Genomic DNA, 523,009 nt, shown 5'->3' with positions numbered 1-523,009 from the left:
GGATAGACTAGAAGAAATGAACAAATTTCTAGAAACATACAATCTTTCAAGACTGAATCAGGAAGAAATAGATAATCTGAACAAATCAATTACTAGTGGTGAAATTGAATTCGTAATAGAAATTTCCCAGGAAACAGAAGTTCAGGACAAGACTGCTACAGAGGGGAATTTCACCAAACATCACGAAGAGCTAATACCTATCCTTCTCAAAGTACTCCAAAAAATTGAAGAGGATGGAACACCCCCAAAATTCATGTACAAGGTCATGATTACCCTCATACTGAAACCAGGAGACACTACAAAAACATAAAGTTATAGATCAGTATTGCTGATGAATATAGCTGCAAAGATACTCAACAAAATATTAGCAAGACAAATTCATAATTATATGAACAATTTATAAACTATGATCAAATGAGTTTCGTTCCAGTGATGCAAGGATGTTTTCATATTCACACTCAACGTGATACAACACATTAACACAAGGAAGGATAAAAATCACAAGATTACTCCAGATGCAGAAAAAGCATTTGACAGAATTCAATATCCATTCATGATAAAAACTATCAAATGGGGATAAAGGGAACATATCTTAACATAATAAAAGCCATTTATCACAAACCCACAGCTAACAGCATACTCAGTGGTGAAAAGCTGAAAGCTTTTCCTCTAAAATCAGGAACAAGACTAAGACTCCACTCTCACCACTTCTATCTAACATAATATTGGAAGTCCAAGACACAGCAATCAGACAAGAAAAAAAAAAAAAAGGCATCCAAATTGGAAGGGAAGCAGTAAAACTGTCACATAGGTTAATAAAACAGAATAGAAAGCCGAAAAGTAAACCAACACACTTATGGCCAATTAATCTACAACAAAGGAGGCAAGAATACATAATGCAGAAAAGAATCTCTTCAATAGGTGGTGCTGGGGAAACTAGAAAGCTACGTGTAGATGAACGAGAGCATCTGTTCCCACCATATATAAACTCAAAGTGGATTATAGACAAGTGTAAGAACTGAAAGCATGCAACTAGAAGAGAATATAGGCAAAACACTCTTTGACATAAATTGTAGCAATAATTTTTGGATCTGTCTATAAAGGCAAATGAAATAAAAGCAAAAATAAATGGGACCTAATTAAACTTAAAAGCTTTCACTCAGTAAAGGAAATGATCGAGAAAAATAAAAGACCACCTATGGAATGAGAGAAAATATTTGCAAATGACATGACCAATAAGGGTTTAATATCCAAAATACATGAACAGCTTATACAATTTAGTATCAAAAAAACAAAACAACCTGATTAAAAAATGGGCAGAAGACCTGAATTGACATTTTTCTAAAGAAGACATACAGATGACCAACAGGCACATGAAAAGATGTTCAACATCGTTAATCAGGGAAATGCAAATCAAAAACACAGTGAAGTATCACCTCACACCTTTCAAATTAGCTATCATCAAAAAGTTCTTAAATAACAAATATCGGCAAGGATGTGGAGAAAAGAGAACCCTAGTACACTGCTGGTAGGAATATAAATTTGTTTCGCTACAATGGAAAACAGAGAGGTGATTCCTCAAAAATCTAAAAACAGAATTACTATATGATCCACCAACTCCATTCCTGGATATGTATGCAAGGAAATTAAAAACAGTAATTCAAAATGATACATGGACATCAGTTTTCATAGCAGCATTATTTATAGTAGCCAAGATATGGAAGCAACCTACATGGCCTTCAACAGATGAACAGATAAAGAAGATATGGTATATAGATATACAATGGAATAGTCCTTAGCCATAAAGACTTCCTATCATTTGCAATAATGTGAACGGCCCTACAGAATATTATGCTTAGGGAAATAAGTCAGACAGAGAAAGGCAAATGCTCTGTTATCACTTATATCTGGAATCTAAAAAAGAAAACAAATTAATGTACATAACAAAACTAGCAGTCACAGATATAGAAAACAAACTGTTAGGTTACCAGTACAGACAAGAAAGGGAAGGGGGGCAAAATAATGGTATGGAAATAAGAGATTAAAAACTACTATGTATAAAATAAGTTAGCAACAAGGATATATTTTACAGCATAGAGAAATATGGCCATTATTTTATAATAATAATAATAATAATAATAATAATAATAATAATAATAATAATAATAATAATGTTCTTATCAACCCTGACCACAATAAATAACAATTAACAAATCTTGATAGCTCAAAAACAAACACAGAAAATCAAGGATTTCCATTTAAAATAAACTCAACTTATGATAGAAAAGAGAAACATAAATTAATGAGAAATCAATAACAAAATCATATATAATATGTTAAATAAACACATACACTAATTTTTATTATTTTCTTATAAATATTAATGAATTTAATATTTAATATAAAGCAGAATTAATGCTCAAACCTTAAAAATTTAGCAGCTAGAAATTTAAATATTTTTAAAATTTTGCTCATACATTAGTATTATGGGACCAAATTTTATAAATATTTATAAATTTAATTATGTATTCTCATGTTGATAAACATTCAGTTTGATTCAAGTTTTGGGCTATTATGAATAACACGACATCAACATGCATCTTTGTCTTTTGGTGCCAATAAGGCACGTCTTTGCTTTGCGTGTAAAATGAAATGTGAAATTTCTGCGACCTAGCACTATCATATATTTAGTTCCCATAAATCCCACCTAAGAGTTTTCCAAAGTGCTTCTACTTATTCACAATCCCACAAAAAAATGTATGAATGTTCTGATTGCTTCATAATCTCTTTCATCTTGTTACTGCCTTAAATTTTAGACATTTTGCTGCTGGTCCTAAGACTGCAGTTTAAGAAAGATTCACTTCTTTAAGCCATGGTCAGAGTATCCTCAGACTGACATCTTCAACATCATCTAGGAGCTTGTTATATATAATAATTTCAGGCCATAGCCCAGACCTCTGATATCAAAAGCTGCATTTAAGTTAAGAACTATTATAAATCCTGTATGAGAAAAATGATACCTTAAACGGGATATACATCACTGGAGAATGTTTTTCTAAACTGGGTACCCATTCAGACAAGGCTCAAATCAATTGTTTCTTCTCTCTCTCTCTCTCTCTCTCTACCTCGTTCCATCAGAGTCATCTGAGATGACTAATTCACCACATGGTCTTTGACTGGAAATGTAAAATGAGCCAGGAGAGATTATTAGCCATGTTAAGGAGTCGGGACTTTGTATTTGCAAGAAAGCCAGTGTATAAAAAACTAAATTATTGAACAAATCCTTTAGGGTTTAAAAGGTGAAACATGTTAGATTTGGAGATAAGATCATCTTTGGCACTCTTACAAGGTTATATTTATAACAGCGAGAGACTAAAGAAACCCCAATTCTACCCAAGCATCTCAGTGAGATTCTCTCAGCTGAAATTAAACCGGATGAAAAACTAAGATCTTGATTTATTTAAATCTTTGTTTAACATGTGTGGATTTGTATGTCTTTAACTTACAAAGAGAAGAAGTTTTATTTCTTAAACTCTAATCTCTCCAAGGAATCATAGTATTTTTAGAAGACTCAAGATTTCATTATTCTCTAACACCGATAATCTTTAAATATTTGTAGAATTTTTATGCTGGCATTTAGACTCATTGTATAACTCCTGTTTGGGAGTCACTCAAGATAGTAGATCAAATAGAGGGAACATTTTCTGCTTAGGGAATGATCCATGTCACAGCCTACAAAGGTCAAAATAAAAAACTATCTTCCAGTGGTTCCAAAAAAGATACACCAAGGAGCAATGGTTGATACTGGCAGAGTAGAATCATGAATATAGATGTATGACTGCTAGTCTCTTCGGGAATGCAGCCACAAAAGTGGTTAATTGTAACTTAACTGATAAGCCCAAAACAGCAGGCAGTACTTTCTCTACTTTAAAACTACTTTGTAAGCATTTACAGCCTAAAGGTCTCTGAGAACGACTCACAGGGATTGTGACTTAATCCATCAGTGGTGGACCCAGGTACTGGTATCTTTTAAAATACACTTGCTAGGATTCTTAATATGCTGCTATGTTTGATAATCACTGAGTGAATACAAAAAGCACAACAAAACAAAACCTGAATATTATAAGATGGAATTTCCCTTCTGCCTAATCCTGCTTCTTTCAACTTCTTAAAGGCACCACTTACTAAAGTATCCCCCAGTATTCCTAAAACTCAGTTTTCTACAGAATCAGGCTAACAGCAGATGGTGCCAGGAGGAAGCAGTTTATAAGATGGGCTTTTGGAGATAGATTATTCATTGGCCTATTTATTGGCAATGAGGATCCCATTGTTGTGACATACTGATAACCTCCGACGTGAAATAGCAGTGTAATAGTTAATAGTCTCACCAGTGGTGACCTGGAATGGCTTACAGTGAAAGGAAGTAGTGATTATGAGAAACACAGTTGCCAGAGCAGTGACTAGGGGGTGATCAATGAACTAGAGAAAGATAGCAAATGCCTGAGGTAATTCATCACCAATTTAAGACCATGTGTTTAAAAGCCATAGAGCCTCCTCGGCAACAGAAATGGAAACTTTCATCTCCTGTAGCTGGAAGGCAAAAGCTGAGGCTCAAGGTCAGCCCTTAGGTATAAAGGTAATGCAGCGGCAGGGAAGACTGAATCCTCCTGTCTAGCAATTCCATTGCACCTCGATGGAGCCCGAATTGGGAGGGAGTGGGACCTTTAGACCTGGGATGGAGACACCTGTCACGATGCACATGAACACACGAAATCTCCACGTGCTCCTGAACATTCTCAGACTGCAGCATCTCCTAAAACTCCATCTCCTAAATCTCAGTACTCGCGCAGACTCCTCCAGGACACCTCCACATTTAAAGCTTGCATGTACCTTGTTCGAAGAAAATCTACCAGTTGCTGCCTTAAGGACAACATGTGACCAACCCCAGAATCTGCTCCTCTGCGCCAGTTTTGTCCATGAGAACAATAAGCAGTGTTGAGTGACAACATGACTCAGCAGGATGGCACCTGATCTACAAAGGGAGTGAAAGGACTATAACTAAAAGAGTTACATAGCCTTGCCAAGTGTACAAACGGGAGTCAGACTTATGTAAGGGGCTGGATGCAGAAAGTCTGATGTCAAGGGTATCATGACACAAAGATAAGGGACACTTTATAAAACTGGGAAACTCTCCTATGAAACTATATTTAATACTCTATCAAGGATCCAGGAGTCAGTTTGGACCTGGTAGAATGGCAGGAGAAAGCCCCGAGAAGGCAATGTCCCCCACTAAGCGAAAAATAATAACCATAACTACCATAACAGGCAGTGTAAAAAGAACTGAGAAGCTTAGCAAAGTGGAATGTTGAAATGGCTATCAGTTACATAAGGCTGGAAACCACTAGTCAACTACATTTTAAAGGAGGCCTAAAGGACACTCTCTTTACGCAGACAATAAGGCAGGCACTGATGAGAAACTGAGCAGCCTCTGTAAGGCTGTAGTTCAGGTCTGACAGTTGCAAAGCTATTAGAGAGCTGGGTTCCCTGATAGCAATGGGAATAGTAATGAAAGTTTCCTGAAAGAAAGTAGGTCATGTGATGGTTACCAGCTGTCAAAAAGAAGGTGGGTGCAATGATTGTAACAAACAACAATATCAGAGTACAAATAGGGTGGAGGCTGATACCCAGCCATAGACACGTTTAATAGGATATGACATCCTTGCCGGGAAGATATATAGGGAAAGACAGATGCCTCCATTTGTATCATTGATCTGAAAAATCAAGTCAAAGTGAATTAAGGATGCATGATCAGGAGGCTTGGGGCAGACACGCAAAAACTCATGATGCTGTGCCCCCATTCTGGCTCTGGGCCAGTTTTTAGGCCTGGAACTATTTGAAGGAAGGTCCAAGTTCCCAGAAGGAAGGACACTGAAAAGCTACATTATACATAAGCACCAATAATTCATCTAGCCTTGTTCCCAAAAGGCCCAGGACCATTTACTCTGGAAACAATACACTAGGGACTGGGAATATATAAATATTTGGGGGAATCAATGGACAGAGTCATAGCTGACCCTGATACATTGCACCTGAAGCATGGTAACTCTCGCTAGAGTGGCAGAAGGCGGGGACAAAGCAGGAAGTAAAGAACCGGCCCAGGTCTGGCTTTTATTGGGTGCTATCAATTTCACAGACTCATTATCATCTAGTCTCCGTTTCCCCAGTCCCTGAGTGTGTAGTGAACGTCCCTCTCAGTACACCACTCCCCAAATTGGTTTCTTGGCCTGTGTCGGAAAAACTTTTTTCACAGAAGGCCTGCAGAACTACCTATTCCAGAGCCAAGTCATTAAATAAAATGACACCACATATCAAAGGAAATAGGAGAGGTCAGTGCTCCCTGTAAGTGCTTAAAGAATTCCAGGACTGTCGTCTCTATGACATCATTTATTCATCATGCCAGCTCTTACAGAAACAAGACTGATCCTAGAGAATGACAGTCAGTTACCTCAAATCATACAAAAGGAGCTTTTCTCTTCAAGAACATAGTAAGATGATCCTGTGTGCATGGTTTGGAGTAATTGATCTGGTCAATGTATTCTTCTCGTGCCTTACTATGAAAGTGGACCAGAGTCAGTTCACATGGGATGCCACAGGATTATGTTAACTCTCCTCCTCTCATAAAGTATTCTCAAGGATTCTAGACCATTGGGATATCCTGCAGACTATTAGATTGGTTCACTATATTAATGGCATGATAGTCAAACCAACTGAGCAAAAAGAGCAAGCATATTTGAGGCCTTGGTAAGATCCATGTGTCCCAGAGGATGGGAGATAAACACTAAAAAGCTATGGAACATATCACACCAGTGATGTTTTTATGCCCAATGCACTGGGACAAGGTTTTTGCAAAAGTAAAGGACAATAGATCTTGCACTATTCACCACTACACAGGAAACACGGAACCTGGGAGGCATTTTGTACTGGATACAGCATATTTCAGACTGGCCATTTCTGTTTCGACTCATTTGCCAGGTGATTTGGAAGGCTGAGAGCTTTTGGTGAGACCCAGAGCCAGAAAAGGTTATCAGCAGCAGATACAGGTTACGATTCTTCTACTTGGGTCCTTCTACGTGAGCCATACGACTCTGCGGGAATAGCACCCCTTAGAATGTATGGCAAGCCCCAGCGGGGGGCATCATCATGTGAAGTCTCTTTACTTTCTATAGTCCACTCAGGCCATCATCTGAAAACAGCATTTGATAGTCTACTGTGCCCTTGTAAAGATGGAAAGTTTGATTAAGGGATATCAAGTGACTTTTAAATAGGAAAGCCTATCATGGGTGATTGAAATGGGTGAAGGGGATCAGAGGTACAAACTCCCAGTTTCAAGTCATGGAGGTGTAATATAAAGCATAGTGACTATAGTCGATAACATTGTATTATGAATTTCAAAATGTCTAAGAAAATAAGTCTTAAAATGTTCATCATAAGAAAAATATATTGTAAATTTGTACAGTGACAGATGGTAGCTAAACATACTGGGGGAACCATTTTGCAATGTATATAAATGCCAAATTATTACATTGTACACCACGAATAAATGCTATATGTCAATTATAATTCAGTTAAAAAAAAATCATGCTCATCATGAATAGGTTCTGTCAGACCTGCCAAGTTACCAAGTCAAAAGGTTGGGGAAAACTGGAAGCAACGCATCACAAGACAGTGTTATGTGAAGGACAGGGCACAGGTTGGTCCAGAGGGCAGAAAATGAGCTGCACAATCAAGTGATCCAGACTCCCATGTCCTCCAGTGTTGTCCCGACACCTCTCCCTAAGGTCACATCTACGGATGCCTGGGTGGTGGGGGTGGGGTGGTACTTTCAAGAGACGATGGAGAGAAAATAAGATTGAACTTGGGATATCTCATATATGGATGCAAACTAAAGATACATTCCTTCTATGCTACTGTCACCCTCCAGTATGACCCTGAATCAACAATGAGGTGAAATCTCCCTAACAGTAGAGCTTTGACTCGACCAATTCAGGTCAGTCAACCATCATCAACAACCATGCTGTTAAAATGGGCCCATGATGACCAGCAATAGAGCTACACTCGCCTATCAAGGCTAATCTAGATTCTGATGCCTCTGAATGTCCACCAAAGTCCAATGCATAAGATCTGCTATGAATCATTCCCAGAAGGTACCAGTGAGCTACTTAGTGGCAAGGTGATTACACTGAACTCTGCCAGCAGTGGAATCCTTTCATTAGGACTAGAACTGACTCATTCTGGACACAGATTTGCCTTTCTCATAGGACCTTAGCCAGCATCACTGTCTGGGTTTACATGGTGATCCATGCACATAAGATCCCTCATTACATCACATGAGACCAAGAAAAAGATATGCATCTGGCATCCATTTATCCCATCACTCACCACACACTCAGCAACTACCAGCTCAATGAGGAAATGGAACACACTTCTGAAAATTCACCTAAGACTCCAGATTGAAGATGGTAAGAAGACACTATTTAATTGAATCATGATATGATTTACTGAAATGAATCCTAGAGACAAAAAGTTTAGAAAAACGAACAAAGAATAGTTTTATGTAATGACTATTTCTGACATAAAATGTATATTTTTATAATGAAAAATTGTATTAGAGATTTAGTTCACTCGATTATGTAACTATCAAAATATTGTTCAAAAGCTTTCATTTAAAAATTACTGATGGTTTCATCATATACATTAAAATGAATTAGTTTTTATCAACACCATAATCAACAGCAGCAAAAGTCACAAAATCGGTCAGTGTTTTGCTAACAGAATCAAGTTACAAACTAGAAACAATAAGCAATAAACACTATTTGTTGCAAAATTAATTTTAAAAATTGTACTGGAGAAAGGCAGTTTTTCTGAGTAGTCTGAAAAATACTTAAACATAAAACATCAAAATATTATTTTATGATCTTCATTTTATCAGAATCTTATTTGGGTAGATGAGTTTCTTTGATTTGCCTCACAAGTGACCTGATATAATGCACGTAGAGCAATTATGCAAGTGTCTAAATGTAGCAAGGACTTGGTATCCTAGGTAACAGTGCAAGGATAGGAAAACTCATCTCCTAACTAGAGAATGAGTTGGGTCAATGTCCAACTTATGCATAAGATTAAAAAGTAAAGAAGCAATCTCTATTTTACAAAAACAAAATCCCTTTCAGATCCCTTGGTGTCTCTAAATGTCATTGATGGATTAACTTTGGAAAAGTAATTGCTAAAGCTGGCCATTATTTTATATTTAGACTGTGAGGATTAAAGTGAGATCAAGTAGATACAGGAGGAAAATGATCACAATTAGGCAGTGATGCTCACATTTATTTTAATTAACTCCTCTTTAGACTTTCTATCCTTGAGAGCTTTCCCGATACATTTCATGGCTGAACCTCTTATTCAACAACTAAGTACATCCATCTCTATTTCCTCTACTTTGATCCACTCTTTCCTCCTTCAGACATTTAACTGTCATCCTTTACTGCAGAAAATGTAGAACATATGTTCCTTTTAACGATTTATTTCTGAGAATGAGAACAATGTACTCATGAGTGAAACTAGAGAAGGCCATTAGATTTCCAAATAACACCCTGCAATGGTGCCGGGTATCTTTTAGGATAAACCTATGATAGAGTTATGCATAATAATATAAATTAAAATTGCAGATTTTACAGAAACCTAACAAAAAAGCATGTTATCATTACTACCAATTAAAATCACATTATTTTCCTGTAATCCTATAAAAGGAAAGAAAAAGAGAGAGGGTAAGGTTACATAAGTGGCACTGTGGTCCAGCTGCATTTTATGCTGATTTTTTAACTGTAATCAATGTCTTTATGTTTGAAGCTATGTAAAAGAAATCAAGTTAGCCCTACTGCATTGTTTTCCAAATAAGCTGGAAACAAATCAAATTTGAATTTCACCAATATTTACAAGAAATGAAAAAACAGCTTTCCAAAATGAGTATTTGTATAAGATGTAAAAATTTTCCACTTCTACACTATCATTTTCTTTTCATAGAATTGATTTTTCCATCATATACTGAAACTCCATATTCTCTACTAATGTGACATGTGATTTATTCATTAGGTGCCTATTCTAGGGAAGTTATACTGCAGGAAAACATGAGCACTATATTGTTCGACCAAAAAGAAAAGGGACAGGAGGGGGGAAGGAGGAGGGAAGTGGGAATGTCCATGTTTATAAGTGGTAGATTATGAGAATACAAAACTAACTCAAGGATTTTAGATGGCAGGAGTTCCCTGTTGAAGTTCCCGGTTGGTAACATAATGATTCATGTTCTATAGGAATCAGTGTTTAATAAAAAATAAAAAATAAAAAAAACTTGATCAACAAAATTCTGTTCAAATATTTTGGAGGTCAGAGTTTTATATTACCTTGATGATTTGGAAAAAGTAATATTATGGAAGAACATGAGGCAATATTAGCAGAAAAGAAAAACTATAATGATGAAAGTTTCAACTGTCAAAAGTAAGCCAAAAGTGAAATATTTGTCATCGATGCATGGTTGATTAAACTGTAAACTTTCAGATGACATGGAAAAATAGAAGGGGTTATGGGAGGTACGGCAGATATACTTGGTGTGCAAAGCAAGGATTTGAATGAATCATGGTTCTTCCATTTTTCACTTATGTGATGTTGTATAAGTTATTTTTCCACCCCCAGAAATGCTGTGAGAATCACTTAGAAAAAAAGAGAAAGTACTCTGGAATCTATAAATGTTTAAGCAATTAACATTCACTAATTATTTTTCTCCTTGTCTAGATAGATTAATCTGGTTTTATTTCCTTTTCAAATGTAAATGTTTTACGATGCACAGAAAGAGTTTAGGATCTAGACATTCAAAAAGCATGACTAAAAGGGTTTTCTTTTTTGTTGGTTTTTTTTAAGCTTTTTTATTGATTTATAATCATTTTACAATGTTGTGTCAAATTCCAGTGTTCAGCACAATTTTTCAGTCATTCATGGACATATACAGACTCATTGTCACATTTTTTTCTCTGTGAGTTATCACAACATTTTGTGTATATTTCCCTGTGCTATACAGTGTAATCTTGTTTATCTATTCTACAATTTTGAAATCCCAGTCTATCCCTTCCCACCCTCCACCCACCTGGCAACCACAAGTCTGTATTCTCTGTCTGAGTCTATTTCTGTACTGTATTTACACTTTGTTTTTGTTTGTTTGTTTGTTTTTGCTTTTGTTTTTTAGATTTCACATATGAGCGATCTCACATGGTATTTTTCTTTCTCTTTCTGGCTTACTTCACTTAGAATGACATTCTCCAGGAGCATCCATGTTGCTGCAAATGGCATTATGTTGTCGGTTTTTATGGCTGAGTAGTATTCCATTGTATAAATATACCACATCTTCTTTATCCAGTCACCTGTTGATGGACATTTAGGCTGTTTCCATGTTTTGGCTATTGTAAATAGTGCTGCTATGAACATTGGGGTGCAGGGGTCATCCTGAAGTAGATTTCCTTCTGGATACAAGCCCAGGAGCGGGATTCCTGGGTCATATGGTAAGTCTATTCCTAGTCTTTTGAGGAATCTCCACACTGTTTTCCACAGTGGCTGCACCAAACTGCATTCCCACCAGCAGTGTAGGAGGGTTCCCCTTTCTCCACAGCCTCTCCAGCATTTGTCATTTGTGGATTTTTGAATGACGGCCATTCTGACTGGTGTGAGGTGATACCTCATTGTAGTTTTGATTTGCATTTCTCTGATAATTAGTGATACTGAGCATTTTTTCATGTGCTTTTTGATCATTTGTATGTCTTCCTTGGAGAATTGCTTGTTTAGGTCTTCTGCCCATTTTTGGATTGGGTTGTTTATTTTTTTCTTATTGAGTCGTATGAGCTGCTTATATATTCTGGAGATCAAGCCTTTGTCGGTTTCACCTGCAAAAATTTTCTCCCATTCTGTAGGTTTTCTTCTTGTTTTACTTCTGGTTTCCTTTGCTGTGCAGAAGCTTGTAAGTTTCATTAGGTCCCATTTGTTTATTCTTGCTTTTATTTCTTCTAGGAGAAAATTTTTGAAATGTATGTCAGATAATGTTTTCCTCTAAGAGGTTTATTGTATCTTGTCTTATGTTTAAATCTTTAATCCATTTTGAGTTGATTTTTGTATATGGTGTAAGGGAGTGTTCTAGCTTCATTGTTTTACATACTGCTGTCCAGTTTTCCCAGCACCATTTGCTGAAGAGACTGTCTTTATTCCATTGTATATTCTTGCCTCCTTTGTCAAAGATTAGTTGATCAAAAATTTGTGGGTTCATTTCTGGGCTCTCTATTCTGTTCCATTGGTCCATATGTCTGTTTTGGTACCAATACCATGCTGTCTTGATGACTACCTCACACCAGTCAGAAAGGCCATCATTCAAAAATCTACAAATGACAAATGCTGGAGAGGCTGTGGAGAAAGGGGAACCCTCCTACACTGCTGGTGGGAATGCAGTTTGGTGCAGCCACTGTGGAAAACAGTGTGGAGATTCCTCAAAAGACTAGGAATAGACTTACCATATGACCCAGGAATCCCGCTCCTGGGCTTGTATCCAGAAGGAACCCTACTTCAGGATGACACCTGCACTCCAATGTTCATAGCAGCACTATTTACAATAGCCAAAACATGGAAACAGCCTAAATGTCCATCAACAGGTGACTGGATAAAGAAGAGGTGGTATATTTATACAATGGAATACTACTCAGCCATAAAAACCGACAACATAATGCCATTTGCAGCAACATGGATGCTCCTGGAGAATGTCATTCTAAGTGAAGTAAGCCAGAAAGAGAAAGAAAAATACCATGTGAGATTGCTCATATGTGGAATCTAAAAAACAAAAGCAAAAACAAACAAACAATCAAAAACAAAGCGTAAATACAGTACAGAAATAGACTCACAGACAGAGAATACAGACTTGTAGTTGCCAGATGGGTGGAGGGTGGGAAGGGATAGACTGGGATTTCAAAATTGTAGAATAGATAAACAAGATTACACTGTATAGCACAGGGAAATATACACAAAATGTTGTGATAACTCAGTGAGAAAAAAATGTGACAATGAGTCTGTATATGTCCATGAATGACTGAAAAATTGTGCTGAACACTGGAATTTGACACAACATTGTAAAATGATTGTAAATCAATAAAAAATGTTAAAAAAAAAAGATTCAGGAAGGAAGATGGAGTCGCCATGGACCACGAGACTTGAGTAATAACCCAGCATTGATTTCTTAGTTGTTTTGCCTCATATGGATTTCTTTTTGTGTGCTGGAGAAGTCTACTACCCAGAAACATCAATGGACACAAACAAAATGAATAAGCCAACAAACAAGACTAATCTCTCTAGACAGAGGACAAGTTAAAGAGTGATCTAGCAGAGCAGAAACATTATGACCTAATGTCAGGTGAATACTGTAATAAAAAGATTGCGCTCTTCTCCCTTCTTACCAAGTGTGGAGACTGTGAACAGAGCCCTGTCTTCCATCCCTGCCCTGCAACAACAAGGTGATGTGGTTACGGCAACTATGGATGGAGACATACCCTTCATCTCTGCCCAGCAATTAGATGGGCGCATCACTCCTCACACCGCAGAGATTGGGAGAAAAGACCAGTCATCTAGTCACATCCTGCAATAAGAAGGCAGCCCTTTTCTTCCTCCCCACCAGACATTGCAGCTATGGAGATGGTGGGCAGAGCTCTGTTCACCGTTCTTTCCCTAGGAAAATGAGGCAGTGTACTCTTTTTCCCAACAAAAGAGTGAGGAGAGGGAGAATTTCAGAGGAAATGAAATGAGAGACAAGGATATTTTAAGTCTGCGTATCAAGTTCTTGGCAGATCTTACAGTAGTCCACACATGAAACCAGTGAGATACAAAACAGCAGCGGTTTGATGACTGAACGATGTGGGATATCACCTAAGTTCTAGGTTGGCCTCTAGGTAGCACACAAGCGGGACAGGTCAGTACAGTGTTGCAGAGGCTCTGAAAACTAATTTGACATTTCAACCACACCCCACTAAGTGGGTCAGGCTATATGTTTTGAAACTCTATGTATTGAATGCCTGAATGTAAAATAGGAATTAGACTTTTTAACATAATACTCAAAATGTCCAGGATACAATTCAAAATAACTCATTACTCCAAGAATCAAGAAAATCTAAAATCTCATTAAAAAAAGGAATCAATAGATGTCAATACTGAGATGACACAGATGTTGGAATTATCCAACCTAATTTCAAAGCATCAATCATAAAAATGTTCTGAGAAACAATTGCAAACACTCTTGAAACAGATGAAAAAAAGTTTAAAGTAACAGAAATAGAAGAGAAGAAAAAAAGAAATAACTAAAGAAAAAATTTAAACGGAAAAATACAATAACCGAAAGTTTAAAACTTACTGGATAAACACAAGAGCAGAAGGGAGTTGGCAGAGGAAATAATTAGGGAACTTAAAAACAGATCAGTGGATATTATCAAGTCTGAGAAACAGAAAAAATAAATAAACCCTCAGTGACTCTCCTAGGACAATAAGAAAAGGAACTTTATTTTATTGTTCTTACTTGAATTCCTTTTTTTTTGTTTTCTACCTCCTATGACTCCTCTTGGTCTCTGCTTTTAACATAATCACTAAAGATAATAGATCTTTTGTTTATCTATTTTCTAAAATAGTCTTCCCTTTATTCCATACTTACTCATAGTTTTAAAATCTCTTTTAATACTCAGTAACTCCTCTTGACTTTTTAAAATTATGTTTTATGTTTGAGAGCAAAAATTAGCTGATGTCATCCTCCAAATATGTAGGCATACTAATTACTACAACTATATCATGGAATGGAGAAGATAAATGGACTAAAATGTAGTAAGATACGTACTTTCCTTTAAAGTTGGTAAATATTGATATTAGTGGAGGGTAATAAGTTATATAGAGAGAGTGTGATCCCTGAAATGGCAGCGGTTGGAAAACTACTGCCCTTGGACCAAAACCTATCTTCCATCTGTTGTTGTACATAAAGTTTGATTGATGCAAAACTACGTCAATTTATTTATGTATTTTTTATAGCTGGGTTTTTGTTGTTTTTTTTTGCTACCCTTGCAGAACAGACTAGGTGCAACAATGACCATATATCTCCTATGGTTATAATATTTACTACCTGATCCTTTACAGAAAAATATTTACCAATACTAGAGCAGCCACTAAAAACTTATAAAGAGACATAATAATAAAAATATGGATAAATCAAGCAACAAGAAGAAAAATAAACATGTTGCACTACATCAAACTGAAAAGCTTTCATCAGCAAAGGATACAGTCAACAGAGTGAAATGGCAAACTACAGAATGGGAAAAAAATGTTTAGAAGCCAAAAACCCAATAAAGGGTTAATCTTCGAAAAATATAAGGAACTCAAACAACTTAATAGCAAGAAAACTAATAACCAAAATAAAAAGTGAGCTAAGGACTTGAATAAGTATTTCTCCAAAGACATACAAATGGCCAACAAGTATATGAAAAGATGTTCAACATCACTAATTGTCAGGGAAATGCAAATCAAAACCACAATGAGATATAATTTCATACTAGTCAGGGTAGCTATTAACAACGACAACAAAAGACAAGTGTTGGCAAGGATATAGAGAAGTCAGACCTCTCACACAATGTTGGTGGGAATGTAGAATGGTACAGCCATTGTGGAAAACAGTATGGAGGTTCCTCAAAAATTAAAAATAGAACTCCAGTATAATCCAGCAATCCCATTTCTGGGCATATATCCTAAAGAATTAAAATGAGGTTCTTAAAGAGATATTAGCATTCCCAAGTTAACTGCAGCACTATTCACAATAGCCAAGATGTAAAAACAACTTACATGTCTATCTACAGATGAATGGACAGAGGTTTCAGCTAAAGATGAGTAAGCTCCAGAGACCTGCTGTACAACATTACACTTATAGTCAACAATAATACATTGTCTACTTAAACGTTTGTGAAGAGGCTAGATCTCATGTTAAGTGCTTGTACCACAATAAAATAAAATTTGAAAAATATAGATTAATCAATAGTGTTACAAATGATGTTCCAATAACCCACAGGAAAGAGGAAATAGTGGAAAAGCACATACACATACACAGACATAACAGAAAATAAGAAATATTATGACAGATGGCAATGCTTTCTTTTGTTTAAGTAAATTGTTCTAAGTCTCCATTTTATTTTTATATTTTCTTAGGGATCTGGCCATTTAGAATGTGGTCATCTATTTTACCTAGTCCTTAAAATTACTTTTCCTGTAACTACTCTTTGATGAACAATGACATTTAAATTTTATATGACAAAATTAATTCAACAAATATTTATTGAACACTACTATTTGGTGAATAATTTACTAGTCTTTGGAAGTTATAATAAAGCATTTCAAGATGACTACAGTTCATATTTTAAGTGAATAACTTAACTCCAACCACTTCCGTATCCTAGGGTCTGTAGTAAAAAGATGGTGAAGGAAAGGCTTTAATTTCGATGATTATTTACATATACATTTATCTCTTACTCAGAAACCAGCATTTTTTTTAATAATTAACTATTAAACAGCATTTGAGACACCTCCTTATTATGCAAGACACATATAAAATTGTCATTTTGTCACACTAAAGGTCAAGGAATTCTGTTCAGTGGGAACAGGAAAGCTTCTTATAAGAGACACCATTTAATTTTATGTCAGAGAAGGGGGTATTTTTATTATAAGCAGAGGAGAAAACACACAAAAATTAGGAAAGCAAATGAAGCATATGAATATTTTTCAAATTGCTCTACTGGGAATTATATTTAAACACAACATAAGAAGTCAGAAGGAGATACATATGGTTAATCACAGTAAATACAACAGTGGAAGAAAGATTTGAAGCAATATTTAAAGTGAAAGAATAAAAGAGAGTGGGCAGAATAGGGGAGAAGACGTTTCAAAGATCAACTGTCATGGCTGGAAAGAGAACCATATGACTGGAAATCACAAGGGGGATTACGAATGAGTGAGCAAGAACGTGTGTTCTGGGAAAGCTAGGGCAGAAAGGCAACAAAAGAATTTAGCCCAACAAATCTGTCATTCTTCCAACCTAAATAAATTAAACACGAGGTAACATAAAGCCCAGATTTTATTGGAATCTTTGTGCCATGATTTGAATAGAATAATACAAATTCATCAAGAAAAATGTCTCAGAGAAAAAGTTTTCCTTTTTCTTTTCACAACTTTTAGTTCAATAAGGCAAACCAAGTCAAAGAAAATGAAACTGAAGTAAGGAATGTATTTTTATTACTAAAATTAAGAATATGTCAAGGTCAAAACATTGATTTCTAAAAGAGATTTTAAAAGTACAAGAATCAATAAGTATGGAACAGGGGGAAGACTATTTTAGATGATAGATAAAAAAGATCTACTGTCTTCTGTGATTATGTTAAAAGCAGAGCACATGAGAATCCGTAGGAGGGAGGGGAAAATAAAAGGAATTCAAATAAGAGCAATAAAATAATGTGCTTATCCATACATAATATTTATGAGTAAGTTTGAGAATAAGAAGGCATTTATCTCTAAAAGGAATCAGATATTGTTAGATCTCATAGAATAACAATAATTTGGCCCTGTTTCTAAATTCAGGAAAGAAAATACAAAAATGATTTTAGTCATCAAAAATTTAAAGCCTGGAAAGCACAGAAACTCTTAGGAATCAAAAATTGAAACAAACATAAAGGAAAGGAGATAAGAAATATTTGCATAGATAAATGTAAAAGGTGGATTTTATTACCCTAAAACCTGACTCAAAATTCATAGGTGAAAAAAGTGGAGAAGTCCTCCAGATAAATAACCTTTTTTCGGTAACTTTACATTTATTTGTCATGGATCAGTTAGTCAACCTAAATATTAGTTTCATTCATTCATTCATTCATTCATTCATTCATTCATTCATATATCCTTCCATTGTTTATGTGACAACTTAGGTATTGCAAATACTGATAATCTCTCATATATCATACTTCAAGGTACATTGTCATTCATCCTGTCTAAAACCCTTGACAGACCACTCTATCATGCAATAAACTTTTTCTCTTTTTGTTCTATTAAGTCTCCCACTGTATTTATGAGACAAGTTTAAGAACTATAAACTAGAAAGTTTTGCATTTTGATAGATACCTAATATGTTGAATAACCTAACTCAGAAAGTACTAATTGGCCACTATAAACCTGAGGCAAATTTATGGAAAATTCTGAATCTTACTTCTAAGACGTTTTTGACAAAAATTTTAGAGTAGATATTGATGGAAAGTGATTTAATTTTCAAATGACATATACCTTTGAAGAATGGAAGACAGAATTTAAGTATAAACAGATTTTAACAGGCTGGAAACTGGTGCTGAATCTAAAAAGATGAAAATTAATAGGAATACACCACACATTCTGCCCTTAGTTTCAAATGCCTCATCCAATAAATTGTCTATAGAGGAACTGTGTCTTTGTAGCAATAAACTTTAAATTGTCTTTTTAATTGATGTGACATAATGTAGCAGCCAAAACAACAAATGGGATCTGAAGTTGTATGGATTACTAGCAATAGAATATCAAGAGTAACTTGCGAGACAGGAGCATTCGTTTATTAGTAGCTCTTTCTCCCTGGTTAGACAACAAGCACTAGAAGAGCAGAAATCCAGTCACTTAATAGTAAACTCCTAATGCTTAGATGCTCTTTTTTTTGAAAGACAATCATAAAACTATGCCATGAAGAAAAAAAATCACAACCATTAAGAAATAATGACATACAATTTCCAAGTTTGGCATATCTCCCTCTAATCATAATTACCATAAAGAAAATCACACTGGAGATTTTATCCTGTGCATAATATCTTTTAGCATAAAAAACATTGTATTGAACTTTTTAATTTCATTTATCTCCTAAAATATTGAAACCATTTTGACATTAAAACTACTTACTACTTAATAAACATCGTTGCATGATAAATAATGACTGCACAGTAATTATATGAAAGTTTCCTAATATTAACCCTTAGGGTTACTATACTAACATGTTCCTAATTTTTCTCAAGAAAATAATTGTCATCTTTATTTGCATTTCATATCATTTATTTTGGTTTTATTACCAGCAATTGTCAAAGAAAACAAATTGTTTTAATCCTTATACATAGTCTCATAATTCATAATGACTTGAGGAAAAAACTTTACATTAATTTGCTATCCCAATCATAAGCTAGGAAAAGGCCTTTCTTACTCTGCTCTAGTGTCACAAGTTATACTCTGTAGAGGCAGACACTGAGATGGAATTTAGGGTGCAAGATCTTTATTGGAAATCAACAACTGTGAATGGGAGAAGCTGGATTGGGCAAAAGAGGAAATGAAGCTGTAATTCAGGATTGAAGAAGCCTCAGCGAATATGGTGGAGAGCTCTGGCATAGGATTGCCTGTTAGGGTGTCTCATACCCTGCTGAAATGACAGGACTTTTAGATCTCCACCTGACTCTGTAGCTGCCTGTGGGTTGTCACAAGAAGGACATGACACGGGGGAGCTGGCTGTCTGCATCTGAGGCTGGCACGAAGGAGCTGACAGCTGGAGGCCATGTGCTGGCTGCACTCCCTGCTGGTGGGCCTCAGGTCCTTCTGTGAAGCGGGGACCAGGCAGTGCATACCCATGTCCAGCACGTCTTGCCATCTAACTGTGTCATGTTCTCTTAACTGAACTCTTTGCGTCTGAGTTAAATCTTAGACTCTCCCTCTTTGCAGATGTCTTATTCTATTCTTGACATGGCTTTTGTCGCAAACTTCAGACTCTTCCAACAGGGCTACCTATGGCTCCTCTCACTTCTAGCAAGAAAATCCCATACGTGTCCACTCTCTAAGAGTTTGGCCCAAAGTAAAAGACAGCCACGATATTCAACATGCCGTTAATTCATCAATAAATTGTGTTAACACTATACAGTTATCTGATACCTTCCCCCTACATTAAAACAACAGAAGAGAAAGTATTTGTTTCCTGATCCACATAATGACCTTGCCCTATTATTTTTGCCTGATATAATACACAGAGATCAAATACTCCAAACTGATTTACTCAGGTTTTTTGGCCTGGATATGAATAAAATGGTAATTAATACTAAACAGATATTAATGATACACAAATTGATTTTACAAACTTTATACTATCCAGCATTTACTAAAAAAATTCTGTAGAGGTAACAATAATAAAAATAACATTTATTGACATGTAATATGAGCCAGACACAGTGTGAAGTGCTTCACATAGAATATTTCATTTAATACTCCTGGCAATTTTTGAATTAGGCATTAGTAATATTGTCTTCATTTTACAAGTGAAAAGATTAGAACTCATAGAGGAGCACCTTGCACTTAACCAAGCAGTAGACGTGTGACTTAGAGCCAGAGCCTTAACCGCTGCACTCGTTTGTCTGGGGAGGGCTATATACACATATATAGTTATAATCTTCACTTCCCAGGGGACGAACTTAACATTTTTCAGAGAAGTATCTCACACCATTTGGCTAAATGTAGTGACCTGAGGTGTTAATAGCTGATAGTGGAGCAAGTAGAGTTTATTAAAATAATTACTGTGATGATTATTAGTAAGATATTAATAATATTGTCACCCATACTGTGCAGCCCAGGCCCCAGGTGCAGAAACTGTTTTTAACTATACAGGCTGGTTGTGTTCTCTCAATAGGATGCTACAAAGGCCCAAGGCAAAATCAAACTGAACTGGCTAATAGCAGGCAAAGCAGGCTAAAGGTCACCACTTTTCTCGCCTTGATTTTTCTGTTTCCATGCCAACCCCTGAGATCTGAAGGACACTTCCCCTGATTTAATTCTGTGTTTGTTTTAAAAGCACCTTGTATTTGGCAGAGATGCTTTTCAGCTGTACTTTGAGAGATACATGCTTTGAGAGATATGCAGTGGTCAACCGCCCTGAACAGGCTCTGAATTGACCACAGGAACGCACCTGCGCAGATGAGACCTGGAGGTATCCGAGAGTTACCATTCTTCACTGTCAGACTAAGCTCTCCACCCGAAGTGGGGATTTGTACTCTGCCAGGCACCATTTGTGCCCCGGGCAAAGGAGCATGAAGACTGCGCATGCCCTGCTGTCGCTGGACCTCTCCGCAGCTTTCCTGGAGCCCTGACGACCTGCCTGCCTTCTAACCCTAAAATTCGCTTTCTCCCCTCCCTTCAGGGAGAAGGTGACTGACTTTAGAGCATGAGCTCCCGTCTCTGTTCTTTGGCCACTGAATAAAAGCCTGCCTGGCCTGCACCAAACTCAGTTTCGTTTTCGGCAGGGTGAACCTGAGCAGGAAAGAACTCCCTGACGGAGCCAGAGGGGCTTCAGTTCAGTGAGGGCCCAAAACGGGGGCCTCATGTCCACTCAGTAAAAATATTTTTAAGTAAACGTTAATTTTAGCTTTCTCGATGGGACGTATGATTGAGAATTAAATATACTGGAAAATACATTATATATTATAGTTGAGCCTTGAACAATGCTGAGGATAGGGTGCCACCTCCCGCCCCCCAGGCACTTGCATATCGCTTATAGTCGGCCCACCATGTCCTTGGTTCCTCTGTATCCCGGCTTCTGCATCCCCCGAGTCAACCTAACAGGGATCGCATAGTGCTGCGGTATTTACTATTGAAAAAAAAAAAAAATCCACCTATAAAGTGGACCCACGCAGTTCAAGCCCGTGTTGTTCGAGGGTCATCTGTATTTCAAAAATACTATCTCCTTCGCATTTTTTTTTTTTACTGAAAGCAGCTTAATGTAATAATGTGTATTTGCTTCAAAGCTCGCCAGTGACAAATTTGATCTCCAGAAAGTAATATGAAAAACAACGGGAACGTGTTTAATTCCATTTTTCATTTTAAAGTAGGAGACATCCCTCTGCTGTTAGTGTCTACCCTTCCCTGTGCAAATGCTGAAAGAAAGAATGAACTTACGGTTTTTGGAAGCAGTCTCCCCTTTTCTCTTCTCCGTGAAAGGTGGAGTGCTGACCGCTTGCTAGTTCAAACGTCAGTTCCTCAGGAGTTCCCAGGGTGAAGTTTAAAACTTAGCATCCTTTATCCGGAGGGCAAGGAGACACGGAAGGAAGGCCATTCCAGGTGGGTAGGTGGCTGTGTTAACAAGCAAGCCAGCTTAAATCCGAGGCTTGTCCTGGGCAGCAGCAAGATGAGTACCTCTGTTTCTGTCCCCCAGCATCTTAAGAGTTTACATAGAGGTCTTAAGTTCAGCCACAGATAGAGTCCAAATGATCTCAGTAACACACTACGCTCTCGAGACCGTACCCTCAAAGCAGCAATGAGTAAGGGAATGGACGGCAGAACGTATGTTCCAGAGACACGGGAGGCGGGTAAGTTCTAGCTTGCACGTCAACCAGTGGTCACGTCCTCTCTATGACCTCTTGCTCCAACATTGGATATAGTTTTTTCAAAAAAAAAAGGACCGTCCTTTTGTTGACTTATAAAATATGCCAGGCTGCCACCCTTTCATATCGCTGATCAATGAGTTAACGAGCCGTAATTTATTCATAGCTCCTTGAATACTTCTCTTTTTCAATGCATAAATATAAATATATGCAATTCTTATTATAAAGCCTAAGCTAAGAATTTGAATAACTATTGTGTTTGAATATGTGATCAAATAGGCACTATATATTATTTTAGAGAAAAAGGAAACTAGAAACGTAGCATTAAAGTTAATTATTTCTTAGTTATCATCTTATAAATTTTATAAAGTACATAAAATTATGAATTAACTTGGCCATTAAAGAAAATTTGAAATAGGTAAAATGGAAATATGAGGAAATGATGAGATTGTTTCACTTTATTTTTATTTTAAGTGATACCCATATCCTTTTTGTGATCAATGTAAGTTAGTGGCAAGGTTTCTAAGATATTAATTCACTTTCTGGAAATGAAATATGCTTATAGCATTTTCCATTAAAATTATGCTTCACTGAATATCTGGGAGTACAGCTAAAGTGACTTCTTTCCAAATGTCTAATGGAAATTATAGCAAAATATTAATATAGATTTAGCCATAATAAAAACATGCTATGGTGGTGAGATTTGATTGTAATGATATAAATATTCCTATCCAGTCTAACAAATGTCCTAAATGTCAGATAAAGTAGATTAACTAAAATTCCCATAGAAGGAAATAATTAGCATAAATATCTATATAAAATTCACATAAAGCTGTACTATAGGAGAGAATTATATACCATGCGCTACTATCTTCACCTAAGCTCTTTGATGGACTTCATATTCAAAAGCTTCTAGATTGTCATTATTGAGGCTACCATTGAGAGTAATGCCTAATTTCCTCTAAAATGTATATTTATCATGCCTTAATTATTATTCTTCATTTATATCTGAAAATAATTTGGTAGAGCACCACTAACCTATTTTAGAAACCAGAAATATACTAGTTGCCACAGATTCTGAGTCATTAACATCCATTAAAAGTCATTGGCCGACTTACTGTTATGATAGCTGTAAATACCCATAAAGTCTCCTACAGTCAAAGTTTACTCAAATCTCAAGGGTTTTTGGCATCTTACAATATTCCCTTTATGTTTTTTCCCAAAAGGAAGAAAGAGCCTATTAAGTGCTTTTGGAGTCTTTGTGCTGCTTCTTTTCATGTTGTCTCCTGAGAAAGTCCAGGAAAAGAGACAATTGAGAAAGTTGGGAAAGAGAATTGTTCAGGCTCCTGAACTGCATCTTTCTTATGAAGTCCTTATCAAGTTCTTTAGATTTTTTTATGCCAAAAAATAGTAAAAAACAATGTATCTAGAATTCTGATATCAACAAACTGTTACTCAAGTGTTCTGACGCTAATAGCCTGACATCCAGAGAAAGGAAGTCAAGCGTAAACTTGGATAACTTTTTCACACATGTGATATTGCTAATTACACTTCGAACTAGACAGTTCCATATTGAAAGACCTATAAATTCCTTCAGTCTGACGGCAAGAGATTTTGTAAATTAGTTAAACATCTATACTGACCCTGAAATGTACTAGGCGTCAAGAAAAACATGGTTCCTGGAGTTCCTGTGAACAGCTATGATTATTGTGTAGATACAGCTTTCCCATCAGCATGCCACCCATCACTGTAAAAGCCATCAGCCAGTGTTAGTGAGCAAGCTGAACGGTGCTAGCTTTATTTGGTTGTGGCTGAAGGAGTGGCAGCTCCATCGGGTGAGCCAACAAAGTTCAGTTGCCAGGGCTCTGGTGACTTAGGAATGGTAAGGATGCCCTCTCCTTTGAGCATGCAACTGCCTAGGCAGGCATGGCTGCCCTCCAGGCTTTGTTCTCTTCTTGTCTGAGCGGATTCAGAGAAGCCCAATGGCAGGGCGGCAGTCAAGATACTGGAGAGGTTTTTGTTATTGCTGCTGCTGTTGTTGCTGTTTAAGTAATTTGCTGCAAGACAGGCATTTCCCCTTCACCATGTGTCTGGGAGAGCTCAGAGGCCGTGTTCTGTGGGGGTGAGAATGAACAGCCCTGATACCTAAAGGGTGATAGTTCTCCAACATGAGTGTTCCTCACATAATGTCTTCTTAATAATATTTAGCCCTCCTCCATTATCTCACAGATGTTTCTTCCCCTAGAAATGTTTTAGCTTCCTGTCATTATCCCAGTTGCCTGTTCCTGACGATTTTCTCGCTGTCCCTTCTTTCATAGCCACCCTATGGGTTTTGTCTCAGCCACAGAGCTTTAGTTGCTGGCAAACTTCCCAGGAGTTTGGCCCAGAGTCAGCAGATCTCTTATGCATCACTGCAATTCAGGGGGGAACTTTTCTGATACAATAAGTTGTCCCCAAAGGGAGTCAGAGTCTAAGGAAGTTTCTTTGCTCCCTGAGTTCAGAGGCTCTCTTTTCCCTTTCCGATGGGCCAGCTAGTGCTTGAGTTAGAAATGAGGCTCCTATGTAAACCACATCCTACTGAATGCTAGCGTTCACAAGTTGAAATCAACATTTAAATTTCTAGCAGTTCCTCCAGGCCTGGATGCTCTTGCTTTTGAGGGGGATTAGTTATCTTACCAGGTACTGTCACATAATTTTTGTCCTGAAATGTTTACAAAAGATCCTGGTGTTCTCTACAGTATTAGGATGCTTCCGCACCCTGACCGCCACCTCACTACAGGATTGTGGGCTCTTTTATCTTTTGCTCTCTCTCCTTTACCTTAAAGCTCATAAAGGATGAGAGACTCAGGAGAGGGAGTCAGTGGACTGAGTTAAAGGCAGGTTTGTATTCCTATAAACAACAGAAAAGTGCACCTAATTACTGGTCACTAACAGTTTTTGCTCCAGTCTCTTATTTCAAGTCGAATATGCCTCACAAGGATTCCTGAGTGATCTGCCTTTCCTGGATACTGGATCCATTCATGGCAGGTTGTGGCCTGCAGGCAAACAATGCAGCAACTAGACACCTAGCCCTTTCTATGGCTTAGGGTCTTGATTCTCAGTGGATCTGGTGACCCTCAGGCAGAACTATGACCATTAACACCACCTATGACCTGTCTTTTTGCCCAAAGGTTTTCTCTCTCCCCCTCCAGGTGACCTAACTTCAACCGAAGAGATGTATGTCCCAACTTCAGGGTGATCCAAATGAACCCATCTGCTGTATTCCAAGGGCCTTTTCTGGTGTAAGAAGAACATGTTCTTTGTAAGAATACAACTAATTTAATTTTTACCATTGATTATTCAGATTGCTTTGTAATGTTCCAGTTTGAACAACAGTCATGTTTTTGTTCCCACACCACCATGCACAGCGAGAACTGCATGCACGATAATTTCTATTTCTACATACTAGCAACAAGTAGTAGAGAATTTTAAGACATAAAACTTATCACTGTAACAAAGGTACCACTCTGGGAGGCAATGTTGACAGTAGGGGAAGCTAAGCATATGAGGGGTCAGGAGGTGTATGGGAAATCTCTGTACTTTCTTCTTAATTTTGCTGTGAAACCAAAACTGCTCTTAAAACAAGTCTTTTTAAAAAATTATTACAGGCATGCAAAGCAAAGTTGGTCAACATTCAAAATCAAAATCAATCAGTGTTATCTACCAAATCAGGCTAAAGAAGAAAAACTTTCTATGGAAAACTATATATGATCAGAGAATTGGCACAGAAAAAAATGGACAATACCTCATATCCATTCATGATTTAAAAACAAAAACTCTCAGAAAAGCTGCAGTACAGGAGAACTCCTTCAATTTGATATGGAACATTTACCCAAAAACCTTCAAGTAGCAATATACTTAATAGTGAGAAAGTGGATGCTTTGCCTCAAAACTGGGGGAAAAATTTCTCTAGGAAGGCTAGTGAAGGAACAGGGCAAAGATGTCCTTCCTCTCTCAAGGCTCCAGTTCAACTTTGTGGTAGATGTCCTTGACAGGGAAATGAAAGAAAGTAAATAAAATATATATAGATTAGAAATGGAGAAATAAAACTGTCTTTATTTGCAAATGACAGGATTTTCTAAGTAGAAGATCCCAAAGAATTGACAAAAAAACTTCTATAATGAGTATAGCAAGTTTACTGGACGAACAAATAATATACAAAAAAGATGAATAGGTGATGCCCAGGAGATTATTTTTAGGCTGCTGAAATAATTACATCCTGTATGGTATTGTAATGGTGAATGCAAGACAGTAAGCACTTGTCAAAATCTCTAGAACATTACAAAACAAAGAATAAAACCCATGGTCACAAATTTTGAAAAAATCATTTAGGAAGTCAGGTGATCTCAGGATGGAACTCAGAATGAAGCAAACTAATATAAATGTACTACAACTGTATGAAGCAAACTTACTTAAAGGACTTGAGGAGTGAGATGCTGACCTAAGCACCTTTGGAAATAAGTGGAGTTTGTAAGACTAAAGGCAAAAGAAACTTTACATAAGACTTGTACTTTAGTTGATAAATTTTTTTTCTCCCCATGAATATACAGGTTAACAATTCTGAAACAACTATATATATCTACTAGAGTTGAAGACGTAAGAAAATGGATGGTAGAGGGTGGGAACCAGGTTTCTTACGGTTGAGTGGAGAGTTACAGATATACAGAGGAGGAAGACAGAATAATAAATGTGGTAATGGATTAGAGTTGTAAACACTAGCATGAGCTCATATTTCCCATTATATAAATACAGGTTGTTACACATAGAAATATTTATACATACCTGTGTATGTATACACAGGGTAGTATACGCATATATATGTCTACGCTTTTTCAGCTGAGAGGGCAAGAAATAATGGCAGCCTGCTGGTAATTAGTACCCCTAGTGTTCAGATCTTGGTTTCCAATGCCATTTACCAATAAAAGGAACCAGTGCTTCTTGGAGAAATGGTTGATTCTAAGACTGGGGAGGAAATGAACAAGATGAGACTTGTAGTGCCAGAAAATAAGAAAAATCTCAAAAAGCAAAAACAAAACCTCTACCCACAGTAACAGAGATATTTCAAAAGGATAGAGGGGCCAATTGAAAGAGGCACCCATGGCCAAAGCTGGAAAAATTTTAGCAACATAATTAACAAAGTAGTATTAGATTATAACCCAAATTATAAAATATCCATGTGTCCATATTGATATAAAAATGGTTAATTAAGTAAATAAATATAAGAGAGTTAATACATTTCCTGCTCAGGGTAATTTCAAATAATTTGTATACTTACTTTGCCCTTAGGAAGGCAGAGTATTACTTCCCTCCTTAATCATGGTTGTAAATAGTGGCTACCTTCCAATAGTATGAAAAGAGTGGGGAAAAAAGGTAACTTTACAGTGGAGAGGACGGACAAACACAACCTCAAACCAGGTGATCAAGATCAACATCAAGAGTGATGTGCCATATTGAGACATACTGATAGTGTATACCCTTGATATCATGTGAAGACCATGGCACTTTATGTCATGGCTTCTTCTCCAAAACACATGCCTTCAATCTAACCATAAGAAAACCATTAGGCAAATCCCAGCTGAGGGACACTCTACTATCTACTGAGATACCTTACCAGTGTTCTTCAAAACTTTCAAGTTCATCAAAAACAGGGAAAGACAAAGAAACTTTTAACAATCAAAGCAACCCTAAGAAGACATTACAGTGATTCTTGAACAATGTCGGGGTCAGGGATGCTGACCCTCCACTCACTTGAAAATCCTCAAATTACAGTCAGCCCTCCATATATAACATTCCTCCATTTCCATGGTTCCACATCCTCAGATTCAACCAAGGTGGATCATGCAGTACTGTAGTATGTATTTAGTAAAAGAAATCTATGTATAAATGGACTGACACAGTTCAAATTCATGTTTTTCAAGTGTCAACTATACTACTACGTAATGAGGTACCATGGGTGAGATCCTGAACAGAAAAATGACAATGGGTAAAAACCAGGACAATTTGAATAAGGGATATACTTTTTAAGGTAGTTATTAATAATATAAAGTAATAATGTAGTGATACTTTGGTTCATTAATTGTGAAAAATATATTATAGTAATGGAACATATTAATAATAGGAAAACTGAATGAATGGTATATGGAAATCCTCTGTATAATCTTTGCAATAATTTTGTAAACCTAGAACTGCTCTAATTCTTTAAAATTTAAGGTTCATTAAAAATTTTAAAAAGAAGAAAAACAATGTACTATAGCATCAAAAGCAAGCAAAACTTAGAAATAATTTAACATATTTTTGAGAGATCTATATCCTGAAAACTAGAGTATTACTGAGGAAAATTAAAGGACTAAATAAATGGAGAGAGGTACACTATTCATGGAGTAGAAGACTCAGTATTTTTATGATTTCATTTCTCCCCAAATTCACGTATGGATTTAATGCAATCTTATTGAGTTGTATTTTTTTAGAAACATAACATATTGATTCTTGAATGTATATGGAAGCACAAAAAGCATAGAAAGAGCTAGATTTTGAAAGAAAGGAATAAAGATGAAGGATATCCACTAACTTATTTCAAGGCTTACTCTAAAGCTACAGTAAACAAGACAGTTTGGCAATAAAGAAAATATAGGCATATAGATCAATAGAAAAAAATGAGGGTGCAGAAACAAATCCACCATATATGGTCAATCAATTCTTAATGAAGCAGCCAAGAGAGTTCAGTTGTAAAAGAATGTTTTTTCAACAAGTTGTGGTGGAACAAATATCCCTGTACAAAATGAATCATATCCCTTCCTCACAACATATACAAAATCAACACATGCTAGATCATACACTTACATTTAAGAGCTGAATCTATAAAACCTTAGAAGCAAATAAGATAAAATGTATTTTGATTAAGTCCAGTACTTTTGCTATAATTCCAAGTTCATTAACATTTTCTTCCATATACTTAATCCTTTATTAATGCCATCCAGTGCGTTTTTCTACTGAGGCATTTTATTTTTAGAGGTTTGATTTGAGTCTTTAAATTGTCTGTCTCTCCTTATCAAGTTCATGCTTTCCTCTGCCGTAATTTCAATATTAAAACAGCTGTTTTAATATCTTTGTCTGCTATTTCCACCATCTCTGTCATTTCTGGGTCTATCACTATTAATTGGTTTTCTCCTTATTATGGGTTATATTTTTCTGCTTATCAGCATGCTTGGAAATTTTTGACCAGATGCTAGTCATTATGTTTGTGACATTTTTATGTTGGAGTCTGATTGTGTTTTGTTTTTATATTTCTTCAAATACGTTTGGGCTTGGTTTGGGGATTCATTTAAGTAACTTAGAAACAATCTGATATTCCACAGGATTGAGTTTAAGCTTTGTTAGGTGGGACCAGAGCAGCCTTTAATGCATAGTGAATTTGGCCCCAAGTTTGAGGCCATTCCTTTTAGAGTAATCTACGTGCTACCCCATATGTTGAGGAAGTATTTCTACTCTGGCTCGAGAATGTAAACTATAGTTGGCTCTCTGGTATTTCCAGTGACTTGACTGCCTGCTTTCTTTTTTTGTGCTTCTTTGCATGGCCTGAGATGGTTTTCTGTGTCCAATATTGATCACTATTCAGGTGAAGACTCAAGGGAAGTACTATGTAGATATCCAGATCTCTCTTTATGGAGAACACTCTCTCCAGTACTCTGCTGTGTGAATTATAGATGCCTTGACTACCTCAAATTTTAAATTCTATATTATCTACTTAGGGAGGCCACCAAGCTGCATGTGGGTTCCTGTGCTTATTTATTTTGCTTCTCAAAAATGTAAAAAAAAATAAAAATAAAAATAAAAATGAAAAAAATGTAAAAAAAATAAAATAAAATACTTTGCTTCTCAGTGATCATTAATGAATGTTACATTTCATTTAAGTCTGAAAACTATGCTTCTTATATTTTGTCTGAACTATTGATTTTTTAAGGTAAATGGACAAACACGTTGTTCCATCATATCTGGAGGGGAAAATACAAACTTGATGAGCTTTAAAAAATATTCATCTTCATGTAACCATCACCTCAATCAAGATACAGACTAACAATAAATAACAAGTAGAAATTTTAAAGTGAGTATCTCTTCCTGTCATAATTATGGCTGATTATTTTTTCTTTTTTTCTGTACGCTGCAATTTTTTCTTAATGACTTCATCAATTCCTCAATTCTGTAATTTGAGAAAAAATTTTAAATGTAATTATAAAAATAGATCATGTTTTACAGTTTAATGCTTTTTCTGCCTTGTTAGAACATGCATTTTATAAGATATTTTCTATATAATTTATCCATAAAGCCTATTTAAACATTAAAAAAAAACCCCAAAAATCATTTGAATTCTCCAATTTGGTATTTTACAAATAGTGGATATTTTATCACTTAAATTTCTGTATTAGTGTTTAATATATAAGAATTGAATGTGATTTTTTATTTGTGTCTAATTTCATTGTTTAAATAATGGAAGCCTTCATTAATTTTTCTGCAGTCATATTTCTGTCTTATTTCTGGAATTCTGAAGAAATAATTTTCCAAAATGAAAAGATTTCCTCCCTTAACAGTATTATTTTTTAAGTTCAAGAAACAGAAGAATGTTGGGCAAAATCTTTATTGAAGAGAATCCAGCAATAACAAGAACAAAGAGAGCTATTTATCACTGTAGAACTATAGTAATTGCATACTATCTTAGTGATTAAATTAATGATTTAATGCTTGAAATTTAAAGGCTTGGTAGAACTCCTCAAACAAAAAACCAAACAAATAAAAAAACCTTAGTTATGGGTTGTACTTCTCAGCAGTAGCATTAGCTTGAAATTTACATTGGAAAGTACTGTAAGTCTTTATTATATTAAAATTGAGATCCCTCAAGTGTTTTAAACTCAATACGTAATGGAACCAATTGAATTGTAATTCAGTCAATTATTTGTCTTACATTTAACATTTAAATTTTAAAATCCTGCTGCCAGGAAGGAAGAGGTTACTGAGATACAAATTTATACACACACACACACACACACACACACACAACATATTAGTAATCAATTAAACTAATTAATCAATTTAATCAAACTAAAAAAAATTTATTTGTAACTGGGCATGGGAAACGTTTCACATTTTTTTTCTGCCTGACTACTTACTGAATAATAAATCTACAAATCTGGAAAAGTTGTGACATTATTTCAAGACAATCTGACTTTTAGTTTCTACTTCAGGTACAATGGGGAAATAAAATGATACTGATTACATTTTTCAAGTGAATACCCATTACATGATTGTGAAACATTTTCAACGATTATTTAAATAGAGACAGGTTATAGAAATGTCTGCAAGTTTTTAAAACACTAGCTATCAGGCTGCACAGTCTATTGTCTATTGTTTACTTTATTTGGAAATGGCTCAGTGACCCACATAATAGTTTCAAATCTCCAGGTAACTGGGAACTTGGTGACCTAAGGTCAAAAGTGAAGGGAAATATGTCATATATATTATGATATTACTTATATAAGGTAAAATTTTCAAAAGTACAGTTTGGAAACATTTTTTACTCAATAAGCAACAAAGGAAAATAGAAAAATTCCTATTGTTTTCCACTTATTAACTTGTATAGGTTCCTAAATGTCTCCCAGCCTGGTCCAGAGAATCATAAAATAAAAACATGTTCAGAATTACCTCTTATTTTTGTAATATGTTGTCATGAGCCATTTATTTTCCTGCTTTTGAAAGAGAGTGTGAAAACATATTCCTATTTTTTTTCCTATTGGAAAGTGAATACCAATACCAAGTTAATTCATATCCCCTGCCTCTTTAATGACAATCAGCTATTTCTGAATCTCTCATCAACCATTAACACACTTTTTATGTTGCTGGAATATTACTGAATACAAGAATTTTTGGTAGTGCACTTGAAAGTTTATATCATCTATTATTATATTGTTTTCTTGTTCACTGTGTAAGCATGTGTAATTAATTAAATAAGCCAATTTGTCAACCCGATGTGCTCTCTTTTAAAACCGGGAAGTAAAGTCCTTTCACTGTATCACAGTGCATGTAATTAACCTTTGCCAGAGGCTTATTTTTACCCTGTGCCTCCTACATTTACTAGCAGTTTTACCTTGTCATATACCATATAGCATGCCAAACTCAGCTTAACATTACAGCTAACAGTAGTATTTAGCACCCTTGGTTATGACAAAATAAAGTTTACATATGTATCATTTGATAAAACAATGTTTATTCTGTATTAGTGCGTTAGTTCATCAGTTGAGGAACACATCCCTAGAATCAAGAGAGCTTACATTCAAATACCAATAAAGCCATGCAAAAGCATAAAATCTTAGTTTCCTATCAAATATACATTTTTAAGGAAATTTAATTCTATATTTTTAAGAAAAATAAAATGTGAATAATAATTAAAATATTGAAAAAACAAAAAATATAATTATATTTTATTAAAAATACATTTTAGAAATTAAAAGATTAATAGTTTTATAAAATTAGAGTATAAAATAAAAATCTTTACAATTTTTGAAAACGTAATCCATGGTATTGATGGTATATTTTCCCAACAACTGACAGTTTCTAAAATATAGCTCTGCATACTTTGTCATCTTTGAAAAATAATGGGCCTTGCCATAAGTCAAACTTATAAAAAAGGAATAAAAAAACAAAACAAAACAAAAACAACTTTAAAATCAGGTTTTTCCATTCTAGTCCCAGAGGAGATTAAGCATACTCTATCCTGTCTTTTTCCCACTGAATACAATTACAAATTGGACAGAATTATGGAACACATCTTTGAGTACTCTGAAATCTACATTTTAACCAGTTAATCCAACAGAAAAATTGATTAAGAAAATAAACAATTCACGAAAGTAGAAATGCAATTGCTAAGAAGTATATGAAATTATGTATAGTAAAACAGTATTAGGAAATTAAAAATTACAAATTTTTACTATTTCATTATTAAATATTATGTGATTAGCTCTGAAGGTTAGAAATATCAAGTAGTGCCATAGATGTGGAGAATTAAGAACTGACCTTTACTACTGGTGTAAGATACATATATCCAAGAGGATATGGAGATTATATATATATATATATATATATATATATATGTGTGTGTGTGTGTGTGTGTTTCCTCTGGGATAGGTAATTCACAGAAACTGCCATAACACACCTGGGAAAAAAATATTCACATATGGGCATTATATTTATGTATAAAGCTAACAGTTAAATAGAAGTTGTACTGTATAACTATTGATCACCAACTAAATGGCAGGAACAATGCTAAGTTACTTAAATTTATTAATCTATTTACTCCTTGAAAATGAACCTATGAAGTAAGTATAGTTATGACCTACATTTTACAGATGAAGAGAAAAATACTTGGTTTAGATCATACAGGCAATATGTGTTGAGATTACAATTTCAAAGTAGATCCCTATTATGGGAGAACAAAAGAAAGTCATGGCCAGATTACAGGTCTTGATATTAACAGCTCTAAGTGAAAAAAGTCGGACTGGGAAAGACAAATACTGTGCAATCTCACTTACATGTGGAATCTAAAAATACAAACCAACTAAACTCATAGATACAGAGAACAGATTGGGGTTTGCTAGGGGTGGGGGCGGGGTAAAGTTGGTGAAGGTGGTCAAAATGTACATACTTCCAGTTATAAAATAAAATAAATATGCCCTGGTGACTTAATGTACAGCATGGTGACTATAGTTATAATACTGTATTGTACATTTGAAAGCTGCTAAGAGATTGTACCTTAAAGGCTCTCATCACAGGAAAAACCTTTTTAACTCTGTGTGGTGATGTATGTTAACTTATTGTGGTGATCGTTTCTTAATATATGCAGATATTGAACCATTATGTTGTACACCTGAAACTAATAGAGCAATTATATCTCAATTTAGAAAACAAATACTAAAGAGTTTGTTTAGACAAACTTATTTGTAATTAAAACCAATGAGCATTGAGTGTGTCAAAAACTGTAAGAAAAAAATACAGAGGAAATTGTTATTAATTAAAATACACTAACCAGCCAAAATGGCTTTCCAGTTATCCTAGTATTATTCCTGGGCAAGATCTTGGTTTAGCATCATTTTGTAGAAGAAACTGTGCGTCTGTTCTGCTTACCCTGCCAAAGGGACCCAAGCACCGGTACACAAGACAGCTGACACCACTGAATTCATGCACCTCAATTCTGTAAGCTCCCTGGTATTCTTCCATTAAACACGTTCACTGTTTAAAACAACTGGAGGTTCTTCTCTTTACTCTTGTTCTTCCTCCTCTTTCCACTTCTTGCAAACAAGGATTCTAGCAGCAATAGCTACTCGTCAGTAGTAAAGTTTTTATAACAAAGGAATGATTTTAGAGATGGAAAAGGATAGTAAATGAGACATGTTCTCCCCCTGTGAATATGATGAGAGAGGATGTATCTCGCCATGTCCTTTACTGTAAATCCCCAAGGTACAATTGTCCTCAAAAGCAAGGATATAACCATTAGTTCAGCTGACACATTAAACGTGATTCTGCTTCTTAGTCTAACTGCATAACAACACCCCTTGGTCAGAACCCATGTAGGTCAACAGTAAATATCAAATTCTTTTCCCCACTGGTCTCCAAAAAAAAAAAAAGTTTCAGAAAAGATTCAGATGCCCTTGGAAAGGAAGAGAGGGACGCAGTGAGTAATTTCTCTGTTAGTTACTGAAACTCATCTAAATATCTTTATGTTCTTTCCTCAGTTACTTATGTAGTAAGTCATAATTCTGGCAAAAAGTTTTGAAAAAAATAAAACAAAATCCCACACAGAGTGATAGTAAAGTAAGAGCCATTATTTAAATCCTGAGGGTAAAGTTACAGTCAGGGGGAGATTCATCTCTAAGGGAATAAAAAGTAAAAAGAGTTACTAGTGAAAGAAAGAAAATAATGTCAGGGAAAAAATTTCTTTTAATTCTTGAGGGAAATATATTAAGGAAAAATCAAAGAACAGTATAAATTTAAGAATAAAAAGATTTTCTAAATAAAATGTGGCCACATAACAAAGACAAGGGGAAGATTAAAGACTATCTAAGATATTATCAAAGGGACAATTACAATATATAAAAATAGCAGGATTCTATGTGAGCATGGAGATTATATAAAAATAATGACACTCAAGAGAACACAGGAGGAAAACATTTGAGTTCAGATAATAGATACATTAAAGGCATATATTTAGGAAAATGTTTGAAATATGAGTAAAAGAAGGCTTACTTTGATTTGTTGAGAAAAATAACAACCAAATACACATTTTAAGAGTGAACACAGTTCTTTTGCATACTAATAGTTTTATATACTGTTTGATTTATATCTGTGGCCTTGATTTCTTACTTAGGCCAAGTGTAAGTAATGAAAACAAAGAAAGTTCTCAATATTCACATCTGGGATGGCATTTCCTCAGTATATAACAAATTACGGCTAGAATGATAAGAAATTTACATCTGTGCATGTTAAATTCACAACGGATTTAAGCCATGTTAGTGGGGATACTGACTATGTCTGCACTAGGGTACATAGAACTGGAATTCAAAGGAGTCATATAGTCATTACCATATAGGTGTTATTTAAAGTGAAAAAGACCACATTAAAAATGACTATAGAAAGAGAAATAGAAAGATTCTGAAGCCTAATTCCTAGAGAGTTCAACCTTTAGAAGTCTAACAGAGATTTAAAAATGGGGGAAAAATGAAGACTTACAACTTGTCAAGCAATGTGCTAAGGAATCTTTAAATACTTATAATTGGACAGTTTGGATTATTTATAGCTGAATGTGATTGCTATTCTTTCACTCATATATACAAATATGTTATCTCTGCCCATACACATAGTTTTCTTATTTCTAAAGATCTTTACATAATTTGCTTTTTGGTTTTGCCTGTGGCTGGTCTCAATTTCATGTTGAATATATGGACTTAAGTTGTGATGACAACTTTCAATTATGTTTATGCCCTATAGATAACCTTTTCTCTTTTTGGTTCTAATGATCTTTGAAAAGCTAAGGACTAAAGGGAAGTAATTAAATAAATCAGTGTTTTTCCTGATTGTTTTGTTGGATGTTTTTAAACAGAACTTGATAGTTTCTATTTATTTTCACATTTGGGGATATTTTAAAAATTTAATAGATAGAATACTATTGGTTACTAATGAAACATTTGAGCAAGAAGTTTTTCCACTTTCCCCATTTTTAAAACCACTTGATTCATGCCATCATGATTTATGGTTATGATATAATTACTATAGGGGATGGGTGAGTAACTTTTAATATTTTAATGTTATTGCTTGCTCTTTATTTTTTTTAACTGAACTCAGTGTGGGAAGGAAGAGATTTAAACATGAAGCCAATTACTTCTCTATTCCTTTCACCAGAGAAAGTTTAAATTGGGATTAATGAGTGCTTAGAGGCACTTTTTAAAAAACACTTCTGTGAGGTAAAACGGATATGCCCCAAAATGCACACATTTTGAGTACCTTATGAATTTTGACAAATTTATAGATTTGAGAAACCTTCACCACACCAAGAAAATGAACATTTCCTCCACACCCAAAGGTTCCTGATACCGCCTTGTAACCCATTTTTCCCCTCAACACCATCCATAGAGACATGAATCTTCTATGCTCCATTCCAACTCTACCAGGGCAGTGTTATTAGGTGTTAATATTGACACATATGTGGCATGTATATTCATCAACATTAATTTCGTATACAATCTGAAATTAAGAATAAGTAATCCAGGTGAAGGTTCCCATGGCAAAAGTGAGAAAACCAGAGCCCATTCATTGTCTTCATTCATTTATTTAGTTACGTTTACTGAAATAAACACTGTTGTCAGGCACTGTGCTTGGTGCTGCAACTACAAAGAGGGAGCATGACCAGACAGAAAACAATAGTTCTGTGTGGAAATTTCATGTTTAAGACATTTTTGAAGTATCCAAGTGACAATGTTAGCATAAGGAGTAAGACACATAGGCAGTGTGCTAGAGCTGGTTATGTAGAACATAAAATTTTCTCAGCTCAGAGCCTGATAGACATGATACGAACATGGGGTTTAGAATCATATGTAACATAATTAAGACTAGTTCATCCCTGGTGCAAGATTGGTACTTTTTTCCCACTATATCCATGTTATACATCATTAAATGACTACACCTATTTTTTTTTTTGCAGTCAAAAATCTTTGTAACATAGTGTTCCAAGAAGAGAGAGGCAATTGATAATACATCTGCAAAAAGTGAAAAGGCCAACAAAAAATAATAGGAATTTAGGATTATGTTAGAAATCTGGGGTGAGAAAGACGCAACATGCAGGATCCAATCACCAAAATCAGAATCATGAGAAAGGTGGTCCTGAAGGAAGAGAGGACGTAGGAATATAATATTCAAAGCCCATAATCAGAGCCTCATAAGGCATTAGGGCAAGATGTCCAACATCAAGAAATGTACAATTATCTTAATAAACAGTTGTTTTCAATCATCTTTGTAGGCTAATAGTTGTGAGCATAGTTTGATACAAGGTTCTTAGATTTTGATATGTAGATGTTATAGATTAATTTTATTCAATAATTGTGCCTTTAAATTGTCTATTCTTCTTTTATGGAAAAACTAAAATCTAAGTACTCTACTTACAATGGAGTTTGCATAATCACAGAAAAAATTTAAGAAAATATTTTTCAGTTTATTATATTAATTTTATTCAATAATTGTGCCTTTAAATTGTCTATTCTTCTTTTATGGAAAAACTAAAATCTAAGTACTCTACTTACAATGGAGTTTGCATAATCACAGAAAAAATTTAAGAAAATATTTTTCAGTTTATTATATTAATTTTATTCAATAATTGTGCCTTTAAATTGTCTATTCTTCTTTTATGGAAAAACTAAAATCTAAGTACTCTACTTACAATGGAGTTTGCATAATCACAGAAAAAAATTTAAGAAAATATTTTTCAGTTTATTATATGTGCCACATATGAGGAACTTGGGCTATGATCTGCCAAAAAAGAAAGAAAAGAAAAGAAAGAATGCAACAAACTACTACTTCTTTAATTCTTCCTTTTTTTTTGAACTGAGCATTTCTCAGTGGAATAAGCTAGGCAACGATGTTGCCTCTATACCACCCAGTTCTCTCTGAAGCTATTTCCAAAAGAAAGTTATATCTGCATAGTCTTTCTGAAGCAATGTAGTTGTTTCTCAAATATCCAGTATATTTTATTTGTCTATTTTTTTTAATCCAGTGTTCCTGGTTTTACTCTTGGGATAAAAATTATTTCCCTAATCCATGTTTGCAAGTACTTGATATTTATAGATAGATTTTATGTCCCCAGATAGACTTTGTTCATTCCAGCTCATAAAATTGGAGGTATTTTAATCCTTCTCATTAGTCTGTCTGTGCACTCTCCTAATCTCTCATATTGCTTTTGCTGTGGTCTCTTGGTTTTCATTTATCTCTGTGTTCTTAGGATTGGAATGTCTATAACTACATGTATTCAAGCAGGTGAGTTCACATCAAATATGAAGACAAATCATTATTATCATGCCTGTCAAGTTGATAAAAGTCACACAGATTGAAAAAAAGAAAGCTCTTATATTTTAATTATTCTCCAACATTTTACTATTATGAAGCATTTATATAGCATGTTATTTGCACAACACCAAATCGATTTTTTTATGTATATACTCTATACTTTCATCTATTGGCTTAACTACTTCTTGGTAGTGTTTTAAATCCTCCAGGGCTCACTTCTGAAATTAAGTCAGATGGCAAAATTCTAAAATAGTTATTATTTCTGAAATTCATTAAATACTTGAACTCCTTCTCTGTTATTACTGTTAATATTGCCTCATTGTTCACTGAAAGATGTAGCAGCTACTCTACACGTCAGTTGTGACAGTTGTGATGAGGTCACAGAATGGATACAAACACTGCTGGGTAAATTCCTTTTTTTTAAGACAGGGATCCCTTTTTCTTTAGGTAAAAATCTATTTTCTAAAAAAAATCAGCATATGAAAATCGATTGATTTTAAATTATGAAATCACTCGTATGTGGAATATAAAAAAAGAAATAAAGAGGACAATAATTAACTCATCCACAAAACAGAAACAGACTTGCAGACGCAGTAAACGGTCTATGGTGACTGGGGGTGGGAAGGGATACATTTGAGAGTTTGAGATTTGCAAATGTTAGCCACTCTATGTAAAAACAGAGTGAAAAAACAAATTTCTTCTATAGCACAGGGAACCATATTCAACATCTTGTAATAACCTCTAATAGAAAAGAATATGAAACTGACAACCAAAAAAGTTTACGTGTGTAATCATGGTATTGAGATTTTAACTTGCAATATTTTTGTTGTTGTTAAGTATCGTCAAGTAAATCTTTTTAAAACATTAATACATAGGTCATGACAAACAATAAATGGTATTTAGGCTTAAAATGAGAACCTGCCAGCCTGCCCCTTTATGTTATAATGATATTAAATAATTCTGCCAGTTGATATCAGTTTTATCTCAGACATTCCACTTTGTATTAAGCTCTGGTCAGTTTATTTCCCATCTGTTGTTAAATTGAGAATTAATGGACACATAGCACTGACTATGCATAAAACCAAGTCAAGCTTTTTTTGAAAAGAAAATATAACTTTTGTTGACAAATCATGCTCTCTATGATTATTAACCAATACAGAAAAAAAAATTGTAACAGAAAGCAAAACTGTATTTTTTAGAAGTCTATAAAAATTAGGTCTCAAGATCAAACAGCAATCAAATTGAGGTGCCCAGGAAAAAATCAGAAGTATTTACAAGAAGAAAGAATTTTCCACTCATAACTTTGGGAAAGGCAGGAGATAGAGAGGTGGGTTTGAGGAGTTAAAAAATGGAGAGAGACCACCACCAGGTCCCTTCATCTAACCAGCTCCAACATTAGAAAGGATATTCAAGGACATTTCAAAGTTTATATAGGGGTGTTGTAACTAATGTAATTTTCAATTTTTATTGCAACATCTCACGTTATACTGTTATACATATGAAGGCTCAGAAAACCAGGAATATCAGAATAAATAACCTAATACTTGACTATAAGAATAAAAGGCAGATAGAACTGAAATGAGAAGAACATCACCTGGCTCTTCCTTTTGGAATCCTAATGCTCTGCCTTGTGAAACTGCCTGGAGGGAAGAAGATGTGCCACGTCTCCTCCTGTGGACGCGCTCTTACTCAGTCCTGCAGGAAATAAACACATTTCCAAAACTTCCAGGACAACTGATTTTTTCTTTTTGTTTTTTGTTTTTGCTTGTTTGTTTTGGGGGAGGTTTCATTTTGTTTGTCTTTAAACCAAGGATACTAGACAAAGAAAGTCAGGTTTCTGGTGTTTCTGGGGCCTCCTATTTGAGTATGTCTCTGATTCTCCCAGAAGTAAATCAACTTTCCCTAAGTCCTAAGAAAAAGTTTTCAGTGTCTTGGAATTCCCTAATTGTTTTACCTAGTGCTGGGATTCAGGGCTGGTCACCCCGAAATAGGCCTCAATGGCATATTGATCGTTTTGAATTCAAGTTACTTAAGAAAGGGCCAGTCAAGAGGGACACTTTGACCCTCCTCTCTGTATCCTTGAAAGCAGGAAATAAATTTCCATGTAAAAGGTGGTGGACACCCTTAACTCCAGAGATCTGGGCTGAGAAGCCTGTAGAGATAAACCTTGTTACTTCTTTAATTTACTACCCCAAGACCAAACTCTGTTTAGATTCTTTGCTTATTAATTACCCGAAACCTAAGTTTCTTTATCCTGTCAATCCCTCACCAATGTATTGTTTTTTTCTGTCTAAAAGGTATAAAAGCTGTCTGCTTTAGCTACTTCTTAGGTCCTTTTTCTATTGAGATCTTCATGCCCATGAATTAAAATCTGTCTCTTTTTCTCTTGTTAAACTATCTTATGACAGTTTTATTATTCGTCCAACCACAAGAACTTAGGAGGGGTCAAGGGGGAAATTTCCCCTTCCCAGACAATAGGAACAAATAATGCACCCTACTACAATAACGTCATGTTGTTAAAATGGTGGCTAATGTGTAAAACTACATGGAAATCAGTGATTAACAATAAACTTCCCTTAAGAATAGCAATGACTTACAGAAAATGACGAAGAACTTGCTTAACCATTCCAACACTCCAAAAAGGCTTTCGCATTGTTCAGAGTAAGACTGCTATTTAACTGCTTTTTATAATATGCAGTATCACTGTCCACAACAAAGGTCCCTTCGATGATACCATAATTATTAACAGTTAGGTAATGAATAGTCACGGTGTATAGAAAATTTCTCAAAATACTTGAGATTTTATCTACTTTTGTGAAGTTGTATATTGCAAATGTCAATAATGATGATAGCAATTTCAGATACACGTATTTTTCTTCCCTTTTTTGTCTCAGTTGAAAGTCTGTTGAAACCTCACTGAATCTACTCTGCCATTCTCTATTGGCCGTATGGTAATCAGACCTGGGTAGGACTCAAATAATATTCATTCTCTTCTCTGTATGGCTCAGAGTTAACTATAACATTTCTCTCCAAAGATGCACATTTTCCTTGCTTTAAGATAAAAGCTGTATTCATACACAAAAAAAAGTACAATGAGATTCTCGAAGATTTTTTTAATACATACCTATTTTTATTTCAAATGCTAACTTTATAAAATCCTAAATATAGGAATAAATTGGGAGTCCGAGATTTGCAGATACTAACTAGTATATATAAAATAAACAATGAGTTTCTTCTGTATAGCACAGGGAACTATATCAATATCTTGTAGTAACCTATAATGAAAATTAATATGAAAAGGAATATATGTATGTACATGTATGATTGAATCATTATGCTATCCATCAGAGATTGACACAACATTGTAAACTGACTATACTTCAATTTAAAAAAGGAAAAAAAATCCTCAATATTTTTCTGATATCATTTATTTCATTCCTGTGAATTATTTTTCTTTTTTTCTTGTTTTTTCTCTCTTCTAACGTTTTCTAAGCTCCTTCCTCTCTTTTTCCTTCTCTTTTTTTTCTTCTCTTTTTTCCTTCTCTCCTCCCCTTTCTCTTGTTCCCTTCCTGCTTTCCATTTGTCTTTCTTTTCTTCCATTTCCTTTATTTTCTTCCTCTTTATTTACAGAGAGATATTTATATCTTTGGTAGTCTTTTCAGAAGTATTGAGCTCAAAAATTATATTTTCTCCTTTATCTAACTGATATTGTGTGCATACAATTTTTTCCTGATTAGAAGAAATGCAGTCAGTCACAGTAAATAACTACCTTAATTCTTTAAGGTTAATTATTGATAATTTTTTAAAAAGTAACTGGATGACTATATATTGCTTATGATAAATTATCTTACTAATAGTCAAAATCTAGCTCAACTGGGTCCATTTACAAATTATAAATTTACAAAACATTTAAAACTTAATTTAAGTGCATTTTTGTTCTCAAAAGGATTTTGATTAGTTTTAGAATTTCAGTAAAGACAACAGATGTACTTTAAGCAAGAGATAAATCTACATAAATTCAAAAAAGCAAAGTCCTTTGGAGTTTCATTTGTTTATCTTCCTTGTTTCCCACTTTTGTCAGTATTTTACCAGCACTGTACAAAAATATATGTGCATATGCAGATGCTGAAATGGCATAAGTTCTAATATTTAAAGAATAGATGGACAGACTAAATGTGATCATTTACAATGTATGACTAGTTCATCCATAAACTCCCATTACTCAGCAGCATATATACTCCATGTAACATATACAGATATATATATGTGTATTCTAAAATATGTAATTCTTCATCATCATCAAAATTATGAGAATGTTCATAGATTACCTCAAGATCTCCCATCACTGTGGGATGCTAAAGATACAATGATGTTAAAGAAAAACAAAAACAAATATATTGGTCATTTTTTCCCTCAGTTCCTCCCAACGAACTTTCTTCTCTGCTCCTATTCCAGCTCCCAGTGGGCAAGATGCAAATAGGTATTTGGGACTAACTGGAGAAGTTGAACTAGAAGCTGAGGGGTGTTTCTTTCTGTCTTTATATTTAGTCACATTTCAAATGCTTAAGTTTGATTTTCAAAGCTGGAACAAACCATAATTATCAGCGGAATATTACTTGCCACTAATTCCCTGAGAACAGCTAGGTTTTCTCTGAAGTCACCTATGTCTTTGTTTTGCCCTTAGAAACAAATGCTTTGCAGTATCTTCTCCCTGTCACCCATATTCCTCCAGAATCTTAAATGCTTTTGTTGTGTTCTCGCTCTCACAGGAGACTTGTAAACACTTGACATTTCAGAGGGGTGATAGAACTTTGCAGATTTTCCCCAAAACATTGTTTTAAAACAAGCATTCAATATTTTATTATTTCAGCTCACTCATCTTTCCTAAAAACAAGTACATAAGTATGTGCTCCTAAGACAAAAATTAGAAGTTTGTAGTTAAAATAGATTAAATTATGTAATAGTTATGAATAAATTAGGAAATAAATACAAAAGAACTGACTGATAGACATAGTTGGGAGCATTTGAGTAAATTAAATCCTAATGGTTTTTCACTGTATTTTATTCAGTTTCAATCCTAATGTTAACTCAATGTTTAGAACAGAACATATTTCATATAACATTTTTAACTAACAAATACTAATAAAATCTACCACTGTGAAGTAAATTATCAAAGAAATTTTGAGTGAATAATATGTTTTGGCTGTTTCTACACTTGAATAGCCATTTGGTGATTTATAAAAATACACACCCGTATCATCCATTTATATTTTTATTTAATACTTGATTAATTTTAGAGTGTTAGATTACATGTGTGTATAGAGAGAAAAGAGAAAGTTTTGTATGTATGTGTATACATATACATTTATAATATCCATTTAGCCATTACATTTATGTTATATAAGTATATAACATACTTGTTATATAAGTGCATATATGCCTATTATATATACAGCATGTATCCATATAACATATATATAAATATACAGTCAACCCTTGAACAACACGGGAGCTAGGGGTGTCGAATTTCCACACGGTTGAAAATATGAGTATAACTTATAATTGGCCCTCAGTATGTGCAATTCATCCATATCCATGGTTGACATCCACAGGTTCGCATCACAGACCTGAAGTAAATTACAGATTCAACCAATAATGCATCTTGCAGTACTGTAGTATTTGCTGTTTAAAAAATCCACATAAAAGTGAACCCATAAAGTTCAAATTCATGTCACTCATGGGTCAACATCCATAAATATATAGAGATGTATATTTACATGTTAATATTATATATGTGTGTGTACATATACATACACATTAATATTTATTTGTTATACATAAAAATATAAGCTTTGTGTGAGAAAATCAACATATATGCATTTTTCAGATTCATTAAAGAAAGATGATTGACACCGAAAACTATTTTTCCCTTGGTGGATTTTTTTTTTTTTCTCTACATAGAGAATTCTGTTTTTCTATTAGCTTATTAGAACCTGCATCACCATCCTGGATCACCTAGACTAGTGCCTTTTCAAAGTTTAATTAAGATGTCTTCTTCAATTGTAGTTTTCAATTGTTGCTTTACTACATTATATTGTTTTTGCCCTTAAGAGTTTCAAGTTTCAACGTTTTGAAATATTGTTGTCTGCTGCCTGTATCTATCACATTTTTACTTGTTCTTCCCATTTCTTTCTGTATTCCTGGAATTTTTGTCTTTTTTTTTTAATTCTCCAACAGAATTTTATTTCTGGATACTGAAATTTGGTTTTGACATAATTTTTGATTTGATATAAATTTTATTATTTTTTAAATATATTTTTATTGAAGTACAGCCAGTTTACAATGTTGTATTAATTTCTGGTGTACAGCAAAATACTTCACTCACATAGGAACACACATTCATTCCTTCTAATATTCTTCTTCAGAAGATGAGACTGACAAGGGCTTAATCTCTAGAATATATAAACAGTTCATACAACTTAATAACAAAAAAAAAACCCAATCCAAAAATGGGCGGAAGACCTAAACAAGCAATCCTCCAATGAAGACATATGAATAGCCAATATAGGCACCTGAAAAAATGCTCAATACTGCTAATTATCAGAGAAATACAAATCAAACAGCAATGAGGTATCACCTCACACCATTTAGAATGATCATCATTCAAAAGTCCACAAATGACAAATGCTGGACAGGGTGTGGAGAAAAGAGAACCCTTCTCTACTGTTGGCACAGCCATTATGGAAAACTGTCATATATATTTTAGATGTCCTCGAGCTAGCCTTTACTTCTGAGATTGCTTTGTCACTTCTTCAATTTTTGTCTGATCTCAGGAAGCTCAAATCTAACATTTCCATGATTTTTTCCCCTTTATTTATTTTGTGGTTTTGAATCTCTTGCTTTCTTTCAAGTAAGTAATTTCTTAATTATATTTTTATATTGATATTATGAATGTCACATTCAATTGTCTCCATTTTTAATTTTTGAGGGTAAGTGTTTTAACCTGCTGAAAGTTTTAATTGTCTTTTTTTGTTGCTACTGTTATTTGTTTTTTATATGAACTTTATACGCACTTAGTTTTTCTTGTAATTAGATTTATGTACATTATGCCAGAGATAAACCTAAAGCAAATTGAATCAGAGAAGATAAAATAAAATAATCAAAAAATATTTGCCAAATACAAACAAAAAGAAAACAGAGGTTTATCAAGCAAGATAGAATTTAGCCTCCAAAAATTAAATGAGATAGATTTATAGTCTGAAAGTTTGCAATTTATAGTGGTTGTATAATAGCTCCAAATATCTAGCCTATTAACAATACAGCAGCAAAATTTCTAAAGTAGAAACTACAGGGAATAAAAGAGGAAATAGAGAGGCATTAAAAAAACACCCGTAATAAGAGTTTTAACTCATTACTCTAAACCCAAAATATTTCATGTGGAAAAAACTTGAGTACAGAGAAGATCTAACCTAAACAAGATAACTAATAAGGTATTGATATATCTGTTTACTCATTCATAATGTACATTTCCTCATTGGTAATGTAGAAAAAAGCACTTGTTTTCAATTGCAAGAGAAAGAGTTTAAACAGAAAAAGTAAAATGAACAAGTAGAAATAATACAGAAGTTGACATTTGATTACAGTACATCATCTTTCTGGATGTAACCTGCCAATGCATTAAGTATCTTTAACTTATGTATATGAAAGAGATTGATTTATAATCTTCCATTATTGTAATGTGCTTGTCAGCTTTTGGCTTCAAGGATATGTTGGTCTAACAATTGTTAAGAAATACTGTCTTTCTCTGCATTCCTTGGAAAACTTTGTTCAAGATAAATGTTCCTTCTTCTTACATTGGGAACATTCACTGCTGGATCCAATTAAGATAGAAGTTTCTTTTGTAGGAAGGTTTTTAATAATACATTCAATTTCCTTAAAAAATATTGGACTATTCAAAATTTTTATTTCTTTGTGCCAGATAATATTATTGTTTCCCCAAGGAATTTATGTATTTGCTTTAAGTTAGGAAATTCCTTGGCATACAGTTGTTCACAGTTATCATCTTATTAATTTTTTTGCTAGTAGAATGCCTAATAATATCCCTTTCATCATTTCTAGGTTTGGCTAATCACATTTTTCTCATTCTTTATAAAAAATTATAGTAGTCTTTTCAAAGAATCAACTTTGAAAGTAGAAGAATAAAAAGTGGGCAACAAACAGCAAGTGTCCACTAATCCAAATGATGTCTTTTAATCACCATCTTACTTTGTCTCTACATTATGTGAGTCTGTCTCCTCTTCTTTGAAATAATCTCCTTCCTTGATTGAGTTATGCCCGTTCCTTGCTACCCCCATGACCGCTGTGCTCATTTTTCTTTAGAAGAGCATCTCCTTCAGTCTGTCTCATAAATATTGACATCCCCAGGCTCTTTTCTTAGCTTTGTTCTCATCGTACCCTGCCCTCCCCGAGTAGGTAGACTTATCCCAAGATCCAACCATCACTGGTATAAAGATTTTTCAACTCAGTTCTGGAAACTCTTAAAGGCTTCAAGGAAGACTTCAGGACATTAATGAGCCTTCCAGAAACTGTATGCACATATTGTGTAGACGTATACACAGGAAAAAATATGCCGGTCATGCCACCATAAAATCATTTAGTGGATTCCCATTTCCTACAGGAATATTCACATCCATCAGCACACTGGATTACTTACAATCTGGCCTCTCATTTCATTTCCAGCTTCATTCTTTCTCTTCGTTCCTTCCCCACTTAACACATATTCCTGATCTTTTGAGATGTTCTCTTCAAGGGCAGCCATGGCCTCCAAAACTCACCTCCATTGTCTCGTCCTCTACCTACAGTAGCACTTCCTCCTTGTTCACATTACCAGGATGAGAAATCAAGCACTCACCACACAGCCCCTGCCAGTGGTCATCCAGCAGCAATGCACTCATAGTAGAGAGAATATTATTATTAATTCCTTTATTCAAAGAGGTCCTTCCTGGGCACTCGTCTTCTAACTATACAGATGCTTCCTTACTGTTCCTGATCTGCATAATAAGCAGAGGACAAAGTATTTTTTTTTCCTTCTTTATTTAGAAACATTATCATTTAACTGACATCAGACATTTCTTTCCTTCTCATTAATCTTAAATTCTGAAGGATTTACTGAAGTCTCATATCCCTTGATCTGGCACTTTAAGAGTTAGGAACAGCCACAAAGACTACAGCTGGGAGATAAGATGTAGATTAAAAGAACCATTAACTCACAATGGCATTGGAAAACCGTAAGTGTTGAATTTAATTTGGATGCAGTTCAAAGCACCAAGTAAAGTGGGAGGTAGAGGCTGTAAGTAGTTTTTAGTGCCCGGGAACTCAACTTTTTCTCTTGGAGCAGCCACCGAGGAATCACACTGCTAAAGATTAGGTAATTCGTTAGCTACTTTCTCCTTCGTGAACCACTAAATTTCTGCTGCTTTATTCAGAGAGGCCGTATGTCTAGCAGTTAGGAGTGTGTCCTTGGAACCATACTCCTAAGTCTGAATCCCTGCGTCCTGACCCCAGTGCGGGATCCCAGGGGGGCGTTACCACCCTTGTGCCTCCCATCGCTCATCTTTAAATGGGGGTCATAGCACCTGCTTCAGGTGATGTTGAGAAGTTTAACAGACAACGTGTGTAGAGTCCTGAGATCAATGCCACTTATACAAGTGCTTTACATCTTGAGTTATTACTTTTCTAGTGAGAATTATGCATTTTTTTATGGTGCCTTGCCAATCATATTTATCTCCCCAGGTTTGTGAAGGGACTAATCAGAGTAAATGCCTATGAAGACTGCCCCTGTGCGAGGCATTGTCCTAAGCACTCACACACACAGCCCCAACCTGGAGGTGAGGAAACTGAGGCCCACAGAGGCTAAGCAAACTTGCCCGAGGGGATACAACTTCAAAGAGGACTGCAGAGGCCACGCTCTTAGCCACTGCGGCGAGGGAAATGCTGGAAGGGCAGTTTAAGTAAGAAGCTCTGAAGTTCTGAGCCGGTCTTATTGTTCTCACTATGAGTCCTCCTCTTAAACCTACTGAGTTCCAGGCGGCTGGGCTTGAGCTGGGTAGGGTATCCTGGCCATGGGCTCAGGCTGGGATTTCGGACAAGCTGCCTGCAACTGCGGTGCTCTGTAGAGCTGTGGGCACCCTCCAACCCAAATGAACGCTAGAACCAAAGCCAGGCAGATGCTCGGCTGTGCCGCTGGTGTGAAAGGCTAAGGGCTGGGAGGATGCAGGGCCCAGGGGCAGAGGTGGGCAGAGGAGCCTGGAGTAAGGTCCTGGGCTCACAGAAGGCAATACTGTCATCTATTATGTGGTGACATGGGCAGTGAGCAGACAGAAACCCAGGAGGGACAGAGACTCGGCACGAAAAAAAAAAATGTTCCCGAGCCTACGCAGAACGAAACACAGCCTTAAAACTTTCTTATACTCTTGAGTCATCGTACTACACTGGGGCTAAAGAAAAATCATTGTTTCCTAATCCACAAGGACAAACTGCAGGAAAAAAAGTGAAAAAAGACACGGGCACAAAGATTCTCATTATAGCGTTATTCAACAAAATCGTGACAAAGTTGGAAACTGCCTAATTGTTCAACGATAGTGGAAAGGACCAGTAAAATAAGGAGGAACCACCTGATTTAATAGTACACAGTCAGAAAAGTGATCATTATAAAGACTATGGAAAAGCAGAGAAGCATGCTTAAAATATTTTAAGGGAAAGAAGCAGAGCATAGAAGTATGTAACTATGTAAAACTAGGTAGGTAGACAGACCGGGAGGGAAGTCACAAACAGGTAAAATGTGAATGATTTTTCCTTATGTTGGCCCAAGCTTTGATTGGTGCACACATACCTGGTTTTATCGTGCTCTGCTTTATGGTGCTTCACAGATAGTCATGTTTTTTACAAGTTGGTTTGTGGCAACACCGTGTTGAGCAAGTCCAGCAGCACCGTTTTTCCAACAGCACTTGCTCACTTCACGTCTGTGTGTCACATTTTGGTGATTCTTGCAGTATTTCAGACTTCTTCATTATTATGACATTTGTTATGGTGATCTGGATCGGTGATCTTGGGTGTCATTATTGTCATTGTTTTGGGGCACCATGAACTGCACCCATACAAGGTGATAAACCTAATCTAATGTTGTGTGTGTTCTGACACTTCACCAACATGTTCCTCCATCTCTGTCCCTCTCCTCAGGCCTCCCTATTCCCCGAGACATGGCAATACCGACTTTAGGCCAGGTAATAACTCCACAATGGCCTCTCAGTGTTCAAGTGACAGGAGGGGTCGCACATCTCCCACTTTAAATCAAAAGTTAGGAATGATTAAGCTTAGTGAGGAAGGTATGTCAAAAGCTGGAGATAAATGATAGATTCTTTTAACCAAGAAACTCATTTCCTTCAGATGTGAGAAATGTTCTTTTATAATTTCTCTGATAATCTCTTCCCTTCTATTTTCTCTATTTTTTTTCTTGAACTTCTACTCTTTGAATGTCAGATCCCCTGGACTACCATACTAATCGTGTCCTCATTTTCCTGTTTCCCTGCTCTTTGATATTTATTTTATTTTATTTCCTACATTTCCTCAATGTGATTTCTAAATATCTACTGACTTTAAAATATTTTTAAATTATATTTTTAGTTTCCAAGAGCTGCTTATAACAATTAATGCTTCATTAAAACATCCATCAGCTTTTAATTTATGGATGGGATATCTCTCTGAGAATATTAAGGACAGATTTACATCTGCTTATTTTAGTTTCACCTCACATTCCCTGTATTATCTCTGTTTCTTCCAGGTCCTTTTTTTCCCCCCTGCTTGTCTGTTTTGGTTTCTCTGTTCCATGCTAGAGGTTTATGCCTTGAATGTGTATTCTTATCTTAGAGTGGGGCACTATAAAAAGCTGACCAGAGGCTCTGTGATTGTGTGTCGGTTGGTGTGTGTGTTTTGGGGGAGAGTTGTGTTTGTTAAATGGGGAAGCTCTGCTGCAGGATGACTGGACCTGTATCAATCAGTGTCCATAGGTTTCCTTCCCCCTCTTTGTCTATTTATTCTTTCCAGAGAGGAATATTCCATTCTTATATTCTGGAGCTAAAAGGAGATATTCTGGCAGTGTAATCCTGGCTGCCAGCAAATTGGGAGGTGATAAAGGAAGGGGGTTAGAGAATCTCATCCTTCCTAATATGGAATTCCCCTGAATTCCCTTGGAGTCAGTATCTTACCCCAGCCTCACTCTTGGCTTGCTGATTCCTCAGTGGTGACTGACACCTCCTTTCCTGAGCTTTCCTGGGGTTTGAACTATTCATTGCTATACTCCTCCATAAGCACTTTTATTTCCACTTTTCTTTGATCAGCAGTGTCAGCTAGCTCATATCTATTCTCTCTCCATTTTCCAAAATTTTGCTGATAAGCCTTATCAACTATTGTCTTCACTTCCTTTCCCTTTGTCCTTGGATTTATTTTTTGTTGTTTGTTTTTGTTTTTAACTCAAATAAATTTCTTTACTGTCATTCTAGATGGGTTTGGGTAGGGGTAGTGACAGATATGTGCATTCAATCTGCAATATTCCATCAACCCTTTATTGACCTCTGTTATAGGTGGAAACATGTGCTGATGAGAGGAGGAAGCTATTAGAGACTAAGGGAAGAAAATTAGTAGATACTTGCTGTTTACTCCAATCACTTTACTACAGGAAATTGATCAACTAAAGTTTTTAAAGTTTTAACTTATTGGGTAGATTCTTATACTCCACTGTATTCCTCACCTTATCTCCCACAAAGAACCTTCCTGATGGAGTCAAATTACAAAGGTTTGACCACAAGTCAGTGACATATCAATATACCCCATAAAAATTAATAAATGGTCCCTGCCAAAGCAATCAATAATTTGAATAATTTTATGATTGTTATTCCTATTACACGTGCTCAGATCTACACAGAATTAATTTTATTTATTTTAGGACAATAACATGGGAAAATCCAATTTTTCCTCCCACTTTACTCTTAAAAGAAAGGAATACATTGTATAAAGCTACTGGTTCTGATTCCTTGAAAACACTGAATGCCAAAGAGAATGCATTGACTCCATAGAGTGAAATGAGTAGGATGAAGTGACTGATCATCTTTAAGGATCATTCCATCCATCCAAAATCTCAGCCAAATGGCTGGCACAATTCAACTCTCAGGCAGAGTGTAGCCCATTCCATAAGGCACAGACACAGAGTCCAGAGGCGTGGACAGTTGTTTCTGGAACAATGTTATTAAGTTCCTGCAAACATTTAGGAAGTGTATTTATTTTAATCGCCATAATCAAAACAGGAATGTGTGCAGATGCTTAAAATAATACAAATGCCACCTATATGACACAAATCACTGAGCAGTGAAAATGGTTTCCCAAATTGCAAATAGCCAGGATAACAAATATATTTCATGTTGAAAATCTGGGTCATTTTATACCAAGGAACAACTTAATGGTGACGGTTAAAAAATTAAATTTTAAATATAGGGTCTAAGGTTTAATCGGATTTCTGAAAATAGTTAATAGCACAACCTTTAAAATACGTGTGTGTGTGTGTGCGAGCACGTGCGCGCACGTGTGTGTGTATAAATACATTTTGGATCAGGGTATGAACTGCTCTGAAAAAGCAGGAAACAGGAACAAATATTAGTAATCTGAGGACAATTCATAAATTGAATACTTAAATTTAAAGGCTCCTGAAATTTAGAACAGTGCAGGTCAAAACTATAGGGAAGTAAGTAAGCCCTTGTGCTGGGAGTAGAGCAAGTGAGAACACAGGGGCCATGGTCCCAAGGCCATGAAGGTCATTCAGGTGCTGGACTAGGCATGTGTGCTCTTACCTGTGAAACTCTTCCTTCTTTCTCATGGCTGTGTTCTCTCCTATACCTAACCATGGCTTGTGAACTGGTACACACCGCCTGCATCCTCCCCTAACTTCTTGTATCTGCTCACCTCTGTTGTGTTTTCAATGTCTGCTTGGTTACCTAAACCAAATCATGACTGCTTGCTTTATTTGGGGGGGGTTTACCATGGATTACACTTGAAGTCCATGAAATCTTTCATGACTCAAGAGAACAGGTCTAATTTCTTCCCTGGGTGGTCTAAAGATTGCAGATTTTTTGTGTGTGTGTGTCATTGAGGATAAAAGGAGTAATTGGAATAAATATGTTATAAGGACAGAGTTGTATTCTCTGGGGAAAATTTAGCCAGATAAAACGTAATACTTTTTTTTTTGAGCTATATAAATTCTTGGTTATATAGAATAAAAAATACTTTCGATTTCTTCTGGGACTCTGATTGTTGAGCTGTGAAAATTGATGGAAATCAGGTTGTTTTATAACTTGCGGTTTGCTAACAGTGACAATCAACAGGGTCTTCTGCCTCTATCTTCCTGACATTTCCCAGGATTGGGCTCCTGTCTTGTTTTCAGTGATACTTCATGTTCTTAAGCCCATCTCCCTCTCCTCCCTGCCTCTTTCAGGATCTTTCTCTCCAGATCTGGTCACGCCCATGGTTCCCATCCCTGTTCTTTCTCTCTAGTTTGTCACCCTTTGCTCTCTTTATCTCCTCTTTCAGCTTCTACCATCGCCCCACTAATGATGGCTCAAATTTGTTTCTAGCTGTTTCAAAAGTTCAAGGCACTTATTTCCACTGCCTGCTGAATATCCTTAAGTCTAGATCCACCTCTATTTAAAATTCAGCATTTTCTTACTAATTCAACACTGTTGCTAAATCAGTCACTATCGTTCTCAGTCATCTCTGACCACACACTCTCCTTCAGCCCTTCTATCGCCATAGTTTCTGCTAATTTTCATCTCCACAGTAATTCCTGTATGTTTTCTAATTATTAAAATCATCATTGCCCTCCTTTACTATTTGGTTACCACAGGCCAGATCCTATGGGAAAGACGGGACAAGGGCTTCCTTCTTTACCATTATTTATCCCCTTCGCTGCCTCTTTCCTGGTTTATTCTAGGAGAATTCTAATGGACCTTCCTGCTACCATTCTTTGCTCCTCTAATTGACACTATATATAGCTGCTAGCCTATTCGTCTCTTTTCACTGAAGTACTGTCGATTTACAATGTTGTGTTAGTTTCTGGTTTATAGCAAAGTGATTCAGTTATACATATACATATATGTATGTATTCTTTTTCATACCCTTTTCTATTGTAGTTTATTACAGGATACTGAAAGTAGTTGCCTGTGCTATACAGTAGGGCCTTGTTTATTTTATATGCAGTAGTTTGTATCTGCTGATCCCAAACTCCTAATTTATCCCTCCCCCATCCCTTTTCCCCTTTGGTAACCATACGTTTCTTTTCTGTGTCTGTGAGTCTGTTTCTCTTTTGTACATAATTACATTTGTATCATATTTTACATTCCACATGTAAGTGATAACATATGATATTTGTCTTTCTCTCTCTGACTTACTTCACTTAGTGTTATAATCTCTACATCCACATTGCTGCAAATGGCATTATTTCATTTTTTGTGGCTGTAGATTACTCCTCTTAATGCACAAGCCTGACCAATTGCTATTATCCAATTATATCCAAAGCAGGCAAGGCTTTAACCAAATGTGACCTTACCTTTCATCTAAAATTCCAAAGTACTTTTAAAACACATTTCTAAAGGCAATTTAAAAAATTTTCCTGCAATGTTTTTTTGATATAGATGATGACATACAGAATGGGTCGATCGTATCTTACAATCAGAACCAAACTTCTAGTGCCTGCAGACTGCAAAACCAGTTAACTCCCCTTCTAGATTTAAACCTTAACAAGGCTTATTTCTTTCTGAGCATACCATGAATATCATTTATACTTGGTAAGAATGCAATCTGTTAATTACTGAATGGACTTAAGCATTTTAACAGTCTAGGTTATTAATTTTTATTCAGATGGTGTTACTTTCCTAGTTATTGCAACAAAAACAGCAGGAATGTGTGATTAAATGAAACAAAATTCATAATTGAGTTTTTGGTAGTAAAACTTGTTCTCCTAACAGATTTTTTTCCCTTACAGAAGTATTGCAAGTGATGCCTATTGTAAAAAGTCTAACACCATAGAAGTGTGGAAAGTAGTATGTGAAAGTTTCCTTTCTCCAATCTTACTGCCTACAGTTAATAACTGGCCTTATATCTGTTAAGTGTTTTTCTCTGCATATACAAGCATTTGAACTAAATGAGCATTTATATTCTCTCTGTTACAGAACTGGGAACACGCTGGTAGAAATACTGTCTGCGCTCCACCCTGATCTCCTTGGAGCCTGGTTACCAGCTCTGGCCATCTGCTTGCCTTAGGCTGCCCTTGGGCTCCTGGAGGAGCTTTGTGGCACACAGAGGACTGGAAGTGCTCGGGAGGTGACCCACTAGATGAGGCTGCAGCCAGTGATGGAGTGGTAAGGGAGTAATTGGCGTCCAGAGCTCCTGCTGGGCCCAGACTAAGGCTGAGACCTCGCCTAAAATCATGCCCTGCTTGGCTGCCTCTGCAGGGCCTGCTTGCTCTGCTCCCTGTCTCTGCTGGAGCCCTTCCCTAACATGTCACTTGCATGTAAATCCTCATCTCGGGGACTGTTGCTGAGAAGCCCACCTAGGACATGTACGTCATACCAACCTTTCTCCTCTGTCAGTCATAAGAATTACACACTTATTCTTTCTGTAATCTTTCCTAGGCTAAGTATCTTCTGTTATTTTATGTACTCACTTTCAAATATGAGAAAATGCTACTGACCTAGCATGGCTTTCTTTTGTTTTTAAGAAAGCAGTGATAAAATTGCAAATGCACAAGAGCAGCAACAGCATTCTCTCTCACACGATAACGAAACACCCATTGAGCCAACAAAGGGGTAACATCTATTGAGCCAACAACGGGGTGAGGAACTGAACGAAAAAAGAACAGAACAAAACTGACATTTGTAGGGGAGAATCTGTGACTCTGTCTCAACATGCTTCTCTAAGTAAATGACCTAAGGCCGTATGTGCGGCCAATGAAATATCACAATCAAAAATGAGATTAAGACTTCTTAAGCTCCTTAACACTTAAAGAGATTTTAAATTATAATTAGGACAACATCAACTATAATGTATAGCTTTGCAACTGTTTTGTTCTCTGACTTTTACTAAAGAAACAAGTAAGCAAATGAAACCACTTCTAGTTGTCAAGGTCCTTCAACTGCCTGCAATCCAGGAGGAGGCAAGTTTATAAAATAAGGCAGCTAAAAAAACAACACATGATATTCTGTAACCAGATTCACAAATGCTGTAGACATTTAGAGAAGTACATACTATTCTGTAGAGACTTTATCAGGGAAGGTTTCACTGAAAAGCTGTCATTGGAATTGGGTCTTGAAGGTTGTATGTAGCACTTAGGTAATGGAAGGTCAAGGATTCTGGGCAGGAGTTCATGGGTAAGTGTTAAGCCTAGAATAAGCACACTTGGTAAGCTTTGAAGAGAGAAGGAAGCAGTCAGGAGAACTCTTTGATCAAAACAAAAGGTACAGATTCAGAAATCATGTTCTAATGGGGTTTTATACAGTTGGACAGGCAAGGTGAGGTCAGATAACAGAAGATCCCAAATCCTGGGCTGAGGAGTTTGAACTTGATTAGAAGAGCCACAATGAAAGAATATAGATTTTTAAGCAAGTAAATGGCATGATATTAGAGGTTTTATAAAGATTAACTTAGCTCTGATATATCAGAGAGTTTATTTTAGGGTTTAGTACATCAGAAAGTTCACTACTGAAAATTTGTTGGAAACTGCAGTTCTGTATTATGATAAAGACCTGGATTTGAAGAAATGACAAGGTGGGGATAAACACTGCAGACCAGAAGAGACACCAGAACTTGGTAATTGATTACTAGGGTTGGGGTAGAGTAAAGACTAGAAGATGAGTCTAAGGTTTAATCTTTTGAGTAATCTGGGGAAGTGTGGTGGGGCAGACGGGAGCTGCACATAAAGAGAGCTTATTCAGGTGGGAGTGTGCCTCGATCTGATTTTTAGACACTTGGGATTAAAGCAGAATGTTCCGGCAGAAATAACCTGTTGCATTCTATTTTCTAGAAATAAATACGGAATTAAAGCTTGGCTGAAAACTTAAGTGTTGGAGATAGAATATTTGTGCTCATTATGATAGAGATGAGAATTTAAGCAGTGGATAAGAAGTGGATACACTCCTAAGAATGGGGATACACAGAGAAAATAGCTGAAGATGGAAAAGTGAGCCCTTATAAACAGCCCACTTGAGTTTTATGCTTAGAGATAGCATTATATCTAGATGGTCATTGGAGGTTACATGCTAATTTAGCAAAAGACATAGCCTACTTTGTTAGTTTAATACTACACTCAGCCAGGAGATACAACCTCCTTCCCCACAGTTCCCTCATTCTGCTTTGGCTCTTTAGAATTCCCTCATTGCTCTTCTGGGGAACATGGAATGAACAGGAAAGGCAGAGGGGAAGGGCAGGGGACATCTGTATTTCCTCCTTCTCCCTACCTCATCTTTATACTCTGTTCTCTACACGGTTGGGTCTGGAATGAATTCTCATTGTGGTCATATGTCAAGAACTAAGGTTCCTCTGTTTTGGGGTATCATGTGACTTCAGTGGACAAACTTGCCATCTTTCATTTTTTGCTTTTTGGTTTTTTAATCTGATGACTGAAGATACTACCTCTGCTCCTGCTTCACAGGGATCTAGAGACGACTAGTGAGAAAAAGTTGGGGAGGGCCCAGGGGATGCATATCAATGGATATTTCACAGTACACTTAGGCAGCTTATTGTCTTTAGTTCCAGTAAAAAGAGCCTACTGGGGATAAGTTCAAAGTCTATAGAATCTGGTGTTAATCCAACATGACTCTTGATGTTGCAAAGGAATATGCTTTGGAAAGCCTCTCTAGAACTCAGATGTTTCATGAATATGGTGATGATAATAAAACTAATAATCAGAAATAATAATTCTATCTCAATGATGACACAATTGTTTCCATGCAATTCTTCTAAATTTTAGTTAGAATATGCTGCTTCTTTGAATTGGGTAGAGGCAATAGTCTGATAAGACAATACATATCCAGTCTCCATTTCGTACTTTCATGGTTACAACCACTGTGTCATTGGCTTTCTTCTCGTCTTATTCCAAACCAGACTGATTTTCAAGAGGGACATTTCCCAGATAGCTCTTGGACCCAGAGAGAAACTGGCAACTGAAAACTTCTGTTGCAGCTTCCATTGTAATTTCAGCACAACCCTCTGAGAAAGGTTTTGCCATATGGGAGAATACAGTGACCCACACAGAAATTTCAAAAAATTAGACCACTCCGATACAACAAAGCCTTTTCAATCCTGTAATCAGTGGCTATTTAAAAAGAACAAGTGCACAATTTAGATTGTCACTCAAGGGCTAAAATACCGAGGAGGTGATTTTAGATCTGTAATGTCTCCCCATAAATTATACAATAACAACTTTAAGCAATCAGATGCAGAATGTATTTTTTACTTCTCTGGGACAAGAACATAGTGAATCAGGAATTATGGTTGTGAATAAGGTATGGAAAAAAACTCAGCATAGACAGTAATGTCTAAGGTTTGTCCCTTTCATTAACAAGATTTGTGCAGTTTAACTAAATGTACTTGGCACATAGTAGGTGCCTAGTAAAAAGATAGTATTATTTTGTTTGGATGTGTGAGAGTTCATATCATATTGCTGTGTGATTTATTTTCTTATTAACTCCCTATTTTAGAAGCTCAGCTAGGGAAACCAACCAAGGATAAAAGAGCTAGATAAAAAGTCAATGTTTGTTTTATATGAATAGCTGTAACATCACACAGCAAATTTATTTTTAGTGTTTTCTGGTGAGTTGATCTTTAAAAAAGATAACGGAAAAATATGAACTGCTAAAAAGTCTCACCATATGTGGCTATTTAGTTTTCAAGCTGGGTTCTGAGTTATCTAAGTTATCAAAGGAAACATTCTGACATCCAGGATTTTTCAAAAGCCACACAAATCCCTGGTCAATTTATAGGCAGATACCTGCCTGCACTGAGCACATTCAACAGAAAGTTTTCTTCCTCTTAGCTCCTTTTCCCTTCCTCTCATCCTCTCAAATTGATTACAGTTTATGTTCAGGGAAGAATATTTCTCTCTGCAACCCTTCCTTTTTGTTAGTATTTAGGTCATACATAGCAAGGCATCCAGATGCTTTGTTACTAATTAAGTCACTGATCTTTAACCTCTTTGGGCCTGAATTGCCTCATTGGTATTAGATCAGTGGCTCTCAAATGCTGGTCCCTGGATTTAGACTTCGTTAGAATCACTTGGGATATATGTCCAAAATACACAGTACTGAACCTAGCCTCAGTTTTCTAACTCTGGGGGTGGGGTCAGGAGTCAACAGTTAACAAGCTCCACAGGTGATTCTATGTGCAGCTGGCGCAAGGACCAGTGGAGTCTTTCTCTGTCTTTCCTGCTTACAGATTCTAAGTTCATCCAATTTTTGATTTTCTACCTATGCTTTTAAGCAGCATGGGTGTGTTTATTCTCCCAGCCTCTGAAGGAGGATGAGAGGCCTGGGAGACCTCTCTTAGGGGTTGTTCAGGACAATCTGGGCCACAGAAGACAATTTTGTGAATCAAGCTGGCATTGACTTTTCTCTTTGGGTGGCCTCCAACTTTTTCATATATCAGTTTTTCCTCAGTTGTTAAGAGAGATGAATTAACTTCAAAGGATTATGGCTTGAGGTTTTCCTGAATACGTAAGAACTGACAGTACATGGAAGTCCTCACACTGACTGCACCAGTTCTGTTAGTGATGTAGGAACTTAACTTGATTTAGCCCTTGTTCCATTTATACATGTATGTGAAAAAGTTGCTTTTCAATCGCCTTTGGTTGGAAATAATAGTGTTTATTTGGGCAACAGATTCTGCCTTCTTATGAACTTTTGATAGGCTATGATACTAATTTTTTTAACTTCTCAATTAGAAAGAAACACAGATGCATTGCAGAATATCCAGGAAGTATAGAAAATCATAAAGGGAAAGATTGAAATTACCCATAATCCTACTACTCAGAAACACACTCAAGACTTTGAAGCAATTTTTTCCAGTTATATATGCACACAGACGTGTGCAAAAATAAATATTTAGAACTTTAACCCTTTTATTTCTGCTTAATATTTTATATTGAACATTTTCTCTTATGACTTAATGTTCTTTAAAAACAAGCAGAATTTAATGGCTATATACACTATTTCTACAATGTGAATAGACCATCAATTAAGCAATCACATCATTTTTTATGTGTAGATTGTTTCTAACTTATTGTTCTTATGACCATTCTGGAATGAGCATTTTTAGCAATACTTATTTGAATTTCTTACTATTTCCTTAACATTTTCTCCTAGACAAGAATTACTAAAATAGTTTGAATCTTTAAAGGTTCTTGATATGTAATACAAACTATTTTTCAGAAAAACTTAAAAATCAACACCAGGACTGTATATCCTTATAAATGGAGTTCTTGTCATTAAAATTGTTCACTAATTGAAATCCGTGTTGTTTTGCTTTGCTTTGCTTTAAATATTAGAGAATGTGAATGTTTTCCACAGGGTTTGAGCCAGTTATTTTTCTTGTGCTGTAAATGTCCTGTGTTCTTTCCCATTCTTTTTTTTTCATTAGAGGGTTAATGCTTTTCTTCGATAATTTCTCTACTTAATTATATTGACTTTCCATGACTTACTGCTAGTAAATGTTTTCTGATTGGCTGGTAGATTTTTGGTCTATTTGTGATGATGATGCAATTTCTAATGGTGTTAGTAATGGTAAGTTACCATACTGTAAATGAAGACTTCTCCCTAGTAAACATCTAGGTGGAAAGTCGAGATAGTGCAGATCTTTGGTACATTTAAGAAATGTCTGTGTGATGCACGAGGCCTGGACTTTTACACACATGGGTGTCACACAGCTAGAAGAGTCTTCAAGGACTGTTTTACCTCTTCCTCCCCATGTGGTGAGGAGATCAAGCTGAAGTAAGACCATGATATATTTTTACCTGTGAAGCATTATTTTATGTTTTACTTTCCAGAGAAAGAAAACAGAGACATTATGTCCTTCCTCTGATTGTGAATTACATAAAACTTCTGATTCTTGGGTCCCCTCACAGGCCTATTGAATCAGAATCTCTGGAAGCAGAGCTTGAAATATGCATTTTAACAAGTTCTGCTGGTGATGTGTAAGCATTCCAGAGTTTTAAAACCACTGGTGTTAGGGAGTTCAGATGATCAGTGGAGAACTTCCTGTCACGCTAGCAGCGCCTTCGTTTTCCTCCCTCTCAGTGCTCAGGTACTCCGTCTGCATTATGTTAGATTGTGTTTGTTATACGTTGGTTTATAAAAGGTTTTAAGTGTGTACCAGGAATCCGAAGCTAGATTTAAACTCACACAAGGATATGTAACACTTTTTTTTTCTTTTTAGACCACTTTGCATTATGCTGCAAAAGTTATTGACTCACAGGGATTCAAAGTGCCAAGATAATGGAGATGTCCTAATATTTTAAAAATATAAGCCTATTCTTTATATTAGGAAATGGAGGCAGAGAGTTTTCAATGTCTTTCAAAGTTTGTCAGGTTTCATGATTTTTAACTTACTGTTTTTTGATTTTAGCTTGTAAATGATGACTCTTGACGGATACTACCCCAGTGATAATTTTAAAAGTGTTTTTAACAAGATGTTTTAGAGGCATCCTTTTTGTCTCAGAAACATGAGATAATACATGAGAATCCTGATTCTGTTTAGTCCAGCAAGAATATATTGAGAACAGTGCTTGATCACAGAAAGTCACAAAAAACATTTTGCTTTATTCTCTAGCATGCCCAGCTTTGCTCCAGGAACTGCGGCTCCACTGCTGTGGGATAGAGCACAGCCCTGTCCTCGAAGGACCTGTACTTAATTTTTGGTATTCTTTTATTGTATTAACTTCATATGATTTTATTCTCTATAATTATATGTAACATAACTATATTTTGAAAGGACCTGCAATGCTCTTGTTTGCTCTAATAATACTATTACTGATATACATTTGTATATAACTTTATGGTCTTTTCAAAGCATATTTACACACAGTCTTAGAAGAGCTGTAAGAACTTAGCACAATATCGATAGGTGATTTTTGTTGAGTGTATACTTTTATTGAGTACTCCATACTCCATGCCTGACTCCAAGTTTCCTCTATGGATTCCATCACTGGATTGTCTCAATAATGTTATATGAGGTACACTGCATTATCTACAATTTATCAGACATGAAAATAGAGCTGGACAAAGTTAAATAATTTATGTGACAGGACAAGTTTTTAGAAACCAGGCATTTCATCTCAAGAGCTCACAGTCTTAACCATTAAGCACACTGATGATCCAGTGTGTAGATAACTGTAAAATAAGTAGACAGGTAAGGACATTCTTGTCAAACTATTTATTGCTCATATAGAAGGGAGCACATGATTAAACTTGCTTGCAATGCTTAGTAGAATATTTTCTGTGAGTATTTGAATATAAGTCCTGGATAGTGGTCAATGACCGGGACCTCTTTTGAAATCTCCAGAACCAGAAAATATATTTTTATTTACTTGCATTTTTTTTTTTACTCCAAAGCATCAAAGAGCATAGCTACCAAATAAAGCAAAAACTATAAAGCAAAAAAGTGGGAGATTTCAACACACTTATTCAAAATTAAATCAAGTAAAGAAGACAAAAGTAATGATGTAGAAGAAATGAGTAATATAATTAACAAGATCTATTAATAGCCCAATATAGAATCTTACATCCTTTAAATAAATTGTATAATTTTTCAAGTGTCCCAGGAATGCTTACAAGAATTAATCATAAGCCTGGCCAAAACGTAAGCTTAAAATCCAAAGTGTTGATTTTACAATTCATGTTCCCTGATAGCTATAGAATAAATTGGGACATTAAGAAACATTCCTCAATAACTCTTGGATCAAAGTTAAAAATAAAAACAGAAATTACAAACTATCCCCAAGGCAGCAAAAATAAGAACACGTCAACTCAAAATTTATGGAACACAGAAGAAGTTATACACAGAGAAATTTATAGATTTCAGTGGTACTGTTACTAAAGGATGATTAAAAATTAAAGTACCTTTGTAGTTATTCTAGGAGATTAAAATATATACAAAATAAACCAGAACATATTAATAAACATAAAATAAAAAACTTATAGAATAGAAAATAAACAAAAAAGCTTAAAGGTTAAACAAACATGGAACTCAGCTATTTAAAAATATTAATAAAATAGCTAGATAGCACATAAACCTGATTAAAAAAGAGAAGGCACAAAATGTAAAAAATCTGAAAGGAGGAAGGAGTCATAACCACAGATGTGGAAGAAATTAAAAGGCCTAAGAAAATGTGTGTGGTAACCCATTTGATAACTCAGAAGAAACTTATGTTATAACAAATGTAAATCACTAAAATTGATCTAAAAAGAGGACAACTTTAGCATTCTAAATGCTTCAGAAAATACTGGAAAGATGAATAAAAAGAAGCCACTAAAGAAGTTAATAGGATTAGATGCCTTTGTGGCTAAGTTTAACCAAGTTCTTAGAAATTATTCATCCAAGTATTTAAACTATTCTAGATCATAGGAAAAGATGTAAATGTTCCCACAGTTCATAAAAGAAACTTGATTTTAACACTTACTAATGACAATACAGATAAAACACTGCAAGCCATCCTGTATAAACACAGCAGCAAAAAACAAAAAACCTCAAATGAAAATATGATCCAACTGAACCCAATATTTCATCTAGAAACACAAACTACAATATGCTGAGCAGAATTGATTTCAAGAATGCAAGAATGGTTCCAAATCATGGAAATTATTATTGTGATTTTATATGTGCAGGAGAAAAACCACGTGATTTTACCAATAAAGGTAAAATGCTTAGAAGGCATTTGTTATTATTTGTTAGTCATTTCCAATAAAAACTCTAAATAAAGTAAGAAGTCACTTGCTTATAATTAAAACCTCTAAAAAGTCAACAGTAAGATTAAAATCATTCCTATGCTAACCATTCCATAACACAGAACAACATAGCAATATTTACCCTCAACAAGAAAATGAAATAATTGGTTATAAATTTGGCAAAAAGATAAAATTATATCTTTTTGGAGATATGATTATGTACTTAGATAATCTAAGAAATTCCAGTAATACCAAATAGAAGTATGAGGAAAATGTAAATTTATTGTTACATCATATTTCAAAAAATCTAAGATGCCATAGATTTTAAGACAGCCCTCTACTTTATGTACTCCCAAGAAGGAAAACAGTTGCCAAGTATAATTAAGACGTCATCATTATAGGATACATCTTATTTTCAGAGATGTGAAAATGTATGTTTCAGAATTGATGAAATAAGACAGATATGAAAAAAGCAATCGATTTTCCACGCACCAGAATTTCATTAATCTCAAAATAAAAATTAGAACACATATTACCATCACTATCATGACAAAAATATATGAAAAACTTTGGAATAAATTTGCCAACAAAAAAGACACAGGACCTATATAGTAAAAACAACAACAACAAACACCCATGAATTTTTCTGTAAAGACAAAACCCTCTGCACAAGTGGATCAATATACCGTATCTTAAGATCAGAAGCGTTAAAGGGCTAAAGACATCCATGCTCTCAAAAGTAGTATATAAATTCAGTACAAGGCCAATTAAAAACTAGAGGGTATTCTGGGGGGGAGGATTTCATAAGATGATTTAAAAATTCATATTAAAGAATAAATAGAGTAGTCAATAAAATTAAGAAAACAAGAATAGTGAGGGGGGAATAAGCACAACAGAGGACAAAACATTCTCTAAGCTGCCATAACCTAAATAAGGAGGCACTAGCACAGAAATTACAAACTGATCAGGCAGGGGCAGGAAAAAAGATACCGCATTTTAATTCAGTGGGAAAAGAATAGTTTAGTTCATAAATGGTGCTGGTAAAACTGGCTCTCCACCTGAGAGAAAGGAAACTTTGACCCTCATTTTTCACCATATAAATCCAGGTAAATTAAATCACAACATGTGAAAACATAGAACAAGACAATGAATGAGGTGATACATGAAAATCAGTGTTTACAAAATATTTGCAACACAGATAAAGTACTATTATTCAAAATATGAAATGAGAGCTTGTACGCTGATAACCGTAAGATAAAAACACACCAAAGAAAAATGGACAAAGGATATGAATGGGTAATTTATAGAGGGACAAGTCCACATGGGCAATAAACAAAAATTTTTGTTTGTTTTACTAGTCAGAGAAATGCAAGTTAAAATGAAAAAATAACATTATACACATCAGTTTGAAAATTTTCAAAGGAAGATTACATCTACTATAGGTGGGAATTTGGGGAAAGGATATTCTTATGCACGACCGGTAGAGGCACCTTTCAGAAAGCAATCTGGAAATACTTTTAAAATAAAAATTATACATAGGGTTTGGAAGAGAGGGTTCATGCCTGTGCTCCTGTGCCATGGGAATGAAAGGGCTAGTCGTGCAGATGCTGATGGCAGCTCTGCTGTGGGGGCCCAATACTGAAAAACAGAGTGATTCACCGTTAGTGGAGGAATGAGAAGATAAACTGTGGTATATTCAAAACATGGAGTATTATACATCTACCAAAAGAGTAAGTTGGACTTACATCACCTACCTCAAAAGGACATTATGCACTGGTAATTGAGGAAAGCATATAAAGTAATGCCATTTGGTTAAACAGTGATTCCCCTCTCCCCTGTATGGGTACAAGGTATGAGAATGGAGAAATATGAGACTAGATGTTTAACATTTGCTATCCGGGCTTGGAGACGGAGAGAGGGAGAAGGAGAGTTAGGGGAAAGAGGAGAAAAAAAGATGCAATAGAGTATAAAGAATCAGCTGTGAGTAAGAACATGAGAAAAAAGAGAGAGAGTATCGTTATCTTGGCACAAATAGGGCTGGAATAAGTTTACAGGGAGACACATAGAAGACAATTTTGAAAGCTATTAGAATCTTCATTTAGCAATGCTAGTTAAGAGTTAAATCTCTTTGAAGATGGAATTAGGGACTGATTTCAGAGCCCACAACTTATGATCTTTACTTTTAGTTATATGTGTACCTTTGAGTGGATGTTAAATGCTTGTGAGGTCGCAAAGATTTAATTTTAATCTTTAATTTTAAAATGTGATGATTCCTTAGTTTACCTATAAACTCAAAATCTGTCTTCCTCTGGCAAAATTAAATACACAAAAGAACATTTTTCTCTTATCATTTTCATATTTAGAGCATGGTGTGTATCATTTTATTTTGTAAACTTCCTGGTGCTCTCCAGAAATGGGAGTGAAAATCATTTGTTACTGGCTTTCCCTACGTGCCTTGCACATAGAAGGAATTCAGTAAATAATTTGTTGAACAGGATAGAATTCCACTTTTTTTTTAGTGCTTTCCAGCTGAGATAAATAACCACTGGCTAATAAATAAGAATTCATAATCCCAGTGTACTTAGCATTCCTTCCTTCTTCTCTGTCACGTAGGAGGTAAGACTTTTTGCTCTATTTAAGTGCTGACGATTTGAAAATGCAGAACATCAGTCGCAGTGAATAATACCAATTTCACCTTTACGCAAGTGTGTATCTGGCCAGTAACAAGTGATTAAACCTATCCCTGTCTTACCTTGCTAACTGGAGGTGCTTACCACGTTCTCCTGGTTTCTAAGGCAACGGATTAAAGAATTTAAGAACTGAGCCCTCATTTAGGCTGATGCCCTTGGAAAGGTAGAATTTCTTTTCCAGGAGGCCGTACTGGGAGACAAGGCTTATTTGTTTTAATGTTTTCCATTTCTCTGAATTTCACAACACAAGGTGCTCAGACACCTTTTGGTAGAACTTACTGGAAAATGTTACCAATATAAATATGTAGAGCTCAGTTTTGCCAATCCAGAAAAACACTTGGTGGGACTACTGGTAAATAGGAGGCAGCTCAGTGAAGACTCTGTTTTCTTTTTAGCTTCACTTTTTATTTACTTCTTTTGCAGCACAAGCTGTAAACGGTGATACTGATGATCTTGGGCCAACATCTCAGCGAAGGGCTCTCCCTTACAAAACCCATGGCTTTAGATTTGTCCAACACAGACAGGCATTTCATGCAGCCTGGACACCCTCTGTGATAAACTGCCATTGAGATGAGTTCAGTGGTTCTCTGGAATGAGTTCTTCTGGGTTACAAATGATCTCCAGGGAGAGTCAGGGCTTGCTTCCAATGGGAGGTTAAGAGGACTCCACCCCCCTTTTAATTAGAAGGCATAGCTAGTCTGAGATCTAACCAGCAAATTGTTCACGTACTTCTACAGTACTCCCAGCCTCAGCCACAGCCTTGTGGATTAATTACCCAAATCTCTGAAACGAAGTGACCTTTTTTTTTTTCATTAACTCATTGAGGTATCTCACGAGCACTTCATTGCCACATAAAAGTTACTAGCTTTGTTCTTTTCTCTTGCAAAAGGAATATTAAATCTTAGCTATCAGATGTGAAAGGTTCTTTGATGGAAGAATAATGTTGATCACATTTCCATACATTTTTGGGGTAATGTTATTATGACTCAAAGTCTTGACTTAACTTCAAAACTGCAATTAATCCATACACCTTATGAAATGGCTCCAGCATGTAGGCATCACACTAGAATGTAAACTCTGGTATCTCACCTGCTTGGCTCACCACTATATCCCTGTGCCTTTTCCAGGTGCCTGACGTATAGTAGGTCCTTGATGAATGAATAAATGGGTGAATGAACAAACAGAGGTGTATTGCACTGGGAAATGGGCCACGGCGAGGTTAATACGGTATGCCAACTGGGAGTGGTGGGGGGTTGGAACTAGACTCACCCACCAAAGTAGAAATTGGAGGCACAAACCCAGCTGACAGCTCTGGGAGGAATCCCATTTCAGCAGGAAGAACGCACTATTTAGTTGCATGGACTTACACACAAAGTAGTAATGATAACATGCCACTATATACTTTACATACATTATAATTAGTCCTTATAAAGCAAATGTTATGATCTCCATTTTACAGTGTGAATAATGAGCCCCTGGAGGTATAAACACTGTCTTGACCTCACATAAGTAGTAAGTGGTGAAGCTGAGATTCAAAATCCTGGCTGCTTTCAAAGTTCATGCCCTTTTTCTAAATTCATGTGAATGATAGGCAATGGTTGTGGGCGTACATTTAACGTGAAGAGGCGGGGAAGCCCGATGATCAGGCATCCCCCATTATATATAAGTCAGTGGCAGAGCTTTCAGGAACCTGGGCAGGGCCATAATCCCCCAGGTAGTGGGGACCCAGTCACTGGGCTGGGAATCCCGGTTAAGAGACAGGAGGATCTGGTAAGAGGAAGGTAGGGTCCTTACCTCAGAGGAACCAAGTTACTGGACAAGAAACAAAGAGGGTGACTCAGGCACAGATTATTGGTTTTCTATTGCTGAGTAACAAATTATCACAAACTTAGCAGCTTCAGTAACACATGTTTCTTAGCCTACAGCTCTGTAGTTTTTGGCTGCAGGTGGAAAATGGATTTGAGGAGGCAAGAGTGAGAACAGGGAGAGTGGCTGGGGAGCTGTTATTGCAATCCAGCCAGAGCTGACAGTGGCTTCATCAAAGCTGGAAGGAGATGGAGAGGATGAGAGGCGCTTGAGAGCTACTTGGGAAGTTCAAGCTCACAGTCCCTGAGATTTGTGGAGACCAATTATTTTCTTTGGATTTAAGAAGTTTTTGGATGTTTCTTGAAAGGTAATATGATGCACATATGATGTCTGGGCATGAGTTAAGATGCCAATAATACCCGAGTAAACATACAAATATTCATAACAAATGAGAAAAATCAAGGCTACTAGTAACCCTCCATCACTTCAGAGCAGGTTTTGCTACCAAGTGAGTTATGGAAAATCTCTGAGTTTTTAGAGTCTTTTGTTTTGAAATGTGGGTAACTAATTGGTAATTAATTGCATAAGGTGGAGGATGAATAAGCAAAAGGGTGAATTAAGGTACACACTTGGGATTTTGTTTGGCAACGAGGTGGATGGTGGTGCTATTCAGACAGAGAGAGGACAAAGCAGGAAGTGCACATTTGTGGTCATGAGGTTGGGCTCACTTTGGGCTATGAACTAGCAGTATTTGTGGGGTATTTAGATGAATATCAATTAGCAGCATTTCAAGAACAAGGAATGGTCATCAATGTCAAAAGTTGGAAAGAGAACACAAAAAAATGAGCACTTATGTGTCTCTTGGACTTAGCAATTAAAGGGCTGTTGATGACCTTTAAAAGAACAATGTCAGTGGTGTGGCAGAAGAAGAAACCCAAACGAAATGGATTGCAAAGTACAAGAAAGGTAAGAAAACAGAACGAGCAAATGCAAATATATCTGCATGTCTATTTGTATTGCTGATTAAAATGGGGTTCATCTTGTCTGTTAATTGGCATTAGAGTTGGTAACTAGTTATAAAATGTATAGATAAGTCAGAAAAAAAAGAAACGATAAATAAGCCATATTCCTTCCTTTAAGAATCTGGCATGCAAAAAACAAGCCAAGGAAAAAATAATGTTATACCGTAACAACCAAGTCTCTCAAGAGAAGCGTTTTGGGTTTCTGTTGTGTTTTGCTTTTTTCCTTTCAAACAGGAGTTCCATCTAAATTCCCATGGACTTTTGAAAATATACCCAGGCTCTATCCTTGAGCATTTTGATTAATTCAGTCTCAGGTGGAACTAGAGATCTACATCTTTAACAAATTCCAAGGTGATTCTGATAAGAGGACCTGGATCAGATCTAGGAATATAAGTTTAGAAAGCAGCCATGAAGAAGGGAATGTTTAAGTCGCAGGAGAGAGCGAGAACATGGAGAAGAGACTGAGAAAAGCTGAAAGCAGAACCTGTGCTCATCCTGTTTTAGTTAAAAAGGGAACTGGGGAGGGGATATGAGGTAAAGACCATATAAAGCATTAGGAACTACCGAGTGCCACCAAGTATGAGGTGACATGATTGTTAAGACGAGAGGGCCTGAAAAATACTGAACTACAGGAGGATTATTAAAAAAAAAATCTTTTGCTGTTTTTGCTTCTGATTAAAAAAGTGTTACAGAAAAGTGCAACTAAGAAAACAAAAACCCCTTACAGTCGTGCATCCTGTAATAATCACTGTTCATTTTTTAGTAAATATCCTTCATGTCTTTTGGCAAACACTTTTAAGACCTTTGATGAAAAGAGCAGCTATTTATTTAGGCTGATATTAGTTTGAGGCCAAAAAGATACTTTACAAATAAAATTTTCGGGTAGATTGGCTGTTTTTGACTATTATACATGGTGAGATGGCTTTGGAACTTCTCCTTTCCGGGTGGAGCTAGAGCTATTCTGAAAGGTTTTAGTGGAAAGTATAGACCGCAGGTTGGCAAACTAGGGCCCTTGGGCCAAATCCAGTCCACCCCTTATTTTGAAAGTTGTATTGGAAAACACAGCCACACCCATTTGTTTACGCAATGTCTGTAGCTGCTTTCCTGCACAGTTGAGTACTTCTGGCAAGAGTATCTGGCCCATAAAACCTAAAATATTTATGATATGGCCCTTTACATAAAAGGGTTGCCAATGCCTGGTGCAAACCAGTATTTCTCAAATTATATTCTAAGGCACATTAGTTTCCCATGAAATGGTAATAAACATTCTTGAAGAAGGGCTCTGTGTTCAAATAAATTTGGAAAATGCTGGATTAAACAAAGTTAGCCAGGTTTCTCTACAGTGAGGCTTCTGATAACATTTAATATGCTCACTGATAATCAGCAAAAGCAGAGTATGTTATACATAGCAGTCCCCAAAAGTATCTGGTGATAGAACCCTTTATTTTCCACGAACCTCTATGATCATCATATAGTTTGGAAAAATCTTAAATTAGTCTGTTTGAGAGGCTTTGCCGAGGCCATAAAATGGCATGAACTTAAGGCCATGGTGTTTTAATTCTAGGATGTATGTACAGAAAGCCTTCTTGGTTCCAGAGGTCAGAAAACCACTCTCCACCAGTTAATCGCAGAACTATCTCTGGGTCTGGACCTCTACAAAGGAAATTTTAGCCTAAAGTAAAGTTCCCAAGGGTGCTCTGCAGAAGTGAAGACAAGAGGTAAATATATAAGGCTTCTGAGATGGTAACTGGGGTGAATGAAGATTCAGCTTTCTTTGTTTGGGTAGCATTTACAGAGACATAATATGACTTTCATGGGTGTTGGGCACTTTTGCCTTTGTGGGATTTTCTCCAATAGAAAATGATAAAAATGATATTTTTATGACTGTGTATAAAGACAAATGTAATCCAGACAGGATGTATTCAGCTTTTCTTTTGATTTGAAAAAAGACATTGAAATAAAAAAAAAATGTCGTGGGCTCTAGACAGTACCCATTGTGTCTCATAGGTAAGAGCCCTGAGAATTGCCAAGGTATGTTATCTTCCCTGCCAGACTACAACCTTCTTGAGGGTGAGACCACATCTCATGTACTGTACTCCCCTCCTTAGCCACTAGAATCTCTAGGTTGAGCAGTGTATGTTGAATGAATAAATGGGTGATTAATTTCAGGGCTGTCAAACACCTCATTAGAGGATAAAAGGAATAGCTTCACTAGAAGACCTTTCAGTTGCCTCCAAAGATCTAATCAATTAATAGAAATTACTAAACTATATCAAAGTATCACATGCAATGGAAAGAACTCCCCAAATTAAGTCTCTTGCCGCTAAGTAGCAGTGTAGCTGGTCCTTTTGTAACTGTGAGCCTTAATTTCTTAATGAGTAAGACAAACTATAATTAAAATGAGAGATTCTATGCAGTTTTACTTACAAGCCAGAACAAAAAGCTAAACTTTTTATATTAGTCAGGTCCAGAAAGACCTAACGGGCTTTAAAAACAGATTCAGTGGTAAGCTCCCTACTCCACTTAAAAATTAAACTCTCTCAAAAATGCTAACCATGGAGGACATGGTTAGAGACGACATAATATGCTTCCAGAGGACAGTGGATGGGCCCTTTCGAAGAGCAAAACAAATCAGAAAGTTCTTAAAATTCAATAAAAATCCTAAAAAGCCACCTAACTCAATTTTCTTCCAACATAGGCCTCTCCTTAGAGACTATTCTTGCCTGCTTTTTTGTCATGGGCTACTTGAAAACTGTAATACTCTGGACCATAATGTTTTGCTTTTATGGGAATTTTGCTCAATCCAACTTACAATTAGTAGAAAAGAGGTGGTACAGTTAATATATCACCCAATCAGCAACTCCCACAGAAGGCTTAGATTTAAAAAACAAACTCACAAAGATTTAAAAAACAACTCATCAGATACGAAGTGTATTTGTAAGTGTACTATGTGTATTTATAAGTGCAAATAATATTGCATGTTAATTTTATAACAAGGTATATATGTAAAATTAATTATTAATTCTAATAATTTTTCTATAGATTCTTATCTTGTTCCTAGTCTTAAAGAGAACATTTAAAACGTTTCACCACTGAAGATGATTTTGCTATAGTTCTTTGACACATGCTCTTTTTCATATTATGGAAGTGATTTTTCTACTCACAATTTGCTTAGAGTTTTTTTTAATCACAGTGTTAATTGATGTTTTCCCTACATCTAGTGAAATGACTTTTCTTCTTTACTTTATTAATGAGGTGAATCACTTTAATTTTTTGTAATTAACAAATCCTGCATTTCCAGGATAAACAAAATTTGGTAAGATGTGTTATCTTTTTATACATTGCTACATTCAGTTTACCAACATTTTATTTGTATGAAGTTCATGCACAAGAATGGCCTGTACTTTCTCATAAAGCCCTTGTCTGATATTGTTATAAAAGTTAAACATTAAATGGCTAAAGGAAACCGTGATCAAAGAAGTAAAGGGCACCAGGGGAATAATGTCTAAACAGACAGAATGTCTATAAAAAGATAGATATTATAAACAGAAACAAAATAGCAATTCTGGAGCCAAGAATTACAATCATTTAAATTAAAATTCATTGGAGGGGTTCAACGGCAGATTTGAGCAGGCAGAAGAAGAATCAGCATGCTCAAACATGAGAACTGAGCTTATTCAATCTGAGGGGCAGAAAGAAAAGCAAGGAGAAGAACAGAGCAGAGATAAAACAGAGAATAGAAAAATAATAGTCAATGAAACAGAAAGTCGGTTCTTTAAAAAGAACAAAATTGACAAACCTTTGGCTAGACTGACAAAGGAGAAAATAATAATTTACTAAAATCAGAAATTAAAGTGGGACCTTCCTACAGATCTTATAGACAAAAAGGATTATACAGAATACTATGAACTGTTCACTGACAAATTCAATCATCTAAATGAAATGAACAGACTCCTAGATACACACAAGTTGCCAAAACTGCATCAAGAAGAAAATCTAAACAGACCTGTAAAAAGTAAAGAGATTGAGTAATCAAAAAGCTCCTAACAAAAAGTCCAAGATCAGATGGCTTCACTAGTAATTCTACCAAATATTAATAATAATGAACACCAATTCTTCTCAAACTCCTCTAAAAACTGGGAGGGAGAACTTACCTTTAAAGCCAGCATTACCCTAATGTCAAACCACATAAGGATATTACGAGAAAATGACAGACAATATCTCTTATCAGTATAGTTACAAAAATTCTCAACAAATAGTAGCAACTGAATCCAGCTGCATTTTAAGAGGATCATGACATTAGCGAAATTTATGACAGGAATACAAAGATGGTTCAGTTTGCAAATATCAATGTAACACAGAAGGTTAAAAAGAAGGAAAAAACAACATGATCATCTCAGTGCAGAAAAAGCATTTGACAAAATACAATATCCTTTCTTGATAAAAACACTCAACAAACTAGGAATGGAAGGGAATTTTCTCAAAAGAAAAAACGGCATTTATGAAAATCTTATAGACAACATCAGTCACAGTGAAAGACTGAAAGGTTTCACCCAAAAATCACAAACAAGGCACTACTTCTATTCAGCACTGTACTAGAAGTTCTAGCCAGTGTAATTAGACAAGAAACATAAAAGCCATTCAACTTGAAAAGGAAGACATAAAAATATCTCTATTACAAATGGCCAATAGGCACATGAACAGATGCTCAGTATCACTAATTATCAGAGAAATGCAAATCAAAGCTATAATGAGGTATCACCTCACACCAGTCAGAATGGCCATCATTCAAAAGTCTACAAACAATAAATGCTCTAGAGGGTGTGCAGAAAAGGTAAGCCTCCTACACTGTTGGTGGGAATGTAGTTTGGTGCAGCCATTATGGAAAACAGTATGGAAATTCCTCAGAAAACTAGGAATAGACTTACTATATGATCCAGCAATCCCACTCCTGGGCATATATCCAAAAGACACATGCACCCCAATGTTCACAGCAGCACTATTTATAATAGCCAAGACATGAAGACAACCTAAATGTCCATCAACAGATGACTAAATAAAGAAGTCATATTATATTTATACAATGGAATACTATTCACCCATGTAAAAGAATAAAATCATGCCATTTGCAGCAACATGGATGGACCTGGAGATGGTCATTCTAAGTGAAGTAAGCCAGAAACAGAAAGAAGATGACCATGTGATATCATTTATATGTGGAATTTATAAAAAAGACTAACTTATTTACAAAATAGAAACATACTCACAGACATAGAAAACAAAATTACATTACTAGTGGGGAAAGGGTTAGGAAGAAATAAATTGGGAGATCAAGATGTGCAGATACTAACTAATATATATAAAATAGACAAACAAGTTCATACTGTGTAGCACAGGGAACTGTATTCAATGTCTCATAGTAACTCATGGTGAAAAAGAATCTGAAAATGAATATGTGTATGTTCATGTATGACTGAAGCATTGTGCTGTACACTAGAAGTTGGCACAACATTGTTAACTGACTATGCTTCAATAAAAAAAATATATATATATATACAATAGAAAAATAAAGAGGCATAAAAAATAAATTAATTAAATGTTATCAACAAACCCAAGGTCACAAAGATTTTATCCTGTGTCATCTTCTAGGAATTTTATAGTTTTGCATTTTACATTTAGGTTAATGATCCTTTTTGAGTTAATTTTTCTGAAAGGTATAAAATCTATGTCTAGATTTCTAACCACCCCCCAATGTGGATATCCAATGTTCCAGCATCATTTGTTTAAATGACTATCCCTTGCTCCATTGAATTGCCTTTGCTCCTTTGTCAAGATCACTTAACCGTATTTGTATGAGTCTGTGTCTGGGCTCTGTATTCTGAAGTCACATATTGCCAGTTTTCTAATTTTGTTCTCCTTCAATGTTGTAATGGCAATTCTGGGTGGATCTTGGACTTTAACAGAGAAGTCCTACATAGTCACACTGGAAAGTGATTGAACAAATGCACAGAACCAGGCTGTGAAGGCCTTATACAGCTTTCTTTAAAACTTTACTTAATCCAAAAAACAAAAAACCAAAAAAACAAATGCTGCTCATAAAATGCTCCTGAAATGCTATAACCCTGACATGCAGTGAATGAATCCTCAGGCCTGACATAGAATAAACACTTTAAAGTCATATTATGTTAGTTCAAAAAGTTTGGGGCAATTTCTTACTTACAAGACAGAAGGAGAACTAAGAATGAAGATCACACATAGGCAAGACTTGGAAGAAAGCAATTCACTTCTTGCATTTGATCTTCTTTGATAAAACCAATCAATGTCTTGTTTTAAAATCTATTACATTTTAAAGATCAAGTATTTAATCAGATTTTGGTTACTATTCTAATATTCTATAACACGAGCTAAGGAATCAATAGACAAATAATCTAAAAGTTTAAGATAGAATTTAGAGACCACACATAATAAGAATCAACTTAAGGCCAAATTGACGACTGCTCACTGTAGTGTACATAGCAACTAACTAAGCAGGAGTTTACCCAGTTAAAACTTAAATGCTATTTAAAGAATCGCCTGAACTAATTTTCCACTATTGCTAAGTAGGCTATGCTTCTTGTAAATTACTCTATTCTGACTCATCTGATCTGTGAATACCGTGGTAGACTGAGCTCCGAATTCAGGGCACAAAATGAGAACCAGTGGGGGATTCTCGCATAAACGTTCATGAGCACTGAAAAACTAAATATACTCCTATGAACCTCTTTCCTAGAAATGAGAGAGAGAGTTAATTTTTCAAAATCTGGGTTCTCTAAGCCTCTTGCATTTTACATTTAAATATTTATTGCCTAATTACTCTCATGCCTGTTTTCTTTTTCTACAGGCAACTTTAGGAATTTTGTCATTAACCAGAGAAGGAAGGGAAAGAAGATAAAAGCAACAGAAACTTCAATCAATCAAACTATGCAAAAAGATTTTCAAACTAACCGCTCGCCGCAGCCCGTAGGGGTGGAGCCCCAGCCTGAGGGTGGGCGCTTCCGGCGGAAGGAGCAGGGACGCGGACGCCGGAACCGCCCAGAGCGTTTGGGAGCCGGGCGAAAGTCGGGCGCTCCTGAGCAGCTTCCGAGGAAGAAGGCGGTGTGGGGACTGGGCTGCCGCTTGCTGTCGCCTCTGCTGCCGTCGCCGGGCAGGTAAGGGGGTGCTGGTGGGGGCGCGCAGATCGGGGAGCCGGCGGGAGAGGCCTGGGCTGCGCAGCTGGGGAGGCTCACGGGTTGGGGGTGCGTGGGAGGCCTGGGCCGCTCGACACGTTAGGGCCTTGAGGCGGTGCGGGCCGCCGCTGTGGGTCGTGGTGCCCCCCTCCCCCCCGTTAGGAGTCCCTGAATCCCATTTCTTAGCTGCTGCTTGTACCCGAGTTTGGGGAAGCGGATGAAGCCCCGGGAGGTGGGAGGGCGCCGACGGGCCCGGGAGCACTTCGGACCGGCCTCAGGTCATGGCCTGCTCCCGGGAGGCGGGTGCGGTCGCGGGGCCGCGGCGGCGGCCGCAGTGGGATGCGGGCTTGACCGTGCAAGCTCCTGGACTTGTTGCGCATTTCCCCGGGGCCTGGAGCAGTGTCTGCTTCCCCATGTTCGCGGGGTGAGTGTCTGGCGGTCAGCCTGCTCCTGGGAGGCGACGCGGTGCTGTCAGGGTGCAAGGTCGGCGGTGGCGGCGGCGGCGGCGGCGGGAGGGGTGTGCTCCTGGGAGCCAGTGGGCTTGCTCCCATCTGCCCCGCATGCCGTCCTGGGAGGCGGGCGCGGTGCGGTCGCGGGGTCCCGGCGGGGGCCGCAGTTGGATGCGGGCTTCGCCGTGCAAGTTCCTGGATTTCTTGCCCTTTTCCCCGGGGCCTGGAGCAGTGTCTGCTTCCCCATGTTCGCGGGGTGCGTGTCTGGCGGTCAGCCTGCTCCTGGGAGGCGACGCGGTGCTGTCTGGGTGCGAGGGCGGCGGCGGCGGCGGGAGGGGTGTGCTCCTGGGAGCCAGTGGGCTTGCTCCCATCTGCCCCGCATGCCGTCCTGGGAGGCGGCGGCGGCGGCGGCGGCGGCGGCGGGAGGGGTGTGCTCCTGGGAGCCAGTGGGCTTGCTCCCATCTGCCCCGCATGCCGTCCTGGGAGGCGGCGGCGGCGGCGGCGGCGGCGGCGGCGGGAGGGGTGTGCTCCTGGGAGCCAGTGGGCTTGCTCCCATCTGCCCCGCATGCCGTCCTGGGAGGCGGCGGCGGCGGCGGCGGCGGCGGCGGCGGCGGCGGGAGGGGTGTGCTCCTGGGAGCCAGTGGGCTTGCTCCCATCTGCCCCGCATGCCGTCCTGGGAGGCGGGCGCGGTGCGGTCGCGGGGTCCCGGCGGGGGCCGCAGTTGGATGCGGGCTTCGCCGTGCAAGTTCCTGGATTTCTTGCCCTTTTCCCTGGGGCCTGGAGCAGTGTCTGCTTCCCCATGTTCGCGGGGTGCGTGTCTGGCGGTCAGCCTGCTCCTGGGAGGCGACGCGGTGCTGTCTGGGTGCGAGGGCGGCGGCGGCGGCGGCGGCGGCGGCGGCGGGAGGGGTGTGCTCCTGGGAGCCAGTGGGCTTGCTCCCATCTGCCCCGCATGCCGTCCTGGGAGGCGGCGGCGGCGGCGGCGGCGGCGGCGGCGGCGGCGGCGGCGGCGGCGGCGGCGGCGGCGGCGGAGGGGTGTGCTCCTGGGAGCCAGTGGGCTTGCTCCCATCTGCCCCGCATGCCGTCCTGGGAGGCGGCGGCGGCGGCGGCGGGAGGGGTGTGCTCCTGGGAGCCAGTGGGCTTGCTCCCATCTGCCCCGCATGCCGTCCTGGGAGGCGGCGGCGGCGGCGGCGGCGGCGGCGGCGGCGGGAGGGGTGTGCTCCTGGGAGCCAGTGGGCTTGCTCCCATCTGCCCCGCATGCCGTCCTGGGAGGCGGCGGCGGCGGCGGCGGCGGCGGCGGCGGCGGCGGCGGCGGCGGGAGGGGTGTGCTCCTGGGAGCCAGTGGGCTTGCTCCCATCTGCCCCGCATGCCGTCTTGGGAGGCGGCGGCGGCGGCGGCGGCGGCGGCGGCGGGAGGGGTGTGCTCCTGGGAGCCAGTGGGCTTGCTCCCATCTGCCCCGCATGCCGTCCTGGGAGGCGGCGGCGGCGGCGGCGGCGGCGGCGGCGGCGGCGGCGGCGGGAGGGGTGTGCTCCTGGGAGCCAGTGGGCTTGCTCCCATCTGCCCCGCATGCCGTCCTGGGAGGCGGCGGCGGCGGCGGCGGCGGCGGCGGCGGCGGCGGCGGCGGCGGCGGCGGCGGCAGGGGTGTGCTCCTGGGAGCCAGTGGGCTTGCTCCCATCTGCCCCGCATGCCGTCCTGGGAGGCGGCGGCGGCGGCGGCGGCGGCGGCGGCGGCGGCGGGAGGGGTGTGCTCCTGGGAGCCAGTGGGCTTGCTCCCATCTGCCCCGCATGCCGTCCTGGGAGGCGGCGGCGGCGGCGGCGGCGGCGGCGGCGGCGGCGGCGGCGGCGGCGGCGGGAGGGGTGTGCTCCTGGGAGCCAGTGGGCTTGCTCCCATCTGCCCCGCATGCCGTCCTGGGAGGCGGCGGCGGCGGCGGCGGCGGCGGCGGCGGGAGGGGTGTGCTCCTGGGAGCCAGTGGGCTTGCTCCCATCTGCCCCGCATGCCGTCCTGGGAGGCGGCGGCGGCGGCGGCGGCGGCGGCGGCGGCGGCGGCGGCGGCGGCGGCGGCGGGAGGGGTGTGCTCCTGGGAGCCAGTGGGCTTGCTCCCATCTGCCCCGCATGCCGTCCTGGGAGGCGGCGGCGGCGGCGGCGGCGGCGGCGGCGGCGGCGGGAGGGGTGTGCTCCTGGGAGCCAGTGGGCTTGCTCCCATCTGCCCCGCATGCCGTCCTGGGAGGCGGCGGCGGCGGCGGCGGCGGCGGCGGCGGCGGCGGGAGGGGTGTGCTCCTGGGAGCCAGTGGGCTTGCTCCCATCTGCCCCGCATGCCGTCCTGGGAGGCGGCGGCGGCGGCGGCGGCGGCGGCGGCGGCGGCGGCGGGAGGGGTGTGCTCCTGGGAGCCAGTGGGCTTGCTCCCATCTGCCCCGCATGCCGTCCTGGGCGGCGGCGGCGGCGGCGGCGGCGGCGGCGGCGGGAGGGGTGTGCTCCTGGGAGCCAGTGGGCTTGCTCCCATCTGCCCCGCATGCCGTCCTGGGAGGCGGCGGCGGCGGCGGCGGCGGCGGCGGCGGCGGCGGCGGCGGCGGCGGCGGCGGCGGCGGGAGGGGTGTGCTCCTGGGAGCCAGTGGGCTTGCTCCCATCTGCCCCGCATGCCGTCCTGGGAGGCGGCGGCGGCGGCGGCGGCGGCGGCGGCGGCGGCGGCGGCGGGAGGGGTGTGCTCCTGGGAGCCAGTGGGCTTGCTCCCATCTGCCCCGCATGCCGTCCTGGGAGGCGGCGGCGGCGGCGGCGGCGGCGGCGGCGGCGGCGGCGGCGGGAGGGGTGTGCTCCTGGGAGCCAGTGGGCTTGCTCCCATCTGCCCCGCATGCCGTCCTGGGAGGCGGCGGCGGCGGCGGCGGCGGCGGCGGCGGCGGCGGCGGCGGCGGCGGCGGGAGGGGTGTGCTCCTGGGAGCCAGTGGGCTTGCTCCCATCTGCCCCGCATGCCGTCCTGGGAGGCGGCGGCGGCGGCGGCGGCGGCGGCGGCGGCGGGAGGGGTGTGCTCCTGGGAGCCAGTGGGCTTGCTCCCATCTGCCCCGCATGCCGTCCTGGGAGGCGGCGGCGGCGGCGGCGGCGGCGGCGGCGGCGGCGGCGGCGGCGGCGGGAGGGGTGTGCTCCTGGGAGCCAGTGGGCTTGCTCCCATCTGCCCCGCATGCCGTCCTGGGAGGCGGCGGCGGCGGCGGCGGCGGCGGCGGCGGCGGCGGCGGCGGCGGCGGGAGGGGTGTGCTCCTGGGAGCCAGTGGGCTTGCTCCCATCTGCCCCGCATGCCGTCCTGGGAGGCGGCGGCGGCGGCGGCGGCGGCGGCGGCGGCGGCGGCGGCGGCGGGAGGGTTGTGCTCCTGGGAGCCAGTGGGCTTGCTCCCATCTGCCCCGCATGCCGTCCTGGGAGGCGGCGGCGGCGGCGGCGGCGGCGGCGGCGGCGGCGGCGGCGGCGGCGGGAGGGGTGTGCTCCTGGGAGCCAGTGGGCTTGCTCCCATCTGCCCCGCATGCCGTCCTGGGAGGCGGCGGCGGCGGCGGCGGCGGCGGCGGCGGCGGCGGGAGGGGTGTGCTCCTGGGAGCCAGTGGGCTTGCTCCTATCTGCCCCGCATGCCGTCCTGGGAGGCGGGCGCGGTGCGGTCGCGGGGTCCCGGCGGGGGCCGCAGTTGGATGCGGGCTTCGCCGTGCAAGTTCCTGGATTTCTTGCCCTTTTCCCCGGGGCCTGGAGCAGTGTCTGCTTCCCCTTCGCGGGGTGCGTGTCTGGCGGTCAGCCTGCTCCTGGGAGGCGACGCGGTGCTGTCAGGGTGCGAGGTCGGCGGCGGAGGCGGCGGCGGCGGCGGCGGCGAGAGGGGTGTGCTCCTGGGAGCCAGTGGACTTGCTCCCATCTACCCCGCATGCTGTCCTGGGGGCGGCCTCTGCTGCCCCAGGTTCGCAGAACGCAGGTTACAGGTTAACCTGCTCCTGGGAGGCGGGCGCGGTGCGGTCAGTGTGCCTGGGCGGCGGCAGCGTCAGTGGGTAACGGGAGCAAATCCCCGCGCTTGCACAGGGCAGCCCCAGTCCCGCCGCCGCTGCCCGCTGACAGCACAGCGCCCCCTTTCCAGAAGCTGATTGACCTGTTGCTTGAGTCCTGAGAACTTGGGGTGTTAGAGGCAGAGGCCAGGAAAGGCTGCGGGGGAGTTTGAAGCAAATCCACAGGCTCTCATAGGCAGACCCTTAAACCCGCCACAGCCGCCCCTGCCTCCGACCACACCGCGCCCGCCTCCCGGGAGCTGGCTGACCTGGGTACGTGCCTGGAGCGGCAGAGGCCGCCCCCAGGCCATGCCGCGGTGGATGTGGGGGCACATACCAGTTAGCCAGGGGCAACGCCCTTCTCCCTGCCACTGCCCCAGGTTCGCAGGACACTTGTTTCCAGGTCAGTGGGCTGCAGTTAGAGGGCGGCGACGTGGAGGTGTGCTGCTCCCCACCCCCCACCCCCAGCAGGTGGACTTGCTCTCATCTCCCCTGGGCCCTGTCCTGGGGGCGGCCTCTGCTACCACAGCTTCACGGGAGGCATGTCTTCATGTCAGCCTGCTCCTGGGAGGAGAGTGCAGTGAGGTCAGGGGGCAGTGTCAGCGGTGGGCAAAGACTTTCCGAGGACCAGGCTCTAGCCCAGGATAATTAACTCTTCTCTTGCTTCCTCAGTTGGTAGGTGTAGCGGCTTTTCCATTATAGGTTATTTCCAGATATTGAATAGAGGTTTCTGTGCTATACAGAATAAACTTGTTTTAAACCTATTTTTATGTATAGTGGCTAACGTTTGTAAATCTCAAACTCCCAAATTTCTCTCTTCCCCACCCCCTTTCCCTGGTAATCATAAGATTCTTCACTAAGTCTGCAGATGATTTCCTAGTGTGTTTTTTTTAGATTGCGCGTATGAGTGATATGGTATTTTTCTTTCTCTTTCTGGCTCATTTCACTTGGAATGATGGTCTCTAGGTCCATTCATGGTGCTGCAAATGTCATTATTTTACCCTTTTTAATGGCAGAGTAGTACTCCATTGTATAAATATACTGCAACTTCTTTATCCAGTCATCTGCTGCTTCATTTAGGTTGCTTTACAATGTCTTGGCTATTGTATATAGTGGTGTTATGAATACTGGGGTGCAGGTATCTTTTCAGATTGGAGTTCCCTCTGGATATATACCCAGAAGTGGGATTGCTGGATCCTAGGGTAAGCGTATTTTTAGGTTTATGGGGAATTTCCAAACTGTTTTCCCTAATGGCTACACCAAACTACATTCCCACCAGCAGTGTAAGAGGGTTCCCTTTTCTCCAGCGTTTATCTTTATGAACTTTGGAGTGATGGCCATTCTGATTGGTTTGAGCTGATACCTCATTGTAGTTTTGATTTGCATTTCTCTGATAATTAGTGCTATTGAGCATTTTTTCATGTGCCTATTGGCCATTTGTAGTCTTCATTGGAGAAATGCTTGTTTAGGTCTTCTGCCCATTTTTGGATTGGGTTGTCTGTCTTTGTTACTACGTTTTACGAGCTGTTTATATATTCTGGAAGTTAAGTCTTAGTCAGTTGAATCATTTACAAATATTTTCTGCCATTCCGTAGGTTGTCATTGTGTTTTGCTTATGGTTTTCTTTGCTGTGCAAAAGCTGATAAATTCAGTTTGGTCCCATTTGTGTGTTTATTTTTGCTTTTATTTCTGTTACTTGGGTAGACTGCCCTAGGAACACATTTCTGAGATGTATGTCAGGTAATGTTTTGCCTAAGTTTTCTTCTAAGAGGTGTATAGTGTCTTGTCTTATGTTTACGTCTTTAAGCCATTTTGAATTTACTTTTGTGTATGGTGGGAGGGAGTAGTCTAATGTCATTGATTTACACGCAGCTGTCCAGTTTTCCAACTACACCATTTGCTGAAGAGACTGTCTCTACTCCATTGTATGTTCTGGCCTCGTTTGTCAAAGATTAATTGACCAAGTTTGTGTGTTTATTTCTGGGCTCTCTATTCTGTTCCATTGATCCATATGTCTGTTTTTGTTTTAATACCATGATGTTTTGATTGTAGCTCTGTAGTATTGTCTGCAGTCTGGGAGGGTTATTCCTCCAGCTCCATTGTTTTCTTCAGTAATGCTTTGGTAATTCTGGTCTTTTGTGATTCCATATAAATTTGAGGATAATTTGTTGTAATTCTGTGACAAATGTCCTGGGTAATTTGATAGGGATCGCATTAAATCTGTAGATTGCTTTGCGTAGTATGGCCATTTTAACAATACTAATTCTTCCAATACAAGAACATGGGGTATCTTTCCATTGCTTTAAGTCCTCTTTAATTTCCTTAGTCAGTGTTTTGTAAGTCTCCACATATGTCTTTCACTTCCTTGATCAGATTCATTCCTCAGTATTTTATTTTTTGGGGTGCAGTTTTAAAAGGGATTATTAATTTCATGTAAAGAAATGCTGCTGATGTCTGTATGTGGATGCTGTGTCCTGCTACCTGGCTGAATTCTTTTATTAGTTCTAGTAGTTTTTGTGTGGAGCCTTTAGGGTTTTCTATATATAGTATCATGTCACGTAATGGTATATAATGACAGTTTTACCTCTTCTCTTCCAAATTGGATCCCTTTTTTCTCTTTTTGTTGTCCAACTGTTATGGCTGGGAACTTCAATACTGTATTGAATAGAGGTAGTGAGAGTGGGCATCCCTGTCTTGTTCCAGATTTTAGTGGAAAGGCTTTCAGCTTTTCACCGTAGAGTATTATGTTGGCTGTAGGTTTGTTACAAATAGCTTTTATTATATTGATGTATGTTCCCTCTGTATCCATTTTGGTAAGACCATGGGCTCAGTGCAGTCAAGGAGGCTGGGTAGACAGTAGCAGCAGTGGCTGCGGTGGTGGGAGGAGGGCGGCTGCCCCTTGTGAGCCAGTCATTTGCTCCCATCTTCCCTGTGGCCTGGCCTGGGAGTGGCCTCTGCTGCCCCAGGTTCGCTGTAGGCATGTCCCCAAGTCAGCCAGCTCCCAGGAGGTGGGCCTGGTGCAGTCAGGGAGCAGGGGGCAGCTGGGGGAGGGGGCCTGCCTTGGAGGAGCTGGCCTCTTTGCTCCAGTTTTCCTTGCAGCCGGCCTGCCTTGGGGATGGCCTCTGCCACCCCAGGTCATGGGACATATGTGTCCCAGTCCGCTTGCTCCTGGGAAGCGGCCGTGTCATGGTAGAGGTGGGGGGCAGGGACCACCGGACCGCTAACGGCTGACCCCATCTCCCCAGCCTCTGGTAAGCAAACTGGGAAATGTGTGTCCTGCCATCTGGGACAGCAAAGGCTGCCGGCAAGCCAGGTGTAGGGGAGACAGGAGCCTGAAGCAAATCCACTGGCTCCCTCAGGGCACCCCTCTGCCCCTGCCTCCGTGGCCACCGCTCCCTGGGCCCAGTTCAAGTGGCTGACTTCACAGTGTGTGCTTTGCTTGGTCAGTGGTGTGAGGGATCTGCAAGTCTGGGCACATGGTGATGCTTTCTTCGAGTCATGTTCTAAAGAATGGAGACGTGTGTAAGTAGGGAAGTGGAAATTGACCAAACCCCCTGAAAAAATCTGCCTTCTCTCTGCTGTTGCATTGGTTTCACAGGTCAGGATCTTTGCTGTTAGGATGGTGCACTCATCTGCTTTGGGGTGTGTCTCATGAATGCGCGTTTGGTATTGTGGCTGCTCTCAATGAGCAATCCTGGCTGCTCTGTGCAGCATACAGGGTCAGCATGGAGACTGAAGGGACCGAAGCTGCTGGGTTCCTTCTTGCCTGAGGACAGCCTTCTGTCTGAGCCAGTCAGTTGCCTGTCCAGTTTGTGGAACATTGTTGTTTATTATGTTATAAATTCCTACAGGCTGTAGGCGTGGCTTTGCTACCTCTAGTTAAGACATTTAAAGTTACCTGTAGTTAAGACATTTAAAGTGTTTTGTAGGCAGACCGACGTACTCACTTAGGGTTTTGTATTTAGTTGGCACAGGAGTGTGTTGTGGCTTTTTTAACCTGGATGTATATGGAAAGCTGAAACTTTAGCTTTGTGGTCTTGTGAAACAACTTGATTTGAATAAAAGATATGTGGAAAATAATTTTCTTTACTCTTACGGGTTGTGAGTGATTATTTGAATTCTCAGTCTAAAAGGTCCCAAGTAGTCATTATATGCCACCCCCCACCCCAAGGACTGGACACGTGGGAATGAGCAGAGAGTTGACACAGTCAGGATGTAGGCCAAGTTGAGGTGGCCTTAAGTTGTCAGAACAAGACACTGAGGGAGGCTGTGAAGTCCAGAGGTCTAGAAGCGCAGTCCAGACCGGCCTGTTTTTGTGCAGTTTTTGGAGTTTGGGGAAGGACTAGACCAGATGTTTTCATTCCTGCACAGTATTCATTTTCTTTGTCAAATATTTTAAAATCAGAGTTTAAATTTTGGAATCATTTTAATGTAGGCTTTTCAAAACAGTTTATTCTCCCCGAGAAATAGCCTACTACACAAGATTATAATTCAGAATGACTTTCATGGAGTAAGAGTGAATATTTTCTCCATCCTGAGTTTTGGGGTGCGGTTGAGGTGTGGGTATGTGGGTCAAAGGCATACGTATATTTTATTTTAAAGCTGACAAAAGAAAGCCTTGTGTGTCTTACAGAATTCTCCCTTTATCCATGTGTAAGTGTGATATTTTGTAAGTCAATACTATTATTAAAATAGAAATTCCCAAAAGTAGATAAAGTTTAGGTCTAAAATACATAATTTTGACAACCATTAAAGTGAGAAATAATGTTATTTAGAGGGTCTCTGATGTAATTTGCAATTTCACCTGGCCAAACTGTGGTCTTAGTTTTAAGGTAACATATTTTTTACCTGTAGCCTTAATTATAGATGTGATTACATAATGCTGCTCTCTTGCCTTTTTTGTTTTCAGAGAAGATCTCCATGTAAATCAAGAATTGCTGCAAATGTCTCCGTGTGTCGCAGAGCTGTTCACTGAGCTGTTGTGTCCATTCAGCCCCAACCAGGTTATAGAGATGCTGCCAGGCCTGGAAGAAACCATTCAGGTAAGACCAATGATGTAGAGGAGGCAAGAGTCAGGTTTCCTTAATCATTCACCATTGTATAAATGTGCAAAGGGAGACTCATACTTTAAAGTACCTGCCTAAGTTTGTACCTGGTAAGTGCTAGCGCCTGAGATCAAACTCAGCTACTCTGACTCCATGGTGCACGGTCTCCATTGCTGTGATAAATTTCATCTCCATTTTTTCCAGTAAAATCAGAAACAGCATATGTCCATCATTGTTATTAATCAAGGTTCACAGACATTCTAGCCAACATGATAAATATAGAAAAAGGAATACCGTGAAAATACAAAAAGGAAAAAAATCACGCTCTTACTTGCAGGCACTGACGTTAAGAGAGTCCTGCTGTGCCGGCACCTGCAGGCTTAATGGCGGCCTAGGAGCCTGAGCACAGGCGTTGTCTGGGTCCTCTTTTCCTTGTTTTCTCCTATTTCCAAATGAAAATGATTGTGCTCACACACACACATGCGCGCGCACATACCTACATATATACGCATATACACGTGAACTCTAGTCTACAAGAAGAGGCAGCACATTCCCTGTTTAAAATTTGTTTTTAAGCCTCCATCAAGCCTCCTTTCCTTTGCTGTCCATACTCCTGAAGCGGTAACCTGCATTTTCCACATCCACCTCCTGAACTGCCCACATGCTAACAAAACTTTAATTATGAAATATTTCAAATGTATAGAAGTGTGCAGAGCATCAGATACATGTATACCCCCCAACCCAATTTTATAGATGTGAACACTCTGCTGTACTGGCTTCTATCTTTGTTGTTCCATTGTTTGTTTTAGAAATAAAGCACCCGTTACCTGTCGTGTCCCCCTGAGCTTACCGCCAACCTGAAGGTGGGCAGTTTCTCCTTCCTATCCATGTTTTTTATTTTTCCTATGTGTGTATTTACCTATAGAACACAAAGATACAGTTTTATATATTTTTAAAATTTGCATTAATGGTATTATGCCATATATATCCAAATGCAAATTGTTTTTTATTAATTTTTATCTATTACTTTGTATACAGAATAGTCTGTTGACTGACCACAACGTTTTAAAGTGACTGTACTTCAATTATGAAAGTAAATAAATAAGTAGGTAAGTAAAAGTAGCCCACTGATTGAGCCCTCTGTTTATGTATTTCCTGACTCATAGACCTTCAGGTTGTCTTCAGCCTTTTGCCACCGTAAACTGTGCTACATGGGACAGCTTTGTGCATATGTCCTGTGTACTCATGGGAGGTTTCTCTAAGCAACATACCTTAATATCCCTGGAAGTGGAATTCTTCAGACAATACAGTAGCTTAATTCCACTGGTTTTTGCCAAGTTGATTTCTTATTTGTTTCCATTCTCATCATCGGTGTTTTTAGTTTGCTGTTTTTCCACATCCTTGCAGATTCCTAATACTTAGACTTCTTAAGTCTTCTTTTTAATTTGATAGAGCATGACATGTAGCCCTTGTTGTTTTAGACGTCTTAACTTCCGCCTATGTGATGGTTCTCATTGATGACTTGTGACACTGCATCTCTTTCCATGTGTTTAATGACACTTTGGATTTTCTTTTCCCTGAACTATCTGTTCATATCATTGGCCCATTTTCCTGTTGAGGATTTGCCCTTTGTACTGATTTCTAGAAGTTCTTGGTCATTTCTGGATTTATAATGCTATGTGCTTTTTATGTTGGAGGTGCGTCCTTCCAGGCTGTTATGGCATGTTTTTTAAATTTGTTTTTAGTGACTTCTGTTTCAATTCATCAGTCTTTTCGTTTAAAGTTTAAATTTTATGTGTGTGACTTTATTTCCATTTCTACTTTAATTGCATAAAGGATATCCTCTTATATGAGTTTTATAGTTTAGCTTTTTACATTTTGGCTTTTAACCTATCTGGAATTTATTTTTGTAAACAGGTCAAGAGAGGGATTTATATATATTTTTCCATGTGGATGACTGATGGTCCATATATAATTTTACTGTCCTGTCTTCACTTATTTTTAATGCCACACACCAAACTCCCAAATATACATGGATGTTACTGTAGATTCTGCTCTGTTCTTTTGGTCATTTGTTTTTCCTTAGACTGATACCACAGATCTTAATGAATATAGCTTTAAAAGAAGATTTATTAGTTGAAAAGAAATTCTTCCCTCATCATTCTTTTTCTTTAAAACTCCTTGGCTGTTGTTGGCCTCTTAGTATTTCATATCAATTTAGGAATCACATTGTCACATGTCTTTAAAAATAATTCATTTTCTGGGATTTTGATGAAAAATAGATTAAATTTATAGATGAATTCCAGGAGGGTTGACATTTTATGATACTGTTTTCACATTCAGGAACATGATTGCCTTTTAAAAATGCCTTCTGTGCTCTTTGGTGAGGTTTTATAACTTTGTATTTTACCTGTCTCTTGCATATTTTCTTAAATTTGTTCCCAGATAGTTACACTTGTTGTTAACATTCTGAAAGGAAATTTTTTTAGATGACATGTTTTACTGATCACTGTCGGTGCATGTTACTAAGTGTAGGATGTTGTTTTAGATCTAGCAACCAGGCTGAATTCTTTTTTCATTCAAATAGTGTCTAGATTTTTTTATTACCATAATATTTTCTTAGAGCCATGGTAGTTTGTTTCCTTTCCAATCTTTATGCTTTTTTCATTCTTCTATTAGAGGTCTAGGCGCTCTGGGGTTTTATTGAAAAAAGGCAATGACAGTGTGCACTCTCGTTCCTGATTTAAAAATGAATGTGTCTAACATTTTATATGAAATATGGTTTTTATTGAAGGATTTTGATAGATAATTTTTGTATTAAGCTGCAAAGTTCCATTGCCAGTTTAAGTTAGAGTGTTTTATATTGTTTTTACTTTTGTAAAGACCGGGTTCTGTTATTTTATCAAATACTTTCTCTTTCTCTGTGTATTGAGATGATCACATAATTTTCCTCCTTTGATCTGTTAACCTGTTAATGTGTTATTTGTGCTTCTCTTTTTTCTTATTAAGAAGGGATTATTCTACTTTATTAGTCTATCCAAAGACTAATTGGGTTTTTTCTTAAACCTCTATTGTTTCTTTCTATGACATTCCTTTTTGTACTTCTATTCTTGGTTTTATCTTAGCTTAATTGGCATTTCTTCTTTACTCACTAGATACTCTTAGCTTATGAATTTTTATTGAGACCCATGAGTTAATGTATAGTGGTTTCATCGTCATTTTAATTATTTTGTGTAGAGTTACACTTGTCAATTTCTAGTGTAAATTATTACTGTTTATATGTTTATGTTATCTTTTGTGTAGTGGATACACCTAATTCAGGTGCATAACAACTTTTAAAATAAATAAGTGAAAAAAAAATGAATGACCCTGGTTCAGTTAGAGTCCTAAATGGGCCACTCCAAGACTAGAAAGTCAGATATTTGCACATTATACTATAAAGTAGCATATTCCTGGGGTTTGAATTCAATTTTTATTCTCAAGATTTTTTTTTTCTCTCATTCTTAATAGGACCTCTGACTCGACGAACAGGATTTGTGAAGGTTTATCTTTTCTTTTTTCATACATTACTCAGAAATATCAACTACATGAAGTCACTGCCTGACAATTACAAAAGAAAGAAGATGTTCAGAGTGCCTTAACACAGATGCCACCCACTCCCAGCTCTTACTCTGCCAACAAGGCCTGTCAGGAAGGACCCCAGGAGGGGACGGCAGAGGAGTGACCGACCTTGTGCAGCTGGCCAGCTGGGCCCAGGCAGAACTTCCCAGGATACACGCGGGGGTAAGTCCAGAATGGGCGGTGCTGGCTTCTTGAGGCCAGGAGAGCTCTGCTGCATCCCCGCTCACCTGGGCCAGGAGCTGCCCCCCTCCCATGGGTGTGAGCAGGCGGCACACAGCCAGCACCCTCTCCTGGAGCAGGGCAGGAGACCCCAGGGTCACGAGATTGGGGCCAGTCTTGGGGGTTGACGTGTGAGTACTCCTGCCTCCTCAACGTGGGCTCATCTGAGCCTCGGTTTCCTCACCGTGAAGTGGGGGGAGGGTAACAGTGCTGGCCAGGCCAAGGCAGGATGCAGGGGTCAGTCCAGGCAAAAGCCTGGACCCAGTGGCTCCAGGAGACTGGGTGGGGCGTAAAGGAGGGAGGGAGCTTCCTGGCAGGAGTGCAAGTGGGAGGCTGAAGGGGGCACCCGAGGTGCCCTGTGACAGGGGGCAGGGTGGGAGGGCGCTGCGAGGGCGCAGTTGACTGTCAGTCACAGCCAGAGACCGGGGTCTGTCTCCACCCTCATCCCCCAAAGAACAGGTCATTCTTGATGTGAGGAGGCCAAGATGGGAGGGGTCTCTGCACCCACATGGGCTGAGGTTCAGAGACTGGGGCTGGAGGGAGGCTGTGGGATGGGTAGGATGACTTTTTGTTCTCTGCTCCCCTGTCTTCCATCCCCCTGTCACTGGGTTTGGAGATCCTTCCCTGAAAGATGGGGTTGGGGAGGGGTGAGGTCAGAGAGGCCACAGAGGCCCAGAATGGGAATGACCCCCACGGCCACCACAGGGCTTCCAGTCAGGCCTAGAGCAGGGGGGCTGTGCCAGTTTGTGTCCCCAGATGGGCACAGCCGAGGCCCATGTGGCCTGTGGCCCTGGCCGGGGCTGCCCACTACTCCCACCCAGGCCTAGGTGGGAGAGGTGCCCGGGCCCCTGGCTTCCTGCCCCTCCTGCCCCTGCAGGTGAACACACAGGTGCATAGAGCAGGTGCTTGAGAGCAAAGCCAGGGCCTGTTTCAAGGCCCCAAGCTCGGGGTGGGCACTGCCCCCAGCATGCTCGAGTCCCAGCCTCCCCGTGGGGCTGACAGCCCTCTCTTCTGCTTGCTCTTCCAGCCGCTGCTGGCAGCCCCAGGCCGGCGTCCGGGCCCCGGATGTTAGGAGCCACAGCTGCCCCCTTGGTCGCCTGAAGCCCTCTCTTCCTCCTGCCTCCGCTCAGAGACCTCCGACCTGGCCCACACCTGCCTGTCCAGCCTGCAGAACCCCGGCGGGCCCCCCCCCGCCCAGCAAGGATGAGCCGCCAGGCCGCTGCCCCGGGTGCCCTGTGGATTCTCAGTCTGCTGCTGCTGCTGGGGAGCCAGCCAAGTGCGGCCTCGGGGGCGGACGTGGGTCCCGGGGCCGGGCCGCGACCCGTGCTGGTGCCGGGCACGTTCTTCAGGTACTTCTTGGCGGCTGCCGGGTTCCCCACCAGTGCCTCGCGGTGCTCCTGGACCCTGTGCAACCTGGACCCGCACCACCACGCGCGCTATGTGAAGGTGGGAGAGGCAGCCCCGCCTGCAGCAGCCCGGCCCACGTCCGCATCTGCTAGCTGGACTTCTTCCTGTAACCCGCACGCACCTCCCTGGGCCTGGAGAGCTTTGACGAGGTGCCGAGGCTCTGCGACCCCTCGGGGCCCTTGGGCCTCCTGCAGGCCAGCAAGCAGTTCCTGCAGATGGAGGGGCAGCAGCCGCCCCAGGACGATGACCCAGGGCCCCAGGGCGGGGCCCTCCCACCCCAGCGACTACTTCTCCGTGGAGCACCTGGTCATGGGCAACTGCAACCCCAGCGACATGCCCGGTGGCCCTGAGAGCTGCCTCACCAGCCTGACCCGGGACCAGGGCCGGGATGCGCTCCAGGTGAGTGACCGGCGGGGAGAGGCCCAGGGGGCAGCTCTCTGGGCTGAGGTCAGGGGGGAGAGGGTCTCTGCTTCAGGCCTGCCCTGGCCACCTGTCCCTGCGGGCTGCCTCAGGAAGCCAGTTACACCAAGAAAAGTTCTCTGCAGGCTCACTGAGAGAATAGGGACCTGGGGTGCTTGCCTGTGGCCCCCAGGGCCGGGCGTGGTGCCAGCACACTGGGAGGTGCTTGCTGACCGTTCAGGGAAGGCAGAAGGGAAGGAAGGAAGGAAGGAGGGAGGGAAGGATGGGCCTGGTTTCTCCCTGGATAAGGGAGTTTCTCACTTCTGGCTGGGGGAAAGTCCCTCCTCTTTTGCAGGTAGGACGATTCTGATGGGCCAGCAGGCTGCTGAGGCCCGTGGCCAGGGTCTGCAGGGGTCTCCTGGGACATGGGAGGAAAAATGAGGAGAGTGGGCCGTCTAGAAGTGTGGTCAGGAGATCCAGTTTAGGGTTGCACGTGGTGTGGCTGTGCAAATCCTTATCCAGCAACTAGTTCCCCAGCTCCTGGGAGGTGTTCTGCTCGAGGGACGAGGAGCAGTGAAGAGGCACGAGGAAAGTCCTTTGTGTCGTGGAGCTGCCTTCTGGGGCGGGGGAGGGAGGAGGCAGTAACAGCCAGATATAAGATGCGCGGGATTGAGGAGGTGGGGTCCCTGGTGTTGGAGCTGCATGTGACCCGGAGTCAGCAGCTCACTTGGTCAGAGGGTCGTGTGCAAGATTGCGGGAGAGGTGCGGACAAGCCCTGTGGATGTCAGAGACAAAGGCGGGGGTGCACGTGTGCTGGGCAGGTCCCAGCAGGGAGGGGCTGGGGCTCGGTTCACCTTTTTAATAGTTTGGTTTCCTTGGTGAGAGGGGCACCTGCACAGGAGGGCACGATCAGTGGGCTAGGACACTGGGCAGGGCTCCATGGCGGCAGGGCAGGCGGAGGGCCTTGCAGGCACTTGGAGGGGAGACCCTCTTGTAGGACACCGAGTGAGTCAAGGGAGGCTGGGGCCATAGCCAGGGCAGGGAGGGTGGCAGGGGCCAGGCTGGGCTTCTATGCTGGCTGGTCATTGTGGGCCAGGTGATGTGGGCCAGGGCTCTTAGCCTCTCCTGAGCTAGTGGGGCTGATGGAGTCCACAGAATAGCAACCGTTGAGGCCCAGAGTAAGCTAAGTGGGGTTACAGAGGAAGCCGGTTATCCTGGACCTGATTCTGTTCGTAGCCCCAAGCCGAGGAGCAGGAGAGGAGGGAAGAGGTGGCCAGATCCCTGGGAAGGGGGGCAGGTGTGGTGTCCAGGAAACCAACCAAAAAACCCACCTTCCATCAGTGTCTCAGGGCCCCCAGTGCTGGGGCGGGAGAACGGGAGGGCAGATTGTGGGGCTGGGCAACGTGGAGGCCAGCTCCCCCCACCTCCCCGGGCAGCTCCCCCTCCTTCCCCCAGGCTGGGGTGCTGGTTGGAGTGGTCCTTGGCACATGCGGAGGACGTGAATGGAGCAGGGTATGGAGGGCTTCTCTGAGGAGCAGAGATGCAGGGCAGTGGCAGGTTGGGGAGGTGAGAGGGTGCAGGAGCTGTCCGTGCTGGCAGCCTGGGCCCCTGCCCAGCTCTGCCCCGGGATCCAGCCAGAAGAGGCAGCGTGGACCAGTTCCGTGGTGCTCAGACTAACAGTGGGACCACCTTCTGGCCAGCAGAGCCTGCCCCAATGCCCAGGGGGTGGAGCAGTTCAAGTTCTAGAGGACGATCCCCGCTGTGGAGTCCCAGGGCTCCAAGGAACCTTGTTTGAGAACCTCATGGGTGGGCTCTTCTGCGCATCTTCTGGTCCCAAGAGCAGCTGAAATCTCTGTCCAGAGCCTCAGTCCTAGGGGTGTGGCTGCCTGATGGGGCTTTGCCCTCACCTTCCCCTAAACTTGAGCTATAATTACTCCCTGGGAATATTTTAAATAGAAGAAGTGTTTTATAATGAGCACATAAAGACTTCATTTTGATTTTGATACTGAAATGCATTTACTTTGTGCAGTTAACAAAGGTGTCATCCAGGGTCTTTTTAGTTTGTTCTTTTTAATCTTCTTTATTATATAGTTTTCCTGTTTTTAAATGTTAGTGATCTTTTTGGAAACATATCTTGTCCTGATAACTCCAAGGGTACCCTTGAGATGGCACAATGAATGTTAACATTGAATATTAGTAAATTAGAAGCTTTATAGATCATATTATGGATTTAGAGACTTAAATATAACATCTCTTAGTGATAATCTTAAAAAATATCTTACTGATAAACTCTGTACTTCCAAAAATTATTTCATCTAATTGAGATATTTGAGATTGCATGTTAGGTCCCCAAAATCCTTTCTAAAACTATTTTATCATTATTATGTTAATTTTGATAACTATTGGAAAGTTTTAAAAAATTAGTTGGGATACAAAGAAAAAATTGGAGTCTACACGCATTTTCATTGCTCTGCAGTAGCCTTATATGTGTGTAACTGGACACTCTGTAAAACTACAATCTTTAAAGGCTGCATTAGGTTCTAGTCTAACTAGGTCCCACTAGATGTTTGACCATTCTTCCACTGTAATCTGGTAAACTCCAGTTTGAATGACTGAGCAGATGATGGAGAAATTTTGCAAAGTTGGGAAAAGTGGGATGAGGATGAAGGATTTAGTTGTGGTTCAAAGAGCTTGTGACACCTGTGTGTCCTGTGGCTGGAAGCACTGGGTTTGATATGGGATTCTGGCCTCTTTGGAGATGGCCAATGTTGAGGTCCAGGTGGGGTCGCTGAGGAGGGTTCCAGAAGGCAGGCAGCTTCCCCTTCAGGTGTCCCACAATTTTATATGTCATCTCAATGCATTTCATCAGGTTATACTTGATGTGTTCATTTCTCCCATGCTGTTTTAGGGAAGAAAGGTAAAACTTTGTGTATCTCCGCAGTGTCATGTCTGAAACGGTCTCCAGTCACACTTGGTGGCCACAGTTTGGACGGGGAAGCTGGTGTGGACAACTGTTCGACTCAGCAGCTTTGCTGGGGTCACACCCGCCCGCTGTACTAAAGTGCCGCACGGCCCTGTGGGAAACTCCCACTGGCGCTGCCTAGCTCCCCTTTGTCTCCCAGATGTTGGAGGTTAAAACTCCCCGGTGGCTCTCTGAAAATGAGTATCTTTTTTTCTGCTGACTTTGTGTTGTCAGGGTTTGTTACTGTGAATAAAGGACACCATTAGTGAACGTTCAAGTGTTACCAACATTGAACATTCCTAGTGGAAAAAAAGGGACAAATGAGCTATGTTTACTTATTTTGATTCGTGCCTTCACTGTTTTTCTCTTGTGGTTTAAGAATATGTAAACAGACAAGAAAAGAAACAAACCAGAATTGGAGGCGCCCACATGTCTTTTGTCCTCCTGCTGTATTTCCCGTCATATTTCTCAGAATCTGGTTTAGACCTAATTGTTTCAGTTGAAGCAAGTGCCACATGAAAGACTTAGCAGCTGGTCCCAGGAATGATCTGGACGTGGTGCTGATGTGCCTGGTCCTGGGGGTCTTGTGGTGGAACTTTGGTGGAAGTGCTGTGCCTGTTATGACCAAAGAACTACTCCCTTGTGGTCCTTGGAAGGTAGCAGAAGGAAGTAACTGGAGCATAACATGTGCCACTTTGTCTCCCAGTAGAAAGCAGAAGACGAGGATCCTTCTCTCTCACCCAATAACACCAGAAGTTTCTCACCTTCAAAGTTCGGATCAGTGACTCAGGATCTGCTGGTCTGGGCATCAGTGTCAAAGGAAAGCAGCCTAAAGAGAATCACACAGACCTGGGGATCTTCATCAAGTCCATTATTAACAGAGGAACAGCATCTAAAGTAAGCAGGTATCAACTTTATCGAGTACTCATGAACCAAGATGTTTAGTTACAACCCAGTGTTGAAAACACATAAGCTGTAGGGAAGAAACCTGGCCTCTACCCTCTTAGATGTGGTATCTGTGGCCTGTGAATTAAACTGACAAAAGACAGATTCATGGGAGGGAAAATTCACTGATTTTATCTATGTTAATATTTCCAATTTTATGGGTATGGGGGCGCCATAAAGAAGCAGTGAAACCCTAAAGAAGCGCTTAGCCTCAGAAGCTTCTGGACCAATTTCGCAAATGATGATGCAGGGTGGAGTGGTGATCAGACAAAGAAAGGAGGTTTGGGCTTCCAGGGCACGCACTGTGGGATGGCAGGTACATGAGGGAAACGGGTGGCAGAGAAGGTTTCCATGTAAGGCTTGTTTGCCTGGATGCGTCTCAGTGCCATCTCCATCTTTGCTGGTGAGGGTTACTCTTCCCCCAGCTCTGGGAGAGTGGAGGGGACACCTCCACGAGGCGGGCTCCAAGGGGGAGCAGAGGCTTCCTCTTGTGATTGCCAGGTCTCAGTTACCTTCCACTCAAAATAACCCCAATGCCAACATGGTGTGTTTTGTGGCAGCGTGTTCTGACAGCCCCAACACTTACGTGTTTTCCACAATCGAACAACCAGGGACATCACAGCACTCTCTCACGTGGGCGTGGCACTCAGGCCTTCAGCTTACCATTTTTTAAACTATTTTTTAAAAATTGAAGTCTAGCTGATTTACCATGTTGTGTTACTTTCTGGTGTGCAGCGTGGTGATTCAGTCATACACATACATACATACTCTCTTCCATATTCTTTTCCATTCTGTTATTACAAGGTATTGAATATAGTTGCCCCTGCTGTACAGTAGGACCTTGTTCATCTGTCTTATCTATAGTGTGTGTTTGTGCCTCACAAAACTCACAGCCCTTGGTCATTCTGGGGCAATGGAGATTGTCTGTGCAGACTTAGCACAGGTCCAGGCACAGAGCTGCCCACAGGAAAGGTTCATCTCTTCCCTCCCCCTCCTTCCTGGGGGTCATGCAGCCTGTTTCCCAGCCTGGGGAAAATTTCCTGGCTGGCTGTGAAGGGGGCTCTCCTCCCCAGCTGGCTAATAGCCTGGAGCTTTCACACATCTTGGGTTGTAAATACCCTCTCTGGGTGTCTCTGGAAGGAGGAAAGTAATCACTTTGTGTCCTGTGAATCAGTCTGCTGTTCTGGTAAACAGAGTATGATAATGACTTATTTACAAACGTGTGAATGACTGAAGTAGACACAGGGGCCACTTACACAGCAGCATGCTGCTGTTCAATTGGGCATAATCCATTCATATTAAAGCCATCCCCCCTTTTTTTCCTTTTTAAAAATTTTTTTAATTAAAGAAAGCAACTTCTTTTATTACAGACTCTTTCACAGCACTGATTGTCTCCTGTCTTCTTCCCAGGATGGAGGCTGCAGGTGAATGATCAGCTGATGATGGTGAACGGGGAGTCCCTGCCGGGCAAGAACAACCAGGTTGCCATGGAGACCCTCCTCAGGCCCATGTCCACTGAAGGGAACACGCGGGGCGTGATCCAGCTCATCGTGGCCTGGAGGATCAGCAAGGACAGTGAGGTAAGAGGGACAGGGGCAGACGGCATCCCCAAGTGGGAGCAGGACCAAGCTCTGTCCTGATGTGGGCACAGAGTGCCCAGTCCAGGGGGCTCTGCGTTCTGCACAGGCTGCTGTGCTGTCAGTGTGCTGTGTCTGGCGCTCGGTTCTGGGATGCACACGGCCCCAAGTGTGCACTCGCAGGTGTGTTGCCTCCTCTGCAGACAACACTGGGGTCGGTCTGAAAGCACTGCGGCCGGGTCCCCATCTTGAAGAAGGGCCGCCCCTTCCTGCTCGAGCTGACAGTTCTCTTCTGGTGGGCAGTGTTCCAGGAGGGAGGGACATGGACACAGTGGCCTCTCAGTCCCTGGCTTTTCTAGAGTGGGTGCCTCCTGCAGAGCCCCTCTCACGGAGGGGGAGAGTTGGGAAGTTGTCAGAAGTGTAATCCTCCCCACTCTGGCCCTCCCTGTCACCCTTTCTCCTCCACTACAGGACTGAGTCCACCTGTAGTGGTGTCTCCTGCCCGATGCTCCAGTGGGGAATCCATGCGCGCTGCCATCTGGGATGTGGGAGGAGGGGAGGGACATAGCCTCTCTGAAGGGGATGGGCTTCTGTGTCCCAGAAAGTAGAACCATACAAAGTAGAGGCATACTTTTTTGTATAGCGGGTGTTTCAAAATTGTGTATTTGTTAATTTATATTAGAACCTGAACAAGTCTTTTCAGAAATCTGCCATAAAGTCTGTGCCATTTAGAGGAACCAGGTGGGGCCTGCTTGTTGAAAGTGTAAAGTTTGTAGTTTGTGTTTTTACTGATACTCAACTCCCCACATTTCGAAATCAGCTTGGCGGAAAGGACCAGCAAACCCTAGAAACTGAAAATTATATCTAAACTGCTTAGGTGTTTTTCTTAATTTTAAAATCTGTGTTTAGTAGCAAAAGCAAGCTTTTCCGGTTGTGGTGATGGCTCACCCGATCCCAAGATACAATCAGATTTGCAACAGAAACATGCGCTTGAACTCAAAGGGTAATCAGTGGAGAGGCCACCAGTTTTTGAAAGCTTATTGACCATTGACTTATTTTTTTATTGTTTTTACTTTTGAAATGGAGAATGAATTAATGGTAATTAACAAATTAATTTCCACAACAACAAGGGAGCAGTGTAACCTTAACTAAAAACTGCACAGTAGAAGACAAGGGGAAATAAAACATTCACTTTCAAATGATAAATATAAATGCTGATCTCTGAGTATACTACTGGATTGATTTCCTTGAGTCATGATTTTCATTGGTTTCCAGATCATTCACTAATTTTAATGTAAGTCCCACAAAGAGCTCTGTGACCAGTTCTCCCTAAGACATTACAAGACACAGTGTTCCTTACTAGGTCTTTTCCCAAAACTGAGTAATTTTGTTACTGCATGACAGGTCAATAAATCAGGAGATGAGATGTTGGGGCAAGGAATAGTGACTTTATTTGGAAAGCCGAAACACCGAGAAGATGGCAGACTAGTATCTTGGAGTAACCATCCTGCTCCAGACAGAATACAGGCTCCTTTTATACAGAAAAAAAAAAAAAAAAAAAAGGAGGTAGTGGGGTTCATTGTTGCAAACTTCTTGCTGTAGGAATGCTTTATTCTTGCAGCCCTCCATGTGGCTCAGGCCATGGTGTCCCTGTAAACCCCCAACAAAACAAAGGTTTTTCTCTATTTTGCAACTTGCCATCTCCACCTTAGTGCAGAAGTGTTGACATCCTTAAAGGTCAGAGCCCGGAAAACAGGCTCTCCTGTCTATCTCAGGCTAAAGGCAACGTTGTTTCCCAAAAGGTGCAGAGCTGGCAAGGCTAAGCCTAGAAAGCAAGGCACAGTGGTTAAAATTAAAGGAACAGACCCAATATAAAGTCAGATTTGTTCTTTATTACAATTTCAGCAGATGTTCACTGAGCATCTACTACATTCAGGAAATATATTAGATCCTGGAGATCTGGTGGTGAATACAGCAGACAGGGCTTCCTCTTTAAGTATTCTGCTGGACAGCAGATCACATCCTTATCTCTAAAAGCCAACTAAAATTTCTAACACCTTCTCAAGGTTTTCTTTCAGAGAAAACCATTGAATGTGAGGGGAGTGGATCTTAAAATGTGAGGCATGGACTGGAGGTCAGCATCCTGACTTCAGATGAGCATCCTTGTCCGCAAACCTGCACCAGCCTGGAGTTGTAATAGAAAAGAGCAAATCTGACTTCGTATTGTATATGTTCCTTTTCCTTTAACCCTGTGCCCTGTTTTCTAGGCTTAGTCTCACTAGCTCTGCAGCTTTTGTAAAACAATGTTGCCTTTAGCCTGAAGTATACAGGGCAGCCTATTCTCAGGGCTCTGACCTTTAAGGATATGAACACTTCTGCACTCCTGTAAAGATAACAAGTTGCAGAATAGGGAATAACCTTTGTTTTGTTGGAGGTTTTACAGGGGCACCATAACCTGACCCACAGGGACAGCTGCAAAGGATTCCAAAAACAAAGAATTCCTGCAGCAAGAAGTTTGTGGCAACCAAGCACACTCCCTCTCCTTTTTAGTAGAAAAGGAGCCTGAAGCCTGAGTTGAGGAGGGTAGTTCTCCAAGACGTTAGTCTGCCACCTTCTCAGTCTGCAGACTCTCCTAATAAAGTCACTGTTCCTTGCCCCAATACTTCATCTCCTGATTTATTGGCCTGTCCTGCAGTGAGCAGAACAAGTTTGGACTTGATAACAGTGATCTGGTTCCCTGTCACCCTGGGAAACAGCTGGCGTTGGGGTCCCCCTGCAGTGGCTCTGGAACTCATTCGGGTCTGCATGTGGGTTTATGTAGATGAAAATGGTTTAAGTAAGGGAACACTTAAAAAGAGAAGAGCATAATGATTTTGAAGTTCATGCTAATTAAGTACCAAGATCTGAAAAAAGTATTCGGTGTCTAACTATTTATTAAGCTAGGAGCCCAAAGCCTCCAAGTCAAGTCTCGCCATTTCCAGGACGGCAACTGTAAAAGCCTGCAGTAAACCCTACCGCAGTGCTTGCTGGGAAGACAAAATAAGGTTATGTATGAGGAAGTGATTAAAAATTATAGAGCACCATAGGAATACGAAGTTTAGCTGCTACTGCTGTGATTGTCTGGGTCATCCACAAGGCTCTGGATTTTCAGTATGCTCTGTTGTGGGATATTGCATTTGAATAAAGATGAATTTGAGACAGAAAGTAACACATGTGCTACCACTTAAACACACTGAGATTCACATTCACTTGCCCTAATCGCCAGCACAAAGGCAGCCTCAAAGTCCACTTAGTTTCTTAAGTGAAGATGGAAATTAAATGGGACTTGTCACAGCTCATAAAGCTCAATTCTACATTAAAATATTGCCTGAAGAAGGAAAGCCTCAAGGCATAGTTCTTTTTTGACAGGGAAAAGATGGTAATAAGGCCTTGAGATCCAAAGGAAAACAAAATGAAGGAACAATCTCCCTTTGGTTTATAATGCATATAATTGTACCCAGAACATTTTTGGTTTAAAAATAATTCATTGCATAAATGCATATATATTTCCAAAGCGTTACCAGCATTCAAGGGCTGTTTCCACATGACAGAATTTCTAAAATATGTGTCCTTTGACCAAGATGAGCCTTAATGTTCCCCTCAGCTGGACTAACCTTTAGAAAGATTTCTCCTGACTACAGGCCCTTGACCTCTTATTTCTTAGAGCATATGCTTCAGAAAATTTGGAATTGCACATTCTTTCTCTGCTCTTTTGAGATGCAAATCTTCTATAATCCTGGAGTGTCTTTCTCAGGGCCCTGGGACTGGCCCTCTGAAATGTAACCATTAAGGAAGGGAGCCCCTGGTCTCTGGGAGAGCTGGGACCTAACTGCAGCAAGAGGGACTTAGTAACCGCAGCAGCCTGGTCACCCAGGCCAGCTCCCCACCAGCAGCCCTCAGCGCTTTCCCGCTAGTTCACCATAGCACTTAAAAACCCTCTCACCTTTTGTTCTGGAAGAGCGGAATTCAGTTTCTCTCTTCTACTGCAATAGCTTGAATCTCTATTGCAAAAGTCCTGAGTCAGGTCTTCCTTAGCTGTTCATCTGGTGCAGTTTTCCTTTGACCCTTCTTTCTAAGGTGGGCATTTTGCTTCTTGGTTGAAAGCCCACTGGGGACAGAGCTAAGCATTACCGCTACTTGGCTAAGTGGTTATTTGACACAACTCTCAAATATAAGAACTGTTACCCAATGGTGGCAATATGCAACTAATCCTATTTCTCTAAGAAAACCACAATTTACAAAGTTAAAATAAAAATTCCACTAATACCCCGCGTATCTAAACATCTTAGCCTATCATGTGTAGCAGAGCTCAGTCCTACCTGTTCAAAGATGTTCTTTCCAGCATCTTCATCCTGCCCAATGTCTTCACTAGTCCACTAGTGATATCTTCCTTTGCATCCCTACCTCTCAGTTTGCCATTCTGTCCTGAGATTCACTTTCTCCTCCTCCAGCTTGGGTCTTCTCACACGCATTAGACAACCTTTCTTATTTATTCCAGCTCTTGTTGTCTTTCCTCACCTACTCTCATGTGCTTGTGTTCTGCACCACGAAATTCAGCAGTTCTTTGAATCTGGGACCTGTTTGTACCACATCTGTTTCAGGAGCAATGCATACGAGAAATGAACTTGTAGTAAGTAGGTTGGTAACACTGGGTTGTCAGCTAATAACAGTAATAATTATGAGAGTATGAAATCTAACATGAACTTATTTCATATCTCACTTAATCTCTTTAATAAACCTATGACATGGGTATTTTTATTACACCCATTTCTCAGATTAAATAACTTTCAGATTAAATAACTTGCCTGATTCCCTTTCACTCCATCCAGCCCAGCACTAAACAATGGCTAATCTACTTTTTGTCTCTATCAATTTGCCTATTTTGGACATTTCATGTACAGTAGAATCACATTATATGTGATGTACTGTGACTATCTTTCACTTAGCAGAGTGATTTCGAGGTTCATCTGTGTTGTAACATGTCAAACTTCACATTTCACTCCTGTTTATTGCTGTATAGTATTCCATTATATGACTATACCACATTTTAAAATCCATTTATCGGTTGATGGACATTTGGGGTGTTTCCAAATTCTGGCTATTATGCTACTATAAACATTCATGTACAAATTTTTGTGTGGGCATATGTTTTCATCTCTTTTGCATATGCGTCTAGTGGAATTGCTCGGTCATATGGTAACTCTATGTTCAACAACTTTAAAAACTGCCAAAGAGTTTTCCAAAGTGGCTGCACCATTTTACATTCTCAGCAGCAGTATAAGAGGGTTCCAATTTCTCCATATGCTTGTCAACACTTGTGACCTGACTTTCGGATTATAATTATCATCATAGGTGTGAAATAGTATCTTATTATGGTTTTAATTTGTGTTTCCTGTTATATAAGTATGCCAAGTACCTTTTCTTGTACTTATTGGTCATTTGTATATCTTCTTTGAATAAATGGAATATCATTTTTATTGGGTTATTTGTCTTTTTTGAGTTACAAGATTTCATTACACATTCTAGATAAAAGTCCGTTATGACATACTCGATTTGCTAATATTTTATCCCATTCTGGGATTTGTCTTTTTGCTTTGTTAACTACATTCTGTGGCGCATAAAAAGTCTGAATTTTGATGGAGTTCAATTTACTTATTATTTGCTCTTGTTGCTTGTGTGTTTGGTGTCATATCTAAGAATCAACTGTCAAATCCGACGTCGTGAAGGTACATCCCTATGTTTTCTTCTAACAGTTCTATAATTTTAACACTTACATTTAGATTTTGGATCTATTTCATATTAACTTTGCATATGATGTTAGCTAAGGATCTAACCTCATTGGTTTGCATGTGGCCACCCACTTGTCCCAGTGCCATTTTTGAATAGACCCTCCTTTGACTGAATTGTCTTGTAATCGTCTCAAAATCAGTTAACCTTAGATGCATGGGTTTATTTCTATTTTGGTGATCTACGTATCTATCTTTATGCCAGCCCCACACTGTCTTGATTACTGTTGCTTTGTAGGAAGTTCAGAAAATGAGGAATATGAATCTTCTTACTTTGTTCTTCTTCCAAATCTGCTTTGGTTCTTCTGTGTCCTTTTAAATTCCAGACAGATTTGGGGGTCAGTTATTCATTTCTTCAAAAAAGGCCTTTCAGATTTTGACAGAGTTTAAAGTAAATATTGCCATCTTAACAATGTTGAATTTTCTCAACATGCTTTCCACTTACTTAGATCTTTAATGTCTTTCAGAAATTTATCAGAATCTAAGTTTAGGGTATACGTTTTGCCCTCACTTTGTTAAATTTATTCCTAAGTACTATTCCTTTTGATACTATTGTATGGAATTGTTTTCCTAATTTCATTTCACAAGAGATGTCTCTTGCCTGAGTATTCATAAGAGTATCACACATAAGTCTTTGAAAGATTTTGCTTAGGAAGCATTATTTTAGCTGTCTTTTTATGTTTTGAAAGCAGACAAGAGCAGGATTTCAAGAAACCCAGATAGGAATACTATAACAAGGCATGCCTGCCAAATTTCACAAGTCAGTTTTTGGCTGAGACCACTGTAATAAAGACAGGTTTCCAAGAGAAAAACAAGCAGAAGTTTATTAACATGTACACCTCATGTATATATGGGAGATACCCAAGGAAAATGAGTAATTCAAAGAGACAATTTAGAATTCCAGCTTTTACAGCATCTTCAACAAAGGATAAATTTGTGGAGAAATGACAGGACAGCAGAAAGAAGGTTCAGGCCTCCAGGGGTTGAAATAAAGGTTGTTTAGTTAAGTTTCTTATGCAGATTCTTCTGGTTCCAAAACTCAGAAGGGTAGAAAGAAAATTATTTGTCCTCCCGTGTAGAGCCCAGGAAGATAGAGGAAAAAACTTTTTCCCCTTATGGGAAAATGGGGTGTCTAATGGTGTGATTAACTTTTGTCCTTTTTGGTAGAAATGGGAGAAGGAATGGCTGTTAAAATGTATGTCCTGCTTTTAAGCAAATAGGGGAAGGTGGGAGCTCTTCTTTTATCCTCAGCTCAAAAGAATTCTTATGCCCAAATCATACATCTGGGAGTGGCACATCCTGCTACACTTCAGTTCAAAAGCTGACTATGAAATAAGCAACAAAGCAAATTAACAGGAGAATAGATTCACAACTTTATCATTTTTAATATTGCATACACAAGGAGTTTCATAGGAAAAAAAGAAAAGTACCTCCTCAGAAGGGGTGAGATTTGAGAGCTTATATACCACCTTAATAGGGGAAGGGAATGGGGGGATGTGGGAACTCTAGGGGAGAATAAAACTTTTTTTGAAAGAAAAACGGGCCTTTTCTAAAGCCTTTTTGTTTATTTTGCTTTCTTTAACTTTGCTGCAGAAGCTTTATTGTTTCCATTTGGGCCGCGGCTCGGGCGGGGCTCCAGGGTGGTTACAAGCTGCCTGGTGGCTGCAGGCAGAAAGGCTCAAGCAGCCCGGGAAACGCAGAGGCGCCCCTCAAAGGCCCCGGAGCTCCCGAGGCTCCAGTCCTGCTGAGGATGAGCCTTTGGAAGAGATACTCGCTCTGCCCACCCTGGGGTCAGCAGGCTGAGAGTTCACTCAGATAGTTGCCCACCTGGAGGATGCCTTCCACCGGCTCGCCTAGGCGGCCGCTGCGGGAAGCCGCGGGAGGGCGCGGGGCCGGGCGGCCGCTCCAGGAAGCCGCGGGGAGGGCGCGGGGCCGGGCGGCCGCTCCAGGAAGCCGCGGGGAGGGCGCGGGGCCGGGCGGCTCCCGCAGAGCCGCGGGGAGAGCGCGGGGCCGGGCGGCCGCTGCGGGAAGCCGCGGGGAGGGCGCGGTGCCGGGCGGCCGCTCCGGGATGCCGCGGGGAAGGCGCGGGGCCGGGCGACTCCCGCAGAGCCGCGGGGAGGGCGCGGGGCCGGGCGGCCGCTCCGGGAAGCCGCGGGGAGGGCGCGGGGCCGGGCGGCCGCTCCGGGAAGCCGCGGGGAGGGCGCGGGGCCGGGCGGCTCCCGCAGAGCCGCGGGGAGGGCGCGGGGCCGGGCGGCCGCTCCGGGATGCCGCGGGGAGGGCGCGGGGCCGGGCGGCCGCTCCAGGAAGCCGCGGGGAGGGCGCGGGGCCGGGCGGCCGCTCCGGGAAGCCGCGGGGAGGGCGCGGGGCCGGGCGGCCGCTCCGGGAAGCCGCGGGGAGGGCGCGGGGCCGGGCGACTCCCGCAGAGCCGCGGGGAGGGCGCGGAGCCGGGCGGCCGCTCCGGGATGCCGCGGGGAGGGCGCGGGGCCGGGCGGCCGCTTCGGGAAGCCGCGGGGAGGGCGCGGGGCCGGGCGGCTCCCGCAGAGCCGCGGGGAGGGCGCGGGGCCGGGCGGCCGCTCCGGGATGCCGCCGGAGGGGGCGGGGCCTGGATAGACGGTAGGGGCGGCGGCTCTGGAGACGCCCGAGCTCACCGTGGCTCTCAAGGCTCGGCCGCGGGAAGGGGCGATGGGAACCACCGAGTTTTAGCCCGAAGTCCCGGTCACCCCTCGGTTCGCCCCCGCACACGCCCCCCCTCCCCGCCCTTGCTCCCGGAGTTCGCTCTCCCGTCGCCGTCGCGTCGTCTTGTACCCAATGCCCGTCTCCTCCTTTCTCCTTTCCTCTCGTGTTCCCGTTGAAGAAGATATATCGCAGCTTCATTACACATACTACCTTTCAATACGTGTATGCACTGTAATTTTTTTCACAAAATTCTTTTTCCTTTTACCTCATCTTCTAAATCAGAGAATGTTTTAAAAGTGAGAAAAATAGAATCCATGTATTTAAATTCTACCCTTAACCATTTCATGTGGTAATTACGATTTTAAAAATTGACATGTTTTGATGAGTCATACGCACTTTGGTTTTGTTTCCAAATAATCACATTAAAAATTTTTTCACAGATATATTCAAGTGAATAATGTATACTTTCTAGGAAATAAAGTTTGAATCCACTTATCTCACTATGCTGAAGAATTTATTATTTAGTGTCAATTTAATTAAAAGTCACAATGTTGATGTAAGTCAGAAAGTAGGGATTTAAATTAGATGCTGTCATAAATTGCAAGATAATTTCCCTTCAGTCAACTTTGCTGTTTTTAAATCACTTTTTCATTTCATAAATGGTACAGATACTTATCATAAATACCTTTTAATGATAATTCTCTGCAAATAGAATACACATATGTATATCTGTATTTGTATCTGTATCTATATACATCTGTAGTTAAATATTGCTCCTGCAAAGTGACATCCCACTACCAAGAAAAAAGACCTCAAAAATACTTTTTATAGTCAAAAAGAATATACTCTCTCATGGTATCTGTTCAACTCAATCTGTGTCTTGCCATTTTAATAGGAAAATAAAATCATTACAATAATCTCATTTTATGAGTTCATTTTCGATCCCCTTGGCAATGAGACCAAAATAGTTAAAATGTATTTTTTGGAAGAAAGACTATAAATATTATTTTAAATGAAATCTCAATATTTTAAGTACATCCAGGACTGTTCTAGTTGAAGGAATTAGTTCATCATAGTTGTACATGTTCATTTTCCTACACAATTTTTTAAAGAAATATGATTAGAATTTACCCAGCATAAATTATTTGTTCTCATTACTTGCTACTTTTGGTGGCTGATGTATCTCAATAAATCAACAGTTATGTAGCTTTAAAAATTCTAATGTTCTGATTGCATGTAAATGATTAATATATTGTGATTTATCTACAATATTTAGATTAAATATAAAATATCTTGATTAGGTATTTCTTATTAAAATAATACCAGGACTATTAATAAGAATGCTTAAGTAAATGCATTTGGAGAGTATGCTCACTGACATTTGAAAAGGATGTTTCCTAATATAAATGCAAACAGCAGACAGTTTTAAATGCCTTTTTGAAAAGCAATATTAATAATCTGAGATTTAATTTTTTACTTGTTATCTCTTATGATCATACTTTTATTGAGAATACAGAATTAATCTGAGAAAGTGAGAGTTAGTACAAGTGTAAAGAGTGTGGAGTTGTACTGTTTTTATTTTTATCTAAAAAATATATTGCTTTAGTCTTTACACTTTATTATGTAAAAACCAAACATCTTGGAAAATCAGGAGAGGATAAAAATCCTTATATAATATTTTTCTGGTAGTATAAAATATTACCTGACCAAATTTGAATTATGTATTAGAATTTATTTTTAATAATTCTAGCTTAAACCTTTATTTAGCTCACAAACAATTCATTTCAACCACCCAGTCAAGACGTTTCCCCAGAAGTAATGCTAGAAATAATCAAGACGTGCAAGCTCAGGTTTGTTTTCAGAGATGTTCTTCAGAGTGTTATTTAAACTAATAGTCAATAATATAGAAATGTTTGACTTAAGTGTTGCGTATATGAAACACATACTAAGAATCAAATTTTGGTTAGTAGTTAGTGGTCAGTGAAATGTTAATGACACAAGTCAGATGAAATTCAGACGTACAGGCCTATATATAAGCCTGCTTATTCTTAGATCCATGAGTATAAATCTCTGTCTATAAGCATAAGCACACGTACACATACACATATATGTATACATACACACACACACACACACACACGTTGATGAAAATAAATCTTGGAAAGAATTATGCAGAATGTTAATAGGAGAACTAAGGTTGTTTTTCAAATTAAATATACAAACATAGTAACTACTCATAGCCATTGAGTTCTACAGTGCTCATAAACTTATCCCATCCTCCCTACACTTGTAGCTCAGTTTACAGATATTGGTAAAGGATACATCAAAAATGTTCAGTTTTAAATTCAGATAATACACAGTAATAGTATTAACCTATAAATTGAGGTTAAAGAAACGTTGTTAAATATTAAAATATAGTAAGACTTAAGTGGTAGAATGTTTTAATTTGAATGTATTTATTGCTTGGATTCAGTGGGAAAAAATTATAGGGCTAACCCATCAGAAGTTAATTGATGAATAAATTCATAGAAGAGTACTTATCCTAAAGAATAGATGCACTGAGGTACAAATGAAAGCTTTGGCCTTGGTGGGGAGAAATGATTCTAAGAATAGACTTCGTAATTTTTGTGCTTGAAGGTATACATTGGCCTAGAGGATACAATGCAAAGCTTCTCATCGACATGTAATAAAGTGCTGTGGAAAAGTGATGACTTGCTGAATTATGCAGATGGTGTCACATAAAGTAAACTAAAAAAACATGCTTATACTTAATTATTTGTAATAGATAAAGATTTCATATATCTACACATTATACACTTTATACTTTTCCAGCTTGTCTCTTATTTTCAGTTCGTATCTTTTTTTCTTATTTGCTTGATCCGAACTAAGGTATCTGAAACTGTGGATATATATAAATTAGTATCGTATTTGAACATGGCATTATTAGCAAAAGAGTAAAGGATGTCATAGGAACAGTTTTGTGAAGAAGATTGAAGATTACAGGAGATTATTTTCTATTTCCACTAATTCTTTCTCTTAATGGCACACACACACACAAGAGTGAATACACAAAATGTGCTGAGAAAATTCCTAAACTGGTATCAAAAAGAAAGTTTTCCACAAACACACTACTTCTGTATCTCAGTCCTTCACATTGATAACTTTATGCTCATTTAGTCATCTTTTTTTAATAATCACTTTTAGTAAACATTTGTTTTTGAGAAGCTGTCTTGAGGGAGCTCAGCTATTGGATTTAGAAGAAAATCAAAGCTTCTGTTATAAATATGTTCTCAGAATACAAGTACTATAGTACTAGTATATTACAAAGTATTATAAATATATTCAAAGAAAACTATGTTTAAGATTTAAAGGAAAGTATGATGACACTGATTCAAGAAATCAATGATAACAGCAAGAGATAAAACTTACATTAAGGGAAAAGAAATGAAGATTTTAAAATTGAAACATTCAATAACTAAAACTCACTGTTGGGTCTCAACAACACACTAGAGGTGGCAGAAGGAACAATTAGTAAAGTTGAAAACAGGGCAAAAGCGATTCTCCAATCTGACAGACAGTGAAAAATTAAGATAGTTTCTCATAGAACTGTGGTACACCAGTACACGTGGCAACACGCACAAAACTGGCAGACCAGAAGAGAGAAACATACAAAAAAATTTAGACGGCAAAATGCCTGAAAACTTTTTAAAATTCAAAGAAAACATTCATCTGCACACCTAAGTTCAACAAACATTACAGAGAACAAACATAAGAGATTCACAACTAGACAGCACAGACAGTTAAAAAGACAAGGAGAAAATCTTAAAAGCAACGAGCAAAACAATTCATTCTGTGCAGCAAACCAAGAGATTAGCAACTGACTCCTTATCAGACATATTACAGAACTCCTTTAAGGGCCTCGTATTCGTAAATAGTAAAGCAAGTGTACATATTTTGTGGCCTTCATTTACAATAGATAAATATCACTTTTCTGGTGTTCAGTCAATATCAAAAAATGCCTTACTTGATTGGTCTTTGGAACCAAGTCTATGCAAGAAGACTGGCTTGCCTGGATCTGGGTGTGAGCCAAAGCTTGAAGACATATAAATCAAGGGTTAAGTGAGAATCCCAAGCTTGGTAACGTAAAGAAAATTGTATACACAATCTGGCTTTAAAACGTTGCTGGTGAGCCAGAGTACCAGAGCATGGAACAAATAGGCAGGCAGGAACCTAGTTCAGTGATTAGATGAATGCAGATCACCTGGAAAGACTTGGGAGCCGCATAAATGGCCCATGAATAGATATCTTTTCCCTAAAGCATGATGCACAGCACAGCATGTACATAAGCTGACTCATTTCAATTGTCAGAGCTGTAGTGACAACACAAGGACCTACGCCTTTACCAGTAAATAAAGGGGAATCTACCTACAACACTAGAATATCAGCACAATGTACAGAAGAATAGGAGGGCAAAATAAATATAATTTTCAAAAGACTGGGATGTGCTGCAGTGTTATTAAATAGGATGGAAAATCTAAGAAGTGTGAAAAACCTTTTAAAATGTTAGATTTTACAGGGTCACTATCAAGAAAGGAGTCAAAGTACTAGGAAAATAATCCATAATTTAAAGAGAAACTTTTCAGGGTTTTGAGAGTAGTGAGCAATGTATACCAAGAGTAGGGCAGGAACAGTAGAGGGCAGGCCCAGGAGTGTGCAGGCCCAGGAGTATGCAGGCCCAGGAGAGGGCAGGCCCAGGAGTGTGCAGGCCCAGGAGAGGGCAGGCCCAGGGGTGTGCAGGCCCAGGAGAGAGCAGGCCCAGGAGTCTGCAGGCCCAGGAGAGGGCAGGCCCAGGAGTGTGCAGGCCAAGAAGTGTGCAGAGATAGGAGGGAGCAGGCAGAGGAGTGTGGAGGACCTGGAGTGTGCAGGCCAGGAGTGTGCAGGCCCAGGAGTGTGCAGGCCAAGAAGTGTGCAGAGATAGGAGGGAGCAGGCACAGGAGTGTGGAGGACCTGGAGTGAGCAGGCCCAGGAGTGTGCAGACACAGTAGTGTGCCAGCTCAGGAGTGTTTAGGCCAAGGAGAGGGCAGGCCCAGGATTGTGAAGGCCCAGGAGAGGGCAGGCCGAGGAGTGTGCAGGCCCAGGAGTGTGCAGGCCCAGGAGTGTGCAGACCCAGGAGTGTGCATGCCCAGTACTGTGCAGGCCCAAGAGTGTAGACACATGAGTGTGTAGGCCCAGGATTGTTCCGACACAGGAGTGTGCAGGCCCAGGAGAGTGCAGGCACAGGAGGGAGCAGGCCCAGGAGAAGGTAGGCCCAGTAGTGTGCAGGCCCTGGAGTGTGTAGACACAGGAGTGTGGTGGCACAGGTGTGTGCAGACAAAGGAGTGTGCAGGCCCAAGAGTGTGCAGACACAGGAGTGTGCAGGCCCAGGAGTGTGCAGAGACAGGAGTGTGCAGGCCCAGGACAGTGCAGGCACAGGAGGGAGGAGGCACAGGACTGTGCAGGCCCAGGGGTGTGCAGACACAAGAGAGGGCAGGCCCTGAATTGTTCAGGCCCAAGAGTGTGCAGACACAGGAGTGTGCAGCCCTGGAGTGTGCAGACTCAAGTTGGAGCAGGCACAGGAGTGTGCAGGCCCATGTGTGTGTAGGTCCAGGAGTGTGCAGGCACAAGTCTGTGCAGGCCCAGGAGCATCTAGACACAGAAGTGTGCAGGCCAAGGTGTGTGCAGTCCCAAGAGTTTGCAGGCCCAGTAGTGTGCAGACACAGGAGTGTGAAGGCCCTGGACTGTGCAGACACAGGAGTGTGCAGGTACAGGAGGAGGCAGGCACAGGAGTGTGCAGGCCCTGGAGTGTGAGGCACAGGAGGGAGCAGGCCCAGCAGTGTGCAGGCCCAGGAGTGTGCAGGCCTAGGAGCGTGTAGGCACAGGATTGTGCAAGCCCAGGAACGTGTAGACACAGGAGTGGGCAGGCCAAGTAGAGGGCAGGCCCAGGAGTGTGTAGGCCCAGGCGTGTGCCGGCACAGTTGGGAGCAGGCCCAGTAGAGGGCAGTCCCAGAAAAGGGTAGGCCCAGGAGTGTGCAGACACAGGAAAGAGCAGGCCCAGGAGTGTGCAGACACAGGAGTGTGCAGGCCCAGGAGTGTGCAGACCTAGGAGGGAGAAGGTACAGGAGTGTGCAGGCCCAGGAGCATGTAGACACAGAAGTCGTCAGGCCCAGGAGTGTGCAGACCCAGGAGTGTGCAGTCCCTGGGGTGTCCAGGCCCAGGAGAGAGCAGACCCAGGAGTGTGCAGACACAGTAGTGTGAAGGTGCAGGAGTGTGCAGACACAAGAGTGTGCAGGCCCAGGAGTGTGCAGACACAGGTGTGTGCAGTCCCAGGAGTGTGTAGACACAGGAGTGTGCAAGCCCAGGAGTGTGCAGGCCCAGGAGTTTGCAGGCGCAGGAGGGAGCAGGCTCAGGAGAGGGCAGGACAGCTGCTGGCAGGCCCAGGAGAGGTCCTATTAGACTTCCATAGATGACGTTGTGAGGCAATGGGCATTTGAGTCTGGAATACAGGAGGGAAGTCTGGGTTGGAAATGGCAGTTTGGAAGTTACCAACGTGTAGAGAACACATAGAGCCCTAAGGCTGATGCGGGCGGCAGCAGACAGTAGCAGAGGCCAGCAGGCTGAGCCTCAGGGGTGCTGTGTGCCAGCACTCAGGGGCTGGAATTGAGAAGAGCGGCCAGGGCCGTGGGAGGAAACCAGAGCAGCCTGAGAGCCGGGAAGCCCCATGAGGAAAGGGCTTGAGGAAGTCAGGGGGAGCAGCAGGGGAAAGCGTGGCTGCCGGGCCGTGCGAGGGGAGGGCTGAGAGCTGCCCGGGGAGTCAGCGCCTGGTGGGTGGCGGGGGACCCTGTCGTGAGCAGTTGCAGTCAGTGGACACGCTTGCTTGGAAGGAAAATGAGAGGAATCAGAGGAAGCGGATGGGAACAGCTCCTTTGCAGGGGCAGGAGGCGTGTGTGCTGGGGAGCAGAGAGATGGGGCCACAGCTGGAGGGTGAACGCATCTTTTTTTATAAGATGAGGGCAATAACAGTGTATGCTGATAGAAAAGATAGTTTAAATGGGGAAGTTGGTAACACCACATTCCCTTAGGTCAGGGGAGTTGCAGGTGGGGGCCCAGAAATTCCCCTGAGAGAGTCAGCTTCAAAACACTTGCCAGGTCCAGTCCACTGAAGACCAGCTCCCAGGAGTGTCAGCCACTTAGGAACTCTGCCGCCCCCTGCAGTTTTGATCCTGGCAGGGCCAGAAGCCGTAATTAGCCAGCTGAGGGAGGAAGGATGGAGGTGGGCAGGAAGAAGAGGCCTGCCCTGCCTCCCCCTCTCCTGCAGGTGGTCAGCCAGCAGCCTGGCCTCGATGAGTAACTGACGTGGTGTCTTCATAGTCACGTGGTTAAAAAGTTCTCAAATGTTATACCATGCTCCCACATAAATCTCAGATTGACTCAAGGTTTAATTGGTGGAAATAAAAGCAAAAAAAAAAAATACAGTGAAGAAAGCGTGTAAACATAAGGCTGAGCCACAGAGCAGGGCCAGCAGACATGCGGAAACACATTTTTATTTCATCTGGAGAGCGTGTGTTGGTTTCTCAAGTTTGTACTTACTGATATATATTGCCACAATCTCTGAAACCATGAAAACAGCTTTCTGCTGTTTGCCTCTACTAAATTCCCTGGAGACTGGCTGGAGCCCAGAGGGATGGGGAAAGGAATACACTGAGGGATAAGGAGATACAGAGAGTTTTGGTGGGGAGCTCTCTGGGAAAAAGGCCTTCAGCATCCTGTGGTTCCACCTCACTCTAACCACAGTTGCATACAAACATGGCTTTCTCAGGGGCAAGCCTCACTTCTGGAAATGTCCCAGAACACTCAGCCACCTAGCGCCAACCTTTGAAGGGAATCCAAAATGGCCCACAAGCAATTGCAGAGATTTGAATTGCCTTAGGCTCCCACGTGTGCACCGGGCACCCTGGGCCTCTGGGCCTCTGTGCACACTCACAGGGACACTGGCTCTGGAGGGACAGTTGAGGGTCAGTGCTGTTGCTAGGCTACGAGTGTTCCGGACCAAACATTCCGAGCCGCTGAGCTTCACAGCCAAGGTGTGGCAGCGAGACCTCTGTGGCTCTTCTGCAGCGCCAGCGCTGAGATTGGGAGGTGGCAAGAGACCAGGAGGGAAGTGAGTGGTGTTGGAAGGCGATAAGCCAGATGAAGAAGAGACTCACTCAGTTCGTGAGCTGGGTGGACTTCAGCATCCATCAGAGAGAGCGCAGGAATCGTGAGACGCCTGTGCCTGGATATCATGTCCATAGGTGTGAGCTAAAGGACTTCCACAAAGCCGCATATTTAGGTGACACGCGGACAGTGCAGGAGTTGCTGTCACGGAAGAAAAATGTAGACAGCAGAGACAGGAAGAACAGGTAACAGCTTTGGGGCGGGGCGGGGCGGGGTGGGCCTGGGAGGAGATGCCAACTGTGGTTGTAAGACACGGATTTTAAATTGCCTTCCCATGTCAGAGATGTTGAAGTGTGAGACAATGAGCATGTTAGAATCATTGAAGTACAGTGTTCTCTCTCATCCTTGCAGCAGCAAAGTAGATAAACTGTTATTTTACTTAATTGAAATGTTGTCTTGGTAAAATAGTAATGGTAACAATTATAATATTATCTAACAATTACTGAGCTATTCAACTGCCAGACACTTTGCATAGCTTTTCATTTAAGCATCGCAGTGGCATCCTGTAAGATAGCTACTACTTCTTGCCCATTTTGTTGATGAGGAAATTGAAACACAGACAGGCTAAGTGAGAGCTAATAAGGAAGAGTGTTAAAGTAGAAGTCAGACCCAAGTTGAGCTGAATCTCAACGGCATGCCCTTTCTATTCAAACAGGTAGTTCTTCCATTAATGTGGTGAGTAATAAGAGCTAATAAATATTGTTCTTTCCCCATAGAAAGAACTAAGATAAGAAGACTGTTAGTTTTAAAGGGATAGGAATAGCATGCTGTTGAATGTTTACAATTACACGAGTAACTGTATCTTTGATCTAGTACACTCTAATTTCCTAAAAAGTCCTCTCATGTTCACAGGACTGCCCTACACTTAGCCTGTGCCAGCGGCCAGTCATCAGTGGTGGCTCTCCTTGTCCAGTGGAAGTGTGACCTGAATGCTCGTGATGAGGAAAGCAAGACAGCTCTCATCAAGGTGTGTAGCAGCCAACCGTGTCCACGTGAGATGGATTCGATTTACTTAGAATAAAAATGAATTTATCTGTTTTAAATGTAACAAAGTGCTGGAACTTGAGGAATGTTAACTTGGAATGCCTAGCACTTACAGTCTGCTTCTTGGCATGATACCAACAGGCTGTACAATGCCAGAAAGAAATGTGTGTCACTATCCTGCTGAAACAGGGTGCTGACCCGAATCTTGAAGACAACTGTCAAAACACTGCTCTGCATTATGCTGTCTTGGCTGAAGAAACATCAATTGCAGCAGAGCTGCTCCGCTGTAATGCAAACATCGAGGCGATAAACAAGGTATAGCTCAACTGACTATTTACAAGATATTTGAAATACAGGGGTTTTTCTAGCTACAGGTGCTTTATTTATATATAGTAGTATGTATACTGAATACATCAGGCCCTGTTATCATGGAAACAACTCCAAAGCCAAGGCCAGGGGCTAGAGGTAGTGCCCACAGAAAGGGCAGAGCTCTGTCTCCCAGCCGCACTTCTACCCCAGAAGGAGCAACTTGCCATTAGGAAGTGCCTGGGGGTGGGTGGTAGGCTCAGAGCCTACAGAAGATGAAGGCTTGCGGGGAGTGAAGTGATGGCAAGGGCGGGCTGCCTGCCTGGGGATGGGTGGGAGGAGGAAGGAACCCAGCGACCCAGCAGGGAGAGCTGGGTGACTGCACCTGGGCAGGGAAGGCAGCAAGCCACAGGCCCTGAGCACCCCAGGATCCCAGGTTCTATAATCTGGGCAAGTGAGGTCAGGTCATGTTTGACAGCCAGCAGGGGCATTCACTTGTGCTGGTGGCCACATGGCCCTCCATGTACACCTTCACTTTGGGGTCTCCCATGCTCAGCCTGCTGTATCTCCCCTGCGGGGCTGTGGCTGTAGGTGGGGAGCAAGTGACAGCGCAGCTGGTCCTCCTGCTTTTCCTCCTGGCTCTCCCCTGAAGATTTTGATTGAATAAGTCTACTCACATCTGGATACAGGTATTTAGAAATACTTCCCTGAGATTCTGATACAACCCTTGGTTAAGGACTATTGAATGGATACATGTAATACATGTAAATTCACAGATCTCAAAAATAAGACGTCTCTGGAAGAGCAGGGGTTTGATAGATGCTGCTTCTTTCAGTGCTCTCCTTTCCAGCCGTGTTAGCCTGACTTTTATCCGTCTCTTCCTGGCAATATTACTGGCAGCATCTATTGCCTTGAAGAATAGCTCCTTTTCCTTTCTAACCACTGATCATTCAGTGGCACTCAGACAGTCTTAGAAACTTGGTTGTGGTGAGTGATTCAATAAGTAGAGCCGGACCCTTTAAAGATTTTGCACCATTTGTTCCCATCCAGGTCATTAGGTCAACAGGGTTTTTCTGATTGCAGTAATAGGAAATCATGAGCCTTCTTTTGGTTAAAGCTGTGTGACAGACTCTTGCAATATATCTGTTAGATTCACTGAGCCCTAGCATAATCAAGATGACAGCTTTTTAAAATTAAAGTCTTGTTGATTTACAGTGTTGTGATAGTTTCTGGTGTACAGCAAAGTGATTCTATTATATATATATATATATATATTCTTATTCAGTTATATGTATCTATATTCTTATTCAGCTATATATATATTCTAATTCAGTTATATATATATTCTTATTCAGTTATATATATATATATTCTTATTCAGTTATATATAAAATTCTTATTCAGTTATATATATTCTTATTCAGTTATATATATATTCTTATTCAGTTATATATATTCTTTTTCAGTTACACATAAAATTCTTACTCAGTTATATATATTCTTATTCAGTTATATATATTCTTATTCAGTTATATATATATTCTTATTCAGTTATATATATTCTTTTTCAGTTATATGTATATACATATATATATTCATATTCTTTTCTGTTATGGTTTATTGCAGGATATTGAGTATAGTTCCTTGTAGTATATACAGTAGGACCTTGTTGTTCATCTATTTTATATATAGCAGTTTCTATCTGCTAGTCCAAAACTGCTAATTTGTTCTTCTCCCATTCCCTTTCCCCTTTGGTAACCACCAGTTTGTTCTCTATATCTGTGAGTCTGTTTCTGCTTTGTAAATAAGTTCATTTGTATCATATTTTAGAGTCCATATATTGAGTGATAGCCTATGGGATTTGTCTTTCACTTTCTGACTTACCTCACTCAGTATGATAATCTCTAGGTCCTTCCATGTTGCTGCAAGTGGCATTATTTCATTCTTTTTTATGGCTGAGTCCTATTCCATTGTATATAAGTATACCATGCAAGATGGCAGTTTTAAACATCAAGACCCATGACATTAGTAACAAATTGGAATTGTTTTAATAATTTAGTTTCGGCCATCTTATGAACTGATTATCCATTTGATTAACAATCAGGGAGAATTACATACAGGTAAATTGTAGTTTTAGCAGGCATTGGAAAAATTCTTGAAGTGGATATTATGAGTCTTAATCACAATTTTTATTACATGTTGGGGCCCAGTGTTTTTGTGTGTAAGACATATGATTCTACAGAAAGGCAAGGTTTTACACACAAATACTTGATTTATGCCCAACTGTTTGGAAACACAGCAAACATAAAAACACAAGTGGGCTATAGACTAAATATGGCCCTGGGTATGCTCAGTTTGTCTCCACACATTGAGTCAACATTTAAAATTTAGGAGACTTGTGCAGAAATCTGCACTCCAGAACTTCTCCTAAAGAATCATATCTGGTCCCCCTTGAGCCCAGGCTCCTGTGCCGTCTGCCCTGCAGAGGTGGCCCCTTCTCAGTGGGGCGTGTGTTCTCTGGTGTGCTGTCCTCACCTGGGACCTTTACTTAATCGGGCCACCTATGTTGCCTCTGTAAACATTTGAATTTACAATTCCTGTTGTATATTTTGGTAAATATTTCAACATTTTAAAGACAGTCTATATTAATTTATAGTCTACTTCATATTTTATAATAATCCCTTAAGAGTGGGATGGAATTTTTCAAATTAGAATTTATAAGTTGGTTTAAGAAAAACTTTTTCTTTACATGCAAATAGTCATATTCCCTTTGGAATGTCTGCAAGCTTTATGAGATTAGTCATAGTTGTAATTGGATAGGTTATGCATGTTGCAGACAGTATGGTATCTTTCTCCTCAGCGTGGCTCCTTAGAAATGTAGTTGATTCAGTAGCTAAATGGTTCTCTCTGGAGCAGTGTTTAGAGTGTCAGGAGTAGTAGTTGAGCAGTAAGGTAACTAAAGAATGCCTGATACACACTGCGAAAGAAGCGAAGGTTCTTGGAACCAGCAAATGTCTGAAGTGAGTTTCAGAGAATGACTTCACAGGGAAACTTTCGAGGAGGTCAAGGAGGAGCCTTTTAAAGAGAAGGGGCACAGAGGGGCGAGGAGGAAGGGGCTGCTTGTTATTTACTTTTTTATAGTATATGTTTTAAGTTCAGAGACAAGTTTTTAAATTCAGTTTTGAAATGTATATGTAATTTTGTACATTATCAACTGTATTTACTATTTTACAGGATAAATTCACACCATTTTTAGTCGCCATCAGGGAGAACAAAGAAGAGATGGTCAAATTTTTGATAGACAGCGGGGCAAATGTACATGCAATCGACAAGCTGGAAAGGTACAATTGTGGGTTCTCTCTCTCTCCCTCTCTTTTTTTGTTTAATCTTAATGTTGTTCTACAGCAGTAACAGCCAATCAGAAAGATTAACTTAATAAGAAGAGGATTAACTTGGAATCAACACATGATCAGTTAGGTAGAAAAGCAATTATTCTGCCTGGGTGTCACAAAGAATGGTATGCAGCAGGATTCATCTTCCTTTATAATAATGACTGCTGTCATTTGCAACCTGAGTTTTTTGGTCATATGATCTGATGATAGTTCAGGGATTTCATTTTAGTTTTATTAGTATGGACTCTAATTTTAATTTACCTTATGAGACAGTGTTGAATTTCTTCATTCTTTTATAATTTTTTTAACCTCTACTTGGTGTATATTTTTTTTAAAGATGCATATCAAACAGAGAGGAGTTTGTTTTGCCTTTTGGATGATTCTGCTTTAAATTACTTTCTTTGAAGGATATTGATGTTATTAGGTTGTCACTAAGTGAGTGTCACTAAGAGAGTAACTATGACCAGATACTGTGGGCTCATCAGGTTTTATCCTTTTTCATTTCTAGTACAGTTTGATGTTTTTATTTTCAATTGATAATGGTAGAAGGAAGAAAAATAGCTTGAATTATTGAATAAACATTCCCTTTAAAGAAGACAGGTCATTGGTGGATGATAAACAGGAAAGAGCTGGGCTGTAGAGTCAGACGAGGTTGAATTCCCAGCTCTCCTGCTGGCCAGGTGTGTTACCTGGGGGACATGACTTATTACCAACTAATATGTTTCCTGACACGTAAAGGAGGGTCATAGTACATCTTTCAAGGGTGGTTGTGCCTAAGAAAGACCATACATAGACTATTCAGGTTAGTGCCGGGCACATGCTTCTCAGCGTGATTCACTGCAGCCGTACTATTTTTGTTGCCATTTTTATTCATATTACTGTTTTCAGCCTGCAAACAGCTTCTCCTTACCTGACCTCTAGCTGACTTTAAAGTATTAAATGTTTCAGACTAGAGAAGACATGGGGAATCCTTTATTTAAACCTTTACCTACTTCAGATAAGTGACCTCAGCATCCTTTCTTGTCCATCAGAGGACTTTAAATTAGCACCTTCTACTGTGTGCTACCCAAGTAGGATGGGAGGCTTCCTTTTTGTCCCTCCATTGTGGCCTTGGAGGTCATTTGCAAAGATGAGCACTCGAGCATGTAAGTGGTCAGTTCTCCAGGGGTGGGCAGGAGATTAACTTGGTAAACTAGACCAAATTAACTGTTTGAGTTACGCTAAGTTCCTAAGGGTGGAGATGTCTCTTTTATTTTAGATCAGCACTGATGCTTGCTGTGTTTCATGACTCGCCGGACACAGTCAAGCTGCTGCTTCAGAAGCAAGTTAATGCCAGTTCTCGAGATTTACACGGAATGTCTGCTGAAAGATATGCTTTTCGTAATGGTTTTAAACAGTAAGTGTTTACATTAAAATGCCAGTTATCTCTAAACTGAGGTTGGAAATGACCTAACTGTCACTTGTTATGTGGCAGGTGAGAGTTCCTAGTTGGGAGCAGGCACTTTGGGGATGGCAGTGAGACACTCCCCATCACCAGCTGGAAACCAGCAAAAGGCCAGACTAGTGAGATGGAGCAGTGGGCACAGGGTTCTTTATCTCAGGGTTTGTAAGACCTTTATCCTTAGGGTCCTACTGGTCTCCACTTCATCCCAGTGTAACCCCTATGCATGGGGTCCAAATAATGTCACATATCTGATTTTTCTAACTAGTTATTTGGGTCTTGAAATGTTTAGTAGAGCAGAAAATCCTGTATTTTCCTTTGGGGACTTTCTTCTATAATCTTCCTCTTGAATTGTCCAGGAACCTAAGGGATTCCCTGAGGCCACAGTGACAGTCCTCTCCCACAAGGCACTGGGGCGGGGCGAGGGCGTGCTAATCGTTCTCTTGTTTCCCTTGATTCTGTTGCTGCAGCGTTGGTACTAAAACTAGTTTTAACAGGATCTCCTCAGCAGCTGAGTCTGGGGTCTGGATGTTGCTGTCTAAAGACCTTTAATAAAATTTTAAAAGAAGAAAAGGAAAAAGAAACTGGTCCTGCAGTCAGGTCGTGCCTGACCTCTGCTCCCGGGATGCCCGTGCTGATCCAGTTTCCGCGGTCTTCGTGGCCATCGACACGTAAACTTCAGCGTGACGGCTTGTTTAGTTCTCATACATACGCTTGTATGAGGTCATATATGTATAAATGAGTTTAGCTGCAAGTGATATACTAGCTGAGGTGTCCTGAATTATAAACCACGAAGAACAGCTAATCACCATAATTTGTAACATTTTCTGAAAAATGCCACATTTAAATGTTACACCTATAAAAAAACACACATTGGGTTTTATTTGGGATTCTCAAATAGTTCCAGCATTAAAGTTCAAGAACAGATTATTCCATTCTTCCACTATTTCTCTGAGCATCTGAGGGATACATTATCTCATTAAATCTTCATAATACTCTTATGAGTATTAATAACTAACTGCCTAACAAGACAGTAAGATCCCAGTTTTATAAAGGAAGAGTTTGAGCTGAAGAGAAGCACCTTTTCCAGGAACAAATAGCTGTTGGTTATAGAGCTGGGACTTCTGAGTTCGAGACACTTTCCATGTGTCAGGCTCGCTCTAGTTAACTTACTGAGCTGTACTGCCCTCAGTTCATGAGTACTTCACCTTACTTTTTTCTTTTTTAATTATGCATCCTAAATTTAAAAGTGTAGATCGTACAAATTTGAAGTTTATTGGACAGTTGAAGTTTTGATATTACCTCTGATATTGTCTGAAATAATCTAAGAATTTAATATACTTGGTAATTGTTTTTCACATTAGTATTCAAGTAGTAATATTTATCCCATTTTTTTACACATAGCCTCTACCAGCTGATTATCGACTACAGAGACGGAAATATACCAGCTACTCCCCCTCAAAGTAGCGACCTAGGACAGAGTTCTGGTAATAAGTTACTCTTGTTGGGCCTACCATAGATAAGGAAGTAAGACTGAGGAAAGTTTGATAATGAAAGAGCAGTGAAAAAAGCCTGTGTAAATTTCATGTATGTTTTTATTTTTTTCATTAATTTTTTCTTAATGCTCTAGTATTCAGAATTATTTAAGAAGTTAATTGTAGGTAATTTAAAATCTGAGACAATATTGTCTGAAAAGAAATTCACTTATTTAATCATGGCTCCTGAAATCCCATATTATATCTTTGTGTAAATAAGAAAAACAGGGTTTTAACTTTGTTGTACATTTCCTCTAACATTGTAACAAGCTGGCCTTGTTACAGAACTGGATCTTTTGATTTTTATAGCAAATGGATTACATCGGGTAAATGAATGCTAGTTATTGCATAGTGACTAGTCTCACTAAAAAGTGACTGTCTTTAAAACTGGGAGCTCAGCAATACCTTCCTGGTGCTGTAAACAAATGGCCAACAATTAGAACTGCATAGCTGGGCCAGTGTGCAGCATACTAATAAGAGATTGTTTTTTAAAGATACCTAGTGATAGTGCAGAAGTCAGGAAAGCAGTGCCTTGTTGAGAAGCACGGGTTACTTTTCGCATCATTACACCAACAAGGTCTCTTTCTTACCTATTGCATTCCCCAGAAGTACAAACAGAATGAGATATGTTGCCTTCATGAGAGTCAGATGTTTTCTTCTTTTTGGGGGATACTTGTCATGAAACTAAGTTTTGTTGGAACAAGATTTTCTATTGCCATTAGTTAAAGGATTGTCATAATAAATACTCAAATAGCACAATTCAGGACTCAACAAATTGTAAGAAAAGCAAAGAAGTGCTTCACATAAAAAAAAAAAAAAAAAAGAAGAAGAAGGCTGTGTTGCCTAGATGTGACCCCTAGGGTGCTGTTCGGTCTGAACTGTATGAGGGCACATTTAACTTGGTAGACCTGCATCAAGCAAAGAACTTCTGTTGCAGGAAATACAAAGCTGGAACAGACAGAGTTTTGGTCTTCAAGGTGCTCATAACACAGCAGAGTTGTCCCTGGTTAATGTCTGTATTTTTTTAAACAGGATTTTCAAAGAAAACATTCTTATCTGTTAATTCATCCACTTAACAGACGACTCTCAAGTGTCGTTTAGGTACTGAGCGCCACTGTGACGTTGCAGAATGCAAACAGGTCACAAGCACAGCTCCTGGCCTCCGGGAGCTTGCTACTGTTGTCACCATTTCTATGATTTGCTTTACTCTATTCTGTGCTTCCTGTGTCCCAGAGCCCACTAGGACTTTGTAGCTGTCTTTATATGTATTTTTATTGGTATTTAATATGTGCCAAATACTTTTAAGTCCATGGTGAGGAAAGAAGTTTTTTAAAAGTGGGTAGGATGTCAGGTAAGCCATGCAGAGCGAGTAGAAGTTTGCCAGGGAAGGAGGCAGAAGGGCAGTGTTTGGTGGGCAGAACATCTTTGAAGCTTACATTTGGCAGAAAGGACAGCGGTGCAGAGGCTAAGATGTGCCAGTGAACTTTGCAGGATCTATGAGTTTCATTTTGTTGGTGCAGGAAGGATGCTGTAGGAATGGTTGGGAACGAGGTGACTACCTAGCTCAGGCACTCTTCTGAAAGCCTTTCTGGTACTATAGAAAGGAGGAGGTCTGCTGTAGACCTTGGGAGATGTGTCAGAATGCTTTTAGCTGCAAATAATAATAGGAGGCCTAAGTAACAGTGGCTACAGCAACAGGAGTCAGGATTGGTTAGAAGGTTCGGTGATGTCGTCAGGATCCCAGACGCTGTCCCTCCTTCAGCTGTGAGGCTGCTGGTGTTTGATGTCGCCTTTCCTGGTCTGCTGATTAGCAGCAGCTCCAAGCGTCATCTTCTCACCTGACAGTATCCGCAGGCGAGGAGGGCTGCTTCTCTCTGCATGTTTCCTGTTAACGAGGAAGAAAACAGAGACGCTTCCGGTAGACTTCCCCTCGCATCTTACTGGCTGGGCTACATCGCATGCTCATGCCTAAACCAGCCACAGGGGAAGGAGATGTAGTTACTGTGATGACCGCAGAATAATCATTTCTCTTTTTGCAGCTAAGAAGAGTTTACCTTCTTCGCATACTGGGGCAGAAAACATCCAAGAAAAGTTGCAATTGTCTGACAAGGATGAAAAAGAAGAAATGGTTGTCAAGTTGGGAACCAGCAATGGCAGCCGCATGGATCCACTGAAGAATGTTGAGCAGAAGAGTAAGAAGATTCGATTTGAGTCTTAGGGTTTCCTGGTTATGACATAAAGCAGTGATGCACAAGCTTTTTCTATAAAGGGCACAAGCTTTTTCTATAAAGGGCCAGAGAGTCAATATTTTAGACCATGTGGTGTCTGTCACATCTACTCATGTCTGCCAGTGCAGTGTGAAGGCAGCCCTAGACCGTATGTGAGCGAATAGGGATGACCGTGCCCAGATAACACGAGGCCGACAAAGCCGAATGGCAGGGTGGGTTAGTCCCATGGGTGTCGTCCAGAAACACCACTCTGTGTGAGCTTGACGTTGTCAGTTTATGATACTGATTCTACTAATGATTATCATTCTTTTGTGAGTCTCGTAAAGTTTGGTTGGGATTTTGTTCCTTGTAAACAGCAGTTCACTTCAAGATACCAAATTTGGTTAAACACCCCCTTTTTTTTTTTTGGTAAATATAAAGGAGGGGAAGTGGTTTTTATGCATTAATTACCTACCAGGAGTATACTCAGTATTCACTCAAGTGTGTAGTCTCCAGGTGTGGTCCCAAAGGAATGCTTGTTAACGGAACATTGGTCTTATACTTTCAATATTCTGTATTTTTCTATTGCTGATACGAAGTCTATTTTACTTTTTTCTTTAATAGCGGATTTAGTGGTTGACGTTTCACCGAGTCATGAAGATACCTCTGTCATCAGGTAGGATTTTATGGATTTTTAAAAATTACATGTTGACTGAGGGATCACAGAGAAAAGAAACAAGGCTTGTTGAGTGTCCTGCTCTGAGTTAGATACCATGTTATGTACTTGGCATTTGTTACCTTGAACAGTCACCACAACAGCTTTGCAGAGTAGCTGTGCTGTTACAGCTTACTGTTAGTTGACTAGGCAGCTGTAGCTTAAGGAGGTTGACTAGTTGACCCATGATTCCATGGTTAGCATAGTAGTTGACCTGTGACTTGACCATCAGGCAGCCTGGCTCCCAAATCTGCTTTCTTATCCCTCAGCATAGACTTTTATGACTTGTTTGTTAAAAGAAATGAACTCACTCATTTTTGATGTGTATTTTTGCTCCAAAGAGTTTCACGCAAACATGATACTGATGATTCAAGGCCTACATCAGATGATGACTTAGATCTTGCTCCCAAGGTAAAGTGTTCTCTTGTGAAATTAATTTTTCTGCTCTGAATTTAGTTTTGTGTAGTATTTACTCTTAAAATTTAGCAGTGGTCTGCCTCTCATTGTTTTATGTTTGTGTTAGAAAGTTGGTCAGAATAAACCATTTTATAAAAATATGGCAGGTTGATTTTTTTCTTTTTCTTTTTTTTTTTCCTTTGGTAAATACTGAAGATAAGGCTGAAGCAAAATGGACTAGAAGATATATAGTGACAGGAAAACTGTACTGTGAAAAGGTTTCCCACAATAGAGGAAGTGTGAAGCTTGGCCAAGGATGAGGGTTCTTTGACTTCTAAACCACACTGACGGCACTTGTATAACACTCATGCCTCAGTGACATCTTTAGTGCACACAGCTACTTACTGTGATAATCATGGACTCTTCCTGGGGCCTTTCAGTTCCAAAACTGTGTAGCGTGTGTCTTTTTTTTCCCCCTTGGACACTTTTTATTTTGGTATCAGAGAGTTGTGAGGAAAGAGATTTTTGTCTTGTTTGTTTGTTTGTTTTACTTTATTTCTATCTCTGGTTCTGCATTAAGACTAAAATAATAGTTGAAATTATAGAAATTTAGAAATTAAAATTCTGTTTCTCAAAATCCATAATATAGATTCCTCTGTGTTTTCTAAATTATCCCATTAAGAGTATATTCAAAACTCTTCATCTAATTGAAGAATACATGTTTTCCCTGAAATAACAACCAGCTCTCAAAGTAGACTCTTAATAACAACCATATGATGAAACCTACTTCAGAATTCTTTTGTATTATAGTTTAAAAAAGTATGTCCAGTCCTCGTGTCCCATTCTAAAATTTCAAGTTTCAGATACTTTGTAGTATAGTTATTTACATATTCATTTTATTACCCCTGCATCAGCATACACCGCTAGAGATTAGGGAACGTAATTGTGCATTTCCTGGAGCACCTAGAATAAGGTCTTAAGTGTAAGAAGCATTTTAGTATTTTCTGAATGTGAGTGCATGAGGAGACATGGACTTCTGCACCATGCTGCAGGTGATAGAACACGCACACTCTATCGTAATGAAATCCATTTGATGGTACAGGTAATATAATATGCGTACTATGTCATAATGAAATCTATTTGAATTCTAAAAATACGACTTAAATTTCTATTCCCTTTGTTTAGGTTGTAAAAGTTCAGTTGTTATGACAGGAAATATGTCATAAATGCCAAAGAAATAGATAAGAAGTATATGATGAATAGGAATAAGTTACAGTCTGTTTTCCAGTATCTACCAATTGTGAACTTAGAATTTGAGATGAAAACTTTTTAACCTTTTTAGCCCCCTCTCATGTTCCATTCAATCTATCTTTTCAAGCTATATATTATCCTTAGAATCCTGTACCTGTTCTTTGTCTAGGTGGAAAGTTGATGTGTTAGGAACTTTCTAAAATCTATTTTTCTCTCTCTCTAGTAATAATTCACAGTGCTCAGGTAGTGAGAGATGACCATGTTCAACTGAGTGACTTCTAGTGACAAAATTGAACTCTTACTTATAGTAGTATTCACAAACAAACGGTTGTAGAGTAATACAAGTCAGTATTATTGGGGATATACTCTGAACAAAGGCCTTTGTTTTATATATCATATATTTTGATATTTTTATAAAATTTGCTGAAGAATAATATATATACTTGCATATGTAATTTATATATTTTATATATATAATAAAAAGGTAAAACAGAGGCTTTCATTCATAGTATATCCCTAACAATACTGATACATCACCAATCTATTATATATAAGTGCTGAAATATATGTACTCCTCCACATACCTTGTTATACTTACATTTTCCTTTTTTTCTTGCCTTAAGTTTGTACTTGACTAGTCATGTTAAAACATATATGGAGAGATGTTTTGACTTCACTTTCTCACTTTTACATTTGCCCAGGAAAATTTTTTCCTTTTTAACCCAAACTTAGTAAAGTCATTCCGTGCCACATGTCATACCACTGCAGACTGCGCTTCTGTTAGTTTTCCAGACTCACCTAATGAAACTGGTGTATGTAGTGCAAAAACCAAGGCTTAGAAGTCATAGGGAATTGGCTTGGGTTCTGAAGTTACATTTTCTAAAAACTAAAGAAAATAGTTCTTGGTCAGCCTGGGACCAGCTGTTTCTTTGTTACAAATGAATGTGTCAAACTGTTAGTGAGATTCAGAGAGAAACAGGTTGTACTAAAAAAACAAAAAAATGGTGTTTTTGTTTGTTTGTTTAACCACTTTGACCTTGAAAAGACAGTGCTTGTGACTTCAAGGTATTATTATATTTGGATTGTCAATTAGAGCTGCAAAGAACACTTCAGGAGAAGCAAAAGCATGGGGAATAGTAATAAGTATGTGGGGTTAAAATAGCAGCAGTTTGGTTGAGTGATGTTTCACTGAGGACAGCCCATTTCGGGTAGGGAAAATAGCGTGCACTGAGTACCTTTATGGCGACCGGACTTGAAGGAAGCTAAGTGCAGGGTAGAGGTGACCTATTCCAAGGTGATAGCCGTGGAAGAGGTTAAAAGAGCCTGAACTCTTGGATCTCAGCAGCTCCTGCCTAGTGGCACGGCACTGTACTTGAAGTCAGCAGACGTAGCATCCTGGCTCTGACCCACTGTGGGATCTTGGAAACACTTGTCTGACTTGTTTGAATGTCAGTGACCTTGTTCAAAAACACGGTACTGATACCTACCTCTCAGGTTATGTGTCATGAATAAAAATGTGGTAACAAATGTGAAAACACATTGTCAACTGTAAAGGGTGCTATAGAAATGTAAGACAGAATGATCACAGTGACCACTAGTGACTTACTGAAATGTTGAGGACACTTTTTTTAAAATCTGAAGGACAATAAAATGGGAAAGCTAGAGTGGGCATGGGGAGTTCTCATTTGGGGTACATTATTAATCGATTTGTTTCAAAAACCATTCAGCCTGCAGTTGGAGTGAAAGATTCTGTTCCTAAAAAGACAGGAGCAATGAAGAATTTACAAAGATTCAAACCAGGTAAGTTTTGCAATACAAATTTAACCATGAAATGAAGTACAGTCTTCTTATTCCTAATTCCTTTTATTTTTTCAAATTTAATTGAAAGGTGACACAAGTAAGGCAGATGTTATGATCGGTATCCATGTTTGAAAATATATATATTAGCATAAGAAATAGATTTTTTAAATGTCAGCTTTGACTCGGATGTTTCTATTGATGTTGGGAGACACCAAAGTGCTCAGTTTGGAGTCCCTGTACTTCTCAGGGATTCTGAGAGACTGATTATTAGGTTCTAAGATTTTTCCAGAGTTTTAAAATGCTTAATTGAATTCTGACCGTTACGTGGGGTAAAGCTTCACTTGCTAATATGTCAGTCATATCTCACTTTAATTATTTCATCGAGCGCTATCAGATTGATGATACTTATTTCTGTATTTATTTATTAATGGAGGTCCTAGGGAATGAACCCAGAACCTTGTGCATGCTAAGCATGTGCTCTACCACTGAGCTATTTCCCTAGCCCAAAGATCTTAAGCCAACTGGATGTTTTGATTAGGAGAGTGTGTGTGTGTGGTGTCGTGTTGTTGCTTATTAAAAATGATGGAAGTTACTGGTCCTGCCTTAGTATTTGGTAGACATGATCTTTTAAAACAATAATCCTAAAAGTTTTGGGGTTTAGGATATTTTTATACTATGAAAAATTATTGAGAATTCTGAAGAACTTTTAAGTGGGTTGTATCTATTGATGTTTAGTATATTAGAAAATAAAACTGAAAGATTTAAAAAACAAGCACACAGAAACATTCCATTAGCCATTAGAGCTATGATGTTATCACATGTCATGTATCTGGAAACCTCCACAGCACACTTAACGGAGAATGAGAATGAAAATAGCGTTCAGTATTATTGTGAAATTAGTTTTGACCTCCTGGACTCCCTAGATGGAGGGAACTTGGGGCTTCAGGGCTTCTCAGATGGCACCTGAGAACTGCTGTTTTAAACAGGGCTCATGGATGTGAAATGATAAAGGGGCCCTTGTGATGAAACGGGCTTTAAAGTTCATTTCTACATTTCTTGCCTTTTTTTCTTTAACTTGTCTCTAAAAGTTTAAGTCTGACAACTTAATTCTTTTATGAAAAGGAAAACATTTTTATTACATATTTCCTGTCTCGTGGCACCCCGTACTCTTTGGATCTAGTTTGTACCTAGACTTACCCTGTTTTTATATGGAAAAAATTAGTCACTCAAGGCTATCCTTTCTTATGTAAGTTTATGATGTTTATCCAAGGCTTAAGGTAAGAATTCTGAAGATATTGGTATATTGAGGAAAGACTGTCTCATTGTAATGTAAGTAGTACCATTCAGTAAAAGTTTTCTTAAAGCCCGTGTCTCTAGGACACAATACTGCCATGCATATTTAAACGTCTGGTAAATGGCTGGTTAGACATACATTTTGTTAATGAAAAAATTCATATGTTGAAGAATCATAATTATTCATAAAGCTCTTACGGAATATAGACTGTTTTATAGAGAGTGATGAGTGAATCCAAATAAGTAATACTAGGAAATTAAAAGTAGAAAAAAGAGAGACAGTGGTTCCCTATGTGAACAGCAATGACATGTAAAGTACAACCAGCTGGGAAAGAGCAGTGCGTTTGGGGGGAGAGGAGGACGTGGGGCTGCTGCTCTGGGAAGAGAATTCGTACAAGTTAGTCAAGTTTGTTTTGTTATTCACATTCTAATAAGTGGAAACTTCAGACGGGGATTCTACTAGTTTGAGCCTCAATAATGCGGCTGGTAAAAGAGCCAAGCATTTGAAAGTTGATAAATGTCCATTGGTATCACAATCAGTGACCACAAACCAGTCAACACCCACAGAACTGATGCAGACAGCCCTAGTAGACAAAGACCGGATGAATATTAGAGCCGTATCTCTGTCAGAAAATGCAGCGCTCCATGGCCTGTGTGAGTCACGGCTGCCAGAGAACAGAAGCAGCAAAGAAGGTAATAAAGCAGCACAGAGAGCTAGCCATGGCCTACCTGTGCGTGGCTTCACCATACTCTGACTTTGCAGAAATCATTTTGTGGCAGGATCTCCTTTGTGTTTACTCCTTTTATGAAACCTACAACTGGACAATACCTTTTGGCATGACATTTACATTCATCCTCTGACAAAGCAACTTATTAAATAGCAAAGGGAATTAGGAGAAAGTAAGTTCGTTCAGACTAGTGTTTAGCACAGTCCTGAGAGCGGGTAGGAGAGTGATGTCTAGAGCTTTGTGACTAGTTGGGAAACCTAGGTGGACATCCAAAGATTCCCTTCTGAAAATACGATTTCTTAGCTTTATTTTTATCTAGCTCTGAATTTATAAATGTTTGTTATAGCCATATTCAGTGTAACTGAAAAAGCACCTCTGCAACTAAATATCAAAATATTTCTAGTATATTCTCTGCCTTTCTGTATTTTAGAAGTGGCTTTCCCAGCGGTAGTGGCAGACATTGGGGATTTGCTACACAGGACCTCCTTCTTAACTGTGTCCACATCGTATATCAGCTTGTTTTATTATTTGTAATGGATTGATAGGTTGAAAAGGATATTGGTTTTTAAGGAGTGCTTTATCACTTAAAAATAATATATGGAATATCGATTCTAATTCTTCTAGGATACCCAGTCTGTTGATTAACCACATCTAATATGTGTTCTACTGTATATACCAATTAATTTAGTGCCTTAATCAGTGATATAATCAGAGCTGTAATAATAAGTCATACAATGTTTTTTCTGCTCCTATAGTTTTATCTTTTCTTTCCTTACCTGTAGAATTACTGTCGTATTTACAAAAGATTCTCAGTTATCTCCTATAGTAGTGACTACAAGCTATAAACTCAAAGTTTTTCTAATAAATACTGTTTATACAAAGATACTTTTAAGAGTTTGTCCTCGGCAGCAGAGGAGCAAAGAGGATAGACATGTAAAGAAATAGTTTGCAGTTCAGCTGGTGAAGACACACTAGAAAAATCTGTGAAGTACCAAGGTAACTCCAAGGAAAGAGATCCCTGTGTCTCTGCAGAAAGACAGCTGTAATCAAGGAGGACTTCACAGAGCAGGCTGAGTCTTCAAAGAGGAAAAGGAACTTGTCAGAACAATAGAGGGAAACATTTCAGATAAAGGAAAGATAAAAGCATAAAAAGTAGCAGTAATTTTGGAAACCATGAATAACATTGCTCTTGAAGCTTGGTATGTTGTTAAAGAGGTACTGTTAGGAGGTAGAGAATAGAGTCTATCGTGACTTTGTATATTTCTACTGTATTTTTAAATTTTGTTTTATTTCTCTTTGTTTTGTTCATGTCTGGTGAATCAATTTGTGAGTGAAACTTTGAGATGTTTGTATGCCTTTAATCTGGTAACATCTAGTATTTCCCAGTTTGTTGAAGTTTTAAATAATTAGAAGTATTTCTTAAAGAAGTAAATATCCAGCTAAAGATTAAGCTTAATTTGAACTATCAATTGATGAAATGTGTTTTATGTTTTTATAAAGATGATGCCTTTTATCTAGCTGTTCTAAGTAGTGAATTTTAACTAAGCATATTCATTTTTCAGCAGACCTAGACTTAGAAAGGACATCTGAGGAAGAGGAAGAAAGACTTGATGGAAGTGAAAATAACTACTCACTGGTATGTAAAAATGTAAATTTAAATTTCTGGTTTAATACTGTTTTCTGTGCTTTAATAACACAGTTCAAAAAAAGTTGCCTTTCAAACTAGACTTTTAGAGTCAATAAATAATTATTTAATAGTTAGTTTTTAATAGCATTTTATCTAGTTAGAAAACTTAAAGTATCGTTAGGATCTATAATCATTTATAGTTAAACTTTATCCTTGGAATTGAGGCGAAAAAACCTTCCTGAATATTGTTTTCCTGTAGTAAAAAAAATTATAAAAGATAGAGTGGAAAAACAGAAAATCCTCTTTGTTGTAGAAACATTTACTTAAAAATCACTTAGAAACACTATTGATAAAGTTAGCCTTTTGACAGAAATCAGTTCTTTCGAGAAGTGTCTGTGTTTTTGCTCTCATAAAAAGATGGATATCTATCACCTCTGTACACTGAGCATATTTTATAACTATGTTGGAGACACTGTGAAATAGCATTATTTACTTGTAGGTCAAAGAGCAGATGAATTCTGCGGATTTCCTCGATGACTTAACTCTGTCACCGGGGAGAGCTTCCGAGGATTCCGAGTCGCTTTTCCATAATTTTAAGGACACCCTGAGGCCAATCAAACGACTTGGCCCGGAGAGTGAAGGTAGGCCCCCCGTGTGACTGCACAGCCTGTTCAAGCGTCTCGCGGTGACGCGTGCACACCCAGCGCTGCCCGGGGAGCGCGGCTGCGTCACAGGCCGCGGCGTCTCAGAGGCCTGCTCTGTGTTGAAGCAGAAGCAGACGTGTGCGCTGCCAGCCAGGGGCTGTGGCCGCCCCTCTCCCTGTGCTTTCTGTTGACTCTGCTGCCCCTACGCCTTCACCCGAGGTCAGGTCATCACTGCTTCCCTCCTAGAACGCTGAAATCACCTCAGGACTTTCTTCGCCGCCGCTCCGCCTCCTGGGACCTTGGTCTACCCCGCAACCGGGATTACTAGACAGTTTTTAAAATTCAGGTCTTTGTTACCTCCTTGCCTAAAATCCAGCTCCTGCTTCTCGTAGCTCCATGGTTAAAGGCCACAGTGCTCTGGCTTCATCTTGTTTCCTTTTATTACCCCTTTTTCCACATGAATTTTAGAATCAGCTTTTCAATGTAAAAAAAAAAGTCTGCTAGTGTCCTGGAAATGAGATGTAGATTATGTTGAATCTGTAGATTAATTTGGGGAGAATTGACTTCTTAACTATATGGAATTTTTAACCCCGAACAAAGTTTACTTCTCCGTTTACATAGGTCTTCCTTGATTTTCTCAGTAATATTTTAGAGTTTTTAGTGTCTGGGTCTTTCCGTCTTCTATGAGTTTACCTGTATTTCTTATTTTTCAGTGAAGTTATAAGTTGTATATTTTTATTTATTTGTTTTAAAATAATGTATTTTAAATTTTAGTTTCTGATGATAGAAATGCAGTTGATTTCTGTATGCTGACCCTGTGCCCTCCAACCTGGCTGAACCCATTTGTTAGTTCTAGTAGCCTTTTTATGGATTCTCTCAGATTTTCTACATAACCAGAGGTGGTCAAGCTTTTTCTTCTTTAAACTACTGTGTTACTAAGGGTAGTTCACATTTAAGACTTGCAGCCAATGAATACATCCTCTGTCACAGCTAATCAGCTCTGTCACTGTTGCAACAAGAGTAGCCATGGACAATACACAAGTTAATGGACGTGGCTGTAATGGACATGGTAAAAGTTTATTGACCAAAGCAAGCAACCCGGCCCACAGGTTGGAGTTAGCTGACTCGCACCATGCAATATTTCCCGCTGATTAGCAGACACTTTTACCTCTTCATTTCCCATCCAGATGCCTTTTGGTTCTTTATTTTGCCTGATTGCACTGGCTCCAGTACAGTGCTGATTAGAAGAAGTAAGAGAAGCCACTCCTGTCCGGTTCCTCATCTTCTGGGAAAAGCATTCCGTTTTTTACCGTTGCATATGGTGTCAGCTGTAGGCTTAGCACAGATCTTTGTCATAGTGAAGATGTTCCCTTGGTTCCTAGTTTGCTGGAAGTTTTTATCAGGAATACATGTTGAGGTTTGGCAAGTGACTCTTTATCCACTGACATGATCATATGGTTTCTTGTTTAGTTTGTTAATATGATGAATAGCATTGATTTTTAAGTGTTAAAACAGCCCTGCATTCTTGGGATACACCCGACTTGGTCACGATGAATTATCCTGTATTGTTGGATTTAATTCGCTAATGTTTTTTTAGAAGTTTTACCTCCATTTTCATGACATTAGTTTTCTTTCTTGTAATATCTTTGTCTGGTTTTGGATTCAGGGTGATGTCAGCTTTATAGAATGAGGACATATTTCTTCCTCTTCATTTTTTGAGGAGAATTTGTGTAGAATTGGTATTAAATTTTCCTAAAATATTTGGTAGAATTCTCCAGTGTAACCATTGGGACTGGAATTTTCTTTGTCATAAGGTCTTTAAATAGGACTTTTGGTTTTTAAGATATAGGGCTTTTTAGCTTATTTGTTCTTTCTTAATTGAGCTTTTGTAATTTCTCTCCTTCAAGGAATTTTACCCACTTCATCTGAGTTGTCAAATTTATTTGCATAATGTTCATAATACTACTTTGTCATTCTTTTAATATCTGCAGAGCTTAGAAGATTGTCTTCCACGTTATAGATGCTCAATATCCATTTGCTCAATGTATGGATGAATGAATGTGAAAATGCACAGTCCTTTATACACAAAAATTATTCATATATTTTGTTTCTATTTTTGTTTTCTTCCTAATGCAGATTCTGATCGGTTATTGAAAATTCAGGATCCAGTTGATTCATTCAGATCAATAGAACTTAAAGAATCTGACTGTGCAGTACTTAAAGGAAAACTTAAAGAAATGGAAGATAAGGTGAACTGGCTACACACAGAGCTGCTGAAAACAAGAGAAGAAAAATCACAGTTAAAACTTCAAAATATGGAGTGGGAACGAGAGCTCTGCCGCATGAGGTACTGAATTTCTTGGTTTTAAAGAAATATTTGAACTCTTTATATTTACTTTAATACTGTAGGTATGTAGGAGAAGTCTTATAATTGCTAACTTACCTTTTGGGATTTTACAGGGGAGAAAATTTCATTAATATTGTGGAATATGAGACTCTTGGAAATAACACAGCAATATATATATATATATCTCCTCATTCTATATTTCTTTAAAAAAAATCTTTGATCCTTATCTCTCAATTGTCCTCCAGAAAGTTTATATTACTTTACATTCCCACTTGCAGAATTATGAAATGACCATTTTTCTCAAGGCAGAAACTTTAAAAAAAATTCATGCAGTTTGATTCTGAACATATGAATGGATGGACAAAAAAGTAAAGTGGAAAGTGATTACTGGTTAGTTTATTCAGCATCTCTCTCATGCAGAGATAAGATTAGTTCCAAGGTCTATGCTGAAAGCATGGATTACTCTTTATTTTTTAATTACTTACTATGGATCCTGCCTTGTACCAAAAGGGATTTAAAAATGATTTACTAAATAAGTAATATTCAACAAGGTAAGTTCAAAGTGTTGCAAAAGAAGAAACATAGTGTAGGGCATCAGGGAGTAGACTCCCCAGCCTCACCTTGGATTATGCTAATTAGCGGGTCTGTGTTCTGGAAAAGATGCCTGTGGATGTTACCTTCCACTGGAGATCATGTAGGAGTCCCTGTGATACTTCAGGAAGTTGAAATTTTATCCCTCATGAACTTATAAACTTGTTTCTAAATAGCAACTTCTCTTTTAACTAGTAACTAAATTCTCTGTCCCAATGAAGGAGTCATTTATGACTATGTGGGGAAAAAAGGGTAATTTTCAATTCAAACCTTACTGAATAATTGCAAAATTTCTTTCCTACACTATTGACCAAAGTTACTCTTGTCTGAAACCCAGTAGCATTTTGTCTTTTCATTGCTACTTTTCAAACATGTGTGTTTGTGTGTGTGTATCTATCTTTATGAAGTGGTTGAAGTGAGGAATTTAAAATGTGAGACTTAGAAATGAAAAACAAATTGAGAACATAGAAATTCCATTAGGGTAATAAATCAGCATGTGAAGAACCAGATCATAAAATGAACTTTTTATTTTCTAACAAAATAAATTTTAAGGTAAGCATATTTCACTGCAGATTCACATTAGAACAAGAAACAAAGAAGAAGAAAAATTCTTATACATTATACGGAAAATCTAAGGACGATTTAAAAAGAAAAGAGAAACAATACAATGAGCAAGATTACCTAAAACAACAACTTGAAAGTACTGCCCGAGCACAAGAATGCAAACTGAAGAGCGTAAGGAATAAACCAAATCAGGTAAATTAGTCATAATGTGAAAGTTTTGTACCTCTAACACTGTTTCATCAATATTATTTACAATATTCTTTTGAATTAATCTATATTTCATTTAAAACAAATAAAAGTTATCTCAACCTAAATATGAACTATGACATTTAGAGCTTAATTTACTAATTTCTTGGTGTTCTTGGCATCTAATAGATGCTCTGTGCCTTTTCTGAATGAAGGAATGGAAGTTAAATTGAGCTTAATCATTAACATAAGGATTGACGGTTTTGGCCCATTCAACAAAGTAACAAGTCTAATTCAAATCCATGTGTTAATTTTGGCTCTTTGAAGTTAAAATCCAGGCTAAATCACCTTGAGACTATGTTGGAACTGGTTAAATGCTTTATAAAGAAATTTTCTGTCACTGGGATTTCAAAATTTGTAGATACTGACAGGCATATGCAGAATAGATAAACAAGATTATACTGTACAGCACAGGGAAATATCTGCAAGATCTTGTGGTAGCTCACAACAAGAAAATGTCACAATGAATATATATATGTTCATGTACAACTGAAAAATTGTGCTCTACACTGGAATTTGACACAACATTGTAAAATGACTATAACTCAATTTAAAAAGTGCTAAAAAAGTTTTTCTTTCATGATACTACATCCCTTGTGTTTTTGCTCTGTGATACATTTAGCTGTCACGTATATTAGAATTTGAGTTATTTATGTGCATTAAAGGTCCCTGTGCTTAAAAAGGCTACTTCTTATTAACAGGTTTAAAATTTTTTTTTTAAAGATTCCCCTCCTAAGCTTTTTTTGACTTTTTTTCATGGTATAAAACCCAAACCCAAATGTAATATGTCTTCAGGTTTTAGAAGAGCGAAATGATGCTCAGAGACAACTTTCTCGAGAGCAGAATGCCCAACTAATACAAGATGAAATCCTGGTCCATAGTCTTTCCCAACAAAAGGAGGCAGAAAAGGCTAATAAGAAAATGAATGCTGAGGTATTTTCTTTAGTCATCTTCAAACATGTGTGTGTATGAATTTGTATACTTACATAGTTTAAAAACCAATACTGTAGGTACAGGAAGTATACAGGGTTTTAAAAGCCTGTATATGTAAATATATTTTCTGGAGGTTGCATTTCCGGCCTGTTGGATAAAGCAATATTTTGAATTCAAATCCACTTGCCGGCAACAGTGATGTCGTGACATTCACAACGGCCTCATCCAAGGAGAAGCTGTTAATATTGTCCATAGGAATTGATGAGCTTTCCATTATCTCAAAACTGTTGCTACTAACAGCAGGCATTCTAGTTTCTGGCAGTGATCTCACTCCTTTGATAGACTAATGGAGAGGTTACTTTATCATTTCCACTGATGGTAAGGAGGAAAAAGTATAGCCAGTTCAGAAACCGTAGTTTGGGTGTCATTCTCCTACGTGTGATCAAAAGTAACGCTCTGCTCCATGTGGTATCCGATTTCAGTACAAGGAGCTTTCGAGTATAGTGAAAGATATGCCATAATCTATACTTAGTGATAATTTATTGATCAGTATTTTATTTTTAATTAAACAGTTCACTGTATTTCCCTGCTAATTCACATCCATTACTGTTATAAACATCATGAAGAAGAAATAAAAATTATTGCAGAAGCAAATAGTCTCCTGATTTTCTAAGAAGAGCTCTATAAATTTGACCTTCTTTACCTTTAGTGTATTCACCATTAGGGAAATAGAAGGCTTCTCTTGTGTTTATGTATTTATCCTAGAGAAGTAGCTTTGGTTTGGTGTAAGAGTCAGAGAGTCAGAAGCCCTGGGGGAAACCCTGCAGCTTGCTTGTGTTTTTAACCCTTTATTCCAGAATTGTCACAGCTAAATGAGTTAACTGATGTTTGTAGACGTGCTTAGTACAGTGCTTAGATTTATCATTTATCCATACATGTAATTCTTATAACTCGCTCTAAAAATGTTAGAAAGGGAGAATATTTATGGAATATTCTCAGGAAAGAATTTTTTAGGAAATCTAACCTGTCCCAATTTATACAGAGCTAAGGCTCTTACTTTGGCGGTAGCTGTAAAGGTTAGATGTCAGATATAATTTTTAAGTGTAGTCAGAATTATTCATTTTTTATTTTAAGCCTTTTGGGTTTGTTGTATTTCAGAGAAAGAAAGACCTTTCCGATTCTGAGCTTCTTAAACATCCTTTTGTGGTTTCTTTTTTACTTTCATGGATTCACTGTCTTTAATTAAATTTTTGAACTTTGGGGGATTTCTGGTAAAAGTTTGAGATTTGTATCCACCTTAAGTTTTTCCAGTTGGATACCCAGTTACTGCAAACTTTTTGTTGTATAAACTTAGAGATTAGTCTTCCACTTCAAAGGAAATTATGATATGTCAGTTTATTGCGTACAGTTCAAAGAGTAAGAGATGAGGGGTTTCACTTACAGGACACAATGGATTTTGAGCTGTCTGACCGAGGCCAAGCCCAGCATTCAAACGAGGAAACTGAATCCTTGTCTCAGAGCACACAAGGGGATGTCATCAAATACATTGCAAAGCAGGCATTCTTGAAGGAGACAATATGTAAACTGCAAAGTGAAAACACGTTGCTTCGACAGCAACTAGAAGTGGCTCAAAATAAAGCCAGAAGTGAAAAGACAATATTTAATACCCCAGAGCCATTTCTGGATCACACGGGAAAACTTGAAGCCATGAGCAGACGAGTTCTGAAGCTGGAGGAAGGAAACATGGAGTTAATTAAAGAATGCAGACGTTTAAAGGACAGACTGTGTCAGTATGAAACGGACAGAGCAGAAATGGAAGTAAGTACCCAGAAAGGGAACTAATTTTCAGACTTCCTCAAAGAAAATTCAAAGTAGTATCTGATGGAAGCTGAACGTTGAAACTAGTTGAACATAAAAAGTGTGCGGGCTATAAATATATACACTGTAAAGCAGCGTAAAGGCATTTCTTGTATGCAGCAAACAAAAATTAGACCTGAGAGGTGCTTTACTTTGAGTCAAGATGCCGTGCCACCTGAAATTCTAAGAGATTAAGCTATAAGCTGTTGACAGATACAGGCAGGTCTTAGTAATTTATACTGCCTAAATCATTTTAATCTTTCTGTCACCACATTTTAGTATCGTGAAGCAGATAAATGAAATGCTCAGACCTAAAATGAGTATTTTGAAATTAAGATTCAGTTGTGTGAACAAAAAATGTAAAGAAAAAAAAAAGAGAGAGAGAAAGAGAGAAAAGATTCAATTGTGTGGATTACCTTGACAGTTAATGTGTAAATGCTGTATCTTGCAGTACTTTTCCTTCAGTAGCTTTTCATACATTTTTAGTTGATATAACTTTATTTTTATTCATGTCAATTGCAATTAAATTTAGAAATACTTCCATCTCAAATCATGTATTGTTATGACCTCTCCACTCCTTAAAGGCATCTACTTTTCATTCAGTCATAATTTGGGACAAATGTAAATTTTAGCAAAACTGTGTTTGACTTAGTCTCCCCTGTTCTATTTGTAATTTACTTTGAACATTTTTTCAAATAATGTGCTCACAGTTCTCATTGCAAGGCTCAGTTACTGTCATTCGGATCTAAGTTTGTCCAGTACAGAGGAACTGGGGCGCTCTGTGATGTACGAGTTTGGCACTGGGGTCCCACTTTCAGACTGAGGAGGAGCAGCCAGAGTCCTGAGTGGCAGGAAGGGAGTCAGTGGGAGGGGTGGGGGGAGCTGTGGGAGCTGCAGTCCAGGAGGCAGGGGACGCCAGGTTGTCTCAGGTCCCCAAAGTCCATTGGAATATCCTCGTTTTTATTGTGAGATGGAAGTCTGTTGGAAGGGTTTAAACACCAGATTGAAGATGTGAAGAACTCTGAACTTAAGCCTCTAATGAGAAAGAGGGAGAATGTTCCACAGTGTGGAACTTACCACCACTCAGCCCACCCGCACACCCCTTTCTGTCAGAGACTTCAGTGGGGGTGAAGCTCGGCCGCTTCCTGGGAGGGGCAGGGAGGGGCTGGTGGGGCTGCCTCCATTGTCTAAGTTAACTTACTGTCGGTAAGGCAGGAGGGCCACACCTTCTGTGTGTTTAATGAAATTCAGTAAGCAGGAATGTGTGCCTATGAGGAAAAGAAGGTGAACTGATGTCTGTGGGGATAGTTCTCAAAGCCCATTTGTTGGAGTTATATATTATTAATGTAACTTAATGATAAGGTGACAGAAAATTCAGTAACAGAGTTATCTTTTTAGGCCTGTATGAGACAGCTTCAGCAAGAACTGGCTGACACCCGAAAGAAAGTGTCCATGTTGGAAGCATCCCTGGAGGTGACAGCACATCATCAAACTAACTCAGAAAATAAGAGACAGGATGGAGAGAGGAAGCCACATCAAGCTGCAAACCCAGTATGTATGAAATTCAGCACTTCGGCCATGAATGTGCAGCACAGAGTGTTGCAGGACACTAGCTTTTAGGGGATAGCTTTCTTTTGCATCTTCATCATAATTTACTTTTATTATCTTTATAATGCACTTGTTTCTTAAATGTTGACTTTCATTCTGCCATTCTTTATTTTTTTCTTATATTTACCCTTAGAGAAGTGGAGAATTGTACCTCTTTCCTCACAGAAGTTAACTTTTTTATCCTATTAAACAGTATGTTTTAGTGATCTCTCACCACAATGAGGCAAGCTAGATAAAATCAGAGGATAATGTTTCATGGAATGTTCCAGAAAATTGTCACGTCTCATCTTCACTTTTGTGAATGGATATAGAATCTGTGTGTATTTATTTCATGGATTTCAGAATACCTTGTGCAGAAAGGTCATTATACAAACCAGTTGAAGTTAGACATTGCCTTCATTTTCTATTCATTTTAGACATGTTGTCAAAGCATGGAGAAGTTCAGATCACATCTGTACACCCAAAATAGAGAATTAAGAAAATTGTCTAGATCCTGCCTTTGGATTTTTTTTTTAACTTTGTTGAGATATAATTCACATATTATAGGGAGATTGCATAACTCAAGTAGTAGAGTACATGCTTAGCATATGCAAGGTCCTGGGTTCGATCCCCTGTACCTCCTCTAAAAATAAATAAGTAAAACTTAATTACTTCCCTCCACCAAAAAAGAAAAATATTCACGTATCATATAATTTGCCCATTTAGGATACATAGTTACTATCTCCTAGTATATTCAGAGATGTGCAGCTGTCGCCACAATCAATTTTAGAACATTCCCATCACCCCAAAAAGAAAGCCTGCATCCCTTGGCCATCACCCCCCCCAGCACCAAAGCCCCCCCCACCCCCCGGCAACCACCAGTCTGACTTCTGTCCCTATAGATGTGCCTGTTCTGGGTGTTTCCCAGGAATGGAATCACATGCTGTGCGGTCCTTCATGATTAGCTTTTTTCATTTGACAAAACGTCTTCAAGGTTCATCCATGTTACAGCACTTGTCAATATTTCCATTTCTGTTTATTGTCGAACAGTACTCGGTTGTGGGGCTAAACCATTTATCCATCCATCAGTTGATGGACCTTTGGGTTGCCTCTGCTTTTTGGCTATTGCTAATAATGCTGCTGTGAACATTTCTGTCCAAGTTTTGGTGTAAACATGTTTCCATTTCTTTGGGGAATAGACTTAAGAATGGAAATGCTGTCATATGGGTCATATGGTAATTCTGTTTAACCTTTTGAGGACCTGCCATACTGTTTTCCAGAGTGGCTACACCATCTAACATTTTTATCCAAAGTGTATAATTCTCCCAATTTCTATGCATTCCTGTCACCACTGGTCATCAGCTCTCCTGGTAGGTGTGAACTGGCATCTCATTGTGGCTTTGATTTGCATTTTTCTGATGACTAAGGATGTAGGGGATCTTTTCATGTGCTTATCTATTTGTGTATCTTCTTTGAAGACCTGTCTGTTTAGGTTTTTGCCCATTTTCAAATTGGGTTGTCTTTTTATGATTGAATTGTCAGAGTCCTTTTTGTATCCTGGGTGCAAGCCTTTGATCAGATGTAGGATTTTCAAGTATTTCCTCCTGTTCAGGAGCTTGCCTTCTTACCTTCTTGATGGTGTCTTTTGAAGAGTAGAAGTTTTTAATATTGATGAAGTTCAGTTAATCTATTTCTGTCTTTTACTGTCCTAAGAAACAAGTGCCAGATCCAGTCATGAAGACACACGCCTGTGTTTTCTTCTGAGAATTTTGTAGTTTTAGCTCTTTCATTTTGAGTTAATTTTATATATATTGTCCGAGGTAGAGGTCGAATTTTGTTCTTTTGCATGTGGATATCCAGTTGTCCCTGTACCATTTGTTAAAAAGACTATTATTGTCTCATTCAGTTATTTGACACTCGTATTGAAAATCAATTGACCGTAAATGTGAGGGTTTCTTTCAGATTCTCAGTGGTGATGCATTGATCTATGTCTGTCTCATGCCAGTACCAATTCAGATGTTATGAGAACTCTTTCCGAGTCCTCTTGCATATTACCAGTTGTTTTACATAATAATAAAAAGTCAGTGTCGCGGAATGTCTGTAACTCCACTTCTGTGGAGATCTGCTGCGTCCTGAAGGGGCCTGTGGCCAGCTTATGCCTTGCTGACTCTGTGACATGACAGAAAGTAGGCTTGCAAAGGTAAAGTCCATTCTTTCCCCCCATTCAGACCTTTAGTATCTCACCCAGTGCCTCCCACTTCACTCCAATTTCCATCAAATCATGGTCAGGGGATCTGCTGACTCAGTCTGCAATACACTTCATTATGTTGCATTCATTATAATTCATAGACTCATCCATAGATTTCAGTACCTAGAGGCAAAAGATTAAGCCTGGAGAAGATTAATTCAACCTTCCTCTTTGGAAGCCTCTCTAATCCGTCATCTTGTGGTTCACAATGAAGTCCTCTTTTGGCTTGGTTCTTGTGTGTGACACTGGTGCCGATCTTGTTCTTGGTGTAGATCCTGCATTCTCAGCTCCCTGTGTCTGCCTCCTTTTACTTAAAAGGAGAGATGCCTAGCTGTATTCTATAGCTTAATGCATAATTAATGAAATAAATATTTCATCCCATCCAAGGGAAATTTTCCAAGAGTACAGCTGTTAAAAATTAGATAATATTCAATCAGTGTATCAGAAACAGATAACAGATTAGTAATTTGAATTTCAAAAGTTCAAAGCCACTACACTAGGAGATGGATTTCTCCTTAACTCTGTGAATCATTCATTGCTCCTTGGAATGCAATTCAAACTAGCATAAGATATTTGTAGTTCAGAGAAAGGCTTATGGCATTAGAATCCATATTTGTAAGATGTATTAATTGCAGTCTTTTTTCAAAGTCTTGTTTTGGGAGGCATTTATTAATTCAGCCCTAAGTAACTCAATATGACCTCCCTAAAACTTTAAAAATCATGAAGAGTTAAGACTTGGGGAAGGAAGAGGTAAGAGACTTTCTACTAAGAGGTGCCTTGTAGTCATTTTATGTAGGAAAGACATGAAACAATTACAGAAAAATAAGAGTGTAAAACCAAGTACAAATGTATAACAAAGATGATGACAGTAAACAGTGTATTTTTGTGACTCTTGGTGGTTTGAACTTTTTTTCTTGATTTTCTGAGTAATTTGAGTTTCTCCATTCCACAAGGTAGATATACCATTTTATTGTAACTGAATTTATTTCAACCTTTGATGCTGGGTTAGAGTTAGGCTGTTCTCAGTCTGCTAACCTCTTACCAAACAATTTTACCTTTTTCATGCAGAATGCTGATCTTCCAGCAAAAGAGGAATCTGCATCTTCAGTACTTCTCCATCTAAGTGCAGAAACTCAGCTTCTTCTACAGGAGATATTATCTGTGAAACAGATGCAAAAGAAATGTGAAGCACTAGAGGAGGAGAAGAAGAAGTTGGAGGAAGAAGCAGTAAACCTCAGACGTCACCTCGAAATGAATACAGTGGATCACAGTCAAGTGGAGCAGGACAAACGGGAGACTGAAGAACAAACAGGAAGGGATGTAGTAAAAACACTGAAAAAACTCAGGCGAGCTGTGCAGTACAGACAGGAAACCGAGGTGCAAAGAAGTCAGGATGTGGCAGAAAAACTGAAAGGAATCAGCCAGTGTATACAGGTGAAGCATTGATCTGTAACGTGCTCTAACTCACTTCGCTGAGAATTACAGTTCGGATGTGTACATTTTATGTGTTTCCTCTACTTCCCATATAGCAGTTTGTTTTGTAGATTTCTGGAAGGAAGGCCGCATTTGATAGTCCCTTTAAATAATTCAGTTTCCATCATCACTATCACTAAATTGATCTTTCAGAACAATTCTCACTAGAGAATCATTTTTAAGACCAATTGGTGTAAATCCAGACTACTAGGAGGAAAAGAATATATTGTGATGTAAATGCTGTGCCACACTCTGGGATTACTCTTAAGTTGTATTGTTCAATTTATAAAATTTTAAGTTGATCCTATTATTCTTCGAACTATCACATTACATGAGTACTAATATAAGAGTGATTCAACTTTAATTTTGTAATTCAGGTTTAATTCACTTGACATTGATGATAAGTAGTTTAACATTCAGCTTTTTTCTCACACTTAAAATTACTCTCTGAGTCATTGACTGAAAACTAAAGGGTACAAACAGACTGCAATTACTCAGGTTATAATTATTTTTATAATTGTATCCTTTTAATGTGCTTTAGGCACAAGCAGCACTTCAAGAAAACGTGTTAAGAGAGTGCAGACGTGCTTCAGTCAGTCAAACGGAACAGAGAGTTAAAGATCTGGAACCTGAACTAAAAAATGATTCTAATGAAAACAGATTGGAACAGTACAAGCAACTGTACCTGGAAGAGCTGGAAAATAGAAAGTCTTTGGCAAGTCAGCTAACCTCGTAAGTCAAAACGTAGAATTATAGAAAATAATTTAGGTCGTTTATTTGCCTCTAAGGCATCATTTTTATTGAGCCAGGTTCATGAGGTGAGTAGCAAGTGAGAGCTAACTAGATAGTGTAATTTTGGGAAATGATGTTAGCAAATGAACTCTCCTTTAAAATGTCAGTCCAGGGCAGTTTGCATCTCCCTGCCTTTTGTTGCTTTTATATGACTTTATTTTTTATATTTGCATATATTTAACCTGATTTAGTCTTTAAGCTAAGGGTTTTGCAAACTTTGTAATTTAGACAGCCATATTATCACAAAATTTCTAGCTGGAATTCCCATAAATAGAAATGTTAATGAGTTAAAAATTGACTGTGTTTTGGAAGAGCGCAACGTAAACCCAAGGGGCCCCATGCTGGTGTTTGGTGAATTTACTTTCTTGATTGTGATATTTGGTGTCACCGCTCGTGGGCACCGTGAGACGAAGTACTGTACCCTTCTAAGTTTGTCTCCGCTACATAAAGGCATGCTTGGGGAATAGGGGGAAATTCACATAGGGGTGAAGGGCAGCATAGTGGTTCACAAAGTGGCTAAGAAGAATATGGTGGCCTGCCCGAGGGGGTGTGTGGAAGACAGAAAGGGCGGGTCCCACCTCCAGTGCCTGAGTAGCAGTGTTACAAGCTACAGGTCTCCCCGCTCTCCAAAAGTAGAGCGTTCCTATGAAAGTTGTCGGTGTAAAGCAAAGAGGCAGTTACCTTAGGACACATCTTGCTGGTGGATGCATGAAATAAATATGCATAAAGCACAGGCGCTCACAGACACAGCCCAAAGCCGTGGCGGCGTGATGCCGGGACACTGAGGGTGGTTCTGGGGAAGGAGCTCGGTGGGGCCCCTCTCGCTGCTCGGGGTGCTCGTTGCCCCTCTGATGGCTCGGGCTAAAACAAACACCCAGCGCTATTCTGGCTTTTTGCTTTGTTTCCATAAAAGTGAAAATCCGCTTGAGATTTTGTTTGGTTATGGAAAGCAGGTGCTGATGTAGGCCTCTGGTAAAAGCGAAGTAACAAAGTGAGCTTTGGGAAATCGGGGGACACTTGAAATTGCCCCTGGCGCTGTTGTGGTTCTTTCCCACCATCTCCTCTGCCGCCTGGTGCCCCCCAGAGGTGGTGGCTCTAAACTGTTGCTCAGTGCCGCATGCTTGATTTCTCCCGGGTAATGAGTGAAATGTGTATGTAAGGGGGGTGAAAGCAAATGCTTGACAGTGGCTTTGAGGGATGGTTTATTTTTTATTTCTAAACTGGTTTACTGAGGGTGAGTATGTCTAGATGCAGCCGGTGCAGAAGGCAGTGGGGGTCCTCTGTGGGGGCGTCTCCATCTCTGACTCTCCCCACTTTGAAGTACTTGTTATTAAGGGCCCCCCCAGACACGTACGTCCTTCTTTAGGACAGTTTTAAACTGTAATTGTTTACAGTAGATCTTCGCTGACGTATTTTTGGTGTCAAAACGCAGTTTAATGGGACAATCTGTTTACTATTATAGCAATTTTAAAAATACACATCACTTAGGAAGAAAATGAAATGAATGAAATCTGTTCTGCGATCCTCGCAGGGTTAATGAGAGGCTGGCCGAGATGAGCTCTAAGCTTCAGCTGGAGAAGCAGCACAAGAGCTCTTTCCCCCGCTTTGTTCCTACAAGGCCTGTTGGCGAACCGCCTTCTGCTGCTGGTACTAGCGCGGAGGCCAAAGGCAGTCCTACTCGAAGAAGGCGCTTCAAGACTGTTTCAGACCCTTCGACTAACTTGAGCGATCCCTTGTTCCGGGTTAGTTACATTGCCTTTTTTTCCTTGGGTTTCAGATTTCTGATATAATTCTTGTTTTTAATTTGATGAAATTCTGAGTTGTTTATTTGACTTACGCACGCCAAGTAAAAGCCATAATTAATTGTGCTAATAAAGAAAGGAGACAGAAATTTGATAATTTTTTAAAGTCCCTGGACTTGTAATTTTCAAGAGATACCTGTCATTAACTTTATTCAATAAAGGCAACTAAACTGACAAATTTTAAATTCCTTAAAAAGCTCCATTTTAAATTCTATTTTAGAAGTTAAGTATTAGTGCCAAATAACTAGAGATCCACTTTCCAATGTTTGGCTTAGTTTCTGATTGGTTTCGGTTTGGCACTGGTTGATACTAATTTTCAGTTTTGCAGCACCCCAGTTTTTCTACCCCTAAGCATAAGTAAATGATTGGCATTGAGCTACTTAACCACATGAGGATGTTTTTTATTTAAAGGAATCCAAGATAAATTCTTTTTATGAATTCAATAAACTTGTGACACTAAAAACATTAAGTTCCGTTTTTAAGTTTAAAATTTTTATCATTTTCTTCTGTAAGAGTACATCCTTAATTGCTGTTTTACTTATAGCATTGTTATTTTAATTGTTATAAAATGTCTTACTGAGCAGCTGTAGAACATTTCTAAATAGGTAGTCAAGCAAAGCAAATACTTAAATTTTTAAGATGAAGTTCGCTTATGTCTCTGTCTTGCCCTCACCTGCAGGAATACCGAGGTGGCAATGATAGGGAGTCTTTAAATTACAACCAGTTTTCATTGTGTATCGTTTTTAAAATAGCCATTTAAAGCGGTGCGCGTGGGTTTATGGTTTGATGGTGTTTTCATGATCTTCATGCAGAGAAGGGTAGCACGGGCCCTTGTTAAGTGAGGTCTCAACCTGTTTCTTCTCACTTGGCTTCATGTCATAATAAATCAAAGAAGAAAAAAGCTCAGGTTTCATAGACAGTGTTGTGGGTAAATTGAGTCTAAGTGCTTCAGAGTCATGAAACCGGACTGTGTGGTGTTAAAAAAAAAAAAATGCATGGCTAACACTTCCGCCAGTGGCTAAGCATGATGCAAACTCGAAATGTTTTCATTAGTTGTCACCAAGAAATCGACAGTGTGTCACTTTGCAGGATGATGGTGGAAGAGTGTGAGTGCAAAAGCAATGCAAGAGAAAGCACCTGAGGACAGTTTTGTCCTTTAATGTTAGTGCAGGAATGGAAAGCTCATTTTAAGGAAAAAGCCATTAATGTTTAAAAAAAAAACTAAACTTTCATAAAAGGCAGTTTTTCTGAGAACTGCAGAGTAATGCATTCAGTGTAGAACATGACCTGAATTGTTTAAACTCTTTGTGCTAAGATCAGGCATCACCCTCTGAGATTATGTGCATCCGACAGGGCAGGGTTTGCTGTGCTTTCCATCAGGGGACTCTAAATCGCCTTACATACATATGTTCTCTATTATCTAAAATCAAAGTAAGTAGGAATTTATTTTATTTTATTCCTGTGATTATTTTTTCTATTTAAGCAATCCCCAAGTTAGGTCAAGTCTCTAAAAGTATTTATTTAAAGGCCACATTTCATAAGCTAGCTGTCATTCCTATGATAGTGTTTCTTGTTTAACTTACACATTAAAAATAATATTTGACTTATTTCAGATGCAGAAGGAGTTGGAGAGTAATACAGATAGAGAATTAAAAGAAGGTATGTTGCCAACATTTCTGAATTAAATTTAGGCATTGATTTCCGAAATACAATGTAAAGAGTAAGCGGCACCTCATTCTATTGTTTGAATAACAGATACTATGTTAAATTTTTTTCTTACACATATCTAATGAAAAATGTGAAAGCATAATTTCATTCATAATGATAAGTGTACTTATTCCTCATTTATTCATCACGATCCATAGCTTTAAAAAAAAATCTCAGGAAGTCTGTGTTCTCTCTCTATTTCTGGCTGTGCCCTTCCTCTCCTGCTGTCCCCGTGGGCCTGTCATCTGCACACGGACCTGTTCTCAGAAAGCATGGAGGTCATCAGCTTCTCGAGTTTGGTAGTGACTGAGGCCAAAAACCCAGACTCAAGCAAGGGCAGTTCATGTACCTGTCCCCTGGTGGATGACAATTAATTTCCTGTCATTCACTGTGTCAGGGGTTAACCTTTTGCCCTCAGGAAAAATTCCAAATTCCTTAGCTTGGAAGAAAAACACCCACATCGATTTGGCTCTTGCCAGTGTCTTCAGCCGTCTCTCTTTACTCCCCTGCTCGGCCCCTTGGCTCCAGCGACTGGTCAGACTGCGTTCAGCTCCGGGGGCGCCCTTCCTGCCTCTGCTCTTTGCTTCTTGCCTCTCCCTCCCACACTTTCTCCTCCTCCTTCAGGTATCTGCTTACACATCACGGCCACCAAAGAGGGGACAGTATTGACACAAAGCTGGACGTCCCTTCTGAGTGTTCCAACTGTGCCCTCTTTTATACCTGTCATGGCGTTTATGTCTCTGTACCGAAATTGCCTGTTCATCTATTTTTCCAGTTTACGGTACATGATGTTTCAGGGTGGACTCTGTCATCTTCATCTTGTGATTCCAGTGCTTGTCACAGTGCCTTAGTACATGGCTGCTGAGTAAATGAATGAAGAATGAGAAAACCAGGGGCTCTGATCCTTAGCCACAAGAGCAGTTAATTCAGTGTGCAGCCCTGGGCAAAGTCTAGAGTAGTAATCTTGTATTTTGTGTTGTAATCGTATGTAGGTGTTTTTCATTCTTGTTAAAACTTAGAAGAGTCTCAGCTTTTCTTAAAAAATAAACTGACATTTAGTTACCTATGAACTATTTTCAGTAAAGAATCTAATTCTTTCATTTTCTTTCCAGCTACTACTGAACTTGAATCTTAAGTCCTACAGACTCTCTCGTAGCCTTGATGGATGAGTCAAGTCTAAGTCCAGATCTGGTTTTGAAAGCACGTGAAGAATATGTGGAATTTTTGAAGAATAAGTATATGGTCTGCAAGATAAAATAGCAAACATTTACCTGCTGGGCTGTTTGCCTAACATTTTATTCACTTCTCGTTATGTAAGATACTGACACTGTTTCTTAAGGGAAAATACTCTTGCATTCTATGTGCGTGATTAAATTTGATGTAGTATTTTAAACCACATTTCTCTGCATCTCATTGACTTTAAGCAGATTTAGGGAATAAAACCCAGCCCTTTGGAGTATTACATACTCAAACTGAGCCCGGATGCCAGCTGTTTAAGCAGCACCCAGCCACCCACCAAACTTGTCGTTGATATTGATTGATAGCTTTTGTGAATTTTCCAGCGTTAATCACTGTCTGTAGACCTAAAGATTTAGACGGGCAGCGTTTGGATCTGCTGTGGCTGTTCCAGTGTTCTGATGGATCACAATCGTTACAGTGCCATCAGGCTTTCTATATGTTACCTTAAACGCTGATTCACAGCTGTTTCCTCATGGAGAAACGAAATCTGCCTCAGGCTTTTCATTTTCTCTATTTATTTACTTTTTGGAAACAGTCTTAAAATTAGAGGCAAGTTCCGAGCACCAGACTCAAACGGACATTGTCACAAACCTACATCTCTCCCATACATTCTCCTAAGGCGTTCTCTATCTTCCCTAAATGTCACTTGTTCTACCATAAGTGCCCTTTCTCTCCCCTCTCACCAAGAAGTCATTTGTTTTTCAGAAAATGCCTTTCTCCTTTTCCTGTCACTTATTAAATTGCATATAAGCCCCCACTTCTAGCCACCCCTTCAAATCTCGTTGCTTTGTGAACTCCTGTATGTATTCATACGTAAATTTTTTCTCACAGTAATCTGCTTTAGTTAATTTAATTTGCAGGTTCCCAATCACTGAATGTAAGATGGTAAAGGAAATGCTCTCCTTCTCAACAATTTCCAGGAGCTAAATTTTTAATAACTCCTACTTAGATCCTTTATTCCCTTTTCTTTTTTTTCAGTGTGCTTACTTGGCAAAACTCCCAACTACACAACAGACTGATTATCACTCTTGCCCCTTACATCCCCCCAGGCATCTAAGTGCTGCTGAAGAAAGTCACGCACTGCCCAGCCATCCTGCTACTTTTATTTAGTTAACTTGCACCTTCTTCCTTCTCAGTGATGATTTCAAATTTCCCTCTCTGTAAACATCTCCCTCTGTTTCTTCCCTCTCACGTGAACCAGAGAGTCTTACTTCTGATGACAAACTTCCTGAAGGATTTGCCTGCTTCCCCACCAGCAGTCTGTCCCCACCCACTCTGGTGTGTCTTCCCTTCCTCCATCCCCACGCAGCGAGTCACTGATGACTCCCACGTCTAAACCAAAGTGACACCTTTCCAGCCCTTGTCTAACTGAACTTCTCATTCCTCTGGGCATTCCATGTAACTGACCGCTGTACTGACCGCTGCCTGCAGCTTCCTCTTTAGTCTTTAGCTGAAGAGGATGTTGAAGGTGAGGGCTGCAGCCTTCTTGGTGAGTTCACTCAGTTTACCCTGGCTGTCTCCCATGGGTATACACAGGAAGTACACGTGTTATTCAATTTTTCCAGCCATGCCTGGTTCCTCTTTGGCATCAGCTGGGAGGCAGGGGGACACCTGAGGGGACTCATCCCTCTTAACCCAGCCTGCAGCAGCTCCAAACCCCATCCCCGTTTCTAGGCCCAGCCAGAGATCCCCTGCCTTGTCCACAAAGCCCCTGTCCTGCCTGACTTCACAGCTCAGGTCGCAGTCCAGGACTGTGTCTGCAAGGGGAGGGCAGAGGGTAAGTCACCACAGGGTTCCCAGGAGCCCAGCACAGGCCCATGGCCTCCACCTTCTAACCTGTCTCAGGACTCATCTGAGGCCAGGCAGACAAGTTATTTCCAAGAAGACCCTGCCCAGAGGTGAGAGCAACTGAAGCCCCCACCCTGGACTAGGGGCAGGGGCCTTGGGGAGGAAGAAGGGTCAGAGCGAAGGTCAACTGCTGCCCCCTCCAGGAAGCCTTCCCTGAACTCAGTGTCTTCTGCACCCATACAGTCCTCACTGTCTGGGATGTGCCCTGTATGGAGCCCAGGTCACCCTGGACGCCCCTGGGCTGTGTGAAGCTGCTTCATCTCCTTGGGATGGGGCAGTGAGCCTGGACTCTGGTGTCAGACAGTCATGGATGTGAATCTGGGCTGGCACCTGCTGGCTGTGTGGCTTCTCTGAGCCTCAGTTTCTTCCCAATTCCCAGCCCACTTCCCACCTTCTTAATCTTTCCCCCTAGAAATGTGGGGAGATTTTACAACACCAATGAGACACTGAAGGGAGAGAGAAGACCCCCAGCCCCCAGTGTAGAGAGAATTTGAAATGATTTTTAATCGTGTGAGATGACACCCGATCACCATGCAACAGGGCATGAATCTCACAAACACAACACAGGGTAAAGGACGTGTGTGATATGGTTCCATCCATAGAGAATTGAAATATAGGCCAAAATAGACTGTATTATTTGGGTGTGACCACAAGATAGTGGTTACCTCTGCGGGAGGGAGGGGCTTATGATCAGAGAGGAGCTTGGGGGCTGGGTGTGCTTTGGGGTGCTTGTCACATTCCGTGTTGTTTCTTGACTGAGTGATGGTTGCCCAAGTGTTTGCTTGGTATCTATTCATAAATGTGTGTGTATGCCCTTGCACACACACACACACACGTGTAAAATAAAGCTTTGTGCACGTTTCTGTATGTGTATTTTCTTTTCTTAGTTAAAAAATTTTAATTGAAGTATAGTCAGTTATAATGTGTCAATTTCTGGTGCACAGCCTAATGTTTCAGTCATACATGTAAATACATATATTCCTTTTCATATTCTTTTTCATTACAGGTTACTACCAGATATCGAATATAGTTCCCTGTGCTATGCAGTAGAAATTTGCTTTTTCTGTATGTGTATTTTCCAGTGAACAAGGATGACTGTGTGTTCTGGGAGGGGGAGGCAGAGAGACACCCAGCCTCAATCCTAACAAAAGGAAAGCAAATTAAAGCAACAGAGAGAATCTGTCCTCCGCGACTGTCAAAAAAGAAAAGTGGTTGATAATGTACAGAGCTGGCAAGGCACTCCCAAATGCTGGTGGGTGTGTGAAGTTGTACGGTCTTTTTTGAAAAGCCATTTGGCAATATCTCCCAGAATTTTAAGTGTACATTGCCTATAGCTCACTGGAATCTGCTTCTAAAGATGCTTCCTGCACACAGAAAGCAAACTGTGGTTCCCAAAGGTCACAGGGTGGGGGAGGGATAAATTAAGAGTTTGGGGTTAACAGATACACATGACTCTATATAAAATAAACAACAAGGTCCTACTGTAGAGCACAAAGAATGATATTCGATTTCTTATAATGACATATAATGGAGACAAATCTGAAGAGAAGAAATATATACGTATTTATATGTATAACTGAATCGCTTTGCTGTATGTGCGAAACTGTTACCGAGTCCAAGCTCTGCTCACTGCACGACAGGCCAATAAATCAAAAGATGAGGTGTTGGGGCAAAGAAAGGCAACTTTATTTGGAAAGCCAGCCGACTGAGAGGATGGCAGACTAATGCCTTGGAGAACCATCCTCCCCCAGTCAGAATACAGGCTCATTCTATACAAAAAAAAAAAAAAAAAAAGGTGGGGTGCGTGTTAGTTGTTGTAAACTTCTTGCTGTAGGAGCTCTTTGCTCCCGCAGCTGTCCGCGTGCGCCAGGTCATGATGCTCCTGCAAAACCTCCAACAAAACAAGTGTTACTTTCTAGCCTGCAGCTTCTTGTTCCCGGAGTGCAGAAGCCTCGGAGGCCAGCGCCCGAGAACAGGCTCTCCTGTCTATCAGGCTAAAGGCAACATTGTTTCCCAAAAGCTGCAGAGCCGGCAAGGCTAAGCCTGGAAAACAGGGCCCAGGGTTAAAGGAAAAGGAACATATACTATACGGAGTCAGATTTGTTCTTTTCTATTACATCACCAGTATTTGTTATTGTCATTATTTTTTAAACTGCGCATGAAAAGATGCTCAACTTCGCTAATAACTAGAGAAATGCAAATCCAGCCAACAATGTATTGAAAAATGCAAAGGAATCAAAAGCAGAGCACAGGACAGTGAACCCTGTGTGCCCATCTGCTGCAAGAATCACGAACTCCTGCCACTCTTGTTGGACAGATACTCAACATCCCTGCTCCTATGCGATTCTGGGGCTTTGGAGGGGGGGATGAGGCTTATTTATTTTAATGGAGATACTGGGGACTGAAGCCAGGACCTTGTGTAGGCGAGGCACGCGCTCTACCACTGAGCTGTGCCGTCTCCCCCTCCCCAAGCTTTTCTGACACACATCCAGGACATCATTTCAGCCCTAAATACTTCAGTGATTCAATACTCAGTTAACTATATTAAATTACCCATTATCCCAATGAACAGGCACTAAACTCTAAACAAAACACCTTGAGCCCTCTGGCCACACAGATGTGCCTCCCCACCCTGGTCAGAGGACACTGGTTCACCTTTCATGTGGACTCTTAGCAAGATGTTCTGGAAAGGGGCTGCGTGCATCAGGTCACATACATCTAAAGACCAGAACAAAGAGAAAAGGTCACATGAGGTAGTTTATCTCACAGCAAAGATGGACAAAGAAATCAGTGCTGAAAACAAGGCACATCTTTGTCACTTAGTGAAAAATAAATGGAGTCTCGGGGCTGGTGGAAATGTTCTCTGCTGTCCACCGAGGTAGCTGCCAGCCACCTGTGGTGATCAAGTCCTTGGAATGTGACTGAGGAACTGAATTTTCAGTTTACTTTCTTTTGACTAATTTCAATGTGGACACGCACAAGCCCAGCCTTGAACGTGGCCTTTGCTTTCCAGCACTGATGGCCTGACAGCCCTCCCTGCACAGGTAGAAAGAAGCCACTTCCTGTGCAAACAGGGCAGGAGGCAGGAGGAAGGGATGGCACCAGTGTCCGCAGAGCCCCAGACAAAGTTCTGAGCAGTGGCCCTGAATGTGCTGCTGGGTCACCAGCTGCTTTAGAGAGGTGATGACACTCGACACCACGCAAGGCCCATCCAATCTCCAGGAGAACCCAATGTGGAGAAAGATTTACTTCCAGCATCACAGGGGTGGCAGAACACCCAAAGCCCCACTGTGCATCCACAGATGGTCAAGCACAGGGCGCCCTTCCCAAGTCTGGGGCCCACAAACAGGAGAAGGCTCCCCCGACTGGTGCCGTCACCTCAGGGCAGAAGATGAGCATGAGTTTCTGCACCGCCTACTCTGCACCTAACCTGAAACCATAAAGCAGGTTATTGAACAGAAATCAGAGAGTCAAAGCATATGACTGCCAAGAGTTTCCCTTGAGGAGCTCCCCCATGGTGACAGCAAAGCTAAGACCAAGAGGACGGAGAGAAGGCTTTCTGTCCCCAAAAGGTGAGGGGCCTGTTGTCACCTAACTGACACCTCATGCAGCGGTCAGCAGCCATCCCCGGCTCCACCAGAACCCCCCAGAAGGAGGCTGACCCCCAAGCTCCTGGTCACCTGTGCCTGAATCCTGTGCACAGAATACATGTGACAGGTGCACTCAGAGCACCCACACGAGCTGTTCCCGGGCCTCCTCTAGAAGTGTGTATGTGTGGTGGCGTTGGGGGGGGACATGCTCAAGGAAGGAGAGCAGCGGATGCTGAGGCACAGCTTGCAAACAGGAATGAGGGTGGTGTCTGTGGGAGCCTGTGCATCTACAGAAAGGTAGAGGAATGTCACCACTCATGTGCTGTGGTCTCCAGGACATATTTACTGGCAAGCGAAAAATGCAAAGTGGAGATGGGTGATCGGCCAGCCTGCACCAGCAGGGCAGGAGGGCATTTGGAAGGTGAGTGCAAGAAAGTGGCCCGGCCAATGGGTGGCATCACAGGGACAGAGCCACACAGACAGGGGTCTCTTCTGGTGCTAAAGCACCTGCCTACCAGCAGTGCCCCTCCAGACGGGCCATCCAGCCATTTTTGCTGCTTCCTGCTGCCACAGCCAATGAGCTCAAATTTTTGCCCCCAAACCAAACCACAGAAAGACGGTGAGTGGCTATAAATGTCAGCATTAGAAACAAGCATGCAGCAATGTGGGTGGATTTGGAGAGCGTCATTTTAAGTGAAATAAGTCAGAAAGAGAAAAACACCATATATCATTCATATGTGGAATTAAAAAAGACACTAATGAACTCATCTACAAAACAGAAACAGACTCACAGAGATAGTAAACAATCTTTTATTACTGGTGGTGGGGAAATAGGGGCTGAGAAGGGATAAATTCAGAAGTTTGAAATTTGCAAATATTAACTACATATAAAAATACTTAAAACAAATTTCTGTACAGCACAAGTAATTATACTCAATATCTTTTAATAACCTTTAATAAAAAAGAATATAAAAATGAATATATGTATGTAATGCATGACTGGGACACTGTGCTGTACATGAGACATTGACACACTGTAACTAACTATACATCAATTTAAAAAAAAAACAAAGCAGTGTAAAACTATTGTAAAACAAAAAGTTTAACAAGTATACACACATACAAGTTTAAAAGAATAAACCACATTACCAAAAATTTCAGGTTGGGTTTAGACGGCAGAATTTGAAAAACAAAATGAAACAACCCTTCTCCAGAAAGCAGAGTCTCAGAGCCAGATCAACATCTTCAGTTACTGAACAGCTTCCCGGTGCCAGCCAGGGCCACCAGCACCCTGGGGCCTCACCACAGGCACGGTGTCCCCGGCAGCTGGGGGAAGGCGAACCCATTTGTCTAATTTGTGGCAATTTGAAGGCCACATCCACCCTTAACATCTCCATCTATATTAGTGGGAGCCCACATGGATGCCAAATGTACTTTACCACCACCTTCCTTGGAGACACGATAATCACCACCAAGGAGATGTTGGTGTCTGGAGTCTGGATGTGATGGGATGGAGTGCGAGGAGCCAGGCATCTTCCACTTTCCAAAGTCCACCCGGTGGACCGACTGGAAGACATTACCTCTATTTCTAGAAGGACCAAAGCAACAGTGCAGAATTCCAGGCTGGAGCTGAGGAGGCTGCACTGAGCTGAGCTGCAGGCCGTCTTTTTATCTATGTTTCGGAAGCAGCCATCCACTCAAAAGTCAAAGCTCTAAGGTCAACTGACAGCTATTCATAACATCTTTTCTAGATGCCCAGTGCTACGTTCCTCACTCAGGGGAGTCATTACACAGTGCAGACTTGAGACCCAGGCCCAGGTGTCACAAGGAAGGAGACACCAAGGATGTGTGTCCGTGGGGCATCGGGGCCCAGCTCTCATCCACCTCCTGAGAGCTGGAAGGTCCGTCCACTGTGGGGGCTGGTCTCCCAGGGCTGGGGGGCCTGTGAGAGTCCCAGACACCTCAGAGAGGCTGTGCTTGTGTCCAGGGATAGACAACGAGTATTTAAGGGTCTGGGCAGGTAAGGGTCTCATCGGTCCCAGATTTCTCTTTTCCAAAGTTTTAATTTTTTTAAGTATTTTTCATTACTTTATTTATTTATTTATTTATTTATTTATTTATTTATTTATTTATTTATTTCGGGAGGTAATTAGGTTATTTATTTATTTTACTGGAGGTGCTGGGGACTGAATCCAGGACCTCGTGCATGCTAAGCACCCGCTCTACCACTGAGCTATACCCTCCCCCCTCTTTTCTGAAGTGTCTAACACAGGATCACACTCCTTCCAGAAGCCAACAAATGTCCAAGTGTTGCCCTGACAACTCCTTTCAGCAGATGAGAGATGAGTTCTGCCCCTCCAGCTTCAAACTCCTGTGGTTCCATGATTATATTTTCCTCCTGTGGAACAGAATATAGTTATTTTATTGTATTATTGTGCTATATTACATTATATTATACTGTAATGAGATATACTAAGATTATTTTATCATCAAGGTTACCCATTTATAGGTTAGTCACCAGTGAACCCAACCCATCTTCAGTTATTTCAGACAGAACAATGAAAAGTCAGCAAGGAAACATTTGCTGAAGAAAATCAATCATCTGAAAACTAGAATTTTTTAAAAATTAAAGGGTAGTGGTTTACAAGTTGCATTAGTTTCATGTGTCTAGCAGAGTGACTCAGTTATACATGTATATCTCTGTTCTTTTTCAGATTCTTTTCCATTATTGGTTATTACAAGAGACTGAATTCAGTCCCCTGTGCTGTACGGTAGGTCCTTGTTGGTTATGTATTTTAGATGCAGCCATGTGCATCTGTTAGTCCCAAACTCCTAAATTAGTTTGGTTCCATAATTATTTTTTGTTCATACAAGGCATCCTTGACATTTTCTATTTTGTAAAGGAAAAGCTTTTGACAGTTAATCTTATCTCCTAAAAGGGCAGCAGGACCAGAAGAGACAGCGGCCTCTAAGGGGTCCCTGCCACCAGCCGGATCAATCCCACAGGGCGGCCCCGGCCCTTCCCTGGGGCCAGTGACCGAGGGGCTCCTTCAGGCCTGGACACACATGGACGAGGCTGTGCTTCATGTGTGCATTCACAAAAGCCACACGTGAGGGGAATTTTCCTGTATTAAACATTTCAATTTCATGATAAGTGATTACTAAAGGAAGATTCCCTATCTTATTCGGTTGTAAAACATTCACATGTATTTAGGGCGAAGATTCAGCTCTCCCTCAGCTGTCCCTGGGGCAAGGCTGCCCTGGAAACCAGCTCCTCAGGGAGCCACACGCCACCTTCCCGCCACCGGTGCTGCAGGTCAGGGTGGCCATGTGAGTCACAGGGGGCAGGACAATGAGGGCCGGGGGTCCCCTCTCTCTGGATAGGGTCTCCTTGGAGCAGAGCAGCAGAAGGAAAGCTGGAAGATGTGGATCCTGACCAGAGGTTGTACCCAGCTCACTTTGATTTTTGCAGACACAGGTGCGAGGCGGCCAGTCCCGTGGCACAGCCAGCCCCTACAGGCCTGGCAGTGGGACTGTCATGCCCAGCACAGCATACAGGGCACCCTGGTCTCGGTCACTGCAAAACGCAACCCTGCCCCTGCCAAGCTGCCAGGGCCCTGGAGACGAGACTGCTTTAAGAAGCAACAGAGCAGGAGGAGAGGGCACAGCTCAAGTTGCAGAGTGTGTGCTCAGCATGAACAGGATTCTGGGTTCAATCCAAAGCACTGTCTCTAAAAATATATAAATAAACCTAATCACCCGCCGCCAAATAAGCATCAAAGCAGCAACAGAGCAAAGACCTCCATATGTGGGTCTAGAAGGCAACACAATTCCCACTGAAATCCCAGTATGCTTTTTTAATCTATTTGACAAGCTGATTCTAATCCTTCCAAAGCAGAACCAGGATCCGCGAAGAGGCAGAAGGTGCTTGAAGACATCAGGTCAGGAACACGTCCTGTCAGGCGTCAGGACTGAAGTTAGAGTTACAATGCATAAGGCTATGAGCTGGAAGCCAGGGACAGATGCACAGACCGGTGGGACATGGAGGACAGCCAGGAGACAGAGCAGCATGTCCACTGGGAGCTGCAGGGGGACAGAGTGACCCTGGGGACCAGCAAGGAGAGGCATCGTCCTTCCGCCGCTCAAGGAGGGACTACTGGCCACCCCCCGCAGGAAGGGACAAAGAAACTTCCTCCACGTCTCATATCAGACACCAAAACCAACCCCAGAGGGATTAGAACTGAAACGTACAAAGCAAAACCTGCAACGTGTAGGCGGAAATACACAAGAATATCGCCACGGCTCCTAGGTAGCAAAGAACTTCTTTTAAGAGACACAAAATGTGTTAACCATGAAAAACAAGTGAGTACATTCAAAGAATATCACTTTATCAAATGCCACCACTACCGGAGTGAAAACTCAAGCCACACACATGGAGAGGTGTGTGCATGAAATGCAGCACAGAAGATTCACAGATTATAGTAAAATGGACACATGACATGAAGGGAGCGTTTAACAGCAGGGAAGACGCCCTGCTCCTCAGTCCTGAGGGAGATGCAGAGCAAGGCCTGTGAGAGCCCATGTCACAGTGACTAGGCCCTCAGTTCAGAGCTGTCAGTGGACATGACCTACAGGGGACAGAGGGACAGGCTAAATGACACCAGAGGCAATCAGTGGAGAAAGCGGGTGTCCCACACGTGATTTCTTAGTGATGAGGGGCTCCTAGTGTCTGCTTTATCAGGCTCTCCACACAGCAGGGATGGGGCACAGGCAGCTTTTTAAATATAAAATAATTAAAATTCAATAAAACTTAAAAATCAGTTCTTCCGTCACATGGAGCCACACTTCGAGGGCTCAACAGCCTCAGCTCCGAACTCTCCATCACAGACAGCCCTCCCGGGCGACGGTGCTCCTCACCTTACATGTGCGTCACATACGTTCATTTAGATGCAGCAAATACTGTATAATAAAACATTCTGACAATGCTCACAGAGTAAACCATTCTTTAACGATGAACTCCATTGCAGATCTGTTTTTCTTTTTTTAATGATTTTTCAAAATTTCCAATTTTATTTAATGAGTTTTGAACAGAATAGAAAAAATTCAATAGTAGTTTTTAGAAATTTATAGAGAGAGAAATATAACATCGTATGCAGAGAAAAAATAGCATAGGAATAAATAAAATGATGCCATGATTTGTTAAAGCTTAGAAATCATATTTCCTAATAGGAGAAAAAAAGTCTACTTTTAACTTGAAATTTTTTTGGTTTTCAATTGTAGGAAACAAATTCAAATTAAAGTCTATAAATAGTCATGAAGAAAACCCTTGCTCCCCTTCCCTTATTAATGATCACAATAAATCAAGCCTCTAAATCTTCCCCCTCCCACCACCCTGGGGCGGGGCCCGCAGGGCCCGGGCAGGGCTGGGCGCCCACCAGGAGCTGCTGGCCGGGCAGGCAGGAGAGGACAGCGTCGCCCACCTCCCGCAGGTCCTGGAAGCACGCTGTCGTCTGCTCAACGTACTCAACGACGTCCTTCATCTGGAGCTGGAAGATCTCCAGGATGCCTGTGGTAGTGGGGGGTGAGTCTGGGGTTGGGGGAGGCTGGAGGGGCAGGAGATGCCCCAGGGTGCCGCCTGGGGTCCCTGGAGGGAGCATTCTCTGACACGGCCACTGTGCCCACGTGGGCATGGCCACCCATCTCCTGAGCCCCGCACCACCTGGGTCCTGGGCCTCAGCTCCAGAGCCTCTGTCTCTGTCAGCCCTGTGCAGACAGAGCGCGTGTTACGAGCTTTGCAGACACTGTGTATTTTGCACATTGAAGTTTGTGGTGACCCCGCATTGAGCAAGTCTACAGGCGTCATTTTCCCAACAGCATCTGCTCACTTCCCGCCTCTGTGTCACATCGTGGTCATCCTTACAATAGTTTAAACTTAAAAACTTTTTTTAGAATTTTTCCCCTCATATTATTTTTGTTTTTGCTTTGGGGGCTTGGATTTTCTTATTTATCTACTTATTTGTTTATCTATTTATTTTTAATAGCAGTACTGGGGATTGAACACAGGACCTCGTGCATCCTAAGCACGCCCTTTACCACTTGAGCTATACCCTCCTCCCTTAATTTTTAAACCCTTTTCTATTTTTTAATTAAAAATTTATTTATTTATTTAGCCAAGGGGAGAGGTAATTATTTACTTAGTTTGTTTTTAGATGGAGGTACTGGGGATTGAACCCAGGACCTCGTGCGTGCTAAGCATGCTCTACCACTAGGCTGTACCCTGCCCCCATTTTAAAGTGCATTATTATATTTGTTAGGGTGACCTGTGAGCAGTGGTCTTGGATGTCACTATGCCAAAAAATCACAACTTGCTGAAGGCTCAGATGTTGGTTGGCATGTTTCAGCAATGAAGTGTTTTTTAATTACGGTGTGTATGTACTTTAAGGCATAATGCTATTATGCACTTAACAGACTACAGTCTAGTGTAAACATAACTTTGCATGCCCTGGGAAACCAAACAAGTCAGGGGGCTCGCTTCTTTGCGGTGGTCTGGAGCCAAACCCGCCATGTCTCCCAGGTTTGCCTGCATCTTCCGAGGAGGCATCATGGCCAGCAGAGGTAGGAAAGGAAATTGATAAAACTCACTTCACAGGCACAGAGGGGAGTGTACTTAATCCGATAAGGGACTAAACCAGAGCCCTGCAGCTAAACTCCTACTGGGCGGTGACACCCGCACAGCTTCCCGCAGGGCTCCTGCGCAAGACAGCGCGTCTCCACTGCTGTCCTGGAGGCCCTGGACGTTGTGATATGGCAGGAAAAGACACAAGGCATGAAGCCTGCTCAGAAAGTCAGTGTTGCCTGATTCAGTCCGACAGTCGGTGCTGACCCAGTCAAGACTCCCCGAGCTGACGCTGGAATGGGTGGTCACACAGAAGACGTGGAAAAGCCAAAACAACCCCGAGAGGCACAAAGTCAGAGACTTAAGAGATTTCAAACCATCATCCCAACAGGCCGGCCCTGAGTGCTGACCCACAAGGACCCATGGCCCTGCCCGCCCAAGAGGCCATCGCTTCCTCTCGTGGTCCACCGCCCACCCCATCCACCCCCCAGGCCTCAGTATCACCCAGCGTGAGCTCAGACCCTCCCAGGGGGGTGTTCCTCCACACGTGTAGCCCCCCAGCAGGCACTAAAGGGCAGGGTTCCCCTAGCAACACAATGTCATCTGCACGAGGTGCACAAGGTGCCACGGGCCTGGCCACACAGTGGGGTGAGGACATGTAGGGAGCAGCCCTGATGTCCACAGCTCTGCCCCAGACCAGCTCTGGATTTGGCCTAAATGGCTTCATCTCCAACATTAAAAACGTCCCCCTCTGGCCAGGATCTGAGCACCAGTTTTATGACCCCAGTGTTACCATCTGTTTCTGACAACAGACTCAGGCTCCCGAGCCAGGCTCACCGACGGCCCTTTCCCTCCCCAGCAGCTGAATGGTTCACCTCACCGTCTCCCGAGACACCAGCAACAGCCCTGGGGGCTCAGCCTCACCAGCCAATTGCCAGTCAGAGCAGTCTCCCATGGGTGGTCCACACGTGGGCCCAAGTCACTTAGCAAGGCAGTCATCCAGCTCTCAGGGAAGTATTAATGGATCCAAGACAAAAGGCCGTTTTGTACAAGACAAGGGTTCCTGCAGTCCAGTTTGATTGTGGATGATGCTTTCTGAGATCATGAAGGCTGTTTGTGTGGGGATCCCAAAACCAGTGCTGTTCAGGTCGTGCAGGTCTGGCACCCTGCAGGGCACCCCTGCCCCAGGTCCCTATAGCTGGCCAGCCAATGTGACAGATGGGCTGCACCCTGCGTGGAGCTGTCCCCGGGCCTGGGCCGGTCAAGCCCGGCGGGCAGCTGGACCTGGCAGTCGAGCTCCCCGCCCCTCCCTGGTCAGTGATGTTCAAGATCCGGGTGTTGCAGGAGAGCTGAGGTGCACAGGGTTCAGAGCCCTGTCACCCCCGCCCCACAACTCCCACACACCCTCCCGCAGCCTGCTCCTGGCTGAAAGGCTGCAGACCATCAGGCTCTGGTTGGCCCCCACCTCCTCCCAGCGGGGAAAGCAGATGGGAACCTTGCCAGTGACTGCCCACTTGGTCTCCCTCCCTGCGGCCGGGCTGACACTGCCCCTACCCCCCGTGCACCCAAGGAGGTGCCTTGCTCACTGGGGGAGCCATACGTGTGCAAGGCAGCCGGCAGACCTCGGGCATCACCTCCATCAGCGTCTCCTCATACTGCAGAATCGTGCCTCACAGCTGGGGGAGAGGGGCCATGTCAGCCACCAGCCCCCACTGCCCCACGGGCCGAGGTGTGACAAGGGTTTGGGAAAAGGAGTCTGTTCATAAAATGCCCTGAGATGACCCAGGACTGAGAATCACTGGCTGGAAAGGAAAGCCCCCCCACCCCCACCCCAGGAATTGGGTGCAGAATCCCCCCCCCAAGGAAGGCCGCACCCCCGAGGGGCACACGCCAGGCTCCTGGCCACCTGCAGCAGCTCCACCCTGGCCGCCGCGATGCCCTGGTAGCCCGCAGCCGGCAGACGACCTGGAAGAGCGGGGGCCCACGAAGCTGCGGCAGCCGCCATAAATGCCCGAGCAGGCCAGGTTCCAAGGCTGGGGACAGAGAGCGTCAGTGCTTGACGGAGTCTCAGGGATTTCAACGCAGCCCCTACACACTCGTGAAGAGGAGGAACTGCTTGGCAAAGTGCATGAGTATGCAGGGCCCTTGGGTAGAGGGATCCGGAGAACCTGTTAGACTCCCTTACTGGTATCTATGATTTCAACCTGAAGACGTGAAAACAAACTTGCTAAAACAGAAGGAAAACAAAGCCATTTGGTTTTCAACATTTATTAAACTGCTGGTCCTACAAAAGTATTTTGAGGTCCTGCAAGGAGAAATAAAATTATCTTACAGCCTCTTTGCTGCCCCCATGGAACTGCTCTCAGTCTCCTAGGGGAGACATCCAGGACAGACTCTGATGGGGTAGGGGAGCTGCATGCTCAGGGATGCAGGGTGGGCTGGGAGGAAAGGTAATCAGGGTGGCTTCCTGTAAGAGGGGACCTCCAAGCTTGTCTAAGGACATAGGCACACACTCAGCATGGAGACTCCTAATGCAAGTATTCAGTGCTATGCATTTCCCTCACACACTTCTTCAGCTGCACCCTGCACACTTTGATATATTTGCATTTCATTTACTTCAATGTTTTTTTTTAAAATTTCCCTTGAGTCTTCCTCTTACCCAATTTCATTTAGAAATGTGTTCATCTGCGAGTGTTTGGAGATTTTCTTGTCATCTTTTTGTTACCGATTTCTAGTTTGAGTTCACTGTGGTCAGATAACACACTCTAATATTTCAATTCTTTTAACTGTTTTGAGGTCTGTTTTAGGATATGGTTTATCTTGGAGAATGCTCATGGGCAAGAATCTGTGTGCTGCTGTTGTGGGGTGAAGTGTTCTGTACATGCCAATAGTGTCCTGTTGGTTGAAGGTGTTCGGCTGACTTTCTGTGCACTCACTCTTTCAATTACTAAGTGAGAGGAAGGCTGACTTCTCCAGTTACAATTGTGCAGTTGTTCATTTCTCCTTCCACTTACATCAGTTTTTGCTTCAAGTGTTTTGAAACTCTGCTGTTTGGTGCAACAACATTTAGGATTGCTGTATTTTCTTGCTTGACCTTTTTATCATTATGTACTGTCCCCCCATCCCTGGTAATAGTCTTTGCTCTAAAATCTACTGTATCTTACATTTACACAGTTACTCCTGCTTCCTGCCTTCCTTCCATCCTTTCTTTCGTTACTAGTGGGGAGGTAATTAGATTTATCTATTTGTTTGCTTCTTTATTTAGTGGAGGTACTAGGGATTGAACCCAGGGCCTCATGCATGCTAAGCACACACTCTACCACTAAGCTATACCCTCTCCCCTACTCCTGCTTTCTTTTCAAATCAGAAGGGTTTGTTTAAACATATAAAACTTTTTCAAGGAAGCATGATTTAAAAACATATGAAAGGAACCCTCCTACACTGTTGGTGTAGTTTGGTGCAGCCACTATGGAAAATGGTATGGAGATTCCTTAAAAAACTAAAAATAAAGTTACTACATGATCCAGCAATCCCACTCCTGGACATATATCTGGGGGAAACTCTAACTTCAAAAGATACATGCACCCCAGTGTTCATAGTAGCACTATTTACAATAGACAAGACATGGAAGCAACTTAAATGTCCATTGATGGATGACTAGATAAAGAAGATGAGATAAATTTATAAAATGGAATACTAGTCAGCCATAAAAAAGAATAAAATAATGACATTTGCAGCAACATGGATGGACCTAGAGCTCATCATTCTAAGTGAAGTCAGACAAAGACAAATATCAAATGATATCACTTATATGTGGAATCTTAAAAAAAAGATACAAATGAACTTATACACAAAACAGAAATAGACTCACAGACAGAAAACAAAGCATGGTTACCCAAGGGGAAGTGGAGAGAAGGCTAAACTGGGAGTTTGGGATTAGCAGATACTAACTACTGTATGTAAAATAGATAACAAAAAGGCCCTACTTATAATACAGGGAACTATATTCCATCCCTTAGAATAACCTTTAGTAGAAAAGAATCTGAAAAAGAACAGATAAATATGCATATATGACTGAGTCATTATGCTGTACACCTAAAACCATGACATTGCAAAATAATTATACATCGATTACCAAAATATAGATTTGCTCATTACTAAATTCTAAGACCTTGATTAGCACATATTGCACCTTAAGAAATTAACCAAGGATGTAACTGTCAAAGCAACACCAGCGCATGAAGTGAACATGAGCATCTGAGAGGTGGGCAGCGGCCCGAAGCACTGAGCGCGTTTGCACAGCAGCGGCACGTTGCTGAGTGGCTGGATTTTGTCCTCATCCTTTCAAGAGCGTTGAGTGTTCCTGGGCAGGTGGCCAAGGTGCTTGCAAATCAGCTGGATCCTTTTGTGACCTGCCAGGGTGTGCGGCAGTCACTCCCCGACGGCTGGTACTGAGACAGGCCCTTCTGGCATCTCTCTCAAGTGCCCGGGTGCTCAGTGAGGTTTCTCCGTTCTTGTAGGCAAGGCCCTGTGAGCTCTGGGAACTAGTCCACCTACAGCAGCTCCTCCTCTCCTAGTCACGGAGTTTAATATTCAAGCAAAGACTAAAAAGGGCATGTAGGTTGGTCTCAGGAGCTGTTTCTCTGCGTACCTCTCTCCTCTCCCATACTCTGCCTTGCAAATTCCAGCTGTTTTGGCTTCCTCGATTTCCAATCTGTCTCCTCCTCTGAGCAAGATGTCTGAAGTGCTTCCAGTCAGAAAGCCAGGGAAGTCAGAGTCCACACCCCTCGTTTCCTTTCCCTCAGGGGAACATCCAGTGAAAACAGTTGCTTCATAAATTGTGTCCACAGTCCCACTTGTTTAAGGCTAAAGAGTAAATCCAAATTGTTACTCCAATATCCTAAACGATGTTTATTTTTAAAAATCTGGGGGCGGGGTGGTAATTAGGTTTATTTATTTATTTATGTAATGGAGGTCCTGGGACTGAACGCAGGAGTTCGGGCATGCTAAGCACACACTCTACCACAGAGATATACCCTCCCCCCAAACAACTGTTATACACCATATTTTGACCGTATGTATTTCTCAATGTAAAGACCAAAATAATGGAAGCAAATACTGAATTCCAGCCAGTAGTTTGTTTTTTGCAGGGGGTAAGTTCAGTAATTCTGAAGCTACTTTCTGCAGAGTCTAGAACTGAGCAAATGAGAGAATACACTAAGAGTGATGAAACAAGAACCCTCAGTGTAGAAGGAAGTTACAGAAATGGAACTGAAGCCTGCAGTGCTGAATGGAAACTGATGACCACAGTGTGAATGCATGGCTTTAATACACAGACAGCAGGACGGACGGAGGCCCACGTAAACATTAGGGGTTTAGCTGTGTCCCCCCAAAACAGAAATTGTAGCCCTAATCACCAGTCTCTCAGAATGCGCTCATTCAGACACAGGGTTGTTGCAGATGTAATTAGACAAGATGAAGTCATTCTGGAGTAGAGTGCGCCCTTAATCCAATATAACAGGGCTGACGACCTCACAGGAAGAGGACAGAGACACAGAAGGAAATCACCATGTACCGACAGAGACAGAGACGGGCTGGAGTGATGTGGTTGCAGGCTGGGGGCCACTGGCCACACCACAAGTGGGAAGTCCAGAGAAGTCCTTCCCCAGAGTCCCAGAGGGGCCAGAGGCAAGGACACACCTAACACCCAGGCTTGGCTTAATTTTAAAATATTCTCCATTAAAAGGAGTCCTGGTGAATCACAGATTTCAAGGACAAGGTAGGAGAATTCCAAGATGAACCTGGAAGCCCCTGTGGTGCAGAAGGCAGGGCAGGGCTGCAGAGCCCTGGGGACAGCCCAGAAGACACAGAGGCGAGGCAGGAGGGGAGCCCACTGGCCAAAACACGGCTGACTCGAGCCATAGAATCAAGTCCTGCCAGTTACAGATCATAACCCCGCGTTAGGATCCCTGAGTCCTCACTCACAATAAATAAAGAAATAAATAAGCACGAACAAGCACACACAGCAGAATGCCAACTACTGCCCGTAAGTGGAAGGAAAAGGCTCCCACATCACCACTGTTCAGCCACCACAGTGAGAACGGCTGTGGATGAGAATCACCAACAGGTGCTGAAATCAGTGGGTCAAGTTTTAACAAGAAACAGCTTATTTAAAGTCTCAAATTATCTCCTTATAAATTACTTACCAACTTCAAACAGAAAAATGGTACCACGCCAGCAGAGAAACTTGGCAGCCACCACCCTGAGCACGGCCAGTGGTGGGACAGCCTCGTGGAGCACCACACCCCACTCAGGGCACACCCGCCTTCGGTGCTGTTCCAGCCAGAGGCCCGACTCTGAGCCCAGCTGCTGGCTTACTGCCAAGGCTACAGCACTGTCGCAGTGAGCAGCTGTACAGGTTACACTGAAGTCACAGGCCACCTAAGCGCCCTCCCAGAGTCACCAGGCACAACTCATGCATCAGAAATAAGCAGCAAAACAAGCGGACACGCCAGACAACAAAGACAGTCCTGGGCTCCTGCAAGCGGCTCCTGGGAAACCCTGAGGTGGGATTTAAAACACTGGGCGCACACTGCGGTTCTCACCCTGGACACACAAAACGCTTTTTCCAGCTAATGAAGCATTAAGGGTTCCACCAGAAGACCTAAAAATACAAGATGGCTCTTGCCAGCACTGACGGAAGGGAGAGGCCCCCAGAGCTGCTCTGGTGTGTGCCTGCCTGAACTGCACCCCAGGTCTCTGGGCCCAAGGAGGCCAAGGTCACATCACACTGGTCCCAGCCAGCACACATACCAAGGTTGCAGCTCTGACACACATGACACTGGGTTTCCAAGCGATCGCCCGGCCTCCAGGCGCCTGGGCTTTGGGCGGACTCTGCAGACCCGCCCGCAGGCTCCCAGCGCAGCCCCAGGCGAAGGCAGCCTTCTGCTCACTGACAAGATGGAGACATCATGGAGGGCAGGCTCAGGGAACTGAGGGCAGAGGTCCTGACCTGAGTTCTGGCCACCTTGGCTCTGACATCGGGACTCCTGTCACCAGCAGGACAGGTGGCCCTGGACAGCGGGGCTGTTCCCTAGCATCAGCCACAGTTGGGGTGAGGGCACCCACGTGGGCCCAGCTCAGAGGGCGGAGCCTCAGAATCTCTTTCCCTAACTTCACACTCCTCACCCAGCTTCCATCCAGATGCCCGAAGCATCTTTCAGGAAACACAGTGATTCAGCAGAAGGGTTTACAGCGTGTGCTGAACGTTCCTCCTCATGTCACTTTCACCTGCCCCTCTCCCCAACGCCCTGCAGTCCTTCCACGGCTCCTGGTGTTTCTGAGGCCTCGGCCCATCATAATTATGTCACCAAGATGACCAGGACAGCTGGGCGATGTGTGCACGCAGTGCAGTGGCCACAAAGGGGGCCCAGGGGGCATTTCAACTGTTCCTCTTACAAGATCTCTGGGAATCCCCCCAAAATCACAGCTCCCATGTCACCCGATTCTGCTCCCCACCCCCCGCCCCCACTGTAACGTATTCTCTGGACTTGCCGACACTGGGGTTCTGCTGTGTTTCCCCTTTGGAGGTGCCAGTTCTAAGCACTGGGCAAAAATGATTTAAGGGACATAACAGAAATTCATTCCAAATGTTCCAAATGGACTAACCTAAGCAACGCACATCCTGCAAACATTGGCCATGACTTAAACTGGTTTTCAGAAGCACAACAAGCACGTGTGTACCCTTGCTGGCACGGCCTGCTCTCCTTTGAGATCACGTGGGGGAAAATGTTTATTTAACAGCATGCCTATTAACAACTATTTCTGCAAAATAAAAAAGTACATTGTCTTTGACCATATGGCAAAAACTCTAGAAGACATTTTTACAATGGAAATCATTAGGAATTTAATTACTTTCATGTATATATGTATTCTAGCTTTTCTACAACTATGGGGAATTACTTGTATAGTAAAAATATTTTTTCAGTTAATTCTAACTCTATAACAACTTTAAAAACACCTGTTTCAATAAAGTGGGCACTCAGAAGGGAGCTGACAGGAACGAGTGGTCTCTCAAGTTTGCTTTTGGTGACTTATGCCCAGCCAGGCGTGGGGACCCCTGACCCAAGGAGGCTCCTCCACCTGTGGCCCCTGTGGCCATGGCCACATGTCCCCTCTGCTGCCCGGGGCTGGGCCAATGGCTCTGAGGCACAGCTCCACACACCAAGAACAGGCCTGCCTCCCCACAAGGAAAGCAACACTGGGTCCCAGACAGACAAGGGCAACAACAGGTATGATCAGGCTGCAGGAGGGCCTCCCTTTGGCCCTCAGGGTCAAAGCTCAGCCCCTCTGGATCAAAAAAATCTAGGCCTAGACATCAGCCCTGATTAAGCCAGCACGTGGTGGGATGTTCAGATGCAGTAATGAAGCAAAGTAAAAGCCAAAGACACTTATTTTTAAGCAGCGGTGATGACACTCACACAAGACGCTCACATATACGCACACACTGTCTCTTACACACCCACCATCACCCATGTTCCCCCACTGCTCTCACTATTACTCACACACTGTTACATACACGCACACTCCTGCCTGTGCTGACACAGAACAGGGCGCAGAGAGGACGAGCCTCAGGCAGGTGGACACCCAGGGTGCAGGGGCCGCCCCAGGGCCACCCCAGGACGTGGGCCGCTTCACGAGGCGGGACCGCACGACCCTGCGGCCAGCAGCCATGCCACCCACCCAGTGGGTCGCTTTGTGCTGCTCAATAGAGGAGTCAAATGGTAGGTGGGTGGGAGGGTGGCTGACCAGCTGATCCTCATGTTCCCCAACATCTCAGAGTAGAAGCAAAAGAGAGGCACCGCCCAGCACGTTCCAACGTCTGCAGACTTCAAAGTGTGCGGGCAGTGCCCACCCGGCAGCCGCCGTCCTCGGGCAGCACGGGTCCCACCCCGGGCCGCGGGGGCCGCTCCGGGCGGGAGCCCCGGCCCCGCCGCGCCGTCCGCCCGAGCCGCCACCGCGCCGCACCCCCTCGGGCTGGCCCACGGCTGCCCCTGCTCACACGGGAGGCCAGGAGGGCCTGAGCACCCTGGGCGCGGGAAACGATGGGGGTCGGGGGGCAGGGTGGAGGCCCTGAGACCACCCCGCTGGATGCCCGCTGGCGGGGCGCCCGGCATCCCCCCCGCGGCGGCGGCGGCGGCGGCGGCGGCGGCGGCGGCGGCGGCGGCGGCGGCGGCGGCGGCGGCGGCGGCGCTGCTGCTGCTGCTCACGGGCGGGCGGGGCCGCTGCGGCGGCCGGCGAGCGGGAAGCCGGGGCCGGGCTCCCGGGGGGACGCGGGGGGGTGAGTGTCCGGTCAGGCCCCTGCTCAGCAGCGAGTGGGTCACGCGGCTGATTTCCAGGAGGCCATCCAGCTCCCACGGGACCAGCGGCGGGGGGTGAGGGCAGAGCCGGGCCAGGCACCGCGGCCGTCATCCCGCACACGGGCGGCGGGGGTGGGGGGGCGCGGTGGGCAGGGCGGCGGGGGCTGCGCCGCGGGGCCCCAGGGCCAGGCCCGGAGCACACGGGGGCCTGGCGGGGTCACGCGCTTGCTGCCCACACCCCGAGTCAGCCCGTCCTCTCCACTGCTCCTGCAGTGCCCTCCTTTCCACGGTTGTACCCCCAGGGCCACTGTCCTTTCTCCACTGCGGTCACCTCCGCACTGTCCACTGCCGGCCTCCAACCCCCTCATGGGGCAGAGAGCACTGGGCTGTGTGTCCTCAGGTGTTGGCCTGAGTCGGCGTCCCTAAGGCACCTGAAGGTGTTCCCAAGCACAGCCTCACCACAGAGAGGCCAGCACGTTCAGAGCCAGCCCCCCAGGCTGTCACACTGTCCACAAACCCGCCCAGGTCTGCACTAGCCACCACGAAGCCACTGGTCACATACAGCAATGGGAACATGGCTGGTCTGAACTGAGGTGCACTGTGCCTGAGACACACAAGATCTCAGAAACTGAATGTGAAAACAAAGAATTTAAGATACCCATGTCTATATGCTTTTATAATGATTGTATGTTGAACTGTTAATTTGGGGGCATAGTGGGTTAAATAAAACTGATAATTAAAATTAACGTCCCTTATTTCTTTTTCTTTTTCTAATGTGTTGTTTAAAACAATCTCCACGGCCATTTTCTACTTGTACTGGGCGGCATGGGCCTCGATCAAAGCCTCAACCAGTGGTTTTCATCTGAATTATGTAAGACCAAGGCCAGGGAAGATACTGTGGCCCAGACCAAGCCAGGCTGCAGGAGGGGCCCCTGGGGGCCTCCGATCCCAGACAGCCGCTGGATCCTGAGGAAGCACTGGAGGGCTCCCTCACCCCCACCCCACAGAGATGCCCTCTGCTCAGAGGGAGCCCCAAGGGGCACCCCCACCCCAGAAGCTGCTTCTCAGGAACAGTCTTCCTGGAGTCCTTGCCTGCAGACTTTACTCTTGGAAGATTGAAATGGCACAGAATCCTTAATTTGCACTTCCTTCCTTGCTGGCGATCAGATTTTCTGTCCTTGATCACACTGCTCAGACACTCAGGGGGCTTTCCTTCTCCTTTAAAGTCCAACACTTTCACTACAATAGTCCTTGGTGTTGGCCACCTTGGGTCAGTTCTCCCAGGCATGTGATGTAGGCTTTATATATATATATTCCATTTTTCATTTCATCAAAGTTAATTCTTGAGATACCATTTTTAATATTTGTTCCGTCTTGTTCCTTTGATTTTCATCCTCAGGGATGTCTATGTGTGTTGCATCTTCACTGACCACCTTCTACATGATTTTCTTTCAATCCTTTTTGCCTGTCTCTCTTTTCTTTTTCTTTCTTTCTTTCTTTATTGAGGTATAGTCAATTTACAGTGTTCTGTCAATTTCTGGTCCACAGCACAATTCCTCAGTCATACATGAACATACGCATATGTTCATTTTCATATTCTCTTTCACCATAAGCTACTAACAGATATTGAATATATTTCCCTGTGCCATACAGTATGAACTTGTTTATCTGTTTTATATACACCATCTGCAAATCTCAAACTCCCAGTTTCTCTCTTCGCACCTCCCTCTCCACTGGCAACAAGTCTGTATTCCATGTCTGTGAGTCTGTTTCTATTTTATATATAAGTTCATTTGTGTTTTTTTTTAAGATCTACATATGAGTGATATCATATGGTATTTTTCTTTCTGGCTAACTTCACTAGAATGACATTCTCCAGGTCCATCCATGTTGTTGCAAATTAGTTTATCATTTTTAATGGGTGAGTAGTATTCCATTGTAGAAATATTTCACAACTTCTATATCCAGTCATCTGTTGATGGACATTTAGGCTGTTTTCATGTCTTGGTGAATGTAAATAATGCTGCTATGAACACTGGGGTGCAGGTGTCTTTTTGAATTAGGGTTCCCTCTGGATATTTGCCCAGGAGTGGGATTACTGGGTCATATGGTAAGTCTATTTTTAGTCTTCTGAGGAATCTCCATCCTGTTTTCCAGAGAGGCTACACCAAACTGCATTCCCACTAGCAGTGTGGGAGGGCTCCCTTTTCTCCACAGCCTCTCCAGCATTTATTGTTGGTGGACATTTGAATGACGGCCATTCTGGCTGGTGTGAGGTGATACCTCATTGTAGTTTTGATTTGCATTTCTCTCATAATTAGTGAGATTGAGCATTTTTTTCATGTGCCTATCGGCCACTTGTATGTGTTCATTGAAGAATTGCTTGTTTTGGCCTTCTGCCCATTTTTGGCTGTATATAATCATGATCCCATGACTCCAGAAAAGTAGGTAAACACAAAATAATCAGCCCCTCAAGCTGTGACTTGAGGGGAAAAAATACATTGGACTTAAAGACAAGGAAAAAAGAAGCTACCCACATTATATCACAGAAAAAAATAACAACAGGATAGAGAAGAGCCACATAACCATGAACATGACATTGTCCAAACATATGAGAACAACAACAACAACAACAAAAAACTAACGAAAAGACAAGACAACCCAATTGAGAAGGAAACAATCCTGGACAAACTGTTAATTTTCTTCAATACAGAAACCTTGTGGTTATACGGTAGGGAAAGGATCTGAGTGTTTGGATATGTATTTTGAAGAATTTAGCAGTAAAGTGCCATGCATAATTTTCATGGAAGTGATTCATGACAGAGCAAAAATGAAAAAGGACACAAATTACTATCAATTTCCACTTCTGGCTATAATGGAGGAAAAGGGACTCACTTTAACCTACCACTATAAATAATTAGAAAACTAGAAAAAATATATGGGAGGAAAAACAAATGAGGTTAAGAGCTACAACTGGCCCGACGTACTACCTGAGAGCAGTTTCTAGGTCCATGTGCAGGTGAAGGAACCCAAGCAGAGGCTGCTGCTCTCACTGAATTGAGGAGCCAGATACCTGAGTGCAGAGAGGGTGGGCATTTAGGATTTGTGGGTCAGGGTATGAAAGAAGAGGAAGCCACAAAGAAAGGAAGCTCGGAGACCTGAGGAGGGATCCCCTTACGTGTCTGGCTGAGCACAAATCTGATCATGTGAGCAATCAACTATCCCAGGTCAGAAAAATAAACCACAAAGTAAGCAGAGGATTCTTCAAAGCTTATACAGAGCTCAGAAGTGTTCATACTCCCACCAGCCAGAGAAGACAGACCTGTAATACATGGAGCACTGGGTAAAGTCTTCAGAAAACCATCACCTCATTCATGGGGTAAAATTAGCCACAAACTAAAGGTCGTTCTGGACCTACCCTAACACAGTCTAAAGGCCATCTTCCAAAGGATCTGACTCATTCCAAGTAGTTTAATTTCACACCCCTCCAAAAAATCTGACAGTGTTTAAAGGAGAGACAAAGTCAAACACAGAAAAACAGTAAAATCAATAATGCTTTGCATCCAATCAGAAATTACTACGCATGTGAAGAATCAGGAAAATATTTTTCCTCCAATTACTGGAGGAAAAAAAACAGACATTAGAAACAAATTATAGAGATGATGGAATCAGTATACAAACAAGTTAAAAGTTATTATAAACATTATAAGAGCATTATAAAAACATACAGGAAAACAAACATGATGGGGGAAAAGTGAAAGATAAAATTCCGTCTATAGATCCAAGAAACTCAACAAATCCTAAGCAGGGTAAATATAAAAGAAAACCACTCAGAGGCAAGTCATGGGCAAACGGCTGAAATCTAGGGACAAAAAACCTTAAAATCAGTTGTGGGTGGGTTAGGACCAAAGGAGCTAGAGAAAAAGACATTACACACAGAGGAACAAAGGTGTCAATGACAGCATGACTCTACATAAGTCACAAGGTAATTCAGCAACATGTTTAAAGTACGAGAAAAAAAATCTCACCCTAAGATTCTATACCCAGTGAAAATATCTTTCAAAAATGAGGATGAAAGAAAAAAAAAAGTAAAATGAACCCTTTTCCAGACATCAGAGCTGATAGTTCATCACCAGTAGCCCTGCAGTGAGGAAATGTTAAAAATTTTTCAGGTAGAAGGAATAATCCAGCTGGAAATCTGTGTTGACACGAAGAATAGTGCCAGAAATAATGAATATATAAGAAAATTTAAAAGCTTCTTTTCTCATTTTTAAAATCTCTTTCAGAGTTAAGTGACTGTACTTAAAAAAACACTACATAATGTGGCATTTATGATGCACATACAATTAAAATGTATGAGAACACAGCGTGATGGAGGGGAGGAGAAATAGAAGCATACCACGCATCAAGGGGCCTTTTACTTGAAGGTGTACACTGGTAACTTACAAATGTACGCTGTTCACCCAGGCACAGCTTGTAAAAATATGTAATAAACAGGTATATTACATAAACCAAGAGCAGAGATAAAATGCAATCATTTTTAAAGCAAATTAATCTTAAAGAATGTAGGAAATGAGGATTGAAAAAAGACTATGAACAACGGAACTAACAGAAAAATAGTAGGATGGTGGTTTTAAACTCAATCATATAAATAATTACACTAAAAGTAAATGATCTAAACATATTAATTAAATGACAGAAAGCAATTTTCTTGTTTTTCAAAAAAGAAAATGTAAATACACGCTGTCTAAAAGGCACTTTAAACACACACAAAAAGATGAGTTAAAGTAAAAGGGTTCGGGAAGTCACACCATCCAAACACTAACCCATAACTAGCTCGGAGGGGCCGCCGTGTTATCAAAGTGAATTTCAAAGCAACCAACCCCCCCAAAAAATCTGAGGGATAAAGACAGACATTTGATAACACATCCAAAGGCTGTAACAGTCCTCAGTGTGTATCACATAACAGAGCTTCAAAGTGCATGAAGAAAAAGCTGACAGAAATGCAGGTAGAGAAATCTGTAATTATAGTTGGAAATCATAACAGTCCTCACTGAACAAGTAGACAAAAAACAAGGACTGAACACTATCAAACAACTTGACCCAATGAACATTTACAAAATATTCCACCCAACAAAGAATACACATTCTTCTCACAGGCACACGGAGTGTGCACTGAGACAGACCTCAATTCCAGGTCTTAAAGCATGTCTCCATAAAATGTGAAAGGCTGAAATAACAGAGCATGTTTTCTTCCTACAGTGCAACTAAATCAGCAGCAGAAACTTGGAAAAATCCCCAAATAATAACTTAACACACTTCTAATGAGCCCATGGGTCAAAAAAAAAATCAAAATGGAAATCAGAAAGTATTCTGAACTGGCTGCAAAGAGCACAAGGAACTTTACAGGCTGATGTGAACGTTCCACACTGTTTTTACTACGGTAGTGGTTACACAACTACATCCACCTCTCAAAATTGTTGAATTTTCTTGTATAGAAATTATACCTCAATAAAACGATTGTTTAAAAATTTTAAAGAAAAATGTTGAAACAAAGTGGTAGGCATACAGGTATTTGGCCTTTCTCTTCCTTTTCCCTAAATTATAAACTTTTTCCAAAAATAAAGTCCAGAATCAAAACCAAAAACAATTCAAAACATTTCAACTTGCCCTCCTTCAGGAAAATAAATAAAATCAACATTGTATTCACCTCTGAGAAACTATTAAGCATCCTATAGTGACTCATTATTCATAAATGATATTTTGCTAATAGGACAGATGTAAGTAGCAAGAGATTGGGGAAATAAAAGATTAAATGGCAGCCAGTGGTCACAAGCACCAGAGGAGCTGGGGGACCAAACATCAAGGCACAATGTCAGCTGAGGGAGGAGCTACTGGACCATGTTGAAGAACTTGAGTGTGATACTGTAGGTCCGACTCAACATTTAGGCTGAAAAGCTAAAAGTAAACCTGGGAGCCTGCTATTCATCGCGTGTTCCAATAACAAGTTCCTTCACTAACCACTGCCCCTGAGCCTGGAAATATGTGTTTGTGGATGTTTCAGTCCTTAACCAACCAAATTTTTTTGTGTGTACAACATTTTGCATTTTCCTCACACGTGGTATCTTGCTGTTCAAACTGTATTTCAGGAACTAGCTGCACGGGTATCTCCAGGAGAACTGTTCCAATACAGCATCTCGGGCTCACCTCACATCTACTGATCCCAGAATGACTCAGGCTCTACCCCGATGCACCTGATCCCCACCGTGATCTGCATACATATTCAAGTTTGAGAAAATCTGCAACTGCTCTGCATTCAGAAGTTCCCTGACTTCCACCAGCAGCGAGAGCCTTCTTTTTCTACATGCTTGTTTTAATCTAGGCATTTAACGTTAAGTATGTTCATCAGGCTGGTGACCACCGGTGCTACCATTTAAGCAAGATATGCCTTACCTGATGTCACAAGTAATGCACTGGTTAGAAAGAGTTCCCAAATAAAATAAAGCACGGGTAGGCAAGCTACAGCCCAAAGGCCAACTCGAGGTTGGCCATCTGTTTTTTCAACAGAGCTGTACATTCATTCATGTATGTACTTTCTATCACTGTTTTCATACGACAATGGCAGGGCTGAAAAGGCAGAGTTTCCAAAACAGATGCCAAACCTACAGAAAGTTTACTCAAGCAGTCAACTTCATCAGTGCTGAGTGGTGATAACCACCTTTTCCCCCCACTATAGCGGGAGTTCAAACCTGAGATCCGTGTGCCTCTAGAGGGGATTCATGAACCCCTTGATTTTGACAATAAAAATTTCTAAGAATGTGTATATATATATATTTGATTCTGGTTTCCATACTTAAATCTTTTATTCATTTATTTATAATTGTATCTTTTTAAATAAATTTACTACACTAACTAGGACCATCAAGCCATGCAGAGTAACAGTGAATGAGAGCATTTGCAATTTGCTCTTGACTTTAATACAAATATCTTTATTTTTCATCATGTAATATATTCATAATATTACACTAAGGTTTACTCCCATTCCTACTTTAGAAATCTAGTATTTTAAAATTCACATGAAAATCTGGCTAAGATGATGTGTTTAAAACAAATTTTTTTTAATGCTTCACATTTCACATCTATAAATGGAAAAATTAAAAAGCCAAAAGTACATATGTCTCCTTTATTTCAAAAATGTATTCAATTCCTTAAATATACAGATAGCTCGCTAGGTGCAAAAACTAGCCTGACTACATAAACTTCTTGTTTAGAAACAATTACTGGACGTAATGATAGCTGACACTTACTGAGCACTTGCTGCAGCTTTTCATGTAATCCGCTCAACTGGCCTATAAAGTAAGAACTACTAGCCTGCTTTAGAGAAAACTGAGTTGGGGTATAGCTCAGTGGTAGAGTGTGTGCTCAGCATGCATGAGGTCCTGGGTTCAATCCCTGGTACGTCCATTTAATAAATAAATAAATAAAATAAAAAATAAAATAAAGACAAATAAATTGAGATCTATAAGAAGCCCAAGGTCACACAGCAATTAAGAGACAGTGCCAAGGAGACAACTTTGGTTTCAATCTTCATAACTTTATAGAATAATTTTATTACCCTCACCATGAACAAGGTAAGTTACTGGTTCACATTTTTGCTATGACCAAAAAAAAAAAAAAAAAAAAGAAAAAAATTATCTAAATATAGCATATAATAGGGACCTTTTAAACCAGTTTAAAATCTAAATTGACATCTACCTCAAAGACATGGAAAAACATGTTACAAAATAATACAGAAGAATGTACTTCTTATACACCAAATGTATATATTTGATTTCCACAGCTGGTGATTGAAATTGGCACAGCTTCCCCTACAGGGGCCCATGCCAGTCTCCAGCTCCTGCGCTACTTGGCTCCATCAGATGCCCCAGAATTGCCTGCTCCCACATGCAGAGCCTGCACCTACTTAACTGAGATTGGTTCCTATACCTTAGCAACCAGTCAAAAGCTCAAAAAGTAGGGACAGATGCAGCTCTAACACCAAATCTCACTGATGCACTTAAATATTCACTCCTTTCCTCAACCATGTCTGAACAGACACCGGCCTCTGATCTACTCGTATTTGTATCTTATCTTCCCTTTGATACAGATCTGATGCCCTAGTTCCAAGCTGCCTACTTGTCTACTCCAGTTCCTAATCAGCTACCCTATTCCTGACCCCTGTTACTTGCTAGACTCTCCCAGGTTCCATCAACCTATGAAAACATATGCCCTAATAAACGCTGGCAATATCATTGCTTCTATAAGAACAAGCACGAACCAAGAGAAACCACGAGCCAAGCAAAGGAACACCAGACACAGATGTGGATACAAGGTTTTGTGTTTCTTGCAAATCAACATGCAAATCCTACAAAGGAAACCTGGCCCAGAATCTATAGACTTTTCCATAAACAATAAAGCATTCTCCATTATGATCTCATTCAATTCCCATATTTCCCAAACAATATTCTTTTACTTGAAGTATTACTGTATTACTTGACAATAATACTGGCACCCTCCCCACCTTTACCTTCCTCAAGAATATCCAGGTATTCCCAGAAGCAGGAGTATATCCCATAATTACCCCCAAAATATCTTGTGAAAAACATCAACCCTAGTGGAGAGCCCTGCCTGTAAAATGCCCCTTGTGTACCACAAACACAAGCTTTAAATGGCTAGGGGGAAACCTGTCACCACTGTCTGAAAGATGCACAGTATTGGCGAGACTTCAGCAAGCATCCACACCTGCTCAGTCAGAAGCCAGGTCTCCAGCGATGCTCCTGATTAGAGGAGCTACTTAAGAAGACTAGTGTGCATGTCTGTGTCCTAGTTGCAAATGAAAGGCTGAGGAGTCTAAACTAGGGAGATGAAATTCTTAAGGCTGAAAATGTACCAAACAAAGCAAGATTTAAAAGGTTCTAGACAGTCAAAACTCATGACAAATAGCTGGCCTGCGCTCTCGCCCCACTGCAGTCTCCTTTTCACACAGCAGCTGGAGGAATAATGTTGAAGTGAAGTCATATCATGTCAGTCTTCACTCAAAACCTTCCAAAGGTTTCCCAGCTGCTCGAAGTCCTAGCCATGGTGTACAAGGCTGCTGTGATCCTTCCAGGAGGCTGCATTTCCCCCACTCCACTCCCGTATCTGTCTCACCTTACATTCTGCCACTTGCCCCTTACTCTGCAGCCACATGAGCCTCAACACCTGTCCCTCTGCCTGGACCATCCTCCCCCAGAGCAGCGCTGGCTGCCACACTTCACTCAGACATCTACTCAATTTCTTCACAAGCTGTCTCTCATCATCCTGTCTGAAAGCCTATGTCCCAATCACACTCCTTCTAGCCCTGCTTTACCTTCCTTCACACTATCATTTATTGACACATCCCTCCACCACTTGAATGTAAGTTCCATAAGAACATGGACTTAGATTTGTTCTGTGATGTACCCTCATTACCTAGGACAGAGTAAGAAAGAAAACAGGGGCTCAGTAAATGTCTGCCATAAGAATTAAGGGATCCACTTACCGGTCCATGGAAGTATCTGTTTTCATTTATATTTATTTAAAAAAAAAAAGCAGCCTATACCTTGCTGATAAGAGAGCCATGCATCAATTATCAGGAAATGTGATCTTATGATACTCATCCAAGAAGTATCTGAGTTTCTAATAGGTCTAGCATTTGCAAAGTGCAGTTTGTTAAAAATAAAATTATTATAGATCTATTCACTAGATAAGGTTTTTAAAAATCTTCCACTGATGCTATGAGCACATTTCGGATACCAGTCTCTGCAATTACCCATGCAACTTTCAGCACTGTTTTGCATGACTTTCTGGACAGCAATGTAACTGTCATACTGCTGTTGCAACTAAGTTTTTCAATAACCACTGAAGTACATGGTCAACGTCTTACTTCATATTTCAACAGTTCAGCAAGCAGCAGATTTTATTTATAAGTAGAACTAAACTGCATGGGATAGAACCCCAGCTCTGCCACTTACTAGCTGAGTGATCTTGGACAAGTTACCTCCCTCTTTGTGCCTCACTTTCCCTGTCTGTAAAATAAGTGAAATGCCAGTATCTGTACCTAATAGTGTTGTTACCTGGATTAAATGAATTAATGTGTTTACAATAGCATACAGTATCTAGCAGGTAAGAATTCAGTAAATTACTGCTTAATTAATCAATGAATATACTATCTCATTTAAATCTCAAACCAACCATATAAGACAAGTACAATTAATCTTAAGATGAGGCACAGAGAGGTTAAGTAACCCAACCAAGAGTACAAAACTTCCTTCTAGCACTAACATTCTGTGAGTCTAAACTTACCCCAAAATGAAAAGGGTTTTTTTTTATAACGTTTCATGTTAATAACATAGTAAATTTTACAACTTTTATTGGATAGAATCAGATAACCATGAAGACATTCTACATTTCCCTTGAGTCTAATTTTTCCAGGGAATGACAATTGCTGAGTGTTTAAAAAAAAATTTTTATAGGAAGACGTAGCAGTTGAGAAAAAGCAATTAAGTTTTTATAGAGAAAATTCTAACCCATTCAGTCTAAGTATTTTTTTTAATTAATAGGGAATAAAAAAATACTCAACAGGGAAACAAACCTACAAATCTAGGAGTAAAAATAATACAACAATGAACAATGAAAAAATGAATATTCTATTGTAGTCCCTGAATACAGACCTGGAGCTGCTTTTATCACTCGGATGCATTTCCCAAGCCAGGCCACAGGATCCACAGGGAGCAGACCAGGAAGGACTCAAAGGATGCCGACCTCTAACTCCTTTTCTCCCTTCTGCTAAAGCGTGTCACACTCACTGACGATGTTCTAATCATGTAAAGTCCTTAACAACGGAGAAAACAGATCTGTCTCCCGACAATGATGCAGACAAAATCCATTTAAGTGAGAGTACAGTAAGACGGTAGTGATCTGACATCAAAGGAAAACCACAGGTTCCACTGAGGAAACTTTCTGGATAACTGAAGTTTATCTATGTGCCAGATGCCTTTCCACGTGGACTAGTACTGCGTTTTGTTTGTGTGTTTGTCCTCTACTTTAGCATCTTCTTGAGCCAGGCTCATCCTTACTAATATCTTTATCCTAAGAGGTCATAATGCTGTGATAACCTCTAGGCTATTGCCTTATTGTGCCATCATTCTTATATAAAACGCTCCATCCTGCAGGGTAGTTATTGGTCAATGTGTCTTTTCTCTACTATGACATTATCTATACATAAAAAGCAGACCAACAGCTTTTACTTTCCAGCCCTTAGTTGTAATCACCAGAAATCTGCATAAAATAAATTCACGTGGTGCCTAGTACCTGCAAGCCCCATGGGAAATTTGAACATCCCCACACTTAAAAAGAGAACATAATCTTCTTGGTTATGTAAGGACAATGCCCTTAAGCTTGTAAGATGCAAACAGGTATTTAAGGGCATGAAATTAGTTCAGAACAAAAAAACAATATATATTAAGAGAGAGAAAACAAATGTGGCAAAAGATAACCATTAGTTAACTTAGGTAAAAAGTATACAGATGTTCATTGGACTATATATACTACCAACCTTTTAGAAAATATAAACGTTTTTAAGATAAAAAGTTAGGAAAAAACAAACATAGTATATCAAGCAAATGCCTATGTGTAAAACTGGTAGAAGAATAATTAGATTGTACCTGTAATACGGAGAAAACAGATTTAACTAATTTTTGTAGTTAAAAGAAAAACTGGGGGGGGGGGGGAAGTAAAGCTACACCAAAAACTCACTTACCTACACACACACAGGAATAAGAGGAAAATGGCCAGCAGACTCAAAGCAGAAAAAACAGAACTTGGTCTCCTTGCCACTGGAGAGCTTAGCAGGTCTATTCTTTTTTATAATTTGAGAAAAGCATTTTATTTCCTGTAACTTTTTTGAAAGACACCAGGATACTGGTATTTACTAAAGGTACTCTGCCATTAAAAAATGTTTTTTCCCCCCTGATGTCTTCCGTGAGTACTTGATCACAAAATTACATAAGGGATTTCTTTTCTAATAGATACTTTTGTAAAAGATAGAACCTATATCTCACCATCTAGAGATTTATTACCTGTCCTCAGCTTTTAAAAAATGAATACATATATAAATTTATCTCTGATGAAACTGAAATGGTATTGTGCATAAAATGTTTCTGTAAGCTGCTTACCTTCTCTTAATTGCAAATACTTCCTAACATCAAAAACAAAAACAACCAAAAACCTCACAAAGAACTTGACTGACCGAAAGCCAAATGGCTCAAATACTCTAAGCACAAAGAGCCTCAATTATGCTCTGATTGTAAAATGATCCAAGCTTCATACAGTGGCAGAATCTAACAAACTCATTATACTTTTTAAAGCACATGTTTCTTAGAGGCAGTTAAGTTTTTAACAGCATGAATTCTGGAGCCAGACTGAACACATTCAAATCCTGGCTTCCCCACTTAATAGCTAAAGGCCTTTTCTGACTTGGATAGCTTACCCTCCCTGATCCTGTTCCCTCATTTATAAAATGAGAGTAACAGAGCCTTACAGAGATGTTGTGGAATGTGAGTTGATACACCCTAACCTGGGCATTTGGTGTATCAGCTCCATCCAGAAACCTGGCACACAGTAAGTCTGCCCTAAGCACCAGCCCTTGGGGTTATTTCTCATGTTCCATCAGGAGACAGTATCTTGCTTCCCAGGAGTGCCTGCGAACAAAAGCTTCCTTCCTAACTCCTAAATCTAAAGCCTACGATCTTCTGTTCTGATCTAAATTAAATGTAACAGACCAAAAAACATAGAATGAACATGCCATTGACTTCAGAGGAGAAGAGACCATCAGCACAGCTCACTGACGGTGGCTCAGTGCCATCTTTGTGTGGGAGAGCAATATTACGTAAGAAACAAAGTGAATCATTTTCCTTTTCTATGAAAGAAAGTTGATCAGACAATCTTATGAATAGAGGAAGAAAATCTGCAAAAATCTTTTGACATCACAGATCTTCGTGTTTACAGAAAAACTCAATTACAATATATGAGATGATGTGTATGAATAAGCTAAGGCTGGCACATTCCCATTCCTCAGGAAAATCACTTGTAATCGAGGTGTTCTGTACAGCCTTTTCACTTGTGCAATTTAAAAGCCAGATAACAAGAGCATTTTCCCCAACATAAAATTGTATTTTCTTCCTAAGGAACTTGAGTCATCAACCATGTCTTAGGCATCACACTGTGCTGACCAGGGCTTCTAACATTTATGTATTCACCCTGATCTTAAAGAACTAAATTCCATTAACAAAGCTGTTCTCTTGTAGGACAAAGGCAGATTTCGAGGAGCAGTCTTGTCTTATGTTTCAGCAACATACTTAAGTGCCTTTACTGCTGCAGTCTTGGAGAAGCGACTTGTACAGTGTGACTTCAAACCTAGCTACATTATCTATTTCTTCATTAGAAACTAGTCAAATTATTTTCTACAAATATCTACACCTAAGAGCTACAAGTGAAAGTTCAAGAAAGGAGAGTGTGTCTACAGTTATACGCATATTCCAACCCACCCACTTTTTCAGACAAGCTAGTCTCTAAGAATTAAAACTAATGCAGCTAGCTGGCTCAAAGTGAAATAATAAACTATAAATTATAAACTAAATCAATCACAAAGGACATAAAACATTGATTTAATACTGAATGTATTAAATTCCATCCACTTATGAAATATAACTTAAAAATCCAAAAGTGGAAACATGTACATAATTTAATTTCCACACCAATTTGAAACTCCTGTACACCATTTCAAGTAAGTGCAGACACAAGGAGAGACATCAGCGACCCACATAAAGGACTGTAACTTTCAACATCTAACATACACACTCTCACACACACACACACACACACACAATGGCTCTAGTCACTCCCCCAATGTTGATAGCTGTCTATCCCACATCCTGCAGTATATCCTAAACCCACCCTCATGACCTCACCTTTCTCCCATATTGCACCTCAAACCATCTGCCTCTGTCTCTTTCCAGGAAATCTGGATGTGTAAATAAAACAATTCTGCCAAAAATGTTACAAATGAAAATAAGGGGAGAGAGGGATGGAGTTAAGAGAAAGATATGAAGATTTTTTAGGACTTCTGAGTTAAAATTTTGAAGAAAATAAATTGTGAAAAGTTGAAGCTGAGTAGAACTAATTGTGAAGATAGATTTGCAGAGTAAGTTGCTGCTTAAGGGCTTTAAAAATCTTCCCCCACAGAAACTAAAACCCTTCTAATCCAGGCTCTTCTGGGTTAACAGGCAACTGGCTTGGTCTGGTTTTGAGATAATCCCCATGGGCCATCATTCCATCACTGCTATAAATTAACAGAATCAGATATTCTTCCCAAACACAAGCTCAAAGATGAAGAGAAGCATGGGCAACCCTGGAAAGCAGACTCCACTTGTTCTGACTGCAGTGCCTGAGCGCTGGAAGAGGGAGGCTTCACAGGCTAAGAATAAGGGAAGCTTACGCAACTGGGGTAATCAATGAAGACAGCAAGCCGTGGGAAATAACAACAATGCAAAAAAGCCAAAGAAGACAGTGACAACAGTGACACATCTCTGCTAGGGCGGGGTTTCTCAGCCTCAGCACCGCAAACACTTGGGGCAGATAATTCCTTGTTACCAGAGGCTGTCCTAAGCATGTAAGCTGTTTACCAGCATCGCTGGCCTCTAGGCACTGGGTGCCGGGAGCACCCCTCCAGCTGTGACAACGGAACCGCCTCTCCGCCTCCTACAAGTGCTGCGGGCTCTGCTCTGCGTATACATTTTTTAATACAGGTTAGTTTCTTGAAGGATACAAAACTGCATGAATACTATGATGTAAACTCATAACAACAGGCATTTTAAAAGACTGAATGATGAATATTAAAAAGTGATAAAATTGTATTTGAGAAGGAATTCACAGAATTTTTCAGTTCTATTAGATGATGTTTGGTAATGATGTTCCAGTATTTCAGCTTCTAAAAATACATTTATTTATCCATATTTTCTAACCGACGGATACCAAAAGAAACTAGGTCTGGAAACAACATAATTTTAACAATATTTGCAAAGCACTTTACAGTTTCTTCACCATTTTTACAAACTTAACGTACTTAACTCTTAGGAAAAGAAGCAGTGTATAAATATCCCACTCAATTCCTAAGTATAAGATTCTACCTGTGTTCTTTTGAAAACTAAATCCAAACTTCAAAGTTCAAAGATGTGTGTGTGTGTATCCTTTGCCATCATCAATGCAAGAAGAAATGAATGAAAAGGTAATTCTGCTCCACAAATCATACATATACACTTGCCTCCAATGCAGAGATCACAGTTTCCTCCACCTTGTCTCTGAAACAGGAATTACAATTCACATATAATCGATGGTATCAAGCATATTCTTGACCTGAAGAGTCTAATTCCAGCTTAAGGAGAGTAAATATATACCTGTAAAGGAGAAATATAATTGACAATGTATCTTAACATCTAATTTCTCCCCTCCTCTCCAAATTCACCAAACTTCTACCTCCCAACTATCTGGACCAACGCTTCCCAAAGGACTAGGCACAGGTTACTGAAGGACCATGCAAACTTTTAACCAACCCCCAACAAAAGTATTAGCTTGCAAGTAGGATACAATCGGACTTTGACACAAACCCCAACCTATAACTTCCTATCTGGATTCAGAATTTTAGCCATTTTCAACTTCAAAGACTGAGTTCCTCAAAGTTTTATAAAATCAGACTCTTCCCAACTACAGCATCTATGGTCCAAATTCAACCCAGAGAGTGAGCCCTCAAGAAATTTTGATACTTTCACATTAAACATTTGCCAAGTTTGACCAGTTTTTCTTCCATGTAATTTCTTGTTCTACTCTTATTTATTCCTGCAATCACTACCCTAATCCAGGACTCAATCACCCAGTTCGTCAAGCAGCTAATTTATTTCCTATTGTATTATATCCCAACTGCTCAACCAACCAAAATTCCAAACACTCTGCCTCACAGTTATCCTGGCCTGTTATGTGAATAATCAGAGTCGCAGTTCCCATGGTCCTGTGAGCATCTCCCCTTATTTCCTGCCTTGGATTCCGCCCTCCAGGCAGGTAAACCTGCACGCGCCTCACTAGACTGCACGCCGTTCCCTGCCGCCTCAGAAAGCCCTCCCCAGCTGGCTGACGTCCTTCCAGCTGAATAAATTCTCATTTCAGCTGCAAATGGATACATATCTGGAACTCTAGTTTTAGGTCTTGGCATTTCTGTCTACGCCTACGACCTGTGTTTTTCACTTCTCTTCCCCCTCCAGGCTGTAGCATCATGACTCCTAGAGGCACAGACACACCAGAAAGTCTGGGGACTGAACAGCGGAGCTTTCCCTGTGCAAGTTCACAAGCTGTTGAGTTGGAACTGCAGTAGCTTCGGGATGAATTCACCCAACAGCCAAAGGCGCCCGTGTTCCCTGAGACCTGGTCTCAGCGCTGCTGTTGCCGCAGCCCGGCCGGGACAGGACGGGCCCCGCGAGCACCGAGCCGAGGCCTGCGCGCTGCCGGGCGGCAGGGTCACTGCCTCCCGGGGGTCTGACTCGGGGGGGGGCGGGGGGGCCGCCCCGAGCTTCCCATCCGCCCTGAGCGCGGCTTCCTCCCGCTGCTGTGCAGCCGGGCAGCTCAGCTAAGGGAGGGCTGGCCCTGCTGGGTTTCACTCAGAACAAGCTGACTTCAGAGTTGCTAGAAGAATTAGTAACAATCATTCAATAAATCAAATCCTCTTTTTAAAAACAACCCTGGGGCTGTTTGCCCAAGCTTGTCACACAGACTTGCTCATGTGAAAACACAAAACACAAATCAAGTCCTGCAGCCCGGAGTGAGCGCCCTGCGACTTGGGGCTCGGACTTGAAGGCACCATGTGTTTCTCTGTTCACAGCCTTTCGCACCTACAATTTGTTTCCTGCAACTTGTGGCCACACAGGCCTCTCATTAAACTTTGTGTTAGCAGTTGTAGCCAGTGACTGCCCCTGCCCTGCCCCCAAATCTCTCCACATAAACAAACTCCATTTTTTGATACCCCATATAGACTGCATCTGAAGCTAGGCCACCCTAAAAATGTATCTCTAACTTTGGCAAAATTTTCTGGACCATTAGAATGTAGTAAAATTCAAAGATGAACAAGAAACTTCACTTCATGTGAATCATAGTCACCAAACCTGTAATGTGATGCACAGCAGCGACTTACTACAAACTAACAGCAAAACAGAGCATCCGGAGCCCCTGCCTTCTACCTCCTGCTTAATCTTTCCTTTAAATACAGAAAGTACTTTTTCTTCACTGATAATTTACATTTCTGGAGAGCATATTACAATCAGATATTTTAGCCTATGTTTAATATCAATAACCTAGTGTATTAGTTTAGAGCCAGAGTACTCATGATTCAAATCTCAGAAATGACCTACCTGAAGCCTAAGGAATGTGCATTTTATTTGCTGTGTCTCTCTGGTTATTCATCAGTTTCTTCTCTCCATCCTATTTTGCCTCATTAACTAATACATCATCCCAGTTGTTTACAAAGTAACAGGGCAATCTCAACACTGAACTCTACACAGCAAAACACGTGTTAAAAAAAATGACTAAAGCTCATATGTCTTACTGCACAGAAGATTCAGAACTTATTTATTCCACTTTACAGGCAAATGTCAAGTATGATTATTTCCCCACAGGAAATATATTAGAAACAGTTAATCAGAAGGTGACATCCTCAAGGTTTGCAAGAAAACCAGGAAATTTAAATAAAAAGTTGGAAATAGTATTAAAACTAGATACACGTATAAGAAACACCATCATCTAGAGTAAATTTAGAATGCCCATTCAGTTGTTTCTGGAAAAATAAAAAACAGAAACTACAAGAGAGCCCAAAACAATAAGTTGTTCTTACACTAAACTTCAAACATTTAAGAAAAGATTAAACTCAGTCCACTTTAGGGTCACAATAAATATGTAACACATTTCAGAAAATCTTCCATCAAAAACAGCCAAAATTTTTAAGTCTGGTCCCAGAGACTTGTTACACAGCAATCTTCTCTTTGCCAAACCCTTCATCTACCAACAATGTTAGAAAAATGTTTATTGTTCAATTTCTTATTCCATTTCATTGTCTTCATTTTGAAAGCAGAGTTTATATTTATAACCCATTCTTTTTAAATTGACATTTAGTCAGTATACAATGTTGTGTCAATTTCTAGTGTACCATGTTATACCTCAGTCATACATATATATACATACATTCTTTTTTTTTAGTATTTATTTATTTTAAATAAATCCTGATCACACATACCGTTTTATATTCTTTTCCATTATAAGCCACACAAGATATTGAATCTAGTTCCTCGTGCTATACAGTAGAGGACTGTTGTTTATCTATTCTATATAAAGGACTTAGTATCTGCAAATCTCAAACTCCAGTTTGTCCCTTCCCACCTGGTAACCATAAGTTTGTTTTCTATGTCTGTGAGTCTGTCTCTGTTTTGTAAATAAGTTCACTTCTGTCTTTTTTTTTTTTTTTTAGATTCAACAAATACATGATATCATATGGTGTTTTTCTCTCTTTCTGGCTTACTTCCCTTGGAATGGATAATCTCCAGGTCCATTCATGGTGCTGCAAATGGTATTATTTTATTCTTTTTTATGGCTGACTAGTATTCCTGTGTGTGTGTGTGTGTGTGTGTGTGTGTGTGTGTGTGTGTACCATAACTTCTTCATCCAGTCATCTGTCACGGACATTTAGGTTGTTTCTATGTCTTGACTATTGTAAATTGTGCTGCTATGAACACTGGGGTGCATGTATCTTTTGAGTTAAGAGTTCTCTCTGGATACATGCCCAGGAGTGGGACTGCTGGATCACATGATAAGCCTATTTTTAGTTTTTTAAGGAATCTCCATACTGTTTTTCCATAGTGGCTGCACCAAACTACATTCCCACCAGCAGTGCAGGAGGCTTCCTGTTCTCCGCACCCTCCCCAGTGTTTATCATTCATGGACTTTTAATGGTGCTCATTCTGACTAGTGGGAGGCGATATCTCTATAACCCATTCTTAAAAGAAAATAGTTATTTATATGATCTTCAATCAATTTCTTTTTTGTGAGTCTCATCCCAGTAAAAAAGTAGTGGTTTTTTTATTTGCTCACTGACATGAAGAGATGTGGAAAAATTATAATCATCATTCTTTAGAACTTTCAAATTGTTACTATTATAAAAACAAAGATTTAAAAAATACCTAATAAGCTAACACTGGATAAAAAGTATTATGTATACCACAGGTTTTATTAACAAATTTTTAGGACTTCTGAAAAAATTAAGAATGACAAGCAATATATTAGAAGTTGGATAAGTGGTCACAGTCCAAAAAACGTTTTGTTTTTAAAGGTTGGAGTCATCCATGCAAGGGGAAGCTGGGGCAGAGACGTGAATGACACACCTACGAGGACTGAGGCGGGTAATAGAACATCAGTGCTGCAGGCCACACACATCACCAGCCAGGGTGAGGGGACCACGCAGACTACACACCCCGATCTACAAAGGGCAGCTACTGCCCCACCTCTCTGCCCCAGAAGGTCGGAACACAGCCTACCAGTGACTGGATTTTCAACTCATCCCTAAAAATCCAGAAATCCATAAGCCTCATCAAGAAATTTCCCAGTTTTCCAATGCTGATCACTAGCTGAAATTCAAAGACACTGCAAATCAACAAAACACATCTCTAAGGTGGTCAGTCCAGAGGCCACCTTTAGGCTAAAACATGAAAACTGCTTTCAAAGAGATATGAGGGTCAATGAATAAAAAGCTCAGCCTTTGAGATCAAACCGGTTTGGGTCTCAATGTGTAGTTCACCACTTAGCAGGTGCGTGATGATAGAAAAATTATTTATTCAAGCCTGCTTCTTCAAATGGAATGCTCTCATAATTGTTGAAAAGTGACACTTTGAACAGAGTACCAGATACACAGCAGACATCACAGAAGTGTCCCTTGCCCTGACTGCCCCAGCCTGCAAGTCTGCAGGATAATTTAAAAGATACCAGATCATAAACAGTCTGTAAGACTTTAAACAAGTTATAAAAAGGAGATCAGAAAACTGAGAGGTGCTTTCACACCCACTTCCCTCAAACCCTGCCACTCAGAGAGGCCCTGCACATACACAGGGAAGGTACTGTTAATGTAGGGGATGACATGGGCCTTCTTAAAATGAGACCGCTAACTGGAGTATCAATCTCAGTTAAAAAGCTGAAGAGTCCAAGCCCCTTAAAGCTAAAAACAAAAAAATTCTTTCTCATTAATTTCACAGACCCTTACTTGCTGGTAGGAGTGAAACAGCTTAAGCTTTGATACTTTTGTAACTTTTGGCCAAACTTCCAGGAAACTTATTTCTATATAATGCCTGGAGCAAAGCATTTATACCAGATTTTTCAATGTAAAAACCTGTCATAATCTAAAGTTCATTTAAAGTATGACTTCATTAAACCAAAACATAATGGGACTAAATTTACTGCTACAGTTAAAATACGTTTTGACCCTTCATACACACCAATTAATTTTTTTAGGAGAAAAAGACAATAACTCATTAACATATTATTTTTAAAAGTAAAACACATACATAAAAATTCATTAGGCTACACCTAATCATGATAGCTCTGATACATTTCTAATGTGGTTACAAATAAGAAAGAAAAGCACTTCTATATATGTGAGCACGTGTCTATATAGACACTTACTGAACTCTAGAAAATTCATGATGTCTTCCTACAAATGCAGCACAGGCTGGGGCACGTGCTAGAAATGGAGGCACTAGGGAAGTTTAAGTTTTATGACTCTAAACACATGAATTCACCATTTCAGCTTCCCCCTCCTCACATTAAGTGCAAGAAAAACTAATACAATATAGAGATGGACAAATTGGATGGGGGAACGACTGAAAAAGGATTCAGTACCTAAAAACCCACTATGGTGCCTCCTTATTGACACAAAGATATCCATCCTCTCATATGAGAACCTGAATGTGTTCTATTCTACACATCACCCTCATATAAACTCCTTACCAACTGGACCATAAATAACTCTGACTTGTAGATTAAAATATTATCTATGAAATAAAATTACAAGTATCTCCATGCACCCAAAAGCTACAATCTTAACCACTAATTTTAAAATGGAAGAGTTCTTGATCTTTTTGAAAAACTTCTGCTTAAAACAAACATCAAAAACTAAGTAGCCTTTTAACCAATGTTTAACGCAAAATGATACTTTTAAGATGACTCTAGAGTTCTGAATTTAGAAAGTGTTTGTTTAACAAGGGTCTTAGCCCACGAAGATAAAAAGTAAGCTCAACTTTTTTCTTCAATCATCAAGCTACACCAGTTTCTATTCTTACTGTTTCACGTTTGAAAAGCAAAGGCTGTCATACATACCACTACTTATCAGTAGTTTAAACTGCCTCACGTGGCTTGTCTTATTTTACCACCTCATAGAAATCAGTGTGTAACAAAAAGTGAAAATGGACACAGAAGTGATTTGTTAGAAGTCATATGTAGAACGTGAATACAAATGTTAAAGAAAAGGCCCTACAGAGGGTCTGCTGCTACACTAGTTTAAGCTAAACGCCTACTAGAAGCTCCTAACTTGAAACGTTTCTCTGGCAAATGAACACCGCGAGTGTAAAGCAGAAGCCTACCTACAAAGCATCATCCAGACCAAACAGAAGACAGGACAAAGCTAAGCCTGGCTCCGCAGTCCGACGTCAAAGGGACAAAGGAAAGAAAGGCAACAATCATGACATGGAATATGCGGATATTTTCTAAATTAGCAGATTAGTCTATAAGCATCCAAAGCATTCAGGAGAAAATTTCAATCCAAAGCTTTCAAACACACTTTGAGGTCTTTAAGTACACTACGGGGAATTCAAAAAGCTAATCTAAAATAAAGCACTTTACACAGCAACCACATGAAGCAGCTGGTCCTGGGATACACTGGAAATAAAAGTCATCTTCCAAACCCGAGTCATCAAGAAATTACATGCTTTATCAAACTTCAACACCAACCTGGGGGGTGGAGGGTTGCCAGTGTCCTCACAATCCACTAGCTGCACTAAACGTCTCCTCCACCTGAGAGTTTAAGAAAACTCTGCAAGTTGGGTCACCCAGGGGCCATCCCTCAAAAAGACCCAAAATAACGCAGCCTAAAGAGCAAACAACATTTAGAACCGGCATATCTTCCTCCCCACCAAACCCTCTCCCCTGGGCAGCAGAATGTTTTTACTGACCATAAACACAGCCTCTTGCTCTGTCTCCGCAAACCCCGGGCGGGGGCGGGGCGCTGAGCGGAGCGGCGGCTGCCCGGCCGGACACGCGGGACCCCGCTGTCGCCCCTCCGCCCGCGGCCCCGCCGCGGAGCCGGCTCGGTCCGGACCGTCGCGCCCGCGAAGATCAGCACAGCGGCCCGGCCGGCGGCGCGCGGCCCCCCTGCGCGCGCCCTGGGCGGCGGCTCCGCGCGGCGCGGCGGCTCCGGGACCGGCCGCTGGGGGCGGGCGCTGGGGGCGGGAGCTGGGCGTAGGGGTTGACAATGTCTTACTTTGCACTAACTTTTTTTTTTTTTAACATTTTTTATTGATTTATAATCATTTTACAATGTGTCAAAGTCCAGTGTTCAGCACAATTTTTCGGTCATACGTGGACATATACACACTCATTGTCACATTTTTTTCTCTGTGAGCTACCATAACATTTTGTGTATATTTCCCTGTGCTATACACTATAATCTTGTTTATCTATGCTACAATTTTCAAAATTGTACTTGGCACTAACTTTAATCCTAAGAATTATGCCCCTCTCGGGGTCTCGCAGATCTCCTAAGAACCTTTATTAGATTGCTGGTTACTCACTGGTGGGCATTTGAAAACAATGATACAATATAAAACTTGAAAGCAATAATGAAAATCAACCATATTATTTGATATATAAAATATTGAACTAGGAAAACTGTATATGTTAAGAATTAGGGCAATAACATGATGGTGTGTATAGCACTTTATGAACAACTACGGCTGAACACTTTTTTTTAATTTATTCTATATTTCATTGAATAACAATCTTGTGGCTTGAGATTGCTCTTTGTGTATGACGGATGTCTGATTTTTAACAATACTGCTGTAAACAAAGATTGATGAAATTGGGTCTAGGCTATGCAAAAGTCCACAATCTACTGCTCAAGAGACAAATTATAAAAATTAATTATGTCAGAAGGAGGTAAATCTCAAAATAGTTCTGTGATTCATAGAGGAGGCACATTTTTATTTATATTTTGTAGATGAGCAGTTTGCAGTTTGATGGGAGATGCGCTAGAGAATGAAAATTCTAAGTTGAAACAAGTGTTGCAAATGCGTGGAGACAGGAAAGTCTGCAAGGAGGACCAGCTGCATATTGTTTACCACGCCTTTTGTGGGGTGACTAGTAGAGTATATGGGGGATACATAGCAGCCAGAGAGTTAAGGGTGATGTGCTCTCTGCTGGTTAGTCAGAAGTTTATTTTATTAGTAATGTGTAATCATTGAGAAGATTAAAACACAAAAAGCGTAGTCATTTGTGAGTTTTAGTAAGAATATTCTGCTAACAATGTAAAAGTCTTGGGGGAATGGAGGGGTATGACCTACAGCAGTGTTTCACTATCCAGATAGATTGTAATAAAAGAGTTACACAGAGAGTTAAAAAAAAACCTCCACATATTCTGGTTAACATCCCAAACTTAAAGAATCACATAGGACTGGAACTTGAGAAGCTATGTTTTTTAAAAGCCCACTTAGTAGCTATATATTGCTAGACAAAAAGTTATCACAAAACTTGCAGCTAAAACAACAAACATTCATTATCTCAGAGTTTCTATGGGTCAAGAATTGGAACATTGGAACAGGCCTTTAGCTTCAAAGTCTCTCACAAGGATGTAATCAGGATGTTGGCCAGGACTGGAGTTTCATGTGATAACTGTGATCAAACACTGTAGAAAATGTTTTTTCAACTTCAAGAATTAAAGTCAAGCCAAGTGTACGGATTTATCATAATACAATGTTTAAAAATGATGATAAAAATACAACTAGAAATTTATGTATGTATATATATATATATAACCTATAGGTCAAAGAAAATAAAATTTTAAATGAAAAATGCTGATAATACTATACATCAAACTTTCAGGATGCAACCAAATCACTAATTTCAGTGAAATTCATGTCCCCAGAGCCACATGCTAGTAAAGAATTTAAGTTGAAGACAAGCTAAATATCAATCTCTACACATGATACAAATACAAAGTACAATAAATCAAAATAAAAATGAAAGCATACTTAATGAAACAGAAAACCAATATACAGTAATGGGATCAAATCATCCAAAATTCTGGTACTTTGTGAAACTGGTAAAGCTAGACTGACGCGTCTAAAGAAATGAGATCTGTGTTCCAAATTGCTAAGAATCCAAAATGCCTCAAAAAATATTGTCACACACAGTCTGAAAAACAAGAAAGGATCAAATAATCTACAAAATCATGCTTTTAAAAATCCACCACAGGTTATGTCACAAGGTAGGAATATAAACTGAATTCCAAAGGGTCCAAATCTCCTTTGAGAAGCCACATAAACTTTTTGACCACTAGTAAATTTTAGAGATTAGTATAAATTAAATAAAATGTTAATGAATTTCTTGAAGACTGAGTAATGGCTAGAATCTTGAGAAAACTTGAAATAAGAGGAATCCACACATACTCATAAAAAATGTCCCATTGGCATCCATCAGGTCCTCATATGAAACAGCAGGTGTCCAGAAGAAGATGTGTGACATCCTTGGCTGGACAGGCTGACTGCACTTCCCAAGGTTTGAGGGGCAGCAGGAAGACCTGGAGAACGCAGGAGCCTGTAAGCACTCAACAAAGCCTTGCACTGAGTAACAAAAGCAGCAGCCTACCATTGGAATAGGTCAAGGGCACAGAGAGAGACTGTCCGTGAGACAGGTCAGCAGGTCTGCTAACAGTTGAGGATGGAACAGGAATACTCAGGAAACCCTCAGACCTGCCACTCAGAGCAATGCCATGGTGGAATTCCAATGGAGGAATGGGAAGCTTTTTGTCTGCTTGATGTAGCTACAGCAACAGCAGAGCCCAGCCAGGTGGGGTACAGCTGCATTGGCTCAGTGCCCCCCACAATCATCCTAACTGAAAATTTTCAAACATAAATTATTACCTCAATATCTACTTTTTTTTTTTTTTACAATGCCAAGCATACAATAAAAATGGAGTCAAGCAGAAAAACAGAAACAGAACATGTTAAAACTATCAATCATAATGAGATAAGATGAGGAGCAGAACCAAAATCAGAGATAGACCGAATGTTGGAACAATCAGACAGGGAAGGGATTTAAAATCGCTATTATTATTATGTTGAAGGATCTAGTGGAAAGGTGAAGAACACACATGAACATATGAGAAATGAAATGGCAACTACTTTCAGAGTTAAACGAAAATCCTATAAAAGAAAAGTACAGTATCAGTGGTTAAGAATTATTTTAATGGAATGAACTAAAACAGATGTGGGCAAATTGGTGGAAAAAATCAGAGAACCTGAGATAGAGCAATACCAGTTAACCACATGGAAATCAAAGACAAACAGAAAAAAATGACAACTGAGCATTCAATAGCTGAGAACTTCCCACAGGACAGTGTCTAAAGGATCACTGTAGGTAACTGGAAAAATCAAAATAGAAGAAGTAAAGAAGAAAGGGAAAAATATATTTGAAGGGAAAATGGCCAGGAATTTTCTAAAAGTAATGAAAGGCAAACAAATGTCAGATCAAAAGCTCACTGAACCCCAAGCAAAAGAAATAGAAGATAGATATGGCCATGTACCTCACAGACTAGCAATAAAAACCAAGTATAAAGAGAAAAACTTGTAGGCAATCAGTGAAAAAATGAAACACTACATATAGAGCAAGAAAAATTAGGATTGGAAGCAAACATTGCTAGAAATTATAAAAACGAGGAGAAAGTACAACATCTCTGCAGAGCTGAAGGAAAAATGTCAACCAGAATTATCTACATAGTAACAATGTTTTTAAAGTGAATGCAAAATAAAGACTTGAAGTATAGCTTTTGAACCCTTGTACCCTGTTGGTGGGAATGTAAATTACATAGCCACTATGAAAAACAGTATAGGGGTTGCTCACAAAACTAAAACTACAGCTATCATACGATCCAGCAATTTGATTCCTGTGTTTGTATCTGAAAAATCAAAAACACAAATTTGAAAAGACACCTGCACCCCAATGTTTGTAGCAACACTATTTACAATAGCCAAGACATGGAAGCAACACAAGTCCGTATCAACACCTGAATTGATAGAGAAGACGTGGTGTATGTACATGTAAATATATACATAAAGTAATATTAATTAGTCCTATAAAAGGCTGAAACTCTGCCGTTTGCAGCAATGTGGGTGGGCCTAGAAAATAGTATGCTTAGTGAAATAAGTCAGACCGAGAAAGAAAGTACTGTGTGAGATCATTTATCTGCGGGATGTGAAAAATAATACAAATTGAGTGTATATGCATATGCAAAATGGAAACAGGCTCACAGATGTAGAAAACAAACTAGTGGTTACCAGTGGGGAGAGGGAAGGGTGGGAGGCAAACTAGGGGTACACCATTAAAAGACACGCACTACAATATATAAAACAGACATCTAACAAGGAGGCATTGCACAGCACAGGGAAGTATAGCCATTTATTTATAATAGCTTTGACTAGAGTATAGTCTGTAAAAATGGTGAATTACTATGCTGTACACTTGTAATGAATATAATTTTGTAAATCAACTATACTTAAAATCTTAAAAAATGAAAAACATGGAGGCCGGGGCTGGGAGGGGGTCAGGTACTGTGAAACTGTAAGGACTAACCACTTACAAGAATATTAAATACATTTTAAAAAGTCAAAAAAAAAAATAAAGCTGACAGAATTTATTGCCATCAGACTTTCACTTTAAGAACTGCTGCAGGCGGCCGGCTCCACAGCCGCTCCCCCGCCCGGCCGCTTGCTCTCCCGCCCGGATCCGCGCTGCGCCTCCGCCTGCGGCCGCCGGGCTCCCCCCCCAACCCCGCCCCGACCCCGCGGAGCGCAGCGGGGAGCGGGGAGCGGGGAGGGTCCCGGCGGCCGGCGGGGCGGCGGCCGTGCCCGCCCGTCGGCCGCGCGCGCTCGGGGGCCGGGCTGGGCGGGGCAGGCGGGCGGCGCGGGCCCCGCGGGCGCGAGGAGAGGAGCCCGGGGCGGGCCGCGTCCCCCTGGGTGCCCGAGGGCTCGCGTGGGGTCCGGGGTGGAGCAGATCCCATCCCCCGACTCGCCTTGACGCGGGCGGAGGGGGACCGGGGCCCTCCTACCTGAGTGCGTCTTGTCTTTGAGCGAAAAACTGCGGTGCAAAATAAAAGCGCAGAGCAAGGTGGAAGCTGATTGAAGAAAAAGTCACATCTTAGATTAGCTGTTCAACTGCTGTCTCATACTGGATACAATTTTGGTTTCCTATGAGTACAGACTTTAAGTGTTAACTGAGGTTTTAGGAATTTGACCGTTAAAAGGTTGTGAAGTTTAAAAGGCCAAGTTTTGTTACTTAAAAGTCTGAGTACCTATGAGCTTTCATTTTCCTGATCATTGTTGAAACGAGATTGTAGAATAGTGTCTTATATTTCATGCCATCCTCGCATAATAAAACGAAGTTTCAATTGTTTAGGCGCCAAGATGAAAGGCGTCAGGGTATATTATGTTTGATATTTTCAAGGTAATACCATTTTACATTAATTTTTATGAAAAATTGTGTCTTTTAAATTCCTTTTTTATTAGGTACAGATGTCAGGGTGAGATCTTTAATGCTTTAAGTGTTGGGGAAGTATTTCGGTATACTTGAGGTCAGAACTAACTAGTAAAGCATGGATGATTTAAAGAGTGACATTTTAGTATTAAAATTTCAATTACTGTCCTTGCTATTTGAAATCGAATGTGCCTGTGAAGGGGGCCATATCTTTCAGAGTTGTGCTTTGTACCTACCTATAGGCTCTTGAAAATGTAGTAATAAAATGGTGTGTTTTAATTTGATAGTTTTCATTTTGTGGATTTCATTTTTTATTTAAACATGCTTTTTTCCCTCTAATATGGTACATAAGAGAGAGTGTGGATGTATTTTGAGATTAGATTATGTTAATGGCAGATACTTTAACCACATTTAGTCAGTTTTGGAAGCTGAATATAAACTATAAAAAGTTACTGACTATTAGTATATTTATTGTACATTGGAAGCCTGCTTTTTCTAGTTTATATTTCAGCTAATTGTTACATTTACACTGATTTTAGATTTATGAAATTTTATACCTTAGCACAGTTAAAAATAATATATTTTAGGCAGTTATTGTTGTTTTCTTAAACCACTGAAATTTGTTTTGAAACTTGCTAAAAATTGTGCTGGTCAATTTCATATCCCATTTGTTCCCTTTCTGTACTTTACATCATTGACAGTATTCTCCAACTGGGGAAGGAGGAGTGCAGAAGCAGTTTTGGACTATGTTTTAAAACTATTTTAATATTACACTTTCTATTAGCTATACTTTCATATTGTTTGCTTCTTGGTGGCATGGGAGGGAAAGAGTACCTGTGTAGTTGTGAAGTTTAAAATTAGGTGAACTAGATAGACATACTGTACATATTTTGTTTTTTAATCAAAAATAAACATCTATCTTACTGTCAACAATGAACTAATTAACTGATGTATATTCAAAATAAAATTTTGAACTCCTAGTCTGTCCCTTCCCACCCTCTCCCCCTTGGCAGCCACAAGTTTGTATTCTATGTCTATCAGTCTGTTTCTGTTCTGTATGTATGTTCATTTTTTTTTTTTAGAACTGACTTTGAACCTCAATAAGCTTGTGAGAGCGTCATTTTGGTGAGCAAACAGTGAAATTCAGACAATGATAAAGTTGTTTCACACTGACAGTAAAAAGAAACAAGAGAATCAAGAAAATTGTCCATAAAAAGAAAATCAATCTATTTCCTGTATCACGTCAGTCCAGGTTACAGCAGTAAAGGCACATTTTGCAATACCGAAGCCTTGTGACTTTTACTTGATTGACACAAAATACGTATTCATAGCAATCTTACAGCCCTAACCAGCTGATTTAACACATCATGTGCAAGAAGTGTTTGATGATGCTTTTTTAAGGCTTTTCATTTTTATAAAGGGAAGCAACCTTGATTGATAGTATGAAGAGGATATAAAAGCTCTAGATGTTGATTTATTTCAACAGCTATACTTAGGCAAGATAATGATTTCTTTTAGATATTCTGCTTTCTGTGCTGTATTAGGTGTCAAACTTAGTTCTTTCAAAGAAATTGTATCCCCAACTCAGGGCTTATATCTGTCATTTCTACATCTGTACTCCCTGAAGATTCTATTTATGTTCATTTTAAATATTTATAATAGGATTTAGAAACAGTGTTAAATATAAAGAAATGGTTTTTTTCCTTTACATAATGAAGATGCTAAGAACAAGGACAGCCCATCTCTCTCTCTCTCCCTCTAAATTTGTGTGTGTGTGCGTATGTGTGAGAGAGAAAGTTAGAGACAATTTTGCCATATAAATAAAATTTACCAATGTTCAAATGAGTTCAAAAGCATTTATTTCTTGTGAATTTTCAACAGTCTTGATAGCGTAAGCCCTTTCAGATAAGAAAACAACAATTAAGACATTTTTTAAAAAGTGCATACACCTCAGGTCTCACAAGGCCAAGATATAAACCTATATACTCAGGTAACAAATTGTTTTATTTATTTTTTGTTGCTTATTTATTCTGCAATTGAAGCATTATTGGTTCAAGTGTTAATTAACTGACACAAAAGATATATTATCACTAAAATTTTAAAGCGTAACATTTTACAAATCTGAAATTTGACTGTTTTTGTCACACTCCCTCTTGCATTACCATTTTATTTTCATTCATTCTTCTTGAATTACTACAAAAGAACCATGGGCATTTTATTTATTTGTAAGACATCTTATCCTACTTAGTTAAAAGAAATTTAGCAATTTTTTAAAAAAGCGCTGATGAATTCACAGAGAAAAATATTAGGAAACATCCAAAGATAGGCTGCCTATGAGTGACTCCACTTAGATTTAGGACGCACACAGACTGAGTGCAGGAATGGAAGTAAATGTTTCAAGCAGATGTTAATGTAAAGAAAGCAAGGGTAGCCACACTTATATCAAACAGTAGTGGAAGGTTGAAAGCTTTTCTCTAAGATCAGAAGCAAGACAAGGGTGCCCACTCTCAGAACCCTTATTCAATGTACTACTGGAAGTTCTAGCCAGAGCAATTAGGCACACACACAAAATTAGAGCCATCCAAATTGGAAAAGAGGTCAAACTGTTTGTAGATGACATGATCTTTTCTGTGGAATATCCTAAAGACTTCACCATAAAAAACCTTAGAAATAATAATCCAACTCAATTAAGTTGCAGGACATAAAATCAATTGGCAACAAAATAGCAGAAAAACAAATTAAAGAAACAATCTTATTTACCATCACACAGAAAAGAATAAAATACCTAGGAATAAACCTACTGAAGCAGGCAAAAGACCTGTACTTGGAAAACTGTAAGGCATTGACAGAGACACTGAAGACAACACAATCAGATGGGGAGATATTCCATGTTCTGGGATTGGAAGAGTCAATACTGTTAAAATGACCCTGCTACCCAAGGAAACCTACAGATTCAATGCAATCCTTCCTGCTTTGAAGTATATAAATCATGTTACAAGTACTCTATGTCAGTATTATAAATGAGTATGAATAAAGTATAATATTGCCCAAGGCAATTTATTCCCTCTGAAGAACATTTGTTTCTAAATCTCTTAAATATGGTGTCTGTTATTAAACTCTTATCATTGTTTTACATTAAATGAAGAAAATTAGAAAAGGCATGGAAAATCTTCAGAGAGTGAAGTCATTCTTATTTTTCAAAAGTGAATCAATCAATCAATTTCAAACAGTCTCAAAAAAACTATGAAATAAGTTTGACTGTCTTCCCTTCTAAATGAGGGTTCAGCTGGCAGCTTAAAATTGCCTTTGCCATGATACTAAAGCCCCGTGATTGTCTCATATATTTTATGTCCTGAATGCCAAATATCATTCAATTTCAGAAATATATTTGGCAGTCTTAAAGAGGAGAAATGATTACTTTTACCATTTACAGTAACCTTAAAACTCTTTCCGTTTTTTCCTTATTAAAACTTCCAGTGTAAACTTCTTACAACAGAGGTATAACATTAAATAAAACAATTAATTAATCGATTAATTTTTTTAAATTAATCGATTAAACAACTTCAGTTTTACTTTTCAAGATAACATACTTACTCTACACTTTTTTTTTTTTTTGCTATGGTTAAATTCCACCTTTTCTGAAGAAGGAACAATATCTCAACTCCTTTAACAATATATCATTTGTTTCCACAGGCTTTTCAATTTTCTGTCTGGCACCATTTTTCACAGCACAACCAGATATTTCTGGTAAGGTGGCCATCCCAGGAAACGTACATCCTTAGCAAGCTAAGAGTGACTCAAATACCCATTTGAATCCCTTTTGCTTTTTTAAGTAGTTAAAAACTTAGTCAATGTTTAATCATTCATCTGTTTTAATACAAATCAAGTATTATTTTTTAGCATTTTGTTATATTATTTAAAGTCATCTGTGGTTGCATTTTGCTATTATCTAAATATTTATATGTACTATTTGTTAAATATATTTTCTATCTGTAAAGTGTATATCCAATTGAATAGTTTCCCTAAAAAAACAGCAATATTTTTGTATAATCAATCTTTACCACACTGATTCAGTCTTTACATCCACAAACTTAAATATTCCACCTGTTTCCCCAAATCAACTATTGAATATTTTTTCTTAAACATACTTCATAAGTCTAGTTTTTAAATAATTTCTTATAATATCCTATAAACACTGGTTTTCCCTATATAAACTGCTGTAACTGTTGAGTATTCTTTCTAATAAATAACCATTGGATTAGAATATGATTTTCCTCAGACTTTGGCTCAAAATATAATAATCAACTAAATGTTTTTTACTTATTTTATTTCAAGTCAAATTAGACGTATTGAAGCAGTCTTTCCAAAGCAAATTTTCTAGCCTTAGAAATTCGGTTAAATATTATTTACAAATCATTTTTTTTTTAAGTTTAGAACATTGATCAGAATATTTTATTACACAAGAAATATTTAAAGAAATCAATCGATGCATTTGATTAGTCATTAAGTAGAAAACAAGTGTAGCTATGCTAGATTAATAGCACTGAACTGCAAAATAAATAAAGCTCTAAAAATAAGATAATTTGGCATGAGTTGATAATAGCCCACTTCATTGATGAACATGAGTTTAAGATATATTTTAACACTTGGCCCCCATAAGAGAGACCAAGTTGAACCAAATTAAAAATTATAAATTTCACCAAGGCATCCTTCTCTTTGGGAGTGATTTTAGGTGACTTTATTTTTCACTCAGGATTTTCCTTATATCTACCTTTTACATCAGTAGTCTTAATGAGGAAATTCAGGGACAATGAGTTGTTCTGGGTCAGTTGTGGTCATTTAAAGTTTAGTTAATTCACCCAGAATGACACCACTGAGTTTCTGTCACCATTACTGAAGTTACAGAAAATGTGTATTAAAAGTAAGTAATTGACTTATTAGAATGTTGTGACATAAGACAAGCACATAATTTTTTAAACTGAAATTTATGTTTCCTGATTTCTATATTCACTGATCAAATGGAATGAGTAATTTTACTTTGCATGAAAATTTAATGAGATGATATCACACCATTTGGGTAAAATTGTGTCATTTAGCTTTGCACCTCATTTTAAGAGTTCCAATCATCAACATATTGTCAGAAGGAATTTTTGTGAGTTGAGACAAAACGCTTGCAAAAAGACATCCTAACTTTGTGAAGGACAGCTAGAAAGATTAAACAGAGTTAGGTCTCAGGTGACAACCAGGCTGAGGAAGTTTGGTTTTTGACAAAGAATTAGTGAAGAAAATTCCTTTCTCTCTTTTCATAACAGATGCAAGAATAATTAGAAACTGACCCAGATATGTTCATAGTAAACTTATTAAAAATATAATGGCAGCAGCCAGCAAAAAACTGTCAAATTTATTCTTTCAATATGTACAACATTCTTATAGCAGCCACCCATCTGCCAGCAATTTTGATTCCCTTTTCTGCTCAATCCCTGATTTAGGCCAGAAGAAATTATGAGGAGCTGGGGACAGGAGGTGGGAAATATACTTAATATATTTGAAACATATACAAATATGCTCAGATAGCTACAGCTCTCTCTTCTCTCTCCCTTTGACTCTCAGTCTAAGGAAACAGTCCCTCATGGTGACAGGGAGACAGTATCAGCAAATCTAAACTTTGAGTGACTTTTGTTCATTAGAGCTTCTCTAATCATTTTCAGCTAGTAAATTTATTTTTGTGCTCAAAATAAATCTTGAAATTTCTGTATATTTATTTCCCATTGCTGCTGTAATAAAAATTACTATAACCTTAGTAGTTTAAAACATTTATTATTTTATATTTCTGGAGATGAGACATCTGAAGTCCATCCTGCTGGGATCAAGTCAAGGTTTTAGGAGGGCTCTGAGGGGAGACTTGTTTTAGTGCCTTTCTGGCATCTTGTGGGTACCCACATCCCTTGGCCTGTGGACACTCCCTGCATCTTCAGAGAACATCACTCCAATCTCTGCCTGCCACCACATCACTTTCTGTGTCCCTGTCTCCTTCTGGGGCCCCCATATAAGGATTCATGTGATTAAATCAAGTGCATCTGGATAATCTAGGATACTCCCCTCCTATCAAGAACCTTGTCTTAACTGTATCTACAAAGTTTCTTTTTAATAAAAGATAACATTCATAGGTTCTTTGGATTAGAACTTGCACATATTTCGGGGTGCCATTGTTCAACCAACCATATGCTGGATTCCCAGAAACTGCTCAGGAAAGTGATGCCTTCAGTTTATGTGGTATGTACTTCTGATGCTGCGGATCACAGATATTATGGCCTTAACTCCTGTTCATGAGCATCTGGAGAGAAAGCCACTGTCTTGATTGAAAATACAACACAAATGAGATTCATGTCAATCACCACACTTTTAAAAATAGTTTCACCAGTGATTTCTTTTAAGTTTTTAAGAGGCAATTTGTAAATTGTAAAAATTTCTCCAAGAGTTATTTTTTTCCTATTCATTTTTCTGTTTCAGTATTAATGAAGACATATTGGCACTTTTACTTTCTCTGAGGCATTTCAAGTGTTTATATTTGTTTCTTACAAATATAAGCATTTCAACCATTCACAGAAATCACACTAATTTAGAGAAATTAAGCTGTCACTTCTTATACAGTTGTTTTAACTCACTTATCACTTGATATAAAAATTCTACTGAAAAAAAGCAAGAGAAATAATAAAATATATGCTTATAACTTCTTGCATTCTTGCTCTTATAATGGTATGATATAAAATCAAGTCAAATTTTAAGTGTGAGAGAAGATTTTGTATGTATTCATGACTTACATCCCTCTTAAATTTCTCCCTATGACAAGACTAGGACTAACTGATTAATAATTAATCAGTAGGAAAAGTGTGGAATCACAAATTACTACTCATCACAGACCAATCAGTTTACACCTGCCTGTACAAGTGACAGTGACATAAGCACCAGTTCCTGAGTGTTTTTATTTTTGTCTTGGAACAGCTATTAAGACACCTATACATTTCCTGTACAAAAGCTATTGGGAAACAAAAGAAGCTGTGAGGTAACTTCAATTTCCCTTCATCTTTCTAAGCTGGGACTCTGTGTTGCTTTATTACTGCCTGCCGCCTAGCTACAAACTATACTTTTCTCCAGCTCAGAGAAATAGTCTATAATTTGATTAATTATTGCTTCTCCTTCATGTGTTCTTTTTACTCTTTCTAGAGCTGCTATCATTCACATGTTAGACCAGCTCAATCTATTCTTCCAGATACTCAGCTTTCTTCATCATGTCATTGCCTAATTTATCCACTAAATTCTTCAACAAATAACTCTTGAGCTCCTACTGCGGGTAGTTATTCTTCCGGGTAGGTGCATATTTTGATGAACAAGTTCCTTTCCCTCATGTGGTTTATCTTTTAGTGGGAGATGACAGAAAATAAAAATCAGGTATATTTCAAGAGAAACATAAAGCAAATGAAAGTGGACAGGAAGCTCTGGCAGTTGCTTTTCCCCTAAAGTTTGCCAAGGACAACTTCATGGGCAAATTACCACCAGTCCAGCAGAAATTTAGAGTAAGAGTCATGTATACAGCATAGAAGTCAAAGCAGATCCCCGTCTCTTTATTTTTAACTCCATTTTAAAATAGTTCTTCCATTGAAACATTCTAGATTGCTGTAACTTGAGTCACTATTTCCCTTTGAATTTTTAAAATTAGCTTTTTAATTGAAAAGTATAGTTTGTAGCTGCAGTCTTGCTGTGTACACAAAATGTCTTTGTTCTCCTTTTGAACCTCTTTCCATATTTTAAGTATAGTTATCTAAGTTGTCCTCTCTTTTCTCCAGAGACTCCAATCCCTTCAAATTGTATCCATTTTCTTCTAACCCATTTTTATCCCTTCCATCCTTAAATTCAAAACTGAATTGATTCGTTGTGGTAAAGGAGACGGAGAATACCTAAGTAGACTGATTCTGACCCACCTTCACTGGTGAAAGTGTACTGATAACATACCCACTCTCTTCTGGCTATTGTCCCAGTGTTCCTTATACTAACTTACAAATGCTTCCCTAGCTGACAAAGTCAGAAAAGTCTGCAGAATTGCTTTGTTGAGAGAGGCTAAGGCCCAACTCATTTTAGTCACACAAGGTTTCCACCGACCATTTTGGTCAAAGAAGGCAGTTGCTTTAAATATGAGAAGAGAAGTGAGAAACCCACTTCAGATCATTATTTTCCTAGACTATCCAATGGATAGTTATATTTTATACAAACTATTATTTTATAATCAACATGAAAATGTTGCAGAAACTTGAATCCTGTTAAGAGACCAAGTGACACTTGGAGGGTTGGAGTACTCAGGTTTCTTTCACCTGTGGGCCCAAAGGAGTTAACACTCCAAGCTCTGGACCCTGTTTGTAGGTTTACACAGGCTTTTATAGGGTTTTAGGTTTTGATTAACTTTGCACCATATGCAAATTAGGTGTTAGAAATGGACTAATCTGGAATGAGCTTTTGAGAACCAATGGAATTTTAGGGGTAAGTTTCATTTTCCTAGAAGCAAGCAGATTTACAGAAGCACAAAAGCGGAAAGGCAATGGCCCTGCCTTGGAGGTCTTGCTGGTCCCATTGTGGGTTTTTACCCTTCGAAAGTATTAGGAAACAGAAAATATTTTCAGGAGACTGGAGGGCAAGTGGGATATAAATGATTATGATGAATAGGTTAAAGGTATCATTTTCAGTGGTAAAAAGGGAGATAATATATGGAAAAGCAGAGAGGAATTACAAAGATACACAAAAAGAAAGAAAAGAAGATAATGGAAATAAAATATCTCAGTGGAAAAGCTAGGAAAAAAGAAAGAAAACAACTTTATCCTCTCCCCCTGTGTTTGTTTCTCAAAATGATTTCGTATAACTGCCTTAAAAGCATCTCCATTATTGGGCTGCATTTTGTCAGTTAGGCCAATACTTATTGGACAATTGGCTTTACTCTCTTTCTTGGACAGGGTTCCCCAAACTTTGTTAAATTACCAAAGGAATACATGCTACTCATTTTAAAGAGAAGTGTCAGGCTATGTGGGGACACAGCATTCAGCAGGGCAGAATAATGTCAGCAATCCCAGAGCAAAATGGCACCACTGGCATTGTGGTAATTCCTTCAGTAATACAGAGATGCTGGCATTAGTTGCAGCTGTTTATTTTTTAAGTGTAGAGAACTCATAAAATAAAAGAAAATATCAGTGAATGTAAATATTTAACATATTTCAAATACAAGTTGTTAGAATAGACATTTTTTCAATATATCTAGGAAATCATAAATTTTATAAAATAAAACATTATATAATGCCATTGTAAGTGAATGGTAGAAAATTATTGAAGCAATGCATTAAATAATGAAGTAACCATAAACCATAGAACAAAACAAAGAAACTTGAAAATTAAATATTATTTGATTCTTTTAACAAGCTAGCTTCAAATACAGTATGCATCAATGACAGTGTCCCTTTTGGATACTTAGTATATTCTTGCTTAAAAGTTTCCAGCTGCTGAAATAGTTCTTTGAAACTCAATACTATTCCTGGAAATTGAAAGGAGATAGTTGTAAATTAACTCAAAATTGTTTTCTCTGATTCTGTAATCTTGAAATACTCTTATCACTTGTTTGAGGACTTGGAGGAGGTTCTTGGTACATTTTGGGAGGAGATGAACCATTCTACTATAAATAAGTTGTAATTTTTGTCTCAAATAGAGCATTGTGTTTACTTTTGTCATTTTTGGATTCATCATGTATAAATGAAGATTCTGATGCAGAGTTACTTGTATCAATTTCAACACTGTCATGTTCCATTTCTTAGAAAAAGCCTTTGACATAAGTAAAACCATTCTTAAAATAGAAGCTTTGCAATATTGCTGGATGCTCAGTCTGAGACTCTTATGGGCACAGACAAGTGTATAACAATATATCACTCATTTCATCAATTTAACTTTTTGGCATAAACTGGACAACTGAGTCACTATCCAGATCTCAAGACATGATGCATCATATTTCATAGGTTCTTCAAACCTTAAAATTAAGTTATCAGAACAAGCCTCTGGATTTTGGCCATTCAAATGAGCATGATATACTTCAATCCCAGGATACAGAAAGTCAGTATTAAAAATAATAAAACAGCCATTTCTCTGGCTTACTGTGTGTTTAGACTGTGGCACAGAAAATCATAAATGCATAAAATATAATGATAGACTGTGATAAGGGCTATAAAATTTAAAAAAAATTAAGGACAGGTTAAAGCAGAGAGAGTAGTGGAGAAGAGCCGTTTTAGGAATGTTTATTAAACTGAACAAGAAAGACATCTTTGAGGAGATGGTATTTGAGTAAAATCCTAAATGAAATGAACATTGAGCACCATAATTTCTGGTTAAAATGTGTCATAGATAGAAAACCAACAAATACAAGGATTTGAAGCAGATGCTTAAGGTATTCAAGAAACTTCTTGTGGATCAAAGTGGCAGAAACTCAGTACTCAGAGGCACTGTAGTAGAAGGTAATGGTGGAGGGAAAGGCAGAGACAAAATACAGCCAGCATGATACGCATTTAAAGTACTTTAGATTTTATTTAAATGTTACAGGAACCCAATGAGGGAGAGTGGCAGGGGAGTAACATGATTTTAAAACAAATATGTTCTCTTGTGTACAAAAGAGATGATAAGGAAGAAAAAACATTTCAATTCTGCTTTATCTGTAGCTCTCACCATTCAAATGATGGCAATTCTGCCTTTTAATTGCTCAGCTAAAAACTACAGAATCATTAATTATACTCTTTTAAACTCAAACCAGTATAAGGGAATATTATATCAAGTCCGTCTTAAAAGTCCATCCATAATCTAGCCACTTCTTACACGTCCCCTCTCCCATCCTGCTTCGAATCGCTGTCTTCTCCTGCCCAGATCACTGCATTAGCTCTTAACTGAGCTCTTCGCATCTATCTGTCCTTCTCTACAGTTGTTCTCCAACACGGCAGCCAAAGCATCACTTTAAAGTATACGCAAAATAAGTCACCCGTTTGCCAGCATTCACCTTAGGGTAAAAGTTAATGGCCATAAAATGGCATTCGCGGTCAGCACCTGCCCGCAGCTCCAGTTTCCTGCCCGTCCGCACTGCTTCCCCTTGTCTTCCCCTGACCTGCCACACCAGCCTCACGAGTAGGATCTGAATAGACCGGGGACTTGGCATTGGGTGCTCCCTCTGCTGTGAACACTCGAGATAGCGGAGTGTCCCTTCGCCTCACTCAAGCCACCGCCCAGACCCTCGCTCTCTCAATGAGACATTCACTCACCATCCTACGTACACTTGAATGGGGAGTCAAAGCAGGGAGGGAACGTGGGAGGCTAACGAGATTTCCAGATGAGAAATTTTGGTAGTTTTAACAAGAGAGTCACTTTGTATAAATAAGTGAATAAATGTAAATAGTAAATAGTAAATAGAAAAAGTAAATAAATGAATAAAAGTGTTCAAACACATGATATATATTTATGGGAAACTTAAAAGATTTATTGATATACCAGAAGCAGGCTGAAAGACAAATGAAAGAAATGATGGATCAAATAAAGAACACTGGCAGAAAAGCAAGTTTAATCCTGGGATTACAAGTCAACCACAGGGGAGGGTATAGTTCAAGTGGTAGAGTGAATGCTTAACATACACAAAGTCCTGGGTTCAATCCTGAGTACCTCCTCTAAAAATAAATAAATAAACATAATTACCTCCCCTACCAAAAAAAAAAAAAAAAACAAACATCAACCATTTCTTCATAATATATGAAGTTCGAGATGCCATATCAGGTTTGTATGGAAATGGACACCAGTTTACCTAGTTGGATGCAGAATTAAACTGGTTTGGTGTTTTCAGGTCAATAGAACATGAAACAAGGGAGATACAGAATTTGAAAATGAATATACAGGTATGCTGAGGGTGATGAGCAAGAGGAGAGGAAGTTCCATCAGATAACTAGAGGTACCTGTTGGTGGCAGGAAAACATGACATAATTTCAATATTAGAGTATGTGATTGAGTGAGCTTGAAGTACATGGAGGATGATCAGAGAGTGGGAACATTTAAATCAAGGTGTTACAGGGCATGTAATTAAAGGTCATGATGAATGAAAAGGCATGACCATAGGAAATGGACCAAGATCAGGAGGAGGAGGGAAAAAATCAAAAAATAATTGTTAAAGGATTTAAGCAACCAAGATGGGTGGATTTGCAAGATAGGTACTGATGTCATGAAGAATAATGACAAAAGTGTTAGAGAAAAGGTCACAAACCTGGGGATGGACAGCAACTAAGAGGAGAGGAGATGCTTGAAAGGAGCCTTGGGAGAAAGAAACAGAGTTCGAGGGAGAATGGTCCACGGTACAGCCATTGATGAACATGGACAAGCTTTTGAGGGGGAAGAAGAAAATGGTGTAGATATGGCAACAAATGAATAGAGCCACCCAAGATGACTACAGGTCCTGAGGTTTCAGTCAGAAAAAGAAAGGAAAAAATGCAAAAAGAATGTGGCATTGGAAAATTTGCTGCTGACAAAATGACGTCCTGAGGGAACAGTGGAAAGGGTATTGGATATTGAAGTGTTGGAGGCTGTGCAGAGCCGACTGGGACTAAGATTCATTTGATCAGGTGTCCCCTGGAAGATGTAGAGGTTACATGGTGCTATTTCAAACCTTATGTACATAGCTCTGTACTAACTTTTGTCATGGCATTTTATTATTTACAGAGAAATGAGTAGGTCCAGGACTAATGGAAGAAAAGATTATACACGTATTTTCAAAATGAACCACTAGGGGGCTAAGTGTCAGGGTGACCTCTACACCATTCCCCAGAGAATACAAAATCATATTCATGGTGGCAGAAGCTACTTGTGATGGGAAAATGTCAATGGTGTCCCAGATACTTTCAATTGTAACAGAGTTTCAAACCATAATCTGGAATATTAATATTGTACTTAAACTTTAACAAAATTTTTTTCTCAGTAAATTTCAGAATGATTTATTTGAAAGGGAAATTTAGACTTACACATACGGCTATTGATTTCAAGGAAAGAAAAATGTAGCCACTAAGCTTTTGAGATAATTAACCTCAAGAGATTGAGGTTTTCTGTTAGTTAAGAACTAGTGAGCCACCAAGGGGAAACATTCCATTATTAGCAAACTCCTCATCCAAAAGTGTGATTTTTTCCCCAAAATAAATGTAAAAATGTAACTTTATTATATGTTGAAAGGAAATCTGTCTACTTACACATTTCTGTGGTCCAACACTCTATTTCAAAGTCACGATGCATTCTTAATTAGGTTGATTTGTGACAGAAACTGAAAATGCTAACTCTCTCCAGGGCTGACATGGTGAGACATCACACAGACTAATGAAATGATGAAACTGACTTGAGGAAAAAAAATATGTTAATACATTGAATTGACACATAAGTTGGGCAAGCTATAATTGTGACTGTGAGTAGGAAACAAGAAAAAAAACCCAACAAAACAAAACAATAAGCTAAGAGAATAAAATAGAACATCATTATTCCAGGAAATATCTTTGAATTTGAGGGGAGAAAATAAAAGGTTCAGAAAGCAAAAATTCTGCTTTTTTTTTTTAAAGCATAGTGCTTATTTTTCCAATATCGAGTTTCTGGCATATTTTACAAAGGTAACTCTCAGTAAATATTTGTTTAAATGATTGAGTTTCAGGCTGGAAGAAGAAAACAAACTGATGTAAGAAAAAGACACTGAGTAGTTTCATTAACATCGATTTCCTGATTTATGTTTCCTCATTTCATTCTAAATATTCAGATTGTGATCATCTTTATATATAGAAAATATTAGAGGCATTACATTCAGTAAATATTAAAATAGGCAGGTGTGTGTCTCTGTGCTCTGTGTGTGTGTGTGTGTGTGTGTGTGTGTGTGTGTGTGTGTGTGTGATGGCAGTACCAGCAGTGTCTCCAAGCCCTCATGTGGTCTAGTGGTCCAGGCCCTTCCCGCTCTGGTGCGCAGCCGAGAGCTCAGAATCTGCCTGACAGGTCATGATGCCCCTCTGGCCACTGCCCAGCGCTCCTCAGAGGGCTGACCTGGAGCCTCAGCACTGCCTCTGGAGGAGCTTCTGGGCTGTCTGTTGAGCTCCGTGAGCACCTGACCAGCCTGCACACCCCTGACTTAATGCCAATTCTCGCAACTGCCCCCCTCTGATCTATCTTCGGGGCCACCAGCCTGAACCTCTGATCACCATTCACCACAGGAACCACCCAATCATGTTCCATCCTCCTCGAGCATCGCAATTATTTGAAGGTGGTACCTCCCCTGTCTCCTCCTGTGCTGTCCTTAACAGCTAACCCTCTTGGGTGTTTTCCTCACTCTAATTCTTCAGTGTTTGACAACTGGCCCATCACACCTTCCTCTGATACAATCCCAGTCTCACTTATTTATTTCAATATCTGTGGAGTTGACCCAGTTAGAACCCTAGTTTCTCAGAGGAGGAGACCATCTCAGCTCAAGTCAGTCTTCATCCTACCTCCAACCTACTCCCACTGCAGGGTTCTCCCATGCTCCCAAACCATCACACGTAATATTCCTACCATCATCTTAATGTCAAGGATCTCATGCTCCATCAACAGCCTCATTCTCCTTTTTAGCTCACTCCTTCTTATGGTCTAAAGACAGCTCTTCAACCCCATAATCCATTGCCCCTACCAACTCTCAAATGTCTTTTAGTCTCTCCCTGTACCCTTACTTATTGAATTAGATTATGTGGCCCATTTCTATACTCACTGCTTGCATACGCCTGCAAATCCCCTGCCCCCTTCTCTCCATTACTGTAGCCTGATCAAGACTCAATTTTAGTTGAATTAAACACCCAAGCTGTTTCATGTGCACGTGAATAACTACCCATATCTGAGGAAACTGCACTGTATTGTAGACTGAACTCACTCTTAATCCATGATCACTAACTTCAAGGAGTCCATTATTGCTGCGTTATCAGTAATGCTCCATTTTCCTCCTACTCATGTGGATAATGATTTCACACCTTTTCATTTCACATTACTTCTTATTTTGCTTGAGAAATAGAACAATCAGAAGACACTTTCCAAATGATTCAACCCCACATATTCAAAACACCAGTTTTGAATACATCAGTACAAATATCCTGCTTTGTCTCCATTGTAATTGTTGTAGTGTCCGCCATCCTGCCTAAGCCTGCTCCTTTGTTTGTGTGCCGCACCCCAGCCCATCTCTCCTCATTTAAAAATGGCCAATTTTGAACGTCCTTCAGCTGCCACTCCATTGCTCTATATTTCTACTACCCTTTATAGGAAAAGTCCATTTCTTTCCCTCCATTCACCTGTGAAATGGGTCTACCCAATATTTTCCCCACCATTCTGTCTGACTGCTCTTTTCAAGGGAGTCCTTATTTCCAATTGCCAATTGCAAAGATCAGTTCTCATTTCCTCTAACTATATCTAGCCACATTGTTTGAGATAATATAGCCCTGTCTTAATATTCTTAAAATATTTCCTATTTCCTGTGATGATTTTTATAGCCCTGACCCACTGACTGCCACTTCTTAGTTTTATTTTCCTGTCCTTTAATTTCCTCAAATAGAAGAGTGCCCAGGGTCTCATCTGTAGACCTCCCACTTCCCCGCCCAAGCTCCCTTCAAGGTAACCCATCCAGTTTCCTGCTTTAAATGCCAAGTCTTTGTTACTGTAATTCAAACACATATATGAAGCTGAGACCTTTGCTCTAAAATGGAAACTTACACACCTGAATGCCTCTCTCAGGGTTCCCACTTAGCTCTATTAGCTATTGCAGCCAACATGCCCAAACTGATTTCTTGATTTCTACCCTTCCCAACCATGGTTCTTTCTACACACATTTTCTCATTTTGGAGAAATATATTTCAACATTTCAATGGAGCAAAAAACAAAGCTTAGCATTATCCTCGACTTCTTTTTATCTCTTGATTCACATCCAGCCCTACAGCAAAATATTGAATCTTCCCTTTAGAAATATATTCCAAATCTGGCCCTAAATTATCACCATCATGTGACTTCCTGGGGGCAGTGTCAGTCACCACGACCTCAAGGATGTATGTCATAGCACCTTCCTCACTGGTGTCCTTGTGTCTCCCCTTGGGCTCATACAACAATATACAGTCTAGGGAAAGGATGGAATGGTTCCTCAAAGCAGCACCTGCTGACTAGAATGGAAGTCTCTGAGGGTGGGGCATTCCACCTGTTACACTTGGCTTTTCTCTACTGCTGTAGAAGAGGGTTTCACTGTTATGAGAGACTCTTCAAGTATTCTTATGTTATTTTTTTCATTTTCTGCAATTACTGTAGCTCATAAACTCCATTTTATTTTCAAATTATTAGCACTCCCAACTAACACATCCTTCAGTAGTTTCAGAGAATCACTGACTTTCTATTCCAATTGCCTGATGACTCCAAGACATCAATTATTCCTTTGCCTTTCCCACCAGGTTGCACATGTGCCCTCCTTGCTCCCTGTTTGTAGGCACAGGTGAAAGTGAATTTCTGTCTAACACTATGTTGCCTGTGGTAAGGAGATGCCAGTTGAATTCTTATGTCTAACGTCTTAGTGTCTTTCTCAAGCAAGCACTTTTATCTCCTCTCTCATCTAATCATAGGAATGCAAATCCAGTCCATCTGTGCAAGTACAGAAACTGATACCGTCATTACCTTTCTATTTTCCTCTCTTCATCTTTACTTCTTCCCCAACTCTACACTCCCCCCCACCCCAGATTCAGAATAGAAGAGTAAACGCTTGGGTTGAGGTGTGTGGATATAGCAGGGGAGAAGATAAAGGAGGATCTTCCTCATTGGTGCTGTTTGAGTTTGGTGAAGCATCTCAAGAATTTGGTAGAAATACACATTTGCAGTCCTCACTGGGACATATTGAATTAGAAACTCTAGGGGCAAGGGACAACTATTTTTGTTTTAAACAGCTCTTCAGGAGAGTCTAACATAGCTAAACTCTGGTGCAGCTAGTGTGAGAATCACTTTTAGAAAAATACGCATTTTAAGATAACAATGCACAGATAATTTTTTTGCTAAATGCATTTAAATCAAACCGCTTTTATTTTTCTTATTTTCAGTGATTTTCTTAATTTCCTTTGAAAAAAGAAAAATAGTCTTTCAGACTACTTTTTGTCACTGTTTTAACTTCATGCTTTATTAGTTTACATTGATGACATAGCCGTCACTTCATCTGAGTCAAAGTTAGCGAATTTTTAACTATCCATGGTGAGTTGTGGGAGGGATGAGAATCTGGGTGCTGGAATACTGTTTTTGTGCTTCAGATTTCACCACATTCTTACTGATTCCTGAGCTTGAATTTTCACTCTTCATTTGAACTGGACTGTGTTATTTCTGACTTATTAAAGCAGTTTAGTTTTTACTCTCCTGTCACTTCCCTAATATTTCCTAATATCTCCTGTCAAGCTCTATTAACCAGTAGTCTAATTTAGCCAAAGGATGAGACAATGTTTTTAATTATGTAGATTCAAATGAGCACAATGTATGTTGTGCTTAATGTAAATTCTTAAAGAACATGGGCAATTTCAACAATTAGAACACATATGTACTGGCTCATATTAATTTCATGTGTTGTTCCTTAATTTCAAAGTTGTTACAACTTGTTACTTATTTGATGTATTTATCCTAGAGAAACCTAACTTTTATCCTTATAACATTCATCCTATCAAAAACATGCTTTATAAAGCATTCAAGATCAAATTCCATAATTTTAAGTTTATTAATGATATAAAAATAAACTGAGGCATGACAGTAATACCTCTAGCTACCTCATTTTCCCTTTGATGATAAAATTTAAAACAAAGCCTTCTAGACAACCAGAATCATGATAATAAGGGCCAATAAAATTATCATATTTGACAAAGAATGAATTTTATATATAAAGGTACATTTACCTCATTTATATAATACTATCCATATTTTTAAAAGTACATTACTTTTGTAAGTAGATTCACAAATATACTAGCACTATAAGGCTTAGAACCAGAAATTATAATTAAAAAGTCAACATCTTTAAAAGGATGCATTTATTGGTAAGTGAATATAAGATTGCATGCACTCACTAATTTCTAAGGTACTGAAATGATGAGGTTTCTCTTCATTCTCTTTTGAAAATGTCAAATTTTAAAGACTGATTTTATTTTTTTTGTAAACGTGTGTTTAGATTCCTTTGAAATTGCTCAAAGTACTGTCTACTGTACATCTGTGATGTACATGAAAGCTTCTTTTCAGTGTGTTTTAAGGCTTCCCTGTACCAGAGCTTTTAATTTTCTTTTTTTATGAATATTCTAAAATTTTGAGGCTGTTTACTGCCCTTCATTAATGCCCAACAGAACTTACTTTAAGCAACTGGATAAAAGTCAAGCAAGTGTGAACAGTACAAATTGTACTTCTTAACAATGTGAGAAAGTATCTACAAAGCTATTTAAAATGGTCTAAAATTACAGGCCCAGGTAACTAGGTCACTTCTGTCATTTAAAAGTGGGTAATTTTTAGCAAGTTTTTATTTAAATAAGGCACTGCTTCCTAAAACTTTGCCTAAAGATCCTAAATGAAAACTACCAGCTGAGATCTGTGAATTGCAGAAAGAGATAATTGCTCTATACTTTCAAAGTATAATATTAATGTTGTATGTGTGCAGTAGAAATAATACAGTGGATACTTACATCACCTCTTCTTTCTAAATCTTCAAATATTATTTAGTTATCCTACCGATTTCCATTATAAAGCAAAATATATGTTTTATAACTATGTTCAAATTCTGTCTGAGAATTTCTCAAGTATTTATTTAAAACCAATACCACAATGTTTAAATATCCCATAAAAACACATTCACATTTTTCTACTTTAACTGGAAATAACATATTGTAAGCCATTAAATAAAATTTAAGCTTGAAACAGAACATTGTTTTATTTCTGCCCACATGGCTTTAAAATTCATACATTTTTGTTTAGAAATAGGAAATTAAGTAATCCTACCTGCAATGATCATCTTTGTCATATTTTATACTTGTGGCATCGGTCTTGCAAGGAAATGACTCGTGTGGTGTTTGAAGTCACTTACAAAGCTTGCCTGTCAATATTGGTGAACACGTGCATATGACATCTTAGAAAAGATTAAAAGGTAATTTTTTACAAAAATGTTCAGGTATTTCAAATATAATGAATGGATTCTTACATGGGGAGGGGAGAAAACTATTTACATGAGCAGGTAGTAGAATTTCTCAGTGTAACAATGTGGAAGGTTCTATTTTCCCAAATATCCCACAACATTTCCCATGTCACAACCTGTTCCTACTACGGTATTTCAACACTCCCCTAAGTGAGAGTTGAGAACCACACTTCCCTCCTTGATTGGAAGCAAGTTGTGACTCTGGGAAAAAGCTGTGACTTTCAAGGCTAAGTTTAAAAGACCTCTGATTGTCTTGGGAGGTTCGCTATCGGAACCAGCCACCATGCTGTGAGGAAGACCAAACCACATGGAGAAGTTATATTTAGGGTTCCGGCCAATAGTTGGACCTGGTTGACTGCCAGCATCAACCACCAGACATGTAAGGAATTCATTAAAATATGAATATGAATTCTTATTATAAATTCAAGTATCAATCTTATTAAAAGGAAAGATATTCATTTGTAGGAATTATTAAGTGATTTCCTAGTCTTACTTCTTTGACTATTAAATTTAAAAGTTAAAATGTAACAGTAAATAATGAAATAATAAAGAAAAATTATTTTAAATAACTAAAAATGAAAATTTAGATGATTACATTGTTCACATGGGAGAATTCTGGCAGAAGAACAAAAAAATGAAATTGAAGAGTGTTTTTGAATTTATGATTTCTATTTAAAATACAAAAAATGAAAATAAACAAGTTAAGTATCTTTTCTGATTTTTCTGAATTAAAAAATTATAATATGTTAGTTAGAATTTTAATTACTTGTTATTTTTCAGACAGGTTGGTAATGGTAAAAAATAATTTCAAATAGCTCCCTTGTATAATAGATTCACATTTACCTTTGGAATAGGAGTGCAGCCAGTATCATTCTGACATGGTATCGGTGAACATTCATTAACATCAGTTTCACAATTTTGATTGAGAAAGCCTTCTGGGCATTCCCCAGTGCAAGCAGAGCTCTCATTTTGACTAATTCCTCCTTTCCAACAAGACTGAGAAACAGTGTTCCATTGACTTCTCACAGAATGGGCCTTAAAAGATGACACACACAGAGAAAATAAATATGATCACAGGCGTGTAGTCAACTTAGTACAGAGAAAGGCTCTAGAGTTCATGAAATTTTTTCTAACACATTTATCATGGTGTAATTTACATATCATAGAACTCGCCCATTGCAAATCTAGAATCCAATAATTTTTGCAAATGGAGCTATTGGGCCCTCAGCACCAGTGTTAGCACATCTCCATTACCAAAGAAGAGCTCTTATATTGTCCCTTCTTGTCCCTGGCTGCACCTCCATGTGACCATTCATCTTTCTGTCTCTAGAGATTGCTGTTTCTGGGCATTTCATACAAATAGAATGATAACAACATACTATCTTTTGTGATTGGCTTCTTTTCCTTAGAATAAAGTTTTTGAGGATTTTTCATATTGTATCACTACCTTGTTACTCTTTACTGCCAAACTAATAATCCTACAACACGCCTTTCCCTTTCTACAGCTAAAAGCCCTCTCATGACATGTTTTTCAAAAGTCTTCTGGACTATATTCAAATAAAACATTTTGTTAATTCATTATAGGGTCCCTGAAGATGAAAGGCTAGTGCTGAGAAAAAGACCCTGGTCACTGTCGTGGTGGTTGGTTGCATTCAGGTTACACCTGCAACAGTGTGACTGGCCAGGTGACACAGCTCTGTAAATCCCACCTGAGAGGTGATGAGGGCACTCAACTTACTGTGCTTACTGGTGTAAGGTCACAGGCTGCATGCACAGAGTCTGTTTTCATCAAACTAAGAGGAGATCTTGGAAAATCTAAATACTGGATCATGATGAATTTACCACCTTTTGCATTCTTACTTGTGTATCACAAACGGTGCTACCTGGGCATATATGGAATGCAGTCTCCACTTTTAACCACTTTCCTGAGAGATCCCGGGTTTTGTCAGCTGTGTTTGAGTGCTTTCAGACTGGGTCATCCTTAATTTTTCTGATACAAGAAAAGTATAGATACATCTAAATGTCCTAATTTTAAAAAACCTTTTAAGTAATCCCACAAACAAAAGGATATTATGGAAGTGTCTCCCCAGCAGTGAGGTAAAACTCATTACCCATCTTTAACATAAACTGGAAAATCCAAAATGGATATGTAAACATTAAGTCATCTCTGGATGACAGAATGATAGGTGATTTTTTAGTTCCTTCTTTCACTTAAATAGTACATCTCTTGTACTATTTAAGTGAAAAACTTAAGGAAACAAATTGAGAAAAATTTATGGAATTCTAAGGATATTTCTGTGATAAAACTCAAGATGAAATAAAAGAAATGGTTTAGGGTAATACCTGATCCTTGTGAATTCTCATTTCATCAACTTCACTTTCAGCGTACTGAGGGTCTTTTGCAGGGTCCTTGACGTCTTTTAGTGTGTTGGTACTCTGAAATCACAATTCTTCAAATCACTTTATGCCCATAAGCCAAAAAATGACTGTTACCAACCTCACTAGTCAACTTCCCGTTCCTCAGCCGGCCAGCAAGGGCTGATCTTTGGATCTTTCATCATCACCAGTGAGGGCCATCTCAAACTCCACCATGTCCTCCTTCCTCCCTCTGCTTTCAGATGTTGTCTCTCCCTTTTGGAGCCAGAAAGCTCCATTTGAAAGCAGAGTGAGAACTGTGTCTTACTCATTTTTTAAGCCCCACAGTGCGTCATATGCAATAGATTTTTAGCAAATGTTTAATTGACTTTTGAGCATGTGAATAGAAAACAAAGTCACCGTAATAGTCCCACTGGGATATTTCCCAATAACTACTGAGTAGTGCTGAAAATTCTTGCTTTAAAAGAATTAGAAAAATATACCTTTGGTGGAAAGAGCTTTCCATACACTTTCTTCCACAATTCCATTGGTGAATGGGCATGAAGCTTTCCAATGTCATTATCAGGAACAGGAGGAGATCCTAAAATTGAAAGTTTTACTCCAAATGGCTGCATTGATAAAACATTACAAACTCTACCAATAAAACAAATGATACCTACAAAAATATAAATCTTAGATCACTCATTTCTCCTCTCCCTAATATATTTTGTCACTATTAAAATTTATCTAACCCAGTGTAGCAAGGCCCAGGGGGAAATTCTAGTACCAAAGAGGAGACAGAGTAATGAGTAATCTGTAATTCTCCTTCCTCACACTTAAACTGCTGCTCAGCAAAAATACGAAGTTTGATATTCTCATGTATTCATGAATTTGAAAGGAAACATAGTCTTCTGTGCTGCTGAGTGCAAACTGGGACAGCTAATTTGGAGGATAATATGGCATTACTAAATATAATGGAAAATACTAGAAGATCATATTAAGTATCTTTCCATGGGCTTATTTGCCCTTTGTATATATTTTTTAGTGAAATGTCTGCCCATGTCTTTTGCATATTTTCTAATTGGATTTTTTTAAACTGTTAAGTTCCATATACTAGTCCTTTGTCAAATATATAGTTTGAAAATACTTTCTCCCAGATTATAGCATCTTTTTATCCTTTTCACATGGGCTTTTAAGAGCAAAAGTTTTTCATTTTGATGAGGTCCAAGCTCCGTGATTTTTAAAATTCAATCATTTTCAACCTTTTTTTTTGATCTCCAACTACTTACATGGGCAAAAGATTTCCATCAGCACTACCTATCAGTACATACAGTGATTCTTACTGCTAATAAAATTAAGTTGGTACTAATAATAATTATAAAACTCAGTCTTTATAACTATTCATTAACAACTTTATTCTTTTCATTCCAATTCAGTCTATAATCTCATGACAAAGATCTCCACATTTGAAGTCAAGTCAACTTTAGCTTGTAAGAGTAGTGAGGGATGGGAAATAAAAACGAAAACTACTATCAGTATGTTAAAACCAAACTATGCCAACCCCGGAGTATAAAGAGTTGCTAGGCCTGAAAATCTCCACAATGAAAACAGCTTCTATGGGAAGGTAAGGAGCTTTACTATATAAACTTAAAATTCCTTTTGCTTCGTGAGCCTAGGGCATCTGTAAGTTTAGGAAGCACATCCCATTAGCTGAGGCAAGCTCTTCTCATACTGCAAAGTTAAGGCATAGCTAGTTAATACAACTGTGTTCTTTTTGGTTTATTCCATCATTTGAATTTCTTACATTTTTCATCATTGCCCATAATATATAGCTTTAAATTTCTTGACCACTCTATGCTTCTGGTTTTCTTTTAAACTCAAGGAGCTAAAATTTAAAAGTACCTGGAAATCAGTGGGGGAAAGAAAATATATGTACATTTTTCATCTTACATCTCTTCCATCACAAATACGTCAATGTGGTGCATTTTGCATGAATACTGTGTATACAAGTAAATATATAAGAAACAGCAGCAATGGTAATGAAACCAGAAATGGTGGTATGTTGGAGATGAAGCGAACAGGGAGTAGGATAAAATCAATAGGCAATTAGAAAAAGACTGAACAAGCTTAATAAGTTCACCAACCTATATGACTTAAAGAATCCAATCCTGCTGTGATAAACAGTGGCTTATTCTGATCCACACATATTGATTTGCTACATGGATAAGAAGAAAAAGGAATCTAATTTAGTCTAGCAATCGAGTAGCTTGTCACTCTCTACTGTAAATACAAGAACCAAGTTTTATGTCTAGCTACTGGTGAGAGCACTGCCCCAAATGAGCGAGTGAACATTAATGTAAGTGATTTCAAAAATTAAAGTACAGCATTAGTAAAGGTTTCACAGGAGAAAAAGTGACAGACCCAAATGACCTTAAATCAAACCCCCCAAAAGTAGCAGGGTTAAGAAAAATCATACGAAAATTAGAAATTCCATTTCTAATCAATGTAAGAAAGTGATGATAAAGAGGGGAAGCTGCTAAAATGAAAGAAAAGTAAGAGAAATCGGGGAAACAAGTATAGCAGTATCATTATTTTATTCTAGTCTAAGTACTTTTAACAATTTAGTTGTACAACTTGAGAAATATTTAAACAATGTAAGAAGCAAGAGATAGTATGAAATTATTTCTCTAAGACCAGCAATCTGGGGTACTTTCCTGGTCAAGAAACAAAAGCCTGGCGAGAACAATAACCAGATGAGAATACTGGCCAAAAAAATAATAAAATAAAAAGATATTTTAAAATACTTTAACAGTACCTTTTGTCAATGCCAAATGCCAACTGGTTAATAACTCCACATATTTTTAGTAATAGAGCTTCTGACTTACAGGTAAACTAAAAAGAAAAAAAATCAGGAGAATAAATTATTTGCTCTGCTTTCAAATCAGTGAAACAGGTATAATAAATACGGCTCTGAACAAGTACAGATTGCAGAAAGAATTACTATTTATTTGCCCAGCAAATACTTGTGTTTGAATAGGTACAACAAAACCTGAATAAAGGAAAAGAAAGAAATTTTGATAAATTTGTTTTAACTCACTCTTCAAACTTTATGAGTACATGATATTGAATGGATCTGTGTTTATGCAGTAATCATTTCAGCTACTCCCACATATGGATCCTCATCATTGCCAAAATGCAGTCTGGTTGGTTAAAAAATAGGTGGTATGCTTCATAAATAAATTTTCCATTCAAGGGCATACTGCTGCCTTCAAAGCAGTTAATGTGGAACTTGCAGACTGACTAGTCCAACAATACTGATACTCACTAAAACAATCTTTAAACTTTTCTTCTTGCCTTTGGAACCTGCAAAATAAGCTACTGAATATCCCCAGTGGTGGTCTGTAACTAGGGAGACCATACCAGAACGTTTTAGAGAATGCAACAGGGTGGGTACTAATTATTAAGCTGAGAAATCAGGTGAAAACCGAGACATTGTGGTTACCCTCCAAATCTTTTAAGGCTACATTTGTTTTCTGGAAATACGAAAAGTCATTCAACCAAATCAGAATGACTAAGATATATCAAAATTGGAAAAACAATCTTGAACCAAAATAAAATTAATTACGAGGCAAAGAGATCAATTTTCAGGATAAGATTCATTCTGGATTAAGAATAAGCTCCCAGGGGAAGTATTCCAAGGAGGACATTCATGTGAATATATAAGATATGATATATTTATTTTTAAAAATTGAAACAATTTTAATGCTTATAGTGAGACAATTTTTGTTCTGTTTTGTTTTTGTTGGGGAGAGGTAATTAGGTTTGTTTGTTTATTTATCTATTTATTTAATGGAGGTACTGGGGACTGAACCCAAGACCTCGTGCAGGCTAAGCTATAACTGAGCTATAACATCCCCCCAAGGTAATTTTTTAACAGGAAAACTTTAACTGAATTTTACAAACACAACTTACTATTATTATTATATTATGTATTATTTCCTATAAGGTGAGGGAAAAAACCTAACCACAAATATATTTCATAGGACTGTAGGACTGGGAGGACATGAGAAGTCTCTAATTCGACCTTACCCAGCTGCTGCATCAGTCGTCTTGAAAACATCCTCCACCAATAACTGCAGAGCTTCTGCTCATAAACTCAGGGCCTGGGAACTCGTTATCTCCAAAAGCAACTCACTCCACTTTCAGATAATGGTAGTATTAGAAATTTATTTCTTAAATTTGAGCTAAACTTTATTGATTCCTTGTTCTCGACTCAGAGAGCAAGGAATGCATTTCTTCCCTTTTCCATTGAACAGTCCTTCAAATATTTTAAAAATGTTCATTGCATTCTAGATGCCAGACTATAATTTTATACTCTTCCTCATGTATCATAATTTTAAGTCCTATACCATCCTGGTGGCTCTCCACCAAATCTGGTCCTACTTATCAATGTTTTTCTATTTTTGGTTTATTAACTTGATTAGGTTGCTCATACTACTGAATCAGTATTCTTGACTAAATGATTAAGGATCCACTACAGTGTTGGAAAAAACTGCTGAGTATCACTGAATCTCGTACAGCAGCACCCAGCTCTCTCCTTGGGACGGGCTGGAGGGTAAGAGCAGAGGTGAAACTGAAAGATGGGGCTGTGAGAACTTCGGCTGCTCTCTTCATGGTTTGGGGAGCTAGAAAAGCTTTATGGTTCTCTTGGTAGCTCAGAAGTGCTCTTAGGTATAGCGCCAACCTCTCATCCATCCGGCTTACTGATGCTGAGATGAAGGATTCTCAAATCCCTGCCCTGGTCCCCAATCTTCTAGGGTCTTCTGAGCCATGGTTAACGGCAGGCCTGCTGTGGCCTGGGTTGACCTGACTTCTTTCAAATTTGTACCCGTAAGACCAGATTAGGCCCTGACTGATCATCAAATGCGATCTGTTTCTAAAGAAAGATAGGGCATTCCCTCAGTTAATTAACAAGAAGTAAATGTGGGGCCTTATCTAGTGGCCAAAATCAGAAACTACAAGGTCCACAGTCTTTGCTCCTGTCCCCTGGATGAGTCATTTACTTTAAATTCCCCTTACCTTTTCAAAATAATAAAGAATATTTCCAAAGTACTCTGTCAACTTAATACATAAGCAGATACAGTACAAACGTAAGAGGGGATGATTTTTAAGAAAATACATCATAAAATGTATTTGGAGTATTCTGAAAAGTATAACAAATTTTAAATATAGATCGTATTTATTACTTTTAGTTCTAACATACCAGCTGTGAAGGCTGGGGCCTAGGCCATGTTGTCTCCAGTTTCCTCTGAGCACTTTGATTTAGAGGGGAAAAGAGACCATTCAAATGGGAAGAAAGTATTTTTCTTTTAACGAAAATGTTTTTATATTTTATTGCATTAAAAGATATTCAGCAAAATTACCCTGCTGTGGAAGATAAGGCTAGCAGTAATTATAATAACCAACATTTGCTGAACAATACTGTGTGTCAGGCCCTGTGCTAAGCTTCCTCTTGTACACCCTCTATCAGTCCTCACAACCACCCTACGAGGAAGGCACTGTCTTTGTCCATTTTACCTGGAGGAGGCTGAGGCTTAATGAAATTGAGGACTTGTCTGAGATCACACATCTAGTAAATGGTTGCCCTGAGTTTTGAACCCAGGCAGCAGGACTCCCGAGTTCATATTTCTAACCTCTACAACAAACAGCATGTTTTTTAAGTTTAAAAAGGAACGTACTTTTAAAAGATTTTTTCTTCTTTTTCTTTCACGAGAATACAGATTCTGATTCTTAAGGGGAAACTGAGAAGGCCATCTAGCAGACTGTGTTCTCTACACATACTACAGTCACTCTGTAACAAGGGGGTTGGGGGCAACGGAAAGGAAAGGAGGGGATGACAGGCATTAGTAAAAGCACTGGTACTCACGACTGTGCATCAAGTTGCTAACCTGCCCAAATTTATTACTGTCCATTCAAGCCCAAAGGACAGGAAAAGTACAAACCATTAATGATGCTCCATAATAATGTGCAACAAATCGAAGTGTCTTGCATATGACCTTTCTCTTCTCAGAGTCAAAATCCTAAAGAAACATGATATTAAAAAGAAAAAAAACAAGTTGAGAGAATGAATATCTGCAGTAGGAAGGTGAAAATTATTAAAGAAATAGATTTTCTTATTTGTTTGTTTTTGGGCACATACAATGAGGGGCAGGATTCCACTACCTTGGTGTCGGTCTCTGCAGGGGGCGGAGCGACAGAGCTGTGACTATCAGACTTGCCCTTGTTTAAACACTTAGCTCAACAGAATTTAGATATAAGCACACATTTGATAGTGTGGAATACCCTAAGGATTCTCTGACAAGCAAAGATAAGAAGAAACCAGTTTTCTACTTCCTTCAGTTTAAAAGCTGGGGTGTAAGTCTTTCCCTCCGTGGCAGGGTTAACGATTCAGTTTCCAAATCTTCTACCGTATCCCCATTCTACTGCCTTATTCCCCCACTGTGTACTGTTCTTGACCTATTTTGTCTTTCCCAACTCTATCCTCTTTTCCAAAATCCTCTTTAAGATGTGTGATTCCTTGGTCTCTCCCTCCCAGAATCACTCCTCTCATTTCATCATTACTTCTGTTCCTCTCCTATAAAGCCGAGGCGTGCGTGTACAACACACTCAACGAGAAGTAGAAGAGCTTATCTGGAAAATGTCGTATTTACTTCCAATTATGACCAGAGGAATTGGAAATGGGTCAATCAGTTCACGATCCTGTTAACAAACATATTTCATTGATTTATTAAAATTAATTGTTTTTATTACATATTCAGCAATTTCTACTTACTTCCACAAATACATCATTTCAAATGTTTTCATAGATGTTGACATTGTTTGCTTGACACAGAAGCTGTTCCGGTATTTAACTTTCACTTAACTAAGCTATACTTCTCAAGTATAAAACTAGAAATGACAATCCCCCAAATTATTGTGATAAGTATTTTTCATGTTCTGCCCTTTTATTTTCTTATGTAACATGTCATCTTTCTGTTTAAAATTTGTTTTTATTATTTTGTATTAACCGTTGTTACAGTAACATTTGTACTGCATATATGGGAACCATTAACTGTCAGTTTTGTTCTGATGTTACCTTTGTAAAACACATTCATGTAAACTCTAGGCAATATAAAACACTGCTCTTAGTTTTCTAGAAGATGACATTTATGACTGTATATAAAGGACTTACGTTACCATATTGCAATTTTATAATTTAATTAAGTGTCAGCTGAGAAAAAGATATTATGTGACAGACACTAAATGAATGTAAGTATAGACTGACGGTGAAGGCTGTTAAAACTCCACTCCTTGCTTAAAATTGTAGCTTCATCTAGTCTTTGCCAGGTGACATTTGTACAATCTGGTTTTTATCTTCATTTTACAGAGATTATAAAATCAGTATCAAACTCCTACTTTAAAACTCTATTCCTTTTGACTGGTGTAATATGCCATAACAATCACAGCAGATAGTCTAACAAGAAGACATAAGAAATCTTTTCCTTGTTTTGCTCTTACTGAGGTTTTATTAAATTGCTATAATTTTCCAGTGAACAGGTTCATCTACATCAAGTGAATTTCAGCTCATGCATAAAAATCCAAAGAAGTTGTTTATGATGTTATCTTTAACTGCGTAGGGGGCTAAGAATTCCAGGAATAACCCCAGCAGCAACTCACCGGATGGTCCTTCTGCATATTACTCCACAACTTCTGTCTCATTTCCGAAGCTGCTTTAGAATTTGTCTTCCCCAGTTTCATTATCATTTTATCTACATGAAGTTTTGTGGCTTGCAACAGATTTTCCATGGTGGGCCAAAGGTCATTAGGTTTTGAAAAATCCAAAACAAGAACAATAGAAAATGTCCTAAAGAAACAAAAAACACCTTCCAAAAAAAGACTCAAAATAATCACCACCCTATTATACTGAAATTTATTTTCAAGGAATAACACTATAGTTTAAGGAAAAAAACTCAGCAATCTTCTAAGAAAAAAATTCAAAATTATAGCCTTATTTATTCCAGTGCTTTCGTCTAGTGATATTTAAGTGTTACAAACAATAGCGGCAGTGAAACTTTTGTTTGAACTAATAATAATCCAGTTCAAATAATCTATAAACAGTTGGGCCCAACAATGCCATGTTTAGATCCAATTTTGCTATGTGTCCCAAATAAAGCAAAAATAATCATCATCGCAGCAGCAACAATGCAACAATCAGGTGAAGGAGAAGGAAACAGACTCACCCATGGACCTTGCTAGGGGACTGTCCAGCTTATTTACTCTTAAACAACACCACCTCCTAGAAGATGTTATGATGGCCACGTTGTGGATTAGAACTCTGAGGCACAGATTTATATAACTAGTAAATTGGAGAGCTGGTATTTAGATCCAAACCTGCCATACCTGTTGCTTCTGAAAGCACACCCCTGACCACCGTACCCCACCACCATTACCACATGCGTGTGTGTATCAAACGTAAACCTAAACTCAGCAACAACAAACAACCCAATTTAAAAACAGGCAAAGGACTCAAATAGACATTTCTCTATTTAAAGATACACACATGGCCAATAAACGTATGAAAAGATGGCCAGTATCACTAATCATTAGAGAAATGCAAATCAAAACCACAATGACATACCACTTCACACCCATTAGGATAGCTATGATAAAAAACAAAAATAAAAACAAACAAAATTCCAGAAAATAACAAGTGTTGGTAAGGATATAGAGAAATTCGAACCCCTGGACCTTGCTGGTGGGAATGTAAAGTAATACAGCTGACACTGTGGAAAACAGCATAGTGAGTCCTCAAAACATCCAGCAAGTCCACTTCTGGGTGTACTGAAATCAGGCACTCACACAGATACTTGCACAGCAATGCTCACAGCAGCATTATTCACAACAGCCAAAGGGTGGGAATGACCCAAATGTCCATCAGTGGATTACTGGATAAACAAAATGTGGTATACACATACAATTAAATATGATTCAGCCTTATAAAGGAAGAAAATTCTGATATGTGCTACAACATGGATGAATCTCAGAGACGTTATGCTAATGAAGTAAGATAGACTCAAAAAAGGACAAGTTTGATGTCACTTACATAAGATACCTAGTCAAATTGGAGACAGAAACTAGTGTGGGGTTTCCTGGGGTTGCAGGAGGGAAAATAGGGAGCTACTGTTTAAGGCGGACAAGGTTTCAGCTGGGGAAGATGAAGTGTTCTAGCGACGGATGGTGGTGATGGCTGCACAACAATGTGAGCATACTTAATGCCACTAAACTGCACACTTAAAAATGACTAAAGTGGTGTATTTTATATTAATATTTTACAACAATAAAAAAATGAACAAATATAAATCCAGGAGTATTTCAGAAAATGGTCATAATAAGTGTGTAGAACCATATCATAGGCCAACATGTCCTGGATCAGCAGGGCAAACATTCTGCTAGTAGAGATAGCAAGGAATTATAATATATGTTAGTTATTTTATAATACAGTCAGGTTATTTAGTTTGAGCAAGTCGCTATTTTGTGCAATTAAAGCAAAACAGTAGCTAAATTCTATGCTACAGGTCTCAATACAGAAAGTAGTCTTCATAGACATTAAGTATCAAGATTTTCTGTAAAATTATTGTGCCGTTAAATTGTCTAGCCAATCATATCTATGTCATTTTAATAAGCTCATAAACAGTTTTGCTTAATTGTAATAATAATAATATATATACATTTTTAATAGTAAGGAAACTGCTTTATTCTCAGGGTTTCAGTATGGTTAATATTTATAAAAGGGGATTATGGTTTAATTTTTTTCAACTGAGGTAAAATATATATAACATAAGATTTATCATTTTTTCCAAATGAAAGTAACTTTGCCTTAAGCAAAGGAGAAATGGATTCTTCAACTTTTTTCCAAGATTAAAATTTATGTTTCCAGTACACTGGAAATAGTTGTGTTACTTTTACCTTCATAGCAGATAACAGCTAAAAAAAAAAAATTTTTAACACAACCTTTTAAAACAGGGAAGCAGACCACAGGAAATGCTGTATTACGAATTATCTGAAGTCTATAGAAATGTTCAATGCAGCTATAATTATTTTATGAACGGTCATCTTAAAGATAAACAGTATCTAATAGCATTGGGTAATATTTTCTCAAGTTGCTGGGTTTTGTCCAACACAAGGAAATTATGTGTCAAGTTAATTCCAGTCACAAAACACTCTTGAGATTTGCAACGACATTAGAAGCGAAATGTCTTCCCTGAATTCTTCAACCACTCAGTAAGCCACTCTGGACCCAGGCCTCCAGCACCCCTACTGTCCGTTCATTGTAACCCTGACCCCCTTTTTCTCCTAAAGAGGGCTCCAGCTACCCTGGGGTTCCAGGGAAAGAAGACCAAGAACACAGAAAGGGACACATTAAAGCAGCTGTGGAACGGTTTGGCTTCCTGAGAAACCAGAATTTCTACCAGCCCAGCAGGTCTGGAGAAGGGAAGTGAGGTAATGTGACAGGTGATGTGACAAGTCAAGGCCAGAGCTGGAGCCAGGGCACAGCGAGGTGAGAGCTGCTCCCAGCCTTTCCACCCCTGCCACCCTCAGGCCAGGCTAACCAGCAGCCCTGGTTCCTTCAGCTCCTCCCCGCCCCCGCCATCTCTTCTTAACCACACCACCAAGAGCTGCCCCAATTCCCAGGCAGCTTTGATTACTGGTCTCTGTTAAAGGACAAAGGAAAAACTATATGGCTGTAAAATCCCACATAATGTCAGGGGAAAATGGTGGTTGTAAGTGAAAAAGCAGGATCTAAATGTAAATATAAAATCCCATATCTGCACATAGTACTTTACTTACAGACATTGAAAACACTGAAAAAAATACCTCAATATGTTAACAGTGGTTATTTTTCATGTGATTGAGAGTGCTTTAACTTTCTATGTACCTTTCAGTATTTTTCCAAGTTTTCTACATGAGCATACATTACTTTTGCAGTAAGTAAAAGACAGTAAATTTTATTTCTTTAAAAGAAAAAAATCACTGGACAAATAAAGTTACCAATGTTACCAGCTAGTTATGGAAAAACGATTGTCCCGTTAACAAGAAATAGTTTCACTCTAAAGATCTTAATGGCTGCAATGTAGCAAATAATTGTCAAGCCCTTCATATTTGGTCCAGGCAGCAGCAATGGTTTGTGTTAAATTCTGACAAGAATAAGATATTTCAGATTTTAAAATTTTGTTTTCCTTGGCAAAGATGGGTTCCCAGGAACATTATGAGAAATGTCACAATTTTCCACATCCGATTTGGCCAAAACGTGGGATATACTGTCAAGAAAACACCACTAAAGAGTTGAGGTTTTCCACCCGGTTCTATTTCTTTAAGGTCAGCAAATAGACTTTCTTCCTCCTCTAACTCATAGAATTCCCTTGGATGAATCTTCAATGGTATTAATTAGCATTAAATTCAAAGTTATAATATCCAGCTTAAGGAAAAACTCAGGGCTGAATTAGCTCACACTTAGACGTGTATTAGAAAGAATTAAGTTTTCAAACTTATTTTTCCCAAGTGAATTCCTTGCCCAAATGTTACTTGACATGTTTTGGTTTTTGGGGTTTTTTTTGTCTGCAGGCTTGCAAAATGTTACTAGTTCGAATGCCAACAGTCTCATTTTAGCACAGGCCAGGAACCTTGGTTCTTTTAAAATCTCTGAGAGCATTACAGTTTAAGCACATACAAAGGAAATGAACGTAAGCCTTCAGCAACATAAAACTGTCCCTACAAATTCTGACTCACAAAAGCTAGTCCACTGGACTCGACTGGATACTTACTTACTAACAGCTGTTCTGGAGCTGGCCCACTTACCATAAGGTGTCCCTTGTGATGGGTATGCTGATTAAGTCCAATAAAGAAGTTCCTCCACCTAGTTCCCAGAAGTGAGCAATATCTTTTGGCTGAAAAAACAGGGTTTTTTTAATATTAAAATTTTTACTTTTTTAAAATTTTAAATATTTCTTATACTTTATTAGCACAAGCCAATAATAATTATGGATATGGAATATTACAGTCCTCAATCAACCCTTTCTTGGCAGTCAAAACTTTCTCCTTTCTCTATCCCATCCCTCAACATGCATCAGAACATCGATTCCAAAGAACAACGATGAAACGTTAAGAATATATATATGTGTACATAAATGCCTTAATTCTAGTAATACCTAAATAGAAGACAGTAAACAGTGCCCCAATTCTGTAAATATCACAGAAACAGACACTCAAATTTGAAATAAAATTAACCAGCTGAACACATTTGGTATTACCTTTTGAAAAGGTATTTTCTAGATAGAAATTACACAATTGAACGGGAAAACATCCTCATTTAGGGAGGCAGAAGCTCACAAGACAAATCAGACATACAGATGGCAGTCCTGGCTGCACGTCGGGATACCTGAGCAAAAGTTAAGCAGACCATCTGTGCCTGACTCCCAGGGGAACGTGGCAGCCCTAGCACGGGCAGTACAAGTGGCAGGTTGGGAAACAAGGGGAAATGCAACAACTGCTCCTCTTTCTATGACTCAAACATTAGGGGACTGAAAGGGCTGCGCCATCAGGCAGCTTGGAAATAGGACCATCTATTCCATGACAACCTTCCCAGACTACTAGCTGATGGCATCTCTGCTTCTGGCCTGATGCTGAGGAGCCTTCAGGACACAAAATTGTGTGAAGAATTGATAAAGCGCTTCCATTTAGAACTCTTAGGTTATATTAAATCTGAGAAAGACATGAATCTTTTAGAATGAACATGGAGAAGTCCAACTTGATAACACAAAGTTTAGAGGAAAAAAAAACAGATGAAAACGAATCGCATGAGTTTTTATTTATCTGATACCATGAATTTGGAAGAGAAAGATGGTTATTAAAGCAGTTTTAGATGAATATATGTATTTTGTATTTTTGACAAGTGATCATCTCACTAACATTGTTTTGCTGTTGATATTTGAATCACTATTTGTTGGGGAAATACATTTGCATTGGAAAATCTCCCTTGATTAACAATTTGATGAAGGGAAGTTTTTAGAGCTCTTCTCAAAAGCTAAGCATATGAAAGTTGTCTCAAAATTTCCAACGAAAAGGGTAATTCCACTTCTAGGCTTATCACTCATGTAGAAATTCATGTGGGTCACAAAAATAAAGTTCTCCCAACATCTCAATATATTATGTTTTTTCTTTTCTTTTTAATTTCACAGTTTTAATAACCAACTTGCATTAATAACCAATCCAGGAAGCAGCAACAGGTAGTTTTAATTCTTTATACATTGCTTAATGATCAAACATTTGGACTGGATCAATCTATAAAAATTTGCCTATGTTATGGGAGGTGTAGGACCTTCTATTCTAGATTGTTCTTCCGTACACCTAACTTTATTTAAGAAATGGCATCTTTTCATGTGAGAACTCCAATATAGAATTTATTTAGGATTTTTTATTCCAATATACACTCCAGACTACTCCTCTATCTTGAATAATTTCTAACTTTCCTCTGCAGATACACTAAAACAAGTGAGAATAGGATTATAAGCAATTAGGGCCTGTGGTCTCAAATAGCATTACCACTTTCAAGATTTATATGTAAAATTACTAATAATTTGGATTTTGAGCAGTATATTTTCATAAATATTCTACAGGTCACATCCATATTTTTAGCAGATTTTTTGGGGAGACAGAAGGTAACTCACAATATGACTCTCACTTGAAAGAAGAAACAGTCACATTAACACAATATAAAGGTGCTGAAAAACTGTACAATAAAGTAACAAAGGAATCTTATTCCAGCATTTTAAGACATAATAAATGAAAAAGCCAAAATATTTTCACAGTTCAGTTGGCTTCATGTATGCTGAGTTGCATTTGAGTTTAGAAAGTACATAGCTATGAAGCGTACAGCTGGCTATGTTTATTGACTGTAGGTAAGAAAATGGTAAGAGCATCAGGATGACCACTCCTCCATCTATGGCGTAGCAATACCACTTAAAAGAGACACTCACTATGTTATGTCCTTTTGCTCTCCTTCCATACGTATATTCCAAAGCTAAGGTTGGTTTCGGTGGCTCATCCCTGCACAATAAAGACAGGTAGCATTACCATCATGGGTGGTACTGTTTTCTTATGCTATCAGCTTGCCTGGTTTATTTTTGCTTCCTCTTAAAAACTTTATTAATAAAGTTATAACTTGTATAACAACTGAAGTAAAAATGATTAAAAATTTACACAAAAATGAAATAAACTTTCAAAGAACCATCTTAACAGATTTTAGTAGCAGCTGTGGAGGTGAATAATGGCACCTGCATGTACTGGGGGCACCCAGAGGCAGTGTTGTGGGGCAGAGAAGGCAGCGGGGCTGGCAGTACTGACGGCCGTGTCAGGGCACAAGCTCTCTGCATTCGGGCCAGGTGAGAAGCTCTGGGATCAGGTTTATGCTCAGCCCAGATGTGGGGAGCTGGGAACCTAAAGACTATCCATTTTAATGGAAACATCAATGAAAGACTTTAATACAGGTCTCTATCCGAAATCACAGCTCAGACATGGACATCATTTAGCCAATGAGAGCTGCAAACAAATAAGACTTTCCTTATCAACTTCCTGCAACACCTACCAATCATAATCCATTTAGGATTAATCTGCTGGCATGCTTCTATGGTACAGAAAGCTAGAAAATATATAAAACAAATGGTAACAGGCACAGTTTGAGGAACAATAATGTGCTTCAAAGTGTACCCATGAGCAATTTAAAGATTATAATTAATGTTTAAATAATCATGAACATGAGCAATTTAAAGATTATAATCAATGTTCAAATAAGTAGAATAAAAAAATTAAATATCAAAGTAGCATAGCCAAAAAAAGCAATTACTATCATAGGCTGAGTAATTATGTTAATTTCTTCCCCCAAATAAGGAAATCCAATATTAATCCTGTACATTTTGCTTGACTGCTATTTTTTCTTTAAAGGAGATCTTAAAAGCCATACTAAGAGTCACTAAGAATTAAAGTATGTTGTTTCAGCCTCAAAATTATTCTCTTTCCATATGTCTTTTAGGTTCTAACTTGTCCCACACAACAAGAATACACAAAAATGTAGTCTCTAGAGGTTAACTAACACTTACCTGTCAAGACACCTTAGAATAATAGTAGTCTTTCCCTGGAAATTCAGAAAGAAAGAACACTGTGTTAATGTCATCCACATGTAAAATTTTATTATTGTTCATAATTGTGGCCCAAAAATAGCTTTTAATCACTTGAATGATAAATTACCTGGAAACTAGAAACTTTCAGAATTGTTCCTAAGTTTGATAAGTGGAAAAAGTTAACTGTCAACTTTCCATCAGAGTGTAACTACACTGCTATTATTATAATTATAAAGTCCCACAGATGACAAATACTAGCAAATCATACCTCATTTTAGTGGTCAACTTGGCAGCTGTCTTAAATTTTCTCTCTACTCATCAATGCTAATTACTGGTTAAGCTGATGAGTAGTGTCTTCTAAAATGTTTTAACTCCAAATTGTTGAAGTGGAAATAAAAAAGATAACATACAAATAAAGGACATGTTGCAAACACGTTCAAAGTGAGCAATACAGATACGAGAGTAGAGTACTTTTTTTTGGTTTCTTTTATTTCTAGAAGATGTACTTATCCTAACTGTCTTTTTAGGAGTCATGAAATACAGATTCTGGTCCCATTTCTACCACTAATCATGAAACTTAACTTCACCTCTTAACCAGGGACGAGCTCAGTGGTTTAAATCATTGTTTGTTTTTTTAATAGTAAAACTCATTTTTTCAAATGGATAATCTCTTAGAAGAAAATAGATAAAAGAGAAGCAGCAGGGAAAGCTGTATTGAAGGAAATATTTAGGATCCAAGAAAAGCAGTTTGGAAAACTCTGAACTACCAAAAACACAGATTATTTTACTATATGTGTGTTTTTTTAAACCAAGAAACCTATAACATTTACCAAAAAAAAAACATAAATAAATTACTCCAGATTATATCTGGGCTATGATCAAATTGAATGACTTTTTTCTAATGAGATACATAAACAACTGGACTAGTACTAAAAATGTATATTATTGAAAGACATTTAGAGGTAGGTGTTATAGCAAAGTGAAAAACTAGAAACAACAGAAATGTTCCAAATAGAGAACTGGCTAAATTAATTATGATAAGCCATATAAGGAAACAGCATGCAGCTATTAGGAATAATGATGTAGGAATACACATACTGACAAGGTAAGACATGCATAATAGATTGGCATGACGCAGTTTTCCAATTAAAAGTAAATCTTTTCCTACTTCTCTGAGATGCACATACATAGATATATATAGAAAAATAAACACACATAAATCTAGAGAGACATCACATGTTAATAGTGAATGTTTCCAGGTGATAAACTTCTAGGTAATTAATTTCTTTAAGATAATCAGGATTTTCTATCCTACACCAAACATGTGTCACAAGTAGTGTTAAATAAATGAGGACTACAATACCTAAAAATTAATGTATTCTATGTACAAGAAAGTATACAGACTAACCATATTTTAGAATTGGAAGGAATCTTAGATATTTCTAGACAATTTTCTCAAATTCTCATGGTCCAATAGTGTTGATTTAAATTATTTTTATTATAATTTCATATAAACGTATAGAACTACTTGGGGGAATTCCAAATAAACTCAACTCTGGACACGGAAATCAATTTTTAGATTATCATTAAAATAATGATCCAAATTTTAAAAATTCACTGCAGCTCTAATCCCATAATCCTCTACACACCCCTTCATCTGGCATATTAATCCCCTCCCTTCTAAAACCCTTCCACTCTACAGCTCCAGCTCCATGGTACAGACAAACTGCCCTTCCCTCAACTTCTTCTTCAGAATGTTCTCTATACCTATCAGCCTGAACTAAAACATGGCTGTTTCTGGACCATTTCCTCTGCAGTCTTTATTCTCATCACCCCCATGTACTTCAGGGCCCTCCCTGCTCCCAGTGCCACCTTTGAACAATTACTCTGCTTCCCTCCTCTTGCATAAACCTTAGAGGCTTAAATCAGTCTACACTCATGATTGTTGTCTCTTTCGGCTCACAGTCTCCCCGTCCCTCTCAGCCACTGTCATTGGTCTTGTTAACTTCACACCCACAGTGTGTGTATCTTTTTGAATTAATTCTTATTTTGTGGTTGGCTTCATTCCTTTGAAAACTATGTAAGTTTAAAAAGCTAAAGCTCTAAATGTTCTTAGAAATAATGAACAGTACATATATGTAATTTTTTAAATGTGCAGTATATTGTGTATATGTATTTATATGCAATACATTGTATATGTGCAGTCACATTGTAACAATTCTACCTAATAAAACTGAAAAATGAAAAAAAAAAACTTTACACCCACATAGGCATGGGCAACCCACCTAAGACCCCAACCTCTCAGTGCCTTTGCCTCCTCAAGAGACCTTTTCCTTCACTCTACTTCTGCCACACGTCACTTTTAAGGTTCTATCGAACCATTTCACTACTGGAAATTGTGCCACTTCCAAAATCACACACACAAACCACGCATTCTCTAACCACTTCTTCAGGAAGCCCCACAGTAATAACTCTTCAGCTTTAGTGTGTGGTCTCAAAAATCCATCCATCCTTCTGAGACGCAGCCAGAGACAGGGGTGCTTGGGCTACCTGGGCACTGATGCGGCCTGTTAAAGATGTTGCCTTACTGATGCAGAAGTTAGTTCCTAAAAGCTTCACATCTGTTAACATGCCCTTAGGTAGAAGCATGAAGAGCAGAAATAAAATGGTATTATTTATAATATAATAAAACAAATGGTCCTGACTTAGGATAGTTTCACTTATGATTTTTCAACTTTATGATGGTGTTACTGGAATGCAATCCCACTGTAAGTTGAAGGAGGTTTGTAATATGAACCCCAAACAGGAATGGGCTATGATACTACATGAATTGTGGCATCTTGGATCTGTAAGCCTCGACATTTTTTAGACAGTGTCACCAGAAGTTCTGCGTCTCTCGCAGGAACTTTGTGGGCTAAGCAAAGCTGCATGCAGATATGATGCATCTGCTCCAGCTCTGTATGGCCACTTTCAAAACCTTTTGTATCCTTGGCTAAACAAAACAGAAACTTACAGCTAGTGCTATAAAGTGTTCCAATGGATATGCTGTCCTTTTCCCCCATGTTTTTCACTACAATAAACAACCCTTTGACAAACATCATTGGTACAATTCAATTATTCTTTAAATGAAGTTCCTAAAAGTGAAGTAACTGAATCCAAAATATGAATATTTTTAAGATACTAACTTACTTAGAATCTGACTTAAGATATTTAAACACAACATTGTAAATCGACTATACTTCACTAAAAAATGCATCTGAATGAAAATGAATGAGCAGAACATATATAATCCCATGACAATATACCAGAGACTGTTGCCTGACCATATGAAATGAATTACACATAGGATATTTCATGATAGACATCATAAGAGGAATATAGGTAAAGTAGAAATAGTGTACGCAGTTATCAACTACTCAAGATCGTGCCTAAGGCAGTCTGAATTGAGTTTTCCATCTTTACCAAAGGAAATGATTCAGACCCACACAGAAACTAGCATTAGAGAGAGATTAAGTGACTCGTTCCAACCCAGAATTCTATACTTAGACAGACTTTCCATCAGGAGTTAGGGTAAAATAAAGGTATTTTAGACATGCAGGGTTTATAAATTTTACTTCTCATGTATACTTTCCCAAGAAACTACAAAAGAATGTGCTCCACAAAGATAAGTAAGCAAACTAAGAAGAAGGAAGACACAGGATCCAGGAAACTGAAGCTCCAACACAAGAAAGAGGCAAAGGGAGTCCCCAGGATGTTGGGGAGGGATGGTAGCTGTGCAGGTAGCTGTCCCCAAGAATAACCAGTACAGACTAGCACAGAAGGTTCAAAGATGGGAGGACTCTGGCTGGAGAGGGGAACTTTCATATGATTTGATTCAACTGACCACATGAAAAATTATATTGACTGTCTACAGGGGATTGTGGAAGGCATTAGCAACAGATACCCTGGGAGCCAGCTTCAAGGATGTTCCCAAATGATCCCTAGCTCCTGGTATTCACAGCCACATGTAGCCCCTCACACACTGGACCACAGTCAGTCTTTGTGACCATTAGCATATGGGAGAAGTGATGGCATGTCACTTCCAAAATTAGGTTATAAAAGACTGTGGCCTCTGTCTTAGATACCCTCTCACTTGTGATCTCTCATTCTGGATGAAGCAAGCTTCCATGTTGTAAGCAGCCCTGTGGAGAGGTCCACATGGTGAAGAACTAAAGCCTCTGGCCAACAGCCAGCAAGTAACTGATGCCTCTTGTGAGTGACCATGTCAATGAGCTTGGAAACCGAGTCTCAAGGTCAGCTGAGCCGAGAGAGAACTTTAGTCTCTGATGACATCCTGACTATAACTTTTTGAAAATTCTTAAGCCAGAACCACCCAACTAAGGTGCTCTGAGATTCCAGACCCTCAGAAACTGGGTGAGATGATGTTTGTTGTTTTAAAAGTTTGGGGCAATGCATATAAAAACTAAGGTACATATGAAAACTAAGCAAATTTTAAAAGTTTTAAACTTCAGGAAAAAGTTATTTGAGAAAGGAAATAATCATAGTTCTGAACTTGGCACAACAGCAAAACAATTTAGATACTTAAATTAACACTGAATATTGATTTAGCTTAGAATGATAACAACAATGTAGCTGGAGGTAGGAGTTTGAGAGAAATAGGATAGTAAAATACTCTTCTACTATTATCAGAAATTCAGCAGTGTCTAACACTGAAAGTCTGGGAATAGCCCAGAAGCACACTATTCAGAAATACAGAAGTAACTTACAGAAGAAACAGTAAAAAGATATGAAAACAGTGGCTCTGAGGAGAGATTCTGAACAATGTGGAGAGGTTTGTTATTTTACTTATGCACGTTTTGATAATCTTTAAATTTTTAAACTACATACATGAATTACTTTAATAAAAGTAAATTTAAAATAATAAAAAAAAGACTGTAACAAAGGATCCAACTGAATACAATAAAGGACAACAGCATAAATGAAACGACTTGCAGAGACCAAGCTTAGCCCTAGTGAGCAGGGTTATGGGATTACTAACATTTTTAAAAAATTATTTTTATTTTTATTTATTTTGGGGGGATTAGGTTTGTTTGTTTGTTTATTATCATTATTTTTTAATGGCGGCACTGGGGATTGAACCCAGGACCTTATGCGTGCTAAGCACACACTCTACCACTGAGCTATACTCTCCCCAACATTTTTCAATACAACGACAGGAGCACAAACGTCTGGAAAAAGAAGCTGACAGACCTGCCCTAGTTCACAGTAGGCAAGCGAAACCTGAAAAATTCTGTTCTCTTCTGAGAATTTCACATTAGAATAATTCCAGTTGAGTTACCAGATCATGACAGACAGACAATCCATGACATATAGCATCCATGACACAGAAGGTTATCTACACTTTCTACAGTAGTTAAGCAAAACCTCAAAAATTCTGTTCCATCCTGAGAAATACACATTAGAATCATGGCAGATAAGACAATCCATGACTGACAGAGAGTTCATGACAGAGGCATGGCTGAAAGAAATGCTAAAGCTGAAAAAGACTCGGAGACAAGGTGGTTGCCACTATTTGAAGGGCAATTTTTAAATATTTGAAGGTTTAACAAGTAGAAGAATTAGACTTATTCCTATACTTTCACAGGTCAGAATTCGGACCAAGGGTGGAAGTTACAATGAAACAGACAGTGGTTTTCTAGTAATAAGGATTTGTAACTCGGATTTTCTAATAACAAAAATTGAAACAGGCTGCCTTGTGAAAGGGAACACCCCCACTGCTGGAAGTGTTCAAACCTAGACCACATAAACACTGCTTGCAGTGGTTCTTAACCTCTTGGGGAGATGTTAGAACTCTGGAGAATCTAATTTCCCATTAAAAAGAAAAAAGACACTGGTGTGCAATTGTACACAATTCTGCATGCATTTCTAAGGAGTTCATGGACCCCCATTAAATACCTCCAAGGACCCCAGGCTAAAGACCCCTACTGTAGAAGACAAGACTATCACTAAGTTCCCTTCAGTGTCTAGTGACACTAGTTTAAGAAAAGTGAATGTTTAATGCGTTATACTCTATATAGTTCATATTTTTATCGTCTATACGCTTGTTTCAGTTGTACAAGTTATCTATAAACATGACCATGAGAAGAGTATTTATGGCTCCTTTGTGCAAATTGGGAAAAGAAGACTTCTCTGGGCTGTCTAATCAGAAACAAGCACCTCTTCCTCCGGGATGCTGTGATCCAGGTCAGGGCACACCGCTTGACAAGAGTCAGGCTGGATGTTGGTCCCCACCCACCCAGCCAGATCCAACCAGCCAGCCAGAGATTGGTCATCTGGTTAAAGAGCTGGAGTATCTAAATTCTCACCAAAGTATTAAAATAAATTTTACCACTGGTTGTTAAATCATCACAAAACTTGGGGGAAGAAAAGGTTGGAAAAAATGCATTACCCCATTTTTACTGCCAATGAAGAAAACAGACTTTTCTCCAATTTCAACTCCATCACCTTCACTTCCATTGCTGCCCCGTTTTTCCACTTCAGCTTTTGCGATTTCCCAGAGCGTTTCACTGTAAGAGAGGCAGAAAACCAAAGTTTAGAGAAACAAAAAGAATCCTTCCTAAAATTTATTTCAAGCTCAGAGGAATTTTATTTCAGTCAAATTTGTGAAATAAATCGACATTATCTTGAGGGGACCATAAGCTGATAAAACTTCTGAGGATTAGTCATTTTCTTTGTGCATCAGAGAAACAGGAAAATGATAAACCGAGCCTTTTTCACCCGGATTTGAGGGCTTCCGGGCAAGGCTGAAAGCTGTGTTAGCCTCTCACACACACACACATGAATGTACCATGACTTTTGGAAATGTACAACTTGAAAACCACCAACATCTAGGAAAATGGTGAACGTGCAAAACCAATGTGTCACATAATCTTTGCTCCCTGGAACTCGTTTCTTTGTTTTTAATTATATTTTCTGGCTCAAGATTTCTTTTTTAAAATATAAAGAAAGGGAAAAAAATCACTGAAAATCACTTTGGAAAATCATCCTTTCATTAGTCCACATACATATAATATTTTATACAAATAAGATTATATCTTTTTTTTAAAAGTAAAGCCTAAATGAAATACGGAGTATTGAACTAAAAAAAAAAATGAGCAAGATTTGATATAAGCTCGAATCTGCTACTTTCTACATAAAGTATGCCAAATTGGGCAAGCTACCTAATCTCTCTGGATTCTTCATTCCTTTAGTAATTTAACAAGTATTTATTGAACACTTAATATATGCAAACTTCTGTGCTAGTCCCCAAGCTCATCTCTGTTTCTCCATCTCTAAAATGCTGCTTAAAAAAGAATACCAACTATACAGCATTGTCATGAGTGTTAAAACGTGATAATTCACTTAGGTTAGTGTTTGGCCTATATATAATTACCGAAAATTACCTAAAATTATTGAGTGTTTATCATTATTATCATTAAAGAACCAGGAATAAAAAAGGGAGTTACAAAAAATCAAAATAAGTGACTCTAAATGTTTGCATTAAAATACACACAATTATTTCACAGGTGAGGCCCTCAGCCCGGGCCTGCTTGCTCCTCAATTACACACCATTTCTTCATAATGTGATTACCTGCTTTCCAAGTTCCCAGAAGAAAAGAGGGAAGGACTTACTGTAACCAGTCGTGCCACTGGTGGAAATATTTATAACTGTAACCAATTACATGCTGAATGGAAGCTGACAATTTTTAAGGTCCATAAACTTAATGGAGATCACATCGTGGATCCAGTGTGAGAAAAAAAGACTCAACCTGCTCTATGATGGACTCTCGGACTCCCCTCCTCCCCACCCCCACCTAAGTCCTTATAAGTGGTTCATAAAAGTTTTAGGTATGGTCTTGAGAACTAGTAATTAAAAACTGACATCATATAAGGGAAAAGCTAAATGGTAATAGGTGATTAAAATCCTACCCCAACGCGCCTTTAAATGTCATCTTACATTTTTCGGAGTGCTTTCACAAGTTTCCCCTCATTTATGGTTGTTGTGAACCCCTGCACCCGGAGGGGTGGTCCCAGAGGAAGCGGCTTTGTGGTCTGGCTCACCGCCTGAAACCCAGCTTCTAGAACATTCCGTAGCCCGTGAGAAACTCTTATTTAAGTGAATGATTAGAGTTGAATGATGTTTCAACATCTCTTAACTTTTTCACCTGGGTAACTTTTCCACCTATTTCAAAATCCACATTCTCAAGGATAGTGCCTACGGCCCTTTGACCATCCAGACAAGAGCTGCAAGCAGGGCAGACCCACAATTTACTTCCACCGTCACGCATGGATTCTTACCACCCCACCCCCGCAACTACCTCCAGCCGCCTCTCCTCCTCAACGCCCATCCCTTCCAAGTGGGTTGGGGAAGAGGGGAGGCTCTAGAGGGGAGCGTAAGCCAGGCGCAAGCAGGGTTGTAGAGATGGATACCTGGGCATAGTGGCTTGGCTGCCCCAGGATCGTGGTCGCCGCGTAAGGCCCACTCTAGAATCAACCGGACCGCGAACTCGGAGATCGGTCCGGTAGCGCAGGCTCCTGGGTTGCCATGGTAGCGACGTCACAAGTACGGCTTGCGTGCGAATGACGGGCATCATGGGAAATGTAGTTCTCAGCGTTCTTTTTCCAAAACACATCCCCCGCTTCTTCCCTCAAGACTTGAGAGAGATACGGTGGTAATAAAACCGGGACCTAAAAGCTCTGGGCTGGAAGTGTTCTTTTATTCAAAAAATATTCCACTGAAAGTACTGACTGCATGCCAAGGGTCTCTGCCCTCTCTAATTACTTTTTATTCCCTAATAGCAACAATTTGGGAATGGAGGGTGAAAAAAATCTCCTGAGCTGTATTCTATGATTTATTAGAGGCAAAAAATATTTACCATTTCAGTACTTTCCAACTTTCTGCTTGTTTAGTTATACTGGGTTTTATGCAATAGCACATCATTTATTAATAAGCTAAGAAAGCAAATACATGTCCAGAATACTCCATTTACTTTATCTCCAAATCAGTATCAAACATGGAGTTATTGCTATATGCAAGACTATGTGCTACTCAGAATAAGGAATGAAGACCCCTAACCTTGAGAAAGACTAAGTATAGCTACCAAAAGGAAGCCAGTGATACACGCTATTGCAGAGAGGTACAATTTACATAAGAACAAGTGACTATGCCTAAAACAGTTGGTGAAACATTCATGGCAGTGACAGTGTTTGATCTGTCTTGAATGCTGGTAGACCCAGGTTCTTTAGCCCAAGATGTCCTGAATATTTGAAGGAGAAACTCCCCCTCCACCCTTCTGCCATTTGTCTCGGTCTCCATGGTGTAATGTTCAAGAATTTGGGCTTTGGAGAAAGGTAGACTTAGGTTTAAGTCCTGACTCAGCCACACTGGTTAAGTTACCACATTGCCACAATGGATAAATTATTCAATTTCTCTGAGCCTTAGTTTCTGATCCTGTAAAGCAAGGGGAAATTACGAGTTTTAAATAAGATAAGTATATGTAAAACATAACTTACGTGTGTCTGACACATTATAAGTGCTTAACACTTGTTATCATGTGGTAAACTGCTAATCAGCTACTTTGAACAAAGAAACACAAGGAAATGAAGTAGATGGTTGGTAGGGAAAAACAAGGCATTCATTTCAGATAAAATCTTTGGGGACAAAATTCTTCCAACATCTAGGTGCATTCTGGAGACAGAGAAGACTACAGTTGCATATAGGAAGGGAAGTAATGGAGTAGCATTCAATGAAGGAAGGCTGATAGCAAGGGATATTGCTAATTCTACCATTAACTCAGCATCTACATCCTGGGGCTAGCCAGCCTATAAACTCACAAACTGATGTGGGAGAAGTTGTGATGAATCGTAATGATTTGGGTTCTGGAACTTTAGACTCCCTTTGCATGTTAGTTCAGAAGACCTGTTGGTATGGTTAACAGTAATGGCAGCTAACATTTTGCCAAGTGTTTGCTCTGTACCAGGCACAGGACTGGCACTTTAAAGTTATAATTGTGCGGATAACTGGGAAAGGTGGTTGAAGCAGGGAGCCTGATAACAAGGAAGGTGAAAATTATCTGGCTGGGCCCTGATCACCAGCACTGATCTAGGAGTAATTCAGTTGATTCAGTTGATCTGATTGAGCAGGTGAATTCCCTTTTCTACCCTTATGCCTCCTGAGGCTTCATACTTAGAGAAAGTGACTTCACTGGGTAGATGAAAACTGTTCTTAAGGTAAGAATATACAAAGATCTGAGCTCCCGTGCTGGATCAGCCCAAGAAGACTCACAGATTTCAATGGTGGTGATAAAGAGGAGACAATTTTACACTGCTTGCTGGATAAGATGAGCAACAGTGCAGAAGGATAAAAATGTGTTCAGGGCATATATGGGGACCTGTGACTAGTTAAGGGTGGCGCCAAGGTGGGAGACCAAACTGGGCAGGTAGACTGAGCTACAGTGAAAGATCTTGCAGTCTGGATTTTACTGTGTTGTTATGAGAAACCAAATAAGATTTCAAATAAGTGTGCCGTGACTGAGCCTGCATCAGTGAGGTAATTTTTTGCAGCTGTGTGAAGGGTGCTTTGGCATCTGGAAGCCCATATGGAGGCTATTAACAATTGCCCAGAAAGTGACAGAGTTCTTACACTTTCCCCTTGTTTTCAAAGTTATATAAGCTTATTGTAATAAATTTTAAAAAAGGTATATAGAAAAAATAAAAAGGGTATAATAAGCAAATGCCAGAAGTAACAACTATTAAACGTTTTGATGTATTTCATTTTAATTTTTTCTAATCTTTCTCACATTGTTGAGATTTTACTATAAAGTTCATTAACATTCTGGTTTTAACATGTGTTTTCCCATATCAATTTTTTTAAAACCCATAATAAACATAATTTTGATGGCTGCATAAGCTTCCACTATATAGATTTTTAGTAATTTACTTATGCATTCTTCTAATATGAATGTTTCAGGTGGTTCAGAGTAAACACCTAACAGGAGTTAGACTAATCAGAGTCCGTCTCTGGAATTTTTCAAGCTAGAATTAGGAAAATGAAGTCTTTCCCTCTCTGGAGAAAACTGCCATATTTCCTGCTAAATACAGAAGCTATGTTGTGGTGAGGGAACAGGAAGCAGACGCAGAGCTATGTCAAGAGAAAGTACTGGCTCAAATCTCATGGTTCTGATTGTCCTTGAGGCTCGTGTCTTCCTCTTTCTTTGGATTTGGTTGCTTAGCTCTCTGATTGTGTGATACATACTAGTATCCTTGTAATAAGCTTTCTCCTTTTAGTCTAAGTTAGTTCAAGTTGAATTTTCGAATTTACAACAAAATCAGTGCTGGCTAATATAGTTACTAGAGAGCAGAAAGTGAAGGCTTGAGGAAGGGAAGAAAAGTCAGTATTTCCCTCTTGGGTGACTGATGAGTTGATGATACTGTTGACCAATTGTTGGGGGCACAGAGTCAAAGAACCAGGTTTTGAGGGCATGGTGAGTTTGAGATACCAGCTGGATCATCTGGAGTCCACTGGATTTGGCAGTTAGTGGGTCACTGGTAATCTTACATTAAAAAGTTCCAGTAGAACAGTGGGGGTATGACATCAGTGTTAATGATACTCACTTTATCCCAGGGGGAAAAAAATCTTATAATCTGTGCATAATCCCAAAGCTAATAACTCTCCTTAAGCTTTTCCAAGGTTACTCATTTTCTATACACTTTTCTTTCATAAAAGGCAACACTTACTGGAGTTTGATAAGCTCATAGTATTTTCTAGAAATTGAGGAAGTTAATCACTTCTCAGCCATCTCTGGAACTACCCAACATTCAGTTCTCAGGGACTCTGCTAGGGATTCCTTAGGTCCACATAGTGAGACAGGGAATTAGCCTTTTCCAGCCACTGCCACTGTTGAAGAGTCATCTGATTTCTTTATTATTATGGTAAAAAACTCGTAACATCTACCTTCTTAGCTATTTTAAGTGTACAGTTCAGTAATATTAACTGTTGTCACATTGTTATGCAAGAGATATCTGGAACTTTTTCATCTTGCAGCGTGGATATTGTATACCCATTAAACATTAATGCCCACTTCCCCCTCCTGCAATCCTTGATAACTACTTCCCTAGTTTTTGCTTCTATGATTTTGGCTACTGTAGATATTTCATATGAGTGGAATCACACAATATTTGTCCTTTCTTGATTGACATTTTGCTTAGCATAAGGTCCTTGAGTTTCATCCAGGTTGTAGCATGTGATAGGATTTCCTTCTTCCCTTTTTTTTTTTACATCTTTAAACAATTATAGATGAAATTCTCATTTTTAAAAATCATGCATTAATAGGATTTTTCTTTTTTAAGGCTGTGTAATACATCATTGTATGTATATTCCACATTTTCTTTATCCATTTATCTGTTGATGGACATTAGGTTGCTTCATGAATAAAACTGTGATGAACATGGGTGTGTAAATATCTCTGCAATCCTACTTTGAGTTCTTTTGGATATATACCTGGATGTGGAATTGCTGGATCATATGGTAATCCTATTTTTTATTTTCTGAGGAACCTCCATATCATTTCCCATAATGGTGGTACCATTTTGCATTTCCACTAACAGTGCCAAGAGTTCCAACTTCTCTGCATCCTCTCCAACACTTCTTGTTTTCTGTTCTTTTGATAGTGAGTGGCCTCTCTTGATGGGTATGAGGTGATATGTCATTGTAGTTTTGATTGCATTTCCTTTATGATTAGCGATGGCAAGCATCTTTTTCTGTGCTTATTGGCTATTTGTGTATCTTCTTTCTTCAAGTCCATTTCCTACTCAGGTTGCTTTTTGTTGTTAAACTATATATATGCTGATATATTCTGGACATTGACCCCTTATCAGATATATGCTTTGCAGTTATTTTCTCCCAGTCTGTTGGATGCCTTTTCACTCTGTTGATTGTTTCTTTTGACATGCAGAAGTTTTTAAGTTTGATGTAGTCCCATTTATCTATTTTTTATTTTGTTGCTTTTGAAGAATCCTCTGATTTTAATAAAGCCACCAATAGAACCCAGCAACACCTTCAGAAAAGGATGCCACTCCCCCCACAAACCCTGCGAATTAGAAAATTATGTTAGCGAAGTGTTGGAAGGAAGGGAACTGTATTTCCCATGCTGGGGTGAACATTTATGTCTTATTTTGGAGTTATTTGCTAATAGATGTTGCCCGTCTAAAAGTTTTTGTTTCCTGCCTATTATTGGACCCAGAAATACTTAAAAAGCATCCAATGAAGGTTTTTGGATTGATGTTGATTATAAATGTGCCTCCAGAATCACTGTGACTATGTTCAATTTAGGTAAAATTAAGCTCAATAGGGAAAATGATACTATAGAGCGAGTGTTTATCTCATCTCCTCACCTTAGCCTCTGCCCAGGCCCAACCAACTCTTCATTTAGAACTGACCTTCCCACTTAAATGCCCAAGAAGAGCTTGAGTCTTGGTCTCAGTGAAATATGGACAACTCTTATTTCACCCTAAATCTCTATGTACAGAGTTTACCTTAATTTGGAGTTTAAAATTGCTCTCGTAGGGAGAAAATAGAGGGAAGTTTGAGAGGAGAGGCAATACCTGCATGAACCCGTCAGCAGAAAAGCTTCTCCACGTTGTTACTCCTGCTCTTCACTTTCTCTTCCTTAGTCTCCTCATTTCTGGAGCCTTTGCTCCACAGGAATCAGCCCAGAGACTCTGCATTGAGGAAGTCCAAATTCCACAACAGCTGGGGATGGGTAGACAGGTGAAATGCGTTCTTGGCATCCCAGGAACACATAAAGCCTGTTTCTAGAGAAATATGGTTAATATGGTTAATTCTTCAGGATTATACTTCAGTACAATTATGGGTTACAAGTATTGTTCTAGGAAAATGACTACCATGTATTTTTTTTTCCTATGGAAAAAAATGTCCAAACAACCACTAATAAACACATTTTTCAAGCAAAGACTCTTTGTAAGTTATAACTGCCTTTTCTTTCAAATTGAGAGTTAAACTCATTTCTGAACTATGGCAGTATTTGACTTTAAGGACACACACACACACAAATCCAGAACACTTAAGATAAACTTTTAGAACACAGTCTAATCAACTCACCTATATGAAATAAGCTCCATTAAAATTTTTTGAAATCATGGGAGAACCTCATGATTCACACATATCGTACATGTGTCAATGTGCGTACATACATATGAAAATTACAATTTGCCAAAAGAGCTTCCTTTTATATGGATAAAACAAAGCAACACTGAAGACAAAGCAGGAGTGCAAGAGAAGGAGGTAATAACTACCATTTTCACTAGTAGTACACCTCAGCTTTGACAATGAAAACATTAGGTATTTCTTGAAGATTATTCAAAAGATAATGCTTGAAATGGGTTTTGTAAATCATTTATTATGATTGAAAGGGAAGAAAATGATAGGAGACAAATATTATAATTAAACATGTAACATTATTCTCTTGTAACCAATCATAATAACATACTTTGAATTTTTTAAATGGCTATATAAGTAATTTCCCAGAAAATAAAATTTTCACATCATCAGTTACAGAAAGTTGATTTCTTTCCATCAAAATATTTTATCTCTGCTCTCTATCAAAAATAAATGCCAAGTCTAGGGTACTACCGTTTCAGCTAAGCCTTCACTACTTGGTTAAATTAGAAGATTTTGGAGGCGCACTTACCAGATGGTGAACTAACTACTGCCTGAGAATAAAGTCCTCACACATATGTAACAACTCTGCCAAGCCTCTGGCTTACCAACCAATGATTATGAAATGGTTTTCTGGGAACTCAGAAACTCTACTGTATCCCAGCCAAAAGACTCCTGAGAGTCACCAAACTGGTAGCCAGCTGATTCTCAAAAATTAATTTGCTTACACAGTGATGGTTGGGGCTCAAAAGATTTAGGGGAAATAGTAAAAGGAAATCTATTTCTATGGGGGTTTTGACCTTTGTCATGACCAAAAAGCAAAATTTTACTTGATCAGTGTATTTCTTGGCTCTGTCCTTTCTAAGGATGCTAACATTGGATGGAACATTTTAAAAAGGCTTGGTGTGAGAACAGGACACTGCCATACGGAGAAAGCAGCAAAAGAGAAAACATGAAGGCTCTGCCAACAAATTAATTCAGCAGCTAACTTTTTTTTCCAAATTGGTTAAAAAATAGCACACACAAAATGATAAATATATGTCCAAAATATAAATATAAAATATTCTACACATAAATAAAATTAAGTATACTCATGATTACCTCTATAATTAAACATTTTTACAATATAATTTTCATGTCTTATCACAGTTTCATTTTTATCATGAACAATAAGTACCTAATTTTGACACATACTGGAATGTACTGACCACTTATGTAACTTAGTAAAGTAATACATTTCTAGATTGTATTAACTAAAATGTACCTCTTTTGACAGAAGAGTTCCTTTCTCTTTTCTTTTAAAAAATATTTTTGGGAATTTATTTTAAAACTATAATTAGAAAGGACTTTATAACGCAAAGCTTTAAGAGTTGTCTTTGTTTTCAAAGATATTATTATTTAATAAAGCAAGGTCAAGATGACCCAGCACCCATGTAATGAAATGTGGGCAATATTCCAGTGAACTTGGGTTATGCTGACAGCCAAAGAATGTCAGGAATCACGGTCTTGTTTTAAGTTTTACACTCCAGTGATCTGAAAAGGTGACACGGTACACTTTCTAACACCACACAGGGGTTCTGGTTACCTACCTCCTGTTTTCTCACACAATGCTTCATAGAGCCAGAAGACTTACTGTTCTTGCTTTAAAATTTACCCTTCAACACCACCCTGCAGGTGTTTCTTACATCGCATACTCTACTTCTTTCTAAATACTGTTTCATTAATTAAAAGCCCACTTAATTACAGTACTTAATTTTTTGGCAGTGAGCATTTCCAAATCATCAACTGGTTTGCCAAATGAGAGTTTGGCAAAACTCCCTTGAATCTCCCTTTCTAAAGATTGTTAGCTTATTTTTTTAAAAAAGAGAAAAAAGCCATATGGCATGATGCATCTGATGGCAACAGAGAAGGCGATGGAAAAAATGATGAATGCTAACCCAATTAATTAATCTAAGAGAAAATCAGTATGTGGGAAAATTTTGTGTTTATGTTTCATGAATAGCATTCGTTTGAATATTTATGAATCAAATAAAGTAGTAACCCCCATTATTTTTAAAGAATGGAATACTACTGTCTGGGTGCCCTGCTGCCAGATGTAAATGAACTTATTTGGAGATGACGCAGCCATTGCTTGGAGGAAAAGGAGTGGATGCTCAGACCCCTGACTTTCAGAGTAAAGTGGGGCCTTTGGTTGGTCTGCTGCTTGACAGAAGGGGCTGGCTTCCCATCACCCTGGCTTGGGGACCCCGGGTCCGAGCTGAGAGCAGCGCTGGAGCAGAGAGATGGTGAACTGCCTTTTGCTGATAGAAGTTGTTTATGTAGCTGGCGATCAACAGAGTGATTTCAAGAATCTAGAACAAGAAAAGCAGAAGTGTTATAGTCCTGAGAAGTTCTCATCACTTCCAAGAGAGAGTGAAGAGTTGGCCATGGGAAGTCTCCATTTGCAAGTGCCCAAGCTACCAGAATTCCCTTTTAACCAGATCAAACAGTGCAGTACAGTTGATATTTGAACAACACAGGGGTTAAGGGTGCCAACACGCTGAGCAGTCAAAAATCCATGCCTAACTTTACAGTAGCCCTTTGTATCCACGGTAATTCTGTATCCACAGTTCCACATCCGTGGAGTTAGTAAGCCATGGATCATGTACTAATGTAGTATTTACTGTTGAAAAATATCCATGTGTAAGTGGACCTGTGCAGTTCATACCTGTGCTGCTCAAGGGTACTTGTATGTTCAGCACCATCAAGGCACTGACCTATTTTTCCATTACTTAAGCCAGCAGAAAGAGTGATAATTAAAAAAAAAATCAAATTTAGTGGCAGTATTAGAAAATGTGACAGTCATACAATTCTATCAGTTATCTTAAAGCCACATTTGTGAATATATGAATAAGAAATTCAGTGTATTTTATCAACTCTTTATTTAAACTAAAGCACTGAGTGTGCCATGATCTGCACTTACTATCTGCCTTTACTTAAGTATAGATTTAATTAAGAGACATATACGCCATTTTTTTAAAGGTTCAAATTCTAAAAAAAGTAGTCTCTTTTGGTTGACAATTTTAAGATGGTTATAGTTTTAGAAAAATTAATTTCTCATGTTTTTTCCTAAAATTGGAATTACATGTTAGAATGTAGCCCTTTTATTTATTGCTTTTACTTATAGACATTAAAACTATAGCTTGCTAAAAGTAGTAAAGAAACAAGTATATTTTAATCATAGAACCTCACTCTTCCCACTAAATAAATGAATAAAGCAAATTACTCCAAGTAAATAAGATGATGTGTATAAAGTACCTGACAACAACTACGTAGGCCAAGACCATCTATTTTAAACTTTCTGTATACCAGGCACTGGGCTAAATACTTTACAGTTCCTTCATTTAATTCTTAAGCAAAAAAAAAAAAAAAAAAAAAAAAAAAAAAAAAAGTTAGCATCATACCGCTCTTTAGATGAAGAAACCAAGACTTAGAAAGATGAGGTAAGCCAAAATTTGGATCTATGCTTGTTTGATTATAAGTAAAGCATGTTTTCCCATTGAGAATTTAGTCTTTGCACAATATATGTTTTAGTATGGGAAAAAACTAGCATACAACAGCGAAAAGGCTTCTACTCACTTTGGGTTTTGCCATGGCAAAAAGTAATTTCTCTGTTGGTTTGTCCTTTGAATGCGTATTGTTAATGACTATCATAAAATCATCTTGATAACCTCCAAAGGTCATTAGACTCTTGTACACATAGCTGACTATTAACCTCTTCAAAGAGAAGAAAATGGAAATATGTTACACACTTTATTTTCAAAAAAAGTTGAGAGACGATTAACAACATTTATCTCCATTAAAATGTGGATACAATCAACCAACTACAGATTGAAAATACTTTAAAAAAAATTCCATCAGGTTCCAAAAAGCAAAATGAATCTGCCATGCACCTACAACTATTTACATAGTATTTACACTTTCTACGTATTAGGCTGATTATCTTTCTATGTATTAGGTTGAATCAAATGAAACTATGCTTTTTAAGGTAAAAAATGGCCAAATATTGGCAAATCCATACAGTTCACCCTGATATATATATATTTTGATAAACATAGTGTCATGCATAACTGCTTCTTTTTAACATTTTGCTTCTTTTCACTCAACATGTTATGAACATCTTTCCATGACAACAAATGTACTTGTATAACATTATAAGTAATTTTGTAGACATTTATTTAGATTTTATAGACATTACTTATCTCCTATTGAAGAATACGTAAATCTGTTAACTATCATAAACAATACTCCAGTGAGTATTTTGGGACATATTTCATAACACACATACCTAATTATTTCTTTGGTCATAAACCTCAACAACTGAAACTGCTATCTCAAAAAAGTAAGGACAATTTTGAGACTTTTTCCAAACTCAGAAAGGTTATACTTATTTACATTCCCAGCATCACAGTCTTGCTAATGCTGGAAATCATCATTCTTTTGAATCACTGCCAATCTGACTGGTGAAAAGTAGAATCTCACTGTTTCAAACTGAATTTATTTGATTATTAGTGAGATTAACATTTTCAAATACATTTATTGAACATTTGTGTCTCTTCTGTGACTTGCCCTGGCCCATTGGTCTACTGGTGTGTTCATCATATCCTTACTGATTGATATGACATCCATGTTCGTAAAGGATATTAAACCTTTGTCATATATGCAGCAAATAGTTTCCCAATATACTAAAATAACTTTTAAAGTATAATTCAAAGGTGTACAGCCTAAAAGTAAAGGAATCTGTTTGTCTAATAATGAGCTTGCAAGACTGTGAGTAAACCATTGCATCATTGAACGCCTCAAGTGCTACAGCCCAGCAGTGACTACTTCCTGGCCTGTACATCCATTTCCTGGGATCTAGGAATTGGCTTACTTAGCTAAGGTAACTCAATATTGGTGTACAGTTTCTGTTCACCTTAAGTCATTGATTTTATAATCTATCTTCCAATGATCTATTCAAGAACTAAAAAGCATTCAAGGAGATATAAATGCCTTCAAAAAAGTTTTTCAACAAGAAGAAATAGTTACTATAACACTAAAGGATGGTCTGGTTTCCAAGAAATCCTCAGTGATCCTGACTACAGCCCCAGGTAGGCAACCCACAGGTGAATTTAGCAATCCCTGCTCACCAGGCTAAAAATAAAGTGCAAAATTTTTAAAGTAATGTGACACATAGAAAATATGATAGAAAATGAATTTCAGATGAATAAATGAATATATACAAAGCTTGTTTGACTTCATATTCAATCATGTAAAAAGGTCTAAGATACTGTGTATGTACAAGTGAACTGGTAAGTGATATTATGAGAAATTACAAACATGGTTTTAGAAGCCTTAGTGAAACAGAACTTAAACTTTGGTGACTAAAATTTCCACTTTAATGTTATCGTAAAGATTTTCATTTTACACAGGAAACAATCCTCCTAACACTATAAATGAAGTCGTTTTGCAAATACAAATGATTGCAATTTACTCATGGTATCGTAATATTTTTCTTATACACAATATATATATAACCTGTCTAATCTTACTTTATTTTTATTTTTAAATTTAAAAAAAAAATTTAATTTTTAATTTTTTTAATTGAAATACAGTCAGTTACAATGTGTCAATTTCTGGTGTACAGCAGAATATCCCAGTCATGCATTTACATACATATACTCATTTTCATATTTTTTCCATTAAAGGTTATTACAAGATATTGAACATAGTTCCCTGTGCTATACAAAAGAAACTTTTTGAAGAATCTATTTTTATTTACATTTGTAAATTTCAAACTCCCAAATTTATCCCCTCCCACCCCCTTTCCCCAGTAACCATAAAATCGTATACTAAGTCTGCAAGTCTGTTTCTGTTTTGTAGATGAGTTCATAGTGTCCCTTTTGTCTAATCTTGTTTTAAAAGATTAAATGGTAATCATTGTTGTATTTGCAAAATGACTATTCATTATATAGTATTTGGAAAAATATTTTCTCTGTATGAGAAAAATCAAATTAAGGTATCATTCACCTTTTATTTACGGTACACTGAGCAATGGAAATAGGTGACTCAATGTAAAACTTAAGGATTTAATCTTACCATGGAGCTGTATTCTAAGATGCTTAAACCATCCTCATGTACAGCCAGCCACAGGAAAGTACTCCCAAGTGATGATGGGTTTATGGGCTATGAAGAGGTGAAAATATGCCATATAATAAATGCTAAGCAAAATTACAGAAATATTTTTCAGTCTAAATGCAACACAACATTTGCAAAAACAACAACTTATTATTCAAAACCTTGCTTGGGGAGTAGGCAGTGCAGCTTAATGGAAAGAGCAGTGAATCTGATATTAAGAGACCTGGGTTTGAGACACAAACCTGCCATTTATTAAATGTACATTTAGACAAGCCACTTAATCTAACCCCTGGCAGGGTTCGTCTCTTCTTCTTCAGTGTTCCTGCAGCACTCTGTTCATGTCATTCTTAACCGTGTTCACCACACAGTGGTTGTTTCCAGGCCTGTTGCAACACTAGTTCTGAGTTCCCGGAATTTGAGTAGAACTGATCTGAAACCATGGGCTTATGTATCCCTAGAGCTTAACTCAGTGTTTGGCCAACAGAATTCATAAATACTAAACAAATGAGGAAACGAATGAGAGTAAATGAGTGAATGGATGAATGAAGAAAGAGTTCAGCTGTTGTCTTCAGTCCAATGATTAAGCCTACTGAGTATCGGGAATGATTTAAGGGGCGGGAAGTGGAGCAGAGGAGAAAAGAGAGACGTTGATGGCTTTCCTGCCCTTTCCTTCATGTCCCTTCATGATTTTCTTTAAACTGTTGGGAATTTCCTTATTTTTCTTTTAAAAGGCCAAACATACTAATCCTGGGGTTACTGTTACCGTTTTGCATTTTACTGAACTGAATACCAATCATTCTTTCTTACTCTTGCAAGAAACAACTTGGCACCAAAGAATGGCCACTTCCTGGCTACTGTCAAATAAATTCGCACACAGTCAGCAGCACTGTGTCCCCGGAGGGCCATCCATCTGGTTGACAGGCGCCGGCAAAGCTGCCTAGAAAAGAACAAAAGCAAAACACAAAATAAAAAGCATGAACAGTGTATCATCCTCCCAAGATAAAGCTCTCCTTGAGCCAATCTGAGGCATCACGGGCAGACCTACTCATGACCTGGATGAAGCTGTTGTTCTGTGACTCCCGTCTCTCCACCGTCCACCCCTTGTCCTTTTAGTGGCATTCTTTTTACCAAATTCTCATACTATTAGTGCTCTCAGTATGATCCAGGTTCCCCGTCCCCCAACCCCTTCAGATAAATTTTAAAAATCTGATAGGCTAACATCAAACCTTCGAATAAATTAGTTCAAAAGTTAATTTCTTATGGGAATAACTTTCATTCTTATAGAAAAGTACAAGAAGTTGAGACTGAAGAATGAATCCTCAACAGCAGAATTTTAGGTATGACCAATTCTGGTTTGGAAAGATGTTGGATGCAGGGGAAACCTCTTAAACAAAATCATGAAGGCAACCACTTATTCTACATAGACAAAGGACTGATCTCAAATGTTTCTGTTTTAGAAAACTTCTTGAATTGGATTTGCCTCTATTTTTGAATTACAGCTTTTCTTTATATGCTTTCAAAAATAATAACTCCAAATTAGTTGAGTTTAATTAAAATTTTTATACGGAAAATGTAGTGTAAGAAGATAGTTTATTTTTACTCCAATTTGTTTATAATGTAATACCCTAAGAGAAAAAAATTTTTGGTAAACATGTCATAAAATTAAATATCTTTTTGGACAATTTTTTCCTTTTTTTATTGGCAAGATTAAGTTGGATAAGAATGGAAAATCAAATGAAAAACAGATCTTCTGAATCGGGTAAACTTTTTTTCATTAAAAAAGTTTTAAATCTAGATACTAAAATTTCTAGGCACATCTTAAATTTTTTTAAAAAACCTATAACCTCTTGGGAATCAACAGCATTAAAAAACTCTTGAGAAAATTGTCATGTACAATCTTATCATCTTTAAAATTTGAACAGAAAGATATCACCGGAAAACTAGTGTGCGTCCGCCCTCTAAAGAGTTACAAATAGTTCTTTACCTTAACTGTCCTTCAGAAGAGTCATCTCTATACCTTTTAGGATAAATTTTCTCTATGACTTGTTTTAGAGTTTGATTTGTTTTGCACTGATTATTAACATGCCCTGCTGGAGTTGAAAAAGGTCTCTCAAAATCTCCAATTTCCACCTAATTGGAAACCCAAAAAAGAGAAAATACAGGATATTTAAAAAAATTTTTAGAAAGAAAATTAGCTTTATTTTTTCTAAAAATTCTTTATAACATATAATACATAAATCTATTTGTCATGATCGTGCAATTATTGAACTTATAATCACATATAAGGACTATTATTAAAATCTAAATTTCATTTGAAGTCTAATTATGGAAAAAAAATCTATAATTTAAACATTGCAGTTTCATTTCTACATTAGCCACCCAAGGTTAATAACTGGTAGCATGTGCTAAAGGCCACTACTGTACTATTGTCTATAAAACAGCACTGATAATTTTTCATTCTTAAGGTACTATTTTAATTGATAATAATAATGCAAAGTAGAAGTTTAAAATGAAAGATTAAAAAAGTTATAAAGCTATGAAAAATCTTTAAAAAGTATTACTTAGACTTTTTAGGGGTCTCTACTGAATATAACAGGAGCAAGTACTATATTCTTATCATTTTCTTCCTAGGTTTTCTCCATAAATGTTACTATACTCATCCCGTCAATCTATCATCCTGTTATTCCTGGAAATAAAGCCCTTCATTCCCCTTTCTCCCTGAATGAATGTTAATCCTTATTTCTATTAACAGGCTACACAGAGGCCAACCCACGCAACCACCTACTCATCCATCTCTCCATCTGCTCACATCCACCCATATATTCATCCAAACCTATATTGAGTCTTGAACCCAGTTTCCTATCCTCAAAGAGTTTACTGTCTAGTAGGGAAGACTGAAGAATAAACAAATAGTTGTGATAAACTGTGTTAAATGCTTTGTCCAGGGTACCAGAGAGGGCTCAACAAGTGAGACAGAGTGGGGGACATTCAGATGAATGTCCTACTGAACATCCACGTCCTTACCTGCAGCACTCCCCAACAAGCAGCCGGAGGGTTCCATCAAGACTGGGATGGTCCCATCTCAAAAGGGCCCTCTGCTGGCAGGTAAGCTGTTAGCACGACCAGCCTCAGATTCTGACCCCTGTGACTTCCCCATCTAGTTTTTTTTTTTTTTAATTGAAGCATATAGTCAGTTCTTAATCTTACCAGTTACTGTCTAAATTCCTTGGCTGAGCTTCATCCTTACAGTCTATTCTCATAACTTTCTAGGTTCCTTGACCCCACTTGTTGGCTTCTTGGCTTGGCTTTGCTGTTCAGCTTTTTCACCCTCATCTCCTATCTAGTCAGGTATCATCCTAATTTCCTCACACCAAATAAAAGTTGTCCATCTGCTCTTCAAACACACCAAAATCCTTCCCCCAGAGCAAGCTTTTCATTGGCCCCACCTATCAGCAGGTAGTACTCAGCAGCGCTAGCTGTGAAACCTCAGACCAAGATTTAACCTCCAAGGATATGGCAGTTGGACAAATAGTAGTTACAAACATACGAGGCCAGTCAAGGCAACTTTGGCTGTTAGAAAACCCTCCAGTGGGACATTCAAGCTCAGTGTCTCTCTCTCTCTGGCTCCTGGCATACTATATGGCATAGAATGAGCACAGTAAATATTTGGAAAATAACTAAAAATCAACTCAGATCATTCCCAATATGCCTCCCATCAACATGACACCTTACCAGACACTTTGAACAACAACTCATGATCAGCTCAAAGAATTTCCTAATTAAGACAGATTATCAACAAGGACCTGCAGATACTCAAATCGACAACAGAAAGAACTTTTTTCTTCTACAGAGCTCAGATTTCCTCAGCATGTTTCATTTATCTTCACAAAAACTACTCTGAGGAAAAGATCAGAGGTATGGCTTAACTTTCCTTTTGCCGATGAGAAAGTATACTTCTTAGTTAGTAATGTGCTCAGAATTTTCTATGTGTATGGCTTTACCTTTCTACCCCTTCCTCAAATTCCTTTTAAAAATGTTAGAGGTATGTATCTCCAAAGTATATGGTAATTTTTCTTGGAGAAGCTTTCTTGACAAAATTAAAAGTTAAAGTAAGGAGATGAATTTAAACTTTAGTAAAAATGAGAGTGATTTTAACAGAGCATCTGTGCCTTTGGAGAACAAAACCAAGAATGGCATGTGATAAGGAATCATTCCTAATCCTATCACCAAGAAAAAACGTGACTAGTTCTCCTTTATTCAGCTTTTTATCACTTGCAAAAAGGGAACACTCAGTGTAACACTAATGCTTTCAAGTTTGGATGACCACAAGATTGTTATGATAGTACACTAAATTAGCAAATGTTCATTCATCCAAGAATATTTATGGAGAATGGATTGTGTGTAAGGCACTGTTCTAGACACAAAGATGAACAGGGATAGTCCTTGCTCTCAGGAAGGCCACAGTCAGTGGTGCAAAGCAGGAACAAATAAATAATAATAAACCATTGTGATCAGGACAGCAATAGATAGATTCAGGGCATCAAAAGAAACCTGGGTGAGATACTGAACCCGCCCAGGCAGAATTCAAGAAGGTTTCCTGGAATGAGTGACAGCTAAGATGAAAATTAAAGGCTAAGCTGGAGTCTGCAGGTAGAGGCATGGGAGTAGAGATGTTCCAAGCAGAGCAGACAAACAAGTAAAGCGTAAGAGGTAAGAAAAAGTGAATCACATACAAGTCAGGGGACTGTGCAGGGAACCAGAGGGTATGCTTTTTTGGAGCATAAAGTTCAGGGTAGGGAGTATTAAGAGTTGAGGCTGGGGAGTCAGGCAGATTTTAGACCTAAGCAAGAGAATGCTGTAGCTAGATTCACATTTTTACTGTATCTCCATCCCATTTACTAGGGTTGCTTAACAAACGAGCATGGCACAGTTTCCAGGCTGGACCTGAAGAAAATGGCAGCTTCCACTTCTTGTCTCTTCTGGGACATTGCTCTTGTCACCCAATCACTGTTCTGTGAGGAAGCATCAGCAGCCACTTGAAGAGGCCACAAGCAGGTGTCCCAGCAGATACCCCCAGCAGGAGTACCAAGCAACACCTGGCATCAGCCCCCAGACATGTGAGTGAACGAGACTTCACATGATTCGAGCCCTCAGCTGTCAAGTCACAACCAGTCTGTAACCGTTGCCAGCTGATGCCATATGAAGCAGAGATGAGCTGTCCCTATCTGTCTCTGCCCAAATTGTTATTCTGGATTGAGTCCTGGAGTCATTTGCTATGTGGAAACCAGTAACCTGAGCAATCTGTCTAGATTCGGGGTGGAGGATAAGAGTGTGTTGGGGGACCAGACCAGAGGAAAACATATTGGTTTGAAGCCTGATGCAGGACAGCAAGCAGGATATGATGATGGTCTGAACCAGAGCAACGGTGGTCAGCATGGAGAGGAGGGAACAGAGCGAAAATGGGCAGGGCATGGCGACTCGGGCACGGGGCAAGGGAGGGCAGAGTCAGTGACAACTCCAGGATTCGAAGCTTGTTTGGGGGATGGAGCAGAGGCAGTATCACAGCGAAGATGCAAAATGTGGAAGAAGAGAAGGGAGGACGATTAGTTCAGTTCTTGATATGTTGAATTGAGGAAGCCCATCAAAAAAACACAAGCCGGAGAGCAAAGATTTGTGAATTATGAACATAGGCTGTAGATAAAGAGAATGATTAAGATGTCCTGGCTGGTATGCAGAGTGGGAATACTAAATACTCTGGGGAATCTAAGATAATGACATATCATTTCCCCCTAATTAACCTGTGTAAAGACTGAGGCTGGGTGGAGACTGTGGGTTGCCTCTTCCGACCATTCTCTCCTCCTTTCTGAGTAATAAAAACCTTGAATTTAGGTGGGCTCATTGCCGCCCAGCTAAGACCACACACTCCAGTCACTCTTGTAGGTTGGCAAGGCCATGTGACTTAAGTTTTGACTAGAGAAACATCAACAGAAGTGTTCTGTGTAACTGCTGGGAAGTTTCTCAAAGGTAGGGGGGCATGCGCATATCCAGTCTGATGCCTGGAACACTGATGTAATGGCTGGAGCTCTGGCAGATCTCCAGGACCGTGAAGATCACAGCAGAATGGCAGGCAGGATAAAGGCCATGCCCCGAATGACTGCAGAGGCACCAACTTGCCTATCCCTTGTCGGGCAGGGGAAGATTTCCCCTCTACTTCTCTTGACTTCTTTTAGCTGGTCTAATAATTAAATAGACACAAGACAGATTAATAGGAGAAAAAAAACTATTTAACGCACGGAGGTCTCATAAAAACAGACTCCTGAAATGAACAAAGCAGGCTGCTTATGCATCATTTTTTAGACAAAAAGACAATTATTTATGAAAATTTAACAAAGCAAAGGGGCTTGTGCTGTGGTAGCAGGCTAGTGAAGAAGTAACAAAGTTTGTTTATACAGTTTTCTTAGCTTTGAATTCCCTAACTCTGTGGATAAGGGTGCTTTCTATCCTCCTGGTAGAGGGGGGACACCTTCACATGGGAGATTTATTTCCTGCTTTTAGGGGAAAGGAGGAAGGTCAGAGTGTTTTTTTTTGTTTTTTTGGTTTTTTTTTTTAAATACATATCATTTTTTTTCACCAGCTGTTTCTCAGGTAACTTTAATTCAAAATAATCAATATGTCACTGAGGCATATTTTGGAGCATACTTCCCTGGACCCCACAGTCTCTTTGTGAGAGACAAATACGCTTCTGTTTTGATCGTCACTATTAATTCGCACATGTGTGGGTTCACAGACATCTGAACTTAATCTTAATTGATACAATAGATAATAGAAAGGGCTTTAGCTTTTTAAAAGACTAAATCCTATAAGACTACTGAACGATTTCCACACGGCATCAGCAGTCCCACTGCTCAACACTCAAACTCCTTTATTAAATGCAAAGCCTACTGGGATACTTTCAGGAGAATTAAGAAATTAGGTTCTCTTTATGGAATATTGCCTCATTCTGCATCACTGCAATTGTCAGCAATGGAAGTCACACTGTAATTATAATGCCTGTAATTTTTAAGGTGTTAATCACAGCAAAATGAATTTAGAATTAGGAAAGGTATATTGTTTTACTACATTTAATTCAGGGGAGAAATTAATATTTTATCTTTACAAAATGTTACTCTATATAACATGGAAGTTACCTGAGCTAAAAGAGCTGTCATTTCTAACACCAGGTCCCTGTTCAGAGGAAAAAGTCCATTTATTATTTGATCGTTTGTCTGATACATTAACAGCAACTTTTCTCTATCAGTCTCTCCACGAGCTTGCATTGAGAAATACAATCTTTAAAAAAAGAGGAAATTTTTCTTTAAATGATATGCTTACAAAAAAAAGAAAGTAAAGAGAAATCTAGAGGACTGATATGGGGTTGTTCTAATAATAGTTCTCTAAGTGACACAAACTTACACCATTACCATCTGTTAATGACGTATCTCTGTACTTTATAATGTTTTTCTGCACACTGAGGAAACACTGCTTTGAAGTTGAGGTTGAAGGATGCTTCAATGCTATTTTTATGCCCTGAAATACCTTAATACCTAAGGTGTAACTGCGGAAGACCTCAGACACCAATGGGCTGTATAAACCCAGTAAACCCAATTTTCAAAACACTCACGATCCTTCCTAAATACCTTGGACACACCAGGGAATAGAAAATGAACGTTTCAATTCAAAATCAACATCCAATGGTCAAGTGGGGCAGTTTTCTCTGGGAATCTAAAAAATCACATTTGCACATTTAAATGTTTTGACTTTTTTGGGCCACATTCTGATCAGCAGCCTTAGGCTCTCAAAAGTAGTTTACATGTTATCATTATTAATGGTTGAAATATGACATGGATTTTGTTCACCTGGGTCTTCATCAATTCAGTGGCCCTCTTTTTATTCACTGTGCTGTTTCTTTGTATGTGAGAATTCTGGGCTCTGACTTTAGGCTGCAGAGCAGGCAAAGAGTGCTGGAAACACTGTGACAGTGGGGTGGGTGAGCAGCACCGTGACAGCCCCTAATATTGTCATGACAACACAGTGGCAGGAAAAGAGAGATTCAGATCCATCATTTCTTCAGTGTGTGCTCGGCTAGCTACAACTGGATTGCCAGCCTTTTTTCTTTTCCCCTATTCACTTGAGGGAGAGGACACACTGTCATCAGTTACAGTACCGCTGGAGATAATTATCTCAAATAGCAAGGGATGAGAGGGCAGCAGGTCAGAATCTTGGGGGAGGCATGGTGGGTGTACTTGGAAAAGCTCTTCTGATAATTCTTTCTGTTCACGGCAGCTTAAGAATCACTGGTCTGGGCTGCCGTTCAGAGTGGTGTCTTGAAAAAATTATCTGTGACTGCATGATGGCAAATTGTTAACTGGGAAAAGAACAGGGCTGTGCAATAGAAATAGATTCAAAATTCAAAATGATGTCAGCAGAGGGGTATACAACAAGGGACTAAGTTTAAAATGAAAGCCCTCCCTTTTTGGCATGTGAACATTTTTGTACTTAGCTTACTTTCTCCACTTACATTAAGAAGCACGTCTTATTCATCACTGTGATCCACTAGGGTTTAGCTAAGCGTTACCACTGGAAGGGTCTTAGTAAGAGTTTGGATTGGTCATAAAGCTAGGAGGGAAAACAGAACCAAATGTTCAAATGGCTACGGGCAAGGAGAGCTAAAGTTTACTTTCTGTCATTTCTGGCATGCCAAGAAGATAGAACCTGGGGAGGAATACTGAAGCACTGTGAGAGAAAAGAGAAAAACACACAAAAGAGAAAAACAATTCCAGACACATACCTAGGAATGCAACGCATAGGAATCATGGGCTCAAGCCCCTAATGGAACAGTCTGGGCTCCAACAACTATACATGAATTTGGAGAGACTAGAGAGGGGATCTAAAGAGTCACAAAAATGACCAAGAAGTCAAAAATTAAATCCACGAAACTTGAATAGACAAGGCTCCAGGAAATGTGCTCTGAGTCTCTCCCAAGATGACCAGCTTCCAGCTGCTGCCCACCAGCCCTAAAGGGGCCTGAAGCAGAGAGTGGGCTTCCGTCACAGCAAGGAGGGTGCAGGTTGGACAGCGAGGGGTCTTCCCAACTGTCCTCCTCCTCACTTGACATCCAGGAAGCTGAACACCGTGGGATGGAAGTCACACTGCCATGTGGACCAGTGTCACCAAACACACGCTGCTCCCAATTCAGCAGAGCTCTCAGCACTGCTGGGTCATCCTTTTGCTCGCCTCCAACTGGCTCCGTATTTCATGCCACAGAACATTTATTTCCTCCTGTCGTCTTTCTCATTGTCGGGTAAACTTACTGAGGAAGCAGCCTGCCTCCACTCCCCATTTCCCTTCCTTCATTCCCTTGTCCGCATGGTCTGCTGACAATACTTCACGCAAATAAATAAACAAACAAACAAACAAATAAATAAATAAATGAAATAATGCCGTTGTGGCCACTCCCCCCGCCCCGTTCTCTTCCTGCCTCTGTGGCTACCGCCTCAAGCCCTGTGCTCAGAAGTCACACTCTGCAAGGCCTTCGTCCATGTTCCCATAACATCTTGTCACAGTCATGAGAGGAGTGAATGTTGCGATGCTGTAACATTCACAGTAGGAGCAGATGTTGCTGGGGTACCTGCTAGGCGGCAGACTCTGATTCAAGTGCTTTACATTTGCCAACATTCAGTCCTTCAGGCAACCCTAAAGGTACGTACTGTTTTCATCTCCGTTTCACGACGAGGGTACCCGAGGCGCAGAGATGGCAAGTGACTTGCTCAAGGCTGCAGAGTGACGGGGGGGGGGGCCGGGATTCTAACCCAGGCAGTTTCTCTCCAGAGCCCTAGTTCTTCACTCTCCTGCCACACTCTTATTGCTACAGCATTAATCCCACTGCGAAGAATTCGTGTCTGTCTCTCCCTAGAAAATGTAAGATTCTAGAGGGCAGGAAAATTTCTGTTCACCTTTGAATCTCTAAGGCTTCGACAGGCCTGGCACTGGCAGACACTGAACAGATGTTTACTGCATGAAACAGATAAATGGTAGGCAGAATTGCTAAATATGGGGATTATTTGCCCATAAAAGCATGAAGAATCCCCTTTCTGTAGCATTTGGTAAATGAGTTAACTCTCTAAAACTTCAGTTTCCTCATCTATAAGATGGAGATAATAATGACCTTGTGGTAACTGCTCAAAAAGTGCTAGTTGTTTACTATAATAATAATGATAATTTTTATTCCATATATTTTTATAATATGTTATTATTATTATTCTCTAGAGGTTTTTAATCACAAGAGTCTCTTCATCCTGGAATTTTTTTTTCCTTTTTGGGTGTGAACATGAAGAAATGAGATAAACTAGGTGACCAGTCAAGAGGCTTCTTGACTTAGGATTCAGTGGATTGGGTGCCCTTACCATCAGCAAGGGTGGCAGAGATGGGAACGTTAAACTATGCTCTGGAAAATAATAAGGACAAATAATCATTGAAAATAATCTTTTGTTTCAAGGGGGTGGGGAGGAGTTGTTCTCTGCAGGGAAGGACCTTTGTCAGTTTTGCTTTGTTAAAAACATGTCTTGATTTTGCAATTTTAAATACACAGAAATAAACCAAATTGAATAAGCAGCTTAAATATAAACAGAATTTAAATGTTAGTTTCCAAATGGCTGTCTAAGAAAACAAGTCCAAAACCTATAAATTACATCTTTAACCACTGAATCTACATAATTGAAATTCCATAATTTACTAATTATGGAATTAATATACATTAAAAACTCCATGATAGAGAGCTGATGTCTGAGTTTCGCTTATGACACTTACTACAGTGCTGCTTGACAGATGAAGAATCAAGTCCTTGGCTGCATGATAGACTGATAGTTCCCCTCCTAAGTGTGTCACTGGAAATTAGAGCTCACTGTCTAAGCTATTTACACACATATGCAAAGCATGACCATATTCAGAAATAGTACTTTCTTATAGTTGCGGCTGTCCAGCCATTTCAGACCTCTGTTAAAAATTAAACCTTATGGTTGAGCTGCTTTTTTTTTCTGACGTCAAAGATATTGTCATGAGGCTTTTTTGTTGGTGTTGTTGTTAACAGGCAATCTTTGTTATGTGTTATTCACCACTGTCTTTGCCCTTCCTGGTGGTGTTTGCTGGACTTGGTGCATTACTCTTATGTTTTTCAGACCACTTTTCTCCACTGCATCCAAATTTATTTTGGTTCCAACTGTGGCCGTCATAGTCAAAATTAGTATGTATTCAGCATTCATAAGTTACATATTATTAGGAATAATCTTAGACATGGAAGTAATTCCATTTAGTGCCAACAAAACCAAATGAGAATTTCTGAAGCTTTTCTACATAAAGATATATGCAGGTCAGATCCAGGAGCTGGCTTCCTTCCACAAAGATAAGATCAAAAGACATGGGCATCAACACGGACCTCTAGGTCTGTGCTTTTTAAAACTTAGTATGCGTAAGAATCACCTACTTAAAACACAGTCTCCTGGGTCTTACCCTCAGAGATTCTGACTCAATAGGGCTAAAGTGGGGCTGAATAATTTGCATTTCAACGTATTTCCATGTGACACTGATGCTGCAGGTCCAGGTCCACATTTTCAGAACCACTGCCCCAGTGGTCATAAAACTAAAACAAGCATCTAGAAGCTGCAAGTCTTCCAGCCTGCCGTTCTTGCCAGTCACCAGAGGGCCACAGATGAAGACTGCCATCAGTGGAAACAGGTTCTCCAGGAGCAGAGCCTGTGAGCCTTCTATTATCTGAGTAATCCTGCTCATCTCTAGGAATACATGACTTTAAAACCTTAGATACCGAAGCTGAACCGTCACCTTCTTGTTACTCAGAACTCTGGCAAATCCCCACAGCTCATGAACCCCTGAACAGAGAAGCTCCAGTGGCTCACAGCCACCATTTATTCAGATCAAAGGAGTCTGTTCAAGCAGTGGTGACCCTTTAGCGCTGACTGTGTGAGAGGAGTCCTCAATATGAATGCCCAATATTTATGTAACTGCTCCTCTAGTAACAGACGTAAGTCCTCCCCATCACACACTTCTTTTTCACTGTTTTAAAAACTGCTAGAATACTCTTGCTTGCTTATATGGGTATTCCTGTGGGATAAACTATCAGAAAAAGAAATCCTGAACTGGATCGAAGGCTACTACATTCTTTATGTTATATAGTACCCTTACATTTTACATTCCAATTTCAGATCTATGAACATCTTCCAAAAGTAGACCTCTGAAAGAAGTCAAGACTACACTAATAATTCTACCAGGATCTTAGTCTAATATTTTAAATTCCTTATTTTATGGGGTATAAGAGCTAAATAAAATAAGCAAAATATGTTTTTTTGTGGGTTTTTTTAGTATAGTTACTATGACCTGGTCAGTGAACACTGTTTACTAAACACCACCTTCTGCTAATACATGGAAGAAAAGAAGACATTTTTAAAAGAGAAGAAGAAAATCTGGTGTCTGACCATATGCCAAAGTCTATTAAAACTGTATTAGTTGAGAAGTTATGTGCTCCAGCCCCATTGGCTTTTTCCCAGTTCCTGAAACACTGTGCAGCCTCCCTCTAAGGCTTTTGAACATCCTCTTTCACCCATTTCAATGCTCCCACTCCCAGCCCCCTTCTGACCTTGGCATAAGTATCATTTCCTCAAAGAAGCCTCCGATGTCTCCAGTCTAGGTCAGGCTACTTGCTACGTAATCTCACAGAGACATGCTCTTTTCTTTCAGAGAACTTTACATATCATTATATACTCATTACAGTTACTGGAAAATTAACAACTCTCTTCCCCACTAGCTTGTAAATTCCAAAAGATCAGGGAGTGTGTTTGTTTTTATTATCGTGCATTCAGAGCATCTAGCTAAGTGCCTGGCTTGTAGCTGAAGCTTAATAAATACAGAGAGAATACAAAAGAGTAAGAATGAATGGACATGAATATATCACTGCTAAAAGACTTGGGCAAACATAAATATCTCTTCTTACTACAGATCTACAGTAGGGTATTTGAGCATTCAGTCTGATGAAAAGTGTACTAACAGTGTTAATCGAAATTCTGAAAGTGAAAAATTCACTGTTGTATCGACTATCCCAAATGGCAGATATTTGTCCCAACAGTTTTCTTCAATCTTTGTCCAAATGCTTATTTTTATAAAATATAATTACTCATGACATTAAAAGACTAGCATTAGAGACAAAATTTTATGTGACAAGTTTCTTCCTGCAGAAGTAGAGTTAGCATTTGTAGGACAACAAACATACAAATAAATATAACTTTTAAGGCTATTCAGTAGGAAACTGAATTATAGGTGCATGATTTGAACGTACGTGTGTGCACTCTTGCTGTGGCACTTGGCAATGCGTTACATACCTGTTTTTATACGTGAGACGCACAGTTCTTGTACCTTCCCATTTCCCAGGCTGCTGTTCTTTGGAAGCCTGTTCCCACTTAGAAATAATGTCACAAATCTAGAAGGGAAGTGGAAAACGGAGACTCAATATTTTTCACATTGGTATTTGTTTTTTTAAGACAAGCATGTCCGTAGATTAAAAATTTTCAATGCATGTGATCAAACTAAATGGACTGAAGCTTTCTGTTTTAAGCCTCTGCAGCTTTGAGTTTAGGATTTAATTATAAATCACTCTTTGGTCCACTTATTAATGGACACACATTAACTTTGGACTATGGCCATGAATTTTTTACTTGAAAAGGAATCTTAATGAAGGACTGCATGAGACTGGAAACAAGAAGATTCCAGGAATTTTTTCATGATTTAGTCACAGAAGAAGAAACTTTTCTACCTTCTGAGTTTATAAAGATTGGAATAACTGAATGCCAAAGGAATCAAATATAATCTTAATATTTTTTTGATTGGGAAAGAACAAAAATCCTTCAGGAACCAAATAAATGTTTGTTTTATTAACTGGTCACTTACAGAATTATAAATAAAAGTTTTCAAAATTATGTGGTAAGTTGTTATTCACCAAAGCCCCTAACATTTACTGAGCCCAAGTCAACCAAAAATACTAGCTTATCTTCTTGACTAATCATTAAGAACTGTGCTCTAGGAGCGTCTGTCTCAAAAATCTACATTTGGAGTTGTTGATCTTAATATACCGGGATATACTTAGAGCTGAGAAGAAAAAGACAGTCATTTATCTAGATCTCTCAATATTCAGGTGAAGAAACAGGTGGGGCTGTGGTGGCGGGGGAGGTGGGATCATATTTTCTGATGAACACTGCTAACGAAGTAAGTATGAGCTTCAGCATATCCTGTGGAACCCCATGGAGACCTAACAGATCGTTCCGCAAGTGGAGGGAGGCTTTGGGAGTCAGATGAAAGTACTGATGTTTCATATGCTCTAAACTCATGGGAGATTCCCCTGCTTTGCTCTAATTCTTTAATCTTCAAAGCACAGAAATATTTTCACTCTGTAACAAAGTACTTATTCCCAAGAGCAATCAAGGACAACCTCAAGTAAGAGGGTCCAGACCCGGTTCCAGCTGCTTGATTCGTAGTAAATCATTTTCCACTTTGTGCATCAGTTTCTTCATTTGCAAAATATGTAGGTTATTTCTCTAAGATTCCTTACGGTTCTTTTTCTTTTGTTTCTTTTTTCTTTTTTTTTCCTCGGGGGGAGGTAATTAGGTTTTTTGGATTTTTTGAATGGAGGTCCTGGGGAGTGAACTCAGGACCTCATGCATGCTAAGCACACGCACTACCGCTGAGCTATACCCTCCCCTCTCCTTACGGTTCTTTATCCTATATTTTTAATTGTTGCCATCACTAGATGGAAACTTTAATAAAGTTATTTTACTCTGATCTAGAAAAGATTTTTAAAGAATCTTCCAATTCTCTGTTTTTGCTCATGATTTTCGTCATGCCAGGAATCCCTTCTTTATTTCCACAGGTCCATTTTCTACCAATCCTTCAAAGTCCAGTCAAGCTTTTCCCTAATTTCCAACCTGAATTCAATCTCTCGCTCTGTAGAATGTTCACCGCACTCTTAAAGCATGTATCACATTCAGATTTAAGGTTATCAGTGTAGAAAGCTACTCTTCCCTAAGCAAATTAGAAGTTCACTGTGGGCGGGAACTGTTTCTGGTCCTTTTTTATATTCCCACAGGGTCTGGTCCAGCTCCTGGGACACAATAAACAGTTCAGTAAATACTGCTGAGTTAATGAATAAAATGGAAAGCCATTTTATTAGAGCTTCCACATCTCCACGCTTTTTAGCCTAATATTTAGGGTATTATTATTATTATTATTATTATTATTAATCCTCTTCTTTAACATGGAGTATGCGTGTGTGCACAGATTGTAGTCAGAATTCTATGGCTTCAACAAAGTCCTGCAATATTTTTTTTTATTATGAAGATTAGATTGTTTAAATTTTTGGAAAATTCTTGAGCTAAACTATTTGCAAATAGCAAAGAGTAGCTTCTTCATGTTTGAGGGGTCTGCCTCCCTAAAAGGAGTTAGTTTTACCTTGATATTTCCTTGAAGACAATGCTCTAAATCCCTGCCAGAAGGATCATCTGTGAACAATGCAAATCCAGACTGTGCTGGCTTCCTCATCCCTCTATCCTGGTTCAAAGTATTCAAAAATTCTTCCACTGTGGTGGATGCATCAAATCCAACGACCTAAACAGAAATAACAAAGTTGTTCTCTTAATAAAAAGGTATGCACATTTCAAACTCAGATTTCAGTGGGGAAATAGGGCATACTTGATGCATGATTAATGATAACATATATTTATCTAGGTGCTTTAACTTTTTTTTCAAAGCTCCACAGGAGAAAATTAATGTCATCTTAGTCATTAGCTTGCTGTAAGAATTCAAAAATCTTGGCTTCAGCCAACAGATATGAATTCAAATAGAAAGATCATTTGACAGCTATAAACATCTTGCAGAGATATTATGCCAAGAACTACAGTACAGTATGTAATCTTTAAGCAAAGGAGAAAAAATAAATAAACAAGAAATGCACTTAAACAAGTGAACACTTTTATACATTTAATTTTTGTTTCTTTAATATGCAGTTAAGTATCTGAATTCCGCGATAAAAGGCTTAGAGCTGCAAAGACTAATTGCTAGCTTTGGAACACAGTTGCTTCAGTTAACACGCAAGCATCTAGATCTGAGAGCTGGCAGGGCTCGGACAAGTTTTCACAGATAATTCCTGTGATCTGGAGATTTTAGAGACTAAACCTGTACATGCCCCATGTTAGTAATTATTCCCTCACCTAGCCAGTACACTGGTGGGAGAAAGCCTCCACCAAAATATTTCTGTTTTTCTCCATCAGAATTATAATGGCAGTGAAACTCCTCCATTATCTGGTTCAGTAGGGATTTTTTTTAGTGTGAATCCTTTTTAGCAAAACTGTTTCAAAACTGAGCTGTCCTGAGAGGAGGTCTAATATAATTGCACGTTTATCACTGCCAGCTGCCGACAGAGAGGGAGAGACAGACTCACTTCCTTATTCCACAGAGGCTATACATAGGATTCTAGGCAAAGCATGTTTTCATCGGGTAGAAAGTCTAATCCACCTGATATATCCCATTCATGAAGTGTACGGGGATGCTGAAGGGCAAAGAGTGATGATACGGGTTTCGAAGAAGAGTTGAAAGGATTTCCATCCTTGAGGGTCTTGCTTCTCGGTCTCCATTCTGTTGCGTCCTTTCTACACATCGCTGGCAGTAAATGGCATATTTTCCAAATTCTGTCCTATAACACAAAATTTAAGATAAAGTCTAGGAGTAAGTTTAACTAAGACTACCTTTTGTATATATGCAGCCATTAAGAAAGCCTTCCTGGTGTACATTATTACAGTGTATTATGCTAATATTGATAGCAATTTTTCTCTTTGAGTGATAGTATTAACTGCTGTCACTTTTCTTAAATTCTAGTGTCTTTACTTTTGCCACTGACTAAACCAGACTTCCCACGAAGCAGTCTTTATCTTTATTGTATTATTATAGTCACAAAATAAATTTAAAATTACCAGATATTACATGGTTCAAACACAGTAATTACATTAACAAATACAAAGCTAATAATTGTATAAAGACTAGTACAGGAAAACTCAAGAAGTACATGACACAGCGGAGTTCTCTTTTGAAGAACATGGAGGTTACTGCCTGACTGCTAAGCAAGGTAGGAAAATACCTTCAAAGATAAAAATATATTTCCTTTCTTCATAAAATATGCACTTCTTAAAAAATATTAAGCAGTAAATAAACAAAACCACTGGAGTGAATAAAGTCAGTAAAAGCTGGATAATCTTATTTGCCCTCCCTCATTTTTTATGAATAATTTGTATTCTGTTTATAAAAGACGACTGATAAAATCTCTTAAATATATTTGTATTCAAGTGCCTTCTAGGTAGACTTTAAAATGTTACATTTGCCCGGAGAATCCTCAGTGACTGCAACTGAAATCATATGACCTTGATGACAGAGTCTCCAAAACATATTATGAACTGGAGGGTATTTTCCTACTGTTTCCAAGTTGTTTCTTGTTTCATTGTGTTGGTTGACTTGTTTGTATGAGTCCCAGAGTCTAAACAACCTAACATGAACCTCTTGGATAAAATGATTCTGATAACCCTTGGCTGGGTACCCTGGGTCCCACTGCAGGAAAACCATTCTGGAAGCTGAATTTTGAATGTCTTATTTAAAGGAGTAAAAATTCTGAAGTTATTCAAATAGACGCAATTATAAAAGGCAGGGCGACCATTAGAGAAGCCGTTTACATAAAAGAATTCAATGTGGGGAAAATAGTAATAGGGAAAATAAGGAAACAAAATAGTTGCTTTGATTGAATGAACATCCACTAATGATAAAACATTCATTCTTGAAATGAACATAGACTTCTCACTTAAAATGCTCTTTGTCAGCTTTTCGAGATTTTACTGCAATCTTCCATAAGAGATTTAACATAACAAAGGAAATATTTTCCCAGCTCTATGTAAGGGCTAACCAAAGATTCCTGTACCAACATTTGTTTCACACATTCTTCCACAAATGTACCTGGCAAGTACATTTACGATTTATTGTAGACTTTCAGAGGCCACATAAATGGTTCAGCTGGCTAGTATTCTGCATACCTGGAATCAGCGTTCTTTTTCAGGTGGAGCCTGAGGAGCCACAAGAAAGGATGATGGGGAAGGAAGAGCCCAACACAGAGCGCCAAGAGCTGCCAGCCCTGGGCGAAGAGAAGCATCACAGGTTAGATCTACACCACTAGCAGAGGCTGTGAGAGCAAAGGGATGATGATAATCTTTCTTGACCCAAAATGCTCTTGCTTCTTCCACACATGCATTATCTGCTTAGAGCATTTATAATACATAAAAACATAAAAGCTCCACGTTGGGTCAGATCCATAATCCATCTAGCTGGGTATACTGTCGTCTACAACTGAGGTGCAAAGGACATGCTTTTTGATATCACACTCAAAGATTAGGGAAATTGTTCCTTTTTGTTCATTTATGTATTTACTCTCGTGCACAGGTCCCCTCCAGGTCCCTGGGACAGGCCCTATCGGCGGTATTTACATGGTCATATGCTCTTTTAAAATAAGAAAGATATTTTGTACTCTTTCTCTTGGAGAGTACAAAAATATTCACTGTATAAGCTTCAAGTCCCACAAAACCTGGATCCACCCCTGAGAATCTTATAAGCTACGGTAAGAAATTTCTGTATTATCCTGTGGTTGACAGGAAGTCAATAAGCAAAGATTAAAACAGGCACTCACTGAAGAGTAAACACAAGCAACTAAAAACCACTTGAAAATAAATTCAACTGCACTAATAATTAAATAAGTGCATCCAAAATCAATAGTGGAATACCACTTTTTACCTGGAAAGAATTTAAAAGAAGAATTACACTGAATATTGTTAAAGATATAGGAAAATTCTAGAAGTGAATTTAATGAAATTCACTGTACTTGCATACAAAATTTAGGTTCAAATATGTCTATTGTAGTGGTATTTACTATATGAAAAAATAGTTGGAAAAACTAAATTATAGTAATTGATATTAATACAACTAGTATTAATGTTTTGAAAACTGTTGAAGGATATAGGGGAAATGATTACGTTTTATCATTTTAAAAAAGTAGTATGCCCACTGTAACTCTAGGAATGTGAGGGCGGAGGGTGTAGCTCAGTGGTAGAGTGTGTGCTTAGCATGCACAAGGTCCTGGGTTCAATTCCCAGCACCTCCATTGAAGAAATAGTAATAACATATAAAAATAAATAAATAAACCGAATTGCTCCCCCATAAAAAAGGAAAAGAAATTAAAAAAAACCTGAGTGTGCATAAATATACACATATACATTTATATATAAATATATAAAGTGAAAGGATTTACATCAAAATATTGATAGCTATTTTCCCTTTTCATACTTGTTGTATTTTCCAAATGTCTATATTGAATATGTATTATTCTTAAAAGCAGGAAAACAACATCATTTAAAATTGCATGTATAAGTGTCAACACATACCTGCAGTGGCCCTGGTTGATTCTGCGGCTGTCTCCGTCTTGTCTGTTTAATGAGCTGACAGCAAATTTCATTCTGTAGCTCAGGATGTGTCAGACAGATCTGCAAAGCACTCTGGGCTAGAGATATGTGGTAATCAATTGCAGGAGAGTCAACCGCTGCATTTATAAAAAGCTGGCAGGTCTGAATTAAATGAAAAAATTGATATACTAAATACTCTAGGTGAGAAAAGCTTAGATTTATTCTGCATGAGTTATATTAATTCTTAGCAATAGTTTTTTGTTTGAAAGGATGGAAGGATACATATTTTGATAACACTAATCAAAATAAATATGGAGTGGCTACATTAATACCAGCCAAAGTAGATTTCAGAGCAAGAAATTCTGCCAGAGGAAAATAGGGTCATTTTATAATGATAAAGGGGTCAGTTTCTGTAGAGGACAGAACAATCCTAAATGTTTTAATAACACAGCTACAAAATACATGGTGAAAAAACTGACAGAACTGCCAGGGTAAATGGACAAAATTCACAATTACAGTCAGTGATCTCAATACCCCCATTAATATTTGAGAGAATAAGTAGACAGAAAATCTGTATGGATTTAGAAAACCCGGATAACACTATCAACCAACTTGCCCTAATTGACATTTGTAGAACACTCCACCTTGGAGCAAACTATGCATTAGTGTTAAGGCCATATGGAACATTAATGACCTCTTTGCCCACCTATTTTTCCTTGCAGTTCTTCAAAGATGTGGTGGGGGGGAGGGTATAGCTCAACTGGTAGTGCAAATGCTTAGCATACTTGAGGTCCTGGGTTCAATCCCCACTACTTCCTCCAGGAATAAATAAATACTAAATAAACCTAATTATCTCCCCCCCACCAAAGATGTTACTCCACTATCTTATGACTTATATACTTTTCAATGAGAAGTCGGGTGTTATTCTTATCTATATTCTCTGTGTTATGTTATTCCCCTCAAACTCTCCCCACTGTACACACCCAGGCTGCTTTTAAGATTTTCTCTTTATAATTCGTCTAAAGCAATTGATTATGATGTGCCTTAGAGTAGTTTTCTTTATATTTCTTCTTTTTGAGCTTGAGTTTCTTAGATTTGAGAATTTAGGGTTTACATTAAATCTGGAAAAATTTAAGCCATTATTTCCTTAAACATGTTTCTGTTGCTCTACCCCCTTTTGTGGAACTCCAAATCCACATATATTAGGCGGCTTGAAAATGTCCCACAGCTCACTGTACTTTATTCAATTTTTTTCAGTTTTAAAAAAAACTCCATTTCATTTTGGATAATTTTCTTGCCATGTCTTTAAGTTCACTAGTCTTTCCTATTGCATCATCTTATTGATTGTTAATCTCATTATAGTATTTTTCAATTTAGCCACTACATTATTTCATCTCTAAAAGTTCAATCTGGATCTTTTAAATATCTTCCATTACTCTTCTTAAAATGCTTATGATTTCCTTTACCTTCTTGAACATATGAACTGTGGTAGCTAATCTCCAAGATGGCGCCCAATGATCTCCACCTCTTGATACCTCAGACCCTGAGGTAATTTTCTTCCATATTGTACTGGAGTTAGTCTGTGTGACCCGTAGACTATGGCAGAAATGATGGCATGCCATTTCTGAGGTTATGTTATTAAAAATCAAAGTGGTTTCCATCTTGGGTACTCTACTTGATGCCCAGTGCACTAGGAGGTCCTTTCATTCTGGATGATATGAACACAAGCTATTTTCAGCTATGTGTAACCACCAGGAATTTTTTCCCCTTCTTTTCTGGTAGTTCTTTCCTTAGCCTCCAGTAATTTCCTTGTACACATATGCTTATCAGTTCTCAGCTGAAAAGTCAAAAGGAATCCTCTACAGATCTGTGGAATACTTTCCCTTTCTCTTCAGCTTTCTCCTCTCAATCTTGTGAATTCTAACCATCTTGACCACCTCAAATTCTGAACTCTGTTTTGGCAACTCAGGAAGACTGCCAGGCACTATCTGGGTGTCCCTCCCTGCACGGTAATCTTGAAACACTCTCTAAGACATTAAGCTGCAGCAATCATAAGGCTTACTTCATTTGTTTTTCTGAGGATCATTGTCCTGCACTGCCCATTGTTCAATGTCTGAGAACCATTGTTAGGGTAAATCCAGTTCCTGTTGCTTCCTCATGGCCAACTAGAGGTAAGTTTGTTGTGACAAGCATTATTGAGTAGGGAGTTTGAGGGCAATGTGACCAAAGACAAGCAAAAAGAGAGACAGCTGGCCCTGAGGAATGAAGACCACAGATTTATACTGGCTGCAGTCCATATGGCTATTTGATACTCTCTAGCAGTACACATGTGATTAATATGGAAACAGACAAGACAGCAGCATCTCGGTTGGGGTTTGGCAGAAGAATTCATGGAATTCTGTGTCCCAAGGAAATATGAGTATTAATGAAAGTAATCCAGACTGTGTAAAGAAGGAAGAAAAGCCAAGAGGCAGTTATCATGGTCTCTCTTGATCTCAAAGAAAATAAATGGCTCAAAAGAAAAGTCTTAGTGAGAATGAGTAGTAGAAGAGTAAGAAAATAAGAGAGCTTGTGGGCTAAGACATTATGTTTAAAGAAACATACATTAGAATTTAAGGTTTTAGAAGTGGTGTACTTAGGAGGAATGTTGAGGTCAGGGTGTGGACACGGAGAATGGGAAGGTGAAGCAGGGTAAAGAGGCAAAGCTTACCGACACTGAGAAGGTCAGGAATCTTAAGGCCATGGCATTGGTGAGTGAAGTGATAATAAAATCGTTTAGGACAATGGCAAGATTTGAGGTAGAGAGAAACAATGTGGGTTGGTAGCCAAAATCCTTAATGAAATTTGAGGAGTTATCAGAAGGTGACTGATGACAGAGATGCTGGGAGCAGGGGATAAACAGTGACATAGTTGAATGGCCAGTTTCAAGTGATCAGGGATTTCTAATGGAGGCTGAGTAATAAGAATTTGAGAGTAGCACTGAAGAAGAAGAGTGTTGACCCCCCTCCCAACACTGAGGTACATATGATGTCAGAAGTCTCTCCATTTGAGAGGTTGAAGAGGAAATGATTCTTCTGACATAAAGTGTTTCACATGATCCAAACCATATAGTTTATTTCAGTATATCTCAAATCCTCATTCAGAAAGCATATTAAATTCACCTAATTTTATTTCAGTAGATTTTCATCATCATCATCATCATCATCATCATCATCATATTTTGAATTTTCTTGGAAAGAATGAAACCTTATAACCTAAATTTTTTCCAATTAAAATGTCTAACAGCATATAACTCCATATAAAATTTTACCTTAAATAATTTAATAGCTTCTGTCTGTAGAGCTTCTGAAGGTAGTGTTGTCAAAGGGGAAATGATTCCTTCTTTGCTGTGACACAAAGTAGGGTGTCTCCATATCTGAGAGGCTAAACATAGAATAAAATATGAGCAGGAAACAGAAAGAATCACTTACTTTGGCCTCCCATTAAATTAGCCCTATAGAAATTAGCTCATTCAGACCTGGCTCACAACTGCAAGTCATAAAGGTCATGAAAAACCTTTGGCAACACAATTTTCTTTCAGTTCTCAGGCCATTGGGATTCTCATGTTTCTATTTTGGATACATTAAATCTAGAGAGTTTGGTACTAATATTCCAGGCTGAAACAAGTCTACCAGAACACTATCATATTGCTTAAATGTGCTAAAGATTGGTGACCTAGGTAGAGAGATGACTATACATAAGAGGGGAACCAGGGGAAGATACAGAGAGGAGAAGCCAGAGGAGGAGGAGGAGACAGAAATATAAAGTGGAACTTGAAGTCATTCCCCAAATTAACATTTATTAAATTTCTATGCTGGATATGCAGATAAAATGTGATCTGTATTATTAAGTAAAGTAGAGATCAGAATCCAGACTCACTTTAGGGAAACAGCCATAAAAAAATACTCAATGCAAAGCAACAAATGCTACAAAAGGGTTAAATGGTAAAGTGCATTGGGATATTATTTTAGGATTTATTTAAGCACCTTTTATGAGCCAGATGCTGAGCTAGGATGGGCTGGCTTGGGGAGCGCCTAAGGTAGGTAGGATTTTATCAGGTTGGTGAGGAATGTGAAGGAAGAGGGGTGTTCTAGGCAGAGAGAGTAGTGTGAGTAGAGAGAGCAAAGGCAGAAAAGTGTGACAAGATGTGGTTTAATGGAGGAATGGTGTTCCCAGGGTTGAAGAACTGCAGTGAGAATCCTGGTCCATGACAAGCAAAGCCAATGAAAAGACGGGTACAATGCAGGGAAACAGGAACTCACAAAGTGAAAACTCTATTAGGCTAAAGGAATTTGGGCTCATTTCGTAAACCATAAAGCCTTATATATTATAAACTTACAAGGCTCTCCTATATTTAGCAATTTGCAAACAAGTTGTTCAAATTCAGATCCAACATTTACATTGTTACTTCCAGCCGCAACAGTCAGATGATAAAGCCAAGTGTCCTTAAAAATCAGAACATATTAATAGAGATGTTAACCAAGATATAGTTTTTGATGACTTAAGGAAAAACATAACTTGTATAAACATTAGAAAACTTTGACACTGAAAAAAAACTCTCGATTTTTAAATAATAATTAAGAGCCATTTAGAAAAAAGAGTTCTGAGGCAGGCTCACTTGAAGTGTACTCATAGTATATTTTCCCATTGTTCACATTTTTATTATTTTCTGTAACTGTTTCTTAGAAAAGCATAAGAAAAGACAATTAAGGAAAGTATTATGATAGTAAGAGGCTAGAGTAAATACAACCTGTTAATATTCTTTTAAGAAATACAATAAAGTCTATTAAATTTAAAATCCGACCCCCAGTACATACAAATGACACATATAAAGTACTCAGGAAATCTAGAAAAAGTAAAGAAGAAAGTAATATCCTGTAGCAACATACCTCATCACAATAAAGGCCATATTAGAAAAGCCCACACCTCTAAGATCTGGAACAAGGCAAGGATGCTCACTCACTCTTGCCACTTCTATTCACCACACCACCTGAAGTCCTAGCCAGAGCAATAGAGCAAGAGAAAGAAAAAAAGGCAACCAAACTGTAAAGGAAGAAGTGAAATCATTTGTTTGCCGATAACACAATCGTATTTGTAGAAAACCATGAAGATTCCATAAAAACACTGTTAGAACTAATAAATTCAGCAAAGTGGCAGGATGCAAAATCAATACACTAACAAGAAATTATCTGAAAAGGAAATTAAGAAAATAATCCCAAAACAATAGCCAGAAAAAAAAAATTTAAATTCTTAGGAACAACTTAACCAAGCAAAGACCTGTACACCAAAAACAACAAAACACTGATGAAAGAAATTAAAGCAGACACAAATAAATAGAAAGACATCCAGCATTCATGGATTGCAAGAAAGAATATTGTTAAAATGTCCATACTACTCAAAGCAACTCACAGGGTTTCAATGCAATCCCTTCCAAAACCCCAATTTTTTAAAAAACATAAATAGAAAAAAAAATCCTAAAATTCATGAGGAACCATAAAAGTCCCCAAATAACCAAAGCAATTTTGAGCAACAAGAACAAAGCTGGAGGGATCATACTTCCTTGACTCAAAATATATCACAAAGCTACAGTAATCAAAATAGTATGGTACCAGCATAAAAATAGACATTAGGCCCATCAATGGGCCTAATGAATGTCCCATTAGGCCAATGGAACAGAATAGAGAGCCCAGAAATAAACCCATACATATATGGTAAACTGAGTCTTTGACAAGGGTGCCCAGAATACAGAACAGGTAAAGGAAAGTCTCTTCAATTAATGGTGTTGGGAAAATTGGATATCTACATGCAAAAGAATGAAACTGGACCCTGATCTCACTCCATATACAAAAATCAACTCAAAATAGAATACAGATTTAAACATCAGACCTGAAACTATAAAACTCTTAGAAGAAAACATTGAGAAAAAGCTTCTGGACATTGGTCTTGGCAATGATTTCTTAGATATGACACTAAAAACAAGGTGACAAAAGCAAAAATAGACAAGTGAAATTACATCAAACTAAAAAGCTTCTGCACAGCAAAAAACCCCATCAACAAAATGAAAAGGCAAACGGCTGAGTGGGAAAAAATATTTGCAAATCATATTTCTAAATAAGCACTCTACCACTGAGCTATACCCACCTCCCACAAGAAATCATATTTCTGATAAGAGGTTAATATCCAAAACATATAAAGAACTCATACAACTCAACAGCAAAAAAGATGAACAATCCAATTAAAATATGGGCAGAGGATCTGAACAGACATTTTCTCAAAGAAGACATACAAATGGCCAAGTACATGAAGGGGAGCTCAACATCACTAATCATCAGGGAAATACAACTCAAAACCACAAAGAGTTACTTCACACCCATTAGAATGGCTAGTCTCAAAAACAAAACAAAACAAAAAAAACAAGAAATAACAAATGTTGGTGAGAATGTGGAGAAAAGGGAAAACTTGCACACTGATGACGAGAATGTAAACTGGTGCAGCCACTGGGGAGAACAGTATGGAGGTTCTTCAAAAATTAAAAATAGAACTACTATATGATCCAGCATTTCCACTTCTGGGTGTTTATCTTCAGGAAGCTTTTAATATAAATTTATATAGAACATTAACTCAGAAAGATAATATGTACCCCCATGCTCATCACAGCATTATTTACAATAGCCAAGACATGGAAACAACCTAGTGTCCATCGATGGATGAATGGATACAGAAAATGTGGTGTATACACACAATGGAATATTATTCAGCCTTTAAGGAGGAAATCCTGCCATTTGCAACAACATGGATGAATCAGGAAGACAAATATTCTGCTAAGTAAAATAAGCCAGACACAGAGAAACAAATACCACATAATACCACTTATATGATAGACCTAAAATAGTCAAACTCATAGAAGCAGAGAGTGGAATGGTGGTTGCCAGGGGCTGGAGGGAGGCAGAAACAGGAGGCATTAATCAAAGAGTACATGGTTTTGGTTAAACAAGATGAGTAAGTCCCAGAGGTTTACTGCATAGCATTCTGCCCATAGTTAACAATATTGTGTTACATTCTTAAAAATTACTGAGGGTAGATCTTATGTTAAGTAGTTCTTATCACACACACACAAAATAATAATAATAAAAAAGAAGTTGAGAGGAAACTTTTGTGATGGATAGGTTTGTGGCATAGATGGTGGTGACAGTTTCATGAGTGCATAATTCTTTTTAAGACATTCAATTGTATATATTATTTATAGCTTTTGTATGAAAGAAATAAAGAAAGAAAAGAACCTATTTTTCTTCTCCCCAAATATAAAATATACTGGCATTTTTTTCTATTAAAATATACATGTACATTATATTTTCACAGTGAAAATTGAGATCAGGTTAAAAAAGATAATTATAGTTTCTGAATTTTACCAACATTGTATAAACACTTCCTTATTGCTAGAAATTCTTTATAAAAAAGAGATACAAGGCTGCGGATATTTTATTATATGGACATATATTTATTTAATCAATTTCATACCAATGAACAGTTAGCTGGTTACTAATTTCACATTGATTAAAAAATACCATGAAATCCAGCATCTGTTAAGTAAAAAAAGGCTGTCTGTTATATTTTGTGTTTGAAATATATCAGAAATAAAATTATTTCTAAAAGAATGCTATGTCCAACAAATTTATATGTAAATCTTTGATTGTACTTACGATCATTTGAAAATTATTTCCAATACTTAATAATAGTCTAAATCATTCCAAGTCAAGCAATTAGTCCTCACAGACCTTTTCATGCTTGGATCCGATCAGGAGATATGTCGGCCCTTGGTCTTTGGGGTGGATCACAATAGTGTAATGTGTGGATAACAGACTTCGCCCACTGGCTTCATAATCTTCATCTGAATCACAGATCTGTCAACCTCTTCAACTTTAGCCTCCCAGAGTTTGATCTGACCTAAAGGAAACTAAAGTAAATATCGGTAATTGTAAGGAAGGCACTTTCTAAATCTCTTCCTACTAAAATTTTTCATCATCCTTTTCATTCCTACCTTTATAAAGCTTTCTTTTCAAAATGAATGCCTAGAGGTAACTGGATTATCCATATTGTTAAAAAAGTAGTGGCCAAAACCAACATGCCAATAGTAATATAAAGAACAATTTGAATACCAGGCATTTAACTTCTGTGGAAAAAGCAAGAAGCTACTTCTCTACTTCTCTAGCGGCTTGAATTATTCACTTGGACTAAAGTGACCCACTACCTAGTCAAACAAGTAGGTTATTCAGTCACAATAGTCACTTGGCTTTTTTTCCCCATAGAATTGATCTGATTAAGCTACTGGATCAAAAGGACAATTGTAGACATAGTCTCAATACTATTCATAGAAAAAGTAACAAGGTTAACAGCTGATGTGAAGAAGTGTGATTAACTATCACTCTGAACCTCAAAAAATGAGAAGGTTTTGAGGCTATTTATACATACATAATATATCACCAAAAAAATGCCATGATTTCTTCCATATTAATTTAAGGATAAGAAAAACATCCTAAAATGATTTACATTAAATTTTACCTACTCTTTTACTGACAAAAACAATCATTTGCTGTGTTGAATATTTAGCTTGTTTTAAAACTTTTGCTTTAATTAAGTATGTTTATTCAAGGAACATATATAGGCTGCTTTACATGTACAGCTTCTAAAATATTTGGTCAGGTTTGCAATTGCAGTCTAAAAAAGTTCATTCTAACTCCAAAGACGTTTACCATCTTACATTTTCATGCTCAGGCCCAGGGTTCAGTGCTTGGACTTTTTTCCCATCTACACTCACTCCCCTGGGTGATCTCATCCAAGCTCATGACTAGTACCAGGATGTATTAGCCTCTCCCAGATGGATAACGAACGACTCACACTACCTCTACTTAGATGTGTAACAGCGTCTCAAACACCACCTGCTAAGTCCTCCCCGCCTGCTCTCCACAGTCTTCCCCATCTCAGTTGTTGGCAACTGTATCTTTCCAGCTGTTCAGGCCAAAAACCTTGGCATCGTCAAACCTTGACCTTTTTCTTTCTTTCATATCCCATACCTCGCATACTCTTTCAGTCAGCAAGTCCTGTCACCAAAACATTCAAAATATATCCAGAATCTGGTCTCCTCTCACACCTCCATTGCTACCACAAAACGACAATCATCTCTCACCTGGATTACTATTAACAGCCTCCTAACCAGTCTCCTCCTAATTCTCTCAGACGGTAGCTAGCGTGTTCCTGTTAGATAAGGTCAGATCATGTCACTGTTCTGCTCAAAAACCTCCAATGGCTTCTCATCTTATTTGGAGTAAAAGCCAAAGTCCTTCCTTTGATAAGGCCCCATGCAATTTGGTCCCCGTTACTTCTCTGATCTCACCTCCTGTTACTCTGCCCCTAACGGACTCCAGTCCAGTCACACTTACCTTCTCATTTTCCCTCAAACACACCAGACTTGCTCCTGCCGGGGCCTTTGCACCTGCTGTCCCCTTGGCCTGGAATGTTCTTGCCTCTTTTACTTCCTTCAGAACCCAATTAAATGTCAGTTTCTAAGTGACATCTTACCTAGGTATCTTATCTAAAATGTAATAATATCTACCTAATAGCTGATCAACAGTAAAAAATTAATTCACTTAATTAAATGAGTTGTCTTTTATAAGAAACATTGCTTTTCCCCATCAAATTAATAACAATTATTTTCTGAGTAGTTACTATGTGCAAAGCATTATTCTGGGCACTGAATGAAGAATGTTTAGTTCTGAAGGAAAAATGCGAAATTAACTTATCTACACGTTCAGAAAAAGACAGGTAGTAAAACAAAAGCTAAATAACAGGGCAGGAAAGTCACACTAATAAATAAAAAGTAAGCTTTAAAAATGGGATAAAGAAAATTAATTCCACTATAATACATGACAATACCATCCTAATTGTGTGCTTCAGGCATGTCCAATCATATGAAAATCAAGGTTCCATCTGCTCCAATAATTAAAGACGATTATTCCTTTTACCAAAGGACTCATCATGGCTCCATAAACAGTGAATAGATGTGGTGCCTTTAAATATTTTCACTGAATTTTTAAAAAGACATTTTGTCTTTTTAAAGACAAATGGTTTCTGAAACATCTATTGCACAAAATGAAGTAGGCTTATACCCCTTCCGTGCATTCTCAATAGTTTTCCAGTAATTATAGTCAATTTCTGTTCATCTATCTACATTCTTCTAACTAGTTCCTCCTGTGACCAATGCTATGCATCTTCATTAAATAATAAAAATTATTATTATTACTATTATTATTATTGGTGAGATTAAAATTCTATTCTCTTAGCAAATTTTAAATTATTTTTCTATTTATAAAACATATGTTTATTATAGAAACTTGATAAATATAGAAAGGTATAAAAAATGGGAGGAAAAAAAATCATCCACAATTCTCCCGCCGCAGATAATTTTGGTACAATTCTTTCTGATCTTTCTGCTGGTGTATTGTTACATAGATGCACTGGACTGAGAATTATAAACTCAGCATCTCAACTTCCCTCTTCTAAAGTCTACCCGTAATTGCAGAAATGAAGTTGGGAACTATATTTGTCAGAATCCCCTTCCCTATATGGTCCCAAGTTAGAGCTCGCCTGTGAGAGAATTTGCATGTAACATGGAAGGTAAGGGTGAATGAGGAGTCACTATTCTCCCAAGACACTTGCAGTCAGGTGCCTGGGCTGACGTGAGCATCACAGAGGCATCCCAGTAAACTGCCGAGGACCAGCTGCCTCTGCGCTTTGTGCTCAGACTGTCAGTGCTGACTTCTCGAATCTTCTTCTCTGACCTCTGTTCCCTCAACTTTTCTAAGAGTTATGTAACTTTTCTAAAAGTTATGTATGTTCTTAATTCTACATTAAAACAGTTATACCCGAAATAAACGGAGTGGCTTCTGTTTCCCTGACTGACAACTAAGTTAGGGTTATACTGAACATACAGTTTGATGTTGCACTTATTTTCTTGCATCATTTTATGAGCATATTCCCACATTACTTCAGAGATATCATTCTTAATGGCTGTGCTGTGCTGTGCTAAGTCTCATTCCATGAGCAATACTGAGAACAACGGCATGCATTTTAAACACAGCTAGTCAGAACTGAGAGCTCAGGCTGTGAAAACAACACAGAAATACTAACTGACCCACATGGTCGTGGGACCAAGAAGTTTAGTCTCATTAACACAGTCATCAGTCACAGGCTGCTGCTCTGTGGAGGTGGCATTTTATTTGATGCAAGTACTCCTGACCCACGTTGGTTCAATTCTTATCGTTTCAGCAATCCAAAAATGACATGGAGTGTTCATATTGATAGTCAGGCATACACTGCTCCTTTGGAAGATATCCATCTTTTCGCTTTGAAAAGTGAGATAACTCAAGTTCTTTGGGGGAAGAGACTAGTTAAAATGAACAAATGGGATATGAATAGGTAGATGGATGCACAGATAAGTGGTGTGTAGGGATTCAAGGGCCTGGGACAGGACTGGATCCTTTTCCCTCCCTAGTTCTTTCCTAGCCTGCTGTTCCCTTTCATTCAACCTGATCTAGTCTGTCAGAAATAGGATAAATTGATGGTTGACAGAAGGGTAGAGGAAGACTTCTCCTCTAGGTCTTAGAAGCACTCATGAAGAGTTGCTAAGGCTTATAAAGAATTAAGACACTTACAGGTCTATGATTACCTTAGTAGTATATTTTATGCAAAATTTCAACCTTACCAAAAATTCTAAAGTTTGAGCTAGCAACAGAACAATGAACAGGAAAACTTGAAGCCATAACAAACAAACAAAAGTCTTCTAATTCACATATTAAAAATACATACTTACCTTATCTTCTTGACTACGAAAATAATATAATGTTTTTCCTATAAGTGTACACCAGACTCTCTTGGAATAGCCATGTTTCACCTGAAATCATATTTCAAAGAATTACAAACGTAGCTCAGAACTCTGACACCTTGAAGTATGGTTTATACACTCAGTTCGAAGCTGTTCAGCTATCCAGTTTGCTCAAGGTATAAGTGATATTACAACTAGACTGCCCAAATGCTGTTTAAAATTTACCTGTTATAGTAGTAGCATGTTTGTGTGTTGCTTTGGTACTCACCATTCAACATCTAACAGAAGTTTACTATATGTCAAGTACTATGCCTAGGACTGAGGATTCAGAGATGTCAGTTTCACAAGTAGGTATATTTCATAGTTTCCATATTACTAATAATCCAATAATATTCCATATCCATTCCACAGATTTCCAATAACCCTATGGCTCTCTAGGTTAACATCCAAATGTTAGAAACAAAAGAATGAAACCTGAGAATTCTAGTGATTTCCAAAATGTAAAAGGTTCATTTGTTCAAAATATTTGATGCCTTCTCCAGAAGTAACCATACACGGAACATACACATTTTATGCCTTCTCCAGAAGGATTCACACAAAATAATAAAATCATATTAAAAACTATTATTATATATTGAGTGCTTCCTATAGGTCAGGAACTATGTTAAGTGACTGGGATGGAATTTGAATCTAGCTCTTGACTCTGAATAGTCAGAGACTGGTCTAGGTACTGGCGATATGGATATGAATGAGACACAGTCTCCTTCCTCAAGGAGCTCGTTGCCTTGTGAGGAAGACAGATAAGTAACACAGCAGTGTGCTATGAATCTTCATCAAGAACACAGAGTTTTACACATGTACATGTGTTTTGTGTCTGTGTGTGTAAAAACATTTTACCAAAATTTGTATTGAATATTGAAGGTTTTTCATCATTTGGTGGCTTTATGAAGACCTTCACTGTGAGTTCCTCCCTATCCCAGTCCTGCCCAGGTACAGGCATTGCAAATCTTTGCCAGACAGTCCCAGCTTCACCCCCAAGCCTAGAAACCCCCCCCAAACCTGATTCCCACCAGTGGGTAAGATTTATAACAGGCTCTGGTGCGCCAGACCCAGAATGTGGTGTGCCTGGTTGAGCTTGCCCTATTAGCCTACTACCCTGGCAGCATGCCAATGTCCACCTTGAGGCTTGACCCTCTCCTGCAGTAGTCAGAGTGGGCTTCAGTCTGGGTAGCACTGCCACTTGGAAACCAAGACACTGGCCAGTACAACTAAAGTGCAACATTCTGCTGTCCTGCTTGCCCATGGTGATAAATATGAAAGGGAAAAATAAAGCAGGAAAGGAGAAGGAAGCACTTGGAGAAGGGGTGACATGTTTTACAATTTTAAATAAGGGCCATTTGCAGCAACGTGGGTGGACCTAGAGATGATCATACTAAGTGAAGTAAGTCAGACAGAGAAAGACAAATACCATATGACATCACTTATGTGTGGAATCTTAAAAAACAACACAGATGGATTTATTTACAAAACAGAAACAGACTCACAGACATAGAAAACAAACTTATGATTACCAAAGGGAAGGGGGGAGGTAGAGATAAATAAGGAGTTTGGGATTAGCAGATACAAACTACTATATAAAGCACAGATAAATAACAATGTCCTACTGTTATAGTACAGGGAACTATATTCAATAGGTTGTAATAACCTATAATGGAAAAGAATATGAAAAAGAACACACGTATGTATAACTGAATCACTATGTTGTACATCAGAAACTAACACAACATTGTAAATCAACTACACTTCAATAAAAATAATAAAATAAAATAAAATAAAAAGGTGGTCAGGAAGGCCACGGACACTGAGTCAGGCCCCGGAGGAGGCAGATGAGCTATGCAATCACCTAAGAAGAGAAAACCACTCCAGACAAGGGAAGCAGCCAGCGCCGGCCCTGAGATGGTGTGGGCCCCTGTGTCTGAGACTGAGCGAGCAATGGGAGACGTCACTGGGGAGGGGCAGCGCGTGCGGTGGGAAGCACACGTATCTGCAGGGCTCTTGTAATGACATCACTTATGTGGACTGTTCTGACAGTACCATATTGAGAAGAGTATCAACTATTGCCACTGTAGATTTTACAGTCGGTAAGTCAAGATAGCAGAGAAGGCTTGCATTCTGAGGTCAAAAGGATCAAGGCTTAAATTGCAGTTCTGCCACGTACTGGATGGATGTTCTCAGGCGACTGACTTAACCTCCCAATTTCTGCTGTTACCATGGGACTATTGAACACCTCACTCAGGCTGTCGCCATGACCAAAGGAGAAAATGTAAATAAAGGATAACAGCTGTTACTCAACGACAGCTTCTTCCTCACTATGCACAGGGAGAAGTGAAACACGTTTCATTTAAACCCACAAAGGCAGCCAGCCTTTGGGCTTTCAAAGCTATGGTTTAAACAAACAGATAACTCCACCATCTAAAAGTTTGACAGATTTAGAATGTCGCTTAGGAAAAAGAAAAAAATGTTTCATTTGGCAAGATATGCTTCAATTTAATTAAATTTAGAAACATATATTTACAGACAAATAGCCTGGAAGTTTTAAATAGTTTGTGTTATGCAGGCTTTTTTTGTTGTTGTTTTAAACAAACTCCAGAAAGGAGTCTCACCAAAACTGGAGCATAAAGCATCTGGCTATATAGAATATACTTCTGAAATGACTTATCTTTAAATAGAACAATGAGTGCCTTTGAGGAACTACAAATTGACGAAGACCTTTGCCAACTCACTGTAAAAGCTGTGTTTTAAAAACACAGGTCTATCATTTTATGTAAATCTAATTGGATTAAGATTTCTTCCAACTCTGACTTATTCTGAAAAAATCATAGTAAAGCAAATTATACTGGAAGAATCCTCGGGAAGATTTAAAGACAGTCTCAGACCTCAAGGCTTTGGTGAACTAAGTAATTGAAAGAATAATTTTTTTACCTTGCATCTATAACAAAGGTAATTTCTGATAGAAAACAAACTGTGGTTACCAGCAGGCAAAGGTAGGGAGGGATAGGTTAGGAGTTTGGGGTTAATAAATATACATTATTATATATAAAACAGATAAACAACAAGGACCTACTGTATAGCACAGGAAACTATGTTCAATTTCTTGTAATGAGCTGTAATGGAAAAGAATCTGAAAAAAATGTGTATGTATAACTGAATTGCTTTGCTATACACATGAAAGTAACATTGTAAATTGACTACACTTCAATAAAAAAATAAGAATTAAGAAAAAAGGTCTGAAACTTTGATGACAAACCATATATCATATCCTGATTAGTTGTTGTCACTGCACAAAACATAAGTTCCCATGGTTTTCTCTCCTCTCCTATATTTTCATGCCTGTAACCTTCTCCACCACAAACCCTGCCACCTGCCTTGTTGATTTCAGCATCTAGGTGAAACTCTCATGATAATAATAGCGAGTATATCTGGAGTGTTTATGATGATGGGGCACTGTTCTAAAGCACTTTACATGCTTAAATAATTCCATTTAATCTACCCAATATCCTGTGAGGTTGGCACTATTATTATTCTCACTTTACAGATAAGGACACTAAGGCACAGAGCCTTTAAGTAACCTATTCAAGGTCACACAAGTGTCAGAGCCAGGATGTGAGCCCATGCAGCCTGGCTCCTAAATTCCTGCCCTCACCTCCTTGCTACACCACCTCTCTCCAATCTTAACTCACAGTTAGTTCCTCGCTCTCTTCATTTGCAAAAACCTTTGCTAACTATCCCTCCATTTTTGCCATCCATCCCCTTGGCTACACCCTGGTCCTTTTTCCTTCACTGGGAACTGCTTCACTTCTAAAATTTACATTCTACTTTCTGAGCTCAACCTTCCCCGCAGCTCCCTTTCTCCTTGCCTGCTCTCCTATTCTCCTACCTCATTCAAAACTTTTAAGTCCTCGATCCTTCTATTTTATTCCAGTTTATCATTTCCCTCCTGGCCTCTCTTACTTCTCCATCAACCTTGGATCCAATGTTTGATCACAAAACAACTCTTGTGGACTGTGATTATGTTGCATTCCTATGCTTTCAACAAATCCACTCAACAAAACTTCACCTCCATTTGATTTTAAGTAATCCAGCGGAGAGTGTAGGAAGAAAGAGAAGGTAATGGGAGGTTTTAAGAAATAACATTAGCCATAGTTAATAATTGCTGAAACTGGGTAATGAATATATGAAGATTCTATTATTCCTTCTACTTTCACAGATGTTTGAAAATGCCCATAATAAAACACAATTGATTTAAAATCATCAACTTGGGGGGAGGGTATAGCTCAGTGGTAGAGTGCCTGGTCAGCATGCACAGAGTCCTGGGTTCAATCTCCAGTACCTCCATTAAAAAAATAAGTAAATCAATAAACCTAATTACCTTCCCCCTTCAAAAAATAAATAAAATAAAAATAAAGTAAATACATCTTAAAATTAAATCATCATCTTGATATATATAAAGCAAGTAAAATGTTATTGTGGAATTTAGGTGGTGGGAATATGGGTGTTCACTGCAAAATATTCTTCTGACTTCTATGCATATTTGAGAATTCACATAATAAAATGTTAGAAAAAAATGATGATCCTCACATCCCTACAATGTAAATTCTCTGCTCTTATTTCTGGGCATCTTAGAGAAAAAGAATCAAGATGAACTCAGATCACTGAAGACAAGTGGGTCCTCAATAACAATGCTCGATCGTTCTGTCTGTCCTTGGGCATGTTCTACTTCAGTTATTATTCTCAGTCCTTATCTTCGCTCTCATAAAATTGTGGAATAGAGCCATCTTCATCAAGAAAACTGGGGACATCTGAATGCTCTTACTCATTGCCCCACAAACATAAATACCATCCTTCCTCACCTTTCTGCAAGTCTAGCCCCTGCACTATACCTTCCCACCATGCCTGCTCAATAGATTGTTTTTTTTAAATAAATGAACTTTTATATAGAAAATATTCTGCCTAAGCATTAAAATAAAAGTTGCAAGAGTGACTAGCCAGAATCAAATTAGTCAAGTTCTTAATATCTACCTACATATTTCTGTACTTAATAATAACAGTGTGACAATTTTAAAAAGGCTCCTCCCCTCAAGCATTTCAGTATCTGCAGTATCTCGGATTGTAACTGGCATGTGAGCTTGAAACAGTCACTCAGAAGGAGTTTTTCTCTTATAAGACTTTATAGGTGAAAGTATGGGGGTGGACAAGCCTTCACACATGGCAGGAAGGAAACCTAATAAGCACCCTGTCTGCAAACCCTAATGGTTTAGACATCTGATAATCCCATGAACTTATATTCATTCAAAATGCAACAGTGAAATGGGAAGCAGGGAACCACAGAAATGTAACAGGAGCAGAAATTGAGAAGCCATGACGATACATCAAAAACAAGCAAACAAACAAAAACACTAACTGTGAAAGAAGTAACAAACATTTAGCTATGAGATTATATTAAAGTCTACGGTTTGATATACATAGTCCTTGAAACAAGAAGACAACTAGTTATTATGTATTAGAATAAGAATGCGATTTAAAGTGGCACTGTTTGTTTGTTGGAAAATATAAATTAGCGCAATATCCATCAGTGGGTAAATTCTCTAACCCATCAGTAACTGAAAAGACATTTTCGTGGTAATGTAATATTTTGGAAAAAAAAATAGTGCATCTCTTTGTTCAATGTACTGGTGAATTTTTTTCTCTTACTTTTAGAGTAGCTGGTCAGTCTTAGTAAATATTACTGAAGAGCACCCAACTAAATCCCCACATTAATATTAAGTATAAATTACATGGTGGCATAGCCCACCCACAGTTAAACTTTTCACTTCTTACATAAACAAAGCACACAAGTGATGAGTGCTTATGTAGAGATTATTTTTATATAATATTTTGTAAGTATTTTATTGTATTGTTCTAAAAGTGACCAACTGAACTTTCTAAAATTTAAAAATAATATTCATCTTAGCATAAATCAATACTTACTCACACTAAAAAAGCTAGAAAATAGAACTAAGAAAAAATGAAGTAAAACCACATAGAGATATCCAATATATCTGAGTATATTTCTTAGTCATTTTTCTACAAATACATTTACCAAAAATGGGATAACAATATAATACTGTACTTATTCTATCACCTAACAATACATCATAACATATTTCTAAAACATTAAATATTCTTTTACAACATTTAAAATGCATAGTAAAAAGCACTATCTGATTATTTAAATGTTTACTTAAACTATCCCCTAGTCTATATCTAAGTTGATTCCAGTTTTTCTTACAAACTATGATATGCAAGTAATCTTTCTGCAGTAATGGAGATGTTCTATATCTTGATAGGATGACAGTAAGTATCTGTCAAAACTGAACAAACGCTACACTTACGATCTGCATTTCAACATATGTTAATTATATCTAACTTTTTTAACTAAGAAAAAAATAAACCACGCTGTGATGGAAATACTTAAATCTTTTGCAAATTAAGATAATTTCCTAAGCATAAATTTCTTAGATTGAGATTGGTGGATCACAGGATATGTATATATGTTTTTAAGACATTTAACACTCATTCATTTATTTGTTCATTCAAAAATACTTACTGAGTAAACACTTAGGCCAAGACATTGCCAAATTGTCTTCAGAAGTAATACTCTCACTAGCAAGTTTCTTAATTTGTGTCAATACTGCCTTTCATACTTTTTTTTCCCTTCCCCTCCCGCCCCTCACCCGCAGTGGGGAGACAATTAGGTTGTTTGTTTGTTTGATTGATTGATTTTTCTTTTTTAAAGGAGGTGCTGGGGATTGAACCCAGGACCTCGTGTATGCTAAGCATATGCTCTACCACTGAGCTATACCCTCCCCCTCTGCATTTCATACTTTTAAAAAAAGTCTTCCCTCGACCAGATTTTTAAAAATATCTATTACTTCAAATTTCCCTTTTTAAGAAAATGATTAGTGATAGTAAAATGTTTTCCCAAGTGCTTATTGATCATGTATTTCTCCTTATCTCTACTAGCTCTACCTCTCTCCCACTGTGTCCTTTGTTCCTCCACATCCCCCAACCCCCACTGGTATTTAGCCTTTACTCACTGATTAGAAAATGCTTATTTTTCATGGTTCAAATACCTTTTAAAAGCTTCTCATCTGTCTTTTTAAAATTCTGCTTAGAGAATTTCTGATAGTAAGAACATTTACATTTTTTTTATATAGTAGTCAATTTTGTCATTTTTCATCCTTATGTTTTTTATCTCTGGTATCATACTTAAAACACTCTTACCAAGATCATATAAAATAGTCAATATACATATTCTCTGATGCCCACTTTTCATGATCAGTGGGGCTAATTCTGTTCAGGCACGTTGCTAGTAGGCATGTAAAGTTCCCACCTTGGTGAGCAATCCCTTTACTGTTGGTTTCCCCTCAGGCTGCAGGAAAAGTGGGTTGGCAGCTTGTACTCGAAGAACATTCTGCAACACTTTAATCCATTCCTCCAATATATTGGGAGAATCTGCAGTCAGATAGTATGTGTGTTTTTCAGTGGTCAACTAGAATGGGATGAGAAAGAGAGAGGAAAGGAATTGAAGATTTTAGAATTATTAGCATTTCCTTGTCCATTCTTCAAACATCACTATCTAACAAGGAATCAAACATGCTAAACTTTGAATCCTAGGTTCTAAATAAATGATTTCATAAATCATTTAGCATATTTTAACCCTTTTGTGAGAATGACAACTTTTTGTTGAAATAATTTTCTTCCACTTCTGTTTACTTTAAAACTATTCATAGTATTAAGCTTTTGGGTCATGATTTTTTATCTTGTTTATTCACGATATTTTCATTTTCTCCCTTAAATGTGCTACAGGCTCCTAGTTGTGGAAATGAGCAGAATGATTGCAGACTGTAGTAAAAGAACACATTTTAAGCAAATAAAGAGGCGCTCTCGGTTATGGAAATGAGAAAATCAATTATAATAAGTAAAATAAGAAGACATTTATAGAAGAAGAGATTCTTAGAAGATGTGATTAGATATTACAAACTCCCAACTTCTCAGGCTCAAATAAGCCTCATTTCAAAAATTTCAAATATTTCAGAAGCTTGTAAACGATTTTTATCTGCCATGCTCCAAGACAAAGCTTTCCCTGAGTCTTCTTTCTCCATTTTTGGGCAGTTCTCTGATGTTACCCACTGGAAGCACTGTTAATGTATCTTTCTAGTAAGTGTTGCATTCCACCCTCCAAAAGAGCAAAATAAGAAAATAGTGATTATTGAAGGCATTTCAGAACTAAAGGCTCTCAAATTTAAATCACATATACGAAACTATCTCAACAGCCTGTTTTTTTTTTTAACAAAGGTTTCTGGCAAGACTGGCATTACATGTGGGTGAAATGGACAGCAGCTACCCCTATGGTGTGACTTGGTGGGACCTAGAACAGCCCTTCTGCTCACCAGTATCTTTCCCACTTAGGTGCTACAGCATCTGAAGTTCACAGAACTGCCATTTTCTGGTTCTGTATTAAAATGCAAAAATTCCTGAACTTAGTTAAATTATGATTATCTTACTGGGAATTCATTTATCAAATAACCCTCTGCTAAAACAACTTGACAGTTTGAGAACTGAGATTGACTGGGAGGGTCAGTATGGAGAGAGGACAGTCTAAAGGATAAAGGGCAAAGAAAGTATAATGGGGAGTTAACATAAACTTAGCTTATATTCTAATTTTAACTTGGGGTTTCACACATTTCTGAGGCATCAAACTGACCTCAAAATGGAGTAAAAATAAACCAAAACACTGAATCATCCAATCTCCACTCTGTTGCATAATTAAGAACTGAATTCTGCATGATACAAAAAAAAAAAAAGTACCTGAACTGTTTGTTTGTTACCTCCTCTTAAAATACTGCAGGACGCACTAAGTTCAATATGGCCCTGGGGCTTTCTAATTACATCACTCTGTATGAAATGAAGAAAATCAAATGCAAATTGATTACCTATAACAGTCATAATAAGAAATGTTTTGTCTAATTGTGTTACACTGAAGAAAATCGAAAATCAATCAGCAATTTGATTTACAGTTCTATGAATTCAGTTCTAAATAACAAATACTTTCCACTTACCGGAGATTTGTAGTAAAGTAATTCACCACCTTTAAGAACAAACCATCTCCGTTTCCAAGTCTTGACTTTACCACTCATTTTTAATAAATAGCCAGATTTTTCCAGTGGTTCCTAATTAAAGAGATATTTTTTAAAATATTTAAGCGTCCCTTTGGAGGCTCAAGCTAACAGATTCATCAATGTTAAAAAAAAAAAAAAACCTGATTCAGTGTTTACATTTTTCCCATTATCACTGGAAGACGAGCAAGTTTTAGGGAGCTTCTGCTCTGGCTGCGAGTACTCTGTGTCTGTGCAGTAAGCATCTGGGGGAATAGCATAATCACTTTCAGAAGCCACAGAAGAGAGAGACACACCTAGATGAATAAAGAAATAAACCAAGTCAGTATTTAATAATTGGGTGGTCCAAATGCCAGCTGTCAGTTCTCTAAGGAATACAGCTATTCCTAAATCATAAACCTTCCTAGACTAGATTTATTCCATGCCTTTGGCCAGGAAGAACACTAAAGTGGAAAACAGAACTAAAGGGTAAGGATCTTACCATGCAAATCCCCAAGGAAGTCAAAGGAACATGAATAATATTTGATATGATTATAAGCACAGCTATTTTTACATATATAAAGTGTATGTAATAGCCTAATGAAGTATCTTTTATTAAGGATTAAAATATGCATATTTACATATTGGCATATAGGCAAACAAATACTGAATCTTAATTTATCAAGATTTATACAATCAGGGCGGCCGCGGGGGAGTCCGGGCCGCGGCCGCGCGTCGAGGGCGGGCTGGGGACTCTGGCCGGAGGCGGCGGGCGGCAGCCTCACTCGGAGCCCCGGGGGCAGAGTGGACCGTCAGGCACCGACCGTCACGAGCTAACTTCCTGGAAGAGCTTCCCGTCTATTTTCAAATTCTTTACCGAAGCCTCTGAGGCCAAGACCAGTTCCCTCAAGCCGGCTCTGACGCGGCGCTCCCACCGAGTAAAGCACGAGGAGCTGTAAGGGGAGAGCGAGCGAGACGGGGGAGGGGAAGCCGAGGAAGCGCTCTCGGGCATGCATCCACACGTCTCCCCACCGCTGGTTGTCGGCGAGCAGACTCCCAGCCCCTCATTAGATTGTTTTCTTCCTAGAGCACAGGGTCGTGATATATACATCTAAATAGCGTTTTGCATTATTTCTAGATGAGTGCAACTGTCAAAGCAATATGGGTTCACTGGTCGTGCTTCCTGCGGGCTGAGCTCGGGCTTCGCGCTGCCCGTCAGCGCGCAGATTAAGGCTGACAGCGCCCTGCCCGGCGTGGCCGGCGCGCCTCTAACTGCCCGGACGGAGCCCGCGCCGGCGCTGCGGGGCGAGCGGCGTCCGCGCGGTCCTACCGCCCGCAGCCGCCGCTCCCCCTGCCCCGGTCCTCCTCCCCTCGGAATAATGGCCTTTTCTTCCCCCCTTCTCCGAACAGAAGCAAAGTTTTATTCCAGGCTTCAAACTTCCATTTTAAGTAGGTTTTTCCCTAAGGGAGTCTTATGCCTTTTTTTTTTTTTAAGGAAGTTTCGCCTCCCCCACCCCAAAAGCCAAATTTAAATTCAGAACATGAATGCCATAATGTGCTCTGTAGTTTGGGGAGGGCAAGTTGTTCTCTCCCTAAAGATCTATTTTCATTTCGAGACCAGAAGAAAAACTTCGCATAAAAATCTATAAAGTACGGGTCCAGGTTATCTTTGAAAATCCTTGCCAGTTGAATTTGAGATTTTACCAAAGTCTCTAATTTCAGAAGAGGTTGTTTAAACCAAAACATAACAATGAGCAAATCTTTTAAGTGCTAAAGATTTCATTGTCAGTGGAATTTCCGACTTTATCATTAGAATTAACTTTACTTTTTAAATACGTAATGTGTATTGAGTGGTATTGTAATTTAGATAGCATACTTCAGTTTTGCTTTTTAAATCTTATGTGGAGGAAGTTTGTTGTTAATCCTAACTAGAATGGTCAATTCTGAGCTTTCATGGAGTTAGACCTTTTTAGGGATAGAATTTTTTTATTGTCATCAGGAAAATGAACCTGTGTGCTCTTGAGCCTTTTCCTTCTAAAAGGCTAGGTGGGGCTAAAATGATTATTTTAGTTTTCTGCTCCAACAGAAAGAGAAAAGACCTGGTGTGAAAGACATTCTCTCAATCCAGTGGTGTAATTTGTAGTTGTCCACTTTCTCTAAGGTTTTGCTGTACAGTTTTAACAGTTAAGTGTTTTAATCCAGCTAAGATCTGGCCAACACTGTGAAATATGAGGTAAAATAAGTTAAGATTTTACTGATTTTTAAATTCAAATATTAAATCTTAACATTACCAATTTTTAATTACTGGTAGCATTTAATTACTTAGTGACGATTCTAATAGATGAGGTTCTGGATTTAATATTTTTTCATCATTTTTTAGTGTATGCAACAATTTGCCTGCCTTATTTGAGGACATGCTAAAGTGTACCCAAAACGACTTGGAACTGTCTGACTCCTCAGAAAAATAACTTAAAATAACCACCTCATGGGTAAAATGTTTTTATATTATGAACCAATTTCAGCAAGTTTTAAAACTGATAATATATGTTTGGTACACAAATCCCTTAATCAGCTCTCATAGTTTTAATGATGGTAAATTGAAGTGATCTTTTTTCAGTAGTCTTATATGCATATCTTTTGATGTTATTTTAGCAAAACAACATAGGAGGAAAAATCAGAACATCATTTTTTCGAACTCGTTGAGTGGCTTACCTTGCACAACCCCAACAACGTCAAGCATGTTGGTCTGCGGCTTTTCTAGCTTAGAAGCAATAGTGAGCTGTGTAAAATAATGGTACCTTCCATTGAGAGGATATGAGAATCGGTGTGGATTGAATATATTTTTCAAAGTGTTACAAATCATGTGGTGTTTTCAGTATATGAAAATGTTCGCAGGAAACTAATTTTAGTGCATTTTTTTTAAAATCAGCACTTGTACAGTGCTCAACTTGTGAAGCTTCTGCAGCTGAATTAGAGCAAAGTAAATATGCTCAGCTTATAAACCAGATTACTCCCCTCCTTCTTCTCTTCAATTTCTCACCTCTCTTCTTAAAAACCTTTACTTGTAACTAAAGTAAATCACTGTTTAATTGTCTTTAATGCTTAAACTACTGGATTGTTAGGCCTTGTCTAACTATCTATGGAGAGCTATTTGCAAACTTAAGTTGTGTAAATGTAATTTCTACTTGTGGATCTGCGCTGTAGCAACCGGGAGAGAACTAGGCAAACCATCCCAGACCTCCAACTGATAACCGATAAGATTCCTTATAATGTAGAATATTTAACCTGTTGATTATGGGTTTGTGATATAGTGTAATATTATCCTATTCACCTCAATTTTCCTGGAGTAACCACAATCAACTGGTAGTAGCCTACCTGTTTGGACACAAGTGTTAATAATATTTCTGCTCTGATCATCTCCCATTTTGGTTTTTTTAAACAGGTTTTCAGGAGAGTAAAGGTGTAAAGTTAGGAAGTGGGCTTTTTTAAAGTATATAGTGAGCTCTTAGAGCAATTAGAATGGGAAGCAAGGAGCTGTTGATAAATCTACAGTTCAAAATAGTCCTGTTCAAACTTAAAAGCCAGATACTGGCTTTGGAACTTTCCAAAGGTACCTACACAAGCAGCCCTTAAAAGTTTTCATGGATATTTGCATGGGGCAGGGGGACATCTACTTGTAATCATTGTTCTTTTTTCAAGTTTCTGCTTTGTGCTTCAACTTGGATTGCGTTATTGTTTATACCAAAAGAAAAGAAAAAACTAAAAGCAGAGGAGTTTCCTATATATTACATATTTCTGTTTACTATTTTAAAATAAAAATGTTTTCCCCAACAAGCGGCAGCATATGATTCTTGCTCAGAAGTTTAATCATATATAGAGGTTAATGAAAGCAGAAACTTAAAAAGAATCATAGGATAGCATTTATCAATACTTTAAACCTTATAGCTGCTTATTACGATGATTGTTGCTGTGAGGCAGTATCCTAACATTGATTTGAGTCACAGTTTGACTTAGAACTTTCACAGAACTAATATTTTATAAGACTTTTTTTTAAGATCTAAAACATCGCCTTAGCTACAAGGAAATTTGAACCCATTGTTAAACTATCGTTTTATAAAACACACTTTACTACATACGGTAAACAAATATGTTTTCCAAAAGGAGTCTGATGAGATTAAATTACTCCCAGATCCCTATACGGGTCTTTGATGTATTACATCTAATCTAGAAATACCTTGTTTACATTTATTTTACAGCTTTTCCTTCTTTAAAACTTGTAATTCCTTTGAGAGAGTGTGGGTGACAAAACTTGTTAACTATATTATCAGTGTTAATAAGTTTAGTTGTTTTTTTTTTTCTCATTTTTATCTGGATTATCTGGAGTTCCAATCCAGACACATGGGTGTCTCCTGTTATAATCATAGTTTGTAACTGTAAATCGACAGGTTCCTTTTGGTGTCTGTAATCCTGGTTCATTTAAGAAAGGTTACTATTAAAGAAGGTCTAAAATTTTCAAAAAAAAAAAAGATTTATACAATCACACCTTAAATCACTTAATTTTTATAATTATTTTTAAAGTAACATCACATTAAAAAAACACACACAATTTTAGTAGTATTCTTCATGTAAGTCCAATGTTACTGGCTTATAGATTTTTTTAATCTTTCATAAAAAAAGCAATTAAGACTTAAAGATATAAACAGACCATTTCACTTTCTAGCAGCTCTAATGTAAAATTCAAGGGAACATTTTTCACAATAATTCACTTGCCATTTTAGAAAACCACTTGCGAGTTGCAAGCCACATTTGGAGAGACACTACAACTGGAGATTTTGAATATATTAAATAAAATCAAGGACTTAGGCCACTATTCATTATAGTATCTGGCAATTTTTTAAAGAGCGTTTATTAACATTTAAGGGACACCTTAGGACAATGTCACTGTATCATTCCTCTTATTTATTTGACTAAGACAAGTAACGGCTGTGATAATAGTAGTATCTTTAGTTTTTAAAGAGTAACAGAAATTTAAGTTGACAAAGGACCTTAGAGATCTTCCTGGTTCAAGCCCACACTCTCTAAGGAGACTAAGGTCCACAGAATAAAGGGTTTGTCCAAAGCCAAACCGCTAGACAGAAGCGATGCTGGAGTGCAAATCTCAGGCTCCCAGCCCCTAGGCCAGAGCACTAGGCACTAACCTTGGTGCTAGGGATAGAGTAGAGAACAAAACAAAAAAACTTCTGCCCTCATGGAACACAGATTCTAGTAGAGGAGACAGGCAAAAAAACAGACAGTAAGAGCTGTGAAAAAATAAAAGAGCGCAGATTAAAGGGAGCAGAGGGGCTAGCAGCTGGAGAAGGGGAAAGGGCTGCGTTTGAATGGTGCAGTCAGGGTGGGTCTCACTGAGAAGGCAGTGCCTGAGCACAGCACTGAAGGAGGTCAGGGAATCAGCCAGTAAGACATCTGGGGGAAGAACACCTGGGAGAGCAAGCAATCAAGATAAAGAGCCTGAAATAAAAGCACGCATGGCATGTTCTAGGAACAGCAAGAGGGTCTGGGTGGCCAGAGCTCAGTAAGAGGAAAAAGGAGGAAATGAAGTCAAAGACATCAAAGGATCACGTAGTGTCTTATCATCATTATAAGGCGTCCTTGCAGTGTTTTAAAGAGCAAAATTGTGATATAATCTCATTCAGGCTGTCAAAGGGGCAAGCTATTAGCAAAGAGACCAATGGCAGCCTCAAATATTAACCCTATGAGAGCTGAACAGCTCCAGTGGAAGCTGAGGGGTTTGGGAGTACTTAGGGGTTCCGTGGAACACAGTCTGAAAACCAATATACTGTGCTGCATCAAAGACTTTTGTAAAATACAGATGTCATTCAGTGTGATTAGTGCTCTCTATAACCTGTACATATGCAAAAAATTTCTTCCAAATCCATTAAAAATTATAGACATGCCCAAAGTAAACTTTTGTTACTTTCCATCTTACTATCAGATTAACTACCACATTTTTAGGTGTAGTCTCTGCCATTTAGCAGTGTAGAAACTTAGCTGGAATAAGTCTATCCCATAAACTATCCAAAAATCACGCAGTAACTATAAAAGAAAAAACCTCATTTTGGCCAAGTATCTTACTTCATTCCTATAATGAAATGAACTCTCTTTTACAGACAAAATAAGGTTTAAAAAAAAAAAAAGACAGTCTTGTCCGTAATCATACAGAGAATTAAGAAAAGAATTAGAACTAAAATATACATGTCTTAGTCCTCAGTGAATTCTCTTTTTACTATGATTGAAAGCCAGGAATTTGATTTTTTTTTAAGTCCTATTACAGAGATAAAATTCCCATTAAATATTCTGATTTTGGAGTCGTCTTGTATGCCTGAGACTTTCCCTTACCTCGTTTCATGGCCCTGGGGCTGCCTGGCCCACTCCGACTGTGGGAGTCTGACTCCGAAGTCCGGGAGCTGGATCTGGAACTATCTTCCTCCTCGGACCCAGAGGAGTCATCCAGGAACGGGCTGCTGCTTATCTGGGTCGCCTTCTAAGGAAAAGAAAAACAATCTCCCTGTGTCCACCTCCAAGGTCACTTCTTTTTTTAGATATAAAGATGTTTTATCAGAAGAAGTTATGGAATACGTTTTTGAAAAGGAATACAAGAATATATTTTGCCATTATCAAAGTCATGTTGTTAAATCCCAAATTCTGATCAAAAAAGACATCTGTCAATTATAAAAGATTCCTAAGAATGTAAGGCTGTTAATACCTGGTGATACTTATTTTAATTAGGTACTTCACGCAAGGGAGGAGAGCCCTGGCCGTGACACAAAGATCTTTTTATATTAGGAGTTTTCGGTACCTCATTAATAATGTCCCCTTTAAACAAGGAACAGCTATGGAGGGGTGGAGGCTCACATGTAGCATAACAAAACAGGAGCCCATCAGACCTCTAATACTGTGATAAGAGTATCTTCTCCAGATGTTTCCATTTCGTCTCTTTTTATATTTTATGTTAGTGTGAACTACTAAAACTCTCTATAAAGGGAGAGTCCATGTAAAAATCAAGAATGGAATCTGGAGCTTGAATAAACAGTTTTCTTGATCTATCATGAAGAGGACCAGATGTTAACAGTAACAATAATGAGTTACCCCCTTCAAGGTTGTGTATACTGGGGTTGTCATGTTCTTGTATATCAGAGACGTATAAAGTCCTGATGTGGTACAGGAAAGCATTGCAACAGAATCTGAAACAGAAAACAAAATAATTTCTTTTAAAAAGCCTTCTAACTAGCACCTAGATCTATTTCTTATGAATGTGAATTAGCAAAATTTCCAATGAAAGAGAAATTGGATTAACACACGTGATATTCATTATAGAGTCTAAGAATCATGGCATTTAGAATTTTTATTATATACTCTTACATGGTTCATTATTTCCTCAAGTGTGCTGGTTCCCCAACTAGACTGTAAGCTCTTTGAGAGCAAGGGTCTTAGCTTTTAATTCTTCAGTGTCTCCATCCAGCTCAGGCTGGGCAGAAATGAGTACAAACACCTGCTGACTCACTCAGCAAGCAGTACCCTATGAAGCTATTCTCTGATTATTCATAACCCTGTTACAGACATGGTGTTAAAACATCGCCACTTTTAAACCTGTCTCAGGTGAACCTCATGTTGAAAGGTGAGAATAGATTTCCTGAATGGCAAGAACTGAAGAGAGCTGAAAAGGAAGGGAACACAGTGGTTACTTACCTCTAAGATATGGATTAGCAGCAGGATAGGGAGGGGTCTGGTAGAAGGAACCTCAGAAATTTTTCTCTTTTTATTCCAGACAGTTTTCTGTTGTTTAGTTTTATTTTTCATAAGGGACATGTGTTATTTCTATAATAATTTTTATAGCATTGTGTAAAGATTCCTATGGTTTTCATAGGAATGTGCTTTAAACTCCGGGAAAAGAAGACACAGAGACAGATATTTTTACCACTTAAACAGCTGAAACTCCACAGTTTCTTAGCTTTAGGCTCTTTTAGGTAAAAACATGAGGTACTCGCTGCATGAGAGTTGAACATATATGCGTGTCCCTATACTGAGTAACAAGACTTTCAATTTTAGAATACAAATCAGCAACCTTAAAAAGCATTTTCTAAAGTTTGCAAAGCTGTGTTTATTCCAATGACTTTAGACATTCAGGAAGTTCTTGGCTACTGAAATGGCAAAACAAAATCACTTATTTCTTTCTAACTTTTTTTTATTGCAGTAAAAAACACATAAGATAAAATTTACCATCTTAAACAGTTATAAGTGCACAGTTCAGTGCTAAATGCATTCACATAGTTGCGATTCAGATCTCCAGAACTTTTTTATCTTGCAGATCTGAAACTCTATACCACTTAAGCAACTACTCGGCTTCCCCTTGCTCCCCCCTACTCCCTGCCCCTAATAATCACAACTCTACTTTCTGTTTCTAAGAATTTGACTACTTTAGATACCTCATCTGATCTGGACTCATACAGTGTTCATCCTTTGTGACTGCTTATTTCACTTAGCATAATGTCCTCAAAGTTTATTCATGTTGTAGCATGCAAAATCACTTACTTTTATTGACAGTCTCCAAATTGAAGGCCTCAGACATTCGAATGCCTGATTTGGCTACAGCATAAATTCTGCTTTCCTAACGTAAAAGAGAGATTTAAGCTGGATATTTGAAGCAAAGAAATGATTACTTTCAGTGCACATGTTTTTCATTTGTTCTTCATTTAATATTCACCCGAGTACAGCATTATTATAAAACTGTCATCAGTGCCAACTAAAATATGCCACTATGAACAGCACTGCAGAAATGTTTTCCATCCATTAGTCATTCCATTATTTATCTTTGTTCCCAAATTTTTGCTCAGTATATTAAATTTTTTCAAAGAGACAGGAAAAAGGTGAGAGAAAGCATATTTGCAATTACTGACTACTCATAAGCACCACCATTAATATTCCACCATTTTAGAACATGGTTAAAGAGGAAAAACAAAAAGGGAAAACCTTGAATGGTGTAACTTGAATTCAGAAACTATTCATTATCATTGACTTCACACAAAAATTGTCTTTAATATTCAATTGTTCTAGAATATGGTTAAAGAAAAAAGAAAGCTAGAATGTGAAGTCAGAAAGCACAGAGTAGGATTAGGTGTTATCACCTTTATATTTCAATGTACACTTCGATGAAGCAGAAGAAATACCTGAGGTCAAATAATAAGTGAATCTGAGAATTGCAATGGTTTTACATGATCTTGATCCAAAAGTAGGTTGTTATTTTGCTTCTCTTCTTCTCCGAGAGAGATTTCTGAAAAGGGTACCGGAAGGTTATCAGCCCTGTCCCTTGTGAGAAAAGAGACTCCAGTTTGTTCCTAAGGCATCGATCACCATGTCCTGAGTTTGTTAGGCACCTAACCTGGACAGCTGCCTGGATCAGGACACAGTGGGCAGCAAGGCAGTCCTCCTCGGGACCGTGGTAGCCAGTGGCCTGTGAAGCAACAGGCATGAGATCTCTAACCATCTGAGACACTTTAGGTTGAAGAGTGGCTGAACGAATGAATCAAGTGCAGTTTCTTTGAGAGCATGATTGTGAGACAGACACAGAGAGACACACAGCAGAGTGGAAAAGACATACAAAATTAAGGCAGTAAGTAGAAGACGTGAGGCCCTTTGAGCCATGAGAGAGCAAAGGAGAGCAGTTGGCAGCAGTGAGAGAAGCAGAGAGTCCCTGCAGACAGGAGAGGACGAGCTGAGCCACTGGACCAGGGACAGTGGGTGTCACCTGTTTCTAAGGAGCTGACTCTCAGAGGGGCTGCTGAATCATCACCTGTTGTCCCACGAGAGTGACGACTGTATTTCTGAATGATATTCCAGTTCAATGAGGATGGGCTGTGCCTGAAAATAAACTCTTAAAAATCCTTGAACTCTCATAAAGTGAGGCAACTACAATATTTCTCTTTTCCTTGAAACTTGAATTTCCCTAACAAACAGAAATAACACCTCAAACTTGGCCAGTCTGCTAGAAGGCTTTTATAAAGCAATGCTACTTTTTCAGGACTGGATAGCTTCAGAAGACAAGGAGAAGAAAGGCAAAAAAAAGTAGTCAAAATGGCTTGCCAAAGAAAACGTACTTGAAAGCCGGACCTAAATCTCTGAAAATCTCAACATAATAAAAGAGGCAAAATTTCAACTCCTGACTGCCTAACGGGTAACATAATTGGAATTCCAGAGGTTCACAAGCCAATAACGTCCAATTTTTTATGCTATCCAGAATTCAGTAATAAACTGCAGATGGTTTCATGTGGCACTGCAATGAAATGTTCTTTTAAAAGTAAGAGTGAGCAGATACATCTCAAGGTCTGGATTTATAGTAGGAAAACATAGTTGCCTTAATTTACTTAAAACTGCATTCATCACTAAATAAAAAATAATAACAGAACATGACTCCAAAACCCCCCAAAATCCCATAACCCATATGATTCTCTGGAGGCCAAAGGTTAAATTATGCCCATATGTGAAGGAAAACTTAAATCTACAAACAGAATAATTTCACTTTGTTTCAAATATAGGAAGATTTTTTTTAATCTAGCGATTCCAAAGAAGAATCACAAAATTATTGTATTAATGATCAGTGTTTCAATGGAAGAAATTTCAGTCTATTCTAGATACACAGGAAGATGCTTTTGGTTAAAGCAATGGATTTATAAGTTCATGAAGAGTACAATTAAGTTTCTCTTAAAGCCAATCAAGTAAATAACTAAGTTTAAAACTTGATGATCAATAAGTGTCCTGGACCAGAATTCACCCAAAAGTGTTACACGGTTAGGAAGAAACTTTTGTCTCCACCTCTGATGTTTTCTTCCACATGGAGAGGGCTCCAAATATTGAGCACACCTGACCTTGCTCCAATCTTTCACTTCCTCCTCTCCAAGAAGGAAGAGTGGCTCAACGTGATAGGTTAGCCTAGGAGAAACTGGACGTGCAGAGCCCAGCACCTTCCTCCCTCCTTTCTCCTGAGAAGTAGCTTGTGCAGGAAACAACCATCTGCTCTTTGTCTAGGATGCAAGCTTTACAGGAGCGGGGCCTCACTGGAGGAAGCTGTGGTGGTTGGTCCAGAGCTACCCGGGACTGGGTGAATAGATCCAGCTCTTTCCTGGGTGCCGTATGGGTTCATTTGCCCACCAATTGTCTAAAATCAGTTTTATTGGTAATAAAGGTAACATTTTGGTCTCCCATTTGTCTTATCCTTGTCTTATTTTTCAACTGGTTCAGAACTCTGGGGGAAAAATAGGGGGAGACTGAATTCTGAAAACTGGGGATTGACAGAACAAAGCTGGATTTGAAAAGAAACAGGACAAGAAGTAAAGTAAAACCTAAAAATGAATGCTCAGAAAAAATGAGTGTGTGTGCATTGTGCACAGCGATATAATTTACCCAAGAGGGAAACCGGTGCAGGGGAGGAGTTGGAGGTTTGCCGCAGGCCGCCTTCTTTGCTGAGTCGCAGGTTTCCTGGTCATCTGAACACGGGGATTCCAGGGAGTCGTGGGAAAATAATCCATCATCACAACTCGTGTCCATATTCTCTAAAATTTCTGTACTGTCGCCATCAACTAGATCGAGATCTGTTTCCTGAGGTCTCAGTGGCCGTATCATGCTTATAGCATTTCGGTTTGTACCAAACATCCTGTCGGAACTTAACTGTGGCTGGCTTAGGTGTCTTTTGGCTAGGGCGACACTAATGCTGAAAACATTAGGAATCCTTAACTTTGGAGGAGGCAGGTTTGAGGAAAGCACGAGTTGTGTGCCTTTTCCGAGGAGTGAGTTAGGATGCTTTGGACTCAGAGCTGGGGTCACAATAGGGCTTGGGGTGTTGGCCTCACTTGATGAAGATGAATAATCCAGTCTCTGAGACTGAAATTTTTTATTCAGTTCATCTGAGGAGCTATCATGCTCCTTTTTACTTGATTCAGAATTTCCCTTTCCGAGAGGACAATTCTGAGCCTTCCACTGTGCCTCCTGTTGCCAAGAATACAGCTTCTTGTGTTCTGGTCTCTTTATGCCGAAAGTCTCTTCTTCAAATATAGAGCTGCTGTCATCAGAGGCTGTGAGATACATCTCGCTGCCCATGCGGCTACACTGGACCCCTTCCTCTGAGGTGTGGCTGGAAAGGGTGGACGTGTACCTGGACTTGGATCTTCCTTTACCCCCATCGTCCTCATCGGAACTCCAGTCACTCCCAGGAGCCCCAGAATGTTGGGACATGCCGCCATCCGTCACAAAGCTTGTCCTTGTTTTCCGAGTCTGTTCTGAGACACAAGGGGTTTGGTGCAATGTTCTCTGACCTCGGTTGTTTTCTTGAATTTGGTTATCGATAGACTTTTCTGGAATTTCCATTTCTAGAAAAGCACACATTATATTGGCCTGCTGCCTTTCATCATGCAATCTTTCTGTACATTTAGCTTTATGTAGCCACACTGTACAAACTGGAATTTTCATATGAATAAAGTCAATTTACATTATCCCTTTTTTAGTCGTATGTCTTTTTCTAAATTCAAGTTTGAAACCTATTAAGCTTTCTATAAAACACGGAGCCCTAACCCTTCAATAGAATAGTATCAAAATGAAATTCCTTTTTAGAAAGAAACATGTTGGAAAAAAAAAAAACTAACAATAGTCTAGGGGAGAGAGAATACAAGAGCAAAATGAGGAATAAGGCAATGCTGACTATCTAAGAAAGAGACCGCTAAAAAAGTGAACACCATTAATTCCATTCTTGAAGCAAAGAAAATGACAACCCTCTTTCTACAAAATTCCAAAATTATCATAAATAAACTTAAATAATAAGTATAATTTACATAATAAATGTAAAGCTATAGTTTAAAAAACAAACTTTGTTCCCAAGCTTCAATACATGAAATATGCAAAACCATGAAGAAAATATACACAGAGAAAAGCCTGACCCACTCTACTTTTGGTTTAATCATAACTACAAAATGTGTCTTTACAATAAGAATAACACTCTTAAAAACGTCTTTAGATATGGCTGTTTCTGTTTATAACATAATTATTAAAATGAACCACTGACTTCATAAACAGTAAGCTAAAAATTTAGATAGGAGAGTACAAAAGAAAACATGAACACATAGGCAGGACCTTCATAATTACAGATACAGAAGCACAACAAATACACTCTACAACTTGGTGTCAGGCAGTTTGTTAAATCTGCAAATAAGCAAGAGCTGTAGGACAGGCAACCTATACTCAACTGACTGTTAGAAAACAGGGAAAAAGTCAAAACGACGTCTCAAAAGGAAAAAAAACCCAAGTAACGACATACAAGCAGGTGTCAAAGAAGCCTTCAGAATAGAAAAACATTATGTAGTTTTCAGAACTTCATAATCAACACAGCTTTGAGAGCTATAATTTTTCTCCTCTGGAGGAAGGAAACAGGAACCGAAAATAGAAGAGCAAATTCAAGCTTCTCTAAAATAACTGGGAAAAGTCGTACAAGTGGTGGCAAAGCCAGCAGTTGCATAATAAAGCAAAATTTAGAGGGGCTGTAAGACAAAAGTGGGTAGAAATCTGCACACAGGTCCAGGGCTTAAACATCCCGATAAATATTTTCCTCTTTGAGACAATAAAGGGAAAATCAAAGCAGTTACTAAATTGTCCCCTGGTGTTCTTTTCCTTTATAAGTTTGTCATGTCACATTTGACTTCATATTGAGTAATAGATAGTTTTTACACTTCAAATAATGAATAGAAAATTCATACTTCTAATCTGAAACTCAGTTAAAACAAGTACTTGTAGGTATGACTATATACTTTTTAATTTTAAATATTACTGCTACCTACTACGGAAAAAAGTACCAAGAAGGGAAAACCAGTTTTTCCTGTGCTTCACTGGCAAAGAGTCTCAAAAAAAGTACAAGATAACTAGATACACAAAGTTAAATGCTGTATTGTGCTTTAGAAATAGTCTCGTACAGCATCAAGTGGTCAAGAAGAAAATAAGGAAAATTAAGCTATATTTGGATTAATCTTCGCAAATGATTTTTCCTTTTTAAAAAATGTCGAAGTAAATTCCTTTAGTCCATAAATACCTTCTATGTCTTTTCCTTCAGTGAACTCGGGTTCTTTAGATGGTATCTTGCTTGTTTCTTCCGATTTTACTACTTGAGGAGGGCTCCTTGCTCGGGATAAAAAGCACCCAAAGGTCAAACTGCTCAGGCGCTGGCCTTCTGAAAGCTTTGGCGTAGAGACAGCAGACAACTTCTTCCCTTGAACTTCTGCAAGATCATTAATCAAAATTAAGACCTGAATTTTTTAAATAACAGTTTGTAAAACTTGGACAAATCACTCCTTATACTAGGAAAAAAGCTTGAAGTTCATCTTTATTTATGTATAGTAACATGGAACCCTCAGTGTCTGGTCTCACACACCAATATTTAAAATCAGTTTATTTATTTTGAATGTGCAAAATATTTTTAACTGCAAAGAGAAATATATCTAATCCCCTTACAAATAGTTAATGCTCAAACAAACAAACAAAAAACCCACAAACAAGCCAAAAAAAACCAAAACCAGCTTATAAACAACTAGAGAGTTACAGCTTCTTGCAAAGTCAAGTATTGGTAAAAAATAATTGCTTGGAAATGCTACCATCAGTGAGAAAAAAGGGGCTGAGGTCCTGGTTGCCAAGACAACCCAGGAAAATTTAGATGATCACTGGGGCAAATATCACATGATCACTGGAATAACTTTTTTGCTTAGCTTAGTTTTCAGTATGCTTCTCATAAGAAACCAGATGAAGGGGCTTGGTCTATGGTGACCACAACATGAAGAGCCTTAATCACATCCTTAGAGAAAAAAAAGGAGGGGGACAGTTGTTAGATAGAGAATTTAGACAGCTAGGGTAGTGATTACTCACGCACCTAAGCATGGGTTTAAGTCATCTTCTGGGACTTGTAGCATTGCTGCTTCTAAGATCAAAAGGTTGGAGATCCCAGTGACAGTAAGAAAAGTTTCCAAAGAAATTACAGCAGCAAAGGGTTAAGCTAAATAGCAACTGATAACTGAGTAGCGTCTAGCATTCTAGGAAACCCCAGGGCTTTGTGGAAACGTCACAGAGGATACAAGAAATGCAAGAAGAGGCATAGGTGAGACTGAGTCTGCAGAACTCTGGACCCATCACCCAATAATGCTTTTACCTCTTTTATCTCTTGAGATTCTACAGGGGGGAAAAAACGTTTTCAAAAGGGTTCTGCTCCTAAATAAAAGTTTGAAAAGCACTATACTGGGCCATGGGTCTAATATGCATGGGCTATCCATACACCCTGCTGATTCACCTCCTCCTCAGCTCAGTGAGCACTTGAGCATAAGGAGTAGCATAATAAGTAAATCTCTATCTTTAACTTTACCACCTATCCTTAGGCTTTAAAGTTGAAAAGAAAGAAAGTAACCCTAAGCATTGGAAAAATGCAAAAGGTTAATTCACATTATAAAATTCTGCTCAAAATATTTAGGTTGCAAAAATTTCAGTCCTTGTTGATCACAATGCTACAGAGTGAAAATGGAAAACAGCAAGATTGATTTTTTAAAAGTAAACATTCTTCCGATTAAATGTGCAAATTAGTATTACTTCCTTTGAGTTATTCACTGCTGTCTAGCTATGCTGATATGGATGTATGGCTATTTAAATTTAAGTCAATTCAAATTACATAAAATGTAAAATTCAGTTCCTTAGTTGTGGTAGTCATACTCCAAGTGCTCAGTAGTAACAGGCAAGTGAATCCAATTAGGTTGTCTTAGTCAAAGTGCTCGTACCTTGCAGTTTTGACTGTATTGTTCTTATTTCTTCAGTTTGGTTTTGGTTGATCAAACGCAGATTCTGATTCTCCAATTCCAGCTAAAAGAACATAATGGTTTTCTTCTAAACAGGGATAATTTTTCTAAAATATACTAGTAAATTATAATAATTAGAAAATGTTAATATCTAATTACACATGAGCAAAATACAAAAGAAATAAGTAAACATCAGATGAATTTATCAGCACAGATTACCAACCTAGATTACTGCAGCTTTAATATATTTCTTTTTAAGAACTAAAAGTTTTCATTGTTTTTCATTCCTATGCTTTTTTCCACAGTAAAATACCAAGTTATTCCAGCATTTAATCTGCCATATAAACTAAATAATGTGTATTTCTCAGATACTGAATACATTAATTTTATGAGATATACACATATATTCTCTATTTAATATTAACTAATGAGAACTAAAGTCAACTAATCAGAATGAGGGTACTTAATACTGATTACCACAAGTCTATCAATGTTTTTAATTTTAGAAATACATTAAAATGATAGCTACCTATCTCACATTTACCAAAAGCCAGCAGCACCACCAACTGATCAGAATTTTGTTTCATTCAGATTTTCTGATGACTTTTCTATTCAAAAGAACCAAAAGGTAAAGAAAAGACAGATATGGCAATAAATACCTCATTCAACTTAACTGTTACCCATTCTTTGATCTTAGCTGCTTTCTCTTCTATTACTTTAGCTTCTTGAATCCTTATGTGTTTCTGAAATAACATTAGCAGTTTGTTTAGTTGAAACATAAGCTCACTGGTCTGGAAATGTTACATCATAGATATAAAAGGCAAGTTCACTACAAACTCTTTCCAAGTTAAAACATCTACCTTCACATTACCAAACAGGAAAAAATGAGAATGATTGTCAGCAGATACAGTAATAAAGGCATACACAAATATTTCTAGTTTTAACATCTGCTATTCTCTTTCTCTGGAAGATCATATACTGAAATCAATCCAGAGAATTTAATCAACAAAATAAACCATTTCTGGAAATGGTCTGGGGTTGAGGACAGTGGAACAGCAGTCAACCAGAGCAGGGAGGGGAGAATGAGAATCTCCTCTGGGGTATGGCTTATTTTCCCCTGGAGTGCTAGTTTTAAAAGATTGAGAAAAAATAAAGACTGAGAAACTCTAGCTCACATCAACCAATTTTTAATTCTGGTCATGGTCACAAAACCACTGGGAATATGACTATCATATAAATCTCAGTGGGTGGGCTGAGGCTGAAAACCACTGATCTAAAGGAATGCTGATCCCCTCAGAGAAATTTTAAAAATACTGAAAATAAATGATTAAACATTTAACAACTTTACAGTGGTTATACTTAGTGATGCTAAATGATCTTCTAAGTAAATAACCCTAATGAAAATTTTCCTAAAAACATTTTTAAGAATAAACTAAATACTATACTTGATGTCAATAGTGTATGCACTTCTAAGAAGGATTAGTGTCAAACATATATTTAAATTTTAATGTTCTATAAACATCTCCAACACTCTAATAATCTAAAGCAAATATTTGTTTCAAACATTTTACAGACATAAATGCCCACTGATAACCAAGCATTTTCAACTTAAGGAGTATTGTCACATCCAAAAAGCAATAGATGCTTCCTTGGAATCACCCCGGACTTGAAGTGGATGTCACTTTAACTTGCACCTTTCACCAACAGATGTGATGAAATTCTATGGGTTAACCAAATAAGTAAGATTTCTGATCTAAATTTAGGCTCTCTCTTTTTAATCTTTGCTATTATGCGTAAATGAATGCACATATTTAGAACTCTTTGATGATCAAATTTTTCCTAACCTGCTCTTCAAGTTGCAGTTCCAAGTTTTGAATGATGTCATCTTTTTCCTGTATTAGGGTTTCCAGATCTTGACACTTTTTATACAACCTTGTCTCTGATTCACTGGTTTGAATATTAGCTGCTTTTAATTTCTCTTCCATAACTTGTACCTAAAGTCAGAGCATAAAATATTTAAATTATGCATGTACTTAATTTATCATAGTATTAAATTTAGAATTTTACTTAAACATTAAATAGATTCCTAAAAAGTGTCATCATAAAAGGGAAATGCTGAACAGCAAATTTTTGTTTTTTTTTAATTGAAGTATAGTCGGTTTACAATGTTGTGTCAGTTTCTGGTGTATAGCACAATGTTCCAGTCATACATAAACATACATATATTCGTTTTCATATTTTTTTAATTATAGGTTACTACAACATATTGAATATAGTTTCCTGTGCTATACAGGAGAAACCTGTTGTTTATCTATGAACTGCAAGTTTTAATGTATTTAACAATTATAAAGTCTGAAGATTATTTTGCCAAGTGGTGTTACCTCTGAGATGCATAAGGCTACATAAGAGTCTCAGAATTCACCCCAATGTTCATAGCAGCACTACTTACAATAGACAAGACATGGAAGAAACCTAAATGTCCAATAACAGATAAATGGATAAAAAAAAATGGAATATTATTCAGCCACAAAAAGAATGAAATAATGCCATTTGCAGCAAGATGAATAGACCTAGAGATTATTACACCAAGTGAAATCAGACAAAGACAAATATATGATATCACTTATATGTGGAGTTTAAAAAAATGATACAAATAAACTTATTTACAAAACAGAAACAGACTCATGGACACAGAAAGCATATTTGCAGTTACCAAAGGGGAAAGAGGGGAGGGACAAATTAGGAATTTGGGATTAACAGATACACACTACTATATACAAAATAGATAAACAGCAAGGACCTACTGCCTAGCACAGGGAATTATATTCAATATCTTGCAATAATCTATAATGGAAAAGAATCTAAAAAAGAATATATAGCTGTCTGCATAGCTGAATCACTTTGCTGTACACCTGAAACAGTAAATCATCTATACTTCAAAAAAAAGATTCTCAGATATTGCTATATGTAAAGAAATGTACATGTTAAGTAGAGCAATGATAATATGCAAAGTATTTCATACAAGCATAGAATCAGAAAGTTTCCAGCCCTCATTTTTTCATATTTAAACGAAGTAAGAATATCAAGTAAAGAAGGTCAGTGGTGCAATAAAACTCAGGTTGGATGACCCAATATAATAACACATATTGGGGAAAAATTTTGAATTTAGATGAAAAAGATACACATATGCAATGCAAAGCTAAAGGAAAACAAAAGAACCTTAAATCCTCAATGATAAAATCATAGAAAGCAAAAGAGTGTAAGAGTCAAAATATAGGTAAGAGAGTGCATTCCTTGAGGATTTATTGATTCAATAATTTAATAAATATTCAATGAATACCTTCCAAGTGTCAGGTCTATTCCAGATCCTGGGAAGACACCAGTGAATAAAATAGACCCCCCAAATCTCTATTTGCATTGAAATTACATTCTAGTGGGTAAGAGAGATCACAGATACAGTAAAGACATAAAAATCATACAGTATGTTACAGAATGTAATCAGGAGAATGGGGAAAATAAAACAAGATAAAGGAGATCACTGTATGGCTGGGAGTTTGGTGCCTCGATTATAAAATCTAAGATGAACTGGTTCTGCTTGGATCTTCTGCAGAACACATTTGGGCACATGAAAGCTTTGAAGGGAAGTGTGACATGTTAATGACAATAAGAAAGAAAATAAAGCACTGAGCACAGTACACAATATTAAGACTTTTATTCTATACATTTCAAATAGATGAGAATGCAATTTTAGCAATGTTTTACATTAAAAGGGGCAAAGAAGAAAAATAGGTAAAGCTATTTGAGAAAAAGTTGATCATTAAGATGAAAAATCTTTAACTATTTAAACACCTCTGAAAAATCACAATGAACTTACTTAAAGCTCAAAAATACTTGACTAATGAGGGCTCCTAGAAGGAAGGTGTTAAGGTGAGTTTGGTTTTGTTTTTTTAACCATGAATACAAGATTTCATCCGTGGGTTCACTGCACAAATGTAAATTCAACTCAAATGCCAAAAGTATCCTATTTAAATACCACCCACGTGGCTAGAAAAAATGAAAATAAAAGTAGATCCAAAAAAGAGGAGAAAAAACATATTCCACTATCCAAATGATAATTTTAAGTTATCTTAGGATTTAGATTTTTAAATATAATATAGCAGGCTTTCTGCAGGAACTGCAGACCAAGAGAATGGAGGACAAAGGTCTATATCAGAGATGCTGTCATGAAGAACAGCCAGAGCAGGACAGAGAGCTGGACAGTAAATACCAAGGGTCAGTCTTAAGAGAGTATAGCCAGTTCCATGCAGGGCTTCCTGTAGCTGTGGAAGCTGGGAAAGAAGAGCTGAGACCAAGTGCAAAATGGTAGTTCTCCTCCAGGCATAGAGTAATAGATCACATACCTTAAGAAAAACAGAATTAACTAAATAAGAATAAAAGGAAATAATACCAGACCTACACCTACAGTCTCCTTTTATTAAGTTGGAGCAAGCCACCTTACAGACATTGGACTGCCACATAGAATTGCCCTATTATTGCTTTAAAAAGGCCTGCAGACCTGAAAAATTATGATTTGTGAGTACTCTTTTTCCCTGAAAAACATAGTCAATCTGAAAAGTGTTCTCATTTTATGAACGGATGCTACAGTCAGGGCTCCTTGGCTGCATCTTTGCCTGGTGCAACTGCTTACTTAGACTATTACTTTAAGATAAACAATTTTCCTGGGCAAGAAAAATATTGACAAAGGTGGAAAAATCTCTTAGGGAGACAGATCACAAAGTAGTTACAGGCAACCTTCTGACCAACTGGTCCTATTCACACAAAATTCCACAGGATTCACCAGCCTTCCTTGGCAATTAGTGTGAATAAGAGGTCTATAGACGCTAAGAGGCCTACAGAAAAACCAAGCAGCCTTTAAAAATGTCTCACCACAAGTACACAGAAAACAGGCCAGATCTTTTCCCACTCATTTAACTTGAACCTATATAAAAATATTAACTGCTCGGAGAATGGTCAATTAACAAACACCTACAAATTCAAATTAGTTGTTAACTACACTCTTGCAATTATCTATACGTGGATATCCTCTGGTGAGGAATGTTTTGTATTTTCAGGCTACCCTTCTCCTCTACTTCCAGGAGATCCTCTCGTTACATCCACCACCTCGGCACGCTCCTCAGCCACTTCCCGAAAGCCTCGTTGATTTTGAGCTCTTGTGAAGTGAAGGGTTAACTCAGCAGACTTGGGGTGCTCAAAGCCTGAATATTTCAAAAAAGGAACTGGCCCGTTAGTGTCTCCTGGGAACTAACCTCTGACCCTTGGAATATTCCATTTGATAAGGCTGTTTTTATATATCCAAGATATTGGGCCACACCAGACAATTTATGCTAACAATGTGATTTATGGTGAATGCCATTTTTGTTCATTTACCTGGATCATGGGTCACTCTGTATCAGTTTGACCTCTGAAGGAGCTGAAGATTGTGTAGCTAAGGTGGGTTACACACGCATTCCGTTCCTACTGGACTGATCCCCAGACACCTGGGCTCGGCAGAACATCCCTGGTTCGCGATACTTTGTATATGCTATCACACACCACAGATGGGAGGAGCAAGTGCATCCCTGTGCAACCCTACTGCGAGAGGATAACTGGAGGCTCCTCCCTGGTGTCTCCTGGACTCTGTCCTATGTACATTTTCCCTTCGTTGTTAATCTGTATCCTTTCACTGTAATAAACCACAACCATGAGTATAACAGCTTTCCGGGATTCTAAGAGTCCTCCTGGTGAATCATTAAACCTGAAGGTAGTCTTGGGGATCCTGACACAACTCCTAATGCTATTTTCCACTATCTTGCCTATGCAGGAGAAAGCAGGATCTGCAAATATTGTTCCCATTGTAACTGCCCACATCCATATTTCCTTCTTCCCATTTCTAATCTCATTCCTCCCTCCCTCACTACAGGTAATCAAGATGTGACTATATTTCTGAGTGGTGGTTGAAAGTTTCAATTTCTATATAAGCAATGCAATGATATGACAAAGATACTTAATCATTCCAAAATACAATGCAGAAAGAAATTGTTAAGAGTATTTTGAATCCCAGATCGTCTTCCAGTTATTCGAAATTTATTGCAAATTAATTAATCATTCTGATCATATTTTAAACATCATTATTTTGGCAGAGTGTTCCATAATTTATGCAGTCGGGTCAGAACCATTCTCCTTGAAGGTGAAAAGGAACTGTGGTGGATCAAGTAGGTTTCTACGCAATGAAGCAAAACATCACAAGGTCTTGGATGTTAGGATGGTTGAATAGTTAACATTTTTTAAGAACCAAAAATGACTTGGATACTACTAAAAACCAGCTTTACAAAAGGCAGATTAGCTCACATATTAGAATGGTCAGAGGGAAATTTAAATCCAGCTCCTACCAAACCTGAATCAAATACAGACAAGGGATTGAGCCCAGAAGGACAGAATGAAAACCAAACTTCTACAGAGGAAATTATCTACCCCTCTCTGATTAACATAAATTAGTGTATTAGACTGGAGTAAACACCTAATCAGATACTTGAGAAGGAATCCTGTGTATCAGTATCTCTCAAATGTGCTATTTGCCACTTCTCTGCCTCACAAGAGTTCTCCTAAGTAGTACTGGGTTGATTTGCACATAGTGCTTTCAGAATTGTGAACAACAATAAAAACATACTGCAGCGTTAAGTATAAAGACTGCCAAGATTTCTCTGGAAGAATGTGTGATTTTCTTTGTTCTATAAAGAACTGATTTCATGGTTATGCAGGTGACACCCACCCATTAATAAACAAGGAGAAAAATGTACAAAGCTAAAGTGTAGAGTCGAGCTGGTTTCAGCTGACTATTGCTTTTAGTGGTGAAACATTCTTTCTTGGTTAATATAAATACAGTTTAAGTCTTACGATATGGCTCAATGACAAAGGACAAGCTGAATTTAAGTAACATAAACAGCAGATAAGTCACAGTCCCATGGAAACTGTTAAAGATAGCAAAGGATTCAGTTGCTCTAAATTAAAAATAGTTACTTAGTCTTGCAAAGGCAAAAAAAAGGTAATATAATCAGTGCCTTAGAATTCATCTGCTCTCTGTTTATATTTCCTGTTAACTTTTAGAATCATTATGAAATATTTAAGAAAAAAATTATTCTAAAGCATAGCAAAACAGGTACTGTATAAACTTAAAGTGTTGTGACAAAAAGAAATATCTACAAATTTTCCTAAATTATATGGAAGCTCTGGGAGATTTGTAGTTTTCATTCTTTTATGGTGGGGAGGGGGGAGAGTGTTGATTTAAGGCAGTATGCATAAACAACCAATCACTGTATCTTTTTGCTTAAAAATGTAGCACATAGAATTAAATAACTTTACACCTGATATCCTCAAAAGACAGCTTCAAAGAAGAAATTCTTCCTGTTAACTTATCAAGATCAGTGGTTGGGCCCTGATAGCTTACAAACTGCCATGCTTTGCTTGAATTGGGAATGGGGATTCCTTTTTTCTGTTAAGATCCAGGGAACCAGAGGGGTGGGGGAATAAAAATCACACAAAAAAATACTTAAACTTAGTTTAATTTTCAGAGCTAAACACATTTGCTGCATATGTGAATTCAGAACTTTAAGAAAAGGCAAAATCATCCTGAATTTCTTTCCTTTTTTTCCTATAATATGGGCAGTTAAAAGAGAGAAAGGGAAGGGAAGGGAAAGCTAGGGAAGAGCAGACAGACGTACGGAGACAGCCATGGGTACAGATAAAGAGAGATGTCAACAGGGAAGGCCAGAGTCAGAAGGGGAAAGATAAGGAAGGAGACATGAAAGTCAGAGAGGTGGACAAAATGCAAACATGTGCAGCAAGGCGTGGGGCTGAGCAGGGACACACATATAGGGCCCACTACAGAAAAACACACTTGGCATAGAGAGACATAAACATAGGAGTCTCTCTTTTAGAACATAGGTGATCTTTCATGACTTTACTATTAATTATTGGCTTTTTATAGATATAAGTAGAAATATTACTATTTGGTCCCATCAGCTAAAGAATATAAAATACAAAAAAAACAAGCAAAGTATACATCCTTACCATTGCTACTAGCACTTGTAGCAAAACCTATACTTGAAGTTTTAAAGAATGATTGGTAATTTCCTGGTGTGGTGATGGCACTGTAGTTATGATTTTTAGTCTTTATTTTTAGATGAGTTGCTGCAATACTCATGGGTGGAATGATATGTTATCTAGGATTTGTTTCAAAATAACCCATTGTAGGGTTGGGGAGCAAGCAGGTGGGTGGAGGGACAGACTAACAGTGAGTCAACTAACTGTTGAAGTTGACGATAGGGGTTCATTATACTATTTTCTCTACTCTTGTAGTGTGTGAAATTTTGCATAACAAGGTTTTAAGCTCTTCAAGAATAACTAATTTAAGAAAATCAAGTGTTAGGTTATATTGGGTTTATTTAGAAATTTGTCAGGCCACTAAAACAATCTCCTGTATAAAATTAAAAATTTTTAGGTGAAAACAAGATTTGGTACTACTCAAATTGAAGGAAAGAAACATTAAAACCTCAGAGTAAGTATAAGAAATTTAATATACACTTCTTGGAATAAATACTTTTGTATTTAAAACTTTCGAAATTCCTGACTGAATCTTTTTCATAAAATGTGAGGTTATCAATTTAGGCTCCTTAGACAAACTTTAAGGCTGGTGGGCTCATCCAAGCCACTCATTTAACCACTATACTGTTGTCAAGGCTCAGAAAGGGTTAACTGACTTACTAAAACATTACTTTTAAATAAAAGTAGTACCAAAACAAACACTAGAAAGTATAAAAATATAGAAGAAAAAACCCAATCATCCATAATTCCACAAACCTGTTAAATTTTGGGTGTTTCCTAATAGCTTTTTTTATCTCTTAGGTTTGACTTTTCTCTTCCATACCTATTAGCATATTAAGTATAAAATTTTGTGTATATTTTTCCTAATGTAACTCTACGCATTTTTCCTTATTTGTATATATACTTTGTAATAATTATTTTAATGGTTCTTTAACATTTCATGGAGTAGACACAGTTCACTTACTCTTTGTCCTACAATACAGCATTCATATTATTTCCAACTCTATTACTATAAGTAAGGCTGCCTTGAACATATTTACACATAAAATTTCATTACGGTTAGGGATAAAAGTCACATTTGATTTTTTCAGAAGTAAGATAAAACTTCCTGATGGAAGCATTTTTGTCCTTTTGAAAATTTGTCATGGAGCAAAATGATGTTAGAGTCTCAATTTTCTCTATGAATCCAGCTCATGAACAGTCAACATGATACGATGAACAGGAGGGCTGAAGACTACTTTCAGGAGACTGTTTTGGGCAAAACAATGTTTACACTGGTAGAGGCAGAAAACAATTTTGTCAATAAAATAATATCCTACCTGTTGAAAAGCCTTTTCTGCTTGACGCTCAGCATCAATAACTTGTCTCTCAAGCTGCTGCATCTGTAAAGTAGGGGAAAATATTTTAAAATTTCATATTTCCCTTTTGGAATTCTTTAAGAATATTTAAAGTAGTTCAGTGGATGCGAATGGCATACAATTTAACACACTGAAGGCTCTTTCAGCGTATATTTTTAAACTGATCAAAAAAAAATACCAAAGGTTTTATTCTTTTAATACAATGTAATATGTACTACATGAGTTTTCATCAATAGAATTTTCTTCATTGGACTGTATGTTAGAAATTACTGGGCAATAGTATTAAGAATTATAATTAAATCTAAGAGAATAGTAAGACCTCAAAGTCCTATTTTGATTTGTTGATCATAAAGTCCCAGTGCCCAACATTGTAAACTGATTATACTTCAAAAAAAAAAAAAAAAAAGTCCCAATGATATCAGAAAGTGGTGTATTCTCATAATCTCCGTAGATGGGATGTTTAAGTCACAACTAAGTAGTTTTAATTCTTATAGATTGTGATGGAAACAGTACAGAAGAGACTCTAAATAAACCCACAAACGTCCACAAACGCATAGGGCACAGAGAATGTAAAAGTTGTTTGTTCTTTTTTTTAAGTTCTGTGGAGAATAAGAAGTTCAGAGATTTAAAGATTTTAAAATTGTAGAACAGATAAACAAGATTACACTGTATAGCACAGGGAAATATACACAAAATGTTATGATAAATCACAGAGAAAAAAATGTGACAATGAGTGTGTATATGTCCATGTATGACTGAAAAATTGTACTGAACACTGGAATTTGACACAACACTGTAAAATGATTATGAATCAATAAAAATGTAAAAAAAAATAATAAAGTAAAATACTAAAATGAATATTACAAGTAAAATAAACAAAAGTCTTATGAAGGACCCAATGCAGATTAACATAAGAGGTGTGAACCAAATACTGAATACACAACCGTGATGTAAAACTAAATTTCAAATTCGTTTTTTCTGAGTGTTGAAGTCTGGTCAGCCCAAGCCGTCTGTGGCTTGATCTGTGTTCATTATCAGTTTTATTGTTGGTTGATACTCCCAGACGCCCAGAACTTCTAGAGCATCTCAAACTCACAGGAATCTGGGTAACTCTGGGTAACTGGGTAACTCTGGGTACCACCCCATAGCCGATACGCTGGCCCCGCCCCGCCCCCTTCTCGAAACCACCAAGAAGTGGCCCCAGGCAGCTAGAGCGGCCCGCAGGGAGCGTAGCCACTGGCTCCGGACGGCTTGGGCAATAGATTCCACCTGTGGCTGCGTTTGACCCACGCGAGCTGTCCTCAACGCCTGAAAGATGGTTTCCGCTACAGGTGTATCATTTTTTAACGGTATGCTGGTTGGGAGCATTTGCTGTGTTTTTATAACTATGTTTGGGCAAATTAACATGCGACACAGAGGTAGAACTCAAGACCACGAGCATCATCACCTCCGCCTACCTAACACAAAAGATTTCTTAAACATTTCCGAAGCGCAACGCATGGAGCTTAGCAAAAATATCCGTATTTACTGTATCATCCTTGGAGAATCCAATGATGAGCATTATTGGGCTGTACTGAAAGAGACTTGGACCAAACACTGTGACAAAGCAGAGCTCTACAATACTAAAAATGATAATTTGTTTAATAAAGAAAATGACAAGTGGACACAGATGAGGAAAACTTACCAACATGTCTTTGAAAAGCATGGGGACAACTACAGCTGGTTCTTTCTTGCACACCCCACTACATTTGCTGTCATTGAAAATTTAAAGTATCTTCTGTTTACTAAGGACGCATCACAACCTTTCTACCTGGGTCACATTGCAACATCTGGCGACCTCAAATATGTGACTATGAAAGGAGGAACTGTCTTAAGTATGGAGGCTCTGAAAAGACTTAACAGCTTTCTTAATAAGACTAAAAAGTGTGCAGAGCAAAGGGCCTTTTGGGAGTTATCTGCAGATATGCAGCTGGCAGTCTGCCTGAAATATGTGGGAGTTCTTGCAGAAAATGCAGAGGATTCTGAAGGAAGAGCTATATTTAATACAAAACCAATTGCACATCTTATTAGAGAGACAATGTCTAATAACCGTCAGCCAGTAGTAGAAGGCTGCTGTTCAGATATGGCTGTTACTTTTAGTGGACTGACTCCCCAAAAGATGACAGTAATGATGTACGGTGTGTATCGGCTCAGGGCATTTGGACATTATTTCAATGACACGCTGATTTTCTTGCCTCCAAATGGTTCAGAAAATGACTGAGGGCTGGGGAGTAACAGAACTGTGCTGTCCAAGAGCACTTGAAATGTGGCTAGTCCAAATTGTGATGTGGTGTAAGTGTAAACTACACACTTCACTCAATAATATATTATTTGAAAACCTATTACAAAAAGTGTAAAAGCTTGAGTAATTTTTCATAGTGACCTACATTGAAATGATAATCCTTTGGAATATGATGCATTAAATAAAACATAATATTAAAATTAATTCCATCTGTTTCTTTTTCATTAATGTTATTAGAAAATTTTTAATTACATATGTCTCACTTTACATATCAGTCTGATCTCAGACTTCCAGACTCCAGAATTGTGAGAAATAAATTTCTGTTGTTTATAAACTAGAGTCTGTGGTATTTTGTCATAGCAGCCAAAACAAGGACCATACAAATATAGTCAGGTTTCTCTTTCTGAAATGTTTGCTTTCTAGTGGTAACAATGAGGACAGTAGCCTTGTCTGTTTGCTTCACTGTTACATACCCTAATACAAATCTTTATACATAGGAGGTATTTAACGTATTATAGATTATTGAATGAAATTACATCTGTCAAGTACTGTGCCTATAAGAAGGAACGTTATTTTTACTACTGCCAATTAACTTTCTTTCTGCCACCTCTTTCATTGAGAGATGAGGTTTACTGCCTCTTCTCCTGAACTGGGAAGGCTTTGTGACTTGCCTTGACCCACAGAATGCAGTGGAAGTGACACAGTGCCATTTTGGATTTAGCCTTTAAAACATATTTATATGTAAAACATATCTGTATTCTTTATTTTTATGAAAACACATCTATATTATAAATTAAAAGTCTGCTGCTATTGCAAATCCATGGCAGACTAAGGAGTTGTTGAAGGCTAAATTGTTACTACAACTGAAAGATTTCCTTTGGTTGTATTTATCATCCTACCTAAAATGTGATTCTAGCAAAGCCTATCTCAACACATCCCCACACTACCTGAGGCTTTTAAAGTAAGTAGTTTTATGGTGATGTTGTAAAAACCATTAGTTCTCTCTAAGACAAGATGGGATGATTGAAGTCTTTCTGGTTGCCTGACATTTTTCCATTCGATAGCTTCTAATGGACTTGTACAATATTTAGCATCTTCTAGTATTCATCAAAGCTGAATAATTACCTACATTCCAAGAGCTTGCTTGAAAACTTTGACTAAAGGTGCCATTATTTATTTTAGAAAATGCCCATTTTCTAAAGTGCTCTCTAAAGAAAAGTCAGTGCTGGCCATCCTAACAGCTTCAGCAGATTCTGTTTTTGATACTCAGCTCTCCATTGCTATTGGCTTCCTGTTCTTTCCCTCACCAAACTCCCACCACAATACTACCCTATATATAGTTTTTTTTTTTTTTGGTAATTATCACCAACTCCCTAATATTTCCTTGCCATATTCAGTTTCAAATTCTACTGTTAGAGTATAAAGTATTTTTGCTGACCTTTCTTTTTAAAAAGAGTTAAGAATAACTACTTAAAAGAACAGAAATTCAGTTTATAGCTTCCAAAGTATCAGAGAGGGAAAAAAAAGCATGGGAGGGGATAGGTAAAGAAAACTCCATCTACATGATATATAGAAATAGAAAACATTTATTATGATTTCAGATGTATTTAAAGAGATCACATGTTAGGTCAGAAAACAAGTCTTAATAAATTTAAGAGGACTGAAATCATATCAAACATCTTTTCTGACAACAAAGGTATAAAACTAGAAATTAATTGCATGAAAAAAACTTGAAATTCACAAGTATGTGGAGATTAAACAACATGCTACCAAAAAACAAATGGGTCAAAGAATAAATCAAAAGAGAAATTTAAAAAAATACCTTGAGACAAATGAAAATGAAAATGGAAGATACCAAAATCTATGGGATGCTGTAAAAGCAATTCTATGTGGGAAGTTCACAGCAATAAATGCTACCTCAAGAAACAAGAAAAGTCTCAAATAAACAACCTATATTTACACCTCAAGGAACTAGAAAAAGAACAAATGAAACCCCAAGTTAGTAGAAGGAGGGAAATAATAAAGATTGGAGCAAAAATAAATGAAATAGAGATTAAAAAGACAGTAGATAATATCAATGAACCTAAGAGACAATTCTTTGAAAAAAAATAAACAAAACTAACAAAACTTTAGCTAGACTTACTATGAAAAAAAGAGAGAAGACTCAAAATACAAAATCAGAAATGAAGGAGATATGATCACTAATACCACAGAAGTCCAAAGGATCATAAAAGACCAATATAAATAATTATATGTCAATAATTTGGGCAACCTAGAAGAAATGGATACATTTCTGGAAACATACAACCTACCAAGACTGAATCATGATGAAACAGAAAATCTGAACAATTAGCAGTAAGGAGATTGAGTCAGGAATCAAAAACCTCCCAACAAACAAAAAAGTCAAGGACCAGATGGCTTCACTGGTGAATTCTGTCAAACATTCAAAGAGTTAATACCAATCCTTCTCAAACTATTCCAAAAAAAAAAAAAAAATAGAAGAGCAGGGAACTGTTCCAAACTCTTTTTGTGAGGCCAGCATTACTCTGATTCCAAAACCAGACAAGGATGTTACAAGAAAAGATACTTGCGATTTGACAGGACTGTTATATGAAAGCAAATACCATGCTGCCTAGGGACTCATTATTCCCAGAAGAGAATCCTGCACCACCTCAGGGGAAACATACCACAAGAGGAAGGTCAAGTGGCAGGGACTCCAGACAGAAATGCTGTATCAGGTAGAGGCAGCCTTAGGTTATGTGGGCCATGCTGAAAGGGAGAATTCTTCATACTTTTCACCTTTTCCTTTTCACTGAAAATCTAACCCGTAGGAAATTACATTCACTTCAACTGAAAAAGAAACTTTCTCTTTCCCTCCCTGACTCAGAAAATGAACTAGTAATACTGTAAAGTAGGAAAACTACTTAAATCTCAGCTTCCCTGAAGAGTTTATGTTTGGCATACTAGAGATATTTCCAACACCATTCCTTAAATTCCTCTAAAGACCTCTCCCACTTACAGCAGAATTTGCCCAAGACTCCAATAAGGCCTTTTTCTTCACAAGCTTCAATATTCAAAGTTACTTGGAAATTGTGATGGAAAAAACCAAATAGGTGAAAAAATAGTTTAAAAAAATCCATAATGTATTCTCCTAATACATCTCCAAAAATATATAAGGGGCATATAATTGAAATCCACCTTTAATTATAAAAAAAAATCACTCTGAGATCCTTTCACACATTTTTCCTTAAAAAATCCAGAAAGATGTCTCCCATCAATCTATAGTTACTGGTTTAAATCATCTCCTTGTACACTCAACCAGTGTGTCCAGGCAGAAGGATACACTTCTATGTGCCAGGCACTCTTTTAGCTGCATCACACAAAAAAGCGTGAAAGAGCTAAGGTTTCATGTCAGCTCTGCTGTTGTTGGCTGTGCGACACTGGGTACACTACTCGGATACTCTTAGCCTTCATGTCAACATCTTGAAACTGGGGGTGACAATAGTTATCTCATAGAGTTAATGTGGGGTTTAAACCAGTTAATGGCTGTAGTCCAGGCTTAGGAATCATAGTTGGCACCTAGTGTTAGCTATCTATAGTCAGAGCCAAGAAAACAGAGTTGAAAACAAGAACTATAGCAGATAGGAAAAGTTGGACAGAGTTTCTGGCAAAGAGCTGAAGAATCAAATGAGTATGCTCTCAAGAATCTTCCGCCTTAGGCCTGCATCCACCCAGGGGAAGGTATGGAGAACTGTTAGGAAGAAGCTGTGAGGCAAAATGGTTCTAATGCAAAACCAAAGGCTATGTATGGATGGGATCAGACTAGCCTCTGGAATGCAATATTTGACTCAAGCTGGCATGCAGAAGCAATGCAATACGGTTTGCCTTGGAAAATATGTACTATTATGTAAACTGCTATTACTGCATACATACGCACATCTTAACTTACACAGACACCTGCTGCCAAGCAGAGATGGATTTATACATTGTGTGACAGAATAGGAGAAGACAGAACGGATGAGTAAGTAAGAATATCAGAGAAAGCAAGGTATGTGGTAATAAAACTAGATTAGAGATGCCATATAGGGTGATGGCTAAGCATTCAGGCTCTAAAAACAAACAAAATGCCTATTTTCAAATCTTGGCTCCATTACTTACATTTCAGCATGAATCAGACAAGTTAAATAACTTTCATGTACCTTAGTTTCCTCCTGTGTAAATATGAATAATATTTGTACCTACCTCACATGCTTGTTATAAGGATTAAAGAGTTAATACACATAAAGCACTTAGAAGATTGCCAGGCACATAGAAAACATCAGTTTCCAAATTTATAAAATGGGAACAATAAAGCTTCTTACTTCATAGGTCGTTATAAGAATTAAATAAATCCTACCTATAAAGTGCATGGTACATAATAAATCAATATTTGGTATGTTTATTAAAACATGGCTGAGTACCAAAAATAATCTTTAATCCAGAGAAAAACATTTCATAATGGAATATAACAGAAAATACTGTGAAACAAGCATTATTCTCATTTTGGTGTTGAATATATTTACTGGGAAACCATGAGTAACTTGGCATACTTATCCAGTTTCCACTTTATAAAACACATCTGAATCATTCCCTCTCTTAGATCTATCAAAAGATTTAAGACAGTTACAAAATACAGAAGACCAAAAAAAAAAAAAAAAGAAGAAGAAAAAGAAACCACAACTAAAACAGCAATTCTGAAATAATATTCCTCTCAATATTCATTCACTGACAAAGAAAATCTAATAATATAAATTAGTAATCAAAAAACTATTCACAATTTTACTTACAGAGAAAATGACACTTTTAAAATTTAAAAAATGCGCACTCACAAAGAAATTTGTTGCAACAAGTCTGACAAACAAAAAAAATATTGCCATTAAATTTATAACTTAAAGGTCAATTAATTGGAACCCAAATAAGCATAACTTCTTATAAAGAAAGTCCATAAGGAGACTAGGAGAGCACAGTAGTCAAGGGAACTAAGAAAATTTGGAGGAGGCTGTGGTCAAGAGTGGGCCAACCGTTGAGAGGCTAGGGCATCTGGGATGCCTCAGAGGTGCCCGTGAAGTTTAGCAATAAGGTTATAATTGGAAATCTTGACAAAATTATTGCATGGGGGGATGGGATTGTGGAAAATACTAGACAAATCAGAGTATAACCTGGGAAATGATTTTTATAGAGAGGAGCAAACAGCACAAGTCACGTATATACCCTGAGTTAGGATAGGCTTCCCCAACTTGGAGATATTCACAGGGAAATTCTTTTCAAGTTATAGTTTTCATTGTAATAACAATAAAGAAAGCAAATTGATATTGGGGAATTCATTCCACAAAGCCTATTACTGGGTCACTGTCTGACCCAAAGTGAATAGGATAACTTTAATCTTTCCATCCAACCGATGCAAAAGCTCAGAAATTTAAGATGCTATATATAAACGTTTGAACTGAATGATGTTTTACTGGACTTTATTAGAATTCTTCTGTGCTAAGAGATTTTGGGCTAGCAATGAAAGGAAGGTTTAAGACAATTTTTGGAGATGTGATATGTGTACCAGTCTCTACCCAAAAAAGATTATGCATACTAGAGTTTAAGAAACCACCTATAAGTTCTTTTATCAGTTCTGAACAACCATTAGTATCATTTATCCAACCATACAGACAGCATTGTTCAACAGAAATACAATGTGAGATGTATATATAATCTAAAATTTTCTGGTACCCATGTTAAAAAAGTAAAAAGAAATAGGTAAAATTAAATTTAAAACTTTCTATTTAATCTAATATCTAAAATATTATCTTTTCAACATGTAATCAATATAAATATTATTATTAGATATTTTACATTATTTTTTTCATACTATATCTTTACAATCCAGTGTGTATTTTACATTTCCAACAGATCTCAAGTTGAACTAGACTCATTTCAAGTGCTCAAAAGCCACTTGTGGCTAGTGCCTGCCATATTGGACAGCCCAGGTCTAGAATCCAAGTTTGTCAGAAATAGGAACATGTGTTGTCTAATTCACAGATGTAACTTTGGCATTAAGAACAGGGTCTGGCACAAAATCAGCCCTCAATGAATATTTATTGAATGAATAAAAAATGAGTTAATCTATAGGTTTTATACACATACATGTGAAAAAACCTCCTATGACGTAAATTAAATTTTAATTACATGATTAGGACCATTAAGAGAAGCATATAATTGTATTAATTCAATTCTAGCCCAGATGATAGTTTAGTGATATATAGTTAGTCAACACAAATTCCTAAATAGGTGGCATACTTCCAAATGCAGAATAAACACAATCTACTATCAATAGGGAACATTCTTCTATAATCACTTTAAAAGTGATTTTCCTAAACATTTAGTAGATCAAAATGCTGTCACACTTCTCTAATAAAATCAAATAAGTTACAGCTGTTCTCTCTGGAATAAATGAACTCCACATTCATCAAATATACACAATTCTTACATATTCCACTAGTATTTGCAAAGAAGTGTTTTTTGTCTTAATGTCCAATCCATTCTAATACTGGCAGAAAAATATGCCAAATACAGCCTCAGATCCCTGACGAAAAGCTAAATTATACTCATTACTTAAGAAATGTTTACTCCCTAAAGTACTGGGCTATTTCACACAAATGAAGTGGGCCCCAAATAGCTGATGTTTACTAACAAAGGTGAGGGAGAAAAGCTTACCTTCTCTGCTAAGAGCTCTCTTATCTTGCTTGCTTGAACTCTAAATTTCATGAGCTGGGACTCCAGGGCTACACATCGTTCTTTCCAATCTACTGGTCCTTCTGTCTCAGAGAGCTCTGCCATATTTATTCTAGAAAAGAAAGCATTCAAGTGGCATAATACCAATTAGCATTCAAGAGAATTCATTAAATCACCCAATGTACACATTCTAGTCACCATCTAATGATATCTAGACACAAGTTTTTTGAATTCTAAGATAAATTCCAGAACTGGTGACAGACAAGAGGCTAGGGTTGGAGGTCCAAGTGGGTTACGTAAACTTTCTGTGTAACTTTTAACCTTTCTACATCTCAGCTTTTTCAACCTAGGAAACGGGAGATGTGATAATAACAAATCATCCTTCTTCATAAGTATGTTTAAGGAACAAATTAAATATTGATGTTCTCAATAGCACTTTGGACAATATAATAGCACCAAACAGAGTCCTGTCATTATTTAAGCTCTCCTCAACGAATTTTTAAAAATCTGTCAGCTCATAATTTTACCATGTTCTTAAACTTACAGAATTGTTATAGTTTTGATTCATTTAGGAGCATGATAGAATAATCTGAAGAAACTTCATATCGGTGTTGCAATTATGGCTTAGAGTTATATTATAATTATTCCTCACCATCACCCTAAATTTATCCAGGTCCAGGCTATCTTTCAAACCAAAAATCTTTTGGCATATTTAACTGGGCAAAGTATTATGATCCTGGACAAGTTTGCACAATTTTTATTTGGTGCAAGAAGAGAAAACATATAAATACAAAATTTGGAATCATCTACATAAAGCAAACCTGGAATCAGTGTTTTCCATGATATTAACTTTCCCTTTGGAGGAGATTAATTCCTGGGAGAAGCACTATCAGGGGTAAGCCGAGAGGCAGGGGAACTGGCTCTGAAATTCAAAAGTGCAAAAAACTATTGCCTGATTTTGAAAGCACGACTGTTTCTAGCTCTGGGATTCATTAAAGTAGTTTTAAATGTTTGTTAATGTTTTATCAGGCTATTTTCATAGATGGCTTGATAGTGTATTTCTGAATTGCCCTTGCAATGAACTGACAGAATCTGCATTAGGAATGGCTCTCCTGGAGAGAGAAGCCAAGCCCTACTTTTGGAACACATGTGACAGCAAAACTCTCAGACCCCAGGATGGAACTGCAGTTGAAGTGTACTATTCTGTTCTTTTGTTTTACAAAAATATTAACCAAGTTTATTTTCCCAATATTTAGTGTAATACAACCCTTTCCTAAACCTATACCAGTTTTTAAAATCTGCAAAAGATTATTTTTCTAGCAGAAATATTGTTTTGTGCTTAAATCAGTGTTCACATTAACACTTACACTATCACTCAATAATTTAGAAATAAATAGAAGCACAGCTGTTCTACAAAGGCTACAACTTTATTAACAGCTCCCGCAACATCTCAAAGCCTCCAGATGCTTTTAAATTCTAGCTGTAATTTAAGGGAAACTTATTGTAGGCCTAGAAATCATTCTCTTTTCATTTCTTTGTTTTCTGAGTTTTTTCCTAAGGATATTAGCATTGTTAGTGACCTTTTCATTACCCACATCAGCATTTATTATCAATGATTTAGAAGTAAATAAGGCACTTCGTCAGTCACAAGTTTTTCCTCAATTCTGCTACTACTTCATTTCTCTCCTCACTAGCTTTTGAGTGGACAAGGAAGAAAACACAGGTGAAATATTAAAAATAAAAAGCAGTCCTGAAATGGACATCCTTAAACCTTGAACCAGCCTTAAACCCTGCCCAGAAATGTAGGGACACTCCTCTATCTTAACCAATAAGAAGAGTCTATTTCATGTTGGTCAAATTTTGTTCCACATTTAAAATAACCTGTTTATGTTCTACTGTAAAATTTCTACAGTTTTAAAAATAACATGAACATATTTTTTAACAAACGAAAATCACCATAGGAATAAAAGACAAAAATCATATGATCAGGTCAATAGATGCAGAAAAAAAATTCGACAAAATCCAATACTCTTTTATGATAAAAACATTCAAAACTAGCAATAGAAATGAACTTCAACCTGACAAAGAGCATAGCTAACATCACACTTAATGGTAAATGACTGACTCGCCTAAGATCAGAAACAACATAAGGATGTCCTCTCTCGCCACTTCTATTCAACATCATACTGGAGGGTCTAATGAAGGCAAGGAAATTAAACAAAAAGCATATGTACTGGAAAGGAAAAACTGAAACAATTTCTATTTTAATATGTCATAATCCTATAGATAGAGAATTCTAAGGAATCCATAAAAAAACTATTAGAACTATATGAGTTCAGCAAAGTTTCAGGAAACCAGATCAATATACAAAAATCACTTGTTTTCCTGTACATTAGCAAGGAAAACTTCAGTAATGAAATCAAGAATATATTCCATGTATGAAAACATCAGAAAGAAGTAAACATTTAGGAGTAAACTTAACAAAAGATTTGTTCTCTGAAAACTACAAAATGAGAGAAGTTAAAGAAGATTCAAATAAATGGAAAACATCCCACATTCATGGATTGGAAGACTTATTATTGTGAGGATGGCAAATACTGGCAAATGAATATACACATTCAGTGCAATCCCTGTCAAAATTCCAACTGCATCTTTTTCAGAAATTGACAAGCTGATCCTAAAATTCATATGGAATTTAAGGGAACCCAGAATAACCAAAACAATCTTAAGAAGTTGTAGGACTCACATATTCCAATTTCAAAAATTACTACAAAGCTACAGTAATCAAGACTGTGTGGTACTGGCATTAAAAAAAAAAAAAGACATAGATCAATGGAATAAAATTGTAAGTACAGAAATAAGGAAATAATAAATAAGGGTGGGGGCAAAATAGGTGAAGGGGATCAGGTGGTACAAACCTCATGTTAGTTGTATAATAAATAAGTCACAGGGATGTGATACACAGCATAAGAAATATGGTCAATGTACTAACTTCGTATGGGGACAGATGGTTGCTAGACATATAGTGGTGATCACTTCATATATAGTATACCTGAAAACTAACATAATATTGTACATCAATTATATTTCAATTAAAAAATTATACCCACTAAAATCTGGGACAAGACAAGGATGCCCACTATCACCACTCCTATTCAATATAGTCTTGGAAGTCCTAGCCATAGCAATCAGGCAAGAGAAAGAAATAAAAGGGATCCAAATTGGAAAAGAAGAGGTAAAAGTGTCATTATATGCTGACGACATGTTACTATATATAGAAAACCCTAAAAGGTCCACAAAAAAGCTACTAGAGCTGATCGAAGAATTCAGCAAGGTAGCAGGTTACAAAATTAATGTTCAAAAATCAGTTGCCTTTCTTTACACTAACGATAAATCAACAGAAATAGAAAGTAAAGAAACAATCCCCTTTAAAATAGCACCCAAAGTAATAAAATATCTGGGAATAAATCTAACCAAGGAGGCGAAAGAATTATACACAGAAAACTATAAACCATTGATGAAGGAAATTAAAGAAGACTTTAAAAAATGGAAAGATATTTCATGCTCTTGGATTGGAAGAATCAATATTGTTAAAATGGTCACACTGCCCAAGGCAATCTACAGATTTAATGCAATCCCTATCCAATTACCCAGGACATATTTCACAGAACTAGAACAAATCATAATAAAATTTATATGGAACCATCAAAGACCTAGAATTGCTAAAGCATTACTGAAGAGAAAGAAAGAGGCTGGAGGAATAACTCTCCCAGACTTCAGACAATACTATAGAGCTACAGTCATCAAGACAGCATGGTATTGGTACCAAAACAGACATATAGACCAAAGGAACAGAACAGAGAGCCCAGAAATGAACCCACAAACTTTTGGTCAACTCATCTTTGACAAAGGAGGCAAGAATATACAATGGAATAAAGACAGTCTCTTCAGCATATGGTGTTGGGAAAACTGGACAGCAGCATGTAAAACAATGAAGCTAGAACACACCCTTACACCATATACAAAAATCAACTCAAAATGGATTAAAGACTTAAACATAAGACAAGACACAATAAACCTCCTAGAGGAAAACATAGGCAAAACATTATCTGACATACATTTCAAAAATTTTCTCCTAGAAGAAATAAAAGCAAGAATAAACAAATGGGACCTAATGAAACTTACAAGCTTCTGCAGAGCAAAGGAAACCAGAAATAAAACAAGAAGAAAACCTACGGAATGGGAGAAAATTTTTGCAAGTGAAACCGACAAAGGCTTGATCTCCAGAATATATAAGCAGCTCATACAACTCAATAAGAAAAAAATAAACAACCCAATCCAAAAATGGGCAGAAGACCTAAACAAGCAATTCTCCAAGGAAGACATACAAATGATCAAAAAGCACATGAAAAAATGTTCAATATCACTAATTATCAGAGAAATGCAAATCAAAACTACAATGAGGTATCACCTCACACCAGTCAGAATGGCCGTCATTCAAAAATCCAAAAATGACAAATGCTGGAGAGGCTGTGGAGAAAGGGGAACCCTCCTACACTGCTGGTGGGAATGCAGTTTGGTGCAGCCACTATGGAAAACAGTGTGGAGATTCCTCAAAAGACTAGGAATAGACTTACCATATGACCCAGGAATCCCACTCCTGGGCTTGTATCCAGAAGGAAATCTACTTCAGGATGACACCTGCACCCCAATGTTCATAGCAGCACTATTTACAATAGCCAAAACATGGAAACAACCTAAATGTCCATCAACAGGTGACTGGATAAAGAAGATGTGTTATATTTATACAATGGAATACTACTCAGCCATAAAAACCGACAACATAACGCCATTTGCAGCAACATGGATGCTCCTAGAGAATGTCATTCTAAGTGAAGTAAGCCAGAAAGAGAAAGAAAAATACCATATGAGATCGCTCATATGTGGAATCTAAAAAACAAAAACAAACAAACAAACAAAAACAAAGCATAAATACAGGACAGAAATAGACTCATGGACAGAGAATACAGACTTGTGGTTATGGGGGGGGTAGAGGGTGGGAAGGGACAGACTGGGATTTCAAAATTGTAGAATAGATAAACAAGATTACACTGTATAGCACAGGGAAATATACACAAAATGTTATGATAAATCACAGAGAAAAAAATGTGACAATGAGTGTGTATATGTCCATGAATGACTGAAAAATTGTGCTGAACACTGGAATTTGACACAACACTGTAAAATGATTATGAATCAATAAAAAATGAAAAAAATTATATCTGTAATAACCCTACTTCCAAATAAGATCACATTCTGAGATACCAGGGGTTAGGATTTCAATATATCTTCTTTTTGTGTGTGTGTGGAGGCAGAGTGGGGTGCGGGGAGGAATTAAATCCATTTTTTAAAAATACAGAAATAAAGCCTCACATTTAGAGTGAACTGATTTTTCAGGGTGTCAAAACTATTCATTCAATGGGGAGTGAATAGTTTTTTCAGTAAATGATGCTTGACAACTGGATAGCCACATGTAAAAGAATGAATTTGGACCCACCACATCATACCATATGTAAAAATTAACCCCAATTGGGTCAAAAACCTAGATGTAAGAGTCTAAGCTCTAAACTCTTAGTAAAAAAAAAAGGGCATATGTCTTTGTGACTTTGAATACTCGACAGTTTCTTAGATATGACAACTAAAGCATACATAACCAAATAAAAAATAAATTGAACTTAAAATTAAATAATTTTGTGCTTCAAAGGACACCATATAGAAAGTGAAATGACAATCCACAGAATGGGGAGAAATATCCGTCAATCATATTATCTGATAATGGACTTAAATCCAGAATACATAGAGGATTCTTACAACTCAATGATAAAAAAAATCTAATTATAATGTAGGTGAAGGATCTAAATAGATATTTCTCTAAAGAACACATACAAATGGACAATAAGCACATGAAAAGGTGCTCAACATCATTAGCTATAAGGGAAAATGCAAATCAAATTCACAATGACAAACCACTGTACACCAAATAGGATGGTTATAATAAAAAAGACATGTAACAACAAGTGTTGGTGAGGATGTAGAGAAATTGGAACTCTCATATACTGCTGTTGAGAACATAAAAATGCTACAGCTGCTTTGGAAAATAGTTTAACAGTTCCTCAAAAGTTTTAACATAAAGCTACCATAAGTCCCAGCAACTCCAATGCCAAGTATATACCCAAGAGAATTGAATGCATTAGTCCACACCAAAACTTGTATACAAAAGTTAATAGCAACATTATTCAAGCAGCCAAAAAGTAGAAACAAATCAAGTATCTATCATCAGATGAATGGATAAACAAAAGTGGTATATCTATACAATGGAATCTTATTCAGCCACAAAAAAGGAATAAAGCAATAATACATGTTACAACAATGGACAAACTTTGAAAATATTACCCTTTGTGCCAAGTAAAAGAAGCTAGACACAAACAGTCACATATTGCATGATTCCATTTATATGAAATAGGCAAATTCCAAGAGACAGAAAGTAGCTTAGTGGTTGCCAAGGGCTGTGAACAGAGAGCAATGGTGATCAGCTACTAATGGGTTTGGGGTTTCTTTTTGGAGTGATGAAAATATTCTAGAATTAGATGGGGCTGTTGGTTGCACAATCTTGTGAATATAACAAAAACAACTGTACTGCACACTTTCAAAGGGTAGATTTTATGGTTTGTGAATTATACCTCAATAAAAAAAGAGCATGTATCTACAAATGAGTAAAGAAAAAGTAATAGTTTAAGTGAATATATAAATAATAACCCATTGTTTGCGGTTATCCCTGCCAAGAATTCCACCATTAACTCAAATAATTTGGAGTTAACTGTTAACCCAAAGTATGACAAGTATCAGGCATATATCTTACCAAGAATACTCTGCTATGAAAACAACACATCAGATAAATTCTGTTAAACATACCTATTTACTTTTTAGTTACACTAATTACATATTTTACAGTGAAGTAGCAAAACCTTAAGAATATTATTGGCATTTAATATCTGCATTCCCTATTTTTAAAATTTCAGAACAAGATTCATTGGCTAATAGTCTATTCTGAGGTCTAGACACCTGATTTCCTCATTTCATTCCGCAATTTCAGTTAGTATAAAGTAACTGCTGTATTAATTCACCATCTTGAGTAAAGATTCTAATTTTGAACAAATATCCACATCTTTTTCCACTACCACTAATTTTATAAAGCCTAACGGTATAACTTTGGGAGCTACAACCACGTGCTAAATAAATATCACTTCTAAATTTTGAATTTGAAAGTAATCTATCTTCACTGCAGCAGACAGGAAAAAGTCTTGGGTTTCCAAATACCCCCAATGACTCTTGGAAACAGTCACTGACACAAAATAAACTGTTTACAATTGTGGAGTGAATGCTCTTTTTTTCTGAATCTTTAACTTCCTGTTTCTCTTCCAAATCCCTAAAGGGAAAGAAAAAGAAAAGAAAGAATTCATCTACTTTGGCTTACCCTAGTGAAGCACAGGGCAGCCACTCATATTCTTTAAGTCTCTTCTCTTAAGGGACAGCTTTGCTTGGCCAGGTAACGTGTGTGTGTGTGTGTGTGTGTGTGTGTGTGTGTGTGTGTGTGTGTGTGTGTGTGTGTGTGTGTGTGTGTGTGTGTGTGTGTGTGTTTCTAAAGCATTAAAGATGTCTTTCTTGACCACACTGAGGCTTGCCTTGTTTAAGGAACCTCCCGACCGTCACCCAACACCACTTGGGCAAAGCCTGCCCGTCGGTGGCACTGCTAAGAACCGTGCTCCTCACTCCACAGCTCCTCGGGGTCACACACCGCTGTGTGGTCGAGGCTTGCAACTGGCATTTTCACAAAAAAAGCAGTGACCTGCAGGTAGCACAGCACTACGGCTTTTTCAGCTTTAAGTGGCTCAACTTCTCTTTCCACTGCGTTTCGCACATCAAAATCTATGGCTCAAGTGTTCCATCTTTTAAAAAGTGGTCTAATAACTTCAGGAACAGCGCGCTTTCACGGTAGGTCACCTAAGGGCACTTTGACATTCCAGCAACTCAAGGTGTAGAATGTGGTTCTTTAAAGTTTGAGAACTTTCGCCCCCGAGAACACAAGAAGGGGCTCTCAAGGAGCGGAGGACGAGCGGCAGCACCCCTAACTTTGTGGGCCACTCGGGACGAGGGCGCGGGGCAGCCCGGGGCTCCCCGTGAACGCCCGCGCTGCAACACAAACCCGGGCCCCGCGTTTTCAAACAAAATGTCACAGGAGACCAGAGGGTGAGGAGCCGCGGGCCACTGCCCCCAGACGAGACCCCAGTCCTGGGGGCAGCAAAGCGAGCGACGTCGAGCGCCTGGGCTGCGGCGGGAGGCGCAGAGGCGAGTCCCTTGCCGGACCGCTCCATCCCCCGTGTCCGGCCCGCGGGATCGGCCCGCCGCCCCATCCTCAGCGCAGCTAGCCCACCCGCAACTGCACGCTTTCGAGGGGGCGGGGACCCTGGGCAGCGGAGGTGCTAGGGTCGCCCCTCGGCTCCCGGCCTGTCCCATCTGCCTACCTCTGCGCCGGCCCCCGGTGGCAGCGCCCAAGTCCCGGCAGCGCCTGGGGCGGGGCTCCTGGGGCTCTCAGCCGGCACCCGCCTCACACCAAGCCTGGAGCTGGCGGGGGGCAGGGCACCGCCTCGTCCTGGGACTGGCGGCCGGAGTAGGCAATCAGAGGCCTCAGTCGACATCCTGACGTCACCGGGGGTGTGGCTATGACTTTGACCCCTCCCAGTCCCTCCCCAAGGAGTGAGTACTGTCCAGGAGCTTGTACCCCTGGGCTTTACCACACTTAGAGCTTGTTGTAGCGGTCACCTCCTTTACATTCCCTTTGCTTCGACTCGGCACCCTCCTGTTTGGTCTCAGCCTGAAGTGTTTCCTCTTACCAATCTATCTTTCACCTTCTTCCCAGGTTAACTGTCCTTAATTGCAGTTTTGATGTGCACCCTAACAGAGACCCTCATTTGCTTCCTTTTGCTTAAGTTATCAAGAACAGACCCATTAGTCTAGTATTCCAGGCCTTCATCCTACTTTTGTCAGGTTTATTTTTTGCAGCTGCCTTTCACACACCTGAGACTGTTGCTGTGCACTTCTCCATCCTAGGAAAGTCCATTTAGAATGTTTACCTACTATTTCCAACGGCCACCTTTAAAAGTTCTAACTATCCTCTAAGATACAGCGCAAATAATCTTCTCCAGGTAACCATGCTTGTCACCCACCTAGCAGTAATCTCTTCTCTTGTTTCTGCTCCCTGAGCATTTAGCTTTTTACTCCGCTTGGCACTTAGCTTTCTGCCTCGTGTACCATTCCTTATCTCTCCATTAGACTGTGAGCTCTTTGAAACCAGAGATTTGTTTTCTTTCTTTTTGTATCCTTCTCAGCATCTAGCTCAGAGCATTGCATAAGTAAGTGAGTGATAATTTTAATGTAATTGGATTTTATATCCCAAGATGGGGTCTGGAGAGGCCAATCTCAGGATTAAAAAAGAGACAGAGAATTCTGAATGTTATGGGTAATCCTTCCCCAGGTCACAAATCTAGGTCAGACACATTACACCCTTCGGTTCACAAGTGGCCAATAGAAACTGCAATAAGGCTTTTTTCACTACAATCTTTTTTTTCCCCTTCAGTTTATCTCACCTTATATAGAAAAAGCACAAAGGAGATAAAGATTTAGGGAAGGCAATAAACGAGTACGACTAAAAAGCCAGCAAGTGAGTATCAGGCTTCCATATTTCTTCCAGATGAGCACTAATTTTGGACTGGATCCCAGCCTACCCCTACACATCAAATTCCTTTTGCCTTTTGTGGGAGCTGATGATGCATATCATATGAAAAATCATCTCCAAACAACTTTGGCAAACACTCAGGCTGGACTGGGCTTATTTTACAGAGCACGCAGGAGTTAAATAAACAAAGTTTAAGTAACTTGCAAAATTTAACACAGCAAGTCAGTAGAGACCAAAGAGCTAAGTTCAGGAGAAAGAAAGAATGCCAAAATAGAATCACTTCGGTTTGTGAGTCAGAATACATTTAGTCATTCTAAATAAGCTAAGAGAGCTGAGTGAATAAAGTCACTCATGAAAAGAAGCTTTCTAAACACGGCTGCCACTCTCATAAGGCTCAGCCAACATTTACTTACTGTCACCTTCTTCTAAAAACATGACAAACTGAATTTGTTTGGCCGTGAAGAATACAGTGGAATGGCATCTGGTTCCTGGTTGTGCTAAGAAAAATACATGGAACAATGGAATATTATTTAGCAATAAAAAGAAAAGCAGTACTGATAAATGCTGCAACATGGATAAACCTTGAAAACATTATGCCAAGTGAAAGGAGTCAGTCACAAAAGACCACGTTTTGTATGATCCCATTTATATGAAATGTGCAAAATAGGCAAATTTAGAGAGACAGAAAGTAAATTAGTGGTTATAAGGGGCTGGGGAGGATGGGAGTGATGGCTAAAGAGAGAGGGGTTCTTTGGGGGTAACGAAAACATTCTAATTTGTGGTGATGATTGTGTAACTCTGTGAATATACTAGAGACCATTGATGGGTACAGTTTAAATGGGTGAATTGTATGTTATGTGAATTATATCTCAATAGAGCTGTTTGTTAAAAAATACATGCTGAATTTTGTTTTTATGTTAAGTAGCAGCAGTTGGAAAATATCTCTGACCAGCCCTGGTGAATGTTCATGATACTATGTACCTTTGTTTCATTGTATTTGCCTTAGTTGTAACATTATGTATATTTGTAATTATATGATTTTCTGTTTCCCCCTGCTAGACTGTAAGTGCTGAATGAGTAGAAATTGGTTTTCCTCTGGAATATATATCCAGCATCTAGCACAGTGCCTGGCAGGTAGCAGGTACACAGTAAGTATTTATTAAATGAATGAAGATGGCAAGGGATATATTTTCTTAAGTACTTGTAATGTTCCAGGTCACCAGGAGCAAACAGACTCAGTTTCTGTCTTCATGGAATTGTGGTCTAGGAGGAGTGATGCATATTCATTAGATATTCACATAAATAAATACATAATTACAAATTGCATTAGAAGTTCTGAAGGAATAGCAGCACAAGGTGCTATGCAACTGAATAAGAAGAGGATCTGGGAATCAGGAAGTCCTTCTTTGAGAAAATGACAGTTGAACTGAGGTCTGAAGCCAGGCAAGAGCAAAGAAGTAATGGGAGGAGCATCCCAAGGCATGGGAACCACAGGTGCCAGACCCAACGGTGAGGAGGAGCTGAAAGAAGGCCAGTGAGGCAGGGGCACAATGAGACCCAGGGAGCAAGGGGAAGAGTAGAGCAGGAGGAGGCTGCAGAGGGAGGGCCAGACCATGTGGGGCCTTGAAGAACAGGGCTTCTCAGACTTCAATGGGGATCTTATTAAAATGCAAATTCAGACTTGATAAGCCTGGGATGTGGACCAAGAGTCTGCATTTCTAGTAAGCTCCAGGGCTAAGCTTTGAGTAGCAAGACTACAGCAACATTATTCTAAGTGCACTGAGAATCCCCTCAAGTTTTTCAACAGGGATGTGATAAGATCAGATGTGGCAAGTTGCAGAGTGGATTAGAAAAGAGCAAGAGTGGATTCAATGTATGTCAGTTATCCTGGTGAGAAGTGGTGGCAACTGGGGAGTGGAGGTGATTCAAAGAAGCAACGGATGAACATAGCTGTGCTTTAGGAAGCTCTGTCTAGTGTGCGGGAGGAAACAGCTGGAGAGAAGAGCAATGAGGAGGCTAAGGGAGTAGTTCAATGGAGATCTGAACCAGGGGGCTCATGGCAAGAATGAAATGGAGCCTCTGGTGGGAATTAAAAGGTTCTGGGTGGAATAGATAAAAATAGTAAACAAGTATGTGGTGCTTACAATGCATAGGACACTTCCAAGTGCTTTAGTATATATGATCTCATGACAACCTTGTGATATAGGTACGATTATTCCCATCTGACAGATAAGGCAGTGGAGGAGCACAATTTAAATCACTGTCCTAAGGTTGCACACATTAAGCTTGGGACTGGGAATTCTGGCTTCACAGTCATCTCTATAACAGCATCTCAACTTCTTTCAAAACACTGAATCTACCAGGTCTGACAATTGATTAGAACAGTGGGACATGAGGGTCTTGGAGGCTTTGAGTGACTGGGAAATGATGGTCCCACTAACCAAAGTAGAGAAGCAAAGAGCAGAAGGAATTAGTTAAGCGGAAGAAGAATGAGATCTGTCTTGGATCAGCTGAGGGCAACTTGAGGTGCCACTGAAATATCTGGGAAGAGAGAGCCAGAAGAAAATAAGTCAGGCTGAGTGGAGAACAAAGGCCTGGGTTTGGGCATACATTTCAAGATAATCTGCATGGAGAGGAGATTTTTGTAAATTGCAGAATGATTGCTGACCACATAGCTGCTTGGCATACTGGGAGCAAGAGCAGAGAGTTTGAAGGAGGCAGGGTTAAGGGAGCTGGGTAAATACTAGGGAAAAGAGTCTGGCTCTTTAATCCAACTGCACATAAAATCACAAAAGAAACAAGGGGAGAGGAGACACTGACCCCACTAGAATGAGCATACGGCTTCTGGAGCAGAGATATTGGAAACCCTAGTTCAAAAAGTAGAAGTCCCAGCACCTGAGGAAATATATCAAAGTCAAGGAGAAAAAGATTGGGGGGAAAATAGAGCTTGTAGAGCAAGCTCTTAATAGCTGACTAGGGTACAACCTGGGGTATAGGCCCAGGCACCCCAAGCTGTTTACCTGCAACTCAAGAGACCAGCAAACTCTGGGCACCAAAGTGTCCCTAGAACCAGGGAGACAGACAAACAACCTGGCCCTCGTAGAGGGGGTGGACAGGAAGATGGCCTGTTTAGTGTGTCCCCAGCGCCCACAGTGTAATGGCTTGTTCAGTCCTTTGGGTCTGAATGAAGGCAGGGTGCTCTTTAACCCCACCTCACCACAGGAGCTGGGCCCCCTCTAACACAGATTGCTGTGGGCAGCAGCTCACAGGTGGGGCCAGGTCAAGGCCAAGGTCAAGACCGATGGTGGTGAGAGTTTAATGGGCACTGATAAGGCCATGGGGAAAGCAATTGTATACAGAGGAAAATGAAAAGTGCTGGGGCAGAGCTTTGTGGATAACTTATTTTAAGGCAGGTGAAAGGACGAGCAGATTGAAGGGTAGTCAGCAATAACTTGGTCAGGACTCATGAAGTAAAGGAAAAAAAAAAGACACCACATGAGAGACACATAGGAAAACAGTGACCCAAAGAGTATCAAAAAGTGTTAAAATGTGAACAGAGGATTTATTGTGTTTTGGGTCAGTACCTACCAGGCAGAGGCCGCCATTCTAGTACAGATGCTCATTACAGCTAATAACTAAAACTTTCTCCCCTCTTTTTACATTGCATAAAGAGAAAGCTTAAACCATAAGTAAAGGAACAAAAAACACTGCAAAACTGATCACAACATCCCCTGACACTGACAACTGGAGAAAAGACACATTATAAGGACATTATTATGTGCTGTGTGATAACTGTAAAATGAAAAGGAATCTTCAAAAGACTTTGGAGAAGGCAGAGGTCACCAGAATAACAAGCAGAGAATACTCAGTGAAAAGGTGCAGCATGAGCTGGGGAAAGATTGTTGGAGCTGGTTGCTATATTGCTGGGGTGGAGGTGAGGCAAACTGCCAGAGCCAAGACAAGAAGCACTAACCCGTAGGTGAATGAATGAATGAATGAGGGTGGTGTCCATGAGGGAGACTGAGTCATCCTGCCCAGCTGGAAGGAAAGAGGTTTGGCGTCAGTTGACGGTCTGATTCTAATAGCTGACACTGAGGTGTTCAAGAGCATGACTTAATACAACACAATCCGAAGAGCCTGTATCAATCAGATTTCTTCTTCTACCATTGCCTGTGGAATATATACAGATGTTTCAGAAAACCTGACAGGGTGAATGAAGAGGTATTTAATTGCCATGGAACAAAAGTACAAGCTTGCATGGAGCATTTATTTGAAGGATTGCAGATACACAGCCAGAAAATCCTAAGAGTAGAGGTGAGGAGTGGACAGATGGAAAAAGGGAAATGGAAAAATGAGAGAGGGCTGTATGTAGAAACAGAAGAGTGTCAATGTCTTGTTGAACTCAAGAAGTGGGTTTGCACTGAGCCCAGTTGAAATAATGTGAGAAGACTTGGCAACAGTGTTTTGAACTAACAATTGAATCAAAGTAATTACTTGCATCCTTGCTTTCAATAAGTCTTTCCTTTACTTAATCAAATTCATATGGTGGCCCTGGACTTTGAACTTTAGTGCTATGTTATCCAGTTATATATGCAAATCAATAGAATAACTTTTCTAAAACAGTTCCCTATAGCCAATTGTTTTATATTGTTTCCTGATAATAAAAGCAACATAAATTCATTTTCACTGGAAAATATAAAGACAGAACAAAGAAGAAAACTAAGATTACTCACAATTCATCATCAGTCTTTTTTCCTATAAGACACATTTTCCCTTAATGAGATTTCCTTATAAGAGTATGCTGAATACTTTTTATCTTGCTTTAACACTGAAGATTTTATTGTGACCATTTTCTTTGTCATTAAGTATTATTGGAAAACACTTTTAAGGATTGGTTAATATTCCACTATAGGACTTTACCCTAATTTACTTAACCATTCTCTTATTATTGCACAATTAGGTTATTTCTAATTTTTTACTATTATTAAAAACAGCATAACTGTTTCAATATGTTCCTAATGTAATAAAGTCTTAGAAGACTTTAATAACAGCTTTGTTGAGATACAATTCACATACTATACAATTCACCTATTTAAAGTGTACCATTCAATGATTTCTGGTATAGTCACAGATTTGTGTAACCATCACCATGATCAGTTCTAGAACATTTTCATCAACCCCAAAAGAAACTCAATACAGTTTAGCCATCACCTTCCAACCCCTCCCAGCCACCAGGCCTCAGGAACACCTTATCCATTGTTTACTCCTATAGATTTGCCTATTCTGGGTATTTCAAATAAATGGAACCATACAGTCTTTTGTGGCTAGCTTTTTTCACCTAGCATAATGTTTTTAAGATTTATCTATGTTGTAGAATGTATCAGCAATTCATTCCTTTTATAGCTAAATATTATTCCATTGTGTTGGATATATCACATTTTGTTTATCCATTCACCTAATGATGGACACTTGGGCTATTTCCACTTTTTGGCTATTAGGAAGAACGCTGCTATGAACATTTATGTACGAGTCTTAGTATGGACTTACGTATTCAGTTCTGTTGGAAGAATTGCAGCAACTCTTGGCATTGGAGTTGCTGGGTCATATGGTTAACTTTATGTTTAACCTTTTAAGGAACTGCCAGACTGTTTTGCAAAGCGGCTGCATGATTTAACATTCCCACCAGCTGTGAATGAGGGTCCCACTGTCTATATCCTATAATTAGCTCTTTTTACACCCACTTACCGAGACGTCATGGTTCCCCACATTGTGTGTTTGTCTTAGCTGCAATAAGTAATAAACCCAACTTGTTTAACTACAAGCATGTCTTTGGCTGGAGGGAGTTGACAGAAGTAGATGTTCCACAGAGACTCAGCAGAAGCCCTCACCATGGGCAGGACCCTCAACTCTCAGTAATCCTGTGCACATCTGAGAACCCTGTGTCTCTACCTGCACATGCTAAAAAGGAGCTCCAATATTTCACTGAAGCCCTTTAGTGCTGGGTTTATTTTGTTTTCATAGGAATAAGTGTCCTTGGGATTTTTTTCCTAAAACCTCACCAGTTTTGTATTGTTTTTTGGCAAAATTACTTTTTAGCCAACACCCACTTCTGCTTGACAAGCATCTTGAGTGTTGTTTGTAAAAGGAAAATTCTACAGGGAGAGGACCTAAACTTTCTTCCTTCTCCTTGCAGGGAGAAATTAGCTTTTTAAAAGAACAATTTCATATTTGTAGCGGGAGGAAATTTAGTTTGTCTCTGAGCAAGCCTCGAGGACCAAGGAGTTCATAAGTCTCCACAGACCAGCTTGAAAATTAAAATGAACTTTTCCACGGATCACCTTTACAGACCTTATAAGGACTTCTCCCTCAGTCTTGTCTTTGTTTCCCTGAGAACTGCTGTGTTTAATTTCTTCTGCAGCAAATTAGGAGACTGCTGAGCCCTGGATTAGCTACGGTTGGCCTTTGGCCAAGCTCCACAGACACAAAGTTAGCCAAGCACCATCCTCATGGACCATTCCATTCTCAGGGGGTTTTCTCAATATAAAACAGCACCTCTTCCAGGCTAAACACCTGCTGCCTTCATGTTTTTTTCTTTATATGCTAACTTGTACACTTGACTTCCTAACTGGCACGATTTCACCAGGGACAGCTTGGAATGCAGTGGCTCATCTGCGGAACTTTTGACATGAGTGAGGTTATTCATTTGAGAAGTGCCTCAGAAGAAAAAAAAAAGAAAGTTTCTTAAGAAGATTGTCTTGTTTGCCTAAAAGAGAGAAAAGTTTGTTTAACCGAAGAAATATTCCTCTCTGTTTTTTTGTACTTTAGAGATTAATGAGATCTGACGTTCTAATTTATGGCTTGATAAAAATTTTCAAGGATTCAAGTTATGTCAAAACCATGTGCACATCACTCCCTTTTGTGTGTCTCTACATCAAATTTATTTTTCTACATCTAAACTTTCTTCCCCTCCTTGCATAGGGAACATAATTAGCTTTTTACAAAAATCATTTCATATTTGTCTGAAGACAGCTCCCTCACAATTTTTTCTGTTTCTCTTCCTCTCTTTTTCTTTCTCTTGGGAGACTTTAATGACAAATTAATTTTAAAGAAGCCTTAGTTGTTATGTGCTCACCCTAGGGGTATAGTCCAGATTACCAGTCAAAAATATCTCAAAGAAGGAAAAAAATTATTAAACCGTGTTTCTTTCTGTTGACACTAAAAAGTATATTTACACATTAGCCTGCATAACAGCTATGAAATAGGAAGAAAAGCCTTTAACTTTAAGATAAAAGAAGAATTTTTGCTGCGATTGAGAGTCTTTAAAATTAGTTCACCAAGAGTAGGGTATAGCTCAGTGGAAGACTGCATGCTTAGTATGCATGAGGTCCTGGGTTCAATTCTCAATACCTCCATTAAAAATAAATGAATAGTTCAAATTTTGTAGATACTGACAGGTATATATAGAATAGATATACAAGATTATACTGTATAGCACAGGGAAATATATACAAGATCTTGTGGTAGCTCATGGTGAAAAAGCATGTGACAATGAATATATGTATGTTCATGTATAACTGAAAAATTGTGTTTACACTGGAAATTGACACAACATTGTAGACTGACTATAATTCAATAAAATAAAATGTAAAAACAAACAAACAAATAAACAAACCTAATTGCCTTCCCCCTCCCCAAATAAAATAAATAAATTAAATTAAATGGAAAAACATTAAGAAAAAATTTGTTCACCCTATAAAAATAAAGTCAGCACAATAGTTTGGTTCATTTAGGACCAGGGTTAAATTTCTTGTGATTCAAACATCTTAAATTTCCTACATTGGTTTTATAAATTAAATAAATTATCACTGTTTCTGTAACTTGCTTTAAGTAAAAACTATACATATGAAATTGTATTCAACTAAACAGAATGATAATGAATGTCTGTTCAAAGAATTTAATTTAATGAAGTTCTTACAATGCTACAAATCATAAGGGTTTAATGTGTTAGCTAAATTATATTTGCCAGAGCTTTAACTTTAAAACCTTAGACAAATGACTAAGTTAATTAATAATCTTTGGATGCCGAGACAGCTTCTAAAAAAGAAACAGAAAAATTGGCCACTAAACAATTTTAAGTTACCTTCTTGCTTAAACTGACAGTACATTAACATTTGCAAATACATTGAAATGGTATTACACACATACACACACAACTTATTTATTTTTGTCTCCTCAAATTTGATACAATTATATGGAATAAGAGCTAAAGGAGATAAACACGTTTGGTTTTCAATTTCCTAGTTTTCTTTTGTGTCTGAAGAAAAAAAGTTGGTTACTTTGGTTAAATACAACAATATAATTGTTTAATTACAGTAAATACAATAAAGTTTTTAAAAAACAAATATATATGCAATGATAATGCATATGATTTTGTTTTCATTAAGAAAGTTATAGTTTGTTTAGATGGCAAATTTACTATCCTATATACATTTTATCTACTCTATTACTAAGTTAATTATATTTTAAAACTATAGGGGAAGGTATAGCTCAAGTGGTAGAGTGTGTGCTTAACATGCACAAGGCCCTGGGTTCAATCCCCAGTACCTCCTCTAAAAAAGTAAACAAATAAATAAATGTAATTACCTCCCCCGAAATAAAAAAAACCTAAAAAAAAAAAAGAATAAAGTAAAAAAAAACTATAATTAAAGGCTTCAAATTAATATCTATTTATATACATGTATCTGTTTATGTATGTGGGATTGAATACATATTAAGGTATATCATATATCAATAAGTCTTTTACTTCAAATAGTTACATGAATAATATACAAAAGAAGTAAAATTAGAATTTGGATCTTTTTTTCTATAAAATTAAAAAGTTATTTTATGAACAGACCAGTGGAAGTCACCAAATTATTTTGCTAACTCCTGGTGTTTCTTGACATAGTTTTAAATCATTTTTCAAGAGTTCTTACTTTTGAAAAAAAGTTAAATTCCTAGCAACAATTTTTGCTTATTGCTGTGATTTTACAATTTTACTGAAAATTGTTTTGTCTTTAGCTATTTATGAATCTGTCTCCTTAATCACTCTCGATGTTGCCTTTCCTAAATTCAGTCCTCAAATTCAGAATAATAAAACTGCTAAGATGCCTTTTATGCCAGAAGTTCCCTGACTTGTAGGTAGCACAAAGACTGGCTCCATTACTCAATAAAAGAAAAGGAAACAGGAATATTTAGGTTTGTGTAAAATTCTCCAAATTTTAATTAATTCAAAACCTGTATGAGTTTTGTTTAACAAATTTAGGATTAAAAAAAAAAACCCTGACAATAAAAAAAGTTTATCTTCTTAGGAAAATTATACTTAGGTAAAATGTCTTCCTTAAGTAAAAATACTTTCCATGATTGGATACAAATTTAAGAAAAAACAACTATATGCTCATGTATAAGCACAAAGATTAGTACAACAACTGCCCATTAAAATGTTCTTTCCGGGGGGTGGATATAGCTCAGTAGTAGAGTGCATGCTTAGCATGCATGAGGTCCTGGGTTTAATCCCAGTTCCTCCATCAAAAAAAAAAAAAATATATATATATACACATATACATATAATGTGTATATATCTATATCTATCTATATCTATCTATCTATATATATCTATATATATATTTAAAGTGTTCTTAAGGATTCTAGATTCTCAATTCCTGTTTCCCTTTTGGTTCATACAAAGTCTGAATAAACACTAGTGGTATTAACACAAATCCATGGTAATCTTTCAAAGCCTATAGCTCATTTCAGCATTTCACTAAGTAGCCAAAACGTAGCCACCTTGTCCAAAAGTGTGACAGCAACAGTAACGTGTAAAAACATCAACTGATTTTGTTTTAAGATTTTCCATTAACCTTAATGGTTCCTGTGCTATATAGTCTCTTTCTATTGATAGTAAATGTTCATCACTTTACAGCTAGTCACTTCATCTTTTAAAATATTGTTGTATTTCCCTCCCATATCACTGTGACACTAACACAACCACTCTCCTTCCTTTACCTGAAAAGAGAGCACCCTGTGATGACTTAACCCTTAACAGGGAACTCTCCATGTCCCATAGAGACTCCTTTGAGTATTCCTGATTTAATTTTGTAACGGCTCATACTTAAAAACTAAAAATTGCCAAGCAGGCTATCACAGACTTGAATTTACCCTTGAAATTTAAGCTTCTCGCAGAAATTAAATCAGTTCAGATGACCCTATAATTGCTCTTGCCCAGTGCCAGCTAACAAAAGATAAAATATTTGTACTGATAAGTAGGTATTGTTTGGATTAGTCTGTGATTTCAAAAGGCTTCAGAAACAAAGGAGCTCCTGACCACTACAGGAGCCCTTGTAAAATGGACTGTGAAATAAAGACTCTTGAGATGTTTTGCTGGTACCTAAAGAGATAGCCATAATAACAGTGAACATTTAACAAAAATCCTTCATGATATTACCCCAAATAGCTGAGAGAAATTAGCCATGATGTAGAACCAAGATTACTGGGCCAACAGTGTTTCATGGAAAGAGACGGGTCTATTGAAAGACTGAACAGTGAGAGAGGCTGTTGTCAGGCTAAAGACTTAATGTCCCCAAAGGTGCTGATTTGTTTCATGTGTTCAAGTCTTGCACCACGTTGTTCCCTGTGCTGGGAAAAGCTATAATGCCACCCTGTTTACAACTTAATCACCTTTACGTCCTGAAAAACCTTTTGCTGTGTGGCTTCTCCTGCCCTACAAAAGCCTAAGTAATCACTCGCTACTTTGTCCCATCACTATAATCGCTGATTTCTCTGTTCTAGCCTTTGCCAATGTTTTTCTTCAACACTAGATGAAATTCCTTAGAGAACAGAAAGTATGTCTCATATACTTTCTATGCTTAGGCACTAGGAACTCAAAGGGGCTAGCATTGGAGTAGGTACTCACTAAATGTTTGTTAAATGTATGAATGAGTAATTGTACTGATTCTATACGTAATTTACTGATGCTAGTTCTTGGAGAAGACAATGGCTGGAAAAGCCCAGGATTCTCCTACATCAAGAAAAGAATGACAGCAGAGTAAAAACCAATATAATTATAGATATGGGTAAATAGATATAGATAGAAAAAACAAAATAAAATTTATCCATCTATCCATCCATCCATCCATCCATCCATCCATCTGTATTCTAGCTCTTGCCTGATTAGTAGAGGTGAAAAATCACAAATGTGTCTTATTCAATAAACTTGTTAATATTTGTCTCCAGTTAGTTCCGTGAAAGCAGAAGCTGAAATGGGCTTTGGATGAATGATGTTTATTAGGGACCAACTTCCTGTTGGAAGGGAAGGAGGTAGAATTGGAGTGCAAATGAGATGTATTCTCCCCAAAGCCTCAGGAAATGCCATAGGGAGTCCTAGAGCACATACCACCCCCAGTCAGAGTTGTCCCACAATGACCACAAACATACTATCAGTAGTTGGAAGGGAAGGTATGTGCTTAGATGTGGCCAACAGTTCAGGGAAACCCTGATGGAAGTGACAGCTGGAGGCTGTCGGGTCACCGAATTCCAAGCAGCCTGGGCAGCAAGTCCTTCCTTGAAGCAGGACCTCTGGATCCACCGCAGTCTTACTCCATAAACTTACAGTCACGATTACAAATGAGGTAGGTTATATTCAAATTTCCCTAACAAGAATGTGTGTATTTAAAAAGGTGTGGAAAACATCAAAGATGTATGATGGAAATCAGTATATTGGAAATATACTACAAATGCATTTTCCTCAGAGATACTGTTGGAATTTGAAACACTGCCTTGTAGCTTCCTTTTTTTTTTTTAAGTTTGATGGGTAATATTTTAAAGTCAGAATATTGGTTTACTTCATCCCAAAAGAACATTTTTCATGGCAGGTTGCAGATCACTCTCTCCTTTGAGGTGTTGTGAATTTCATTATTCCATCCCTTTTCCATGACATCAGGAGCCAAATATCCAAACATATTTCTGTTAAACTGATTCATATGGTAACTCCATACTTAGTGTTAATCTTTTATATTATAAATGATTCTTTAAATCTTTTCTTAAAGCAATGAAGCTAATAGATTTCTTGAAACATTTTCAATATAATAGATAGTACTGAAGAATTTAAACATAAAAATTACCTTCTAGTGGGGGGGAAAACACCTTTCCTCTGAATCTAATACTTTTTTCTCTTGTGCTCTTTTTTTTCCCCTGTGTCATCCTAGACCATTCTATTCTACCGTTGCTCTTTCTTTCTTACTGGTTCTAACCAATGTTTCATGTTTTTCTTGCCTAGCTGTTGTCTTTCATAGCTTATATGGAGTTCGCTATCAATAAGATCTAGAGGTCACCAATAACACATTAAGGGTTAATTCTGCATAAAAAAAATCAGACTCTTACAGACATTTGGAAAACTGTTTAAGAGACTCTTACATCTCAAGACTCTTGAGACCCAGGTGTGCTCCCCCATGCACTTGAATCTCTAGCTGTCTCTTGATTTTGTAGTCTTTTTCTCTTTGTTTTTACTAACATCAGAACAGAATGGCATTCAGGTAAGTCCAGCTCAGTTCTCTGGATGCTACTGGAGCACTTGTTTGTCACAGACTGTAGAAGGGACTAGAGGAATAAAGATAATTCCAGCCCTCCAGAATTCTGCTACCTGATGGGGTAGACATTCACATAAACAGATCATTTCAATACAAAGTGAAATGCTAATGGAGGGGTATACTCAATGGTCACTGGGAGGACAAAGAAAAGGCACCTAACTCAATCTAGAGGCTTAAAGAAAATTTCTAGGGATGATGACAGCTGATTTGAGTGTTAAAGGATGTTTAAGAGGCGTCCAGTCCAATATTACTAGAGCATCTTGTTGGGGTGGGGCATGAGAGGGGGCCCACAGGAGGGATAAATGCCATGCCAAGTACCATATATTGTATCCTATAAGATATGGGGACCTGCTGGTTTTAAGTAGAGAAGTGCCTTGTATTTTGGAAATATCATTCTCACTGCTGAGCCATGAGGATGGCTCTGAATCAGTGGTTCTCAATGCGCCCTTGACAGCAGCTTCAGCATTGCCTAAGGATTTAAAGATGCGCATTCTCAGGCCCCACCTTAGACTGACTGAATCAGAAACTTTGGGATTGAGGCTCACCATCCGTTTCAACAAGCCCTCCAGGTGATTTTGATACAGGCCAAAGTTTGAATCACCACTCTAAATCAGCAGGAATATTTGAACAAGTCTGGAGCAGGGCTCAGATTAAGAAGGAACTTACATCAGGTACAGAATTTAAGAGGCTGGTAAAATTCTCAGTAACCAAGATAAATAATATGTTAATGTAATATTTTTTAAAAATCAAAATTGATGCCAAAAAATCGCAATGTTGTTTGTTTTAGGACCCTGTGTTATTGTGCAATGGGAACAGCTGTTTCCCATCAGCTTGGGGTTCCCAGGGCCCACATAGCTGTTACATCTCCCATAGGCAGATTGGGTAATGTGGGGTTCAGGGCTAGCTTCAAGCGTGCAGTGGAACAGTGCCCTACATGCAGAAGGACCCCATGCTTAGCTGGTTTACTGCTCTGTGGTCACTGTCTTGAAATTCTTCATAATTTTAAAGAAGGGGCCCTGTATTTTCATTTTGTATGGGGCCCTGCAAAGTTTCTCCGGAATGGTTTCTAGATGTCTTTTTTCCTTCAAATTTTACATTAGCATACAGTAAATTCCGTCTTCTTGTTGTTGCAGAACTTTCATTAACTTTTCTGATTTGGGTCCGAAAATGAGAGGACATTTTGGTAACTGTACCCAGAGTACAGATTTTTCCTTTTACCTCAGGCTCCAACATGGCCCAACACAGTACTGGTCCAGAGACTTTTTTTTAATTGTCACAACTAAGGGGTGCTACTGACATCTAGTGGGTGGTGACAAGGGATGCTGCTCAACATCCTATAATGCACAGGACAGCTTCACAACAAAAAATCATTGGTCCAAAATGTCAACGGTGATTAGTCAGCTAGGAGGGAGTGGAGTTCGAGGGAAAGAAAGACTCAAGAGTTTTTGCTTGCTTAGGGCACAAGCCGTGGTATAGAGGATTCAGGAGGAGAAGTTAGGCAGAAATGAGGCAAGAGACTGGAGTTGGAGGTAGGGCACCTGAATAGAGATATTTGTTTAAAGTCAGAATCTGAATCTCTGAAGGGAGTTTAGGATGGTCAGCAGGTACCTCTACTGTGGTCCTCTGACCTACCCAAACCTTCAGGACAATCCATCCCTCCTGCTTCAGAGACACTACAGCTCAACCAGCGAACAAGGAAGGCAATTTTTGGCCTTTTAAGTCCCATGTGATTTTTCTGAAACTCATTGGCAGAGGAATAGTTTTGTGCATTTAAAATATTTAGGCCCTAAAGAGCTCAAGGTATAAAGTTCATTGTCATGCTATAATTTACAGGCTGGAATAACTGGCAAGTCCAAGTACTTTACTCTGAGGTGAAATAAAGATTCCATGGGAATGCTCCAAATGGACAGGAACAGAACCAGCATCAGCAAGCAGCATATCCCTGCTTGGAGAGGCAGCCTTCCTTTCCAACAGCTGAGACCACTTACAGGCCTCAGGACAGAGATAAAGCCCCATCAACCATTCTTGGGAAGAGCTGAAGGGATCCACAGTCCATCACAGTTGAATGCCAAAGTAATCTCCTGCTGCTTCAGTGACGTTTGCTGGTCAAGTTTCTCTAGAACTGTTCCTGGGTGACTTTTCTTTTCTTCTTCAATTTTTACATTTGTAGAAAGTGAATTCACTTCACTCTAAGTATTTTCAACCTTCTTTATGGTCATCAATAAATGGCAAGGATTTTTCTTTGTTGTTTAAGTTTATGGGATACATTTTCTGACTACAAGATAATTTTCTACTTCCTGTTTTTTTAAACATTTATTCTTTAATTCTGAACCCACGGGTACCTCTGAAGGCAGCAATGTCCAACATCGTATCCCTAGACCATGGCACAGTACCCAGAACATGGTAGGGGTCTACAGTGTGGATGCTGTGATGTGCTGCCCAGATCTCCACTTCAGGACCAATTCATTTATTCCTCCCTGCCCCAGATGCGCTAATCTCAGCTGCTACAGCTCGCTGCCTGATCAGTAACTAGCTGAAGGACAGAAGGACAGAGGCTCTGTCCCTTGCCAAGCCAACTTCAGAGCTCTCAGTAGGACTGGCTAAGGCAGAGGCTCTGTAGCGAAATCATCCCAGTTCAATCCTTTCTAACCAGTTCTGTTTACCTCAAGCCCTTACAAGGGTGGTTCTCAAGAATACTCCGCAGCAACCCTCCTTTATGCAAATCTCTGCCTAGAATCTGTTTCCTGGGGAACCGACTTAAGACAAGCTTAATAAATATTTGTTGAATAAATGGATGAAGGGGCTCTTCCATTGTAAACTATGAGGTTCCTCACCCTGAGCAGAAATAACTGTGGAAAACCTCTGACCTTAATTTGTAGACTTAACATTTTATTTTGTCATCTCAGGCCCTAAAAGTCAGAGCTCACACTCAGATCATTCACTTAGCCTCTGGGTCATGCGTGACTTTTCTATGATGATAGTATCAATACTCAGATGCTTTAGTTGTATTGCCATTTGGCCACCAGATGGCAGAGGTGACACTTGGAAAACCATTCTTTCTGGCTCTGGGTCACCTACTCCAGGATTTAACATTAAACCCAAATTATCCATTTAGTACCATTAATTCCCAAGACCTTGTTATTATAGCATTGTTTCATGTTGTAGGAAAGTGGCAATGACACAACTGGCCTCATTTGCATATAAAAGGAAAGTGTGTAATATAATGGTTAGAGCCCTAGACTAAAAATCAGAACCAAGGCACACTAGCAATTTGTTCCATTTTAATGTTTCTCCATCAGTAAAATGAGAATCCCAGCCCTGCCTGCTTCCCAGATCTGTGTTTGAGGAATAAACGAGAATGACTGGGGCTAAGGGAAGGGGTCTGGTTGAAGGGATTACATCTATTTCTCCCTAGTCCAGGAGAGCTCTGGGCCTAGGGGCCAGGATGGAGTCCTGCAGGTGGAGGGACTTTGCCTGGCTTCCAGAGTGATGGGATAGTATAAGCCTAACTCCTGGGCTGGCAGTTATTCCTCCTCTTGTGGGGCCCTCTGAGGTATGTTCCCCTTCTTAGAACAGCACAAAGGTTTCCTGAATGCTGTGGTACAGCCAGCATGGTTTATTTTTTCTGAGAATCCTCAACCTTGCCCTTCTGGCTTGTGCGTGCTACCAGACCAGGAAGAGGTGCCAGGTTTGGACAAATTTTTCAAAACTGCTATGGGATGGTCCCCTCACTGCCTGAATTCACCCATTCCCAAACCAAAGTCTGGGCACAGGCAGAGGCTAGCGCCAGCCAGACCAGAAGAGTCTTGTCCAAGCTGAGATGTGCCTGGCTAGATCTCCCCCAGATCACAGCTGATGGCCAGGCCCTGCAGCAGGGGAACCAACCGTAAGGCTGTGATAAAAAATGCACATGTGTCAAGGGGATGCCACAGGACTCCGTAGAGTGCGCTACTTAGGCCCTGAAGAAACACGACTTAGAGGATGGCACTACAGCCCATGAACGGAAGGAGTTTTCTAAGAAGTACACCCACGCCTGACGCTGCGTCAAGTGGAGGAAGTAAGTGAAACATCACACAATTTGGATACATCAGTTTCAAGATGTTGTTTTAACCAATCTGTGGGGCAGTTGAGAAAATATTTGTATGTTTCTGTTCTAGCAGAGAGCACAGCACAGTGCATGAAAGAACAGGGCTATCAGGAAATACTGAGACGGTCCCACAAGTTGGAGCGTGGTGTATGGGGAAAGAAAAGAGAACTCACATGGAAGACAGCCACTATGTGCTCTTAAGTAGGGAAGGGATAGGATCAGAATTCTTTGGGAAGAAAAACTTTGAAGAACATCTAAAATGTTCCTTACTCATAATAAACCTGTTTGTTTTTAGAGGAAATCTGCTTAACTATTAAAATAAATATTTACATTGGGAATACTTAATTGAATAGCTTTTTTCACATTTTCTAAAGGGTCACAGAAGTTTCATTTGTTTTAAGCAGTTGAGTTGGTAAAGATCCTGTCTCTCTACTCCATAGGAAATGAATTACATTCAATTACACCTCCCAACAGCCAACTGGAAGATTATTCCATTGCTTCTGAAGCACTGGTTGGGTTGGCATCTGTGATGGTAGCCAAATAAATGAGATTTCTATGTAACACATGCTGGTGCTGGGTGCACTCATTTGCCAGGCCTTAGTGTTCTGATACTCCACAACATAGTGGATCAGTTAAATCACTCTTACTCTCCTCCAGGACCCACTAGGTCATTTTGATTGACTTCTGCCCTGCCACTCAGCCAGTCTGGTATGAAGGCTACCAATGTCCCAGGAAGCTAGGTTGGAAGCCAGTCTCAGGCCCCAAGGATCCCTATGCATCTAGTAAACCTAGTTTTATGTTTAAATTCTGTGGCTGTCTTCTATGAAAATGTGTATCACTAAAAAGCAAACAAGTTTGTAAGAACACATGAGCATTAGTGTTTCCCTAAGAGGTACCTGGAAATTATAATCAATCAACTCTTAAATAAATCATTCCTTAGGTGTAAACCATTAGTCATTTTAAGTATCAAGAGAAATCTGCAGACGTGTTGTAGATCTGTGGTAGCTAGTCTCCAAAATGGACCCCCAATTATACTAGCCTCCTAGTATGTATGGGTTGGTGTAGTCCCTTCTCACAATAAATAGGGCTGACCTTTGTAATCAATAGGATATTGTTGAGATGTGTGTGACTTGTGTGGCTAGGCCATAAAAACCACTGAAGCTTCTACCTTGCTCTCTCTGGGGAAGGCCAGCCACCATGCTGTGAGAATGCTCAAGCAGCTTGGGGGAGAGGCCCACTTAGGGAGGAACTGAGGCTTCCGTCAACAATGAGCACCATTGAGTTAAGTCATCTTGGAGATGGATCCTTCAGCCCTAGCTAAGCCTCTGGATGACTGCAACCTTATGATAGACCCCTGGCCAGAAGCACTGAGACAAGCAACTGTTGAATTTCTGACTCATAGAAACTGAGCTAATAAATGTTTTTAGTGTTTTAGGCATTAGGTTTTGGGATCATTTATTATGCATCAATAGATAAATAATAGAAGTACTATGCTTTCATTCATTGACTTGGGGGCAAACATATTAAATAACATTTTATATTAACAAAGAACAAAATATAATCTTGTATTAATAAACAATAAAATATTCACATTCATAGCTCTAGTTTTGGACTCCATTTTAGACATAAAACTATTAAACAGGGCTTTTTATGAGGGATTCCTTAGTTATGTAAATTAGCATGCATTGCTGGCAGATTACCATAAATTATGCTTTTTTAGGATGTAAGGGTGACTATGCGACTGACAGACTCTATTACACTTTTCAGTTATTGAAAAACAATACCTATAGGAGATACTTTCTGATTGGGCTTGAAGTTTATGAACAAGTATTAAATGAACAGGCATTGAAGTCTTTTTTGGTGGTTTTCAAAAGGTCAAATTTTAATTATTCAAATGTCCTTCCAAATGTAAAAAATTTAAAAAACCATTATGCATGAAAGTGTGCCATTAGATAACCATAAAAATACCCTTCCCTGAGGGGAAAATGCTGCTTTACCAGGTACATATTTACAAAGTTAAACTATACTGAATAAAACATGGATATACTGGTCACTTTTCATGATTTTATGTAGTCTTTTACAGTAAGATGTCAGTTAAATGTTTCCTCCTACACTTTCATATATTAAGGATTACTGATTCTTTAAAAAATTCCCTTGGGATACATTTTTAGAAATAAAATACATAAGCACTCCAAAAAAGGTTCATGGCCCAAATTCATGCTGTGTTCTGAAAAACCCCTAGCAGAGAATTTAATTTAAAGTGGTCTCAAGTTGGTAGTGCCAGGTGACTACAAAAACAAAAGGCTCTTTTCCAAACATGTTACTGTTTCAATCTTTAAATCTTAACTTTAATCTTGCCTCTATTTCCCCTAGGAGTTAATCACTCCATTTATTTGCCCCTTATATACTAGAAGTACTGGAGTGATCTCTGCTTAATCTTGTCATTGTCAATTCCTTTCCTCCCTGTCTCTTTTAAACCCATTCAAATCCACTCCAAGCAAACTTCTGCCCCTATCACTCTATGAATGGCAACTTAATCCTTCCAGTTGCTCAGGCCAGAAATCTTGGAATCATCTTTGACTCCTCTTTTCCTCATACCTCATATTCTATCCTTCAGAAAAATCCCATTGGCTTACTTCCAAATCATATCCTGAATCTGTCCACTCTTCACATGTTCCGCTGCTACCATCTTGGTCTGTGCCACCAGCATCTTGCTTGCTTAGTTTACAGCAACAACCTCCTCACTCACTGGTCTTCCCACTTCCACTAAAGTCTAGTCTCAACAATGTAGCTTCAGTGATTTTTTTGAATTATAAATTCATCCTATCACTCAAATGACTTTCCATTTCCCTTAGAGTCAAAGTCCTTGTAAGGCTTTACATTACTGAAACTCCCTTGCCTCATTCCCTATTACCTATCCCTTTGCTCACTTGGCTCCAACCTCACTGGCCTCGTTGTTGTTCTTCTACACCAAGCTCCTGCCCTAACACCTTTGCACTGGCTGTTCCCTCCACATGGAATGCTTTTCCTCAGGGTATCTACATCTCTTGCAAATCTTTACTCAAGGAAGCTTACCCTGACCACCTTATTTAAAATGGTAACAGATCTCCCCTCCACTCTCATCTTCTAGTTCCCCTAGTTTTTCTACAGCAATTACCACCTTTTCATATAGATGTTTGTTGTGTTTCCCTCCTAGCTCATGCCCTAATTGAGTGCAGTGAAGAGTCACAATGTCTGCCCCTTACTTTCAAATGGCTCGGGAAAATTTAAAAATGATTGAAATCCACCGATTGTTTTCAGTAGGCCTGAAATAACATATATTAAAAAAAGGAAAACCCTTAAAAATGATGTTAAAAAACCAAAATTCAACCAAGTAAATTTGAAGATCTAACTGACTTTTTTCAATGATTCATAAACCAAGCAGCATCCCATCTAGTAAATAGAAAGGCACCCCTTCAGTGGTACAAAATGGAAAACTGTTCTAGAAATGGGGGCAGGACAAGGAGGTTATGAACAAGAGAAAAGAAAGGATTGTTACAGGTAAGGTTACCTCTCCAGTGCTGACCAAGAAATTCCACTCCTGAGAGAGGCTGAAACTACAATTAAGTCTTGGTTTGCTGACCTGAGGGGGGGGGGGCAGGGAGGTTAGTGGCTCCACCCTGGGCCTGTTGTTTCTTTTCTTCTTCTTGTCTATCTCTTTTTAAAAATAACAATGGTTAAGACGGTAAAATTTGTTATTTGCATTTTACCACAATTAAAAAAAATAAGAACACATAGCTCCTGTAGAGTAACAAATATTTCAAGAAATTTTCTTTCAATTATACATGTGTGAGCAGTTACATGTAGTTGGTTTAAGGTACAATGTATTTCTTACTATCAGTCCAGGTCAAAAATATTGGAAAAGAAGTTGCTACAGAGAAAGTTCTGCATACACTCATCAGCTGAGATGTACAAGTAAGTTCAAAGCTGCACTGTCACAGCAAAAGCTGGAAAAAATCCAAATCTCTAGAGGAGTAGAATGGATAAATATGTCATGCTAAACAATAGAATACTATACAACAGTAAATGAAAAACTACATGAATTTTTTCTGAGGATGCCAGAAGCAATGCTGAAAGAAGCAAAGACATCGAGAAAACAAACGATTCCATAAATAAAGCTCAAAATCAAACAAAATAAGGTATGTTTGGTGACACATACACATACGATAAAACTACAAAGAAAAACAAGGGAAGGTGAGATAAAATTCAGAAAAGTGAAGATTAAAAACTTCAATTCATTCTTGACTAAAGGTTTGGTGAACTGGAATGTTTCTCAGTATTTTCCAAATTAATTGCATTTGAACACAGCCTACTGCCTACTTCCTGATCTTACCCCCTTCTCCTAGCTCTTAGTGTAGAAGTTGACACCTACTTATTTATGTATTTTTAAAAGACTGAACCTAAAAAACAAAAACAAACCGAACTATCTGATAAATGAATTATCTGCGTGATATACACGTCCCAGAGGATAACTTCCAAGGCTAGCACCTGGCAATGCTTCAATAGCGCTTATTTACTGCTGAATGAATACATGCACTGTGGCGTAAGTTAGTTCACTTGAGTACTTCTTAACTTGGTCAAAATTCTTACTGTGGCTTTGGTTGAATGCCCGTCCCCTTCCCTACCCCATCTCACAGGCTCTAAAGTCGTTAGGCTCCTGGTTCCAGGCCCGGAGTCAGTTTTCTCCTCGTCTTTGCGCTGAGGAAGCTGAGTGGAGAAGGGTGGAACGTCTGGGTTGAGGTAAAAATGCTTCCCAGGCACTCAGGGCTGTGAAGCCCACAGTCTAAGCTGCCCTATGGGGATGGAGGCGGGTGGCGTTCGCCCCAGGGATGGAGGTGAAGCACCGCGAACTCTTTCAACTCTTTCAAAGTAGGGTCTGACCAAATGCACTAACACCGGTTCCCCGGTGACATCACGACCTCCCTGGACTCCTGATCGGAGGAACTTATTAGCTCAATTCTCGCGATGATTCCTCCTCCAGGTCCTCTTCACCCTGACCCGGTAGTGGACTACAGACCACGCTGTGAGCCACGGAGACACCGTAGACCTAGACCAGCTTCCGGGGCTCAGCGTGACGGCTGCGACTCTTCTCAGACGCTCACGGGCACGAGGTTTGGCTCTCAGGCGTCCTGTTTGCCGGAACCGCGATGGCGCCCGACTCTCCACCGCTCGGCTCCGCCACTTTGCTAGGGTCGCCGGGCGACATACCTAATCCGTCCTTTAGTTACGCGAGAATTTGGCGGTCGCGAACCTGTTTTTCGGTCGCTTAGGTCTCCATGGAGATAGCATCTTAACCACTTTTTTTTTTCACCTGTCATTCCCCAGACTCCACGTGTTTGAATGTTTGTGGGAGTCAGCTAGAAAGGTGTAGTTGGGAGTAGAGCAGCAGTCAGAAGGTCAGGAGTATAATTTGCTGAGCATCTCTGGGCATGTCAGCAGTGCCTTAGGGTGGGCATGGGATTTCCCGTTATTGGGAGGCCAGGTTCTTCAGGACAAACGTTTAGGCATCCATTGAGCACGCATAAGCACACAAACCTCTTTCTGTGCAGTGTTGAGGGTTCCAAGATCAAAGCCTGCTGCAAACTTGCTCACCATTCACCAGAGAATAGTATCCCCAGTTGTCTGTCCCTATCCCTTCTAAACTTTGTTTGTTGATGATCACTAGGAAATGAGTCCCAGTAATATCCCCCTTGATCTAGTCATGTCACTTTTCAAATTCTTACCTTGTCAATGCCTTTTTAGCTGTGTCCATCTTTATTGCCATTTTCTGTTAAGTGACTTTTCACATTTCATTGCTGTATTGATTTCTTTGCAAAGGGACCTTAGGTTCTTCAGTGTCGGGACTGGCTTGTCACTTGGCTATAGAATGTACTTAAGATGACAAGTTGTCCAGTTTTCTGCCATTAAAGGCATACATTCCTTTTTGAACATCTCTGACAAGTGGTTGTTAATTAGCTGATTTGTTTATTCATCAGACACTTACTAAGCCACCTAATATATGCCAGGTACTGTTTTGAGAATTGAGAATTAAAACAGTACACAGAACAGATGAAAGTTTCTGCCTTCACGGATTTTATCACTAGGGAAGATAGACAATATACAAATAAACAAGTTATTGTAATTTCAGGTAGTAGTAAGTGCTATGAAGAAAATGAAGTAATAGAAATGGTCTGTTTGTGAGTAGGAGTCGTGGCATTTTAGACAGAGTTGTCATGGAAGGCTTCTTGGAGGAGGTAATATTTGAGAGGAGACCTGAATGATGAGGAATCAGCCTTGCAAAGATTTGGTGGAATAAGCATGACAGGCAGAAGTATCAGCAAGTGTGAGGTCCCTTAGATGGAAGTAAGAGCACCAGGGAGTGCGAAGCCCCTGAGATAGTGAAGAGAAGGTTAATTTGAGATGAACTGCAGAGGAAGGTAGGGCCAGATTATTTAGGGCCTTGAAGACCAAAGTCTCAGGTTTGAATTTTATTCTAAGTGTAAATAGAAGCCCTTGGAATGTTTTAAGCAAGAGAATGATTAGATTTGAAGAAAATTGCTTTGATGACTGTGAAAGGAAGCAAGTTTGGAGACCAGTTGGGAGGTTACTGCAGGAGTCCTGGTGAAAAGGTTCCATTCAGTTTCTGTTTGGATATTCCCAGTGCTGGAAAATTCTCTGAAAGGCAGCCCATTCTATAATTGGACCAATGAGTTTTTCCTTTGTATTGAGCTGAAATCAGCCTCCCTGAAGCTTGCACTGACTTTTCCTAATTCTATAGGCATCTACAAATTCTATAGCCATCTGAGACAGAATGTACCTTTTCCTCTTCTCTCCAAAGCAGTCCTCTGACAACAGCAGCTCTTTTGCTCCTTAAGATGTGGCCACCAGCACAGCACCTAGTGTTCTGCATGTCCCCTGCCCTGTGAAGATGACCAAAGGGTTAGGCATTCCCTTGATCTAGCTGACTTCTAATGTGGTTTCTAGCAGTCCTGTTGTGCTGTTGGCTCACGTAATACTCAGACTTTTCAAATCACATTTTGCCTCCCCTCGTCTCCCCATCCTATATTTCTAGGTTATATTTTTCTAATCTAAATGCAGCACTTTACATTTATTTCTATTTCATCTTGGTAAGTTTATTCCAGTTTATTGAGCTGTTTTTTTTTAATCCTGATTCCATCATCCACCATATCCTTCCAGCTTTGTGTCTTTTATAAATTCACTGTGTTATGTCCTCTAATGTCTACATTACAAACTCTACTAAAAATGCTAACTACCAAGAGCCCTGTGTGGCATTTCCTTAGTGACTTGTCTATAGATGGCACTGTACTATTAGTGTATATTCTTTGAGTACACGTGTTCAGTTCATTATGAACCTTGTTAGCTAAAACACACTCCGTTAACTAAAAAGAACTCACAAGGATAGTATGTGAACGTTTATCACATACTTTGCAGGAATCAAGATACAATGTGTTATGATGCCTCCTGATTTGTCAGTCTAAGAAGTCACTGAGGTTAGGTAGGCCCAGTTTATTTTTGAAAAACTATGCTGGTTTCTTTGTTATTACTAAAATGAATCTTTGCTGTATTTTAAAATATAAATATCCCCCCAAAAGAAAACCTAAAAATTAAGTAAAATAAATACAATATAAAAACTGAGTAATAGTAGGTAAAAGTAACTTTAGACAGTAATAAACTCTTCTTGAGCTTAAAAAAAAGTTTTTCGAAGCAGAAATCCTTAGACCAGTAGTTCTCAACCTGTGGCAGCTTTGCTCCCCAGGGGACATCTGGCAATATCTGGAGACATTTTTTGGTTGTCACAACTTGGAGGAGGTTGCTGTTGGCATCTAGTGAATAGGGGCCAAGGATGGGTTAAATATCCTACAATGCCCAGGACAACACCCTACAGCAAAGAATTATTCGACCCAAAATTTCAGTAGTACTGAGGTCAGTAGTGCATTAGACAATATTTTAAAACTCTTCTTTCTTGTAGTGACTACTGTTAAATCTATTTAAAATGGGTGTAAAGAAGAAGAAACAAACACAAGTTACTTCGTTGACCATTTGTCATCCGGACCTTGAAACTTTGAGATGTAAGTGATTTCTGACTTCATTTGTTGATTTCTTTTCTAGGTTGCAAACAAGAGTATTTTTATCTCTAGGACTCTGTATCACGTAATGTTCAAACTCTTGCTATTGAATTATTCCATGTTCTTTACATTGAGCTTTGAATGTAAAATGATTTTCTTAAATGTCTATCTACTCCTATCTTTAGACTAAGTTCTGCCAAGTTTGTTTATTTTGTTTATAAATATTTACATTTTATAGAATATATAACAAAGGCAAATTCATGTCCATATATTATTAAGTCACTGAAGAGATCTTTGTGTGTGTGTTATGTAGCTTTGGCTGATGTGGAAGGGAAAAATCTAGCTTCTTTGCTATTACGTTGTGTGCAACTCACCGATGGAGTGTCACAGATCCATTATGTTAAACAGGTAAGGCTGATTTGATATTCGTGGATGCATCTTGAAGATTATCATGCTATTATGGACTTCTAAAGTTAGCTGACAATTTTTGGCTCCCAATTACTTAATATCAATGTATCTTTAAAGAAAAGGGTTTTGTTTTTTTGGTTCATTGTGTGATAACTTTTTATTCAGAGTAATGATAGAAACTATATTCAGGCTCCTGCCACCACTGAAACTGTAAATAGATAGGTTAATGAGGTAATTGTGCATACCTTTTTTGTGGTGATAAATTTAAAAAAATTATTCCTGTTAATCAAAACTTTTTAGCAGGAACTTCAAAAAGTTAACTTAAAATGTAAAGACTTATCTCAAGGGGCAGCATTAAAAAAAGAAAGTAAAGACTATCCTTACTAGCATTTCAGTATTAGGATTTACTATTTGAACCTGCGTAATAGTTTTTTGGAAATCAATTAAATGTATTGTAGTGCTACAGAATTCCTGTACCTTAAGCCATTAACATGTCTGTAGTTCTTAATGAAGGTGGGTCTGGAGGAGTTGGGGGCATGGCTTTAAAAAATTAATAAATACTGAAATAGGTATTTATCAGTACCCTTAACAATGTAGTGTAAAAATATTTCACATTATAATTGAGACTGAAAAGAGTATTTGAATCGATGTTACTTTGCTATATTTTATATCAGAAAAAAATTACTATGACTTTGAATTTTTTGGATTATAGATTGTGCCCTTACTGGAGAAGGCAAATAAAAATGGCATGTGTGATCCCACTGTTCGAAGCTGTTTGGATATTTTAGCAGGCATTTATCTTTCTTTGAATCTGAAGAATCCTTTGAAGAAAGTCTTGGCAAGGTAAGAAAAAAAAAGAAAGAGAAGTTAGGCAATTAAATGTTTAGTTTGACCAAAAGTAACCAATAGTTAAGGTTTCTTCTGTGGTTTGGTAAAACTGAACTGAAATATATCACTTAACAATTTCATTCACATGGTTTCACTTTGTTTTGTTTATTTATTTATCACAACTCTGTAAAAATATAAAAAGCCTTCTCAGGTAATGGGCCTTTAAAAATCAGGCTGTGGGCTGTAGTTTGCTGACACCTGGTTTAGTCTAGCTGCATTTAATACAATTATTGGTTAAATTTAAATCTGTCATCCTGCTGTTTTTCCTCTATTTGTCCCCTCTGTTCTTGATTTAAACACATTTCTAATTACACAGGTAGTATAGGAATATATGCTTGATGTAAAAACTTCAAGCAATGTAGAAGTACACAATATAGAAGTACGCTATTTCTGATTTGTCTTATTTTTCTTAGCAAAGGTTATCACTTAACATTTTGATGTCTCTTTCTAGACCTTTTCTTTGGGTCTAGTGTGTGTGTTATATTTTAGTTTTTATTTTTTTATATTAATGGAATTATACTCTACATATTTCTCCATAGCTTGTTTTTTTTACTAAATAATGTCTTAGAGATATTTCATGTCAGTGTAGTCCTTACTCTTTTTTTTTTTTAAATTATGGTTTAAAAGAACACATAACATAAAATTTACCATCTTAATCATTTTTGAGTGCTCAGTTCAGTAGTGTTAAGTATATTCACGTTGTTGTGCTGTGGGTCTCTAGAACTTTTTCATCTTACAAAACTGAAACTCTGTACCCTTGAATAACAATTCTTTATTTCCTCCTCCCTTTGGCTCTTGGCAGCAACCATTCTGCTTTCTGTTTCTATGATTTTGATTGCTTTGTATACCTTGTATAAGTAAAATATTTGTATTTATCATTTAGACTGACTTAATTTCCTCAGGGTTCATCTATGTCGTAGCATGTGATAGGATTTCATTCCTTTTCAAGGCTGAATAATACTCCGTTGTATGTATATACCATATTGTGTTCATCCATTCATCTGTTGATAAAATATTTGGGTTGCTTCTGCTTCTTGGCTATTGTGAGTAGTGCTGCTATGAACGTGGTATGCAAATCTCTCTTTGAGATCCTGCTTTCAGCTCCTTTGGTTATATACCCAGAGGTGGGATTGCTGGATCATATGTTAGTTCTGTTTTTAATTTTCTGAGGAATTTCCCTGCATTTTTCCATATGGCTGCACCATTTTACATTTCCACCCAAAGTCTTCATTCTAACAGCCGTAGATATTCCATAATAAAGATGTACCAAAATTTATATGTGCCATATTACACAATATTTAATTGCTTCTCCATTGATAGTTTGTTTTTAAGTTTTCATTATTTCAACAGTGTTGCAATGATAACCAATGATAGCAATGATAATTATGTATATAATTGAATATGTGTATTCCTCTGAAATGAATTCCTAGAAGTAGAATTTCTTGACCAAATTTATGCCTATCAAAATGTTTGATAAATACTGCTAAATTGTATTCCCCTCTAAATGATTCCAGTTTATACTTCCAACAGTGAATAAGAGTGCCTTTTTCTTCATATCTTTCCAACACTGAATAAAGTTAATCTTTAAATCTTTTAAAATCTGATAGGTGAAAAATAGTATTATGTTATAATTTGCATTTTCCAGATTACTAGTGAGATTGAACATTTTTTAATGTGTGGATTTTGACTGTTTGACTTTTTTTGTGTTTACACATTTTTGTTTGTTTTCTTGTCAGAATTTCTTTTTTTCTTTTTTTTCTTTTTAGCAAGTGTATTTATTGTGTCATAAAGCAAATGATGAAATCCTGGCCAGTTCCAGGGTTTTGGTGAAGTGGTCAACAATGTCATCAAAGATCCTGATATTTTCCATCTTTTTTTTCCCATTGTGTGGGCCCTGTCTTCCCTGAGAGTTACAAGGGTCTGTGGCAATTACAGACACCTTACATATAGACTGTATTGCATCCAAAAGACAAAAAAAAGAAAAGAAAAGAAAAAGAAAATTTCCTCTTTTGTATTTCTTTTTATTGGAAAGAAAAACATTTTGTGGACGGTCCCAAGGGACTTTTCATTGAAGGCCCTGTCAATTTTCATTGTCAAGATTGGGCCATATGCACTCTCTCTGGTTGTGACAAATGGCTGGGAAGGAGAGGTCTCACTCTTTTAGCCTCTTTAGTGGGAAGTGGACTTTGCCAGCAAAGAAGGGGAACACCTGCAAGATGGCAGCCAACCACAGAATGTCTTTTTGATTTATAAGAACCGCATATAGATTGTGTGCCAAATATAGTGCTTTATTTTGTTATTTGTTTTTAAACTTTCTTCATGGTGTTTGCTTTATAAAATTAAAAAAAAATTTGTAATCCAACCTAATATTTTCCTTTGTATAGATTTCTGAGTTTCAGCTTATATGTATTTTCTCTAATATAAGATTATATAAAATTACTTCTCTTTTCTTAGAATACTTTTTTGTTTGTTTAACTTTTAAATCTATCTGGAATTAAGTTTGTAGTGTGAGGTAGAGATCCAAGTTAGTTTTCTTTTCTGTATGGGGAGCCACTTACCCCCAAACTACTGAATAGTCCATTTTTTCCCCACATAGTTGAAATGCCATCTTATTATGCTCTTTGTTTTTGTATAAACACAAGTTTAATTTTAGACTTGAGTCTATTTGTGTATACCCCAGCATCCACACTTTTATTCAGTGTAGTTTGATAATGTGGTTTAATTATGTACTAGAACAAATCATCCCTCTACTGACTCTTCTTTTTCAAAATATTCCTATTTTTGAATTTTTTTCCTCCCAGAAAAGCTTTAGAACTATTGAGTCAAATTTAAAAAAAAAATGCCTACTGGTTTTGATTTAGATTAGCTGAGGGAAAATTGGCATTACGTTTAATTTATCCTTTCAGTAAATTTTTATTATCATCTACCATGTGTCAAGTATTCTTCTAGGCATTGGAGATACAGTGAATAAAGCACTCTAGAAAGGAGGTTCCTTCTAAGGGGAAGATAGAAAATAGACAAATAAGCAAAATATATAGGAATTAGAGGGCATGAGTGTTATGGAGAAAAATAAAGCAGAGAAGTGGCAAAGGGAGCACCAAGGGTAGGGTGAGGTTGTAGTTTAAAATGTAGTAGTTATCTCAGATATCTTAATGTCATTGATAGAGGGAACGTTTGAGGTAGACCTGAAAGGGGTGAAGAAATGATTATTGGGTATATTTGAGGGAAGAGGGTTCCAGATGGAGGAAATAATAAGAACAAAGACTTTGACATGTTGGACCAGAAGAGGGCTGTGTAGCTAGAGCTGCGTGAACAAGGATCAAGATGAGACCAGAGAAATAATGGTGGGACCAGATGTGTAGAGGCTTGTAAGTCATTGAAAGCCCTTTGGCTACTGCTTAGACTGAAAGGGACATTGTTGGACGATTTTAGACAGAGGAATAACCTGGTGTTTTAGTACTATCACTCTGGCTGCTCTGTTGAGGGTAGTCTGGGGGATGGGAGGGAGGCAAGATGGAAGCAGGGGACCAGCTGAGAGATGACAGACCAGGGAGTTCCAATGACAGTGGTATGAAGTTATAATTTTCTGACAGTATTTTGAAGGTGTAGTTCAATATTTTTTCATTTGTATTATTTCCCTCCCTCCCTTTCACCACCCATTCCTCTGTCCGTATCCTTTTATGTACTATAAGGCTGTCAGATTTTTAATATTTGATTCTTTTTCTAGCTCACTGAATGGCCTACCTGAATTTTTTCTAAGTGAAGCTATACAAAGTTTTACTTCTCGTCTTCAGGAAGAATTGAATACTACTGATTTATACTCTTATAGGAAAGTTATTGACAATCTATCTTCCTGTATGGAGAACTTTGACTTAGGTAAGCCAGCTCTTTTCTAATATTTTTTCTGACTCACACCTGTCATTACATCATTGTGTTAAATGATGTTTGGTCTTGATGCTCCTTACCCCACAGTGTTTTTTCCCCCCCACAGGTAGAACAAGTGTTAATAATCTTCTTGAAAATGGTAAGTGCTATTATTTTACTTTATTCTGAGAGGTGTCTGCTTGTATATATCATTTTGGAACTGGTTCTTTTAAGTTTCTTGGCAATGAGTAGAGTACTACAGATGACTAAGGTACATACATCATACTCCTTTCTTTTGCATTTCTACTTCTATACTATGATATCATTTTAGGTAGCAGTGATTTAAAATATTTTCTTGGGCTGAAGTTAAAGTTCACGGTTTAAAATTTTTCATTATATTCTTTTTATTTCAGTGCTTCATTTTCTGCAGAAGAGTTTAATTGAAATCTCAGAAGAAAATAGGCAAGTGTTGTGTTTCCATGCTTGTGTATGTGTGTGTGCACATTTGCAGTTGTGCATTGTCTTTATACAAAGGAAATTTTTAAAAGGTTCCAGAATGTGCTCCTTTCCATCCCTCTCCATTAACATTAGACCTAATTATTTAAATTTATTTTTTAGAGGTTTGATATTTAATTTTAAAAAATCAAATAAATTATGAGAATAAATGAGAAAGGGAAGAGCTCTTTCCTCCACCTGAGTGTTCCTTTTTCATAGCATCCTGTTCTTATTTCACAGATGAAGTATCCTCTCTTATCTCATTGAGGATATTAATGACAGTGTTTTTTGTTTGTTTTAAGTTTTCCTATCTTTACATGATCTCTATTTCTTCCAAGCTTTTTTTTCTGTTTGCTGCCTTTGTCCACTCTATTTGTTGCTAGAAACTTTCCTCAGACATTGTGATCCTTGGCTGAGCACTCATTTAAGAATGGGGCACCAAGAGTTTATTTGAATCTCTATGCATATGGGAGGGGTTGATTATAAGTTTTATTGTAGGCTAGTCTAGCTGGGCTTTTTCATATGGGAACCCTTGAGGTCTTTTTCCAGTGGTAGCAGATTTGCCACGGAAGAATCTTTCAAACCATTGGCTTAATCTGGTTGCTGAGTGAAGGAAGAAGGCTGAAATCTTGGCATTTGGCATTCATTGTACATCTATTTACCTCATTCTCCTGTTTGCAGTATGATACTGTTGCCATGTCTGTGCTGTCTTTCTGTTCTGACATCTGCTGTTTTAGCTTCTCTAGAGGTAAACCAGTTGTTTGCTGGCTTAGAGGTATGATCCAGAGTTCTTATTCTTCTTCGGCAGACTTGTAGCCAGTCTTCCTGATTTCATCCCTACATTTACCACCACATCAAGGAGTACCTGGTGCCAAAAATTTCTTAGCCTTTCGGGGCTGCAAATCAGATTGCTCTGGGCTTGTTCTCTGGCTTAGTACTCACCTTTCCTGATTTTGCCAAGTTAGTTTATCACTCATCTATCTGCTTATAAAATGTTATTGTTGTCTTATTGTCTGTTTATCATTTGTGTCTTTTTATGTTTTAAATCCCTTGGCTGTTGGTTTAGGGAGGTTCTGGGGGAGAATAGAAGTATATCTGTGTGCCGTCTTTAACCCAAGATCTCTTTCTGCCTTACCTGGAACTCCTTCTCTGTCTCCTCTTACGCTCTTCTTCCTCTGCTCTCCTCTGAAGTGTGAGTTCTGTCCTTTTCATTCTGTTTGTTCTCAGTGCTTAATATCATCTACTTCTTTGTGTCAGCTACCATCTATGTACTTAGGATTCCCAGATTTATCACTCCTAATTAGATCTCTACCCTGGTGGTAGACTCATATAGTGGTTGCCTCCTGGGCATCCTGGATGTTTTACAGGTGCCTCAAATTCAATGTGTCCAAAAGAACATTCACTGTCTTTTTATCTCTTCCCACAACCCTGGTAACTTCTATTCCACTTTCTGTCTCTTTGAATTTGCATTTTCTAGATACCTCAGATAAGTGGAATTCAGTATTTGTCCTTTTGTGTCTGGCTTATGTTACTTACAGTGTTATAAAGGTTAACCTGTATTGTTGGATGTATCAGAATTTCAGGCCTATTTTAATGGCAGAATGATACTCCATTGTAGTATAAGCCACATTTTGTTTATCCATTCATCTGTTGATGGACATGTAGGCTGTTTCTACCTTTTCGTGAATGTGAATAATACTGCTATAAACACTGGCGTACAAGTATCTGTTTGAGTCTCTACTTTTAGTTCTTTGGGGCATATACTTAGGAGCAGAATTACTGTATCATGTAGTAATTCTATGTTTAACTTTTTGAGGAACCCCAAACTGTTTTCCCTGACTGTTGTTTTAATATCATTACTCTTGTGTTCTGCTATGTTGATAATTGAGAGGAACAAGGATAGAAGCTGGAAGACCAGTTAGGAGGCTTTTGAAGTAATAGTAACATAAAGGAGGGATGAGAGTGGCTCAGGCTGGGAGTAGCAGTGGAGGTGTTTTGATTCTAGATAGATTTTGGAGGTAGAACCAATAGGATTTTCTTACAGATGGGATGGTGGGGAGAGGAATCAAGGATGGTTACAGAGTTTTTGTAGGCTAGAGATCCTAGCAGGTGGAGCTGGTTTGGAGTTGTGGATAAGGTCACATTGTTTGAGATGTCTTTTCGACATCCAAGTGAAGATATTGAATAGGAAGTTGCATATACAAATCTGGAATTAGAAAGAGAGGTCGGGCTAGAGATGAAAATTGAAGGATTGTCAGCGTAGAGATTATAATTTAAAATTTATGAGCTAGATGAGCTCAGCACCACGGGACTGAATTAGATGGACAGAAGAAGGGGACTAAAGGCTGAGTTGTGGCGACCTCTGATAGAAAGAGGTCTGGGCGAAGAGGATGAACTAGCCAAGGCGCCTGAGAAGGAGCGGCAACGGTGGAGCAGGAGAAAACCTAGGAGAACCTGGCATCTTGGGAGCCAGGTGAAGAAAGTATCCAGGATAGGGAGTGTTCAGATTAATAAATTGTGTCATTTTTTTCTTGATTTGTTATGTTTACTTTAAAAAGAAGTGAGGCTGAGAAAAAGGGAAATTTGAGGTAAGTTAAGAGTGTTGAAAGTGTGCAATAAATGTCTACATAACTGGAATGTTTATGGGAATGGACCTAAGAGGCATAAATATTGATTATAATCTAAAGCTAATTTTGGCCTTTTGATTGAGGAGTATGTTTTATTTTGGAGAGAAATAGAAATGGTGACATTTTTGTTTGAGTTTTCTTTTGTAATAATATGTTTTCTTCATTGTAGAAAATTGGCTGGAAATCACATTGTTCAAACGCAATTGATGAATGACTTGTTGGTAGGCATTAGAGTTTCTGTGATGTTGGTACAGAAAATACCAGGTTTCCAGAGGAGTCGATTGAAGAATTCTCCCACATGGCAAAGTATGTGTGAATTGCTGAGTATTTTTACCAAGTTTTTAACTGATGGTAAGTGTAAAAACATAAAAATGATGATTATAATTGTCAATCAGTTTTTGATACTAATGGTACGAAATATTTGATAATTAAAAGTGAGATGTAAAACTTCCCCTCCCCTAGCCCTTTAAAGTGGAGAAAGTTCCTGGATTACAAGGTTTTCATGCTTTATCTTTCAAATAACACCAATTCATTGAGGGATAATGTTGGAGGATTTTTCTAAATATATCTGTGCATGTGTTCATGTATATGTTGTATACAAAGAAGAAAACCTAACAATCTTAGTGTTGAAAAGCCACAGACTTTATAAAACAAAAGAAAATTCTTGAAAAACTTCCACATTTGGCAGGAAGATCTGGAAAGTTTAGTGTAATCCATGCATATCTCCTTAGCAGCAAGTATTACATTCAGATAATGACAGTCATTGTGGGGCTGGTCATTATTTCTCCTTATGTCTCATGTCACTTCTGTCCTTATGAACTGTACCACTGGGAAACCAAGTAGTTACTGAGAAGAGTGTCTTTATAAAAGTATTTCAACTTAGAAGTTAAAACGAAGTGATAGAATCAGGGATCACCATTTTGTAAGTCCCAGTGATTTGAGGTGGGCATTAAGCATCAATGACTGCTGACATTACAGAGACAGGCAGGCAGGCAACGTGTACCACTTAAAGTCTTGCTTTTACCACCTAGAGTCTTCCTTAGGGATTGAACCTGAGACTGATCCATCTGTAGGTCACCTGCCAATTTGCAGGAATCACAGAGGACAGAAGAACTTGTTGAACTGCACTAGGAGTAAACAAACATCCAGATTGTGGGAAACTACAGGTTAAAAGGCCAGAGTTCTTCAACAAAAATTATAATAAAAAGAAAGAGACAGGGAGGGCACCTGTAGATTAAAAGACATATCAATTTAAAAAAAATGGACAAGACTTAATTATAGTGTCTAGGATGCACATTTGATTAATAAAGCTGTTTTTTGAAAATAAGGAAGTCATTACTATGAAAGTCAGGATAATGTTTACTCGGGGTTAGAGAGCGGGGCCTGTGATTGGGATGAGGCACATGGGTGAACCTTCTGGGCTGGATGGCTAAGTTTTGTTTCTTGCCTTGCATCAGTGGGTACAAGGGTGTTCACCTTCTAATAATTATTAAGCTGTACATTTGTTTTGGATGGTTTTCTGTATCTGTGTTTTATATTATAATAAGATTAACAACAAAGTGATACTTAACATATAAATATCTACATAAAAAGTTATATTACTTTTTCACCTCCTATTCTATATGGTAATTTGTATATGAATATTAACTTAATTAAAAAAAATTAATGGGTCTGTCCAGAGCCCTTGTTTGTAAAGAACAGTAACTGGTTTAGTTTTCCTAGGCTAATGGGAAAAAAAATAGTATCTCATTTTTGATATGTTTTTAACCCTGGAAACTAGTGGAAGTTCTAACTATATCATCTCATTAATACTTCTTTTCTTTATCTTTTTTTTTTTCCATCCTGGAATCTCAGATAGACATGAAAAGGAAAGGTTTTCAGGGGGAAGGAGCTGGGAAGGGACAGACTGGAAGTTTGAAATTTATAGATACTGACAGGTGTATATAGAATAGATAAACAAGATTATACTGTATAGCACAGGGAGATATATACAAGATCTTGTGGTAGCTCACAGTGAAAAAGAATGTGACAATGAATATATGTATGTTCATGTATAACTGAAAAATTGTGCTCTACACTGGAAATTGACACAACATTGTAAACTGACTATAACCAAATAAAATAAAAAAAATAAAAAAGGAAAGGTTTTTATTAAGGCATAATGTAGACATCTTTTTAAAGGATATTTCCTTTTAAAAAAGGAATTTGTTAATGTAAAGAAAAACTTTAATTGGTGAAATGCAGAGAAGACATGTTAATGTGAGGCAATCACTTTTCTGAGAAGCTGATGGCACTTAATCAATGCTATTCTTTCCTAAGATTTTAAACTTCATGTATCAAAGTGTTTAGCTGTAAGTAACAGAAAACTGAAATTCAGGGATGTAAGCAAATGTGCCTCCCCACATAACAAGTTCAGAGGCAGGTGCTCCAGGACTACTGTAGGCAGTTTGAGCCAAACATCTCTGCCTTTCTGCTTTACCATCTTCAGCTGTTGGCTTTCACCCCCATGTTTGTTGTTTCATGGCTGTTATATGACTGCTGTAACTCCAGACATCATGTCTGTATTCAGAGCAGGAAGGAAGACCAGTTGCATCTTTACCTTTAATCAGGAAGAACAAAAATAGCCAAGGGATTACTGCTTACATTCCCATTGGCCTGAATCCTCATATGGTACCTTTAGTCGCAAGGAAGATTGAAGAAGCAGGTATCCTGCCTGTGGCTGGGCATATGAATGTCCCAATCAAAGTCACAGTTCTGTTAACAGGGATAAAGGGCAGAAATGAATATTTAGTAGGAAATTTTTAGTAGGTGTTCATAATTCTTACCCCAAGTTGAATAATTCACCTATTATTTTCTATACTTTCTCACAAACCAGAGGCTAACAGAAAACCAGAAGAATATAGTAAGCTAAGGTGGTTTGGTTATATTGGGTACCATGCCGACAGTAGCAAAGTTTGTGGTTAGCACTGATGTAAGCTCTTTATGCATGCCCTGAAATCACTTGAAGAAAAAGTAATGCATGTGGGGGTTGGAATGCAGAGGCATCAGTGGAGGGGAGGGGACATGTGGTATTGCTGATAGATATGCTGGGAGTGAGTGGATGTTAGTGGAGAAAAGAAGAAATCACATCTGTTGAGAATGTGCTAGCTATAAAAGCCTTTATGTTCATTATTCATTTCAGCCTTACAACTGTGTCAGTTAAGTGTTATATTTTTCCCATTTTACAGAAAAGCTGAGTCCCTGGGAAGTTAAATAACTTACCCAAGGCCTGTTCACCCAGGAAGTTGTCAGGCTAGAAATTGCACTCAGGACTGTCTGACCTCACAGCATCTGCTCTGTCTGCTGCACCACAGTATCCATCATCCTTTAATACATGCTTTCTACTTTTTTACCTAATAGATGACCTCTTACAAACAATTCAGAGTACATCTGGATTAGCTGTTATTCTTTTTATTAAAGCTATGTTTCATCCACCTGAAAAGATTCCTGATTTGGTCAGTACATCTCTTTTTAAGAATTATACTTTATTGATAATTAGACACATGTTTTAAAAATGTTTTTAAAGAAGTGAATTTAAGAAAAAATTTTATTGGCACAGTCAGAACCTTTCTGATGGCCTTTTTCTCTTACTATAAGAGACAGCTTCAAAAATTTAGATAAAGCAGAGAGAAGACGATAATACCTATAAATCCATCTCACAAAGGTAATCATTATCAATATTATTTGGTGTATATCTTTGTTTATTTCTAGTGTTGTTCAGTTCCATCTCTCAGTATCATAAAAGATATTTGTAGTATTAAAATTGTACAGAGATTAATGTGTAGATATATACGGTAATAACTTTTGATAAGTATGTTGTTTTTATTAAAAATAACTCAAATATTGTACTTTAGACAGGAATCACTCTGGAATCAATTGTTCAGTAAATTTGACTCTATGGGAAGTGTGAATTAATAATTTGAGCCACAATTCTTGTGTTTAGTACTAGCAGTTTTTTTTTCTTGCTGTATTATCTAGGGAGTTATTTTAGTTCTCTACTAAGAGCAAAATGACTTTATGCCAAATAGGTATGTACAAGATCACACAAAGTAATTATCATTGGATAAAATTAAATTTTTTTATTTCTCAAATCACCTCTAACAAAACATTAGTTAATAAGCTCATCCACCTGCAGGTGGCGATGTGTTGTGCTCTACCAGAACATTCAAACCAGCAAAATGGTTCATGTGCTTAGATTTAATTTTTTTTGTTTTGATGTAGTAATAATTTTAACACTTGCGGCTTTTTCAGCTTTAGATTCAGTTATTTTTCCAAGGATGTTTCAGGGAAAAGAGAATTTTGGATTTGTATTTTGAAGTATCTCTAGGAATTTTCAGAGGCCTTATCTGTAATCAGCTTCGTTGTATTTTTCCAGATTAGTAGTTCGCTTCTCGGTTCAGTGGACTGTGCCAGCGTCCGCGCGTGGCTTTTGGACTGCTGCGGGAACCTTTGCTGTGCTGATGTCTCCCAGTCAGCTCTCTTATTCCTGTGTCAGGGGACGCTCACCATGTTGGACTGGCAGGATGGGAGGATGGGCCCCAGTCGGGAGGCTCTGCTCTTGGATACTGTGCATGTTTTGTTCACCTTGAGTTCACAGTGAGTTTTGATGCTGCTGTCTCATATTTTGTTTTGCTTGTCAGACATTTAAAAGAAGGCAGTGAAGCCAGCTTACTTAGAAATTCAATGGAAAGTGGTCAGGATAATCCTAAATTAAAAGGGAGATATGTGTAGGGAATGAAGTAAATGTGAAAGTAGAACAAGAGAAGGTGGGATAATGGGAGAGAGAAACTATTGGTGCAGGTTAACCTATAGTGACCATTTTCAAAATTAATTTAACATTCAGTCTCTAATGCAAGCATTTTCAAAAAGCCTATGAAAATTTCTATACATATAATACTTTAGTTCTTATGAATAACTTCTGGTAGGTAATTTGATGTGATCCTCACCTGTCTGATAGATAGGATAGGAAGTCTAATCTGTTGAATGGGTAGAGTGAAGCTTAGGAAAGTAAATGCTTACCTAACAGTATATTTTGGACAAGCACCCAAGCCAGAGCTGTAACAAGGTCTTCTAACTCCACTGGATTGTACTTTGTGGGTTTTTTGGTGTAAATTGTGCATATTTCAATGTAATTTAGATCTACTTTTTAAAAACAGCTTTATTGAGATATAATTCATATACCATATAATTCATCCATTTATGATGTACAGTTCCTTTTTTTGTATGTATATATTTTTATTGAAGTATAGTCAGTTTACAGTGTGTCAATTTCTGGTGTACAGCACAATTCTTCAGTCATATATGAACATACGCATATTTGCTTTTATATTCTTTTTCAAAAAACTTCTTTATTGTTTATTTTATAACAGCTTTATTGAGACATACTTTATATTTCCATACAATTCACCTATTTAAAGTATGTAATTGAATTTTTTTTTTAGTATGTTTGTAGGGTTGGGCAACTATCACCATAGTCAACTTTAGAATATTTTCATTACCCCCTAAAAAACCCCATTCTCTCTAATATTCTCCTGTCCTATCCCCTCAGTATATTTTAAAACACCTGGGAAACCATCATCACAATTAAAATAATGAACATTTCCATCACCCCCCAAAGTTTCCTTGTGTTCTTTTTTGGATTAATTTTTATTAAATGGAAAGATTCATGTACAAATTTGAGATCTGTTTTGGCTTTGTTTGTTGTATTTTTTTGTGTTGTTATAAATTTAATAATGATTTGATTTTCTGATCATTCTTTATGTTTTATATGTTTAAAGTCTACATGATTATAAAATGAAATTACTTTTACTGGTCAGTTTATAATAACATGGCTCATTTTTCTTCAGGATCAAGGAGTCAACTCTGGAAATGTTTCTGTCTAGAATTTTGGTGTGTTGGACTAATTCTGCCATACATGTCCTTGAATCAAGTTCCCCAAGCCTAAAGGACAGTCTGAATGGGAATTCAAGCATAGTTAGGAGACTTTTGGAATATATCTATACCCACTGGGAACATCCATTGGATGCTTTGAGACACCAGACCAAAATCATATTCAGAAATATTCTCCAAATGCACCAGCTCACTATAGAAGAGCCAAAAAAGTCAGATTTGGCCACTGATCATTTCATTTTGGAACTGACTGAGAGTCTTCTGCGATTGGAATGGCATAGTAAAGGAAAGTACACATGCCTTGGTTGTTTAGTAGAGTACATAGGAATTGAACATATTTTGGCATTAGCTAAAACTGTTCCATCGCAAATCTTAGAGGTGATGGGGGATCAGTCATTGGTGCCTTATGCAAGTGACCTGTTGGAAACTATGTTTAAAAACCATAAGAGTCGTTTGAAATCCCAGGCTGTCGACAACACTTGGATTGATAAGTGGCATGAGACTTGGGTTTCTCCTCTCCTTTTTATACTGTGTGAAGGAAATCTGGATCAAAAATCTTACGTGATTGATTATTACTTGCCAAAATTACTGAATTGCAACCCTGACAGCTTAAGCTACATGGTAAAGATTCTTCAGACTTCTGCTGATGCTAAAACTGGTAAGAAGATGAATTTTTATTGTTGTAATTTCTAGTTAGGATGCTTAAATATGGGTACCTAGGCAGATGTTGACCATATTTGAATTTAAATATTACCACTTCCATAAATAGTGAGGGAGGATATTAATTATAGAGATTTTGGATTGAAACAAATGTTTCTGTACCTAGCTGTACAGAGATTTTTGGCTGAAGGCATTTCTATAAGCTAAAGATTAATTCCAATTATCATTATGAGGTTCCTTTTATTACTAGGTTTTAATTCATTTTACTAAGTTTTTATTTGTTATTTAATTGTCAAACTGGAGTGAAAGTTTGTGTGTTTTAAATAATTTGCTTATTCAAGTGATTGAAACAGTAATTAAAAATTGTTTTAGGCAAGGTTAAAGACAGGCAAATTGGCAGTAGCAAGTATTTGTCTCTGGGAAAGAGATAAAAAAATTTAGAAGCATCACCTCAAGAAACAGCTGTCTCTGGTCATTTAGAATAGGTGTAAACATTCCACTGAAACTCGGTAACCCTGAACGAATCACTGCATTAAAGCATAATTTAGTGATTAATATATAAAATAATGATCCGGACTCATCATGTAAATCTTAAAATGACTACATTCTGCTTAACAAAGCAGGAATATGGTACTTTACATCACATTTTAAGGATATTTCCAACTAAAATTTAAATTAAAAACTTTCAGTCCTTCAGAGAATAACCATGAGACAGCTGGAAAATTTGATTCTTGTATACAAAAATGAGCCATTGTTGATCGTTTTTAACAACAATCGTTCTTGCTTTTTTGAGAAGCCACCTAAAGGTGAGGGCTCATGGATCTGTTCTGAAGTAAGGCAGTCTTTCTTTTTAAATCACGGTGTCTGTGGGTCAGAGCTCCGTGCCCCCTTAGTAAGGGCTGATATCTGGCCTCTGAAGGCATCAAGTTCTTTGTGATCCTCCTTTGATCTTCTTTGCTCAGAAGAAACAGTGATTTCAAAATATACAGAGAGGTTCTGTGTTTATTTTTAGAGAAATAATGGTCTTCAGTCACTAAAGTGTTTTTCAGCTGTAAGTCATCTTAGTTATTTTTATGGTTTTAAATATTTCTCCACCTGATTTTTTTCCTGATTGACTTCCTGATTTATTTTCTCACTGTCAAGGAAAAGGTAAAAATATCAGCCAAAGATTATGATTTTTTTTAAGTTAACAGTAAGTGGATTGTACTTACTGAAATTACTGACATATGAACTATTAAATCCTTAGAAATAATGATTTTATAATAGGAGTACTATTTCATGTTAGAATTTAGCCGAAAATACATGATTTTTATTTCTTGAAATAAAATGTTAACTGCAAACATGAAAATGTGGTAGTTGTTAAATAGCACAGTGGTGGCCTTTGTTATTGTGCTTTTGAGACAGGAGTGATCTTTTTCATCCTTAGGGTCTTATGATAGCAGAGGGTCTCTGGGAGCTCTGATGGCATGTCTGCGAACAGCTAGAGCTCATGGGCATCTTCAATCTGCAACTGATGCCTGGAGGGACCTTGTGTCCAGTGAAAGAATAAAGCAAGGCTTAATTCATCAGCACTGCCAAGTAAGTAAACAAAATAATGGGGAATGCATACATGCAGTAGATCCCTGATTCATTTGTTCATTTAGCAGTGTGGTATGGAGGCCCCTATGTTATGCCCAGCACTGTTTTAGGGGCTCCATAAGAATGCATAGAAAGTGAAAAGTGTAGACATGACACTCAGGCTACTTAAAGTTTAGATGAGGGAATAAGAAAACCTCCATAAAACAACTGGAAACTCTGAAAAGGCAATAAAGATACGACTGTACCTTTATGTGTAAGAACTTGGGAGGCTCAGAAGAGATTGATCTGAGTGTAGGTGGTGGTTGATTAGGAAAGCGATAAATGTGATCAAAGGAGAGGAAGCTCTGGCACCTGCTTAGCATGGAAGGATGCAAATAAACAAGGGCTGAAGGGAGATTGAGGACCTTGTTTGGTAGGAGTGGAGTATTTTGTCCATTTTGTGGACACTTCCAATGCTTGACTAAAGACTACAGATTTTATCCAGTTAAGTGGAGACCAGAGACACTCTGCTTCAGCCAGGAAGTGGCATGAATGGAAACAGATGAGTTGCCAGATGGGAGCAAAAAGAAACCAAGAGGCCAGTTAGATGTGCATGATGGTAATTGGAGGGTGAGATGATGGTGTCCGGGTGCAAAGTGGTCACTGAGGAAAAAGAAAAGAGTGAAGTTGAGCATACTGTGGAATAAGAATCTTAGGATTTTTGACTTCTGTAAATACCCAATTTATACATTTATGTAGAATAATTTTGTTGGAAATAACCAAAGGACCTTTGGGATTAGGGAAGCTTTCTGAGGTACATATGGGTAAACTGAGGTTTACTGGGTTTTTTTCCCCCTTTGGTAGCCTGTGTAAGTAATTAAACATGTCAAGTGGTTTAGGTTTTGCTTATTTCATTGAAAAGGCACCATTCTATTGCTTGCTGTATTTTAGGTACGGATCGATACATTGGGCTTGCTTTGTGAAAGTAATCGAAGCACAGAAATTGTTTCCACAGAAGAAATGCAGTGGATTCAGTTCTTTATCACATACAACCTTAACAGTCAGTCTCCAGGAGTGCGGCAACAGATTTGTTCTCTTCTTAAAAAGGTAGAATTTCTCATCATAAAGTGTAGGAAAGTGGTGAACTTTGCTCTGGAAATCATTTTTTAAAACGAGGCCAGGTTTTGGCAGAGTGTGGGGAGTAATGGTCATGGGATTGGACGCCCACGGCTCTTCGTGGCCCTTCTGTGAACTGTTTGTTCTATGATTCCATAAAGTGTACATTTGGGATTAAAATCTAAAGTGAAAATTCCTTTCATTTTGGTGTAATAAATCAACCTTAAGCTCTTTTTTTTTGAAAGAAAAAAACCCTAGTGCTGGAGTTTTCAGGGTGTAAGGTAACTTAAGAAAACTTTGGTAAGAGGAGGAAGAATGCCCTTATATTTTTATAAATGCCCCAAGAAACAGTCATTATTAAATAATTCAACTTAATTAACCCCACCACATGTTTCTGGGGTGAAGAGTTGGTAGAGTATAGAAGTGAGTGTATCACCTTTAGGTTCATGCTGACCCAGGGGAAATGGGAGAACGGTGGTTTAATGACTGTGTCTTCTGGTTTGCAGTAATATTTTGGTTTTTTGATTTCAAAAATGTAAATGTTAATTCTCTGTCAAAAAGAAGCATTACTGTGTAAATATTAAGAGTTTAAAAACCAGTATTCCCCTTGCCTGAAGTTTTAGTCTAAAGAATTTAGAAAGTTCTTCCTTTGCCTTTCAAGCTGATGTTTAAAGTTAATGTGGCTCACATATGCTTCATTTTTCTTTTTCTCAAAGTTGTTTTGTAGGATACAGGAAAGTTCACAGGTACTTTATAAACTGGAGCAAAGTAAATCCAAACATGAACCAGAGAATGAGTTAACCAGACAGCACCCTTCTGTTTCTTTAGAGCAATATAAGGTAGGTGGTATATTTCTAGACACACAGATTTAACCTAAGACAATTATGAATAAACATTAAAGGGGAATAAATGGAAGTCTCTTGGTGAGTAGTGTTTCTGTGTTTTTTCCCTTCAAGCTGGGTTTTACATACTCCTTCTGGTGCTTTGACACTTCTGTTGTGGTAACCTGAGTTGTGGAACCAGGGCTGAACTTGAAGTCTCATACAGAATAACATTAATGGGCTAACCTCAATATTTTACAGTTTATCTGGGCCAGATGAATGTAGTACTTTAACAAAAAGGTAATTGCCTGAATGCTTCTGGTGAAGGAAATCAATATTCATACAGCTTTAACACAAGTCAGGGCAGAAGGATCATGTTTTTGCAAAAAAAAAAAAGTTTTTTCTGATTTGGACTATAGCTAGAATTGTATTCCTTGGTTTTTCTTTTTTTAATTAAAAAATTTGGTGTAATTGACATATTATATTAGTTTCAAGTGTACAGCACAGTGATTTGATATTTGTATGTATTGGGACCTGATTACCATACATTCTAGTCAATATCTGTCACTAAAGTTACAAAAAGTTTTTTCTTCACAGCTTTTCAATATACAATACAGTGTTATTAACTATAGTCACTATACTGTGCATTATATCCCATGACCTCTTTATTTTATAAATGGAAACTTCTACTTCTTGACTCTATTCACCCGTTTTGCCAACCACCAGCTTCCCCACCCCCTCAGTAACCACCAGTCTGGTCTCTGTATTTATGAGCTTGTTTTTGTTTTTTTAAAATTTTTTTTTTCATTCTGCATAGAAGTGAGATCATATAGTATTTGTCCTACTCTGTCTGACCTATTTATTTACCTGTTTATCCATCCATGGACACTTAGATTGTTTCTGTATCTTGGCTATTGTAAGTAATACTGCAGTGAACATGGGGGTTCACATAGCTTTTAAAATTAATGTTTTCGTTTTCTTCCATACTTCTTGTTGACTCTACAGAGATACGATTCATTAAAGTTATGAACTCATGGTCAAAGGTGCCAATCTGAATTGTCAAGCAAAGTGAACAAGTAGTATTTTTTTTAAAAATCTTTTCTCTCTTAATTAGAAAAACTAAGTACACTCTTTAGAGTGATACTTTGACGAAAACCTGTTGTGAGTTAGCTCAATTATACTTACTGTAAATTTTTTTTTTTTAGAATTTCATGTCATCCATTTGCAGCAGTCTTTTTGAAGCATTATTTCCTGGCTCTTCCTACCCAACTAGATTTTCAGCTTTAACCATTTTAGGCTCAGTAGCTGATGTTTTTCCTGTACCAGAAGGTAAGTTTTCAGTAATGTTTGGGGAAACTATTTGTTTTCTTGCCAAACATACTTTTTCAACATTTTGTTTCCCTTGAGTTTCAGGTTTGTTGTCTTTTGTTTAGATTCTTATGGGAGGTGTTAGTCTCACTATATAATTCTTACGTAGACATTATTCAGTTTCCCAGTAAGGGACATAAGGGAGAGAAACTTCTTAGTGATCATTATTTGCCAACCCAAAACTACAGTTTCATGGATTATGCTTACTATGAGAAAAGCTGCTGCCCTCACCCCCTAATGCGTGTGTTGCTGCTTTAGGATGCCCAGTCTGTTCTTTATGTTTAAAAAATTAAAACACTAATAGTTTCCCTTATGTGTAACATTCCTTAGTGACTCTTTGTGGTTAAAATGTGGTTTCCCTTATATGCTATCTGTTTCGTAAGTCTCAACCTGGTTTCGGAAAGACAATATAAGGATGTCATTTCCAGGCATTCTGGTTTGATCACACCAAGAGATTAGAGATTAGAGTGATATGGCTGTAAGCCGGGGTACTCTGTGGGGTACTCAAGAGGATGAATATTTAACTTCCCTCTTTTGAATTGTTTTATTTTCCTTTTTGACAAGAAATGATTTTTGTGCTTGTATATGAGTGTATATATATTTTAGTGTGGATTTTTTTGTTTGTGCTCATTCTTCCTTGACTGTGGACAGACAGAAAAATGTCCTGCTCTTTTAGAGGGAATGGCCAGAGGGCCAGGGAGCTTTATACTATAGTTGGGTTTTTTTTTTTAAGTTTAAATTTTTAGACAAAGTATAATTTTTGGTGGAGAGACAGTTATTTGTGGTTAATACAGGTTTGCTTCACTTGAAGAAAACCATTTTTTCAAGTTTTTGTTTTGAAAAAGTTGAAACTAACAATGAATTTTCAAGAATAGTTCAGACATATACCCTTTACCTAGATTTGTAAGTTGTTATTATTTTGCCATATTTGCTTTGCCTCACTGTCTCATTAATTTTCTAACCATAATACAATGATCAAATTCAGGAATTCATGTTGCTACAATGCTGTTATCTAATATATAGTCCACATTCAAATTATTCCAGTTTAACTAACAAATGGCTTTTTAATAGCAAAAAAACTTTTCCCCACAATCCAGGAACCAGCCCAAGATCACACATTGCATTTTGTTGTTGTGCCTCTTGAATCTTTTTCTGTCTGGAAAGTTTCATATTTCATGACATTAACATTTTGGAAGAACGTATCTCAGTTTGGGTTTGTCTTATTATTTTCTCATAATTTGGTTCAGGTTTTGCATTTTTGGCAGGAGTACTACTGCACAGGTGATGTAGTGTACTTTCTCAGGGCATGCTATCAGGAGATATATGATGTTGGTCTGTCCTGTTATTCATGATGATAAATTTGATCACCTGATTAAGGTAAATGTAATAGGCTGAAAAATGACCTCTGAAAGATACCCACACCAAATCTTAGAACCTGTGAATATGAACCTTACTTAGAAAAGAGATCTTTGAAGATATGGCTAAGTTAAAGGTCTTAAAATGGGATAATCTTGGATTATATGGATAGGCCTAAATGCAGGTGTTGTTATGAGAGAGAGACAGAGGGAAATGTGACAAATAGAAAAGGAGAAGTCATTGTGAAGCTGGAGGTAGAGATTAGAGTGATATGGCTGTAAGCCAGGGAATGCCAGCCACCAGAAGCTGAAAGAGATGAGGAATGAATTCTCTCTTAGAGCCTCGAGAGTGAGCATCGCCTTACAGACACCTTGATTTCAGACTTCTGGCTTCCACAACTGTGAGAAAATAGATTTCTGTAGTTTGAAGCCACCAAATTCAAGGCAATTTGTTACAGCATCCACACACAGAAAATGAATTCACCCAGGAGGTAATGCAAATAGAGTAAAGCCATACTGTACCCATTAACTGTAAAGGAGGCTGAAGAAGCATGACCGTGGAATACAGGATGGGTAATGAAAATTCATTCTTCATCTTTATCTCAAGGATATTAATGTGGGTTTTTATATTATTTTATAGAAGGACTGTGATTTGGGATTAGTATAATGGTTTTTGCCTTTCTTCAAGTATGTCCTAGTTCAAGAAGAATAACCCACATGCATCTTTCTCACTTGGAATAAGATGTCACAGTATTCATGATGAAAAATGGGCTTCCACAATTAGACTAAAATGGTTTGTTCATCAAATATTTATTTAGTGTCAAGGATATGCAGTGTGCAAAACAGAATGCTTCCCGTTTTTAGCTTAGATTTTAGTGAAGGGAGACAGACAGTAAATTAACAAGGAATGCATAGAATTTCAGATGGGGATATACTAGTAGAATGCAAAAATATTTCAGGAAGAGTAGGGCAGGGGAATTCAGGGTACCTGGGAGGTTGGGAGTTCTAGCTGTTTCATACAGCAGTGTCAGAGAAGGCTTCCAATTTGAACAGAGCTCTTAAACAACCAATGGATCAAAGAAAAAAATCACAAGGGAGATTAGCAAATACTCTGAGAGGAATGAAAATAAAAATACAATTTACCAAAACTTATGGGATGATGCAAAAGCAGTGCTCATAGGGAGACTTATGACTGAATGCCTACATTAAAAAAGAAAAAAGATCTGAAATCAGTAACCTAACTTTATGCCTCGTGAAATTAGAAAAAGAACAAACTTAACCCAAAGCTGCAGAAGGGAGGAAATAATAAAGATTAAAACAAAGATAAAAGAAATAGAGAATAGAGAAACAATACAGAATCAACGAAACCAAAAGTTATTTTTTTTAAAAGATCAACGAAATTGAGAAAGTTTTTGCTATACTGACCAAGAATGAAAAAAAAGAAGGCACAAATAACTAAAATCAGAAATAAAAGTAAAGACGTTTCTGCTGACCTTAAAGAAATGAAAAGGATTATAGGATAATACTGTGAACAATTATAATATATTTTCAATAAATTAACCTGGATGAGATGGACAAATTCTTAGAAACATACAGATTGCTGGCTCAAGGAGAAATGGAAAATTTGAACAGACTTATATTATAACAAATAAAGAAATGGAATCAGTAATCAAAAGCCTCTCAAGCAAAGAAAAGTACAGGGATGGGGGTGGCTTTCCTGGTGCATTCTACCAAACATTTAAAGAATTAACACAGTCCTTCTCAAAATTCAAAAAAATTGAAGAGGAATGAACTCTTCCTAACTCATTCTACAAAGCCAGCATCACTCTGATACCAAAGCTAGACAGAAGTACCACAAGAGGAGAAAACTACAGCCAGTGTCTTTTATGAATATAGATGCAGAAATTCTCAGCAAAATGCTAGCAAATCAAATCCAGCAGCATATTAAAAATATTATAAACTTTAACTAAGTAAGTGGAATTTATCCCAGGAATGCAGGGGTGTTTCAACATAACAAAAAAATAGTGACTGTAATGCACCACATTAGAATGAAGGGGGGAAAAATGTTAATCTCAATCAATGCAGAAAAAGCATTTACAAAATTCAGCACCCTTTTATGATACATGAATATTTAGCAAACTAGGAATAGAAGGGAGCTTCCTCAATATGATAAAAAAGGACATTCATGAAAAGCCCACAGCCAACACCATATTCAGTGGTGAAAGATTGAAACCCCGCCCTTAAGACACAGGTACTCATCTTCACTGCTGCTATTCACCATTGTACCAGAAATTTTAGCCAGCACCATTAGGTAAGAAAAAGAAATAAGACGCATCCAAATTGGAAAAGAAAAAGCAGATTTGAGGAGAGGAGTGAATGAAGTGACAAAAACTTCATTTGCTTGTCCTAGGAATTTCACTGGGTTGCGCTAACTTGTGAGTTAAGATTAAATAAGAAACTCACATGCTGATTTATATCAAATACCATTTCTCAAATTAAGCCTAGGAATTTTTTCAGGTATTACCAGGAGTTGGTTGATTTGTTGAATGTTAACTGTTCTTCACATTTTGCTGTGAAACCGATTATTCCCTCTGGTTTACTCTTAATCTTAAAAAGTTAAATGGATTCAGTGACTGCCATTATTCTTTAGTGATAGTTTTTCTGTTCATGTCTTGGTTGGCTGAAATTCATCTTTCTTTGAGAAGAGTTTTTGGGGAAACGTAATTCTTAATTTCGTACACATTCAAAAATATTGCTGTTATACTTCATACTGGAATGGATTTTGATAGACAGTTTTTCATCACCCCTTTTTCCCTTGCGGATTTTGTAAGCATTGCTCCACTATCACCTAGCACTACATATTGCTATGGTGAAGAGTGAAGCCAGACTAATTTTTTTCCACTTTGTGGATGAATTGAACTTTTTGCCTGAATGGCCAAAAGATTCCTTCTATATCATTGACATCCACTGAATGCTATTAGAATGTGTATTGTATTGATTGTTCTGTGTCAGTTCACCTAAGACATAGTAGGACTTTGAACGGTAGGTCAAGAAGGCTTATGAAGATTTTTTAAAAAGATGTATTTCTAAATTTACTTGTTTATATTTGTTTGTTTAAAAAATAACTTAGGTATCTTCTCTTATAATATATAACCTTTTGAAAGAGGATGAAATAGTTTTAACAGATTTTTAAAAAATGTTTATTTCCTATTTGGAGAACTTTAATACTTATTTTATCATTTTAGTAAATAAATTAATGGAAACATTTTTATACTATTGTGGGTAAATCACGAAGTGTGAATTCTTATATGAATTTTCTATAAATTTGGCAATTTCCAAATGTTGATTTCCATTTCCTTCTGTTCACTTTACTTTTTTTTCTTCCATTCATTTAAAATTGTTTTTTTGTTATTTTGTTTTTAGGTCATGTCCAAACAGTGTATCAGCTAAGTCATGATATTGATGTTGGTCGTTTCCAAACACTAATGGCATGTTTAACTGGCACTTTTGAAGAAGTGAAAATTTTAGCATTTGATCTTCTAATGAAGTTACCAAAAACGGTTGTACAATTTCAGGTATCTGGACTTCTCTCATGCAAGTGTAAATGTGGCGTATGCACGAACACTTTCTGTCTCAGTAACAGAGCAATCTGTGGATTGTCCAGGCTTCTGTACTTCTGCCTCCTTACATCTTCTGACTGTTTTGGTTATCATTAATACCTTTCCTGTTGCAGGTGGTGATACAGAGAAGGTGGGATAAGTAATGGGGAAGAAGGCAGTATTGTAAGAGTTTTGGTTTTTGTTTTGTTTTGATAAAAAGGGAGGTGTAGGAGGCAGTAGGTTTTATTGTTTACAAGATTATTGGTAGATTTCAGTCAACTGTGGTCTCCCCAGTTTCCTTGGTCATGTTAATACTCGATCAAAACACATCACTTACTGTAACTTGATTTTTTTTTGAGATAATCTCCCTGCTTAGTAGAGTGGGAAGCTGAGTGTAAAGGAGGTAGAGAACATGTTTCTGATGTACCAACAAGCAATAGCTAAACTGAGACTGAAACTCAGAGTACTTGAGGTTAACAACAGTTCTCTCCCTGGGTGTTCTACCCTATCCCTAGCCTCTGTGCTCTTCCTGACACCTTGCACTTTCCCCCCTTGGGGTGAATATCAAAGATGGGCTCAGGAATGAAGGCACAGCATGGGGATGGGTCTGCAGGGGACCCCGTTGCCTAAGCCCTCGGCTCTTCCCTTGAGGCTTATTGTGGAGCAGTGAGGTCACCAGCAGCTGTGGGGTCACTGGCTCTAGAGTTTAGCTGTGGCTCTCTGTTGGAGCTATATGGAGGCCATGTGAACCTGCAGGGGTGGCAACTGAGCCCTGGTCTGGGCTCCAGCTGTTAGGCTCTGTGTAGGGCATGACAGCTTGTAGATGCAGTGGGATTCTGTGGGAGCACATGTCAGAGAGCCCAAGCTGTCTGTTTCCACTGCTTCTAGACAGCATTGCAGGATCTCAGAGCATCTCTTGACTTGGGTCTAAAGTGAGAGTTGCTCTCTAGTGTCTCCCTATCCCAGTGGTCTTTCAGGTGCCCTGGTGAGCAGATGCTTACTTTTGTACAATATAAGAGTTTATAGATTTTTTTTTTCTGAGGAGGTACTGGGGATTGAACTTGGGACCTTGTGCATGCTGAGCATGCACTCTACCACTTGAGCTATATCCTCCCCTATAAGAGTTCTTAAAGAAGATGCTTTCTCTTTCTCTATCTCCCCTTCCAGCAACCCTTACCTACCATTCATCACACTGTAGCCTCATAGCATAACTATGCCTCGTTTCTAGCAAGTATTTTGAGAGTGTCTGGAGTGCGGAAAGGTATATTATGGCCCTATATGAAAGAAAGACCTGGTCCTTACATGAGCTGTGACGGGCCCTTAGCGGGCCTCTGTATCTCTAATTTTATAAACATGTGCTTGGTATATAGACACAAACTGTAGAATTCAGGAAACTTAGTAGCACGTATGGCTTCCTATAGGATTTTGGTGGTTACGTGTGTAATCTGGCTTGTGTATTAGTAAAGTGATCCTAGGAATAGACATACAGGATTTTAAAATATTAATTATATATTTTCAGAGTCTTTCTTTGGGTATACCCTATGTAATATATGAATTAATTTTTTAATATAGTTAACTTGAAAACATTTTTTGGCTGGCAGCCTAATCTCTTTAAGAACCTGTATATTCATATTTTTGGTGGCATATCTTTCCAATATATGACTTTACTCCTCACCTAGTCTGTTGCCCTTCTTCTTTGTGGAGTGACATATCCAGGGTCTTTATGTTCTGGTTGACCTGAGATGATGAAACAAAGATGCTGGTTTAGATTCCAGAGGCTATTTTGTTTCTTACAAATTGGTTGGTTAAGCAATTTAGAGACTTAACTGTCAATTACCAAAAATGGATTATATGCTTAATTGGTTCATTTGTTTGTTTGTTTATTTAAAGTCTCATAAAAGTTTATTATAAAAATACAATTGACAAGGAAATTTGATTGTTTCTAATATTTACTTATTGAGCTTTTGGCCACTACCTTTCAGTTTTTTAGGTCACAGAAAATTAAATGTATCAAATGGTAAAGAAATTGAGTAGAAATTAACTGATATTTTAATCTATTATTTGATATTGGAAGACATTATTAAATGTTAATGTACCTATGATCAAATTCAATTTAAGTTTATAATGATTTTTACCTTATATTAGGCAGTTAGGGAATAATCCTAGTAGAATCAATATTATTGAGCCACAAAACTGTGAGTTCCAGTGTGGGGAATGTGCCGCTTGTCAAGCACAGAGTTGGGACTAGGATCCATGTGTCCTGTCCTCAGTCTGGTGCCTTTCAATACATATTACAGTGAACTGTCCTCTGTTCTATCTTTTGTTCAGGCTATGTGAGTGGATGTTTAAATGTGACATGGGTGTGGAAGCTCTGATGCAGAATTTCTGAGGTTGATCTTGTCACTTTATTTTTCACACATACGCATGGAGCTTTGCCAGAAACAGCCTGGCGAATTTGTGTTTTTATATGTATTTGTATTTTTCTCCATTGAACTAGCTGTATGGGCAGGGGGTGGGGAGAAGGGCAGGAACACAGTGCCCAGTAAAACAAACTTCGATATACAAAAGCAGTCTGGTCTATACAAAAATAATGAAGATGACCTGGCTTTGGTCATAGCAGAATTTGTACAGGGAAAAGTATACTTTTGCTGAGGAAAGAGGTACTGTAAAAAAAAAAAAAAGTTCTCAATATTGAATTTCCTAACTGAAATTGTTTTCAAGATCCTCATCCCTAGGACTGATCGATAAAAATCATCAATAATTACAATGAAAACTCCAACAGTTAATGTTCATATTGAGTTACAGTTTTGTGGCAAGCTCTGTTTTTAAATATGTTTTATTTCAAATTAATGTTTCAATGACAGTAACTGAGTCTGTGCTTTATTCTAGGATTCAGAAAAATTGCAAGGCTTATTCCAGGCTGCACTGGAGCTCAGCACCAGCACCAAACCATATGACTGTGTAACAGCTTCCTACCTGCTGAACTTCTTAATCTGGAAGAATGCTTTGCCGTCATCTCTGTCTCCCCACTTAAAAACTCAGCGGGTTGCGTGTGGAGATGGAGATAAGTCTGCTGCTGTGGTGGAAAATAACACATTAATGAGTTCATATTGAGTAAATGACCTTTTGCTCTTATTTATCAAAACCAATATCTTGCTCTCACTATTCATATGGTTAGAATATTTAATGGTTAAACATTTACTTTGTGGTTTTACATTTAAGAGTTTACCAGCATAAAGTATGCCATGAATTGCTCCTTTGCCACTAAATAGTTTACTCAGCTGTATTGTTTCTAAACAGGATTCACATTAAATAAGTAGATATGCAAATGTACATTAATAGAGCTTTTATTTAAATAAGACCTCTTTCTCTACCAAAAATGTACTTTTTTTTTCCCTGTAGAAATTTTACTATGGCTATAGCCAGATCTAGGGTCTGAGTTGGTTTAGATCTAATGATTTTAAACAGATATTTGTTGGGGATTCATGTACTTAATTTTATGCTAGTAAATCTTCATTTTGGAATTGCACTAGAAACGAGGACAGGTAGGAATTTTTAATTAAACAAAGGAGAGGTCATATATAGAAAGAGAGTTAGTCTCTCCAGGATGGTGGGAAAAGCCATAAAAAAGAGAACTAAAATGGGAGAAAACTAGGAGGTCATGGATAGTTCTAGTGAAAATGTGGTCATAGAGCTCGCGATGGAGAGATGACGTTGCCATGGGAAATGACACGTGCCCACCTTAGGTAATAGTTTCTTAGATATGACACTCAAAGCACAAGCAACAAAGAAAAAATAGATAAACTGGACTTAATCAAAATTTGAAACTTTTGTGTGTCAAGGACACCATCAAGAAAGTGAAAAGACGACATGCGAAATGGGAAAAAGATTTGCAAATCCTTTAGCTGTTAAGGGACTTGGATCTAAAGTATATAAAAAATTTTACAACTCACTAGTAAAAGGTCAAATTAATAAAAAATAACCAAATTAAAACATGGACAAAGAATCTGAATAGACATTTCTCCAAAAAAGATAAATATGAACAATAGCAGATGAAAAGATGCTCAACATCATTAGCTGTTCGGGAAATGCAAGTCAAAATCACAATGAGGAAGCACTTCATCCTCAGTAGGATGGCTATAATGAAAAAAACAGATGATAACAAGTGTTGATGAGCATGTGGAGAATGTGGATCCCTCCTATACACTGTTGATGGGAATGTAAAATGGTCCGGCCCCTTTGGAAAACAATCTGGTGGTTTCTTGGAAGGTTACACATAGAATTATCGTATGACTGTGCAGTTCCACTCTTGGCCATTTTCTTAGTCAGCTCAGGCTGCTATAACAAGATACCATAGAGTGGGTGGCTTAAACAATAGGCTTTTATTTTTCAATTCTGGAAGCTGGGAAGATCAAGATTAAGGTGCTGACGGATTTGGTTCCTGATGAGAACTCTCCTCCTAGTTTGTAGACAACAGCCTTCTAGCTCTGTGCTCACACAGAGGAGAGAACAAGTTCTGGTCTCTGTTGAGGACAGTAATCCCATCACGGGGGTCCCCCCTCATGCCCTCAGCTAAACTTGATTACTTCCTAAAGATTCTACCTCTAAATACCATTGCATTGGAGGTTGGGGTTTCAACATGAATTTAGGGGGAGGGAAGGGGGACACAAACATTCTGTCCATAATGGGCATATACTTAAGAAAAATGAAAGCTATGTCCAAACAAAACTTGTGCATGAATATTCATAGCAGCATAAGTCATAATAACCAAGAAGTGGAAACACCTCACATGTCCCTCAGCTGATAAATGGATAAATAAAATGTGCTATATTCATACAATGGACTGTTACCCAGCCATTAAAAGAAATGAAACATTAATACATGCTACAGTATGGATGAACGTTGAAAACATTAGACTAAAGTAAAGAAGACACAGATTGTATGATTCCGTTTATATGGTTTGTTCAGAATAGAAAATAAGTACGTGGTTGCCTAGGGCTGGGGAGGGTGAAGGTGCATGGAGGGGAGTGCCTGGGAATGGGTGAGAGTTTTTTGAGGGGTGAAGATGAAAATGTTCTAAAATTCACTGTGGTGATAATTGCACATAGCTGTGAATATCCTAAAAATCATTAACTTCTACACTTTAAATATATAAATTGTATGGTATATGAATTATATTTCAATAAAGCCATTATCTTTTTAAAAAACTTTCCAAATAGTACATGGGCCTGGGATCTGATAACCCTGATGGAGGATGTCTAGAAGGAATGGTCCAGAGTGAATGCTGTCAATGGATCCAGGAAGTTAGGAGAAGACACAGTTCTCCCTTAACTGGAGATGGATAACAGGCTAGATAACCTTGAAACTTCCCTTTTTCCATTCAAAACCTCTAGTGTAAAGTACAATTGAGTTGGTGTTTTCATGGAAACTGTTCTGTTCCCAAATTTATATGTGTTTACAATGATGTAAAGTACAGAAAGGGAACAAATGGGATATGAAATTGACCAGCACAATTTTTAGCAAGTTTCAAAACAAATTTCAGTGGTTTAAGAAAACAACAATAACTGCCTAAAATATATTATTTTTAACTGTGCTAAGGTATAAAATTTCATAAATCTAAAATCAGTGTAAATGTAACAATTAGCTGAAATATAAACTAGAAAAAGCAGGCTTCCAATGTACAATAAATATACTAATAATCAGTAACTTTTTATAGTTTATATTCAGCTTCCAAAACTGACTAAATGTGGTTGAAGTATCTGCCATTAACATAATCTAATCTCAAAATACATCCACACTCTCTCTTATGTACCATATTAGAGGGAAAAAAGCATGTTTAAATAAAAAATGAAATCCACAAAATGAAAACTATCAAATTAAAACACACCATTTTATTACTACATTTTCAAGAGCCTATAGGTAGGTACAAAGCACAACTCTGAAAGATATGGCCCCCTTCACAGGCACATTCGATTTCAAATAGCAAGGACAGTAATTGAAATTTTAATACTAAAATGTCACTCTTTAAATCATCCATGCTTTACTAGTTAGTTCTGACCTCAAGTATACCGAAATACTTCCCCAACACTTAAAGCATTAAAGATCTCACCCTGACATCTGTACCTAATAAAAAAGGAATTTAAAAGACACAATTTTTCATAAAAATTAATGTAAAATGGTATTACCTTGAAAATATCAAACATAATATACCCTGACGCCTTTCATCTTGGCGCCTAAACAATTGAAACTTCGTTTTATTATGCGAGGATGGCATGAAATATAAGACACTATTCTACAATCTCGTTTCAACAATGATCAGGAAAATGAAAGCTCATAGGTACTCAGACTTTTAAGTAACAAAACTTGGCCTTTTAAACTTCACAACCTTTTAACGGTCAAATTCCTAAAACCTCAGTTAACACTTAAAGTCTGTACTCATAGGAAACCAAAATTGTATCCAGTATGAGACAGCAGTTGAACAGCTAATCTAAGATGTGACTTTTTCTTCAATCAGCTTCCACCTTGCTCTGCGCTTTTATTTTGCACCGCAGTTTTTCGCTCAAAGACAAGACGCACTCAGGTAGGAGGGCCCCGGTCCCCCTCCGCCCGCGTCAAGGCGAGTCGGGGGATGGGATCTGCTCCACCCCGGACCCCACGCGAGCCCTCGGGCACCCAGGGGGACGCGGCCCGCCCCGGGCTCCTCTCCTCGCGCCCGCGGGGCCCGCGCCGCCCGCCTGCCCCGCCCAGCCCGGCCCCCGAGCGCGCGCGGCCGACGGGCGGGCACGGCCGCCGCCCCGCCGGCCGCCGGGACCCTCCCCGCTCCCCGCTCCCCGCTGCGCTCCGCGGGGTCGGGGCGGGGTTGGGGGGGGAGCCCGGCGGCCGCAGGCGGAGGCGCAGCGCGGATCCGGGCGGGAGAGCAAGCGGCCGGGCGGGGGAGCGGCTGTGGAGCCGGCCGCCTGCAGCAGTTCTTAAAGTGAAAGTCTGATGGCAATAAATTCTGTCAGCTTTATTTTTTTTTTTGACTTTTTAAAATGTATTTAATATTCTTGTAAGTGGTTAGTCCTTACAGTTTCACAGTACCTGACCCCCTCCCAGCCCCTGCCTCCATGTTTTTCATTTTTTAAGATTTTAAGTATAGTTGATTTACAAAATTATATTCATTACAAGTGTACAGCATAGTAATTCACCATTTTTACAGACTATACTCTAGTCAAAGCTATTATAAATAAATGGCTATACTTCCCTGTGCTGTGCAATGCCTCCTTGTTAGATGTCTGTTTTATACATTGTAGTGCGTGTCTTTTAATGGTGTACCCCTAGTTTGCCTCCCACCCTTCCCTCTCCCCACTGGTAACCACTAGTTTGTTTTCTACATCTGTGAGCCTGTTTCCATTTTGCATATGCATATACACTCAATTTGTATTATTTTTCACATCCCGCAGATAAATGATCTCACACAGTACTTTCTTTCTCGGTCTGACTTATTTCACTAAGCATACTATTTTCTAGGCCCACCCACATTGCTGCAAATGGCAGAGTTTCAGCCTTTTATAGGACTAATTAATATTACTTTATGTATATATTTACATGTACATACACCACGTCTTCTCTATCAATTCAGGTGTTGATACGGACTTGTGTTGCTTCCATGTCTTGGCTATTGTAAATAGTGTTGCTACAAACATTGGGGTGCAGGTGTCTTTTCAAATTAGTGTTTTTGATTTTTCAGATACAAACACAGGAATCAAATTGCTGGATCGTATGATAGCTGTAGTTTTAGTTTTGTGAGCAACCCCTATACTGTTTTTCATAGTGGCTATGTAATTTACATTCCCACCAACAGGGTACAAGGGTTCAAAAGCTATACTTCAAGTCTTTATTTTGCATTCACTTTAAAAACATTGTTACTATGTAGATAATTCTGGTTGACATTTTTCCTTCAGCTCTGCAGAGATGTTGTACTTTCTCCTCGTTTTTATAATTTCTAGCAATGTTTGCTTCCAATCCTAATTTTTCTTGCTCTATATGTAGTGTTTCATTTTTTCACTGATTGCCTACAAGTTTTTCTCTTTATACTTGGTTTTTATTGCTAGTCTGTGAGGTACATGGCCATATCTATCTTCTATTTCTTTTGCTTGGGGTTCAGTGAGCTTTTGATCTGACATTTGTTTGCCTTTCATTACTTTTAGAAAATTCCTGGCCATTTTCCCTTCAAATATATTTTTCCCTTTCTTCTTTACTTCTTCTATTTTGATTTTTCCAGTTACCTACAGTGATCCTTTAGACACTGTCCTGTGGGAAGTTCTCAGCTATTGAATGCTCAGTTGTCATTTTTTTCTGTTTGTCTTTGATTTCCATGTGGTTAACTGGTATTGCTCTATCTCAGGTTCTCTGATTTTTTCCACCAATTTGCCCACATCTGTTTTAGTTCATTCCATTAAAATAATTCTTAACCACTGATACTGTACTTTTCTTTTATAGGATTTTCGTTTAACTCTGAAAGTAGTTGCCATTTCATTTCTCATATGTTCATGTGTGTTCTTCACCTTCCCACTAGATCCTTCAACATAATAATAATAGCGATTTTAAATCCCTTCCCTGTCTGATTGTTCCAACATTCGGTCTATCTCTGATTTTGGTTCTGCTCCTCATCTTATCTCATTATGATTGATAGTTTTAACATGTTCTGTTTCTGTTTTTCTGCTTGACTCCATTTTTATTGTATGCTTGGCATTGTAAAAAAAAAAAAGTAGATATTGAGGTAATAATTTATGTTTGAAAATTTTCAGTTAGGATGATTGTGGGGGGCACTGAGCCAATGCAGCTGTACCCCACCTGGCTGGGCTCTGCTGTTGCTGTAGCTACATCAAGCAGACAAAAAGCTTCCCATTCCTCCATTGGAATTCCGCCATGGCACTGCTCTGAGTGGCAGGTCTGAGGGTTTCCTGAGTATTCCTGTTCCACCCTCAACTGTTAGCAGACCTGCTGACCTGTCTCACGGACAGTCTCTCTCTGTGCCCTTGACCTATTCCAATGGTAGGCTGCTGCTTTTGTTACTCAGTGCAAGGCTTTGTTGAGTGCTTACAGGCTCCTGCGTTCTCCAGGTCTTCCTGCCGCCCCTCAAACCTTGGGAAGTGCAGTCAGCCTGTCCAGCCAAAAAGGATGTCACACATCTTCTTCCCAACACCTGCTGTTTCTTATGAGCACCTGATGTAGGCCAATGGGACTTTTTTTATGAGTATGTGTGGATTCCTCTTATGTCAAGTTTTCTCAAGATTCTAGCCATTACTCAGTCTTCAAGAAATTCATTAACATTTTATTTAATTTATTCTGATCTCTAAAATTTACTAGTGGGCAAAAAGTTTATGTGGCTTCTCAAAGGAGATTTGGATCCTTTGGAATTCAGTTTATATTCCTACCTTGTGACATAATCTGTGGTAGATTTTTAAAAGCATGATTTTGTAGATTATTTGATCCTTTCTTGTTTTTCAAACTGTGTGTGTGACAATATTTTTTGAGGCATTTTGGATTCTTAGCAATTTGGAACACAGATCTCATTTCTTTTGATGAGTCAGTCTAGCTTTACCAGTTTCACAAAGTACCAACAGTTTGGATGCTTTGATCCCATTACTGTATATTGGTTTTCTGTTTCATTAAGTATGCTTTCATTTTTATTTTGATTTATTCTACTTTGTATTTGTATCACGTGTAGAGATTGATATTTAGCTTGTCTTCAACTTTAATTCTTTACTAGCATGTGGCTCTGGGGACATGAATTTCACTGAAATTAGTGATTTGGTTGCATCCTGAAAGTTTGATGTATAGTATTATCAGTATTGTACATTTAAAAATATTTTACAATTTTCAAAATAAAATTTTCTTTGACCTATAGGTTATATATATATAACATATATATTATATATATGTGTGTGTGTATATATATATACATATATATATATATATATAAATTTCTAGTTGTATTTTTATCATCATTTTTAAACATTGTATTATGATAAATCCGTACACTTGGCTTGACTTTAATTCTTGAAGTTGAAAAAACATTTTCTACAGTGTTTGATCACAGTTATCACATGAAACTCCAGTCCTGGCCAACATCCTGATTACATCCTTGTGAGAGACTTTGAAGCTAAAGGCCTGCTCCAATGTTCCAATTCTTGACCCATAGAAACTCTGAGATAATGAATGTTTGTTGTTTTAGCTGCAAGTTTTGTGATAACTTTTTATCTAGCAATATATAACTACTAAGTGGGCTTTTAAAAAACATAGCTTCTCAAATTCCAGTCCTATGTGATTCTTTAAGTTTGGGATGTTAACCAGAATATGTGGAGGTTTTTTTTTTTTTTAACTCTCTGTGTAACTCTTTTATTACAATCTATCTGGATAGTGAATCACTGCTGTAGGTCGTACCCCTCCCTTCCCCCAAAACTTTTACATTGTTAGCAGAATATTCTTACTAAAACACAACTGACCATGCTTTTTGTTTCAATCTTCTCAATGACTACACATTACTAATAAAATAAACTTCTGACTAGCAGAGAACACATCACCCTTAACTCTCTGGCTGCTATGTATCCCCCATATACTCTACTAGTCACCCCACAAAAGGCGTGGTAAACAATATGCAGCTGGTCCTCCTTGCAGACTTTCCTGTCTCCATGCATTTGCAACACTTGTTTCATCTTAGAATTTTCATTCTCTAGCGCAGCTCCCATCAAACTGCAAACTGCTCATCTACAAAATATAAATAAAAATGTGCCTCCTCTATGAATCACATAACTATTTTGAGATTTACCTCCTTGTGACATAATTAATTTTTATAATTTATCTCTTGAGCAGTAGATTGTGGACTTTTGCATAGCCTAGACCCAGTTTCATCAATCTTTGTTTACAGCAGTATTGTTAAAAATCAGACATCCGTCATACACAAAGAGCAATCTCAAGCCACAAGATTGTTATTCAATGAAATATAGAATAAATTTAAAAAATGTGTTCAGCCGTAGTTGTTCATAAAGTGCTATACACACCATCATGTTATTGCCCTAATTCTTAACATATACAGTTTTCCTAGTTCAATATTTTATATATCAAATAATATGGTTGATTTTCATTATTGCTTTCAAGTTTTATATTGTATCATTGTTTTCAAATGCCCACCAGTGAGTAACCAGCAATCTAGTAAAGGTTCTTAGGAGATCTGCGAGACCCCTAGAGGGGCATAATTCTTAGGATTAAAGTTAGTGCCAAGTACTATTTTGAAAATGGTATCATAGATAAACAAGATTATAGTGTATAGCACAGGGAAATATACACAAAATGTTATGGTAGCTCACAGAGAAAAAAATGTGACAATGAGTGTGTATATGTCCATGTATGACCGAAAAATTGTGCTGAACACTGGACTTTGACACATTGTAAAATGATTATAAATCAATAAAAAATGTTAAAAAAAAAAAAGTTAGTGCAAAGTAAGACATTGTCAACCCCTACGCCCAGCTCCCGCCCCCAGCTCCCGTCCCCAGCTCCCGCCCCCAGCGGCCGGTCCCGGAGCCGCCGCGCCGCGCGGAGCCGCCGCCCAGGGCGCGCGCAGGGGGCCCGCGCGCCGCCGGCCGGGCCGCTGTGCTGATCTTCGCGGGCGCGACGGTCCGGACCGAGCCGGCTCCGCGGCGGGGCCGCGGGCGGAGGGGCGACAACGGGGTCCCGCGTGTCCGGCCGGGCAGCCGCCGCTCCGCTCAGCGCCCCGCCCCCGCCCGGGGTTTGCGGAGACAGAGCAAGAGGCTGTGTTTATGGTCAGTAAAAACATTCTGCTGCCCAGGGGAGAGGGTTGGGGGGAGGAAGCTGAGCCGGTTCTAAATGTTGTTTGCTCTGTAGGCTGCGTTATTTTGGGTCTTTTAGAGGGATGGCCCCTGGGTGACCCAACTTGCAGAGTTTTCTTAAACTCGCAGGTGGAGACGTTTAGTGCAGCTAGTGGATTGTGAGAATAGTGGCAGCCCTGCACCCCCCAGCTGACGTTAAAGTTTGCTAAACGCATGTAATTTCTTGATTACTCAGGTTTTGAAGATGACTTTTATTTCCAGTGTGTTCCAGGACCAGCTGTATCATGTGGTTTCTGTGTAAAGTGCTTTATTTTAGGTTAGCTTTTTGGCTTCCCCTTAGTGTACTTAAAGACCTCAAAGTGTGTTTGAAAGCTTTGGATTGAAATTTTCTCCTGAATGCTTTGGATGCTTATAGACTAATTTGCTAATTTAGAAAATATCCGCATATTCCATGTCATGATTGTTGCCTTTCTTTCCTTTGTCCCTTTGATGTCGGACTGCGGAGCCAGGCTTAGCTTTGTCCTGTCTTCTGTTTGGTCTGGATGATGCTTTGTAGGTAGGCTTCTGCTTTACACTCGCGGTGTTCATTTGCCAGAGAAACGTTTCAAGTTAGGAGCTTCTAGTAGGCGTTTAGCTTAAACTAGTGTAGCAGCAGACCCTCTGTAGGGCCTTTTCTTTAACATTTGTATTCACGTTCTACATATGGCTCCTAACAAATCACTTCTCTGTCCATTTTCACTTTTTGTTAGACACTGATTTCTATGAGGTGGTAAAATAAGACAAGCCACGTGAGGCAGTTTAAACTACTGATAAGTAGTGGTATGTATGACAGCCTTTGTTTTTCAAACATGAAACAGAATAGAAACTGGTGTAGCTTGGCGATTGAAGAAAAAAGCTGAGTTCACTTTTTGTCTTCGTGGGCTAAGACCCTTGTTAAACAAACACTTTCTAAATTCAGAACTCTAGAGTCATCTTAAAAGTATCATTTTGCGTTAAACATTGGTTAAAAGGCTACTTAGTTTTTGATGTTTGTTTTAAGCAGAAGTTTTTCAAAAAGATCAAGAACTCTTCCATTTTAAAATTAGTGGTTAAGATTGTAGCTTTTGGGTGCATGGAGATACTTGCAATTTTATTTAATATATAATATTTTAATCTACAAGTCAGAGTTATTTATGGTCCAGTTGGTAAGGAGTTTATATGAGGGTGATGTGTAGGATAGAACACATTCAGGTTCTCATATGAGAGGATGGATATCTTTGTGTCAATAAGGAGACACCGTAGTGGGTTTTTAGGTACTGAATCCTTTTTCAGTCGTTCCCCCATCCAATTTGTCAATCTCTATATTGCATTAGTTTTTCTTGCACTTAATGTGAGGAGGGGGAAGCTGGAAAGGAGAATTCATGTGTTTAGAGTCATAAAACTTAATCTTCCCTAGTGCCTCCATTTCTAGCACGTGCCCCAGCCTGTGCTGCATTTGTAGGAAGACACCATGAATTTTCTAGAGTTCAGTAAGTGTCTATATAGACACGGGCTCACGTATATAGAAGTGCTTTTCTTTCTTATTTGTAACCACATTAGAAATGTATCAGAGCTATCATGATTAGGTGTAGCCTAATGAATTTTTATGTATGTGTTTTACTTTTAAAAATAATATGTTAATGAGTTATTGTCTTTTTCTCCTAAAAAAATTAATTGATGTGTATGAGGGGTCAAAAGGTATTTTAACTGTAGCAGTAAATTTAGTCCCATAATGTTTTGGTTTAATGAAGTCATACTTTAAATGAACTTTAGATTATGACAGGTTTTTTACATTGAAAAATCTGGTATAAATGCTTTGCTGCAGGCATTATATAGAAATAAGTTTCCTGGAAGTTTGGCCAAAAGTTACAAAAGTATCAAAGCTTAAGCTGTTTCACTTCTACCAGCAAGTAAGGGTCTGTGAAATTAATGAGAAAGAATTTTTTTGTCTTTAGCTTTAAGGGGCTCAGACTCTTCAGCTTTTTAACTTAGATTGATACTCCAGTTAGCGGTCTGATTTTAAGAAGGCTCATGTCATCCCCTACATTAACAGTACCTTCCCTGTGTATGTGCAGGGCCTCTCTGAGTAGCAGGGTTTGAGGGAAGTGGGTGTGAAAGCACCTCTCAGTTTTCTGATCTCCTTTTTATAACTTGTTCAAAGTCTTCCAGGGTGTTTATGATCTGGTATCTGTTAAGTTAGCCTGCAGACCTGCAGGCTGGGGCAGTCAGGGCAAGGGACACTTCTGTGATGTCTGCTGTGTATCTGGTACTCTGTTCAAAGTGTCACTTTTCAACAATTATGAGAGCATTCCATTTGAAGAAGCAGGCTTGAAGAAATAATTTTTCTATCATCACGCACCTGCTAAGTGGTGAACTACACATTCAGACCCAAACTGGTTTGATCTCAAAGGCTGAGCTTTTTATTCATTGACCCTCATATCTCTTTGAAAGCAGTTTTCATGTTTTAGCCTAAAGGTGGCCTCTGGACTGACCACCTTAGAGATGTGTTTTGTTGATTTGCAGTGTCTTTGAATTTCAGCTAGTGATCAGCATTGGAAAACTGGGAAATTTCTTGATGAGGCTTATGGATTTCTGGATTTTTAGGGATGAGTTGAAAATCCAGTCACTGGTAGGCTGTGTTCCGACCTTCTGGGGCAGAGAGGTGGGGCAGTAGCTGCCCTTTGTAGATCGGGGTGTGTAGTCTGCGTGGTCCCCTCACCCTGGCTGGTGATGTGTGTGGCCTGCAGCACTGATGTTCTATTACCCGCCTCAGTCCTCGTAGGTGTGTCATTCACGTCTCTGCCCCAGCTTCCCCTTGCATGGATGACTCCAACCTTTAAAAACAAAACGTTTTTTGGACTGTGACCACTTATCCAACTTCTAATATATTGCTTGTCATTCTTAATTTTTTCAGAAGTCCTAAAAGTTTGTTAATAAAACCTGTGGTATACATAATACTTTTTATCCAGTGTTAGCTTATTAGGTATTTTTTAAATCTTTGTTTTTATAATAGTAACAATTTGAAAGTTCTAAAGAATGATGATTATAATTTTTCCACATCTCTTCATGTCAGTGAGCAAATAAAAAAACCACTACTTTTTTACTGGGATGAGACTCACAAAAAAGAAATTGATTGAAGATCATATAAATAACTTTTTTCTTTTAAGAATGGGTTATAGAGATATCGCCTCCCACTAGTCAGAATGAGCACCATTAAAAGTCCATGAATGATAAACACTGGGGAGGGTGCGGAGAACAGGAAGCCTCCTGCACTGCTGGTGGGAATGTAGTTTGGTGCAGCCACTATGGAAAAACAGTATGGAGATTCCTTAAAAAACTAAAAATAGGCTTATCATGTGATCCAGCAGTCCCACTCCTGGGCATGTATCCAGAGAGAACTCTTAACTCAAAAGATACATGCACCCCAGTGTTCATAGCAGCACAATTTACAATAGTCAAGACATAGAAACAACCTAAATGTCCGTGACAGATGACTGGATGAAGAAGTTATGGTACACACACACACACACACACACACACACACACACACACACAGGAATACTAGTCAGCCATAAAAAAGAATAAAATAATACCATTTGCAGCACCATGAATGGACCTGGAGATTATCCATTCCAAGGGAAGTAAGCCAGAAAGAGAGAAAAACACCATATGATATCATGTATTTGTTGAATCTAAAAAAAAAAAAAAAGACAGAAGTGAACTTATTTACAAAACAGAGACAGACTCACAGACATAGAAAACAAACTTATGGTTACCAGGTGGGAAGGGACAAACTGGAGTTTGAGATTTGCAGATACTAAGTCCTTTATATAGAATAGATAAACAACAGTCCTCTACTGTATAGCACGAGGAACTAGATTCAATATCTTGTGTGGCTTATAATGGAAAAGAATATAAAACGGTATGTGTGATCAGGATTTATTTAAAATAAATAAATACTAAAAAAAAAGAATGTATGTATATATATGTATGACTGAGGTATAATATGGTACACTAGAAATTGACACAACATTGTATACTGACTAAATGTCAATTTAAAAAGAATGGGTTATAAATATAAACTCTGCTTTCAAAATGAAGACAATGAAATGGAATAAGAAATTGAACAATAAACATTTTTCTAACATTGTTGGTAGATGAAGGGTTTGGCAAAGAGAAGATTGCTGTGTAACAAGTCTCTGGGACCAGACTTAAAAATTTTGGCTGTTTTTGATGGAAGATTTTCTGAAATGTGTTACATATTTATTGTGACCCTAAAGTGGACTGAGTTTAATCTTTTCTTAAATGTTTGAAGTTTAGTGTAAGAACAACTTATTGTTTTGGGCTCTCTTGTAGTTTCTGTTTTTTATTTTTCCAGAAACAACTGAATGGGCATTCTAAATTTACTCTAGATGATGGTGTTTCTTATTCTTGTATCTAGTTTTAATACTATTTCCAACTTTTTATTTAAATTTCCTGGTTTTCTTGCAAACCTTGAGGATGTCACCTTCTGATTAACTGTTTCTAATATATTTCCTGTGGGGAAAGTAATCATACTTGACATTTGCCTGTAAAGTGGAATAAATAAGTTCTGAATCTTCTGTGCAGTAAGACATATGAGCTTTAGTCATTTTTTTTTAACACGTGTTTTGCTGTGTAGAGTTTAGTGTTGAGATTGCCCTGTTACTTTGTAAACAACTGGGATGATGTATTAGTTAATGAGGCAAAATAGGATGGAGAGAAGAAACTGATGAATAACCAGAGAGACACAGCAAATAAAATGCACATTCCTTAGGCTTCAGGTAGGTCATTTCTGAGATTTGAATCATGAGTACTCTGGCTCTAAACTAATACACTAGGTTATTGATATTAAACATAGGCTAAAATATCTGATTGTAATATGCTCTCCAGAAATGTAAATTATCAGTGAAGAAAAAGTACTTTCTGTATTTAAAGGAAAGATTAAGCAGGAGGTAGAAGGCAGGGGCTCCGGATGCTCTGTTTTGCTGTTAGTTTGTAGTAAGTCGCTGCTGTGCATCACATTACAGGTTTGGTGACTATGATTCACATGAAGTGAAGTTTCTTGTTCATCTTTGAATTTTACTACATTCTAATGGTCCAGAAAATTTTGCCAAAGTTAGAGATACATTTTTAGGGTGGCCTAGCTTCAGATGCAGTCTATATGGGGTATCAAAAAATGGAGTTTGTTTATGTGGAGAGATTTGGGGGCAGGGCAGGGGCAGTCACTGGCTACAACTGCTAACACAAAGTTTAATGAGAGGCCTGTGTGGCCACAAGTTGCAGGAAACAAATTGTAGGTGCGAAAGGCTGTGAACAGAGAAACACATGGTGCCTTCAAGTCCGAGCCCCAAGTCGCAGGGCGCTCACTCCGGGCTGCAGGACTTGATTTGTGTTTTGTGTTTTCACATGAGCAAGTCTGTGTGACAAGCTTGGGCAAACAGCCCCAGGGTTGTTTTTAAAAAGAGGATTTGATTTATTGAATGATTGTTACTAATTCTTCTAGCAACTCTGAAGTCTGCTTGTTCTGAGTGAAACCCAGCAGGGCCAGCCCTCCCTTAGCTGAGCTGCCCGGCTGCACAGCAGCGGGAGGAAGCCGCGCTCAGGGCAGATGGGAAGCGCGGGGCGGCCCCCCGCCCCCCCCCACCCCCCCCCCCCCCCGAGTCAGACCCCCGGGAGGCAGTGACCCTGCCGCCCGGCAGCGCGCAGGCCTCGGCTCGGTGCTCGCGGGGCCGTCCTGTCCCGGCCGGGCTGCGGCAACAGCAGCGCTGAGACCAGGTCTCAGGGAACACGGGCGCCTTTGGCTGTTGGGTGAATTCATCCCGAAGCTACTGCAGTTCCAACTCAACAGCTTGTGAACTTGCACAGGGAAAGCTCCGCTGTTCAGTCCCCAGACTTTCTGGTGTGTCTGTGCCTCTAGGAGTCATGATGCTACAGCCTGGAGGGGGAAGAGAAGTGAAAAACACAGTTTGTAGGCGTAGACAGAAATGCCAAGACCTAAAACTAGAGTTCCAGATATGTATCTATTTGCAGCTGAAATGAGAATTTATTCAGCTGGAAGGACGTCAGCCAGCTGGGGAGGGCTTTCTGAGGCGGCAGGGAACGGCGTGCAGTCTAGTGAGGCGCGTGCAGGTTTACCTGCCTGGAGGGCGGAATCCAAGGCAGGAAATAAGGGGAGATGCTCACAGGACCATGGGAACTGCGACTCTGATTATTCACATAACAGGCCACGATAACTGTGAGGCAGAGTGTTTGGAATTTTGGTTGGTTGAGCAGTTGGGATATAATACAATAGGAAATAAATTAGCTGCTTGACGAACTGGGTGATTGAGTCATGGATTAGGGAAGTGATTGCAGGAATAAATAAGAGTAGAACAAGAAATTACATGGAAGAAAAACTGGTCAAACTTGGCAAATGTTTAATGTGAAAGTATCAAAATTTCTTGAGGGCTCACTCTCTGGGTTGAATTTGGACCATAGATGCTGTTGTTGGGAAGAGTCTGATTTTATAAAACTTTGAGGAACTCAGTCTTTGAAGTTGAAAATGGCTAAAATTCTGAATCCAGATAGGAGGTTATAGGTTGGGGTTTGTGTCAAAGTCCGATTGTATCCTACTTGCAAGCTAATACTTTTGTTGGGGGTTGGTTAAAAGTTTGCATGGTCCTTCAGTAACCTGTGCCTAGTCCTTTGGGAAGCGTTGGTCCAGATAGTTGGGAGGTAGAAGTTTGGTGAATTTGGAGAGGAGGGGAGAAATTAGATGTTAAGATACATTGTCAATTATATTTCTCCTTTACAGGTATATATTTACTCTCCTTAAGCTGGAATTAGACTCTTCAGGTCAAGAATATGCTTGATACCATCGATTATATGTGAATTGTAATTCCTGTTTCAGAGACAAGGTGGAGGAAACTGTGATCTCTGCATTGGAGGCAAGTGTATATGTATGATTTGTGGAGCAGAATTACCTTTTCATTCATTTCTTCTTGCATTGATGATGGCAAAGGATACACACATACACATCTTTGAACTTTGAAGTTTGGATTTAGTTTTCAAAAGTACACAGGTAGAATCTTATACTTAGGAATTGAGTGGGATATTTATACACTGCTTCTTTTCCTAAGAGTTAAGTACGTTAAGTTTGTAAAAATGGTGAAGAAACTGTAAAGTGCTTTGCAAATATTGTTAAAATTATGTTGTTTCCAGACCTAGTTTCTTTTGGAATCCATCGGTTAGAAAATATGGATAAATAAATGTATTTTTAGAAGCTGAAATACTGGAACATCATTACCAAACATCATCTAATAGAACTGAAAAATTCTGAATTCCTTCTCAAATACAATTTTATCACTTTTTAATATTCATCATTCAGTCTTTTAAAATGCCTGTTGTTACGAGTTTACATCATAGTATTTATGCAGTTTTGTATCCTTCAAGAAACTAACCTGTATTAAAAAATGTATACGCAGAGCAGAGCCCGCAGCACTTGTAGGAGGCAGAGAGGCGGTTTGGTTGTTGAAGCTGGAGGGGTGCTCCCGGCACCCAGTGCCTAGAGGCCAGCGATGCTGGTAAACAGCTTACATGCTTAGGACAGCCCCCGGCAACAACGAATTATCTGCCCCAAGTGTTTGCGGTGCTGAGGCTGAGAAACCCCGCCCTAGCAGAGATGTGTCACTGTTGCCACTGTCTTCTTTGGCTTTTTTGCATTGTTGTTATTTCCCACGGCTTGCTGTCTTCATTGATTACTCCAGTTGCGTAAGCTTCCCGTATTCTTAGCCTGTGAAGCCTCCCTCTTCCAGCGCTCAGGCACTGCAGTCAGAACAAGTGGAGTCTGCTTTCCAGGGTTGCCCATGCTTCTCTTCATCTCTGAGCTTGTGTTTGGGAAGAATATCTGATTCTGTTAATTTATAGCAGTGATGGAATGATGGCCCATGGGGATTATCTCAAAACCAGCCCAAACCAGTTGCTTGTTAACCCAGAAGAGCCTGGATTAGAAGAGTTTTAGTTTCTGTGGGGGAAGATTTTTAAGGCCCTTAAGCAGCAACTTACTCTGCAAATCTATCTTCACAATTAGTTCTACTCAGCTTCAACTTTTCACAATTTATTTTCTTCAGAATTTTAACTCAGAAGTCCTAAAAAATCTTCATATCTTTCTCTTAACTCCATCCCTCTCTCCCCTTATTTTCATCTGTAACATTTTTGGCAGAATTGTTTTATTTACACATCCAGATTTCCTGGAAAGAGACAGAGGCAGATGGTTTGAGGTGCAATATGGGAGAAAGGTGAGGTCATGAGGGTGGGTTTAGGATATACTGCAGGATGTGGGATAGACAGCTATCAACATTGGGGGAGTGACTAGAGCCATTGTGTGTGTGTGTGTGTGTGTGTGTGTGTGAGAGTGTGTATGTTAGATCGTTGAAAGTTACAGTCCTTTATGTGGGTCGCTGATGTCTCTCCTTGTGTCTGCACTTACTTGAAATGGTGTACAGGAGTTTCAAATTGGTGTGGAAATTAAATTATGTACATGTTTCCACTTTTGGATTTTTAAGTTATATTTCATAAGTGGATGGAATTTAATACATTCAGTATTAAATCAATGTTTTATGTCCTTTGTGATTGATTTAGTTTATAATTTATAGTTTATTATTTCACTTTGAGCCAGCTAGCTGCATTAGTTTTAATTCTTAGAGACTAGCTTGTCTGAAAAAGTGGGTGGGTTGGAATATGCGTATAACTGTAGACACACTCTCCTTTCTTGAACTTTCACTTGTAGCTCTTAGGTGTAGATATTTGTAGAAAATAATTTGACTAGTTTCTAATGAAGAAATAGATAATGTAGCTAGGTTTGAAGTCACACTGTACAAGTCGCTTCTCCAAGACTGCAGCAGTAAAGGCACTTAAGTATGTTGCTGAAACATAAGACAAGACTGCTCCTCGAAATCTGCCTTTGTCCTACAAGAGAACAGCTTTGTTAATGGAATTTAGTTCTTTAAGATCAGGGTGAATACATAAATGTTAGAAGCCCTGGTCAGCACAGTGTGATGCCTAAGACATGGTTGATGACTCAAGTTCCTTAGGAAGAAAATACAATTTTATGTTGGGGAAAATGCTCTTGTTATCTGGCTTTTAAATTGCACAAGTGAAAAGGCTGTACAGAACACCTCGATTACAAGTGATTTTCCTGAGGAATGGGAATGTGCCAGCCTTAGCTTATTCATACACATCGTCTCATATATTGTAATTGAGTTTTTCTGTAAACACGAAGATCTGTGATGTCAAAAGATTTTTGCAGATTTTCTTCCTCTATTCATAAGATTGTCTGATCAACGTTCTTTCATAGAAAAGGAAAATGATTCACTTTGTTTCTTACGTAATATTGCTCTCCCACACAAAGATGGCACTGAGCCACCGTCAGTGAGCTGTGCTGATGGTCTCTTCTCCTCTGATGTCAATGGCATGTTCATTCTATGTTTTTTGGTCTGTTACATTTAATTTAGATCAGAACAGAAGATCGTAGGCTTTAGATTTAGGAGTTAGGAAGGAAGCTTTTGTTCGCAGGCACTCCTGGGAAGCAAGATACTGTCTCCTGATGGAACATGAGAAATAACCCCAAGGGCTGGCGCTTAGGGCAGACTTACTGTGTGCCAGGTTTCTGAATGGAGCTGATACACCAAATGCCCAGGTTAGGGTGTATCAACTCACATTCCACAACATCTCTGTAAGGCTCTGTTACTCTCATTTTATAAATGAGGGAACAGGATCAGGGAGGGTAAGCTATCCAAGTCAGAAAAGGCCTTTAGCTATTAAGTGGGGAAGCCAGGATTTGAATGTGTTCAGTCTGGCTCCAGAATTCATGCTGTTAAAAACTTAACTGCCTCTAAGAAACATGTGCGTTAAAAAGTATAATGAGTTTGTTAGATTCTGCCACTGTATGAAGCTTGGATCATTTTACAATCAGAGCATAATTGAGGCTCTTTGTGCTTAGAGTATTTGAGCCATTTGGCTTTCGGTCAGTCAAGTTCTTTGTGAGGTTTTTGGTTGTTTTTGTTTTTGATGTTAGGAAGTATTTGCAATTAAGAGAAGGTAAGCAGCTTACAGAAACATTTTATGCACAATACCATTTCAGTTTCATCAGAGATAAATTTATATATGTATTCATTTTTTAAAAGCTGAGGACAGGTAATAAATCTCTAGATGGTGAGATATAGGTTCTATCTTTTACAAAAGTATCTATTAGAAAAGAAATCCCTTATGTAATTTTGTGATCAAGTACTCACGGAAGACATCAGGGGGGAAAAAACATTTTTTAATGGCAGAGTACCTTTAGTAAATACCAGTATCCTGGTGTCTTTCAAAAAAGTTACAGGAAATAAAATGCTTTTCTCAAATTATAAAAAAGAATAGACCTGCTAAGCTCTCCAGTGGCAAGGAGACCAAGCTCTGTTTTTTCTGCTTAGAGTCTGCTGGCCATTTTCCTCTTATTCCTGTGTGTGTGTAGGTAAGTGAGTTTTTGGTGTAGCTTTACTTTCCCCCCCAGTTTTTCTTTTAACTGCAAAAATTAGTTAAATCTGTTTTCTCCGTATTACAGGTACAATCTAATTATTCTTCTACCAGTTTTACACATAGGCATTTGCTTGATATACTATGTTTGTTTTTTCTTAACTTTTTATCTTAAAAACGTTTATATTTTCTAAAAGGTTGGTAGTATATATAGTCCAATGAACATCTGTATACTTTTTACCTAAGTTAACTAATGGTTATCTTTTGCCACATTTGTTTTCTCTCTCTTAATATATATTGTTTTTTTGTTCTGAACTCCTAATTTCATGCCCTTAAATACCTGTTTGCATCTTACAAGCTTAAGGGCGTTGTCCTTACATAACCAAGAATATTATTTTCTCTTTTTAAGTGTGGGGATGTTCAGATTTCCCATGGGGCTTGCAGGTACTAGGCACCACTTGAATTTATTTTATGCAGATTTCTGGTGATTACAACTAAGGGCTGGAAAGTAAAAGCTGTTGGTCTGCTTTTTATGTATAGATAATGTCATAGTAGAGAAAAGACACATTGACCAATAACTACCCTGCAGGATGGAGCGTTTTATATAAGAATGATGGCACAATAAGGCAATAGCCTAGAGGTTATCACAGCATTATGACCTCTTAGGATAAAGATATTAGTAAGGATGAGCCTGGCTCAAGAAGATGCTAAAGTAGAGGACAAACACACAAACAAAACGCAGTACTAGTCCACGTGGAAAGGCATCTGGCACATAGATAAACTTCAGTTATCTAGAAAGTTTCCTCAGTGGAACCTGTGGTTTTCCTTTGATGTCAGATCACTACCGTCTTACTGTACTCTCGGTTAAATGGATTTTGTCTGCATCATTGTCGGGAGACAGATCTGTTTTCTCCGTTGTTAAGGACTTTACATGATTAGAACATCCTCAGTGAGTGTGACACGCTTTAGCAGAAGGGAGAAAAGGAGTTAGAGGTCGGCATCCTTTGAGTCCTTCCTGGTCTGCTCCCTGCGGATCCTGTTGCCAGCTTGGGTAATGTATCCGAGTGATAAAAGCAGCTCCAGGTCTGTATTCAGGGACTACAATAGAATATTCATTTTTTTCATTGTTCATTGTTGTATTATTTTTACTCCTAGATTTGTAGGTTTGTTTCCCTGTTGAGTATTTTTTTATTCCCTATTAATTAAAAAAAATTACTTAGACTGAATGGGTTAGAATTTTCTCTATAAATACTTAATTGCTTTTTCTCAACTGCTACGTCTTCCTATAAAAAATTTTTTTTAAACACTCAGCAATTGTCATTCCCTGCAAAAATTAGACTCAAGGGAAATGTAGAATGTCTTCATAGTTATCTGATTCTATCCAATAAAAGTTGTAAAATTTACTATGTTATTAACATGAAACGTTATAAAAAAAAAACCCTTTTCATTTTGGGGTAAGTTTAGACTCACAGAATGTTAGTGCTAGAAGGAAGTTTTGTACTCTTGGTTGGGTTACTTAACCTCTCTGTGCCTCATCTTAAGATTAATTGTACTTGTCTTATATGGTTGGTTTGAGATTTAAATGAGATAGTATATTCATTGATTAATTAAGCAGTAATTTACTGAATTCTTACCTGCTAGATACTGTATGCTATTGTAAACACATTAATTCATTTAATCCAGGTAACAACACTATTAGGTACAGATACTGGCATTTCACTTATTTTACAGACAGGGAAAGTGAGGCACAAAGAGGGAGGTAACTTGTCCAAGATCACTCAGCTAGTAAGTGGCAGAGCTGGGGTTCTATCCCATGCAGTTTAGTTCTACTTATAAATAAAATCTGCTGCTTGCTGAACTGTTGAAATATGAAGTAAGACGTTGACCATGTACTTCAGTGGTTATTGAAAAACTTAGTTGCAACAGCAGTATGACAGTTACATTGCTGTCCAGAAAGTCATGCAAAACAGTGCTGAAAGTTGCATGGGTAATTGCAGAGACTGGTATCCGAAATGTGCTCATAGCATCAGTGGAAGATTTTTAAAAACCTTATCTAGTGAATAGATCTATAATAATTTTATTTTTAACAAACTGCACTTTGCAAATGCTAGACCTATTAGAAACTCAGATACTTCTTGGATGAGTATCATAAGATCACATTTCCTGATAATTGATGCATGGCTCTCTTATCAGCAAGGTATAGGCTGCTTTTTTTTAAAATAAATATAAATGAAAACAGATACTTCCATGGACCGGTAAGTGGATCCCTTAATTCTTATGGCAGACATTTACTGAGCCCCTGTTTTCTTTCTTACTCTGTCCTAGGTAATGAGGGTACATCACAGAACAAATCTAAGTCCATGTTCTTATGGAACTTACATTCAAGTGGTGGAGGGATGTGTCAATAAATGATAGTGTGAAGGAAGGTAAAGCAGGGCTAGAAGGAGTGTGATTGGGACATAGGCTTTCAGACAGGATGATGAGAGACAGCTTGTGAAGAAATTGAGTAGATGTCTGAGTGAAGTGTGGCAGCCAGCGCTGCTCTGGGGGAGGATGGTCCAGGCAGAGGGACAGGTGTTGAGGCTCATGTGGCTGCAGAGTAAGGGGCAAGTGGCAGAATGTAAGGTGAGACAGATACAGGAGTGGAGTGGGGGAAATGCAGCCTCCTGGAAGGATCACAGCAGCCTTGTACACCATGGCTAGGACTTCGAGCAGCTGGGAAACCTTTGGAAGGTTTTGAGTGAAGACTGACATGATATGACTTCACTTCAACATTATTCCTCCAGCTGCTGTGTGAAAAGGAGACTGCAGTGGGGCGAGAGCGCAGGCCAGCTATTTGTCATGAGTTTTGACTGTCTAGAACCTTTTAAATCTTGCTTTGTTTGGTACATTTTCAGCCTTAAGAATTTCATCTCCCTAGTTTAGACTCCTCAGCCTTTCATTTGCAACTAGGACACAGACATGCACACTAGTCTTCTTAAGTAGCTCCTCTAATCAGGAGCATCGCTGGAGACCTGGCTTCTGACTGAGCAGGCATGGATGCTTGCTGACGTCTCGCCAATACTGTGCACCTTTCAGACAGTGGTGACAGGTTTCCCCCTAGTCATTTGAAGCTTGTGTTTGTGGTACACAAGGGGCATTGGACAGGCAGGCTCTCCACTAGGGTTGATGTTTTTCACAAGATATTTTGGGGGTAATTATGGGATATACTCCTGCTTCTGGGAATACCTGGGTAGTCTTGAGGAAGATAAAGGTGGGGAGGGTGCCAGTACTATTGTCAAGTAATACAGTAATATTTCAAGTAAAAGAATATTGTTTGGGAAATATGGGAATTGAATGAGATCATAATGGAGAATGCTTTATTGTTTATGGAAAAGTCTATAGATTCTGGGTCAGGTTTCCTTTGTAGGATTTGCATGTTGATTTGCAAGAAACACAAAACCTTGTATCCACATCTGTGTCTGGTGTTCCTTTGCTTGGCTCGTGGTTTCTCTTGGTTCGTGCTTGTTCTTATAGAAGCAATGATATTGCCAGCGTTTATTAGGGCATATGTTTTCATAGGTTGATGGAACCTGGGAGAGTCTAGCAAGTAACAGGGGTCAGGAATAGGGTAGCTGATTAGGAACTGGAGTAGACAAGTAGGCAGCTTGGAACTAGGGCATCAGATCTGTATCAAAGGGAAGATAAGATACAAATACGAGTAGATCAGAGGCCGGTGTCTGTTCAGACATGGTTGAGGAAAGGAGTGAATATTTAAGTGCATCAGTGAGATTTGGTGTTAGAGCTGCATCTGTCCCTACTTTTTGAGCTTTTGACTGGTTGCTAAGGTATAGGAACCAATCTCAGTTAAATAGGTGCAGGCTCTGCATGTGGGAGCAGGCAATTCTGGGGCGTCTGATGGAGCCAAGTAGCGCAGGAGCTGGAGACTGGCATGGGCCCCTGTAGGGGAAGCTGTGCCAATTTCAATCACCAGCTGTGGAAATCAAATATATACATTTGGTGTATAAGAAGTACATTCTTCTGTATTATTTTGTAACATGTTTTTCCATGTCTTTGAGGTAGATGTCAATTTAGATTTTAAACTGGTTTAAAAGGTCCCTATTATATGCTATATTTAGATAATTTTTTTCTTTTCTTTTTTTTTTTTTTTTGGTCATAGCAAAAATGTGAACCAGTAACTTACCTTGTTCATGGTGAGGGTAATAAAATTATTCTATAAAGTTATGAAGATTGAAACCAAAGTTGTCTCCTTGGCACTGTCTCTTAATTGCTGTGTGACCTTGGGCTTCTTATAGATCTCAATTTATTTGTCTTTATTTTATTTTTTATTTTATTTATTTATTTATTAAATGGACGTACCAGGGATTGAACCCAGGACCTCATGCATGCTGAGCACACACTCTACCGCTGAGCTATATCCCAACTCAGTTTTCTTTAAAGCAGGCTACTAGTTCTTACTTTATAGGCCAGTTGAGCGGATTACATGAAAAGCTGCAGCAAGTGCTCAGTAAGTGTCAGCTATCATTACGTCCAGTAATTGTTTCTAAACAAGAAGTTTATGTAGTCAGGCTAGTTTTTGCACCTAGCGAGCTATCTGTATATTTAAGGAATTGAATACATTTTTGAAATAAAGGAGACATATATACTTTTGGCTTTTTAATTTTTCCATTTATAGATGTGAAATGTGAAGCATTAAAAAAAATTTGTTTTAAACACATCATCTTAGCCAGATTTTCATGTGAATTTTAAAATACTAGATTTCTAAAGTAGGAATGGGAGTAAACCTTAGTGTAATATTATGAATATATTACATGATGAAAAATAAAGATATTTGTATTAAAGTCAAGAGCAAATTGCAAATGCTCTCATTCACTGTTACTCTGCATGGCTTGATGGTCCTAGTTAGTGTAGTAAATTTATTTAAAAAGATACAATTATAAATAAATGAATAAAAGATTTAAGTATGGAAACCAGAATCAAATATATATATATACACATTCTTAGAAATTTTTATTGTCAAAATCAAGGGGTTCATGAATCCCCTCTAGAGGCACACGGATCTCAGATTTGAACTCCCGCTATAGTGGGGGGAAAAGGTGGTTATCACCACTCAGCACTGATGAAGTTGACTGCTTGAGTAAACTTTCTGTAGGTTTGGCATCTGTTTTGGAAACTCTGCCTTTTCAGCCCTGCCATTGTCGTATGAAAACAGTGATAGAAAGTACATACATGAATGAATGTACAGCTCTGTTGAAAAAACAGATGGCCAACCTCGAGTTGGCCTTTGGGCTGTAGCTTGCCTACCCGTGCTTTATTTTATTTGGGAACTCTTTCTAACCAGTGCATTACTTGTGACATCAGGTAAGGCATATCTTGCTTAAATGGTAGCACCGGTGGTCACCAGCCTGATGAACATACTTAACGTTAAATGCCTAGATTAAAACAAGCATGTAGAAAAAGAAGGCTCTCGCTGCTGGTGGAAGTCAGGGAACTTCTGAATGCAGAGCAGTTGCAGATTTTCTCAAACTTGAATATGTATGCAGATCACGGTGGGGATCAGGTGCATCGGGGTAGAGCCTGAGTCATTCTGGGATCAGTAGATGTGAGGTGAGCCCGAGATGCTGTATTGGAACAGTTCTCCTGGAGATACTCATGCAGCTAGTTCCTGAAATACAGTTTGAACAGCAAGATACCACGTGTGAGGAAAATGCAAAATGTTGTACACACAAAAAAATTTGGTTGGTTAAGGACTGAAACATCCACAAACACATATTTCCAGGCTCGGGGGCAGTGGTTAGTGAAGGAACTTGTTATTGGAACACGCGATGAATAGCAGGCTCCCAGGTTTACTTTTAGCTTTTCAGCCTAAATGTTGAGTCGGACCTACAGTATCACACTCAAGTTCTTCAACATGGTCCAGTAGCTCCTCCCTCAGCTGACATTGTGCCTTGATGTTTGGTCCCCCAGCTCTTCTGGTGCTTGTGACCACTGGCTGCCATTTAATCTTTTATTTCCCCAATCTCTTGCTACTTACATCTGTCCTATTAGCAAAATGTCATTTATGAATAATGAGTCATTATAGGATGCTTAATAGTTTCTCGGAGGTGAATACAAGGTTGATTTTATTTATTTTCCTGAAGGAGGGCAAGTTGAAATGGTTTGAATTGTTTTTGGTTTTGATTCTGGACTTTATTTTTGGAAAAAGTTTATAATTTAGGGAAAAGGAAGAGAAAGGCCAAATACCTGTATGCCTACCACTTTGTTTCAACATTTTTCTTTAAAATTTTTAAACAATCGTTTTATTGAGGTATAATTTCTATACAAGAAAATTCAACAATTTTGAGAGGTGGATGTAGTTGTGTAGCCACTACCGTAGTAAAAACAGTGTGGAACGTTCACATCAGCCTGTAAAGTTCCTTGCGCTCTTTGCAGCCAGTTCAGAATACTTTCTGATTTCCATTTTGATTTTTTTTTGACCCATGGGCTCATTAGAAGTGTGTTAAGTTATTATTTGGGGATTTTTCCAAGTTTCTGCTGCTGATTTAGTTGCACTGTAGGAAGAAAACATGCTCTGTTATTTCAGCCTTTCACATTTTATGGAGACATGCTTTAAGACCTGGAATTGAGGTCTGTCTCAGTGCACACTCCGTGTGCCTGTGAGAAGAATGTGTATTCTTTGTTGGGTGGAATATTTTGTAAATGTTCATTGGGTCAAGTTGTTTGATAGTGTTCAGTCCTTGTTTTTTGTCTACTTGTTCAGTGAGGACTGTTATGATTTCCAACTATAATTACAGATTTCTCTACCTGCATTTCTGTCAGCTTTTTCTTCATGCACTTTGAAGCTCTGTTATGTGATACACACTGAGGACTGTAACAGCCTTTGGATGTGTTATCAAATGTCTGTCTTTATCCCTCAGATTTTTTGGGGGGGTTGGTTGCTTTGAAATTCACTTTGATAACACGGCGGCCCCTCCGAGCTAGTTATGGGTTAGTGTTTGGATGGTGTGACTTCCCGAACCCTTTTACTTTAACTCATCTTTTTGTGTGTGTTTAAAGTGCCTTTTAGACAGCGTGTATTTACATTTTCTTTTTTGAAAAACAAGAAAATTGCTTTCTGTCATTTAATTAATACGTTTAGATCATTTACTTTTAATGTAATTATTTATATGATTGAGTTTAAAACCACCATCCTACTATTTTTCTGTTAGTTCCGTTGTTCATAGTCTTTTTTCAATCCTCATTTCCTACATTCTTTAAGATTAATTTGCTTTAAAAATGATTGCATTTTATCTCTGCTCTTGGTTTATGTAATATACCTGTTTATTACATATTTTTACAAGCTGTGCCTGGGTGAACAGCGTACATTTGTAAGTTACCAGTGTACACCTTTAAGTAAAATGCCCCTTGATGCGTGGTGTGCTTCTATTTCTCCTCCCCTCCATCACGCTGTGTTCTCATACATTTTAATTGTATGTGCATCATAAATGCCACATTATGTAGTGTTTTTTTAAGTACAGTCACTTAACTCTGAAAGAGATTTTAAAAATGAGAAAAGAAGCTTTTAAATTTTCTTACATATTCATTATTTCTGGCACTATTCTTCATGTCAACACAGATTTCCAGCTGGATTATTCCTTCTGCCTGAAAAACTTTTAACATTTCCTCACTGCAGGGCTACTGGTGATGAACTGTCAGCTTTGATGTCTGAAAAAGTGTTCATTTTACTTTTTTTTTTCTTTCATCCTCATTTGTGAAAGATATTTTCATTGAGTATATAATCTTAGGGTGAGATTTTTTTTCTCATACTTTAAACATGTTGCTGAATTATCTTGTGACTTATGTAGAGTCATGCTGTCATTGACACCTTTTTTCCTCTGTGTGTAATGTCTTTTTCTCTAGCTCCTTTGGTCCTAACCCACCCACAGGTGATTGTAAGGTTTTTTGTCCCTAGATTTCAGCCGTTTGCCCATGACTTGTCTCTGAGTGGTTTTCTTTTATATTTATCCTGCTTAGGATTTGTTGAGTTTCTGGGATCTGTACACGGAAATTTATCTTTCACTTTTCCCCCATCATGTTTGTTTTCGTGTATTTTTTATAATGTTCCTATAACATGTTTATAATAACTTTTAACTTGTTTGTATACTGATTCCATCATCTCTATAATTTGTTTTTAATGTCTGTTTTTTTTCTCTAGTAATTGGAGAAAAAATATTTTCCTGATTCTTCACATGTGTAATAATTTCTGATTGGATGCAGATCATTATTGATTTTACTATTTTTCTGTGTTTGACTTTGTCTCTCCTTTAAACACTGTCAGATTTTTTGGAGGGGTGTGAAATTAAACTACTTGGAATGAGTCAGATCCTTTGGAAGGTGGCCTTTAGACTGTGTTAGGGTAGGTCCAGAACGACCTTTAGTTTGTGGCTAATTTTACCCCATGAATAAGGTGATGGTTTTCTGAAGACTTTACCCAGTGCTCCATGTATTACAGGCCTGTCTTCTCTGGCTGGTGGGAGTATGAACACTTCTGAGCTCTGTATAAGCTTTGAAGAATCCTCTGCTTACTTTCTTTGTGGTTTATTTTTCTGACCTGGGATAGTTGATTCACTCACATGATCAGATTTGTGCTCAGCCAGACATGTAAGGGGATCCCTCCTCAGATCTCCGAGCTTCCTTTCTTTGTGGCTTCCTCTTCTTTCGTACCCTGACCCACAAATCCTAAATGCCCACCCTCTCTGCACTCAGGTATCTGGCTCCTCAATTCAGTGAGAGCAGCAGCCTCTGCTTGGGTTCCTTCACCTGCACATGGACCTAGAAACTGCTCTCAGTTAGTACGTCGGGCCAGTTGTAGCTCTTAACCTCATTTGTTTTTCCTCCCATATATTTTTTTCTAGTTTTCTATTTATTTATGGCGGTAGGTTAAAGTGAGTCCCTTTTCCTCCATTATAGCCAGAAGTGGAAAGTGATAGTAATTTGTGTCCTTTTTCATTTTTGCCCTATCATGAATCACTTCCATGAAAATTATGCATGGCACTTTACTGCTAAATTCTTCAAAATACATATCCAAACATTCAGATCCTTTCCCTACCGTATAACCACAAGGTTTCTTTATTGAAGAAAATTAACAGTTTGTCCAGGATTGTTTCCTTCTCAATTGGGTTGTCTTGTCTTTTCGTTAGTTAGTTTTTTTGTTTGTTTGTTTGTTCTCATATGTTTGGACAATGTCATGTTCATGGTTACGTGGCTCTTCTCTGTCCTGTTGCTGTTTTTTTCTGTGATACAATGTGGGTAGCTTCTTTTTTCCTTGTCTCTGAGACCAATGTATTTTTTCCCCTCAAGTCGCAGCTTGAGGGGCTGATTATTTTGTGTTTTACCTACTTTTCTGGAGTCATGGGACCATGATTATATACAGCCAAAAATGGGCAGAAGGCCAAAACAAGCAATTCTTCAATGAACACATACCAGTGACCGATAGGCACATGAAAAAATGCTCAATCTCACTAATTATCAGAGAAATGTAAATCAAAACTACAATGAGGTATCACCTCACACCAGTCAGAATGGCCGTCATTCAAAAATCCACAAATGACAAATGCTGGAGAAGCTGTGGAGAAAGGGAACCCTCCTACACTGCTGGTGGGAATGCAGTTTGGTGCAGCCACTGTGGAAAACAGGATAGAGAGTCCTCAAAAGATTAAAAATAGACTTACCATATGACCCAGTAATCCCACTCCTGGGCATATATCCAGAGGGAACCCTAATTCAAAAAGACACTTGCACCCCAGTGTTCACAGCAGCATTATTTACTTTCACCAAGACATGGAAACAGCCTAAATGTCCATTAACAGATGACTGGATATAGAAGTTGTGAAATATTTATACAATGGAATACTACTCACCCATTAAAAATGATAAAATAATTTGCAGCAACATGGGTGGACCTGGAGAATGTCATTCTAGTTAAGTTAGCCAGAAAGAGAAAGAAAAATACCATATGATATCACTCATATGTAGATCTTAAAAAAAATACCCACAAATGAATTTATATATAAAATAGAAACAGACTCACAGACATGGAATACAAACTTGTGGTTGCCAGTGGAGAGGGAGGTGCGAAGGGAGAAACTGGGAGTTTGAGATTTGCAGATAGTGTATATAAAACAGATAAACAAGTTTATACTGTATGGCACAGGGAAATATATTCAATATCTATTAGTAGCTTATGGTGAAAGAGAATATGAAAATGAACATATGTGTATGTTCATGTATGACAGGAATTGTGCTGTGCACCAGAAATTGACACAACATTGTAAATTGACTATACCGAAAGAAAGAAAGAAAGAAAGAAAGAAAGAAAGAAAGAAAGAAAGAAAGAAAGAAAAAGAAAAGAGAGACAGGCAAAAAGGATTGAGAGGAAATCACGTAGAAGGTGGTCAGTGAAGATGCAACACATAGACATCCCTGAGGATGAAAATCAAAGGAACAAGATGGAACAAATATTAAAAATGGTATCTCAAGAATTAACTTTGATGAAATGAAAAATGGAATATATATATATATATATATATATATATATATATATATATATATAGCCTACATCACATGCCTGGGGGAACTGACCCAAGGTGGCCAACACCAAGGACTATTGTAGTGAAAGTGTTGGACTTTAAAGGAGAAGGGAAGTCCCCTGGGTGTCTGAGCAGTGTGATCAAGGACAGAAAATCTGATTGCCAGCAAGAAAGGAAGTACAAATTAAGGATTCTGTGCCATTTCAATCTTCCAAGAGTCAAGTCTGCAGGCAAGGACTCCAGGAAGACTGTTCCTGAGAAGCAGCTTCTGGGGTGGGGGTGTCCCCTTGGGGCGCCCTCTCAGCAGAGGGCATCTCTGTGGGGTGGGGGTGAGGGAGCCCTCCAGCGCTTCCTCAGGATCCAGCGGCTGTCTGGGATCGGAGGCCCCCAGGGGCCCCTCCTGCAGCCTGGCTTGGTCTGGGCCACAGTATCTTCCCTGGCCTTGGTCTTACATGATTCAGATGAAAACCACTGGTTGAGGCTTTGACTGAGGCCCATGCCGCCCAGTACAAGTAGAATATGGCCGTGGAAATTGTTTTAAACATCACATTAGAAAAGGAAAAAGAAATAGGGGACATTAATTTTAATAATCAGTTTTATTTATCCCACTATGCCCCCAAATTAACAGTTCAACATACAATCATTATAAAAGCATATAGACATGGATATCTTAAAATTCTTTGTTTTCACATTCAGTTTCTGAGATCTTGTGTGTCTCAGGCACAGTGCACCTCAGTTCAGACCAGCCATGTTCCCATTGCTGTATGTGACCAGTGGCTTCGTGGTGGCTAGTGCAGACCTGGGCGGGTTTGTGGACAATGTGACAGCCTGGGAGGCTGGCTCTGAACGTGCTGGCCTCTCTGTGGTGAGGCTGTGCTTGGGAACACCTTCAGGTGCCTTAGGGACGCCGACTCAGGCCAACACCTGAGGACACACAGCCCAGTGCTCTCTGCCCCATGAGGGGGTTGGAGGCCGGCAGTGGACAGTGCGGAGGTGACCGCAGTGGAGAAAGGACAGTGGCCCTGGGGGTACAACCGTGGAAAGGAGGGCATTGCAGGAGCAGTGGAGAGGACGGGCTGACTCGGGGTGTGGGCAGCAAGCGCGTGACCCCGCCAGGCCCCCGTGTGCTCCGGGCCTGGCCCTGGGGCCCCGCGGCGCAGCCCCCGCCGCCCTGCCACCGCGCCCCCCCCCACCGCCGCCGCCCGTGTGCGGGATGGCGGCCGCGGTGCCTGGCCCGGCTCTGCCCTCACCCCCCGCCGCTGGTCCCGTGGGAGCTGGATGGCCTCCTGGAAATCAGCCGCGTGACCCACTCGCTGCTGAGCAGGGGCCTGACCGGACACTCACCCCCCCGCGTCCCCCCGGGAGCCCGGCCCCGGCTTCCCGCTCGCCGGCCGCCGCAGCGGCCCCGCCCGCCCGTGAGCAGCAGCAGCAGCAGCGCCGCCGCCGCCGCCGCCGCCGCCGCCGCCGCCGCCGCCGCCGCCGCCGCCGCCGCCGCCGCCGCCGCCGCCGCCGCCGCCGCCGCCGCGGGGGGGATGCCGGGCGCCCCGCCAGCGGGCATCCAGCGGGGTGGTCTCAGGGCCTCCACCCTGCCCCCCGACCCCCATCGTTTCCCGCGCCCAGGGTGCTCAGGCCCTCCTGGGCTCCCGTGTGAGCAGGGGCAGCCGTGGGCCAGCCCGAGGGGGTGCGGCGCGGTGGCGGCTCGGGCGGACGGCGCGGCGGGGCCGGGGCTCCCGCCCGGAGCGGCCCCCGCGGCCCGGGGTGGGACCCGTGCTGCCCGAGGACGGCGGCTGCCGGGTGGGCACTGCCCGCACACTTTGAAGTCTGCAGACGTTGGAACGTGCTGGGCGGTGCCTCTCTTTTGCTTCTACTCTGAGATGTTGGGGAACATGAGGATCAGCTGGTCAGCCACCCTCCCACCCACCTACCATTTGACTCCTCTATTGAGCAGCACAAAGCGACCCACTGGGTGGGTGGCATGGCTGCTGGCCGCAGGGTCGTGCGGTCCCGCCTCGTGAAGCGGCCCACATCCTGGGGTAGCCCTGGGGCGGCCCCTGCACCCTGGGTGTCCACCTGCCTGAGGCTTGTCCTCTCTGCGCCCTGTTCTGTGTCAGCACAGGCAGGAGTGTGCGTGTATGTAAGAGTGTGTGACTAATAGTGAGAGCAGTGGGGGAACATGAGTGATGGTGGGTGTGTAAGAGACAGTGTGTGCATGTATGTGAGCGTCTGTGTGAGTGTTATTACCACTGCTTAAAAATAAGTGTCTTTCGCTTTTACTTTGCTTCATTACTGCGTCTGAACATCCCACCACGTGCTGGCTTAATCACAGCTGATGTCTAGGCCTAGATTTTTTTGATCCAGAGGGGCTGAGCTTTGACCCTGAGGGCTGAAGGGAGGCCCTCCTACAGCCTGATCGTACCTGTTGTTGCCCTCATCTGTCTGGGACCCAGCGTTGCTTTCCTTGTGGGGAGGCAGGCCTGTTCCTGGTGTATGGAGCTGTGCCTCTGAGCCATTGGCCCAGCCCCAGGCAGCAGAGGGGACATGTGGCCATGGCCACAGGGGCCACAGGTGGAGGAGCCTCCTTGGGTCAGGGGTCCCCACGCCTGGCTGGGCATAAGTCACCGGAAGCAAACTTGAGACCACTCATTCCTGTCAGCTCCCTTCTGAGTGCCTACTTTATTAACAGGTGTTTTTAAAGTTGTTATAGTTAGAATTAACTGAAAAAATATTTTTATTATACAAGTAATTCCCCATAGTTGTAGAAAAGCTAGAATATATATATACATGGAAATAATTCAATTCCTAATGATTTCCATTGTAAAAATGTCTTCTAGAGTTTTTGCCGTATGGTCAAAGACAATGTACTTTTTTATTTTGCAGAAATAGTTGTTAATAGGCATGCTGTTAAATAGACATTTTCCCCCACGTGATCTCAAAGGAGAGCAGGCCATGCCAGCAAGGGTATGCACGTGCTTGCTGTGCTTCTGGAAATCTGCTTAAGTCATGGCCAATGTTTGCAGGATGTGCGTTGCTTAGGTTAGTCCATTTGGAACATTTGGAATGAATTTCTGTTATGTCCCTTAAATGATTTTTGCCCATTGCTTAGAACTGGCACCTCCAAAGGGGAAACGCAACAGAACCCCAGTGTCGGCAAGTCCAGAAAATACATTACAGTGGGGGCGGGAGGTGGGGAGCAGAGTCGGGTGACACGGGAGCTGTGACTTTTGGGTATCACTTTGGGTTGCATTTTTGATTGTCTAGTGTTTTGTCCCCCTTTTAAGGGATTCCCAGAGATCTTGCAAAAGGAACAGTTGAAATGTTCCCTGGGCTCCCTTTGTGGCCACTGCACTGCGTGCACACATCGCCCACCTGTCCTGGTCATCTTGGTGACATAATTAAGATGGGCCGAGGCCTCAGAAACACCAGGAGCCGTGGAAGGACTGTGGGGCGGCGGGGGGAGGGGCAGGTGAAAATGACACGAGGAGGAACGTTCAGCAAGCGCTGCAAACCCTTCTGCTGAATCACTGTGTTTTCTGAAGGATGCTTCGGGCATCTGGATGGAAGCTGGGTGAGGAGTGTGGAGTTAGGGAAAGAGATTCTGAGGCTCCGCCCTCTGAGCTGGGCCCATGTGGGTGCCCTCTTCCCAACTGTGGCTGATGCTAGGGAACAGCCACGCTGTCCAGGGCTGCCTGTCCTGATGGTGACAGGAGTCCCGATGTCAGAGCCGAGGTGGCCAGAACTCACGTCAGGACCTCTGCCCTCAGTTCCCTGAGCCTGCCCTCCATGATGTCTTCATCATGTCAGTGAGCAGAAGGCTGCCTTCGCCTGGTGCTGCCCTGGGAGCCCGTGGGCGGGTCTGCAGAGCCCGCCCAAAGCCCAGGTGCCTGGAGGCCAGGCGATCGCTTGGAAACCCAGTGTCATGTGTGTCAGAGCTGCAACCTTGGCACGTGTGCTGGCTGGGACCAGTGTGATGTGACCTTGGCCTCCTTGGGCCCAGAGACCTGGGGTGCAGTTCAGGCAGGCACACACCAGAGCAGCTCTGGGGGCCTCTCCCTTCTGTCAGTGCTGGCAAGAGCCATCCTGTATTTTTAGGTCTTCTGGTGGAACCCTTAATGCTTCATTAGCTGGAAAAGAAGTTTTGTGTGTCCAGGGTGAGAACCGCAGTGTGCGCCCAGTGTTTTAAATCCCACCTCAAGGTTTCTCGGGAGCCGCTTGCAGGAGCCCAGGACTGCCTTTGTTGTCTGGCATGTCCGCTTGTTTTGCTGCTTATTTCTGATGCATGAGTTGTGCCTGGTGACTCTGGGAGGGCACTTAGGTGGCCTGTGTCTTCAGTGTAACCTGTACAGCTGCTCACTGCGACAGTGCTGTAGCCTTGGCAGTAAGCCAGTAGCTGGGCTCAGAGTCGGGCCTCTGGCTGGAACAGCACCGAAGGCGGGTGTGCCCTGAGTTGGGTGTGGTGCTCCATGAGGCTGTCCCACCACTGGCCGTGCTCAGGGTGGTGGCTGCCAAGTTTCTCTGCTGGAGTGGTACCATTTTTCTGTTTGAAGTTGGTAAGTAATTTATAAGGAGATAATTTGAGACTTTAAATAAGCTGTTTCTTGTTAAAACTTGACCCACTGATTTCAGCACCTGTTGGTGATTCTCATCCACAGCCGTTCTCACTGTGGCGGCTGAACAGTGGTGATGTAGGAGCCTTTTCCTTCCACCTACAGGCAGTAGTTGGCATTCTGCTGTGTGTGCTTGTTCGTGCTTATTTATTTCTTTATTTATTGTGAGTGAGGACTCAGGGATCCTAACGCAGGGTTATGATCTGTAACTGGCAGGACTTGATTCTGTGGCTCGAGTCAGCTGTGTTTTGGCCAGTGGGGTCCCCTCCCGCCTCGCCTCTGTGTCTTCTGGGCTGTCCCCAGGGCTCTGCAGCCCTGCCCTGCCTTCTGCACCACAGGGGCTTCCAGGTTCATCTTGGAATTCTCCTACCTTATCCTTGAAATCTGTGATTCACCAGGACTCCTTTTAATGGAGAATATTTTATAATTAAGCCAAGCCTGGGTGTTAGGTGTGTCCTTGCCTCTGGCCCCTCTGGGACTCTGGGGAAGGACTTCTCTGGACTTCCCACTTGTGGTGTGGCCAGTGGCCCCCAGCCTGCAACCACATCACTCCAGCCCGTCTCTGTCTCTGTCGGTACATGGTGATTTCCTTCTGTGTCTCTGTCCTCTTCCTGTGAGGTCGTCAGCCCTGTTATATTGGATTAAGGGCGCACTCTACTCCAGAATGACTTCATCTTGTCTAATTACATCTGCAACAACCCTGTGTCTGAATGAGCGCATTCTGAGAGACTGGTGATTAGGGCTACAAGTTCTGTTTTGGGGGGACACAGCTAAACCCCTAATGTTTACGTGGGCCTCCGTCCGTCCTGCTGTCTGTGTATTAAAGCCATGCATTCACACTGTGGTCATCAGTTTCCATTCAGCACTGCAGGCTTCAGTTCCATTTCTGTAACTTCCTTCTACACTGAGGGTTCTTGTTTCATCACTCTTAGTGTATTCTCTCATTTGCACAGTTCTAGACTCTGCAGAAAGTAGCTTCAGAATTACTGAACTTACCCCCTGCAAAACGCAAACTACTGACTGGAATTCAGTATTTGCTTCCATTATTTTGGTCTTTACATTGAGAAATACATACGGTCAAAATATGGTGTATAACAGTTGTTTGGGGGGAGGGTATATCTCTGTGGTAGAGTGTGTGCTTAGCATGCCCGAACTCCTGCGTTCAGTCCCAGGACCTCCATTACATAAATAAATAAATAAACCTAATTACCACCCCGCCCCCAGATTTTTAAAAATAAACATCGTTTAGGATATTGGAGTAACAATTTGGATTTACTCTTTAGCCTTAAACAAGTGGGACTGTGGACACAATTTATGAAGCAACTGTTTTCACTGGATGTTCCCCTGAGGGAAAGGAAACGAGGGGTGTGGACTCTGACTTCCCTGGCTTTCTGACTGGAAGCACTTCAGACATCTTGCTCAGAGGAGGAGACAGATTGGAAATCGAGGAAGCCAAAACAGCTGGAATTTGCAAGGCAGAGTATGGGAGAGGAGAGAGGTACGCAGAGAAACAGCTCCTGAGACCAACCTACATGCCCTTTTCAGTCTTTGCTTGAATATTAAACTCCGTGACTAGGAGAGGAGGAGCTGCTGTAGGTGGACTAGTTCCCAGAGCTCACAGGGCCTTGCCTACAAGAACGGAGAAACCTCACTGAGCACCCGGGCACTTGAGAGAGATGCCAGAAGGGCCTGTCTCAGTACCAGCCGTCGGGGAGTGACTGCCGCACACCCTGGCAGGTCACAAAAGGATCCAGCTGATTTGCAAGCACCTTGGCCACCTGCCCAGGAACACTCAACGCTCTTGAAAGGATGAGGACAAAATCCAGCCACTCAGCAACGTGCCGCTGCTGTGCAAACGCGCTCAGTGCTTCGGGCCGCTGCCCACCTCTCAGATGCTCATGTTCACTTCATGCGCTGGTGTTGCTTTGACAGTTACATCCTTGGTTAATTTCTTAAGGTGCAATATGTGCTAATCAAGGTCTTAGAATTTAGTAATGAGCAAATCTATATTTTGGTAATTGATGTATAATTATTTTGCAATGTGCTGGTTTTAGGTGTACAGCATAATGACTCAGTCATATATGCATATTTATCTGTTCTTTTTCAGATTCTTTTCTACTAAAGGTTATTCTAAGGTATGGAATATAGTTCCCTGTATTATAAGTAGGGCCTTTTTGTTATCTATTTTACATACAGTAGTTAGTATCTGCTAATCCCAAACTCCCAGTTTAGCCTTCTCTCCACTTCCCCTTGGGTAACCATGCTTTGTTTTCTGTCTGTGAGTCTATTTCTGTTTTGTGTATAAGTTCATTTGTATCTTTTTTTTTAAGATTCCACATATAAGTGATATCATTTGATATTTGTCTTTGTCTGACTTCACTTAGAATGATGAGCTCTAGGTCCATCCATGTTGCTGCAAATGGCATTATTTTATTCTTTTTTATGGCTGACTAGTATTCCATTTTATAAATTTATCTCATCTTCTTTATCTAGTCATCCATCAATGGACATTTAAGTTGCTTCCATGTCTTGTCTATTGTAAATAGTGCTGCTATGAACACTGGGGTGCATGTATCTTTTGAAGTTAGAGTTTTCTCCAGATATATGTCCAGGAGTGGGATTGCTGGATCATGTAGTAACTTTATTTTTAGTTTTTTAAGGAATCTCCATACCATTTTCCATAGTGGCTGCACCAAACTACCTTCCCACCAACAGTGTAGGAGGGTTCCTTTCATATTTTTTTAAATCATGCTTCCTTGCAAAAGTTTTATATATTTAAACAAACCCTTCTGATTTGAAAAGAAAGCAGGAGTAGGGGAGAGGGTGTAGCTTAGTGGTAGAGTGTGTGCTTAGCATGCATGAGGCCCTGGGTTCAATCCCTAGTACCTCCATTAAATAAAGAAGCAAACAAATAGATAAATCTAATTACCTCCCCACTAGTAACGAAAGAAAGGATGGAAGGAAGGCAGGAAGCAGGAGTAACTGTGTAAATGTAAGATAAAGTAGATTTTAGAGCAAAGACTATTACCAGGGATGGGGGGACAGTACATAATGATAAAAAGGTCAAGCAAGAAAATACAGCAATCCTAAATGTTGATGCACCAAACAGCAGAGTTTCAAAACACTTGAAGCAAAAACTGAAGTAAGTGGAAGGAGAAATGAACAACTGCACAATTGTAACTGGAGAAGTCAGCCTTCCTCTCACTTAGTAACTGAAAGAGTGAGTGCACAGAAAGTCAGCCGAACACCTTCAACCAACAGGACACTATTGGCATGTACAGAACACTTCACTCCACAACAGCAGCACACAGATTCTTGCCCATGAGCACTCTCCAAGATAAACCATATCCTAAAACAGACCTCAAAACAATTAAAAGAACTGAAATATTAGAGTGTGTTATCTGACCACAGTGAGCTCAAACTAGAAATCAGTAACAAAAAGATGACAAGAAAATCTTCAAACACTTTCAGATGAACACATTTCTAAATGAACCTTGGGTAAGAGGAAGACTCAAGGGAAATTTTTAAAAAAGACATTGAACTAAGTGAAAGGCAAATATATCAAAGTGTGCGGGGTGCAGCTAAAGAAGTGTGTGAGGGAAATGCATAGCACTGAATGCTTGCATTAGGAGTCTCCATGCTGATTGTGTGCCCATGTCCTTAGACAAGCTTGGAGGTCCCCTCTTACAGGAAGCCACCCTGATTACCTTTCCTCCCAGCCCACCCTGCATCCCTGACCATGCAGCTCCCCTACCCCATCAGAGTCTGTCCTGGATGTCTCCCCTAGGAGACTGAGAGCAGTTCCATGGGGGCAGCAAAGAGGCTGTAAGATAATTTTATTTCTCCTTGCAGGACCTCAAAATACTTTTGTAGGACCAGCAGTTTAATAAATGTTGAAAACCAAATGGCTTTGTTTTCCTTCTGTTTTAGCAAGTTTGTTTTCACGTCTTCAGGTTGAAATCATAGATACCAGTAAGGGAGTCTAACAGGTTCTCCGGATCCCTCTACCCAAGGGCCCTGCATACTCATGCACTTTGCCAAGCAGTTCCTCCTCTTCACGAGTGTGTAGGGGCTGCGTTGAAATCCCTGAGACTCCGTCAAGCACTGACGCTCTCTGTCCCCAGCCTTGGAACCTGGCCTGCTCGGGCATTTATGGCGGCTGCCGCAGCTTCGTGGGCCCCCGCTCTTCCAGGTCGTCTGCCGGCTGCGGGCTACCAGGGCATCGCGGCGGCCAGGGTGGAGCTGCTGCAGGTGGCCAGGAGCCTGGCGTGTGCCCCTCGGGGGTGCGGCCTTCCTTGGGGGGGGGATTCTGCACCCAATTCCTGGGGTGGGGGTGGGGGGGGCTTTCCTTTCCAGCCAGTGATTCTCAGTCCTGGGTCATCTCAGGGCATTTTATGAACAGACTCCTTTTCCCAAACCCCTGTCACACCTCGGCCCGTGGGGCAGTGGGGGCTGGTGGCTGACATGGCCCCTCTCCCCCAGCTGTGAGGCATGATCCTGCAGTATGAGGAGACGCTGATGGAGGTGATGCCCGAGGTCTGCCGGCTGCCTTGCACACGTATGGCTCCCCCAGTGAGCAAGGCACCTCCTTGGGTGCACGGGGGGTGGGGGCAGTGTCAGCCCGGCCGCAGGGAGGGAGACCAAGTGGGCAGTCACTGGCAAGGTTCCCATCTGCTTTCCCCGCTGGGAGGAGGTGGGGGCCAACCAGAGCCTGATGGTCTGCAGCCTTTCAGCCAGGAGCAGGCTGCGGGAGGGTGTGTGGGAGTTGTGGGGCGGGGGTGACAGGGCTCTGAACCCTGTGCACCTCAGCTCTCCTGCAACACCCGGATCTTGAACATCACTGACCAGGGAGGGGCGGGGAGCTCGACTGCCAGGTCCAGCTGCCCACCGGGCTTGACCGGCCCAGGCCTGGGGGCAGCTCCATGCAGGGTGCAGCCCATCTGTCACATTGGCTGGCTGGCTATAGGGCCCTGGGGCGGGGGTGCCCTGCGGGGTGCCAGACCTGCACGGCCTGAACAGCACTGGTTTGGGGATCCCCACACTAACAGCCTTCATGATCTCAGAAAGCATCATCCATAATCAAACTGGACTGCAGGAACCCTTGTCTTGTACAAAACCGCCTTTTGTCTTGGATCCATTAACACTTTCCTGAGAGCTGGACAACTGCCTTGCTAAGTGACTTGGGCCCACGTGTGGACCACCCATGGGAGACTGTTCTGACAGGCAGTCGGCTGGTAAGGCTGAGCCCCCAGGGCTGTTGCTGGTGTCTCGGGAGATGGCGAGGTGACCCATTCGGCCGCTGGGGAGGGAAAGGACCGTCGGTGAGCCTGGCTCGGGAGCCTGAGTCCGTTGTCAGAAACAGATGGCAACACTGGGGTCATAAAACTGGTGCTCAGATCCTGGCCAGAGGGGGCATTTTTAATGTCGGAGATGAAGCCATTTAGGCCAAATCCAGAGCTGGTCTGAGGCAGAGCTGTGGACATCAGGGCCGCTCCCTACATGTCCTCACCCGACTGTGTGGCCAGGCCCGTGGCACCTTGTGTGCCTCGTGTAGATGACACTGTGTTGCTAGGGGAACCCTGCCCTTTAGTGCCTGCTGGGGGGCTACACATGTGGAGGAACACCCCCCTGGGAGGGTCTGAGCTCACGCTGGGTGATACTGAGGCCTGGGGGGTGGATGGGGTTGGCGGTGGACCACGAGAGGAAGCGATGGCCTCTTGGGTGGGCAGGGCCATGGGTCCTTGTGGGTCAGCACTCAGGGCCGACCGGTTGGGATGAGGGCTTGAAACCTCTTAAGTGTCTGACTTTGTGCCTCTCGGGGTTGTTTTGGCTTTTCCACGTCTTCTGTGTGACCACCCATTCCGGCGTCAGCTCGGGGAGTCTTGACTGGGTCAGCACCGACTGTCGGACTGAATCAGGCAACACTGACTTTCTGAGCAGGCTTCATGCCTTGTGTCTTTTCCTGCCATATCACAACGTCCAGGGCCTCCAGGACAGCAGTGGAGACGCGCTGTCTTGCGCAGGAGCCCTGCGGGAAGCTGTGCGGGTGTCACCGCCCAGTAGGAGTTTAGCTGCAGGGCTCTGGTTTAGTCCCTTATCGGATTAAGTACACTCCCCTCTGTGCCTGTGAAGTGAGTTTTATCAATTACCTTTCCTACCTCTGCTGGCCATGATGCCTCCTCGGAAGATGCAGGCAAACCTGGGAGACATGGCGGGTTTGGCTCCAGACCACCGCAAAGAAGCGAGCCCCCTGACTTGTTTGGTTTCCCAGGGCATGCAAAGTTATGTTTACACTAGACTGTAGTCTGTTAAGTGCATAATAGCATTATGCCTTAAAGTACATACACACCGTAATTAAAAAACACTTCATTGCTGAAACATGCCAACCAACATCTGAGCCTTCAGCAAGTTGTGACTTTTTGGCATAGTGACATCCAAGACCACTGCTCACAGGTCACCCTAACAAATATAATAATGCACTTTAAAATGGGGGCAGGGTACAGCCTAGTGGTAGAGCATGCTTAGCACGCACGAGGTCCTGGGTTCAATCCCCAGTACCTCCATCTAAAAACAAACTAAGTAAATAATTACCTCTCCCCTTGGCTAAATAAATAAATAAATTTTTAATTAAAAAATAGAAAAGGGTTTAAAAATTAAGGGAGGAGGGTATAGCTCAAGTGGTAAAGGGCGTGCTTAGGATGCACGAGGTCCTGTGTTCAATCCCCAGTACTGCTATTAAAAATAAATAGATAAACAAATAAGTAGATAAATAAGAAAATCCAAGCCCCCAAAGCAAAAACAAAAATAATATGAGGGGAAAAATTCTAAAAAAAGTTTTTAAGTTTAAACTATTGTAAGGATGACCACGATGTGACACAGAGGCGGGAAGTGAGCAGATGCTGTTGGGAAAATGACGCCTGTAGACTTGCTCAATGCGGGGTCACCACAAACTTCAATGTGCAAAATACACAGTGTCTGCAAAGCTCGTAACACGCGCTCTGTCTGCACAGGGCTGACAGAGACAGAGGCTCTGGAGCTGAGGCCCAGGACCCAGGTGGTGCGGGGCTCAGGAGATGGGTGGCCATGCCCACGTGGGCACAGTGGCTGTGTCAGAGAATGCTCCCTCCAGGGACCCCAGGCGGCACCCTGGGGCATCTCCTGCCCCTCCAGCCTCCCCCAACCCCAGACTCACCCCCCACTACCACAGGCATCCTGGAGATCTTCCAGCTCCAGATGAAGGACGTCGTTGAGTACGTTGAGCAGACGACAGCGTGCTTCCAGGACCTGCGGGAGGTGGGCGACGCTGTCCTCTCCTGCCTGCCCGGCCAGCAGCTCCTGGTGGGCGCCCAGCCCTGCCCGGGCCCTGCGGGCCCCGCCCCAGGGTGGTGGGAGGGGGAAGATTTAGAGGCTTGATTTATTGTGATCATTAATAAGGGAAGGGGAGCAAGGGTTTTCTTCATGACTATTTATAGACTTTAATTTGAATTTGTTTCCTACAATTGAAAACCAAAAAAATTTCAAGTTAAAAGTAAACTTTTTTTCTCCTATTAGGAAATATGATTTCTAAGCTTTAACAAATCATGGCATCATTTTATTTATTCCTATGCTATTTTTTCTCTGCATACGATGTTATATTTCTCTCTCTATAAATTTCTAAAAACTACTATTGAATTTTTTCTATTCTGTTCAAAACTCATTAAATAAAATTGGAAATTTTGAAAAATCATTAAAAAAAGAAAAACAGATCTGCAATGGAGTTCATCGTTAAAGAATGGTTTACTCTGTGAGCATTGTCAGAATGTTTTATTATACAGTATTTGCTGCATCTAAATGAACGTATGTGACGCACATGTAAGGTGAGGAGCACCGTCGCCCGGGAGGGCTGTCTGTGATGGAGAGTTCGGAGCTGAGGCTGTTGAGCCCTCGAAGTGTGGCTCCATGTGACGGAAGAACTGATTTTTAAGTTTTATTGAATTTTAATTATTTTATATTTAAAAAGCTGCCTGTGCCCCATCCCTGCTGTGTGGAGAGCCTGATAAAGCAGACACTAGGAGCCCCTCATCACTAAGAAATCACGTGTGGGACACCCGCTTTCTCCACTGATTGCCTCTGGTGTCATTTAGCCTGTCCCTCTGTCCCCTGTAGGTCATGTCCACTGACAGCTCTGAACTGAGGGCCTAGTCACTGTGACATGGGCTCTCACAGGCCTTGCTCTGCATCTCCCTCAGGACTGAGGAGGAGGGCGTCTTCCCTGCTGTTAAACGCTCCCTTCATGTCATGTGTCCATTTTACTATAATCTGTGAATCTTCTGTGCTGCATTTCATGCACACACCTCTCCATGTGTGTGGCTTGAGTTTTCACTCCGGTAGTGGTGGTATTTGATAAAGTGATATTCTTTGAATGTACTCACTTGTTTTTCATGGTTAACACATTTTGTGTCTCTTAAAAGAAGTTCTTTGCTACCTAGGAGCCGTGGAGATATTCTGGTGTATTTCCGCCTACACGTTGCAGGTTTTGCTTTCTACGTTTCAGTTCTAATCCCTCTGGGGTTGGTTTTGGTGTCTGATATGAGACGTGGAGGAAGTTTCTTTGTCCCTTCCTGCGGGGGGTGGCCAGTAGTCCCTCCTTGAGCGGCGGAAGGACGATGCCTCTCCTTGCTGGTCCCCAGGGTCACTCTGTCCCCCTGCAGCTCCCAGTGGACATGCTGCTCTGTCTCCTGGCTGTCCTCCATGTCCCACCGGTCTGTGCATCTGTCCCTGGCTTCCAGCTCATAGCCTTATGCATTGTAACTCTAACTTCAGTCCTGACGCCTAACAGGACGTGTTCCTGACCTCATGTCTTCAAGCACCTTCTGCCTCTTCGCGGATCCTGGTTCTGCTTTGGAAGGATTAGAATCAGCTTGTCAAATAGATTAAAAAAGCATACTGGGATTTCAGTGGGAATTGTGTTGCCTTCTAGACCCACATATGGAGGTCTTTGCTCTGTTGCTGCTTTGATGCTTATTTGGCGGCGGGTGATTAGGTTTATTTATATATTTTTAGAGACAGTGTTTTGGATTGAACCCAGAATCCTGTTCATGCTGAGCACACACTCTGCAACTTGAGCTGTGCCCTCTCCTCCTGCTCTGTTGCTTCTTAAAGCAGTCTCGTCTCCAGGGCCCTGGCAGCTTGGCAGGGGCAGGGTTGCGTTTTGCAATGACCGAGACCAGGGTGCCCTGTATGCTGTGCTGGGCATGACAGTCCCACTGCCAGGCCTGTAGGGGCTGGCTGTGCCACGGGACTGGCCGCCTCGCACCTGTGTCTGCAAAAATCAAAGTGAGCTGGGTACAACCTCTGGTCAGGATCCACATCTTCCAGCTTTCCTTCTGCTGCTCTGCTCCAAGGAGACCCTATCCAGAGAGAGGGGACCCCCGGCCCTCATTGTCCTGCCCCCTGTGACTCGCATGGCCACCCTGACCTGCAGCACCGGTGGCGGGAAGGTGGCGTGTGGCTCCCTGAGGAGCTGGTTTCCAGGGCAGCCTTGCCCCAGGGACAGCTGAGGGAGAGCTGAATCTTCGCCCTAAATACATGTGAATGTTTTACAACCGAATAAGATAGGGAATCTTCCTTTAGTAATCACTTATCATGAAATTGAAATGTTTAATACAGGAAAATTCCCCTCACGTGTGGCTTTTGTGAATGCACACATGAAGCACAGCCTCGTCCATGTGTGTCCAGGCCTGAAGGAGCCCCTCGGTCACTGGCCCCAGGGAAGGGCCGGGGCCGCCCTGTGGGATTGATCCGGCTGGTGGCAGGGACCCCTTAGAGGCCGCTGTCTCTTCTGGTCCTGCTGCCCTTTTAGGAGATAAGATTAACTGTCAAAAGCTTTTCCTTTACAAAATAGAAAATGTCAAGGATGCCTTGTATGAACAAAAAATAATTATGGAACCAAACTAATTTAGGAGTTTGGGACTAACAGATGCACATGGCTGCATCTAAAATACATAACCAACAAGGACCTACCGTACAGCACAGGGGACTGAATTCAGTCTCTTGTAATAACCAATAATGGAAAAGAATCTGAAAAAGAACAGAGATATACATGTATAACTGAGTCACTCTGCTAGACACATGAAACTAATGCAACTTGTAAACCACTACCCTTTAATTTTTAAAAAATTCTAGTTTTCAGATGATTGATTTTCTTCAGCAAATGTTTCCTTGCTGACTTTTCATTGTTCTGTCTGAAATAACTGAAGATGGGTTGGGTTCACTGGTGACTAACCTATAAATGGGTAACCTTGATGATAAAATAATCTTAGTATATCTCATTACAGTATAATATAATGTAATATAGCACAATAATACAATAAAATAACTATATTCTGTTCCACAGGAGGAAAATATAATCATGGAACCACAGGAGTTTGAAGCTGGAGGGGCAGAACTCATCTCTCATCTGCTGAAAGGAGTTGTCAGGGCAACACTTGGACATTTGTTGGCTTCTGGAAGGAGTGTGATCCTGTGTTAGACACTTCAGAAAAGAGGGGGGAGGGTATAGGTCAGTGGTAGAGCGGGTGCTTAGCATGCACGAGGTCCTGGATTCAGTCCCCAGCACCTCCAGTAAAATAAATAAATAACCTAATTACCTCCCCAAATAAATAAATAAATAAACAAACAAATAAATAAATAAAGTAATGAAAAATACTTAAAAAAATTAAAACTTTGGAAAAGAGAAATCTGGGACCGATGAGACCCTTACCTGCCCAGACCCTTAAATACTCGTTGTCTATCCCTGGACACAAGCACAGCCTCTCTGAGGTGTCTGGGACTCTCACAGGCCCCCCAGCCCTGGGAGACCAGCCCCCACAGTGGACGGACCTTCCAGCTCTCAGGAGGTGGATGAGAGCTGGGCCCCGATGCCCCACGGACACACATCCTTGGTGTCTCCTTCCTTGTGACACCTGGGCCTGGGTCTCAAGTCTGCACTGTGTAATGACTCCCCTGAGTGAGGAACGTAGCACTGGGCATCTAGAAAAGATGTTATGAATAGCTGTCAGTTGATCTTAGAGCTTTGACTTTTGAGTGGATGGCTGCTTCCGAAATATAGATAAAAAGACGGCCTGCAGCTCAGCTCAGTGCAGCCTCCTCAGCTCCAGCCTGGAATTCTGCACTGTTGCTTTGGTCCTTCTAGAAATAGAGGTAATGTCTTCCAGTCGGTCCACCGGGTGGACTTTGGAAAGTGGAAGATGCCTGGCTCCTCGCACTCCATCCCATCACATCCAGACTCCAGACACCAACATCTCCTTGGTGATTATCGTGTCTCCAAGGAAGGTGGTGGTAAAGTACATTTGGCATCCATGTGGGCTCCCACTAATATAGATGGAGATGTTAAGGGTGGATGTGGCCTTCAAATTGCCACAAATTAGACAAATGGGTTCGCCTTCCCCCAGCTGCCGGGGACACCGTGCCTGTGGTGAGGCCCCAGGGTGCTGGTGGCCCTGGCTGGCACCGGGAAGCTGTTCAGTAACTGAAGATGTTGTTCTGGCTCTGAGACTCTGCTTTCTGGAGAAGGGTTGTTTCATTTTGTTTTTCAAATTCTGCCGTCTAAACCCAACCTGAAATTTTTGGTAATGTGGTTTATTCTTTTAAACTTGTATGTGTGTATACTTGTTAAACTTTTTGTTTTACAATAGTTTTACACTGCTTTGTTTTTTTTTTAAATTGATGTATAGTTAGTTACAGTGTGTCAATGTCTCATGTACAGCACAGTGTCCCAGTCATGCATTACATACATATATTCATTTTTATATTCTTTTTTATTAAAGGTTATTAAAAGATATTGAGTATAATTACTTGTGCTGTACAGAAATTTGTTTTAAGTATTTTTATATGTAGTTAATATTTGCAAATTTCAAACTTCTGAATTTATCCCTTCTCAGCCCCTATTTCCCCACCACCAGTAATAAAAGATTGTTTACTATCTCTGTGAGTCTGTTTCTGTTTTGTAGATGAGTTCATTAGTGTCTTTTTTAATTCCACATATGAATGATATATGGTGTTTTTCTCTTTCTGACTTATTTCACTTAAAATGACGCTCTCCAAATCCACCCACATTGCTGCATGCTTGTTTCTAATGCTGACATTTATAGCCACTCACCGTCTTTCTGTGGTTTGGTTTGGGGGCAAAAATTTGAGCTCATTGGCTGTGGCAGCAGGAAGCAGCAAAAATGGCTGGATGGCCCGTCTGGAGGGGCACTGCTGGTAGGCAGGTGCTTTAGCACCAGTAGAGACCCCTGTCTGTGTGGCTCTGTCCCTGTGATGCCACCCATTGGCCGGGCCACTTTCTTGCACTCACCTTCCAAATGCCCTCCTGCCCTGCTGGTGCAGGCTGGCCAATCACCCATCTCCACTTTGCATTTTTCGCTTGCCAGTAAATATGTCCTGGAGACCACAGCACATGAGTGGTGACATTCCTCTACCTTTCTGTAGATGCACAGGCTCCCACAGACACCACCCTCATTCCTGTTTGCAAGCTGTGCCTCACCATCCGCTGCTCTCCTTCCTTGAGCATGTCCCCCCCCAACGCCACCACACATACACACTTCTAGAGGAGGCCCGGGAACAGCTCGTGTGGGTGCTCTGAGTGCACCTGTCACATGTATTCTGTGCACAGGATTCAGGCACAGGTGACCAGGAGCTTGGGGGTCAGCCTCCTTCTGGGGGGTTCTGGTGGAGCCGGGGATGGCTGCTGACCGCTGCATGAGGTGTCAGTTAGGTGACAACAGGCCCCTCACCTTTTGGGGACAGAAAGCCTTCTCTCCGTCCTCTTGGTCTTAGCTTTGCTGTCACCATGGGGGAGCTCCTCAAGGGAAACTCTTGGCAGTCATATGCTTTGACTCTCTGATTTCTGTTCAATAACCTGCTTTATGGTTTCAGGTTAGGTGCAGAGTAGGAGGTGCAGAAACTCATGCTCATCTTCTGCCCTGAGGTGACGGCACCAGTCGGGGGAGCCTTCTCCTGTTTGTGGGCCCCAGACTTGGGAAGGGCGCCCTGTGCTTGACCATCTGTGGATGCACAGTGGGGCTTTGGGAGTTCTGCCACCCCTGTGATGCTGGAAGTAAATCTTTCTCCACATTGGGTTCTCCTGGAGATTGGATGGGCCTTGCGTGGTGTCGAGTGTCATCACCTCTCTAAAGCAGCTGGTGACCCAGCAGCACATTCAGGGCCACTGCTCAGAACTTTGTCTGGGGCTCTGCGGACACTGGTGCCATCCCTTCCTCCTGCCTCCTGCCCTGTTTGCACAGGAAGTGGCTTCTTTCTACCTGTGCAGGGAGGGCTGTCAGGCCATCAGTGCTGGAAAGCAAAGGCCACGTTCAAGGCTGGGCTTGTGCGTGTCCACATTGAAATTAGTCAAAAGAAAGTAAACTGAAAATTCAGTTCCTCAGTCACATTCCAAGGACTTGATCACCACAGGTGTCCGGCAGCTACCTCAGTGGACAGCAGAGAACATTTCCACCAGCCCCGAGACTCCATTTATTTTTCACTAAGTGACAAAGATGTGCCTTGTTTTCAGCACTGATTTCTTTGTCCATCTTTGCTGTGAGATAAACTACCTCATGTGACCTTTTCTCTTTGTTCTGGTCTTTAGATGTATGTGACCTGATGCACGCAGCCCCTTTCCAGAACATCTTGCTAAGAGTCCACATGAAAGGTGAACCAGTGTCCTCTGACCAGGGTGGGGAGGCACATCTGTGTGGCCAGAGGGCTCAAGGTGTTTTGTTTAGAGTTTAGTGCCTGTTCATTGGGATAATGGGTAATTTAATATAGTTAACTGAGTATTGAATCACTGAAGTATTTAGGGCTGAAATGATGTCCTGGATGTGTGTCAGAAAAGCTTGGGGAGGGGGAGACGGCACAGCTCAGTGGTAGAGCGCGTGCCTCGCCTACACAAGGTCCTGGCTTCAGTCCCCAGTATCTCCATTAAAATAAATAAGCCTCATCCCCCCCTCCAAAGCCCCAGAATCGCATAGGAGCAGGGATGTTGAGTATCTGTCCAACAAGAGTGGCAGGAGTTCGTGATTCTTGCAGCAGATGGGCACACAGGGTTCACTGTCCTGTGCTCTGCTTTTGATTCCTTTGCATTTTTCAATACATTGTTGGCTGGATTTGCATTTCTCTAATTATTAGCGAAGTTGAGCATCTTTTCATGCGCAGTTTAAAAAATAATGACAATAACAAATACTGGTGATGTAATAGAAAAGAACAAATCTGACTCCGTATTGTATATGTTCCTTTTCCTTTAACCCTGGGCCCTGTTTTCCAGGCTTAGCCTTGCCGGCTCTGCAGCTTTTGGGAAACAATGTTGCCTTTAGCCTGAGATAGACAGGAGAGCCTGTTCTCGGGCGCTGGCCTCCGAGGCTTCTGCACTCCGGGAACAAGCTGCAGGCTAGAAAGTAACACTTGTTTTGTTGGAGGTTTTGCAGGAGCATCATGACCTGGCGCACGCGGACAGCTGCGGGAGCAAAGAGCTCCTACAGCAAGAAGTTTACAACAACTAACACGCACCCCACCTTTTTTTTTTTTTTTTTTTTTTTTTGTATAGAATGAGCCTGTATTCTGACTGGGGGAGGATGGTTCTCCAAGGCATTAGTCTGCCATCCTCTCAGTCGGCTGGCTTTCCAAATAAAGTTGCCTTTCTTTGCCCCAACACCTCATCTTTTGATTTATTGGCCTGTCGTGCAGTGAGCAGAGCTTGGACTCGGTAACAGTTTCGCACATACAGCAAAGCGATTCAGTTATACATATAAATACTTATATATTTCTTCTCTTCAGATTTGTCTCCATTATATGTCATTATAAGAAATTGAATATCATTCTTTGTGCTCTACAGTAGGACCTTGTTGTTTATTTTATATAGAGTCATGTGTATCTGTTAACCCCAAACTCTTAATTTATCCCTCCCCCACCCTGTGACCTTTGGGAACCATAGTTTGCTTTCTGTGTGCAGGAAGCATCTTTAGAAGCAGATTCCAGTGAGCTATAGGCAATGTACATTTAAAATTCTGGTAGATATTGCCAAATGGCTTTTCAAAAAAGACCGTACAACTTCACACACCCACCAGCATTTGGGAGTGCCTTGCCAGCTCTGTACATTATCAACCGTTTTTCTTTTTTGACAGTCGCGGAGGACAGATTCTCTCTGTTGCTTTAATTTGCTTTCCTTTTGTTAGGATTGAGGCTGGGTGTCTCTCTGCCTCCCCCTCCCAGAACACACAGTCATCCTTGTTCATTGGAAAATACACATACAGAAAAAGCAAATTTCTACTGCATAGCACAGGGAACTATATTCGATATCTGGTAGTAACCTGTAATGAAAAAGAATATGAAAAGGAATATATGTATTTACATGTATGACTGAAACATTAGGCTGTGCACCAGAAATTGACACATTATAACTGACTATACTTCAATTAAAATTTTTTAACTAAGAAAAGAAAATACACATACAGAAACGTGCACAAAGCTTTATTTTACACGTGTGTGTGTGTGTGTGTGTGCAAGGGCATACACACACATTTATGAATAGATACCAAGCAAACACTTGGGCAACCATCACTCAGTCAAGAAACAACACGGAATGTGACAAGCACCCCAAAGCACACCCAGCCCCCAAGCTCCTCTCTGATCATAAGCCCCTCCCTCCCGCAGAGGTAACCACTATCTTGTGGTCACACCCAAATAATACAGTCTATTTTGGCCTATATTTCAATTCTCTATGGATGGAACCATATCACACACGTCCTTTACCCTGTGTTGTGTTTGTGAGATTCATGCCCTGTTGCATGGTGATCGGGTGTCATCTCACACGATTAAAAATCATTTCAAATTCTCTCTACACTGGGGGCTGGGGGTCTTCTCTCTCCCTTCAGTGTCTCATTGGTGTTGTAAAATCTCCCCACATTTCTAGGGGGAAAGATTAAGAAGGTGGGAAGTGGGCTGGGAATTGGGAAGAAACTGAGGCTCAGAGAAGCCACACAGCCAGCAGGTGCCAGCCCAGATTCACATCCATGACTGTCTGACACCAGAGTCCAGGCTCACTGCCCCATCCCAAGGAGATGAAGCAGCTTCACACAGCCCAGGGGCGTCCAGGGTGACCTGGGCTCCATACAGGGCACATCCCAGACAGTGAGGACTGTATGGGTGCAGAAGACACTGAGTTCAGGGAAGGCTTCCTGGAGGGGGCAGCAGTTGACCTTCGCTCTGACCCTTCTTCCTCCCCAAGGCCCCTGCCCCTAGTCCAGGGTGGGGGCTTCAGTTGCTCTCACCTCTGGGCAGGGTCTTCTTGGAAATAACTTGTCTGCCTGGCCTCAGATGAGTCCTGAGACAGGTTAGAAGGTGGAGGCCATGGGCCTGTGCTGGGCTCCTGGGAACCCTGTGGTGACTTACCCTCTGCCCTCCCCTTGCAGACACAGTCCTGGACTGCGACCTGAGCTGTGAAGTCAGGCAGGACAGGGGCTTTGTGGACAAGGTAGGGGATCTCTGGCTGGGCCTAGAAACGGGGATGGGGTTTGGAGCTGCTGCAGGCTGGGTTAAGAGGGATGAGTCCCCTCAGGTGTCCCCCTGCCTCCCAGCTGATGCCAAAGAGGAACCAGGCATGGCTGGAAAAATTGAATAACACGTGTACTTCCTGTGTATACCCATGGGAGACAGCCAGGGTAAACTGAGTGAACTCACCAAGAAGGCTGCAGCCCTCACCTTCAACATCCTCTTCAGCTAAAGACTAAAGAGGAAGCTGCAGGCAGCGGTCAGTACAGCGGTCAGCTACATGGAATGCCCGGAGGAATGAGAAGTTCAGTTAGACAAGGGCTGGAAAGGTGTCACTTAGGTTTAGACGTGGGAGTCATCAGTGACTCGCTGCGTGGGGATGGAGGAAGGGAAGACACACCAGAGTGGGTGGGGACAGACTGCTGGTGGGGAAGCAGGCAAATCCTTCAGGAAGTTTGTCATCAGAAGTAAGACTGTCTGGTTCACGTGAGAGGGAAGAAACAGAGGGAGATGTTTACAGAGAGGGAAATTTGAAATCATCACTGAGAAGGAAGAAGGTGCAAGTTAACTAATAAAAGTAGCAGGATGGCTGGGCAGTGCGTGACTTTCTTCAGCAGCACTTAGATGCCTGGGGGGATGTAAGGGGCAAGAGTGATAATCAGTCTGTTGTGTAGTTGGGAGTTTTGCCAAGTAAGCACACTGAAAAAAAAGAAAAGGGAATAAAGGATCTAAGTAGGAGTTATTAAAAATTTAGCTCCTGGAAATTGTTGAGAAGGAGAGCATTTCCTTTACCATCTTACATTCAGTGATTGGGAACCTGCAAATTAAATTGACTAAAGCAGATTATTGTGAGAAAAAAATTACGTATGAATACATGCAGGAGTTCACAAAGCAACGGGATTTGAAGGGGTGGCTAGAAGTGGGGGCTTATATGCAATTTAATAAGTGACAGGAAAAGGAGAAAGGCGTTTTATGAAAAACAAATGACTTCTTGGTGAGAGGGGAGAGAAAGGGCACTTATGGTAGAACAAGTGACATTTAGGGAAAATAGAGAACGCCTTAGGAGAATGTATGGGAGAGATGACAGGTTTGTGACAATGTCTTGTTGGGTCTGGTGCTAGGAACTTGTCTCTAATTTTAAGACTGTTCCCAAAAAGTAAATAAATAGAGAAAATGAAAAGCCTGAGGCAGATTTCGTTTCTCCATGAGGAAACAGCTGTGAATCAGCGTTTAAGGTAACATATAGAAAGCCTGATGGCACTGTAACGATTGTGATCCATCAGAACACTGGAACAGCCACAGCAGATCCAAACGCTGCCCGTCTAAATCTTTAGGTCTACAGACAGTGATTAACGCTGGAAAATTCACAAAAGCTATCAATCAATATCAACGACAAGTTTGGTGGGTGGCTGGGTGCTGCTTAAACAGCTGGCATCCGGGCTCAGTTTGAGTATGTAATACTCCAAAGGGCTGGGTTTTATTCCCTAAATCTGCTTAAAGTCAATGAGATGCAGAGAAATGTGGTTTAAAATACTACATCAAATTTAATCACGCACATAGAATGCAAGAGTATTTTCCCTTAAGAAACAGTGTCAGTATCTTACATAACGAGAAGTGAATAAAATGTTAGGCAAACAGCCCAGCAGGTAAATGTTTGCTATTTTATCTTGCAGATCATATACTTATTCTTCAAAAATTCCACATATTCTTCACGTGCTTTTGAAACCAGATCTGGACTTAGACTTGACTCATCCATCAAGGCTACGAGAGAGTCTGTAGGACTTAAGATTCAAGTTCAGTAGTAGCTGGAAAGAAAATGAAAGAATTAGATTCTTTACTGAAAATAGTTCATAGGTAACTAAATGTCAGTTTATTTTTTAAGAAAAGCTGAGACTCTTCTAAGTTTTAAGAAGAATGAAAAACACCTACATACGATTACAACACAAAATACAAGATTACTACTCTAGACTTTGCCCAGGGCTGCACACTGAATTAACTGCTCTTGTGGCTAAGGATCAGAGCCCCTGGTTTTCTCATTCTTCATTCATTTACTCAGCAGCCATGTACTAAGGCACTGTGACAAGCACTGGAACCACAAGATGAAGATGACAGAGTCCACCCTGAAACATCATGTACCGTAAACTGGAAAAATAGATGAACAGGCAATTTCGGTACAGAGACATAAACGCCATGACAGGTATAAAAGAGGGCACAGTTGGAACACTCAGAAGGGACGTCCAGCTTTGTGTCAATACTGTCCCCTCTTTGGTGGCCGTGATGTGTAAGCAGATACCTGAATGAGGAGGAGAAAGTGTGGGAGGGAGAGGCAAGAAGCAAACACAAAGAGCAGAGGCAGAAAGGGCGCCCCCGGAGCTGGACGCAGTCTGACCAGTCGCTGGAGCCAAGGGGCCGAGCAGGGGAGTAAAGAGAGACGGCTGAAGACACTGGCAAGAGCCAAATCGATGTGGGTGTTTTTCTTCCAAGCTAAGGAATTTGGAATTTTTCCTGAGGGCAAAAGGTTAACCCCTGACACAGTGAATGACAGGAAATTAATTGTCATCCACCAGGGGACAGGTACATGAACTGCCCTTGCTTGAGTCTGGGTTTTTGGCCTCAGTCACTACCAAACTCGAGAAGCTGATGACCTCCATGCTTTCTGAGAACAGGTCCGTGTGCAGATGACAGGCCCACGGGGACAGCAGGAGAGGAAGGGCACAGCCAGAAATAGAGAGAGAACACAGACTTCCTGAGATTTTTTTTTAAAGCTATGGATCGTGATGAATAAATGAGGAATAAGTACACTTATCATTATGAATGAAATTATGCTTTCACATTTTTCATTAGATATGTGTAAGAAAAAAATTTAACATAGTATCTGTTATTCAAACAATAGAATGAGGTGCCACTTACTCTTTACATTGTATTTCGGAAATCAATGCCTAAATTTAATTCAGAAATGTTGGCAACATACCTTCTTTTAATTCTCTATCTGTATTACTCTCCAACTCCTTCTGCATCTGAAATAAGTCAAATATTATTTTTAATGTGTAAGTTAAACAAGAAACACTATCATAGGAATGACAGCTAGCTTATGAAATGTGGCCTTTAAATAAATACTTTTAGAGACTTGACCTAACTTGGGGATTGCTTAAATAGAAAAAATAATCACAGGAATAAAATAAAATAAATTCCTACTTACTTTGATTTTAGATAATAGAGAACATATGTATGTAAGGCGATTTAGAGTCCCCTGATGGAAAGCACAGCAAACCCTGCCCTGTCGGATGCACATAATCTCAGAGGGTGATGCCTGATCTTAGCACAAAGAGTTTAAACAATTCAGGTCATGTTCTACACTGAATGCATTACTCTGCAGTTCTCAGAAAAACTGCCTTTTATGAAAGTTTAGTTTTTTTTTTAAACATTAATGGCTTTTTCCTTAAAATGAGCTTCCCATTCCTGCACTAACATTAAAGGACAAAACTGTCCTCAGGTGCTTTCTCTTGCATTGCTTTTGCACTCACACTCTTCCACCATCATCCTGCAAAGTGACACACTGTCGATTTCTTGGTGACAACTAATGAAAACATTTCGAGTTTGCATCATGCTTAGCCACTGGCGGAAGTGTTAGCCATGCATTTTTTTTTTTTTTAACACCACACAGTCCGGTTTCATGACTCTGAAGCACTTAGACTCAATTTACCCACAACACTGTCTACGAAACCTGAGCTTTTTTCTTCTTTGATTTATTATGACATGAAGCCAAGTGAGAAGAAACAGGTTGAGACCTCACTTAACAAGGGCCCGTGCTACCCTTCTCTGCATGAAGATCATGAAAACACCATCAAACCATAAACCCACGCGCACCGCTTTAAATGGCTATTTTAAAAACGATACACAATGAAAACTGGTTGTAATTTAAAGACTCCCTATCATTGCCACCTCGGTATTCCTGCAGGTGAGGGCAAGACAGAGACATAAGCGAACTTCATCTTAAAAATTTAAGTATTTGCTTTGGTTGACTACCTATTTAGAAATGTTCTACAGCTGCTCAGTAAGACATTTTATAACAATTAAAATAACAATGCTATAAGTAAAACAGCAATTAAGGATGTACTCTTACAGAAGAAAATGATAAAAATTTTAAACTTAAAAACGGAACTTAATGTTTTTAGTGTCACAAGTTTATTGAATTCATAAAAAGAATTTATCTTGGATTCCTTTAAATAAAAAACATCCTCATGTGGTTAAGTAGCTCAATGCCAATCATTTACTTATGCTTAGGGGTAGAAAAACTGGGGTGCTGCAAAACTGAAAATTAGTATCAACCAGTGCCAAACCGAAACCAATCAGAAACCAAGCCAAACATTGGAAAGTGGATCTCTAGTTATTTGGCACTAATACTTAACTTCTAAAATAGAATTTAAAATGGAGCTTTTTAAGGAATTTAAAATTTGTCAGTTTAGTTGCCTTTATTGAATAAAGTTAATGACAGGTATCTCTTGAAAATTACAAGTCCAGGGACTTTAAAAAATTATCAAATTTCTGTCTCCTTTCTTTATTAGCACAATTAATTATGGCTTTTACTTGGCGTGCGTAAGTCAAATAAACAACTCAGAATTTCATCAAATTAAAAACAAGAATTATATCAGAAATCTGAAACCCAAGGAAAAAAAGGCAATGTAACTAACCCGGAACAAGGGATCGCTCAAGTTAGTCGAAGGGTCTGAAACAGTCTTGAAGCGCCTTCTTCGAGTAGGACTGCCTTTGGCCTCCGCGCTAGTACCAGCAGCAGAAGGCGGTTCGCCAACAGGCCTTGTAGGAACAAAGCGGGGGAAAGAGCTCTTGTGCTGCTTCTCCAGCTGAAGCTTAGAGCTCATCTCGGCCAGCCTCTCATTAACCCTGCGAGGATCGCAGAACAGATTTCATTCATTTCATTTTCTTCCTAAGTGATGTGTATTTTTAAAATTGCTATAATAGTAAACAGATTGTCCCATTAAACTGCGTTTTGACACCAAAAATACGTCAGCGAAGATCTACTGTAAACAATTACAGTTTAAAACTGTCCTAAAGAAGGACGTATGTCCCTGGGGGGGGGGCCCTTAACAACAAGTACTTCAAAGTGGGGAGAGTCAGAGATGGAGACGCCCCCACAGAGGACCCCCACTGCCTTCTGCACCGGCTGCATCTAGACATACTCACCCTCAGTAAACCAGTTTAGAAATAAAAAATAAACCATCCCTCAAAGCCACTGTCAAGCATTTGCTTTCACCCCCCTTATATACACATTTCACTCATTACCCGGGAGAAATCAAGCATGTGGCACTGAGCAACAGTTTAGAGCCACCACCTCTGGGGGGCACCAGGCGGCAGAGTCAATGGTGGGAAAGAACTACGACAGCGCCAGGAGCAATTTCAAGTGTCCCCCGATTTCCCAAAGCTCACTTTGTTACTTCGCTTTTACCAGAGGCCTACATCAGCACCTGCTTTCCATAACCAAACAAAATCTCAAGCGGATTTTCACTTTTACGGAAAAAAAGCAAAAAGCCAGAATAGCTCTGGGTGTTTGTTTTAGCCCGAGCCATCAGAGGGGCAACGAGCACCCCGAGCAGCGAGAGGGGCCCCACCGAGCTCCTTCCCCAGAACCACCCTCAGTGTCCCGGCATCACGCCGCCACGGCTTTGGGCTGTGTCTGTGAGCGCCTGTGCTTTATGCATATTTATTTCATACATCCACCAGCAAGATGTGTCCTAAGGTAACTGCCTCTTTGCTTTACACCGACAACTTTCATAGGAACGCTCTACTTTTGGAGAGCGGGGAGACCTGTAGCTTGTAACACTGCTACTCAGGCACTGGAGGTGGGACCCGCCCTTTCTGTCTTCCACACACCCCCTCGGGCAGGCCACCATATACTTCTTAGCCACTTTGTGAACCACTATGCTGCCCTTCACCCCTATGTGAATTTCCCCCTATTCCCCAAGCATGCCTTTATGTAGCGGAGACAAACTTAGAAGGGTACAGTACTTCGTCTCAGGGTGCCCACGAGCGGTGACACCAAATATCACAATCAAGAAAGTAAATTCACCAAACACCAGCATGGGGCCCCTTGGGTTTACGTTGCGCTCGTCCAAAACACAGTTAATTTTTAACTCATTAACATTTCTATTTATGGGAATTCCAGCTAGAAATTTTGTGATAATATGGCTGTCTAAATTACAAAGTTTGCAAAACCCCTAGCTTAAAGACTAGATCAGGTTAAATATATGCAAATATAAAAAATAAAGTCATATAAAAGCAACAAAAGGCAGGGAGATGCAAACTGCCCTGGACTGACATTTTAAAGGAGAGTTCATTTGCTAACATCATTTCCCAAAATTACACTATCTAGTTAGCTCTCACTTGCTACTCACCTCATGAACCTGGCTCAATAAAAATGATGCCTTAGAGGCAAATAAACGACCTAAATTATTTTCTATAATTCTACGTTTTGACTTACGAGGTTAGCTGACTTGCCAAAGACTTTCTATTTTCCAGCTCTTCCAGGTACAGTTGCTTGTACTGTTCCAATCTGTTTTCATTAGAATCATTTTTTAGTTCAGGTTCCAGATCTTTAACTCTCTGTTCCGTTTGACTGACTGAAGCACGTCTGCACTCTCTTAACACGTTTTCTTGAAGTGCTGCTTGTGCCTAAAGCACATTAAAAGGATACAATTATAAAAATAATTATAACCTGAGTAATTGCAGTCTGTTTGTACCCTTTAGTTTTCAGTCAATGACTCAGAGAGTAATTTTAAGTGTGAGAAAAAAGCTGAATGTTAAACTACTTATCATCAATGTCAAGTGAATTAAACCTGAATTACAAAATTAAAGTTGAATCACTCTTATATTAGTACTCATGTAATGTGATAGTTCGAAGAATAATAGGATCAACTTAAAATTTTATAAATTGAACAATACAACTTAAGAGTAATCCCAGAGTGTGGCACAGCATTTACATCACAATATATTCTTTTCCTCCTAGTAGTCTGGATTTACACCAATTGGTCTTAAAAATGATTCTCTAGTGAGAATTGTTCTGAAAGATCAATTTAGTGATAGTGATGATGGAAACTGAATTATTTAAAGGGAGTAACAAATGCGGCCTTCCTTCCAGAAATCTACAAAACAAACTGCTATATGGGAAGTAGAGGAAACACATAAAATGTACACATCCGAACTGTAATTCTCAGCGAAGTGAGTTAGAGCACGTTACAGATCAATGCTTCACCTGTATACACTGGCTGATTCCTTTCAGTTTTTCTGCCACATCCTGACTTCTTTGCACCTCGGTTTCCTGTCTGTACTGCACAGCTCGCCTGAGTTTTTTCAGTGTTTTTACTACATCCCTTCTTGTTTGTTCTTCAGTCTCCCGTTTGTCCTGCTCCACTTGACTGTGATCCACTGTATTCATTTCGAGGTGACGTCTGAGGTTTACTGCTTCTTCCTCCAACTTCTTCTTCTCCTCCTCTAGTGCTTCACATTTCTTTTGCATCTGTTTCACAGATAATATCTCCTGTAGAAGAAGCTGAGTTTCTGCACTTAGATGGAGAAGTACTGAAGATGCAGATTCCTCTTTTGCTGGAAGATCAGCATTCTGCATGAAAAAGGTAAAATTGTTTGGTAAGAGGTTAGCAGACTGAGAACAGCCTAACTCTAACCCAGCATCAAAGGTTGAAATAAATTCAGTTACAATAAAATGGTATATCTACCTTGTGGAATGGAGAAACTCAAATTACTCAGAAAATCAAGAAAAAAAGTTCAAACCACCAAGAGTCACAAAAATACACTGTTTACTGTCATCATCTTTGTTATACATTTGTACTTGGTTTTACACTCTTATTTTTCTGTAATTGTTTCATGTCTTTCCTACATAAAATGACTACAAGGCACCTCTTAGTAGAAAGTCTCTTACCTCTTCCTTCCCCAAGTCTTAACTCTTCATGATTTTTAAAGTTTTAGGGAGGTCATATTGAGTTACTTAGGGCTGAATTAATAAATGCCTCCCAAAACAAGACTTTGAAAAAAGACTGCAATTAATACATCTTACAAATATGGATTCTAATGCCATAAGCCTTTCTCTGAACTACAAATATCTTATGCTAGTTTGAATTGCATTCCAAGGAGCAATGAATGATTCACAGAGTTAAGGAGAAATCCATCTCCTAGTGTAGTGGCTTTGAACTTTTGAAATTCAAATTACTAATCTGTTATCTGTTTCTGATACACTGATTGAATATTATCTAATTTTTAACAGCTGTACTCTTGGAAAATTTCCCTTGGATGGGATGAAATATTTATTTCATTAATTATGCATTAAGCTATAGAATACAGCTAGGCATCTCTCCTTTTAAGTAAAAGGAGGTAGACACAGGGAGCTGAGAATGCAGGATCTACACCAAGAACAAGATCGGCACCAGTGTCACACACAGGAACCAAGCCGAAAGAGGACTTCATTGTGAACCACAAGATGACGGATTAGAGAGGCTTCCAAAGAGGAAGGTTGAATTAATCTTCTCCAGGCTTAATCTTTTGCCTCTAGGTAGTGAAATCTATGGATGAGTCTATGAATTATAATGAATGCAACATAATGAAGTGTATTGCAGACTGAGTCAGCAGATCCCCTGACCATGATTTGATGGAAATTGGAGTGAAGTGGGAGGCACTGGGTGAGATACTAAAGGTCTGAATGGGGGGAAAGAATGGACTTTACCTTTGCAAGCCTACTTTCTGTCATGTCACAGAGTCAGCAAGGCATAAGCTGGCCACAGGCCCCTTCAGGACGCAGCAGATCTCCACAGAAGTGGAGTTACAGACATTCCGCGACACTGACTTTTTATTATTATGTAAAACAACTGGTAATATGCAAGAGGACTCGGAAAGAGTTCTCATAACATCTGAATTGGTACTGGCATGGGACAGACATAGATCAATGCATCACCACTGAGAATCTGAAAGAAACCCTCACATTTACGGTCAATTGATTTTCAATACGAGTGTCAAATAACTGAATGAGACAATAATAGTCTTTTTAACAAATGGTACAGGGACAACTGGATATCCACATGCAAAAGAACAAAATTCGACCTCTACCTCGGACAATATATATAAAATTAACTCAAAATGAAAGAGCTAAAACTACAAAATTCTCAGAAGAAAACACAGGCGTGTGTCTTCATGACTGGATCTGGCACTTGTTTCTTAGGACAGTAAAAGACAGAAATAGATAAACTGAACTTCATCAATATTAAAAACTTCTACTCTTCAAAAGACACCATCAAGAAGGTAAGAAGGCAATCTCCTGAACAGGAGGAAATACTTGAAAATCCTACATCTGATCAAAGGCTTGCACCCAGCATACAAAAAGGACTCTGACAATTCAATCATAAAAAGACAACCCAATTTGAAAATGGGCAAAAACCTAAACAGACAGGTCTTCAAAGAAGATACACAAATAGATAAGCACATGAAAAGATCCCCTACATCCTTAGTCATCAGAAAAATGCAAATCAAAGCCACAATGAGATGCCAGTTCACACCTACCAGGAGAGCTGATGACCAGTGGTGACAGGAATGCATAGAAATTGGGAGAATTATACACTTTGGATAAAAATGTTAGATGGTGTAGCCACTCTGGAAAACAGTATGGCAGGTCCTCAAAAGGTTAAACAGAATTACCATATGACCCATATGACAGCATTTCCATTCTTAAGTCTATTCCCCAAAGAAATGGAAACATGTTTACACCAAAACTTGGACAGAAATGTTCACAGCAGCATTATTAGCAATAGCCAAAAAGCAGAGGCAACCCAAAGGTCCATCAACTGATGGATGGATAAATGGTTTAGCCCCACAACCGAGTACTGTTCGACAATAAACAGAAATGGAAATATTGACAAGTGCTGTAACATGGATGAACCTTGAAGACGTTTTGTCAAATGAAAAAAGCTAATCATGAAGGACCGCACAGCATGTGATTCCATTCCTGGGAAACACCCAGAACAGGCACATCTATAGGGACAGAAGTCAGACTGGTGGTTGCCGGGGGGTGGGGGGGCTGTGGTGCTGGGGGGGGTGATGGCCAAGGGATGCAGGCTTTCTTTCTGGGGTGATGGGAATGTTCTAAAATTGATTGTGGCGACAGCTGCACATCTCTGAATATACTAGGAGATAGTAACTATGTATCCTAAATGGGCAAATTATATGATACGTGAATATTTTTCTTTTTTGGTGGAGGGAAGTAATTAAGTTTTACTTATTTATTTTTAGAGGAGGTACAGGGGATCGAACCCAGGACCTTGCATATGCTAAGCATGCACTCTACTACTTGAGTTATGCAATCTCCCTATAATATGTGAATTATATCTCAACAAAGTTAAAAAAAAAATCCAAAGGCAGGATCTAGACAATTTTCTTAATTCTCTATTTTGGGTGTACAGATGTGATCTGAACTTCTCCATGCTTTGACAACATGTCTAAAATGAATAGAAAATGAAGGCAATGTCTAACTTCAACTGGTTTGTATAATGACCTTTCTGCACAAGCTACTCTGAAATCCATGAAATAAATACACACAGATTCTATATCCATTCACAAAAGTGAAGATGAGACATGACAATTTTCTGGAACATTCCATGAAACATTATCCTCTGATTTTATCTAGCTTGCCTCATTGTGGTGAGAGATCACTAAAACATACTGTTTAATAGGATAAAAAAGTTAACTTCTGTGAGGAAAGAGGTACAATTCTCCACTTCTCTAAGGGTAAATATAAGAAAAAAATAAAGAATGGCAGAATGAAAGTCAACATTTAAGAAACAAGTGCATTATAAAGATAATAAAAGTAAATTATGATGAAGATGCAAAAGAAAGCTATCCCCTAAAAGCTAGTGTCCTGCAACACTCTGTGCTGCACATTCATGGCCGAAGTGCTGAGTTTCATACATACTGGGTTTGCAGCTTGATGTGGCTTCCTCTCTCCATCCTGTCTCTTATTTTCTGAGTTAGTTTGATGATGTGCTGTCACCTCCAGGGATGCTTCCAACATGGACACTTTCTTTCGGGTGTCAGCCAGTTCTTGCTGAAGCTGTCTCATACAGGCCTAAAAAGATAACTCTGTTACTGAATTTTCTGTCACCTTATCATTAAGTTACATTAATAATATATAACTCCAACAAATGGGCTTTGAGAACTATCCCCACAGACATCAGTTCACCTTCTTTTCCTCATAGGCACACATTCCTGCTTACTGAATTTCATTAAACACACAGAAGGTGTGGCCCTCCTGCCTTACCGACAGTAAGTTAACTTAGACAATGGAGGCAGCCCCACCAGCCCCTCCCTGCCCCTCCCAGGAAGCGGCCGAGCTTCACCCCCACTGAAGTCTCTGACAGAAAGGGGTGTGCGGGTGGGCTGAGTGGTGGTAAGTTCCACACTGTGGAACATTCTCCCTCTTTCTCATTAGAGGCTTAAGTTCAGAGTTCTTCACATCTTCAATCTGGTGTTTAAACCCTTCCAACAGACTTCCATCTCACAATAAAAACGAGGATATTCCAATGGACTTTGGGGACCTGAGACAACCTGGCGTCCCCTGCCTCCTGGACTGCAGCTCCCACAGCTCCCCCCACCCCTCCCACTGACTCCCTTCCTGCCACTCAGGACTCTGGCTGCTCCTCCTCAGTCTGAAAGTGGGACCCCAGTGCCAAACTCGTACATCACAGAGCGCCCCAGTTCCTCTGTACTGGACAAACTTAGATCCGAATGACAGTAACTGAGCCTTGCAATGAGAACTGTGAGCACATTATTTGAAAAAATGTTCAAAGTAAATTACAAATAGAACAGGGGAGACTAAGTCAAACACAGTTTTGCTAAAATTTACATTTGTCCCAAATTATGACTGAATGAAAAGTAGATGCCTTTAAGGAGTGGAGAGGTCATAACAATACATGATTTGAGATGGAAGTATTTCTAAATTTAATTGCAATTGACATGAATAAAAATAAAGTTATATCAACTAAAAATGTATGAAAAGCTACTGAAGGAAAAGTACTGCAAGATACAGCATTTACACATTAACTGTCAAGGTAATCCACACAATTGAATCTTTTCTCTCTTTCTCTCTCTCTTTTTTTTTTTTTGTTTACATTTTTTGTTCACACAACTGAATCTTAATTTCAAATACTCATTTTAGGTCTGAGCATTTCATTTATCTGCTTCACGATACTAAAATGTGGTGACAGAAAGATTAAAATGATTTAGGCAGTATAAATTACTAAGACCTGCCTGTATCTGTCAACAGCTTATAGCTTAATCTCTTAGAATTTCAGGTGGCACGGCATCTTGACTCAAAGTAAAGCACCTCTCAGGTCTAATTTTTGTTTGCTGCATACAAGAAATGCCTTTACGCTGCTTTACAGTGTATATATTTATAGCCCGCACATTTTTTATGTTCAACTAGTTTCAACGTTCAGCTTCCATCAGATACTACTTTGAATTTTCTTTGAGGAAGTCTGAAAATTAGTTCCCTTTCTGGGTACTTACTTCCATTTCTGCTCTGTCCGTTTCATACTGACACAGTCTGTCCTTTAAACGTCTGCATTCTTTAATTAACTCCATGTTTCCTTCCTCCAGCTTCAGAACTCGTCTGCTCATGTCTTCAAGTTTTCCCTTGTGATCCAGAAGTGGCTCTGGGGTATTAAATATTGTCTTTTCACTTCTGGCTTTATTTTGAGCCACTTCTAGTTGCTGTCGAAGCAACGTGTTTTCACTTTGCAGTTTACATATTGTCTCCTTCAAGAATGCCTGCTTTGCAATGTATTTGATGACATCCCCTTGTGTGCTCTGAGACAAGGGTTCAGTTTCCTTGTTTGAATGCTGGGCTTGGCCTCGGTCAGACAGCTCAAAATCCATTGTGTCCTGTAAGTGAAACCCCTCATCTCTTACTCTTTGAACTGTACGCAATAAACTGACATATCATAATTTCCTTTGAAGTGGAAGACTAATCTCTAAGTTTATACAACAAAAAGTTTGCAGTAACTGGGTATCCAACTGGAAAAACTTAAGGTGGATACAAATCTCAAACTTTTACCAGAAATCCCCCAAAGTTCAAAAATTTAATTAAAGACAGTGAATCCATGAAAGTAAAAAAGAAACCACAAAAGGATGTTTAAGAAGCTCAGAATCGGAAAGGTCTTTCTTTCTCTGAAATACAACAAACCCAAAAGGCTTAAAATAAAAAATGAATAATTCTGACTACACTTAAAAATTATATCTGACATCTAACCTTTACAGCTACCGCCAAAGTAAGAGCCTTAGCTCTGTATAAATTGGGACAGGTTAGATTTCCTAAAAAATTCTTTCCTGAGAATATTCCATAAATATTCTCCCTTTCTAACATTTTTAGAGCGAGTTATAAGAATTACATGTATGGATAAATGATAAATCTAAGCACTGTACTAAGCACGTCTACAAACATCAGTTAACTCATTTAGCTGTGACAATTCTGGAATAAAGGGTTAAAAACACAAGCAAGCTGCAGGGTTTCCCCCAGGGCTTCTGACTCTCTGACTCTTACACCAAACCAAAGCTACTTCTCTAGGATAAATACATAAACACAAGAGAAGCCTTCTATTTCCCTAATGGTGAATACACTAAAGGTAAAGAAGGTCAAATTTATAGAGCTCTTCTTAGAAAATCAGGAGACTATTTGCTTCTGCAATAATTTTTATTTCTTCTTCATGATGTTTATAACAGTAATGGATGTGAATTAGCAGGGAAATACAGTGAACTGTTTAATTAAAAATAAAATACTGATCAATAAATTATCACTAAGTATAGATTATGGCATATCTTTCACTATACTCGAAAGCTCCTTGTACTGAAATCGGATACCACATGGAGCAGAGCGTTACTTTTGATCACACGTAGGAGAATGACACCCAAACTACGGTTTCTGAACTAGCTATACTTTTTCCTCCTTACCATCAGTGGAAATGATAAAGTAACCTCTCCATTAGTCTATCAAAGGAGTGAGATCACTGCCAGAAACTAGAATGCCTGCTGTTAGTAGCAACAGTTTTGAGATAATGGAAAGCTCATCAATTCCTATGGACAATATTAACAGCTTCTCCTTGGATGAGGCCGTTGTGAATGTCACGACATCACTGTTGCCGGCAAGTGGATTTGAATTCAAAATATTGCTTTATCCAATAGGCCGGAAATGCAACCTCCAGAAAATATATTTACATATATAGGCTTTTAAAACCCTGTATACTTTCTGTACCTACAGTATTGGTTTTTAAACTATGTAAGTATACAAATTCATACACACACATGTTTGAAGATGACTAAAGAAAATACCTCAGCATTCATTTTCTTATTAGCCTTTTCTGCCTCCTTTTGTTGGGAAAGACTATGGACCAGGATTTCATCTTGTATTAGTTGGGCATTCTGCTCTCGAGAAAGTTGTCTCTGAGCATCATTTCGCTCTTCTAAAACCTGAAGACATATTACATTTGGGTTTGGGTTTTATACCATGAAAAAAAGTCAAAAAAAGCTTAGGAGGGGAATCTTTAAAAAAAAAATTTTAAACCTGTTAATAAGAAGTAGCCTTTTTAAGCACAGGGACCTTTAATGCACATAAATAACTCAAATTCTAATATACGTGACAGCTAAATGTATCACAGAGCAAAAACACAAGGGATGTAGTATCATGAAAGAAAAACTTTTTTAGCACTTTTTAAATTGAGTTATAGTCATTTTACAATGTTGTGTCAAATTCCAGTGTAGAGCACAATTTTTCAGTTGTACATGAACATATATATATTCATTGTGACATTTCCTTGTTGTGAGCTACCACAAGATCTTGCAGATATTTCCCTGTGCTGTACAGTATAATCTTGTTTATCTATTCTGCATATGCCTGTCAGTATCTACAAATTTTGAAATCCCAGTGACAGAAAATTTCTTTATAAAGCATTTAACCAGTTCCAACATAGTCTCAAGGTGATTTAGCCTGGATTTTAACTTCAAAGAGCCAAAATTAACACATGGATTTGAATTAGACTTGTTACTTTGTTGAATGGGCCAAAACCGTCAATCCTTATGTTAATGATTCAGCTCAATTTAACTTCCATTCCTTCATTCAGAAAAGGCACAGAGCATCTATTAGATGCCAAGAACACCAAGAAATTAGTAAATTAAGCTCTAAATGTCATAGTTCATATTTAGGTTGAGATAACTTTTATTTGTTTTAAATGAAATATAGATTAATTCAAAAGAATATTGTAAATAATATTGATGAAACAGTGTTAGAGGTACAAAACTTTCACATTATGACTAATTTACCTGATTTGGTTTATTCCTTACGCTCTTCAGTTTGCATTCTTGTGCTCGGGCAGTACTTTCAAGTTGTTGTTTTAGGTAATCTTGCTCATTGTATTGTTTCTCTTTTCTTTTTAAATCGTCCTTAGATTTTCCGTATAATGTATAAGAATTTTTCTTCTTCTTTGTTTCTTGTTCTAATGTGAATCTGCAGTGAAATATGCTTACCTTAAAATTTATTTTGTTAGAAAATAAAAAGTTCATTTTATGATCTGGTTCTTCACATGCTGATTTATTACCCTAATGGAATTTCTATGTTCTCAATTTGTTTTTCATTTCTAAGTCTCACATTTTAAATTCCTCACTTCAACCACTTCATAAAGATAGATACACACACACAAACACACATGTTTGAAAAGTAGCAATGAAAAGACAAAATGCTACTGGGTTTCAGACAAGAGTAACTTTGGTCAATAGTGTAGGAAAGAAATTTTGCAATTATTCAGTAAGGTTTGAATTGAAAATTACCCTTTTTTCCCCACATAGTCATAAATGACTCCTTCATTGGGACAGAGAATTTAGTTACTAGTTAAAAGAGAAGTTGCTATTTAGAAACAAGTTTATAAGTTCATGAGGGATAAAATTTCAACTTCCTGAAGTATCACAGGGACTCCTACATGATCTCCAGTGGAAGGTAACATCCACAGGCATCTTTTCCAGAACACAGACCCGCTAATTAGCATAATCCAAGGTGAGGCTGGGGAGTCTACTCCCTGATGCCCTACACTATGTTTCTTCTTTTGCAACACTTTGAACTTACCTTGTTGAATATTACTTATTTAGTAAATCATTTTTAAATCCCTTTTGGTACAAGGCAGGATCCATAGTAAGTAATTAAAAAATAAAGAGTAATCCATGCTTTCAGCATAGACCTTGGAACTAATCTTATCTCTGCATGAGAGAGATGCTGAATAAACTAACCAGTAATCACTTTCCACTTTACTTTTTTGTCCATCCATTCATATGTTCAGAATCAAACTGCATGAATTTTTTTTAAAGTTTCTGCCTTGAGAAAAATGGTCATTTCATAATTCTGCAAGTGGGAATGTAAAGTAATATAAACTTTCTGGAGGACAATTGAGAGATAAGGATCAAAGATTTTTTTTAAAGAAATATAGAATGAGGAGATATATATATATATATTGCTGTGTTATTTCCAAGAGTCTCATATTCCACAATATTAATGAAATTTTCTCCCCTGTAAAATCCCAAAAGGTAAGTTAGCAATTATAAGACTTCTCCTACATACCTACAGTATTAAAGTAAATATAAAGAGTTCAAATATTTCTTTAAAACCAAGAAATTCAGTACCTCATGCGGCAGAGCTCTCGTTCCCACTCCATATTTTGAAGTTTTAACTGTGATTTTTCTTCTCTTGTTTTCAGCAGCTCTGTGTGTAGCCAGTTCACCTTATCTTCCATTTCTTTAAGTTTTCCTTTAAGTACTGCACAGTCAGATTCTTTAAGTTCTATTGATCTGAATGAATCAACTGGATCCTGAATTTTCAATAACCGATCAGAATCTGCATTAGGAAGAAAACAAAAATAGAAACAAAATATATGAATAATTTTTGTGTATAAAGGACTGTGCATTTTCACATTCATTCATCCATACATTGAGCAAATGGATATTGAGCATCTATAACGTGGAAGACAATCTTCTAAGCTCTGCAGATATTAAAAGAATGACAAAGTAGTATTATGAACATTATGCAAATAAATTTGACAACTCAGATGAAGTGGGTAAAATTCCTTGAAGGAGAGAAATTACAAAAGCTCAATTAAGAAAGAACAAATAAGCTAAAAAGCCCTATATCTTAAAAACCAAAAGTCCTATTTAAAGACCTTATGACAAAGAAAATTCCAGTCCCAATGGTTACACTGGAGAATTCTACCAAATATTTTAGGAAAATTTAATACCAATTCTACACAAATTCTCCTCAAAAAATGAAGAGGAAGAAATATGTCCTCATTCTATAAAGCTGACATCACCCTGAATCCAAAACCAGACAAAGATATTACAAGAAAGAAAACTAATGTCATGAAAATGGAGGTAAAACTTCTAAAAAAACATTAGCGAATTAAATCCAACAATACAGGATAATTCATCGTGACCAAGTCGGGTGTATCCCAAGAATGCAGGGCTGTTTTAACACTTAAAAATCAATGCTATTCATCATATTAACAAACTAAACAAGAAACCATATGATCATGTCAGTGGATAAAGAGTCACTTGCCAAACCTCAACATGTATTCCTGATAAAAACTTCCAGCAAACTAGGAACCAAGGGAACATCTTCACTATGACAAAGATCTGTGCTAAGCCTACAGCTGACACCATATGCAACGGTAAAAAACGGAATGCTTTTCCCAGAAGATGAGGAACCGGACAGGAGTGGCTTCTCTTACTTCTTCTAATCAGCACTGTACTGGAGCCAGTGCAATCAGGCAAAATAAAGAACCAAAAGGCATCTGGATGGGAAATGAAGAGGTAAAAGTGTCTGCTAATCAGCGGGAAATATTGCATGGTGCGAGTCAGCTAACTCCAACCTGTGGGCCGGGTTGCTTGCTTTGGTCAATAAACTTTTACCATGTCCATTACAGCCACGTCCATTAACTTGTGTATTGTCCATGGCTACTCTTGTTGCAACAGTGACAGAGCTGATTAGCTGTGACAGAGGATGTATTCATTGGCTGCAAGTCTTAAATGTGAACTACCCTTAGTAACACAGTAGTTTAAAGAAGAAAAAGCTTGACCACCTCTGGTTATGTAGAAAATCTGAGAGAATCCATAAAAAGGCTACTAGAACTAACAAATGGGTTCAGCCAGGTTGGAGGGCACAGGGTCAGCGTACAGAAATCAACTGCATTTCTATCATCAGAAACTAAAATTTAAAATACATTATTTTAAAACAAATAAATAAAAATATACAACTTATAACTTCACTGAAAAATAAGAAATACAGGTAAACTCATAGAAGACGGAAAGACCCAGACACTAAAAACTCTAAAATATTACTGAGAAAATCAAGGAAGACCTATGTAAACGGAGAAGTAAACTTTGTTCGGGGTTAAAAATTCCATATAGTTAAGAAGTCAATTCTCCCCAAATTAATCTACAGATTCAACATAATCTACATCTCATTTCCAGGACACTAGCAGACTTTTTTTTTTACATTGAAAAGCTGATTCTAAAATTCATGTGGAAAAAGGGGTAATAAAAGGAAACAAGATGAAGCCAGAGCACTGTGGCCTTTAACCATGGAGCTACGAGAAGCAGGAGCTGGATTTTAGGCAAGGAGGTAACAAAGACCTGAATTTTAAAAACTGTCTAGTAATCCCGGTTGCGGGGTAGATCAAGGTCCCAGGAGGCGGAGCGGCGGCGAAGAAAGTCCTGAGGTGATTTCAGCGTTCTAGGAGGGAAGCAGTGATGACCTGACCTCGGGTGAAGGCGTAGGGGCAGCAGAGTCAACAGAAAGCACAGGGAGAGGGGCGGCCACAGCCCCTGGCTGGCAGCGCACACGTCTGCTTCTGCTTCAACACAGAGCAGGCCTCTGAGACGCCGCGGCCTGTGACGCAGCCGCGCTCCCCGGGCAGCGCTGGGTGTGCACGCGTCACCGCGAGACGCTTGAACAGGCTGTGCAGTCACACGGGGGGCCTACCTTCACTCTCCGGGCCAAGTCGTTTGATTGGCCTCAGGGTGCCCTTAAAATTATGGAAAAGCGACTCGGAATCCTCGGAAGCTCTCCCCGGTGACAGAGTTAAGTCATCGAGGAAATCCACAGAATTCATCTGCTCTTTGACCTACAAGTAAATAATGCTATTTCACAGTGTCTCCAACATAGTTATAAAATATGCTCAGTGTACAGAGGTGATAGATATCCATCTTTTTATGAGAGCAAAAACACAGACACTTCTCGAAAGAACTGATTTCTGTCAAAAGGCTAACTTTATCAATAGTGTTTCTAAGTGATTTTTAAGTAAATGTTTCTACAACAAAGAGGATTTTCTGTTTTTCCACTCTATCTTTTATAATTTTTTTTACTACAGGAAAACAATATTCAGGAAGGTTTTTTCGCCTCAATTCCAAGGATAAAGTTTAACTATAAATGATTATAGATCCTAACGATACTTTAAGTTTTCTAACTAGATAAAATGCTATTAAAAACTAACTATTAAATAATTATTTATTGACTCTAAAAGTCTAGTTTGAAAGGCAACTTTTTTTGAACTGTGTTATTAAAGCACAGAAAACAGTATTAAACCAGAAATTTAAATTTACATTTTTACATACCAGTGAGTAGTTATTTTCACTTCCATCAAGTCTTTCTTCCTCTTCCTCAGATGTCCTTTCTAAGTCTAGGTCTGCTGAAAAATGAATATGCTTAGTTAAAATTCACTACTTAGAACAGCTAGATAAAAGGCATCATCTTTATAAAAACATAAAACACATTTCATCAATTGATAGTTCAAATTAAGCTTAATCTTTAGCTGGATATTTACTTCTTTAAGAAATACTTCTAATTATTTAAAACTTCAACAAACTGGGAAATACTAGATGTTACCAGATTAAAGGCATACAAACATCTCAAAGTTTCACTCACAAATTGATTCACCAGACATGAACAAAACAAAGAGAAATAAAACAAAATTTAAAAATACAGTAGAAATATACAAAGTCACGATAGACTCTATTCTCTACCTCCTAACAGTACCTCTTTAACAACATACCAAGCTTCAAGAGCAATGTTATTCATGGTTTCCAAAATTACTGCTACTTTTTATGCTTTTATCTTTCCTTTATCTGAAATGTTTCCCTCTATTGTTCTGACAAGTTCCTTTTCCTCTTTGAAGACTCAGCCTGCTCTGTGAAGTCCTCCTTGATTACAGCTGTCTTTCTGCAGAGACACAGGGATCTCTTTCCTTGGAGTTACCTTGGTACTTCACAGATTTTTCTAGTGTGTCTTCACCAGCTGAACTGCAAACTATTTCTTTACATGTCTATCCTCTTTGCTCCTCTGCTGCCGAGGACAAACTCTTAAAAGTATCTTTGTATAAACAGTATTTATTAGAAAAACTTTGAGTTTATAGCTTGTAGTCACTACTATAGGAGATAACTGAGAATCTTTTGTAAATACGACAGTAATTCTACAGGTAAGGAAAGAAAAGATAAAACTATAGGAGCAGAAAAAACATTGTATGACTTATTATTACAGCTCTGATTATATCACTGATTAAGGCACTAAATTAATTGGTATATACAGTAGAACACATATTAGATGTGGTTAATCAACAGACTGGGTATCCTAGAAGAATTAGAATCGATATTCCATATATTATTTTTAAGTGATAAAGCACTCCTTAAAAACCAATATCCTTTTCAACCTATCAATCCATTACAAATAATAAAACAAGCTGATATACGATGTGGACACAGTTAAGAAGGAGGTCCTGTGTAGCAAATCCCCAATGTCTGCCACTACCGCTGGGAAAGCCACTTCTAAAATACAGAAAGGCAGAGAATATACTAGAAATATTTTGATATTTAGTTGCAGAGGTGCTTTTTCAGTTACACTGAATATGGCTATAACAAACATTTATAAATTCAGAGCTAGATAAAAATAAAGCTAAGAAATCGTATTTTCAGAAGGGAATCTTTGGATGTCCACCTAGGTTTCCCAACTAGTCACAAAGCTCTAGACATCACTCTCCTACCCGCTCTCAGGACTGTGCTAAACACTAGTCTGAACGAACTTACTTTCTCCTAATTCCCTTTGCTATTTAATAAGTTGCTTTGTCAGAGGATGAATGTAAATGTCATGCCAAAAGGTATTGTCCAGTTGTAGGTTTCATAAAAGGAGTAAACACAAAGGAGATCCTGCCACAAAATGATTTCTGCAAAGTCAGAGTATGGTGAAGCCACGCACAGGTAGGCCATGGCTAGCTCTCTGTGCTGCTTTATTACCTTCTTTGCTGCTTCTGTTCTCTGGCAGCCGTGACTCACACAGGCCATGGAGCGCTGCATTTTCTGACAGAGATACGGCTCTAATATTCATCCGGTCTTTGTCTACTAGGGCTGTCTGCATCAGTTCTGTGGGTGTTGACTGGTTTGTGGTCACTGATTGTGATACCAATGGACATTTATCAACTTTCAAATGCTTGGCTCTTTTACCAGCCGCATTATTGAGGCTCAAACTAGTAGAATCCCCGTCTGAAGTTTCCACTTATTAGAATGTGAATAACAAAACAAACTTGACTAACTTGTACGAATTCTCTTCCCAGAGCAGCAGCCCCACGTCCTCCTCTCCCCCCAAACGCACTGCTCTTTCCCAGCTGGTTGTACTTTACATGTCATTGCTGTTCACATAGGGAACCACTGTCTCTCTTTTTTCTACTTTTAATTTCCTAGTATTACTTATTTGGATTCACTCATCACTCTCTATAAAACAGTCTATATTCCGTAAGAGCTTTATGAATAATTATGATTCTTCAACATATGAATTTTTTCATTAACAAAATGTATGTCTAACCAGCCATTTACCAGACGTTTAAATATGCATGGCAGTATTGTGTCCTAGAGACACGGGCTTTAAGAAAACTTTTACTGAATGGTACTACTTACATTACAATGAGACAGTCTTTCCTCAATATACCAATATCTTCAGAATTCTTACCTTAAGCCTTGGATAAACATCATAAACTTACATAAGAAAGGATAGCCTTGAGTGACTAATTTTTTCCATATAAAAACAGGGTAAGTCTAGGTACAAACTAGATCCAAAGAGTACGGGGTGCCACGAGACAGGAAATATGTAATAAAAATGTTTTCCTTTTCATAAAAGAATTAAGTTGTCAGACTTAAACTTTTAGAGACAAGTTAAAGAAAAAAAGGCAAGAAATGTAGAAATGAACTTTAAAGCCCGTTTCATCACAAGGGCCCCTTTATCATTTCACATCCATGAGCCCTGTTTAAAACAGCAGTTCTCAGGTGCCATCTGAGAAGCCCTGAAGCCCCAAGTTCCCTCCATCTAGGGAGTCCAGGAGGTCAAAACTAATTTCACAATAATACTGAACGCTATTTTCATTCTCATTCTCCGTTAAGTGTGCTGTGGAGGTTTCCAGATACATGACATGTGATAACATCATAGCTCTAATGGCTAATGGAATGTTTCTGTGTGCTTGTTTTTTAAATCTTTCAGTTTTATTTTCTAATATACTAAACATCAATAGATACAACCCACTTAAAAGTTCTTCAGAATTCTCAATAATTTTTCATAGTATAAAAATATCCTAAACCCCAAAACTTTTAGGATTATTGTTTTAAAAGATCATGTCTACCAAATACTAAGGCAGGACCAGTAACTTCCATCATTTTTAATAAGCAACGACACGACACCACACACACACACTCTCCTAATCAAAACATCCAGTTGGCTTAAGATCTTTGGGCTAGGGAAATAGCTCAGTGGTAGAGCACATGCTTAGCATGCACAAGGTTCTGGGTTCATTCCCTAGGACCTCCATTAATAAATAAATACAGAAATAAGTATCATCAATCTGATAGCGCTCGATGAAATAATTAAAGTGAGATATGACTGACATATTAGCAAGTGAAGCTTTACCCCACGTAACGGTCAGAATTCAATTAAGCATTTTAAAACTCTGGAAAAATCTTAGAACCTAATAATCAGTCTCTCAGAATCCCTGAGAAGTACAGGGACTCCAAACTGAGCACTTTGGTGTCTCCCAACATCAATAGAAACATCCGAGTCAAAGCTGACATTTAAAAAATCTATTTCTTATGCTAATATATATATTTTCAAACATGGATACCGATCATAACATCTGCCTTACTTGTGTCACCTTTCAATTAAATTTGAAAAAATAAAAGGAATTAGGAATAAGAAGACTGTACTTCATTTCATGGTTAAATTTGTATTGCAAAACTTACCTGGTTTGAATCTTTGTAAATTCTTCATTGCTCCTGTCTTTTTAGGAACAGAATCTTTCACTCCAACTGCAGGCTGAATGGTTTTTGAAACAAATCGATTAATAATGTACCCCAAATGAGAACTCCCCATGCCCACTCTAGCTTTCCCATTTTATTGTCCTTCAGATTTTAAAAAAAGTGTCCTCAACATTTCAGTAAGTCACTAGTGGTCACTGTGATCATTCTGTCTTACATTTCTATAGCACCCTTTACAGTTGACAATGTGTTTTCACATTTGTTACCACATTTTTATTCATGACACATAACCTGAGAGGTAGGTATCAGTACCGTGTTTTTGAACAAGGTCACTGACATTCAAACAAGTCAGACAAGTGTTTCCAAGATCCCACAGTGGGTCAGAGCCAGGATGCTACGTCTGCTGACTTCAAGTACAGTGCCGTGCCACTAGGCAGGAGCTGCCGAGATCCAAGAGTTCAGGCTCTTTTAACCTCTTCCACGGCTATCACCTTGGAATAGGTCACCTCTACCCTGCACTTAGCTTCCTTCAAGTCCGGTCGCCATAAAGGTACTCAGTGCACGCTATTTCCCTACCCGAAATGGGCTGTCCTCAGTGAAACATCACTCAACCAAACTGCTGTTATTTTAACCCCACATACTTATTACTATTCCCCATGCTTTTGCTTCTCCTGAAGTGTTCTTTGCAGCTCTAATTGACAATCCAAATATAATAATACCTTGAAGTCACAAGCACTGTCTTTTCAAGGTCAAAGTGGTTAAACAAACAAACAAAAACACCATTTTTTTGTTTTTTTAGTACAACCTGTTTCTCTCTGAATCTCACTAACAGTTTGACACATTCATTTGTAACAAAGAAACAGCTGGTCCCAGGCTGACCAAGAACTATTTTCTTTAGTTTTTAGAAAATGTAACTTCAGAACCCAAGCCAATTCCCTATGACTTCTAAGCCTTGGTTTTTGCACTACATACACCAGTTTCATTAGGTGAGTCTGGAAAACTAACAGAAGCGCAGTCTGCAGTGGTATGACATGTGGCACGGAATGACTTTACTAAGTTTGGGTTAAAAAGGAAAAAATTTTCCTGGGCAAATGTAAAAGTGAGAAAGTGAAGTCAAAACATCTCTCCATATATGTTTTAACATGACTAGTCAAGTACAAACTTAAGGCAAGAAAAAAAGGAAAATGTAAGTATAACAAGGTATGTGGAGGAGTACATATATTTCAGCACTTATATATAATAGATTGGTGATGTATCAGTATTGTTAGGGATATACTATGAATGAAAGCCTCTGTTTTACCTTTTTATTATATATATAAAATATATAAATTACATATGCAAGTATATATATTATTCTTCAGCAAATTTTATAAAAATATCAAAATATATGATATATAAAACAAAGGCCTTTGTTCAGAGTATATCCCCAATAATACTGACTTGTATTACTCTACAACCGTTTGTTTGTGAATACTACTATAAGTAAGAGTTCAATTTTGTCACTAGAAGTCACTCAGTTGAACATGGTCATCTCTCACTACCTGAGCACTGTGAATTATTACTAGAGAGAGAGAAAAATAGATTTTAGAAAGTTCCTAACACATCAACTTTCCACCTAGACAAAGAACAGGTACAGGATTCTAAGGATAATATATAGCTTGAAAAGATAGATTGAATGGAACATGAGAGGGGGCTAAAAAGGTTAAAAAGTTTTCATCTCAAATTCTAAGTTCACAATTGGTAGATACTGGAAAACAGACTGTAACTTATTCCTATTCATCATATACTTCTTATCTATTTCTTTGGCATTTATGACATATTTCCTGTCATAACAACTGAACTTTTACAACCTAAACAAAGGGAATAGAAATTTAAGTCGTATTTTTAGAATTCAAATAGATTTCATTATGACATAGTACGCATATTATATTACCTGTACCATCAAATGGATTTCATTACGATAGAGTGTGCGTGTTCTATCACCTGCAGCATGGTGCAGAAGTCCATGTCTCCTCATGCACTCACATTCAGAAAATACTAAAATGCTTCTTACACTTAAGACCTTATTCTAGGTGCTCCAGGAAATGCACAATTACGTTCCCTAATCTCTAGCGGTGTATGCTGATGCAGGGGTAATAAAATGAATATGTAAATAACTATACTACAAAGTATCTGAAACTTGAAATTTTAGAATGGGACACGAGGACTGGACATACTTTTTTAAACTATAATACAAAAGAATTCTGAAGTAGGTTTCATCATATGGTTGTTATTAAGAGTCTACTTTGAGAGCTGGTTGTTATTTCAGGGAAAACATGTATTCTTCAATTAGATGAAGAGTTTTGAATATACTCTTAATGGGATAATTTAGAAAACACAGAGGAATCTATATTATGGATTTTGAGAAACAGAATTTTAATTTCTAAATTTCTATAATTTCAACTATTATTTTAGTCTTAATGCAGAACCAGAGATAGAAATAAAGTAAAACAAACAAACAAACAAGACAAAAATCTCTTTCCTCACAACTCTCTGATACCAAAATAAAAAGTGTCCAAGGGGGAAAAAAAAGACACACGCTACACAGTTTTGGAACTGAAAGGCCCCAGGAAGAGTCCATGATTATCACAGTAAGTAGCTGTGTGCACTAAAGATGTCACTGAGGCATGAGTGTTATACAAGTGCCGTCAGTGTGGTTTAGAAGTCAAAGAACCCTCATCCTTGGCCAAGCTTCACACTTCCTCTATTGTGGGAAACCTTTTCACAGTACAGTTTTCCTGTCACTATATATCTTCTAGTCCATTTTGCTTCAGCCTTATCTTCAGTATTTACCAAAGGAAAAAAAAAAAGAAAAAGAAAAAAATCAACCTGCCATATTTTTATAAAATGGTTTATTCTGACCAACTTTCTAACACAAACATAAAACAATGAGAGGCAGACCACTGCTAAATTTTAAGAGTAAATACTACACAAAACTAAATTCAGAGCAGAAAAATTAATTTCACAAGAGAACACTTTACCTTGGGAGCAAGATCTAAGTCATCATCTGATGTAGGCCTTGAATCATCAGTATCATGTTTGCGTGAAACTCTTTGGAGCAAAAATACACATCAAAAATGAGTGAGTTCATTTCTTTTAACAAACAAGTCATAAAAGTCTATGCTGAGGGATAAGAAAGCAGATTTGGGAGCCAGGCTGCCTGATGGTCAAGTCACAGGTCAACTACTATGCTAACCATGGAATCATGGGTCAACTAGTCAACCTCCTTAAGCTACAGCTGCCTAGTCAACTAACAGTAAGCTGTAACAGCACAGCTACTCTGCAAAGCTGTTGTGGTGACTGTTCAAGGTAACAAATGCCAAGTACATAACATGGTATCTAACTCAGAGCAGGACACTCAACAAGCCTTGTTTCTTTTCTCTGTGATCCCTCAGTCAACATGTAATTTTTAAAAATCCATAAAATCCTACCTGATGACAGAGGTATCTTCATGACTCGGTGAAACGTCAACCACTAAATCCGCTATTAAAGAAAAAAGTAAAATAGACTTCGTATCAGCAATAGAAAAATACAGAATATTGAAAGTATAAGACCAATGTTCCGTTAACAAGCATTCCTTTGGGACCACACCTGGAGACTACACACTTGAGTGAATACTGAGTATACTCCTGGTAGGTAATTAATGCATAAAAACCACTTCCCCTCCTTTATATTTACCAAAAAAAAAAAAAGGGGGTGTTTAACCAAATTTGGTATCTTGAAGTGAACTGCTGTTTACAAGGAACAAAATCCCAACCAAACTTTACGAGACTCACAAAAGAATGATAATCATTAGTAGAATCAGTATCATAAACTGACAACGTCAAGCTCACACAGAGTGGTGTTTCTGGACGACACCCATGGGACTAACCCACCCTGCCATTCGGCTTTGTCGGCCTCGTGTTATCTGGGCACGGTCATCCCTATTCGCTCACATACGGTCTAGGGCTGCCTTCACACTGCACTGGCAGACATGAGTAGATGTGACAGACACCACATGGTCTAAAATATTGACTCTCTGGCCCTTTATAGAAAAAGCTTGTGCCCTTTATAGAAAAAGCTTGTGCATCACTGCTTTATGTCATAACCAGGAAACCCTAAGACTCAAATCGAATCTTCTTACTCTTCTGCTCAACATTCTTCAGTGGATCCATGCGGCTGCCATTGCTGGTTCCCAACTTGACAACCATTTCTTCTTTTTCATCCTTGTCAGACAATTGCAACTTTTCTTGGATGTTTTCTGCCCCAGTATGCGAAGAAGATAAACTCTTCTTAGCTGCAAAAAGAGAAATGATTATTCTGCGGTCATCACAGTAACTACATCTCCTTCCCCTGTGGCTGGTTTAGGCATGAGCATGCGATGTAGCCCAGCCAGTAAGATGCGAGGGGAAGTCTACCGGAAGCGTCTCTGTTTTCTTCCTCGTTAACAGGAAACATGCAGAGAGAAGCAGCCCTCCTCGCCTGCGGATACTGTCAGGTGAGAAGATGACGCTTGGAGCTGCTGCTAATCAGCAGACCAGGAAAGGCGACATCAAACACTAGCAGCCTCACAGCTGAAGGAGGGACAGCGTCTGGGATCCTGACGACATCACCGAACCTTCTAACCAATCCTGACTCCTGTTGCTGTAGCCACTGTTACTTAGGCCTCCTATTATTATTTGCAGCTAAAAGCATTCTGACACATCTCCCAAGGTCTACAGCAGACCTCCTCCTTTCTATAGTACCAGAAAGGCTTTCAGAAGAGTGCCTGAGCTAGGTAGTCACCTCGTTCCCAACCATTCCTACAGCATCCTTCCTGCACCAACAAAATGAAACTCATAGATCCTGCAAAGTTCACTGGCACATCTTAGCCTCTGCACCGCTGTCCTTTCTGCCAAATGTAAGCTTCAAAGATGTTCTGCCCACCAAACACTGCCCTTCTGCCTCCTTCCCTGGCAAACTTCTACTCGCTCTGCATGGCTTACCTGACATCCTACCCACTTTTAAAAAACTTCTTTCCTCACCATGGACTTAAAAGTATTTGGCACATATTAAATACCAATAAAAATACATATAAAGACAGCTACAAAGTCCTAGTGGGCTCTGGGACACAGGAAGCACAGAATAGAGTAAAGCAAATCATAGAAATGGTGACAACAGTAGCAAGCTCCCGGAGGCCAGGAGCTGTGCTTGTGACCTGTTTGCATTCTGCAACGTCACAGTGGCGCTCAGTACCTAAACGACACTTGAGAGTCGTCTGTTAAGTGGATGAATTAACAGATAAGAATGTTTTCTTTGAAAATCCTGTTTAAAAAAATACAGACATTAACCAGGGACAACTCTGCTGTGTTATGAGCACCTTGAAGACCAAAACTCTGTCTGTTCCAGCTTTGTATTTCCTGCAACAGAAGTTCTTTGCTTGATGCAGGTCTACCAAGTTAAATGTGCCCTCATACAGTTCAGACCGAACAGCACCCTAGGGGTCACATCTAGGCAACACAGCCTTCTTCTTCTTTTTTTTTTTTTTTTTATGTGAAGCACTTCTTTGCTTTTCTTACAATTTGTTGAGTCCTGAATTGTGCTATTTGAGTATTTATTATGACAATCCTTTAACTAATGGCAATAGAAAATCTTGTTCCAACAAAACTTAGTTTCATGACAAGTATCCCCCAAAAAGAAGAAAACATCTGACTCTCATGAAGGCAACATATCTCATTCTGTTTGTACTTCTGGGGAATGCAATAGGTAAGAAAGAGACCTTGTTGGTGTAATGATGCGAAAAGTAACCCGTGCTTCTCAACAAGGCACTGCTTTCCTGACTTCTGCACTATCACTAGGTATCTTTAAAAAACAATCTCTTATTAGTATGCTGCACACTGGCCCAGCTATGCAGTTCTAATTGTTGGCCATTTGTTTACAGCACCAGGAAGGTATTGCTGAGCTCCCAGTTTTAAAGACAGTCACTTTTTAGTGAGACTAGTCACTATGCAATAACTAGCATTCATTTACCCGATGTAATCCATTTGCTATAAAAATCAAAAGATCCAGTTCTGTAACAAGGCCAGCTTGTTACAATGTTAGAGGAAATGTACAACAAAGTTAAAACCCTGTTTTTCTTATTTACACAAAGATATAATATGGGATTTCAGGAGCCATGATTAAATAAGTGAATTTCTTTTCAGACAATATTGTCTCAGATTTTAAATTACCTACAATTAACTTCTTAAATAATTCTGAATACTAGAGCATTAAGAAAAAATTAATGAAAAAAATAAAAACATACATGAAATTTACACAGGCTTTTTTCACTGCTCTTTCATTATCAAACTTTCCTCAGTCTTACTTCCTTATCTATGGTAGGCCCAACAAGAGTAACTTATTACCAGAACTCTGTCCTAGGTCGCTACTTTGAGGGGGAGTAGCTGGTATATTTCCGTCTCTGTAGTCGATAATCAGCTGGTAGAGGCTATGTGTAAAAAAATGGGATAAATATTACTACTTGAATACTAATGTGAAAAACAATTACCAAGTATATTAAATTCTTAGATTATTTCAGACAATATCAGAGGTAATATCAAAACTTCAACTGTCCAATAAACTTCAAATTTGTACGATCTACACTTTTAAATTTAGGATGCATAATTAAAAAAGAAAAAAGTAAGGTGAAGTACTCATGAACTGAGGGCAGTACAGCTCAGTAAGTTAACTAGAGCGAGCCTGACACATGGAAAGTGTCTCGAACTCAGAAGTCCCAGCTCTATAACCAACAGCTATTTGTTCCTGGAAAAGGTGCTTCTCTTCAGCTCAAACTCTTCCTTTATAAAACTGGGATCTTACTGTCTTGTTAGGCAGTTAGTTATTAATACTCATAAGAGTATTATGAAGATTTAATGAGATAATGTATCCCTCAGATGCTCAGAGAAATAGTGGAAGAATGGAATAATCTGTTCTTGAACTTTAATGCTGGAACTATTTGAGAATCCCAAATAAAACCCAATGTGTGTTTTTTTATAGGTGTAACATTTAAATGTGGCATTTTTCAGAAAATGTTACAAATTATGGTGATTAGCTGTTCTTCGTGGTTTATAATTCAGGACACCTCAGCTAGTATATCACTTGCAGCTAAACTCATTTATACATATATGACCTCATACAAGCGTATGTATGAGAACTAAACAAGCCGTCACGCTGAAGTTTACGTGTCGATGGCCACGAAGACCGCGGAAACTGGATCAGCACGGGCATCCCGGGAGCAGAGGTCAGGCACGACCTGACTGCAGGACCAGTTTCTTTTTCCTTTTCTTCTTTTAAAATTTTATTAAAGGTCTTTAGACAGCAACATCCAGACCCCAGACTCAGCTGCTGAGGAGATCCTGTTAAAACTAGTTTTAGTACCAACGCTGCAGCAACAGAATCAAGGGAAACAAGAGAACGATTAGCACGCCCTCGCCCCGCCCCAGTGCCTTGTGGGAGAGGACTGTCACTGTGGCCTCAGGGAATCCCTTAGGTTCCTGGACAATTCAAGAGGAAGATTATAGAAGAAAGTCCCCAAAGGAAAATACAGGATTTTCTGCTCTACTAAACATTTCAAGACCCAAATAACTAGTTAGAAAAATCAGATATGTGACATTATTTGGACCCCATGCATAGGGGTTACACTGGGATGAAGTGGAGACCAGTAGGACCCTAAGGATAAAGGTCTTACAAACCCTGAGATAAAGAACCCTGTGCCCACTGCTCCATCTCACTAGTCTGGCCTTTTGCTGGTTTCCAGCTGGTGATGGGGAGTGTCTCACTGCCATCCCCAAAGTGCCTGCTCCCAACTAGGAACTCTCACCTGCCACATAACAAGTGACAGTTAGGTCATTTCCAACCTCAGTTTAGAGATAACTGGCATTTTAATGTAAACACTTACTGTTTAAAACCATTACGAAAAGCATATCTTTCAGCAGACATTCCGTGTAAATCTCGAGAACTGGCATTAACTTGCTTCTGAAGCAGCAGCTTGACTGTGTCCGGCGAGTCATGAAACACAGCAAGCATCAGTGCTGATCTAAAATAAAAGAGACATCTCCACCCTTAGGAACTTAGCGTAACTCAAACAGTTAATTTGGTCTAGTTTACCAAGTTAATCTCCTGCCCACCCCTGGAGAACTGACCACTTACATGCTCGAGTGCTCATCTTTGCAAATGACCTCCAAGGCCACAATGGAGGGACAAAAAGGAAGCCTCCCATCCTACTTGGGTAGCACACAGTAGAAGGTGCTAATTTAAAGTCCTCTGATGGACAAGAAAGGATGCTGAGGTCACTTATCTGAAGTAGGTAAAGGTTTAAATAAAGGATTCCCCATGTCTTCTCTAGTCTGAAACATTTAATACTTTAAAGTCAGCTAGAGGTCAGGTAAGGAGAAGCTGTTTGCAGGCTGAAAACAGTAATATGAATAAAAATGGCAACAAAAATAGTACGGCTGCAGTGAATCACGCTGAGAAGCATGTGCCCGGCACTAACCTGAATAGTCTATGTATGGTCTTTCTTAGGCACAACCACCCTTGAAAGATGTACTATGACCCTCCTTTACGTGTCAGGAAACATATTAGTTGGTAATAAGTCATGTCCCCCAGGTAACACACCTGGCCAGCAGGAGAGCTGGGAATTCAACCTCGTCTGACTCTACAGCCCAGCTCTTTCCTGTTTATCATCCACCAATGACCTGTCTTCTTTAAAGGGAGTGTTTATTCAATAATTCAAGCTATTTTTCTTCCTTCTACCATTATCAATTGAAAATAAAAACATCAAACTGTACTAGAAATGAAAAAGGATAAAACCTGATGAGCCCACAGTATCTGGTCATAGTTACTCTCTTAGTGACACTCACTTAGTGACAACCTAATAACATCAATATCCTTCAAAGAAAGTAATTTAAAGCAGAATCATCCAAAAGGCAAAACAAACTCCTCTCTGTTTGATATGCATCTTTAAAAAAAATATACACCAAGTAGAGGTTAAAAAAATTATAAAAGAATGAAGAAATTCAACACTGTCTCATAAGGTAAATTAAAATTAGAGTCCATACTAATAAAACTAAAATGAAATCCCTGAACTATCATCAGATCATATGACCAAAAAACTCAGGTTGCAAATGACAGCAGTCATTATTATAAAGGAAGATGAATCCTGCTGCATACCATTCTTTGTGACACCCAGGCAGAATAATTGCTTTTCTACCTAACTGATCATGTGTTGATTCCAAGTTAATCCTCTTCTTATTAAGTTAATCTTTCTGATTGGCTGTTACTGCTCTAGAACAACATTAAGATTAAACAAAAAAAGAGAGGGAGAGAGAGAGAACCCACAATTGTACCTTTCCAGCTTGTCGATTGCATGTACATTTGCCCCGCTGTCTATCAAAAATTTGACCATCTCTTCTTTGTTCTCCCTGATGGCGACTAAAAATGGTGTGAATTTATCCTGTAAAATAGTAAATACAGTTGATAATGTACAAAATTACATATACATTTCAAAACTGAATTTAAAAACTTGTCTCTGAACTTAAAACATATACTATAAAAAAGTAAATAACAAGCAGCCCCTTCCTCCTCGCCCCTCTGTGCCCCTTCTCTTTAAAAGGCTCCTCCTTGACCTCCTCGAAAGTTTCCCTGTGAAGTCATTCTCTGAAACTCACTTCAGACATTTGCTGGTTCCAAGAACCTTCGCTTCTTTCGCAGTGTGTATCAGGCATTCTTTAGTTACCTTACTGCTCAACTACTACTCCTGACACTCTAAACACTGCTCCAGAGAGAACCATTTAGCTACTGAATCAACTACATTTCTAAGGAGCCACGCTGAGGAGAAAGATACCATACTGTCTGCAACATGCATAACCTATCCAATTACAACTATGACTAATCTCATAAAGCTTGCAGACATTCCAAAGGGAATATGACTATTTGCATGTAAAGAAAAAGTTTTTCTTAAACCAACTTATAAATTCTAATTTGAAAAATTCCATCCCACTCTTAAGGGATTATTATAAAATATGAAGTAGACTATAAATTAATATAGACTGTCTTTAAAATGTTGAAATATTTACCAAAATATACAACAGGAATTGTAAATTCAAATGTTTACAGAGGCAACATAGGTGGCCCGATTAAGTAAAGGTCCCAGGTGAGGACAGCACACCAGAGAACACACGCCCCACTGAGAAGGGGCCACCTCTGCAGGGCAGACGGCACAGGAGCCTGGGCTCAAGGGGGACCAGATATGATTCTTTAGGAGAAGTTCTGGAGTGCAGATTTCTGCACAAGTCTCCTAAATTTTAAATGTTGACTCAATGTGTGGAGACAAACTGAGCATACCCAGGGCCATATTTAGTCTATAGCCCACTTGTGTTTTTATGTTTGCTGTGTTTCCAAACAGTTGGGCATAAATCAAGTATTTGTGTGTAAAACCTTGCCTTTCTGTAGAATCATATGTCTTACACACAAAAACACTGGGCCCCAACATGTAATAAAAATTGTGATTAAGACTCATAATATCCACTTCAAGAATTTTTCCAATGCCTGCTAAAACTACAATTTACCTGTATGTAATTCTCCCTGATTGTTAATCAAATGGATAATCAGTTCATAAGATGGCCGAAACTAAATTATTAAAACAATTCCAATTTGTTACTAATGTCATGGGTCTTGATGTTTAAAACTGCCATCTTGCATGGTATACTTATATACAATGGAATAGGACTCAGCCATAAAAAAGAATGAAATAATGCCACTTGCAGCAACATGGAAGGACCTAGAGATTATCATACTGAGTGAGGTAAGTCAGAAAGTGAAAGACAAATCCCATAGGCTATCACTCAATATATGGACTCTAAAATATGATACAAATGAACTTATTTACAAAGCAGAAACAGACTCACAGATATAGAGAACAAACTGGTGGTTACCAAAGGGGAAAGGGAATGGGAGAAGAACAAATTAGCAGTTTTGGACTAGCAGATAGAAACTGCTATATATAAAATAGATGAACAACAAGGTCCTACTGTATATACTACAAGGAACTATACTCAATATCCTGCAATAAACCATAACAGAAAAGAATATGAATATATATATGTATATACATATAACTGAAAAAGAATATATATAACTGAATAAGAATATATATATAACTGAATAAGAATATATATAACTGAATAAGAATTTTATATATAACTGAATAAGAATATATATATATATAACTGAATAAGAATATATATATAACTGAATTAGAATATATATATAGCTGAATAAGAATATAGATACATATAACTGAATAAGAATATATATATATATATATATAATAGAATCACTTTGCTGTACACCAGAAACTATCACAACACTGTAAATCAACAAGACTTTAATTTTAAAAAGCTGTCATCTTGATTATGCTAGGGCTCAGTGAATCTAACAGATAGATTGCAAGAGTCTGTCACACAGCTTTAACCAAAAGAAGGCTCATGATTTCCTATTACTGCAATCAGAAAAACCCTGTTGACCTAATGACCTGGATGGGAACAAATGGTGCAAAATCTTTAAAGGGTCCGGCTCTACTTATTGAATCACTCACCACAACCAAGTTTCTAAGACTGTCTGAGTGCCACTGAATGATCAGTGGTTAGAAAGGAAAAGGAGCTATTCTTCAAGGCAATAGATGCTGCCAGTAATATTGCCAGGAAGAGACGGATAAAAGTCAGGCTAACACGGCTGGAAAGGAGAGCACTGAAAGAAGCAGCATCTATCAAACCCCTGCTCTTCCAGAGACGTCTTATTTTTGAGATCTGTGAATTTACATGTATTACATGTATCCATTCAATAGTCCTTAACCAAGGGTTGTATCAGAATCTCAGGGAAGTATTTCTAAATACCTGTATCCAGATGTGAGTAGACTTATTCAATCAAAATCTTCAGGGGAGAGCCAGGAGGAAAAGCAGGAGGACCAGCTGCGCTGTCACTTGCTCCCCACCTACAGCCACAGCCCCGCAGGGGAGATACAGCAGGCTGAGCATGGGAGACCCCAAAGTGAAGGTGTACATGGAGGGCCATGTGGCCACCAGCACAAGTGAATGCCCCTGCTGGCTGTCAAACATGACCTGACCTCACTTGCCCAGATTATAGAACCTGGGATCCTGGGGTGCTCAGGGCCTGTGGCTTGCTGCCTTCCCTGCCCAGGTGCAGTCACCCAGCTCTCCCTGCTGGGTCGCTGGGTTCCTTCCTCCTCCCACCCATCCCCAGGCAGGCAGCCCGCCCTTGCCATCACTTCACTCCCCGCAAGCCTTCATCTTCTGTAGGCTCTGAGCCTACCACCCACCCCCAGGCACTTCCTAATGGCAAGTTGCTCCTTCTGGGGTAGAAGTGCGGCTGGGAGACAGAGCTCTGCCCTTTCTGTGGGCACTACCTCTAGCCCCTGGCCTTGGCTTTGGAGTTGTTTCCATGATAACAGGGCCTGATGTATTCAGTATACATACTACTATATATAAATAAAGCACCTGTAGCTAGAAAAACCCCTGTATTTCAAATATCTTGTAAATAGTCAGTTGAGCTATACCTTGTTTATCGCCTCGATGTTTGCATTACAGCGGAGCAGCTCTGCTGCAATTGATGTTTCTTCAGCCAAGACAGCATAATGCAGAGCAGTGTTTTGACAGTTGTCTTCAAGATTCGGGTCAGCACCCTGTTTCAGCAGGATAGTGACACACATTTCTTTCTGGCATTGTACAGCCTGTTGGTATCATGCCAAGAAGCAGACTGTAAGTGCTAGGCATTCCAAGTTAACATTCCTCAAGTTCCAGCACTTTGTTACATTTAAAACAGATAAATTCATTTTTATTCTAAGTAAATCGAATCCATCTCACGTGGACACGGTTGGCTGCTACACACCTTGATGAGAGCTGTCTTGCTTTCCTCATCACGAGCATTCAGGTCACACTTCCACTGGACAAGGAGAGCCACCACTGATGACTGGCCGCTGGCACAGGCTAAGTGTAGGGCAGTCCTGTGAACATGAGAGGACTTTTTAGGAAATTAGAGTGTACTAGATCAAAGATACAGTTACTCGTGTAATTGTAAACATTCAACAGCATGCTATTCCTATCCCTTTAAAACTAACAGTCTTCTTATCTTAGTTCTTTCTATGGGGAAAGAACAATATTTATTAGCTCTTATTACTCACCACATTAATGGAAGAACTACCTGTTTGAATAGAAAGGGCATGCCGTTGAGATTCAGCTCAACTTGGGTCTGACTTCTACTTTAACACTCTTCCTTATTAGCTCTCACTTAGCCTGTCTGTGTTTCAATTTCCTCATCAACAAAATGGGCAAGAAGTAGTAGCTATCTTACAGGATGCCACTGCGATGCTTAAATGAAAAGCTATGCAAAGTGTCTGGCAGTTGAATAGCTCAGTAATTGTTAGATAATATTATAATTGTTACCATTACTATTTTACCAAGACAACATTTCAATTAAGTAAAATAACAGTTTATCTACTTTGCTGCTGCAAGGATGAGAGAGAACACTGTACTTCAATGATTCTAACATGCTCATTGTCTCACACTTCAACATCTCTGACATGGGAAGGCAATTTAAAATCCGTGTCTTACAACCACAGTTGGCATCTCCTCCCAGGCCCACCCCGCCCCGCCCCGCCCCAAAGCTGTTACCTGTTCTTCCTGTCTCTGCTGTCTACATTTTTCTTCCGTGACAGCAACTCCTGCACTGTCCGCGTGTCACCTAAATATGCGGCTTTGTGGAAGTCCTTTAGCTCACACCTATGGACATGATATCCAGGCACAGGCGTCTCACGATTCCTGCGCTCTCTCTGATGGATGCTGAAGTCCACCCAGCTCACGAACTGAGTGAGTCTCTTCTTCATCTGGCTTATCGCCTTCCAACACCACTCACTTCCCTCCTGGTCTCTTGCCACCTCCCAATCTCAGCGCTGGCGCTGCAGAAGAGCCACAGAGGTCTCGCTGCCACACCTTGGCTGTGAAGCTCAGCGGCTCGGAATGTTTGGTCCGGAACACTCGTAGCCTAGCAACAGCACTGACCCTCAACTGTCCCTCCAGAGCCAGTGTCCCTGTGAGTGTGCACAGAGGCCCAGAGGCCCAGGGTGCCCGGTGCACACGTGGGAGCCTAAGGCAATTCAAATCTCTGCAATTGCTTGTGGGCCATTTTGGATTCCCTTCAAAGGTTGGCGCTAGGTGGCTGAGTGTTCTGGGACATTTCCAGAAGTGAGGCTTGCCCCTGAGAAAGCCATGTTTGTATGCAACTGTGGTTAGAGTGAGGTGGAACCACAGGATGCTGAAGGCCTTTTTCCCAGAGAGCTCCCCACCAAAACTCTCTGTATCTCCTTATCCCTCAGTGTATTCCTTTCCCCATCCCTCTGGGCTCCAGCCAGTCTCCAGGGAATTTAGTAGAGGCAAACAGCAGAAAGCTGTTTTCATGGTTTCAGAGATTGTGGCAATATATATCAGTAAGTACAAACTTGAGAAACCAACACACGCTCTCCAGATGAAATAAAAATGTGTTTCCGCATGTCTGCTGGCCCTGCTCTGTGGCTCAGCCTTATGTTTACACGCTTTCTTCACTGTATTTTTTTTTTTTGCTTTTATTTCCACCAATTAAACCTTGAGTCAATCTGAGATTTATGTGGGAGCATGGTATAACATTTGAGAACTTTTTAACCACGTGACTATGAAGACACCACGTCAGTTACTCATCGAGGCCAGGCTGCTGGCTGACCACCTGCAGGAGAGGGGGAGGCAGGGCAGGCCTCTTCTTCCTGCCCACCTCCATCCTTCCTCCCTCAGCTGGCTAATTACGGCTTCTGGCCCTGCCAGGATCAAAACTGCAGGGGGCGGCAGAGTTCCTAAGTGGCTGACACTCCTGGGAGCTGGTCTTCAGTGGACTGGACCTGGCAAGTGTTTTGAAGCTGACTCTCTCAGGGGAATTTCTGGGCCCCCACCTGCAACTCCCCTGACCTAAGGGAATGTGGTGTTACCAACTTCCCCATTTAAACTATCTTTTCTATCAGCATACACTGTTATTGCCCTCATCTTATAAAAAAAGATGCATTCACCCTCCAGCTGTGGCCCCATCTCTCTGCTCCCCAGCACACACGCCTCCTGCCCCTGCAAAGGAGCTGTTCCCATCCGCTTCCTCTGATTCCTCTCATTTTCCTTCCAAGCAAGCGTGTCCACTGACTGCAACTGCTCACGACAGGGTCCCCCGCCACCCACCAGGCGCTGACTCCCCGGGCAGCTCTCAGCCCTCCCCTCGCACGGCCCGGCAGCCACGCTTTCCCCTGCTGCTCCCCCTGACTTCCTCAAGCCCTTTCCTCATGGGGCTTCCCGGCTCTCAGGCTGCTCTGGTTTCCTCCCACGGCCCTGGCCGCTCTTCTCAATTCCAGCCCCTGAGTGCTGGCACACAGCACCCCTGAGGCTCAGCCTGCTGGCCTCTGCTACTGTCTGCTGCCGCCCGCATCAGCCTTAGGGCTCTATGTGTTCTCTACACGTTGGTAACTTCCAAACTGCCATTTCCAACCCAGACTTCCCTCCTGTATTCCAGACTCAAATGCCCATTGCCTCACAACGTCATCTATGGAAGTCTAATAGGACCTCTCCTGGGCCTGCCAGCAGCTGTCCTGCCCTCTCCTGAGCCTGCTCCCTCCTGCGCCTGCAAACTCCTGGGCCTGCACACTCCTGGGCTTGCACACTCCTGTGTCTACACACTCCTGGGACTGCACACACCTGTGTCTGCACACTCCTGGGCCTGCACACTCTTGTGTCTGCACACTCCTGCACCTTCACACTACTGTGTCTGCACACTCCTGGGTCTGCTCTCTCCTGGGCCTGGACACCCCAGGGACTGCACACTCCTGGGTCTGCACACTCCTGGGCCTGACGACTTCTGTGTCTACATGCTCCTGGGCCTGCACACTCCTGTACCTTCTCCCTCCTAGGTCTGCACACTCCTGGGCCTGCACACTCCTGTGTCTGCACACTCCTGGGCCTGCTCTTTCCTGTGTCTGCACACTCCTGGGCCTACCCTTTTCTGGGACTGCCCTCTACTGGGCCTGCTCCCAACTGTGCCGGCACACGCCTGGGCCTACACACTCCTGGGCCTGCCCTCTACTTGGCCTGCCCACTCCTGTGTCTACACGTTCCTGGGCTTGCACAATCCTGTGCCTACACGCTCCTAGGCCTGCACACTCCTGGGCCTGCACACTGCTGGGCCTGCTCCCTCCTGTGCCTCACACTCCAGGGCCTGCACACTCCTGTGCCTGCCTCCTCCTGTACCTGCACACTCCTGTGTCTGCACAGTCCAGGGCCTTCACACTCCTGTGTCTGCACACTACTGGGCCTGCAAACTCTTGGGACTGCACACACCTTGGCCTGCACACTTCTGTGTCTAGATGCTCCTGGGCCTGCACAGACTTGTGCCTGCACACTCCTGGACCTACACACACATGGGCCTGCACACTCCTGTGCCTGCTCCAACTTGAGTCTGCACACTCCAGGGCTGCACACTCCTGTGTCTGCACACTCTTGGGCCTGAACAATTCAGGGCCTGCCCTCTCTTGTGTCTGCACACCCCTGGGCCTGCACAGTCCTGTGCCTCCTCCCTCCTGTGCCTGCACTGTCCTGGGCCTGCACACTCCTGTCTCTGCACACTCCTGGGCCTGCACACTCCTGTGTCTGCACACTCTTGGGCCTGCACACTCCTTTGTCTGCACACACCTGTGCCACCACACTCCTGTGTCTACACACTCCAGGGCCTGCACACTACTGGGCCTACCTTCTCCTGGGCCTGCTCCCTCCTGTGCCTGCACTCTCCTGGGCCTGCACACTCCTGTGTCGGAACAATCCTGGGCCTACACACTCATGTGTCTACACTCTTGGGCCTGCACAGTACTGGGCATGCACACTCCTGGGTCTGCACACTCCTGGGCCTGCACACTCCTGGGCCTGCACACTCCTCGGCCTGCCCTCTCCTGGGCCTTCACAATCCTGGGCCTGCCCTCTCCTTGGCCTAAACACTCCTGAGCTGGCACACTACTGTGTCTGCACACTCCTGGGCCTGCTCACTCCAGGTCCTCCACACTCCTGTGCCTGCTCCCTCCTATCTCTGCACACTTCTTGGCCTGCACACTCCTGGGCCTGCCCTCTCCTGGGCCTGCAGACTCCTGGGCCTGCTCTCTCCTGGGCCTGCACACCCCTGGGCCTGCCCTCTCCTGGGCCTGCACACTCCTGGGCCTGCCCTCTCCTGGGCCTGCATACTCCTGGGCCTGCACACTCCTGGGCCTGCCCTCTACTGTTCCTGCCCTACTCTTGGTATACATTGCTCACTACTCTCAAAACCCTGAAAAGTTTCTCTTTAAATTATGGATTATTTTCCTAGTACTTTGACTCCTTTCTTGATAGTGACCCTGTAAAATCTAACATTTTAAAAGGTTTTTCACACTTCTTAGATTTTCCATCCTATTTAATAACACTGCAGCACATCCCAGTCTTTTGAAAATTATATTTATTTTGCCCTCCTATTCTTCTGTACATTGTGCTGATATTCTAGTGTTGTAGGTAGATTCCCCTTTATTTACTGGTAAAGGCGTAGGTCCTTGTGTTGTCACTACAGCTCTGACAATTGAAATGAGTCAGCTTATGTACATGCTGTGCTGTGCATCATGCTTTAGGGAAAAGATATCTATTCATGGGCCATTTATGCGGCTCCCAAGTCTTTCCAGGTGATCTGCATTCATCTAATCACTGAACTAGGTTCCTGCCTGCCTATTTGTTCCATGCTCTGGTACTCTGGCTCACCAGCAACGTTTTAAAGCCAGATTGTGTATACAATTTTCTTTACGTTACCAAGCTTGGGATTCTCACTTAACCCTTGATTTATATGTCTTCAAGCTTTGGCTCACACCCAGATCCAGGCAAGCCAGTCTTCTTGCATAGACTTGGTTCCAAAGACCAATCAAGTAAGGCATTTTTTGATATTGACTGAACACCAGAAAAGTGATATTTATCTATTGTAAATGAAGGCCACAAAATATGTACACTTGCTTTACTATTTACGAATACGAGGCCCTTAAAGGAGTTCTGTAATATGTCTGATAAGGAGTCAGTTGCTAATCTCTTGGTTTGCTGCACAGAATGAATTGTTTTGCTCGTTGCTTTTAAGATTTTCTCCTTGTCTTTTTAACTGTCTGTGCTGTCTAGTTGTGAATCTCTTATGTTTGTTCTCTGTAATGTTTGTTGAACTTAGGTGTGCAGATGAATGTTTTCTTTGAATTTTAAAAAGTTTTCAGGCATTTTGCCGTCTAAATTTTTTTGTATGTTTCTCTCTTCTGGTCTGCCAGTTTTGTGCGTGTTGCCACGTGTACTGGTGTACCACAGTTCTATGAGAAACTATCTTAATTTTTCACTGTCTGTCAGATTGGAGAATCGCTTTTGCCCTGTTTTCAACTTTACTAATTGTTCCTTCTGCCACCTCTAGTGTGTTGTTGAGCCCCAACAGTGAGTTTTAGTTATTGAATGTTTCAATTTTAAAATCTTCATTTCTTTTCCCTTAATGTAAGTTTTATCTCTTGCTGTTATCATTGATTTCTTGAATCAGTGTCATCATACTTTCCTTTAAATCTTAAACATAGTTTTCTTTGAATATATTTATAATACTTTGTAATATACTAGTACTATAGTACTTGTATTCTGAGAACATATTTATAACAGAAGCTTTGATTTTCTTCTAAATCCAATAGCTGAGCTCCCTCAAGACAGCTTCTCAAAAACAAATGTTTACTAAAAGTGATTATTAAAAAAAGATGACTAAATGAGCATAAAGTTATCAATGTGAAGGACTGAGATACAGAAGTAGTGTGTTTGTGGAAAACTTTCTTTTTGATACCAGTTTAGGAATTTTCTCAGCACATTTTGTGTATTCACTCTTGTGTGTGTGTGTGCCATTAAGAGAAAGAATTAGTGGAAATAGAAAATAATCTCCTGTAATCTTCAATCTTCTTCACAAAACTGTTCCTATGACATCCTTTACTCTTTTGCTAATAATGCCATGTTCAAATACGATACTAATTTATATATATCCACAGTTTCAGATACCTTAGTTTGGATCAAGCAAATAAGAAAAAAAGATACGAACTGAAAATAAGAGACAAGCTGGAAAAGTATAAAGTGTATAATGTGTAGATATATGAAATCTTTATCTATTACAAATAATTAAGTATAAGCATGTTTTTTTAGTTTACTTTATGTGACACCATCTGCATAATTCAGCAAGTCATCACTTTTCCACAGCACTTTATTACATGTCGATGAGAAGCTTTGCATTGTATCCTCTAGGCCAATGTATACCTTCAAGCACAAAAATTACGAAGTCTATTCTTAGAATCATTTCTCCCCACCAAGGCCAAAGCTTTCATTTGTACCTCAGTGCATCTATTCTTTAGGATAAGTACTCTTCTATGAATTTATTCATCAATTAACTTCTGATGGGTTAGCCCTATAATTTTTTCCCACTGAATCCAAGCAATAAATACATTCAAATTAAAACATTCTACCACTTAAGTCTTACTATATTTTAATATTTAACAACGTTTCTTTAACCTCAATTTATAGGTTAATACTATTACTGTGTATTATCTGAATTTAAAACTGAACATTTTTGATGTATCCTTTACCAATATCTGTAAACTGAGCTACAAGTGTAGGGAGGATGGGATAAGTTTATGAGCACTGTAGAACTCAATGGCTATGAGTAGTTACTATGTTTGTATATTTAATTTGAAAAACAACCTTAGTTCTCCTATTAACATTCTGCATAATTCTTTCCAAGATTTATTTTCATCAACGTGTGTGTGTGTGTGTGTGTGTGTGTATGTATACATATATGTGTATGTGTACGTGTGCTTATGCTTATAGACAGAGATTTATACTCATGGATCTAAGAATAAGCAGGCTTATATATAGGCCTGTACGTCTGAATTTCATCTGACTTGTGTCATTAACATTTCACTGACCACTAACTACTAACCAAAATTTGATTCTTAGTATGTGTTTCATATACGCAACACTTAAGTCAAACATTTCTATATTATTGACTATTAGTTTAAATAACACTCTGAAGAACATCTCTGAAAACAAACCTGAGCTTGCACGTCTTGATTATTTCTAGCATTACTTCTGGGGAAACGTCTTGACTGGGTGGTTGAAATGAATTGTTTGTGAGCTAAATAAAGGTTTAAGCTAGAATTATTAAAAATAAATTCTAATACATAATTCAAATTTGGTCAGGTAATATTTTATACTACCAGAAAAATATTATATAAGGATTTTTATCCTCTCCTGATTTTCCAAGATGTTTGGTTTTTACATAATAAAGTGTAAAGACTAAAGCAATATATTTTTTAGATAAAAATAAAAACAGTACAACTCCACACTCTTTACACTTGTACTAACTCTCACTTTCTCAGATTAATTCTGTATTCTCAATAAAAGTATGATCATAAGAGATAACAAGTAAAAAATTAAATCTCAGATTATTAATATTGCTTTTCAAAAAGGCATTTAAAACTGTCTGCTGTTTGCATTTATATTAGGAAACATCCTTTTCAAATGTCAGTGAGCATACTCTCCAAATGCATTTACTTAAGCATTCTTATTAATAGTCCTGGTATTATTTTAATAAGAAATACCTAATCAAGATATTTTATATTTAATCTAAATATTGTAGATAAATCACAATATATTAATCATTTACATGCAATCAGAACATTAGAATTTTTAAAGCTACATAACTGTTGATTTATTGAGATACATCAGCCACCAAAAGTAGCAAGTAATGAGAACAAATAATTTATGCTGGGTAAATTCTAATCATATTTCTTTAAAAAATTGTGTAGGAAAATGAACATGTACAACTATGATGAACTAATTCCTTCAACTAGAACAGTCCTGGATGTACTTAAAATATTGAGATTTCATTTAAAATAATATTTATAGTCTTTCTTCCAAAAAATACATTTTAACTATTTTGGTCTCATTGCCAAGGGGATCGAAAATGAACTCATAAAATGAGATTATTGTAATGATTTTATTTTCCTATTAAAATGGCAAGACACAGATTGAGTTGAACAGATACCATGAGAGAGTATATTCTTTTTGACTATAAAAAGTATTTTTGAGGTCTTTTTTCTTGGTAGTGGGATGTCACTTTGCAGGAGCAATATTTAACTACAGATGTATATAGATACAGATACAAATACAGATATACATATGTGTATTCTATTTGCAGAGAATTATCATTAAAAGGTATTTATGATAAGTATCTGTACCATTTATGAAATGAAAAAGTGATTTAAAAACAGCAAAGTTGACTGAAGGGAAATTATCTTGCAATTTATGACAGCATCTAATTTAAATCCCTACTTTCTGACTTACATCAACATTGTGACTTTTAATTAAATTGACACTAAATAATAAATTCTTCAGCATAGTGAGATAAGTGGATTCAAACTTTATTTCCTAGAAAGTATACATTATTCACTTGAATATATCTGTGAAAAAATTTTTAATGTGATTATTTGGAAACAAAACCAAAGTGCGTATGACTCATCAAAACATGTCAATTTTTAAAATCGTAATTACCACATGAAATGGTTAAGGGTAGAATTTAAATACATGGATTCTATTTTTCTCACTTTTAAAACATTCTCTGATTTAGAAGATGAGGTAAAAGGAAAAAGAATTTTGTGAAAAAAATTACAGTGCATACACGTATTGAAAGGTAGTATGTGTAATGAAGCTGCGATATATCTTCTTCAACGGGAACACGAGAGGAAAGGAGAAAGGAGGAGACGGGCATTGGGTACAAGACGACGCGACGGCGACGGGAGAGCGAACTCCGGGAGCAAGGGCGGGGAGGGGGGGCGTGTGCGGGGGCGAACCGAGGGGTGACCGGGACTTCGGGCTAAAACTCGGTGGTTCCCATCGCCCCTTCCCGCGGCCGAGCCTTGAGAGCCACGGTGAGCTCGGGCGTCTCCAGAGCCGCCGCCCCTACCGTCTATCCAGGCCCCGCCCCCTCCGGCGGCATCCCGGAGCGGCCGCCCGGCCCCGCGCCCTCCCCGCGGCTCTGCGGGAGCCGCCCGGCCCCGCGCCCTCCCCGCGGCTTCCCGGAGCGGCCGCCCGGCCCCGCGCCCTCCCCGCGGCTTCCCGGAGCGGCCGCCCGGCCCCGCGCCCTCCCCGCGGCTCTGCGGGAGTCGCCCGGCCCCGCGCCTTCCCCGCGGCATCCCGGAGCGGCCGCCCGGCACCGCGCCCTCCCCGCGGCTTCCCGCAGCGGCCGCCCGGCCCCGCGCTCTCCCCGCGGCTCTGCGGGAGCCGCCCGGCCCCGCGCCCTCCCCGCGGCTTCCTGGAGCGGCCGCCCGGCCCCGCGCCCTCCCCGCGGCTTCCTGGAGCGGCCGCCCGGCCCCGCGCCCTCCCGCGGCTTCCCGCAGCGGCCGCCTAGGCGAGCCGGTGGAAGGCATCCTCCAGGTGGGCAACTATCTGAGTGAACTCTCAGCCTGCTGACCCCAGGGTGGGCAGAGCGAGTATCTCTTCCAAAGGCTCATCCTCAGCAGGACTGGAGCCTCGGGAGCTCCGGGGCCTTTGAGGGGCGCCTCTGCGTTTCCCGGGCTGCTTGAGCCTTTCTGCCTGCAGCCACCAGGCAGCTTGTAACCACCCTGGAGCCCCGCCCGAGCCGCGGCCCAAATGGAAACAATAAAGCTTCTGCAGCAAAGTTAAAGAAAGCAAAATAAACAAAAAGGCTTTAGAAAAGGCCCGTTTTTCTTTCAAAAAAAGTTTTATTCTCCCCTAGAGTTCCCACATCCCCCCATTCCCTTCCCCTATTAAGGTGGTATATAAGCTCTCAAATCTCACCCCTTCTGAGGAGGTACTTTTCTTTTTTTCCTATGAAACTCCTTGTGTATGCAATATTAAAAATGATAAAGTTGTGAATCTATTCTCCTGTTAATTTGCTTTGTTGCTTATTTCATAGTCAGCTTTTGAACTGAAGTGTAGCAGGATGTGCCACTCCCAGATGTATGATTTGGGCATAAGAATTCTTTTGAGCTGAGGATAAAAGAAGAGCTCCCACCTTCCCCTATTTGCTTAAAAGCAGGACATACATTTTAACAGCCATTCCTTCTCCCATTTCTACCAAAAAGGACAAAAGTTAATCACACCATTAGACACCCCATTTTCCCATAAGGGGAAAAAGTTTTTTCCTCTATCTTCCTGGGCTCTACACGGGAGGACAAATAATTTTCTTTCTACCCTTCTGAGTTTTGGAACCAGAAGAATCTGCATAAGAAACTTAACTAAACAACCTTTATTTCAACCCCTGGAGGCCTGAACCTTCTTTCTGCTGTCCTGTCATTTCTCCACAAATTTATCCTTTGTTGAAGATGCTGTAAAAGCTGGAATTCTAAATTGTCTCTTTGAATTACTCATTTTCCTTGGGTATCTCCCATATATACATGAGGTGTACATGTTAATAAACTTCTGCTTGTTTTTCTCTTGGAAACCTGTCTTTATTACAGTGGTCTCAGCCAAAAACTGACTTGTGAAATTTGGCAGGCATGCCTTGTTATAGTATTCCTATCTGGGTTTCTTGAAATCCTGCTCTTGTCTGCTTTCAAAACATAAAAAGACAGCTAAAATAATGCTTCCTAAGCAAAATCTTTCAAAGACTTATGTGTGATACTCTTATGAATACTCAGGCAAGAGACATCTCTTGTGAAATGAAATTAGGAAAACAATTCCATACAATAGTATCAAAAGGAATAGTACTTAGGAATAAATTTAACAAAGTGAGGGCAAAACGTATACCCTAAACTTAGATTCTGATAAATTTCTGAAAGACATTAAAGATCTAAGTAAGTGGAAAGCATGTTGAGAAAATTCAACATTGTTAAGATGGCAATATTTACTTTAAACTCTGTCAAAATCTGAAAGGCCTTTTTTGAAGAAATGAATAACTGACCCCCAAATCTGTCTGGAATTTAAAAGGACACAGAAGAACCAAAGCAGATTTGGAAGAAGAACAAAGTAAGAAGATTCATATTCCTCATTTTCTGAACTTCCTACAAAGCAACAGTAATCAAGACAGTGTGGGGCTGGCATAAAGATAGATACGTAGATCACCAAAATAGAAATAAACCCATGCATCTAAGGTTAACTGATTTTGAGACGATTACAAGACAATTCAGTCAAAGGAGGGTCTATTCAAAAATGGCACTGGGACAAGTGGGTGGCCACATGCAAACCAATGAGGTTAGATCCTTAGCTAACATCATATGCAAAGTTAATATGAAATAGATCCAAAATCTAAATGTAAGTGTTAAAATTATAGAACTGTTAGAAGAAAACATAGGGATGTACCTTCACGACGTCGGATTTGACAGTTGATTCTTAGATATGACACCAAACACACAAGCAACAAGAGCAAATAATAAGTAAATTGAACTCCATCAAAATTCAGACTTTTTATGCGCCACAGAATGTAGTTAACAAAGCAAAAAGACAAATCCCAGAATGGGATAAAATATTAGCAAATCGAGTATGTCATAACGGACTTTTATCTAGAATGTGTAATGAAATCTTGTAACTCAAAAAAGACAAATAACCCAATAAAAATGATATTCCATTTATTCAAAGAAGATATACAAATGACCAATAAGTACAAGAAAAGGTACTTGGCATACTTATATAACAGGAAACACAAATTAAAACCATAATAAGATACTATTTCACACCTATGATGATAATTATAATCCGAAAGTCAGGTCACAAGTGTTGACAAGCATATGGAGAAATTGGAACCCTCTTATACTGCTGCTGAGAATGTAAAATGGTGCAGCCACTTTGGAAAACTCTTTGGCAGTTTTTAAAGTTGTTGAACATAGAGTTACCATATGACCGAGCAATTCCACTAGACGCATATGCAAAAGAGATGAAAACATATGCCCACACAAAAATTTGTACATGAATGTTTATAGTAGCATAATAGCCAGAATTTGGAAACACCCCAAATGTCCATCAACCGATAAATGGATTTTAAAATGTGGTATAGTCATATAATGGAATACTATACAGCAATAAACAGGAGTGAAATGTGAAGTTTGACATGTTACAACACAGATGAACCTCGAAATCACTCTGCTAAGTGAAAGATAGTCACAGTACATCACATATAATGTGATTCTACTGTACATGAAATGTCCAAAATAGGCAAATTGATAGAGACAAAAAGTAGATTAGCCATTGTTTAGTGCTGGGCTGGATGGAGTGAAAGGGAATCAGGCAAGTTATTTAATCTGAAAGTTATTTAATCTGAGAAATGGGTGTAATAAAAATACCCATGTCATAGGTTTATTAAAGAGATTAAGTGAGATATGAAATAAGTTCATGTTAGATTTCATACTCTCATAATTATTACTGTTATTAGCTGACAACCCAGTGTTACCAACCTACTTACTACAAGTTCATTTCTCGTATGCATTGCTCCTGAAACAGATGTGGTACAAACAGGTCCCAGATTCAAAGAACTGCTGAATTTCGTGGTGCAGAACACAAGCACATGAGAGTAGGTGAGGAAAGACAACAAGAGCTGGAATAAATAAGAAAGGTTGTCTAATGCGTGTGAGAAGACCCAAGCTGGAGGAGGAGAAAGTGAATCTCAGGACAGAATGGCAAACTGAGAGGTAGGGATGCAAAGGAAGATATCACTAGTGGACTAGTGAAGACATTGGGCAGGATGAAGATGCTGGAAAGAACATCTTTGAACAGGTAGGACTGAGCTCTGCTACACATGATAGGCTAAGATGTTTAGATACGCGGGGTATTAGTGGAATTTTTATTTTAACTTTGTAAATTGTGGTTTTCTTAGAGAAATAGGATTAGTTGCATATTGCCACCATTGGGTAACAGTTCTTATATTTGAGAGTTGTGTCAAATAACCACTTAGCCAAGTAGCGGTAATGCTTAGCTCTGTCCCCAGTGGGCTTTCAACCAAGAAGCAAAATGCCCACCTTAGAAAGAAGGGTCAAAGGAAAACTGCACCAGATGAACAGCTAAGGAAGACCTGACTCAGGACTTTTGCAATAGAGATTCAAGCTATTGCAGTAGAAGAGAGAAACTGAATTCCGCTCTTCCAGAACAAAAGGTGAGAGGGTTTTTAAGTGCTATGGTGAACTAGCGGGAAAGCGCTGAGGGCTGCTGGTGGGGAGCTGGCCTGGGTGACCAGGCTGCTGCGGTTACTAAGTCCCTCTTGCTGCAGTTAGGTCCCAGCTCTCCCAGAGACCAGGGGCTCCCTTCCTTAATGGTTACATTTCAGAGGGCCAGTCCCAGGGCCCTGAGAAAGACACTCCAGGATTATAGAAGATTTGCATCTCAAAAGAGCAGAGAAAGAATGTGCAATTCCAAATTTTCTGAAGCATATGCTCTAAGAAATAAGAGGTCAAGGGCCTGTAGTCAGGAGAAATCTTTCTAAAGGTTAGTCCAGCTGAGGGGAACATTAAGGCTCATCTTGGTCAAAGGACACATATTTTAGAAATTCTGTCATGTGGAAACAGCCCTTGAATGCTGGTAACGCTTTGGAAATATATATGCATTTATGCAATGAATTATTTTTAAACCAAAAATGTTCTGGGTACAATTATATGCATTATAAACCAAAGGGAGATTGTTCCTTCATTTTGTTTTCCTTTGGATCTCAAGGCCTTATTACCATCTTTTCCCTGTCAAAAAAGAACTATGCCTTGAGGCTTTCCTTCTTCAGGCAATATTTTAATGTAGAATTGAGCTTTATGAGCTGTGACAAGTCCCATTTAATTTCCATCTTCACTTAAGAAACTAAGTGGACTTTGAGGCTGCCTTTGTGCTGGCGATTAGGGCAAGTGAATGTGAATCTCAGTGTGTTTAAGTGGTAGCACATGTGTTACTTTCTGTCTCAAATTCATCTTTATTCAAATGCAATATCCCACAACAGAGCATACTGAAAATCCAGAGCCTTGTGGATGACCCAGACAATCACAGCAGTAGCAGCTAAACTTCGTATTCCTATGGTGCTCTATAATTTTTAATCACTTCCTCATACATAACCTTATTTTGTCTTCCCAGCAAGCACTGCGGTAGGGTTTACTGCAGGCTTTTACAGTTGCCGTCCTGGAAATGGCGAGACTTGACTTGGAGGCTTTGGGCTCCTAGCTTAATAAATAGTTAGACACCGAATACTTTTTTCAGATCTTGGTACTTAATTAGCATGAACTTCAAAATCATTATGCTCTTCTCTTTTTAAGTGTTCCCTTACTTAAACCATTTTCATCTACATAAACCCACATGCAGACCCGAATGAGTTCCAGAGCCACTGCAGGGGGACCCCAACGCCAGCTGTTTCCCAGGGTGACAGGGAACCAGATCACTGTTATCAAGTCCAAACTTGTTCTGCTCACTGCAGGACAGGCCAATAAATCAGGAGATGAAGTATTGGGGCAAGGAACAGTGACTTTATTAGGAGAGTCTGCAGACTGAGAAGGTGGCAGACTAACGTCTTGGAGAACTACCCTCCTCAACTCAGGCTTCAGGCTCCTTTTCTACTAAAAAGGAGAGGGAGTGTGCTTGGTTGCCACAAACTTCTTGCTGCAGGAATTCTTTGTTTTTGGAATCCTTTGCAGCTGTCCCTGTGGGTCAGGTTATGGTGCCCCTGTAAAACCTCCAACAAAACAAAGGTTATTCCCTATTCTGCAACTTGTTATCTTTACAGGAGTGCAGAAGTGTTCATATCCTTAAAGGTCAGAGCCCTGAGAATAGGCTGCCCTGTATACTTCAGGCTAAAGGCAACATTGTTTTACAAAAGCTGCAGAGCTAGTGAGACTAAGCCTAGAAAACAGGGCACAGGGTTAAAGGAAAAGGAACATATACAATACGAAGTCAGATTTGCTCTTTTCTATTACAACTCCAGGCTGGTGCAGGTTTGCGGACAAGGATGCTCATCTGAAGTCAGGATGCTGACCTCCAGTCCATGCCTCACATTTTAAGATCCACTCCCCTCACATTCAATGGTTTTCTCTGAAAGAAAACCTTGAGAAGGTGTTAGAAATTTTAGTTGGCTTTTAGAGATAAGGATGTGATCTGCTGTCCAGCAGAATACTTAAAGAGGAAGCCCTGTCTGCTGTATTCACCACCAGATCTCCAGGATCTAATATATTTCCTGAATGTAGTAGATGCTCAGTGAACATCTGCTGAAATTGTAATAAAGAACAAATCTGACTTTATATTGGGTCTGTTCCTTTAATTTTAACCACTGTGCCTTGCTTTCTAGGCTTAGCCTTGCCAGCTCTGCACCTTTTGGGAAACAACGTTGCCTTTAGCCTGAGATAGACAGGAGAGCCTGTTTTCCGGGCTCTGACCTTTAAGGATGTCAACACTTCTGCACTAAGGTGGAGATGGCAAGTTGCAAAATAGAGAAAAACCTTTGTTTTGTTGGGGGTTTACAGGGACACCATGGCCTGAGCCACATGGAGGGCTGCAAGAATAAAGCATTCCTACAGCAAGAAGTTTGCAACAATGAACCCCACTACCTCCTTTTTTTTTTTTTTTTTTTTCTGTATAAAAGGAGCCTGTATTCTGTCTGGAGCAGGATGGTTACTCCAAGATACTAGTCTGCCATCTTCTCGGTGTTTCGGCTTTCCAAATAAAGTCACTATTCCTTGCCCCAACATCTCATCTCCTGATTTATTGACCTGTCATGCAGTAACAAAATTACTCAGTTTTGGGAAAAGACCTAGTAAGGAACACTGTGTCTTGTAATGTCTTAGGGAGAACTGGTCACAGAGCTCTTTGTGGGACTTACATTAAAATTAGTGAATGATCTGGAAACCAATGAAAATCATGACTCAAGGAAATCAATCCAGTAGTATACTCAGAGATCAGCATTTATATTTATCATTTGAAAGTGAATGTTTTATTTCCCCTTGTCTTCTACTGTGCAGTTTTTAGTTAAGGTTACACTGCTCCCTTGTTGTTGTGGAAATTAATTTGTTAATTACCATTAATTCATTCTCCATTTCAAAAGTAAAAACAATAAAAAAATAAGTCAATGGTCAATAAGCTTTCAAAAACTGGTGGCCTCTCCACTGATTACCCTTTGAGTTCAAGCGCATGTTTCTGTTGCAAATCTGATTGTATCTTGGGATCGGGTGAGCCATCACCACAACCGGAAAAGCTTGCTTTTGCTACTAAACACAGATTTTAAAATTAAGAAAAACACCTAAGCAGTTTAGATATAATTTTCAGTTTCTAGGGTTTGCTGGTCCTTTCCGCCAAGCTGATTTCGAAATGTGGGGAGTTGAGTATCAGTAAAAACACAAACTACAAACTTTACACTTTCAACAAGCAGGCCCCACCTGGTTCCTCTAAATGGCACAGACTTTATGGCAGATTTCTGAAAAGACTTGTTCAGGTTCTAATATAAATTAACAAATACACAATTTTGAAACACCCGCTATACAAAAAAGTATGCCTCTACTTTGTATGGTTCTACTTTCTGGGACACAGAAGCCCATCCCCTTCAGAGAGGCTATGTCCCTCCCCTCCTCCCACATCCCAGATGGCAGCGCGCATGGATTCCCCACTGGAGCATCGGGCAGGAGACACCACTACAGGTGGACTCAGTCCTGTAGTGGAGGAGAAAGGGTGACAGGGAGGGCCAGAGTGGGGAGGATTACACTTCTGACAACTTCCCAACTCTCCCCCTCCGTGAGAGGGGCTCTGCAGGAGGCACCCACTCTAGAAAAGCCAGGGACTGAGAGGCCACTGTGTCCATGTCCCTCCCTCCTGGAACACTGCCCACCAGAAGAGAACTGTCAGCTCGAGCAGGAAGGGGCGGCCCTTCTTCAAGATGGGGACCCGGCCGCAGTGCTTTCAGACCGACCCCAGTGTTGTCTGCAGAGGAGGCAACACACCTGCGAGTGCACACTTGGGGCCGTGTGCATCCCAGAACCGAGCGCCAGACACAGCACACTGACAGCACAGCAGCCTGTGCAGAACGCAGAGCCCCCTGGACTGGGCACTCTGTGCCCACATCAGGACAGAGCTTGGTCCTGCTCCCACTTGGGGATGCCGTCTGCCCCTGTCCCTCTTACCTCACTGTCCTTGCTGATCCTCCAGGCCACGATGAGCTGGATCACGCCCCGCGTGTTCCCTTCAGTGGACATGGGCCTGAGGAGGGTCTCCATGGCAACCTGGTTGTTCTTGCCCGGCAGGGACTCCCCGTTCACCATCATCAGCTGATCATTCACCTGCAGCCTCCATCCTGGGAAGAAGACAGGAGACAATCAGTGCTGTGAAAGAGTCTGTAATAAAAGAAGTTGCTTTCTTTAATTAAAAAAATTTTTAAAAAGGAAAAAAAGGGGGGATGGCTTTAATATGAATGGATTATGCCCAATTGAACAGCAGCATGCTGCTGTGTAAGTGGCCCCTGTGTCTACTTCAGTCATTCACACGTTTGTAAATAAGTCATTATCATACTCTGTTTACCAGAACAGCAGACTGATTCACAGGACACAAAGTGATTACTTTCCTCCTTCCAGAGACACCCAGAGAGGGTATTTACAACCCAAGATGTGTGAAAGCTCCAGGCTATTAGCCAGCTGGGGAGGAGAGCCCCCTTCACAGCCAGCCAGGAAATTTTCCCCAGGCTGGGAAACAGGCTGCATGACCCCCAGGAAGGAGGGGGAGGGAAGAGATGAACCTTTCCTGTGGGCAGCTCTGTGCCTGGACCTGTGCTAAGTCTGCACAGACAATCTCCATTGCCCCAGAATGACCAAGGGCTGTGAGTTTTGTGAGGCACAAACACACACTATAGATAAGACAGATGAACAAGGTCCTACTGTACAGCAGGGGCAACTATATTCAATACCTTGTAATAACAGAATGGAAAAGAATATGGAAGAGAGTATGTATGTATGTGTATGACTGAATCACCACGCTGCACACCAGAAAGTAACACAACATGGTAAATCAGCTAGACTTCAATTTTTAAAAAATAGTTTAAAAAATGGTAAGCTGAAGGCCTGAGTGCCACGCCCACGTGAGAGAGTGCTGTGATGTCCCTGGTTGTTCGATTGTGGAAAACACGTAAGTGTTGGGGCTGTCAGAACACGCTGCCACAAAACACACCATGTTGGCATTGGGGTTATTTTGAGTGGAAGGTAACTGAGACCTGGCAATCACAAGAGGAAGCCTCTGCTCCCCCTTGGAGCCCGCCTCGTGGAGGTGTCCCCTCCACTCTCCCAGAGCTGGGGGAAGAGTAACCCTCACCAGCAAAGATGGAGATGGCACTGAGACGCATCCAGGCAAACAAGCCTTACATGGAAACCTTCTCTGCCACCCGTTTCCCTCATGTACCTGCCATCCCACAGTGCGTGCCCTGGAAGCCCAAACCTCCTTTCTTTGTCTGATCACCACTCCACCCTGCATCATCATTTGCGAAATTGGTCCAGAAGCTTCTGAGGCTAAGCGCTTCTTTAGGGTTTCACTGCTTCTTTATGGCGCCCCCATACCCATAAAATTGGAAATATTAACATAGATAAAATCAGTGAATTTTCCCTCCCATGAATCTGTCTTTTGTCAGTTTAATTCACAGGCCACAGATACCACATCTAAGAGGGTAGAGGCCAGGTTTCTTCCCTACAGCTTATGTGTTTTCAACACTGGGTTGTAACTAAACATCTTGGTTCATGAGTACTCGATAAAGTTGATACCTGCTTACTTTAGATGCTGTTCCTCTGTTAATAATGGACTTGATGAAGATCCCCAGGTCTGTGTGATTCTCTTTAGGCTGCTTTCCTTTGACACTGATGCCCAGACCAGCAGATCCTGAGTCACTGATCCGAACTTTGAAGGTGAGAAACTTCTGGTGTTATTGGGTGAGAGAGAAGGATCCTCGTCTTCTGCTTTCTACTGGGAGACAAAGTGGCACATGTTATGCTCCAGTTACTTCCTTCTGCTACCTTCCAAGGACCACAAGGGAGTAGTTCTTTGGTCATAACAGGCACAGCACTTCCACCAAAGTTCCACCACAAGACCCCCAGGACCAGGCACATCAGCACCACGTCCAGATCATTCCTGGGACCAGCTGCTAAGTCTTTCATGTGGCACTTGCTTCAACTGAAACAATTAGGTCTAAACCAGATTCTGAGAAATATGACGGGAAATACAGCAGGAGGACAAAAGACATGTGGGCGCCTCCAATTCTGGTTTGTTTCTTTTCTTGTCTGTTTACATATTCTTAAACCACAAGAGAAAAACAGTGAAGGCACGAATCAAAATAAGTAAACATAGCTCATTTGTCCCTTTTTTTCCACTAGGAATGTTCAATGTTGGTAACACTTGAACGTTCACTAATGGTGTCCTTTATTCACAGTAACAAACCCTGACAACACAAAGTCAGCAGAAAAAAAGATACTCATTTTCAGAGAGCCACCGGGGAGTTTTAACCTCCAACATCTGGGAGACAAAGGGGAGCTAGGCAGCGCCAGTGGGAGTTTCCCACAGGGCCGTGCAGCACTTTAGTACAGCGGGCGGGTGTGACCCCAGCAAAGCTGCTGAGTCGAACAGTTGTCCACACCAGCTTCCCCGTCCAAACTGTGGCCACCAAGTGTGACTGGAGACCGTTTCAGACATGACACTGCGGAGATACACAAAGTTTTACCTTTCTTCCCTAAAACAGCATGGGAGAAATGAACACATCAAGTATAACCTGATGAAATGCATTGAGATGACATATAAAATTGTGGGACACCTGAAGGGGAAGCTGCCTGCCTTCTGGAACCCTCCTCAGCGACCCCACCTGGACCTCAACATTGGCCATCTCCAAAGAGGCCAGAATCCCATATCAAACCCAGTGCTTCCAGCCACAGGACACACAGGTGTCACAAGCTCTTTGAACCACAACTAAATCCTTCATCCTCATCCCACTTTTCCCAACTTTGCAAAATTTCTCCATCATCTGCTCAGTCATTCAAACTGGAGTTTACCAGATTACAGTGGAAGAATGGTCAAACATCTAGTGGGACCTAGTTAGACTAGAACCTAATGCAGCCTTTAAAGATTGTAGTTTTACAGAGTGTCCAGTTACACACATATAAGGCTACTGCAGAGCAATGAAAATGCGTGTAGACTCCAATTTTTTCTTTGTATCCCAACTAATTTTTTAAAACTTTCCAATAGTTATCAAAATTAACATAATAATGATAAAATAGTTTTAGAAAGGATTTTGGGGACCTAACATGCAATCTCAAATATCTCAATTAGATGAAATAATTTTTGGAAGTACAGAGTTTATCAGTAAGATATTTTTTAAGATTATCACTAAGAGATGTTATATTTAAGTCTCTAAATCCATAATATGATCTATAAAGCTTCTAATTTACTAATATTCAATGTTAACATTCATTGTGCCATCTCAAGGGTACCCTTGGAGTTATCAGGACAAGATATGTTTCCAAAAAGATCACTAACATTTAAAAACAGGAAAACTATATAATAAAGAAGATTAAAAAGAACAAACTAAAAAGACCCTGGATGACACCTTTGTTAACTGCACAAAGTAAATGCATTTCAGTATCAAAATCAAAATGAAGTCTTTATGTGCTCATTATAAAACACTTCTTCTATTTAAAATATTCCCAGGGAGTAATTATAGCTCAAGTTTAGGGGAAGGTGAGGGCAAAGCCCCATCAGGCAGCCACACCCCTAGGACTGAGGCTCTGGACAGAGATTTCAGCTGCTCTTGGGACCAGAAGATGCGCAGAAGAGCCCACCCATGAGGTTCTCAAACAAGGTTCCTTGGAGCCCTGGGACTCCACAGCGGGGATCGTCCTCTAGAACTTGAACTGCTCCACCCCCTGGGCATTGGGGCAGGCTCTGCTGGCCAGAAGGTGGTCCCACTGTTAGTCTGAGCACCACGGAACTGGTCCACGCTGCCTCTTCTGGCTGGATCCCGGGGCAGAGCTGGGCAGGGGCCCAGGCTGCCAGCACGGACAGCTCCTGCACCCTCTCACCTCCCCAACCTGCCACTGCCCTGCATCTCTGCTCCTCAGAGAAGCCCTCCATACCCTGCTCCATTCACGTCCTCCGCATGTGCCAAGGACCACTCCAACCAGCACCCCAGCCTGGGGGAAGGAGGGGGAGCTGCCCGGGGAGGTGGGGGGAGCTGGCCTCCACGTTGCCCAGCCCCACAATCTGCCCTCCCGTTCTCCCGCCCCAGCACTGGGGGCCCTGAGACACTGATGGAAGGTGGGTTTTTTGGTTGGTTTCCTGGACACCACACCTGCCCCCCTTCCCAGGGATCTGGCCACCTCTTCCCTCCTCTCCTGCTCCTCGGCTTGGGGCTACGAACAGAATCAGGTCCAGGATAACCGGCTTCCTCTGTAACCCCACTTAGCTTACTCTGGGCCTCAACGGTTGCTATTCTGTGGACTCCATCAGCCCCACTAGCTCAGGAGAGGCTAAGAGCCCTGGCCCACATCACCTGGCCCACAATGACCAGCCAGCATAGAAGCCCAGCCTGGCCCCTGCCACCCTCCCTGCCCTGGCTATGGCCCCAGCCTCCCTTGACTCACTCGGTGTCCTACAAGAGGGTCTCCCCTCCAAGTGCCTGCAAGGCCCTCCGCCTGCCCTGCCGCCATGGAGCCCTGCCCAGTGTCCTAGCCCACTGATCGTGCCCTCCTGTGCAGGTGCCCCTCTCACCAAGGAAACCAAACTATTAAAAAGGTGAACCGAGCCCCAGCCCCTCCCTGCTGGGACCTGCCCAGCACACGTGCACCCCCGCCTTTGTCTCTGACATCCACAGGGCTTGTCCGCACCTCTCCCGCAATCTTGCACACGACCCTCTGACCAAGTGAGCTGCTGACTCCGGGTCACATGCAGCTCCAACACCAGGGACCCCACCTCCTCAATCCCGCGCATCTTATATCTGGCTGTTACTGCCTCCTCCCTCCCCCGCCCCAGAAGGCAGCTCCACGACACAAAGGACTTTCCTCGTGCCTCTTCACTGCTCCTCGTCCCTCGAGCAGAACACCTCCCAGGAGCTGGGGAACTAGTTGCTGGATAAGGATTTGCACAGCCACACCACGTGCAACCCTAAACTGGATCTCCTGACCACACTTCTAGACGGCCCACTCTCCTCATTTTTCCTCCCATGTCCCAGGAGACCCCTGCAGACCCTGGCCACGGGCCTCAGCAGCCTGCTGGCCCATCAGAATCGTCCTACCTGCAAAAGAGGAGGGACTTTCCCCCAGCCAGAAGTGAGAAACTCCCTTATCCAGGGAGAAACCAGGCCCATCCTTCCCTCCCTCCTTCCTTCCTTCCTTCCCTTCTGCCTTCCCTGAACGGTCAGCAAGCACCTCCCAGTGTGCTGGCACCACGCCCGGCCCTGGGGGCCACAGGCAAGCACCCCAGGTCCCTATTCTCTCAGTGAGCCTGCAGAGAACTTTTCTTGGTGTAACTGGCTTCCTGAGGCAGCCCGCAGGGACAGGTGGCCAGGGCAGGCCTGAAGCAGAGACCCTCTCCCCCCTGACCTCAGCCCAGAGAGCTGCCCCCTGGGCCTCTCCCCGCCGGTCACTCACCTGGAGCGCATCCCGGCCCTGGTCCCGGGTCAGGCTGGTGAGGCAGCTCTCAGGGCCACCGGGCATGTCGCTGGGGTTGCAGTTGCCCATGACCAGGTGCTCCACGGAGAAGTAGTCGCTGGGGTGGGAGGGCCCCGCCCTGGGGCCCTGGGTCATCGTCCTGGGGCGGCTGCTGCCCCTCCATCTGCAGGAACTGCTTGCTGGCCTGCAGGAGGCCCAAGGGCCCCGAGGGGTCGCAGAGCCTCGGCACCTCGTCAAAGCTCTCCAGGCCCAGGGAGGTGCGTGCGGGTTACAGGAAGAAGTCCAGCTAGCAGATGCGGACGTGGGCCGGGCTGCTGCAGGCGGGGCTGCCTCTCCCACCTTCACATAGCGCGCGTGGTGGTGCGGGTCCAGGTTGCACAGGGTCCAGGAGCACCGCGAGGCACTGGTGGGGAACCCGGCAGCCGCCAAGAAGTACCTGAAGAACGTGCCCGGCACCAGCACGGGTCGCGGCCCGGCCCCGGGACCCACGTCCGCCCCCGAGGCCGCACTTGGCTGGCTCCCCAGCAGCAGCAGCAGACTGAGAATCCACAGGGCACCCGGGGCAGCGGCCTGGCGGCTCATCCTTGCTGGGCGGGGGGGGGCCCGCCGGGGTTCTGCAGGCTGGACAGGCAGGTGTGGGCCAGGTCGGAGGTCTCTGAGCGGAGGCAGGAGGAAGAGAGGGCTTCAGGCGACCAAGGGGGCAGCTGTGGCTCCTAACATCCGGGGCCCGGACGCCGGCCTGGGGCTGCCAGCAGCGGCTGGAAGAGCAAGCAGAAGAGAGGGCTGTCAGCCCCACGGGGAGGCTGGGACTCGAGCATGCTGGGGGCAGTGCCCACCCCGAGCTTGGGGCCTTGAAACAGGCCCTGGCTTTGCTCTCAAGCACCTGCTCTATGCACCTGTGTGTTCACCTGCAGGGGCAGGAGGGGCAGGAAGCCAGGGGCCCGGGCACCTCTCCCACCTAGGCCTGGGTGGGAGTAGTGGGCAGCCCCGGCCAGGGCCACAGGCCACATGGGCCTCGGCTGTGCCCATCTGGGGACACAAACTGGCACAGCCCCCCTGCTCTAGGCCTGACTGGAAGCCCTGTGGTGGCCGTGGGGGTCATTCCCATTCTGGGCCTCTGTGGCCTCTCTGACCTCACCCCTCCCCAACCCCATCTTTCAGGGAAGGATCTCCAAACCCAGTGACAGGGGGATGGAAGACAGGGGAGCAGAGAACAAAAAGTCATCCCACCCATCCCACAGCCTCCCTCCAGCCCCAGTCTCTGAACCTCAGCCCATGTGGGTGCAGAGACCCCTCCCATCTTGGCCTCCTCACATCAAGAATGACCTGTTCTTTGGGGGATGAGGGTGGAGACAGACCCCGGTCTCTGGCTGTGACTGACAGTCAACTGCGCCCTCGCAGCGCCCTCCCACCCTGCCCCCTGTCACAGGGCACCTCGGGTGCCCCCTTCAGCCTCCCACTTGCACTCCTGCCAGGAAGCTCCCTCCCTCCTTTACGCCCCACCCAGTCTCCTGGAGCCACTGGGTCCAGGCTTTTGCCTGGACTGACCCCTGCATCCTGCCTTGGCCTGGCCAGCACTGTTACCCTCCCCCCACTTCACGGTGAGGAAACCGAGGCTCAGATGAGCCCACGTTGAGGAGGCAGGAGTACTCACACGTCAACCCCCAAGACTGGCCCCAATCTCGTGACCCTGGGGTCTCCTGCCCTGCTCCAGGAGAGGGTGCTGGCTGTGTGCCGCCTGCTCACACCCATGGGAGGGGGGCAGCTCCTGGCCCAGGTGAGCGGGGATGCAGCAGAGCTCTCCTGGCCTCAAGAAGCCAGCACCGCCCATTCTGGACTTACCCCCGCGTGTATCCTGGGAAGTTCTGCCTGGGCCCAGCTGGCCAGCTGCACAAGGTCGGTCACTCCTCTGCCGTCCCCTCCTGGGGTCCTTCCTGACAGGCCTTGTTGGCAGAGTAAGAGCTGGGAGTGGGTGGCATCTGTGTTAAGGCACTCTGAACATCTTCTTTCTTTTGTAATTGTCAGGCAGTGACTTCATGTAGTTGATATTTCTGAGTAATGTATGAAAAAAGAAAAGATAAACCTTCACAAATCCTGTTCGTCGAGTCAGAGGTCCTATTAAGAATGAGAGAAAAAAAAAATCTTGAGAATAAAAATTGAATTCAAACCCCAGGAATATGCTACTTTATAGTATAATGTGCAAATATCTGACTTTCTAGTCTTGGAGTGGCCCATTTAGGACTCTAACTGAACCAGGGTCATTCATTTTTTTTTCACTTATTTATTTTAAAAGTTGTTATGCACCTGAATTAGGTGTATCCACTACACAAAAGATAACATAAACATATAAACAGTAATAATTTACACTAGAAATTGACAAGTGTAACTCTACACAAAATAATTAAAATGACGATGAAACCACTATACATTAACTCATGGGTCTCAATAAAAATTCATAAGCTAAGAGTATCTAGTGAGTAAAGAAGAAATGCCAATTAAGCTAAGATAAAACCAAGAATAGAAGTACAAAAAGGAATGTCATAGAAAGAAACAATAGAGGTTTAAGAAAAAACCCAATTAGTCTTTGGATAGACTAATAAAGTAGAATAATCCCTTCTTAATAAGAAAAAAGAGAAGCACAAATAACACATTAACAGGTTAACAGATCAAAGGAGGAAAATTATGTGATCATCTCAATACACAGAGAAAGAGAAAGTATTTGATAAAATAACAGAACCCGGTCTTTACAAAAGTAAAAACAATATAAAACACTCTAACTTAAACTGGCAATGGAACTTTGCAGTTTAATACAAAAATTATCTATCAAAATCCTTCAATAAAAACCATATTTCATATAAAATGTTAGACACATTCATTTTTTAATCAGGAACGAGAGTGCACACTGTCATTGCCTTTTTTCAATAAAACCCCAGAGCGCCTAGACCTCTAATAGAAGACTGAAAAAAGCATAAAGATTGGAAAGGAAACAAACTACCATGGCTCTAAGAAAATATTATGGTAATAAAAAAATCTAGACACTATTTGAATGAAAAAAGAATTCAGCCTGGTTGCTAGATCTAAAACAACATCCTACACTTAGTAACATGCACCGACAGTGATCAGTAAAACATGTCATCTAAAAAAATTTCCTTTCAGAATGTTAACAACAAGTGTAACTATCTGGGAACAAATTTAAGAAAATATGCAAGAGACAGGTAAAATACAAAGTTATAAAACCTCACCAAAGAGCACAGAAGGCATTTTTAAAAGGCAATCATGTTCCTGAATGTGAAAACAGTATCATAAAATGTCAACCCTCCTGGAATTCATCTATAAATTTAATCTATTTTTCATCAAAATCCCAGAAAATGAATTATTTTTAAAGACATGTGACAATGTGATTCCTAAATTGATATGAAATACTAAGAGGCCAACAACAGCCAAGGAGTTTTAAAGAAAAAGAATGATGAGGGAAGAATTTCTTTTCAACTAATAAATCTTCTTTTAAAGCTATATTCATTAAGATCTGTGGTATCAGTCTAAGGAAAAACAAATGACCAAAAGAACAGAGCAGAATCTACAGTAACATCCATGTATATTTGGGAGTTTGGTGTGTGGCATTAAAAATAAGTGAAGACAGGACAGTAAAATTATATATGGACCATCAGTCATCCACATGGAAAAATATATATAAATCCCTCTCTTGACCTGTTTACAAAAATAAATTCCAGATAGGTTAAAAGCCAAAATGTAAAAAGCTAAACTATAAAACTCATATAAGAGGATATCCTTTATGCAATTAAAGTAGGAATGGAAATAAAGTCACACACATAAAATTTAAACTTTAAACGAAAAGACTGATGAATTGAAACAGAAGTCACTAAAAACAAATTTAAAAAACATGCCATAACAGCCTGGAAGGACGCACCTCCAACATAAAAAGCACATAGCATTATAAATCCAGAAATGACCAAGAACTTCTAGAAATCAGTACAAAGGGCAAATCCTCAACAGGAAAATGGGCCAATGATATGAACAGATAGTTCAGGGAAAAGAAAATCCAAAGTGTCATTAAACACATGGAAAGAGATGCAGTGTCACAAGTCATCAATGAGAACCATCACATAGGCGGAAGTTAAGACGTCTAAAACAACAAGGGCTACATGTCATGCTCTATCAAATTAAAAAGAAGACTTAAGAAGTCTAAGTATTAGGAATCTGCAAGGATGTGGAAAAACAGCAAACTAAAAACACCGATGATGAGAATGGAAACAAATAAGAAATCAACTTGGCAAAAACCAGTGGAATTAAGCTACTGTATTGTCTGAAGAATTCCACTTCCAGGGATATTAAGGTATGTTGCTTAGAGAAACCTCCCATGAGTACACAGGACATATGCACAAAGCTGTCCCATGTAGCACAGTTTACGGTGGCAAAAGGCTGAAGACAACCTGAAGGTCTATGAGTCAGGAAATACATAAACAGAGGGCTCAATCAGTGGGCTACTTTTACTTACCTACTTATTTATTTACTTTCATAATTGAAGTACAGTCACTTTAAAACGTTGTGGTCAGTCAACAGACTATTCTGTATACAAAGTAATAGATAAAAATTAATAAAAAACAATTTGCATTTGGATATATATGGCATAATACCATTAATGCAAATTTTAAAAATATATAAAACTGTATCTTTGTGTTCTATAGGTAAATACACACATAGGAAAAATAAAAAACATGGATAGGAAGGAGAAACTGCCCACCTTCAGGTTGGCGGTAAGCTCAGGGGGACACGACAGGTAACGGGTGCTTTATTTCTAAAACAAACAATGGAACAACAAAGATAGAAGCCAGTACAGCAGAGTGTTCACATCTATAAAATTGGGTTGGGGGGTATACATGTATCTGATGCTCTGCACACTTCTATACATTTGAAATATTTCATAATTAAAGTTTTGTTAGCATGTGGGCAGTTCAGGAGGTGGATGTGGAAAATGCAGGTTACCGCTTCAGGAGTATGGACAGCAAAGGAAAGGAGGCTTGATGGAGGCTTAAAAACAAATTTTAAACAGGGAATGTGCTGCCTCTTCTTGTAGACTAGAGTTCACGTGTATATGCGTATATATGTAGGTATGTGCGCGCGCATGTGTGTGTGTGAGCACAATCATTTTCATTTGGAAATAGGAGAAAACAAGGAAAAGAGGACCCAGACAACGCCTGTGCTCAGGCTCCTAGGCCGCCATTAAGCCTGCAGGTGCCGGCACAGCAGGACTCTCTTAACGTCAGTGCCTGCAAGTAAGAGCGTGATTTTTTTCCTTTTTGTATTTTCACGGTATTCCTTTTTCTATATTTATCATGTTGGCTAGAATGTCTGTGAACCTTGATTAATAACAATGATGGACATATGCTGTTTCTGATTTTACTGGAAAAAATGGAGATGAAATTTATCACAGCAATGGAGACCGTGCACCATGGAGTCAGAGTAGCTGAGTTTGATCTCAGGCGCTAGCACTTACCAGGTACAAACTTAGGCAGGTACTTTAAAGTATGAGTCTCCCTTTGCACATTTATACAATGGTGAATGATTAAGGAAACCTGACTCTTGCCTCCTCTACATCATTGGTCTTACCTGAATGGTTTCTTCCAGGCCTGGCAGCATCTCTATAACCTGGTTGGGGCTGAATGGACACAACAGCTCAGTGAACAGCTCTGCGACACACGGAGACATTTGCAGCAATTCTTGATTTACATGGAGATCTTCTCTGAAAACAAAAAAGGCAAGAGAGCAGCATTATGTAATCACATCTATAATTAAGGCTACAGGTAAAAAATATGTTACCTTAAAACTAAGACCACAGTTTGGCCAGGTGAAATTGCAAATTACATCAGAGACCCTCTAAATAACATTATTTCTCACTTTAATGGTTGTCAAAATTATGTATTTTAGACCTAAACTTTATCTACTTTTGGGAATTTCTATTTTAATAATAGTATTGACTTACAAAATATCACACTTACACATGGATAAAGGGAGAATTCTGTAAGACACACAAGGCTTTCTTTTGTCAGCTTTAAAATAAAATATACGTATGCCTTTGACCCACATACCCACACCTCAACCGCACCCCAAAACTCAGGATGGAGAAAATATTCACTCTTACTCCATGAAAGTCATTCTGAATTATAATCTTGTGTAGTAGGCTATTTCTCGGGGAGAATAAACTGTTTTGAAAAGCCTACATTAAAATGATTCCAAAATTTAAACTCTGATTTTAAAATATTTGACAAAGAAAATGAATACTGTGCAGGAATGAAAACATCTGGTCTAGTCCTTCCCCAAACTCCAAAAACTGCACAAAAACAGGCCGGTCTGGACTGCGCTTCTAGACCTCTGGACTTCACAGCCTCCCTCAGTGTCTTGTTCTGACAACTTAAGGCCACCTCAACTTGGCCTACATCCTGACTGTGTCAACTCTCTGCTCATTCCCACGTGTCCAGTCCTTGGGGTGGGGGGTGGCATATAATGACTACTTGGGACCTTTTAGACTGAGAATTCAAATAATCACTCACAACCCGTAAGAGTAAAGAAAATTATTTTCCACATATCTTTTATTCAAATCAAGTTGTTTCACAAGACCACAAAGCTAAAGTTTCAGCTTTCCATATACATCCAGGTTAAAAAAGCCACAACACACTCCTGTGCCAACTAAATACAAAACCCTAAGTGAGTACGTCGGTCTGCCTACAAAACACTTTAAATGTCTTAACTACAGGTAACTTTAAATGTCTTAACTAGAGGTAGCAAAGCCACGCCTACAGCCTGTAGGAATTTATAACATAATAAACAACAATGTTCCACAAACTGGACAGGCAACTGACTGGCTCAGACAGAAGGCTGTCCTCAGGCAAGAAGGAACCCAGCAGCTTCGGTCCCTTCAGTCTCCATGCTGACCCTGTATGCTGCACAGAGCAGCCAGGATTGCTCATTGAGAGCAGCCACAATACCAAACGCGCATTCATGAGACACACCCCAAAGCAGATGAGTGCACCATCCTAACAGCAAAGATCCTGACCTGTGAAACCAATGCAACAGCAGAGAGAAGGCAGATTTTTTCAGGGGGTTTGGTCAATTTCCACTTCCCTACTTACACACGTCTCCATTCTTTAGAACATGACTCGAAGAAAGCATCACCATGTGCCCAGACTTGCAGATCCCTCACACCACTGACCAAGCAAAGCACACACTGTGAAGTCAGCCACTTGAACTGGGCCCAGTGCGGTCAGGGAGCGGTGGCCACGGAGGCAGGGGCAGAGGGGTGCCCTGAGGGAGCCAGTGGATTTGCTTCAGGCTCCTGTCTCCCCTACACCTGGCTTGCCGGCAGCCTTTGCTGTCCCAGATGGCAGGACACACATTTCCCAGTTTGCTTACCAGAGGCTGGGGAGATGGGGTCAGCCGTTAGCGGTCCGGTGGTCCCTGCCCCCCACCTCTACCATGACACGGCCGCTTCCCAGGAGCAAGCGGACTGGGACACATATGTCCCATGACCTGGGGTGGCAGAGGCCATCCCCAAGGCAGGCCGGCTGCAAGGAAAACTGGAGCAAAGAGGCCAGCTCCTCCAAGGCAGGCCCCCTCCCCCAGCTGCCCCCTGCTCCCTGACTGCACCAGGCCCACCTCCTGGGAGCTGGCTGACTTGGGGACATGCCTACAGCGAACCTGGGGCAGCAGAGGCCACTCCCAGGCCAGGCCACAGGGAAGATGGGAGCAAATGACTGGCTCACAAGGGGCAGCCGCCCTCCTCCCACCACCGCAGCCACTGCTGCTACTGTCTACCCAGCCTCCTTGACTGCACTGAGCCCATGGTCTTACCAAAATGGATACAGAGGGAACATACATCAATATAATAAAAGCTATTTGTAACAAACCTACAGCCAACATAATACTCTACGGTGAAAAGCTGAAAGCCTTTCCACTAAAATCTGGAACAAGACAGGGATGCCCACTCTCACTACCTCTATTCAATACAGTATTGAAGTTCCCAGCCATAACAGTTGGACAACAAAAAGAGAAAAAAGGGATCCAATTTGGAAGAGAAGAGGTAAAACTGTCATTATATACCATTACGTGACATGATACTATATATAGAAAACCCTAAAGGCTCCACACAAAAACTACTAGAACTAATAAAAGAATTCAGCCAGGTAGCAGGACACAGCATCCACATACAGACATCAGCAGCATTTCTTTACATGAAATTAATAATCCCTTTTAAAACTGCACCCCAAAAAATAAAATACTGAGGAATGAATCTGATCAAGGAAGTGAAAGACATATGTGGAGACTTACAAAACACTGACTAAGGAAATTAAAGAGCACTTAAAGCAATGGAAAGATACCCCATGTTCTTGTATTGGAAGAATTAGTATTGTTAAAATGGCCATACTACGCAAAGCAATCTACAGATTTAATGCGATCCCTATCAAATTACCCAGGACATTTGTCACAGAATTACAACAAATTATCCTCAAATTTATATGGAATCACAAAAGACCAGAATTACCAAAGCATTACTGAAGAAAACAATGGAGCTGGAGGAATAACCCTCCCAGACTGCAGACAATACTACAGAGCTACAATCAAAACATCATGGTATTAAAACAAAAACAGACATATGGATCAATGGAACAGAATAGAGAGCCCAGAAATAAACACACAAACTTGGTCAATTAATCTTTGACAAACGAGGCCAGAACATACAATGGAGTAGAGACAGTCTCTTCAGCAAATGGTGTAGTTGGAAAACTGGACAGCTGCGTGTAAATCAATGACATTAGACTACTCCCTCCCACCATACACAAAAGTAAATTCAAAATGGCTTAAAGACGTAAACATAAGACAAGACACTATACACCTCTTAGAAGAAAACTTAGGCAAAACATTACCTGACATACATCTCAGAAATGTGTTCCTAGGGCAGTCTACCCAAGTAACAGAAATAAAAGCAAAAATAAACACACAAATGGGACCAAACTGAATTTATCAGCTTTTGCACAGCAAAGAAAACCATAAGCAAAACACAATGACAACCTACGGAATGGCAGAAAATATTTGTAAATGATTCAACTGACTAAGACTTAACTTCCAGAATATATAAACAGCTCGTAAAACGTAGTAACAAAGACAGACAACCCAATCCAAAAATGGGCAGAAGACCTAAACAAGCATTTCTCCAATGAAGACTACAAATGGCCAATAGGCACATGAAAAAATGCTCAATAGCACTAATTATCAGAGAAATGCAAATCAAAACTACAATGAGGTATCAGCTCAAACCAATCAGAATGGCCATCACTCCAAAGTTCATAAAGATAAACGCTGGAGAAAAGGGAACCCTCTTACACTGCTGGTGGGAATGTAGTTTGGTGTAGCCATTAGGGAAAACAGTTTGGAAATTCCCCATAAACCTAAAAATACGCTTACCCTAGGATCCAGCAATCCCACTTCTGGGTATATATCCAGAGGGAACTCCAATCTGAAAAGATACCTGCACCCCAGTATTCATAACACCACTATATACAATAGCCAAGACATTGTAAAGCAACCTAAATGAAGCAGCAGATGACTGGATAAAGAAGTTGCAGTATATTTATACAATGGAGTACTACTCTGCCATTAAAAAGGGTAAAATAATGACATTTGCAGCACCATGAATGGACCTAGAGACCATCATTCCAAGTGAAATGAGCCAGAAAGAGAAAGAAAAATACCATATCACTCATACGCGCAATCTAAAAAAAACACACTAGGAAATCATCTGCAGACTTAGTGAAGAATCTTATGATTACCAGGGAAAGGGGGTGGGGAAGAGAGAAATTTGGGAGTTTGAGATTTACAAACGTTAGCCACTATACATAAAAATAGGTTTAAAACAAGTTTATTCTGTATAGCACAGAAACCTCTATTCAATATCTGGAAATAACCTATAATGGAAAAGCCGCTACACCTACCAACTGAGGAAGCAAGAGAAGAGTTAATTATCCTGGGCTAGAGCCTGGTCCTCGGAAAGTCTTTGCCCACCGCTGACACTGCCCCCTGACCTCACTGCACTCTCCTCCCAGGAGCAGGCTGACATGAAGACATGCCTCCCGTGAAGCTGTGGTAGCAGAGGCCGCCCCCAGGACAGGGCCCAGGGGAGATGAGAGCAAGTCCACCTGCTGGGGGTGGGGGGTGGGGAGCAGCACACCTCCACGTCGCCGCCCTCTAACTGCAGCCCACTGACCTGGAAACAAGTGTCCTGCGAACCTGGGGCAGTGGCAGGGAGAAGGGCGTTGCCCCTGGCTAACTGGTATGTGCCCCCACATCCACCGCGGCATGGCCTGGGGGCGGCCTCTGCCGCTCCAGGCACGTACCCAGGTCAGCCAGCTCCCGGGAGGCGGGCGCGGTGTGGTCGGAGGCAGGGGCGGCTGTGGCGGGTTTAAGGGTCTGCCTATGAGAGCCTGTGGATTTGCTTCAAACTCCCCCGCAGCCTGTCCTGGCCTCTGCCTCTAACACCCCAAGTTCTCAGGACTCAAGCAACAGGTCAATCAGCTTCTGGAAAGGGGGCGCTGTGCTGTCAGCGGGCAGCGGCGGCGGGACTGGGGCTGCCCTGTGCAAGCGCGGGGATTTGCTCCCGTTACCCACTGACGCTGCCGCCGCCCAGGCACACTGACCGCACCGCGCCCGCCTCCCAGGAGCAGGTTAACCTGTAACCTGCGTTCTGCGAACCTGGGGCAGCAGAGGCCGCCCCCAGGACAGCATGCGGGGTAGATGGGAGCAAGTCCACTGGCTCCCAGGAGCACACCCCTCTCGCCGCCGCCGCCGCCGCCGCCTCCGCCGCCGACCTCGCACCCTGACAGCACCGCGTCGCCTCCCAGGAGCAGGCTGACCGCCAGACACGCACCCCGCGAAGGGGAAGCAGACACTGCTCCAGGCCCCGGGGAAAAGGGCAAGAAATCCAGGAACTTGCACGGCGAAGCCCGCATCCAACTGCGGCCCCCGCCGGGACCCCGCGACCGCACCGCGCCCGCCTCCCAGGACGGCATGCGGGGCAGATAGGAGCAAGCCCACTGGCTCCCAGGAGCACACCCCTCCCGCCGCCGCCGCCGCCGCCGCCGCCGCCTCCCAGGACGGCATGCGGGGCAGATGGGAGCAAGCCCACTGGCTCCCAGGAGCACACCCCTCCCGCCGCCGCCGCCGCCGCCGCCGCCGCCGCCGCCTCCCAGGACGGCATGCGGGGCAGATGGGAGCAAGCCCACTGGCTCCCAGGAGCACAACCCTCCCGCCGCCGCCGCCGCCGCCGCCGCCGCCGCCGCCGCCGCCGCCGCCGCCTCCCAGGACGGCATGCGGGGCAGATGGGAGCAAGCCCACTGGCTCCCAGGAGCACACCCCTCCCGCCGCCGCCGCCGCCGCCGCCGCCGCCTCCCAGGACGGCATGCGGGGCAGATGGGAGCAAGCCCACTGGCTCCCAGGAGCACACCCCTCCCGCCGCCGCCGCCGCCGCCGCCGCCGCCGCCGCCTCCCAGGACGGCATGCGGGGCAGATGGGAGCAAGCCCACTGGCTCCCAGGAGCACACCCCTCCCGCCGCCGCCGCCGCCGCCGCCGCCGCCGCCGCCTCCCAGGACGGCATGCGGGGCAGATGGGAGCAAGCCCACTGGCTCCCAGGAGCACACCCCTCCCGCCGCCGCCGCCGCCGCCGCCGCCGCCTCCCAGGACGGCATGCGGGGCAGATGGGAGCAAGCCCACTGGCTCCCAGGAGCACACCCCTCCCGCCGCCGCCGCCGCCGCCGCCGCCGCCGCCGCCGCCGCCGCCGCCGCCGCCGCCGCCGCCTCCCAGGACGGCATGCGGGGCAGATGGGAGCAAGCCCACTGGCTCCCAGGAGCACACCCCAGGAGCACACCCCTCCCGCCGCCGCCGCCGCCGCCGCCGCCGCCGCCTCCCAGGACGGCATGCGGGGCAGATGGGAGCAAGCCCACTGGCTCCCAGGAGCACACCCCTCCCGCCGCCGCCGCCGCCGCCGCCGCCGGCGCCGCCGCCGCCTCCCAGGACGGCATGCGGGGCAGATGGGAGCAAGCCCACTGGCTCCCAGGAGCACACCCCTCCCGCCGCCGCCGCCGCCGCCGCCGCCGCCGCCGCCGCCGCCGCCGCCTCCCAGGACGGCATGCGGGGCAGATGGGAGCAAGCCCACTGGCTCCCAGGAGCACACCCCTCCCGCCGCCGCCGCCGCCGCCGCCGCCGCCGCCGCCGCCGCCTCCCAGGACGGCATGCGGGGCAGATGGGAGCAAGCCCACTGGCTCCCAGGAGCACACCCCTCCCGCCGCCGCCGCCGCCGCCGCCGCCGCCGCCGCCGCCTCCCAGGACGGCATGCGGGGCAGATGGGAGCAAGCCCACTGGCTCCCAGGAGCACACCCCTCCCGCCGCCGCCGCCGCCGCCGCCGCCGCCGCCGCCGCCGCCTCCCAGGACGGCATGCGGGGCAGATGGGAGCAAGCCCACTGGCTCCCAGGAGCACACCCCTCCCGCCGCCGCCGCCGCCGCCGCCGCCGCCTCCCAGGACGGCATGCGGGGCAGATGGGAGCAAGCCCACTGGCTCCCAGGAGCACACCCCTCCCGCCGCCGCCGCCGCCGCCGCCGCCGCCGCCGCCGCCGCCGCCGCCTCCCAGGACGGCATGCGGGGCAGATGGGAGCAAGCCCACTGGCTCCCAGGAGCACACCCCTCCCGCCGCCGCCGCCGCCGCCGCCGCCGCCTCCCAGGACGGCATGCGGGGCAGATGGGAGCAAGCCCACTGGCTCCCAGGAGCACACCCCTCCCGCCGCCGCCGCCGCCGCCGCCGCCGCCGCCGCCGCCGCCGCCTCCCAGGACGGCATGCGGGGCAGATGGGAGCAAGCCCACTGGCTCCCAGGAGCACACCCCTCCCGCCGCCGCCGCCGCCGCCGCCGCCGCCGCCGCCGCCGCCGCCGCCTCCCAGGACGGCATGCGGGGCAGATGGGAGCAAGCCCACTGGCTCCCAGGAGCACACCCCTCCCGCCGCCGCCGCCGCCGCCGCCTCCCAGGACGGCATGCGGGGCAGATGGGAGCAAGCCCACTGGCTCCCAGGAGCACACCCCTCCCGCCGCCGCCGCCGCCGCCGCCGCCGCCGCCGCCGCCGCCGCCTCCCAGGACGGCATGCGGGGCAGATGGGAGCAAGCCCACTGGCTCCCAGGAGCACACCCCTCCCGCCGCCGCCGCCGCCGCCGCCGCCGCCGCCGCCGCCGCCGCCGCCGCCGCCGCCTCCCAGGACGGCATGCGGGGCAGATGGGAGCAAGCCCACTGGCTCCCAGGAGCACACCCCTCCCGCCGCCGCCGCCGCCGCCGCCGCCGCCGCCTCCCAGGACGGCATGCGGGGCAGATGGGAGCAAGCCCACTGGCTCCCAGGAGCACACCCCTCCCGCCGCCGCCGCCGCCGCCGCCGCCGGCGCCGCCGCCGCCTCCCAGGACGGCATGCGGGGCAGATGGGAGCAAGCCCACTGGCTCCCAGGAGCACACCCCTCCCGCCGCCGCCGCCGCCGCCGCCGCCGCCGCCGCCGCCGCCGCCGCCGCCGCCTCCCAGGACGGCATGCGGGGCAGATGGGAGCAAGCCCACTGGCTCCCAGGAGCACACCCCTCCCGCCGCCGCCGCCGCCGCCGCCGCCGCCGCCGCCGCCGCCTCCCAGGACGGCATGCGGGGCAGATGGGAGCAAGCCCACTGGCTCCCAGGAGCACACCCCTCCCGCCGCCGCCGCCGCCGCCGCCGCCGCCGCCGCCGCCTCCCAGGACGGCATGCGGGGCAGATGGGAGCAAGCCCACTGGCTCCCAGGAGCACACCCCTCCCGCCGCCGCCGCCGCCGCCGCCGCCGCCGCCGCCGCCGCCTCCCAGGACGGCATGCGGGGCAGATGGGAGCAAGCCCACTGGCTCCCAGGAGCACACCCCTCCCGCCGCCGCCGCCGCCGCCGCCGCCGCCGCCTCCCAGGACGGCATGCGGGGCAGATGGGAGCAAGCCCACTGGCTCCCAGGAGCACACCCCTCCCGCCGCCGCCGCCGCCGCCGCCGCCGCCGCCGCCGCCTCCCAGGACGGCATGCGGGGCAGATGGGAGCAAGCCCACTGGCTCCCAGGAGCACACCCCTCCCGCCGCCGCCGCCGCCGCCGCCGCCGCCGCCGCCTCCCAGGACGGCATGCGGGGCAGATGGGAGCAAGCCCACTGGCTCCCAGGAGCACACCCCTGCCGCCGCCGCCGCCGCCGCCGCCGCCTCCCAGGACGGCATGCGGGGCAGATGGGAGCAAGCCCACTGGCTCCCAGGAGCACACCCCTCCCGCCGCCGCCGCCGCCGCCGCCGCCGCCGCCGCCGCCGCCGCCGCCGCCTCCCAGGACGGCATGCGGGGCAGATGGGAGCAAGCCCACTGGCTCCCAGGAGCACACCCCTCCCGCCGCCGCCGCCGCCGCCGCCGCCGCCGCCTCCCAAGACGGCATGCGGGGCAGATGGGAGCAAGCCCACTGGCTCCCAGGAGCACACCCCTCCCGCCGCCGCCGCCGCCGCCGCCGCCGCCGCCGCCGCCTCCCAGGACGGCATGCGGGGCAGATGGGAGCAAGCCCACTGGCTCCCAGGAGCACACCCCTCCCGCCGCCGCCGCCGCCGCCGCCGCCGCCGCCGCCGCCTCCCAGGACGGCATGCGGGGCAGATGGGAGCAAGCCCACTGGCTCCCAGGAGCACACCCCTCCCGCCGCCGCCGCCGCCGCCGCCGCCTCCCAGGACGGCATGCGGGGCAGATGGGAGCAAGCCCACTGGCTCCCAGGAGCACACCCCTCCCGCCGCCGCCGCCGCCGCCGCCGCCGCCGCCGCCTCCCAGGACGGCATGCGGGGCAGATGGGAGCAAGCCCACTGGCTCCCAGGAGCACACCCCTCCCGCCGCCGCCGCCGCCGCCGCCGCCCTCGCACCCAGACAGCACCGCGTCGCCTCCCAGGAGCAGGCTGACCGCCAGACACGCACCCCGCGAACATGGGGAAGCAGACACTGCTCCAGGCCCCAGGGAAAAGGGCAAGAAATCCAGGAACTTGCACGGCGAAGCCCGCATCCAACTGCGGCCCCCGCCGGGACCCCGCGACCGCACCGCGCCCGCCTCCCAGGACGGCATGCGGGGCAGATGGGAGCAAGCCCACTGGCTCCCAGGAGCACACCCCTCCCGCCGCCGCCGCCGCCGCCGCCGCCGCCGCCGCCGCCGCCGCCTCCCAGGACGGCATGCGGGGCAGATGGGAGCAAGCCCACTGGCTCCCAGGAGCACACCCCTCCCGCCGCCGCCGCCGCCGCCGCCGCCGCCGCCGCCGCCTCCCAGGACGGCATGCGGGGCAGATGGGAGCAAGCCCACTGGCTCCCAGGAGCACACCCCTCCCGCCGCCGCCGCCGCCGCCGCCGCCGCCGCCGCCTCCCAGGACGGCATGCGGGGCAGATGGGAGCAAGCCCACTGGCTCCCAGGAGCACACCCCTCCCGCCGCCGCCGCCGCCGCCTCCCAGGACGGCATGCGGGGCAGATGGGAGCAAGCCCACTGGCTCCCAGGAGCACACCCCTCCCGCCGCCGCCGCCGCCGCCGCCGCCGCCTCCCAGGACGGCATGCGGGGCAGATGGGAGCAAGCCCACTGGCTCCCAGGAGCACACCCCTCCCGCCGCCGCCGCCGCCCTCGCACCCAGACAGCACCGCGTCGCCTCCCAGGAGCAGGCTGACCGCCAGACACGCACCCCGCGAACATGGGGAAGCAGACACTGCTCCAGGCCCCGGGGAAAAGGGCAAGAAATCCAGGAACTTGCACGGCGAAGCCCGCATCCAACTGCGGCCCCCGCCGGGACCCCGCGACCGCACCGCGCCCGCCTCCCAGGACGGCATGCGGGGCAGATGGGAGCAAGCCCACTGGCTCCCAGGAGCACACCCCTCCCGCCGCCGCCGCCGCCGCCACCGCCGACCTTGCACCCTGACAGCACCGCGTCGCCTCCCAGGAGCAGGCTGACCGCCAGACACTCACCCCGCGAACATGGGGAAGCAGACACTGCTCCAGGCCCCGGGGAAATGCGCAACAAGTCCAGGAGCTTGCACGGTCAAGCCCGCATCCCACTGCGGCCGCCGCCGCGGCCCCGCGACCGCACCCGCCTCCCGGGAGCAGGCCATGACCTGAGGCCGGTCCGAAGTGCTCCCGGGCCCGTCGGCGCCCTCCCACCTCCCGGGGCTTCATCCGCTTCCCCAAACCCGGGTACAAGCAGCAGCTAAGAAATGGGATTCAGGGACTCCTAACGGGGGGGAGGGGGGCACCACGACCCACAGCGGCGGCCCGCACCGCCTCAAGGCCCTAACGTGTCGAGCGGCCCAGGCCTCCCACGCACCCCCAACCCGTGAGCCTCCCCAGCTGCGCAGCCCAGGCCTCTCCCGCCGGCTCCCCGATCTGCGCGCCCCCACCAGCACCCCCTTACCTGCCCGGCGACGGCAGCAGAGGCGACAGCAAGCGGCAGCCCAGTCCCCACACCGCCTTCTTCCTCGGAAGCTGCTCAGGAGCGCCCGACTTTCGCCCGGCTCCCAAACGCTCTGGGCGGTTCCGGCGTCCGCGTCCCTGCTCCTTCCGCCGGAAGCGCCCACCCTCAGGCTGGGGCTCCACCCCTACGGGCTGCGGCGAGCGGTTAGTTTGAAAATCTTTTTGCATAGTTTGATTGATTGAAGTTTCTGTTGCTTTTATCTTCTTTCCCTTCCTTCTCTGGTTAATGACAAAATTCCTAAAGTTGCCTGTAGAAAAAGAAAACAGGCATGAGAGTAATTAGGCAATAAATATTTAAATGTAAAATGCAAGAGGCTTAGAGAACCCAGATTTTGAAAAATTAACTCTCTCTCTCATTTCTAGGAAAGAGGTTCATAGGAGTATATTTAGTTTTTCAGTGCTCATGAACGTTTATGCGAGAATCCCCCACTGGTTCTCATTTTGTGCCCTGAATTCGGAGCTCAGTCTACCACGGTATTCACAGATCAGATGAGTCAGAATAGAGTAATTTACAAGAAGCATAGCCTACTTAGCAATAGTGGAAAATTAGTTCAGGCGATTCTTTAAATAGCATTTAAGTTTTAACTGGGTAAACTCCTGCTTAGTTAGTTGCTATGTACACTACAGTGAGCAGTCGTCAATTTGGCCTTAAGTTGATTCTTATTATGTGTGGTCTCTAAATTCTATCTTAAACTTTTAGATTATTTGTCTATTGATTCCTTAGCTCGTGTTATAGAATATTAGAATAGTAACCAAAATCTGATTAAATACTTGATCTTTAAAATGTAATAGATTTTAAAACAAGACATTGATTGGTTTTATCAAAGAAGATCAAATGCAAGAAGTGAATTGCTTTCTTCCAAGTCTTGCCTATGTGTGATCTTCATTCTTAGTTCTCCTTCTGTCTTGTAAGTAAGAAATTGCCCCAAACTTTTTGAACTAACATAATATGACTTTAAAGTGTTTATTCTATGTCAGGCCTGAGGATTCATTCACTGCATGTCAGGGTTATAGCATTTCAGGAGCATTTTATGAGCAGCATTTGTTTTTTTGGTTTTTTGTTTTTTGGATTAAGTAAAGTTTTAAAGAAAGCTGTATAAGGCCTTCACAGCCTGGTTCTGTGCATTTGTTCAATCACTTTCCAGTGTGACTATGTAGGACTTCTCTGTTAAAGTCCAAGATCCACCCAGAATTGCCATTACAACATTGAAGGAGAACAAAATTAGAAAACTGGCAATATGTGACTTCAGAATACAGAGCCCAGACACAGACTCATACAAATACGGTTAAGTGATCTTGACAAAGGAGCAAAGGCAATTCAATGGAGCAAGGGATAGTCATTTAAACAAATGATGCTGGAACATTGGATATCCACATTGGGGGGTGGTTAGAAATCTAGACATAGATTTTATACCTTTCAGAAAAATTAACTCAAAAAGGATCATTAACCTAAATGTAAAATGCAAAACTATAAAATTCCTAGAAGATGACACAGGATAAAATCTTTGTGACCTTGGGTTTGTTGATAACATTTAATTAATTTATTTTTTATGCCTCTTTATTTTTCTATTGTATATATATATATTTTTTTTTATTGAAGCATAGTCAGTTAACAATGTTGTGCCAACTTCTAGTGTACAGCACAATGCTTCAGTCATACATGAACATACACATATTCATTTTCAGATTCTTTTTCACCATGAGTTACTATGAGACATTGAATACAGTTCCCTGTGCTACACAGTATGAACTTGTTTGTCTATTTTATATATATTAGTTAGTATCTGCACATCTTGATCTCCCAATTTATTTCTTCCTAACCCTTTCCCCACTAGTAACGTAATTTCGTTTTCTATGTCTGTGAGTATGTTTCTATTTTGTAAATAAGTTAGTCTTTTTTATAAATTCCACATATAAATGATATCACATGGTCATCTTCTTTCTGTTTCTGGCTTACTTCACTTAGAATGACCATCTCCAGGTCCATCCATGTTGCTGCAAATGGCATGATTTTATTCTTTTACATGGGTGAATAGTATTCCATTGTATAAATATAATATGACTTCTTTATTTAGTCATCTGTTGATGGACATTTAGGTTGTCTTCATGTCTTGGCTATTATAAATAGTGCTGCTGTGAACATTGGGGTGCATGTGTCTTTTGGATATATGCCCAGGAGTGGGATTGCTGGATCATATAGTAAGTCTATTCCTAGTTTTCTGAGGAATTTCCATACTGTTTTCCATAATGGCTGCACCAAACTACATTCCCACCAACAGTGTAGGAGGCTTACCTTTTCTGCACACCCTCTCCAGCATTTA

At 40.1% G+C, this 523,009-nt stretch overlaps 8 protein-coding genes, 2 long non-coding RNA genes, 2 other non-coding genes and 1 pseudogene across 24 annotated transcripts; 7 read left to right on the top strand and 6 right to left on the bottom strand.

Annotated features, from left to right (window-relative positions):
* Positions 1-91,285: 91,285 nt before the first annotated feature.
* Positions 91,286-97,541, top strand: LOC140696302 (adhesion G protein-coupled receptor B1-like). Of its 3 annotated transcripts, none has more exons than XM_072960718.1 (3): positions 91,286-92,025; positions 95,697-95,884; positions 97,343-97,541. In XM_072960718.1, the coding sequence occupies exons 1-3, from the start codon at positions 91,423-91,425 to the stop codon at positions 97,362-97,364; spliced, it is 813 nt and encodes a 270-aa protein (XP_072816819.1). In that variant the 5' UTR covers positions 91,286-91,422; the 3' UTR covers positions 97,365-97,541. The 3 variants fall into 3 exon arrangements, with proteins under 3 accessions (XP_072816819.1, XP_072816820.1, XP_072816821.1); XM_072960719.1 differs by having other exon boundaries at positions 95,697-95,892; positions 97,343-97,479; XM_072960720.1 differs by lacking the exon at positions 97,343-97,541 and having other exon boundaries at positions 95,694-95,830.
* On the top strand, positions 97,489-150,127 carry LOC140696301 (ankyrin repeat domain-containing protein 26-like). The gene is made up of 23 exons (XM_072960717.1): positions 97,489-97,512; positions 114,341-114,448; positions 115,116-115,230; positions 115,389-115,562; positions 118,788-118,894; positions 120,204-120,341; positions 121,791-121,873; positions 123,961-124,113; positions 124,753-124,804; positions 125,185-125,254; positions 128,218-128,290; positions 131,874-131,947; positions 132,438-132,579; positions 134,719-134,929; positions 136,093-136,276; positions 137,126-137,263; positions 138,707-139,081; positions 140,519-140,671; positions 144,024-144,389; positions 144,970-145,160; positions 146,752-146,962; positions 148,636-148,681; positions 149,842-150,127. The coding sequence occupies exons 4-23, from the start codon at positions 115,410-115,412 to the stop codon at positions 149,862-149,864; spliced, it is 2,943 nt and encodes a 980-aa protein (XP_072816818.1). The 5' UTR covers positions 97,489-97,512; positions 114,341-114,448; positions 115,116-115,230; positions 115,389-115,409; the 3' UTR covers positions 149,865-150,127.
* Positions 150,128-156,200: 6,073 nt separating this feature from the next.
* Positions 156,201-193,998, bottom strand: LOC140696294 (uncharacterized). Its single transcript, XR_012072433.1, has 3 exons — positions 193,746-193,998; positions 186,761-186,893; positions 156,201-157,804 (listed from the first exon to the last, which is right to left on the bottom strand). It is a non-coding gene; the product is annotated as an uncharacterized lncRNA (long non-coding RNA).
* Positions 193,999-201,159: 7,161 nt separating this feature from the next.
* On the bottom strand, positions 201,160-244,727 carry LOC140696293 (cytoplasmic dynein 2 light intermediate chain 1-like). Of its 8 annotated transcripts, none has more exons than XM_072960702.1 (15): positions 244,627-244,727; positions 242,606-242,723; positions 236,137-236,171; positions 235,018-235,087; positions 232,841-232,929; positions 228,662-228,848; positions 226,948-227,025; positions 223,761-223,837; positions 223,090-223,160; positions 221,449-221,546; positions 220,934-221,026; positions 219,434-219,625; positions 218,398-218,491; positions 212,607-212,744; positions 208,635-208,888 (listed from the first exon to the last, which is right to left on the bottom strand). In XM_072960702.1, exons 1-13 carry the CDS (start codon positions 244,632-244,634, stop codon positions 218,423-218,425), a joined length of 1,185 nt encoding a protein of 394 aa, XP_072816803.1. In that variant the 5' UTR covers positions 244,635-244,727; the 3' UTR covers positions 208,635-208,888; positions 212,607-212,744; positions 218,398-218,422. The 8 variants fall into 8 exon arrangements, with proteins under 8 accessions (XP_072816808.1, XP_072816804.1, XP_072816803.1 ...); XM_072960705.1 differs by having other exon boundaries at positions 208,636-208,888; positions 212,607-212,748; positions 218,398-218,524; XM_072960706.1 differs by having other exon boundaries at positions 208,636-208,888; positions 218,398-218,524.
* A 2,384-nt stretch (positions 244,728-247,111) lies between these two features.
* Positions 247,112-340,285, bottom strand: LOC102545325 (pleckstrin homology domain-containing family H member 2). Its single transcript, XM_072960710.1, is given in 32 exon segments — positions 247,112-249,284; positions 249,799-252,723; positions 253,991-254,128; positions 256,490-256,576; positions 257,336-257,465; positions 258,513-258,658; positions 263,716-263,857; positions 269,953-270,050; positions 272,072-272,227; positions 273,134-273,311; positions 274,693-274,790; positions 276,091-276,270; positions 279,419-279,531; positions 280,487-280,592; positions 283,923-284,047; positions 284,050-284,101; positions 288,014-288,094; positions 295,458-295,616; positions 296,936-297,022; positions 297,187-297,297; positions 297,403-297,539; positions 303,619-303,763; positions 304,369-304,463; positions 305,812-305,887; positions 308,677-309,638; positions 311,345-311,530; positions 313,068-313,149; positions 313,745-313,828; positions 314,930-315,079; positions 322,544-322,606; positions 331,605-331,734; positions 340,205-340,285. Coding segments are annotated over 30 exon segments (4,473 nt in total). The 5' UTR covers positions 331,728-331,734; positions 340,205-340,285; the 3' UTR covers positions 247,112-249,284; positions 249,799-252,540.
* Positions 275,738-275,810, top strand: TRNAA-AGC (transfer RNA alanine (anticodon AGC)). The gene has a single exon. It is a non-coding gene; the product is annotated as a tRNA-Ala (tRNA).
* On the top strand, positions 323,846-325,067 carry LOC140696540 (C1GALT1-specific chaperone 1-like protein). Its single transcript, XM_072962069.1, has one exon. The coding sequence runs from the start codon at positions 323,898-323,900 to the stop codon at positions 324,840-324,842; it is 945 nt and encodes a 314-aa protein (XP_072818170.1). The 5' UTR covers positions 323,846-323,897; the 3' UTR covers positions 324,843-325,067.
* Positions 340,286-349,950: 9,665 nt separating the features above from the next.
* TRNAV-AAC (transfer RNA valine (anticodon AAC)) lies at positions 349,951-350,024 on the top strand. Its single transcript has one exon. It is a non-coding gene; the product is annotated as a tRNA-Val (tRNA).
* Positions 350,025-358,611: 8,587 nt separating this feature from the next.
* LOC140696536 (SS18-like protein 2) lies at positions 358,612-363,370 on the bottom strand (annotated as a pseudogene).
* On the top strand, positions 362,850-394,245 carry LOC107035316 (tRNA (32-2'-O)-methyltransferase regulator THADA-like). The gene is made up of 18 exons (XM_072960700.1): positions 362,850-362,904; positions 363,146-363,275; positions 366,134-366,233; positions 366,544-366,638; positions 367,351-367,481; positions 371,254-371,402; positions 371,518-371,550; positions 371,804-371,852; positions 374,682-374,863; positions 377,912-378,006; positions 378,927-379,147; positions 380,398-381,098; positions 382,527-382,678; positions 383,609-383,764; positions 384,490-384,612; positions 385,800-385,923; positions 390,741-390,892; positions 393,806-394,245. Exons 3-18 carry the CDS (start codon positions 366,158-366,160, stop codon positions 394,028-394,030), a joined length of 2,664 nt encoding a protein of 887 aa, XP_072816801.1. The 5' UTR covers positions 362,850-362,904; positions 363,146-363,275; positions 366,134-366,157; the 3' UTR covers positions 394,031-394,245.
* Positions 394,246-402,502: 8,257 nt separating this feature from the next.
* LOC140696291 (uncharacterized) lies at positions 402,503-439,741 on the top strand. Its single transcript, XR_012072432.1, has 3 exons — positions 402,503-402,723; positions 409,583-409,715; positions 438,831-439,741. It is a non-coding gene; the product is annotated as an uncharacterized lncRNA (long non-coding RNA).
* A 6,760-nt stretch (positions 439,742-446,501) lies between these two features.
* On the bottom strand, positions 446,502-472,658 carry LOC140696290 (ankyrin repeat domain-containing protein 26-like). Of its 4 annotated transcripts, none has more exons than XM_072960696.1 (16): positions 472,527-472,658; positions 471,835-471,886; positions 471,385-471,454; positions 468,350-468,422; positions 464,693-464,766; positions 464,061-464,202; positions 461,711-461,921; positions 460,364-460,547; positions 459,377-459,514; positions 457,559-457,933; positions 455,967-456,119; positions 452,250-452,615; positions 451,479-451,669; positions 449,674-449,884; positions 447,954-447,999; positions 446,502-446,787 (listed from the first exon to the last, which is right to left on the bottom strand). In XM_072960696.1, exons 1-16 carry the CDS (start codon positions 472,591-472,593, stop codon positions 446,765-446,767), a joined length of 2,376 nt encoding a protein of 791 aa, XP_072816797.1. In that variant the 5' UTR covers positions 472,594-472,658; the 3' UTR covers positions 446,502-446,764. The 4 variants fall into 4 exon arrangements, with proteins under 4 accessions (XP_072816797.1, XP_072816798.1, XP_072816799.1 ...); XM_072960697.1 differs by having other exon boundaries at positions 464,693-464,763; XM_072960698.1 differs by lacking the exon at positions 459,377-459,514.
* LOC107035261 (uncharacterized) lies at positions 472,627-520,763 on the bottom strand (the record flags this gene model as incomplete). The annotated part of the gene is made up of 14 exons (XM_072962061.1): positions 520,630-520,763; positions 509,751-509,883; positions 508,639-508,709; positions 505,965-506,173; positions 504,102-504,880; positions 500,243-500,433; positions 498,615-498,784; positions 482,086-482,369; positions 481,304-481,418; positions 480,972-481,145; positions 477,745-477,851; positions 476,298-476,435; positions 474,766-474,848; positions 472,627-472,679 (listed from the first exon to the last, which is right to left on the bottom strand). Coding segments are annotated over exons 8-14 (882 nt in total), but the record flags the coding sequence as incomplete, so codon positions are not given.
* Between the last annotated feature and the right edge of the window lie 2,246 nt (positions 520,764-523,009).

The sequence above is a fragment of the Vicugna pacos genome, chromosome 5 (assembly GCF_048564905.1).
Source record: "Vicugna pacos chromosome 5, VicPac4, whole genome shotgun sequence".
Classification (NCBI taxonomy): domain Eukaryota; kingdom Metazoa; phylum Chordata; class Mammalia; order Artiodactyla; family Camelidae; genus Vicugna; species Vicugna pacos.
The sequence above is the reverse complement of the archived record's forward strand: the minus strand, read 5'-3'. Positions and strand labels throughout refer to the sequence as shown.

Excerpts from the sequence above, each read along its gene's own strand:
- LOC140696302 (XM_072960718.1), top strand. The coding sequence starts at position 91,423 with ATGAGCCGCCAGGCCGCTGCCCCGGGTGCCCTGTGGATTCTCAGTCTG. Across the intron at positions 92,026-95,696 it reads AGGGCCGGGATGCGCTCCAG|AAAGCAGAAGACGAGGATCC; the intron begins GTGAGTGACCGG and ends GTCTCCCAGTAG. Across the intron at positions 95,885-97,342 it reads ACAGAGGAACAGCATCTAAA|GATGGAGGCTGCAGGTGAAT; the intron begins GTAAGCAGGTAT and ends TCTTCTTCCCAG.
- LOC140696301 (XM_072960717.1), top strand. The coding sequence starts at position 115,410 with ATGTGTGTCACTATCCTGCTGAAACAGGGTGCTGACCCGAATCTTGAA. Across the intron at positions 121,874-123,960 it reads CGACCTAGGACAGAGTTCTG|CTAAGAAGAGTTTACCTTCT; the intron begins GTAATAAGTTAC and ends CTCTTTTTGCAG. Across the intron at positions 145,161-146,751 it reads TTGGCAAGTCAGCTAACCTC|GGTTAATGAGAGGCTGGCCG; the intron begins GTAAGTCAAAAC and ends CGATCCTCGCAG.
- LOC140696293 (XM_072960703.1), bottom strand. Across the intron at positions 232,930-235,017 it reads GAGCAAAAGGACATAACATA|CCAAAAGATATTGCTCACTT; the intron begins GTGAGTGTCTCT and ends CTGTTTTTTCAG. Across the intron at positions 227,026-228,661 it reads ATATGCAGAAGGACCATCCG|GATTTTGACTCTGAGAAGAG; the intron begins GTGAGTTGCTGC and ends ATGTTTCTTTAG.
- LOC140696540 (XM_072962069.1), top strand. The coding sequence starts at position 323,898 with ATGGTTTCCGCTACAGGTGTATCATTTTTTAACGGTATGCTGGTTGGG.
- LOC107035316 (XM_072960700.1), top strand. The coding sequence starts at position 366,158 with ATGGGTGTAAAGAAGAAGAAACAAACACAAGTTACTTCGTTGACCATT. Across the intron at positions 371,551-371,803 it reads TAATAATCTTCTTGAAAATG|TGCTTCATTTTCTGCAGAAG; the intron begins GTAAGTGCTATT and ends TTTTTATTTCAG. Across the intron at positions 382,679-383,608 it reads TAATTCATCAGCACTGCCAA|GTACGGATCGATACATTGGG; the intron begins GTAAGTAAACAA and ends GCTGTATTTTAG.
- LOC140696290 (XM_072960696.1), bottom strand. The coding sequence starts at position 472,593 with ATGGTTGTCAAGTTGGGAACCAGCAATGGCAGCCGCATGGATCCACTG. Across the intron at positions 464,203-464,692 it reads GTGAAAATAACTACTCACTG|GTCAAAGAGCAGATGAATTC; the intron begins GTATGTAAAAAT and ends ATTTACTTGTAG. Across the intron at positions 456,120-457,558 it reads CGGACAGAGCAGAAATGGAA|GCCTGTATGAGACAGCTTCA; the intron begins GTAAGTACCCAG and ends TTATCTTTTTAG.